This window comes from Prionailurus viverrinus, chromosome A1 (assembly GCF_022837055.1).
Source record: "Prionailurus viverrinus isolate Anna chromosome A1, UM_Priviv_1.0, whole genome shotgun sequence".
In the NCBI taxonomy this organism is placed as follows: domain Eukaryota; kingdom Metazoa; phylum Chordata; class Mammalia; order Carnivora; family Felidae; genus Prionailurus; species Prionailurus viverrinus.
Genome location: NC_062561.1, coordinates 178,858,888 through 179,433,911, shown reverse-complemented (window position 1 = coordinate 179,433,911; position 575,024 = coordinate 178,858,888). Strand labels below are relative to the sequence as shown.

The window sequence follows — 575,024 nt, the reverse complement described above, 5'->3', positions numbered from 1 at the left end:
GGGAACGTATGGTTATTTCTTTCAAGAATGACCCCTAGATGCACAGACTCAGGGGAGGCCAAACAGCAACTGAAGGGTCCTGACCAAGTCTACTCTCCGATGGACGCCTGAAGGCTGTCGGCAGAACCTGATCCCTGACCACCCATTTGGGTAATTGGAGGAATCCTCCTCTTCCTGGCTCTAATTTGTGTTTTAGCATCAATTGCGGGATGCTGGATTCACTGTGTGTTTGATGGAAATATAGAAGAGAATATACAGTACCCCTTCTTGTTCTTCATGGTCTTGGAAAAGAAAAATGGGAAGAACTGTGATTTTAACCAAAAGGGCAGGAGAGCACTCCCTTTTGAGTTGTTTTGCTCAAGCCCTGGTTGAAATTGCCCCTCCTTTGATCCAAAGCCTAGGAAAACAACAGTGATGTCCTCGCTGCTGACCTCCAGATGCTCCACATTTGTGTTGTTTCTGCCAGGTGGAGGAACGGGTGTCTGTGCCATATGAAGGACAGAGGACTATGGCATCTGAAGGGCTTTTACTGGGTACACGGGAGCCATTGTGCTACACTTAGCCCAGTGTATGTGACTTGTACCAATCTAGATATTTTTTTTAACTTTTTTATTTATTTAGTCAGAGAAAGAAAGTGTGTAGGGGAGGGGCAGAGAGAGAGGGGGGGAGAGAGAGAATCCCAAGCAGGCTCCACACTGTCAACATGGAGACCGATGTGGGGCTTGAAGTCACAAACTGTGAGATCATGACCTGAGCTGAAATCAAGAGTCAGGTGCTTAACCAACTGAGCTACCCAGATGCCCTCAACCTAGATACTTTAAAATGGATACCCACATAGCTGGAACATATTTATGTGGGCATTGCCGAAAAAGGCAGGAGACTAGCCCCCAACTTTGGCTCTTCTAGCTCCCCTCAATGGCTGATTTTATCCTTACAAAAAATAGTTTTCGCCAGCCTTTTGAAATATAAAGAGGAACAGTTTTATTATGATCAAAACGTAAATTACCATTGGGCCAAAATAAAATTAGTGCTACCTTTTACAACCAGGGGGGTCTTACTTGGTCTCAGTCGATACCCCCAAAGTCCCACAGGCCAGAAACAGAGGGGTGGGAGAAAGTGGGGAAGACAAGGTCAGCGCTCGGAGGTAGGGTCAAACCTGAGTAAGAGCGACCAATCCCAGCACCTTGTGAGACTGACAGGACTTTTGGCTGCCAGTCGCATAGCCAGCCAAAATGCAGGGCCAGGAGATGAGGTTTCTCTTGGCCATTTGGGGTCAGGAGATGAGGTTTCTCCTGGCCAGCTGTAGGAAACTGACATAAGGGATGCCTTTTCCTCTTTTTCCTATAGATGGGTAATTCTCCAACCAAGGTCAATACTCCTTTGGGATGCATTCTGAAAAATTAGAATGATTTTGATCCACAAATCCTGAAGAAAAAGCGACTCATCTTCTTTTGCACTGGGGCTCAGCCCCAATACAAATTGGAGGTGGAAACCTGGCTGCCGTAGGGAAATATCAATATAATGCTATCTTACAATTGGACTTGTTGTGCAAACGTGAGGGGAAATAGGGAGAATTCTCCTATGTTCAGTGTTTTTGCGCCTTAAGAAAAAATAGAGATATGTGCAAGCAATGTAAGGTTAATCCTGACTTAGTGGCAACCCTTTCCAAAGTCCAGCAATCAGGAGGGGAAATAATCAAGGGCACCTTGCCAGTACCCAAAGCAGACCTAGAGATGGAGGAAGGGAAGCCTTCCACCCCCACCTCCTCCTCCTCAGGTCCTCGATCTATATATCCAGACTTAAAAACATGCACTTCTGCTCCCTGCTGCCCACTTTACCCAGGCAGTCCCCGTAATGTAACAGGCATGTTTCCTCTACAAGAAGCTGGAGTGCCAGAAGGAGAGACTCAGGGAGGCACCACTATGATAAGATACAAGTACCTTTTTCATTACAAAATTTAAGACAGATAAAAGGGGATACTACATAAGTTTTCTGATGATCCAGGTAAGTATATAGAGGCTTTTCAGAATATTATGTATGTTTCTGAATAAACCTGGAAAGATATAATGCTTCTGTGGAATCAGACTCATAATGAAAGAGAGAAACATGGGTTTCTGGCAGCAGCTGAGAGATATGGGGATGAGCAACTCATTAATTATCATGGGACTGGAGGTCCTATACAGGGAACTTCCAGTCCCCTACTGGAGTTCAGGCAGTCCCATCCCAAGATCCTAATTGGGACTATGATAATCCCATTGGGGAACGGTGTCACTGCCATTTCTAAGCCTGCATTTGGGAAGGATTAAAAAGAACAAAGGGTAACCCCTTAAATTACCCTAAATTAGCCACTATTTTACACAGGATTAAAACCTGGTGGCCTCCCTGGAAAGGTTAAGAAAAGCTCTCATTAAATAGATGGCTATCTCCCCTAATACCTCTGAGGCTGAGATGATTCTAAAGGACAAATTTGTCACTCAATCAGTCCCCGATATTTGAAGGAAGCTGCAAAAATTGGCTGTTGGCCCAGAAGGGACCCTGGAGGAGCTCTTAAGAACTGCCAATTGGATGTATTACAACCAAGATCAAGAGGAGAATATGGAACAGGAAAGGAGGCTTAAGAAAAAATCTGAGGCCTTAGTTGCAGCCTTAGGTACTATGTCAGACCAGACTTCCCAAGGTCCTGGCACCAAGTGCCATTTATGTGGCCGTTCAGGGCTCTGGACAACCGAAGTTGAATCCCTGTCAGCTCTGCCCCTTGTATGGAGACAATCACTGGAGATCTGAATGCCCCCAGGGACCTCAATCCGTGAGGGCTCAGATAACCAATGTCCCTGAAAGGGACTGAGGGAGTGGGGGCTCTTTAGGGTGGCTCCCCCCAAACCAGCTACCTATCAGAAAGCCAGAGCCTCGGATAACTCTGGAAAAAGAGGGAAACCAGTTGATTTCTTTCTTGACACTGGAGCCACCTTTTCTGTCCTTCTTTCCAAAACCGGCCAACTATCCAAACACAGTGTAATGATTAGAGATGTCTCTGGAAACCTTATGACTAAATTTTTCTCTCAGCCACTGGGGTGCATACGGGGAGACTTGATTTTTTTTAATATAATTTATTGTCAAATTGACTTACGTCAACACCCAGTGCTCATCCCAACAAGTGCCCTCCTTAATGCCCATCACCCACTTTCCCCTCTCCCCCACGCCCCATCCATCCTCAGTTTGTTCTCTGTATTTAAGAGTCTCCTGTGGTTTGCCTCCCTCACTCTCTGTTGTAACTATTTTTTCCCCTTCCCTTCCCCCATGGGCTTCTGTTAAGTTTCTCTAGATCCACATATGAGTGAAAACATATGATATCTGTCCTTCTCTGACTGACTTATTTCACTTAGCATAACACTCTCCAGTTCCATCCACGTTGCTACAAATGGCATGATTTCATTCTTTCTCATTGCCAAGTAGTATTCCATTGTGTATATAAACCACATCTTTATCCATTCATCAGTTGATGGACATTTAGGCTCTTTCCATAATTTGGCTATTGTTGAAAGTGCTGCTATAAACATTAGGGTCCATGTGCCCCTGTGCATCAGCATTCTGATATCCCTTGGGCAAATTCCTAGTAGTGCTATTGCTGGGTCATAGGGTAGCTCTATTTTTAGTTTTTTTGAGGAACCTCCACACTGTTTTCCAGAGCAACTGCACCAATTTGCATTCCCACCAACAGTGCAAGAGGGTTCCCGTTTCTCCACATCCTCACCACCAACTGTAGTCTCCTGAGCTGTTCATTTTAGCCACTCTGGGGAGACTTGATTTTTTCACATTCTTTTTTGATAATGCCAGAGAGCCCCCTCCCTTGCTAGGAAGGGACATTATGACTGAATTAGGACTATACTGCTTCTGGATCCAGGCGAGATAAACAGCTGATGGAAGTTGATATTGACTCATGAGTATGGGCTATACAAGGAGAAGCAGGCCAAGCCTTAACCACAATACCTGTCCAAACACACCTTAAGGATCCCACTTCTTTTCCATGCTGGAAGCAGTATCCTCTCAAACAGATGCTGAAAGGGGGCTAATAAAAATTATAGAAACCCTAAACAAACAGAGACTTTTAAAGAAATGTAACAGCCCCTGTAATACTCAAATACTGGGAACAGCCTAATGGGGAATGGAGGCTAATGCAAGATCTACCCATCATTAATGAAGCAGTGGTCCCCATCAGCCCCCATCTTCATGGTTCCAAACCCCTATACCTTGTTGGCCCAGATTCCACCAGCTATGAAATGGTTTACAGTCTTAGATTTAAAAGATGCTTTCTTCTGTAGTCCAATACATCCTGATTCTCAATTCTTGTTTGCCTTCGAGGATCCTATCAATCCGGCTTCACGATTAACTTGGACAGTGTTGCCTCAGGGCTTTCTAAATAGTCCACGTCTATTTGGACAGGCCTTAACATGTGATCTTTTGGAATTTTCATCTGATTATTGCACTTCGCTGCAATATGTGAATGATCTCTTGCTTTGTGCCCTTTCTGAACCAAGTATACAGGCCGGTACCAAGGCCCTCTTAAATTTTCTAGCAGAAAGAGGCTATAAAGTCTCCCAACAAAAGCCCCAACTGTATGAGACCTCTGTTAAATATCTAGGATTAATCCTTTTGGAAAGCACGAGAAGACTAGGTTAAGACAGAATTCAGTCTATTGTCTCATACTCCCTTCTGAAAACTCTTAGACAACTGAGAGGGTTTTAAGTATTACCGGTTATTGCCGCTTATGGATATCAGGATATGGAGAGATAGCTCACTCCTTACCAACTAATCAAGAACACACAGGCAGCAAATATTCACTTGCTGGTATAGGTGAGTCAAAACAAGTTTTTAGTTAGAAAACTTAAGCTGGCTTTGTTGGGCACCCCCAACCTTGAGGCTTCCCATTAGAAATTCTTGTAATTTATATGTTACAGAGAAAAAGGGGGTAACCTTGGGCATTTTGACCCAGAATGGAGGCCCAGTACAGCAACCAGTGGGGTATCTTAGCAAAGAACTTGATCTGGTAGCTTGTGGCTGGTCTGTATGTCTCAGAGCCGCCGTGGCTGTTGTCCTCTTAATTCCTGAAACTACAAAACTAACCCTTGGGCAAGACCTTACCGTCTATGCCCCACATAATATCCAGGGATGGATAATAGGTGGACAGCAGCCATCAGCTCATAGATAGCTGCCTTCTATGGTATCAGGCACTCCTACTGGAGGGGCCTGCTGTGCATATAAAGACCTACTCCTCTCTGAACCCAGCAGCCTTCCTGCCAGAGGAAGGTATGGAGCTAATACAACAAATCATACCCCAAACTTATGCTGCCCAAGAGAATTGAAGGGAAACTCCTATAGAAAACCCAGAATGGACCCTATACACAGATGGGAGTTCTTTTGTTGAGAAAGGCTCCAGAAAAGCTGGGTATGTAGTGGTGACTCTTCATAAAACTCTGGTAAGTGATGCCCTGCCATCAGAAACGAGTGCTCAGCTGGCCAAATTAGTTGCTCTTATTACAGCCCTAGAGTTGAGCAAAGATAAGAGAGTTAACATTTATACTGACTCTAAGTATGCCTCCTTAGTGTTACATGCCATTGGTATGTCAAGGAAGGAAAGATATTTTTTAACAGCTTCAGGGCCTCCTATCAAGTATCACCAGGAAATTACCAGACATTTATAGGCTGTTCACCAGCCCTTAGAGGTAGCAGTAATACATTGTAAAGGACACCAAAAAGGAATGGATGAGCTATCAGGGGGAAACACACTGGCTGATGACGCAGCAAAATTGGCAGCCAGATCTCAAGTTAGCCCCACTGTTGCTTCCCTTGTCTGGGATGGTTCTACAACTCAAGAAAAGCCCCACTACTCGACGGAAGGAAAACAGCAGGCATCAGAACAGGGTTACACTCCCCAGCCTACGGGGTGGTTACAGGCAGATGACGGCAGACTTCATTTACCGGCCACCAACCAGTGGAAGGTTTTACAAACTCTACACTATACCTTCCATCTAGGTAGGGATGAAACCCTACAAATGGCTCAAAAAGTTTTCACAGGAAGGAATTTAGATAAGACTATTGAATATATTATTAAAAACCTGCAAAATCTGCCAAAGAAATAACCCCCTTTCTCCCGCAGGCTCCAATAGGGTTTCTAAGAATTGGAAATGATCCCGGGGAGGATTGGCAAATAGATTTCACACATATGCCAAGAACACAAGGATATAAATATCTTTTGGTATGGGTAGATACCTTCACACATACACATTGGGTCAAAGCCTTTCCTTGCAGGACTGAAAAAGCCTCAGAGGTGGTTCAGGCACTAATAAATGAAATTGTTCCTGTTTGGACTCCCTAGATCCCTTCAAAGCCATAATGGTCCCTCCTTAAATCCTTGGTAACTGAGGGGGTATCTAGGGCTCTGGGTATCGATTATCATCTGCACTGTGCCTGGAGGCCACAGTTCTTGGGGAAGGTAGAAAAGACCAATGAAAGCATCTTAGAAAACTGGCCCAAGAAACAATTAAGAACTGGATATTCTATTTTCTATTGCTTTGCTTCAGATTAGAAATACCCCTACAAAAAAGCCTAAGCCTTTTTGAAGTTCTTTATGGAAGACCTTTTCTTGTTAATGACTTGCTGGCCGATAAAGAAGTATTTCATTTGATGAACTATATAATTCCTTTGGCTAAATTCCAACAGATTCTTCAGGAATTATCTGCATGTCAACTCCAGGATGACCAGTCTCCTCTATATAATCCAGGAAATCAAGTATTCATGAAAACCCTTCTTTCTTTGTCCCCATCTCTAGAACCAGTGTGGAAGGGGCCACATATGGTAATCTTGGCAACTCCTACTGCTATCCTGGATTCTTCACTCTGGAGTTAAGCTGTGGTTTCTTCCATCAGAACAGGACAACACAGAGCCCAAGTAGACTTGTGAAGCAGGAGAAAGCCTTATATTGATCTTCAAAAAAAGGACACCACAGAATGAAGATAAGTAATGCAATATATTGGAAAATAATAATAATATGCCTATGGGGTTCAGAAACACATCCTGTTTGTATTCCACCGACCCCACCACTATTAGGGTTGAATGACGGGACCCCTTTGGTTGAGGCAGCTAACCTAACTTTTATAGAGGGAGACCGTGTTTTAAAATATGACTTGGAATATGGCAATTTTACAATTTGGCATTGGGATAATAGCCATACCCTTAATTTACCTAAGGGCCAACCTTTTTCAGGTTACTTATTTATAAAATTAAACCAAAGTCATAAATATTGGGCTGAAATTTTGCCCAATAATGAAACTGGAAGGGAATTATATAACTCAAATAAAAAGATACATTGTATTGCCATAGATATAGATGATAAAGAAATTAAAAAGGTCCCAGGTTATGAAGACCGAGATATTGCGGCTGGATGTGTGACATGTCATAGTACTGCTTGTCCCGATAGTCTCCTGCCCTGCCAATGCGGCTGGAAGGCTAATAACACATTATTCTTAAAGGTCCAATGGTGGACCCAAGTGCCTACGGAAAACATCACAGTTAGACCCGGAAGGCTTTGGGAACCTTTGTGGCAAACCCAAACCACAGCCTACCTGGGAGTCTCCTGGATTTTGTTAAGTCTAACTTGGGACACCCAGAGGTTTTGGGTTGATACTTACTATCCCAATTGTTCCCACTCCTTAGATTTACAACGGAAACAACACCTATGGTGGATACAACAACACTGGCCAGAAAACAAAAAGATAACGAAAAAAGACCTTATAGGAGGGCTAGGAACAGGATTACGTATATTGGGGCAGGCGGAATTTGCTGCCAATGAAGAACAACACAATTTAGAAAAGGATTCCTTATCAAAAATAGGGCATGTTGAAGGAACTTTGTTTCAAGAAGAAGGTAAAGGATGGGAAGTTCTTTTAAAAGAAAATGAGGCCATAGTAAGGTGGATAAGTAAGATCAGAGAAACCCTACAAAGACATTTCCAAACTCAAACCTGGGAAAGGGCATGTATTCTAACCCAGAAAGGATTGCTCACCATGTTAAAGCAGATGGAATCTGAGGTGGCTATGAGACGATGGCCTACTCTAATGAATGCTGAAGTGGAAACTCAAAAATTATGGCCTATGTATGGAAGCCCCAAGTTATGGAAGATTATTAATGGGAGCTGTAACTTGAGGCGTTGCTTTTTAAAGGCACATGTGCCCCGGATGGACCATGCTAATTCATATCCAATAGTTCAGCTTGCAGGCATAGGGACTATATTAAATCAGACAAGGATTTTGCCAGTGGGGAGTCGATGGGCTGTAATGCCAAATGAGTCAGCTTGGGCTGCCATATCTCTTTCAAACTGTGAAGAGAGAAATAAAATCTGGCTGTGCCCTCAACAAAAATGGAACCCTGATTTCACTCAGGTCTGGCCCCTCGTCTCTACCCCAATAACCAATAGCATTTGGTACATGGGTAGAGGGAAGTTTTGCTGGGAAGGTAAACAAGGGGAAATAGCTGACACAGAGAGCTTTACCTGTGAGCATACGTATTATGTACTAAATCATACTGGAGTATGGTGCAACACTGGAACAGTTGGTCGAATACATTTACAAAAGAGTAACAAGACTTACAGTAATCTGGATATCAAAGATCAATCTTCCCTTGAAATAGAATTAAATATGCCTCATGGAGTTGTTCCTATGGAAACTGGATGGCCAAAGGAGGAATTGAGGATTGAGGGCCATGAACTAATTTGGGTGCTTAATTATTCTAATCAACAATATCACGAGATCGAAACAAATATGGAAGAGGGAGGAAAAACTATTGATAAATTCATAAAACTATATGACCAGACATGCCAGAGATATTTTGGGTGGCTACAATGCATCTTTCTTTCCCATGGTGTGGCTTCTTCCCTGGGAGGCATTGCATTTGGAATATTGATGCTTGTTGGTCTGATAGTCTTTTTATATGTCATTTGTAGATGCTGTCGCATATGCCAGAAAAATAAGACATCCAAGAAGTTTTGCTAGCCCAGAGGTTCCAAACACCCTCCCATTATTTTAGACATCTGGACTGACCTCTGAATCTGCCCTGACTGCCCTTCCCCTGTCATCGCCCCCCTTCAGCAGGAAGCAGTTAAGATTGGTCGTCGTCCCAGTTCCTAATGGCAGTTAGGAGTCACGTGTTCAGAGGGGGAATATGATAGGGAAAAGATAGGTTAAAATAGGCAGAGAGGGAAAAGTTAGAACCTGAGGCCCCTGGGTGGGAAAAACACATATTTTGGAACAATGCTGGGAGCTCTGACCGCAGCAAATCCTCCCAGGCATAGGGCTCCTCTTAAGAATGTAAAACACCACCTACTCCCCTCAGGTTCCTCTCAGGAATTTGACCATCAAAATGCCTAACTAAAATAAGTAAACCATAAAACTTACATCATATGAGGGACAATGTGACCATAGTCTGACTCCTCACACAATGGAGTGGAGCCAATCAGGAACGGACAACCCAGCACCTAGAGTTATCCGGCCAGTAAGGCTAGAACTTGAGAAGGAACAAAGTGAGTTGAGCAGAACTTTATAAAACAAAGACCCTTGTCTATTGTCTCAGGTATTCACCTTCGAATGCCCCCTCTCAGCAAAGAGAGCTTTCACACTGATGAGGGAGCCACAAGGCAAGCTGAGGGCCAGGCCCAAGCTGGCACAACCCCCACTCAAGGTGGGATGTGTGCTCTTCCTCAGGCACTCCTGGCTGCCCAAGAACAAAGAAATGGACAGAAAACAAGTGATTAAACTGATAGAGTCTCCATCAGTTTACAAATATCTTAGTACAATTACAAGAAAAAGACAATCTTATCAATAGCCTGATGTCCAGGAACTCCCTACTGTCTTAATGTTAATGATTTGCTAGACAGGAATAACAACCTTAGCTTGACAATAGCTAGGCCTCCAGTAATCTGTGAGTCTTTAGCATATGGAAATTCCTTTAAGAAACTTCCTCTTGACTTTACCTCCCCCAACTCCATAGTATAAAACCAGTCACTCTTCACAACCCTAATGCAGCTCTTTCTGCCCACCGGTCCTGTCCCCATGCTTTAATAAAGTCACCTTTTGTGCACCAAAGATGTCTTCAAGAATTCTTTCTTGGCCATCAGCTCTGATCCCCCACCACTCCAAAACCCCATCAATACTATTCTTACTTTCTGATCTTCTACTCTAATAAACTTTTGTCTGCTGCTCATTCTTTTCTGTGTCCACCTCTTCATTCTTTGAAGTGCGGAGACATGAACCCCAGGTTTTGAGGTAAAGAATCCTGCGACAGTATTAACCCGTCTTTGTTCGTCTCTCTACTTCTCTCCCTCTCTGTGTTTACTATAATCACTTAATTCCTTATATTCCCTCTTTCTTATAATTAATAAAGCCTTCCTCTATGAAACAGAAACTGCAGCGACCAGGAACTACATTTATTCAGAACAAAATTGGCAAAGTTGGCAGGATGCATGAGACGCCGTTTCTGTTTCCACAAGGAAACTCAAACCGGCACATGGAAATTCTCAGCTGGGAAGACCCACGGTTTTGTTCTCTAGCAAAAGAATGGTTAGAGAGAGCAGGGTTATGTGAACAATGGGGGAACGAAACTAAAATCATTTAAACCTCCGCAGGTTACGGTGGCACTCCAGTCTGTTGCTGGTAAGGACCATGTGGCTTTCCTGGAGCGTGGGGGATGGTGCTTCTTGACAGCCTGTCGCTGTGCCACAGGGAGTAGGGCTGAGTGTCAGGAAGAAGTAAGACTAGAGAAGGAGATTGCAGATTTGCAGTCCAGAATGGCTATGCTGCAATGCCCAACATTCACATTGGCGGACGAAGTCCACACATATCACCATGGGGCCAGAAAGGCTGCCATGCAGGTATTTAAATGTAAATATTTAAAAAGAGGGAGAAAGAGAATGGTTAATACCAGAAAAGTTCACTTAGCCCTGGAAACTTTTGGACCGGGTTGGGACCCTGATGCCTGGTGATACCAGAGATGATGATAAAACAGGAATGGACTGGAGCAATGAGCATAAACATGAGAAACAGACTCACCCGCTCAAACCCATTCTCTCGGTGCTGCTGCCTAGAGTGGCAGGAAGACAATCAGGAAGGGAGTAGAGTCTAATCTCCTCTCCGGATGGAACCCAGGTTATAGGAGGAAACAGGCCATCCCTGATGAAGGGAATGCTGACCCTCTCTCTCACACTGTTCTTCCTCCTAATAGATGTGGGGGCCTCTCCCTCATTCATTCTCTGGGATAATGGTTATAATAATTGGAACTAACTGTGATTAGTCTACGGGACTGTAAGGAACATTCCCAAGTAGCTGCTGAAACTCCCTTTGTTTCAGGAAGCTCCCTGTCTTCTCTGGACTGACTCGGACTGTCTAATTCCACTTGTTGGGCGGGGCGGGTGGGGGGGCAGGGGGGGGACAAAAACCCAAAACACTGTGTCTGCTCATCTGTCTGAGATGATAGGCTTTAGGACCGGAAGACCTCTTTCTCTGCCCTCTGGATTTTTATCTGCCTCCAGCCTTCCTGGGGGCACCTGACCTCTCTGCCTTCCCCTTCTCCTCCTCCTGTTTCTGCAAGGGCGTTAGGGTGTGGCCTGCATGACTGGTTATAATACCTTCCTCAGTGCCTTGAAGTTGGTTGACTTTTAAATGAAGCCAGGTGGAACATAATTTGGTATTTAGACTAATTTCAGTTCATTGGTTTAATTAAGATGGACCTGTCTTTAGAGTTATGCATTAAATATATAACTTCTATTCTGTCTAGGTTTGCTGAAGCTCAAATAAGCTTGCGTTATCTCTGCAATTTGTTAGCAAAAAGATGACTTAAAGTAATAATTAATTCTATCTCCAAGTTGTCATGGGTAATTGTTAAGATAGCTTTCAAAGTCATTGGTAACCTGAAACTTTAAAGTTTTGCTTGCATGATAAATGGGATTGAATTCATTGAACATCTAGGTCTTTTCCAGATAGGATAAAATACTAAAGCATTGATTGCTGAACATAGATTTGTGCTTTTGACTTCTTATTGCAAAGGAAAACTAAGGATATTTAAATCTGTTGGAAAAAAACATGCTTTGTGCTTTCATGCATTTGCTGTCTAAAGAATTCTGGTGTAACCGTTCACAATTGGTGACTAGCTAGTTTTCACTGGAGACTAAGGTTTCTAAGACTGACAGGAATAAGAAAAGTAACTCTGTACGTAGAAAAGTGGGAGATAGGTAAGAAAGTTGTAAAGAATAAAAATACACTTTTGTTGAAGGTAAAAGAAAGTAATTTTGTCCTTAAATGGGACTGACTGGAGAGAAATGGCTTGGGACAAAATCTGAATGCAACAAAAAGCTGTAGAAGGCTTGTGAAGGGAACTTTTGGAAAGGAATTTTATGTATGTTCAGGACAGACAAAGGTTAAAATAAATAGATTTTAAAAGTACACTGGTAGGGGCGCCTGGGTGGCGCAGTCGGTTAAGCGGCCGACTTCAGCCAGGTCACGATCTCGAGGTCCGTGAGTTCGAGCCCCGCGTCGGGCTCTGGGCTGACGGCTCAGAGCCTGGAGCCTGTTTCCGATTCTGTGTCTCCCTCTCTCTCTGCCCCTCCCCCGTTCATGCTCTGTCTCTCTCTGTCCCAAAAATAAATAAACGTTGAAAAAAAAATTAAAAAAATAAATAAATAAAATAAAAGTACACTGGTCTAAGATTAAAATTCTGCTTTGCTCTCTGTTAAAAAGGCAAGGTTTCTTGGATTGTTGGCTTGCTCTTGAGAAGGAAATTTTATCTGTCCCAGAAAACCAGTTTCTATGTTTGGTCTTTATCAAGTCTTTGATTAGTTAAAGTTAAAACTTCTCAATGTTAAAGGAGCTAAATCTTGCTAATAACTATATTAACCCATGTCAGAAAAAGACCTTCAGACTCAGGGAGAAGGAATGAATAGTTGGCTGTTTATTAAGCCATAAAATATGAACAAGGAGGGCAATGTTATTTACTGACTCTTGGTCTGTTGCTAATGGGCTGAAAGTATGGATGGCCCTTTTGAAAAAACACAGATGGACAGCTACCAGAAAGGAAATGTAGGAAAAGCCCTCTCTGGGAAGATAATTTGCAATGGGACAAAATGCCAAAATCACTGTTTTTCATGTAGATCCTCACAGTATGCTTACTTCTGCAGAATGAAACTTCAAGAAAGTAGCAGACTCTCTAGCACACATTGCAGTGACAATTCTGGAACCATCCTCTGACTACGGACTGGCATTATGGGCTCATGAAAAATGTGGACATTTGGGAGAGCAGGCTACTTACAGATGGGCTGAGGACCGTGGGATTCCTATCATTCAGGATGCAATTAAAGAAACTATATCAAAACGTCCCATATGGCAGGTTTGGCATAAACGGGAGGTCCCCAGCACTATAAAGGACAAATCCGGTGAGGAAAATTCCTAGCGCAAATTTGACAAATTGATTATATGGGCCTTTACCATGGTCCCAATCAGATCAATATATTTGCATTGCTGTTGGTACCTATTCTGGGTATATGGTGGCATGTCCTTTTGCACATGCAACTCAACAAAATACTATCAAAATGTTAGAAATAATTTTATTATATTACAGCACCCCAATACAGATCCAGAGTGATAATGGCCCCCATGTTACAGGTAGGTTGGTAAAGGTTTTTGCTGCTTCTTGTAACACTGAATGGATTTATCACATTCCCTACTATCCACAAGCGGCTGGACTGGTAGAATAAATGAATGATATGTTAAAACAACAGCTAAAAAGTCTGGGTAATGGCTCTTTAACAAATTGGAAGCAACACTTCATAGAAGCATTAAAAAGTGTAAACAATCAACTCATTGGTGGAAATAAAACTCCAATTGGATGAATGAAAACCCATAATTTACAAGTGACCAGTGTAAACAAATGCCATGGCCCAGAATCCCTTTGCTGAAAATATCAAATGAAGCCAAACTCCCCTATAGGGGCCACACCTGAATCAGTCGGTGCAGGCTTGCATTCATTAATAGAAATAAGACTAAGGGCTGCCTGAGTGGCTGAGTCTGTTAAATCTCCCACTTTGCTCATCATGATCTCACTGTTCATGAGTTCACCGGCCACTCAGGCTCTGCGCTGTCAGCACGTAGCTTGCTTCGGATCCTCTGTTCCCCTTTCTCTCAATCTTTCTCTCTCTCTAAAATAAATAAAATTTAAAAAATTACTTTGGGGCGCCTGGGTGGCTCAGTCGGTTGGGGGTCCAACTTCAGCCAGGGCATGATCTCACAGTTCGTGGGTTCGGGCCCTGCGTCGGGCTCTGTGCTGACAGCTTCAGATTCTGTGTCTCCCTCTCTCTCTGCCCCTTCCCTACTCACACTGTCTCTCAAAAATAAATAAACATTGGGGCACCTGGGTGGCTCAGTCAGTTAAGCATCTGACTTCGGCTTGGGCCATGATCTCTTGGTTTGTGAGTTTGAGCCCCGCGTCGGGCTCTGTGCTGACAGCTCAGAGCCTGGAGCCTGTTTCAGATTCTGTGTCTCCCTCTTTCTGACCCTACCCTGTTCATGCTCTGTGTCTCTCTGTCTCAAAAATAAACAAATAAATAAATAAATAAACATTGAAAAAAATTCTTAATAAAATAAAAAAATTATTTTAAAAAATAAAATAAGACTAACTACTAAGTCAACAAACCATACCCACAGGCTGCCCACCAGACACTTCATGTGAAGGTCAGGGTTAGCCTCAAAAGGAACACAAGTGTTAGGGGGAGTCATTGACCCTGATTGTCAGGGAGAAATAACAATTCAGGGAAACTACCCCTACTAATTCAGATTTATGACCAGATTGGACAATTACTCCTATTGCCTACAATCACAGCTTGAGCTGAGATGGAACACCTCCCTCTCGGCTGACAGGGAGAGGAGACAAAGGACTTTTGGGTAACTAAACCCCCAGACAGAATCTGTACCCCTGCAGAAGTTGTGGCACAGGGAGGAGATACAACGGTAATAGTCATGTATCCTGGTGATGAAAAATTACACCATGTGCCCTAACTGTGGCAAGACAATCTCCATTCCACCGGGACAGTCATTAATTAACCTTGTCTTGCTGGGCCTACTGCTCCCTGGCCATAGGACCGGGACACTGGTACCACAATGGACTGGAAGCCTTCTCACAGAAACATGCTGGATGCTTTCAGAATGTGACAGACCAAATGCAACAACAATATAATAATTTCACCATTTGTCTCAGGGATTCAACTCTAGCTAATGATGATGAATACATATGTATTAAACTGCAAAAAAGGGACTCCACTGAATTTAAACAGGAATCTATTCTAGTAACTGTGCATAACAACCCCACAACCCCTCTAAAAGAAAATAATTTGTGGTTACATTTAGCAACTAATGTATTGAACATGAGCTCCTTCTGCCTGCATAAGGGAAATAATCCACAAAAAAAATTAACAAAATAGGGCAACCGTAGATTATTTGTTATTATTGCACCATTTCGGATGTCAGAGATTTCCTTGAATGTGTTGTTTTAATATTACTGATGATTCCAAAACTATTAATGATCTCATTGATGATATGCAGCATGAAATTGACAAAATCACCACTTCTCCTGGAATATTACTTGGTGTCCACATTGGGGAGGTTTCATCAAAGACATCCTACATGTTCATAGCGACTGTACATGTTCGCCTGGGATCATATAACGCTTGACAAGTCAAGGACCAAATGTTCTATGTAGAACTTGTGTCACTTGTCATGCGTTTCTGCCCAGAGCCGCACATACGCAATCATGGCAGGGAGTGAGCAGCTAAGTTGGCTTGTGCTCTACATCCGGCCTCGGGATCAGAATTGGCCCTTCTGGGGGCACCTGGGTGGCTCAGTCAGTTAAGCATCTGACTTCGGCTTGGGCCATGATCTCTTGGTTTGTGAGTTTGAGCCCCACATCGGGCTCTATGCTGACAGCTCAGAGCCTGGAGCTTGCTTCAGACTCTGTATCTCCCTCTCTCTGCCCTCCCCTGCTCTCACTCTGTCTCTCTATCTCTCTCAAGAATAAATAAACATTTTTTTAAAAGTTAAAAAAAAAAAAAAAAGAATTGGCCCTTCAGTTCCTGACACCAAGAGGGCTTAACTTGCCTCACCTCCTTGAGCCAGACCAGGCTGGCCCCTGGAGTGGATGAGGGAGAGAAGAGAAATATGCAGACACCCAGGCTCCTAAGATTGTTCTGGATGCTCCACCCAGGACCCTCGGTCGGGACTCCAACCAGGCTCTTCACCATGGGGCTTTCCCAGCTAGGAGGTTGGATGTTGTGAGTACCCGATTTTTTTGTTGTTGTTGTTTCCTTGCCTCTTTTCCATTAGGTCTTTTGTTTATTTGTACCTTGTAAGTATGTACGGTAAATCTTTTTTTTTTTAAGTTTATTTATTTTATTTGAGAGAGAGAGAGAGCACAAACAGGGAAGGGGCAGAGAGACAGAGAGAGAGAAAATCTCAAGCAGGCTTTGCACTGTCAGCACAGAGCCTGACACAGGGCTAGAACTCATAAAGCCAAGATCATAACCTGAGCCAAAACCAAGAGTCAGATACTTAATGGACTGACCCAGTCAGGCACCCTGTGAGTACCCGATTTGATGTATTAACCCTTCTTTGTTCTTCTCTATACTTCTTTCCCTCTTTATGTTTACTATAATCGTTTAATTCCATATATTCCCTTTCCCTTGTAATTAATAGATCCCCCCCCCCACGAAACAGAAAGTGCTGCTGTCGTGAAATTACATTTATTCAGAAAAGATAGGAATATAAATAATAACCCCATTTTGCAGATGGGAAGAGCGCAATGAGGTGAAATCATGTGACCAAGGTCATTAATAATTAAGGGATACAGAACTTATAATAATAATGATTGTAACATTTACTCAGTGCTTATAATGAGCCAGACACTACCGTTCTGAATGTCTACTATAAGTCATTTCATTTAATCTTCATAAAAAAAAAAAAAAATCACTCTATGCACACCCCTGACCTGGCCGCCTCTCACGCTGACAACACCTGTTGCACTGCCGTGGGCGTGGGCGCCATTAGGATTCAGTAGTCCTGGGAGGCTTTCATTCAGAGGTGGGACCTAGAAAGACAGGCAGGAGGAGGGGACAAGTCGGGCATGGGTGTCAGGAAGCCAGGTGCATCTGAAGGACAAGGAGCAGGCCAGGCCAGGGAAACTGAAGAATCAGGCCCAGGCCCCAGGGTGGAGGACCTCGATGCCAGGCTAAGGAAATGGGCTTTCCCTGGAGGTGGCAGAGAGCCTCGGCGGGGCTCCGAGGAGATGCGGAGGGAAGACAGACCTGCAGGCTGGAATGGAGGGGGGGGGGGGGGGTAGCTCCAGAGAGGTCTGAGGGGATGAGCTCTGGGAGGGAGGGTTGAGGACCTCAGGGAACCTCATGGAAAAAAACAAACACGGGGAGTGAGTGGGGCAATGTGAGAGACCTGGAGCACGACCTAAAGGACGCGGTGGAGGGTTGAAGCTGAAGGATGGAGACGCTGGCCGCACGTGGGGCCCCGAAGCACCCGCACGTCTTCGCTGGGCGGGGCGACCGGGCCTCCGAGGCCGGCGGGCTGGGTGCGAGCGGCGGGTGGTGCTCGCCGTGGTGCCGCTAGATGGCGCAGGCGCCCCGCCGAACGTGACGCGGGACCCTCCGCTTGGCCAAGCGTCTTGCCCAGGTGGGCCGCAGGGGTGAGGGGGTAGGACTCACCCTTCTTCTCCTAACTCCCAACCGCGGCCGGCGTCGGGAAGTGCCACCTGCGCGGCCCCAGGGCCCCGCGCTTCAAGGGCCCACCCAACGCCTCGTGTCATGTTCTGTTACCACCACCTTGAAATCCTTCATAATGTGTGTGAACAAGTGCAGCCGCTTTTCATTTTTGCCCCAGGCCCTGCAAACATATTATGCAGCAGGTCCTACCCAGAACTTGCTGCGTACAACACTTTCACATCCTGACTCATGTATCGGTCCCACGCCGCAGGGAGGTGAGGATATGGTTCCATTTTATAGACCTAGAAACTGAGGCTCAGAGAGGTGATGAGACCTGTCCAAGATCACACACTGGTTGTTGATGAGCCCGCTGGAAGCAGCTTGTGTGACCCCTAAGTGCAGCATCCTTTCCTGCCCACATTGGAAGCTGCCCAGGGCAGTCAGGGCCCTGCTTGGGCCAGAGGACCAGACAAAGGCCTCTGTGCACTGCTCCCCAGGCAGCCTCCTTCAGGCCTACTCGGTGCTCAGAGGCTGAGACCGGCCTGGACTAAGGGTGGTTGTGCAGAACTGTCCCCAGAGTCTCCATTTCTTCTGGTGATTGAGAAATCCTGGGCAGCCTGGAGGAAGAGTCAGCCCTCCCGGTCCAAATGTTTAACCCTGGTGTCTGCCTCCTGCAAAGACAGCCACAGACATGGTCCTTGGGCCATCAGAAGGACGTGCCCATCAGCATGCTGTGTGCGCACAATGACAGGAAGGAAGGGGTCTGTCTTGCCAGTGAATGAGACAGCCCAGAGCTGGAATCCTGGCTCCCCCTCTCTCCAGCTGCATGGCCCTAAGCAGGTGGCCCCTCTGAGCCTTGCTTTCATCAAAAGTAAACAGGAGAAAATTCTCAGGGTTGCTGGAGGATTAAATACTTCAAGTTGCAGGTACTCAGTAAATATTCTTCTGTTTGCTTTTGGTTTTTGTCACAAAGGCAGCTGGGTTTTCCGCTCTGGAATCTCCCCCTTAGGGAATACTCTGATGGGTGGGAGGCCCAGGTTTGGAGGGCTGGAGGGCAGAGGGCGGAAGAACTGTGAGAAATGCAGTCTGACGTGCCAGACCAGGCACCGGAGGGGAGTTGACCAACTGTGAGTCTAGAAAGAGGCCTGCGCAGTGTCTTCCCTGTTGGTGGAGGCTTCAGGAGGGCAGAGGGCAGGAAGAAAACAACAAAATGATAATAATACTTACGCTGCCCAGGTGGTCATACAATCCTAGGCTGGTTTTAAAGTCTTTTCTGGCCCTTCACGTTGCTGGGTTCTCCTCCCAGCTCCCTGAGAAGCCAAGAGGGCACTCATCACCCCCACTTTATAATGAGTGACACTTGCCCACTGTCAGGAGAGTGGTGCAGAGGCTTGGCCCAGCCTTCTGGGTTTTGATTCAATGTTCACACTGGTACCGCAGCACCAGGGCCCCCAGGCCATGGGACGATGCAGCAGAAAAGGCAGAGCAACCCTCTCGTTTCTCCATCTGCCAGACCCACAAAGCTAGGAGTGGGTGCTATGGTTGGAGATTGGGCGCTGGAGAACAGAAGATTCTCCTGAGTCCAGGGCCTGTGCCCTCCTCAAAGTCCCGGCTAAACCAGAATAAGAGGTTGTCCCGGAGCCTGTGGAGTCAGACAGGCTTGGGCTCCAACCCCACTGCTGCCATGTGCTTGCTGTGTAACCTCAGGTAAGTGACCCCACCTCTCTGAGCCTCTGTTTCCTCATTTTATAAAGCAAAGATGATAATAACTTACCTCACAAGATTAGCATGGTGTGGGGGAAAGTGAGTGGGTTTTATAGGAGGTCAGACTGGGTTCAGATTCCAGCTCTGCTATTTATTAGCTATGTGATCTTGGGCAAGAACCTTCACCTCCATCAACCTCAGTTTCCTCATCTGAAAGAGGAAGATGTTGAGACCTCCTACCTCAGGTCTTAGAACTTAAATGACACAAAGCTGTAGACACCCTGCCTGGCCTATAGTCAAGTCAATAATGTTAATCTCCCCAGGACACAAGGAGGGGAGGCTGGGAGTAGCTGCTGCTGTATTTCAGTAGGGAGGACAGGACCAGGACCTGGCCTGGCGCCTGCCCCGGCACCCATCCACCCTGAGCCCCGGGCAAATCTGGTGCCCACAGCATAGTCAGCTCAGAAGTATTCCCGCTGTGAGCAGGTCGTCTTTTGGGAATAATAGTTGACATTCAGAGAGAGTGGGACATTAACCAGGCGACATCAACAATGGACAAACTGTGAGTTATTTGTAACCTGGATCTGAGAGACGAAACCTCATATCTCAAGATCTAAGAACCTTTGAAATGCTCACTTACTCCTTCTCACAACGGTCTGACACCAAACCCTGAGTAAAAACAAAATCTCAGAAGCGAGGCGAGGATGGGAATTATGGATTGCCGAAACGAACAGGGCCTCTGTCACATTTCTGGGCTTCATGCAACTGCTTTTCTTCACTAGGCAAAAAGGGTAGCAAATTTGTACCCTGGAGTCACGTAGCCTGGGTTCAATCCAACCACTTCCTGTCTGCCTATGCCTGAGTTTCCTCACCTGTAAAGCGGGGCTGATGATGACACCTATCACGGTGTTAAATTTAAGAATGAACACATTAACTCGGGGAGAGCCCTTAGAAAAACATCTGGCACATAGTAAGGACTCAGTTATAAAAAACAGAATAATAATCATAATAATTATTATATCTGTGTAACAGTAATTATCCTTGTTGTTGATTCTATTCAGTTGTGCTCCATAAGAAGGCTGCCACACGGTGTATCTAAAAAAATCCCACCTACTTAGCAAGGCCTGTAAGGCCATTCACGGCCTGCCCCCTCCTCCTGCCCACCCCTATCTGCAGACACTTCTTTTCCAGGAGTTTATATTCAGCCAGACCAAGCTATAGGCAGCTTCATTTGTTTCCTACGTCCACGCCATTGTGCCCACTGCCCCTCTTCTCAGAATGCCCTTTCCGCCCAGCCCATGGGCAAACCTCACTTCATCCTGCAAGGCCCCATGTAACTGTCACCTCTTCCAAGAAGGCTTCCCAGCCCTGAGCGTGGCCGACCTCTCCTTCACTGCACATTCCACATCCGAGCACCTGCTCCATGTTGCCGTGTCCCCGTCCCCCAGGACTGCAAGCTCCTTGAGGAGAAGGCCCACATCACACATATCCAGGGCCTCCTTCAGTGCCTACACATAGCAAGCACTCGGGAATTCTTTGCTAAGTGAACGCATCTCTCGCCAGCACCACTGAGGTTTTAATAACTTGGAGAAGTGCACTACCTTGGACGTTACTACTGAGTTCACATGAATGGCCAGGAACTGACACCTTTTCTTCCTGCACTGGGTTTTCCTTAGAGCCAGGCTGCCCCCAGACTTCAGTTCATGTACATGGGGGACAGCAGGAGGCAGGTCTTTTAAACCACCCAGGAGTGCTTCCACTTCCTGCTGGACATGGTCCCAGGTCTCAGGCTTGGTTCTTTATGGGACTCTTGGACTACTGGTAACAATCCAGAAAGCTGGATCTTGACACCCCCACCTCTTGCATGAAAATAAAGCCCTAGGCTGAGATCATGCAAATGGTAATCAGGGAGGAGGCAAGGAGGGGCTTGATTTATAACTAACCCTTGTGCACGGAGCAGCCCTGACCTGAAGGTGTTGGTCAAAATGATGGGGACAGCCTGGGGAGCTGTTTCTCAGATTCTCTGGGCAGTTCTAGAAAACAACTGAGAACACCACCACCCTGTTTTTGGACATCTTCTTTCTGTCCCTGTTTATGTTGTGTGACATCTGGTGGCCTCCCCTGTGGAATGAGGACAAGAACTGGTATTTACTGAATACCTACTATGTGCTAGCCACTGTACCAGGTACTTCACACACTCCAATCCCAATTTTCCCATAGCTAGTGCATGCCAGAGGGAGAAGCTACATGCAGATCTGCCTGATTCCAAAGTTTACACAACGGTACTTTCCCCTAAACATCATCAAATAATCTAACAGCCCACAGCATGACCTGGTGGTTAAGAGGGTGCATTTAGAACCAAGCCAACTTTGGTGACAGCTCTGCCACTTATTAGCCATGGGACCGTGGACAAGAAACTTAACCTCTCTGTGCCTCAGTTTCCTCATCTGTAAAATGGAGGTATGGTGGCCATGGAGATGTGCTGGTCAGACTTCCTTCAGGAGAGAGAACTTGCTTGACCACCTCACGCATAAGGGTTGAGAGTCAGGTAACAGTGTTAATGTGACCATCCCACTCCACCCCCAGAGAGAGAGAGACCCTGGGGATGGCTGCTGTTGGTCTACACCGTGCTCAGCCAGTGTCTGAGCATGGAGGGCATGTTAGTTCCAGCCCACTCCTGCGGGACACCTAATGCTTCTAAGGAGCAACTTTTGCACAGAGACTCCCATCAGCCTTGCTGTGCACTTCTCAGAGCTGCACTGCTGTCTAAGTCTCTTGCTGCCCAGCCTCTCCTGTCCTCTCTCCTTTTTGCAGCTCTCAGACCTATAGCAACCCGCCCCTTCTATGCTTCACAGGTATCCTGTCCTCTAAGTCTCTGGCTCAGCTAACCACATCTTGGCCTACGCTTCTTGAAGGACTGGAACTAGCACAAACAGTAATAACAGTGCCTGTCTCACAGAGCTGCGAGGAGGCAATGCATTACCTCACGCAAACTGTTCAGGACGGTGAGCACACCTCAAGTGTTAGCTATTACCGTTGCTATAAATGACATGCACTCACAGATCTGTCCCATGCAGAGATTGCTGTGGTGTTCCCTTACAGACCTAAAGAAAATAATGGAATCTTAGTCCAAGATGGTGTTTCTCATTCTTCTTAAGCCAGTTTCAGCCAGGCTACCAAAATCACCTCCCTCAGACGCACATATATGCAGGAAGTCAGTAGGAATTTATTCAAGGACTAGCTCACACTTTTGACCAAAGAGACATTGGCCCTACTGCTGAATCGACAAGTTGGACAACCCAACCTAAGGCTGACCATTCTCCCTCTTGGAACTTGGGCAATGAGGATTGGTGTAGGTGATCTCTGTGGTCCCAACCAACCAAAGCGTTCTAGAGTGAGAACATCTGTCTGCCTATGCCACCACAGACACAGTCCCTGACATCAGCCATGTCTTTTCTTGTCACCCACTCTGTTCTGAGAGAGGTGTCTCCTGGGAGTGTGTGAAGGCCCCCAGGCCAGTCACCACTGGGCCCAGCTACCCTTTTTGTCATATGGAGACAACAGCCAACGGACAGAGGAGTGAGGGCCAGAAAGAGCGGATAAGGCAAGCGACTTCCACTCACTGTGGCCTTATAATTTATACAGTAGGTACTGGGAAAACTTCCCCATTTCCACAGAAGGTCGTCCCACCTATTCCCCTTCTCTCCTCCAGAATAAGCCCCCCTGATCTGGGGGTGCTCAGGTGGGACCGAACCCAGAAGTTTTCTTTCCAGTGGCATTCCCTGACATCAGTGTTCCCCACAGGGGCTCCCCAGGAGAGAGGCCCCGGTCTCCTCCTTCCTCTGAATCCCCCTGCTCCCCAAACATGGATTCCTTACTCACAGGAACGGCTTCCTCCAGACAACTGTGCCAAGGGTCCACCGCTGACCCTCTTCAAGCTTGACGGATGCCCGACAAAGCAGGTAAGCAGAGAAGGTGGGAGCCTAAGAGATAGTAGGAGAGTGGAAGCTGGCTCTCCTCCTTTACAGAAGAGAAGTGCAGCTGGCTTTAGGGGAGAGTCACACAGCAGGAGGGCCTTACTTCCTACCAAAAGGACAGAAAGTCAAAGCCTCAGGTCCCCTCCTGAGTCAGAGGCCCAAACCAGGGGCACTGATCACATAAACATCCTAAAAAAGGCTGGGGCAGGTCAAAGGCTCTCCCAGAGACAGGGGGCCCTGAGCAAATTCATCTTTCTTTTAGAATGTATTAGTGCTAACAGAAAGGGGCAAAGTCAAATAACTAGACTTGAATAACCTTACATTTGTTGCCCATCCACTGGGAACTTCACATGCACTCTCTCATTAAGCCTCACAACAACTCAATAAGGTAGGTATTATCCTCTTTTACAAATGAGGAAGCAAAGGTTCCCTGAGGCAGAGGGATTTATGCAAGTTCACAGGGCCACACATGGTGGCACTGGGTGAACCCAGTCAGTTCTGCCTCCATGCCGGCTCTGCCAAGCGGGAATAGGGTACACGCTCCAGGATCCATCTTTCCTGGCAGCCACATGTCTCCTGTGCCTACCCTGTCCCCTTCATTCCCACTCGCCCCAGCCAGGCACTGTACGGTCATCACCCTAACCAACCCCAAGGAGCAGCCTCACCCACGGACCCGGGCTGCCATTGGAAATTCCTCGTAGAGAGGCGCGGTGTGAGGCAGACAGACAGACAGACATCTGTGGGGTCACATTCACAGACAGACAGATCATTGCCAGGAGGAAGCCACATGCCTTACCTCCCAGCTCATCTGACTGGCCTCAGACACAGCCAGATGCCGTCACGATGGTATCCCAAAGGCCCTCGGGGGCCCTAACAACAGCTGCTACAGCACAGCCCATCTGGAAGGGCTCTCTTTGCTGAACACTTAACCCTTCTGAGGACCCTCAGGGCCAAGGGATGCCATACCCCCGTGAGAGAGATATTTAAGAGAAGAGGGTCCCCTCCACCAAGGATGAGTCAGTGTACCCTAGAGGAACCCCCCCTTTCCCCCATGCCCTTCTGCTTCCCAGGAAGACAGGGTGGGGTGGGCAGCATGGGGAAGACGAGAGGCCAACATTCCCCAAAGGGAGAGACCATGTTCCTCTCAGGTTTTAGGAATTAAGGAAGGAACATCCAAACATCTACCATATACCCCAAAGAAAAGGGGCTCCTGAGTCCCAAAGGCTTGGGTGAAGGCCCAAAAAGTGACCCCATAGAGCTGAAGGAGGAGGAAAAAGCCGCAGGGGCCCGGCTGCCGTGGGTGTGCAGCACCCCCACCCAGCTTCTCATGGGTTCCCAGGAAATGAACAAAAGGCCCACACAGTGACCCAGGAGGCGTCAGTTGGCAGCTGTCTCTGACTAAAGGCCATTCATGAACTCTGCGCAGTCTCTCAGCCCCCCAGACAGCCTGGGGGTGTTGGCAGCTCACAGAGAGACTTTCACCCAAAGACAGGTCTGGGTTTCCCTGGAGAAAAAGAAACTTGAGTCAGCTGGCTTCCTGGGGTGCTCTCTTGGTGGCCTCACCCGGATGAACAAAGCGGTTAGGTCTGAAGTATGGGGGCCACTGCCTGCTATGCTGCAAGTCCCCTCAGAATCAGGGGGGCTGCCCCTGCTCCGGGCACCACCTTTGCAACACAGTGCCTCCCACTGCGGGGGCCTTGGCTCTACTGGCTGACCGGCTGCCCCACGTCAACACCTTGGACCTTCCTCAACCTGGAGCACCTCTCCTTCCTGCCTCCCTCCAGATTCAGGCATGGTGCGTTGGACTCTTGCTCGCCCTCCTCTGCCCTGCTCCACACTCCGGACATGCTAAACAGGGGTGTGCTCCTGAGGGTCATGTGAGTGACTGACCTTTCTTCTCTACCTGGGGAGCTCAGTGGAGAACCCATCACATCCATCCCCTACCAGTTCTATGACCTTGGACAAGATGTGAACTTCTCTGAGCTATGGCTTCCTCATCTATAAAATGGTGAAAATAATACTTATAGCAAATGGTTGTTAGGAATATATAGAATAGGCAAATCCATAGAGGCAGAAAGCAGATTAGTGGCTGCAGGGGGCGGGAGGGAGGAACGGGGAGTGACTGCTTTCGTGGATCAGGGGTTTCCGTTGGGGTGATGAAAATGTTCTGGAACTAGGTAGTGGTGACGGTGGCAGAACCCTGTGAATGAACTTAATGCCACTGAATTGTATACTTTTACCTGGTTACAATGGTAAATTTTATGTGATGTGTATGTTACCACAAGAAAAAAGAAAAAAATAGCTTAGTACGAGATTAAATGAAATGAAATGTTGATCACAGAACCTGGTACGTAGTAGGTCCTGAGCAGATTTTAATTTCCTTCCTTCAGATCGTCACATGGAATTGTACACAACACGCTCCCTCATGCCGACCCAGGGAAGGTTGCCTTTGTTCTTAGATACCTGCTCTGAGATGGTAATAGGATGACTCCCCATGTTTTCCACAAAGCAAAGCCTTTATCATTGTCCAGTGGAGAGGGTGCCCGATTCCACCACCCCCTCCCCACTCCTGCTGGTAACCTCTTTGACCTGTTCCACCGTGGCCACACCCCACGACTGAGTCCTGCCAGAGGAGGGTGAAAGCCTGCCTTGTTACCAAAGCTGCGGACCTCCCTCAGTATCCCCTTCTCTGTTTCCACAAAAACTGTCATCCCAAAGACATAAAACTGATCATTGTTGGGACGCAGTTTTCCAAGAGTCTCTCATGTTTCTGCACATCTTGTGAGCAGGGACATCGTCTTAGTTATGGAGAATCTTTTCAAGCATGTTTGTAAAGAAAATGACCTCATGGATAGATACGGTCCCCCTCCAAAGCTAAGGGCAGATAAGCTTAGTGTCCGCTATAAAAGATTCAGGTTCCCCAAGCTCAGGTTTTCTCTCCTATAATGCAACCCATGGTGTGTGCAAGTGACACCTGGCCCTCTTTCTGTCACCCTGAGGAAAGTAGGGGTGGGCACTAAAATGTATTGCACATAGCAAGCCCCAGTTGGTACTTCTAATCATTATGACTGACTTGCTTTCTCTCCCCTGAGGTCCTAAGAATTTTGAGGGTATGTGGCATGTTTTATTTATCTTTGTGTTTCACATAACAGGTACTGATAAAGGTGTGCTGAATGAATTAATGAGTGAATGAATGAGTAAGTGGAGGGATGGAGAGATTTTTCTCTTCTATCATCCTGATGGTCTTACTAGACCCTGCCCTTCGCATTCCCATGGCTGTCCTAGCTCCTGATACCATACCCAGCATTTCATCCACTTACCTTGCCAGCCTGGATAAAACCGTATAATGCGGATAATAAAATGCAAATACTCTGTCTTAGGGCCTGGGATCTGAATGTTGGGGGGAGCCTGGATCCTCACCCAGGTCTAGCTATCTCTCAGATCAGCACTGCCCCCCCCTGCCGTCCCCCCGCATATTTGTCCTATGTTCAGCTCTATTCCCATTTCCATGACCTAGTGGTGACCTGTAGTTCTATGCACAACAAGACATAGGCCCAGGCCACCAAACCACACAATGCCTGTCACCACTGAACCAGCAAACAAGCTGCTTGTTTCTCAGGTTCATTCCTGTTAGGCTGAAAGGGGATTATAGCACTGGGCACATAGCAGGTGCTCTGCTAATATTTATGTAATGAATGCATGAACCTTCCTTCAAACTAAATTAATTGCCTCCTTCTTACATTGTTTAAGTCACCCTCCTGAGCAACAAAACTCGAAAATATAACCAAAAGGAGAGGAACCTGAAATGTCACTCTGGACATTCCTTTTGGCTCAGTGTCAACATGGCAAACACATCTCCAGGAAGGAGGACAATGGCATTTAACGTGACACCCAGTCCCCACCTGCCATAAGAGCCCCAGCCTCTGTGTATAGCTTCATCACACACTATATATGATGTGGAAGAGATGATTTTGAAAGTGACCTGCTCTATATGCACTTAAAATTGCAAACAGCTGCTCACCTTTTCTACAGCGAGACAGAAGGGTTAGCCAGTTGGCATCTTGCCAAAGGAAGCAGCAGTGAATAGGTACTTAATATGAAGGTTTGGGGGCCCATTTTTCAAGGGGTCTTGGATTCTTTAGACACAGGAACATTGCATTTTATACTGATCAGTTCCCCTCACCTCAAGTCACCTGAAGAAGACTAGTCTTTTTTTTTTTAATCTTTTATTTATTTTTGAGAGAGAACGCACAATTGGGGGAAGGGCAGAATGGGGCTGGGGGTGAGGGACAGAAGATCAGAAGCAAGCCCCGCGCTGACAGCAGTGAGCCCAATACGGGGCTCGAACTCACCAACCGTGAGATCAATGACCTGAGCCAAAGTCGGAGGTTCGACTGACTGAGCTGCCCAGGTGCCCCTAGCCTTTTTTTAAGAATGGCATTTAATTAAATATTTTCTGTTACATCCCTAGCAGTTAAACCGTGCATTTCTTTATACTCCCTTCACTCCAAAAAAGACCCGTGTCTGTCTATAAGAATTCATACAATAAGGGGCGCCTGGGTGGCTCAGTCAGACGTCCTACTTCGGCTCAGGTCATGATTTCACGGTTCCTGAGTTCTAGCCCCACATCAGGCTCTCTGCTCTCAGCACAGAGCCCGCTTCAGATGTTCTGAACCCCCTCTATCTGCCTCCCTCTCTGTCAAACATAAATAAACATTAAAAAAAAATTTTTAAGAATTCATACAATAAGATAAAGGCCTCTGGAAAAAATACAGGCAGTATTTACAGAAATAAAATAGAACCAGGATTGGTGATAAGCCACAAAACCGACTGCATGTTTGCCCAAGGATGTTGCAGTTCAAAAAAGCTCAGAGATGTTGCCAGGTGAGCTGCTGAGCCGGGCCCAGGGGCGGAGGCCATGGTGTGGTGGCCGTGATGTGGTAGCTGTGGTGGGGCAGCCAGGTTCCAGGGCCCGGCCCTAGCATTACCAGTCCAGCAACTTGACTATGCCAATGCTCTGAGAAACCCTGAGGGAACCAGCTTATGCTACCCACTCTCACAAGAGGCTCGGGGATAAACTAGAATTCACTTCACTTTTTGAATTCATTTTGAGAAATAGAGTTACAAGAAAAAAAGAAGAAGAAGAAGACAGGGAGTGGGGGAGGAAGGACAGGGAGAGGAAGAAGAAGAAGGAACAGAGAGAAGGAAAAGAAGGAAGGAAGAAAAGGAGGGAGGGTGGGGAGGAAGCCAGAATAGTTATGCTACAAGGTCAGTGCTGGTATCTCTGCAAACACATTCAAAACGAAAGCCAAATTATAAACAGAACATCACTTCTTGGTGAAAAGCCACGAGAAATGAGGCGGTGGTGTGGGGGGCACCAGGGGCACCCAGCGCTGTGCTGAGGCCTCATGGACTATCCTTTATCCAGCAAGAGACAAATCTTTCCAGTGACCTGAAAACACTTCTGGCAGATTCCAGCCTCTTTCCCTTGGCAGGTCCTGGATGAACACTGCCAGGCTCTTTGTCTGTGAGCTCCCTTTTTCAAGGCTCCAGGCTGACCCTCCCCTCTGGGTAACTCTCATATTCTTCAGAGACCCATGATCCTACTGCTGCCCTATCAGCTTCCTCAGTTACAACTCCACTGTGGGACCTGTTCCGGGAGACATTGCCCAGGTCCCTTCTATTGGAGTGCAAGCTTTCAAAAAACACTCTGTCATCCTCTCGGATAAGTCTATAGATGATTTCCTTCATTCATTTTCTGTGAAATGTGCTCTGTAACTCTCAAGGGGCTACTTTATTTCTAAATTACTAGGGCAGGGGAGCATCCCCTCTCTCAGGTATGGAGAGTTTATCTGCTCAGTCAATAAAGATAGCGTTTACAGAGTGAGACCGGTTTTGGCCTCAAGTAGGTATTTTCCATGGCTTACTTACATATAACTACAATAGTTCCAAACACCAGAACCACCCATTGAAAAGCGCAGATGCTACCTGGGCTTGGGTAGATGCGAGTGGCTGGCTTTTCCCCACTAATCTGATCTAGCAGTTCAGTCGAAAGAGGGAGCTGGCACCAGGCACAAACGCCATTAATGATTAATCATCAGAAATAGCAATATTTGGATTCGATTTCCCACCCTCTTCTGGAAATGCAGACATCTGAACTCCCTAGGCACACATCCATTTTGACCAATTATTTTAACAAGTTCAAAACAGATCATCATGGCAAAAACAAGTGTAAGCAATTGCTCTCTGGTCAGAGAAAATGACCATGGGGCCATTTTCCTTATGGTGGGAGTAGAGTTGCCGCATAAAATACAGGACACCAGGTTAGATTTAAATTTTGAAAAAGCATCAACGGGTGCAATATTGGGGGCATGCTTATGCCAAAAAAGTATTCATTGCTTAGCTGAAATTCACATTTAATGGATGTCCCATATTTTCATTTGCCAAAGCTGGGAATGCTATATAGGAGCAAAAGAGAAAAGTTTTCATTCATCCTTCTTAGTGAATTACATATTAAACACAGCTGCAGAGATGCCCCCACAATAGTAGCGAATGCTCCGCACTGAGGCAACAGAGTAGGGAATCCCAGCTATGGGGGGCAAGAATGGTTGCCTCCCTGTTTTGCAAACGTCTCTGACATGAAAGGACAGCAGAGAGAGGGGCAGTGTTGTTTGTTATGTTGCCCTCCACTGAAACCCCTGCTAAGATGCTCCATGAAGAAGCCTGCCTTTGGGGTCCCGCCTGGGAACCTTGGGTGGTGAGGGCAACAATACAAGAAGGAAGATACTTTCTTCCCTCCTCCCACCATCCTGCTGTTCCTTCCTGGGTTCTTGAAGGCTGATCTTGAAGAAGCTGGGAAAAACATGGGTGACAAATAGTAGCCTCTGGCCCTGGGAATCAGGTAAGTCAAGTAGAAGATAGTGTTACTTGGGGCAGGAAGTCGGGGGGGGGGGTTGTTTGTTTCAGAAAAGAAAATTCCCTAAGCAATTGCATCAGCGCATCCTCATCTATAGGAATCCCAGCCTCCTCCCCTACCCCTGTCCTCAAGAGTTCCCACACTCACTCTGCCATTGACCACAAATGGGATCTGGGGCAATTCACTTACATTTTTAGGGTCTTAGTTTTCCCACCTTTAAAACAAAGGATGATCTCTGATCATTAGAAAACTAGGAGGAAAGGAAGGGATCTTTAGTCTTGAAACCCACAAGAAAAATAAAATTTAATGAAAACGTGTATTAGGACCCTCCTGCTCCAAACTTCTATGGATATATGTCTGCATTTTTGTATTGGTTAGAAAATGTAGGCTCTATTCTTGTTGGTTATTACATGCTGTCCTTCGTGAGACAAGATGTACGTTCAGTGCTGCCTTATATTTCAGTTATAGGGATGGAAGCTGGTTGAGTCATTTATACTTTCTTACCAGATCTGCAAAGTTGATGAGTGTGGTGGGCAACCACGATTAGTCTGCAGCCCCAGCAATAAGAGTTTCCTCACCTAAACCTTACTGCTGCTTGGAACCAACCATGAGACCCCAGACCTGGAGCTCTTCTCTAATGCATGGGCCACATTCCCATGCTATATACACCAAGTGGATGGCTCTCTGATGAATCCTTTGTTGGCTCCCAGTTGTCCATCTGATAAAGTCCAAACTTCTTAGCTTCTCTAAATAAGTACCAGGCCCACCATGTGACATTCCTCTTGTCCCCCACCTGGGTGTTTTCCTGGGACACACTCTCCCCTTCACAACCTCTGGCCTCTTGTACCCACTGTTCCCTCCATCCAGAAGGGCCTTTGCTAGCCATCCTTCAAGAACCAGTTCAGCTGTTACCTCCATGGTGAAGTCTTCCTAGAGTTCCCAGATAGTTCCACCCATTCTCTTCCCTTCTTCCAGCACATTGGGCATCTTTCTCTATGATGATACTTCCCGCCCTGCACAGAGGTTGCTTATAACTTTCTTTCCTCCAGCTGACTGTGAATCCTTGAAGGGACAGACCATGTCATATACATCTTTATCTTCTCAGCACTTAGCATGGGGTTTGGCCCAGATTAGGTGTTAATAATTATTGGCTGAATCAGAGAATGAAGAAACCAGATATAACTCAAATAGCATCTTTCCTAGCCTATCAGTTAACTGCTGGATAAGGCAATTCATAATCTATGAAGAGCCCTACACACACTATTATCTTAGTAGCTAGAAGAGACAAGAGAGTCATGGCAGAGTTCAAGTGTAGGATGATGTCAACACTACCTCGGTGGGGGCAGGGAACCTGCTTCAATTCTGGGCTCATTCCCAGAGCCCCAGCCTCAGAGTCTTGGTTACAGAATTCATGGTGTTGGAGTCAATCCTAGTGGAAGCACAGGAAAGGGGACTAGACCAGGAGGTTATTTGATTGCCTTAAGCTCTGCCTGAGCCTCAACCTGGCTTCTGAGCAGAGAAGGTAAGGGAGGGTGCCAGCATTGTGTGCGTTCAGGTGGCTGTCCCTACCACATGGCCTTTGGCCAGTCCTTAGTTCAGTCACTTTCCCAAAACCCAGAGATGCCTCTCCAGGCAACATGACTTTTGAGTAAATGGAAAATGGAGTTAATTGCCTTTCCCAAGAGCTGGTCAAACAAGGGCCCCTGAGGGGTAGGCAGATGTAGCCCAAATGGTCACATGGAGCCAGCTGAGGTGGAGGAAGATTTACTGCAGCTGACACAGTCAGTGACGGCAGGAATGACAGCCCAGAGAACCACACTGAACAAGACTCAGACTATGCTCCTGAGAAAATACACACACACACACACACACACACACACACACACCCCAGCACAGCAGCCCTCTCCTTCACAGAAGCTTTGGGGCTTTCACTTCAGGGTCCTTCCAGATGATTGCCACCAGCTCCCATCTGCCCCTCTGTGGTGGTCCCTTTAAGATAAGTGACCCTAACTGTCCCTACCTCCTGGCTACTTTCGTGAGCTCAGTAACTATTTACAGGTAAAATAATACCAGATAGACACTAAGCAGAGTTCACCTATGGAGACATCAGCCCTTTCCCAGGGTCAACATAACCTTCTCCAAACCTTTCCCATTCCCAACTGACATGTCTATTTTTTTTTTAATGTTTTATTTATTTTGAGAGAGCACTAGCAGAGGAGGAGCAGAGAGAGGGGGACAGAGGATCTGGGGCAGGCTCTGCAATGTGGGGCTTGAACTCACAAACTGTGGGATCATGACCTGAGCCCAAATTGGACACTCAACCGGCTGAGCCACCCCAGTGCCGTGACTTGTCTATTTTCTATCCAAGACCCATCTGCCTGGTACCCGATGGAGCCTGGAGCCATTTACAGCGTTCTTGGCTATATTTACAACCTTCAGCTACCTCACTCCACCACCTGATAGGACCATTTCCCTCTGGATCTTTCTCCAAGTTCTCTCAGCATGGGGTAGGGAAAAGCACGGGCTTCGAGGAGGGCTGGGGCATTCTTATGTTAAATCTCACCTTGGCCTGGGAACTGCTGTGTTGGCTTGGGTAAGTTCCTTGAACACTGGAACTGTGAACTCACCTATGAAGTGGGGACCATATCACTTAGTAATGAGGAACCCTGGCACTTGGGAGACCTTCAGCGCAAATCCCCTTCCATCTTCTCTAAGCAAGCAGCCTAGCTGCTTTTTGTCTTTCTAATTTCCTGACCCAGGATCCGTGGGAGGAAAGAGTATAGGAACAGATGGGGAAGGGCACACATGCCTTTAATGACTTGTCTGTCAGCGAGAGGTGTCTCGTATTAAAACAATCTACCCCTGGGAAGCAGGGAGGTGTTTGGCCCAGGCCCAGTATCCCGCTTCAGTCTTTAATAGCACTCTCCACCTCTGCTTCTTAACCCCTTCCTCACTCAACTACACCCAGAGGGTGTGAGATACCAACATTCCTCTGGGAGGGGAATGACTCAGAAATACTGCATCCACTCAACAAACTGTGCCAGACGTTGGGCTTGACTCTGGAGATTTAGAGATGACAGGAGGGTCCCCTGACCTCCCAAATTTCCCAACGAGTAGCTTTGTGCATGGGTGGGGATGTATGTGGAGGGGATGGAGGTGCAGGAAAGACGTGTCCGAGTGTCCGACTGTATGTAAATTGTTACAATGCAACGTGGTGAATGTGGTCATGGGGATGCATGCAAAGTACCACAAAGAGGGACGCTTGGGTGGCTCCCTCAATTAAGCTTCAGACTTCAGCTCGGATCATGATCTCACAGTTCATGAGTTCAAGCCCTGCGTCAGGCTCTATGCTGATACTTGGAGCCTGGAGCCTGCTTCAGATTCTGTGTCTCACTCTTCTCTCTGCCTCTCCCCGACTTGCTCTCTCTCTCTCTGTCTCAAAGTAAATAAACATTAACAAAAAAACCCCACAAAGTACCATAAAGGTAGAGTAGGGGGAGCTTCCACAGAAGGGCAGCCGGGGTGTAGAGGGTAACAATTCATCAGGTGGGTTAGGGTGGAGCAGACAAACCCAAGGGGGATGCCTGGGTGGACAAACTGTCTTAGAAGTGATTGTCAGTGAGGGCCGCAGTACCAGAAATGGGGTAGGGCCAGGGGCCGACCCCAGGAGAGGGATGTGGGCCCAGGAGAGGGATGTGGGGAGATACAGGGCACACTGGACCCAGCACAGGATGGCCTGGAATGCTGTCTCAGAGACTCTACTTAGAGCATTGACACCTCAGCCACACACACCAGTCCTGGGGCCACTTGCACAAAATGTGCTCCCTCAATGTTCATCGAATGAATGAGCAAACGAATGAGTGAACGTGCCATCTATAAAATGGGATTGATAATATTTAGTCCAGCTATCCCAGAAGGTTATTGGGAGGGAGAACTGAGGTGACAGAGATGGAAAAGCTCCACAGACTGTAAAATGCTGTCCTGACTTAAGGGTTGCTATGCGGACTGATACAGTCGGCTGCCATTTGAGGAAGCAACTGGTGAAGTGTGGTGACTTCTCCCAACTGCAGAAGGCAGCTCTAATTGGAGCTCTTAAGAAAATCACTTCTCTGCATCATCATGTCACCAGGACTATTCTGACAACTATTAGAGAAATCTTCCACGTCGGTGGAACATGGGAACAAGGCAGACTCTAAGTGATAGAAACAGCAGCAGGATCGGGCATATAAATAGTCAGGGTTGCAGGGGAGACCTGAGACCTATCGCGTCTTAGCATTCCACCTGAGAGTTACCGATGACCAAGTCTCAGCCCCTATTATAGAAAAAGGGAATCTGGGGTGCAGAGAGGGTACAGGGTCACAGGGCTCACCTGCACCAAATAATAATAACAGCTCACATTGTTGAATGCAGCCCTATAATTGAGCACCTACGTATGTTGGGTCATTTAATCCATACAACAATCCTATGACGTAGGTACTGTAATTATCTCCATTTTACGGATAACAGACTCAAAATGAGCCAAGCAACTTGTCCAGGTTCACACGGTCACTAAGCAAGGGTTATGACTCGTGTTTCCCTGTTGCCAGGACAACCCGAAGTCCACAGGTAAAGGTATCTTTGTGGGAAGAAATATGCTGTTTAATTAATTTGCTGTTTGCTTGTTTGGGGGTGGGGAGATTTGACGGAAATGGAGAACATCGATTTTGGACACAAGAGCGTGGGCAAACCTATAATGATCTCTGTTACTTGGGAGTGAAAACATGTGCCACTTAGCCGTGGCTCAGCTCAAGCCAGGCCCTAGAGAAAGGAGTTCAGTTACAGGCGCCCTAATGCCTGAGCCCTCCTGCCCCCTCTCTCTCATTAGCTGACACCATCAATTCAAGGTTAATGCATGCCAGGATTGGGAGCTAATTATTCCACCATTACAGATACAAATTTCCCCTGGAGAACAGCCAGAGAGGGAAGCCAGACAGAAGAGGAAGAGGCTTAGGAAGGAAAGAGGCTGCCTGGATCTCACAAAGGGGAAAATAAAATGGCCTCAGCTGGAATGGGCTTCCCCAGCCATTGGAAGCTGCTCTCCAAAAACCTCAGTGTCGTCCCTGGGTCTTCTCCCTGCTGACCACTCTGCCATGCCCCATGCGTGTGGCTGCAGAGGATTTCCAGCCATCACAGAGCCCCTGCTTTTGTCTGTCAGCATCAGTAGTTCCTAAAAGAGCTTGTAGAAAACAGAGCCACAACAACTAATAACACACAGTTCCTGACTTCAAAGAGCTTTCAATAGATAAACATGCATCCAATCAACTCTTGCACTTTGCTACCTTATAGGGGCCAAGTGCTAGGGGACAGAGAGATTCACTCCAACTTGGAGGTTCTTGGAAAGAAGAGGCATTTGAGGTCTTAAAGGATAAGTTAGCTTTCATGAGGGGGAGACTGGCAAGGATGGGTATCCCAGGTGAAGGTGGCAGCAAAAGCAGAACATGGTATGCAGAAAAGGCAGAACATGTTTGGTGTGGCTGGGACACAGGGTACAGCATGTTGAAAGTGAGCTTGTAGTGGGAGTAAGGCTAGGGAAGTCATGTGGGAGAGACCATGGAGGGCCTGAAATGGATTAATACGGAATTTAGAAACTTACTAGAGGTAATAGGGAGCCATTGATAGTGTTTGAGGCAGAGAGTGACATGACCAGAATTGCATTTTAGAAAGAGGGCTGTGGCAGTGTGTAGTAGATGGGAGAAAATGGAGGCAAGAGAATTGGGGGAAGCTCTTGAAAGACTCCAACAGGAAGAGAAGTAGGGATTTGAATTAGCGAGCATGTTGGCAAGCTTGTAAAGATGACTGTTCAGGATAAGAGATGTTTTCACCCATTGATCCAAATTCATTTAGTGTTCCTTTTGCCTGAGGAAAGGCTGAGCCAGAATATTTCTGGTAAATCATTTTACCTGAGCACTTCTGTTTTTGCCTTAAAGTATCTTCTGAAATGACCTTCCCACTGGCCAGACAGGGCTCTTGGTTGAGAAGTGAGGAACAGGAAATGAACAGCCACAGCTCAGGACAGGCCCTGCTAACAGAGCCATGCCCAGCACGCTACAGAGCATGGAGAAGGAGTAGCTGGCTGCTGTGTGTGTCGGGATGGCACAGAGGGCACTGTGAGTGTGTGAATGTGTGTGGGGAAGGTGGGGTACGTTTGTGTACGTGAGTGGGGGTATTTGGAAGACAATATGGGTGTGTATGTACATAGGGGAAGGAGATTATGGATATCTATGTATCTATTAAGGGTATAGATGTGTGTGTCTATGTGTGAATAGGGTGTGTGGTGTGTATGCATGTGTATCTTTGTGTGTGCATGTGTGTGTATACAGAAGGTGTGTATGTGCATATCTGTGGAGAGAGAGAGAGAGAGAGAGAGAGATTGAGAGAGAGAGAGAGAGAGAGAGAGAGAGAGTGTGTGTGTGTGTGTGTAGAGGGTCAGCGAGCAGGAAGACCTCCCGGAGAAGCCAAGAAGCCAGCACTGAGTCTGGAAGAATGAGGAGCAGTTCAGTGGGTGGGAGAGCAGGGAAGAGGGAATGGGGTGTGTGACGACAGGGAGGCGTGAATGAACGTGGTATGTTTGGGGCATGGTGACAGCAGAACAGAGAAGGGAAGAAGGGGAAAAGATGGAGTCAGTTTGGTACCACAGTAGAGGGTCCTTCCTGGACACCTTGGCACCTCGTTAGCATTCTAGGTTGGTGCCCAGTCTTTTGGTGGAATGGCAGTAGCAAGAGGGTAGTATTTCTTGGGTGGCCCAGGAAGAGGTCTGACAAGGCCACACCTGAACTGGCTGCATGAGTGTTTACAAAACAAACACATGTTGGAGGGATTAAAAAAACACATTGTGTTCTCAGGCTGAGCTTGGAGTGACACATATATAATATTCAAGGAAAGAGGGTGGGAGCAAGCCGGAGCCTGGCAAAAATGGGCTGGATTGATTCCTCTAAGGACTGGTCTCTGAGGCACCTCCAGAATTAGCTGCTCCTTGCAAGCTTCTCTGCTAAATTGCACCCCCTGCCTTCCACCTACCTCTACTCTCCCCACGACCCTAAGGCAAGTGTCTCTAACATCTACATCCTTGAGCATGAGAAAATTCAGCACAACCCACTACCACGGCCCCAAAGCATCTATTTGTTCCAGGCTTTAACTAGAGCCGATCTCCTTAGCAAAAGGGTATCCTTCTTCAGTCAGGAGGAGGGGGATGTTGAACGGGACCCTGAGAGTTGTCCATGGGGCTGAGGAAGCCCAGTTGAGGAAGGGGCAGTGTGAGCCCGGAGGTGAGACCATCTCACACAGCCCACTTCAGTTTGGGGTTCAGCCACGCCTGGTGGAGGGGACACAGACTTGGCAGTCAGCCACTCGCTGGCCATGTCCTTGAGCAAGGCATTCCAACTCTTTGGCTCTGAGCTTCCTAAGACAGGAATCCTAAAGGGACAACAGTATTGAGTTACTGGGGCTCATTCAGCAAATCTGTCTTTCTGCTATGTGCCAGGCACTGGACTCCATCAGGGAACAAAACAGATGAAGGCCCCTGCCTAGGGGAGCTTTCTTTCTGTAGTGAAGAGACCAATAGGAAATAAGCAATAAGCATAGTAAACGACTGGGTAATGGAGGGTGGTAGAAGCAGATAATATATAGAGAAGAGAGAGGAGCAGGGTGGGGGGAATGGAGAGGCTGGGGAGGTGAACACCATGATATGAAATACAGCTGCCAGGGGGAAGAAGTTAGGCAGAACGTGGCATGCACCAGGCAGGAGACGGTGTGGCTGAGAGCTGGAGTGGGGGTCTGATGACGCCAGGAGATGGCTGTGCCTGCCACTCAGAGGCTTCTCAATCCTTCGGAATGGTGACCAGGCTCCCAGCCTGGCTCAGTGTCTCAGCGATGGGAGGTGGGTCTCACGGGCCTCATTCTACCCTCTGGAAAGTGTTCAGTGTCTTCCAGCCACCCTGTAACCCTCCTGGAGACTGACTGTTGTCTCAGGCATTTTTATTTCTCTGTACTACCCACCAGAATCATGGTGCTCCTCTAGCCTGGCTGGCCTGCACTTTTGTCCTCCCTAGTGTCTTGAGCCCCCCCGTCCCCATCCCAGGGAAGAGGAATCCTCCCCGGGACCCTGGGCAAAGCAAACAAGCCTTAGAGATCATTTAATTTAACCCCCGTCCTTCTACATCTGAAGGGAAGAGACAGGCCCAGGCCAAACTCTTTAGTTGAGGCCCACATCAGTGCTCGCCTGCACCACTGCTCTGGTTCCTGAGCTGGGCCCATTGCCTTTCGTTTCTCCAAAGGCAACCTTTCCACCAAACAGCTGCCAGAGTGATTTTTCTACAATACAGATTTGCTCCTGTCGCTTCACCGTTCCCATAAAATGAAGCCCAAACTCCGGAGTATGGCATGCCAGGATGGCCACAAGGTGCCCTGCCTACTTCCCCACCCTGCCCGTGCCACACTGAGCCCTTGTGTCAGCCCCCCTGCTTGCACTCACACTGTTCCCTCCACTCGGAATGTCCTTCCTGCCACTGATACCCACTCACCTTCAAGATTCAGCTGGGGTATCACCTCTTCTATAACCTTCGCTGAAGCCCACTCCTCATATCTCGGAATCTAGCAGCACTTTTCTCATGTCCCATTACCTTCATTTCTACCACTCAAACCTCCGATCTCCATTTTGGCTGGACTGGATACCATTTTAGTTTTTGTTCATCAAATACACTTTCCTAAGGTTTCAAGTTACTTTGTGGGGTTTTGGGGTTTTTTGTTTGTTTGTTTTTGAGAGACAGAGCAAGAGCAGGGGGAAGGGCAGAGAGAGGGAGGCACAGAATCCAAAGCAGCTGGGCTGTCAGCACAGAGCCCGACGAGGGGCTCGAACCCACAGACCGCAAGATCATGACCTGAGCCAAAGTCAGAAGCTTAACCGACTGAGCCACCCAGGCGCTCCTCGTGTTACTTTGCTTTGTTAAGGATTTAGGTACTTCTCAGTTCTCATGCGCTGGTGTTTGACAGAATCGCAGTTTTTAGACAGCACAGCAATGAAGCAGTGCTAAAATGTGGAACAATCACAGCTGCAAACCATGTCCTATGGGCCTAATCCTGCCCGCTGCCTCCTTTTTATAAATAGTTTTATTGGAGCATGTGTTTATGTATTGTCCGAGACTTCTTTGAATTACAATAGCAGAGTTGAGTAGTTGTGAGAGACCATGAGGCCCGCACAAGTAGAAATGTTTACTACGTGTCCCTTTTCAGAAGGCATTCACTGGCCTGGAAACTCGTAAGGGCAAGGACCGAGTCTCCCTGGAACATGAGAGGCGCCTGGTAAATACTTTCGAATCAGTGATGAGTGCTGACAAATGAACAGTGCACATGTCCCATAACACAAGTGGAGCAAGGCAGCCACAGGGTATGGGTTTTCAGGAAAGAGGATTTGGAGGCACCTACTATGGGAGGCGGGGGCCGTGGATTAACCCAGGGCTATCTCCTGCCTCTCTCTTGAGCGAAGAGTGGTTGCCTGGCCTCAGAAAGGCACTGGAATCTGAGGCCTGTGAAGAATGGGAACCCCCCTCCCACCCAAACCGGTTTGGGTTTGCAGTGGACCTTGGGCAGGCCAGCTTTGAGAGAACCCAGAGGTGAGCTCCAGCTGCCCCCGGTTAGGACCCCACTGCTGCAGTAACTCCAGCAGGAAGTCCTGAGGGCTCCTGCAAGGAGTTGTCCGTGGAATAGGGCAGTGACAACCTGACATTCTGCCTCCTCAAGGAGGCAGGCAGATGGTAAAGGAAAGAAATAAGGAAGGTTGATTGGAAGATCTCAGGGAACAGGTCTAATGGAAATTTTCATTTTTTATTAAAAAAAATTTTTTTTAGGGTGCCTGGGTGGCTCAGTTGGTTAAGGGTCCAACTTCAGCTCAGGTCATGATCTCAGGGTTAATGAGTTTGAGTCCCACATCGGGCTCTGCACTGTCAGTGCAGAGCCTCTTTGGGATTCTCTCTCTCTCCCTCTTTCTCTGCACCTCCCCCACTTGTTCTCTCTCTCTCTCACTCTCTCTCTCTCTCAAAAATAAATAAACTTAAATTTTTTTGAGAGAGAGAGACAGCAAGAGAGACAGAGTGCAAGTAGGGGAGGGGCAGAGAGAGAGGGAGACACAGAATCCAAAGAAGGCTCCAGGCTCTGAGCTGTCAGCACAGAGCACGACCCGGGGCTCAAACTCAAGAACCATGAGACCATGACCTGAGCTGAAGTCGGTCGCTTAACTGACTGAGCCACCCAGGCACCCTGGAAATTTATATTAAAGAAAAAGTTAGAATGAGGGAACAGGTGCTGATTTGGTGGGGGAAGTTACAGAAATGAGTTCAGTTTCCCAAACGTTTCATTTCAAAGGGGCCCGATCTCCACACAAGGGCAGTGCTCTTGACACATGCTCTAGTTCATGAGTCATCAATAATATAAAGCAGAGGTCAGCAAACTCCAGGCCGTGGGCCAATCCTGACCAATGCCTGTCTTTGTAAATAAGGTTTCATTAAGACATCGCCTCATCCATTCAGGTACATATTCCCTATGGCTGCCTGTGCTCTACACCATCAGGACCGAGTAGTTGCAGTGTGGCCAGAGAACCTTAAACACACACCATCTGGCCCTTTACCCAACACATTTGCCGACTCTGATCTAGAGCCTAGCAAAGGGCCCAACCCAATAAATATGTGTCAAATGGCTGAAAGTGTGCATGAGTACATGGTCTTTCATTGAGAGAATAACCAGGCAGTCTGATCACCATGTTCAAGGCAAAGTAGTGAATTAAGCAAACATCAGGTCAGAGTATTTAAGTTCCTAAAGTTCAGGCTAGTAGTAGGTAAAACAGGGCCATGTTTTTAAGATGGTGGCCAAGGAATCCCCAAAGCCACGTATGGTCTTTAGTCAGTGTGGTCAATGCAGATGACCTTCGGGGATCTGGGGTCATAGTGATATGGACAGTTCCACTGCCTGCCTCTGTCTTCAGGTCTGGGGTGGCCTCTAGGCCAGCTCCACCTGGTTCAGCAAATGCCTCCTAGTTTAAAATGGCCTCGGTTCTAGACAACCAGGATCCACAGCCCATCTCAAATTGGGGATCCCAGAGGAGATCTAGGTCATCAGGAAAAAGGTCTGGGTCAGCTGGGAGGAGTTGGAGCATGGCCACAGATGTGCAGGTCTGGGCCCCAGACCCACAACTGGAGACACCGGCCTGCAGAGGTGAGTCAAGAAAGGAGACAGCATGAAACAGGAAAACACGGGGACAACAGTGGAAAGGACTCCTGGGCAGACAGTGGGGAGAAAAAGGACATTTCTTGGGATAAAGAGACTGGATGTAGTTTTCATACTACATGAAACATGCCATGCTGGAAAGGGCTCACTGAAATGGTGGAGAATGAATAGAATGGATTCTTTTCCTTATTCATTAATTCATTCAGTGCCTACAAAGTGTCCAGTTCTATACTGGGTATGAAAAATGGATGCAAGTAATTTATCTAGGAGCTCATCACATGGTGTAGGGGCAGGGAGGATACAAACCACGTCCTCTGTGGTCTCTGGTGGACTGGACGCTGGGACTGGAGGTGCTATGGTGTAGCAGTCAGCATAGAGGAAGGGGGGAAACCTGGTGGGGACAAGATGGACTCCAAGGGACCTGTTGAGATTGGCCCAATGGATACTAAGAAGAGGACAAAGGATGTTCCTGGCATGGAACAGCATGTGCAAAGCTGGGTGAGAGAGGAGGAGGAGGTGGAGAAGAGAGAAAGGGAGAGACAGAGAGAGACTTGGAGAACTGTAAGTGGTTCTGTGTGGATTGATAATTGCAGAGTGAAGCAGAGATGGAAGGTGAGTATCTTTGTGGCCAGACCCTGAAGGTTTTGAATGCCATGTCCAAAGGGCTTTACTTAGGAAAAAAGCCACTGAAGGATCCTTAAGCAGGGAAGTCACCTGATGGGAGGAGAATTTCAGAAAGACTATTGACGGGGAATAGGGCTAGAAGAGAGAAGCCAGGATGGGACAGACAGCATATCCCTTCCTTTGGGCCTCCCTCTAATGTCACCTCCTCAGACAGGCCTCCCATGACCACCCCATCTGAAATAGAACCCCTACCATTCCCCATGCCTTTAGCTTTATAGTTCTTCCTAATGCTTATCTCTACCTGACTCAGCACCTATGTGATATGCATTTATTTATTTTGTTTGTCTCTCCTCACTAGAATGCATATTTCTGGAAAGCAGAAACTCTGCCTGTTTTGTTCACAGCTGTGTCCCCAACACCTAGAAAAGCATCTGACACATGGTAGGCTCTCAAATTCTATCCTAACTTTTTTTTTAAGTTTACTTATTTTTGAGAGACAGAGAGAGCAGGGGAGGGGCAGAGAGAGAGGGAGAGAGAGAGAATCCCAAGCAGGCCCTACACCAGCCGTGCAGGGCTCGATGCAGGGTTCGAACCCCCAAACCGTGAAATCATGACCTGAGCCGAAACCAAGAGTCGGATGCTTAACCACCCAGGTGCCCCTATGCGAACTTTCTAAGAAATAGAAAACTTAGCTGTGACAGTAGGCAGCTCACACTTGGGTTCGCCCTGAAGTGACGATGAGCCACTTTGAAGGTCAGTGAAGTGAACCCACACCTGTGCTAGTCTGTATTCCAGGGCTCTGGCGCTCCCCTGGCAGGCTAATGGCTCTGCAGACCCTGACAGCCAGGTACTACAAAGATCCCTTTGTGTCAGCTGTCCCTGAGGCCTGGGGGCTGGCAGCTTTCTGGCACCGGGGTGTCATGTCAGCAGCTTATAACACAAAACACTGCCAGGGAGCATGCAACTAGCCACTGAAGGCCCTGGGTGTGAAATCACAGATAAAAAATATTTATTGAGCACCACTTGTGTGTCAGGCATAATGCAAGGTATACTCCCTATGCTGATGCCACAGAGTAGGTATTATTATCCCCATTATACAGATGAAAAGCTGAAGTTCAAGATGATTAGGTGATTTACCAAGATCGCAGAGTAGGAATTATCAGAGCCAAGGTATCAGATCCCACTTTTGACTCCAATGCTTCTGCTGTGTTCTGCTCAGGCATGTAAACTGAAATTGCTGATCCCAAACCAGCCCCAGCACCCTGGGCTCCGATGGCCTCACCAGCGTCTTCTTGTGTCTCCCTGTGGTAAACAGACCCTCAGCCCCTCTCATCCAGAGAGACTCCTCTTGACTTCTGAGTAAGATACCAGGAATCCCGGGTGGGCAGGGACAACTTGGTAAATGAAAAGGAGCTGCTGGGGAGAAAGAACTTTTCCTGTATCCTCTTCTGAAGGTGTTTGGGGCCAGGGAATTAAACAGACAAAAGACAGATTAGCAAGAGAAAAGACAGGTTTTTATTTACATATATATGGGGTTCACAAAGAAATGTGACTCAAAGAGGCAGTTAGAATTGGGGCTTATATGCCCTCTTAATAAGGGAAGGAGTGAGGAGAAGGACACTTACAGAAAAAAAAGTGGCCCCTTAGAAGTGGGGGGAGGGGAGAGAGAACATTTACCAGAAAAACAAATGACTTTTAGGAAACATAAATGAGGCCTGAGGAGAATAGATGGGAGATATGACAGTTTTGTGACCATGCTTGTTTAGGTATGAAGTGCTTGTCTGGGGTGGTAAGAATCAATATTTCCTAGCTGTTCTGGGGGAAGGGCTTCGTGACAATTTTGAATTCTTTATGAAGCAATGCTTTCAGGCAGATAAGAGGTTTCAGGAGCTCGGGTGCCTTCCCTTCACAATAATTTTTATTCCGCTGGACCTCTTTGAAGCAGTGAGAGGTCACGCTGGGCTCAGAAGCATTAGGCCACCTTCAAGGACCCCTGGAAACTAACCAGTGAAACATTTTGGCAAATTAAGGTAATGTCTATAGCCTTACTCTGTGGCAGTGACATAAGGGTTTGTTTTAGGTTGGGTTCTGTGTTTTGAGTACAGGGAATATGGTAAGGCTGGATGTGCCCAGCACGATCTTTTATAGGAAAGTGATGGCAGAGGTTTGGTGAGACGCTTGCCCTCTCCTGGCTTTGCTGAAGCTCTGTCGCTGGCATAGGACATGGCAACAAATCTTTCCTCCAGCCACCTTCCTGAGAACGGGTGCACAGGGTACACAGAAGGGGTGTGAATGGTCTGTCCTCATAAAACATTGCTTCCCTGTAGTCCAGCCCACCTTTCTCCACCTGCCCGATGGCCAACAGTGCCAGTGATTGTGTTTATGGCTTGGGAGTGAGTGCTGAGGTCTTGAATGCTTCAATACAGCTCTGGCAGTCTTCTAAAGGTACCAGTGACAGCAGCTCAAAAGAAGAGGTTGAGAGAAAAAGAAGAAAGCAGCCAGGGTTGGAGAGAATGAGTGAAACCTCCCTGGCTTTTGGATCGCAGACTGTGGGAGTCTGGCTGAACCCCAGGAGATGTGAAGGGTCAAAGTCTAAGCCAGGGTTTATGTTACTGGCTTGCTAACCCTAAGCCAGGGTTTATATTACTGTAGACATTACAGTTTCTCAGTGTTTGAGAGGGGAAAGCTCCTGGAGAGGCACAAGGCCAGCCCTAAGCTTCTCCTCCCCATCAGGACTCCTTTTCCTAAACCAGGTGGCTCACCCACAGGTGTCCCCCAGCCCCCTCCTACCTCCCTTGCCTTCCTGACACATGGCCAACTCCTTCTCATCCTCTGGGGATCGGCTTCAATTTCCCATTTCAAAGGGACATTCTACGGTCACTCTAAGTTGCCCAGCCCTCTCTATAATCCCTGTTGTGATAGTCTGCTCATTTCCTTAAGAACTCTTTTTTAAATGTTTATTTCTTTTTGAGGGGGGTGGGGGGGAGACAGAGAGAGGGACAGTTTTGAGGGACAGAGAGAGGTGGGGACAGAGGATCTGAAGCAGGCTCCAAGCTGACAGCAGAGAGCCCCAGCTCGAACTCATGAACCATGCACGAGATCATGACCCGAACCGAAGTCAGACACTTAACTGACTGAGCCACCCAGCTGCCCCAAGAGCTCTTATCACAAGTTGTAGTTAAATATGTTTCTTATTTATTGTCTGTCTGCACTTCTAAACTAAGAGCTTCAAAAAAAAGGAAGGACCAGGTGTGAGCCAGCCGTGTTCCTCCAGCACTTAGCACTGTGCCCGGCATGGAAGGGGTAGGTTTTCAGTACTGCGGATTCACTGCGTCACTGAGTGAATGAAATGCGAGCTCTGCCTTACAGCAGCAGTCCTCACATTTTAGAACCAGGAAGAATTACCTGGGGATCTTATTAAAATTCAGATTCCCAGGCCATACTTCTTGAGATTCCAATTCAGTAGGTCAGGAGAGGGGCCCAGGAATGTGCATCTTTTAAAAATTTTTCTTCTAGAGAGAGATAGAGAGCACAAATTAGGGGAGGAGCAGAGGGAGAGGGAGAGAGAGAGAATCCCAAGCAGGCTCCACATGCAGCGCAAAGCCCAACACAGGGCTTGATCCCACAACCCTGGGATCATGACCTGAACCGAAATCAAGAGTTGGACACTCAAACAACTGAGCCACCCAGGCGCCCCAGGAATGTGCATCTTTAATAGGTACTCCTGGTGAAGCCGACACGGGCACATCGAGGCAGACCTGCTGCATGGTTTTGCCTCCACTGCAGAGACATGGCTGAGAAAGAAACTTTCACCACTTGCTATTTCTTTTACTTCCTGTCTGTTAAGCACGTAAAGTCCAAAAGTGCATGCACTGGAGCTGAGGGAGCTGCAGAGACAGGGTGGAGGGGTGAAAGGAGAAGGCATGTGCTTATTATTATTAGAAATTAGAAGCAAACACTAGAGTTAATAATGTACTGCTGTTACCCAGCATACAGGTAGCCATTGTTTACATGCTTTCATTAGCTCAGCAGACTCACCCACCAGTGACCTAGGGGCTGACCTGGGTATTGGGGATGCACTGATTAATAAGACAAAGGACCTGACCTCAGGGAGCATCCAGCTTGGTAGTGGAGGCAGGCAGATCAGTGATGTGTTGAGAACAGTAAAACCCACTAAGAGTAAGAGCAGCATGTTCGGGCAGCTCTGGGAAGGGGAAGTCAAGTTGCTCCACAGAGGAGGATGCATTAGAACCAGACTTGTTCAGCTGGGGCTTACTTGGCCAGGAAGACGGACTAGTATAGGGCCAAGATCAGCACCAATTAGCAATGACCACAGTGTAGACTCCATTTGGGAGAAAGCAGCGAGAGACCTGTCTGAAGAGATGGAGAGCATTTTCCAAGGTCAGCCTTGACCTCCTCAGGGGTTTTCAGAAGCCAGCCCACAAATTCCATCCAGGCCAGGGCAGGGTTTTCTCGTGTCTGTCCAAGGTTTAGAATTTTTAAATTGGAATATTTTAAGGCAAAGAATGCTCCTGCTTGCTGCTGCTTTCACCATGCCTTACATTCAACCCTCTTCTTACATCAAGTCAGCGGCCCAGCCCCAGAAGGCACTTAGGGCTGCCACTCTTTCTAGGAGAGGGGGTTCAACAGAAAGCAGAAATCAGAGTAGGAATGTGGTCCCCTGTGTGGTTTTATGAAAATCAGTCTGGTGATATGTGGTAGACAAAATATAATTGGAAGATGAAAGAATAGCCAGGAACTTCCTCAATGGCCTGGCCCAACTTTCCCCATATTTTCTTGACTCTGTACCTTCAATATACATAGAAATCACATACGTGTCTCATGTCCTAATACAGTATGGGTGCAAGTAATGATTCTGTACCCACCTCCAACGTGTGGGTTTTTTCCCCACACCAACAAGCAATTCTCCAACATCAGCTGGATGTCCTATAATCCAACTCAATTCTGAGACTATCTACACAGAGAAAGCATCAGATCCAACAGGTTAAGGGCTCAGTCCCACCAGACTGCTCCACCCTCAACTTCAGACGCCAATCACAAATGCAGGTGGCCCGTCACCTGTGCTTCTGACCAACCAGCATGTAGATCAGAGGCTCTAGTGATCTTGGTTCTAACGACCTTGGGTTCGATTAGTTTGCTCACAAAACTCAGAAATATTTTACTTACTAGATTACCGGTTTATTATGAGGGATATAGCTCAGGAACAGCCGGATACAAGTGATGCACAAGGCAAGATACGGGGAAGGGCACAGAGCTCCCACGCCCTCTCCGTGCCCACCACTTTCCTGGTACCTCCATGTGTTCACCAAGGCAGAAACTTTCTGAACCCTGTCTTGTTGAGATTTTATGGAGGCTTCATTACTTAAACATAATTGATCGAGTCATTAGCCTATGGTGGTTGATTCAACCTCCAGCCCCCTCTGCCCTCCCTGGAAATAGCAGGTGGGACTGAAAGTTCCAATCCTCGAATCACCTGGTGGCCTCCTCTGGCAACCAGCCCCCACCCTTAGGTGACCCAGGGGCATTCCAAAAGTGACCACATTAACATAACAAAAGACATAGTTATTACTCTCATCACTGGGGAAAAATCACAAGAATTTTACCTCCAGGCCAGTAAGAAGGACAAAGACCAAATATGTATTTCATATTATAAATCACAATACCATAGTTAAGTCATAGAAAGAAAAATTTAAATGAATGAGCTAAGGATAAAATAACACTTCTTTTAAGGCTTTTGTTAATAATACAAAAAAACCTTTTCATGAAAGGAATTATTACGAATGCTGATGTTTTTAGTGAGTGCTATGTGGTTGATATGTTTTATTATGTTTGTGCTATCTTCATATTAACATTTTGCAGTTCAGTATTTAGAAGATCCGGTTTTAAGTGCAAATTACTTTGATGCTTGATTCTTATAGCTTTCAGAATTGAAAAAAGATACCACAGTAAGGTACAGACATCCAAATGAAAAAAGTGCTTCATTGGCTGTGCTTACTAAAATATTAATGTTTCAGTCTTCCTCACCAATTATACAAAGGCTTTTGTTTAAATCCAGCTGGCAAATTTCCATTTTTTCTTGATGTCCATCAGTTGTTCTTGTGTATTTTATATTTTTAACCAGAAGGTTTGAAAACCACCCGAACTCTTCATATGGAAGATGTTTAATTAAGCTGGGCATTAGGTAGGCCAAACATCAACACTACCAATTTCTTGCTGTTTGCCTCTGTTTGCATTATTAATGCTATCTTCTAGAAGTAGTTTCCTCTGGCGGGACTCATTTTTAAGCATGTATCTATTTCTTCAGGGTTTATTTAGTGAAAACAAATCATAAATTCATTTAACTTGGCCCACCTGCCCTGCAGAAGGTCAAGTTACACAGAAAGCAAAGGAGTGGGTGCCAAGTCCTCCAAGTTTAGAGCCCCTGCTCTATCCCAGGCCAGTGTTTCCAGGCTGATTGGTATGTGACTTTGGCATGTGACCTCGGATGGCCTGACTGACAGAGCAGTGAGTGGCCAGTACCCATCACATAGTAAATACTAGAAAATGCAAGGTCCTTCCCATTGTTTGAAGTTCTAGAAATTCTAATATTTTCTGCCCACACTTCAGAGGCTCATCTTGCACAGGGCCTGGTGCCTGCAGGTCTCTTTTAGGAGACCTCAGTCTCCAAGGTGAGGAGATACAGATGAGATAAACGAGACAGTATCTGGAGTGGGGATCAGTTGATGGGGGGGCAGGGAATAAGGAGATCCAGGATGTCTAGAATTTCCAGCGGGGTTGGCAGGATTGTGGGGTGTTCATTCTGACAGACAGCATTTCCTGGGATCACAGGTGCTTGGTGGCCTTGTTCCAGCATGGCCTCCCAGGCCAGAGGAAGATCCAAAGGCTGGCTCTGTCCCCTGCTTCACTTGAACTCTATTCCTCTGTTCTCCCCAGCCCCCACCCCAAACCACTGAATGAACATGTGAGGCAAGCAGCGGACCCAAAATCCTAAGACCTGGATTCCAGTCCATACTTAGTAGCTGGGTGACTCTGGGCACAGCTTTCTCATCCACAAAATGAAAATGAAGGAACGAACCCTGCTTGCTTCACAGGATTTTAATGCGGCTCAAGTAAGACAAGGCACAGGCACGTGTGAAGGCTCTGAAAACTACAAAGCACCATATAAACGGATGGCATCATTATGATTTAATAGCATCTTGTGTGCATGGTGATTGATGCACCAGGCAAGGCATACTCCCTCGCTCCGGCCTTTGTTTTTCTGGGACACATTCTAGGAGGGTGTGCAGCTATGTGGTGTAGGAGGCAGCCACCGGCATGAGTAACCCATGGGCAGTGTGTCTGCATAGCTGAACATCCTAAAATACCACTGACCTCAGGCATCCTGAGACTAGAGGTCACACTTGGAAGCTAGGTGGCTTGGATGGTACAGAGGCTGCTGGGGGTTCTGGAGCCAAGGAGCAAGGCCAAGACCACTGGAAGCAGGACTTGGCTTCCATGGAAACTCCCTACTCTGGGCATTTATTCCTTCAGTTGTTGTGAAAGAAATCTAAGAAGCTGGCACGAGATTCAAGCATTGTTTGAAACTGGGAAATAAAACCCCTTATCGCTTGCCCTGACCCCAGGTATAATCAGTCTATTAACATATTTACCGGATGCCCACACAGAAGGATAGTACAGACCCACAAAATGAAAGCACTACAATCTGATTGGGAAGATTGAATACGGGATAAATGGATAATAGATAGATAATAGATGACAAATTAATGATAGTGATGAGAAATATGATAAATTCATGATAGATATAGACAGATACTGGATGGAGGATTGGACAGAGAAGTATAAACATGAAACGATACTAACATCAGAATAAAAAGAACAATTTAGGGGCGCCTGGGTGGCGCAGTCGGTTAAGCGTCCGACTTCAGCCAGGTCACGATCTCGCGGTCCGTGAGTTCGAGCCCCGTGTCAGGCTCTGGGCTGATGGCTCAGAGCCTGGAGCCTGTTTCTGATTCTGTGTCTCCCTCTCTCTCTGCCCCTCCCCAGTTCATGCTCTGTCTCTCTCTGTCCCAAAAAATAAATAAACGTTGGAAAAAAAAAAAAAAAGAACAATTTAGTGAGTACCTACAATGTGCCAGGTAGCTTCAGATATGCCCTTATAGCTGTCCTTGAATTCTTTTTTTTTAAATTTTTTTAACATTTATTTATTTTTGAGAGACAGAGTGTGAGTGCAGGAGGGGCAGAGAGAGAGAGAGAGGGAGACACAGAATCCAAAGCAGGCTCCAGGCTCTGAGCTGTCAGCACAGAGCCCAACGTGGGGCTTAAACCCGCAAACCGTGAGATCATGACCTGAGCCGAAGTCAGACACTCAACTGACTGAGCCACCCAGGAGCCCCTGTCATTGCTGAATTCTTCAGCAACACTGCAAGAAACCATCATCTCTGTTTGTCAGAAAGGGAAACCGAGGTCCAAAGAGGCTTAAGTAACCTGCCAAAAGCCACCCAACTGGCCCGTGTTCTTTCATCTAAGTCTCACTGTTCCTGAGTCATAGGACACCCCACTCCCACCCCAGCCCCAGTTCTGAATTGTCTTTGTTACTTGTGAGCCTTTGTTTTATGTGAGAACATCTTGGAAACTCTGAGAAAAGCCACAAACCACTTTCCATTCAAGGAGAACCTGAAAACCAGCTCCTCAACCAGGCCTGTTTCAGCCGCCTTCAAGGTTCCCAGGTGAAAGCAAGGCCTCTCCGGAGAAACCAAAGAGCTTTCTCTTCGGGCGCACAGAAATGTTCACAAGGCAGGCCAGGCTCTGGGGCGCACTAAGGAAACTGACTTGGAGCCAGAGGCTTCTATGGGGCACCGCACGCCGATGCCCACCTGTTCAGTCCTACCTCCTTTTACTCCTAGCAGCTTCATTTGCTCCCTCTCCTACCTCTCTCCTGTCTCACCCCCTTCTCACCTCCAAGACCAGCTGGGGCAGGGCAGGAGCTTGGCCACCATGTCAGGAGGGCAGGAGGGCCTCAGGGCTTCCTGCCACAGCCTATGCTCTCTCCGTCAGACAGACTCCTGGCTCCTGGCTCTCTCAGGGTGCAAAGCCAAGCCTCCGGGAAATCACTTGTGCCTTCCTATGGGGCTGGAGCCAGGAGTGAGTTTCGGAGCCACTGGTTATGGTGACAGGGAGAATTCAGGAGTGCATGCACACTGTTGAAGAAGTTCTGTTAGGAGGTTCGATGGAGTATGGAGGACGGATGCTCCTAGAGGGACTTCACAGGGAGTTGAAGAATCCTCTGTGTGAGGGACAGAGATGGTGAAAGAGGAGACAGGGACAAATCTAGCCAGTCCCTCCCACCTCTTTCTGCGTTGGCTAGCTCAGCCTCTGTCCTCCATTCCCTTGGCCCCGATATCTCTTTTTGAAACTTTCCAGCCTGGAAAGCAGGATGCTCTCAGATCTGCAAGTGTCCTTTTACATAGACTAGGCTTTCTGATGGTTTCAAAGGTGCTCTTAAAATGCACAACAAGGAATCAGAATTTTAGAAATGATTAAGTTCTATCTTCAGAATGGGAGGCTGAGAACTAAGGAGGTAAAGTGGCTTGTCCAAGGTCATACGTGCTGCTAACTCCTGCTCCGTGATACCAGGATAGAGGTGTCCTCAAAATTTAGAACCTCCCTCTGAAAGGGACTCCTCTTCCAGGCGTGGTGGGTGAGGTCACCCACTGTATTTGACTTCCATGGGTCTTTGATCTTTGCTGGCTGTGGTCCAGGAGCTCAGCTGAGACACCAACTCAGAATCACACTCCTGGCAGCCAATAGCCATAGCAGGAGCTGAGGGATTCCCACAGACACCCAGGACCGGGTCAGAGCTCCACCCAGGGGAGGAGCTGCGGGAAGCCCCGCCCACTTGCCTGCCTAGCCGGTCCTGCAGCTCTGTCTACCCCATGGAGAGAGCCACTCCATCAGAGAGTGGCCTGTGCCTGCATAGGAGTCAGGGCTGAGGATGAGGAGACTCTTGGGGACCCAGAAGATCATGTCCTGCCTGAATGCCCAGGCTGAAAGCCTGAAGGACCTGCCCTAACAGGGCCTCAGCAGCTGCCTGGTAAGAGAATTGCTGGCCCCTCTGGTACTTGGAGGGAGGAGAGGGAAGGAGATTCAGATACAAGCTGTGCTGGGAGTGAGGGGAGGGGCCCTCGCCTAGAATTTACTAAGCACCTATCCACTGCTGTCTGAAGAACTATTGATTACTCTCCCATTTCATAGTGGAGGAAACTAAACCTCAGGGAGAAGTAATATAGTCTCCGAGTCAGTGGCAGAGCCGAGATGACAGCTCCTCTTGCCTGACCTTCCTTTCTGTGCTGCAGACCAGGCCCCCACCACACAACTTCACCTGCTGTGATTTTCTTAGGGAGGGCCCAAGGCAATAATCCCTTTCCTCACCTCAACCTAATTTGGGCTCCACTCCTGCTTCCCAACAAATGATTCTGTCTGTGCTGAAGTGACAGAAGTCAGGGACCTGTGCCTGCGTGAGAAGGAGGCTGGGCATGACGCTTTTGGGGCTCACTGTCTATGTGATGGGGATTCTGGGAATGGGAGCAGAAACCTGCATGTACTGCAATTACCTCTGCTTCTCAGAGCCAATCCAGAGAAAGCTGCCATCTGCCACATAGGTGACCCTGAAGTCCTGTGTGTGACCCCGTCCTTCTGGAGGTGATGCCAAAATGAGTGCCCTCAAGAGGATGCTGTAGTCAGCTCATACCGTGGGTGGCAGAATGGGGTATAGAAAGAGATTGAGCTTTGGTCCTCATGGTCATGGTGGGATCAATGAAGTCCCCACAGAGGCAGAAAGGAGAGGAGAATGAAAATTAATATTTATTGAGTGTTTTCTCCTCCTGTTTGTCGGATAGGAAAGCCCAGACTCTGAAAGGTTAAATGACTCAGGTGTATCAACCCAAAGCTCAAGCTCTCTTCTAGAAGTAGAGGAGAGATCCTGGCAGAAAGCTCCTCAGAGTAGGGGAAGAGTTCATAGGCTGCCCCTACTCAGGAGCCTCCAGGAACATCGTGAGTCCCATGTTCCCCGCAGGTGTGCAGGGTAGATGCAGCTGGACTCTCCAGGTCCCCTGTAGCTGTGGCGACAACCCTCAGGGCACTGCCCTCTGGTGGCTCAGTGGGTGACTCTGCTAAATGCCATTCCCATCATCTGTATCAGCACTGGTGGCTGGAGCCTTCATTCAGGCGGGTGGATACACAAATCGTCACTTGATGTTTGGCTCTATCGCCACATGAGAGGAAAACACACCAGTGCAGTTGCCATTTGGGACATACTGGAGATACAGCACTCTGCCCCAGAGATGGATTTGGTGAAAGAAGGACCAGAGTCAAGTGTAATCTAGTTCACTTTGGGAGCTGGGGTCGTCTTCCCAAATGCAGCACAAAGAACAGGGTTTTGGAAGAAGACCTGGATTCAAATCATGGCACTTGGCTCCTACGTGGACTTGGCCAAATCCCTTCACGAATCTGAGATCCAACTCCAGAAATTAACACCTACTAGGCCAGATGTTCATGAGAATTAAATGCGATTAAGCACCAAACACAGCACCTATAGCACCTGAGAGCATCTAGAGGGCTTTCTCTCCCTCTCTTTTCCTCCTTAATAAAATGAGACATGCTCAGCAACCTGACAAGATAAGCAGGGACAAATGGGATCACATTTCCAGGTCTGGTGTGGGCAAAGCTTTTTAGGACATGAGATTCCTTGGGGCAGATTCAGAGGCCCAAGGCCCAAACATTCTCACTTCCTAACATAGGGCTGGGCACGGGGAAAACACGATTCAATAGGGGTCTTAGAGCTGAAGCTAGATTGTTCCCCAACTTGCCTGATAAAGTTCAATTTCACATAGGAAGAGAAAGAATTTAGGAATATCCCAAAATGAGAAAGAAGCTAATTCAGACCAGACTAGGGAGAAGTTACAGATGGCCATGGGCTAGAAGGCAGAGACTGAGCATAAGTGGGTAGGAGAGTGTTGGTGGGCAAGCCTCCATATCTTTGCCCAGCATCTGGAGGGCTCCACCTTTCTTTGTTCACCTGGAAAAAATGCAAACACATTCTTCAAGAATCTAATGACCTTCTCTATGACTTCCATTCTGGCACTGTCCCACCCTCCACCAATGGAACTGATCACTCACTTCCTTTGCACACCATGAATCCTTTGCCTCAGCCCCTGTTACAGGACAGCCACAGGAACACTGTGTCACTTCACTGCTTACACTCCCTCTCTCTCACTAGATCGGAGCTCTGGTGGATACCTCATACATGTCTGATTCCCAGAAGGAGCTTGTAAAGCCTTTGGAAAATTGAATGAAGGAATGGAGGGAATGATGCTGGGGATGGGTGAATGGACAGAGACTGGGAAGATGAACTAAAGGAAGAAAGTTTGAATATGATCATTGGTGGACTGATAATGTTGATTTATCAAAAGATGAGTGAGAAGAAAGGGCTGAGGTAGAGGAATATGAAGAAGTGCAGAGTTGTAGAACCTTACACACATGCAAAGATGCTCATTACTGATTTTGTAACAGTAAAACATGTGGAAATAACTTAGTACCATAAGCAGGACATGTGTTATATAAATGTTGGTATGCTGATCTTACGACATACTTTGAACCATTAGGAGGAATGAAGCAGATCTGTAGGAACTGACATGGAGAGGTCTCTGACATTGGAAAAGAGCATTGTGTCATGGTGTAGTGGTTAAAAGTGATTGGGTCAGCTTGCCTGGATTCAGTCTGCCCCTCACTTGCCATACAACCTTGGGACAGCTTCTTATTCTCTCTAAGCCTCAGCTGTTTCATTTGGGAAAATGAGGAGAATGGTAGTCATGACTTTAATGAGTCACAAGGATTTCCAAGATTCTTAGCAGAGTGCAAACATGCGTTAAATATATAATAAATGTTTGCTATCATTATTAAGCAAAACAAGTAAGTAGCAAAAAAAATGCATGCTATAACACCAATTTTACTTTTTAATTGTTTTCTTCATATTTATATACATGTATATATGCGTAGATAAAACAACTGTTGACAGTTGATTGTCTCTGAGGTACAAGACTAGAGGGAAGTGAGGAAGAGCCTTTATTTTTTAGAGAAATTTTGGGTTCATAATAAAATTGTGCCCCCCACCTCCCCACACACAACCTTCCCCACTATCACTTCCCCCACCAGAGTGGTACATTTGTTAAGCTGATGAACCTACAGGACACATCATTGGGACTTCTACTTTCAACTTTCTACATTTCTGTCTTCTTTTTCACTTCCACAATGAGCATGTATCCATTTTGTAGGTAAAATTATATTAGTTAATTAATTGTTGAATCATATCCTAAGCCCCAGAATGGTTAGCCTCTTGAAAGTAGCCTGGTTGACACAGGTTGCCACAGAGGAAGGGGATGAGCCACCCTGGGACTGCCTGCCTAGGTACAAGGCCGGAGCCGCACCCGAGAACCCCCACTCTGCTGTCACCATCATGACAGGTCACAGGCTCACCTGCCTGGCTGCTGGCTACTCTCTCAGAGGAACATCTGACAGTAGCTCCCAAGCCTGAGGAGGCCAGGCCCTGGGGCCATGCCTTCCCTGACGGTCCTCATGCTCACCTAACCAGCTGAACGGCTTTAGAGTGCCCAGGGAGCAGGTCTGGGAGGTTGGGAGAGCAGCCGATATCACTGGTGTGAGGCTGCCAGCCCTGGACTCAAAGTCTCCTCTGACATTCACTAGCACAGTGACCTTTCTTTGAGCCTCTGTTTGCTCATCCCAGTTCGGGATTAACCTACCCACCTCACAACGGCACTGGGACATGGAGTGAGAAGATCCGTGGGAAAGTATCTAATGTATTCCTTGCACATGGATGGTTCTTGGAAAGTCTACTTGTGTGTTTGTTTATTATTGGGAAGTTTTCATTTCCTGTCTACATGACCTGCTTAATAGACTTAGACCCTTGGATAAATGGCATGGTCGGGGTAAGTGCCTAGTTGGGGATGTCCTTCCTGGCAAAGTCAAGATAAGGAGAGGGTAAGGACAGTCCTGGGGTTTCCAAAATACACAGTCCAGGATGGACTGGCTGCATTTCTGGGGCTGGTGAACTACTCTCTAAACAAGGTGTCAGCCTTTATTTGGCTGGATTTGGGTTGGATTTAACATGATGATGTTAACCCTTTATTTAACCCTTTATTTGGGTTGGATTTAACATGATGATCCTCCAAAATGGAGTCATTCCTGGATGGCATGCAGGGAATGGGAGGGATAACCAAATGGTATAGAAAAAGGCTGCTCTCCACACATGTTGAAAAACTGCTGCGGCTGATGACCCACAGGACAGAGCTGGGCTTGGCAGAGGTGAGCCCTTTGGGTCACCTCTCCTGCCTGGCCCATCTGTTTTCCCAGGTGATTGCTACTTTGGCCCCTCTCTGCGTGAGCGCCTTGTCAACATGAAATACATTCTCCATTTGACCTTTGTGTGTCTGAGTCTCTTGACTCCAAGGTGAGTTTGCTGCCCTATAATGACTTTGGTCTGAATTGCTTTGAGTATGTGGTTGAAGTAGGAAGGGTGGCAAGTCATTAGTAAGAAACTAATGGCAAGACAAAGCCTAGTCTGTCCACCTCCTTGAAACACCCAGACAACACAGCTCCCTGCCATTTATTCAAGCTTCCAAAATGGTCATACATGGATGAACCATTGTGGGTTTTTTTAAATGTTTATTTACTTTGAGAGAGAGAGAGAGAGAGAGAGCGAGCATGTGCTCATGAGAGATGGAGGAGGAAGAGAGAGAGAGAATCCAAAGCAGGTGCTGCGATGTTAGTTCAGAGCCCACTGTGGGGGCTTGATTCCACGAACTGTGAGATCATGACCTAAGCCAACATCAAGAGTTGGGCACTTAACTAACTAACCCACCCAGGCACCCCCACTTGTGTTTTTTCTAAAGACACTTGGAGGGGTTCCCAAATTACCTCAGCATTCTGAGGTATGGCAAATGGGTAATAAAATGGAATGGGATAAGGACATATTAATTCAGCAGCTTAAAATTAGAGATTTCTCTCTGGGAAAGTCACCACTGGTACGTGGGCACAACACAGAGACATACATGCAAACACAAGCTCAAGTTTATGTGTGTGCATGCTTATTCACAGATAAGCAACACTCATCTTCTTTTCCAGGATGTGCATCCAGGGGAATCAGTTCAACATTGAGGTCAGCAGAAGTGACAAGCTCTCCCTGCCTGGCTTTGAGAATCTCACAGCAGGATATAATAAATTTCTCAGGCCCAATTTTGGTGGTAGGTCATCCTTTCGGTCCAGTACGACAATTCAAAAGAAGGAGAACAGAGACAATATGCAGAGGAGGGTTTCAGGAGATTTTAGTTGACTCCTTTTTCTGATCTACAACCTGTTAAGGATTAGCAATAATGGATGAGGACAGCAAGTGATTTTCACACTATTTTGAAGAACGTGCTTTGCTTCTCAACCTGCAGGATGAAGAAATCCTCTTCCCAGCTGAGGAGGTGACTAGAGCCTCTAACAACCTCCTACACACTGTCTTCCTTCTATCCCCACTTCCAGTGTCATTATTTAAGGACCATGCCACCTAGCCTTCCTGCCTCCAGCCTGGTCACTCAAGGCTAACCCCCAACGGTGCCACCTAGATAACCTGCCTGGGTCCTTTTCCTGCTCAAAATACCTGCCTATGTCCCAGCATCCTCAGCATAGAGTCCAGAGCCCTTTGCGTGGCACACCAGGGCCTTCCTAGACCAGCCTCTATCTCTGCCAGTCTCGTCTGCCCCAACTCCTCCCGCTACGCCCTGCCAGGAGTGTGCCCCAAACACTCCCTAACCTCCTTGGCTTCCCTGGTCTCCTGCCTTTGCTGAGACTGTTTATCTGCTGAGAACAGCCTCTTTCAAATTCCCTCCCTGGCAAAATGCCAGTTTTTCTTCACGGCTCTAATCGAAGGCTTCCTCCTGTGAGAAGCCAGCCCTGATTCCTCTAGGCCCTATCCCCATTCTTCACACTTTACTTTGAACATACTTCCAAATCCTAGCCACTACCTGGCAATACCATCGTTGCCACTGGTTTTACATCTGTCTCAGCTTTAGGCTACAGTCTCTTGGGGGAGTCTTGCTCAGTAAAGTTACCTCACTAACCCTAGCAGCAGCTCAGTGCTTGGCATACAGCAAGTGGTCAATTAGTATTTATTGATGGCAGGAGGGAAAGAGGGAGGGATGAAACCAATAATATACCTCCTCACAGAGTCTCAGTCTCTCTGTGTCTCTAATGTCTCCTTATGCAGAGCATAAAGTGGTAGAAAGAGGTTTGGAGTTGAACAAACTTCCATTTGGCTCCTGGCTCTACTGCTTGCCCAGCACCTTAGCTTTCTAAGTCACCTCTCTATAAAGTGGGGATATATCTTCTGCCTCACAGAGAGGACTGATTGAAATGAAGTGTGTGAATAAGAACCATGGCACCTGCCATATCATCAGGATGCAGTCTATTCTAATCCCCTTTCCTTCCTGCTCCTCCCCTCACATGACACAATTCTCTGGTCAAATCTAGGATTAGTGGGTTAGTCCACTGGAGAGCCAACACAAAAGGGAATTATCCATGCAAGATATTCACTGGGGCAATATCTATGACAGAATGTGGGGTGGGAAGAGAGGGAAGCTGACCCCGGGGGAAGCAGAGAGGGAGGGAAGGAAGGTTGGGCAGAGGTGTCATAGACTACACTACGGTTCTATGTGTGTGTGGAAGGGCCCCAGAGAATCCTGGAGCCAAATTTGCCATCAGAGGAATCTCCTATCTCTGCCTCCCAGGAACAGTGTGCCTTCATATCCCCGCCACACTCAGTCACTGGTGGGGTGCAGCCTTCGGGAAGCATGGCCTCAGAGCAAGTGCACAAACAGATTTCAGAGCACAGACCATTTTCATGGCCACACAATTAAGATTTGAGCTCCTTACGTTAACAAACCTAGGAAGGCTTCAACCTCCCCTAGTCTTCCCAGGCCCAGCAGGACACTAATGACAAGCATGTGAGTCTGTACACCCTGGTTAGATCCAATTCCTCTGCCTCCCAAACCCCAAACAATAGGCCAGGATACTGCCCTTCTTGTTGCCTGTTCATAGGTTGACAAGAGGCAAGATTCTTGGGCAATGAACCTGGGGTGGACCCAAGGAGGGTGAGGCCCAGATCCACCTGGGGTGAGAAGGGGGTATGCGGTCCTTAGTCAAAAAGAAGGTGAGCCCCAACACCTTGGCAATCTGTCTCCTAAAGGAACTACATTTACGTGGTGGCCGGGAGTTCCGTGGAGCAGCCATGTTTTCTGTACTGCCTGTCCACCCAGGTTTTAGGTCCCTGGGGTCCTTAAGAGAAAAGACCTCCATAGGGTTTTTCAGGGAACAAGGTACACAGAGCACAGATTTACAAACAAGTCCTAAGAACACTGTCCAGGAACTGGCTTTGACCTCTTTCCTAGGAGGAAGCTGCCCTCTGGTGGCACAGCTTACTTTGATAACTCAAGGGGAAGAAAGCAAGTTCTGGTCCCTAAAGAAGCCAACTGAAGCAAGGCCCAGACTGGACTAATTAGATACAAAGTAAACAGAAAGCACAGTGGGATGGAACTTTTGTGTGTTTTCTGTTCTCCATGTTCCTCAGGGAGAGCAAATAACACTCAGCCACTGCCCACTGTGCTCCAGGCACTTAAAATTCATCTTGTAACTTTCCCAACCCAACCCATAATACCAGGCACTAGTAGCTCTATTTTATAGGTGAGAAATTGTAGCTTAGCAATTTGCTCAAGGTCACACAGCTATGAAGTGGTGGGCATAGGATTCAAACACTCTGGCTCCAAGCTCCTTTTCTCAATTTCTGCCTTGAGGGGCAGAAAGCCACCTAGCACCACACTCCTTCAGCACCTTCCACAGTCTGTCCTCAAAGATCTCCCACTTTTCCACCAAGTATTAACACCAAGCATTTACTTTGTTACTTTTAATTGAATTGGTTCTAAAACTTCACTTCCAAATTCCCACTGATATTCTATGGCTTAGTTTCCTTCTGTGAATAAGTAGGTTGCTTTGTCTGATTCCTACCAATTAGATGGTTTTAAGCTTCCTTTGAATTTCACCTCCCCTCTTCCTGGTTAATGCAGTGTCACAGTCCCCTGACACACCCCTAGTTCTTTATTACAAGAGAATGTTGTTGCAGCTATTAACCTGGTGAGTAAAGTTGTTCTTTTTCCAGAATGAGCTAGGATTAAGGAGGAGAAGAGGGGTAGGCAAATGCCACTTACTGAGCCTCTGTTATTATGTGACAGACACAATCCTGGGAGCTTTGTACAGATAACTATTCGTGAGCACCTCCTACACATCTGGCTGGGCAGGCACTTCACACGTATCCCTCTTGCCTGCAGAGAAGCTGCCACATGCCGAATCTCCTTTAGCCCTCTCCATGACCCTATGGTGTCATTAGCATTATCCCCACTTGTAGGTGAGAAGTCTGCAGTTCGGAAAGACTCGGTAACTCTTCCCAGTTGTAAGCCAACATCTTTCTCACTCCTGGGCTTTTCTTCTGCATCTCCAGTCTGAGGAGGAATACACTGCCCTGGCCTGGCTTCTGAGAAAGGTGGCCCCAAGGCCTCTGTCTCCAGAGCTGAGGCGGGTGCTCTCAGAAGTTCAGCTTGAGGCCCAATATCTATATACCAGATCTCATGGGGAAGGTTCTGGAATTCTAAATAGTTTAGGCTTTTGGGAGAGTAAAGGAAGAGTAGCAAAGCATCAGGAGGTGAGCAGCTCAACCATGAGCAGTCTTGAATGCCATCTTGTGGTAAATTTACTTAGTTGAGGGGAAAAAAAATGAAGATCTCTGTGCAAAATCCCAAATCCCCTCCTACGTTTCTAAATAATCTGTCCCTTGCAAAGCACCACAGGAAAAATCCTCCAAGTAAGAAATGGCAAATACAAATACATCCTTTAAAATCTGCACTAATGAACGTAGTGTGGTTTCTCTTACACATTAAGCTATTTACATATTTGTGCATTTTTCATACATTTTTTCCCATTCTACACAATGGTTCCTCCTGACAGGGGTGGGTAGAAATCCACCTTTTGTTTTATATACTTCTAGAGTGGTTAAAATTTTCCAATAGGTGAATGTTGCTTTCATAATTTTATAATTTTTAAAACATTGTGCTAATGTAGTGTGTTTGTGTCTCTGTGTAAGTCCTTCTGGTTTTTTCTTCATTCTTAGGAGAACCAGTTCAGATAGCACTGACTCTGGACATTGCAAGTATTTCTAGTATTTCAGAGAGTAACATGGTAAGTGTGGCCCCTTCATCTTCCACCTGAGGAGACCTTCTCCTCGTGTTTTATGGGGATACACCTTCTAGCTACTCAAAAAACAGAACAGAGACTCACAGCCCCCATGCTCTCGGAATGGCAGAGGCTGGAAACCTATCCCAAAACTCAAGAGAGTGGAAGATTCTTATAAAACAGATCTTCTGAAAAGGAAGGAAAGTGGATTCAAAGTCCAGGAGGGAAGAAATGAGGGAGGGGAGTGGGTGCATTTGGTAAGGGATGAAAACCGGGGAGAGATTCAAAGGGCAGTGGGGAAGCCTGAATATCACATGGACCCTCCCAGGGCGGAAGCTAAGCTAAGCTAATGAAAACCAACACTCGCATGACTTCTTTCCACCATCCTCTCACTTAAGAACACCCAGTACAGATAAGCTGACACAAAAAGCAGGTTGCCAAGGGGCCCACTGTGCAGTCCGGGTACAATCCTGGACAACCTAAGCACTTAGCTCACCAAAACCTTCAACGGTTTGGAGGGGCTTTTGTGATAGAAGGTAAGTAAGTTAAGGCGCTAAACATGCTCCTACAGGGCTCCCTTTTGGCAGTGAGAGTTACTCTCTAGAACAGATAAGGTGCTTTCTTCTCTTATTGCTAACAGGCTGCTCCCCCAAGAATAAGACTTTGTTCACCAGTGTCTATTATAGTACGTACTCTTGACCTAAATGGAGGTGGGGAAGGGAATAAGACTTGACCCCTTCCCTTCCGTTTTCAAAGTCTTTCTCCCCCCAATCCATTTCCACTACTTGGCTTCCCCCTCAGGACTATACAGCCACCATATACCTCAGACAGCGCTGGACGGACCAGCGGCTGGTATTTGAAGGCAACAAGAGCTTCACTCTGGATGCGCGCCTTGTGGAGTTCCTCTGGGTGCCGGACACTTACATTGTGGAGTCCAAGAAGTCCTTCCTCCATGAAGTCACTGTGGGCAACAGGCTCATCCGCCTCTTCTCCAATGGCACAGTCCTGTATGCTCTCAGGTGACTGGGTGGCTGCAACCGCAGGGCTGGAGTGGTGATGGCTGGAGAAAAGGCATAAATAAATCCTGGATAGTTCTGACCAGCTGTCAGATAAGCACCCCAACGTCCCACCCTTGTCATGCCCCTGCCTTCTTAGATTCTTGTCCCTACAATTGAAGGGCCCTTTCTCAGTTCAGTTTGGCTCAATACGCAGCTACTGAATGCCTGCTCTGGGCCAGGCCCCACTCTGGACACCGAGAATACAGAGCTGAATGAGACACTGTCCTGACACAGATGAATAACAAAAGGAAGTTCAGAATCCTAGGGAGTTGGGGAGTACGTTAGAGACAGAACTCTGAGCTGAGTCTTAAAGAGTAAAAGGAAGTTAGCAAGAGAAGACGGGGAATAGCAGGAGGAAATGTAAAAATTTTTTCCTTTCATGGGACTTAGTGGAGCTAGAGTTGCTGCAGAATGCATCTCTACTCATCTGAGTCATTTTTGTACAGAGAATCAAAGCACAGTGCCCCAAGGCCTCTGTCATCTGCAACCACGGCCTCCCTTTGTCTCTTCTCCAAATCCCTGAGGCCAAAAGTTCCTTCCACCCAGTGGAAGTTTATCAAGAGGCTGGTTGGCTAGAATAGGGAAGGTGTTCCCTAGGTGCTGCAAGAGGCAACCCACAGGCAGAGGCTCAGGGCTGTTTGCACCAGGGATGTGCAAGGACCGGGCAAACCATATGCTCCCACAGTCCTTGGGTAGAAGGCTGAGAAGCTAATACTCTTAAATCCCAAGTAAGAGGCTGCTGTTAGGAAACAAAGACTGAGCTAACCAATAAACTGAATTTTTGGATTGCTCATCTGACATTCCTCAGCCACACTGAATTATGCAAAAACCAGCCCAAACCCCAACCCTTCTTTCAAGAAGCTAAACTAGACCTTTCCCATGACACCCAGCTCCAATCAACACTAACTCTTCCCATGTGTGTACGTGTGTGTGCATGGATGTGTCTGTCTGTATTTTGCACATAACATAATCTCTTTTGTACAAGGATTACAAATTATAGATGACATTTAACAGCCTCGCTCTAGAATTAGACATATTTGGGGGTGAGTCCCTGTTCTGTCCCTACTCTGTGACCTTAGGCAAGTTGCTAGACTCTCTGAACCTCAGTTTCCTCAGCAGCAAAAGCAGAATGATTTTTCCTACCTCATAAAGCTGTTGTATAAATTCAAAGGGATAATGCATGTGAAGCACTTTCCCTGGGGATTGGCTCAGGGTAAGCGCTCAGTAAATAGTAGCTGTTGTTACTCTGTCTCCCTTAAGGGAGCTTCCTCAAGGTGGGCACCATGAACACAACATTTCACTTTCCCCAAGAACCCAGCACAGTGCTTAATGACGGCACTTAATAAAAATGTATGACACTGAAGGAAAAGGGAGATAAAGGTGGGCCAGTTGAAATCTCCACTGTGAGGGCTTTATTGAGGTTTAATTGAATGTCCCTGAATGTTGGTCCCTAAGAGCCACAGTGCCTGGGACCCTCCAACATCCTCCACTTCCTCTGCAAATGCTGATCCCTTCCAGGAGGCAGGGTCCTGGAGAACTGCATAGCCAGCAGACCTGGGATCCAGCCCCAGCTCTGCCACTAAGAGCTGTGTGAGCCAAGGCAAGCCGGAATCTGTTGTCAAATGGTGACAGCAGTGTTGGGATCTCTGTTCTAGCTCCTCGTGCGTTTGTCATGAAGATTAAATTTTAAAACTGGATGCAAACGCATCTCAAGCCAATGAGTGATTCTGTTCTGCAATATGTTGCACATTTGCCTCTTCATTGCCAACATTCTTGCTTCCTCCATCCTGGGCCCCAGCTTTTACCACATCTCGAAGATGTCACTTAGCACAGAAAAGCTCAGGAATGTTTTGCGTGTAGGCTCCAAGTCACACGTTCACTGTAAGGGCCAAGGTGAAAGTCTTCTTGGAGTTGCCCTTAACAGGGAATGTGTACTTTCCCCCACAACACTCCTTTTGAACCCATTTTTCCTTTCTTAGAATCACAACGACTGTTGCATGTAACATGGACCTGTCTAAATACCCCATGGACACACAGACATGCAAGTTGCAACTGGAAAGCTGTGAGTATATATCCTGCAGATGATTTTCCCGGGTGACTTAGATCAGTGTATTCATGGAGAGAGACCTATACACAATGGCCTTTCTTTTCTCGGTGTTGATTCCAATTGATTCAGCCCTTCTGAATGTTTAGGCAGAGAGATTGAGAGACCTCTCAGCAACAAACCTTCCAATATGACATCTTTTGGGGAAGGCCGCTGTGCACCAGCACTAAATATTTCCACCTAAGAGTAGACAGGACAGTGAAGGAAATGGGGGTCAATTGGATGAGGAGTGGGACTCAGAATCTGAGAAGGCACCAGAAGCCAGAAAGAACACAGCAGGGGTTAAAAATGGTAACGTGCAAAGCAATCATTGGCATTCATTGCATCTGCTTCTAACTTTGAAGAGAAGTTGTTTGGAGTGTGTGTGTGTGTGTGTGTGTGTGTGTGTGTGTGTGTGTGTACTTTAATACAGTGATGCCAGTAATGGGAATTCAAACTGAAGTCTGGGGATTTATGATGAAGAATGAGCATTTATTCTAAGTTGATGTGTGTCAAATGGCATTGTTGAGTAATATCCATTGTTCTGAAATGCCCACCAAACTTGGGAAAGTGTACCTGTGACCGGTGTCCTAGGAAAACAATGGTGCAGAGAGGAGTTATCAAGGCATCAAGGGATGGCTTGTGTCAGGAGGAAAAACCATAGTCAAGCACTGGACATCAGTAGGCACGTCTTACATGAGGACGCATGTGGTCAACACCCAAGAAGCACAACCATTATGAGGCAGTAGTCATTTTTCAGAAGTAGACATTTAATTAAAGACTCAGACAGGCAGATTAATTACCTTATTGATTAAATACATGAAAAACCTACTTAAAGCAATACAGCTATTTGGGGGCAGAATAAAACTTGAGGATATCAAAAAGAGAACTCATTTTCAACCCCACATGGAAAAAGTAATTGCCCTCCATGTATGGCTGTGCTCATCTCAAATCCCAGGAGTGAGATTCTCCTGGAAACTCCAGCACTCTGCTTGCACAAATACCATCCCCAGTGAACAGGGGAAGCATTCACTGAGTGTTTCTTAGCAGTTATTTGGGTACAGAAACCTCACTGAGGGTGTTTTTTCCTGAACACCATCCCTAGAAAAGAATTGCTACCATCCCACCAGAGCAATGATAATGCCATGATTGTGAGCATTTTAATACTTGTAAAAGTACGGTGTCTAGGTAGAAGCTTGTATGACTCACATTTTTTAGCTATTTTTGTATTTCTCTGGGCTTCTAGGCATATTTGCACAGCTAACATCAGTACATTTGGGGGTGGTTCTGAGAGAAAACCCACAGACAATTTTTACCTGGAAATCCTCTAAGAACCCATGACCACTTCTCTGCCCTATGGAGGGAAGATAACCACTGTTAAACAGTGGATACTACAAGCTAAGACTTAACAAAATGTTAGTCCCAACACCGGCATCCCTCTTCCCAGTAGCCTGGGAAAATGAAGGCAATACACTTCCATGGCTAAGATCGCAGGTACCAAAATCACTGGGTTTTTCCTGTCACTAGCTGTGACTCTGGGTGAGTAGAACTAACCTCTCCTGACCCCAGTTTCCTCACTTGTGAAGAAGGAAAAATAATACTGTCTGACTTAGAGAGTTATTTTTTAACAGCTTTATTGAGGTAAAATGTACATACCACAAAATTCAGCCCTTTTAAGTGTGAAGTTCAAAGATTTTGGGCAAATCTGCCCAGTTATGCAACCACTGCCACATTTCATTGTTAGAACATTTCCATCAACCAAAAAGATCCCTTGTGCACATTTGCAGTCTCTCCCATTGCCGCCACCCCACCCCCACGCCCAGTTAACCACTAATCTACTTTCTGTCTCTATGGATTTGCTTTTTCTGGATATTTCATATAAATGGAATCAATGCACCATGTGGTCTTTTGCATCTGGCTTCCTTCACTTAGCGTGTTTTTGAGGCTCATACATGTTGGAGCATGGATCAGTACGTCGTTCCTTTCTATTGCTTTATTTCTCGTTATTCCATATGAAAGAGTACAAGTAATACAAGTCCTTTTGGCTTGGTTCCACCCTGTAGTTATTAAGAATAATGCCACTGTGAACATTTGTGTACAAGCTTTTTGTGGACATGATTTGATTTCTCTTGGGCAGATGCTTAGGAGTGGAATGCTGGATCAAACAGTAAATTTATGTTCAACCTTTCAAGAAGCTGCCAAACTGTTTTCCAAAATGGTTGCACCATTTTACGGTCCCACCAGGGATGTTCCAGTTTCTCCGCGTTCTCATCATTGGTTATTGTCTGTCTTTTTCATGACAGCCATTCTTACGGGTGTGAAGTGGTATCTTCCTGTGATTTTGATTTGCTTTCCCCTAATGGTTAATGATGTCGAACATCTTTTCATGTGCTTATTAACCACTCATCTGTCTTCTCAAAGAGCTATTCTGAGGATTAAATGAGATGATAATATTGTAAAGCACTTAGAAATGCCATTGCTTACTAAATGATAGATATTATCATCACCATCATTGTCCATGGGGTTTGGGTTTAGACTTTCCTGAGGTACAATCCTGGCTTTGTTATTAACTTGCCCTGCTATACTGAGAAAGTTGAGCAATCTCTCTGAATCTGAGAATTTTCATGTATAAAATGGGCAAGACATTACAATTCCTTGATTCTAAGGTACAGCATTTATTGAATAACATTTTAGGAAAAAATGTAAGCTCTACTTTATATATATGTATGTATGTATCAACTCTAAGATCCATCCCAATTTCAAAAAAATGTAAAAAAATTTTTTTACTGAAGAAATATATAAATGTCTACCTTGCAAGTCTGTGAGCATATTAGAGATATAAGGTGTAAAAGACTCACCATAAATGTTGCATAAAAGGTAGCTATTATTACTATTATGGACTATATTAGTAAAACTGCTTTGAGATTTACCAAATGCCTATGTTAACAGACATCAATAAAGTGGCTAGTGGTTGGTTTCTTGTCTTCTGTTTTTGCATTTTAGCCAATATGGAAATAAGAACAGACCGATTGTGAAGTCTCTGAGAACATATTCAGAGCTGCTAGATTGTCCTGAAGGGCACCATGTAACATAGAGCTGTGTGTGTGCACAGACAGGAGCTCAATAAATATCATTTCAATAATGAGGATGGCCACTTCCAGAGGCCTATCATCCACCAAGTCTAAATAATGCTTAGCATAGAACCGGTTTTCAATTGATGGCAAATAGCCTAGCAACTCATTCTATTCTAAGCAGATGCAGCAACCGCATGTGAGAAATCATGCCAAGTTTTGCATGGGATCATCCTTGGACTTAGCACCATCGAGGTAGATCTCCTGTTGCCCCCATATTGTAGCATTTTCCAGACGAGTTCAATCTGCTGCCTCCCTGCATTGACTTGCACTGTTTGACTTACCAGGGGGTTACGATGGGAACGATGTGGAGTTCAGCTGGCTGAGAGGGAACGACTCGGTGCGTGGGCTGGAAAACCTGCGTCTTGCTCAGTACACCATACAACGGTATTTCACCTTAGTCACCAGATCACAGCAGGAAACAGGTAACTTGGGAGACACTTTGTACAAAAGCAAAATAACTGCATTGCATTTTGAGTCAAAAATACGATTTCTTCTCTAGTTTATCTCTTTTTTTTTTAACGTTTATTTATTATTTTTGAGACAAAGAGAGACAGAGCATGAACAGGGGAGGGGCAGAGAGAGAGGGAGACACAGAATCGGAAGCAGACTCCAGGCTCTGAGCCATCAGCCCAGAGCCCGACGCGGGGCTCGAACTCACGGACCGTGAGATCGTGACCTGAGCTGAAGTCGGACGCTAAACCGACTGAGCCACCCAGGCGCCCCTAGTTTATCTCTTTGTGGCCAGGAACACCTCCGCAGTGTGGTAGGGCCATAGGGTTTGGGCCGGGCACTAATACCTGCTTCATGCCCAGTATTGACATGGCCCCCAAAGGGCTCCCAGTCTAGTGAGGTAGATGTCAAAGAAGCCAGCAGGTATAATGCTACAGGAATACTATGATGGAGAAAGGCACAAGAAAAGGATCACGGGTGGGAGTACCAGTACCCCTATAAATCCCATTCTATACAACAGCAATTTCTTTCATTGAAACTGTAATGACAGTTCATGCTTAATTAGGTTTTGGTGTATAACAGAGAGCTTAATGTGAATATAGCTAAGTTAAACATCCCGAAGGGAAACCACTCTGCTATGTGAGCAGACATTATTTCCTATCTCTTATTTACCCTATCAGGAAATTATACACGACTGGTCTTGCAATTTGAGCTTCGGAGGAATGTCCTGTATTTTATTTTGGAAACCTATGTTCCTTCCACTTTCCTGGTGGTGTTATCCTGGGTTTCATTTTGGATTTCCCTTGATTCAGTTCCTGCAAGAACCTGTATCGGTAAGCAGCTCCAACAGGAGATTTCTAAGAACTGGCCTAACAGGTCCTTTTTGGTTTCTTTTCACCTTCTACCAGGTTTTTTTTTTTTTTTTTTTTTTTTTCACTGATATTCACAGGGCAGTTCCAGGAGTTGGTTTCTTGAAAGATTCTTTCACAGAGAGAAAGAGAGAGACAGAGAGACAGAGACAGAAACAGAGACAGAGACAGAGAGTGAGGTACTACATTTTTAAACATGTTTTACAGTGATAAGGGAGAATTGTGATTGGATGTCTATTGCCAGTTATCTTACATACTGAACACCCCCCCCCCATGGGAAGACAGAAGATGCAACACTTAGAAAACAATATCACTCATAACCATTCAAAATGGTCAAATCAACCCTGCTCTAGAAGACTGCAGATTTTTCAAAATGAGCTGTTCCATTTCTGAGTCCTGTCCCCCTTGCCAAGTTCTGAATGGTGATGGTCTGCCAGGTAAAGGTGAAAGGTTCACTGGCCACTGATGTGGGAACATTGCCTACCTGTTTTCCCAGGAGTGACCACCGTACTGTCAATGACAACACTGATGATCGGGTCCCGCACTTCTCTTCCTAACACCAACTGTTTCATAAAGGCCATCGATGTGTACCTGGGAATCTGCTTTAGCTTCGTGTTTGGGGCCCTATTGGAATACGCAGTTGCCCACTACAGCTCTTTACAGCAGATGGCAGCCAAAGACAGGGTAAGAATTTTGAGGGCCCTGTATATATGATTCATCACTTGCCATGTGCTGGTCTGTAGAGAGGACCCCGACTGGTTCCTATCCCCAGTGATTCTCATCCCTGTTCAGGTGGAGGCATCTGGAAGTCATGACACCTTTTGAAAAAGACTGCTCTTTTTGTCAAGTACAATGGGATATTAACATGTTTAATTTTCTAGCAGCAAATCACTGTTATCTGTATGCAACATGAAATCACAAGCATCCATGAAAAACCCAATATCAAACCAAATGTGATCAGCTGCTTACAAGTTTCATATTAATATGCAATTACTATTTAATTATTTTGTTACATTTTTGTTTTCTTAAATTATACAAGTAATGGTTTACTGAAAATGTATGAAAAAAATTAAACTGTGGCAAATTTCTCGATTAGCCTATATTTCTGCTAACAGGGAAAGACTGCCATTATCTGAATTAGCAGTGAAACACTGTGGTCCAGCTCTCAGAATAATAACAATCATTATTATCAATTGAACATTTACATGTGCCAGACGGTCATAAGCCCTTTGCAAATATTAGATCATTTAAAATACTCCTAACAACCCAGGAAGGGTATCAGAGAGGAATCCGAACAGCCCAAAGACCCAGTTGCCTGCTCCCTTATGTTTGACTCATGAGCAACGTTTCACACAGTCGTATTACCCAAGTACCAAAGGCAAATGATTCTATGTGCCAGCCAAAGAAGAATATGGATTTCACTCATTTTGCTCTCTATAGGCTTCCTTAAGGGAACAATGGTTAATAACAACAACAACAACAACAAAAATCTGAATTTGGTAGATTGGCAAAAAGGGATATGGAGAATTACTAAGATCCTTCATGGAAGACACCAGAAAGCCCTTATTTGGCTGTGTGTATGAGAATAGCTTCACTACAAAGTAGTGGCTATGTGCTGAACATCTCATTTAGTCCACCCAACAGCCTATCAGATGGCCACCACTGTTATTCCAAATTTACTGTTGAGGAATCTGCTGCTCAGAGAAGTGAGATCTAAGACCTCACAGCTAGTCAGTAGCCTGGCCAAGGATCCAAACTCCACTGTCTCTGACTTCACTACACTCCCCACATGCTATGCCATTCTAGGCATGTTGGAGAATGACAATTCCCTGGAATTGTAGGCAACATCACTATTTCTGTTTGTGTGGCAGAGACTTTTAGACACTGCTGATTTCTGTCATCTCTCATAATTAATCCCTCCTCACTGAGACAGAATGGGACTCATCAAACACCTACTAAATGCTTAACATAATTTATACCATCTTCCCATCCGTCTCATGAGGTAAATATTAATATTAATATCATCACCATTTTGTAGGCAAGGAAACTGAGTTTTAAAGGGATTAAGGTGACTGAAATTTCATAGTAGCAAGAGGCAGAATGGAATTTGAACCCAGATCAGCTAACTTCAAAGGCTGAGCATTCAGCACACAGCTCTGCATATCAATAGAAGGCAATGGTTATTCTTCCCCTTATACAAGCTGAGGACCTAGGGAGAGGTGCCTATAAGCAGGATAACAGGACTGCCAAGTCCGGCTCACTAGCCAATTACTGAGGCACTCAATGCCACTTTCTATTAAACCTAATTATTCAATACTTAGGCTTCTAATTATATAAATACCTGCTTATTTATTTTGCTAAGTCGAATCTTTCAAGCTGACCGCGTTGTCTATGATCTAGGGGACGGCGAAGGAAGTGGAAGAAGTCAATATTACTAACATTATCAACAGCTCCATCTCCAGCTTTAAACGGAAGATCAGCTTTGCCAGCATTGAAATTTCCGGTGATAATGTTGACTATAGTGACCTGACCATGAAAACCAGTGACAAGTTCAAGTTTGTCTTCCGAGATAAGATGGGCAGGATTGTTGATTATTTCACAATTCAAAACCCCAGTAATGTTGATCGCTATTCCAAATTACTATTTCCTTTGATTTTTATGCTAGCCAATGTATTTTACTGGGCATACTACATGTATTTTTGAGAGTATGCTGAATTGTTTGCATGCCATGGCTCTTCAAAAGAACAAAGTAATGATGCAAGCAGTTTTCGAAGCCAAGTGTGCATGCTAAACAAGTGAGTAGATAGCATCTGAGCATTTCTCCTCAAAGAATATTCCCCTACCCGTTATTTAAGCTGTGTAGAAGTCCTAGCATTACAGAGTCTTATAATAGAAATAACAAGTCATTCCTTTTTTATCTTTACCAAAGACATCCCCATGGAGCCTAAGATTACAAACCTACTCAGGGTTGACTATTTGCTCAGTGACTCCCTGGTCTGCATTTACCTCATATAAAAAAATGAGAAGGAAACTATTATATGTATTGAGTAACCCTCAAGTGCCAGGGGTTGTTTCTAAATTAATCATACGTGCTATTCACTAAATCTCTGCAGTGCTTATAAAATGTATTGTTACCTATTTAGGTAGTAACACTTTCTAGTTTTTGTTTTTGATTAAAATGAAATGTGGGCCTAAGTCAATTCACTGAAAGTCACTGCACTAACTCAATACCAAGATGAGTCTTTAATACAGTATTTCATACTACAGCAGAACGGTTCCCAAACTCCAATAAGTTCTATGACTAAAAAATCACATGTAAATTAAGAAAACATTAATAGATCAACAATCTCAAATGCAAATTTGTTTCTAAGATATAATGGATTCCCCTGAATCCAAACTGAAAGGGCTCTGGGGCTTTACTCTCCCATCTGATATGTCTTATCATTTTACTATTATACATACACCAGTCCTCAACAATGCTGAAGCCCTTTCCCCACATCAGGGATAGAAATGGAAGATTGTTTAAAAAACTTATTCTAAGGAGTCTTACTAAGAGCTGCGGCCAACAATACATGCAGAATTGAGTCCATTTCTATCTGCTACTCTGACACTGAGCACCACGTTCCAAGCAGCAGATCTCCTGCATCCTTCCAAGAGGAGCTCTTAACCCTATACTCTAATGACTAGGAGGGATGCTTATCAGATAATGAGCTGCATTACCAAGAAACAAGTGGCTTACAACAAGCTTGGTCTTGCTCAGAACCCCAATCCTTCTAGCTGGACTACTCTGAGTAGCTTTTCCTGCATGAGTAGGAGAATGTTGGCCTAGAGTCCTGAACTTTCTGAGTAACAATGGGACTTGTTCCAGAATATACGTGCAGGCTGCAGATGAGCTATCTTTTCCCAGTCCAGCCACTCTCACTCTGACACAAGAAGCACATTATGTGCATCCTTGCTCCGTGGTCAAGCTCAGCCAACAGCATTAAAAGTGGAGACTTGTCAGCGTGCCATGAGGGAGGCGCCAAGATGGTGGAACAGCATGGAAAGTTTTTTTTGCATTGCTCACCCCTGAGATGTCAGTTCAGCCTCGACCTGCATAAAAAGAATCCTGCCATCTTTAATTCTCTAACTTCTTTTGTTGTGCCTTTACCTTTTCTTTCAGAAAGAAACCATGGCTTCTCTCTTCTATAACCTCCTGTACCATAGGCTCTCATTCTTTTTCTCTTTTTGATAATTCTTACAATTCAGTGTCTAGTGAGCTTTTAACATAATGTTCTAATGCAAAGGAATTAAACGAGGTGGAACGTGGTTGCATGGCCCAATCATATTTGTGATTAAAAAAAAAAAGTTTAAAAGGAAATATCTGCTCTGAAACCCTATTCAGGCATTATATATATTTTTAAAAAGCTGTAAAGTGTGCAACTGTGAAATAAACATACCATATTAGCTACCCACCAAATCAAGTGGTCATCTGTAGAATGAGTATTGTAAAATCCCCCTTGGAAAAGGTATACATCATAGCGCAAATTCAGTGGGCTCGCACTCCTAACATCTTCATGTTCCTCCCACTGCAGACAGCACACAGATACATTCACACGTGCGTATACACACACACATACACATACCCCTACTACTTCCTACCAAGGAAGATAAACAGTGGGGGCACAGTGGATATTTCTTTGAGATCGCTCCACCCAACACTTGCCTTATAGTTAAATAGCTGAGCCTGGTGATACTGAAAGATTCAATTCTCAGAAAATGCCAGATTCCCTTCCAAGCCTTCTTCATGGCTTTGGAATTCACTTTTCCTTTTCTGTTGAACAGTATCTTTAAATTTTGAGAATATATTTGGGGGAAAATCTTGAATTGTGTACCACTCTGAAACTTATGTAGGCTACAGCATCAGAGTTCTCATTAAAAAAAAACTCCTAAAATTTTAGATCTGCTCCATGTATCCTACCTACCCAGATCACTCCCAAGACCCACTTTATTCAAAATATTTCTTGGGTGAAAATACCAAGACTAACCATATCAAATTTTCAAATACATGAAACTATGTAAGGATGAGAAAATTCTAAGTCATGGAAATATGGTTTTTAATTACCTTGATGTGGGGAATATCAATATTCTCAATATATAAAATATATATATGTTAGTATATGGTATTCAATAGCAAATGACAGAAGGTTAATTTCCAATGAAAGACAAGGAGAGATGGAGAAATGAGCATAGCACAAAAGAGCTAGAGATTACAAAAGAGTACAAGCTGACAACGATTAGACAATACAGGGGGGTACCATTAGGAGAAAAAGTATAGTAGGACTTTTGGTGCCAGGAATGTTTAGGGACAACCTATAGTTAGGGACAGTTAGACAACCAGGATTCAGATGTGGTCCTTCCTCCATGCTTTACATTATATTAATGCTCTTACAGAGCATTCTTCTCAGCTGCTGGCCCACAACTAATTTTGATCAGTCCATAATTCATTACTGCCAATGATCCTTGCTTCTTAGTATACATTTTTTAAGTTGAGTCATACAGGGAATTATATGCCATTATATGGTCACTGTACTTTATGTGTTGTACCAATGACTTTAAAGAAGGAGAGAACATTTGAACACATGTTTCATGTTTTTTTGAATAATTTAGAAATATATAGTATACATAATTTCCAATAACTTTTGTAGAAAATTTATGTGTATGTATATATATGTATATGTACATATATGTACATGTACATGTGTATGTATATGATGGCCAAATTTTGGCCATCATACCTTTACAAAGGTTGTAGAGAAATGGAAAAAGTCAAAGAAAAATGGCAGAAGTGATTAAAATCACAAAAAAACAGGTCCAAGAAGAAAGAGCTTTTGCATCTTGAAAAGCAATGCTGGGGGCACCTGGATGGCTCAGTTGGTTAAGCGTCCGACTTTGGCTCAGGTCATGATCTCACAGCTCGTGGGTTCAAGCTTTGGGCTCTGTGCTGACAACTTGCTAAGAGCCCGAAGTCTGCTTTGGATTCTGTGTCTCCTTCTCTCTCTACCCCTCCCCCACTCACTCTCTATCTCTCTCTGTCTCTCAAAAATAAATAAATTTAAAAAAAAATTTTTTTTAAAGAAAAGCAATGCTGAATAATGATTGTCATTATTAGGTTCAAAAGGGGCTTTGTACAAGGTACATGCTGTTCTACTATTCACCTTAATAAGAGAACTGAATAAAAAGTAAATAGAAATGAACTTAAAAGAAAGTCTAATTGTGTAGAAGGAAGAAAGTGTGCAAGTTAAATAATGAAATGCTCAGGTAAACTTCTAGTCTCCATCTGGAAGTTTCCCATGAGAATAAACAATCATCTCCTTTCTTTGAATTTTGCCATCAATGGGTCTGAAAGCAGACGGCTCTATTCTGCCAGGTAATCTTAGGAGGTTGTAGATGCAGGGAGATGCCTCTGGCCACAGAAAATTAAAATGTCATATCACGTATTACTAACAAAGAACGTATGCCTAAGAATATTCCTGGGTGACCCACAAATATTCCTGGTGGCCCACGGGGCTGAGTTCCAAAATTACAGTTTCTTTTTGAAGATCTGCAGGGGGCAGGGGGGGAGCATATGGCTCACAGCTTTCGGTGACTTGGATGTGAAAACGGCTTTTTGATTATCCAGTCTCATTACTTATATTGTATCTTTCCAAAAATTAAAGAAACAGTTCCATTTGGAAAAGTGGAAAGGGGGGTGGAACAGAAAAGGTGAGTGAGCGCCTAGGTGCATGTTGACCCATTGTCTCTGTGTTCTATCTCTTCTTCTCTAAGCCAGACTAGAGCCAAGAGCCAAGTGGACTTGGAGAGTCCAGTGGTTCATATCCTGCATGTATGACCTGCTTCCCATGGCATGAATTTTATTAAAATCCTTAAGGAATAGGATTTCATACTTCATCACCTGGATCTCCATTTTCATCTGGAAGTTACTCCTCCTACTCAATACAGAAACTTGGCTAACAGGGGCACCTGGGTGGCACAGTTTGTTAAGCATCTGACTCTTGATCTCAGCTCAGGTCATGGTCTCACAGTTTGTGAGTTCGAGCCCCACATCTAGCATCTGCACTGATGGCACTGAGCTTGCTTGGGATTCTGTCTCTCCTTCTCTCTGCCCCTCCCCCCACTTGTGCTCTCTCTTAAAATAAATAAACGAACTTAAAAAAAGAAAGAAAGAAAGAAACTTGGCTAACATATTGTATAGGAAAGGTTAACATACCAGAGCTGAGACTGTTATCTTTAAAAAGGTCTTTTTGCAAGGTTGGTCCTTAGCTGGCATATGGGAATTTGGATTTGGGGAGAGTTCCCATTTTTCTCTGATTGGTAATGGTGGCTCACTGTGCCTAAACTGTACAAACCATGTGGTTTATGCTGAACCCCTGCTTCCCTTCTGGAAGTTTGGAATTTTGTATCATGCTAAGCAGGGGTTGCCAATGTCCCCAATAAAAATCTTGGGTCTCTAATGAGCTTTTTGGTAGAGAACATTCCATACATTTGCCACAATTCCATGCCAGAGGAATTGGGTACATCCTGGGTGACTACATAGGGAGAAGTCTCTTAGAAGCTCATGCCTGATTTTTCTCAGATTTTGCCCCATGCACATTTTCCCTTTGCTGATTATAATAAATCCCAGCTATGAGTAGTCCCATAAGTCCTAGAGAATCAGTGAATCTGTGTTTGGTCTTGGGGGGACTCCTGACACACATGATTTGGAACCTGGCTGAGTATAAGATTCACCAGTGGAACTTTATAGATGACAGATTTCAGAATTGCCCCAGACCTATTGACTCAAGATCTGCATTTTTCAAAGCTCTCCAGATGTTTTTGATACGAAATCAGAAGGGAAGACAGATGCCAAATGCCTTGGTGGAAAAGACAACAGCTGCATGAAAGCTATATTTTCTAGGAAAAAAAAGAAGTAATACAGTGTGCCTGCCACATGGAAGGAAAGAGTCCAACTCACTATGATGACTGTAAATGAATATTCTACACAGCAGATAGAGTGCAAAATTTTTCCATGACACTTCTATGTTAGAGCCAAGAAGGAACGGGACAGCTTCCATTTCTGACATGGCCACAACACGGCAAAGAGGCACCCAATGATAAGTATGTGGTTGAAGGTGGGTGGGGATACAGAATTTCTTCACTGCAACTCACACTTTTCAAGACAGTAAACCTTAACACTCATGCAAATGAACTAAAACTCTTCATAGGAAAGTAAAAACTTAGACTACATGCAACCAAACACCCTGGCTTCTGCAATAAGCAGGCAGGGGCAGCTGGCTTGAATGATACCCTGTAGGTAGCTATCAGGGAGGTTAGGGGTGTTACCCCAAATTTTCACTAAGAACTCTCAGAGTGACAAAGGGAGAGGACTTGACTAAGAAGCAGGAGATCATCAAAGCTGTGACATAAAACGGCATCTGCAAACTCAATTTCCTTTCTCATTCTTGGGCCTCTTTCAGTCTGGCCCGCCATCTTATTCTTCATCTACACCAAAGGCCTTCCAAGTGTAGCCAGAATCTGAATTACATTGTGATTATCTCACGGATGAAGATACTTGTTTAATTTCCAAATTTTAGAAGCAGTCTTGAAGCTGGCTCTTCAGGTTGAATACTTTTATGGGCATATTTAGCAAATGAAAAAAATGGGGATATGTCCTCATAATATACAGAAGTGGGGCATGACTGATGAATAAATGGTTGATCTCAACAAGAGATTTCTTTTTAGGGGGAGTAGGCAAATACATCCCTGATGGATTTGCTTTTCAATAACAAGTTATTGAACCAATTCACCAAGATATATCTTGAAGAATCAAATGCTTTCATTCATAAATCAAACTGTATCTATGGAACCAAAGGAAATGGGAGAGGATGACAGTGGAAAGTGATAACTACAAATATCACTAATAAAAGTTAGACTAAGATGCCGTGGCATTTAAAGCCACAAACCTTAGAATGTAATAATAAAGTGAATTTTCAGAATGTAAAGTAATCTCAGGAGAAATTATCCATTTAAAAGAATATGAGATGTACCTTTTCTGGGTCTGTGTATTTCTTAAATCATAACAAAACATTCTAATCTGTTTCACAGAGGGAATCAAAAGCAAATTCTCAACAAGGGAAATAGAACTGTGCCTTATCTACTCTGTTAGTACTTTAAACAACTTATTCAGTTATCTTTTTCCACAAAGAATCCTACTGCATACCCTTTCACACATATCCCAAAAGACTAATCCAGTTTAATTTAGCATAGGAGCCCAGGAATGAGAGTCAAGAGATCTGGGCTCTGTCATTATTAACTTAATCTCTATTTGCCTAAGTTACCAATATGTTAAATGAAACAAAAATATTTGTCCTTTCTACTTCACAGGTTTGTGATAGGGTTAAACATGAGATTATAAATGTAAAAGTATTTTGGAAATGTGTAATAGAAGCAGGTCCTAATTAATTTGATACATGATTGCACACATACTATCTATCCCTAGAAAATTAGAACTGGGATGTAGCTGGAACATCATGATGTCCAAACAGCTTACATGACATATTAGTGGATAAAGGTCAAGGGCATGACAGGGTGCATCTGAGATCAAACATGGGACATGGCCAGAACTAGAAGCCGTGTCTTGTAAGTGCAGCCTTCTTTTTGCTGATTCCATTATCTTCTCGAGGTACCTGGGTGGCTCAGTCAGTTGAGTGTCTGACTTTGACTCTTCATGATTTCATGCTCATGAGTTGGAGCCCCACGTTGGCCTCTGTGCTGAGATTTCAGAGCCTGGAGCCAGCTTTGGATTCTGTGTGTGTCTCTCTCTCTGCCTCTCTCCTGCTCATGCTCTCTCTCTCTCCCTCAAAAATAAATAAACACTAAAACAATTTTTAAAAATTTTTAAATAAAAAAAAATCTTCTCAAATGATTCTGTGCACACAGTTTCATGCTCTGTTTGTGCAGAAGCAGCACTGAAAGATTACAACATCTCTAACAATAAGTTACAAAACCTCATCAAGATTTAATGGCATTATCTGTGGCCGAAGTCTTGAAGATCTCCTTCAACTTCCCAGGACTGTTCCACCCCCAGAAATTTGAGGCAGAGGTATCTCTAGAATCTTTGCTACCCAGTCAGATCATTTTTTCCCCAAGAAGGACTTTGGAAATAATGTTTTTAGCCTACAGCACCCAGCTTTCACCCCTTCCTTCTAAAAGCCCCTGCAGAAGAGATCACAAAAACTGACATCCTGCCCACAAGATGCACTGCTGACCTGGCTAGCTGCTCCTGGAATGCAGTTAGCAAGAAAATCCTATTTCATTTCTGTAAAGGTGAAAGATCTCGGATCATGAATCCTCTCTGCACTGTGAACTGTTTTACAAATGCATTTGTATGTATAAGCAATGCCTTCCATTGCAATGAATCTTTTGCATTTTTAAAGGTAAGGTGTATGTTCTGACACTATAAATGGTAGTAAAGGTATTTCAAATTATCTACCATTTGCTTACTGTATTAACCAAGAGAGTACATAAAGGGCAATAAAGTTATATCTTTATCAGAAATGCTTTGGTAAGCACTGTGCTATCACAGCCCTGTTGTCTGTTCAAAGTTTTATAATGTTTTCCAAATAGAACATAGGCATAAAAGAACTTTTATTCAGTCTTCTGGGGGGGAATATTAAGAATAATATTATAATAATATTATAATATATAATAATTATATATTATATTTTATATAATATATATATATATATATTATATATATATATATTATATATATATATATATATATATATATATTATATAATTATATATTATAATATATAATAATAATAATATAAGAATAATCATCACAATGTAATCCATCAGGGGTTTTCTCATTTTGCTTCCTCCCAGGTATTTTAGATAGACTTGCCATTACGAGTCCCATAAAAGGATAGGAGTCCATGGTGTGTAAATGCAAGTCAATAGGTATAATTTATTAAGTGTCAATCATTTACTAAGCATTTAACCCTACTCTGGCTCTCATCCTTCCAATAATCCTGTAAGATAAATCCTATTAACCCATTTTGCAGGTAAGAAAAAGAATGATTAATGAGACTGACTGGCTGGCTCAAAGTTCTATAGTTGGTTAGTGGCAGATCTAAGGTTTGAACCCAGGTCTATTTGGTCTCAAGACCCATGCTTCATCCACTAAACTATATTTCCTTCCTCTTATAGCAAGTTGTTAGAAGTCTCCAGGATCTGGATATGAGTTAGGCTATAATAGGGATGAAACAAATGAAAATGATAATGAGAACATTTCTCCTTCACCTTCCTACTTTAGAAATATCCACGGAACTTTCCATCTCCAAAGGCAGTAACTCACAAGAGTGATGGGAAGAAGCAAACAGACTCTGTGGAAAATCCAAGCAGTACCCAGGAGAGGTTAGCAGCTGTGACCTTGACCTGAGTCAGCTTGGGTTTGAGCCCTGGCTCTGCCTGTTCCTAGTTAGTTGTTTGACCCCGTTTAACCTCCTTGAGTCTTATTTCCCTCTCTGTAAAACAGGAAAAACATCCTCTTAGGCTTGAATAATATGAAATGTATGGTATACTTAGCACAGCACCTAGCAGATTGTTGCATGCTCCATAAATGCTATCTATTTTTTATTGGAACTTTTGCTGTTAGGTTGCTGTATAAAAGATAAAGGCATATTATTAGTTTAAAAAAACAACAACTCACAGTTTCTGGTTTAACTGGTTTCTGTTGGCACCTAATAGCTTTACACCTCTTGATTTAAGAGAGGCTAAAAAACAAAGAATGGATGTCAATGGATGTTTCTACTGTCAAGAACAGATGCTCTTGTTTGGGCTCAGCTAACACTGAAGTCTAGTCGGCAGCCCCAAATAGAACCCATTTGATTTCTCCTGCCAGTGTAAGTAGGAAACTGATGTTGCTGAGAGTGTGAAATTTGAGTCTTTAGAATTTCTAATTAATATGTCAGTCCCTGACATGCACGTCCTATCCTTTCTTATTTCTTATGTAAGTTTTGGTTCTCATTCCCACCATTCCCAAACTCTTACTTAAAAAAATAATAAAGTTATACATAGGGATTCCTGAAAATAAAGTAGCAGCCTGGTTACATGCAGAGCTGAAATGAGGACCATCTCTTGATAGGTCTCTTGTCCAAGGAAACCTTTTCTATTAGATCTTAGTCTTTTCGCTTATAGCTTTAATCTAACCAAAAATGTAGATGTCCCTCTGCAAAGGTAACACCTTAAAACATTTACCCAGAATCCTTTTTGTGAGTAAAATATATTAGAGTATCTCATGGATACTCTGTGGAACACACTTTGGGAAATGCTGAATTAGACTCCTTAGTAGCAAAATAGCAAGAAACAAAATTGGGACTGGATATTTTTCAATATTATAGGTATTGAAGAAATACTGATGATAACAAGAAAGTAACCCTTTATTAAAATGTGGTTAGTGAGACATACATGGAAAAAAGATGTAGCCTTAAACTTTTAGATCCCAACATTGTACCTGGACCAGGAAAAGAGATACCGGGAGCATCTGAGAACAGAGCCTGCAGCTGTTGCCAGATGCAGCTTGAAGAAGCGTTCAGGTACAGGAAAAGGTAGACCTTCCCACTTAAAGTTTTGTGCTTTGAAAAGAAGAACAGTGTGCATGGTGATATGCAGTTAGGAACCAGACTCTACCCCTTTTCTCCTCTACCCCTCCTCTACCCGCCCCACCCCACCCCCACCCAGAGACTTCAGCAGATGTATTCGTTTGCTAGGGCTGCCATAACAAAGTGCCACAGACTGGGTAGCTTACACAACAACATTTCTTTTCTCACAGTTCTGGAGGTTAGAAGCCCAAGATCGAGGTGATCCCAGGGTTGGCTTCTTCTGAGGCCTGTCTTCTCAGCTTTTAGGTGGTGTCTTCTCCCTGAGTCCCCATGTGGTCTTCCCTCTGTATGTGTCTGTGTTCATCTCCTCTTCTTGTAAGGACACCAGCCATATTGGATTGGGGGCCACCCAGATGCCCTCATTTTAACTTCATCATCTCTTTAAAGTAACTGTATCCACTCTGAGGTACTGGGGATTAGGACCTCAACATATGAATTTAGGGCAGAGACACAATTCATCCTATAACACAGGCATAACTCCTCTCACTGGCTCCTTAAAGACTCTTTAAAGATGGATGCCGGGTTACTATGTGCCCTGCTCAATTTCCTGCAGTACAAATACAAAAAAGAAAACTGTTTAAGCTCTCTGCTAAATTATCTATCACTCCTGTTTCTTACTCAATTTTTCTCCAACTATTTTAGCTCTTACTCTGTCTCCCTCGAGCCAAGAGAGCCTCTGTGACTCGGGCCCTTTTGTACCCTCCAGTGTCCCTTTGAATAGAGCTGTAAAGACATGCTGTTAACTGGCTGATCCCCAGAGCCCACCCTTAAAGAGTTTTTGTACCACCCTACCCACTCATCTTTGCCAGACCTGATAGCTTCCTCAGCTGCCAAGGATCTCCAATCACATCACAAAAATTTAAAACCCACAGACTCTGGAAGAGATGCCTCGGTGGTGTTAAAATGAAGGTAGCATTCTTTCCCACCAGGGAAAACACTCATGATTTGTTGATTTGTTGACAGTTTGCAGGTCTGGGAAGAGTACTAAGTCAGCAGAGGGCTCAATACCTAACACAGGAAAGACCATTGTCCTGCAATAGTGAAGAATGGACTTCACCAGTTCACCTCAGAGCTGGGACCTGGCTGGAGGGCATGGCAAAGTGTTGGGTTTCTGTAATGGAAGGCAGACTTTTTTTTTTTTTTTCGTTTTAATTACCCTGTTATGTGATAGAAGTCATAAGGTAAAAGAAAAGTATGGAAAGCTGATTTCTTTAATATATGACCTTCTGATAGCCTATATGTTTTAGGGACAAACTTCCTAATGAGACTTTTTATAATAAAGCTTTCATTGCTTTGAAAAATATTAACTTTTCCAGTTCTTCCGGGTAGATCAAACAGAGCCTGCAGTTATAGTTACAATATCCTAAAGATTTAGCTTCTCAGTAATAATGGGTAAGAGCCTTAGCATTGCCACAGGCCAAAACTATATTATTTGAAATGAAACCTCTCATAAATATCCAACTATGAAGTCACTATCTATCAACTGCTGTTATATAAACAGGACAGAGCTAAATCTCCCATCTGCCAATATCAGAGCTGCCACAAAGAATGATTTTGTGTCCAGATATCACAAATTAAACAGGCTCTTGCTCTGTCAGCCAATTCTAGGAAGCCAAGTTTGGTTTGGGTAGTCACCATGTAGTCCAAGAAAGGAGGTCTGGAAGGTCTGAATTCTTCTTTCTCTTTTGCCAAGAGCTTGGACCACCCTCAGGCCTAGGAGCTGTCTGCTGGGTAGTAGAAAAGATGTGACTGATTTTTTAGAAAGAACACTGTAGCTACCAGTGTCCCACTTCTTAACTCTTCTTTTCTACAACTTTCTCCATACCTTTGTGACACAGTTAACCTTAGACTTCTGCCCTCACTCTGCTTTGAGCACCTATTTATCTAGTTTACCGCAGTCTTGTTCAGCACCAGAAATGCTAATGGAAGGTCTGTGGACCAAGCTTGGAGAAACACTGCTCAAAACAATAAGAAGCCATCAATAGAATGTACTTCTGCATTAACCTTTTTTTTTTTTTTTAATTTTTTTTTCTTTTTTTTTTCAACGTTTTATTTATTTTTGGGACTGAGAGAGACAGAGCATGAACAGGGGAGGGGCAGAGAGAGAGGGAGACACAGAATCTGAAACAGGCTCCAGGCTCTGAGCCATCAGCCCAGAGCCTGACGCGGGGCTCGAACTCATGGACCGCGAGATCATGACCTGGCTGAAGTCGGACGCTTAACCGACTGCGCCACCCAGGCGCCCCTGCATTAACCTTTTCACATCTTCTGTTCCAGGGCCTAGAACATGGCAGTCACATAATATACATGTGGTAATCTAAACTGAAGCCAAGATTCTTTTTTTCTAGCCTAAGATTTCTTTGAGTCTAAGATTTTTAAGTAGGGAAGTAACATGATTTAGGTTTTAGAGAGTAAATAGGAGGAGCTTAGAAGCTGGAGAAAAGAAAACAGAGATCAGAGTTAAGGGGACCAATTGTGCCTCCTCTCATTAAAATTAAAGAACACATTATAATAATGGTATAATAATAATAACCAACATTGACATAATTCTTACGATATACCAGGCCCTATCATAAAAGCTTTTCTTAAATTAACTTGTTAAATTCTCATAACAACCTAATAGGTAGGGACTATCATTATCCTCATTTGAAGACCCAGATATGGAGATCCACAGAGAGTAAGGTGCTTACCCAGAGTGACATAGTTAATTAGTGGCAAAGGTATGATTTCAACAGGCCATCTAGCTTCCAAGTTCAGCATGCAAATCACTTCTATATGCATTGTCTCAAGTAGTCCTTACTTCCCATCCACCCAGCCTCCCAGTAAGGCAGTGGCCAGTGTGCTGGCTTCTCCTGCTGGCCTGTCTTACCTAACTTCACTAGGTATGGCCTACACTTCCTTGCTTACCATGATCAAAACTTAATTGACCTTCTCTTATTCCCCAGGGCCCTGGGTCAATTTACTGATTGTAGTAGCTTACTATGTCATAAGTCATGCCAAGATGACTCATTATTCTTTCAACAAATATATATTGAGCACTCACTATGTGCTAGGTACTGCACTAGGTGCATACAAAGGATTTACAGTGAATGTACCATCAAAGAAATAGACATGTAAACAAATACAATAATTATAAATCCTGATTAGTGCCCTTAAGAAAATAAAAATGATTGCATCTAATGGGATAATGACCCAAAGAAATGCTTCTTTGGTGATGAGAATTTCAGATGCTATGACAAATCACATAGGAAATCACATATTTTGGGATACTGGTGGCCTTTCTATTGGGCCCTTAAATATACCAACTTCTTCGTAAAAAAAAAAAAAAAAAAAAAAAAAAAAAAAAAAAAAAAAAAAGGAAACTATCTCCACCATCCTCCAGCCTAGAATCTTTTAGTGGTTCTTCTCAGCCTTCAGGATATAAAATTCAAACCCCTCGGTATGATTCACATGCCCTCCCAGGTTAGCCTTCTGCCCACCTTCCAGACTCAACATTATGTTAGTCCCTTCCCCACCCCTTTCACATTTAACTTCTACCATACTCAAGACTAATAATCACATAACGCCCTATATACCTAGGTTGCCTATCCCCCTTCCCCACACTTCACCTGAAGAGCCCCTATTTATCTTTCAACCCTCAGACTACAGTTACCTTTCAATAAGCCCTCTCCACCCAAAGCTGGACTTAGTACTGCCCCTTGGGGATCCTTTAGTGTACCAGGTTGAATTGTGTCCTCCACCCCCAATTTATATGTTGAAACTCACAGTACTTCAAAATGGGATGGTGTTTGGGTATGGGAGTCTTTAAAGAGGTAATTAAGTTAAAATGAGGTCTTATGCATGGGCCCTAGTCCAATAGAGCTGGTGTCCTTATAAGCAGAGGAGATTGGGACATAGATATACACACAGAGAAGACTATGTGAAGACGCAGGGAGAAGGTGGCCATCTGCAAGCCAAGGAGACAGGTCTCTCTCTCCTCGAGGTAACCAAGCCTGTGGTCACCTCCATCTTGGACTGCTAGTCTCCAGAACCACAAGAAAATAAGTTTCTCTTGTTTAAGCCATCCAGTCTATGGAAATTTGTTATGGCAGCTCTAGCAAACCAACAAACTTAGCATCCTGTCTAAACCATAGTGATATACCTGCTTCGTGGACCTAAGTCAAAAAAAACCTCATCTTTTTAAACTTTCACCCCCCCAGTGTTGACCTCAGGGCTGGGCATGTGGTAACCTCTCAGTTAGTGTTGGCTGAGTGAGTGAAGGAATGAATGAACCGCTTATTTCACTTATGTGAAGGGCATATCAATGCAGCATTACTTCTGAACACTGGAGAGCAGTCTGGAATAGTGTAATCATCTGAGAGAAAGGTTGGCTCCCTCTCAGAATAAAGGGAACCAGCACTACAGTTCCCACTGCAGCAATCAGGATTTGGAAAAACAGAAGGTTACAGAGGCAACCCCTGAGGCACAGATCCGTGGTATTTCCCAGGTCTTTCAAACACATTTAATTGTGCACATGGAAAAGAATGGCATCATTATTTAATCCAAAATACAATAACAACAATAGATTGCTCATGTAGGCGCACAAGTCCCCTGCAGAGAATTTAATGTGTGTGTTGCCTTTACCCACATATACAGCCAAGGCAGTGGGAATGGGGGCCAGCCCATTCTTGTGGCCTGGGAAGAGAGAACATGGATGCCTATGGTTGTTATAACAGCAAAAGGGGGGAAAACAAAAGAAAGCCCAAGGGTAGAGCTACGACTTCACTTAAGACGAATGTATATCTTTATTTTTGTCCTCAGCAATAACCCAAAGAAATATCTGATGCTACTGAAAGACTGCTGTCATCCCTGGTAGATACTCATCAATTATTATTAAGTATTGCACGGTTCAGGTCAAGATATAATATGTCTGAGAAAAACCGTGGCACCTCCTTTTAATCTTGCGTAGAAAACAATTAAAGTATATAAAGCACATTATTAAAATATGTAAAATTTATAATTTAATTATAAGATTGCATAGCTTTATGATCTAATAGTTCTGCTGTATTTTGCATATTAGTGAACAATTGCTTTCTTAAAGCACACAGTAGAATCATTTACTTGATGCTGGAGAATAAGTTAATTATGGATTCCCTGTATATGACTAATGGATTTAATAATCACTTTACTGTAGAATTAACTTATACTTCCCTGTGCTTATAGCACTAATGATGATATTCATAAAAGTTATATTTTTTTAAAAATGTAAGATTGGCACAAAAAGAGAAACCCATGTACAACTTGGTTTTAGAGCCAGCAGTTCTAAATAGATAGTTCAGAGCCATCAAGGCCCTCTCCTTGCTCCATAATAAATCATACACACCCTCCTCCCCACCCCCACCCCCGCTACCAACCCTGCCTCCATTGGCTTTATTAAGGGAATTTATTTTATTTAAGGGAAGACGAAATGCTTGCCAGATACATTTAGTGAAGCTTCTGATTTTTTTTAACCTCAGTTGTAGGTCACAATGAGGATTATTCGCTTACACCTATTCTGTGGCACTCTGGGAAGCCCCATATGTACTAAGAGCACATTGGGTTGCCCAAGTCCCTCTTTTTGTCCTCAGCTACATTCTCTTGAAGCCACTCATTTTTCTCCTTCATCCAGAGCAAATAACATTGGTGGAAGAAGTAGCGGGAATGTAATTTGCTTAAGGAGGGAGTCCCCAGTGCTGCCTTTCTGAACTTACATCCATTCTTACCACCGGCACCACCACCATGATGACCATTATCATCATAACCACCATCATCATCACCACCATCACCTGGATTCTTCTTCCTCATGGAATTAAGCAATGGAAGATCTGGATTTTTATTTTCAGCTCTGCCAGTTTACCAGTGGGGATGACCTTGAGGGGGTCATGAGACCTCTTCAAACCTGTTTGCATAGTTCTAAGATGTGAAAACTGACTCTGAATGCGCTTTGTCACTGTCAAGTCCTAAATACAATCAGTGTATTATTTTAATGACCCCTCCAACCCAGATGTGCATCACCCTCTCCTCCATGAATTATTCTGCCAATTCTGGCATGGAGATTAAATATTCTGGAAAAGAAAGAACTACAGCTTACACTTTCTATTACTGCACGGAGTTGTTCACAAAGTATGTGCTCACTAAATATCTATTGATGAATTGATCTGAAAGAGTATAAATCTTAAGGACTGGAGGGATTATAATTTCCTTTACATCAGAGACCCACAGCTTTAGTTGTGAATGCATGAATCTCTGTATCCCTGCCTCACGCTTTCACCAATCTCTTCCAGTATAATGCTCTACTGAGAGTTCAGTCATAAATGGTAATGACAAGCTGACAGGAGATTTGACCTAGCCCCTAGCAGGGACTCAGGAGACCTAAAGGTACCATTCCCTGCTCCACTGCTGGTTCTTCATAAGGTGCCAGATACCCCAGATATCCTTTCCCTCCACCTCAGCACACTAAAGGAGTAAACTCAACTTCTTTATAAAATATTGAATTGCGGGGCGCCTGGGTGGCGCAGTCGGTTAAGCGTCCGACTTCAGCCAGGTCACGATCTCGCGGTCCGTGAGTTCGAGCCCCGCGTCAGGCTCTGGGCTGATGGCTCAGAGCCTGGAGCCTGTTTCCGATTCTGTGTCTCCCTCTCTCTCTGCCCCTCCCCCGTTCATGCTCTGTCTCTCTCTGTCCCGAAAATAAATAAATGTTGAAAAAAAAAATTTAAAAAAAAATATTGAATTGCTCTGACAAGTGAGAAATCCACCAAGTTTTGCCTTTGTTTCATGCAACATATAATGTTATTCGAGGAAAGATCTTAAACTAAATTTTCAAGATTTCACTTATGTCCTCCTTGGCTAATTAAAATATAATTGATTAAGGTAGGCTGAATTAAATTTTCCTACCCCTTTTAATCCCTAAACCTTTTGTTTGTTTATTGACCCTTATTTACGACATAACTTCCCTCCACACCCCACTCCCCAGCCACAGTCAAATCACTTCTGTGGCCACTGGAGTGATTTGTTCATACTGATTGGTCATACAAAATACTCAGGATACTCTCTGAAATTCATTTTTCTCATTAGAAGATATAATGCATAAACCCCTTGCCCAAATTTATGCCCTTTCTCTTCATTCACAGTCTTTAGCTTTTGGCCGAAAGCAATGCTTCTGAGACTGCAGTGTGCAGACCCATCACCTGGGGTCATGGTCAAATGGAGCCCAGGACTCAGTGAGGCTCAGATTCTGCATTTCCTACAAATTCCCAGGGGAAGCAGGTGAGCTGTTGGTTCCAACCAACACTTTGAGTAGCGAAGACCGAAACTTCTTGTGGATCAGCCTTGTAATAATACCTCTTTAATTTTATATCCAGAACATTCATATTATGTATTTTTTTCATGTAAGAGACAAATGTTTAAACATCAAAATTTCTTCTACTCAGAAATAAGTTTATTATTATTTTTCTTTGAAACACTAAAACTCACTACCTTTCATCTCTGTCTCCACTTCATCTCCATTTCAGTCTCATATTCCTTTCTCTTTTTTCAACCGGCTCCACAAACTAAAATATGTTGAGCATTACATGAGCATAACTACCTCTCTGGTTTTCAGATGCCTTTTGCCTTTCAGATGTTAAATAACATCTAAAACGTCTTGGATTTATATAATACTTTATGCCTTACAAAGGGCTTGCGTGCACTTATTTCATAAAAATAAGTTCACGTCTGGGGAGAGAGAGAATGATAAAGTGAAAAAAGTAGATGGACTTTGGAGATTCACCTGGGTACAAATCCTGGTTCTGTAAATATTCAGTCTTGGGCAAAATTTTTAACCTCTTTGCTTAAATTTTCTCATTTGTCAAAGGGGAGGGTGTAAATAGCTGTATCGTGAACTAGTTATTTGGGTTAAGGTTGGGGTGGTGTGGTTTCAAAGGAACCTGACTAGCCAAGCCTTGGAACACAGGGGATACTTCATGTGCGTCCCTTTCAAACTCATATCCAGCTGCCCCTCTAATCCTACTTCCTGTTTAGGCAGCTCTCAATGTCCTCTGTCCTGCATGGCTGTCCTCCAGGATGGCAACTGGCATGAGACAGTATCTGCTCCTTTTCTCTCCAAACCTTTCACGCTTCCTCCATAAAACCTGCTGCTGCTTTTGTGAGGCATGTAGCTCGTATTTGACACCTAGACTTCAAGTGATCAAACAAGACATGATGACAAATCTAAGAAAAATGACACCAGCCTTTTGAAAGAAACCAAAATCAATTCCCTCCCCTCCTTTCCTTGAGGTTCCCTCCTTTCCAGCTGTTATCTTACCTCATCTATCATACTTAGAAATCCATATGTCTAGTTTAAATCACTGTTTCTCAGGCAACAGCCAGGCCATTTAGCAAGAGTCTAAAGCGAGCCAATATAATATTCTGCCTAGAGTGATATTCGGTCAAAGGTTACTGTGCCAGAGTAGGTTAATTATTCTAAAAGGACCTACTTTTACTATAATTATTGATTGCCATGAACTAATGAAAAAAAAAGCTGCTATTTATTAAGTGCCTCTGTATTCCCTAGAAACTCGTACATGTGTATCTCATTTTGTCCTCATCACGACTCTGCAAAAGGTTTTCCAATTTTAGGAAAAGTTTAAGATCAAGTTGGTCCAACTCACAAGCTGGACCAGCTTGGTAGGCAGAGCCAAGATTCAACCAACTCATAAGTGATTATCTGATTGTGTTATGTTTTAATTTAAAATTTATGTTTAGCCCCAGGAAATATATGTGTATATAAAAATAGAGTTCCACCAGACTTAGAGCAAATAACAGCAGTCCCTCCCCACCTGTAATTCCCATTCCATTCCCCAGAGGAAACCTCTTTTGACAACTTTTTCTGCTATTTACTTTTATTCTTTTTTTAAATGTTTATTTATTTATTTTGAGAGAGAGAGGAGGGGAGAGTGAACAGGGGAGAGGCAGAAGAGAGGGAGAGAGAATCCCAAGCAGGCTCTGCACTGTCAGTGCAGTGAGACCTACAAACCGAACCATGAAATCATGACCTGAGCTAAAATCAATAGTCGGATGGTTAACTGACTGAGCCACCCATGCACCCCTACTTTTATATTTCTTTTAAAGTATGATTAGTTGCTATTTCTTAATTTTTCAACTTTTGAGTTATAATTGACTTACTACTATGAATGATGAAAATTTAACTCTCAACCACCATGTCCCCCAACAATTCCCCTTTTCTCTCCTCCTAATAGAGTAAGAATTGTTTTTAACTCAATAGTCAACGCCTATTTTGATTTGGACATAGAAATGTTATTCACAGCTGAACAACAGTAGTAGTACTGTTTGATAACTTTTCTTATGTGACAGTTTTTCTTGGAATTAATAATTGTGTCACCACTCCACTTCTTTAGTATTTTCTGTTTCTGTTACTAATTCATCCCCAGCTCTTTGCCAGAACCAGAACCATAAAACTCTCAGTATGGTCAAATGCACCAAGTGATTTATGGTTTTCCAGTGTGTGCATGTTTTGTTTTGTTTTTCCCGAACACTCATCCTACAGCCCTAAACTACCAGTCCACACTGAATGCTCAAAGTTTGCTTTATTCATTGTGTTGGGCTCTTATTTGGCTCTTTCTACCTATAGATACACATCGTTCATGTTTCCTGTGTGGTTTCTTTGATAATTTCCCTCCTTTTGATAGTATCTCTGTTCTCTGTATCTGAAGTCCTACTAGTTAGATGTTTGACTTCTAAAAAAGATCCTCTGTTTCTTCTTTTCTTGCCTATCTTTTTTGCCTATTTAGTGTAGATTTCAGGTGATTTCTTCAACTTTTCCTTCCAACTAATGGTTTATTTATGCAGTATTTTATTTTTCACTTCCAAGGTCATTTCCTCTTCTCTGAATGTTTCTTTATTATGGTATCCTGTGCTTGTTGCAGGAATGCAATATTTTCATTTCTCTAAGGATATGGATATTAATTATAGGTTTTTTTTAAGTTATAATTTTGGTTGTATGTTTGTTTCCTTCAAAATTTGTTTTTAAATTCTAGTTAGTTAACATACAGTGTAATATTGTTTTCAGAAGTAGAATTTAGTGATTCATCCCTTACATATAACACCTGGTGCTCAACAGGACAAGTGCCCTCCTTAATACCCATCACCTATTTAGCCCATCCTCCACCCACCTCCCTCCATCAACCCTCAGTTTATTCTCTGTAGTTAAGAGTCTCTTATGGTTTGTTTCCCTCTCTTTTTTTTCCATTTCCCATATGTTCATGTTTTGTTTCTTAAACTCCACATACGAGTGAAATCATATGGCATTTGCCTTTCTCTGACTTATTTTGCTTAGCATAATACACTCTTGTTCCATCCATGTCATTGCAAATGGCAAGATTTCATTTCTTTTGATGGCTGAGCAATATTCCATCATATATATATATATGTATATATATACATATATATATACATATATATATATACATATATATATATATATCCATCCATCATACACACACACACACACACACACACACACATCACATCACATCACATCTTCTTTATCCATTCATCAGTTGATGGAAATTTGGGCTCTTTCCATACTTTGGCTATTGTTGACAATGCTGCTATAAATAGCGGGGTATATGTACCCCTTCAAACCTGTATTTTTGTATCCTTTGGATAAATACCTGGTAGTGCATTGCTGGATCATAGGGTAGGTTTTTTTTTTTCTTTTTTTGAATGCTTATTTATTTATTTTAAGAGACAGAGAGCCTGACCAAGTGGGGGAGGGAGGGAGGGGGAGAGAGAGAGAGAGAGAGAGAGAGAGAGAGAGAGAGAATCCCAATCCCTCCATGCTGTCAGTGCAGAGCTCGACATAGAGCTTGATCTCATGAACCACGAGATCATGACCTGAGCCGAAATCAAGAGTCCCACACTTTGCTGACTGAGCCACCCAGGCACCCCCAGGCAGTTCTATTTTTAACTTTTTGAAGAACCTCCATACTGTTTTCCAGAGTGGAATGCACCAGTTTGCATTCCCACCAACAATGTGCAAGAAGGTTCCCCTTCCTCCCCATCCTCATTGATACTTGTTTTTTCTTGTGTTGTTGTTTTTAGCCATTCTGACAGGTGTGAGGTGGTATCTCATCGTGGTTTTGATTTGTCAAATTATAGTTATTTTTTTTTAAGTTTTCTTCTCCCTGATCCTCCTATTTCTTCAAGTAGATTTTTTCTACGTGCTTATTTGTCTCTCATCTTTCACATTAGAGGCTCTCCTCTTGCCTGTATCACTCTGAGGTACTCTTAAATATAACACAGGAAGCTCTTCATGGACACAGCATCCAACTAGTGAACTTTTAAGAGAGTGATAAAAGGGTGATGAGGTGGTGGGTCAGCTTGTTCACTGTTATCCAAAGTGACTATATTTCCCAAGGACATCAATTTCTTTCTTGGAAGATATAAACCTGGCTGCCAGCATCCCTGGAGCCCAGAGAGAAAATGGGCATGTAGTCTAGCAGGTCAGTAAGCTGACTTCACTAAATCTCCTAGTCCAGCCCTTTACCTTGGCCACAGCTGAGCAAACCTTGCAAGAAATTGAACTCCAAGTTGTTGTTGTTTTTCAACCAGCTACCAGAGAATGGATCTTACTGTTCTATATGCTAACTTTCAAAACCTGTTTTCAGCCCCACTCCACAACTTTGTCTCCAGAGGTTCCTGTTGCTGTCATATCTTGACATTGTGGGGTTCTGCAGTGTGATGTGGCTGGCTTCCTGTCACCTTCTCCTGCTCCTACTGTAGGTGTCTAGGTTGCTACTCTCTCTGCCGTGCTAAATCAGTAACTGCCTACTTATTTGCTTCCAGTTTCCAACATTGTGTTGCTTTCCCCATTTGCTATGATACTCTCTCCTGTTCTCTTTGTCTTCATTAATGTGTGTTGTTCAAACTCCTCACTACCATTTTAGCGAGGGGACAGAAATATACATGAGAACTCATTTACCATGTTTAACCAGAAGTCCAATGCTTTATTCTTGTTTAGCAGTGATTTCAGAATCACAGCATATTAAATAATGGCCTAAAACCTCACTTGACTCTCAAATAAACAGAGGACAATTAGGTTGCACCATAGATATGTTCTATTATTTCATAAAATAGTAACCTAGGTGTACTGAACATGTTGGTATAACTTTTTTTTATTTTATTTAAGTTTTTTATTTTGAGAGAGAGAGAGAGAGAGCGCAGAGTTGGAGCAGAGAGAGAAGGAGAGAGAGAGAATCCCAAGCAGGATCCATGCTGCCAGTGCAGAGCCCAACACAGGGCTCGAGCTCATGAAATGTGAGATCCTGACCTGAGCTGAAACCAAGAGTCGGACCCTTAACAGACTGAGCCGCCCAGGGGCCTCCTTGTTAGTCTAACTTTTATGACTAGAACAGAAGGAAGAAAAAGAGGGAGAGAGGAAGAAGAGGAAAAAAAAGAAATAATGGAGAGTCGCTAAATGTTTAAAAATCATACATGATAGTAAATAAACTTTACACTTTACATAAGTTTTCTTCATTAATATTTCTTGGGCTTCACTATTAGGTGATATAAAGCAATTTTATTCTCATACAATAATTGCCTTGAGATTTGGCTTCCTGAACTAACAGGAGGCAAAAAGTATACTTTCATTGCCAAGAGCATAGTTTGTTTTAAACTCAAAAGCTGTCCCTATAAAATTGCAGCCCAGAAGAGGATTTGTGGAATTTAAAATATCCTGTATATCTTCTGTAGACTTGGAATGTGATGTCAATATTGGCTTGAAATCATTTGTGGCAGATTTGTGATTTGTTTTTGTTTCTGTTTTGGAGGAAAAGAGTAAAAGAATAAAAGGAAGAAATGAGTAACTTTGGTTTTATTCTTGGCTCAAAACCAGATAGTCAAGGCTCATGTTCACTGCCTTTGAATGAATGAAGCCTCTGGTAAGTGTAGTGATTTTTGCAGCCCTGCAACATGGTTTGTAGTCCCCCCAGTTTGCATCATGGGGGCTGGCTGAGATTATTCAGGGGAAGAGATGACAAAGGAAAATGTGATTTAAAACTCTGCTTCCAGCCTGCAAACTGCCTGCTTGGGACTGTGTCGGATCAATATGGCCACTGCTTAGGATGTGGGAATGTGGAAGGTAAGCTCTGTGACGTGGACAGAAAAGTCACTTCTGTGGTCAGTGTGGGCACCACCTGATATGTGTCCTGGATGCAGAGGAGCTGATGGATGGTAAACCCCCTGAGCCATGAGGCATCTATGTGAACCAAGAAACTGTCTATGGGCCTGAAGGAAAGACCTATAAAAATGTCTGCCAGTTCAGGTCGCTAAACTCTCAGAAGAGCACCAATATTAGCAGGAAGCACAAAAGATCTCATGAATCAGGTAATACAGAATCCCTATACCATTCACTTGATTTTTAAGTTTATTTATTTATTTTGAGAGAGAGAGAGTGTGTGCACATGTGAGCGAGGGTGGGGCAGAGAGAGAGAGAGAGAGAAAGAGAGAATCCCAAGTAGGCTCCTAGCTGTCAGCATGGAGCCTGATGCAAGGCTGGATCCCACAAACCACGAGATCATGACCTGGGAGGAAATCAAGAGTCAGACACTTAACCGACTGAGCCACCCAGGCACCTCCCCCCCCCCCAATCCCCTGGAATTTTAAAGAATAAAAATATAGGGGAGCACCTGGGTGGCTGGCTCAGTCATTTAAACATCCAACTTTGGCTCAGGTCATTATTTCATGGTTCAAGAGTTGGCTTTCTGCTGTCAGCATAGAGTCCCCTTTGGATCTTCTGTCTCCTCACTCTCTCTGACCTCCCCCACTTGTGCTCTCTGTCTCTCAACAATAAACTTTTTTTAAAAAAAAGAATAAAGACTATATGTCTCTCTGTATGTTATCTATTTCTAACATTGACCGTGTGTGCTGAAATGATGAAAGAGCCTGATATTTTTTTGTGGTTACAATCTGACTTAATTTCCAGGTTATTTGATCTCTAGCACTCCTAAAAAATTCAGGTATAAGGAACTTGTTGTCTAGAACTTGATTTAGTGCTCCATAGATAAAATTATACAAGAAAAAAAATTAACTGTACTAGGGCTCAACTCTGATTTTATTGAATAATAGGAAACGTTATTGAGTAAATGTTTTTTACATTTCATAACATTAACAGAATTCTCTTGATCTCTTCTACATTTATCATGTAAAATCAACTACATTTTAATTTAGTGATATCTAGATGGAATTAAAAATAATAAGAAGCAATACATTGATAAATATGAATTATATCTGTATGAATTATATCTGTATGGGAACTAATACCTTTTTAAAAGTGTGGATATGGCATATAACCAATTGGATGAAATTTCATTTTGGTGTGAGAGTCAAAACTTAAATCATTTGAAAGAACCACATGAAATAGATTGTAAATCTATATTACTTAATAAGTAAGTAGAAAAGACTTCCTATGTCATTTGCATTTATTTGGGGGCACTTAAGAGCTATAACAAGATAAAATAAAGTTCTTATAAGGCTGCATTTTTCTTGACAGGATAAAGAAGCCAATGTAAACATAAAACTACTATATTCATTGGCGAAGATGAAGAAAAATAAAGCAACTTTCACAGAGATAGTTTTACAGCCCCATATTAATGTAATTCATTCTTCAAAAATGAGTCATTCTAATTTCTTATAGATTTTCAAATGCCTTAATGCATGCTCTCTAGAGTTCTATATTGCTCATTAAACACTTCAAAATATAGTATCTGGAGATAGCCATTAATAGAACAGGGCAAGTTCAACAGTTATATCCCTATCTAGAACCTACTGTGTGTTATCACATGCTCACATTCTAAACACATGTATTTCAGAATATGATCATTCCACTTAGTTTTCAAATGTCCATAGGTGCAATTTACCCTACTACATTTGTTTCTAACAAGTAAAAATATAAGATCTCAAGAAGCAGATTCCCAGAATGAAATAAGGCTTCACCAGCAATGTCCCCGCTCTAATAATGTCAACCCATTCTAATACAGTATTGGAATTGCAAATACAGATACACAGTTCGCAGAGCATTGCAGTACTGGATGTTCTGAAAGTCAAAACCCTGGAGAATTACATAGTTTAGCAAAGACATTTTTGCCTAAGATCCCGTGTGTTCAAAATAATCTCTCCAATCAGTAATAACCTATTATTGTGAATATATTCTGTTGTAAATGAGGAACAACAGTCATTTTCTCCAGAGTGATAGAAAGATGGTGACAGGTGAAGTCTAGTGATCCTGATATCATTATCTTGTTTATCACTAATGAGTATTCTAAGACTAACCTTTCCATTGTCCATCTTCTGGGTTTTTTTTTTGCTTTTATTTTTGTTTTTAATTTTTAAATGAGAGTAGCTTTTCTAGAATCACTTTTAGGGCCACCAAAACTAGTGTCAGAAATCTTCAAAATCATTTGTATCATTGAGTCACAACTTCTCAGTGAAATTTGTGAGTTCCTAGAGCTGAGAAGGTAAGTATAAAAGAGCTGGTGATGTCAACAATTTAGGAATACAAAATCCTACCATTTTTTATTTGGCTATCCCCTCCATACTCTAATTTCTAATTTCTACATGGATAATAATGCTACTTGAAGTTAAAGTATAAGGTGGGGCACCTGGGTGGTTTAGTTGGTTAAACGTCTGACTTTGGCTTAGGTCCTGATCTCATGGTTTGTGAGTTTGAGCCCCACATCATGCTCTCTGCTGTCATCACAGAGCCTACTTTGGATATTCTGTCTCCCTCTCTCTCTGCCCCTCCCCTGCTCACACTCTCCCTCTCTCTCTCAAAAATAACTAAACATTTAAGTTAAAGTGTAAGAAAATGAATTCAGAGAGGAGAATTCTTTCAGAATCTTGTAACAAGCCTCTAAAAATTCACTGCATTTACAAGAACATATTTAACCATTTTTCTGTTAATTTATGTTAATACATTCTTATGATGGTTTGAATTCATGTGCTTTGCAAAATGACCAATTTACCAACATAATTATGATTTTTCTACATTCATAAGAAACAATTTGCAGTTATTTTAACATAGTGATGTATACACATCAGCAACAGGCTAAAATCCTTTAAAATGTTTTCAAGGCTGCATTTTACACAACTCTGACTCAATGTTCTTATGCTAAATAATACAAACCTAATGTGGTTTAACAGTCCATTGGGTATGATTTTCTTTGGGGTTTTGGCAGATAATATGATAGATTGAGTTTGAACGTTGATCGTGCTAGGGCTACAGAAGTCTGTGAGACCTTTTGCAGAGAAGACAGGTAGATTTATCATCAGTTATATTAGCACAGGTTATTGTGAGTATATTAAGTTTGTAAAACACAAGAAAATTAAAGTGCCAGCTTTGCCGATTAATATGTGACATTAGGTGAACAATGAAGTCATACCAGAGTTTTCTGTAGTCAAGCATAAAGTAATTGATTTGTGGGCAATTCAGAGTTAAAACTAAATGGGTTTGATTCATTTAAGTCCAAGAAAAGGTTACTGTTGTTAGAATCAAAAAGTACTCCCCAAAGAGGAAAAACAAAAAAGAAAAGTATTGCCAAATATTAGGAGCTTTTAACACAAGATAGGACAAAAAAATTTGGTGGTTAGGAGACCTAAGCTAAACCATCCATTCTTTATGAGTTTCTTGATATAAAATGTACTCCCTAATGTTGAGAAGCAACAATTTAACACCAGTCCACTTTTTGTTTTATTTCTTATCCCATTTATTTTTGATTGGATGTTCACAACTTAATACTTCCAAGGGCCACATAGAGTAGCTTTGCCCTAGAAAAGGGGGATTTATGTGATTGCTAGCTTTTTTATTTGGTGCCCTTGGCATTGGCATTCCTGCTTTCTTGGGACAGAAAAGAAAAATTACTTTAATGTTAAGTTGACTGATGGCCCACTCTGATTTCCTGAGATTACTACTAATGAAAAAATACTTAATATTAAGAAATAGAAGCTATGGAATATAAACTTTATAAATGCTATCTGCCTTTACAGGGCCATATCAACAATTAAATAATTGTACAATATCAGCTGATACCAATTGCTATGTAGGCCACAACAAAGAGTTAAATAAGTGGGGAAGAAAATTCTTATAGCTAGATTTAAAGGTGGCTTTATTTATTTATTTATTTTTTACTCTGGGCCATAACAAAGTCTATTTCTGAGATGTTGTATCACTTAAGATAAAACTGAGCTATGCAACAATGATACTGCTGTTGTTTCTCAGAAAGAACTTTTAGTAAACATAATTAAATATTAATTAAATATGTGTATATGCATATAGTTTGAATTTTATCCTCTAACAGATAAAAGTGTCCTCTGTAGCAACTTGTAGGAGTCTAGGATATTTTTTATTAATGTTTTTTTTTAAACAAAAATAACACTGAAATAGAATTTACCATATTCTTAGTTGCTATTTCATTTCCAGGAAAAGGGTCTGTTTTAGATTTAGCTCCATTATTGAAATAAAATTATAAAGCTAGTTATGGTGTATTGGGAAAAATGAGATGTATGGGAAAACATTATCAGAAATGTAATGGGGAAAATATTCACTTCATAGACAGACACACCTTATTTAAATCTTGGCTCTGCCACTTAATGATGTGACTGACCTTGGGTAAGGTGCTTAACTTCATTAAAGTTACCTGTGAAATAAGAAAATGCCTACCTTGCCACTTGGTAGTATTTAATAAGAATTGAACAAAGCTTGGTACACATACGTTCAAAGATGTTTCCCTTTCTCCCATCCGCGAGAGAAAATGAGATCCTAGAGTAAGGACTATTATTATTATCCCTTATTTTATGTCACAAGGAACAGCTTTTATATTTTTTGATCCGGTCCATTTTTTGGTGAACAGTTTTATTGAGATCTATTTCACATACCATACAATTCACCCACTTAAAGTATACAATGTAATGGTTTTTAATATATTCACAGAACTGTGCAACAATTCATGGCCACAATCAATTTTATTCACCACAATCAATTTTATATTTTCATTAGTCTAAACAAGAAACCTCACTCTCCTTAGTCATCACCCTCCAATCCTCCCATGTTGTCCAGCCCTAGACAATCACTAATCTACTTTCTGTCTCTATAGACTTTCCTATACTGAATGTTTCATATAAGTGGAATCATACATTATGTGGTCAATTGTGACTGACTTCTTCCGTTAACATGAGGTTTTCAAAGTTCATCCGTGCTGTAAAATGTGCCAGTATGTTCCTTATTATTCTTTTTTATTGGAATAATATTCCATTGTGTGTATATGCCATGTTTTATTTATCATTCTTCAGTTGATGGATATTTGGGTTGTTTCCACTTTTTGGTTTTTAGGAATGATGTTACCATGAACATGTATGTACAAGTTTTTGTGCAGACAGGTTTTCATTTCTCTTGAGTATATGCCTACAGGTAGAACTGCTGTATTATGTAGTAACTCTCTGTTTAACCATTTGCTAAACTTTCCAACGCATCTGCGCCATTTTACATCTCCACCAGCAGTGTATTATGGTTCCAGTTCTCTACACTATTGCCAACGTCTGTTATTATATCTTTTGCTCTGTTTCTTTTTTTTAAATTATAATTTTCCTAGCGTGTGTGACATGGTGTCTCAGTATGCTTTTCATTTGCCTTTCCTAATGGTTCATGATGATGAGTCTCTTTTCATGTGCTTACTGGCCATCTGTATATCTTCTTCCTGGGAATGTCGACTCAGATCTTTTGTCTATTGTTAGCTGAGTCATTTGTCTTTCTCTTACTGAATCATAATAGTTCTTTATATATTCTAGATGCAAGCCCCTTATCACATACGTGGTTCCTTTTTTTTTTTCACCTCAGCATTCTCCCCCAACTTAGTACAGCATCTTCACAGCTTTATTCTTACTAAGTCTCTTAGAATTTCTAACAAAATGTTTTCCCATACTAAATAATCCATATATTCAATTAGGTGACAGACACCTCTGAATAAGTTTATAATGCAAGGTTTCTTTGTCACTAGGATTCCCCTTTCATGCTGCTTAAATACTATGCATATTTTGTGGCAATTTTGGGTAAAAGTCTCCTATTTGAGTAAGAAAAAAAAGCCCTCAATTATTAGTGCCAATTGAATTTATACATGCACAAATTATTTACAAAACAAAATTTCTTTACACACCGGAGCCATTTTTTGACACAAATTTCTCACTTAATTTTTTTCTTATGGCTCCTGTTTTTGCTTTGCCTCCTCAAAATACAGAGAACTTCACTCGAAATAATGACACTTTTGGTTGTAAAGTTTCAGCCTATCCAATACCATATCGATAGTGGAAGAAAAAGGGAGACAACTGTTCCTTCCTGATGGCGATAGGCATATTTCAGTGCAGGTATGGGAGTTATTTGCACAGTCCACACAGTCAATATATTTGTTGACAGTGCTAATGAATTCTTTCTTCCAGATCACATTTTATAATTTAAGTTTGAAATATTAAAATGTTTCCACTGTTATGTTAGGTAACATAAAAATTTGCGTATTCAAGGTATTAGATTTACAAAATCATTTCACATGTATAATCTCATCAATACGACTTAGAAGTCTGCACATGGTGATAGAGAAAAACGATGCAAGGGGTAATGTAGTGTTTCTCAAAGTGTGGCTCAGAGAACACAGTCACAGGATCATCTTGACACCCTGGTGAAATGACCAACTGGAGGACCCAACTGTAACCAAAAAGGATCCAGGATACAAGCAGTGTGCCTCACAAATCTGCCTTTTAAAACAATTGTTCAAGATGACCCCAATTTACCCTAAAGTTTGACAGCCACTGATATAGTTAAACAAGCAAATAAATAAATAAATAGCATAATACGTTTCAGAATGAAAAAGACTGTGAGCAAATTACTTCACCTCTTTGACCCTGTTGTCTCACCTTCTCGGGAACATCTCAGGACTGTTTAATAATGAATGCATGTCAATCACCTAGTGCATTGCCATGCCCAGAGTAGGCAGTCAATAAATAGTAGTTATCAGTTTTTTAAACCATACCTCTAGGGTATTCTTCTCAGAATAATGGGTGGAGAGAGCATTTAAGTGGAAGAAACACTGTATGCAAAGCAGGGGGGACAATCATGTTATGCAAATCACTCACTATAACAGTGCAGAGGGAGTGAGTGGGAGTAGTAATAGGTAAATCTGGAAGAGAAGGATTGGGCTAGATAAAAGGACCCTAAATTCAGAGTACAGTGTTGAGGTTTCTCACAATAAGCCATGAAGTCATTGAAGGGTTACTGACTTTTATTGTAAGAATTTTCTAGCATCATCAAAAGTAGGGAGAACAGTATAATAAAGCTGTATATACACATTATCCAGATTCAATAATTACCAACATTTCACCACATTGACTTGTCCATCTCTTTTTTATTTTTCTTCTTTCTTTGCTGAAATATCTAAAAGCTATCCCAGCTTTCGTGTCATTTCACCCCAGTATGAATCTATAGAATATATGACACTTTCATACATAATCACAGTGCCTTTATTATACCTAAAAAAGTTAATGATATTTCTTTGGTATCATCTACCATCTAGTCCATAGCCACATTTCCCCAAATGTCTTCAAAAATGTCCTTTTATAATTAGTTGCTAAAAATTAGGCTCCAAAAAATTAAATAAATAAAAATAAAAATGAGGCTCCAAACACAGTCTACACATTACAGTTGGTTATTTGGTCTCTCAAATCTCTCTAATCTATAAAAGTATTCTCACCCATCCTTATTTTTTATGTCATTGGCTTATTGCAGAAACCAGGTGATTTGTTTATATAAAATACTACGTGTATGGATTTGTCTATGGGCTTCCCTGGGAGTGGGGGTGGACATTTAACTTTTTTCTGTTCTTCTGTATTTCATATAAGAGGATGTTTTCTCTGGAGACTTATTTAGATTCAGGTTCGGCATTTTGGTCAAGAGCCCTCCAGAGGGGTGCTGTGGACAGCCTCTCACATCACAGTAGAAGGCACACCAGGTCTGGTCGCCCTATAGTCAATAAGGCTAATACTGGTCAATTGTTTCAGGAGGCAAAAGCCTGATCCCACTGTGATAGAGCTCTCCATCATCTTTCAACTAATAATCTCAACCAACTGAAGATTAGTGCCTGAATCAATTCTTTGTTAGGGGTTACACAATAGTGATGTTCTAATTCTAGCATTCATTCTATGTTTGTAGACTGGAATTTGTAAAGAATTATTCTGGAAGAAAAAGGCAGCAATACAATAATAGTAGGGGACTTGGATACCCCACTTTCAATAATGAATAGATCATCCAGACAGAAAATCAATAAGGAAATATTGGACTTAAACTACACATTAGACTGGATGGACCTAACCAACTCATACAGAACATTCCATCCAACAGCAGCAGAATACACATTCTTCTTAAGCACGTATGGAACATTCTCCAGGATATACTATACATATGGTCACAAAACACATCTTAATAAATTTGAGAAGACTGAAATCATATCAGGCATCTTTTCTGACCACAATACTATGAAACTAGAAATTAATTATAAGAAGAAAACTGGAAATTTCACAAATACATGGAGATTAAATAACACACTCCTGAACAACCAATGGGTCAAAGAAGAAATGAAAAAACAATTTAAAAACATCTTGAGACAAATGAAAATGGAAACACAACACAACATACCCAAATTTACAGGTAGCAAAAGGAGTTCTAAGATGGAAGTTTATAGCAATAAATGCCTACATTATGGAAAAAAGAAATATCTCAATAAACAAACTAATTTTACACTTCAAGGAACTAAAAAAAAAGAACAAACTATGCCCAAAGTTAGTATAAAGAAGGAAATAATAAAGATGAGAAATAGAGATTAAAAAAACAATAGAAAATATCAATGAAACTGAGAGGTAGTTTTTTTGAAAAGATAAGCAAAATTAACAAATCTTTAGCTAGACTAGCTGAGAGAGAGAGAGAGAGAGAGAGAGAGAGAGAAGACCAAATAATTAAAATCAGAAATAAAAGAGAAGACCTTTCAACTGATAGCATAGAAATAAAAAGGATCATAAGAAACTACTGTGAATAACTGTATGTCAATAAGTTAGATAATCTTTAAAGATTAAAGGCTAAATTCCTAGAAACATACAACCTTCCAAGAATGAATCATGAAGACATAGAAAATCTAAACAGACTATTCACTAGTAAGGAGATTGAATCAGTAACCAAAAATGCCCCAACAAAGAAAAGCCCAGGACCAGATCACTTCACTGGTGAAATATAATAAACATTTAAAGAAGAATTAATGCCAATCCATCTCAGACTCTTCCAAAAACTAAAAGAGGAAGGAACACTTTCAAAGTCCTTTTATGAGATCAGCATTACCCTGATGCTATAGCCAGACAAACATGCCACAAGAAAGGAAAATTACAGGCCAGTATCTCTAATGAACATAGATGCAAAACTCCTTAACAAAATATCAGCAATCTGAATTCAACAACACATTACAAGAATCAAACATGAGCAAGTGGGATTTATTCCAGGAATGCAAGGATGGTTCAATATATGCAAATCCATAAATAGAATATACCATATTAACAAAATGAATGATAGAAATTACATGATCACCTCAGTAGATGCAGGTAAAGCATTTGACAAAATTTAGCATCCTTTCATTATAGAAAATCCCATAAACTAGGGATAGAGAGAATGTACCTCAACATAACAAAGGCCATATATGACAAGCCTACAGCTAACATCATACTCAATGGTGAAAAGCTGAAAGCTTCAGGAATAAGGATGGCCATTTTCATCACTTTTCTTCCACATGGTACAGGAAGTCCTAGCCAGAGCAATTAGGCAAGAAAGAGAAATAAAAGGCATCCAAATCAGAAAGGAAGAAGTAATACTCTCTATTTGCAGATGACATGATACTATATATAGAAAACCCTAAACACTCCACCAAAAAACTATTCAAACTAATAAATTCAGTAAAGTTTCAGGATTCAAAATCAATATACAAAGATCAGTTCTATTCCTATACACTAACAACAGATTATCAGAAAAAAAGTTAAGAAAATAATCCCCTTTATAGTAGCATCAGACACAATAAATTAGTAATAAATTTAACCAGGGAGTTGAAAGATCTGACTTTCATCACAGTGGCACTTGTGGCGATTACAGGCCACTTATTTTAGAGAATGGCTCTAAATTTGAGTTTGTCTAATGTTTCCTCACAATTAGACTCAGGGTATGCACCGTCTACAAAACTATTACAAAGATGGTATTGTGTTTGTCCTATTACATTCTGTCAAATGGCACATGATTTAGATTTATCTCATTACTAGTGATATCCACATTAATCACTCAATTAAAGGTGGTGGATGAAAGACTTCTGGGATGAAAAGTTACTCTTTTTTACTTTGTAATTAATTAGTGTTTTGTGAGGAAATACCATGAGATTATGTAAACTTACAATTTATTCATTTATTTGCTTATATTAATATGGACTAATATTAGTATATTATTAAAGTTTTCTTATTTTATTCAATGAGTTATAATCTATTACTATTATCATTTATTTCTGATGCCTGAATTGTTCTATATTTGGCAAATGGAAGCCCCTTTAAGTTGGCTCTGTGTCCTTTTGACGTGCCCCCTTCATTCTTTGAGGATTTCCTTACTTTCTGGCACCACAAAATGTTCCAGATTTATCTTGTACTTACATGCCTTAATATGGAATCAGCCATTTCTCCAAGGAGCCCTGGTTCCTGTAAATGGAAAATAGTACTTAGAAGCCAAATACTGTTGGATGTTATTGTGTGCCCATTGCTATTCGAGTGTTACTGATCTCAGGTATTCTCAGTAGGGATATATGTGGGACACACACACACACACACACACACACACACACACACACATCTAAATTTATTTCTAGATTTATCTCTATATATTGAAAACCATGGATTGTCACTGATAGTTCCAATCCAACACCACAGGGCTCAATCTAGTTATCCCCCTTTCCGTATTTGCAACTCTCTTTTCCCACAGCGAGAAATTTGGCTTCCACTATTCTTTTTTGTTTTATTTTTATTTATTTATTTATTTGAGAGAGAGAGCATGCTCATGCACACATGAGGATTGGGGTTAAGGGGCAGAGGGAGAGAAAGAGAGAGACAGAGACAGAGAGAGAAAATGCCAGGCTCCAATGCAGGGCTTGATATCAGGACTCTGAGGTCAGGACTTGAGACTAAATCAAGAGTCAGATGCTTAACAGACTGAGGCACCCAGGTGCCCCCACTATTCTTAATATATTTATTTATCAATTCCCTAATGTAACCAGTTTCCCAACTCCATTGCCCACTCCTCCCCTGGGTAGATATCTTTTTCCCCTATTTGGGCTCTGACACTTGCTATCAGGGCACCACTCTACAAGAAAACCCTCCTCACCTGCTTAGGCTCTGACTCCCCACACCTAGCTAGCCTCTCCCCGACCCCTGAATGGATGCCTGTCTTAGATCTGTTAAACTCTAAAGTCCTCCAACCCTGCAATGTATGGATACCCTCTTCATACCAGTTGGGCTCCAAAACTCTACAACTCTACAATCAAACTCCGCATGGACACCTTCCTCCCCTGCTCAGTCCCTGCACCCTAACAAGGACCAGAGTACCCTCATGCATAGTCACTCTCTTCACCCCATTCAGGGTCTGATACCCTTATCAACCAGCCTTCCTACACAAAAGTCGCTTTCACCTTGCTTGTCCCATAGTGGCTCCCCCAACCTTCTTTTGTAATAGCAGGTGTGGACCTTGCTCCACACTATTAGCTGGTGTTAAGACTAGCCCAGAGTATGCATTAATACTCTCAAAAGTGTTCTGGGTGGGGGAGCTTGGGTGGCTCAGTCAGTTAAGCACCTGATTCTTGGTTTCAGCCCAGGCCATGATCTCATGGTTTGTGAGTTCTGTTTGTGAGTTTGAGCCCTGCATCAGGCTCTGCATTGACAGTGCAGAACCTGCTTGGGATTCTCTCTCTCTCTCTTTCTCTCTGCCCCTTCCCTGCTTGTGCACACTCTCTCTCCCTCAAAATAAATAGATCAACTCTATAAAAAAATGTGTTCTGGATGAACAGTAAACTATGTGGTCAACTTCTGTATATAAGCCAACCTGGGAAAGCTTTTTTAGGAATGGTATTTTATATGCCCCAAGAACAAACTTTTATCTTTTCTACCTCTCCTAGTTATAGAGAATACTGATAATTCATTTCACATTGCTACTATATGCTTTGTTTTTAATAGTGAAAAAGAGTAGACAAACCTAAATTTCTCTCAGTAGAGGAATGATTAAATAAATGATGACATTTACATACATTGAAATATTAAGGAGTTCTTAAAAAGAAATGAGGTAGATCTATAATACTGACATGAAAGATGTCTAAAATACATCGTTAAGCAGAAAAATCAAGGTACAAACTGGCATTATACATAGCATGATCTCATTTGTATGAAAGAAAAAAATTTTTGCCCATATATGTATGTGCAGAGACGGAGGCATGGAAGGACATGTTACATTAAGATAGCTTATTTTTCAGCAGTTGCCATTCTTGGCAACTTTCCTTGTGATTGTATGCAGTTAAGTACCACTAAATATTATACAAAAATCCTGGATTTCTTTTATAATCAGGAAAAAAATGATAGAGATACCCTTTTAAAATAAGTTGTTACAATTGGAAAGGACTAAATGTGGGAGTTAGTATTGATTGATCTTCCCTAAACTCCTCAGCATGGCATAACCTAATCTTGGGAATGGCATGAATGTGTGTTGGGGCCAGGGAGACGTGAGGCAGAAGAAAGGAGAAAGAAAAGTTGACCACTTGGTTTTCCTTGAGCTATTCTTAGGCTCTTTCATTTTTCCGTATAGTAAGAGATTTGCCTCGTCAGCTGGGTATCCTCATGGTAAATTTAAAACATAACTCTTGGCAAAAGGAAAATGTTGACCCTTAATGAAAGGACTTAGGGTTTCAAGAGATGGTATAGCTTTTGCCCAAAGTAATATTAGTATGTGAGGGATCTAATTTTATATTTTAGTCCAAATTAATTTCACTCTAAAAACAATTAAACAGGATTGCTTTCACTGATAAGGACAAAATGTATTTTATAGAAACCTTTTAGAAGAAAGCACTGGAAATGGGGAAATGTCTATTTCTGAGAAGTAGCCATGTGCATAAAATGGGCCATGGCCAGTGATAACTCTTTTTTTCTGCCCTATTCTCCTAGAGTCTACACATCTTATATTCTCCATTTCAATTTAAGACTGCATTATTTTTAAAAATTGCACTCCCCCCCCCCCCACATTTTCCCTTATACTGAAAAAGATTTGTAGCAATAGAGCCTGTCTGGTCAAACTCACCTTTTCTAAATGGCCTTTTACCCACATATACAGCTCCCACAAACACTTCTTTAATAAGTGCTTCTTTAGTGAGCATTAACAGTAATCTGTTTAGGTCTGATTTTTCCTTACATCATAAGTTTTTCTCTGGTTATAAAAATGAATAATGTGCATTTTAGAAAATCTTGAAAATACAGAAACATGAAAAAAATCACCTGTTAATTCCACCATTCATAAGACAGCACTGTTCACATTTGTTTGTGCTATGTTCCATTACTTTTTTCTATGCCTTTTTTCATTTGATTGAAACGACGTACCATTCCATTTTGCCTTTCACACTTAACCTCTTAACATAGCATTTTCCATGTTTTTACAAAACTCTCCATAAACATAATCTTCAATGACTGTATAGGATTCTGCCACATGCTATACCATAATTTACTTAATGTTTTCAGCTTTTCCCTATTATAAATCATGCTTTAATAAGTACCTTCACTTATAAAACTTTTGTGTGTGCATGCACAGTTTAGGTTATTTTCTTAGAATCTCTTTCTACAAGTTGGGGGAAGATGACAAACATTTTCAAGATTCTTGATATATGTTGCAAATTGCTTTCCAGAATGGGCATACTACTTTATTTATCCAATAGCACTACATGTCAGGTGACATTTTACTGTGATCCTGCTCGGGGGTAACTTTAGGAATACAGAGTTAACATAATATTGCTATCTTCTTGATGTAATCAATGCTTTAAAGTATTTATTTTTATGTGGAAGAACTAATATGCAACATAAGGCAATATACAAAATGAGAAATATTAGTTTTTATTTAACAGCAAAATAACAGCATTATTAATACATAGCAGTGTACTTTTATTATTGCCAGTATGTTAAAAGTGTAAAATAATTTGAGAAAAAATGTGTATAGTTTTTAGTATATATGTAATAATAAATATTGTACAATAACTCACTTATTTCACCAGAGGAGAAGAAACATTTTTTGTTTCTCTGGTTTCATACTGAATATTTAAATAAATGGGAGTTTAAGGTTAAATGAGTTGAGAAAATAAAAATATAGTTTAAATCAACCAATATGAAAAATATATATACAATATACATATGTTATACAGCTGTTGTGTTTTGGAGGGGTTTTAGATAAATTTGAATTTTTTAGATGCATTCTCCTGTTTCTCTCATCTGTCTGCCTTTTGCTGGATTCCCAAAACTTACTGAGGTATTAAATATCTTATTAAGTGTGTTTAATAAAATTACATTTGTAGAATAAGTTAAGGGAAGTGTGTACTATTGTTTCTTATTTTTTGTTTATATGTGCTACTAAAGCAAATAATTGATCATAGGTTTTACATTTTAAGTATAGATAAAGTGAGAATTTTAGTTAGATATTTTGAAGTTTCAGTCTCATAGTTTAGTCCCACATAAGTCCTGTTATGGAAACAGGAAATAGAAATGCTGTTTTTATTTTATTTATATTTTATTTATTTAATTGAACTGAATTGAATTGAATTTTATTTTATTTTATTTTTAATGTTCATTTATTTTTGAGAGAGTGAAAGTGGGGGAGGAGCAGAGGATCCTAAGCAGGCTCTGTGCAGACAGCAGTGAGCCAGGCGTGGGGCTGGGACTCATGAATGGTGAGGTCATGACCTGAGCCAAAGTTGGAAGCTCAACCAACAGAGCTACCAAGGTGCCCCAAAACGCTGTTAATGGAGGTAATGTCACAGCCTTTCAATATCCTCCAGGATAGAAAAGCTTGGTAGAGTAGGGGAGACAATGAGGACGTATCTAGCTTAATTGTAAATTAATAAACTAAAATATTTTGGAATAACTTATTCTGTTTGATTAAAATTATAATCCATTTCATTAAGAATATCATTTTAAATATGACATTCAGAGAATGATATGGATTTATTTGATAATAATACTTAGTATTTTTATAGCACTTGTTATCTGCCAAGCACTAAGTACTTCATATATGTTAATTCATTTAATCATCACAGCAACCTATGAAATAGATATGGTTAGTCTCCATTTTACAGATGAGGAAACATAGGTGTAGAGAGGTTAAGTGACTTCACCAAGTTTACCAGCTAGTAAGTGAAACAGCTGTCTTCCAAACCTAGGTTGTTTGGCTTCAGTGTCTGTTTTCCTAACCACTGTGCTCTACTGTTTCATCTCAACGTTACTTCTTTCTTTTTTTTTTTTAATGTTTATTTATTTTTGAGAGAACACAGTGAGAGCCAGGGAGGGGCAGAGAGAAAGGGTGAGCCAGGGAGGGGCAGAGAGAAAGGGAGAGCCAGGGAGGGGCAGAGTAAACAGGCTCCAGGCTCTGAGATGTCAGCACAGAGCCCAATGTAGGGCTCAAACTCACAAACTGTGAAATCGTGACCTGAGCAGAAGTCAGATGCTTAACCAACTGAGCCACCCAGGCACCCCATCTCAATGTTACTTCTTACAAAATCTTTGAATTACAGACTTACTGTTATCTTCATCTTAGAAATAATAAATCAAAACTCAGAGATGTTAGGTGAATTTTCTAAGATACCAGAATTACAAATGTTAATTGAATTTCCTGAAAAGATACAAAGATCAAAGATCCATCTGTTTTTGTTTTTGTTTTTTATAGAAGCTAGTTGCCACAGAGGAAGATATTTTTTTAATTTCTAAGAGCTCTAAGTGTTCCTCTTTTGAGTTTTGTGATAGAAATGAATTATATGACATCCTGGAGGAGCATCTTTTGTGCTAGTTTTGGTAGTTGTCGTGACACAATTCTATCTTAAATTTTATTAATGGATTAAAATATATGAAGTTATATGCAAATTTTGTTGACAGAAAAACACAGAAGGGAGAGTTCATTATAAACAGAAATCTTAAGTGGTCACTCAAATTTAAAGGGAAAAAATAATTGGCTTTTCATTTTCAGAGTTACCTAGTAAATCCACAGAATAGTCAGCTGCTGTTCTTATCACAATTTTATATTTGTGCCAAGGATATTCTGTTATGGGGGGGATAAAAAGCCAAATGATCAAATCTCAAGTAATTGTTCCTCCCCTAAATTTAAAATTGAGGTAACAGAAATACTACTTTAAAACAATAGCTTAAAAATGTGGTTGGGATCCAGAAGTTAGACAAAGGCAATAGGCAGTTAAAATAATGGAGTATTGTATGGCAGATGCAATAGGCAGGTCAGAAATCAACACTGGTGCTAGCGATGTGGGAGTCACAAATGAGACACGCATATCAAAAGTCTTAAAGCATGGAAATAGAAGTTATAATATAGGAATCAAAAACTTTGGGATATAAGAATCAAAAATGGCAGGATGAGGGTATCAAACATTTTCAAGTTTAGGAGTTGGTCTATAGGATGAGGACTCATGCACTGTGAATGAACTATGAAAATCTAGGGTGAAAAATGGAAGATGCAAAAAGTCTGGTCATAATGGAGTAGTTTATATTGAATTAGACCTCCCACTTAGATCAATTATAAAAACAGGACAAATATATATATGTATATGTATATACACACATACACATACATTTAACAACTATGTTAATATATTACATATATAACAACTACATATAAATTTGACAATAATTTAATGTGTATTAACAACTATACACCCACATACACACACGTAACTACTGCTTGAAGGCACTAGAGAACAACCAATAAACTTAAACCCTTGAGAGCCTGAAAGCGCTAACGGGCAAAAATCCACATTCAGGTCAGTTCCCACCCCCAGGGCAGTTTGAATTGGTGCAGGAGTAAAAGAACTAAACAGACAGTAGCAGTCTCAGTAGGCTAGAAGCAGAGATGAGAGTTTAGGAACAAAAGCAGCTGGGATTTGAAGAGCACAATTCAAGAGAGGAGAAAATTACAGAGATGTGAGCCCCAAAAATCTGTGTACAAATTCCCCTTAAATCTTCAGTAAATTCTTAAGAGGCACATGCACATGAAAGACTTTAAGAAACTCAGCAGAACAGAAGCACCTAAAGAGTTGAACAGAGGTTTTAGCAGCTTTACAGTGTTGGGGAAATGGGGATTAGAGTTCGAGCCCCAGGAGGTGAAGGGGTCTTGGCAAACATTCAGGCCTGTAAGATATAGTAAGATCTAGTAAGAACCATGACCTAGGAATAAGGGCAAGACTGAAATAAAGTTGAATTTAAAAGCCTAAAACAGGGGCGCCTGGGTGGCTCAGTGGGTTAAGCATCTGATTCTTGATTTCAGCTCAGGTCATGATCTCAAGGTTCATGAGTTTGAGCCCCATATCTTGCTCTGTGCTGGCAAGGCAGAGCCTGCTTGGGATTCTTTCTCTACCTCTCTCTCTCTACCCCTCCCTCACTCAAGCTCACATGCTCTCTCTCTCAAAATAAATAAACAATTTTATTAAAAATAAATAAATAAAATCCTAAAACCAAGTCTCAATAGGATTAAAATGATCCACTTGTATTCTATCTACAATAAGAAAACTTAATCCTCTTTAGAGAAAGCTGCTATCATCCACAGCCTCTACAATTTTTCTTCCACATTGTCTGACATTCAATAAGAAATTGTAAGGCATGCTTTAAAAATAGGACCAAATACCAAAAGCCAGGAGGACCCATAGGTGATTCAGATATTGGAGTTATCTGATTGGGGCTTTAAATAATATGATTATAATGTTCAAGAAAACAGAGGAAAGATAAAGAATTTCACCAGAGCCTTAGAATCTGTTTAAAGTATGGAAGGGGGGAATTCAAATGAAAATTTTGGAATTGAAAATATTATAACTCAAATTAAGAATTCAATAGAGGGGTGTGTAGCAGCAGAACACAGTTTCTCCTAAATGGGTGACAGGTCAATAAAAACATGCAGATTAAAGCACAATGAGGGGCGCCTCTATGGCTCAGTTGGTTAAGCATCTGACTCTCGATTTCTGCTCAGGTCATGATCTCACAGTTTGTGAGATTGAGCCCCATGTCAGACACTGTGCTGACAGTATGGAGACTGCCTGGGATTCTCTCTCTCAAAATAAACATTTTTTTAAAAAGCACAATGAGAAGAAAATACAAAAAATACAGAAAAGAGTATAAGAGATAAGGAATACTCAAAAAAGTCTAATATACCTGTCACTGGAGTTCCAGAAGGAGAAGAGAAAGGAACAGAAGCAATATTTAAGGAAAAACCGAGAATTTTCAAACACTGATAAAAAATATCAGAATTCATATTTAAGAAATCTTATGAATCCCAAACAGGATAATATAAACACATACAGTTAACATTATACTCAAACTGCTGAAGACCAAACAGAAAGAAAAAAGTTAAAGCAGCTAGGGGTGAAAGAAGGACATGCATTACCTACAAAGGAACAACAATCAGACTAATGGCTAACTTCTCAACAGAAACAACAGCAACCAGAAATCAAGGGAAAGACATTTTTTTTTAATGCTGAGAACATTTTTTTAAAGACAAAATGGAATTCTATACCCAGCAAAACTATCCTATAAAAATATAGGTGAAATAAAGACAGATTCATGTTAAGAAAAGATGAACTTGTCACTAGTAAACCTGAACTATAAGAAGTATTAATTTTTCACACTAAAGTACAATGCCCCCAATGTCAATCTTCAAGAAGAAATGAAGAGCACCAGAAAGGAGGGACTATGATCTAGTTTTGTTCAAATAAATTCTCACTCTAATCATTTGGTGTAAAATACAAGTCCATATTCAATGAAATATAGACAAGAAGTAGTAAGAGGTGAGCTAGAATCTTTTGACTTAACACCATGTAGACGCGTTTAATTTTAAGCCAAGTAAAGTTAAAAAGTAAATGGAAGTTGGGCTTTGGAAGTCAGGGGTCAAGGACTGCAGTTGACATGAAGGAGTCAAAGTTATGGCTGATTGTGTCATGGCAAGTGGATGTTAGGGGACAAGAACAGTTGTGGAGATGGGAGCATCTGAAGCCATGGGCAATAATTGTGCTGTAGGGCTTAAGGATCCATAAAGTTTGTGGGAGATGTAAGAGAGCCAGGGGTCCCGGCTGACAGTTAGGTTGCCATGGTTGTGTCAAAGGAAAGGTGTCAGAGGTCGTGACCCACCTGAGGTGGCAGCAGCGGTTGAAACTTCCGTGTGGGGGGCAGTTGAGATTCCCAGCTTCCCCAGGCAGGCCCTGCCCCCTCCGGACCGCCCCCCGCGCTGTCTCCGTCGCCCCTCCCCGCCCCGCCAGGCCCCGCCCCGTCCAGCGCTTCAAACGCAGGGGCCGCGAGGCGGAGGCGACGAACGTGCGAGCAAACCAGCGGCGCAGGGACCCCGCGGGCGGCTGGGGTTTCCGCGGCGCCCGCCTCTGCTCCCTCCCCTCGGGCGCTCGGGGCGGCCGGCCGGCGCCGCCTCCCGGGAAGATGGCGCTGCACTTCCAGGTCAGTGCGCTCTGCACCGCGGGTCCCCGCTCCGCCGCCCCGGGAACCCGGCGGGGCCCTGCGGTCTGGAGACTGAGGGCCGAGAACCGTGGCGGAGGCCGCGGGGCCGCTGACGGGGCTTCGTAGCCCCAGCCCCCGCCCCGGTCGGAGACTCGGGCACTGGCCTGGGCTGCACACCCCGGGCCCGGGCCCGAGGAGGGGACGGCCCGAGCTCTGGGGTGGCGGGTGGAGGGGCAGGGCCAGGTTCGGAGCTCGCCCTTCGGGGGAGGTTCGGATGCTGAGGACCCGCGGCGCGGGAGCCCGAACTCGTTGCTCGGGGCGCGGCGCGAAGGGCGGCTCTGGCGGCGCCCAGGCAGGTGGGGAGCCCGGCCGGGCCGGGCCAGCCTTCCCACGGCGTCGCTGGCCGCCGCTCAATCGCCTGACTTCACACGGTTGGGACGCAGCTCGCGAAGGGGCTGGGGTTCGCCGCAGGAGCGGCGGCAGCGGTTGGATTTTAATTGGCTAGAGCGGGCAGGAGCTGTATCTGTAGGGAGTTGCGAAGGAGTGCTTCGCGGGAGCCTTATTGGAGGAGGAAACGGGGGCTGCGTGCCCGAGGAGCGTGGAGATGATAAGGACGGGACGCGTGCTTGAGTAGGAAGGCTCCCGTATTCTCGGGCTGCAGTGGCATATGCATCCAGTTATTCATTCAACAAACATAGAGCTTCCCAACCGTGTCTCCAATCACTGTGCACAGTTCTGGGATAAAGCATCTTACCATCCCTGCCCTCATAGAATTTACAGACAATTACTGTACATGTGAAAATGATATGGTAAGACTAACCACAGGATACCATGGGAACATTGAAGATGGGTCGTCAACCCGGTGTGTGTGTGTGTGTGTGTGTGTGTGTGTGTGTGTGTGTGTAGAGAAGTAGTGAGGCAGAGCTGTTCTCAGAGGGGATGCTTTGAGTTTCTTTGAGCTTCCATTCTTCCACTTATTTACTGAGTTGCTGCTTTGCTAGGCACTGAAGACAGCTCTAGCAAAACTGTGATTTCTACTCTCAGGGAACTTGCAATCGAGTGGGTCTTGAAATAATTGTAGGAGCTAGCCCGGTGAAGAGGAAGGGCAGAGTATAGAGGCAAAATGACCATGTGAATGATGGCAAAGAATTGTGGAAGAACATGGCACTCTGCAAGAAGTTTGGTCTGGCTGGAGCATAAAGTTCATATAAAAGGAAAGCGAGAAGGGGAGGCTGTGGATGGCAGCAATATCCTTGGAGGGGTAGTCAGCTTCATAATGTGGTGACAGTGTCTGTATGTGACACGTTCCTTTTGTAGACTTCATTGGACCGCCTGTGGTCATACTGGCTCGTTTCTTATTTATTGATTTCTTCCAAAGGATCTTTTCTTTCCAACCAGCCATTCTCCTGTCAGGTAATTGACAGCTCTAGGATTTATAGACCAGGAAGTAGTGAGCCCCACACATTACCTTTTGACTCCTTGCGGCTTCTAAGGGCATCCAGGTCAACATAATGTTATTTATTTCCATTTTGGTAAACATGCCCTCTGGGAAATTTTCATGGGAGAAATCTTGCAGGGAGGACTTAGGGGTTATAAAAAAGGTAATCAGGTGTTCATAGTTCAGGTGTAAATCTTGAGGGTAAATTAAAGACTGTGGTGGAAGTTTGGAAGTTTTCAGACGTAGAAGATGATGCATAATAGTAAATCACTCAGTCCCGGAAGACTTCTTCAGATTCAGGTAGAGTGTTGGAAAAATTAGCTGCTAATGCCAAAACTACCTATATTGGTTTTCCATGAATGTATTTCACAGCAGCTTGAAAGTATAGATGGACAATTAAAGATCACAGTTTTGGGAGCCAGAAAAAAACTCTGAAACTTCTCAGTTTGAAGCATTGCCAGCATATGAGGCCATATTGTTCTCCAGTTAACTCCAGGAGCATTTATTAATAATGATAACTGGTACCTAGCATTTTAAATTTTCACATGCTTATTGTAGATTTTTAGCCCCACAACTAATTTGAGAGGTGTGCATATATATATATATATGTATATATACATACACACTTACATGTATACATATACATATATACGTTTTATTCTTGAACACACTGAATCTTAGAACCGTTGTGACTTTCCCAAGGCTGTAGAGTTAGACTAGACATAATAACTCATAATTCTATATTCTTTCATGTCAATATCTTACTGTCACCTACTCACCAGGGTAGCTGGTCCAAAATTATGCCATTAGGGCAATGAGTAAAGATGTGGACTTGTGTAAGGTGAGGTTAGGGCGCTTCTCCACAATCTTTTTCACATCATGGCATACATAAAAAATGGTAATGGTCTGGTTCATTGACATAAATTGCTCATAGCCAAAAGCCTGGCAGCCTGGAGGGCAAAGGGATCAATAGCCCAGGCACACCATTCAAGGTACATGCATCCTGGTTAGGAAGCTGTAAGTGAGTTAGGGTACTCTGTCCCAAAGGAAGCAATGGATCTGGGTTACCATCTGAGATGAGACAGTCCAGATTGGGAGGAGGAAGGCAGAATGAGGAAAGATAGAGCTGGGAGCAGAGTGAGGAAGATAGAACAGAGGGATTGAGGAGTGCCTGGGCGGCTCAGTCAGTTAAGTGTCCGACTCTTGATTTTGGCTCAGGTCGTAATCTCACAGTTCGTGGGATCAAGCCCTGTGTCGGTCTCCACGCTAACAGCATGAAGCTTGCTTGGGATTCTCTCTCTGCCCCTCCCCTGTTTGCCTTCTCTCTCTCAAATAAATAAATAAACATAAAAAAAAATAGAACAGAGGGATTGAGATGAGAATCAAGAAGTGACATGAGGAAAAATTTAGGGTACCCAGTTTGTCAATCTTTTTGCTTTCAGAATTGTTCCAGAAGCAGGGACTATGGCCATGCTTCTTAATATGCAGTCAGGCTGCCTGATTTAATCTAAATGAGATTGTGAACTATTGTAAATGTCCTGGTAACATGATGGAAAAGAGGTTTGGGAAAGATCATCCTGGCAATATGGACTTGAATGGGAAAACTGTAGATGCAAGTCCAAGATAGTGTTGTATAATTTATCAGTAACTGAAAGGATTATTTACAATTTATTGTGAATCTGTTGTGTGCCAGGCATTGGGTTAAGCTTTTTGTTGTTTGGTCTTACTCTTCACAATTATTTTGGAAGGTGGATCTTACTACCTGCGTTTTCAAATGCGAGGTGTTAAAGGATTAAATAATTTGCTTAGGGTCGGTAAGTAGGTGGCAGATTCCAAAGCTGCCACTGTCATTCCCAAAGAAGCTGCTGAAGACATCCAGGGCACTGAAGGCCACAGTTAGAAAATACTGTTCTATTGCTATGTTGTCTATGAATATCCTGTAGAGGTGAGTCTGAGTCTGTAGTTAAAAAGAATTGTTAAGATTTTATAACAAACTAGTATATCCTGGAAATAAGCTACACTGCAAGCTTAAAGGATATAGTTTGCAAGACTGCCCTCACTTCTTTCTGACACCGACTGCATATTGAGAGTTTCCTAGAACTACCCTCAGATTTGATAGTTTATCAAAACGACTCAAAGAATTCACTGAAGGCTGTCATATGCATGCAGTTTATTACTGGGAAAGTACACAGATTGAAATTGATTAAAAGAAGGGATGCAAGGGGCAGAGTCTGGGAGGGTTGCAAAACAAAACTTTTACTGTCCCTAAAAGTAAAACTTTTACTTTTAACTGGGACATGTTTCGCTCCCAGCCTGTATGTGTGACAGTATGCTTTGAGTATTGCAAACCAGGGAACTTTTTATTGGGGCTTCATTACATGGTCACGATGGACTTTTCATTGCCCATGTGATTGACCTCAGTCTTTAGGCTAATACCATGTGATCCAAAGCTCCTACCCTTAAACACACAGCTGGTCTTTCTGATGTGGCCAGCCCCCAACGTAAGACTGTGGACTGTGCACCCTCCAGCCCCTTGCACCTGAACAAAAATAGGCCTATCAGATATAATATAGGTTACCTCCTAGAATCTGAGGGTAAAGCCCAGACTTTTCTTTGGGTAAGGCCAAACTCTTTAACTATACAGGAGGGACTAAGGAGGAAGAAGTGACAAAGTTAACGTCAAGGTTATGAATCTAGATCCTAGTCTAGACCTTTGAAACCACTGAAAACAGACACTTGAAGTGGAAGTCTGTGGGAAGTATGTTCAATTCAGTTTCTGACATTTTGGGGTTATTTTCAGCATCTTTCTGAATTTTCCAAGAGGGAGAAATTGGTAGATATAAAAATGATGAGCAGACAGAGTTGAAAGTAGGGAGTAGGACATCGTCTGCTTATCTCCTTGCAGGCCAAAGTAAAGGGTGGCAAGGTGCCAGGATGGTAAGGAGAAAACATGTTCTTGAGGCATATAGACTTGTATTTATTTGGCTTAAAATTGACCATTTACACCATACTTGATCTTGAGCAACTTATATATATTTGATCTCTCAGCCTTGGTTTTTTTTTTTTGTCTTAAAATGGGTGGGCTAAAAATATGTACTTTGTAGGAGCCCATTTGTCAGGATGGGTTGAAAAATAAAAGAATGGGAATACTTTTGTAAACTATAAAGCTCTAAAAACAGATACTACCCAATATATTGTAGAAGGAAGAGTTTCTAGAGACCCTGGAATAAGCTTTCAGGTATGCTCAGGAAAAGGTAGTAAAGGGAAGAAGAGACAAAGATTTGTGGCAAAGGAAAGTATTTTCTGTTAATGGTAATCAAGAAGCTTAATTCCAGATAGCAGGAAAGATACAGAGAAGTAATTGAGTTTTAAATTCAATTGGGGTAGAATTTTTCTGGTTCATTCTTTTTCCCTCCCCCCCGCCCCCCCCCCCAGCTTATAGTACGACATAATTGGAAAATAATAAACCATACATATTTAAGTTGTACAGGAGTTTTGACTTCTGTATACACTTGTGAAATCATCACTGAAATCAAGATAATGAACATGTCAATCACCCCCAAAAGTTTCTTTTTATTCCTTTGTAATCCCTCTTACTGTTCCCCCATCCTGTTCTGCTCTCCCTCCCTCCCTGGCCAGAAACCTGTCATCTGCTTTTTGTTCCTATAATGCCTTCCAGTATATACTCTTTTTGTCTGGTTTTGTTTTTGTTTTTCTCACTATCTACCCATTGATAGATACATGTGCGGGAATAGAAGTCACATCACTTAGGGGTTAATTATATGTCAAGCACAAAGGCCAGGGATGAGGTCATAATAATGTAGAAGATCCTTATTTAGATTATAGGCAGAATTATGTTATTGTTTCTTAGGCTATGGAAGTTGGATGCTGTCTGTTTGTATTTGATAGTTATTGTGTGGGAGTTAAGTGATGTCCAATTCTACTTGTTCTGCCTATTAGTTATTTTTATGGGCTTCTAATATTGCTATTAAGCCTTGTAGGAGCTTTGATAACTCAAACCTGATTTGTCAGCAAATCAAGAAAGGATCCATTTATCTGAGGCATTCTAATGTTAACCGTATGTGTAGACATCACTGTTTTTAAAAATTTTTTAAAGCTTATTTATTTTTGAGAGAGAGAGAGAGAGAGAGATAGCATGAGCAGGGGAGGGACAGAGAGAGAGGGAGAGAGAGAATCCTAAGCAGCCTCTGCGCCGTCAGCGTGGGTCCAGAGCTTGGACCCACGAAACCGTGAGATCATGACCTGAGCTGAAACCAAGAGTTGGATACTTAACTGACTGAGCCATTCAGGCGCCCCAGTGTTTAAAACTAAGATGCAAATTTATTAATTCATTGTGGAAAAGTCTCTCTTTATAGATTCTCTGGAAAGTCAAATGCTAATCAGAAGATTATTTGGTCAGTCAGCATTCACCACATTGTGAGTGTTTTAAATGTTTAGATAATGCCTTTCCACCAGGGTAAGGATCTTTAGGTATGTATCCTTTTCTCTAAAAAGATTTGATATGCCTGCCATGTGTTTCATTATTATCATTACAGTGAAAGAATGACTCAATTTTTTGCTCCTTTGTTTTAGCCTTTTGTAAGAGAAAGTTTAAGCCTCTCCCATTTTATCTTGCACAGCCTTTCAGTTAATACTCAGAAATACCTTTGGAAAGAAAGGGGTAATTTGTAGTATTGTTGATTTAAATGAATACTATTTAAATATGCTCCAGACTTACTTTGTGTTGAAGTTCTCTAAATCAGTATAGCAAAACAGACAAAATAATTTCCAGAACTTTCTGGAATCTTTCTAGATATATTTACTTAGGTCCCATTGATTTGATCAATATTGTATTTGTATTAGTTTCCTAGTACTGTGGTGACAAATGACCACAAACTGGGCGGGTTAAAACAACAGAAATTTATTGTCTTAGACTTATGAAGGTCAGAAGTCTGAAACTAATGTGCCAGTAGTATTGGTTCCTTCTGGAGGCCTTGAGGGAGAAACTGCCCTATGCCTTTTTCCTACTCTGTGATGGCTGCTGGCAATCCTTAGCGTGCTTTGGCATGTAGATTCATCATTCCAGCCTCTGCCTCCTTCTTCACATGACCTTCTCCCTGGTGTCTCTCTGTGTCTTTGCATCTCACACGTACCTCTCCTTTCTTTTATGAGTCATTAGACTTAGGGCCCTCCCTAAATCCAGGATGGTGGATTTGCAGTGACCTTTAATGATTTGCAGTGACCTTTATTTCCAAATAAGGGTACATTCAAAGGTACTAGGGGTTAGGAACTAGACTTTTTTTTTTTTTTTTAACATTTATTTATCATTGAGAGGCAGAGAGAAACAGAGCATGAGCATGGGAGGGGCAGAGACAGGAGGAGACACAGAATCCGAAGCAGGCTCCAGGCTCTGAGCTGTCAGCACAGAGCCTGATGTGGAGGCTTGAACTCACAAACCTTGAGATCATGACCTGAGCCGAAGTCAGAAGCTTAACTGACTGAGCCACCCAGGTGCCCCTAGACCTATCTTTTAGAAGGATATAGTTCCACCCAGTACAATATTGTTATTAAGTCATATTAATAAACAACTAGCCTTCATAAGGAGTACTATGTGCCAGAAGTTATGTGACCCTTACTCATTTCATCTTCCAAACAAATCCGTAAGATTGGTTTGAGTCTCACTTATTTTGCTGCCTTTTGTTTTTAAACAGTTAGGTCACTATTTCTGGCCCAGTTGTTTTTGAATCCAAAGTCTACTTCTTCAAAGACTCTTAGACCTAGATGAATGCATGACAGCAGGATCAGTTTATCATTAAATTTTCTGGCTATTACCAGCTCTAAAATTCAGCCTTTCAAATTTATTAGATGAAGGAAAAGACTTCTAAGGTTGATCATGAGCCAAGAGAGAGAAAAAGGTAGCTCTTTCTGTTTTTGTATTTCTTATCCTTGGAGAAAATATGGATATTTGTATGTATTCATGAACCATAAATTTTCTATACATTTTAATATTATGAGCATTATGGGGCAGTACTCTGAGGGCTTGCTGGGCCAGCCTAGTTGGGGGAAATGTGGAAAATGTGGCATATTGGAAGTCCTTTATCTTCATTTATTCATTTGAAACCTTTCTTTTTTACTTTCAATCTAGCAGAAAATTCTCAAGTCTGGGATGTTGGGCTCTGACCTGGATAGGAAGTGGAAAATGCCATAAATGAGCTAAGAAGGAGAGAGAAGGAAAAAGAATTAAAGGGCTAGAGGAAGTCTCATTTCAGTGTTTTGCCTGTATTCCTGTTAGCCAAAGATATATGTATTTGAGAGAATGTTTGGACTAGTGTAGCTGTAAGGCCGCCACATAAAAATTCAGGCCAGAAAGGATAAAAAGTAGCATTTCTTTAGGAATATCCTATTACCTTCATATGACTACTGGTACTGAAATCTGTGCCTTTTATTTTTTTTTGTTCTCCAAAGAATTAATTCTATTTCAAGTTCAAAGTGAAGTAGTTTTGGGGCACCTGGGTGGCTGAGTCAGTTAAGCGTCTGACTTTGGCCTAAGTCATGATCTTGCCGTTCCCAGGTTCAAACCCCGTGTCAGGCTCTGTGCTGACAGCTCAGAGCCTGGAGCCTATTTCAGATTCTGTGTCTCCCTCTCTCTCTGCCCCTCCCCCACTCGCACACACTCTCCCTCTCTCTCAAAAATAAATAAACGTTAAAAAAATTAAAAAAAAAAAGTGAAGTAGTTTTTGTCAAGTGCCTTTAAACAAAAATTGTTTTAAGCCGGAAGGAATGCTGATCCCATTTTCCTCTAGATTTTATCCATGTGTTTTATATCTTCAGATGAAATTATATTTCTAAAGAGAATGAATTATTCTTTGCGCCTATAAAGTAGTAGGCTACAACATGATAACTAGTTATTACACTGCTAGAAAAAACATGGGGTTAGGTCATAGTTCCTGAAAATCATGACAGTTTGCCTGCAGCACTATGAGTCATTAGTTCAGAAGCCCCAGATCAGTGTATATTTATAATTATCTTTGCTTTTTTATGGATGGATCCATTGAAGTTCTTGCAGTTTGAGAAATAATGTAATTGGCATGGCATCTGCCACTTGCATCTGATAATCCCCGCCTGCCTATGTCTTTAGCTTCCTTTGGCATCTCCTCCTTGCTGTCTACCAGTGACATTGACCTTTTAATGCCTTGAAATGATTACGCTCTGTTCTGGGCCCTGGTAAATAGTCCAGGCTATTTCTTGGCCTGGACTGCTGTCTAGTCTTTTTTTGTTTGGCTCACCCTTTTAGGATAAATGTTACTACTTTAGGCAGTAACATTTGAAAGTTGTTACTACTTTCATACTCCTTCAATTAGGCAAGTCCTTGTCTTTCTATACTGTTACTTTTCCACCATAGCACTATCAATTTATGAATAAATAATTTGGAGTTAGGAGATTTTTTGTTCGTCACTGTGACCCCTAGTTGGTAGCCATAGGCCCATAAACATTTATTGAATTGATGAATACAGGCATGGTATTCGCATCCCTCAGGTCCTGTGATTAATACATTTACCTTATTTTTGTTTTTCACTCAAGTAAAATGTTAATTTCTTTTTTCTTCTCAAGAGTTTGGCTGAATTGGAAGTGTTATGTACTCACCTCTACATAGGGACTGATCTTACGCAAAGAATAGAGGCTGAGAAAGCACTCCTGGAACTTATTGACAGCCCAGAATGTCTCAGCAAGTGTCAACTTTTATTAGAACAAGGAACAGTAAGTATTTGATAACAGCGATTAACCATGTGAGCAATGATAATTGATAGATAGTGCTGCATGTCCTTTTAGTGTAGTTTATTTCACTGTCAAAGAGATTAATCATAGAAAGAATTGGAAAGCCTGGAAAGCAAACTTAGGGAAGAGGCCAAGAGGTGGAAATAGGCATGAATTGAAATAATTTCTTGATTCTTCTTGGCCCTTTTTGATGTCTCATAACAGTAGTGGGCAAAGGTTGCATTTTTAGAAAGTTGATTAGGAGCTTTTTAAAAAAAAAAAATTCCAGGTGAGAGAGGCAGATTGTAATTAACTGTGAAACATGAAGGAATGATTCATAGGAATGCTAACTTTTGCCTGCTTCTAGAGATTCTTAGCCATTCACTCGGCAGGCATGGAGCAAATACTTAAATGTAAAACGAGGCCTAGTACTACCTACTTGTTTTATGCACATGCACCAAAGTAACTTCTAGTTTAGTCGGAGAGACATAAATGTGTAAATATAAAGCGAAAGAACGATATGGTAGTGCTACAGTAGGAGACTGTATGAACTAGAACAGAGGTCAGCAAACTTTTTCTGTAAAGGGCCAGATTGTAAATATTGTGGGTTTTGCAGGCCAAGAGGCTAAATCAAGGATATTTTGTAAGTACATGTATAAGAAGAGAGAAAACAGATTTCCACAAAATTTTATTGTTGAAACTGACAGTATAATAATTGAGTGCAGTATTTTGTAATACACATCTACTCAGAAGAATTAAATTATTCTTTTGGGGATAATACAATTGACCTAATTGGGGTTCAAAGTTAGTATTTCTGTCATCAAGTTGATTGCTGATGTTCATGTGTTACTACAGATCTGTAATGAAATTTTTTATATTCTGTCTTTGAAAATGTCTTTTCACACAGATAAGTACTGCCAAGTATTGATATCAGTCCATAAACATGGTTTTAATTAAGCACATTCATCACTTAGAAGGCATTTATAGAACTCTGTTCAAACTGCTCTTGATGTTTGCCTTTCAGAATGTCATTATGTTGCAGATTTGTCCATTCCAATTGAAGGTTAGGTGGAAGCTCCTCAATTGCTCAGTTAAATGGATTTTAAAATATGGAAATTTCCTTTGCACTTGCATCAGGGTCTGAAAAATGCTGCTGGAACTATAGTTGGCGCTCAGAAAACATACCCAAGAATAGAGATCTTGCCACTTTTAACTTTGATGGTGTGGAAAGTATATAAAGCAGCTTAATACTAGTTGTGATTGAAACAGTGTTTAGTTATTATGAAATGACTTTGCTGCATTATAAGTTTTATAATATAAGTACTAAGCACTGTTTGCCTTTTAGGCAAGTTTGTAACTTTAGGGTGAATTCATTAAATTACATTATCAAGTTCGCTGCAAAAGCTAATTTTCAAAGCCACTTCACATTCAACAGTGGTGGTTTAAAATGGTTCTTCTCTTCAGAAAATGTCAGTCTCAGCCCTGAGCTAAACAAAGTTGCAGTAAAACTTTACCTCTGCTAAGCTATTTAACTACTGTGTGTGTGGTGGGTAGGGGGTGGGTGGGCAAGTCAGGACTTGCAGCTCCTATTTCTGATAGAAATTCACAGAACTGAATGAAGATAAGTTCACCAAAGTGAATTGAAGCCTACTGTTTACACCACCTATTCATTAACACAGGGTAGACTCAAATAATTTACTACAAAGTATCTACTGAAGAATAATACAATGAAGAACCATAGGTTTTAGACTCTTACATTTTTGTAAGCTTTTTAAGTTTGTACAACTAAGCCCTTTTCTGCTCCATGTATTTTTACCACCACTCGTGACACATCTTCGCAGGTACCACTTCAGGTTGCACACAATTAGTGTTTTCTCAGTTTCTTTGAAAATATTTCTGGCCTGTAGTTCCACACAGACTCTTCATGGAGGTCTTTAGTCATTTCAAACTTAGCATTGACTTCTGGAATAAGTGGATAGTATTGGTAGCAGTATGAGCAGAATTAGTAAGGTCTGTCAGCTCGTCAGGAACTAAAGAGAACTTCCAAATCATTTGCTTTCTTTAAAATGGACTTTCCATGTTGCTCTCACGTCTTCGATTGCTTGAGCGTTGTTCTCATTGAAAGGCTAGTAGTCTGAGGTTTATTTTCTCTGCAGATACAACTTCAGCTGCTACAATAAAATAATGGTGATTTAATTAATTCTCCATTGGTAAATGACTTTTCTTGCTTGGCTAACAAATGAGTCACTTCAAAACTTTGGTCTCAGCCCCATTTTCTTTTTGTGAGGAAATTCCACCGTGAGGAGATATACGCTATTTTAATTTTCTTCTTTTTTTGGACTTTTGATTTCCTGTGAGTTAGGAATACTGGCATGAATACTTAGTCTGATACTGTCAATACATAGTCTTCTAGGACAGCTACAGTGCCATGAAGAGCACATTGCTCTGCTATCTAATTCAGTACCAAAATTATCCAAACTCTACTGTGCCTTAGAAGTTAGACATTTGAAATCTGCTTTTATCTTGTCTTGTTTTGACATGATGGTTATGCACTCGTAATAATCAAAGGTACATGTCATGGGGATACCTATGACACTCTAGCCGCTATGGAATTATAACTATGTTAGTGCAATTTATAATGCATTGAGCAGCAGTAGGTGGCAATGAGTGCCACATACAGTCTGTCTCAGCTATTCCACTATGCCGTTATAGCATGAAAGCAGCTATAGGTAGTATACAAATGGGTGAGCGTAGCTGTGTTCTAATAAGCTTTATTTATGGACACTGAAATCTGGGCTTCATATATTTTTCACATGTCACAAAATATTATTATTATTTTTATTTCTTCCCCAACTGTTTAAAATAGTAAAAACCATGCATAGCCCACAGACCTTGCAAAAACAGATGGCATTTGATCCACGGGCCTTAGTTTGCTGACCTCTGGTAAAGAGAAAAAAAAGAAACAAGAAACTGCTGGAGGTATAGTGAATAACTGAACCAAATTTTGAAGGATTGAGGACACTGTTAAGATAATTGGTGGCCGAAGAGTACAATACAGTAAGACATGGATCTGATGGGGTGGGGAGGTCAGGGTGGGAAAGACACTGAAAGGATCTGAAAGGCTTTTGTGGTTAGAGGATGGTGAAGAGTGGAACCAGGTGAACTTGAAGAGCTAATCAGAGGCCAGAACGTACAGTACTGTGTAGACACGGTAGGAGTATTTTATTTGAACTTGATCGAAATAATTTTTTACTGTTGATTATTTGCTGCTGTTTGGAAAAGAGACCTATACCTTCCTCAACTACTGAACTCTTACGAGAGATTGTACACATATATGTGTATTTACATATATATTTTATTCATTGTAAATCTTGCCAGTTTGGAAAGCCAGAAGAATTTCCCTTATTGCTTAGGAAAAGTTCTATCATAGTGTTTTGATGATTTCATTTGTGGTAATAATAAATACAATTTATTATTCCTTACAGACATCCTATGCTCAGCTCCTTGCAGCAACATGTCTTTCAAAACTTGTTAGCCGAGTCAGTCCTTTGCCAGTTGAACAGAGGGTAGATATCAGTAAGTGGTTTATTATACTTTTTATGAAATTGTACTTTATTCTTTTAATGTATAGTTGACACCCAATGTTACGTTATTTAAAATTACACGTTAAAATAATGTTTTCCTTTTCAATATGTTAAACTGTTAATAGGCATGCAAGTTATTTAAAATTCTGTTATTTTAAAGATGAGTTGTCAAGTCTCCTTTATCCATCTAGTGGTGCACAATGATGTATTATACAACAATGTGTAATCAAAAAAGCATTTGCTTAGTTTAATAATAAATCATAACAAGCGTTTTATTGTGTGTACTCTTTGGTAAGATTTGTACTATCTCATTTTATCCACCAATCTTATGGAGTGGGCGCTATGGTTATCCTCATTTTTTCACACGTGTGTGTGCATGTGTGTGCGTGAGGGGGGAGGGGCAGAGAGAGCGGGAGAGAGAGAGAATGCCAAGCGGGCTCCACACTGTACTGTAGTGCAGAGCCCTACATGGGGCTCCGCCCCACAGACTGTGAGATCATGACCTGAGCCAAGATCAAGAGCTGGATGCTTAACCAACTGAGACCCCCAGGCACCTCTATCTGACTTATTGTATACACACACCCACACATTTTAAATAAATTTTGTTTTTTTTAGAACAGTTTTAGGTTTACAACAAAACTGAGCAAAAAGTAGAGTTCTCCTGTCCTCTGTTCCGCACACATGTATAGCCTCTTCCAGTCTTAGCATCCTGCACCAGAGGTGCATTAGTTATTGATGAAACTGCACTGACACATGATCATTACCCAAAGACCATAGTTTATGTTAGGATTCACTTCTGGTGTTGTGCATTCTGTGGGTTTGCATAAATGTATAATGACATATCCCCCCATTCTACAGAATAGTTTCACTGCCCCCCAAAAACCCTCCGTGTTCCTCCCCCCTTCTAACTCCTGATCACCACTGATCTTTTTACTGTTTTCACAGTTTTGCCTTTTCCAGAATGTCACGTAGTTGGAATCATACAATGTAGCCTTTTCAGATTGGCTTCTTTTACTTAGTAATATGCACTTAACATTCTCCCATGTCTTTTCATGTCTTGGTAGCTCATTTCTTGTTAGCACTAAATGATATGCCATTGTCTGGATGTACTACAATTTATTCATTCACCTGCTGATGAACATCTTGATTGCTTCCAAGTTTTGGCAGTTAAGAACAAAGCTTAAAGCAGGTTTTTGTGTGGACATAGGTTTTCAGCTCATTTGGGTAAATGCTAAGGAGAGTGATCGCTAGATTGTATGGTAACAGTATGTTTAATTTTAATTTTATGTTAAAAGAATCGTCACACTGTCTTCCAAAGTGGCTGTACCATTTTGCAATCTCACCTGCAGTGAATGAGAGTTCCTGTTGCCCCACATTCCCGCCAACATTTGATGTTTTAAGTGTTTGAGATTTGGGCTGTTCTAGTAGGTGTGTTTTAATTTGCAGTCCCCTGATGACATATGATTGAACATCTTTTCATATGTTTATTTACCATCTGTCTATTTTTTTGATGAGGTGTCTAAGTCTTTTGCTCATTTTGAAATCAGGTTGTTTTCTTATTGTTGAGTTTGAAGAGTTTCTGTAAATTTAGATAGCAGTCCTTTATCAGTTAAGTCTCTTGCAAAGATTTTCTTCCAGTCTGTGGCTTGCCTTCTCACTCTCTTCACGTTGTCTCTCGCAGAGCAGAAGTTTTAAATTTTAACTGCGTCCAGCTTATCACAAACTATGCCTTTGTTGTTAGGTGTAAAAAGTCATTGCAAACCCAAGATGATGTAGGTTTTTTCCCTATGTTGTCCTCAAAGAGTTTTTTTTAATAGTTTTACACTTTACATTTAGGGCTGTGATCCATTCGAGTTGATTTTTGTGAAGAGTGTAAAGTGTGTGTCTAGATTCATGTTTTTGCATGTGGATGTCCAGTTGTTTTGGCACCATTTGTTGAAAAGGCTGTTTTCACTCCGTTCTTTTTTGCCTCTGTTCCTTTGTCAAAGATTTATTGACTGTATTCATGCGTGTCTCTTTCTGGGCTCTCTATTCTGTTCTCTTGAGCTTTTCTTTCACCACGCTGTCTTGATTGCTGTAGTTTTATAATAAATCTTGAAGTTGGGTAGTGTCAGACCGCCAACTTTGTTCTTCCTCAGTATCGTGGTGGCTATTCTAGGTTGTTTGCCTCTCTCTGTAAACTTTAAAATCAGTTTTATAAATACCCACAAAATAATTTGTTGGGATTTTGATTTGGATTGCATTCAATCTACAGATCAGTTTGGGAAGAACTCAGAGTTTGACAATATTGAGCCTTCTTACCCATGAACGTGGAATCTCTCTCCATTTATTCTTCTTTGATTTATCTATCAGCTTCAGGGTTTTTTTGTATGTTCTTTTTCAAGTTGAGAAAGTTCCCCTCTGTTCCTAGTTTGTTGAGAGTTTTTGTTATAAATGGCCGTTGGGTTTTGTTAAATGCTTTTTGTACATCTAATAATATGATCATGTGATTTTTCTTCTTTGCTCTCTTGATTATGTTAATTGATTTTTCAAATGTTGAACCAGACTTGCATAACCTGGGAGAAATCCCACTTGGTTGTGGTTCATAATTCTTTTTATGCATTGTTAGATTCGATTTGCTAATAATTTTGTTGAGGATTTTTCTTTATGTTGATGAGAGATATTGGTCTCTAATTTATAACATCTTTGTCTGGTTTTGTTATTAGGGTAGTGCTGGCCTCATAGAATGAGTTAGGAGGAATTCTCTTGCTTCTGTCTTCTGGAAGAGTTTAAAGATAATTGATACAATTTCTTTCTTAAATGTTTGGTAGAATCCACCAGTGAACCCATTAGGGCCTGATGCAGAATAATTCACTGATTCAATTTATTTAAAAGCTATAGGCCTATTGCCAGATTGTCTATTTGACTTATATTTTTTATAAGTATTTAAAATAAATACTTAACTAAAAAGAGGAATACTCATTAAAAGAAATTTGGAAAAAAGAGAAAAGTAGAAACTTACAGCACAAACAACAAATGATGTGTTCCCCTTATGAGTTCCATTGGTTTGACTTACTGCTCTTATTTCTGCACGTTGATTAGAATGTTTGACATGACGTGTCTGACATGTGTCAGTAGAATAATTGGCGTGCAGTTGAAGCGGAAAATGTGAAGAATTGCCTCAACAGTCACATTGCCTTTACATCGTCTCAAAAATGCTGTTTTTTATGATATGGTCCCAGACTATATATCTCATTACTTTCCAACATTAACTCTGTTACCAGTTCTCTGTATTCATCACACTATTTTTAACTATCAGTTAAATACCATTTCCACAGCTTAGTACTGAAGTCCCTTTATGAGCTTTTAATTAATGGACGATTCTCGTAGCCATGTGTCTTCATTGGTACTAGCCTGATAGTTGTGCCCGAAGGTCTTCACCTTGTGCCATGTGATTTTTGCTTTTGTGCCTTTCTTATGTTGTTTCTCTAGTCTGGAAGTGGTCCTTTTCATCTTCTGTTCAAATTAAAGTGTAGCTTAAGTTTAATTACCTATATGAAATAGTCCTCTCTTCTTCCTTCCTTCCCTTCAAACAGCTTTATTGAGTTGTAATTTATATATCATAAAGTTCACTTGTTCTAAGTGTATAATCAATGATTTTTAGTAAATTTACAGTGTTGTGTGAACATCATCACAGCTCAGTATTGGAACATTTCTGTCATCCCCAAAACATCCCTCATGCTCGTTTAGTCTTGCTCTTATACCCCCAACCACTAAGATGATGTCTGCCTCTATAGATTCACCTTTTGTGGACATTTCATGTAAATAAAATCATACCATATGCATCTGACTTCTTTCACTTAGCAAAATGTTTTTGAGATTTACCCATGTTGTAGCATATATCAATATTTTTTTTTCCTTTTTATTGTAGGGTAGTATTCCATTGCATGGATATTTGGACTTTTGTTGCCCATTCACTACTTGATGGACATTGGGGTTGTTTCTGCTTTTTGGCTACAATGAATAATGCTGTTGTAAACGTTGACATACAAATCTTTGTGTGGACATATGTTTTCCTTTCTTTTGAGTAGATACTTAGGAATGGAATTGCTGGGTCATAAGTAAGTTTATGCTTAACTTTTGTTTTTTAATTAAAAAAAATATTTTATTTTTGGAGAGAGAGAGAGAGAGTACACATGCAAGTAGGGGAGAGGGGCAGAGGGAGAGAGAGAGAGAATCTCAAGCAGACTCCATGCTCAGTGTGGAGCCTAATGCGGGGCTCAATCCCATGGCTGCGAGAATATGACCTGAGCCAAAATCAGGAGTCAGACCCTCAACTGACTGAGCTACCAGGCATCATAGTTTATGCTTAACTTTTCTTTTCTTTTTTTTTTTTTTTAATGTTCATTTATTTTTGAGAGAGAGAGTGTGAGCAGGAGAAGAGCAGAGAGAGAGGGGGACAGAGGATCCGGAGCCGGCTCTGCATGTATACCAGTGGGGCAGATGGGGGCTCAGACTCACGAACTGTGAGATCATCACCTGAGCCAAAGTCGGATGCTCAACCTACTGAGCCAACCATGAGCCCCAGTTTATGCTTACCCTTTTTTTTTGAAGCTTATTTATTTTTAGAGAGAGGAGGGTGCGTGCACATGTGCCAGTGGGGGAGAGGCAGAGAGAGAGAGAGAGAGAGAGAGAGAGAGAGAGAGAATCTCAAGCAGGTTCTGCGTTGTCTGCACAGAGCCCGACATAGGGCTTGAAACCACAAACTGTTGAGATCATGACCTGAGCCGAAGTCAGGAGTCACGTGCTTAACCAACTGAGCCACCCAGGCGCCCCATGCTTCACTTTTAAAGAAATTGTTAAACTGTGTTCCAAAGTGCCCGTACCATTTTGCATTCTCACCAGCGGTGTGTGAAGGCTCCAGTGTTTCCACATCTTCACCTCATAAGTTTTATCTTGATCTTCTTATGGTAGTTTCTTTTTGTGTCAACCAAATATTTCCTTAGCTGACTCTCTAGGCACAGCTTATAGATTTTTGTGTTCTTAGAATTTGGAGTTATTTTCATCAAGAATTTTTTGGTTAAATATTGAGGTATTTACCCTCTCTTTTTACTTTTTTCTAAAATACGGTGCTAGCCTTAGGGACCAAAGGAAAGATCAAATCTTTCCCCTTTTCCTTTAGATTCTTTTTATATGCTTTTTGATAGACTTTGTGGCATTTTCTTTTTTACTCGAGTTCAGTTAGGCAGTCAAAAAGTAGTATTTCGTATTAAATTCCCATAATGTGTAATACCAAAAACATCAGTCTAATGATAGTAAACTCCAAAGACTGTTTGCAAGTTTGGACTTACAGTTTTGAGTTACTCATTACTAGAAATATATATGGTTTGGTCAGTATTTGGAAGCAATAAACACACAAAAACTTAAACCCAAACAGCCTGACTTAGTCCCAGTTTGGCCACTGTGACAAGTTATTTCACCTCTCTGACCTTCATATCTTTTACCTAAGAAACAAGATAATAGTAATAATAGCATAATAACAGTATCTTCACATTGCTATGAGAGCCACATAAGGAGTTTGCCGGGAAGCCCTTCTGACATGCATCAAAATTGCTAAATGGTGCTGTTACACAGTAGTTGACACTCAAAGAGCCTCCAGTAGAGAGCTTTCCAACTCTCTATTAACTTTTGTCTGGGAGGTTTTTTTAGCTGTTTTATTTCATTCTCCTGGGTATCTTCTTGAAGATTTCATGTTCTTCTGGGTATGGCTTTTCCCTGTTAATCTGGGGCTGGTGATGATGAGATTGGTGTTGTTTTACTTGGTCGTTACCGTCGACACTTACGAAACTGGAGCACTGTTAAAGGTTATGTAAAAAGCATAACATGCGGATATTTGTAAAGCATTCAGCTAAAATAACAAAAATGTGGTCTATTACATTTTTTTCTGTCTTAGATAATAAACATGTTAGCCAGTGCCTTTACTTGGGAGTTCTGGGAGGGTGTGTTTATTGGTGCATAGCTAAAATGTGGAAGGTGGTTTGTCTCCTATTTGGTTGTTCTGTTATTTTGAGATTATCTTTCTAGTGGTTGCCATTAGCCACATATGGATTCCTTACATCCCCTCCAGGTTAAACATTTTCAAGATAATAAAAATAATTGGAACTGAATAAACCAGATTAGTTTTTAATATTCTGGAAGCAGCATCATCTTCTTAAGCTTCATTATTGAAATAAATATTTCAAGTAATGAAGCTTAGGATATCTATATTACTTGAATCCATAGGAAAAACCTTTTCCCGATTTATCTTAATTCTGGGAAAATCTGGAGGCACTCAGGTGGCTCAGTTAAGTGTCTGTCTGCGGCTCAGTTCATGATCTCATGGGTCGTGAGTTTGAGCCTCGCATCAGGCTCTGTGCTGACAGCTTGGAGCCTGCTTCGGATTCTGTGTCTCCCTCTCTCTCTGCCCCTCTCCTGCTTACGCACACACACACGCTCTCTCTCTCTTTCTCTCTCTTTCTCAATAAATAAGCACTAAAAAAAGAAAAAAATGATTCTCTCTTCCCCTCTGTCCCTCCCTAGCTCACATACACATATGCCCTCTCCAAAAAAACAAAACAAAACATAACAAAGCAAAAAACAAAGAAAAACATCTGAAAATTCTAGGAAAATCTGTGCTTTTAAAAAAAATAATGTCTAATTTTTTTATTTGTATAATTATATAATCTTGATGTTATTAAAAATTATGGTAGTCATGAGAATTTTTTTTTTAGTGTCAAGAATCTCACTACAGCTGTCAAGAGTAACTATTGAAAGTGTTCTCAGGGGCGCCTGGGTGGCGCAGTCGGTTAAGCGTCCGACTTCAGCCAGGTCACGATGTCGCGGTCCGTGAGTTCGAGCCCCGCGTCAGGCTCTGGGCTGATGGCTCAGAGCCTGGAGCCTGTTTCAGATTCTGTGTCTCCCTCTCTCTCTGCCCCTCCCCCGTTCATGCTCTGTCTCTCTCTGTCCCCCAAAAAATAAATAAATGAAAAAAAAAAAAAAAGAAAGTGTTCTTAGATTTTGAAGTTGTTTCCATTAAAGCTATTTTTAGTTAAATATTGGGGTATTTACCTTTTCATCACTCTTTTCTCCAGTGGCCTGCTGGCCTTTGAGGCCAAAGTAGAAATGGAATCTTTTGTTTTTAAAAAATTTTTTTCTTGTGTTTTTCTGTTAGACTTTTAGTATATTTGTTACCTAAGCCCAACTGCTCAATCCACTAGGAAGCTCAGAGCTGACTTTGCTACCCACTTCTAGTGATTTTGATATATTATCTTTGTTCCAAGCATTAATTCACTATTCTATCCATACTTCCCTTAACTTACATACTTATTTTATCATGCCATACTATTTGTATTTTTTTATGCCACATAAACAGGATAGCATACAGTTTTTCTATAGCAAGACATATGCATTCTTAGCCATCATCTTAGCCATGCATTCTATGCCATCATTATGCAATAAAGCCACAGAGCTCATGAGAGAAGTGGGATATGGAAATAAAACTCAAGCACTTTGTCAGTGACACGTTAAAAGAAAAGAAATCTAATAAAAGGGTAGTAGAGTTTTACACATGTTAAATGGTTGAGAAATACTTAAATAGTATAATAAACAAGCATTTTATCTTGAAGACCTGAATCTTGTTTGTGGATATGGACTTCAGAAGGGTTGTGAGCAATAATGAAGTAGGGAAGGAAGGTGATCTGAAATAAGATGGAAAAGTATCAAAGCAGAGAAGGATGCATGAGGCTGATAACACATGAGGTGAGCTGACCTAGCTACTAGATGTTTGAAGCGTGTAGTTCGTGTGATTTGCTTCATTAGGCCTGGTTGCCGTTTTCATATTCACCTGGCAGTTTTTTCTACCTGAAAGCATGTAAAAACAAAAGTGACATTCTCATTATACTCAAATTATCCCCTAATACATAAACCGAATTGGAGCAAATATCCTTTTTTCACTGTCAGCATTATAGCAGAAATAAGTGTATAAATAAGAATGTATCTTGGAGAAAGGGATTGGCTTTTTGTCAAAAACCAGCTGTTTTTCTTCACATGATTCATATTATGTTACTGAGAAGTCCAAACGATCACAGAATATTTTCTTACAGGAAACTACATTCTTAATTATGTGGCATCACAACCCAAGCTGGTGCCCTTTGTTATCCAAGCTCTAATTCAAGTCATTGCTAAAATCACCAAATTGGGATGGTTTGAGGTTCAGAAAGACCAGTTTGTCTTCAGAGAAATTATTGCTGATGTGAAGAAGTTCCTTCAGGTAAGAAGGCCTAATTATATTATTAGAACATTGCAAGTTGCTTTTTTGGTTTAGAAAACTTCTTTTCTTAAAGCTGTATGGTTTGTTCTGTGGCTACCAGTACCATATTAATTATGATTTATTGCTTATCCTCTGGGCCCTTTATTTTTTTATTGCCAGTAAATGAGGATCATGCCATTATAAAATTTCCAAACCAGAAGAATGCAAATTATACTAGAAACCATCAGAAAATTAGAAAATACACAAAAGTTAGAAGATTTCAAAAAGACATGTTCTGTCATTTCTAACATGCTAGTCTGTGTGCTACATATACATGAAACATAATATTTTTTATGTATTACATGATGTAATGCTCATTACATCTCTGTGAAGTGGGTTTCATTTGCAGTGAGAAAACTGAAGCTTAGGAAAGTTAAGTAAATTGCATAAGGTTGCACAGTGACCTAGTAAAGCATAGAGCTAGCGCTTTAACAAGTTTTCTGACTTAAGAGATATATTTAACGTTTACATCATACCACATTGGCTATATTAGTTTCTCAAGAATATTTTTAGCTTAAATGATTCAAGTTATAGGCACATTTAACTTCCGCGAATTCAGATACTTGGACTGCAAAAAATAAAAATAAAAATAAGCCAGAGGACACTAATCTAAATTGTGCTGGTGATTCCACTTGCCTTTCCACAGAGTATCACATGTCCTGAGGTGTGATAGGGGAAATATAAATCTGCTCTTTCCAGTCTCCGCATACCTCTTAGGATGACCGTCCTGCCTTGCTCAGGATGATTCAGATATTTAAAGATACGTATTTTTTCATCCAAACGGTATCCCTAATTGTGAGAAATGTACTTTAGCTGCTGCTCTGCTGCAGAAGCAGTGATCTGTTACAGTTCTTGAGGAAAAACTGGCGGTTTGGATTGAGAGATGGTTCAGTATTGGTTTATTGGCAATTAGGGGCAATTTGGGCTTTCTGAGATTTTACTTCTTACGCAGTATATCCCTGCGTAAGCTGTAACTCTACCATATAGTGCAATTCTAGAAACCTCAGAATATGAAACACTAGACTCTGCTGCTTCTCTTTTATTCGTATTGTTTAAAAACCCTGGTTAGCAAATATTTGATCATCTAAACCTTCAGAGAAATAAATGTACTTTTAGCCCTGCGGAGAGCAGCCCTGAGGCAGAGAGATAGTTTATTCAGGGACAAATGAGTTTCTCAATGTTGAGTTGTGCTCATAATTTTGGCTAACAAAATAGCAGCTCTCTCTTGTCATTTGCTAAGATCATACACAGCTATCAAGAATCATTGACATAGAGAAGAAAAGACTTCTGAGTTATTGGTTTTTTTTTTTTTTATATGTAAAAATTAAGGCTGAAAACTGAATAGAATGAAGTCATTCTTGTTGGCTAACATTTCTCGAACCCTCTTTCCAGTGGCTGGTAACTTGAACTTAAGTTGAGCTTTAGTGTGCTTTTGTCAATTTTGGAAAACCAGAAGAAACAAAATGTTTTGTCTTTCAAGTTTATTAAAGTATCACACAAAAAAAAAAAAGCACTTGCTTTCTGGGTAGGACTTAACCTAACCTTGAGTCATGAGAAAGGCAATTGACTTTAATGTTTAATTACTCAAATATAGTACCACATGGTTCCTTTGGGTATTAACAGCTTCTGTGAATTTTGTACTAAAAATTATTTTAAATTTGCTAAATCTTTAATGGCCTCAAGTTTTGTACATCTTCTTTTTGTTATTGTGGCCTTATTGCTGCCACATTGCAAACATTTATGGCCTTCCTTTCTATATACATACCCAGGAGAGCCTACTGTCCTCTGTGGCAGTCTGTTCACACTGCTGATTCACAAGATAAGGAGCAGAATGTAAATCAACATGATACCTCCTTCACTGAGAAAGACTTGCTATGAAAAATATGCCAACTAAACTAAGCAGTGTACTTATTAGGTACTTAGCTGTTTTATATTCTTGTGCAAACTCTTTTATCTGGTCATGAACCAGTACCTAGCCATTCTCGGATTAGAATGGAATTTGCAGACGACCAGCTGGTGGTCAGGGAACAGCACTTTGAGGAGCGTTGACCTGGTGTACGCAGAAGATGGACGATTCGCTAACAGGAAATCTGTGAGTCAGTTCAAAAGGTGCAGATTGTCGTGAAGGACCGTAAAGAATTAAAATGCAACAATTATGGGATGTTTCTTTTGTTTTTTTATCCTGAGATAATAAATAGAAGGAATGGCCAACTGTAAAACTAAGACTTGAAAAATTTGTCATCTGTGGTAATGCTTTTTTATGATTACCCTATAATTAGATGTTACATTTTTTACGTTTATGCTTCTCGTGTGATTTTACAATAAGGTGATTTGTTAGTAATGGTGCATGTAGAATCTGAATTTTGATTTGAAGGAAGTTTTTGAGCTTAAAACGGAAGCTGATTAAATTAAAACCTTTATAGAGGCTATGAAACTGTATTCCATATTGATAGTCATGTATTTACCCCAGTGCATTGGGCACTTTAGATGCCTTCATTATAGATATAATAAATGCATACACGTGCACTGTTAAATAATATGAAAAGGGCCTAAGTGATCTTATCTGATATTAGATTGAGGGATTTAAATTAATTCCTAAGCTATTTATTAATTATATACTGAGTGCAGCTATCTCAGTAGCCTTTAAGCAAATTTATAGAACTAAAAAACATTTTTTGTTCGTGCTCATTCACAGTCTTATGGAAAGTATTAAGCTAAAGTCTTGTATTTTAAGGTTTAGTTTAATATAAGTCCTAGATGCTGAAAACATTTTGTAGAGTATTGTACAGTTCTAAGGTGGGTGAACATTCTTCCTTAATCAACTCTGTATACCTAAATTTATCCTTGAAAAAATGAACCTGAAATTATTTTTGTGAACCTCATAGCAATTTTTCTACATATTTTAATAGATATATTATTAAGAAAATGTGATATTTCAGTGTTTAATTATTTGTTTACAGTTACTTAGGGTACACTTGGTTATTTTTCTCCATAGGGTACTGTGGAGCACTGCATAATAGGAGTAATTATCCTTTCAGAGCTGACTCAGGAAATGAACCTGGTAAGCCTTCCATCTAATAGTGACATGAAATTTGCTAAGTAATGCTGGTGCTTTCATATAAAATGTTTGTGTGGCATAAAACTCTGAAGAATGGTCTTTCTTTTATTTATTTTATTGGTGGGATAATTGGGTATTGGAACATGTTTATTGTTATTGAAAGTAACAGCCATAGTGTAAAGTACTGCAAAGAAAAGGGAATTAGACACGGTCCTTGCTCCATGGCAGTTGGTGAATTGTCCTTGTAGCCTCTGTATATAATAATATACTAACCATAAGAAATAAATTGTATAAAGAGAAACAGGCCCTTATTTGCTTACAAATAAAAGATAGTTTGGTGAATCGATTCTTGACAATGAGTACACAGCAGGACTCCTCAAAGAATAGGCCTCTTGGCACTTTGCCACTTGCTAGCATGGATTTTCACCCTGTACCAAGGAGAGTTTGCAGAAGCTATGCCTCCCCCCAACGGTGCCTTTATGAGCTCAGCAGCTGAGTACATCGTCACCTGTTTCTGTTCACTTTTGTACTTAGTTCTAAACAGAACAAAAGCAGAAGTTGGGTTCTTTGTGGGATAATGTCAAAATAAGGGGGAATGAAGGTAGTATTTGTATTTTAAAACTGTTGTCATGTTGAACAGTCTGTGTTTGTGTATATGCATGTGTGTGTGAGTGTGTGTATGTGTATAAATAGGAAAAGCTTACATATCCAGGACCACTTGCCAACTCTCTTTGGAGTGTTCATATAGTTACTGTGCATAAAAAAAAAAAAAATCACCCAAAATAACTATTTTCAACTTCAGTCCAGAATTAGAAAGTGTTTCTAGTTTTACTGGATGGATATCTTAAATTTAAAGTGCTCTCTTTGTTTATCACAAAACTTACTCCTTGACTCCTCTGCCCTAGTTTATGTAAAGATTTCTGGCCTTAACGGATGTATGCCGGTAGCTATATATGTATCTCCAGGGCAGATAACAATAGTACCTGGAACGAGTTATTGTGTTAACAGGGATGTTATGACAAGGACTTTGGCTAATCCTATTAGGCTCTATAAATATGTCTAAAGAACTGTAGCTTTCTTTTTTAAAAATACATTTAAAAATAATTTTAGTATGAATATTTTATCTCATAAGAATGTAGAGAATAGTACAACAACCCCATGTACACATCATGTAGCTTACACAACCATCAGCTTTTTGCTAATCTTAAAACCAGAATTTTTTTTTTTCATTTCCTACTTCATAGCATGATAGGGCTACAGACTGCTCTCGTAGTAAGGGTTTACGGTGTTTAGATGATTACTGAGACAAGTCTGGGTAATATAGAATTCTAATAAAAGTGTGATTCAAAGAGCAACCAAGTTGTTTTTTGTTTTTTTTTAATTATCTCAAACTTACAGAAGAATTGTGAGTATAATACAGAGAAATTTTTTCTCAGCCATTTGATACTAAGTTTCCAACGTGATCCCTGAATACTTGACTGTATTTCCTAAATACAAGGACATTCTCCTATGTAATTATAATAGGACCATGAAAATCAGAAAGCTAACACTGGCATATTACTATCATCCTCGTATTCTATTTGAATTTCACCATTTGTCCAAGAAAGGAACCAGTTTGAGATCGTGCGTCTTATTGTTTGACATGTTCCTCATCAGTCTGGAAAAATTCCTCACTTTTTCCCTCACTTTCATGACCTTGACACTTGTGAAAATTGCAGACCAGTTGTTTTGTGAAATGTCCCTCAATTCGGGATTGCCTGATGTTTCTTTATTATTAGATTCAGATTATGCATATTGGTCAGGAATATCACAGAAATGATAGTGTGTGATCTTCTCATTGCCTCCAGTCAGGAAGCACATGATTTGATTTGTTACATTACTAATGATGTTTACTTTGGTTACTTGATTAAGATGGTTTCTACTAGGCTTTTCCAATTGTAGGTTTATTTTTGTTCTTTGTAAATAATAAGTATTTTAAGACTCTGAAAATACCCATTCCTCACCAGACTTTTAATTTATTCACTTATTTATATCAGTATGGATTCTTGGTTTCCTATTTTATGTAATAGGTTATAATTTGTTACTAACATTATAGTTTGACGCTCAAATTTTGCCAGATTTGGCCAGGAGGAACCCTTTCAAGCTAGCTTCTATGTCTAATGACATTTACTCACCATTTTTGAATATTTCCTTACTTTCTGGCACAAGATGTTCCAGGCTTATCTTGTATAGAACCAAGTGCCTTTTGAAAAAAGCTTCAAGGTCTGAAGTGTGATTTGGGCTTTGTATTGTGGAAAATATATGGCTTTTGTGGACACATTTTACTTAGCCTAATTTTATGGCATTTATCATTTCAGCGAGCATTTGGTAGATACAGTACTTCTGAATTAGGCAACAGGGAGATCTGCGATGCATGAATTAAGTCAATGTTATCGTTGTTAAATGTGAGCCAGGTAAATTCATAGTGTTAATAACAAGATGGAATTTTTAAAGAAAAACATCTAAACTTGAGGTTTCCTAAAAGAGGATTATATACTGTCTTGTGTTTTTAGAAGCCAGTCTACTGTTCCTACTGTTCCTGGAGGTTATTCAACAAGAAGTAAAATATCCTTTGCCTACATTGTAGAGGCATAGATGGTAGAAAATAGATGTACAATCCCTCTTCTCAAAAAAATGGATATCTACATGATTAACCCAAATAAAATAAGCTTATAGGCCTTGAAGATAATTGAAATAAGACTGGATTTGTGTTTTAGCTCTGTTGCTTACTACTTTGGACAAATTTCTGAACATCTTTGAGCTTACATAATAATATCACTATCTGGAAAGTGAGAATGACACCTTCCATGGATCTTGTTAAGATTAGATAAACTTCTCGCTCTACCGCCTGGTAAATACAAGTGCTCTATAAACCCAAGGTCGTTCTGTTCCTGTTACAGATACGGTGGTAATGAGAGGTTGGTCTAAGACGATGTGCCTATAAACTTTAATTTTCATGTGTAAACAGAGGATAATACATATTTCACAGGTTAGTTTGAGAATTAAGTGAAATAATACGTGAAGAGGACTTCACAAATTACAATACTGTATGCTACTGTTAATTTGTATTAACGAAAGGGTTTTTTATATTGAGGGAAATATTTTAGGAGAGACAAACTGATTGAAATTTGATTGATAAGAGGGGAATAATGCTGGAAATGATAATTTGAATCTTGCATATTGATTACAGATTCCAGTAGCTATTTTCTGGAATCATTTTGTACTTCTGTTATGTTTCATGTTTCTGTAAGTAAATGTGGCATTTAAGTATAGCCTAAATTGTATGATGGAGCTTAGCAAGTATCAGATAATCAGTTTTGAGATCACTGCTTTTTTTTTTTTTAAATCTATAAGCATTAGTAAAAGAAAATGGTTTATTTTCTTCTATCATATAGCAAAAGGAATGCTATAATGACTGTAGCCCATGGTGTTAATGATCACGTGGGTATCAGACTTCAACTTTGTTTGCTGTTTGCTCTTGATAAATGGAAGATTTAAAGGCATTAAATAGTATAGTTTTGACCATATATTTATTTTTTTATTAACATTTTTTTTAATGCTTATTTATTTTTTAAGGAGAGACAGACAGAGTATGAGTGGGGCAGGGGCGGAGAGAGAGGGAGATACAGAATCGGAAGCAGGCTCCAGGCTCTGAGTTGTCAGCACAGAGCCCGATGCGGGTTCTAACTCACAAACCATGAGATCATGACCAGAGTGGAAGTCAGATGCTTAACTGAGCCACCCAGGCACCCCTGCCTTGGTTTCTTTATAAAACACCAAGGATATATGAACCAATGACATTTCTAGTGTATAAGTGGAATACTATTTTTGTATGAAGAATTTTTCTATGATTGTTAACTGAATCACAGAAAGTTAGAATATGAAGATTATTTTAGAGATTTGTCATTTTACATATGGAATCTGAGGAATAGGGAAGTTGTTACTTGCCTCTTGTGAAATGGTACATGGTTTAGGAGTTGATAGTCATGGTATCTGTTATTTAAAAAAATTTTTATGTTTTATTTTTGAGAGAGAGACAAGACCAGGCGTGAGTGGGGAAAGGGCAGAGAGAGAGGGAGACACAGAATCCGAAGCAGACTCCAAGCTCTGAGCTGTCAGCACAGACCCAGACAAGGGGCTCGAACCCATGAACTACGAGATCATGACCTGAGCTGAAGTTGGACATTCAACTGACTGAGCCACCCAGATGCCCCACTACCTGTTTTTTAATAATCTGTGTTCATATTGCCTCTGAAAGTATGGTCAGTTCTGGTTTTTAATTTGGGGATTGGTAGGGTTTGTAGAAAGAGCACGGAATTGAAACAGTCCAGAAACTTGGGTTCTAACTGTGGGTCTGCCATGAACTTTTTGAGTAACGTTAGGCAAGGCACTTATCTCAGTAGGTTCTTAAAAGCTCTTTTAACTCTGTATGTTTCTTTAATCATTATTTCCATTCCTTTTCTTGTAAAGTTTTGCTTTGCTGTTTGGTAAGTCTGATTAAATCATCTTGATCTTTTTAGGTTGATTATTCTAGACCTTCAGCAAAACACAGAAAAATAGCTACCTCATTTCGTGACACTTCTCTCAAAGACATTTTAGTGCTAGCATGCTCTCTTTTAAAAGAGGTAAGTTATTCAATAATTCAATATCCTACTTAGGGTATTTAGGAGATTTAAGTTCCAAAAGAATTTCAAATGAATCCCCCTTCCCCAACCCCCATTCTGTCTTTGGAAGAGTTGCTGTGAACAATCTTAATTTCAGTATAGTAGATTTCTACAGATCTGTAAGAGGTTTCCAAAAAATTCACTTTTATTTAATAGGGATATAATAAAACAAAATCCAAAGGGAATTTAGTAACCCATCTTTAGGTAGTAGTTTCATTGCCTTCCTACTAATAGAGTATTTATTGCAGAAGCTGATTGAGACTTAGTTTATTTTAGTTGCTTGTATTTTAATGGGATGCAGATGAACAATGAAATGAGAGTAAGTTTTCCTAATTCATCAACTATTGATATTTATTCATAGGTGAGCCAAGACAGTTAACTTTAATAATTTCTTTGGGAAATAATATTTTTCCCATTTGCTACTTGGTGCCCTGTTTGAGCATTAGGGATAGTACAGTTCATAATTACATTGTGTTTGCTTATAATATAGGGATTCCACCATGCTATTCAAGCTTTTTAATTGGTGTTGTATAGCATTTCCCAAAGTATGTTCCAGTTAGCAGCACTTGCTAATTATTTCAGTTCTGTGGTATAGTAACATGATAACTTCTGGAGTTAGCCGGACAGAAAGACCCTTTATTATTTTTTAAATTAAATTTTTAAAAATGTTTATTTATTTTAGAGAGAGAAAGCATGAGTGGGGGAGGGGCAGAGAACAAGAGGGACAGAGGAGCTGAAGGGACTGTGTACTGACAGCTCAAGCTAATGTGGGGCTCAAACTCACAAACCATGAGATCATGACCTGAGCTGAAGTCTCAACCCACTGAGCCATCCAGGCTCCCCGACCTTCTATTATTTTTAAATTTTTCTTTTTGTATGGAAAATTTTAACATATACAAAAGAAAGTGGAAGAGTATTATGAACTCCCTTGGACCAATCAACCAATGAAGCAGTAACAACTCATGACTAGTCTTGTTTCATCTCTGTACTTTTCTAACAACTTTCCTTTTTTCTGTGTTATTCTTTAAGCAGAATCCTAACCTTCATATCACTTCCTCCACAAATATTTCACAGTGTGTCTTTAGTAGATACATCTATTCTGGTTGTGTCAGAATGGATATTTGGGGTTGGGGGTTCAGAAAGTGGGGTATGGTCAGGATTATTCTCCAGAAGTTTGTTGAGTGTCTTTCATTCAGACAGCTTGGCAACCTTTGTTAGCTGAATGTGGATCATTTATATGTGAAGTTCCCCCACTTGAAGAATAGTATATTTTCAGCTGTTCTAAGCAACCTTTGAGCTAATAAATCCCATAGATTTATACATTCGTGCTGTGTAAAGTATTTGTCCTCGAGTTACTTTTTATAACTTTAGAAGATGACCTACAGTTTGCAGTTAAGTGTAAAAAGTCTTATTCTCATTTGAGAAAATAAAACCTGAAAATAGTCTATTGTAGATTTTTGTTGATAGTGATTTTACAACTTTTTCTAATATATACAACAACATAACTTTGCAAACTTTTTTTCCTAATTCTAATTTGGCATTGAAGAGTTATTTACATTAGTGAACTGAGAATTTGTTTATTGACATGTTTCCTAATGTTTTACTTGACTTTCAACTTTTTTCAGGTGTTGGCCAAACCTTTAAATCTTCAGGATCAAGGTCAACAAAATCTAGTAATGCAGGTCTTGAAACTGGTCCTCAACTGCCTTAACTTTGACTTCATTGGCAGTTCAGCAGACGAATCTGCCGATGATCTTTGCACAGTGCAGATTCCAACAACCTGGAGAACAAGTAAGAAGAAAGTTTAGTGTGAGGCATGGCAGAGTAAAAGGCACAGAATTAAGAAGTAGAGTTGCCACATGTGCAGTTATCTCTAGTTTTTGTTAGACAATCAAAAAATTCAGAAAGATTTGTAACACAAGATAGCTGCTGATACCCAGCAGTGAAATCTGTTTTCCCTAATTCATATTAAAGGAATTTCCATATTTTGATATTGGAAAATAGGAAAGATAGTTCTAGAGTTAGGGGGAAACAGGTTTGGGAAGGAAAATGAAGAGTTCTGTTTTGAAATGTTCAGATAAAGTGGGAAAGGCTATAACACTCGGCAAGAGAAAACATAGTTTTCAGTGTTAGGAAGAGAATGAAATTAGAGTAACTGACTTAGCAGAGCAGAATTGCAACTTCCTCTCTTACAGAGAAGGATACCAAGAAAAAGCAAGGTGATCTGCCCTCACACATTGTAGAAAGATGATGGCACTAGGGTATTCCTGAAGTCAGAAGTGAAGAACAGGGCTGAAAGGGCTTGGTAAAAAGTCTGTATTCTGCACAAAGTCCCCAGGATCTTCTCTACCACCTGTGCAATGAGGTGACCACCTTTTCCCTTTTCTTCCCCTGTGTACTTCCCTCTTATCTCGCAAGAGCAGACCTTTTTTCCTTGAGAAATTAAATTGGATATTCAGGGATTTAGATACAGTAGAGAAACACTACAGATTTTGTGAAAACTTCTAATATGGAAGTTCTGTTTTGAACTGTTTTAATAAAAACAAACACTTAAAAGAGACCTGGTATTCTTGGTATCATGGTGAATACATGAACTAACAAATGTAATAAAATTGCACAGACTACACACACACACACACACACACACACACACACACCCATATATACATACATGAGTACATGTAAAAATGGGAAATATGAATAAGATTGATGAATTGTATCAATGTGATTTCCTGATTGTAATACTGTACTGTAGTTTTGCAAGAACTTGCCTTTGGAGGAAGCTGAATAAAGTGCTCATGGAGTCTCTCTGTATTGTTTCTTGCAAATGCAGATGCATCTATAATTACCCCAAAAAGTTTTTGTTATTTTTTTCAAAAGGAGAGTTTAGTAGAAACAAAGTAAAGAGTAAGAGTGAACTTTAGAAAAGTATAGTTAATATCCCCAGGGAGATAAGAAAAGGGAACACATCCCTGAAACAAAAATAGGATATTGTTTTAAAAAGGCAAGTTCAGAAAATGTCCCAAGTATAAAAGACAGCTGCCAAAATAAAACATTTAGTAAAAGAGTTGGAAGGTAAAGTTAAGGAAATATCGCAGACAGTAGAGCAAAAAAGAAAACAGAGATTTGATAGGAGAAAAGAAAAATACAAGAATATTAGAGCATGAAACTAGGAGATCTGGCACCTGTTAGGAGTTTAAGAAAGAGGATAGGGGGGAAAAAACCCAGAAGAAAATTTGCAAACAGATAATATCAAAAAAAGTTCTCAGCACTGAGACATAAATTTTCAGATTGACAGGTCCCATCAAGTACCTATCATCATGAATGAAAAAAATAAATGCTAAGCTTCACAATTATAATCATATGGGAATAATGATGATAAAAAGATCCTAAAATCTAACAGAGATGAAAAATAAGTTACTTACAAAGGATTGGGGTTAAGAATGATAATAGACTCCTCACTATTAGCACTGGAAGCTAGAAGACAATGGAGTAATCTCCCCAGACTTCTGAAGGGAAATAATTTTCAAACTAGACTGAAATGTAGAACTAAGACATTTTCAGACATGCACATCCTCCTGGAATTTATCCCTTATGTATATGCTCTCTGAAAGTTACTTGATATACAAACCAAGAATGTGGAAGGTAAGGGGTTTGTGAAAAAGGAGCTTTAACACAAGATGACAATGAACAGACATAAAAAGAAGATAATTGTTTAACAAATTTAGAAACAACCAGTCCCAAGTTGAAGGCTTTAGGAGGTAGGGTAGGGGTGGGAATGGAAATTATAGGTTATTTGATGCTATTGATCATGTGGAAAATAGCATAAAGAACATTTTACAAATTGGTTGAGCATTTGGAAGGAATTAGTGACAGATCTACAACTAATCGCAGAAAAGATGCTATGATTAAATCCAGAGAGTGTTAGAAATATAATATAATTATAGGGTACTCCTTGGCTCAGTTGCTAACATTATATAGCCATAATAAATGTAAACACTTAGAATTGATTTAATCCCAAATAGTTAATAATACTGGATGGTTGTTGAGAGAGGACAGATTGTGGTATGGGCTAAAGCCTCATCCGTTGTAACAGGAATTTATTTGATAGTTTAAGTAAAACAAATAAATATTCATATAGCATGTTATTTGGAAATATGTATGTAAGTGTAGATAAGAGTTGAAAGGTACTTAGAATGGGGTAAGGTATAGCTGTTTTTTATTATACACTTTTTAATATTCTTTTTGATACTGTTTGCATTTTTAAACATTTATATTACTTTAATACAAATGAAAATAGTGAGAAGATTCTCCCAGTAAGAACTGTAGATGCTTCATAAAAATAAGCAGCATTTTAGCTAATTGGTTTCTATCTCTGTATCATTTCATCTTTCAAAGGAAAATAGCTAGGAACTAAAAGGAATTAAAAAGGTATTAAGCCTAACTGGAAAGAGTGGTCACATGCAGAGGTCTTGGAGTTCTCATTTGTGTGATAAAGTCTTACTGATTACGTTAAGAATTGAAGTAACGCTATAAGAAAATAATTTTTTTTCAGTTTTCCTGGAACCAGAAACATTGGATCTTTTCTTCAATTTGTATCATTCACTTCCACCACTACTATCTCAATTAGTAAGTAAAACTCACTCATTATTTCATTAAAAAGTATCTATGATCTTTATCGAATGGTAGTATATATTTGTTGTAAAAATTTACATTCTTGATTGGGTTTACCTCTCAAGAAATTCTTACGTCTCCTGGGATTTATATTACTTAAGCTGTTTGTCCAATTCTGTGTATAGTCACCAGTGCATTCCATTTGATGGGTGAACCCAGAACCTCTGACTCTTGATTTAGCTCCTGCCCAGATCCAAGAAAACCTGTCAGCCTCTAAGTGTACCTTACTTTCTACCCAGTCCCCCGTCCCTTCTTCTGGGCCTCAGTCCAGTAGTTGGCCATACCATCTGTTACCTTCCCTATTCCTCCCCTCTCTCTAACTCTTCTTCAACCGTCCATGCCCTAGGCTTGCCAGGCAGCCCCCATCAGTTATCTCTGAGTGAGAAACAAAGGGGATCTGCTCATGTGATTTTGTGTCCATCACTCCAATTCATTTATTTTTTGAATTAAATTCTATCATGTACTTTAAAAATCTTAAAACTCTTTGGTTATAAAGTAACTTTGAGACTGTGAACCTGTCTTTGTGGAATCTACAACAGAGACCAGGCAAGACTGAAAAAAAAAAAAAAAGGAAAAAGTTGTCAGTTTAATATCTAAGCTTATAGATGTAAAGTTGGGGGATTCTGAAATTGCCATTTCATGAATAAAGACACTACAGACTTAAAGTGCAAATCAGTGGTGTATTTGTTTAAATCTGTTATTGCCTAGAAGGGAGGAATAGACTTACAAAAATACTCTGCCTCTTTTTTTTTTTTTTTTAAACTTGTCTGCTCTCCCATCTAGAGTTTAAAGATTGTGGTTTTTAAACTGGGTTCCACAGGACACTCATGTTTCCAGATGGTGCCACAGAGTTTCAGGCTTCTGTCTTTTAACCAGAATAGTTTTGTTTTTAGTTGTTTAAAAACCATGGTTTCATGTATAATTATGTTTTGGAATAAAACAAGCTACTGGTGCTTAAAAAATTAAGTGGGGAACAACTGCTTTAAAAGAAAGTAACTAGCATTTATTGGTCATGACCTACTATAAGGTGCTTATCTCACCTCATCCTCAGAGCGGCCCTGCAGGGTAAGTGTTATTATCCTCACAATGTTGACAAGGAAACAGACCCATACTGGCTTAAAGGAATTTCTTTAGGGCAGCAAACTAAATAATGAAGCTGAGATTCAAACCTAGGTATTTTTGGCCCCCAGACCCTGAGTATTGTTTTGTTTTGTTTTGTTTTGTTTTGTTTTGTTTTGAGAGAGAGAGAGAGAGAGAGAGGCAGAGAGAGAGAGAGGAAGGGAGAGAATCTTAAGTAGGCTCCATGTCCAACATGGAGCCCAACGCAGGGCCTGATCCCACGACTGTGTGATCGTGACCTAAGCTGAAAACAAGAGTAGGACGCTCAACTGACTGAACAACCCAGGAGCCCCACCCCGGATATTTTTGATACACTAGTGGTTCCCAAACCTTCTACACATCAAAATTGCCTGAGGAGTTTTTGGTTTTTTATTTGTTTAAAACAGTAAGGACTGTGGCCAACTAGAGAACATCTAAAAAGGCCATCCTCTGATTCTTGTCCATGTTCTCACCTTTGTTAGGAGAGCCAGACATTAAGTAAAGTCTCTTAATTGAAATATTTAAATATTTAGCCACTAATTCTATTTTTTTTGTTTTATAAAGTGGGCAAACAAACATATGTGGACCAAAACAAAACTTATGAGGGCCGTTTGGCCTGAAAAGTTGCCAGTTTTCGGCCACTCACTTAATGATCAAACAGGCTTCAAATGGTTTTCAGTAGTAGAATTAAGAACCCAAGTAGTAAGATCGTCTGGTAAAGTATTAACTTTTGGAAGATAACTAGACCATTGGTATTTTTTTTGGAATTTTTGTAGAATATCTGATATTTCCAGCAGTATTCTCCAAATTGTGTCTCAAGATATTAATGGATGGTATGGGTAAGATGTACCATCACCAAATAAATTTGGGATATGCTGGATTAAGTAAAGTTACACCAAGTTACACTGAAGTAAAGTTCCCCCACTTACAGGATACCACAGTACAGAATGTACAGTATTTCTTAAACATACTCTACCACAAAACCATATTTTAATTTTGGTAGAACACCTGTTTTATTGGTTCATGAACAGAGGTGGGCATAAGAAGCAACTGGGAGCCTTTTGAGTATGTCCAAGTTGCTCTGGCATACATATATGACAATATATTAAAAGAGAACACAGACAAATAGAAATTTTAGTGGTGGAGTTAAAGGGTTATGGGTAGTGATGGTGATTGATGATGTGTAGCTTTCAGGGTTCCTAGATTCTATAATGCTTTTGTATCACAAAAATTAAAAAATATTTTTTATGTAAAGACTCGTGCTCCTTACATGTGGCCATAGTTACTTTTAAAATTGAAATGAATTTTGTTGTTCCTATTTTTAGGCACTTTCATGTTTAGTTCAGTTTGCTTCTACAAGAAGGTCCTTATTTAGCAGTCCTGAACGTGCCAAGTACCTTGGTAATTTAATTAAGGGAGTAAAAAGGATACTTGAAAACCCTCAGGTATTTATGAAGTAATTTAATTAATACTTAGTATATAGAAATACAGTTTTTCTGCTGAAAGGTGTGTAATAAACTCATGATTTGATTATGATTCTGGAAGAAACATGAACTGTCATATCCATCTTCCCTTGATCTCATTTATAGTAGAAATGGACAGTTTTTAAAAATGGATGCTTTCCTGATACACTTCTGTGTTCTTTTTTATTTTTTTCCATTTTTTTAGGTGAATAAGAATAGAAGGTATATATCTTATTATGCTTCTGCTTTACACCATTGTACTGCATTTCTTTGCTTGCTTGTACTTCTTAAATTACTAAAGTAATTAATTCGGAGTTATATCTACCTTCTGAAGACTTAATATAAATCTGAATGTTAATATTGGAGTAAGTGGCTTTAAATTTTGAAATTATGTCTTTTTGCCCTCTTGTGGACAAATAAGAGTTTGTAGATTTAAAAACCTTTCCTATACATTAACTGCAATGTTCATTTCAGAGAATTGCAAAACCATTATTAATTAGTGATTTTGACTGCCTCGATAACATGTTTTGTTTTGCTTTTTATTTTGTCTTTGGTTTAACATATGGATTTTAAAATGTTAAATAATTTAAGGAGATTTATCTGTCTCTTAGTTACTAATAACTTTTGAGAGGACATATAGTATCTGTACATAAAGAAAATTTGCTTGCTAGCTAAGGAGCAATTGATTTTGTATGTCATTCTCAGGAGTATTTTAGTATTTTAGGTGTTATGCTATTATTTTATTTTTTCAATGATAGCGGAATTAAGAAATTTACATGTTTTGTTGATAGGTGGGATTTTACTAATGTATGTAAAAATTTTTAGTTGTTTAACTCACTGTCATCAATTAGTATGTGAAAGATAATGTGGTAATATCAGATAATTGCTTTAATTGGTTTTCCAGCCTCCTCATGTTCATGTTTCATGTCTGTAAAAGTTGGCTTGAGTATTATATTATTTTAGAATTACAATCATGTAGTAAAAGATCTATTAGTATCTTTTTGTAATTTGTCCTTAATAATTAGATACTGTTTTATATTTTCTTGGAGCTCATATGAATGAAATTTCTTAGAAAATCTTTGAGTATTAAACATATACTCTTTGAAGTCTCTGTCATGCCAGCTACAATGCAAACAAAATGTTCAAACTTTTATAAAGATAACACTGGTGTCCTATCCTCAAGGAGCTCTCACAGACAACTGGGGGGCCTCTTTCTTGGTCTTCCTTTTTAACCTTTCCTTCTCTGAGGTTACCTCTGTGTCTTATAGTACTTCTGTTAGACTTTCTGCCCTATGTTGTAATAATTGTTTTAAATGACTTTACTTAGGGACAAGGAGTTGCTTGAGGGCTCAATGCCTATAGGTACTCAATAAATATTTATTGAATTAAAAGAAATTTCTGTTGTGTATGCACAAATACCATTTAAGTTCATCAGTTGGTATTGCTCTTTTCCAGGGTTTCAAGAACCCATTCTTAATTTTCATCTTAAATATTTTTCAAGTCTTCTACTGACTTGTGTTTAAGCCACAGTACACATACACGTGCACACACACAGACATGTACACACACATGCAAATTTTTTCTGTAATACACTGGGTTCCTAAACATGATTTAGTCATCACAGAGGAAAGCTTTTTCCAGATCCTCTACTTTGGATTCCTTATTTTAATCATTGATGCCAACATTAAATCCAACAGGAATCATTTGTTTTCTTTCATTAATGATGTACTCAGGTGACACAAAGTACCATATGTACCCATGAAAACTCGAAGACTTAATAAAATACTCTTGGAATTTTAGTGATAAGTCATTAGCTTGGTTTGTTTTTAAGTATTTTAAAAAGCCTTTCTTTTTGTCTCATAATTTAGGGTTTGTCTGATCCAGGTAATTATCATGAATTTTGCCGATTTTTGGCTCGTTTAAAGACAAATTATCAGCTGGGAGAATTAGTTATGGTGAAGGAATATCCTGAAGTTATCAGATTGATTGCTAACTTTACCATTACTAGCCTGCAGGTAAATAAAAACATATAATTGATGTTAAACAGTAGATACTTTTTAGAACAATTTCTTGGTAAGATTTGGTGGGGACTTTTAACATTTGTTAGAGTGCTTTGCTAAAAATACTTATTCCAGGGTTTTAGGTGAAAGTTCATTGTAACATTTTATAATAAACATTTAGAGGCTATCTGAGTATCTACTAAAGAATGAGTTGAGAAGCTATAGTAAAATTTATGTGAAGAAATAAAAGACATTTTTTAAAGATTTTTTTTGGAAAATTCTTTTTATAAGTTGGGGGGAAGCTTTAAAACCACATTTTCCACATGATATGAACTCTGAAAAATATTCATGGAAAGATTAGAAGGAAGCACACCAACTTTTAATAGTGATCACCCTTGGGTGGTAGAATGAGAGATTATTGGTTTCTTCTTTATGCTTTTTTGCATTTATTTACAAAATTTGCTATGTTAATGATGATTGGTTATATGATCAGAATAAAAGTTAATTTTAAAGTCTGTGTTTAGTAATTTTGTTTAGAAAATCTGTGTTTAGTAATTCTGTCTTATTAATTCTTAATTCTAAGAAGATATGTCATTTTAAATAACGTTTGCTTTATTTCTTTGTAGCATTGGGAATTTGCTCCCAACAGTGTTCATTATTTATTAACTCTGTGGCAAAGGATGGTAGCATCAGTTCCTTTTGTGAAATCAACTGAGCCCCACTTATTAGACACTTACGCACCAGAAATCACGAAGGCCTTTATCACTTCTCGCTTGGAATCTGTTGCCATAGTTGTGAGGTATTGAAAACTAAATGTTTCTGTTGTATTTTTATCTTTTGCATCTTAGAATTTAAAAAATTTGAGGTATAATTTACCTAGTGTAAAATCACCCTTTTTACTGAATAGGTCTATGAGTTCTGACACGTGCATATAGTTGTATAACTACCATTACAGTCAAGATAGAGACTAGTTTCATCACACCAGAAAGTTCTTTTGTGTCCCTTATAGTCAGTCCTTTCTCCACCCTCAGACTCTGGCACTTACTTATTTGTTCTGTTTTCCTATAGTTTTTGCCTTTTTAGAATGCTGTATAGATATAATATATAGGCTTTTAGTTCAGCTTCTTTCACTTGACATAATGCATTTGAGATTCCTCCATGTTGCATCAGGAGTTCTTAAAATTTATTGCTGAATGGTATTTCATTTCCTGGATATATCAGTTTGTTTATCCATTCACTCGTTGATGGACATTTGGGTTGTTTCCATTTTTGTCAATTATGAATAAAACAGCTGTAAACATTGCTGTGCAGGTTTTTGTGTGAACATAAGTTTTTATTTCTCTTGGGTAAATGTGTAGGTGGCAGATTTCTGGGTTGTATGGTGAGTGTATGTTTTACTTTATAAGAAACTGCCAAACTGTTTTGCAAAGTGGCATTCCCACCAGCAATGTATGAGAGACCTAATTGCCCTTTATTCTCATCGGCACTTGATATTGTCAGTTTTTTTTTAAATTTTAGTCATTCTAATAGGTGTGTAGTGGTACCTCATTTGGGGTTTAATTTGCATTCTCTTAATGACCAATATTATTTACCATTTGTATATATTATTTGGTAAAGCACCTGTTAAATTTGTTGCCCTTTTTTAAAATTGGGTTGTTTATTATATTGAGATTTAAGAGGTCTATATATGAGATCACAAATCTTTTTATTGTATGTGTTTTGTAAATATTATCTTTTAATCCATAGTTTGCCTTTTCATTTCCTTCACAGTCTTTCAAAGAAGTTTTAGAGTTAAGTGAAGTTCAATTCGTCTTTTATTTTTTCTTTTACAAGTTTTATAGTTTTAGAATTTACATTTACTTCTGTGATCCATTTCGAGTTAATTTTTATATGAGATAGCTTGAAGTTATTTTTTGTTTTTTGTTTTTTTTTATGGGTGACCAATTATCCCAGCATCATTTGTGGAGAAGACTATCTCTTCTTTCTGTGCTTTCTGGGCTCTGTTCTCATTAATCTATATATTTTTCCTTCTGCCAATACCCTGTCTTGAATACAGTAGCCCTATAAGCTTTGAAATCAGGTAGTGTGAGTCTTTTACCTTGGTTTCCCCTTTTCAGTTGTTTTGGTTTTTTACTTCCTTTGCTTTCCCATGTAAACTTTAGGATTATCTTGTATCTATAAAAAATCTTGCTGAGATTTTGATTAGGATTGCTTTAAATTTGTAGATTAACCTGGGGGAAGAATTGATACCTCGGCAGTATCAGGTCTTTCAGTCAATAATCATGTTTATCTTTTAATTTATTTAGCTCTTTTGTGATTTCTTTGCTTAGTGTTGTGTTGTATTAAGCCTTCAACTTTTATATATGTTTAATTAGGTTTAATGAATTAGATTTTTTTCTGATTTCTTTGGAACATGCAGTTTTTTAAATGTCAAGTTCCAATTGTTCATTGCTAGTATTTAGTAATGTGGTTGAGTTTTGTATATTGACCCTGTTATGCTAGGAACTCGGTAAACTCATCTGTAAGTAATCGTAGCTTGTTTTATGGTTTCTTTGGGATTTTTCATGTGTACAATCATGTCGTCTTCGAACATAGGTATTTTATCTCTTACTTTCCAATCCATTTGTCTTCTTTTTCTTTATCCAAAATGGAATTTTTGTTTAACATAAAGTTTATTTGTAGTGAATAGAAGCTTATCACATTTAAAAAATGTATATCACATCCTAATGTTGGCTGTGAACTTGTTCTTATATATTTGCAGAGATAATTTAGATGATCCACTGGATGACACTGCTACTGTGTTTCAGCAGCTGGAACAGTTGTGCACTGTCAGCAGATGTGAATATGAAAAGACGTGCACTCTTCTTGTACAGTTGTTTGACCAAAATGCGCAGAATTACCAAAAGCTTCTTCATTCAGCTTCTGGGATAACTGTGGACATGGCAATTCAGGAAGGTCAGTAAACTTTGTATGACTATATATGGTATTATGTTGAATTTTAAGTAGCTTCATTAATCACTTTAATACTTTTACTGCAAATTATTTTTATGTATTTCCCCCAATTCCTCGTCCTCTAATAAGCCATTAATTTTGTTAGCCTTCTGGGTATTTTGGTTGCCTGGTGGTTAATTTTCAGTTCTCATTTATAAGATACATGGGAAGTATTTCTCTGGAATCGGTATCAAGGAAAGCTGATAATGGTATTTGAGTAGAGTTCATTAACTTGTAACTATCTTTTAACTAATCATGTTTTCTTCTTTGCTGTAGTTGACTGCAAATTCAAAGCCCAATTTCATCCAATAAAAAATTGTATGAGACCTCATTATGGTTTTGTATTTGTGTATTATCCTTCACTATGGCTTTAGTTTACTATTACATTTGAATCCTCACTTACCTCATTATTTTTCTTTAATGCTTTATTGAAGGAGGGTTTATTTATTTCTGAATGTCCCTTTAAATCCTTTCAGGAACATTGCAGGGAATAAAATTAAATAAATATATTTTTCACATTTTTAAAAAATGAAATGAATATGAGAATGGAACTGACTTTATCCATTTCTAAAAGAAGACACTTTAATTATGGTTCCATAATGTTTTTTCTTTTATGTTTTTTTCCTTTTATTGTTTCGGGAAGTGAGTGGTAAGGGATGATAGACTCCGTGATTTCCTATCTAAACTCTTTTCAAAACATTGTTTAAAAGATTATATTTTACTTTTATATAATGTCTTAAAATGTCTTTTATTATCTGTTTTTGTTTTTGTGTTTGGAGTCACACATAAAAGAACTGCTGACGGGCTACATAGTGGAGTAGTTAACCTCTACTTCAAATAATCTCTTATTAAGATCTCATTATTTATAAATTAAATTAAGGAGCAATATTTTTGCAGCATTTTAGTCTTTTCATGGTTGATTTCTTCCTTCAGAGTTTTCAAAATTATTAAATATTAAATACGTACAAAAGGCTGTGTATATATATTGAGACATGGTGACTAGCAATAACAAACAGCATCACACAGCGTAAAGAATAGGTCAGTATCAGTATCTTTGTTGTTCCCATTGTTTCTCTGTCCAAATCTATCCTTTCTTCCAGCAGAAAATACTTGGAATCTTGAATTTTGCATGTATCAATTAGTGCCTTTTGTTATTCATAGTAGTACTGCGTGTGTGTGTGTGTGTGTGTGTGTGTGTGTGTATGGGTGTATACAGACACACATATATATATATTCTGGAAATAATTCATGGTTTTGCAAATTTCTGAACCTTATAAAACTGTATACAATGAAACTGCATTCTACAACTTACTTTATTTTTTTCCCTCAGTATTGCATTTATGAGGGTTTGTGTTGATGCTATGGCTGTAGTTCCTTGATTTGCACTGCCCCTGTTCTGTTGTTTGAATATACCAAATTTATTTATGCATTTTCTTGTCAGTGGATATTTGTATTTTTTCTGCTTTTTGCTAATGGAATGAGTGCAGCTGTGTAAAGATTGTTATGTATATCCATTACATAGTTTCAGTAGAATGATGCCAAACTCGTTTACAGAGTGATTTTCTACTTTAGTACCCACCCACCCTCACATAGATCTTTGCCAACACCTCATAATGTTAGACTTAAAATTTTTACCAGACTAGTTCAGGTAATATACCTCATGGGTATTTTAGGTTTTTTCTCATAATTAATGAAGTTTAGTATTGTTTTATGTTTGTTGACTGGTATTTGTGTCATTATCAATGACATATATTTATGATTTTTGTTCAGTTTTCTACTCACCATTTGGATTATTAGTTTATCTTTTACTGATTGAATTCTTTTTGTGTTTTTGATGCTAACCCTTTAGTGATTTGAATTGTAAATATTGTCCCCAAGTTTGTGATCTGCCTTTACATGTCACTTTAATGTATCTATTCTCTTAGTTATTTTTCATATCAAACTTTATTTTAATTAAATCACCTAATCTTTTTAAAGAGGTACTATGTCCCCATTATCCAGAAAAAATAAATTAAAATGTGTTTCTGTTTCAGTTCTATGATCTGTCCTCTTGTTCTTCACTCTATGTAGCAATTTTTACTAGTTTTGCGTATATTTTCAAAGTTTCTGCATGCATATACAAACAACTATGAATTTATAAATTCTTATCCCTCTTTATTTACTTAGGATGTGGTATACACCCTTAGTGTTCTACTCTTGCTTTTTCTTTCATTTAATAGTGTACTTTATAGCTATTTTCAAATTTAGAGAATGCTTATTTTTTATAGATGCATAATATTTTATTCTTACTGTATCATTATTTAATCATTCTTTCTACCATTGAAAGTCATTAGAATTATTTTTCATCTCCAGCTATTAAAATTAATGCCATATAGATTAACCATGTATATATGTCATTTTACGTGTATACAAGTATATATAGAAGATAAATTCCCAGAGTAGAATTACTACTGGCTAAAAGGGTAAATATTTATAACTTTTATAGATATTGCCAAATTACTTTTGGAAAGGACTATGTCAATTTACTTGTCCACCAGCTAGCTATCTATGGGAGTGTTTCCATATTGCCTTCACAGGATAATTTTACCAGGCTTTTGAATTCTTAGCAATTCTATAGGTGAAAAATGGTTTCTTAGTATAATTTAATATTCTCATATCAGTTAGGCATTAAGTTTATTTAAGACTATTTAGTCTTGTTTTTCTGTAATGACATGTTAATTTCTTTGCTGTTTTTTGGGTGTTGGTCCTTTTCTCATTGATTTTTTTTTTTTTTTTTTTTTAATTTTTTTTTTTTCAACGTTTATTTATTTTTGGGACAGAGAGAGACAGAGCATGAACGGGGGAGGGGCAGAGAGAGAGGGAGACACAGAATTGGAAACAGGCTCCAGGCTCTGAGCCATCAGCCCAGAGCCCGACGCAGGGCTCGAACTCACGGACCGCGAGATCGTGACCTGGCTGAAGTCGGACGCTTAACCGACTGCGCCACCCAGGCGCCCCTCATTGATTTTTTTTTTTATAAGAGCTCTTTGTATTTTAGAAAAATGAGCTCCTTGTCTGTGGTAAGAGTTGCACATATCTTTTTCTTTTCTTTCTTTCTTTCTTTCTTTCTTTCTTTCTTTCTTTCTTTCTTTCTTTCTTTTTTTGAGTGTACTGTTTGATGAATTTAACAGTTATTCATAGCCATGTAACTATCACCACATTCAAAATAGAATGTCCTTCACTCCAAATAATTTCCTCATGCTCTTTGATCCCTTTCCCTGACTCTTGACATGAGAACCACTGGTTTCTGTAATTGTGGTTTGTCTCTTTTAAATTTTTGCATAAATGGAAACATACAGTAAGTAGTCTTTTGTGGTTGACTTTGCATAGCATAATGTTTTTGACATTCAGATATATTGTGTATATTAATATTTTGTTTCTTTTTATTGCTGCATAGTATTCCATAGTATAGTTCCATCTATAAAACTATAGTCTATCCACTGTGTGATGGGCATTTGAGTTCCACTTTCAATTGGGAGGCTATTATGAATAATGGTGATATGAACATTTGCAGACAAGTCTTTGTGTGTTTTTAAATTTTTATTTCTCTTGGGTAAATACCTAAGACAGATTGCTGGGTCATATGAGAAATGTATGTTTAATATTATAGGATACTACTGGGGTGCCTGGGTGGCTCAGTCGGTTGAGTGTCCGACTTCGGCTCAGGTCATGATCACGCAGTTCGTGAGTTCAAGCCTCGCATCGGGCTCTGTGCTGACAACTCAGAGCCTGGAACCTACTTCAGATTCTGTGTCTCCCTCTCTCTGCCCCTTCCCCGCTCATGCTATAGCTGTCAAAAATGAATAAATGTTAAAAAAATATATATAGGATACTACTATATTGTTTTACAAAGTACCATTTTCCATTCTCATTATTTTCTCTACATCTGCATCATGATTTGATAGTGTCTTCTTAACCTTAGCCATTCTGCTGGGTATCTAAAAGTGTATCATTGTGGTTATAATTTGCATGTCCCTAATACTTAACAGTGGTGTGCTTTTTGGCCATTCATATATCTTTTCTTGTGCACTATTTGTTCACCTTTTTTGTCTATTTTTATTTTTATTTTTATTTTTTTTTTTTTTTTATGAAATTTATTGACAAATTGGTTTCCATACAACACCCAGTGCTCATCCCAAAAGGTGCCCTCCTCAATACCCATCACCCACCCTCCCCTCCCTCCCACCCTCCATCAACCCTCAGTTCTCGGTTTTTAACAGTCTCTTATGCTTTGGCTGTCTCCCACTCTAACCTCTTTTTTTTTTTTTTTTCCTTCCCCTCCCCCATGGGTTCCTGGTAAGTTTCTCAGGATCCACATAAGAGTGAAACCATATGGTATCTGTCTTTCTCTGTATGGCTTATTTCACTTAGCATCACACTCTCCAGTTCCATCCACGTTGCTACAAAAGGCCATATTTCATTTTTTCTCATTGCCACGTAATATTCCATTGTGTATATAAACCACAATTTCTTTATCCATTCATCAGTTGATGGACATTTAGGCTCTTTCCATAATTTGGCTATTGTTGAGAGTGCTGCTATGAACATTGGGGTACAAGTGGCCCTATGCATCAGTACTCCTGTATCCCTTGGATAAATTCCTAGCAGTGCTATTGCTGGGTCATAGGGTAGGTCTATTTTTAATTTTCTGAGGAACCTCCACACTGCTTTCCAGAGTGGCTGCACCAATTTGCATTCCCACCAACAGTGCAAGAGGGTTCCCGTTTCTCCACATCCTCTCCAGCATCTATAGTCTCCTGATTTGTTCATTTTGGCCACTCTGACTGGCGTGAGGTGATACCTGAGTGTGGTTTTGATTTGTATTTCCCTGATAAGGAGCGACGCTGAACATCTTTTCATGTGCCTGTTGGCCATCCGGATGTCTTCTTTAGAGAAGTGTCTATTCATGTTTTCTGCCCATTTCTTCACTGGGTTATTTGTTTTTCGGGTGTGGAGTTTGGTGAGCTCTTTATAGATTTTGGATACTAGCCCTTTGTCCGATATGTCATTTGCGAATATCTTTTCCCATTCCGTTGGTTGCCTTTTAGTTTTGTTGGTTGTTTCCTTTGCTGTGCAGAAGCTTTTTATCTTCATAAGGTCCCAGTAATTCACTTTTGCTTTTAATTCCCTTGCCTTTGGGGATGTGTCGAGGAAGAGATTGCTACGGCTGAGGTCAGAGAGGTCTTTTCCTGCTTTCTCCTCTAAGGTTTTGATGGTTTCTTGTCTCACATTCAGGTCCTTTATCTATTTTGAGTTTATTTTTGTGAATGGTGTGAGAAAGTGGTCTAGTTTCAACCTTCTGCATGTTGCTGTCCAATTCTCCCAGCACCATTTGTTAAAGAGGCTGTCTTTTTTCCATTGGATGTTCTTTCCTGCTTTGTCAAAGATGAGTTGGCCATACGTTTGTGGGTCTAGTTCTGGGGTTTCTATTCTATTCCATTGGTCTATGTGTCTGTTCTGGTGCCAATACCATGCTGTCTTGATGATGACAGCTTTGTAGTAGAGGCTAAAGTCTGGGATTGTGATGCCTCCTGCTTTGGTCTTCTTCTTCAAAATTCCTTTGGCTATTCGGGGCCTTTTGTGGTTCCATATGAATTTTAGGATTGCTTGTTCTAGTTTTGAGAAGAATGCTGGTGCAATTTTGATTGGGATTGCATTGAATGTGTAGATAGCTTTGGGTAGTATTGACATTTTGACAATATTTATTTTTCCAATCCATGAGCAGGGAATGTCTTTCCATTTCTTTAAATCTTCTTCAATTTCCTTCATAAGCTTTCTATAATTTTCAGCATACAGATCCTTTACATCTTTGGTTAGATTTATTCCTAGGTATTTTATGCTTCTTGGTGCAATTATGAATGGGATCAGTTTCTTTATTTGTCTTTCTGTTGCTTCATTGTTAGTGTATAAGAATGCAATTGATTTCTGTACATTGATTTTGTATCCTGCAACTTTGCTGAATTCATGTATCAGTTCTAGCAGACTTTTGGTGGAGTCTATCGGATTTTCCATGTATAATATCATGTCATCTGCAAAAAGCGAAAGCTTGACTTCATCTTTGCCAATTTTGATGCCTTTGATTTCCTTTTGTTGTCTGATTGCTGATGCTAGAACTTCCAGCACTATGTTAAACAGCAGCGGTGAGAGTGGGCATCCTTGTCGTGTTCCTGATCTCAGGGAAAAAGCTCTCAGTTTTTCCCCGTTGAGGATGATGTTAGCTGTGGGCTTTTCATAAATGGCTTTTATGATCTTTAAGTATGTTCCTTCTATCCCGACTTTCTCAAGGGTTTTTATTAAGAAAGGGTGCTGGATTTTGTCGAAGGCCTTTTCTGCATCGATTGACAGGATCATATGGTTCTTCTCTTTTTTTTTGTTAATGTGATGTATCACGTTGATTGATTTGCGAATGTTGAACCAGCCTTGCATCCCAGGAATGAATCCCACTTGATCATGGTGAATAATTCTTTTTATATGCCGTTGAATTCGATTTGCTAGTATCTTATTGAGAATTTTTGCATCCATATTCATCAGGGATATTGGCCTGTAGTTCTCTTTTTTTACTGGGTCTCTGTCTGGTTTAGGAATCAAAGTAATACTGGCTTCATAGAATGAGTCTGGAAGTTTTCCTTCCCTTTCTATTTCTTGGAATAGCTTGAGAAGGATAGGTATTATCTCTGCTTTAAACGTCTGGTAGAACTCCCCTGGGAAGCCATCTGGTCCTGGACTCTTATTTGTTGGGAGATTTTTGATAACCGATTCAATTTCTTCGCTGGTTATGGGTCTGTTCAAGCTTTCTATTTCCTCCTGATTGAGTTTTGGAAGCGTGTGGGTGTTCAGGAATTTGTCCATTTCTTCCAGGTTGTCCAGTTTGTTGGCATATAATTTTTCATAGTATTCCCTGATAATTGCTTGTATCTCTGAGGGATTGGTTGTAATAATTCCATTTTCATTCATGATTTTATCTATTTGGGTCATCTCCCTTTTCTTTTTGAGAAGCCTGGCTAGAGGTTTGTCAATTTTGTTTATTTTTTCAAAAAACCAACTCTTGGTTTCGTTGATCTGCTCTACAGTTTTTTTAGTTTCTATATTGTTTATTTCTGCTCTGACCTTTATTATTTCTCTTCTTCTGCTAGGTTTAGGCTGCCTTTGCTGTTCTGCCTCTAGTTCCTTTAGGTGTGCTGTTAGAGTTTGTATTTGGGATTTTTCTTGTTTCTTGAGATAGGACTGGATGGCAATGTATTTTCCTCTCAGGACTGCCTTCGCTGCGTCCCAAAGCGTTTGGATTGTTGTATTTTCATTTTCGTTTGTTTCCATATATTTTTTAATTTCTTCTCTAATTGCCTGGTTGACCCACTCATTCGTTAGTAGGGTGTTCTTTAACCTCCATGCTTTTGGAGGTTTTCCAGACTTTTTTCTGTAGTTGATTTCAAGCTTCATAGCATTGTGGTCTGAAAGTAAGCATGGTATAATTTCAATTCTTGTAAACTTATGAAGGGCTGTTTTGTGACCCAGTATATGATCTATCTTGGAGAATGTTCCATGTGCACTCGAAAAGAAAGTATATTCTGTTGCTTTGGGATGCAGAGTTCTAAATATATCTGTCAAGTCCATCTGATCCAATGTGTCATTCAGGGCCCTTGTTTCTTTATTGACCGTGTGTCTAGATGATCTATCCATTTCTGTAAGTGGGGTGTTAAAGTCCCCTGCAATTACCACATTCTTATCAATAAGGTTGCTTAGGTTTATGAGTAATTGTTTTATATATTTGGGGGCTCTGGTGTTCGGCGCATAGACATTTATAATTGTTAGCTCTTCCTGATGGATAGACCCTGTAACTATTATATAATGTCCTTCTTCATCTCTTGTTACAGCCTTTAATTTAAAGTCTAGTTTGTCTGATATAAGTATGGCTACTCCAGCTTTTTTTTGGCTTCCAGTAGCATGATAAATAGTTCTCCATCCCCTCACTCTCAATCTAAAGGTGTCCTCAGGTCTAAAATGAGTCTCTTGTAGACAGCAAATAGATGGGTCTTGTTTTTTTATCCATTCTGATACCCTATGTCTTTTGGTTGGCGCATTTAATCCATTTACATTCAGTGTTATTATAGAAAAATACGGGTTTAGAGTCATTGTGATGTCTGTATGTTTTATGCTTGTAGTGATGTCTCTGGGACTTTGTCTCACAGGGTCCCCCTTAGGATCTCTTGTAGGGCTGGTTTAGTGGTGACAAATTCCTTCAGTTTTTGTTTGTTTGGGAAGACCTTTATCTCTCCTTCTATTCTAAATGACAGACTTGCTGGATAAAGGATTCTCGGCTGCATATTTTTTCTGTCTAGCACCCTGAAAATCTCGTGCCAATTCTTTCTGGCCTGCCAAGTTTCAAAAGAGAGATCAGTCACGAGTCTTATAGGTCTCCCTTTATATGTGAGGGCACGTTTACCCCTTGCTGCTTTCAGAATTTTCTCTTTATCCTTGTATTTTGCCAGTTTCACTATGATATGTCGTGCAGAAGATCGATTCAAGTTACGTCTGAAGGGAGTTCTCTGTGCTTCTTGGATTTCAATGCCTTTTTCCTTCCCCAGTTCAGGGAAGTTCTCAGCTATTATTTCTTCAAGTACCCCTTCAGCACCTTTCCCTCTCTCTTCCTCCTCTGGGATACCAATTATGCGTATATTATTTCTCTTTAGTGCATCACTTAGTTCTCTAATTTTCCCCTCATACTCCTGGATTTTTTTATCTCTCTTTTTCTCAGCTTCCTCTTTTTCCATAACTTTATCTTCTAGTTCACCTATTCTCTCCTCTGCCTCTTCAAGCCGAGCTGTGGTGGTTTCCATTTTGTTATGCATTTCGTTTAAAGCGTTTTTCAGCTCCTCGTGTCTGTTCCTTAGTCCCTTGATCTCTGTAGCAAGAGATTCTCTGCTGTCCTGTATACTGTTTTCAAGCCCAGCGATTAATTTTATGACTATTATTCTAAATTCACTTTCTGTTATATTATTTAAATCCTTTTTGATCAGCTCATTAGCTGTTGTTATTTCCTGGAGATTCTTCTGAGGGGAATTCTTCCGCTTGGTCATTTTGGATAGTCCCTGGCGTGGTGAGGACCTGCAGGGCACTTCCCCTGTGCTGTGGTGTATAACTGGAGTTGGTGGGCGGGGCCGCAGTCAGACCTGATGTCTGCCCCCAGCCCACCGCTGGGGCCACAGTCAGGCTGGTGTGTGCCTTCTCTTCCCCTCTCCTAGGGGCGGGATTCACTGTGGGGTGGTGTGGCTCGTCTGGGCTACTTGCACCCTGCCAGGCTTGTGATGCTGGGGATCTGGCGTATTAGCTGGGGTGGGTAGCCAAGGTGCACGGGGGCAGGAGGGGCAGGCTTAGATCGCTTCTCCTTAGGTGATCCACTTCAGGAGGGGCCCTGTGGCATCGGGAGGGAGTCAGATCCGCTGCGGGAGGTTTGGCTCCGCAGAAGCGCAGAGTTGGGTGTTTGCGCGGAGCGAGCAAGTTCCCTGGCAGGAACCGGTTCTCTTTGGGATTTCGGCTGGGGGATGGGCGGGGGAGATGGCGCTGGCGAGCGCCTTTGTTCCCCACCAAACTGAGCTCTGTTGTCAGGGGGCTCAGCAGCTCTCCCTCCCTTTGTCCTCCAGCCTTCCCGCTTTCCGAGCAGAGCTGTTAACTTATGACCTCCCAGACGCTAAGTCGTGCTTGCTGTCGGAACACAGTCCGCCCGGCCCCTCCGCTTTTGCCAGCCAGACTCGGGGGCTCTGCTTGGCCGGCGAGCCGCCCCTCCGCCCCGGCTCCCTCCCGCCAGTCCGTGGAGCGCGCACCGCCTCGCCGCCCTTCCTACCCTCTTCCTCGGGCCTCTCGTCTGCGTTTGGCTCCGGCGACTCCGTTCTGCTAATCCTCTGTTGTTTTCTGGGTTATTTAGGCAGGTGTAGATGGAATCTAAGTGATCAGCAGGACGTGCGGTGAGCCCAGCGTCCTCCTAAGCCGCCATCTTGCCGAAACTTTTGTCTATTTTTAAATTAGATTGTTCTTTTATATGTATTCTTATTGGAATTGTAGGACTGTTTTACATATTCTGTATATAATTTCTTTTTCACATAAATGTTTGCAAGTATTTTTCTCTCTGTCGTTTCTCTTCAACTGTTTTTCAAAGAGCAGAAGTTTTAAATGTTGATGATCTACCTTTTCAATTGTTTCTTTCTGGCTTATGCTTCTTGTATTTACGAAATCCTGTGCAGTGCAAGTCACAGAGATGTTCTTCTGTATTTTCTTCTAGAGGTTTAATAGTTTTAGCTATTATGTTTACATTTGTGAACTTCCTGGCATTAACTTTTGTGAATAGTGTGAGTTGGGGGTAAGGCCCCATCCCCAGCCCATACAGTTATATAGTTGTTCTAGCACCATTTGCTGTAACAACTATCTTTTCCCCCACTGAATTATTGTAACACCTTTGTCAAAAATCCATTGGTTATAAAGGGCTAGGGTTTATTACTGGACTCTATTCTCTACCGTTGATCAGTATGTCTGTCCTTATGTCAGTGTTATACTGTCTCGGTTACTGTAATTTTGTAAGTCTTGAAATCAGGTAATCTAACTGTCTCATTCTTCTGTCTCAAAATAGTTGTGTCTGTTCTCAATCTTTTGCCTTTCTTTATTAATTTTAGCATCAGCTTGTTAATTTCTTTAAAAAGTCTCACTAGAATTTGATTGGGATTGCCTCAATCTATGCATCAATTGGGCCATCTTCACAATATTGAGTCTTCCAGTTTGTGGACATGGTCTGTTGCTCCACGTACATAGGTGTCCCTTAATTTTCTTTGCAATGTTTGATTGCTTTCAGCACATAGGTATTAAAAATGTTTCACTAAATTTATTCCTATGTATTTTTGATGTGGTTGTAAATTTTATAATCATTCTCTGCTATTCTATACAACCAGAATTGATTTTTCTCTTTGTGTCCTATGACTTTGCTAAATTTACTTATTCCAATAGCTTTTTTGTAGATTCTTTTGGATTGTTATATAAGATCATGTCATCTGCAAATAAAGACAGTTTTATATCTTGTCTTTAAGCCTTTTATTTCTTTTTCTTGCCTTATTCCACTGGTAGGGCCTCTGGTACAATGTTGAATAAAAAGGGAAGAGTGGGTAGTCTGGCCTTGTTTCTGTTTGTACATCTAAAGCATTGAGCCTTTCACCATTGAGTAGGATGTTATCTGTAGGTTTTAAAAAAGATGTTCATAATAATTTTGAGGAATTTCCCTTCTGTTCCTCTGGCTATTTATACTGAGTGGTGCATTGATTTTTTTTTTTAATGCTTTTTATCCACCTATTCAAATGACCCATTTTTTTTCTGCTTTTTTACTAATATAGTGAATTACATTGATTGATTTTTCTGTGTTAAGCCAGCTTTACATTCCCAAGGTATATCCTACTTTCTTATTATATAATATAATGTTCCTTTATATAATGTTAGATTCCATTTGTAAAAAATTTCTTATTTTACATTGATGTTCATGAACGATATTTATCTGTAGTTTTCTTGTGATGACTTTGCCTGGTTTTGTTAACAGGGTAATACTAGCCTCATAAAATGAGTCAAGGAGCATTTCCTCTTCTTTCTTTATCTTCTGAAAGAGTTTGTGTACCATTAATATTATTTCTTTGTTAAAAGTGTGATAGAATTCACCAGCAAAGTCAGTGGGCCTAGAAGGTTTAGAATTACAAATTCAAATTTTTTAATTGATATAGGACTATTCAAATTTTCTAAGTGCCTAACTTAGTCATTTGTATCTTTCAAAGACTTTATCGCATTTTAAAATTTATTGCAATAGTTATTTTTTATATTCTGTTACTTTTTTTTAACTTTATTAAAAAAGAGAGAGAGAGAACGAACGAATGTGAGTGGGGAACTGGCAGACTGGGAGAGAGAGAATCCCAAGCCGGCTCCATGCTATCAGCGTGGAGCCCAACATGGGCTCAGACTCATAAACCATGAGATTATGACCTGGGTGAAATCAAGAGCAGGTCACTTAACAGACTGAGCCACCCAGGCACCCCTGTTATTATTCTCTTACTGTCTATAGGCTCTGAAATGATTTCCCTTCATTCTTTCTCTTTTAACGGAAGTATACTTAACATGCAGTGTTACTATTTTCAGGTGTACAACATAATGATTTGATATTTGTACATAATGTGACATGATCATCATAGTAAGTCTTAGTTAACATCTGTCACCATACATAGTTACAAAATTATTTTCTTCTTGTGATGAAAACTTTTAAGATCTGCCCTCTTATCAGCTTCCCGATATGCAGTACAGTATTAACCATAGTCAACATGTTGTACATTGCATCCCGATGACTTAGTTTATAACTGGAGTTTTTTATTTTTTGACCTTGTTTACCCATTTTACCCACCCATCTCTCATTTTTGATAATGACAGTTGTTGCCTATTTTTCTTTCTCCCTTAGATATTTATCAATTTTGTTAATCTTTTCAAAGAACCAACTTTTAGTTTCGTTGATTTTCTTTATTGTTTGTTCAGTTTTTATTTCATAAGCTGTTTTAGTTTTATTATTGTCTGTTATATACATTTGATTTTATTTGGTCTCTCTCCACCCCTCCCCCCCCCACCCATTTTTAGATAAAGGTTTCACATCTTTGAGTTTTAGATTTTTGTATTTTTTTAAAAATTTTTTTAAATGTTTATTTATTTTTGAGACAGAGAGAGACACAGCATGAACAGGGGAGGGTCAGAGAGAGAGAGGGAGACACAGAATCTGAAACAGGCTCCGGGCTCCGACCTGTCAGCACAGAGCCCGACGCAGGGCTCGAACTCACGGACCGCGAGATCATGACCTGGGCTGAAGTCGGACGCTCATCCGACTGAGCCACCCAGCGCCCCTAGATTTTTGTATTTTTCTAATAAAAACATTTAAAGTTATAAATGTCATTGTTAAGTATTGTTTTAGTTGCATCTCATGAATTTTGATGCTTTATTTTTGTAATCATTTAGTTAAAAATATTTTCCAATCTGTATTTCTATATTAATGCATGGATTATTTGACAAGTGTATGCCTTTTATTTCCAAATATTTGGGGTTTTCTTAGTTGTCTTATTGTTACTGATTTCTAATTTAATTCTACCTTGGTCAAATACTATTTTCTGGGATTTCAAACCTTTTAAATTTATTGAGACTTTTTTTATGACCTAGCCTATAGTGTGTCCTGGTAAACATACCATGTACCCTTGAAAATAAGATGTACTTTACCATTTGGGATATCAATTTGTAAATAGAAATTAAGTCAAGATGGTGTCTAGTGTTGTTCAGATATTCTTTGTCTTTACTGATTTTTTGTTTTGTTTTGATCTGTTTCTATTATTTACAGAGAGAGGTGGTATAATCTCCAAATATGATTGTGGAATTTGCTATACTACTTTTAATTGTCAATTTTTGCTTCTATAGAAGTAAGACATCTATAAGTATAGACATCTATAATTGTTTTGTCTTTTCTGTTAATTGATTCTTTAATCTTGAAATGTGTCTTATCAGATATTACCATAGCCAGTGCCTTCTTACGCTTTCCATTTACACGGTATATCCTTCTCCATCCATTTACTTTCAATCTGTCTGTGTCTTGATATTTAAAGTACATCTCTCAGACAGTATATTGTTCTTCCTGTTTAAAAAACCTATTCTGACCATCTTGTCTTATAACTGGAGTGTTTAGTCCATTAACTAAATGGGGTGGAGGGGGTCTACCAACTCAACACCATGTGAACTAGTTCCTTAGAATGAGGTTCTTTATATCATACTGGTAGTCTAGTAAGGCTGCAAATCATGCAAGGTCTGACTTGAGAGTTTTTTCCTCCGCTCTACCTCATGTTAAAGTCAGGTCAGAAAAGTTTCTCTATTGTCTTTCTCTGTGAAGGGCAGGTTTTTTTCCCCCCCAGTTCCTTTTTTTTTTTTTTTTTTTTTTCACTAAGAGTGAGTTTCTTGTTGGACTCCTCACATTGGGCATACTCTAGGCTTTCCGTTGGCCTTCAGGGAAAAATTCAAGTTCTCTAGTTGTTTCCATGCTTATGTCTCTAAATTTTAGCCCTCACATTTTTTTGGCCTTTGAGTATTTATTTTACTTCATCAGCTCAGAAGTACATTTGGTGCCTTTGTGCAAATTAGACAAATACAGATGTAACATAGAGTGCACAGAATGGTGAGTAGCGCACAGGCTAAATTTTCATCCCTCCTTGTGTTTTTAGTTAAGTATCTTTTTATAGCTGTGGTTGCCCTTTAAGCCTGTGTTGTAGTATTTTTAAAACTTTGTTTTTGTCTAATGACTCAATGCTATCCCATGTAGTATCTTTTCAGATTTGTTTTCTACATTAATTCAGATTATGTTATGTTATAATTTGGTTTGTGTTTGGCCAGCTACCAATAAAATCATATTTTTCTTTTTAGTTTATATCCCAAATAGTGTTTGCTTCTTTAATAGTAAAGAATTAGTAGTTTTCACTTCATTGTGGTCAGCTTGATGCTCTGAAAGGCTTTTCAGCTGCAAAACAGCTCCTGGATAAACTTTTTAATGCATTGCTGGGCTTGAAATAAGTTCATGAAGTTTTTGACGTTTCTTCTCCTCCCCTGTGCTGCTCTACACTCCTCTGTCCCCCCACCTCTTCTCATTATTTCTCTCTCTCAAAAAAAAAAAAAAAAAAAAAAAAAAAGAACTTTAACCAGAATGGAACTAGTCAATAGCAAACAAGGGCAAAAGGCAGTATTGCTTTCAAAGGCAAATTATCAACAGCAGTGATTAAATTGGTGGCAAAGCCTTAGGCCAGTAGCAAGGTAGGTGTACTGAACTTAAGATTCTTCTATTAAGTTGGACGCTTCAAAGGGGATAAAGTGGTCCCAAATTATTAGAGCCCATTGGCTTCCAGCAAAATAGTAAATTAAAATCTTCTCTGACAAATAGCAACCATAATTTAGGGCCTTGAGAATCCTGCAGATTAAGATCAACCAAATGAGTGTTCATAATTTAAAAAATAGTGAGCACACAAATAATGAAACAAGACATCATGAATGAGCATTGAGAGAAACAATAAATTGTATATTCTATTTGGACCTCCCAGAGGACTTAAGATACTATAATTGGATAGGAATGTAAAATAATTCTGTATGAAATGTGTAAAGAAATAAAAAAAAATAGAATCACAAATGAGCAAAAAAGAATATGAAAAATGACCAGACAGACTGAAGAAGACTCAAGTAAAATCTTTATTATTGAAGACAAATTTTTGTGACCTGAAATTTAATGAATGTATTGAACAGTAAGTTAGATCTAGCTGAGAAAAGAATTCTCAAGTTGGCAGTTAGGTTTGAAGAAATTTTCAAGAAAGTGGAGAAACCAGGAAAGTGAGAAAATTAAAAGAGAAATTAAAGGATGGGATGAAAGTTCAGGATATCAAATTCAGTCCCAGGAAAACAGAATAGAGAAGATGGAACAGAGGCAATAACTGAAGATACTCTGTCTGAGAGTTTTTCTGAATGAAGACATGAATCCACCAGTATAGCAAACCCAACGTTTATCAGCCAAAACCAAAAAACAGCATTTTAGTCAGACTACATAGTCCCAAAGACAGAAAATCTCAAAAGCTGCTTGGAAAGTATGAAATAGACTGATAAACTCACTTCTCAACAGTAAAAATGTAAGCCAGAAGATGGTAGAATATTATTTTTTAAAAATTGTGCCAAAATAACAACAATCCTATAATTACATGTTAGCTGAAGTATCTTTCAAGAACAAGGATGAACAAAAGACATTTTCTACCAGTAGAAAACCAGAAATGTTTTCTACCAGTAAATCTTTGCTGAAGTTCTTCATTAAAAGTTTTCATCAGCAAAATGAAAAAGTAACCTACCCAATGGGAGAAGATATTTGCAAACATATATCTGATGAAAGGTTAATACCCAAAATATGTAAAGAACTAATATAACTCGGGGTGCCTGGGTGGCGCAGTCGGTTAAGCGTCCGACATCGGCCGGGTCACGATCTCGCGGTCCGTGAGTTCGAGCCCCGCGTCAGGCTCTGGGCTGATGGCTCGGAGCCTGGAGCCTGTTTCCGATTCTGTGTCTCCCTCTCTCTCTGCCCCTCCCCTGTTCATGCTCTGTCTCTCTCTGTCCCAAAAATAAATTAAAAAAGTTGAAAAAAAAATTTTTTTTTAAATAAAAAAATAAATAAAAAATAAAAAAAGAACTAATATAACTCAGCAACAACAGGTACATCAAAAGGCATTCAACATCACTAAACATCAGGGAAAAGCAAATCAATGAGAGACCACCTCACACCTGTTAGAATGGCTTTTATCCAAAAGACAAGAGAAAACGTGTTGACAAAGATGTGAAGAAAAGGCAACCATTGTACACTGTCAGTGGGAATGTAAATTGGTGCAGCCGCTATGGAAAACGGATGGTAGTTCTCAAAAAATTAAAGATCAAGCTACGATATGATCCAGCAGTTCTACTTCTGTGTATTTACTCAAAGAAAACAAAAAACACTAACTTGAAAAGATAATCTACACCCCTGTGTCTATTGCAGCTTTGTTTATGGTAGCCAGGACATGAAAGCAATCTAAATGTCCATTGATGGATGAATGGAGAAAAACTGTGTGTGTGTGTGTGTGTGTGTGTGTGTGTGTGTGTGTGTGTGTATGTATATATATATATATATATATATATATATATATATATATATATAATGGACTATTATTCAGCCATAAAAAGGAAAGAAATCTTGTCATTTGTGACAGCAAAGATGGATCTTGAGGGCATTATGCTAAATGAAATAAGTCAGAGAAAGATTAATAACCATATGATCGCACTTATACATAGAATCTGGAAGTAAAACATAACAAAAAACTGAACTTATAGATACAGAGAACAGAGTGGTGATTGTCAGAGGAGGGAGTGGGGAGTGGGCAAAATGGGTAAAGGTGGTCAAAAGATAGAAACTTGCAGTTAAAAAATAAATGTCATGGGGATGTAATGGACAGCATGATGACTATAGTTAATAGTACTGTTAGTTAATAGTACTGTATAGTTAATAGTACTTGCAAGTTTTGGGGCCAGTAAATCTTTAAAGTCCTCACCATAAAAAAAATTTGGTGACTATGTGAGGTGATGGATGTTAACTAGACTTACTGTGGTAATCATTTCCTAATATATATAAATATCAAATCATATGTTTTACACTTGTAACTGATATGTCAATTGTATCTCAGTTTTTAAAAGTTGATCAAGTTATTTGTATATAAAGCAAGTCTTAACAAATTTCAGTCACATAGCATCAGAGTCCACATTGTTACTAACTTGCAATTAAAACTAATGGCGAAAATAATAATAAACGAACTCTATACACTTGGGTATCTTCTAAGGCACATGAGATACCATGTTACTCCCAGTAAATTGGCAAAAGTAACAAATCATATAGGAGAATGTAGATCAAAGGGAGTTCTTATATACTTGTGGTAGGAGTATAAAGTAAATCAATCAGAAATGGAATGGAAATCAATTTGGTGTTATTTTGCTAAGTGGAACATTTGAATCCCTGCTGACTTGGCCCTTCCACTCTTAGGTATGTCCTCTAGAAAATCTCTTCTACACAAGAGGACATGTGTGAAAATATTCATAGTCTAATTGTTCCTAAGGACACAAAGTGGAAACAGCTCGAATACCCATAACCATTAAAATGAATAAACAGATCATAATGGTTACACAATAGAGTAATATGTAACAGTAAAATGGAATGAAGTACAGGTATACTTATGATGAATTTCAGAGATAGGATAGGTGGTGAAATAAAGCAATTTTCAGGAAACTGTATATAGTGTGAGACACTTAATAAAGCCCCAAACAAGTGAGACTAAAAATATATTGTTTTAGGAATATATGCCTAAGTGGTAAAATGAGAAAAAAAATTCAAGAGAATAATAAGCACCAAATACAGGATCATGGTTACCTCTCGGGTGGCAGGTAAGGGGATAAGCTAGGGGAGGAGTATGAAGGTAGGTGTGACTATATTGGTAAAGCCTTGGTTCTTAAGTTGGATAGGGAGTTCACTGGTGTTTATTTTATTATACTTCATATCCATTACATATAGCTTCAGATATAGCAAATATTATATTACAATGTAAAAAAATTCAGATGTAGAATCAAATACCTGTTTTCCTACAAAAGGATACCAAATGAAAATATAGCTGTTTTGAGATATGTGAATGGAATTAATGTCAATGTAATAATTTATTGCTATTAAATAGGGGTATCTAGTGAATGAAGTCAGACCTGATTCTTGATTAATATAAATTCAGAGTTTTTATAAGATATACTATGTGTTTTTAATAATAATTCAGTGTCTAATGCTCAATACATAGAAAATTTTTAACATTTGTTTCCTTGCTGCTTTTTTTTTTTTTTTTTTTTTGGTAAAAAGGCAGTGGGGTGGGGCACCTGGGTAGCTCAGTCAGTTAAGCAGGGTTCCAGCCCCGCGTTGGGTTCTGCGCTGACAGCTCAGAGCCTGGAGCCTGCTTCAGATTCTCCGTCTCCTCTCTCTGCCCCTTCCCCACGGACACTCTGTCTCTCTCTGTCTCTAGAAAATAAATAAATGGTAAAAAAAAATAAATAAATAAGAAAAACAAAAAGTCAGTGGGAAGGAATCTACTTTCAAAGATATCTCTGGTCTACTTAAAAATAATTGTTTTGTATTACAAAAAAAATGCCTAATGTGGCTCTAGTTTATACTGTTGTATGTAGCGGTGTTCAATTTCTTTTGTGCAGACTAAACACTTCAGTTAGTGTTGAACAAAGAAAATTATATGCTCTCGTTATGTGTGCTTTAATTTAGATGCTTAATGGCTTTTAATGTTACAAAATAAGTTTATTATTATATTATGATCTCATTTGTATTATATTGTCTTGCTCTTCCATATTTGTGGTGATATGGTCATGGTTTACAAAAACAATAATCCCTAAGAAATAGGTCATTAACAGTAGTTAACGATTACTTGTGATCTATGGTAATGACTGATTTCTTTGGGATTATTGCAGTTATAAACCATAATTACAGATTATTACAGCAATAATTATTTTGTTAAAGGAAAAAATGTTCTTTGCTTGAACAGCTGCTAAAACAAGTGCCCTGAACATTTCAGAATAAATAGAAAAATGGAAAATTATAATGGAAATTTAGTCTCATTATAAAGATGATATTCAAAACAAATGTGTAGATATGAAACTTGTTTATTGGATATTTAAATTTCTAAATGTAATTTCGATTTACGGATTTACATGGTTCTTTAAACTTTGTGGACAGAATTCTGTAACCAAAGTACCATTTATTATTTTGAATACTGTCAGTCTAAAATTGTTGAGGTTTAGGGAAAGGATGTGTATGAGAAATACTACTTCTCAGTCAGTTAAATATGAAAATTATGTTTGATAGCTTAAAAATAATGCCTTTATATTCCGTTGTTGATTTCTAACACTAATCCTAATTTATTCAGGCAGTGGTTGTTAAGTTTCTAAGGTTAAGAAATGCCTGCTTTGTTGTTTGTTGTATAATAGAAGTCACTGTTTCCAAAAACAAGGAGAGTAAATAAACATTTTATTTTTCCTCTGAATAAACAAACCTCCATTCAGAATTTACCATAATTTCAGAAAAAAAAAATGCTCACAATTGATCTCATGCTATTTCTGCATAGCATTTTTTGATATACAAGCCTTAATTTCAAAGTCACAGAATAAAAGGAATTAAAAAATAAAAAAAAAACTTAAATTTGAGAAATTCATGTCCTGTATTTAGTATCTTTTATTTTTCTATTATTGGACTGATACTCATCAGCTGTACTGAAGAAATCATTTTTCCCCGTTATCTGTCTCTCACTAGGTTCAATCCTTTGGGCATGGATTCTCTCCCTTTTCAGCCTACCCTAGACACACACCTATTTAGTTATATCCCTATAGCAGAACGTGCCACATAGGAAAGTACATGAATGTGTTTTACTTGGAATATATTTTTTTTTTACTTTACAGTTTTTTTGTGTTTGTTTTACAAATGGCATTAAGAAAGTATATATGGCTAATGGTAACTAGCTTTAATTGCAATAAGCCTCTTTGGCAGAGAGGAAAAGCTCTTAAAAATTGTGTGACTTAATTTTCTTGAGCAGCTTCTAAATTAAAACTCAGAAGAACATATAAATGTAGCATTGGTATGTTTTGGTTTTTGTAGGTTTGATATAGAAGAACTAAAAAGGGGATGGCTATTTTTATAAACATAATAATAGTAATAACAGCCAGTATGTACTGAGCATTTATAGTGAATATTATTATGACCACTTTTTATGAAAAATATTATTTAGTGTTTGTCACAAGCCTGAGAGCCAGGTGTAAGTATCACCCTCATATTTATAGATGAGGGCATTAAATCCAAGTGAAATTAAGTAACTACCTTATTGATAGTAGAGGCAGGATTTTAACTCAGCCTGTGCTCTTGGTAGCTAAAATGTACTGCCTTCATTTTTTAATGTTGATATTTCAACAGAGAGATATAAAAATTACATGCATGAGGAATTCTTTGACTATTTTCAAGTAGGCTTGTTTTTATCAAGAGCTAATGAGCAGATGTTTCTGAGTTTACATTAGTGATAAGCCTCCAAAATAAGTTTGCTTATTTTAAGTTTAACTATTCAACACATACTTATTTCATGTGTCACATATACTTGGTTTTATTGCGGGCAGTTTGGGAATCAAAGGAAGTATGAAAGACCCTAGACATGATCCCAAAAGCAGATGCAGTCTCATCTGTGATTAAAATTTGGAGACAGAAAAAATTCAGGATTAGGAATTAAAATGTGTTAAATAAAAACTCGAGAGATTCTTGGCTCGTAAGATATTATTGGATCATTGTGGTCCAGCTAATTGTCAACGGTGGTGTTTGAGTATTCCCTTTCATCGATCTTGAGAGGAAGTAGTATCTCCTAATGGTATGAGAATGAACTCTTGGAACTCCATTGTCTGTATGGGAATCATAGCTCCGCAGTACTTAATAGGAATATTTGTGACATTAAATGGATATTAATATAGGTAATAGATAATGTTTAAAATATTGCCTAGTGCATGGAAAAGTACCCTGTAAATGTTTGCTATTATTTTTAGTAATAGTCAAGCTTGCTTTAAGAAAAACCAGTATCTAGGGACGCCTGGGTGGCTCAGTCGGTTGAGCCTCCGACTTCGGCTCAGGTCATGATCTTGTGGTTTGTGGATTTGAGCTCCGCATTGGGCTCTGCGCTGACAGTTTAGAGCCTGGAGCCTGCTTCAGATTGTGTCTCCCTCTCTCTGCCCCACCCCCACTCATACTCTCTTTCTCTCTCTCTCAGAAAATGAATAAACATTTAAAAAAAGAAAAAAAAAGAAAAACCAGTATCTGTGGGGTGCCTGGTTGGCTCAGTTGGTTGAGTGTCTGACTCTTGATTTCGGCTCAGATCATGATCCCAGGGTCGTAAGATTGAGTCCTGTGTCAGACTCGGCACTGAGCCCCACTCTGCCTCTCTCCTGTTCGTGCTCTCTCTCTCAAATAAAAAACAAATAAAAATGAATAAATAAATGAAAAACCAGTCTCTGAATATCTAAATTGATAAAACATATAAAGAAGGTTATTATTTATACTTAAATAATATTTTTCATTTTGAAAAAATTTGCAGTAGGATATTTTTTAAATAATGACTCCCATTGGGTAGGTAAATTATTGCACTGTACGCACCAAAAATTATGCTTGCAGTGTTTCAGATTCACATCCATTACCCAAAATGCGTATGTCCCATGCACAGTTGCAGCATAATCTATTAATAATGACCTCTGTAAGATTCTGAGAAATATAGTCAAATCTCCTTATTTGGAATTAATGATCTATAACATTGCTGTTAACACTGAATTAGCAAATATTAAACTATTGTTTCTAGGGTAGATATGGGGTTAGGTTCCTGCAGCCCCTGGTCACAACATTTTCATTGGCTGATGAACATATAACCTTGTTTTATATGTGTTCCTGTTTTAAAACACCTTGTTTAATGTATATTGTTGATTCATTAACATTGTACTCATAGCCATAGCGCTCATGCCTGAATGAAGCTTATCTAACACATATATTTTCTCTATGAGGCACATTACAGACTTTTTTCACATAGGACCACCATGTGGCACTTCACTATTCTTGGGCAGTATTTTAAATAGTAAAATCACCAACAGAAAGCACAAATTTGAGTATAAAAAAATTGGGCACCAAAAAGACCATGAAAGAATACTTACTTGTTTATAGTATGAAAGATGAAACAAGAAAGCAGAGTGTTGCTTTGTTTTACCTAAGCTTGGAATGTACACATTGGGCAGCTTAGATTTTGTTGTTGTCCACTTACACATGAATGGTCACAAGTATTTTTGGAGTTACAAATAAACTTTACCAAGTTGACAGATTTTTAGATAAGAGAATCTGCAAATGAAGAAGATAGACTTTAGTACATCTTGGATTGAGTATGCTTTGAGAAGAAATTGCTCTTGTCTTATTTAAGCAATAAAAATATAATTACCATTAACATTCATTTTTAGTAAGGACTCTACATTTTAATGTTTACTAAATTGATAATAAAATGTTAACTTGTTCTTGCCTGTTTCATGCTATCTTTTCTATGTAATGATTTCTTTTTATTTATTTTTTTTTTATGTAATGATTTCTTAATTCAGTAACCCATGTCTGTTGATAACTTATAATGTGCCAGCACTGCTTTAGGCTCTGGAAGTGCAATAGACAAAAAAATAAATAAATAAAAATTTAAAAAAAATCACAGTTATCATGCAGTTGATATTCTGTTGGAATAGACAGGTAACAAAGCAAGATAAATACCTAAGATATATTAGAAAGTGATAAGTACTAAAAATAAAACCAATGAAGCAGAGAAGAAGGGTATGAAATGTTGGCAGATTATGTTCTGGTTATCACTTACCAAAACTTAGTAGTTTATCAAATAATGGTCATTTTGTTATTATCTCTCAGTGTTCTCTGGTATTCATAAGTCTTAGCTGGATGATTCTCATTTGGGATCTTTCAGGCATTGTAATCAGATGACAGCTGGCATTGTAGTCACCTGAATGATTCTTTACTCACAAGTCTGGTATCTGGGCTGGAATGTTTGGTGAATAGTCTCTCATTGGCATTTTTCTCTCTGCATTGCTAGCTTGGGCCTCTTAATAGTATGATGTTCTCAGGGTATGTGGTCTTTTTACATGGTGATTGGCTTCCCCAGTGTGAACATTCCCTAAGAGACTGGAAGAGCTGTTGGTTCTTGTAAAGACTAATCCCAGCACTGGAATAATGTCACTTCCACCATTTTCTTTTGGTCAAAGTAGTCACAATCCAGCATACACTTATAAAGAATTGGAAGAATAAACTCCACTTTTTGATGGCTTGTGCATACATGGAGAGAAGGAATTGATGATGGTTGTCTGGAAGGTGTGCTACTTACTGGAAGGATGGTTGTCTGGAAGGTATTAAAAGTTGATAGGGTGACTACGGAAGGCCTTACTGAGAAGGTGACTTCAAAGTGAGGCTGGTCAACATGGTTGTATCTTTCTCTAGTTATATTAAGCTGTGTAAGTATAGGCAAAGACTAGGTAGGGAATTGGGTTTAAACAGTCATGGGTTTGTAAGATGAGTGTGTCAGAGCAAGAGAGGAATTGAAGTGGTATAAGGCATAGATTATAATGATTGAACATAGAACTGAAGCTAAGTAAGCAGGGTAGAGAAGACATAAAGTTTGTAAGAGACTGAATAAATGGCAGATCCCAAAAAACTAGTACAACTAATAAGAGATTAGCAAAGTTGCAGGATATAAGATCAGTAAACAAAAGTCAATAACATGTCTATATATTACCAATTAATCAAAAATGAAGATAAGTTCAGGTAAAATAGCATCAAAAAAGAATAAATTACATAGACATAAGTTTAAAAAAAGGGTTAGACTTATATACCAACCACTATAAAGCATTACTGAAAGAAATTAAAGATCTGACTATGTGGAAAGATACCTGTGGTCATGGATCACAAGACTTGATATTGGTAAGATGGCAGTACTCCCCCAATTGACCTATAGATTCAGCACAATCTTTGTTAAAATCCCAGCTGGCCTCAGCGCAAGAATTGACATGCTGATCCTTAAATTCATAAGGAAATCCAGAAGACCCAGAATATTCAAAATTAGCTTGAAAAAGAGTGAAGTATAAGGACTTACACATGTTGATTTCAAAATTTATTAAAAAGGAAATGTAGTCAAGACAGTGTGGAATTGGCATAAAGATAGACACTAGAATAGTGAAATATAATTGAGAGTCCAGGTATAAATCCTTCAATGTATAATGAATTGCTCTTTGACAAGAGTGGCAAATTCAATTCAATGACAAAAAAATAGTTTATTTGACAAATGGTGCTGGGACAATTGGATATTACATGCAAAGAATAAGACCAATATCTCCCACCATATACAAGAATTAAGTAAAAATAAATCATAGACCTAAATGTAAGAGTTAAAACTATGAAACTCAGAAGAAAACATAGGAGTAAATCTTCATGACTTTGGGTTGGGCAGTGGTTTCTTAAATGTGACACCAAAAGCTGAAGTGACAAAAGAAAAATTCAAAAATTTGACATCAGAATTAAAAATCTCAGAATGTTTCAAAGGATACCATCAAGAAAGTGAAAACACAACCCAGAGAATGGGAGGAAATATTTGCAAATTTGATATCTGATGAGGGACTTGTATCTATAATATATAAAGAACCCTTACAGCTCAATAATAAAAAAAGATTAACAGCTCAATTTAAAAATGAGCAAAGGATTTAAACAGACCTTTCTCCAAAGAAGACATGCCAAGTGGCTGGAAAGCATATGTGAGGATGGTCAACATCATTAGTCATCAGGATAGGATATATTAATATTACAAGGTACCATTTCACACTCACTAGGATGGGTATAATCAAAAAGATAATAACAAGTGTTGATAGGATTTGGACCTTCATATATTGCTGGTGGTAATGCTGGTTTAGAAAGCAGTTTGGCCATTCCTTAAAATGTTAAAAATATATGTATCATATGACTCAGTAATTCCATTTCTAGGTATACCCAAGAGAAATTATCCACATAAAAGCTGTGCACAAATATTCAAAGCAGCATTATTTTTTTAAGTATTTAAACTCTAGTTAGATGATATACAGTGTAATTTTAGTTTCAGGTATACAATATAGTGTTTCCACATTTACATACAACATCTGGTGCTCATCACAACAAGTGTATTCCTTAATCCCATCACCTGTTTCACCCACCGCCCACCCACCTCTCCTCTAGTAAATATCAGTTCTCTATATTTGAGTCTGTTTCTTGGTTTGCCTGTCTTTTTCCCCCCTTTTGTTCATTTGTTTCTTAAATTCCACATGAGTGAAATCGTGGTATTTGACTGACTTATATTTTACTTAGCATAATACTCTGTAGCTCCATTCATGTCCCTGCAGATGCCAACATTTCATTTTTTATGGTTGAGTAATATTCCTGTGTGTGTGTGTGTGTGTGTGTGTGTGTGTGTGTGTGTGTGTATATGATATATACAGATCTATCTATATATATAGATATCTCTATATCTATCTATCTATCTATCTATCTATATATATATCATGGACAAGACACTGGGCTGTTTCTATAAATAGCATTATTTTTCAAGTCAAAAGGTAGAAACAGTCCAAATGCCCATCAGCTGGTGTATAGATGAATAAAATGTGCTATGTCCAACAATGGAATTTTTTTAAAATATGGTTGATACACAGTGTTATATTAGTTCCAGGTATACAACATAGTGATTCACCTTTTCTATACATTATGGTATCCTTACCACAAGTGTAGTTACCATCTGTCACCATACAATACTATGGTAGTATCATTGACTGTAATCCCTATGTTGTGCCTTTTATTTCCATGACTTATTCATTTCATAACTGGAAGCTTCTGTTTCCCCTTCCCATTCACCCATCTTGCTTGTCCTTCAACACCCCCCACCCCACCCCACCCCACCGGCAACCATAAGTTCAAACAATGGAATGTTGTTTGGCTATAAAAAATGAAGTACCAATACAAACTACAACATGGATGATCTTTGAACACATTATGCTAAGTGAAAAAGACAGTTACAAAAGCTACATGTTATATGATTTGTTGACATGAAATGTCCAGAATGGGAAAAATATGAGGAGACATAAAGTAGATTAGTAGTTGCTTAGGGATGGGGGTGAATTGAGGGGTATGGAGTGGAATTTCTTTGGTGAGAGATGAAATGTTCTAAAATTAGGTTGTGGTGGTGGTTGTACAACCCTGTGAATTTACTTAAAAACAATGACTTTTATAAGTGGATGAATTGTATGGTATGTGAATTATATATTTCAGTAAAGTTGTTAAAGAAAGTGATAGGTTCATCTGTTGGAGATTCCCAGTAGAATGAAGGATTGTTAGTGTTGGAAGATTCATCTTTGTATATGTTGAAGCCACTACTGATTATAATAGAAGTCTTGTTGGAAAGGGTGACAGCAAGCCAGGAATGAACACCTTCAAAAAGTAAGGGAAAATAACCTGAGGGAGAGTAGATCATTGCAGCCAGAAAGGATATTTGGTAGTATAGTTTGATGACATAAGATGTCAGCTGAGTGCTTTTGATGGAGGGAGAATGTTTTGGAAATAGACATCAGGAACGTCAAGAACACCTCCATGTTGTAGGCCTGAGATACAAGTGTGGAAGAGAGATCACTTGAGAGGACCCACAGAAGTAGGGTCATCAGGGGATAGCATGTGTTACTAATAGACTTTTATGTTAATCATAAAACAATTTTGAGTACATAGGCAACTTTCTTAGTACCTTCAACTTCCTAGATGGGCTTTTTGTTCTGTTACTTTTTAAAAATTAATTATGTGTATCTTGAGGCTTGAGTCTGTTTTATGAATTACTTGATCAAATTAGTGTTTTTGTCTCCTATTGAATCTGTTTCACATTGTTTATGTCCCAGCCTGCATAATTGGGTCTATTCTGATTTATTCATTGTCGTTTTATAATACAATAGGGGATGTGGATATTTGCCAGGCTATATTTCTAACTTACAGGAAGTTTGTCACCTCAATAGGCTGATGTCTGTCTTGAAGTTAGAGGGAATTGATCAGTTATAGAGTAATGATGGCTAGTATTCACAGAAATATAGAAAGAATGTGCTCTTTTTCTACATGAATTTATCCTTCCTAAGTCTTCCAACAGGCAAAGACATCCATAAGACTATTCAAATTAATACCCTTGAACTTTAGTTCACTTGAGAAGGTTTCTCAATACAGGAACATAATTGATTTGTTTCTCAATACAGGAACATAATTGATTTTGGTATTATGCAATAACCTGGTCAACTTTGAAGAATCAGTCCCTAAGAGTAGCACAAAATTTCTTTTTAGCAAGATAACTGGTATGTTGTTAATTGTTCATAAAGGTCTTGAAAATTTTGGAGAATCTGACACATGGATGAGTGCTTCTAAGTTGTAAAATGATATATGCCTTAAATAAAAATCATTCAATAAGTACCTCCATTTCTGAATTACTCAATTTTGTGAAAACTGTAGATGCCATGCATGCCACTGTTATAGTTAGTTAAGCCCTTGCTAGTATTGCCCGTGAAGTTAATTTTGTTGTCAGACTATGTGATTTGAATGGTGACAATCTTGGATTTTGAAAAGTTATGCATAAAATACAACAGTCTTGTATTTTAAAAAGTTATGCACAAAATACAAAGGCGATAAATTTATTACCATCTATTAGGTTCAAACAGGGACAATACTAAAAATGATCAGGCTGGTATTATCATAACATCGACCATGTTTGGTCAGTGACCAGAAAAGATGCTGGTCTGTGGATTATATTAGTACTTACCTACAGCCCTGGTTCTACACATTACTTTAGGTGTTTTGTTAGTCCAATTTAATTTTAATTGTAAGTCTTCATGGTAGACATTATTTTCTCCATTTTTCAAATGAAAACCCTAATGTGTAAAGGGGTAAGTAACTTATGCAAGATCACATAAATTGTTCGAGCTGGGATTTTGAACATAACTTTAACTCTGTAAAATCTGTAATTTTTACTGTTATGCTGCCTTGATAAACTTAAAACTCACTCCACTCTCTGTCAAGAACTGAGTTCACAGTAGTTTATCATTTGTTTGGAAGAATAGATCACTTTGCCAATTTCAGAATTTTCTGCAATATAAACATTGTTTCTATAAATACCTCCTAAACATTTCTCTTTCCTGTTATGTTTTAGGACGTCTTGCATGGCTGGTATACTTAGTTGGGACAGTTGTTGGAGGAAGGTTAACCTATACCAGTACAGATGAACATGATGCTATGGATGGAGAATTATCCTGTCGGTAAGTGCTGGCCATAAAACTTACAGAAATTTACTAAGTAGTTAAGAAATTTAGTTATTATTGAACTGGAATTGTAAGATAAAACATTTTGTACTTGGCCATTTGAGGAAGGTATTATTTTCTTTTTTACTGGTGAGAAAACTAATAGAGGTTAGAGGTTAAGTGATTTGTAGAAGTCAAATCTCTAATAAGTGTTATAGTCAAATATACTTTAAACTTGCGTCTAAATAGTGTTTAGACTTGCGTCTAAATGAAGGTTTAAGTTGCTTTTTATTTCTTAGGATCTGACAAAGCTTGCTAAATTGGTGTGTATTGGGTGGTGGCAAAATTGGGGTGATATACGTGTGGTCAAAAAGCAGTGGATAGTCAGTTACCCAATACAAGCTTTGTTTGTGATTGTTGACTAGATTTTCCACCTCATGACTATAGCCTTAATAAGAAGCAATGAATTACTTGCCTTAACACTGAGGAAAATTCCTACATGTGAATAATACACGTGAGTTGGTTTTCTATGTATTTTAATTTATTTTTTAATAAAATTTTTCTTTATAACAAAGTCGTATGTGTTTTTATTGGACACTTAAATATTTCAAATAAAAAGAAAAGTCATAGATTAATTTGAAGGTAACTATTACTGTCATTTTGCTAAAGACCTTTGAATTTTTTAAATTAATGCTTGAGGGTATATGTACATTTCATGTGTCTTTTCCAACATTTTTTAAACAAAAATTATACTAGAATACTGTTTTGTAAACTAAAATGGGGACAATAATACCTAATTCATTTTGGGCTATTATAAGGATTAAATGAGTTAATATTTTTAAGATGCTGAGGACAATGTCTGGCAAATGGTAAGTGCTATATTACCAAACGCCATCTGCTCCACCCCCGCCCCACAAACACTTCTCTTTTTAAAAAATCAAGCATAATATTGTGATTTTACCTAGACATTAAATATTCTAAGCTGTTCCTTAATTTAAACATACCCTGGTCTTGGGAATTTTAGGTTGTTTCCCAATTTTTCTTCAATGTAAACTGCTTTGAGGTGAATATTCTTTTAGATCAAAATAATTTCATTAGAGTTAATTCCTAAAGGCTGTAGAGTTGGTGGAATGGTCTACAGCATGTTAAAGAGTTTCAACACTAGTTTATTCTCTGAACTCAAAGGCTTTGAGAGTTAACCATATTTTCTGCAGTTGAACCCTAGATAATAGGATTATCTTTCCCAGATAACAGCAAATATCTTGTGTTAATTTTGTATGCTTTGGTTACAAGTGATGTCAAACATTCTTTTCCATTCCTGTTTTTCCCAATTGTATTTTCTCTGTGATTTTTAAATATGTATAGATTGTACCATTTAGCTAGTTTTCTTTTGTGATTATCTTTCCTAATTTGTTTATAAGAACTCAGTATATATCAAAGATCTTAATATTTTGCTATTTATTTTGAAAATGTTTTCTCCATGTTTTTAATTTGTTTTAGAAATTTCTTTCTTACTGGATTTAAATATTTATACGTTCAGATCTATGAAATTTTCCCTTCATATTTTCTCCATTGGTCATGCTTAGAAAAGTTGTTCCACACCTGGATAATAAAAATACTCACCTATGTTTTCTTCTAGTTTTTTTATGGTTTCAGTTTTTTATATTTAATTCTTAATATATTTGACATTTGTCTTATATACTTTTTCCAGAGTTTACATAGTGTTAACCAATTAATGTGAACCTCATCCTTCACACATTTGAAATGCTGCTTATATCTTCACATGAAGATTTTAGGTCTTTTTCTAGGCTTTTCATTCTTTTCCACTGATCTTGAAGTCTGTTTTCCTCAGTGTAGAATAGAAATATAAGGCAAGTAATTCATTGCTTCTTACTAAGGCTACGGTCATGAGGTGAAAAATCTTGTCAACAATCATAAACAAAGCTTCTGTTGGACAATTGACTATCCATTGCTTTTTGCCCAGATGTATGTCACCCCAGTTTTGCCACCACCCAGTGGCAAAGTTCTTAAAATTATTATACCTGGTTGTGGCATTCTCCTTCCTTACTAATCTTAAATATATTCCTAAGTGTTTAATAAATTTGTTGCCATTTTGAATAGAAAATTTCTCTTCTTCCATATTCTTTTCTACCTTTAAACTAGCCCTTTGCAGTGAAACTGGAGTCTGAATGGAACACAAATATTTTCAGCTTTTCTAAGATTCATTATTTCCAATATAAAATAACTTTAAAATATGAATTGGGGCATTCTTAAAATGCCTTGGTTAATTTTAAACAAAGTGAATAATTTGCCTCCGTGCTGTCTTTTAATATAACATTACATGTTTAATAAAGTGGAAAGTGCTATAGTTTGATTTTTTAAAAGTTTTCATCATCAAGCAGAGAAGTACCCACTGGCATTATTTTCCTGAGAAATATATAACAGGAAATGAACAAAAGCAGGTATATTTGCCAAGGAAATAAACAAAAGCAGGTGTATATTTGCCAAGTAGAAAATTTTAATTTTTTCTTTAAGCAACAAATATATTTAACTTTAATATTTGATTTGCATTTTAGCCGTTCCCTAGAAAACAAAGCATTAGGTGAAGATTATGGTCTAAGGTTTTATTGAAGAGTGGGGAGAAAGGTGCATTTTCAAGGAAGGAAAAATGAAGGAAAAGAAAAATTGAGAGAATAGGAGAAAACAAATACAGTCAATAATCCTCATCCACAGATTCCAGTTTTGCAAATTTGTGTACTTGCTAAAGTTTATTTGTAACCCCCAAACCAACGCTTCTGGTGCTACTGCAGTCATTTTTGGATATGTATGTGCGTGGAAATTTGAGTTGCCTGATACCCATTTTCCCAGCTTTGCCTTCTTATTTCATACTCTAATACTGTAAATAAGTGTCCTTTCCATTGTCTGTTTAGTGCCATATTTCTCACGTTTTTGTGCTTTTTGTTGGTGGTTTTACTATTTACAATGGTCCCCAGTGTAGTGCCGAAGTGCTGTCTGATGTTCCTAAGCACAACAAAAAAGCTGTAAAGTACCTTACAGAAAAAATACGTATATTAAGTAAGCCTCATTCAGGTCCAAGTTGTGCTATTAGCTGTGAGTTCAATGTTAATGATCAACAATACATATTAATAAATAAGATGCCTTTAAAGAGAAACACACATAAAACAAGGTTATTTTAGATTGGTTAATGAAAACATTGTCACCAGTGTTCCTCAGGAACCTAACCCTGTATTTCCTCTGGGAGCACAGTGGTTCAGTATTGACTAATACAGTTTTCATAATGCCTTTTGAGAACATAACTACCATGAATAATGAGAATCAAGTGTATAAGATGGTACATTACAGACCTTGTTGCTTGCTGTTACAGGAGTTTTTCCCAGAGGCCACATGGACCAATGTGTTTCAAAACAGTTCATGGTGGTGGCAGGATGGGGGACTAAGGGCAAGGCATTTTTCTGTCTGCTTATTTCTGTGTCCCGTTTCTTACTAGTTAGTGTCTACTCCCGGGGTGCTCAGCCTTTTCATACTTCATAGTTGTGTTCCCTGGCCTCTTTGAGGTATCGCTGGGGAAGCCAGAGCTTCTGTTGGTCCTGTTGGGGTGGGAGGTAGGGGCTAGAGCTGTTCTAGGCCTTACCTCTTCCCCGGGTAAAGATTTACAACTGCAGGAAGTGTGTGAATCTTACTGGAGCCAAAAGACAAGTGGTTGAGGCCAGGGATGGGGTGAGAGGTAGTGGTGAGGTTGGTGTGTATGTAAACAGGGCTAAGCAGATTCAAGATCAAGGTGGGGCATAGAAAAAATATAAATATCTGTTGTGAAATGTTGAGATTTTAAATTAAATAAGAATGTGGTTTTATGTAGAATTTTAAAATATCAATTTCATATGAAGAAGTTCCAAGTAACTGGAACTGTAATACTGTTGCCTTCTGTGTATTGTTACATGATACCTTTTTAACTCCTGGGGGAACAATACCAAATTAGAAGACCGTGAAGCTTCTGCCAGAAACCTATATGCTATTTTATCAGGAAAAGGTTAATATTCATAAAAGCTCCCAATATTGTGATAATTATAATTAAAACATGTTACTTTAACATATTTAAATATGCTACTTTAACTTGGCAAATAAATATATTTGTGCTCAGGCCATGCAATTCTAATTAAATAAAGATAATTTTATAGTCATTTCCGTTTCATTCCTCATTACCAGAATGTAACCCTCTTGAGTGATTACCCAGAGACTGTGTTTTATTCATCCTGTGTCTTCTCAGTTTGCTCGTGCTAATAGAGCGACTGCTGCTTTTAGGCTTATTCTTCTCAGTTACCTCCCCCCCCCCCCCCCCCGTCTCTTCTCACTTCTCTGGCCTGTTCTTCTCCAAGTCATCCCTCATTACTCATGAAACCTCTGGCAGCTAGCTCGGAGTCTTGTGCTCTCTCTCAGACTCTGCTGTCGTATGGATGACTTCAACTTCTTTCCCATTAGATCGTGGTGCTCTACTCTGTTCATAAGCTTCCAGTGGCTTCCTGTCACACACGTGACAGATTCCAGAGTCCTTGCCAGGTCTCAGAGCCTCTTGTACTACTTCTCTGACTTCATTTCCTCCTCTTTCTCATTCAGCCCAACCACAAGGGCCTCCTTGCTATTTGAGTATTACCAATATGTTCTCACTTTAGGGCCTCTGCACTTCTCTGCTAGGAATGCTTTCTTCCAGATGTTTATAGGGTACTCCCTCACTTCAGTCAAGTAGGTCTATATGCAGCTGTCTCTTCCTCTGATTTCCCAGTCTATAATAACACCCTATCCTAGTTTAGTTTCTCTTCCTAGTCTTTATTACCCCTTATGTTTATTTGCTCATTCCACTAGTGTAAGGAAAGGAATAAGCTTTATCTGCTTTGTTCACCGTTGTATTTTTACCTCAACTGCCTGGCAAAACCTTAACCCTGAAGGAATTCAGAGTTTTCTCTAACCCGTTAAGTGATAACAAAAGAATTGCATACCTCTATACAGGTACCATTTGTCAATCAGAATGCCAGTTTTCACTTCAGCTGAGCCCTCAGCATTGCTCAGTGATTCTGTGTTGCAGTCATTGTTATCTTCTAACTTCCAGATACCTGTTGAACTGTTTCACTTGCATGTTCTGTTTCACATTTGTCTTCAATTCAGTGGCTAACATTAAACTTCTCTCTTCTATCCACTCCCAGCCCTGACCCTCTTCGCGTGTCTCCTTGCCATCCACTCGATTGCCTAAGTCTGAATCCTGGAAGTTATTCTTAACTTTTCCTTTTTTCTCTCTCACCAGCATCCATGTAGTCTTCATTTTCAAATACTGTCAGCTCTACCTTCTAGTTATGCCTTTTAGTCCAGTTGTTTCAAGCCCTTGCTGTTGTAGTTCCTATCATCTTTCACCTGGATTCATGCTACAGTTTTAAGTGGACACCTTGCTTCCTCTCTGGCTTCCTGAATCTGAAGTACAGATCTGATTAGGTCGGTGCTTTGCTCAAACTCTGAGCCAAGTACTTTCCATTGCTACTGGGTTTAAAATCAACATGGCTCGGGGCGCCTGGGTGGCGCAGTCAGTTAAGCGTCCGACTTCAGCCAGGTCACGATCTCGCGGTCCGTGAGTTCGAGCCCCGCGTCGGGCTCTGTGCTGACAGCTCAGAGCCTGGAGCCTGTTTCCGATTCTGTGTCTCCCTCTCTCTCTGCCCCTCCCCCGTTCATGCTCTGTCTCTCTCTGTCCCAAAAATAAATAAACGTTGAAAAAAAAATTAAAAAAAAAATCAACATGGCTCATCAGGTTCATAATCTGGCTCCTGCCTGTCTGATTAGCTTCATCTGACTGCTTTGTAGCCATATTGAACTTTCCTTAGCTCTGAACTGAGCCATGCCTTTTCTTCCCTGGATAGTTCTCTGGATAGTTACACATGTTTTCTCCTTTCTCTCCACACACTCTTTCTTTGCCGTTTTCCATCCTAGAATGTTAAGAATCTTCCCCAATTTTTTTATACTGTTTATGATAGTACTTGTCATTCTTTAATTCCTTATTTTATGTCTTTCCCTGTATAGACGATAGGTTTCTGGAGGACTGAGAATATATATGTCTTGTTCACTTATGTTCTGAACTCCTGATACACACCTGCCACATAGTAGGCCCTCAGATATTTGTTGACTAAATGAATACTTATTTATTTGGATATCTGGGGGAATATAAACAACTGATTATCCAAAATTCATCTCTTTGAATTTGAAATGCTGTGCTTTATACTTGGATTGAAATTATTTAATGATATACTTGTCTTTTTATTCCCTCCATGCTCTTTACCAGAAATAATTTGACATAAAGGAAACAGTATGTGTAGGACAATAAAGTGAAACTGGAAGTGAATATTATATATATAATGCAAGTTTTATTCTTAAGCACTTTTAGAGGTAGCCACAGATCTTTGAAGGGCACTGTGGCAGAGGTTACTAGCTGTCCAGCATTTCTTCTTCCTTTCTTCTGCAGTAATAGAATACCTGATTCTTACGGTGGGTATGTGGCCACCTGAATAAAGACCAGATTTATTAGACTCTCTTGCAGCTAGGTATGGTTAAGTGATTGTGTTCTAGGCAGTCAGATGTAAGTGAATGTGGTGTGTGCCAGATGTGTGGACCTGTTGGGTGGAGCTGAAGAAGCCATCTTAGGCCACAAAGTGATTGTGTGAATGGAGGCAAATGTAACAACAAGATGTGAGGAACCTGAATCCCTGATGCACTGTGGAGGGCTAACTAGTCCTGGAGGACTGCCTTGGATATTTGCTTGAGTGAGAAATAAATACCCATATTGTGTAAGCCGTGGTTATTTGGACCTTAGGCTTTTGCAACTGAACTTCTGGTACAACTACCAAAACTTCTTTGACAAATGGATCCTGTACCCTGCTGGGAACTCTTTCCTGCTTTCCTGCTGGGATGCCATTACCTTTTAGGCAAATGCAAATCACCAGCTTAATATGAGTTGTAAAGACATCCCAACAAACTGTCTTTCGGTTTCACATCTTCCTAGCATTTTGGAATGTATGCTATAAAAAGGAAATAAAAGTAAACAAGAGAAAGTACATAGAACCAACAGAGAGCTAGAGTAGGAAAAGGGAGGTCCCACTCAATAAAGAATTCAGAAACAAGATATGCCTGTTTGAGTCACTTGAAAACTCACCTGGATCTAGACACAGTTTGCTGAATATATCTATTTATTTAAAAATTACTCCAACAATCTGCTAATTAAAAAATACCCAGACTAAAAGCTTTGTCACTCCTCTAAAAATTACAGAACAAATACATCTTCTTAGGAAAAAAAACCCAAACAACCGGTTATAGTAACCTAATTCTTAAATGTAATCTTCAGTAACTTTACCTTCATAAATTTTAATGGTATTAAAAATATTTGGTAGGTGAAAGTTACTTTTAAATAATATAAATATAGGAAATAATAACCATAAAATGGTATTCATCATATTATTTCATAACACTTTGGCAAAAAGTACCAACTTTTTAATTTGTTTAAGTTTATATATTTATTTTGGAGGGGGAGGGGCTGAGAGAGAGTGGGAGAGAGAGAATCCCAAGCAGGCTCAATGCTGGCAGCGTGGAGCCTGACATGGGCCTTGAACCTATGAACCGTGAGATCAAAGTCAGATGCTTAAATGACTGAGCCACCCAGGTGCCCCAGTACTAACTTTTTAAAAGAACTTCATATGCTATAACTTAGATACTTTGTAGAATTCTTTGGAAGTAGTTATATTTCCCTGAAATAGGAATTTATATTCAAAATGAGATGGTTAGATTTTGACATAGTCTTAATATTATACATCTATTAAAAATAATGTTTTGGAAAAGTTAAATAATATGAAAAAAATAATTGATCAAGATATATTTAGTTAGGTGCTAGAACAGAATAAAAGGTCCAGTAAAGTAATCTGAATGCATACATGAACCTAGTCTATATGATAAGGGATATAATTGAAATGGTGAGCAAAAGATAGACTATACAAGACAGAAGTGGTGTTGAAACACCTGGGTAGCCATCTGGGAAAAAATAATGTTGATCCATATCTCACAAGATGTGTTCAAGATAAGTTCAAATGTATCAGAGAGGTAAATGTAAAAAAAGAAAAAAAAAGAAACATAAAAATACCTTATATTCAGGAAGAAGACCTTTTTATGTAAAATCATAAAAGAAAAAGCTGATAAAAAATTTTGCATAATAAAAACCTAGCAAAAACTTCTGTATGGCATTAATCACATTACATAGGCAAAGGACTCAGTTTTCTAATATATGTGTATATGTGTGTGTGTGTGTGTGTGTGTGTGTGTGTGCGTGTGTGTGTAAAGAATTTCTAGAAATAAGCACAGAAAAGAGAGCCCAGTAGAAAGAATTGGCAAAGGATATGAACAAACAGGTCACAGGAAAGGACATATATACGGCTTAAAAACACGGAAAAATTTTAACCTCATGTACGTGGCAGAAATACAAAATAAAACTGTACTGAGATGCATTTTTCAGATATTAATAAATTTTAAATTTTCATATCATCCGAATTATCTTATATGAGTGTATACAGACACTCTCCTAGACTGATGATAGATAAATTGTTTCAGTTTCTGTGGAGAGCAATATGCTAATAATCATCAACATTATAAAAGTTTATATTCTTTAAACTAGTTGTTTCACTGTTAGAAGCATATATTGTAGCTGTACATGTGTGAAATGATTGTATAAGATGGCTAATTGCAGCAATTTTGCAACAGCAAAAAATTCTTAACTTCAGTGCCCATGTGTAGGGGAATGTTTGAAAATATTATGGTATATTTCTACAATGAAATGTTAAACAGCTGCAAGAGAGAATGAAGAAACTCTTGGTGTCTGACATGGAAAGATCTTAAGATCAGTTATTAAATGGAACAAGCTAGGTTTGGAACCATAAGTATAGTGTATGTTCCATATGTTTAAAAGAGTTGAGAGGAGAATATTTAGTCATATTTGCCTGTATATACAGTTAAAAAAAATCTCCGGAAGGACACATAAACTATTAACAGTGTTCCTGTGTGCATGCATGGAAGGAAGTGTGTGGGTTGGCTAGGCACCAATGCCTTTGTGCAGTTAGAAAAAGGAGACAAAGGTGCTGTTCCTCAACAACTTGTACTCTTAGCTCTTAGAAAGATTATTAAAATAAACAGATTTTCTTAATACTAGGCACTTAGCAGCCATCCACTGGAAATTTTTTTTTAAGTTTTTTAATGTTCATTTATCTATTTTTTTGAGAGAGACAGAGACAGAATGCGAGTGGGTTAGGGGCAGAGAGAGAGGGAGACACAGAATCCGAAGCAGGTTCCAGGCTCTGAGCTGTCAGCACAGAGCCTGACGCGGAGCTTGAACTCACGGACCGCGAGATCATGACCTGAGCCAAAGTCGGACGCTCAACTGACTGAGCCACCAGGTGCCCCTAGAAATTTTTAATGAAAATAGATAATAGAAGGATTTCTCTTTTGAAAATTCTAGACTAAGCTTTTCATTATATTGAGTTAAACTTTTTCTCTAGGAATTTTAACTTAACCTTTAGTTCATTTATGATTATCTGATAATAATAGTTGCGTACCTGTATTAAAAATATTTGATTTTAGGGCTCCTGGGTGGCAGTTGAGCATCCGACTCTTGATCTCAGTTCAGGTCTTGATCTCAGAGTTGTGAGTTCAGGTCCCAAAGTGAGCTCTATGCTGGGCATGGAGCCAACTTAAAAAAAATACTTGATTTTATTAAGATCATCTTGTAAGTTATTTCAGGTAAAATTTTTATTATTCATTGAAAAAGTGATATAACTTGATTGGTGTATCTCTTGATTGTTTTAATATTTGAGTCATGTGACTCCCAAATACATAATTATATAAAAACATAAGGTTTAGGGGCACCTGGGTGGCGCAGTCGGTTAAGCGTCCGACTTCAGCCAGGTCACGATCTCGCGGTCCGTGAGTTGGAGCCCCGCATCAGGCTCTGGGCTGATGGCTCGGAGCCTGGGGCCTGTTTCCGATTCTGTGTCTCCCTCTCTCTCTGCCCCTCCCCCATTCATGCTCTGTCTCTCTCTGTCCCAAAAATAAATAAAAAACGTTGAAAAAAAAATTAAAAAAAAAAACTAAAACAAAAAACATAAGGTTTAATAAAAAGGTAAAATACAAAACTACACATTCAGTATCATTTTCCTTTACTAAAATTTTATATGGGTATAGATATTAATTTGTATTTATGCATGCATATATATCTATAGGTGTTTGTATCTATATATACATATTATATATTTATATGTGTATGTTATACGCATTCTATATAAAGTTTTAGTAAAATAATAAGTGTATGTCCTTATAGCTTTCTATGCATATATATGTAGGTATGTGTTTTAGGAAAAAGACTAGAAGCAATTAGACCAAATTGTAGTATATCTTAGAAGTAGAATTTCACATGGTTTTAAATTATCTTCTTTATAAGCTTTTGTATTTTTCCATTTTTTACAGTGATTATGTATTACATTGCATTGACAATAAATGTTTTAATGTTGTTTCTCCAAGTATTTTTACTGAAGCCTTTTTTTCTCCTTCATGAAAAGAGTTTTTCAGCTTATATCTTTAATGGATACCGGATTACCTCAGTGTTCTAATGAGAAAATAGAGCTTGCAATTCTGTGGTTCTTGGATCAGTTTCGTAAAACATATGTTGGTGATCAACTTCAAAGAACCTCAAAGGTAGGTTTTTACTAGAGATTTTTTAAAAAAATGTTACTGAAAATGAATAAAGATGCTCACATACAATAGCTTTAAGCTGAATGATATATTTGGGTAATTTCTACCTAAGAAATTTAATTGATCAATTGAAATTGATTGATTAATTGGTATTGAAAACACTGTGAGATTAATTTGCTTGTTTTATGCCTAGATTTACCATTTTCTTCAAAGGTTGGGAGAGTTAGTGAATATTATTTTTATGTGGCTAGTCATTAAATAGTTAAGATTATTTAAAACACTTTAATAGATTTTGCCTTATTATATTTATTTCAAGGTTTGAAACAAAAGATTTATTCTTTTTGTAGTTCTGGGATTTTTTGGACATTTACTTCTTTATGTGGTTTCCAGTATATCTTTTGCTCATTGCTCAGCATTTTTACGTAAGTGATGGGGACCAGGAGAGCTAGACATGTCTTTGAGAGGCCACAGTTAAATCACACTCATAGTATGATAATTGAAGTTTTAGCTTCAGCAAATTTAGATGAATTGATCCTAAGGCATAATGAGGGATTATTGAGGGCATTTATGTGAACCCTAACCAGATATTTAGTAGTACTTGTGACACTGAGTAAAATCTATGACGTTTTCTCCTTTTGTAATAGTAACTCTTTCCAAACCTTGTCTGCAAGAGAAGTCCTAAGGATAGTCTTACCTCCTTTGGATTTATAGTTTTTATTAGTAATGTTGAAGGATTTCTAATTTGAAATATTTAGAGTAAGCTTTTTATATAGAACTAAGCTTCTTATCCCCTGGGAAATTTGGCTTAACCTTCAGTACATTTATGGTTTTCTGTTCACAGTAGTTGTATAATGGGAAATTTTTGTTTGATTTTGTTAATATTACCCTTTGGTTTATTTCAGGTTTGTTTAACTTGCTTTTTAAGAAAGTGATGTAGCTTGATGCTTCCTTAGTCAAATATATTGTGATATTTTCTTGCCAATTAGGATTAATTTCAGTAAAAATTTCTTAGAATTTAGCTGCTATTGAATGAGACCATTAGGGAGAACTAGAAATAAATGTTTTAGTTGGATAGTAAAACAAATTAGAATCAGACAAAAATTACATGGTATGAAATTTATACAGGGTGCCTCTTTTAAAATCCCAGATGTGTTACTTGAAGGTTGAGAGTAAATCAAATTATGATAAATTGTCTTATTTTAAATGTACCCAGAGAGTTTGCCGTTTTGCTTTCACAAAAATGAATACAAATACTCTTCAGACATTGCTAACCCAGTATTTGGTCTGGATCTTAAATCAGAATAGTGTAATATGGAGTAGAAAAGCCTTCAAATTAATTGTGTTTAAAATACTTGGAAAGAAATATGTAAGATGAGATTAGTTGTTTAGAGCAATGGGATTTAGGAGTTTTTCCCCCCAATTTTTATTTGTTGTATTAAAATATATATGTATATTTTATATATATGTGAGAATTCTAGATATCAACAAACAGTCACAGGAAAAGACAGATATATTTATATATCCTTTAATACAAGGTAATATGAAAAAAGTGAATTATGGAAGGTCAACTTTTCTTTTTTGAAAGAGCTTACATATTAGGAAAAAATAAACACATCATCAGACTGGTCATTGTAATTTAACATTTTTGGTGTATGCATCTTTCCTTACCAAAAAGTGTTTAGTCCGACAGCAATCTTATTTTTAAGGCATTCCTACTGCATAACCCTAAAGGGAAACCAGAGCTTTCTGCTTTCTTTTTCTCTGGCTTGTCTGCCAATCTGCCTTAATAGGAAGTTTGAGGAGGTTTTGGAGAGTCTTTAATATGTGTCCTGGCACTCTTTTTAGGATCTCTTCACACTCCTCTAGTCCTTAACAGTAATCCTGCAGAGTTGGTATTGTTTTGTTTGTTTTTTTCAAAGTTGGTGTTACTGTTCGCATTTCACAAATGAAACAGACCACCTAACACATTTGTAAGTTCTCTACATACTAGTTTTCTGGCAACCAACCAAGGAAGACCAGATGGAAAATGTATATATATATATTTTTTGGTGAGTATATTGTCACATTCCAAATTGTGGCAAAAAAGGGGAAAGTGTTAGTTAAGAGTTAGATTGCACTAAAGTAATATTTAGTGGGTACTTATTTTGTATTAGGAGCTGTCCTAGACCCTCTTAAGCATTAGCTCATTTAATTGGATCATATGGAATGTGACTTACAAAGTTCTTCCCAGTCTCTTTTCTATGTATGTCACCAGTTTCATGCCTCAGTCCTCCATACTTGTATTACATACTTTATGTGTACTAAACTTTTTTCAGCTTCGTCAACAGTCTGTGTTCTCTGTAGATTCTAGGCCTTTGGGCAAAATGTTTCCTCTGCCTAGAACACTATTTCTTTTGAATCAAACTTTCACTTTTCTGCCTTACTCTGCTGACTCCTACTTTATCTTTCACATCAGATACCCCATCCTTTAAGATGACCTTCTTAAATTCTGGGAGAATTCCTTTTATGTGTTCTATAGCAACCTGTAATTCCCCCCCTTTTTTAGTGTTATTACACTGCATTGTAATCATTTGTTAGCAAAACATATTTTGACTCTAATTTGGGTTAGGACTGTCTCCACCTTTTTTATTATCACTTCCAAGTGCATGGCATATTACTTATGTATTTTCTACTAGATAGTGGTTGAATGTATATATTTAGTAGAATTCCACGGGATTTGAGTCTAAATCTCCCACTTGATAAACTTTCATGTGATAAAAGGTATGTTCTTGAGTTGGAAAATGATGCTGACTTTAGTGAAATTGTTCAGCAAGTTTAAATAAGGTGTACTGTTATCTATCTTGAATTTCTTACATATGCATCAAGTAAGTGCAAAGAGTCCTAAGTGATGCACAGAATAGAAGTATGTGCTATATATGAGAAGCAAGAGCCACAAATGATAGCTGTAGGCATTTATTGAAGCAGTAGTCTGCCAAAGACTTCACGTAGCACTTGACAGGCATCTAATTTCATCTCACAAAAGTTCCATGGGAATAGCTGTTTTTTATTAACACTTCCCCATCCCTTTTTACAGACTTGGAAACTGAGGTCTGGAATAATTAGTGATGTATTTAAGTGGTTGAATCTGGATTTGAACTAGGACACCTGATAACAGAGCCTATGCTGCTGATCACTTTGCTGTATTGCTTCCTGTTGGATCTTTCACCTGGGATATTGAACAGGCCCCCTTCAATCTCAATAGGTCCTAAACAGGAACTATCTCCTGAAACCCTTTCCACCTACTTCCCTATTTTGAGGAAGAATGACTGTGAACTCAAAATGTCCCCTTTGTTCTTACTTCTTATATCTGATCTGTCACCTAATCTTGTTGATTTTATTTTCTAAATATCTCTGTTTCATTCTTCTCAGTCCCCTTCATTTTTATCCTCATTGTTACTGCTTGTCATTTCTCACTGGATTTCAGATCTTATTGTCCTCTTTGTTTCCTTCTTGCATTTTCCCCACTCCAATCCATTTTCCATACTGCCACCAAAGTAATATTTTCTTCAGTAGAGAACCAGGGAAAATAATGTAATGGACACTCACACCCATCTTTGTCAAATCTGAATACCTTGCCCTATTTGCTTCATATCTGTATATTTTTAAATTAAACATTAATGGCCTGTTGCTGCTCTGATTCTGTTCTTCTTGTGCCAAAGTAACCACTGTCCTAAATTTCATGTTATTTTCATGCATGATTATGTTCTAGTCCCACATTTCTATGTACTTATAAACAAAACCTAGTACTGTTAACTCTATAGAAAATTAGTATGCAGGAACTTGCTGGTTTTGATCCACATTGTTTTTGAGATTTATCCATGGTGATACGTATAGTTCTAATTTAATTACTGAATGGTGTTACAGTATATTATTGTGCCATTATGTATTCATTTTTCTGTTAATATACACTAGGTTGTTTCCAATTTTATTTTATTTTATTTTTTTTATTTCAGTCCAATTTTAAAGTTTATAAAAAATACTCCAGTAAACATTCAAATACCTATTTCCTCATGCATGTGTATGAGTATCTTGAAGGTAAATACTGGGAGTAGAATTGCTGGGCTGTAGACGGTACATCACTTCAGCTTTACAAGATATTACCAAGTTGCTCTCTTAAATGTTAGAATAGCCTGTTTTCCCTCTCCCAGCAGATTATATGTTGCTGTATGTTGTCTTAATACTTGCTTTTGTCAGACTTTAAAATTTACAGAATTTCTCTGCTTAAAATTCTTACTGGTTTCTCATTATATAAATAAGTTCCTTATGGTTAGACTTTGTGTACCTTTGCAGCCTTTTCTTTTGACACTTTTTTCTGTTCTGTGACATGCTTTGTATGTGCTACACTTTTTGTCCTGTCACCTATTCCTACTTACTGTCTGATGAATATTAATAAGTAACTACTATATACTAAGACCAGGGTACAATGGCAAATAGAATGGTCTATCTGTCCTCTAAGTTTTTAATTAAAGAGGAAGATGGGCAAATAAATAAAAAATTATAAAACCTACCTCCCCACTTAAACATTGAAATAGTACAGGAAGAGGCAGACTATTAAATAAAGGTTGCTGGACATTTGGTTATATCTATTTAAAGTTTTGAATTATTACTTCACAGTATATAAAAAATCAAATCTAAGTTGGTGACTCTTAGTGTGAAAGGCAGGGGACTATGATTTAAGGACAGGAAGGATTTTTTTTTAATGTTTATTTTTGAGAGAGAGGGCGAGCAGGACAGAGGCAGAGAGAGGGGGAGACCAAATCCCTAAACAGGTTCTCCACTAACAGCTTAATTGACTGAGCCACCCAAGCACCCGAGGAAGGATTTCTTTTTAAGGCATGAAAAGCCCAAACTATAAACCCAAAGGTTGATAAATTCTGCCCATATTAAAAATAAAAATTTCTGCAGCTCAAAATACACAGTAAACAAAGTAAAAAGACAAGCTAGAGACAGGGTAAGACCCAATACATGTAACTTAAAGAGAATCAATATCCAGTTATATAATTTCTATGAATCAATAAGAGAAGAACAACCTAGTAAAAAAAAAAAGTGTGCCAAAGATATGAGTAAACAATTTATAGAAAAAGAAATCACGGTTTATAATCAACATGAAAAAATGTTCATCCTTTCATGGACTAAGGGAAATGCAAATTAAAGCTATAGTGCAATAATCCTATCATACCTATTAGCTGGAGATAGTTAAAAAGTTTGATGAAAGCATGTATTTGTGATGAAGTAAAATAGCTAACACTCCTATACACTGCTAGTGGAATCCAAACCAGTAAAACATTTTTGGAAAGCAGCAATATCTAACAAAGTCGAAAATGTATAAAATTCTTGGACTGGGTGAAAACTCTAAAACATCGTTGAGAGAAATTAAATGAGGCCTAAAAATAAATAGATATATATCATGTTTATGAATTGGAAGACTCAATATTGTTAAAATTAGTGAAGTAAGTGAAGAAGGTATGATAACAATGTGTCATCAAATAGAGAATTTAAATAAAGAGATGGAAATTATTAAAAATAGAAACAAATAGAAATTCTGTAGTTGGAAAGTACAGTAAATGAAAATGAGATGTTGAGGCACAGAGAGAAAAAAGACTGAAGAAAAGTGAACAGAGTCTCAGAGAACTGTAGGTCACCAGTAAATACACCAAAATATCATGGAGTACCTGGTAGAAGAATACCAGAAAAGGAAGTGAGACAGGATCAGAAAAAAACACTTAAAGCAATATTGGCTTAAAACTTAACCATATTTGGTGAAAAGCATTACACATCAAAGAAGTGCAATAAAGACCCACACTAAGAACACATCATAGTAAAAATGCTGAAAGACAAAGAGAAAAATTTTAGCAGCAAGGGAAAAACTACTCATCACAGTTACCAGAAGGGAGGTGGGTGGGAGGATGAGTTAAACAGGTGATGTTGATTAGGGTACTTGTTGTGTTGAGCACCCAGTGACATATGGAAGTGTTGAATAAAAACAAAAAAGAAAAAAAGAAAAGAGAAAAACTCATTACACGTGAGGGGTACCAGTAAGATTAATAGCTGACTAGTCTTGAGAAACAGGAGAGACCAGAAGATCCTTCAATGACATAGAGTGCTGAACTAGTAACCAAGAATTCCACATCCAGCAAAACTATCTTTAAAAATGAAAGGAGGGTCTCCTGGGTGGCTCAGTCGGTTGAGCATCTGTCTTCAACTCAGGTCATGATCAGGTCTATGGGTTTGAGCCCCGTGTCAGGCTCTGTGCTGACAGCTCAGAGCCTGGAGCCTGCTTCTGATCCTGTGTCTTCCTCTCTTTCTGCCTCTTCCCCACTCTCACTTTGTCTCACTCTGTCTCTCAAAAATAAATAAATGTGAGGACTCTAGGAAGATGGCGGCGTAGGACGACGCTGGGCTCACCGCGTCCTGCTGATCACTTAGATTCCACCCACACTTGCCTAAATAACCCAGAAAACCACCAGAAGACTAGCAGAACAGATTCTCTGGAGCCAAGCGCAGACGAGAGGCCCACGGAAGAGGGTAGGAAGGGCGGAGAGGCGGTGCGTGCTACACGGACTGGCGGGAGGGAGCCGGGTCGGAGGGGCAGCCCGCCAGCAAAGCAGAGCCCCTGAGTCTGGCTTGCAAAAGCGGAGGGGCCGGACGGAGTGTGTTCAGACAGCAAGCGGGACTTTACATCTGGAAGGTTATAAGCTAACATCTCTGCTCAGAGAGCAGGAGGGCTGGAGGACAACGGGAAGGAGAGTTGTTGAGCCCCGGACGACAGAGCTCAGCTTGGCGGGGAACAAAGGCGCTCACCAGCGCCATCTCCCTCGCCCATCCCCCAGCCCAAATCCCAAAGGGAACCAGTTCCTGCCAGGGAACTTGCTTGCACCGCGCAAACACCTAACGCTGTGCTTCTGCGGATCCATCCCTCTGGCAGCAGGTCTGACTCCCTCCCGGTGCCACAGGGCCCCTCCCGAAGCAGATCACGAAGGATAAGTGAGCTGAGCCTACCCCTCCCGCCCCTGTGCACCTTGCCGATCCACCCCAGCTAATACGCCACTTCCCCAGCACCACAAGCCTGGCAGTGTGCAAGTAGCCCAGGTGGGCCATGCCACCCCACAGTGAATCCTGCCCCTAGGAGAGGGGAAGAGAAGGTACACACCAGTCTGACGGTGGGCTGAGGGCAGACATCAGGTCTGACTTCGGCCCTGCCCACCAACGCAAGTTATTCAAGACAACACAGGGGAAGTGCCCTGCAATTCCGCACCATACCAGGGACTATCCAAAATGACCAAATGGAAGAATTCCCCTCAAAAGAATCTCCAGGAAATAACGACAGCTAACGAACTGATCAAAAAGGATTTAAACACTATAACAGAAAGTAAATTTAGATTAATAGTCATAAAATTAATTGCTGGGCTTGAAAACAGTATAGAGGACAGCAGAGAATCTATTGCTACAGAGATCAAGGGACTAAGGAACAGCCAGGAGGCGCTAAAAAATGCTATAAATGAGCTGCAAAATAAAATGGAGACAGCCACAGCTCGGATTGAAGAGGCAAAGGAGAGAATAGGTGAACTATAAGATAAAATTATGGAAAAAGAGGAAGCTGAGAAAAAGATTAAAAAATCCAGGAGTCTGAGGGGAAAATTAGAGAACTAAGTGATGCACTAAAGAGAAATAATCTACGCATAATTGGTATTCCAGGGGAGGAAGAGAGAGGGAAAGGTGCTGAAGGTGTACTTGAAGAAATAATAGCTGAGAACTTCCCTAGTCTGGGGAAGGAAAAAGGCATTGAAATCCAAGAGGCACAGAGAACTCCCTTCAGACGTAACTTGAATCGATCTTCTGCATGACATATCATAGTGAAACTGGCAAAATACAAGGATAAAGAGAAGATTCTGAAAGCAGCTAGGGATAAAAGTGCTGTAACATATAAAGTGAGACCGATAAGACTCGTGACGGATCTCTCTACTGAAACTTGGCAGGCCAGAAAGGAATGGCAGGAAATCTTCAACGTGATGAACAGAAAAAAATATGCAGCTGAGAATCCTTTATCCAGCAAATCTGTCATTTAGAACAGAAGGAGAGATAAAGGTCTTCCCAAACAAACAAAAACTGAAGGAATTCATCACCACTAAACCAGCCCTACAAGAGATCCTAAGGGGGATCCTGTTAGACAAAGTACCAGAGACATCGCTACAAGCATGAAACCTACAGATATCACAATGACTCTAAACTCATATCTTTCTATAATAACACTAAATGTAAATGGACTAAATGTGCCAGCCAAAAGACATAGGGTGTCAGAATGGATAAAAAAACAAGACCCATCTATTTGCTGTCTACAAGAGACTCATTTTAGACCTGAGGACACCTTCAGATTGAAAGTGAGGGGATGGAGAACTATTTATCATGCTACTGGAAGTCAAAAGAGAGCTGGAGTAGCTATACTTATATCAGACAAACTAGACTTTAAATTAAAGGCTGTAACGAGATGAAGAAGGGCATTATATAATAATTACAGGGTGTATCCATCAGGAAGAGCAACAAACATCTATGCGCCGAATACGGGAGCCCCCAAATATATAAAACAGTTACTCACAAATATAAGCAACTTTATTGATAAGAATGTGGTAATTGCAGGGGACTTTAACACCCCACTTACAACAATGGATAGATCATCTAGACACATGGTCAATAAAGAAACAAGGGCCCTGAATGATACATTGGATCAGATGGACTTGACAGATATATTTAGAACTCTGCATCCCAAAGCAGTAGAATATACTTTCTTCTCAAGTGCACATGGAACATTCTCCAAGATAGATTACATACTGGGTCACAAAACAGCCCTTCATAAGTATACAAGAATTGAGATCATACCATGCATACTTTCGGACCACAGTGCTATGAAGCTTGAAATCAACCACAGGAAAAAGTCTGGAAAACCTCCAAAAGCATGGAGGTTAAAGAACACCCTACTCAAGAATGAATGGGTCAACCAGGCAATTAGAGAAGAAATTAAAAAATATATGGAAACAAACGAAAATGAAAATACAACAATCCAAGCGCTTTGGGATGCAGCGAAGGCAGTCCTGGTAGGAAAATACATTGCAATCCAGGCCTATCTCAAGAAGCAAGAAAAATCCCAAATACAAAATCTAACAGCACACCTAAAGGAAATCGAAGCAGAATAGCAAGGACACCCTAAACCCAGCAGAAGAAGAGAAATAATAAAGATTAGAGCAGAAATAAACAATATAGAATCTAAAAAAACTGTAGAGCAGATCAATGAAACCAAGAGTTGGTTTTTTGAAAAAATAAATAAAATTGATAAACCTCTAGCCAGGCTTCTCAAAAAGAAAAGGGAGATGACCCAAATAGATAAAATCATGAATGAAAATGGAATTATTACAACCAATCCCTCAGAAATACAAGCAATTATAAGGGAATACTATGAAAAACTATATGCCAACAAACTGGACAACCTGGAAGAAATGGACAAATTCCTAAGCACCCACACACTTCCAAAACTCAATCAGGAGGAAATAGAAAGCTTGAACAGACCCATAACCAGCGAAGAAATTGAATCAGTTATCAAAAATCTCCCAACAAATAAGAGTCCAGGACCAGATGGCTTCCCAGGGGATTTCTACCAGAAGTTTAAAGCAGAGATAATACCTATCCTCCTCAAACTATTCCAAAAAATAGAAAGGGAAGGAAAACTTCCAGACTCATTCTATGAAGCCAGTATTACTTTGATTTCTAAACCAGACAGAGACCCAGTAAAAAGAACTACAGGCCAATATCCCTGATGAATATGGATGCAAAAATTCTCAATAAGATAGTAGCAAATCGAATTCAACAGCATATAAAAAGAATTATTCACCATGATCAAGTGGGATTCATTCCTGGGCTGCAGGGCTGGTTCAACATTCACAAATCAATCAATGTGATACATCACATTAATAAAAGAAAAGATAAGAACCATATGATCCTGTCAATTGATGAAGAAAAAAAATTTGACAAAATTCAGCACCCTTTCTTAATAAAAACCCTCAAGAAAGTTGGGATAGAAGGAACATACTTAAACATCATAAAAGCCATTTATGAAAAGCTCACAGCTAACATCATCCTCAATGGGGAAGAACTGAGAGCTTTTTCCCTGAGATCAGGAACACGACAGGGATGTCCACTCTCACCGCTGTTGTTTAACATAGTGTTGGAAGTTCTAGCATCAGCAATCAGACAACAAAAGGAAATCAAAGGCATCAAAATTGGCAAAGATGAAGTTAAGCTTTCACTTTTTGCAGATGACATGATATTATACACGGAAAATCCGATAGACTCCACCCAAAGTCTGGGTGAATTCACACATGAATTCAGCAAAGTTGCAGGATACAAAATCAATGTACAGAAATCAGTTGCATTCTTATACACTAATAATTAAGCAACAGAAAGACAAAGAAACTGATCCCATTCACAATTGCACCAAGAAGCATAAAATACTGAGGAATAAATCTAACCAAAGATGTAAAAGATCTGTATGCTGAAAACTATAGAAAGCTTATGAAGGAAATTGAAGAAGATATAAAGAAGTGGAAAAATATTCCATGCTCATGGGTTGGAAGAATAAATATTGTCAAAATGTCAATACTACCCAAAGCTATCTACACATTCAATGCAATCCCAATCAAAATTGTACCAGCGTTCTTCTCGAAGCTAGAACAAGCAATCCTAAAATTCATATGGAACCACAAAAGGCCCCGAATAGCCAAAGTGATTTTGAAGAAGAAGACCAAAGCAGGAGGCATCACAATCCCAGACTTTAGCCTCTACTACAAAGCTGTCATCATCAAGACAGCATGGTATTGGCACAAAAACAGACACATAGACCAATGGAATAGAATAGAAACCCCAGAACTAGACCCACAAAATTATAGCCAACTAATCTTTGACAAAGCAGGAAAGAATATCCAATGGAAAAAAGACAGTCTCTTTAACAAATGGTGCTGGGAGAACTGGATGGCAACATGCAGAAAGTTGAAACTAGACCACTTTCTCACACCATTCACAAAAATAAACTCAAAATAGATAAAGGACCTGAATGTGAGACAGGAAACCATCAAAGCCCTAGAGGAGAAAACAGGAAAAGACCTCTCTGACCTCACCCATAGCAATTTCTTACTTGACACATCCCCAAAGGCAAGGGAATTAAAAGCAAAAATGAACTATTGGGACCTCATGAAGACAAAAAGCTTCTGCACAGCAAAGGAAACAATCAGCAAAACTAAAAGGCAACCAATGGAATGGGAAAAGATATTTGCAAATGACATATCGGACAAAGGGCTAGTATCCAAAATAATAAAGAGCTCACCAAACTCCACACCCGAAAAACAAATAATCCAGTGAAGAAATGGGCAGAAAACATGAATAGACACTTCTCTAAAGAAGACATCCAGATGGCCAACAGGCACATGAAAAGATGTTCGATGTCGCTCCTCATCAGGGAAATACAAATCAAAACCACATTCAGATATCACCTCACACGAGAGTGGCCAAAACGAACAAATCAGGAGACTATAGATGCTGGAGAGGATGTGGAGAAACAGGAACCCTCTTGCACTGTTGGTGGGAATGCAAACTGGTGCGGCCACTCTGGAAAACAGTGTGGAGGTTCCTCAAAAAATTAAAGATAGACCTGCCCTATGACCCAGCAGTAGCACTGCTAGGAATTTACCCAAGGGATACAGGAGTACTGATGCATAGAGGCACTTGTACCCCAATGTTTATAGCAGCACTCTCAACGATAGCCAAGTTATGGAAGGAGCCTAAATGTCCATCAACTGATGAATGGATAAAGAAATTGTGGTTTATATACACAATGGAGTACTATGTGGCAATGAGAAAGAATGAAATATGGCCCTTTGTAGCAACGTTCATGGAACTGGAGAGTGTGATGCTAAGTGAAATAAGCCATACAGAGAAAGACAGATACCATATGTTTTCACTCCTATGTGAATCCTGAGAAACTTAACAGTAACCCATGGGGGAGGGGAAGGAAAAAAGAGAGAGAGGTTAGAGTGGGAGAGAGCGAAAGCATAAGAGACTCTTAAAAACTGAGAACAAACTGTGGGCTGATGGGGGGTGGGTGATGGGTATTGAGGAGGGCATCTTTTGGGATGAGCACTGGGTGTTATATAGAAACCAATTTGACAATAAATTTCATATATTTAAAAAATAAATAAATGTAAAAAAAATTTTTATAAAAAAACCAATAATAATAAAAATGAAAGGAAAAGTAAAGATATTACCAGGGAAACAAAAACAGAGAATTCATTGCTTTCAGAGTTGCCTTATAAGAAATACTAAAGGGGGAACCTGGGTGGCTCAGTCGGCTGAGCATCAGACTTCAGCTAAGGTCATGACCTCACAGCTCTTGAGTTCAAGTCCCATGTCGGGCTCTGTGCTGACAGCTCGGAGCCTGGAGCCTGCTTCAGATTCTGTGTCTCCCTCTCTCTGCGCCTCCCCCACTCATGCCATGTCTGTGTCTCTCAAAAATAAATAATCATTTAAAAAAATTTAAAAAAAAAGAAAGAACTACTAAAGGAAGTACTTCAGGCCGAAAGCAAGTGACCTCAGATAAATCCACACAATAAAACAAAGAACACTAGTGAAGGTAATTAAGCAATGATAAAATATAGTACATTTTTCTCTTAACTGATTTTAAAAACCAATTATATAAAACAATTATGTATTTCATATACATACACACTGAATTGATGACATATATATAATATGTAATATATTTGCCAATAACAGCACAAGGAAGATAGGTAGGAGCAACGTTTGGGGCTAAGGAAATGACACAAGATGGCAACTCAAATCCACAGGACCCAATAAAAAACCAAAAATGGTAAATAAGAATGTTAATATAACAAACACTTCAAACATACGTTTTTGCTCTCTTTCAACTTCATTAAAAGATATAAAGTTAAATGAAGAAATAAGTATCATGATTTATTGCTGGGTGTATAATATATAAAGGTGTAATAGTTTTATCATGTAGTAATAATATGACAAAAAGGGAAAAAAAGAATAGAGCCGTATAGGAATAACATTTCTTTATCTTATTGGAACTAAGTATCAATCTGAGGTAGATTCTGGTAAAATGTATATGGTGAGCCCCTAGGGAAACTCTACAGAAAATTACTAAAAAATGTATAGTAAAAAATTATTGAAAGTAAAGTTATTAAAATGTTACACTAGAAAATATTTAATGTAAAATAACGCAGTACAGGAAGGCTAGAGGAAAAGAAACACGACAAAAATGTCAGATATAGATCTTACAGTATCAATAATAACATTAAATTTAGAATGGGTTATGCAAGCCAACGAGTAGCAGAGATTACTAGACTGGAGTTTTAAAAAAATAATGTTGCACATGCTTTCTGTAGAACACACATTTTAAAGTCAAGGATACAAATAGGTCAAAAGTACAAGGATGGCAAAGCATATATCATATAGACAGCAACCATATAAAAAAGATGGAGTGGCTATACCAATACCAGATAAAATAGACTTTAAAACAAAAAAAATGTCACTAGGAATAAAGAGGAACATTTTGTAATAATAGAAGGGTCAACTCATGAGAAAGATGTAGCAATTATAAACATATATGTACATAACAACAGTAGCCCCAAACACATGAAACAAAAGCTGACAGAAATAATAATAATAGTTGAAGACTTTAATGACCTGGTTTTAATAATGGATAGAACAACTATGTAGAAGGTCTGTAACAATGCTATAAACCAACTAGACTTGAACAATGCTATAGACTTGAACAATGCTATAAACCAACTAGACCACAGATGGCTATAGAACACTACACCCAGCAACAGCAGAATATACATTCTTATCAAGTATGTACAGAATATTGCCCAAGATAGACCATATGCTCAATCAAAAAACAAGACTCAATAAATTTTAAAGAATTGAAATAGTACAAAGTATGTTCTCTAATCAAAATGGAGTACATAGAAATCAGTAACAGAAAGAAATGTGGGTAACTCAGAGTATGTGGAAATTGAACCATTGTATTGTATTGTATTGTATTGTATTGTATTGTATTGTATTGTATTGTATTCTATTCTATTCTATTCTATTCTATTCTATTCTATTTAAATCCAAGTTAGTTAACGTATAGTATAATAATAATTTCGGGAATAGAATTTAGTGATTCATCACTTACATATAGCACCCAGTGCTCATTCCAACAAGTGCCCTCCTTAATGCCCATCGCCCATTTAGCCCATCCCCCCACCCAACACCCCACCAACAACCCTCAGTTTGTTCTCTGTATTTAAGAGTCTCTTATGTTTTGTCTCCCTCTCTGTTTTTATATTATTTTTGCTTCCCTTTTCCTTTGTTAATCTGTTTTGTTTCTTAAATTCCATATATGAGTGAAATCGTAGGATATTTATCTTTCTCTGACTGACTTACTTCACTGAACATAATACAGTCTAGTTCCATCCATGTGTTGCTAATGGCAAGATTTCATCCTTTTTTGCTCACCAATTCTATCGTATATATATACCACATCTTCTTTATCCATTCATCAGTCAATGGACATTTGGGCCTTTTCCATACTTTGGCTATTGACGATAGAGTGGCTATAAACATTGGGATGCATGTGCCTCTTCGAATCAGCATTTTAATATCCTTTGGGTCATACCTAGTAGTGCAATTGCTGGGTCGTAGGGTATTTCTATTTTTAATTTTTTGAGGAGCCTCCATACTCTTTTCCAGAGGGGCTGCACCAATTTGCATTCCCACCAGCAGTGCAAAAGGGGTTCCCCTTTCTTTTCATCCTTGCCAACATCTGTTGTTGCCTGAGTTGTTAATTTTTGCCATTCTGACAGGTGTGAGGTGGTTTTGATTTGTATTTCTCTGATGATGAATGGTGTTGAGCATCATTTCATGTGTCTGTTAGCCATCTGGATGTTTTCTTTGGAGAAGTGTCTATTCATGTCTTTTGTCCATTTCTTCACTGGGAAATTTGTTTTTTGGGTGATGAGTTTGATAAGTTCTTTATAGGTTTTGGATACTAACCCTTTATCTGACATATCATTTGCAAATATCTTCTCCCATTCCATCGGTTGCCTTTTAGTTTTGCTGATTGTTTCCTTCGCTGTGCAGAAGCTTTTTATCTTGATGAGGTCCCAGTAGTTCATTTTGGCTTTTGTTTCCCTTGTCTCCAAAGACATGTCAAGTAAGAAGTTGCTGTGGCCGAGGTCAAAGAGGTTGTTGCCTATTCTCTCCTCTAGGATTTTGATTGCTTTCTGTCTTACATTTAGGTGTTTCATCCATTTTTGAGTTAATTTTTGTGTATGGTGTGAAAAAGTGGCCCAGGTTCATTTTTAATCTGCATGTTGCTGTCCAGTTTTCCCAGCACCATTTGCTGAAGAGACTGTCTTTTTTCCACTGGATGTTCTTTCCTGCTTTATCAAAGATTAGTTGGCCATCCATTTGTGGGTCCATATCTGGGTTCTCTGTTCTGTTCCATTGGTCTGTGTGTCTGTTTTTGTGCTAGTACCATACTGTCTTGATGATTACAGCTTTGTAATACAGCTTGAAGTCTGGAATTGTGATGCCTCCAGCTTTGGTTTCCTTTTTCAACATTACTTTGGCTATTCAGGGTCTTTTCTGGTTCCATACAAATTTTAGAATTGTTCTAGCTGTGTGAAGAATGCTAGTGTTATTTTGATAGGGATTGCATTGAATATATAGATGGCTTTGGATAGTATTGACATTTAAACAATATTTGTTCTTCCAATCCATGAGAATGGAATGTTTTTCCATTTCTTTGTGTCTTCTTCAGTTTCTTTCATAAGCTTTCTATAGTTTTCAGTGTATAGATCTTTCACCTCTGTGGTTAGGTTTATTCCTAAGTATTTTATGCCTTTTGGTGCAATTGTAAATGGGATTGATTCCTTGATTTCTCTATCTGCTGCTTCATTATTTGTGTATAGAAATGCAACCAATCTCTGTACATTGATATTATATCCTGTGGCTTTGCTGAATTCATATATCAGTTTCAGCAGTTTTTTGGTGGAGTCTTAGGTCTTCCATATAGAGTATCATGTCATCTGCAAAGAGCGAAAGTTTGACCTCCTCCTTTCCGGTTTGGATGCCTTTCGTTTTTTGTTGTTGTTGTTGTCTGATTGCTGAGACTAGGACTTCCAACAATTCTAAATGACTAATGAGTCAAAGAAGAAAAATCACAAGGGAATTAAGAAATACTTTCAGGTGAAAGAAAATGAAGACACATACCAGAACTTACAAAATTAGCTAAAGCAGTATTTAGGGGTAAATTTATATTTATAAAGACCTTAATTAAAATCGAAAAATATCTTAGATAAGTGGCCCAACCTTTCACCTTAACACACTGGAAGAATAAAAAGAAACTAAACCTAAAGCAAGCAGAAGAAAGGATATAATAAAGATTAGAGTAGAAATTAATGAAATAGAAATTTAAAACAATAGCAAAAGTCAGTGAAATCCAAACTTGGTTCTTTATAAATACTAAATTGACATACCTTTAGCTAGATTGACAAAAAAAGAGAAAAGTCTCAAAAGTACTAAAATCAGGAATGAAACAGAAGATATTACTATTGACCTTCCAGAAATAAAAATGATTATAATGGAATATTATGAACATTTGAATGCCATTAAGTTAGATAACTTAGATGGAATGGTTACATTTCCAAAAAGACATAAACTACTTAAACTTATTCAAGAAAATACAGAAATCTGAATAAAAGTGTAACAGCTAAAGAGATTGAATTCTAATGAGACTGCCCACAAAGAAGAGTGCAGGCCCAGATGGACTTCCTAGTGATTTCTACCAGACATTCAAAGAATTAATACCAATTATTAATTATTTTAATTATTTATTAAAATTTATTAAATTATATTATATAATAATTATAATATAAATTATATTTATTAAAATTATTTTTAATTAATTTATTTTAATTATTAATTATTAATAGCAATTCTTTATAAATGCTTCCAAAAAGTAGAAGAGGAGGGGATACTTCCCAGCTCATTCGATGAGGCCATTTTACCCTGGTACCAGGACCATAGAAATAGAAAAAAAGTACTCACCAATATTTCTTACGAATATAGATGCAAAAAAAAAAAAAACAAAAGAAACAAATTAACTAAACTAAAGAAATACAGGCTGACTGAATCTAACAACATAAATACTTTCCTCTGTGATCAAGAGCAAGACAAGGATGTCTCGTTACTTACGTTAAACATTGTACTAGAGGTTCTGGTCAGGGAAAGTGGGCAATAAAATGAAATAAAGGCAACCCATTTGGAAGAGAAGAAGTAAAACGTAAAACTGTATCTCTTCAAAGATGGCATGACTTGAATATAGAAAATTTTAATCAGCAGAAATACTATTAGACTAATTTTAGAAAGCAGTAAGTGTGCAGAATAGACAACACAATTGATTTTTATATACTTGCAGTAAACAACCTGTAAATTAAATGAAGAAAACATTTCATTCACAATAGCATGAAAATAATTAAATGCTTAAGAATAAGTTTAACAAAAGAAGTGCAAAACTTATCAACTAGAAACTACAAAACATTGTTGGAATAAATGAAAGAAAACCTAATAAATGAAAAGATATTCTATTCCATGGTCATGAACCAGAAGACTTACTGTTAAGATGGCAATATTCCACAGATTGATCTATAGCTTCAACACAATCTTTATCAAAATCTTAGCTATCTTAGCTTGCAGGAGTTGGCAAGCTTATCCTAAAATTCATATGGGAATTCAAAGGACCAAGAACAGCCAAAACAATCTTGAAAATAGGAACACTCCCTTCCCCATTTTACAACTTAATACCAAGTAACAACAATCAGGACAGTGTAGTACTTTCATAAGGACAGACATATAGGTCAGTGAAATAGAGTTGAGAATGTAGTTATAAACCCTCATGTTTGCAGTCAGTTTATTTTTGACAAGGATGCCAAGACAATCTAGTGGTGAAAGAATAGTCTTTTCAACAAATGGTGCTGGGACAACTGGATATCCACATGCAAAAGAATGAGGTTGGACCACTATCTCCCACCATACATAAAAATTAAGTCAAAATGAATCAGATTTAAATGTAAGAGTTAAACCTGAAACTCTTAGAAAAAAACAGAAGTAAAGGTTTACGACTTTGAATTGAGTAATGGTTTCTTAGATACAACACTGAAAGCACAAGCAGCCAGACAAAAATAGATAAATTGGACTTCATCAAAATTAAAAACTGTTTTGCTCTAAATGACACCATCAAGAAAATGAAAACACAAACCACAGAATGGTAGGAAATATGTGCAAATTGTTTAGCTAATAAGGGACTTATATCAACATTTATAAAGAGCTCTTACATCTCTATAATAAAAAGGTATATAACCCAATTTAAAAATGGACAAAAAATTTGAATAGATGTTTCTCCAAAGAAGACACACAAATGGCCAGTGGGCACTTGAAAAGGCGTTTAACACCACTATAGTAATGAGAAATTAAGTTGCTGTAATTCAGGGAAATTCATGTCATTACTAAAATGAGATACCACTTTACAACCCCTAGGATGGATATAATTATGAAGACAGATAATAACAGTATTGGTGAGGATGTGGAGAAACTGGACCTTCATTCACTTTTGGTGGGAATGTAAAATGGTACAACCAGTTTGGAAAGCAGTCTGGAAGTTCTTCAAAAAGTTAAACAGAGAGTTACCATGTGATCCAATAACCCCAATCCCACGTATATACCCACAAGAAATGAAAACACACATCCACATGAAAACTTTACATAACTGTTCACAGAAACATTATTCCTAATACCAGAAAAAATCCAGATGTCCATCAACTGAAGAATAAAGAAAAAGTGGTATATCTCAAAGTGAAATATTACTCAGTAGTAAAAAGGAATGAAATATTTATACATGCTACAACGTAGGTGATTTTTTTTTTTGAGAGAGAGAGAGAGGGTGCGAGTGAGGGGCAGAGAGAGGGGGAGAGAGAGAGAGAGAGAGAGAGAGAGAGAGAGAGAGAGAGAGAAGTGGAGCTTGTGTTCACCTGAAGCAGGGCTCAAGCTCACCTGAAGTGTGGCTTGAGCTCACACTCTGTAGGACTACAAGTCACAAACCTTGATCATGACCTGAACTGAAGTCAGATGCTTAACAACTGAGCCACCCAGGCGCCCCAGCCTAGGTGATTCTAAAAAGCATTATGCCAGGTGAAGGAAGCCATGCACCGAAGGACAAATATTATGTGATTTCATTTATATGAAATTTCCAAAATAGGCAAATCTGTAGAAACACAAGTAGATTATTGGTTTCCTTATAAGGATTTCTTGTTGTGGTGTTGCAAATATTCTACAATTGATTGTAATGGTGGTTGAAAATATCAGTGAATATACTAAAAACCATTGAATCACACTTTAAATGTGTGATTTTTATAGTAGGTGAGTGTCTTATCTACAAAAGACAAAGCTCATTTTTAAAATGGGGAAAAGATTTAAACACGCTCATCAAAAGATATCTAAATGGCTAATAATCACAAAAAGATGCTTAACATTGCTAATTAGCAGAAAATATTAATTAAAACTCAGGTGAAATACTACTACACACCTGGCATAATGGCTAAAAGTGAAGAGTGATAAAACCAAGCCTTGATGATAAAGTGGAGTACATGAAACTATCATACATTGCTTGTGGGAATGTACATAACCATGTGGGAAAACTCTTTGGTGATATTTGCTAAAGCTGAACATAACCTACCCCACAATCATCAGTTTTACACTTAGGTAAAGAAATGAGTTTATATATTACAGGAATGTCACAGCAGCTTCATTTATAACATCTAAGAACTGGAAACTCATGTTCCCCCGCAGTTGAATGGATAAATTAGTGTATAGTGTAATAAATATCATACTACACGGAAATGCTCTGCTTCCCAATGAATGTGCATTCCCTACTCAACTTAAAGTCTTCTACTAACTCAAGAGCCCAAGGAATGTCAACTACTCCACAGAAATCTTATTACCAGACTGGTAGCATTTCCTAACCAAAAGACTTGGGGGGTAAGGAGACAGGGAGGGAAAAGGAAGCCACGCATACTGAGCTACCGGTTTTTCAGTTATGGTGATGAAAGTCAGAATGGTGGTTCCCTTTGGGGAGAGAAAGTATATTCCCTGGAAAGGTGAGCAGGAGAGCCTTTGGGGGGCTGGAGATATTTTTATCTTTTGGGGAGTTCTCTGAGAGTATACACATGTAAAAATTCACCGAGCTCATAATTAGGATTTATGCACCTTGTGTATGTTATTCTTTAATACGATTTTCTTTACAAAAGATTATTCATAGAAGCCTGGTGTGTAATTATGAAAATAAAAAGGAAACTTACCCATCAGCAGGAGAATGGCTAAATAAATTTTTGTGTAGTCTTTCAATGGGATTCTGTACAGCAATCAAAATGAATAATTTAAACTGCATTCATTTTTGGCTAAATCCAACAAAGCTGCCATATTTTTGTATGAAAAAAGTTGTTGAATGAAATATATAATATGATATTCCTTCTATCAAATATGTTAAGAATAACAAATGTTCATGAATTCGTTTTTTTAATGTTTACTTTTGCGAGAGAGAGTACAAGTGGGAGAGGGGCAGAGAGAGGGAGACAGAGGATCCGAATGTTAAGAATAATAAATGTTCATGAATTCTTTTTTTTTAATGTTTATTTGTTTTTGAGAGAGAGAGAGCACAAGTGGGAGAGGGGCAGACAGAGGGAGACAGAGGATCCAAAGCAGGCTCTGTGCTGATAGCAGCAAGCCCGATGCAGGGCTCGACCTCATAAGCCAAACTCACGAACTGAACTCATGAACTGTGAGATCATGACCTGAGCCAAAGTCAGATGCTTAACCAACTGAGCCATCCAGGCACCCCTATGAATTCTTTTATATAGTAAAAATCTAAAGGTGTACATGGGATTGGTTAAAAAGTGAATTCAGGATAATGGTTACCTCTGGTTGAGCAGAAATATGGAAATAGAGAAGATACAAAGACTTCACTTATATCTGTACTGTTTTATTTGTTAGTCTGCATGGTGGGTTTCATGGATGTTTATTATCATTATATTTTATTCCTTTTACTATATTTGGAATTTTTAATCTACAAAACAAATAATTATAGGCACTCTACTTAAACATAGCAAATTGAATATTCACACTTATCTGCCTCCATGCCTTGAAAGCTTACTATAATGACAATAAAGAAATTAAAAAAACAAAAACAAACCAGTATACTTACAAGGAAAAAAAATGGGAGAGATGCTAGACCATGAAATACTTGAAGTTAGCAACCAGATATATAGGTTGTATTTGGCTTAATATAATTGAGAGAACTGAACCTTAAATGCTTGCAGTGGAGGGAGCCAATAATTAGGCAGATAATTTGCATGAAGAACCCTGAAAAGGCTCAGAAGGAGATGACTTTTAGATACTTTGAAGACTAGGGTTCAAGGTGTGACTGAAAATAGGAGAACTGATTTGAAATATGTATTTGGATTAGGTGGATTCTGATGGCTCTTACCTACTCCAGCACAACTAGAGACTCCTCTCCAGTTCTTACAGGACAAAGGACTTTTTCCTTTCATGCAAGTTTGGATAGCTGGTGATGCAAATGAGATGCTGGCCTGAAAATACACCCAAGACATTTCCCAGCTGTTGCTATCATAACACTGTTAGCAGGGCTTGAAACTCCAAAGTAGGAGATCGGTGAAATGCTTTTAGGAGTAAGAAATATATTTAAGAGAGAGTCCTATAAATACAGGTATGTGAGGTCCCCAGTTTAAAGATCAACCTACTTTATGAACCTACAGTGATAAGCCCTTTTGTGAACACAGTCTTAAGTCACTCATTCTAAGAAGTGAACAGACAGTTGACAACTGCCAGCCTTTTGAAGAAGACCTCTTATATGAAAATCAGAGAGAAAAATAAACAGAAAATAAGAAATTGGAACAAAGCAAAATAATATTGCAACCATGAAATAAGAACAGGATTCTATAAAGAGGATAATTCAGAGAGGTAAGAACTCTTTGAAATTTAAGATACGAGAGCATAAAATCTTGGTAGACGATTTAGAAGATAAAGTAGCAAATATCGTGCAAAAAGTTAAAGTAAAAATGGGCAATAGAAGACAGAAAGAAGAAAATTGGACAATCAGTCCGACAGTGGATTAATAAGAGTTCTAATAAGAGGATATGAATGAGTACTAGAAAACTTTTTGTAATAGAAGAGGTTCCATATTGGAATGAGAGATAAGATATTGTATATTAAAAAAGGACTATGCAGGGGTCCAACAAAGGGAGTGAATGAAGATCTATATTCAGGCACATCATTGTAAACTCACACCATCAAGGAGGATAAAAGAGAAGAAAGCTTTCAGAGAGATGAAACAGGTCACATTCAGTGGATTAAGAATGGAAATTATATTGTCTTTCCCATTTGCAACACTAGAAATAGAAGACAGTGGAACAACATTCTCATTTTTGGGGGGGGGGGAATGAATTCCAACTTGAAGTTTTATATTCAGAGTTAAACAGGTGTGAAGTTAGAATAAAGACATCTTCAGACAGACAAAGCCTCAAACTTTACTTCTCTTACATGCTTTACCAGGAAGCTGCTGGAGGCTGTGTTCCATCAAATTAAGAGAGTAAATCCAGAAAGAGGAAGGAAAGCATGGGACCTGAGAATCAGGAATTCAACACAGGAAAGAGGCAAGGAAGGAAGCTCTAGGATGGCATCTATTGCCTCCAGCACAGATAGTTCAGACTGGTGCTGGTGGGAGGTCGTTGGGGTGTTTTTCCTTTTTTTTTTTTTAAAGTAACTGACAGATTGATTGCCTAATTGACGTGTTGGATCACATTGAGAGGAGTAGAGGAGTTTTACAGATTTGGATTCATGGTACATAGAAACATAGAAAACTTAAGCAAATAAAAAGTGAGTCAGACTAAATGTTTGTACAGGAAAGGAAATCCAGTCGTAGTACTATGTAGCCTTTTTGTGAATAATGGGTCCACGGTCATAAATATGTTAGGGAGTCAAAGGATAATATTTGAAGTTCAAAAATAGCTGTTCAAGAAATAGCTGTATTGTCATGTTATTTATAAGAATGCATGAAAATAGTAAAAGAAATAGCTAAAAATGTTGAAAGTGGGTTTTACCATGTATTGGAATCAGGAGTGGAGAGGAGTTATGTCAGAGGATGGCAGCTTTTCATTATTACTATTTGATTTTTTTAATGATGTGTATGTATAATTTTAATGAAATACAAATTAATTTGGAAAATATAGTATCGTACTGTAGTGTGTTGTGATAATGGTAAGCATAAGATGTCATAAGAGCACAGAGCGCAGGATATCAGCCCCGATAATGAGAATCAAAGAAGGCTTCTGGCAGAGGGAATTCCTGAATGGAACTCACAAGAATTCGTAGAAGCCACGGGAAAGGAAGGAAAGCGAGATGCACATTCTAGGAAGCAGGAGCAAAGCCTCAAGGGTTCCACGCTGGAAGAAACCCAAATCAATCAGGTTAACTGGGGTTCACTGCCTCTTCGGTGACCATTACAGAGCCTAACATTAGTAAATTCTTAGTAAATATTTGTTGAATTAATGAACACATAGTCGATGTATGGAAGGGGCTTGTTAAGAGTGAGACGTCTGGGAAAGGAGATGCATGACAGTAGGCAGCCTACCTTGTATCTAGAGCAGCACGAGTCTAGTCAGGGAGATCTAGCAAACTCAGGTTGACCAGTTTGTCGTCCAGCGATGTGCACTGTTTCTGAGATACGTAAATATTCTGGAGTTCAGTAACAGTATAATCACAGTAATCCAGCATAAGCATGCTCTTGGAATAAAATGTACCAATTAAAAGTATAGTTAATAGTTTAACTGTGTATGTAAATAGACCACCCATTTAAAACATTAGGATATAATTTAAAACATTAAAACTCTTGGAAATATAATAGAGTCTATCTTAGAGTATGTCAGAATTTTTGCTGTATTTTTTATTTTTGTATACATCAGTTCTGTGGTAAATATTACATGCTTCCTTTGTTTTGTTTTTAATTTTTTTTTTATTTATTGTTTAGAGAGAGAGACAGAGTATGAGCAGGGGAGGGGCAGGGAGAGAGGGAGACACAAGAATCCGAAGCAGGCTCCAGGCTCTGAGCCTGGACTGTGAGATCACAAACTGAGCCAAAGTCGGATGCTTAACTGACTGAACCACCCAGGTGCCCCAAATGTTACATTTACATTTTTTTAAAAATTTTTTTTTCAACGTTTATTTATTTTTGGGACAGAGGGAGACAGAGCATGAATGGGGGAGGGGCAGAGAGAGAGGGAGACACAGAATCGGAAACAGGCTCCAGGCTCTGAGCCATCAGCCCAGAGCCTGACGCGGGGCTCGAACTCACGGACCACGAGATCGTGACCTGGCTGAAGTCGGACGCTTAACCGACTGCGCCACCCAGGCGCCCCTACATTTACATTTTTAAATTTGATAACTTGTTCATTTATTAGGAAGAGTCTATTTTAATTTTTAATCCAATTAAAATTAGATAAGGAAACCTCCCCCCCCTTTTTTTAAGTTTATTTATTTATTTTGAGAGAGAGAGACAGAGAGTGAGCAGGGGAGAGGCAGAGAGAGAAGGAGAGAGAGAGAGAGAGAGAGAGAGAGAGAGAGAGAGAATCCCAAGCAGGCTCCACACTGTCAGCGTGGAGCTTGATGCGGGAGGGCTCAAACTCAAACTGTGAGATTGTGACCTGAGCCAAAATGAGCTGGATGCTTAACTGACTGAGCAACCCAGGTGCCTCAGGAAGAACCCTTTTTAAATACACACACATACACACACACACACACACACACACACACACACACACACACACACACATTTACCAAAGGTTGGAAGTTTTTTTTGTTTTTTTTTTTATTTATTATTTTTTTTTATGAAATTTATTGACAAATTGGTTTCCATACAACACCCAGTGCTCATCCCAAAAGGTGCCCTCCTCAATACCCATCACCCACCCTCTCCTCCCTCCCACCCCCCATCAACCCTCAGTTTGTTCTCAGTTTTTAACAGTCTCTTATGCTTTGGCTCTCTCCCATTCTAACCTCTTTTTTTTTTTTCCTTCCCCTCCCCCATGAGTTCCTGTTAAGTTTCTCAGGATCCACATAAGAGTGAAACCATATGGTATCTGTCTTTCTCTGTATGGCTTATTTCACTTAGCATCACACTCTCCAGTTCCATCCACGTTGCTACAAAAGGCCATATTTCATTTTTTCTCATTGCCACTTAATATTCCATTGTGTATATAAACCAAAATTTCTTTATCCATTCATCAGTTGATGGACATTTAGGCTCTTCCCATAATTTGGCTATTGTTGAGAGTGCTGCTATGAACATTGGGGTACAAGTGGCCCTATGCATCAGTACTCCTGTATCCCTTACCAAAGGTTGGAAGTTTTAAACTTTGTTCTTAAATCCCTTTATTTACTCCAGCCAACCCTATCATAAACATCAGTTTTGCTTTGGCTGGTTACAGAATCTCACTAATAAGTGAAATGCCAAATGTTAGTTAACTTGTGGTTGTTTAGATCTTGGAATGTATTTTCCTTTGAAAATAGATCCACAAAGAGGTATTTAATCAATGACACTGATAAGCCATAATATTAATAGAACTTGCCTGAATTTACCAGAAATTGAGGAAAAAGCAAGTTTCTTTCCCACATTAGGATTTAAAATTTGAAAGTCTTAAAATTGTGCTCTTCCTTTCTTTACTCCTGGTTTTGACATTCTTGTTTTTCTTTCTCAAGATTGCTTTGGCTATTTGGACTCTTATGTTTCCATACAAATTTTAGCATTATTTGTAGTCCTATGAAAAAAGCTGTTGGTATTTTAATAAAGATTGCATTGAATCTGTAGATTGCTTTGGGTAGTATTGACATTTTAACAGTATTAATTCTTCCAGTCCATGAGCATGGGATTTTTTTTCCATTTGTTTGTGTCATCTTCAGTTTCTTTCATCAGTGTTTTGTAGATTTCAGAGTGCAATTCTTTCACCTCCTTAGTTAAGTTTATTCCTAAGTATTTTATTCTTTTTGGTGCAGTTGTAAATGGAATTTTCTTAATTTCCCTTTCTGCTACTTTGGTCTAAGTATACAGAAAGGCTACCAATTTCTAGGTGTTAATTAATATCCTGCAACTTTACCAAATTAATTTATTACTTCTAGTAGTTTTTTGATGGGGTCTTTAGGATTTTCTATATATAGTGTATCATCTGCAAGTAGTAACAGCTTAACTTCTTTACCAGTATGGATGCCTCTTATTTCTTTTTCTTGTGTGATTGATGTGGATAGGACTTGCAGTACTATGTTGAATAAAAGTGACAAAAGTGGACATCTATGTCTTATTTCTGATCTTAGAGGAAAAGCTCAGTTTTCTAGCATTGAGTATGATGTTAGCTGTGGGTTTTAAATACATGGTCTTTATTATGTTGAGGTATGTGTCCTGTAAACCCATTTTTTGAGAGTTTTTATCATGAACAGATGTTGTATTTTGTCAAATGCTTTTTCTGCATCTAGTCAGAAGATCGTATGATTTTTATCCTTCATTTTGTTGACATGTATCATGTTGATTGATATGAGAATATTGAACCACCCTTGCATCCCTGAAATAAATCCCACTTGATTGTAGTGAATGATCTTTTTAATGGATTGTTGAATGTTGTTTGCTAATATTTTGTTGAGGATTTTGGTATCAGTATTCATCAGGAATATTGGTGTATAGTTTTCTTCTTTTATGGTGTCTCTGCCTGGTTTTGGTGTCTGTTATGCTGGCACGTTGAATGTATTTGGAAGCTTGATCTGGTCAGTCACCACCTGGGGGATTTCCTCCTATCAAATGGTCTGTATCTCTCTTTTCTCCATCACCACACTGCACACTGCAACACACACACATAAACACAAATTTTCTTTATTTCCAAACACCTAGCATATGCCATATGTCAAAAAGAAAGAATTCATTAACGTATGGAATGAATTCTAGAAAGGATTTGCCTTTCTAAAAATGTTTATTAGTGCCAAACAATTCCAAATGGTATAACAAAGTTGAGTGAGTAAAAAATCAGCTGTGTTGAAGTAGCTACCTAGATCTGGGTACCATATGGTTGGGAGTGCACTCCCATGTTGTTCTTCCCCACCCCCACCCCCAAATTTTTTCTCTTCTCTATCCTCCTGAATCTAGCTATTTCCTAAAAGTTTCCAAATTGCTTTTTAGGAAGGTTCTTGAGACATTGGGAAGGTTATTAAGACAGAGGGAGTGAAGGCATCATAAGTAATTTATAAATAGGATGACCATACATCCAGATTTGCCTAGGATAGTCCCGGTTCACATTTGTCCTGGCATAATATGATAGTTGATTGCCCCACTTTAAATTCTCAGAAGTGTCCCTGTTTAGATGACAAGTTATATGGTCACCTTGTGTATAAGTCACATGTTTACAAATAGGATATTGTAGTATTTCACAAGTGAGAAATAACTTGCTAAGCCCAGGCAAATGATCTTTTGCTTTTGGCTCTCTACCTGAGTAAGAGCTATGTTTAAACATAATGAACTAGTGACATATAAGCACACTGTATCCTTATAATTCTGTGGAATAACTTAGAATTTGCATTAAGACAGTAAGTGCCCATCGATGAATTTTCAAGTTATCAAAGATAGAAATGGGAATATTTCAACTTTTACGTGTCAGCTTTGTATATGCATTTCTAAATTGTTTTATGTAATTAATCTACCTGTTATCTAGCTTATTTCTTCCTGTTGAGTACACACATGAAGCAGCAGATGGCATTCTCTCCCTACAATTGTTAGATCCTCCTGCATAGAATTTTACCAACAGTTACTGGTAAATTGAGTAGGAAAGCGCTTGAATAAGGAAACAAAAAAACACATTGTAACAGTAACTTCAATGGACTGCTGTAAATGCAATCCAAGGTTGAAATAATCTACTTGCTGCTTTTCCAGCTACTTGGATATATTTCAGTTGTTGTCAAAATACATGTATTTGTATTTGATAACACTAAATTTTAGGGAAAAGCATTTAAGAAATTCAACCACAAGAAAACTTTGGTGCATAGAATTTTTACTTTGGTGAAAAATAAGTAGCAGCTTTAAAACATTTTAAACAATAAACATTTAGACATTTAAAAATATTTTAGTGTAACAAGTGTGTCATGCAGTTTATAGGGAAAAAGTACCTTCGGAAGTTAAGATTTCTTTTGAAGTTTGAATGTTAGAAAACAATGATAAGATGATTTTGGGGATTTTCTATTAAATGGTTTAAGTTTTTTAAAACTTCAGTTCTGGGTAGCTTCCACATTTACTCTGTAAATGTACTATGTAAATGTCTTTGTGATAGTGTCATTACAGTTAGATTTTCCTTCTTAGAGAATGGTTATAGGCCATGTTGGTGCTTATCTACCTGGATTGTTTTATTGCTTAGAGATTTATTCTTTTAATTGTCATGTAATACATCTAATACATATGTATTGCATATAATACATCAGTATTCAGATAGGTCTTTTTTAAAGGTAATTTCTCTGCACTATTCCCCACTTAATTCATCTTACATAATAATATTTATTAACTATTAAGAAATCCAACACCTTCTGTGCCCCTGCTAAATAGAAAATTGAACAAAGCAGACTAAAGGTCTAATGCAGACTAAAGGTGTAATTATTTTCTTTTAAAACTGTTTTGGCTTTGTAAATGGATTTGCCAAGTTACCACTTTTAAGTATGAACTCCCTAAGTGGATTTAAGTGTTGATTCAAGAGCATGAGGTATGAGACAAGGAAGTTTGGAGCAGGAAAACATAAAGTTAAAATTTTAGCAGCCACTAATAATTGAAATTATGGTGTAAATTGGAGAAATACAGGATTTACATTGGAGAACTGTGGGTTTAGATTTTTTAACTGGTTTGTATATTTTTAACTGACTTATTATTGTTTGTCACATCAAATATACCATTGTTTGGTTTCAAATCTTATGTGAATTATCTGTAATTCAGTAATTCTTTGTACATTTGTTGAACACTTAACTGTCTCTTTTGTGCCAAACACTATGCTAGACCCTGGAAGAATAAAAAAAATAATGGTTCTTTGTGATTACTTGATAAAGTGCATACTAATTTACAGAGTATTTTTAACCTATATTTTTCTTTTTTCCATTTACTTTTATGATTATAAATTCCAAAGCACTTACAGAATTTGACATCTGTGGACAAAATGCAAAGTAATGCTCCATGTGCGTTCATAGATTATGAATGACATTTTTTGGATTGTTCTCTTCATTAATTTTTAAAAAGTAAGGTAGAAGTTAATGATTTCTTCTGGTGGTGATTTCATAAGTTTTCTGCCTCAGGTATATATTTATCTGGCTTATCTTCGAATGTTTGAAATTTTCCTAATGATTCTAAGAAACTGCTGTAATAATAATAAATGAAGTAGGTGATAGGGATTAAGGAGGGAACTTGTTATAACGAGCACAGGGTGAGGTATGGAATTGTTGAATCACTATATTGTACACCTGAAACTAACATAACTCTGTATGTTAGCTGTACTAGAATTAAAATAAAAACTTAAAAAAACGATAAGTGAAGTGTCATGTGGTATGTGACTAAGGTGTCTTCTTGAAAAATTTTCAGCCCTGAAAAAACACTCAATTTAAAGAGGTTGTAGTTTTTAAGTTTTACGGAAATCAATTTTCTCCCCTCTTTGGTCTGTAGTTTTTTTTAATGGTCATTGTATCTTGTACAAATTACGCACAGGACAATCTTCCCCCACGAATCAAAACATGAGGCATACAAAATAATCATTTTTTATAATTTGAATTATGTCCACACTTCTTGATTTATACATATGTACACAATGACTACATTTCTTTGGTAGATCTTGCTACTGGGATCATGATGGTCATTTTTAAAAATTCAGATAATCTGCCAAATACATCATTGGCCAGTTTGTGAAGTGGAGATAGGGAACTTAGTTCCTGGAGTCTTGGGGTAGAATAGGCTATCTTAAAAATATTTGAGTTGCTTAAAAGAAGCTTGTATGTGAAAATATTTCACTGACTTTGGCATCTCAATGTTAGAGGCATATGCAAATCTTCTGAAATGTGTTCACCTGTGATGCTCGTGCTAAAATTGGTTTTATTTAGTGTCAAAATAGTTATTGATGAGAACCTCCTTTTGTATTCCTAAAAGTATTTTCTTTCTTCTGTTCATAACTGCTTTAAGTAGCTTACTTGAAGGGAATTCAGGTGAGATAGGATCCATCCTACTTTTGCCATAGAAACCCCAGTATTTGTAAATAATCCAACTCTTTGTTTCTTTTTTGCTTCAATGTGTATATAACACCTATTATATATTATCAACTGGAATGATCAGAATGATCTTTTTAGCTAGAATTTGAATAAAGATGGTTGAAATATTTCCAGGAGTTTAAGACTTTAAGATATAGTTATAGCATTAAATGTTTCCTAAAGAACTGAATGAGGAATATTATGGATCATTTCATTTTTCATTATTTACTTAAATAACTCTTTAAAAGTTTTTTTTATATTAATCCTTTATGTACTAACACATTATACTTTTTTTGGTAGGATAAGTATGAGAAAGTAAACATGGGATATTATTTCCAAGGCACATTAGTATTTGAAGAATAGAGGTGTTTAGCCTGAGAGCAAGCCTAGTACTAAGTAGCTAAACATTTTACTAATATATTTATGTGCGTATTTATATTTTTCTTTTCCAAATATATACTGTGCGTTGCTAATTGATGTTCTAATCTAATAACTATGAAGAAAATTAATCAGGTAGGCTTACTGAAAAATATACATGAATGGTTAGCCAGAATTGTAGGCTGTTTATTAACTTACACAAACATGTATGATTATAATGATGTAAAACAGTAAAAACGAAGATAATAGGGAAAAGACAAAAGAAATGTAATAAAATACTAATTTGCTGTCTTTAATGTTAAAACGACAGGCAGTATTTTCTTCATTGTTCTTTAAGATATTTTTTTGGTTTTCCCTGTTGGTTATGTTATATATATTTGGGAAATCCAGTAAAGTCTATTAAAAGTGCTTAACTATGTTTGTCTAAGTCTGAATGGCACTGCCCAAGTTCAAAAGCTTAATGCTTAGCATAGTAGGCAGTTTATTGAATGAATTTGTTTAAATGTGTTGTCAAAAATTATTCTCCAATTACATTCTAAGTCTTATAAATTTAGGTTCTACTACACATAGATGAATGCAATCTGCATTTATTAGACTTCTACTGATTTCAGAGAATATTGTGTCCTTATTATATTTCTGCTTATTTTATCAAACGAGCTAGCTTCAGGTTATGTAATGTTAAGCTTCTTACCACCATGTGGCAGTAAACCAGATAAATAGAAACTTTAGTAGCATAGATTATAGTAGTTAATGTTTATATTCCATCTGGTACATTTATTATTTTCTTTCTTGTGAAAAGGCCAAAAAAAACCATTTTGTTTTAGCTTAAACAAAGGATAAATGAGCAATCTGAATAAGGCTCCTTTACTGTCCTAATGATTAATGATCACTGAACACTTTTGAAAGATTAGCATTTTTCAGAGCTGCTAAAAAAATATACTGTTTTATTTAATTACAAGAAAGTAAAGGCTCTTCACACTGACAGGTGGTGGAAATTAGCAGGCAGTTTTGAAATTGTGCTGTGCACAAGAAATTAGATCTCATTTTAATTCTGCTTTTCTCAACTAGCAAATGAGGTTAATGCCATACATATTCAGCTGATATGGATGAAGAAATTGATATAAAGTAGATCAACATAGCTACAGGGCTAGATTAATTTATAGGTAAAGAGGCAGTGATAAATGAAAGTAATGTAGTAGTGGTCACTAAACTCCTCTGCCATGAGGGATTCAATAGCGTTAGTTGCTCATTAAAGGCATTGTCGGGGTGCATCAAATAGAAATTTGAAAAGGAATAGCCAACTAACCCCTAATTATCAAAATACAGAAAATACTAATTATACCTTAATTAGCTTTTCTTTTAATGTACTGAAATTTGTTACTTTTTGTGTGGCACAAATGGATAGTTATATCAACAATAAATAGGTTGTTTTAATAACTTTCTTTTACCTCTGGGAAAACTACACTCCAATTTTTAATATGCAATAATGCTTCTCTCTAGCCTGTAGGAGATGAAAATTATTAAGTAGCTTTATTTTTTTGAAGATTTTACAGCAGCTTTGGGAAGAATTATTTCACCATGCATCAATTACTTTTAATTGAACTGAATATTTTTCAGATTGTACCAAATGCCTCTCATTTAAGTTTAGCAGTTAGAGTTTAAGAAAGCATCATAATGAGAACTGCATATAACTTCTGTCATGTGTTGTAAGCAGATAAGGATGATTATTTATTTTGAATTTTTAAAGAGCAATCCAAGGTAGAACTCATAAAGGTAGTCATCTTTTTTTGGGGGGGGGGCAGGCAATGTTAGAGAAATAGAAGATGCATATTTTAGAAACTTGGCTTGTGAATTTTTTTTCTTCCCTCAAATAAGGTTGTTATCAAACAATCCAGTTAAGCAAAAATTCATTTATTTAGATGCAGTGTTGTAATGGGAAGTAGCTTGGGCTTTTGATCCAGTAGATCTCAAGCCTGTTCTGTGGTCCTCCTTCTATCTCTTATTACCCTTGACAAGTCCGTTAACTTTTCTGAGTATCAGTTTCCTCACCCATCAACAGGGGAGATGCTTTTTTACAGATAATTGTGAGGATTAAGTAAAATATATAACAAGTGCCTAGCATAGAATTTAATACAGTGTAGATACTTTTAAAAAAAGCTGCTGTTATCGATAAGAATAACAAGATTGGACTAATTGTTTTAAAAAATTATCTGTCTATGAATTTAATGTAATGGTAAAGTTCTCCTTGAAAGAATTTCATGTATAGTATCTATGTAGATGTAGAATATCTAATGTAATTCCTGATCTATTTTGGAAACCAGTGGATATCACAGATTGGTGTGTGTGTGTGTGTGTGTAGAATTTGCAAGCATTTTGTCTTTGGAGCAGATATTTACAGTGATTGTAGTATCAGCACATAATCTAAGTTCATATGGCCAGGCAGAACTGGGAATTAAAACTAGACAGTCTGAATATGACGCCTCTCTAGAAAAAGACAAAAGTGGTGACTTATGACCTAATCAAATCTATAATTGGTTCAAAATCTCTATTTTTCTGTCCATAAGCTTTTGATGCTTATGTTGAATTTGTGTGTCCCCTCTGGCTATTACACTGGCTATTAACTTGGTCTGTGACATTAAACCTCTCTAACTTTGCTTTCTTTGTCAGTAAAATAAAAACCATAATATTAATAAAATGCTTTTTTTGTTAATAAATTGTATCAGCATGTTATACCAACATCAGATATGTTGTATATTTTATCAAAAAAATCCAATAATTCAAATAGAAAAAAAAGAATGGGTCACCAGAAAAGAGCAGGAGAAACATTTTATAATTTATCAAGATATGAATACTAGTACTACCTTAAAACATAAACACAACCAGAATACTTACTAGAATTATGAATACTAACTAAATAAATATATGTGAAAGTAAGTTGTAAGCTTCATAATTACAGGAAAATTAGAATACTACCTCTTAACTGCTTACAAACTAATTACAAAGAACAGTTAAAAACAGTGATTCTGAAGAGGAGTTAAAACAGGTTTTTTTCCTCGGAGGGTAAAGGAGAGTAGGAAAAAAATGTCAGAACAGAAGACGGGAGGTAAGATTTTTATGTTCGTCAGAAGAGATTGGTACTATATTTTAAAGGTTAGAAATACTGAATTACAGATGGGTCTCCAACTGAGGCCCTAAATCAGCAACATTAGTCTACTTGGAAACTTGTTGGAAATGCAAATTCTAGAGCCCTAGTGTACCTGACCTGCCAAATCCAAAGCTCTGGGGGCAGACCCAGCAGTCTGTACTGTGACAAAGTCTTCAGGTGATTCTGATGCTCCCTTAAGTTTGAGAACCACTGAATGATTGCTTGAAGGCAGATGCTGTGCCCTATTTTTATTTTTTTAATCATCGTAAGGAACTAGGTTTGTTTGTAACTCCTCCCACCTTCTTTTAAACCTAAAGGCCTGCTCCTTTCTTGCTTGTATTTTAACCTAAGATGTAGAGAAGAGCAGGGGGAAAATGACCACTTGTTCGCTATATGTTAAACATTGTGCTAAAATACTCTAGGGGCGCCTGGGTGGCCCAGTCGGTTAAGCATCCGACTTGGGCTCAGGTCAAAATCTTGCAGTTCATGAGGTTAAGCCCCGCGTCGGGCTCTGTGCTGACAGCTGAGACCTGGAGCCTCCTTCAGATTCTGTGTCTCCCTCTCTCTTTGCCCCTCCTCCACTCACATTCTGTCTCTCTCTCAAAAAGTAAACAAACATTAAAAAAAATTTTTACATACTCTAGAGGAATGTGTAAGTCAATAGAGAATCTGTGTTCTTCTTTCCCAAGATCTAAAATATATGTAGTTATAAGGGTACATGTGTAATAAACTATGGGTTATCCTCATCTTATTCCTAATTTTTCAACATTTATTTTAACATTATAAGTAAGGCTAAAATGAACAGTTTTTTTCTTAAAGGAATTTTCTAAATCAGATTTCAATTAATGTATTGATTTTTTTAAAGAAAACTGCAGTCTGAACTAATGCTTGAGTGGTCCTCAAATGTTGTGATTCTTCCCTATTTTTAGCTTTTTATGTGTGTTATGTTGCTGGTGATCTGTGGACCCATTAACTTTTTTTTTTTTTTTTTTTTTTTTTTTAAGTAACACAGGGTGCAGCCCAACACAGGGCTTGAACTCCCGGCTCGGAGATCAAGACCTGAGCTGAGATCAGGAGTTGGATGTTTAACCAACTGAGCCACCCAGGAACCCCTAGACTCATTAACTTTTAAAAGTTAATACTTTGTAAGAAAAGTCCTTCAAACGTTGTAGCAAGATTAGGTCAGAAGTTACACTTCTACTGCTAGGTTTAGATTGATTGAATTTAATGCCCAGTTCTCTGTTACTTGCCTTGTGATTTTTGGCAAATATATAATCTCTCTGCGTCATTCTTTCTCATTTCTGGCAAATGAGAATAATAGTACCTTCCTCTAGGAAAGCTTTGAGATTAAATGAGAGTGCATATGAAATAATGGGCAGAGTGCCTGACTCATGGTGCTCAATAAATGTTAACTGCTGTGATAATGATGATGACGTTGACGATGATGACAACAATGTGGCTGTCATGTTCCTACTTCAATTTACCCAATACAGTGTTTTTAGAGGTATAAAACGTTAGAGCCTCGAAGAGACCAGATTAAATGAGCATCTTCCAAGTTGTTTTCTATAGATCATGAGGCTCTTGAAAACAGAATTTAACAGGTTAATAGTACTTTTGGAAAAGGTTTATTGTTTTTGTTGTTCGCCAAATTTGGAAACTTGGAAGAGCCCATATACCATATTTCTCTCAGAAATTTTTTTTTAATTTTGTTTTAACGTTTATTTATTTTTGAGACAGAGAGAGACAGAGTATGAACGGGGGAGGGTCAGAGAGAGAGGGAGACACAGAATCGGAAACAGGCTCCAGGCTCTGAGCCATCAGCCCAGAGCCCGACGCGGGGCTCGAACTCAACAGACCGCGAGATCATGACCTGAGCCATGGTCAGATGCTCAAACGACTGAGCTACCCAGGCGCCCCTTCTCTCAGAAAATTTTAATGCATATTGGCATATGCATTATGCCAATGTGGTTTTAAGAAGGCCCTGTCTTAAACAATCCTTAGCCTTTATCAAAATTACTTCGCCATAGAAATCTTTTCTCTGCGGAATACCTACTTACGCTTTACAAAATACAGTCTGGGAAATGCTGTCTAGGCCAACCACTTTTGTAGGTAAAGAAGTATCTGTCTCCCCAACCCTGTTCCGTAGAAATTGATGACTTACCTAAGGTCACACAGCCGTGGACTCAGTTTGGAACCCAAGCTCTTCTTAGTCATGTTCACTTGTTTTTCTAATTAATTCTGGATTCAGAAAGGAAAATGTTTTGAGTAGAAACTTGAAGAGGATTCTATAATATAGGATGGAAAGGAAAGAGGATTTGGAGGTAATTCTAGTGTCATGGGTCTCGTGTTTGCCTGATTGTAAGGGAGTCCAAGATAGTGTAAAAATATAGCTTCTCATACTTTTGGAAATTTTTATTGAAAGGTGTGTGGTGCGTTATCATTGCTAGGTCATCTATGATTAGATCTAGGATTTCCAGTAATAAATCTTTATGAAATTGTAAGACTCTTTTGATTCCGAGTGACTAGAGAGAATTGGTGTTGTCTTTGGAATTGGCAGAATTGGAAGAAAAATGATTGAAAATAGACCAGATTCTATGACAAGAAGTGCGAATAAACTTCACTTCCTCTACACTCACATCTTCAAGTTATGTATGTGTGAGGAAGAATGGTGCTGACTTATTTGTTGCTTTCCCTTTAAGTACTTTCTAGTAGCTGTTACCTAAAGCAGTTACAGAAATCTGTCTTTAGGACAGCTCTGGGGTCATTCAAAGCTATACATTTTTCTCAGCCTAACAGATTATCCTCAAGCTTTATTAAGTTCTCTGTTCATAAATTTGTGATTCATTAAATTCACTTTTTACTTTTTGACTACAACTCTGTCGGATTCACCTGAAAGGAACAGGATGCCTATAATCTTAAATCTAGGTCTCCTTATGTCAGAAAACATTTAAGAGTTTCTACATGAAAATTTTTGGAAAAATACGGATAATTGGAGCAAATAGCATAGTGTTTATAGCTGATACCTATTTAAGTCCTATAAAGACAGTAAGAATTCTCAATGAAATAAAAATCAGTTCTGGGATATTTTAAAAGATCTGCTTTCCAATAAATACTCGTAGTATATCAGTCAGTTTCAGGAAGTCAGACATTATTTGGGAGAAATAAATAATATATAAACTATATATTGTTATAAACAAAGACCTTTATGACTTTATGTGGGGATTCTGTGTTACAGGCAAAATGTTTCTGATATTTAATATATGCATATCTTTTCTTTAAGACCTTGAAATTTGTGACCAAGCTACATACACATTTTCGCATTTAGCATTTTTATTACAGTTAGAATCTCTGGGTATTAAATTGAAGGTACATTTGTTACATTTTAATTTTCAAAATAGTATTACTGTTTATCTTTAGTTCTCCAACTTATTTTTGTATCCCACTTTTCCTTCACATTTTGCTTCAGAGAAACCAAACCAAATTATAGTATCATTATAATATCAAGGTCCTTAAAAATGTTCACCTTTGTTAACCCAGTATCTGGAAGTATAGCCTGAGGAAATAATCAGAAATTCAAGCAAAGCTTGGTGTACCAAAGAATATTTAAAAGAGTAGAAGATTGAGTAAGAAGGTTATGATATAGACATATGGGGAAATATCAAGCACACAATGGAATTTGTGTAGACTGAATGTAAGAAGTTTTTGTTCTTTACCCCCTTGTATTCCCTCTTGCTAGACATAACCATTGTTTTATTCCATACTTATTTATTTGTAATCATTATATATATATATATATATGTATATTACGTGTGTGTGTGTGTGTGTGTGTGTGTGTATAATTTTTTTCAGGAATAGAGTTTAGTGATTCATCACTTACATATAATGCTCAGGGCTCATCCCAACCGGTGTTCTCCTTAATGCCTCAAACCCCTGTAGCCCTTACCCCCCACCTAACACCCCACCAGCAGCCCTCAGTTTGTATTTAAGAGTCTTATGGTTTTTCTCCTTCTCTGTTTTTATATTATTTTTGCTTCCTTTCCCTTATGTTCATGTGTTTTGTATCTTAAATTACACATCTGAGTGAAATCATATATTTGTCTTCCTCTGACTTATTTTGCTTACCATAATACACTCTGGTTCCATCCATGTTGTTGCAAATGGAAAGATTTCATTCCTTTTGATTGCTGAGTAATATTCCATTGAGTATGTATACCATTTCTTCTCTATGCACTTGTCAGTTGAGGGGCATTTGGGCTCTTTCCATATTTTGGCTATTGTTGGTAGTACTGGTATAAACACTGGGGTGCATGTGCCCCTTCCATGCTTTTTTAAATGAAAGTTTTATTGTCACAGTATGAAGCTTTTGATATAATGTTATATATTTTTAAAATATTAGTTGAAGCTCTTTTCCCCTGAAAGACAAGGCAGTGAATGAAAAGATAAGGATACAGTGGTGTCAGTGAAATAAAAGGTAGGAGTGGAGAGATTGTTCATGGAAATGTAGGTCGGATGGAATGATTGTAATACCTTAAATGGATTTCAGAGGAAGCAAAAGTGATTTTTGTGAGATTGGTTATTTTAGTCATTTGAAATTGGGAATTTATTTCATTCTTGTTCTGCTAAACAGCGGCTCTTCAATCACTATACTAGGTGAATATAAAGAAAGATTTCTTGATAGCATAGTTATAACATGCCAAAAACAGTCACGGATAAAAAGAGGTGAAGACAGAATTCAAATGTAGGTTGGTCAGACTTCAGAGCACTTGTTCTATAGATGCATCATGTTTAGGATTCTAACTTCTACCTACCACATACTGTCTGATCATAGAAATAAAAGATGTATCTCAAGATATATTGTCATCATTACTACTTTCCCTATTTGAAAGGGATAATTTATCTTTTTATAGCTTTACTAACGAGAGGAAGATTTCTCTGTGTTCCTATTTGTCATGCAGTGGTTTCTTAAAAATTGAAAAGTGAATTGCTAGTCAAAAGAAAAAAAATCAACTTCAGTTAAGTCACAGAAGCTTTATTATAACTCCAAATCCCCAATGTGATGCTTCTGGAAACTGGCTCCTCAGACTGTGGTATATGTAATAATCTTGTGCAGGGCTGGAGTCTAATAAACGAAGATTCTTGTACTTGTCAGAGATTCTGATAGATAGATCTGGGCCAGGACCAAGAAATCTGTATTTTAATGAGTACTCCTAGTAATTTTGATGTAGGTGATCCCTGAACTACACTTCAAGAAACAGTCATTCAGAAGTTATACCTACTAGTTTATATACTGGATATATGACCAAGGAGTGAAGGGTGACTTTATAAATCCTCTCACAGAAGTGTAGATTGATATTTCCCTATTTGGTTTAGTGAAGTCCTACATACCCAGTCTTGTTAAATAAATAAATACTGGTTGACTAAATAGTTATTTGATACCCATGTCTTTAGGCCTTTTATTTTACACTGTTAGAAAACCACATAGTAATCCAATGTTCTTGTTAAGCTATTTGCAGAACATATTAGGAGCCATAAAAATGTGTAAAACCCTTTGATTTGGTAATGCCGTATCTGGAAATCTATTATTAGGAAGTTGTCAGTCCTCATTGCTTTGGTGTTTGTACGTAGTAAATTTAGTATGAAGAAACTCATCTGTTAGCATGAAATTTGAAATCACTTGAAAAAATGCTGCTTTTCTAATGTTAATAGAAAATAGTACATAGTATTAAATACAGAAAAGATACAACTATGTGAAAAAAGGAGGAACAAAAAGACTGTAAGGGAAGGAACCAAATATTCATTTTCTTTATTTCTCATGACAGTTAAAGAGAATTTAAAAAAATTTTTTTTAATGTTTATTCTTGAGGAAGAGAGAGACAGAGCATGAGCAGGGGAAAGGCAGAGAGAGAGGGAGTCACAGAATCAGAAGCAGGCTCCAGGCTCTGAGCTGTCAGCACAGAGCCCGACATGGGCTCGAACTCAGGAGTTCGACTCAGGATCTCGAACAAGATCATGACCTGAGCCGAAGTCAGATGCTTGGCCGACTGAGCCACCCAGTCTCCCCAGTTAAAGAGAATTTTTAAATACATGTTTATTTTTCTGTATATTTCCAGTATTATTTCTTATTAAAAGAAACACATTAATATAAATAAAATAATCATTTTTTATGACTTCACAGTTAACTTGATTGTATAGACGAAAGAAAGTCTAAGGATGTTCACATTACCTTCTATCATACTTAGTTTCACAGCATGCTATGAAGTCTGCCAAATGCATGTAAATTTGCTGTTTCATATCTTTCGTTTATCATTTCTTAGTTTGTCATTGACTGGAGAATTTTGTTGTCATCTGCATACCTTGTTTAATATGGTATTTTAAACATAATTGTCAGGTTGGAGCAGTTGCCATTTCAAATAATTAGGAACACTCCGGCCACTGTGGGGTGGAACTGTTTGTTAGAAGACATAAATAGAAGCCTGTTTATAAATCTTGGGTATTTTGCCTGTTTAAAAATTACTCCATTCCTAGGCATATCCATGTAAAATTACCTAAATGATTTTGGTGAGCCTTTGCATTGTTATGGTATTTAAATGTTGTATGTATTCATACAATATAAACAGTGTATATATGCACATAAAAATAACATTAGTACTGAAGTAGTAGAGAACTTTGATAGCAGTCTTAATACAGTGTTAAGCTCTTGTCATTCAACAGTTTAATAGTCTTGTTAAGGTCTTTAAGACATTTTAACCATGGCTAATTAAAAATAGAACGACTGGTCTGTTTTATTGTGCTTTTACTTGTGTCTTGGATGTCTATCCAGATGCTTTTGCTGATGGGGAGTTAAATCATCTGTTACAGTTTTAATGAAAAGAAAATACCGGAAGGATACAGGTCTTGGGGCCGTTGGTTTTAATTTTGATAAAGTATTTTATATTTTGGACTAGAAATTCCAGGATTTTTTTGTTATTTGTCATTTATGAGTATTTTTTCTAGATCTAGGAATGTTCATGAACCTAGATGGTATATTACATTTTAGGATATTTTACTTTCAAAGTTTTATTTTGTATTTGTATACTATATAATAATATTGTAAAGTCTAGAACTAGAAAGGATCATGACATATCATGTGCTACCTTGAGGCAGTTAGAAATGTTTTAACCCTATTTTTTAATGGTAAGGCACTGGTGTGAGAGTAAGTGACTTGCCTAAGGTCTCATGGCTAGTAAGTGTAGAGAAAGCTAGGATCACGTCCTTTATTTTCCTAATGTAATTATTTTATCTCATTTTTTTCTTGGATCATTACGTTAATGAATTTTTCACAAATACAGCTTATGTCAGTGTTTGCCGTAATTAAGTTTTTAAGTATATTTCTATAATTGTAGGTAAAATGCTAGCATTTATTACAGGTTTTCTTTTTACCATTTGATAATATTTTTACAATAAAAATTAAGCAATTATAAAAATAAATAGCCTATTTTTTCAATTGGTGTAAGCTGGCTTTAGTTTATACTGCTAATAAAGGCACATTATGTTCAAGCATTGCAATTATCACTGAAATGCTCGTCCATTAACTGAAACATTAGGCTGAGTATATAATTACTGTCTAGAGCCAATATCTTCATGAAGCTGCATCTACAATGCTATTAAGCTATAAGCAATATTTGTAAACTAATATTTAAATGATTCAGAATTGATACCATCTTTTGTAAAGTTAAAAATAAATATGTATTCAGTTTGATTGGTTTTTCCTGTGCTTAGAAAAATGTAATGAGAATTCTCAAAGATGATTGAAATGTGTTACTTGAGATAGATGAATTTTAATACAGTTGCTTTAACCTTATACATGTAATCTTACTGAAGTCTTCTTTTTATTGTTTTTTTTTTTTTGGTAAGATACACAACATATATTTACTGTCTTAGCCATTTTTAAACATACAATGTTATTAAGTACATTCATATTGTTGTGCAACCATCACGACCATCTATCTACAGAACTTTTTTCAGCTTGCAAAACTGCAACTCTAAACCCATTAAATAGTAACAACTTTTCATTCTCCTCTACCCTTAGCCCTAGCAGCTACCCTTCTGCTTTCTGTCTCCATGATTCTGTTTCATGTAAGTGGAATCATACAGTATTTGTGTTTTTGTGGGTATCTTATTTGACTTAGATAAGTCTTAGGTTGATCCGTGTTGTAGCCTGTGTCAGAATTCACTTCCTTTTTAAGACTGAATAATATTCCATTGTATGTATATATACACTACATTGTGTTTATCCACTCATCTGTTGATGGACACTCAGATTGCTTCCACATTTCAACTATTATGAATAAAGCTGCTTGGAAGTACTTGTATCAAATAACCTGGCTGAGTTATAACTTCTGGACAAAGTAGTTTTTAAAAACCCACTAGTTTAAGATGCTGGGAAGTGACCAAAAGTAGGTAGAAACCAGAGAGTCCATGCTCCTTGAGTAAAAAGAACAAAACTTGCTGAGATGCACATTTATCTGACTTATCCCTTGAAGAAACTCAGAAGTTCATGCAGTGCACAGGATGCCAGCTCAAGCAAAAATCAGCCATCTTTTTCGATGAGTTAGAGGTTGAAAATCAGGGCTTTCAGAGCAGCTGAAAATGAGAGGGATACTGTAAAGGAAGAAGGCATATGGTAGAGAACCCCAGAAACTGTATACAAACTTATCCCAAGTCCTTACAGGGCAAGATTTCAAGAACCGGGGTGGAACTTCAACTCTAAAGTCTGTTTTCAGCAACTGCAGACATCATTCTGAGCTCTTTTAAGGTTTCTGACTGAGGAAATACAAATCTTAATAAAATTTTTTGCAGAAGAGCACTTTGGACCAACAATGAACTGTGGAGCGATAGATAAAATGACAAACAGCAAACTTTAAGCTCACAAGATTATTCTGTAATTATCAATTCTTCATTACAGTGTTGTTGCCCGCCTTCATTTAGCTGGTCTTTTATGTAAGAAATAAGTTAATTTTAAATACCCTTCCAAGTAAGAGCCTACAGTTATTTTTAAATTCACAATCTCTTTAGTTGATATCTGTTTCCTAGATTTCAAATATTGTATTGTTTTATATTTTCCTAGGATATTTTTGAGAAAGCTATTTTTGATGAGGATTCCAACTCTTTACCAAGGGGGGGAGAAGCATTTGGGCAAGGCTCTTTTGAGAAGTCAAGGTGGAAATTGTGAAATAAGTAAAAGCAGAAATTGTTAAATAGTCAATTGAAAATTTTTCAGTGTTCAAACCCAACGAGAAAGGGTTAAGATTATATTGTCTTGTTTAAATTGTTATTTGCAGTTCTACTTTCATTTGCCTCGTGACTTTCATGGTAGTTTAGTATACTGAAATAATCACTTTCTAACTTTGACTTTCTCCACAAACTAAGTAATTTCACTTAGATTCTAAATTTAAAGGATACTTTTAAAAACATCAGTGTATATGCTTACTACAGATACAATCAAATCACAGAATAGTTACGTTTTAATTAACTCCCATCATGTTAAGATATCTTGGATAGCTTCATCTTTCATCTGTCAGCTTTTCAGTTAATCCAAACAAGCAAGCAGTCCAGTTTTGAAAGATGTGTGGAAGCTTTGACTATTTTGATTCTAGAGTTGCAGTTCAGAAGATGTATTCCATTAGGTTTATGTGCATATTCATTTTGGAACTGACTTAAAATGATGTAGTAATACTCCTGAACAATCATTCAGTGAATACTGCTTGCAGTTCCTTATGAACTTGTTTGAAGCAGCTTCCAGAACTCAAAGATGATTCCAACATCCAGCTTATTTTCAGCATCCACCATGCGCAGGCAAACTCGGGTATGACCTTCTACTAGCAGGCCAGACCCCAGCCGCAGTGGAACACCAAACTGGAGCGGAACCCTGAACTGTTGGGTTTTGAACCACAATCCAACCAACTTCTCCACCGAGAAAGCACACTGCTCCCCTGTTGGTTACTTCCACATTTTTTATTCTCTCATAACCACATTTTGTCGAAGTGGTATCTAAACTGCTCATTGCCATGCCCTGATCACCTGTTCATTTCTCAGTCTATTCAGATTTGTTCTTTTCAGCCTTTTCTAGTTCATTCCCTTTCACATTTAAAAAAAAATCAACCTTATTGAGATATACTTTATATACACAGTATAAAATTTGGTGAGTTATGGCAGGTGCATATATATTGAGAATGCACTTAGAGTGATTGCCACATTCAGGATATAAAATATTTCCATTGCTGCAAAAGTTTCCCTGTACCCCTATACACACACACACACACACACACACACACATACACATATATATACACACACACATATGTATGCATATATACACACATATATATGCATATATATACATATGTATATATATACATATATATGCATATATACTCCTATATATATACACACACACATACATAAGTATATATACATAATTAGAATATATATAGTATATATATAGTATATGTATAGTATAGTGTATATATGTAGTATATATACTATATTATACTATAGTATATAGTATATAATATACTATAATATAGTATAACATATATATGATAAAGATATATGGTGTATATATATATAAATGGAATCACATAGTATATACTCTTTGATGTCTGGCTTCAGTATCTCAGCAGACTGTTTTTGAAATTGATCCATGTAACCGTGTATCTGTTCCTTTCACTGCTGAGTAGTATTCCATTGTCTGCATGTCCCACAGTGTATTTATATTCACTTATTGAGGGACTTTTTTTGGTACTTTTTCCTCTTTGTTATCATGAAAAAAGCTTCTGTGAACATTATCTGCAAGTCTTTGTGAGGGCATATATTTTCATTTCGAGTTTTCACTGTTCTTGAAAGTGAAATTGGCAAGTGATAGGATAGGAGATGTTAACTGTCGAAATGTTTTTCAAAGTGATTGTACCATTTTATATTCTCACCCACAATTTATTTTTTATAGTTTATTCTACAAAGTTGCCAACATTTTCAGTATGGTATTGTTAAGTCTTTTTAATTTTAGCCATTATAGTGAGTATAGTGAAATTTCACTGTAGTGTTAATTTGCAGTTTCCTGATGACTAATGATATGGAGCATCTTTTCATGGATTTACTGGCTTTTCATATTTTTCCCCTTGTAAAATGTCTGTTCGCCTCTTTTGCCTATTTCTTATTGTGATACTTGTTTTTTTTTTATTATAGAGTGTTTTTTATAAATTCTGTATACTAATTCTTTGTCAGACATATGTATTATGAGTATTTTCTCTACGTCTGTGATTTGCTGTTTGTTTTCTTTAATGGTATCTTTTTTTTTTAATGTTTATTTTTGAGAGAGAGACAAAGTGTGAGCGGGGCAGGGACAGGGAGAAAGGGAGACACAGAATCTGAAGCAAGCTCCAGACTCTGAGCTGTCAGCACAGAGCCTGCCATGGGCTCGAACTCACGAACCGCAAGATCATGACCTGAGCTAAAGTCAGAGGCTTAACCAGCTGAGCCACCTAGGCACCCCAATTGGTGTCTTTTGAAGAGCAGACATTTGTAATTTTGATGAAGTCCAGTTTATCAATTTTCTTTTCTTTTTTGCTTTTGTGTCCTAAGAAATTTTTACCTACTGCAAGGTTACAACTCATTTCTCCTATGGTTTATTCTAGAAGTATTTTTAGCTTTTACATTTTTTTCCTGTGATTTATTTCAAGTTAATTTTTGTCTATAATGTGAGATAGGAGTTGGGGTTTGTTCCCCTCTGCCTTATGAGTGTTAGGTAGTTTCAGAACACCTTGTTGAAAAGATGATCCTTTCTTCCATTGAATTATCTTGTGTTCTTATAAATAGAAAACTAATTCATTTTGTATGTATACATCTAGTTCTGAAGTCTCTAGTCTGTCTCACTGATCTATTAGCCTACTTCATCCATGCTAATATCATACTGTTTGAATTACTGTAGCTTTTAGTAAATCTTGAGATCAGGTAGTGTAAGTCCTCTATGATACTCATTTAAAAAATTATTTTGGTTATTCCAGGTTTTTGCCTCTTGTACAAATTTTACAATCAGTGTATCACTCACTGTCTATTGGAGTTGCATTAAATGTATAAGAGAGAACTATTGAAATCTCAGACTATAATTTTGCAGTGTTTATTTCTTCTTTCAGTTCTGTTTTGGCTTCATATATTTTGAAGTTCTGTTGCTAAATCTATGAGCTTTAAGAATTGTCATGTCCTCTTGATGAATTGATCACTTTATCATTGTGAAGTGACCCTCTTTATTCATGGTAATATTCTTTGCTCTGAAATCTACTTTGCTTCATATTAATGTAGCTACTATCACTTTCTTTTGATTCTGTTACCATTCTTTTACTTTTAATGCATTTACGTCTTTGTATATAAATAGAAACATAGGGAGCATGTGGTTCAAACTTATGTTTTTTAACCATAGAAGATAATTGCTACCATTTAATTGAGCTGTTTAGACAACTTACATTAATGTAATTATTAATATGGTTGGATTTAATCCGTTTTCTATTTGCTTCAACTGATTTTCTCCCCCATTTACCTTTTCTTTCTTTCTTTCTTTCTTTCTTTCTTTCTTTCTTTCTTTCTTTCTTTTCTTCTTTTGGATTTTTAAATTCTATATTATCTCCACTTTTGACTTATTAGCTATAACTTCTGTTAGTTTAGCAGTTATTCTTTAGGATTTATAGTACCCATCGTTAGCTCATCATGGTTCCATTTCAAGTTATACTGCCTCACAACAGTATACTTCATTTCTCTCCTTCTGGCCTTGTGCCATTGTTGTCATACATTTTACTTCTACATACATATATTATAAATCCCATAACACCTTGATATTACTTTTATTTTTAACTGTCACTTATCTTTTAAAGAGACTTAAACAATAAAAAAAAAGCTTTTTATGTTTATTCATGTAGTTACCATTTCCGGTGATTTTCATTCCTTTGTGTAGATCCAGATTTCCATGTGGCATAATTTTCTCCCTGTCTGAAGGTTTCTCATAAAATTTCACATTGTGCAGAAATCCTGATGACCGTTCTTCCAGCTTTTGTATGTCAGGAAAGCATTTGTTTGCCTTCTTTTTGAAAGATATTTCCTCTCTCTATATATGTATCACTCTAGGTTAGCATTTTTTTTTCCCTTTCAATACGTTAAAAAAATTTTGCCAGTGCATCCTCACTTGTAGTGTTTACAATGACAGGTCTACTATAAACCTTTTCTCTGTTTCTGAGTATGTAGTTTGCACCTTACCTCTGCTGCCGTTTAAGATTTTATCTTTATCACTGGTTTCAAAGTTTGATTGTCATGTGCCTTGGTGTCCTTTTCTTCATGTTTCTTGTGTTTGAGATTGTTGGGCTTCTTAAATCTGTGAAGTTTTAGTTTTAAAACGTTGGGAAAAGTGTTTTTTATTTCTTTAGAATTTTTTTTCTATTCCTCCCCCCTTTTGGAAACTCCAGTTTTACATGTATTTGGGGCACTTAGAGTGGTTCAGTGGCTTACTGGCGTCTTTCTCTCTCTCTCTCTCTCTCTCTCTCTCTCTCTCTCTCTCTGTGTGTGTGTGTGTGTGTATTTGATTTTGGATTATTTTATTTGCCATCTTCAAGTTCACTAACAGTTTCTTTCATGATATCTGATTTGTGGTTAATCACATGCAGTGTATTTTTCAATTCAGATGTTGTAGTTTTCTTTTCTAAAGATCCAGTTTGGAGGTTTTTGTTTTTGTTTTGGTTTTTTTTTTTTGTACCTTTTCTGTCTCTACTTAACATCTTTCCTCTAACCTTTTGAACATTTCGAGCACATACTTTATTGTAATACTTTCTTGTCCTTGTATACTAATTCTGTCATTTATAGAATTTTCTTTTTTGTGTGCCTAATAATTTTTTTTATTGAATGGCAGGCAAATTTTTGTATTCCTATAAATAATCTTGGGTTCTGTTCTGGGAAGCAATTAAATTGCTTGGAAACAGTGTGATCCTTTGAGATCTTGCTTTTAAACTTTGTTTGCAGAAACAGAAAAAGCATGTAGTTTAGGATTAATTTCGCCTCAGTGCTAAAGCAGAACCTTTCCCAGTCTTTTACAGACTTGGATTTCTACTCGACACACATGAATTATAAGATTTTCTACAGTGTTTGTTGGGTACAGGAACTACTTTTGGCCCTCTAGGAACCCCTCATGCTAATCTCTCTTGTCCTTTTGGTGGTGGTGGTGGTGGTGTTTTCTCTGACATTGGGTAGTTTCTTCACACATATGGATTGATAAATACTCTACCAACATCTCTGAAGTTCTCTTTTTGTAGAGCACTCTCTTTTCCAGTACTCTTTCCTGCAAACTACAGCCACCTTGGTCCTCTGAACTTCCCATTTCCTGAACTTGGGAGATGTGCTGGGCTTTACCACGTTCGCATCTTCACCATTCCCCGGCTCACCTGTTTGCCAGAGATCCCTTTTGTTGTTGTTGTTGTTGGACTCTAATGTTTTGGAAATTGTTGTTCTATGTATTGTCTGGATCTTTAGTTCTTTCAGGCAGGTGGGTAAATATAGTTAGTCCTTGTTACTTCAATATCGATGGAAGGTTTTATTTTTTCTGTCCTTTTACTGTTAACCTATTTCTTTTTATCTGAAGTGGCTTTCACATAGACACTATCCTGTCTCCCAATCACTGCATTATAACGGAAACATTTGGACTAGATATCAGCAAACCTTTTCTGTGAAAGACCAGATAGTGAATATTTTAGGCCTTGCCATCAGTCTGTATCACAGCTGCTCAGCTCTGTAATTCTAGTGCAGAAGTAGCCATAGACAGTATGTAAATCATCTGGCTTGGTACTGTTCCAGTAAAGCTATATTTACAGATATGGAAATTTGAATTTCAGAATTTTTCATGTGTCATGAAATATTATTCTTAAAAATTCTTTTTTTAACCATTTATAAATGTAAATGCCATTCTGAGCTCATAGGCCATAAAGAAATAGTGACTGGCTAGATTTGGCCCATGGTCTATAGTTTGCACACTACTGGTTTAGACTGTTTCTCTTTAATAGAATTATTGAGATGACTGTTATCTTGCTATTTGTCTTCTCTTTGTCCTATCTGTCTTTTGTTTCTTTTTTTTTCCCATTTGATGCCAGTTTTGGATTAATTGAGCAGTTTTTATTATTCTGCTTTATCTGCACTATAGGTTTATTAGCTATACCTGTTTGTTTTATTTTTAACAGTTTATCTATGGCTTATAGTATGCATTTTAACACATCTACCCTGAAATAATATTACAGCATTTCACATACAGTGTAAGAACTTTGTAACAATGTGTTTCCATTTAAACCCTTCCATTCTTTATGCTCTTATTCTCGTAGATGTTACTTCTACATTTATAAAGCTCTCAATACATTATTTTTTTTCAATTATTTCTTATTTTCTAGACAAACTGAAGACGCAAGGGGAAAGAAAGTTTTTATATATACCCACATATGTGCTATCTGACAGTTCATTTTTTATGTAGTTCTAAATTTCTACATGGTATCTAATTCTTATAGTTCACATTTGATGGAAGCATTCTCTCAGCTTTTTCTCTATTGGCTAAAAAATCCTTTAGTTAGCCTTTACCTTTGAAAGATGAGAATTCTAGTTTGACATTCTTTTCTCCAACTATTTGAAAATGTGTTTCATTGTTCTGGCTTTTGTAGTTTCTGACAAGAAGTCTGTGAACATTCTCTGAAACCCTGACGTAAGAGAACTGTACCACTTGTTGCTTGAGCTGAGATCACTGATGACTGAAGTATTTATAAAGCCGCTATATACTTTCCTACCCTTATCTTAATGAACTTCTGGCAGCATTCAACATAAACAACTACTTCCTCTTTGAAAGTTTCTTTCTTTCTTTAGCTTCTCTGACATCATGCTGTCTTGATTTTTTTTCCTGATCTCTCTGACAATTGCTTCTCAGGCTTCTTTATATACTAATTTTCGTAAATCTGACCTAGAGTTTCTTAGGGCAAGGCTTAGCTCTTCATGTCTGTCTTCCCTGGTTTCTCCCTAGTCTCACATGCCCCTGTGTCTTAAGTTCCCATCTATTTACTGATGACTCCATATATGGATCTCTAGCCAAGCCTGCCTTCTGAACTTTTGACTTATGTAACCAATTGTCTACTTGGCTTCTACTTGTAAATTCAAGAGGCTCTAAAGAGATTTCATGACATCCCCTGTAAAAGCTGCTTTCTCTTTAGATTTCTCTATTCATTTAAAGACATCCGATGTTCATTTCAGTAACCTAAAACATACTGTTGTAGCCACTAAGACCTTTCATTGTTCCTCCTAAGTATTTGGTTGTGTATAACTTTATCTCTATTAGTACATTCCTAGCCCAGGCCACCTCTCTATGCGCTGTGTGGCAGCTTCCTTCCTGTTCTGCCCTTATCCATTCTTGCATCTCTCCAAGTGGTTCATCAGATGCCATAGCCAAAGATTAAAATGAAAATCAGTAGATTCCCACTGCTGTTAGGATAAAGACCAAAATCTTGTATATGACTTCTAGAATCTACTGTAGAAACTGTTTATTCTCTTCCTTTTTAGCCTTATCCTGTACCGTTTTCCATTGTTTTCTCTTTTCGTAGGTGCTCTGGCATGTTTTCAGTTCCTAAAATCTCCAAATACTTTTACCAGGGCCTTTGCATGCATTGTTTCTTCTACCTGCAGAGATCGTTCTCTTTCCTTTGCCTAGCTAATTCCTATCCTGTTTTCTCCAGGAAGCCTTCTCTCACCCTGCCTTCCCATCTTAAGGGCCTCTAGTTACATGGAGTCATATTTTTATGGTCTTTACTTTTCAAAGCACTTGTCACACTGTGATTAATTCCAACTAGAATTATTGTGATTATTTGTCTGCCTTCCTCACAAAACTATGAACTCCATAAGGGAAGGAGCTCTGTCTGTTTTGTTCACCATTGCATCCCCAGCACCAAGCATATTTTCTGGCAGTAAATATTTGTGAAATGAAATAATTAATGAGTATATTATATGTTTTAATTATCACAAAGACCCTGTAATTTATCATTTCTCTTTGGGAGGCTTTTGATTTCCTTGGGAGAAAAATTTAGTAAAGAATAATGGTAACAGCTGCCATTTACTAGGCAACTTCCATATGCTTGCTGTTTACTATAACTACATGCACAATCTTAGTTTGACCCTCACGACAACCCTACAGTGTAGTTAGCCTTACCTCCATGGTTCTGTGGGAAAACTGGGGCTCAGAGAGGTTCTTCCACTTGCTCAATGTTGCACAGTTAGTAAGTGGGAGAACCAAGATTCAAACCCAACTGGTCTTCCTCCAGAGGCTCTGTGCTCTTATTCTTTCTTTGTGCTGCAGCCTCCTAACCGTATTATTACTGGGGGAAATTACTGCCATTTCTGTCTTTACCACAGGCATCCAACTACTTTTCCTCTTTTACTCTCCATTTACCCAAAGGACTGAAAGTTAGTATCTATATGTACTAGCTCATATATTCACTAATAGTTAATATTTACATAATGATTGTAGAAATATTTCTTAGTTTAACAAACATCTGTGAAGTCACAGAGAAACACTGAAATTTACTAATTTAGCTTAGATCTTTGAAGACATGATCTAGAATAGCTAAGCAAAAATCACACCCAGGTGACAAATGATTTTAGTCCATTTGACATTCAATTTTTTTCTTGTCATTAACAGTTTTGAGAAACTGTTATTGAGTTTTATGTTTATGCAGTTCTCAGAACTATACTGAGAAACTGATCACAAATTTAAATTAAGTAATGGAAAGTTTCACATTTTCTCTACCTTAGAACATGTAGTAAAACTTGAATGGATCTTTAAGAGTCCCTTTCTTAAATGAATTTATCATATAAGGCAAGGTGCCGCTTTGGGAAACCACAGGTTAGCTCTTTCTGTTATTCCTGCACGGTTTAGGAGTCTTAAAGATTCAGCTACGTCTGTAATAAATTAGTGTCATCAAGAATTCATTTTTGTCTTTTCATTCGGCATTGGCAAAGTCCATTTTAACCATGGAACATCTTATCTACTTACAATGCTTATGAAGTATAAATAGAATTCCCCATGATATTTTGGTGAAGCCAAACACTTCAACTCTTCTCCTATTTTTCAGCTTTGTAGAGACTATTTTAGCTCTTTTCTGAATTTTTTTTGTACTTTACAACTTGCCCTCAAAAAAACTCATCTTATATGTGCAAAATGAGTCCATTAAGCATAATATTACAATTAATAATAATACTGTTGTCAGGCCTTGCTTTCTAATAATTTCCTTTCACACTTAAGCTTAAGTACTGAATTCTGTAGCCTTAGATAATGATTTTCATTACAGAGATCAACTTTATTATTTGCCTCTTGTCTATGTAGAACATAGACTACAGGTCTCACTAGTTCCTAATTTTGTAGAATGGGAGGTGAGAACTAGAATTGAGGAATGGATTTTGATTTCATATAATTTTGTCAGCTATTAATTAGTTGGTCTATTAGATTTTTATAATAACTATTGAACTTTTGCAACCAGTCTTATTCCTAGTACTTTATTAAGGCATCATTGATTAGCTTCTGTATCATCTCATCATATCATCTCATATGAAATGGAGTTTTTCGCCTATTGATTTTTTAAAAATAAAAATTAAGTGACACCCATACATACAGAACACTGAAACTCCGACTTGCACATGAAGGAGAATAGTTAATATTGGAATTGATGAGGCACTGGGAAAAAAACAAAAAAACAACTAAATAAATTTTTTAATTAAAAAAAAAACAAAAATTAATTGTATTTAGGAGGGCAAAATAGGCATTGTGAAATCCTAGAGCTTACTAATTATCTAAAATAAAATTGTGCATATCTATAAGAAAGACTGACAAGATGGTTTTAAATATAGATTCTAAAGCTGAAAGAAGGAAATCATCAATTTTGTAGGAAGCAAACCACAATTTTTTAAGAATTCTTGTGTGAAAACTTCAAGATGTTTTATATCTATGGAAAACCTGATTGGAACATGTTAGAGACATATCAAATAGTGGCCTTTGGAATGCCAGATAATTTGAACCCCGGAAAGATATATCCTTTTAAATTCACCATTATCATAGCTGTAATATCTGAAAATAAGTTAGTCAGTTGGATTGACACTGGATTGTTGACATCTTCCATATCCAAACGTAAGCATTTTTAGAAATATTCTAGGGCTAATTACTTTGCCCATGAAAGCAAACTTTTGATTATTGATTTTCCCAAAATTAAATTTTAAGGAGCCACGAAAATAATCAGTTATAATTAGCATCTTTATTCCTGTAATCTCCATTCCAGAGTGATTTAGACTTTTGATACCTTTGTCTCTCTCAACTTTTCCAGAGACTTTCTTTGCCTTGTGTACAGAAAAGAGGTAGCTAATGGAGAATATGCATACCTGACTTTTTTCCTCTCCTAAGAAAGGAGAATTCATCCACTGCCACTGTACCTTTTTTTCTTTTCTTTTTTGTCTTGCACAGAAGACTGACATCTTCCTGTGAAGGGCTTGTGGCAAACCTATCCAACTCGGGTCTCTTCCTCCTTGAGAACGATCTGATCCATCATCATCTGAACCAGAGATCACACTCTAAGGGTCCAGGTGAGGGCAAGTCAGTCTATACGTTAAGCCAATTTCTTTTCTGGTCAGGTAAGTTACACTCAGGCATGATCTCACTCAGCATCAGCCAGCCTTAGTTTTGTAAAGCTTCCTGGTCCCCAGAGAGAGACACAACTCATCTGTCCATTAATTCTCCAACTCACCTAAAAGATTAATGATAAACCACATCTTTACAAATTCTCTTTCCTGTGTAATACAATCACTTTTGGGATACCTACTCATTTTTAATTCCAGAAATCATAAAAGGATTATGTGTACGTAGCAAGAAAGAAAGACATAAACTGAAACAAATAGGGTTTCCTAGTTGCAGTTTTAGTGCTGATCCTTGTCTCCAGTTTGACTGAGTTTGTAAGACGTTAGACTTGTAAGACAAAGCCTGGCACCATTGTAAGCCTGGCACCGTTGTAATAGCCGTTAACTGTGTGTGTTGATGTCTTGAAACCAGAGGTAGATTCAGAATACTAGAGCTAATAACATCGACAAACATGGTCATCATGAAGGTCTTTGTTGGTTTGCCATGGATTCTTTCATTTAATATCAGAATGATTAAGGGCAGAGACAAGAATTTCCCTGTTCTGTATGCTTCCATATGCTAGCTATAAGAAGAAATTTATAATTTGCTCCTCAGGAAAGTGATCTTAGCTAATTGAAGTTTGGCTTTGCACCTTGATGCTGTCTTTTAAGTTGTGAGGTGAATTAGCTTTGTGACTGTGAGGCTATTTTTAAGAGAATTTATTTTTCAGAAATTTTTTTCTTGTAGAGGAAAAAAAAATCTGCCTTGCATTCTGATACTGATAGTCTATCCTTAAAAATGCTCTTGTACATTATATGTAATTTGCTTTATAGGTGACCGTTATATACAGTAATAAATTGGTTGTCAATCTTATAAAATATTAATTTATTTCATCATGATAATAACATTGTATGCTTTTAATTATGAGGAAAACAAAAGTAGTTCTACCCTGATACACCTTGTCTCTTTTGCCGATATGTAGATAGGAATAAATTGGACTTATATTTCCCTCTATTAGCTAATTCTCCAAATGACTTCTAAGTTATGAACTGAAGTTAATACACTAAAATGAGTTTGCTGTAGTAGTAAAGAGTGACTCCTGCTCACTGGGAAGAAGAGATTGTCTTCCTCTGTGAAATTTTGCCAGCCGTGAAGCTAGATAGTTGTTTTACCCTTTATTATTGGCTTTTTGAGATGCATTGTTTTGTGTTTAAGAAGTTCTCTTTTTTTATTTATTGTTTGTTTAGTTTTGAGAGCATGAGAGAGAGCACGCATGAGTGGGGGAGGGGCAGGGAGAGAGAGAGGGAGACAAAGAATCCGAAGCAGGCTTCAGGCTCTGAGCTGTCAGCACAGAGCCCAATGCGGGGCTTGAACTCATGAACCGTGAGATCATGACCTGAGCCCAAGTCAGACGCTTAACTGACTGAGCCACCTAGGTGCCTCTGTTTTGTGTTTACTATTCAAAAATGTCAGGACAAGTTATGAGTAAGAAAAAAATTTTGGCTAAAAAAACAACAAGCGTTCATTATTCAGAACTGCCTAATAATTTACCATTGGGACCTAAATAAAATAGTTATTTACTTGATTCTGTATCAGTGCAATTAAGGCAGTATGGACTTAGATACAATTTGTTGGATACAAATCCCATTTTTATGCTCTTATGTTTGGCATAATATGTGGAAAAGAACAGAAAATATTCATTGGGTATTAAAAATACTTCATGATTTCTCAAACAGGAGAGATATTTACTTAACTCTGCTTCTGATTCTAATAGAAAGTTATTTCCCACTAGATTATAACTATTTTAATATAATTAGATTCCTATATGTATATTATATTAGTATGTGAAGATATTCTAACCCAATCATATAAATACATAAAGTAACAAATATTTAGAAATATGAATTACATTACTTAACCAGGAACATTGTATACATTAAAATGTTAAATATTAGAATCTTCATTGTGATGAATTCAGTGGCCATGTTTCAAAGGCTTAGGAAGCTTTTTTCACACTGTTCTTGGACTAGGCTAATCAGCACCATTATTGAAGAATTGTAATTTGGAAGAAATTAGCAAACTCTGAATGAAATTTGAGTATTGTATTGGCTGGCTTTGGAAATACTTGTATATCTAAAGAGTGTACATTTTAAAATGACCTTTTATTCTTCTGATACTTGTACTTTTGTAACCAGTAGTATTTTTGTATAGAAGTATGTGTGGACTTTAGACACTTACATATTTACATCAGTGAAGTCATTGCAACATCAATTTCAATAAATGCGTGAACTATAACACAGAGACTTAAAACATCAGTTTTTAGTCCTTACAACATCATAATGGGATCAGCTCTTAATATCTGCACAGAGATTTCTAGGCTTTAAATATCTAAATTTAGATTGCCTGTGATAACATTTCCATTCTATAGCAGTTAGCGCATTTCAGAGATGCCTAGTATGTGTAGTAAGGGACATGCTAGCTCATTTGTGACTTTGGGACTCTTCCGTGCATTGATAGTGTTAATCTGCCCTTTCTAAGACAGAGGCAATGCTGCTGACCCACCATAAGCTTTGAGTTATGTTTTAAGTAAAATATATTAGATTTGGAATAAAGCACAGTGTAGGTCTAGGCGTTATAGAGGTTATGTGCTGAAATTGGGCTTCCTTTCCATATTCTCCCTTCCCAGTTAGGATTTGGCTGCATTACACTAATAAGCTTCAATCTTAAAATCACGCTTTGTGTCTCTTCATGCCATTTTCTGTGTCCTCTGTAGGGCAAAACCCCAGAGCAACCAGTGAATGTCATTCTTCTAAGAAGCTCTTTTTAATGCATCCAAGATGCCAGAAACAATCCTTGCATACCTCCTGAATAGTGGCAGCAAGCAATTGTATAGGAATACTCTACCTAGCTTTCTTTTTGGTGATCCTTTGCCATTAACTCATAGAAATGTGTACCATACCTTCAAGTAATTGCTTAGATTGCCCGATGTCTACTAATGTCTCAAGTTAATAACCATAGAATGTTTCAGAAAGGTGGCGCCTGCTTCATCAAATGTATCTGTGGTTGCTAAAATCTTATTTGGCTTGAAACAACTAAATTTAGTAGACTCTAAAATTGTATATTTTTAGAATATGATACTTCAAACAAACAAACAATGATTTACTTTCAGTTCTGAAAATATTCAGAAGGATTTGTTATCTCTTGCAGACCTTTCTGCAAACTACTAATGGGATGAACACAATATATCACTTTTATAATAGTGAGCTATTAAAGGCAAGCATAAAGCAGTCTGAAGCCCATAAGTGCTGCCAACAGCTCCTGCTTTAATGAATTCCCTTTTAGATGTCCATTAAATGCTCGTGGCAAATGTACTCATAATGGAAATGGCAAATCTAAATGGGTAGATATGAATAATCCATGGAGTTTAAATTCTGTTTATGATCATCTTCACATTTAGTTTTCAAGACAACGCAGTTTAGTTTTCATTACAGTTTGGAATAAAGAGGACAGGGAGTAATTGATTGCTTCAAGCAGATTAAAATCAATGGTTTTCTTTTCAAAGAACCAGTTCAGTGCAGTAATTCCAACTTTAAACATTGATTTAGGGTACTCAACACAAAATGTTTTGTGCTGTGTGAACTTTTATATAGAAAGACTGGTATTAATTTTATTTCCCTATATATCTATATAGTGAAATATAGAGGTTGTTAGTAGCATGTGCATGACTTAATAGTGATCTATATTAAGTCATTTTGATATTATTGCAGTCATATAATGAATCAATGAGATTCCCGTCATCACTGTAATACTGTTTGTAACCCATTAGCACAGAGAAATTACAGCCCATCATACATCATTACTGTGATTGAGGCTTTATTACCATATTCTCAAATTGCTTGCTTGCTATAAAACTAAATAGACACAAGACAACTATAGGTGGAGTATAGACTATGCATTATTGTGCTACAGTAATGAGGGATTATTGTACCATAATGGGGTGAAACTTATGAGGAAAATAAACTTAGCAGTAATAGAAAACTGGAGACTCTTTCTACATTTGTTTTTATTACTTTAAAGGTCAAATATATTTGTTATGCTCGGGTTATTGTTTATGCATTGCATGAATCACAGCCTCTTGATATTTTGTAAAGATTTTCCCCCCAAATACATCTCTTCAAAGTCTGTAGTTTAATGCATGGGGCTGGCCTTGGAATCTGCATTTTGCCACTAGAGAAAGTAGACATTTTACTGCTGCTAAGCCTTACATTTTTGTGGGTAGGTAATACCCTTTAAACTTTAGGCTATTTTTCAGTACTCTGTATAGTATATTAACAGTGTGAATAGGTCAGTAGTCTTCTGGCTCTTCAGTCGAAATAATAAATGTATGAATGCAACAATATTCTAAGCAATGAAGAGAGGTAAAATATGGAACAGTTGCCTGGGGCCTGATTGTAAAAGACTTTTGATGTCTCAAAGAGGGAAATGGAAGAAATATATTGCCTCTATATTAAAGAAAAAAAAATCCCATGACACTAAAACTTGTTAGTTAAATTGTGCGTATGTTCATTCTATCCCTGTTGAGTCTTGTTTATGAGTTATAACATTGAGAGCATTATTTAGAACAGCAAAAAGCCCAGTGCACTGACTTGTGAGCTAAGATCATCGTCTGGATCTGAAGTTCTCCTTAATGCAGAGTGACTTTCTAATCTCAGCCTCATTGTGATTTGGCACCATGACAATTTAAATAGTAAATAACAATATAAAATTAAAAAACAGGGGCACCTGGGTGGCTCAGTCAGTTGAGCATCCAACTTCTGCTCAGGTCATGATCTCGCAGTCTGTGAGTTTGAGACCCGCGTCGGGCCCTGTGCTGACAGCTCAGAGTCTGGAGCCTGCTTTGAATTCGGTGTCTCCCTCTCTCTCTGCCCCTCCCCCACTCATGCTCTGTCTGTCTGTCTGTCTCTCTCTCTCTCTCTCTCTCTGTCAAAAATAAATAAACATTAAAAAAAATTAAAAAAACACAGAAGCTGGCATTAAATATATTTATGATTATAAAGCACTTCACATATAAATTCTTAGCTGAAGCAGCTAATAACTAGTAATAACCAACTGCAAAGTTAGAAATGGCAGCATATTCTCCAAAAGCGGTAACTTTATTCTCAGTCTATAATATTCTTACAACTCACATAGGCATTACTCTTAGGCTTATCATGATATAATTACCACCCCCTTTGTAAATTGTGGGGTTTTTTTTAATGTTTATTTATTTTTGAGAGAGAGAGTGAGTGCGTACGCGTGCGCACAAGCAGGGGAGGGGCAGAGAGAGAGGGAGACATAGAATCAGAAGGAGGCTCCAGGCTCTGAGCTGTTAGCACAGAGCCCGACGCAGGGCTCGAACCTGCAAACCCCTTGAGATCATGACCTGAGCTGAAGTTGAAACCTTAACCAACTGAGTCACCCAGGTGCCTTGTAAATTGTGTTTTTTTTTTTTTAATTTATAACACGTATGATGGTTGCAGTGGTATGAAACCTGAACACTTGTCAAAGTATGTTGACAACATAGAGAGGTGCTGCATAAAAGGAGAGTTCATAGTTGACCAAGGGGACATAGACCTAAACTAGTCCTCAGCCACCTCCCAACTAGTATCTTCTCAAAAATGTAAGAAACTGTAAAACCTCCTACCTAACCATCTGTATTCCATAATTGCCAGAGTACACAGCCATTTTTAGCCATATGAATATTTTTGTGACTTTCTCTTAATTCATTTCATCACTTCTTGGGAGCACTTTCTATGCTAAAAACAAGCAAAGGGAACAATGTAGAAGCAAAATGCCAGGAATAATAGAGCTACGTTTAGAGACTTTATAAAGATATTATTTTGAATGTTTAAAATCATTTGTGAGTCATATTACACTTAATATAATTTCAAGTAGGATTTGAAGCTGTATTAAACTTGTTACCTGCCTCAAAATCTTTTGGGGAACAGGAGAGAAAAAGAATAAAATAAATTGTTGTTGTTTTTAATAGTCTAGTTGGAGAAATAGTATAAATAAAAATAATAACAAAAAAAGAAGCAGTAAGTGCTAAGAAGAAAATAAAATAGGATATTGGGGATAGGGAGTACTGGGTGGGATTGTTTCTTTTTAAGGTTTATTTTATATTTGAGAGAGACAGAGTGAGTGTGGGAGGGGCAGAGAGAAAGGGAGGCACAGATTCTGAAGCAGGCACCAGGCTCTGAGCTGTCAGCACAGAGTCTGACGTGGGCCTCAAACCCATGAACTGTGAGATCATGACCTGAGCTGAGGTCGACGCTCAACTAAGCCACCCAGGTGCCCCTGGGTGGGATTGTTTTATATAAGATATTTATAGGAGACCTTTCTAATGAGATGACATTTTAGCAAAAATCTGAATAAAGTCCATAACAAGCCATGATGGTGTCTGTGGTTTAAAAAAAAAACACCCAGAAACTGAATACAAAGTTCTGACACAGGAGCTTGTTCGGTGCATTTGCGAAACAGCAAGGGTACTGTAGCCCAGCAAAGTAAATAAGAGGGAGGAAAGGAAATTTAAAATAATGACTTAATAATTTTTAAAATTTATAATGAGTTCAATACCGTTAAATATTTTTTTTATTTGGTGAGTTTTTTGCTAGGAGAGAGGCCATTCAAACTCAGATGATCCGATGGCTTTCTTTATTTACCAGAAATGACCTAATTTTTAACTATGTAAGTATACTTTTAATATATTCACTCACTGTGGATATCTTTTTGTGGGACTCCAGATTCTTATTTTTGATAAATTATGGCAGAAAGTCCCAGAGTGTAAGCCATGGACTTTCCTGTATATTTTTAGAACTTTCTAATTGGAAAATGTTTGTACTTTAACTGCTGATGTAGATAGGTTTTCAGTCTATTTCTAGTACTCAGTGAAAACAAACATTTTTTCCTTTGATGGCCCCTACAAAAGCAGGCTATAGGTCCATGAAAGCTTGAGAAGTCTGCTATTCTATTGATTTGAGTTACAAATGCAAATAAATGAGACCTAGAGTTTGGGGGAATCTCTCATTCTGTCAAAGAGGTCCTTGAATTGAAAAAAGTTTTCAGAACTAGTTGCCTTCTCCTAAGGCAGAAGGGAGGAACAGAGGAACCAAACATGGGAAAACTGAGGTATAAAAAAGACCTGAAGAGATGTCTGTGGTACCAAGAGAGAGAAGCAGCTAAAAATGTTTAGAAGTTCAGTTTTGACAGAGAAGAGGAAGCTGCTGAAAAGGGAGTTCTTCTTAGTTGCATCGTACATTAGTTATGTGTTGCTATGTAACAAATTACTCTCAAATTTAGGAACAAACGTATTTTATTTCACATGGTTCCTCAGGGACAGGAATTTGAGAGCAGCTTAGCTGAATGGTTGTGGCTTAGGATCTTCATGAAGTTGAGCCAGGATGTTCAGCTGGGGCCACGGTTTCTGCAAACTTGCCTGGGGTTGGAGGATCAGCTTGCAGAATGACTTGCTCATTTGACTGTTGGTTGGAGGCCTTATCAATTCCTTGCTGGTTATTGACGGTAGGCCTTACTTCCTTGCCACAGGAGGCTCTCCAGAGGGCTGCTTGATTGTCTTTATGACATGGCAGCTAACTTCCCCAAAGTGAGTGATCTAAGAAGAGAGAGCAGGGAGGAAGCCACTATACTTTTTATGACCTCCTCTTGGAAGTGACACACTGTCATTTCTGCTATATTCTGTTGGTTGGAAGTGAGTCACGAAGTTCAGCCCACACTCAAGGGAGTGGAATTAAACTCCACCTCTTGAAAAGAGAGATATCAAAGAATGTATGGACACATTTTATTTTTTTTAATTTTTTTTTCAACATTTATTTATTTTTGGGACAGAGAGAGACAGAGCATGAACGGGGGAGGGGCAGAGAGAGAGGGAGACACAGAATCGGAAACAGGCTCCAGGCTCCGAGCCATCAGCCCAGAGCCTGACGTGGGGCTCGAACTCATGGACCGTGAGATCGTGACCTGAGCTGAAGTCGGACGCTTAACTGACTGAGCCACCCAGGCGCCCCAGTATGGACACATTTTAAAACCCTCACACTTACCCATACCAACATCAGCCCGACTGGTCTATATAGAGGCTGTAACCTAGTACTCTAGAACCAGTATTCTAGAATTAAGAGGAAATGTAGACAGTCCTCCTTAAATCTTCTTAGTTCTCCTTCCCCCAATCCTGTATGTGAGTTTTCTTAGATTTTTATTTTCCCAGCCTTGTCACTATTGAGCAGTAGAATCTCATGGGGTCTGACTGAAAGGAACCTTAGGCCTAAGTAGGAGACTTTGCAGTCCACCTATAGTCTAGCCTGCTTTATTATGACTCTAATGCAGATTTATGCCCAAAGCTCTTTAAAGGGTGATAATGTCTGGCTATGTACTTTGCATTTTCTCCCGTGAAATTTGCAATCACAGTGCTGATCAGAGTTTTGAGGTTCAGGAGTCCATCTCACAGGGACCATACCCATTTAACAAATAATAACTTTTATGAATCCAGCAGCGTAAAAGCACCATCTAACTGTTGGCTTAATGGATGGATAGAAGGATGGCAAGATATGGCATAATGCAAAATACAGCAGATTTAATTATAAAATCTGGATGATGGATATATGGCTGTTCATTGTGCAGTTCTTTCAACTTTTCTGTATGTTGAAAAGTCTCAAAATGTTGGGGGAATAAAACTTTTATTCTTAACGATACTAATTCTGTCTATTGCTCTTCAAATGAGTACCTACCTATAGTGTCAAAGAATTGATAGCTTTTCCTCTCCAACCTGAAAAACATATACAAGTTATTGCTAATAACTGCCATCGTGGGGCACCTGGGTGGCGCAGTTGGTTAAGCATCCGACTTCAGCCAGGTCACGATCTCGCGGTCCGTGAGTTCGAGCCCCGCGTCAGGCTCTGGGCTGACGGCTCGGAGCCTGGAGCCTGTTTCCAATTCTGTGTCTCCCTCTCTCTCTGCCCCTCCCCCGTTCATGCTCTGTCTCTCTCTGTCCCCAAAAAAATAAATAAACGTTGAAAAAAAAATTAAAGAAAAAAATAACTGCCATTGTAATGGGCACCTGGGTGGCTCAGTTGGTTAAGTGTCTGACTTCAGCTCAGGTCATGACCTCACTGTTCATGGGTTTGAGCCCTGCGTCAGGCTCTGTGCTGACAGCTCAGAGCCTGGAACCTGCTTCGGATTCTCTCTGCTCCTCCCCCATTCATGCTCTGTCTTTCTCTCTCTCTCAAAAATAAATAAAATTAAAAAAAATTTTTTTAATAAAAAAAAAATAACTGGCATCTTAGCAAGCCTAGTAACATCTGGCTCTTTCTGTCTATATAATGTGCTTCCTGTGATAGGGAAGCAGTGATTACAATTCTGGCATCCTCCTGTATATCAAAGGGCCTGGAACATAGCATATCACAAAACATATTTGAACAGAATATCCATTATATAATAGCAGCTGCCAGTTACTTAGTGCTACTATTGTCCCTGGCACTGTGCTAAATCCATATAAAAATCCAGAATTGTAGGTAAGTACAGATAGGGAAACGATGCTTCAGTACTTTTGCTTTTTAGTGTGGTCCTTGTAAAAAGTCTCTTTAGTATCGAAAATCACTATAAGTAATTTTGTATTCTAGTATGTGATTAGTATCCTTTAGCATAGTCTATGCAAAATGTCTGCATATTTGCAGTGGCCTATCATAGCATCTTATAGTTTCTTGTACCTCCCATGGCTCATGTGTAGTTGAACCGATTGTGTAGTTGAAAGAGCCATGTCACTTGGAGTCAGAAAGCTGTTTTAGGTCCTAGCCACAGCTTTAAAAAAATTTTGTTTTAATGTTTATTTATTTTTGAGGGAGAAAGAGCGTAAGCGGGGGAGGGGCAGAGAGAGCGAGAGGGGAGACCATCCAAAGCAGGCTCCAGGCTCTGAGCTGTCAGCACAGAGCCCAATGCAGGGCTGGAACGCACGGACCGTACCGCGAGATCATGACCCAAGATGAAGTCGGCCATTTAACCAACTGAGCCACCCAGGTGCCCTTAGGTCCTAGCCACATCTTTTAAAAGCTTTGTGACCACACAGGAAATGTGAGTGAAGGAATTCTTTGTAACAATTTTTTCCAGTTACTCTTTAACTCTAAAGTAATTTTAGATAAAGCAGAAAATAATTAGCTTTGTCACATCTCTGAGCATTAGTATACTGTTTTTGAAAGTAAGGAGATCTATACCTAGTAATAATACCAAAAGAACATTGAAAGCCTGAAATGAGACTTACACATATCTCATATAACTTTCAGCCCTATTATAAATACTTAATAATGTTCATGCAGAGTTAACTGCACAATCTATGTTCATTGAGGATGGCAATATGATCTTGTAAGAAGATCCTTAATTTGGGGACCTGGCTAACTAGATTCATATCTTGATTCTCCCACTGGATGGCATCAATTCCTTGACTACATTTTGTCTTGCCTCAGGTTTTCTTACAATGGTATGAAATAATGGTAAATATTCAATATCTGAAGGTATTTGAGCTATCCCCTACAAAGCTACTATAAAAATTCGGAGTTTTAGTATGTAGTATTTATTTAGTAAGCAGTGAGCCATTTCAGTAATTGGTATCACCCATTTGCTTCATTTATATAGTACAGTTCCATAGGTTTTTTTGGACCATCACTGGGCACAGAGCAACATAACTCCCAAAGCAAATAAAGAAGACTAACTTCCACCACCCTCTTCATAATCTAACTTGTGACAAAATACGAAAATCTGTTCGTATTTGTTGAAGGAAGTCCTGGATATGCCAATTGAAATAATTTTTTTGAAATACATCATTATAGGCAGATGCTATACTTCAGTGTTATTGTTTTCAGTGTTAATGAAATATTTGTGGTGAAGGAGATGATTAATTAATGCTGATGAGTTGTTTGGATCAAGGAGGAGCTCTCCCTTTGCTAATATCTTGAGGATGATCAGGAACATCATAAATGATTTTATTTACTACAGTAGCACTCACATTGGAATCATCTTTGGATTAGAAGATTCAAACTACTGTCCTTTTTGCATTGCTTTTCTTAATTATAACTCTAAATCAAAAACAGGTAAAATTACAGAGAGCTAAATGTTTTCTAAGAACCATTTAATGATTGTCATAACCCACTCTAGAGGGGGACATCAGATTTTTGTCAGGGAAACCAAAATCACAGAAAGGCCCCTGCTCTGAAATTTGTGCTTTGTATGAAGGGAGTGTATATTTACAGATGTTTGGGAAAACGGTAGCAAAAAGTCCTTTCTGCAGTATTTCAAGAGGATATGGTAATTTGTTTAAAATAAATTAATAATAAGAATGTACTTAATGGGCACAAAAGTAGATGAATATGGGACTTCAGAAGAAGAGATATAGCTGATGTTACATATTGACCATGGATTGCTTTCCTGTACTTAAACAGTTTGTACCATGCAAATATCGACCCTCTATCAAACAACTGACTACAGTATCTTCATGCAGATGTTCCTGTAATTACTTTGTAAAGAGTAAACCTTTTCAAGGCAAATATGTTAAAATGAAGTATTCTTCTTTACATAAAAACCCTAAAATCACCTTTTTCTTACTTAAAATATTTTACTCTGAAGATTCCAGGAATATACATATGATAGAATAGTGGTTTCAGACCTGCTTGCAATCAACTGTTTTTTAAGTGAAAAACTGTTCAGAAGCAAATGGCTCGGACTGAAATGAAGATGCAGGAGTTTCAGGGCGCCAGATGTTCCCATGGCTCTCTTCTTACTCTCTCTTTCTGGTGCCCTGACGTGTCTCTGTGGCATCCTAAACCTCTGAGGCGTACGTTTTGAGAACTGTACATATGTAGGAATTTGTAATTCATAGGCCAGATGCTATTCTTTGGGCTGTTGGATGACTCTGCCTTGGTGTCTGTTGGATCACATAGGCTACCAGCAGCAGCTAGAGTTGCTCAACAGAAATATGTTTATTGAATGTACAGGCTATTGTTAGCATATTTGTCTAATCAGTACTGATAATTAGCTATGTGTTATGGGCTTAGACACGTTCTTTTTATGTATACAATGAGAGAGAATTGGATTAGGTCAAATCAGGAGCTCCTCCCAAGCACCTACCATTCTGTCATTCAAGGGAGAACCAGAACTTTCCTTTTATGAGGTAGAAAACAAGTCTTAGCCATAGTCCATAACTCTGAAGGATTTAAACTCAGATTGGCCAGATAAAATTGGTCAGCGTAAAACAATTAGAGACAACCTATTAACTTATTAACAAGTTGTTTTGGACTTTGACAGCCAAAATCATAAAGAAACAAGTATATATAGAAAGGATCTATTTTAAAACCCTTAGATTAAAAAAGTCCCTGTTTGAGACTTCTTCTAATTTAGGCAAACTAACAAAGTTATATGCATTTTCTACTAAAAACTAGAAAGCAGTCCTTTTGGTCTATTATGATCTTAAATATGGTCTTCCAAGCAGGTGTTGGGAGGTGTTAGTTATTTTTCTTCTCATGCTGTCTGTAAATAAATATTAATAATATGACATTTTTATTTTAATGCCTCCTATGAAATCTGTATTTTTAGAAATTTAACGAGCCACACTATGGTTTTAACAACTCAAATAAATTCACTTGGCTTGAACATTAAGGTTAAAGTGACAAACTTTTCCTAATTTTTTATGAGTACAAATTAATATTTTCTTAGGTACATTTTTCAAATGAATTTTTAATGTAACTTTATGGTCATATACATAGTATGTTTTAGCATATTAGAGAAATAGTAATTATTTTTATGTTAAAATTATACCTTAGTGATGCTAATTCATTAAGGCTTATTTTCCTTTTGTAATAATAAACCAAACCCTTATAAAAATTTGAAGAGAATTTTATATTTATTTGATATTTGACTATAGTACCTGAATTGGTTTTGCTTTGCTCACAAAGGTAAGGAGAAATCCAAATTTGCTCATAATAAAAGTATTAGAGAAACTGTCAATAAATTTACTGTTATAATTGAATCATATGATATCTAAATTGTTGATAATATGATCTGCTCGTTAAACAATAGTGTCTGGAGAAAATGATGGATTAATTGACTGATGGCTAAAGTTTCCCTCAAATATAATGGTTTACCCAGTTTGATTTGATTTGTGTAAAATAACTTTCTCTAATAAACAATTTGCTCAGAGGCAATAGAAGAAATGAATGGTTATCAAACCAAACTTAATTAGTCTATCCTAGATTGATATTACTTGGGGAGTCTTCGTTTTAATTGTGGAGGGCTGGATACAAAGAGTTTGGTTCATTATTTTTTCCTGTATAAACACTATTGTGTAACTACCTATGGAATAATAACATGTGAATTCATTTTAATAAATGCTTGTAAAGTGAATTAGCTAATTATGCCAGGCTAAAAATGATTCCTTTAATTATTTTGGATATTTAACTGGTACTTCAATTTTATTATTGTTAGTCTGTAAATGTGATTTGTATTAGCTCTGCCAAACTAATTATAATGTATAACTTAACAAACAATTTGAACAGTTTTGTAATGCTTATAATGTTCTCTCCTGCAAGGGAAAAACCTTATTTCTAGTTTACATGAAGATAAAAGTTTAACACAAATTTAGATCAAAAGAATGGCAATTTGTGTGTAAATGGAGAATTAAAAACCCTCAAAATCCAATGTAGTGACCACCATCATTATATGTATGAGGAAAATGAACAAATTTTATTCAGGAGAAGATGAAACCAGTGACTCATTAGTTCATCTTTAGATGGTATTTAGTTGGCATCTGAAGACAGGGTGTAGCATAGCAGATTTGATTAGTTCTTATTTTATGAGCTAGAAGCATTTTCTTTACGCCCTTAGTATAGAGAGAAGAACTCTGTCTACATTCTCAAACAGAAAGATTTATATTAATAACTCATTGTCGATTGCAGAAACAACAATGCTTTTTAATCACTTTCACATAGTAGATTAATTCTAATTGTTTTTGAAGCAGAAATGAATGAGAACAAAGACTTTGATACTAAATAGAAATGTAGCATTCTAATAGAGTCTTTCTGGGAAAATAGCAAAATAACCTCCACAAGTATATGCAATCTAAAACATTCTTCTGTTTAAAATTAACACACAATAAAATTCATTTATTAATTTTTGAGGGTATACAGTCCTATTAATTTTAACCCGAGTATAGATTCGTGTAACCACTACTACAATCAGGATACGGAATAGTTCCTTCACCAAAAAACAAAACAAAACAAACTTCCTCACCTTCTCCCATCCCTTACCCCTAGCAACCACCGATCTGTTCTCACTGTCTATAGTTTTGCTTTTTTTCCGGAATATTATATAAATGGAGTCATATTGTACTTGACCTTCTGAAATTGTCTTCTTTCACTTAGCATAATGCCTTTGAAATTAATCCATGTTTTTATAATGTCAGTAATTTGTTTCCTGTCTACCCTTCCCCAAACTGAGTATAACAGCACCAGTATTGGTTTGCCCAGTTAATATAAATGATCTTCCCATAGGGAAACTTACTTTCTCCTTCAGCGTATCCCCATCGTAACTAGAACTCAATTTTTGCTCTTACTCACATATATAGTTCTGCCTTTTTAATGTCTGCTTTGTAATTTTATGGCTGCTCCGTACTTTATTTAACCCATCTTCAACATCGATGCTTAGATTTTTTAAAAAAATATTGCATTTAATGCTGCCGTATATATTCTTGTGCATATCTTTGCTGCACATATATTTTTCAGTAACTCCTAGAAATGAAATTGTTGGGTAAAAAAATACAGAAACTTACATGGATTGAAATTTGCCTTCCAAAATGTTGAACCAATTTGTATATATTCTTACTTTGCCACCATTATTCTCTGTATTCTTTGCAAGTCTAGTAACTGAAAATATCTTACTTTTATTTTAAGTTGTATTCATTAAATATTCATGCAATTGAATACAGTATTAAGGTGTCAGTTGTCTCCAATTTGATCTATATACTTTATAGATTTAGATACAGGTCCTTTGTTAGATCTATGATTAACAAAGATTTTCTTTCATTATATAGCTTGTCTTTTATTTTTCTTAAGAGTGTCCAATAAAGAGAGGCTCCTGGGTGACTCAGTCAGTCAGTTAAGCATTGGACTTTAGCTCAGGCCATGATCTCACAATTCGTGAGTTTGAGCCCCCCCGTTGGGCTCTGTGCTGACAGCTCAGAGCCTGGAGCCTGTTTCGGATTCTGTGTCTCCCTCTCTCTCTGCCCTCCCCTACTTGTACTCTGTCTCTCTCTCTCTCTCTCAAAAATAAATAAATATTAGAAAAAAAAAATGTTTTAAAAGAGTGTCCAATAAAGAGCAAAAGTTTTTAATTGTGATGAAATCTAATTTGCCACTTTTTTGTTAGTGGATCATGCTTTGAATGTGTAATATATGAGAATTCTTTGTTGCTTAATTGCAGGACATAAAGATAGTCTTTCAAATTGTATAGTTTTGTATATTTCTTTGGGATTTCTTTTATCCTTTTGCTTTAAATATAAATGTATCTTTACATTTAATGTGGTTTTTTGGTACACAACACATCATTTGGTCACGTGTTTTTATCCATTTTCACAATCTCTGTTTCTTAATAGGTATATTTAAGCCATTTGCATTTAATCATTACTGATATTTGGACTTACATCTGTCCTTTTCTTGTTTCTGTTTGTGCCCTCTTTTAATTTGTTTCTTCTTTCCTGCCTTCTTTTAGTTACTTAAGTATTTGTAGTACTCCATTTTATTTGCTTATTGAGTTTTTGACCATATCTCTTCAACTTTTTCTCATGGTTGCTGTAGGAATTATAATATACATATTTAACTTAACACAATCTATTTAGCATTCATATTTTATCACTTAAAGTGGAACATAGGTCCTTTTATCCTTCACTCCTTATGTTGTAGTTGCATTATGTATTACATCAATTTACATTGAAAACCCCTCAGATAATGTTAAAACTTTTGCTCTGAGTCATACATATTTTGTAGAAATTAAGAGAGAAATGATAACTCTATCCAGATATGTATTCTTTCTGTTTTTCTTTTCTCATTCCTAATGTTCCAAGGTTTTCTCTCATATCATTTCCCTTCTGTCTGAAGACTTCCCTTAACATTTCTGACAGAGCGGATCTATTGACAACGAATTCTTAGTTTTCTATCATGTGGGAATGTCATTATTTTACCTTTATTCATGAAGGAATTCTTTTGTGTGGATATAGAATTCTGGGTTGAAAGTTCTGACAGTTTTTTCAGCACTTTAAAAACGTCCTACTTTCATCTGACTGCATGGTTTCCACAGTCATTTGAATTATTATCCCCCACTATGTTATGGGCTTTCTCTGGCTGCTTTCAAGATTTTTTTTTTTTTTTTGCCTTTAGTTTTCATCAGTTTGGTTATAATTGTAGGGCATGGATTACTTTATGTTTATTCTTCAGGAATCCGTAGTTCCGTGTTTTTTGCCAAATTCCAGAAATTATCAGTAATTATTCCCTTTCTTCCTTCTTTTTTAATTCCCTTCCTTCCTTCCTTCCTTGAGATAAAAATCGCATAACACACAAATAAATATTTTTAAGTGTACCATTCAGTGGCATTTAGTGCCATCGCAATGTTGTTCAAACACCACCTCTGTAGTTTCAGATATTTTTGATCACCTCAGAAGAATGTACTCATTAATTAATCATCTCCATTCTCTCCTCTCCCATCCCCTGGGGAATAACACTCATTTGCTTTCTGTCTCTGGACTTGTATAAAAAGAATCATGCAGGGGCGCCTGGGTGGCTCAGTCAGTTAAGTGTCCAACTTCAGCTCAGGTCATGATCTCGTGGTCTTGTGAGTTCGAGCCCCATGTCGGGCTCTGTGGTGACAGCTCGGAGCCTGGAGCCTGTTTCGGATTCTGTGTCTCCCTGTCTCTGTGACCCTCCCCTGTTCATGCTCTGTCTGTCTCTGTCTCAAAAATAAATAAATGTTAAAAAAAAAAAAAAGAATCATGCAGGATGTGACCTTTTGTGGTTGGCCTCTTTCACTTAGCATAATGTTTTCAAAGTTCATCCAAGTTATAGGGTGTATCAGTACTTAATTCTTTTTTATGGCTGAATAATATTTCATTTTATGGATACACCATATTTTGTTTATCTCTTCATCAGTTGATGGGCATTTGGGTGGTTTCCCACTTTTGCCTATTATGAATAACATTGCTATAAACATTCTTCTACAAGTTTTTGTGTGCACATACATATTTATTTCTCTTTGGTACGTATATAGGAGTCGAGTTGCCAAGTCATATGGTATTTCTATGTTTAACTTTTTTCCACAATGGCTACACCATTGTACATTGTCACCAACAGTGTACATGGCTTTCTATTTCTCCACATTCTCATGAACACTTTTTATTCTCTGGTTGTTTGTGTGTATGTTTGTGTGTGTGTGTGTGTGTGTGTGTGTGTGTGTGTGTGTGTGTAGTTACATATAAATATGTAACTATATAGTGTGTGTGTGTGAAGTGATATCTCATTATGGTTCTAATTTGCATTTCCTTAATGGCAAATGATGTTGAATGTATTTTCATGTGCTTTGGAGAAGTATCTATTCAAATCTATGCCCATTTTTAAAAATTGGATTGTTTGTCCTTTTCTTATTGAGTTGTAAGAATTCTTTATATATAGTCTTGATACTAAACCCTTATCAGATATATGATTTGCAGATATCTTCTCCTTTTTGGGAGTTGTCTTTTCACTTGCTTGATGATGTCCTTGAAGCACAAACTTAATTTTGTTGTTTACAATTTTTCTATTTGTTCTTTTGTTGCTCATGCTTTTGTGTGAAATCTAGTAACACATTGCCAAATCTGAGGTCATAAATATTTACTCCTATGTTTTCTTCTAATAATTTAATAGTTTTAGCTCTTATATTTAGCCTGCAGATCCATTTGACTTAGTTTTTATATGGTATGAGATAAGGGGTCCACTTTCATACCTTTGCATTGGTTGGAACTGATCTCAGTACCGTTTGTTGCAGATACTATTCTTTCTCCCTTGAATGGTTTTAGCACCCTTATCAAAAGTCAGCTCTCTGCAGATTTGGGGTTTATTTCTGACTCTGGTCTGTGCTATCGTCTGAATTTTGTGTCTTCCAGAATTCATATGTTGAAATCCTAATTCCCAAAGGTGACGATATTAGTAAGTGGAGCCTTTGGAAAATACTTGAGTTATGATGGTAGAGCCATCATGAATGAGGTTAGTGCTGCAGAGAGGTTGCAGAGAGATCCTTAACCCCTTCTGCCATATGAAGATACAGCAGTCTGGAAGAGAGCCCTCAACCAACCATGTTGGCACCCTAATCCTGGACTCCCAGCCTCCAGAACTGTGAGAAATGACTTTCCATTGTTTATAAATTACCCAGTCTATAGTATTTTTTAATAGAAGCCTAATGGACTAAGACAGTCTATATATCTACTCTTATGCCAGTACTATGCTATTTTGATTACTATAGCTTTGTAGTAAATTTGGAAATCAGAAAGTGTGACTCCTCCAGCTTTTTTCAGTATTATTCTGGCTATTCAGAGCCCTTTGCGATCCCATATGACTTTACAGATCATGTTTTCCATTTCTGAAAAAAAATAAAGGTAATTGCATTTCAATGAAGATTTTTTTAATGTTTGCTTATTTTTGAGAGAGAGAGACAGAGCACAAGCAATGGAGGGAGAGCAGAGAGAGAGAGAGAGAGGGAGAGAGAGAACAGAATCTGAAACTGACTCCAGGCTCTGCACTGTCAGCACAGAGCCTGTTGTGGGACTCAGACCCACAAACCGTGAGATCATGACCTGAGCCGAAGTCGGACGCTTAACTGACCGAGCCATCCAGATGCCCCATGATTTTGATAGAGATTTGAATCTGTAGATAATTTTTGGGAGTATTGCCATCTTAACAATATAAAATCTCCTAATCCATTAGCATGGAATGTCTTTCCATTTAATTAGGTTTTTAATTTCTTTCATCATTGTCTTTAGTGTACATATATTTCACCTCTTTGATTAAACTGATTCCTAGATGTTTTATTCCGTGGGATGGTGTTGTAAATAGAATTGTTTTCTTTATTTTCTTTGATTGTTCATTGCTAATTTATAGAAACTTAACTGATTTTTGTTGTTGATTGTGTATCCTGCAACTTTGCTGAATTCCTTCATTAGCTTTAGTAGATGTTCTGTGGATTTTGGAAGATTTTTTGTATATAGAATTATGTCATCTGTAAATAGATACAGTTTTATTTTTTCCTTTGCAATTTAGATGGCTTTTTATTTCTTTTTCTTACCTAATTGCTCTAGGTTGGATGTCTAGTACCATGTTGAATGGCAGTGGTGCAATGGGCATCCTTGTTTTGTTCCTGATCTTAGGGAGAATGCTTTCAGTCTTTCACCATTGAGCATATTAACTATTTTCTGCTTTGATTCTGTTAGTGTTTGCTTCATATATGTTAGAGCTGTCATTTATGTATATATGTTTGTGATCTTCTTGTTGATTTTACCCTTTAATCAATATATAATGTTTTTCTTTGTCTTTGGTAACAACTTTTAAAAAAAGTATTTATTTATTTTTGAGAGAGTGAGAGAGAGAGAACACAAGCAGGGGAGGAGCAAAGAGAGAGAAGGGGGAGTGAATCCCAAGCAGGTTACATGCTCAGCATAGAGCCTGATGCAAGGCTCGATTTCACGAAACATGAAGTCATGACCTGAGCTGAAATCAAGAGTCCAACGCTTAACCGACTGAGCCACCCAATTGCCCCTGTCTCTTGTAACAACTTTTTATTTAAAAGCTGTTTTGTATGATATTAATATAGCCACTGCAGCTGTATTTTAGTTACTGTTTGTATGGATAATCTTTTTCCATCCTTTCACTGTCAACCTATTTGTGTCTTTGGTATAAAGCAAATTTTCCATAAGCAGTGTGTAATTGAATCATTTTTAATCTATTCTGCTAAATTTTTTTAATTGATGAGCTTCATCTATTCACATTTAAATTTATTACTAACACTGAAAGATTTAGTTCTGCTATTTTGCTGTTTTTTACATATCTTTTATCTTTTTTGTTTCTCAGTTCCTCCCATACTGCCTTGTGTGTTTGATTTTTTTTTCTACTGCCAATTTTTTAGTTATTTTCTTAGTGATTACCCTGAGGATTACAGCTAGCCTCCTGAATTTATAATAGTTTGCAGTGATACCAAGTTAACTTCAATAGCATGCATGAACTCTGTTTCTGACTCCTGCACTCTATGTTATTATTTTTACAGATTATATGAAATCAGTAGACTGTGTGCCCATTCCTGTGGATTTATAGTTATTTTTGTAGGCATTGTTTTTTAAGTCGTATAGGAAATGAAGAATTACAAACCGAAAATACAATAATACTAGCTTTTATATGCCTATGTAATTACCTTTACCAGACATCTCTATTTCTTCATAGAGCTCTTAGTTGCGGTCTAATATCTTCTCATTTCAGCTTGAAGGAATTCCTTCAGTATTTTTTGTAGGGTAGTTATGACTTCTTTAGCTTTTTATTTTTTTTAAACTGGAGTGTCTTAACTTCTTCATTTTATAAGGACAGTTTTGCTGGATATAGAATTTTTGGTTGGCACCTTTTTTCTTTTGAGCATTTAAAATATGATTTCCACTGCCTCTGGCTTCTTTGGTTCCTGATGAGAAATCATATGTTGATCTTATTGAAGCTCCCTTGTATGTGACGAATCATTTTGTCTTACTGCTTTCAAGTTTCCTTTTGTCTTTTGACAGGTTCGTTATAAAGTGTCTTAGTGTAGTTCTCTGTTAGTTTATCCTGCTTTAAGTTCATTGAACTTTTTGGATATTTGATTTCGTGTCTTTCATCCAATGTTAGAAGTTTTTGGCCCTTGTTTCATCCAATATTTTTTCTGCTTTTTTTTTTTTCCTTCTCAGACTCCTATAATGTATGTTGATATATGTGACAGTTTCTTATAGGTCCCTTAGGTGCTATTGATTTCTCTTCTTTTTCTTTGTGCTTCTCATACTGAGTACTTTCAGTGCCTTGTTCTCAACTTTACCACATCTTTTTTTTTCTTCTTAGATCTGCTGTTAAGCCAACCCCTCTAGTGAATTTTTTATTTCAGCATTGTACTTCTCAGCTCCAGAATTTTTATTTGGCTCTTTTTATAATTTACAATTTTAAACTAGTAGTTCTGCTTTTTACATAGCATTCTTCTGATTCTTTCAGGTTTTTTATTATTATTCATTCTTTCCTTTAGCTCTTTGAGCGTATTTGAGACACCTACTTTAAATTTTTATCTAGTAAGTCCAATGAATGGACTTCTCTCCAGGATTGTGTCTGTCAACTAATGTCAACTAATGTAAGTGGGCCATTTCCTGTTTCTTTTATGCTTTGTAATTTTTTTTATTAAGAACTGAACGTTGTGAATATTGTAATATGCTAACTCTGGAAATCAGATTCTCTTTCCTCCACCAGAGGTTGCTGTTGTTGCTTGTTGAAGGCTGCAGTTCTCCAATTGTTTAGTGACTTTTTCAAATTATTTTTGCAAAGACTATTTCTTGTGTGTGGTCACTGAAGTCTCTGTTCTGTTATCTCCACGGCCAGCCAGTGACCTGACAGATTTGCTTGAATACTTGGATCTAGTAAAATAAAAAGTGGGAAGTAGGTGTTTCATTCCTCTAAATTCATTCAACAGAGACCATCCAAGAATTTGCTTCTAACTAAAGAGGTTGAAATAGTGGCTAGACTTGTGCTGGCCCCTCAGATTGTAAACATACAACCCCAATTTCTAGTAGACAGGGTCCTTATTGCCTACCAGCAAAACAGCAAGTTGCACTAGGAATGTGACCTCTGTCCCCTGACTGCCTGCCATAGGTCTGGGGATGTGATGTGGTAGATGTGGTCGAAAGAGCAAAATGCTAAAAGTTACCAGTTTCTCTTTTGTCAGAAACTTCCCTGAATGCTAAAAGTATTCACCTAGACTCCAGAGTTCTGTAATAGTTGAATCTGATAGTTCTTGACAGCTCAATAGTTGTTTCAGTGGAGGGACCAATTCCTGGAGCTGTCTACTCCTACCATTTTCTGTGACATCACTCAACCATGTTTCTTAAAGTATCTTTTCTGCATCACACTCTTTGTTTTCTCCTCCTAAACTCCAGTGAGCCTCAGGGGCCTATGTGACCTTTTGTTATTTTCCCATAGGTCCTTGAGGTTCTGTTTATTGTATTTTTTTCCTGTTCTATTCAAGTTGGATAATTTGTATTTAATCTGTCTTCACATTTCACTGAACCTTTCTGCAAGTCACTTCCATTCCGCTATTGAACCCATCAATGAATTTTTAATTTCTTGGAAATTTCCACTTCTAAATTTTCCATTTGATATTTTGTGTCTTCTGTTGTTTCAATGAGAATTTCTTTCAGTTTATTTTTGTATTTATTAAAAAAAATTGTTTAAGTTTATTTACTTTGAGAGTGAGAAAGAGAGAGAGAGAGAAAGAGCGAGACAGAGAGAGAGCATGCACGCATGAGCAGGGGAGGGGCAGAAAGAGAGGTAGAAAAAGAAAGAATCCCAAGCAGACTCTGCATTGTCAGTGCAGAGTTCGACATGGGGTTGAACTCGCAAACTGCGAGATCATGACCTGAGCCAAAACCAAGAGTCAGACACTTAACCTGCTGAGCCACCCAGGCATCTCTGTCTTTCACTTTATTTTAAGAATATTCTCCCTTACTTTTTTTAGAGCATGGTTGTAATAGCTAATTTATTTTTTTAACTAAAACTTTTATTCATTAAAGTACACTGATAAAAAATGAATACGCAAACCAGATGGAGATAAAATACTCATAAACATATATTTCACAAAGAACCAGTATGCAGAACATATAAAGATCACTTCCAACGTAACACTAAAAACAGAAATCTGTAAATATCCACCAGTACATGTAAAAGAGCTCAACATCAGTAGTCACTAGGGAAATGAAAACTAAAACCAAAATATGTTACCACCCTACCTACCAAAATTCAAAAATGAAAAGACTGTTAACACCAAATGTTAAAATGTGGAACAGTTGAAACTTTCATACCATATTGGTGTGAATTTAAAATGGTACAACCATTTTGGAAAAAGACCTAATAGCTTCTCATACAACTAACATATACCTATCTCATGACCCGACAGTTCTACCCTTAGGTATTTACCCAAGCAATATGAAAGCACATATGCACAAAAAGACTTATGAAAGAATACTCTTAACAGCTTCACTCATAATAGCCAAAAACTTGACACAGTCCAGGTATCCATCAATAGAGAATGGATAAACAAACTTTGATATATTTATACAATGAAATACTCAAAAACTAAAAACTTTTTATAAACACAACACTATTAATGGATCCCAAAAGCAATATTCTGAGTGAAAGAAGCCTTACAAAGAATACCCACTGAAGTATTCCATATGGAGTTCTAGAACAGGTAGAATTAATGTACAATGAAAAAAACCATTACAGTGTAGTTGCCACTATGGATGTTGGTGTAGGGACTGAGGAAAGGGGCAAAAGGGAAACTTTGAGGATTGTATCTTGATAGGGGTTTCGTTGTAATAGCTACCTTAAAGTCAGGATAATGCAACATCTGTGTCGTCTTAGGGTTGTTGTCACTGATTTTCTTTTCACTTGAGATTTGAGATGTTCCTGTCTCTTTATATGAGAGGCAATTCCAGATTAGATCCTGAACATTTTGAATATTATGCGATAAAATTCTGGGTCTTGTTTAAAACCTCGGGAGATTGTTACTTTTTTTTAATTTTAATAGACATTTACTTTAACAAGACATTTGACCTTGTTAGATTGAGAACAGACTTCTAACACTTCTTTTGTGGGCTGTGGTTCCAATGCCAGTTTAATTTTCAAAGGCTTTGCAGTGCCATTAAGATCTGTCCTGTATTGGGGCACCTGGGTGGTTCAGTTGGTTAAGCATCTAACTCTCGGTTTCAGCTCAAGTCATGATATCACGGTTCTTGAGTTAGAGCCCCACAGCAGGCTCTCTGCTGACAGTGCAGAACCTGCTTGGAATTCTCTCTCTCTCCCTCTCTGCCCCTCCCCCACTCTCTCACTCACTCTCTTTCAAAATAAATATACTTTAAAAAAAAAAAAAAAAGATCTGTCCTGTGTCTATGCTGCCCAATGGTATATTTACCCTTTTGGTCAGTGGTCAAGCCCAGTAGAGTTCTCAAAGCTTTTGGTATGCTATGCAGTATTAGATTTAAACATATGCAGATTTAAAATGTTTTTTTCTTCCTTTGTTTCTCTCTCTCTCTTTCTTCCTTTCTCTTCCTTCCCCCCTCTCTGTCTTCCTTCCCCTCTCTTTCTTCCTTCCTCTCTTTCCTTCTTTCCTTCCTTCCTTCCTTCCTCCTTTCCTTTCCTTTCCTTCCCTTCCCTTCCCTTCCCCTTCCCCTTCCCCTTCCCCTTCCCCTTCCCCTTTCCCTTCCCCTTCCTTTCTTCTTTTTTATTGAGAGAGAGAGTATGAGCCTGGGAGAGGGGCAGCAAGAGAAAGACAGAGTATCATAAGCAGGCTTGACGCTCAGTGCGGAGCCCAACATGGGCTTCGATCCCATGACCCTGAGATCGTGACCTGAGCCAAAATCAAGAGTCAAATGTTCAACCGACTGAACCGCCCGGGTGCCTCTACACATGTACAAATGATCATTGAGCAGGTGTTCACATATCACTTTATGGGATAGCTTTTTGAACTCCCTCCTTTTTTGCAATATGCTAGGTACTTTAGCCTTCTTTGGGGCTTCTTTTTAATAGTTCTCTGGCCTGAAAGGGCTTTTGTTTTTCTGCTCTGCCATATTCCTGTAGCTGTGTCTGAATCCAGAGCCAAGCTCAGGAGAACAAGGGAGAAAAAAGTAATGGGAATTTGCCCTGTCCTCTTAAGACAGCAGCTCTTCTAGTCAGAGAGGACTTCTAGGTTTCCACCCAGCCTCCATGCTGCTGCACCACCATGGGATTTTCTGGGTACAGAGGCAGAGAGAATGAATAAAAGAACTACAGGGGGCATATTAGGGAGGACACTTGTTGTGATGAACACTGGATGTTGTATGTAAGTGAGGAATCACTAAATTCTACTCCTGAAACCAATATTGCACTGTATGTTAACTAAAATTTAAATTAAAAATTACTTTGGCTATTTGGGGTCTTTTGTGGTTCCATACAAATTTTAGGATTGCTTGTTTTAGCTTCAAGAAGAATGCTGGTGCAATTTTAATTGGGATTGCAATGAATGTGTAGATAGCTTTGGGTAGCATTGACATTTTAACAACATTTATTCTTCCAACCCATGAGCATGGAATGTTTTTCCATTTCTTTATATCTTCTTAGATTTCCTTCATAAGCTTTCTACAGTTTTCAGCATACAGATCTTTTACATCTTTGGTTAGGTTTATTCCTAGGTATTTTATGGTTCTTGGTGCAGTTGTGAATGGGATCAATTTCTTTATTTGTCTTTCTCTTGCTTCATTGTTAGTGTATAAGAATGAAACTGATTTCTGTACATTGATTTGTATCCTGTGACTTTGCTGAATTCATGTATGAGTTCTAGCAGACTTTGGGTGGAGTCTATCGGGTTTTCCATGTATAATATCATGTCATCTGCAAAAAGTGAAAGCTTGACTTCATCTTTGCCAATTTTGATGCCTTTGAGATCCTTTTGTTGTCTGATTGCTGATGCTAGCACTTCCAACACCATGTTAAACAGCAGCAGTGAGAGTGGACATTCCTGTCGTGTTCCTGAGAGCTTTCCCCATTGAGTCAGAGTGGTTAAAATGAACAAATCAGGAGACTATAGATGCTGGCGAAGATGTGGAGAAACAGGAACCCTCTTGCACTGTTGTTGGGAATGCAAACCGGTGCAGCCGCTCTGGAAAACAGTGTGGAGTTTCCTCAAAAAATTAAAAATAGATCTACCCTATAACCCAGCAATAGCACTGCTAGGAATTTACCCAAGGGATACAGGAGTGCTGATACGTAGGGGCATTTGTACCCCAATGTTTATAGCAGCACTCTCAACAATAGTCAAATTATGAAAAGAGCCTAAATGTCCATCAACTGATGAATGGATAAAGAAATTGTGGTTTATATACACAATGGAATGCTATGTGGCAATGAGAAAGAATGAAATATGGCCTTTTGTAGCAACGTGGATGGAACTGGAGAGTGTTATGCTAAGTGAAATAAGTCATACAGAGAAAGACAGATACCATATGTTTTCACTTTTATGTGGATCCTGAGAAACTGAACAGAAGACCATGGGGGAGGGGAAGGGGAAAAAAAGGTTAGAGAGGGAGGGGGCCAAAACATAAGAGACTCTGAAAAACTGAGAACAAACTGAGGGTTGATGGGGGGTGGGAGGGAGGGGAGGGTGGGTGAGGGGTATCGAGGAGGACACCTGTTGGGATGAGCACTGGGTGTTGTATGGAAACCAATTTGACAATAAATTTCATATATCATTTGAATAAACACTTTAAAAGTTCTATTTGAGTGCTCATTCTGTTAAGGAAATTATGTATACAGGGCACCTGGGTGGCTCAGTCGGTTAAGCATCCAGCTTCGGCTCAGGTCATGGTCTCGCGGTTTGGTTCATGAGTTCAAGCCCTGCATTGGGCTCTGTACTGATAGTTCAGCGCAGCCTGCTTTGGATTCTGTGTCTCCCTCTCTGTCCCTCCCCCACTCAGTCTCTCTCGCTCTCAAAAATAAATAGACATTAAAAAAAATTTTTTAAAGAAATTATGCATACATATTGGGACAGAAAATAATAAAAATATCTTGTGACTATAAAGGACAAGGTGATTTTTTGTGTGAATCATAGAAGTGTTTATCCAGTAGGAATATAAGTACAACTTATAAGTTGATACTAAAAGTTCATTAAATTACAAATTTAGTTATTAATGGCCACAAGGAAAAACTTAGAAAAAAGTAGAAGCTTTGGAATCAGAAAGAAATTCTCTAGTGTTTGCTTAAAAATGAGACAAATTTTGGGGCGCCTGGGTGGCGCAGTCGGTTAAGCATCCGACTTCAGCCAGGTCACGATCTCGCGGTCCGTGAGTTCGAGCCCCGCGTCGGGCTCTGGGCTGATGGCTCGGAGCCTGGAGCCTGTTTCCGATTCTGTGTCTCCCTCTCTCACTGCCCCTCCCCCGTTCATGCTCTGTCTCTCTCTGTCCCAAAAGTAAATAAACGTTGAAAAAAAAATTTTTTTTAATAAAAAAAATGAGACAAATTTTTATACAGTTCAATATTCTAAAAAGTTTTATAAATTTCAAGATTATCTCCAATCTTAAAATTAGTTCAATCAGTTTGTATGTGTAATCATGCTGAAATGATTCATATAGTCACAGAAACTTGAGATGGAATCTTCCTTGAAACTCTCCTAGGATCCAGTACCAAACCAGGGGTCTTCCCTTAGACTGAAGTTCTATTAATGTTTGAATTTAGTATTTCAGTGTTCTAAGTGATGATGTTTCTTCAGCTTCTCCAGATGGCTCTTTGTAATTCAGCATATTTTCCTGGAATCTAAGCTTTCTAAGCTTTAATAAGTCAACTTCTGGTTATTTATAAAACAGACTTATTTAGCCTTGTTATCTTCTCTGGCTTCTGAATTACTATTGAAAAATTTCAGTTTCTTAGCACATCATTACAGGTACAGTTCAAACTACTTGGTTCCATTGGTCAGTTTGGTTGAACTCATTCTATATTTTGCCAAGTCCCATGTTCCAGATACCAGTGAAATAGGGAATAAAATTTCAGATCAGATTCTGAAAACTCTGGTTAATATATGAGACAAACACTCAAATAGTTATAAATATACCATACAACACATACAGTGCCATTAAGACCAGATGTTGTACAGAAGGGATGATTTATTCTGTCTGGGTCAGGGATGGGGAATGGGCTTGTAAGTTAAATTATGAAAAGCCACAGAAGAAAATGGAAATAAAACCAAGCACAAAGTAATTTTGATAAAAGTATAGTGATAGATTCATAAGATCGAAAAAAGAGATAAGAATAGGTAAATTTTCTATGATGCTACTGAAGCTTATACATCTAAAAGGGTCTACCATGGGGCACCTGGGTGGCTCGTTCAGTCAGGCGGCCGACCTCAGCTCAGGTCATGATCTCATAGTTTGTGGGTTTGAGCCCTATATGGGGCTCTGTGCTGACAGCTCAGAGTCTGGAGCCTGTTTTGGATTCTGTGTCTCTGTCTCTGTCTCCACTCCTCCCATCTTGTGCTCGCTCTCTCCCAAAAATAAATAAACATTTAAAAATAAAAGTAGGAACGCCTGAGTGGCTCAGTCGGTTAAGCGTCCGACTTCAACTCAGGTCATGATCTCGCTGTTCATTAGTTCAAGCCCCGCGTCTGGCTCTGTGCTGACAGCTCAGAGCCTGGAACCTGCTTTGGATTGTGTCTTCCTCTCTCTACCCCTCCCCCGCTCCCCCTGTCTCTCTCTCTGTATCTCAAAAATGAATAAACGTTAAAAAAAATTTTTTTAAATAAAAGTAAAAATAAAAAGTGTCTACTAAACTGGATCTGGATCTCCTTATAAAAGATGTGGAAGAGGTGCACCTGGGTGGCTCAGTCGGTTAAGCGTCTGACTTCAGCCCAGGTCATGATCTCACAGTTCGTGAGTGTGAACCCCGTGTTGGGCTCTGTGCTGACAGCTCGGAGACTGGAGCCTGCCTTGGATTCTGTGTCCCCCTCTCTCTCTGCCCCTCTTCCTTCTCTCTCTCTCTCAAAAATAAACATTAAAAAAAAAGATGTGAAAGATAATTATGTAAGGAATATAAAATAAAAGAGGGGTGCCTAGGTGGCTCAGTTGGTTAAGCATTCCACTCTTGGTTGTGGCTCAGATCATGATCTCAGTTTCATGAGTTTGAGCCCCACATTGGGGCAGCACAGAGCTTGCTTAGGATTCTCTCTTCTCTTTTTGTCTCTCTCCCACTTGCACTGTCTCTGTCTCTCTCAAATAAACAAACTTAAAAAAAAAAAAAGAATATAAAAGAAAGGGAAAATCTTGCAACTTAAAAAGTTGACTTTGAAAGTGGTATTACTCCTTTGTGTCTTTACCAAAAATTTTAACCCTTCTGTAGGTCAAAGCAAGCAAATTGTATTTATTTGAAACCCAGATTTGAAAAGGACAAACTATCTTAGATTGTTTTTTGTAAGGGACTTTAAATGAAATCAGATTAGTTCATTCTCCTTATTTTACAGGTGAAGATCCAACAAGATTAATTAACCAGAAAGAAAACAAATCTCCTGATTGCCTTTTTTTTCTTTTTTTTAATATATTCAGCAGCCCTTTCTCTTGAGTATTTCTCATGAAACTTTTAAGGCAAAATATATTCTCTTGCTTGAAATTACCTCTGCTGCTTGTTTCTATTGGTAGCCTAATAAATACAGTGTTAAATCCTGAAAAAGTCATAGAGATCAACCGTTCTTAAATGTTTTAGGATCAGAGATCACTTTGAAAGTTGGGTAAAATCCATTCCCAATGCCCCTTCCATAGACCCTGACCCAGGTGAGTAAATAATTCCTCACACAGATGGAGAAAGCCAAGGCCCAGAAACAGAGAGAGGGTGATTTTTCAAGATCCAAAAGTGAACAACAATAGTAGAAGAAATTAGAATGGTTTATTTATGTGTTACCCTGATAGTTAAATTCTTCAAATTATAATAAATTAATAAAATAGTTTTCTGTTACTTCCTTTCTTCCCCCTACCTCCAGAGTTAAACATAGCAACGCTAATATCATGGCTTTCTCCTATATGGAGATTCAGTTTCTTTTTCAGAATGTCCCTATCATAATTAGAACTTGATTTTTACTTTTATTGACATATACAGTCCTGTCTTTTTAATGGTTGTATTCCATTTTATGGATGCATCATACAGGTTAATCTGTCTTTAGTATACAGATTTAGTATGCTTAGATTTTTAAAAATATTACATTCTGTGTTAAACATTCTTATACATATATGTTCTATAAGTATATTCCCAATAATTCCTAGAAATAAAATTACTGAATGAAAGAATAAATGCAAAAAAATTTTTGTATGGATTGCATTTTCTTTCTGTAAAGATTGAACCAGTTTATACCTCACCAGTACCGTATACAAAAACGTTAGTGTTTCTCTATGATTTTTCCATGTTTATACTTCTTTGTAATCTTTGCAAGTCTAATAATTGAAGATATCTTACTTTTAAATTATATTTTATTAATTACTAGTACATTTGATCCAAATATTGTTAAGATGTCACTTCACCCCAATGTGACATTTAGACTCAGTGCAGTCATGTTCAAAATCCCAACAGGGTTTTTTGCAGTTATTGATAAGCTGATTCTAAAATTTATGAGGAAATGCAGATGTACCAGGAGAGTTAAATTTCAAAAAAAAATGAAATTATGAAAGCAAAAAACAAAGTTGAGAATAATGCTGCCCAATTTCAAGACTAACTATGAAGCAACTGATGTCAAGCCAGTGTGGTACTAGCCAAGGGTAAATGCACAGTTTAATGAGACAGCATAGAGAACCCAGAAACTAACCCACATAAATATCATCAACTGATTTTTGGCAGAAGTTAAAAAAAAGAAATTTAATAGAGAAAGGTTAGTTTTTTCAGTAAATTCTGCTAGAACAATTGGACATTCATATGCAAAAAGAACTTTGACATGTACCTCACACCTTATACAAAAATAAATTCAGAATGGATCATAGATATAAAATGTAAAATACAGGGGTGCCTGGAAGACTCAGTGGGTTGAGCGTCCTACTCTTGATTTCAGTTCAGGTCATGATCCCAGGGTAGTGGGATTGAACCCTGTGTTGGGCTTTGTGCAGAGTATGGAGCTGCTTGGGATTCTCTCTCTCTCTCTCTCTCTCTCTCACTGCTCTGTCCCTTTCACCTGCTTGTTCATGCTCTCTCTCTAAAATCAAAAAACTTAAAAAATTAAATGTAAAACTTCTAGAAGAAACCGTAGGAGAAAATATGTGTAGGGTGCCTGGGTGGTTTGATCAGTTAAGTGTCTGACTTTGGCTCAGGTCATGATCTCACGGTTCCTGAGCTAGAGCCCCGTATCAGGCTCTGTGCTGACAGCTCAGAGCCTGAAGCCTGCTTTGGATTCTTTGCCTCCCTCTCTCTCTGCCACACCCCCACTTGCACTCTCTCTCTCTGTCTCTCAAAAATGAATAAATGTTAAAAATTAAAATAAAATAAAGATGGAATGATGATGCATAAGAAATTAGACCAAACTTGTATGGGAACGTCTGAATCCAATGTTGCTGGTTTTGTAAATGGCAGGGATGGGGGGTAGGGGAAAATGGGGAAGGGGAGGAAGGATTATGAGCCAAGGATCACAAATGGTTCTTATAATCTAGAAAAGGCAAAGAAACAAATTTTTCCCTAGAACATCCAGAAAGGAATGTAGCTTTGCTGACTCCTTGATTTTAGCCTAGTATGTCCTGTGTTGTGCTTCGAACTTACAGAACTGTAAGATGGTAAATTTGTGTTTTAAGTCATTAAGCTCGTGACAACTTATTACAGCAACAGTAGAAAACTAATATGTTAAAAAAAATAGGCAAACAATTAAAAAAGCAAGGGCAACAAATCTGAAAAGGTAATTCACCAAAGAAGATATATAGATGGCAAATAGTGATATGAAAAAAATCAAAATCATTTATTATTTGAGAATGCAAATTAAGGCCATAATGAGGTACCACTACACACTTGTTAGAATTGTTAAACACAAACAAAAAATTTGACAATTAAATATTGGCAAGGGTCTGGAGCAACAGGAACTCTTACTTCAGCTCAGAGCCCACTTCAGATTCTGTCTTCGTCTCTCTCTGCCCCTCCCCTGCTCGCACACTCTCTCAAAAATAAAATAAAAACATTAAAAAGTAAGTAAATAAATAGGTAAAAATTTTAAATTTATGGCTTGCTCTAGTTTCTTTCTTCCCAATGTAGTAAGTTGCCTTTTCTGCAGTATGGTAGGAAAACCTCAGAAAAATTATTTTTGACTGTTTAAAATCAAATGACATGTATTTATTTACAAAATGTAAAACCAAAACCCGTATCTTTTTTTCTACTTGTAAATCTGGCTGTTTGGTTAAAGAACTTGTATTAGGAAAAACTAAAAACTAGATTCGGCAAATGAACAGATTATTTATCTTCTCTGAATATCCACTGTAGTTTTTAACTTCTCCTTGGGAAGCAAAGTAATAAAATATATGCCACTGGGTTTTGAGGAATTTGAATTTAATAACAGTATGATCATTAGTTGCAGTTTGTTGAATTTTAGGAAAGACAGTACATAATGCCTCTAAGTTTGGACTTAGATTTTGTGACTATAATCATACTTAATCACTTTAAGTAAAGCCACTTTTTAAGACGTTTTCTTTGCAAAATGGCAGTTTAGTGTAGTTTTCAGAACCAGCTGTTGGTTTGAGTCCCAGCTCTGCTTCTTATTCATTTTTGTTACTTTAATCTCCATGTGTATAAAATACAACTATCTCATTCTTGTAAGTTATAATAGTATATTTGCATAAGCTACCTTGAAAATATAACATAAATCCTCTTATGGTTCCTTGTCTGGGACTCCAAGATAAAAAGACTTTCAATCTCAGCAGGTTGTAACATGGTGAAATAATCTCTAAGAATCTCTTCTTCGTGCCTAAATTCTATTTCCATCTAATAAAATAGTGTTTACCACTGAAGACCCATAGTCTAAGAGAGGAGCTTCATAAGAATATGCTCATACATTATTATCAACTAAATATTGATCACATTTCTTTTAAGTTAAAGAAATTAACATCAGAGTATCTAATACAGAGGTTATTAGTTCAGTATTTTCTTACTTTGGCACCTGCAAAAACTAACGGTCTTACCACTCAAATATTTTCCTGTGGATAAAGTATAAAAACTACCACTCAAGGCCTTGAATTTCTAGCGCTGGAATACCAAAGAATTCATGAAGTGCTGCTGGACAACTTGGAGGAGATGGGGAAAGCTTTAAGAAATTACACTTAATTTGCATCTTCAAGGACCAGTTTGCCAAAAGAACCAGGGAAGGAGAGGATTTTGACCTAGTATTTCTCAGTCTTTTTAAATCCATGACCCTCCTATGGTATAAAAATTTCATGGCTACCTTCCACATTATTTTAAAATTTCAACTTAAGTGAAATATGGCTAAAAGTAAATCCAAACAAGGGAGCAAGTCCTGTTTTGTTTTCAGACTGTAAATTCATTTCCCCACTCCCTACCCTTCCGTCCCCCATCTCTCTCTCTCAAAATAAATAAATAAATAAACATTTTAAAAATGTAAAAAAAAAAAAAAGATAACACATACCATAGAATTCACCCATTTGAAGTATACAGTTCATTGACTTTTGGCTTTTAATATATTCATAGAATTGTGCATCTATCACCACAATCAATTGTAGAATAGTTTTCATCACTTAAAAAGAAATACCACTCTCCTTAGCTGTCACGTTAAGCTTCCATGCCCCCAGCCCTACACAACTGATAATCTACTTTCTGTCTCTGTACTTTTGCCTATTGGGGATATTTCATATAAATGAATGCTACATAATATGTGATTCTTTGTGACTGACATTTCATCTAGCATAATTGTTTTCAAGGTTCATCTGTGTTGTAACATGTATCAGTGCGTCCTTTTTATCGTTGAATAATATTTCTTTCTATGGATATACCACATTTTATTTATACATTCATCAGTTGATGGTCATTAGGGTTGTTTCCATTCTTTGGCTATTATGAATACTGCTGCTTTGGGGGGTGGGCAGAAGGTTTGTGGGGAAAAAACGAATAATGCTGCTGTGAACATTCACATGCAAGTTTTTGTGTAGATATATATTTTCACTTCCCTTGGGAATATATCTAGGAGTTAAATTGCTGCATCATATTACAACTCTATGTTTAAAATTTTGAAAAACTGCCAGTCTGTTTTCCAAAGTGGCTGCACCTGAGCAGCAGTGTATGAGGATTCTTACTTGTCCAAAACCTTGCCAAAATGTGTTCTTACCTGTCCTTTTTAGTCTATCCATCCTTTGAGTGTGAAGTGGTATCTTACTGTGGGCTTTGATGGCTGATGATATTGAACATCTTTTCATAGGCTCATTGTACATTTTTATATCTTGTTTAGATAGATACGCATTCAGATCTTTGCGCATCTTTAATTGGGTTATTTATTTTTTTATTATTGGGTTGTAACTGTTCTTTATATATTCCAGATACAAGTCTTTAGACAGATACATGATTGCAGGTACTTTTCATTCTTGGATTGTCTTTTTTCTTTCTTGATGGTATCTTTGAAGCATAAAAGGTTTTAATTTTGGTGATGTCCAGTTTTATCTCATTTTTTCTTTTGTTGCTTGAGCTTTTAATATCTAAGAAGGGACTACTTAATGTACGGTCATGAAAATATACTCTCGTGTTTTCTTCTAAGAGTTTTATAGTTTTAGCTCTTACATTTAGGCCTTTGATTTATTTTTGTATATAGTGTGAAGCAAAGGTTCAGTTTTATTCATTTGCATTTCTTCTGTGCTAGGATACACAGTTGTCCCAGAACCATTTGGTGAAAAGAGTGCTTTCCCCCTGTCACTCTTCTTGAAAATCAGTTGACTGCAGATTGAATTTCGAAGTTTTCCTTCCTCGTGTATTTTTTGGAATAGTTTGAGAACAATAGGTATTAATTCTCTTTTAAATGTTTTGTAGAATTCACCTGTGAAGCCATCTGGTCCTGCAGTTTTTTTTGTTGGGAGTTTTTGATTACCAGTTCAGTTACATTACTAGTAATCGATCTGTTCAAATTTTCTGTTTCTTCCTGATTTAGTTTTGGAAACTTTTTGGTTTCTAGTAGTTTATCCATTTCTTCTAGGTTGTCCAATTTGTTAGCATATAATTTTTCGTAGTGTTCTCTTTTAATTTTTTTCTATGGTGTTGGTTCTTATTTTTATTCTTTCGTTTCTGATTTTATTTAAGTCCTTTCTCTTTGTTTCTTGGTGAGTATGGATAAAGTTTTATCAGTTTTGTTTATCTTTCCAAAGAGCCAGCTCTTGATTTCACTCATCTTTTCTATTGTTTTTTTTCTTCTATTTCATTTATTTCTGTTCTAATCTTGATTATTTCCTTCCTTCTTCTAGCTTTGGACTTTGTTCTAATTTTTCTAGTTCCTTTACGTATAAGATTAAGTTGTTTATTTCAGATTTTTCATATTTCTTGAGAAATAAGCCTATGTCACTATAAACTTACTTCTTAGAATTGCCTTTACTGTGTCCCAAGGATTTTGGACTGTTGTGTTTTTATTTTCATTTGTCTTCATGTATCTTTTGATTTCCCCACGGGTTGTTTAGTAGCATGTTTTTTTGGCCTCCATGTATTTGTGCAGTTTTTTTCAGGTTTTGTTCTTGTAACTGATTTCTAGTTTCATACTGTTGTGGTTGGAAAAGACACTTGATATGATTTCAGTCTTCTTGAAATTATTGACTCTTGTTCTAAAGCCTAGAAAATGTTCCATGTGCACTTGAAATGAATGTGTTTTCTGATGTTTTGGGATGGAATATTCTATATATATCTATTAGATCCATCTGCTTTAATATGTCATTCAAAGCCACCTTTTCCTTGTTGATTTTCTGTGTGGTCTATCCATTATTTAAGTGATATGTTAAAGTCCCTTACTATTATTGTATTACTGTCATTTTTTCTCCTTTATGTCTGTTAATATTTGCTCTTGGTACTTAGGTACTCCTATGTTGGATGCATAGATAATATACAATTATATCCTCTTGTTGGATTGAACCCTTTATTTTTAAAAATATTTTATTATTTATTTTTGAGAGAGGGAGAGGGAGAGAGAGAGCACGAACAGGGGAGGAGCAGAGAGAGAGCGCGTGCAAGCAGGGGAGGGTTGGGGGTGGGGGGGACAGAGGAAGCGGGCTCCACACTGGCAGCAGTGAGCCCAGTGCAGGGCTCAAGCTCAAGAACCTGCTAGATCATGACCTGAGCCAAAGTCAGACACTCAACCGACTGAGCCACCCAGGTGCCCCAGATTGATCCCTTTATCATTATGTGGTGCTTTTCTTTGTCTCTTACTACAGTCTTTGTTTTAAAGTCTATTTTGTCTGATATAAGTATTTACCTTGGCCTTTTTTTTCTCTTCCATCTGCATGGAAAATCTTTTTTCACCACGTCACTTTCAGTCTGTATGTATCTTTAGATTTGACTGTGAATGTGAGGATTTATTTATATACTCTAAGTTCTGTTCCATGGACCTGTATGTCTGTCCTGATACCAGTATCACATGGTCCTGATTACTGTAACTTTGTTGTACACTTTGAAATTGAGAAGGAATTGTTCTTTCTTGAGATTCTTTTAGCTATTCTGGATCCCTTGGATTTTCATGTGATTTTTAGAATCAGCTTGTCAATTTCTTCAAAGAAGCTGGGATTTTGACAGGGACCATACTGAATCTAGAGATTAATTTGGGGAGTATTGTCACCTTAACAATATTGTCCTCCAGTCTGTGAACATAGGATGTCTTTCTCTTTATTTAGGTCTTCTTTAGTTTCTTTCAATAATATTCTGTAGTATGCAGATAAAAGTTTTACACTTCTTTTGTTAAATTTATTTCTGAGTATTTTGTTCTTTTTGATGCTATTGTAAATGGATTTTTTTTCTTAATTTCATTTGTGTTTTACTCTTTGCTGTAAAAATAAAATTGATTTTTTTTTCACTTTGACCTTTATTCTGTAACTCTGCTGAACTCATTTATTAGTTCTAATAGTTTTTAGTGGGTTCTTGTTCTAGGCACAAGATCATGTCATCAGCATGAAACAATTTCATCTTGGTGTTAGCAGTGTCTATCAGTAGTAGTCAAGGATAGTTTTATCCCTTAAACCCTTCTCCTTTGTGTTTTCCAATTCTTTTTTCTCCTTATAGTACTTTCTGCCTTCTTTCTTTGTAGCTCCTCGGTCCATCTCCTTTCTGCATATGAGCTCTTGTCTACTTACCTGAATCTGTGTTTACTTTCCTCCTTGGTGTTCTCTCTGCTGGAGTCTCCCGCCTTATGGCTTTTCCTTTTTTTTCTTTTTCTTGCACTTTCTTCTTGTCTACTGTCTATCATTGCCTGTCTGATGCACATTTTTCTGTCAGGAGAAGTGGCTGGAGTCATTTCCAAGTTGTAGGCTGTGTTTGTCAGTTATCTTCTTACAGATGTGGTTGTAGCAACCATTTTAAACTTTGAGGTATAAGTTACTTACAATAAAATGAACAGATTTGATGCATTTTGACAAATGTATGCATAAGGGTAACCACTACCCAAGAAAATGTCCTCATTTCTCTTTCCAGTCAATGTCCCTCTCCCCCAGCCCACAAGGTGAACACTTTCTAATTTTTATTACTATAGATTAGTGTTACCTGTTTTTAGACTTTATATAAATGGAAACAAAATATGTGCTCTTTTAAATCTCATACTTCTTCAGTCAACATAAGGTTTTTGGATTCTTTTACATTGACAAGCAAACAGTCGCTTATTCTTTCCTTTTAATTATGATGTGGTATTCTCTTGTATGAATATACCACAATTTGTATATCCATTCTTCTGTTGATGGACATTTCATTGTTTTCACTGGTCTTATTTTTACAAATAATAGTAATAATTTTAAAATCATTTTGAAAAAGACAAAGGGAAAAAATGAAAAGTAAACTAATTCCCTCCCACTATAATATCCTCAATTATATTCCTTTTATTCATATGTATATGCAAGTATTTGTGTATGTCTTTGTTATTATTTTCATACAAATGGAATCACATATGTATAAAATCCTACAATTTTTTTTCCCACGTGGTATTTCTTGAACATCATTCTGTATTAGTACATGTGGATTACATCACCGATATTTTTAATTGTCAAATAGTATCTGTGTACTATACTTCTGTTGTACACATGTACAGTAAATTATTTATCCAGTTTAATTACTGGATAATCAGGGTGCTTCCTTTTTCTTTTATAAATATTTCTACAGTGAACATCCTTATAGTTATATATTTATATATTTGTGCTATTTGCTCAATACATAAATGCTGTAAGATGACTCTTATGTAAGAGGAATTGCTAGGTCAAAGAATATATACATTTAAAATTTTGATAGTAATTGCCAATTGCTCTCCAAAAGTATTGTGCTAAATCAAACCATCTTTGCCTTTTCTATACCTGCTATCATATTTATGAGTTGTTTTCCTATATGCGATTAGGGAATTTTTCATTTATTTATAATTAATCATTTAATAATTATTGAAGACCACCAATAGTGTCTGAGAGTTTTTGTTCATATACAGCTTGACAGATATTAGGTCATGTTCATCTCTGGCAATCTTACAAGTAAAAAATGTTATCTCACTGATGTTTTCAGAGCATTTCTATAATAATGAATTTTTTCATGTATTTATTTTCCATGTGTCATGTGTAAACTACCTAGTTATATTCTTTGTCCATTTTCCTATCTGATTTTTGTCTTTCTTTCATACCAATTTACAAAAGCTCTTTGTCATTTGTCACTAGTTTTTCCTAGTTAGTTGTTTGTGTAATGACTTTGTTTATAGTCGTTTCTTAAAAAAAAAAAAAGTCCTCTTTTTCCTCAGTGGTATTTACATTTTTTAAATAAAGTGTTGTTTAACCCAAGAGAATAACTGTTTAAGGGAAATTAAAGCCACCCTAACATCTGAGTAGGAAAACTGTTGTGGTTGACGGAAGAGATATCAAGACATCTTCTGGGATTTTAATCTCTCAAAATGGACTCTTCTTTCAAATTCCTGTCCCTACAAAAAAAGGGATATGTGATATACCATCAGTTTTTGTGCTGTGAAGACAAAATTTGTCTTTACTTTAGTTCTAAATATATAACAATATGGTATATATAAATTTAGTATATATACATTTTCCTATAATGGTGCAGTTGGTTATTTTGTCATTCGCAGTTCTGTGGACCTGGCATTCCTGTCTGTGTACTTTATTCTTTGTATGGGTAATGACCTCAGAGAATTGTACTATCTTAGAGCCGTAGCATTTGAAAGGCTCTTGTCATGGATTTCAGGAGAACTAAGAAGTTATGTGTATTTAGTCATCAAAGCATGTAAGTTGAGACTTTTGCTTAATTGATAAGTAGAATACTTACTCGAGTATTGTGAATGCTTCATTTTCTTCTCTTGAATATTTCCTGAGACTCTGGCTAAGAGTTTATCTGAAGGAGTATGGAAATGAAAAACGTGGCAGACTTAACTAGGGACCTGCTTCATGGGTATTCCTTACATAATAGATATGACACTTGAGATATGACACTTGAAAGTATCACCACGTCTTCTATTTAGTCTAGTTCTACATGGAAAGTGAGTACTTTCTATGAGTTAGATACAAAACTAGGTGCTTTACCTATGCATTTAGTCTCTGTAATGTAGGTTCTATCATCCTTATTTTAAAGATAAAGAATCTGAGGCTCCAAGAAGTAAAATATCTTGCCCAAAGTCAGTACTAACTACTAGCTAAAATTTCCTGTTAGTTCATCAGAAAATAAACTTGTTTATAGTTATTGTTATCATCATTTTTATCAAGTAAATCCCGTGCTATCTCAGTCCATGGGAAACTGACCCCGTTTCCTGGCCTCAGCAATGCAGACATGACATGGGCCTAGCCAATCAGATCTACTCTCCTGGCCACAATTACCGGTTTAATATGAGTATGTGAACTACTCCAAGTTCAGGTAAATGAAGTTTAAATTCTGAGACCTGTTGAAACTGTTTGGCTAAGGCAACTTTCTTTCCACCGAATTTGTAGCTGGCTAACTCAAAGTCTTGAGCTGTTAAGGGCTACAGTGTTCAGAAAGCCAGCTTGCGAGTGAATAAAAGGAGTGAAGAGAAACACTAAGAGATGGAGAGAGACCAGATCCTGATACTGTTTCTTTCACCTCCCGATCCAGTGATCCAACCATGCCTACAGGAAGATCTTAGCAATGGTTATTTCACATACTGAGCAAACACTCTCTCCACTCATGCTCCCTGCTGTAAAACAAAAGAGCATGCTGAACTTGTATAAACAAATAGCTGCTAATGATTTGAAGTGACCACACACACACACACACACACACACACACACACACACGAGACTTAAGTCCAACATGGCCACCAATTCTAAAATAGGAAATGACAGTGATGGTGCCAGGAAGAAGGAGGTAGTTTTCTGACCTGTTGCCAAGCCTTTTTTTCCTTCTTCTTTACATCTACACTGCACCTATATTCTGTAATGGTCACTGCAACTCTTTTTTTGTGAACTGTTTACATGTCTGACTTCTTGTTTGGATTTTACTTGGTGATTTGATATGAATTTTTAATGTGAAAGCACTTAGCATTAGGAGTTTGACATTTTGTCTGACCTTAATCACCAGGAGGATCATGAGAGGTTTATTCAGTGGGAAGAGAACTGTTACAGCTCTGACAGAAATGATGGGAAATAAGTAAACAGCCTTTTAAATCTTCACCAGAAATCAATAGGGTTTAAAGATGATGGACGTTGGTGTTTTTTGCTGCTTAAGGACTTCAACCTTTTACGGGAAAATATCTTCTCAACGTGTCAGCAATTTTTTCTATGCACACAATGAATCACTGCTGCAAATAGAACATTCTGCATAGAACACTCTTCATCATTATTATAAGGAAGAAATTGTCTATGACTGCCCGTGGTAATATAGAGCCTTTTGGGGCATTTTTGTATGAAAAAAAACGGCCATTTCTCACCATTTTGTTTTTGTCTTATGTGCAGTTGAGATGCCAAACTTTTCCTCAACACAGTAATAGCAGTTGTTATTTATTGAGCACCTCCGTCTTCCTGGGCGTTGGCTGTTTGCTATGTTGAGGTAGCTCATATGACTCCATCTTGTAGATGACGAAATTGAGGCCTAAGGTCATCTAACTCATGACATAACTGGTATTTAAAACCCTAGTCCATAGAGTCTGAAGCTTATGCTTTTTCCACTCTTCCAACTGCATCTGGGAGGACAGGCACTCAATAGGTGTGCTCACCTTTGACTCTATTTCTTTAGTAGTGGAATCTCTTATTTTCTTTCTTTCCTCTTTTCCCTCCGTCAGTAAAACTGACTTAAGTGACAGATTTCCACATCATTTAATAAGAGGATAAGAGCTACACCATGGTCATTGAATAAAGGGATATGGGCTGAGAACTGCTTCCCAATATACTCTGCAGATTTGTTTTTCATGAATGATTTATAAGATATTAGATTGATATAGCATTTAGCAGTATATTCACAATAAGCTCAATCTGATGCAAGTGTTCAAATATTAACCAAGCATGTCGTGCAGTGTCCTTTGTTTCAAGGTATAGAATTGTGGATTTTATTGTAAAAACTACTTCTATTCTAAATACTACTTTAAAACATGGAACTGTTACCATTATGCAATAGCTGACTTTCCAGGTATGCAGTTGATGTATACATATCATCATGCAGCTGTTATCTTGGAGAAAGTAACATAATTTGGAAAAATTCTTCCTAATTCAAACTAGAATACCAGCTTAATTTTTGTTTTTGTTTTTTTCCAAAACAGTAGTCATCATGAAACATACTGGTAAATAAAAGTTTTCACACAAAACCTCCTGATTTGTTATGAATTTGGATTTAAGGACACATTACTTCAGTTTAATCAATTGGAATTTTTAAAAGAAAACAGATCTTTACCAGCTGATTGTAATACATATTAGATACATTGAATGCAAATACTATCAGATAAAGGGTGTGGTCCCTGGTTTTGGAAAACACTCACTGAGCTTTTGTAGTCCTCCATGCCTTATTTAGAAACTGAAACAGGGGCACCTGAGCAGCTCTGTAGGGCGTCTGACTTTGGCCCAGGTCATGGTCTCACAGTCCTTGTGTTCGAGCCCCGCATGGGGCTCTGTGCTGACAGCTGGCAGCCTGGAGCCTGCTTCGGATTCTGTGTCTCCCTCTCTCTCTGTCCCTTCCCCATTTGTGTTCTGCCTCTCTCTGTTTCAAAAATGAATAAACGTTAAGAAAGAAAGAAAGAAAGAAAGAAAGAAAGAAAGAAAGAGAGAAAGAAAGAAAGAAAAAGAAATTGAAATAAACTAAATGCCCTGAGGTTCCTGCTAACCCCAAAGCTCTCTACGGCTCCTTAGGCATAGAATTTGGACTTGAGGTAATTTTTTCTGTCATGTACTTTTAACTCACAAAACAATCTTTAAAGTAATTTTTGCTGTAGCATTTTTAAATGTTCCTTCCTCCAAAGCAAGTCTTTTTTTAGGATCTAGTGGTCTTGTCTGCATTGGTGATACTTTCTGCTCACCTGACTTGTTCTCACCTCAAGTAGAGTGATGTACCTTTGTTTCTCATATGAGAAAACATAAAACATTGTTACTCCAGGTATTCTAGAGGTGGGACTCAAGGAATGACCGATCAGGCATTTTTTTTGTGTTCTCTTTGAGCCTGACGTTTTCAGGCACATGGTGATTAATTCCGTATTTGATAAAGGAGTAAGTCGATCAGTTTGATTGGGTAACCAATTCCTGAGTTGGTAGGAAAGAGTTGAACGATGATACAAGGCTGGTTCCCAAGCTCAGTATAGGAAAATTGTAAGAAACACCTGAACTTGAGGATCAAAAGTTGCAGTCTTCTTTCCCCCTTACTCAAATTTACACTGACTTGGGACCTCTAAAATGAGAGTGTAGTAGAACTCAGGACTCCTCTGAGGGGCTCCTGGGTAGCTTAGTCAGTTAAGCTTCCGACTTCCCCTCAGGTCATGATCTTGTGTTTCATGGGTTTGAACCCCATGAGCATCGGGCTCTGGGCTGACAGTTCAGAGCCTGGAGACTGCTTTGGATTCTGTGTCTCCCTCTCTCTCTGCCTCACTGTCTCTCTCAAAAATAAATAAACGTTAAAAAGAAAGGAAGGAAGGAAGGAAAAGAAAGAGAGAGAAAGAAAAAGAAAGAAGAAAGAAAGAAAGAGAGAAAGAAAGAAAGAAAGAAAGAGAGAGACAGAGAGAGAGAGAGAGAAAGAAAAAGAAAGAAAGAAAGAAAGAAAGAAAGAGAGAGAGAGGGAGGGAGGGAGGGAGGGAGGAAGGAAGGAAGGAAGGAAGGAAGGAAGGAAGGAAGGAAGAAAGAAAGAAAGAAAGAAAGAAAGAAAGAAATCAATCAGGACTCCTTCATTCTAGTCTGATTCTTCCCCCTAATTTTCTGGTCATGTAAATCAGAAGGTCACATATCCTCTTGAGGCCCCAGGTTTCTCATCTGCAGATTGGGGATACTAGCACATACCACACAGGATTATTGTGAGAATTATTTGAGATAACATACGAAAGCCTTTGAACTCCTAAATAATTACTTTGGCAGACAATAATTTATTTAGGTATCCTGCCAATACAAGTTTTTGTTACTTGAGTTGGATGTATAACCTCAAATCCTTACACTGTGACCTTTGGGGTATGCCCAGGTATATAACTTGTAAGGGAAATAAGTACTGCTGAGTTTATTTATTCAATCACTGTTTCACAGTTTTCATCTTTGCCCCTGTTATCAAACAAACATGTCCGTTTTCAAAGACCCTAGCCTCCCCAGCATGACAGTGATCAATGAGTAAACAAGCAAAGAGAGGTCTTTTCAGTACATAGTGTTGTTTAGTCCAGTTCCTTTTCTTATGTATCTTTGAACTTTCAGTCCTCTTGTTCAATACGAAGTTATTTCCCAGTTACTTTGCTTTTATATTTTGCGTTGGTTACTATAGGCTTTTATGTTTAAATATTTTATTTTGGTGAGGTGATCTTTAATGGTTCATTTTGTTAACATCTGTTTTGGGGACCAGAAATCTTGACCGAGAACATGTTTTAAACCTGTTGAAGTCAGTGGGAAAATATGACTTGGTACCCAAAAAATTACAGTAACCAACACACACACACACACACACACACACACACACACACACACAAATTTTTTGCTGCAAAATTGTACTTAACATTAAGTACTGGTAAATTGTGATTCTGTCTGTGTTGGTCTTACCTATATACATTTGTTCCTTTTAAAGAAAACATAAATTTACTCTTTTCTTGGCAAAGTCTAAATTTGAATATTTCATTGTTCAGTTATGTAAAATTATTTTCATGCCTTATGAAATGATTTAATAACAGCAATTTCTACCAAAACAGGAGTTATTTTCCCCCAAAATGGTATTGCTTTCTTCTTTTTTCATGGCTCCTTGTACATTCTTTTATTGCAGCAATTATATTACACACTTACAAGACTGGCCTGCACACCATCAGGAACTTCTTAAGTTCTGACATTTCTCAGAGTAAATACTTTGATCTCTGGTCTGTAAGCTCTACATTTGGCATTTAGTGAACTCCCCAATAATATATTGAGTGAATCTTCAAATTATGTCGAAGATCTAAAAATACTCAGCCAAATTGATCTATGACTACATAGACAAATTCTACTGAAGTGACTCTTAAAACAAAAATGTTCCCAATTTGTGACTGATGGTCTATAATGTCGTATTTACTTCCATAATAAATAGTCACCTTTTATAATAGTGTCATCATCATAAACTAAGATAAAAGAGATTTGCCGAGACTTCTCTCCCAGCCATTAGGATTAACCAGGTATAGGCTCTACCTCCAATTAGCTGTGGGACCATACTCTGTTATTTATAAAATGAGGGTTTGTACTGGATTATTGCTAAGGTTCTATCTAGCTGGAAAAATTCTCAGCCAGAAGAGCTGCCACCTACATTTATTTTTGCAAAGAGACATTTTTGACATCATAGCAGCATGATGATTTCGAAGTTCACTCAGCTTCTTAAAAAACCTAGGAAGCCCAGCTTGTTCTTCAGCCCCACAGTGGCAGTGCTTGAGGATTCTGAAGTGTACCCTACCAGGAGCTTCTTATGCCCAAAGAAGAATTGTTATTCACCTTTGACCTCTAGTCCTTAAACTCAGTGCTTCACAGTTTTAGTGAACGCCTGCTGATACTTAGTTTGGTTTGGGTTTTGTGTAATGGAAAGTACTCATTTGTGTGTAATGTCTCTACTTGTGTCTTTGAATTTGTGGGAAGACTGATATATTGTTTTTTTTTAATTTTTTTTAACATTTATTTATTTTTGAGACAGAGAGCATGAACAGGGGAGGGTCAGAGAAAGAGGGAGACACAGAATCTGAAACAGGCTCCATGCTCTGAGCTGTCAGCACGGAGCCAGACTGGTATATTGTAAAGTCAACTTCCTGCCACCCCTTTTTTCTGCCATCTTCTAAGTCCTTGCAGCTGTGATTTAGTCCTCCAAATAGGTTACATAACAGATAGAAATACATTATTCTGCATATCGTGGAAAGTGAAGACCGGTTTATATATGGCCTTGACCCTTGTGGACTATCAGCTACTTGAGGTTATAAGCTCTACTTTATTAATTTGTTATCTCTTCCAGTATTTATTACAGTTTAGCACATATTAGCTACTTATGTTTACTAAGTTGATAATTATACCAAATCACACACACGATGTCATAGCTGAATTGTTACTGGAAAAGAAATCACTGCCTTTGTAATGCCTTGGAATGATTCCTCCCTACAAAAATTTACACCAAGAACCCAGTTGTGTGGGATAGCTTATGTAAGAGGTGAACTTCTGGAGAAGCACCTGCTGATTGTCACTTTCTAATATATCATTTTGGTGTCAAAGGACAAATATAGTCACAATGGCTGCGTAATTTTCATGAGCCCAAAACAGTTCTGTATTTTTTAAATGGCTATAGAAATTTATTAGTTATTTTCACTTTACTTCTTATGCAGCCTAGCAATCTAATCAGATGAAATGTGTGTCATGCCCTGTTTCACTTGCAGCAATAATCCCTCTCTGCAGCAGTCTAATTTAGTGCTTTCAGCAGTAAAGTAGTACAGACTAAATCAAAGCTGAGCTTGAGCAAGGATGATAAGTTGGAAAAATCCCTGGTTTTATAATCATAGAGACGTGGATCTCTGCTATTAGAGGTAATATACATAACATGCTACACACAGTCCTGGGTCATGGTAAGTTGCTCCATAAATGGTAGCTGATGTTATTTTAGTTTAAAAAGTATATTGTGAAAAGTAGTCATTAGGTGTGAAAAACTGTTTTAAAGGTGTAAAGTCCATTGCCTTGAAAGAAAGTGCAGTTTACCAGCATATGAGATATCTTAGCATGTGTTAGCTATGCAGTAGGTTCCAAAACAGAACAAGGAATGAAAGAACCAGCTAACTGTATTGCAAGGCCTTGTTCTTTTTTATTTAATGGAAGATAATAGTCATCAGATCCCAATCTAGATGGTGGCAGCCAGCACTCATATGGTTTTTAATTGTATGTTAGGTGATGGGAGATTTTGGCCTCAGGCAAGTCACTGAATGAACTAGATGAACTCAACTGTGTTACATTTTGTCTAGTGAAAATCAGGCCAGTAATGCCTGTGTTGCAAAGTTATTATGAGGACTGGTGATTATGCCTGAAAAATAACTGTCCAAGTGTCTAGCACTCTGTAATTGTTCTATAAATTGAATCTTTTGTTTTTAATGTTCTCATTATTATCATCATCATCATCATTGTCATGTTTATATAATGATCTCTGAGTTTAAGGTGGGTTTGTACCTTTGTGGATCCTCCCAATGTTTCTCTCTTCCTTAGAAACAGATCCTTTGAATGAATAACCATAGAACTTCTCTAGGCATCTGAAAGCAAAATGCTTCATCAGATTCTCTAGGCTGTTAACTTTATATTGATCTCATCTAAGCCTGACATCCAACACTAATTCTTCTGATCTTTCAGAACTATGCCCTCTTTACATAGAAGAATTTGTGGATGTTTGCTATCTTGCTGATCTTGGTATATGTTGCTATCTTCAGTATACCCAAGAGGAGTATAGTCACTTCGTACACTATCAGATTGTTGATTCTACTTTACTCACATTGACAAATTTTCTGTATTCTGTCCCTACTTTTCTTTTCCTAGTGACCATTTCATTTTACTTTCCTTTATTTTTTCAGAATCTGTTAACCCCTCAGCTTTGTGAATTCCAAGTCCGTTCTTACTAAATAGTTCATAATGCCATGGAGGTTTGTTATTTTACTCCATTTTGTTTTCTTAACTCTCTATCCCCTTGATGTACTTGTTATGATGAGTTTAATCATGTTTAGAATGGTTCATGGAGAAAAGAAGGTTATGGTTGGAGCTGACATGGACCATATAGACTTTATTTATATGGTTGTGTGAGTCTTTCTGTTTTTATCATCTTAAAGTTGAACTTCTCTGAGACATTACTGGCTATAAATAAAAAGAAAGTCCAGTCTCATTTCCATGGGGTATTAGGTTTATAGCCCCTACCAAAGGAAATCCGTTGTTGATGCTGATAAAGAAATGCATGGAAATTCAAAAAGGGTTTTGTAGTCCAATTATCCTTTTTAGGTCATAAGCTTTCTGAGCCTTAGTTTCCTCCAGTCTAAAATAGACATGTTAACTGCCTTTTCTATTTCAGTGGACTGAATGAAGATCAGATAAAATCATGTGAAATGCGTGTAAAAGGAATTTGCCGATCATGAATGAAAAGTGTTATGTTCTTTATGATTATACAGTATTAGTGGCCTTTTATCCTTTGAGGAAAGAGACTTAAGTGTTGATATATCATATTTATTAACTTGTTTTTGCCTGTCTTCTACCAAAACTGATTTGAAGCAGAGGTCACTAATGAAGTCATTGAACTGAAGGTGTTATTTTTGGCAAGGGGTGTGAAGTAAGAAGAAACCTGAGGAGGAAAATATCTTGTAAGGATGCTGAATTATTTTGTTGTATAGGCAATAAGTATTTAGGAGGCCCAACCTTACAGGTAGAATAAAATGTGCAAATTAGATTGTTGTTGGCAGATAGGAGTATTTTTTTTTACTATTTATTTATTTTGGGAGAGAGAGAGAGAGGCATGCGCCCAAGCAGAGGAAGGACAGAGAGACAGGGAGAGAGAATCCCAAGCAGGCTCCGTACTTTCATCACAGAGCTCAGTGTGGGGCTGGATCTCATGAACCGTGAGATCATAACCTGAGCTGAATGAAATCAAGAGCTAGACGCTTAATTGACTGAGTCACCCAGGCGCCCCTAAAGAGAAGTAATACACCACAGATGAGGAGAGAGATTTTCTACAAAAAGGTAAAATCTTAAAAAGAACAGGTACAGGTTTGATAGGATAAGAAATTACAAATTTCACTCTGAGTACTTGGAGGGAATGTTGCAATTTATAAAGAAAGAATAATTTTAGGTAAATAATAATGACACCAGGATAGGGCCTAAATTTTGCATCTGAAAGGAGGGGCTAAATTCTTCACTGTCTTCCTTAAAGCCTAGCTTATCAACAAAAGAATGGTGGGTAGAAGAAGAGCGGTTGTGATGACTTATTTCTGAGACCCTAGTGAAAATTCTCAGTATGTTTTAGAACTTTTAGAGATTCATATCCTAGTACAAAAGCAGTTATGATGGTTTTAGATTACATTATGCAATAGATTATATTATATAAATTGTGGCCATTCAATTAAAGTTTGTGATTCTTGACTTCATATCTCATTTTGCAAACTGATGTTTTATCAAAGACTTTATTACCTTGTGCTTCAAGGAGCTTCTGAAGAAGTTTGTTTTAGAGATTTTCTGCATCCAGTGTTGAAATTGGTATAGCCAGTAACCAGTGTAGTAACCAGTGGAAAGAAATCTGAATCATGTTAGTTCCTTTTTTTGTTTCTCTCTCTTTACTGCTTTCCTCCCGAACTGTGTTAGACAAACCAAGTCCCTTTACTGCTACTTACTAGTTCTTTTTCTTTAGGCAAGTTCCTTGGCTCTCTAAACTTCAGTTTCATCACAGAGTGTAGATAATACCTAGTTTATAGCGCTGCTATGAGGATTGAGATAATACACTTAGCATGATAACTGACACACAGAAAGTGCTCCTTAAGAGTTAGTTGCTTCTATCATTGTTGATGTTGTTATTGCAATTATTATTACAACTGTTCTTATTATCATCTTTGAATACAGTCATTTCTTTTTCCCAGTGGTCCATTAAATCAAAGAAAAATCATTGGGGAATAATCCCAGGGGATGTGTTCATATAAGTGGTGGGCATGTATTATATATTATAGGTTAATAAGCTTTGCTTTTTAGCATGTTGTGAGTATCTTTAAAACTTTCAGAAAGGAAAGAAAGGTGTTCTCTACTTGAAAATGTTCCTCTGTTTTAGATCTTTGAGTAGCAAAAACCTATATATTTTAGGATCATTCAGTCTAGATATTAGTCTGATACAGAAACCAAGGTTCTCAGCAGCAGGCTATTCTGAGGTTGGGAGTATTGTTGGGGAAAAAAATGTATACACTCTTACATTTCTCTGTATTTTCTCTATTGAACAATCACCCCTTCTCCTTGGCCTTTAGGCAGTCAATTGAGGTGCAGCCGCCAGAGGCAAATTGTTTAGGAAATTGAGTGACCAAATCCTTGAGCATATTTCGTTGGATTCCTAGATGAAGTAAGTGACGGACCTGCATTTTTGGAAACTCAAGCATTCGCATTTTGAATGCCTCTCATGGACCAGACGTGTTGTGAAATCATTACCCTTTAACAATCCTGGTTTTCATGATGAGACCAACAGGATAAAGCTGTGACTGAGGTAAACACAGGTTGCAACAGCCTGTAGGAGAGGCACCTCCCTTGGGCTTGAGAGGAGCAGGACAGACGACACTGAGAGACAGTGGGCTTCACCATGGTGGTATGTGTTCTGGGTTTTGAGGCCAAATGGGAGGTGGCTGGGTAGGTATGGGGTGAGGGTCAAGAGGGTGTAAATTCTTCCAGGTTGAAGGAGCAACATTTAGGAAACTATTAAGATAGGAGAGTGAAGATAAAAATACTGGGCATGAAGGAAGAAATGAGCTTTTTTATTGTGGCCTCGGATATCTGATGAGAGAATGAGTCGGTTCAAAGGAGAAAAATGATTGAAATGGTATTCATGAACTATTTTATTCTACTAGCTTTATCAGTCCATTTCAGTAAAAATACTTAAGCCTAATAATCCATTTGGGCATGGGTTTTTTTATGTTGTTACTCTTTTGTAATTTGTAATTTGTAATATTTTCAAAATTCTCATGTGGTTCTCAATACTGGCTGTACAATATACTCACATAGGGAATTTTTTTTCTAATGCCAGTGTGGATATGCTGTAAAATACTCCAACAGAAATTTTTAAATGTTGGCAGATTGGGGAACAGATGATACAAGACTGACAAAATATTGATAATCATTGAAGCTTGGTAATGGGTATCTGGGATTCATTAAATTATTCCTATTATGTTTGTATGTTTTTGAACATTTCCATAGTAGACAGTTTAAAATGTAACGTTAGAAGTTTTCCTGAATGACAGTGCCCCACAAATATCCATGCCTGGGTCTCCAATCCTAACCCAGTTATATCAGAATTTCTTGGGGCAGGGTCCAGGTATCTTCTGTTGTTTTGTTTTGTGTTGTTTAAGTTCAGTGTGGTGCTGGTGTCCAGCCATGGTTGAAAACCTGTGCTTCATGAGACAAACCAAGCAGGAATCATTGTTCTTATTTCATAGGTAGAGAACTGAGACCAGAAAGGCTAAATGTTTTGTTAAAAGGCCACCCAGGTAGTAAAGAACACAGCCATTATTTTGTCAGCCTCGTAGTCCAGTGCTCATTTTGTTACATCACTCTGCTTCGCTCTTGCCCAAATCAAAAGAACGATTTTCTTGCTAGTTATTATCACATGATCTGTTCAGAAATTATGCTGTATTGAAGATATCTTAGTCCTACAATTCTGTTTTAGAACACACCTGTTCCTCTTCTTGCTCTGACAGGCAGTGAGTTTGGGTGCAAGCCATGCAAGTCACTAAATTGGTTTTATTTGTGAGTAGATGCTTATAATTCAGCTTGCCATTTCCTTTTCTTGGCCTATAAGTAAGGGAGCAGTGAAAGTGCTGCTTGGAAGGAAAAGATGCTGATATTTTTCTAATGCTCTGTGCACTGGGCAGTAAATCTACATGCAAATTAAAGATTTTGGTGACAAATGATAACTCTCATCATCAGTCCAATCTCCTCTTAACTTTCCTGGGTATTGTTAATTCATAACATAGTTTGAATTGACTTACCATTATTGATTTTTGTATTCATTAGAATGAAGAGGGAAATCTTACCTTTGCAAGGGCAATACAGTTATAAGACACTTTCTTTCTCATAAAATAAAAGGACCTGGCAGGATATAAACTGTGAGAATGACAGTGAAATTGACGCGGTGAAGGTTAATGCTTGCTTGTTACATTGATGTTGGAGGTTCCAATCACTTGTCAGTATGCCCCTATAATATGTGCAGTACATCTTCATCAGGAAGGCTTACTGCAATCAGTTTCAGGTTTCCGGATGAGCCTGTGGCCAGACCATAATTAACCTTTTGAACCTGGAATTGTAACAGAATGTACTATTGGCTTAGGTTATCAATTATGGTCAGAGTCAATTGATACTTTACTCAAAGAAGGCTTATTGGTGATGGATATTACAATTTACTCATCTTTCCATTATGTGATTAAAAATAAAGTTGACGTGGCAAAGTATTCTATTTTTTATTTTTGGAGAGAGAAATTTTTGTAAGCCAGATTACTTGCCAAAGTAACTGGTGGGGGGGGGGGTGGTGAAAGGGAGTTGTCTGATTTGGGGGGTGGTCCCAATTTTCAGTATTATTTTCGATTTCTTAAGTATGAAGTAGTGCAACTACCAAGGGTGCTTTGAGAATTACATAATATGTCAAACTGTAGTAGAAAAGAGTCATACACAGCATATCAACATACTTTACACATAAGGTTAAAAGATGGAAGTTCAGGTGTATTGACGTAGCTGTTAAATGTCTTGTATCTTATACTTCTTTCTCTAATATTTTGCTCAAATAATATCAGAAAAATGGCTGGCAGAATTTCACTTACTTTGGAAAAAAATAACGGTATGTATGTTAATGAAATAAAAATGAAAATATTATCAGTCCCAATCAAAGGAACAGTATGATTTTAATGCATTTCAAATTATCTATTACAATTTAAAGATAATAGCTCAAATTAAGAAGCTATTTGCCTTTTTGCTGTATTTTTTATCATTGTATTAGATTTTAAAATAATTTTCTATTAAAGTTAAATGTGAATCTATGTTAGAAGTTGTTTCTACAAAAAAGTTGCACTTATGTGTTATTTATAATTTTTATCCACTGCTATCTGACTATGCATATTATTTTGAGATCATCAGAGATGTTTTTTGCAATATTTTTACAATAGTGAGAAATGGAGAACATCATGAATGTCTGACACCAAGTCATCTGTTAGGTATATTAATGGTTTGAAGAAATATTATAGCCATTAAAGTAATGATAGGATAGAAATTTTAATACCCTGAGGAAATAGTTATGTTATCTTAAATTTCAAAAACTAAGCTAAAACCTTTCCTATTCAAGGGTAAGAGGAAGGTCATTGAAAGAAATGGAAGAAAATATACTAAGATATGAACAGTAGTTGCCTTAAGATATTATATGCCTTTTCTTATTTACATATTTTATTACATAAAATATTATAGCATTTATATAAATTATATTTAGAAGTAAATTATGTTTTTATAAACAGAATTGTTTCTGAATATTATTACTCTTATTATCAGAAAAATTAGTTTAAAAACTAATTACATGTCTCTGAAAATCATTTTTTTCCTATCTGTTCATCAGTAGCACAACATGGTCTATAAGGCCTAATGACTGCCTGGTTCAAATTCCAGTTTTGTTACTTCCCAGCTGTGTGACTTTGCACAGACAGATGTTTATTGTCTTTGTACTTCAATTTCCTCATCTGTAAAATGGGGGTAATTATGTATATATAGATACATAATAAGGTATATATGTATGGTGTTGGTAGGAAGCTTAAATTAGTTAATATATATTTGAAGCTGAAATAAGTGAACAAGTAATTACGTAATGCCATGAGTGCTGTAATCTTGTCCTCCCGCCTCAGGGCACAGACCCCGTAGTGCTCTGGCACAGCACACAGCCTGCTGCTGTATTATTGGCCATACGCTAGCCCTTTAACTTCATGTCTGTCTTCCATCTGTGGATCGCCACTTGGACATCTCGTGGGTTCTTTCAAATGCATCATTTCTGAAATGTAAACGTTTACCTTCTCCCCAAACATCTCCTATTCCTGCTGTCATTATCACTTTCATCACAATGTGAATCATGTAGAAGCCATTTGGATGACTTTTCTATCTTCCTACTTCCTCTGGAATGTCTCTGCTTTTTAGACAAAGTTGCTAGGGCAGTATCAGTCTCCAGGAACTCCCCATGCTTTCAAGGTGAAATCCAGACCCTTAGGGACCTAGCCCCTTCTGTCCTGTACTCTCCTCATTCTACCTGACACTGGCTTCACTGAGTTATTTGCCATTCTTTGAGCATGCTGTGTCCCTTCAGTACTTCTAGGCCCTTGTACGTGTTCTCCTTTCTCTGGAATGCTGTCACCTTCTGTGACAACTGTGTGCATTAGATATTCCTCCAGATTGGCTTAGCTCAAGGCACAAAGCCATAAAAGCATTTATCATATGTTGTGGTAATTGTCCTTATCCGTGGCCTTCTTTAGGATGTGAGCCCCTTATGTTTAGGGACCATGCCTTATTCATCTCTGTACATCTAGTCCCTAGAAAAATGACAGGCACCCAGCAAACACTGAATGAAAGAGTGAACTTGATGGAAACATAACAGGTTATATAGGTGACGAATAATGTTTCTTATAAAATAATACCTATGACTGTCTGTTCTCCTGTTTTTTACTATATATAATTGAGCCATTGTCCCTTCCATCACAACCATCATTATTCTCCTAATAACTTGTCTTTAAAAATAATCATTCTTGGGGCTCCTGGGTCAGCTCAGTCAGTTAAGCATCCAGCTTCGGCTCAGGTCATGATCTCATGGTTTGTGAGTTCAAGCCCTGTGTCAGGCTCTGTGCTGACAGCTCAGAGCCTGGAGCCTGCTTCAGATTCTGTCTCTGTCTTTTCTGGCCCTCCACCATTAGCGCGCTCTCTCTCTCTCTCTCTCTCTCTCTCTCTCTCTCTCTCTCAAAACTAAAATAAAAACATTAAACAAATTTTAATTAAAAAAATCATTCTTGCCTCTTTGTTCATAATTTTGAGCCATGGTGGATACACTGAGTCAGAAAGGTTACTAATGTAATACTTGCTGAGCAGGAATAACGGTGGTCCTCAAAGAATCCCTCTTCTCTAAAACAGAGTTAAAGGCAAAATCATGTCTTATACTTCTTTCTGTTCCTTCACCAAATCTGTCATTGTGTTTTTTCATTAGTCTCGTGGCACTACATAAACCGCCTTCTAAAGAATTCTGAAAAACTATTGGCTCTCATTGGTGATGATGACCTGCTGTGCTGCATGACTTCCTATGTTTCCGTGATGTGGTTTTGCTTTTTTTTAATAAGCCATTTCCTTTGGATTAGATCCAATCTTCCATCTTCATTCTGTAGACATTCATTGAAGATACATAGTGTGCAAGGAATTAGAACTCTGGAGAGATGTTTGGAGACATTGCAAGAAATAGTAGGAAAAACATGTTAGCTGTATAACCACAAGTAAAGTTATATAACTTACTTGAATCTTAGTTTACCCTTTGTGTCTTGGGAATAAAAATCCCTACTTCTCAAAATAGTGGCTAGTTATAAAGTAGACACTTAATAAAAGTGGTTTTCCTTTCTTCCTTCCCACTGCCCCACATGGCATATGTAGTAAAGAGGCCCAACCAAACTGCAGGTTGCAAATAGATCTGTAGACATTATCACTAAACAATCCTCTCTTCACTTAAGCTATCACTACCACACTGTCTTCCCTTCATGTGATCACATATTTTTCCTAGGCTACTAAACTACCAATGGCTAATTGTTTAGATTTGGACGTTCTTGGCAGTCATTACGCATCCTGGTGCCATTTCAAAGTAGAGAGGGATTGTGTTACTGTTGAAATCTGAATACACTCATTGTATATATATATGGATAGTTACTCATTAATTTATTCACTAATACTTGAGCATCTCATATGCTCCAGACATGTTTCAGATTGTGCTAGACATTAGCATTATGTTAGTAAAATGACTGGCCTCAGCAAATTTTAAATGACAAGATCCTCGTACCTCTCATACCCAGAGAAGTTAAGTGATATCACCAAATTTGCATAGCTAATAAGAATAGGATCTGGTATTCAGACCCAGCGACATTGAATCTAGAACCTGTGGTTTTAACCTCCATGCTAACAGATCTCAAAGTATGGTTCAGGGACTCCTGGAGATCCTAAGACTTTTCAGGAAGTCACTGAGGTCAAAACTGTTTTCAAAATGATCCTGGGAAAATATTAACCTTTTTATTTTCATACTCTAATAACGTACAGTAGAATTTTCTAGAGGGTATATGCCATGTGAAGTTACAACAGATTGAATGCACAAGCAGATATAAAAATTCAGCTGCTTCTGTTTCTATTAAGCCATATATCAAAGAGGTTTATAAAAATATAAAACAGTACCACTTTTCTTAGTATATTTTTTGGTTTACAAAATACAGCTTTTTCATAAAATTTGTTAATTATACAGGCATGTAATAGATCTATTTGTCTAATATATTAATATTTTAAATTATGTTTTATTTCTAATATGGTAAATATCAATAGATCTTCATGTAATAGATCTATTTTTTAATAAATTAATATTTTAAATTATGTTTCTTAAGTTATGTTTTATTTCTAATATGGTAAATGTCAATAGATCTAGCCCACATAAACAAAAAGTTTTTTGAGTTTCTTCCTTAATAGTTTTTAAAAGTGTAAAAGGGTCCAGAAACCAAAAAGTTTGAGAACCACTGCTCAAAACTGTTATCCCATATTTCAGAACCTTCTTTGTAGTACAATTGAGTCTTTTAAGTTGCCTTCTCAATTTCAAAGAATCCTACAATTCTGTTCAAGAACAATACTTTCTTGGGGTGCCTGGGTGGCCCAGTCGGTTAAGTGTCCGACTTCAGCTCAGGTCATGATCTCGCAGTTCGTGGGTTCGAGCCCTGCTGACAGCTCAGAGCCTGGCGCCTGCTTCAGATTCTGTCTCCTTCTCTCTCTGCCCCTCCCCCGTTCACACTCTGTCTCTATTTCTCCAATATAAACAAACATTTAAAAAATTATTAAAAAAAATACAAGTTGGCAAAATTGTCAGCAGTGATACATGAGAAAAATAAAACATAAAGTAAGAAACAGAATCAGACTATAAATACAGAGAATGGACTGATGATTACCGGAGGGAAGGAAGCAGGGGAGATGGGCCAAATGGGTGACTAGGAGAGGAAGATACAGGCTCCCAGTTACAGAATGAATAAGTCATGGGAATAAAAGGTACAGCATAGGGAATATAGTCAATGATATTGTAATAGCCTTATGTGGTGACAGATTGTAGCTACACTTGTGGTGAGCAGAGCATGACATATAGAGATGTTAAAGCACTACATTGTACACCTGAAACTAATGTAAGACTATGTATCAGCTATATTCAAATTAAAAAATTTTTTTAAATACTCGAGACTCATATATTCTTTGATCCAATTTGTCTTTCAAATTTCTCGTGGTACAAAACATCAGGATGTCATGATTCTAGTGTACTTGAGTCAGATTTACAAAGTTAATTTACATAGTTAATTTTATGAAATACATGAAAAGAATTATATCATAATTAAGGCAGATTGTGTTTAAACATTATATTTTAGTAAATGACTGATACTGTGAGAAGTGTATCACCACCTCCAAAAGTTTATCCAGTCACAAGAAGAGAATATTCTGTTTTCCTTCTTATATAATGAAATGAATGGCTGAATGTTCTAAATAGGATTTATCTATTGTATGTTTTTCAGCATTTCAGAAGCATAGTATAATGCAGACACACTAATGGTTTTGAAAGGAACTGTGTATTTCTTTCATTTAACAGTTGATAAGCATATACCAGATTCTGTGTTTAAGTACTAACTAGTAACCAGTACTAACTAGTACTAACCAACTAGTCTTGGTTACATTAGATGAGGGAGATAGAAAAGAAAGTGGGGGTACCTGGGTGTCTCACTTGGTTGAGCATTTGACTTTGGCTCTGGTCATGATCTCATAGTGCCTGAGTTTGAGCCCTACATTGGGCTCTGTGCTGACAGCTTGGAGCCTAGAGCCTGTTTCAGATTCTGTGTCTGCCTTTCTCTCTACCCCTCCCTGGCTCATGCTCTGTCTCTCCCTCTCTCTCAAAAACAAACAAACATTAAATAAATTTTTTTATATAATAAAATGGAAGGTATTTTTGCCAAACTAGTATAAAATTTCTCAGAAATAACATCTTTTTTTAATATTTTATGAATGATTTTGCCATTGATTTTATGTGAATAAAACATCATAGCCTATTTTATGAGTATAATTTAATTAGTAATAATGTCTTATTTCCACTATGAAATAGAGTTTAGTGAGATCTAATTAATGCTAAAGTATTTTTTAAAATAATGACTACATGTTCTTTATCTAATCTCCCTCAACATAAAATGAGATGATATTGTCTGCTTTATGTAAATAATAGACCCAGGAAAATGTTCACTGTAAGACAAAATTGATTTCCAAGTTGACTTGTACATTTGATCATCAAAAGAGAACAATGTTCTAAATTTATCAGAAGGTTGAAGAACATACAGGTGTAGATTTTACATATCCATATATTACAGTGACTTACCCCATTTATGCTGGGAGAAGAGGTTTTAGTTTTAATTTTTGCAGCTAAGAGTGTTTTATAGGTCTACCTTACTTATATACTTGTGCTCAACCTAATAGTATTCCAACAAGCATCACTAGCATTTCATGGTCAAAGGGCTTTGAGACTCCTGTGTGGTGAATACCATTAGCCTGGACATAGGTGACTGCCCAGGAACAAAACTTAAAATCTTTTAAGACCTTCTAGTTGTTACTGCTATAAATTTTATTCTAATGAAATAAGAGCTTGTAGGACCTAAGACTAACTAACATCTTTTGGGGTGCATAGTATGAAGCTAACAACTAGGACAGCATTTGAACCCTAGTGTTATCATTCAGGTTATATAGAGTTTGGGGGCACAGTAAAAATGGACATGAACAAAAGAGGTTTATTTTGATGAAATCATGACTTTAATATGAATTTTTAAATGCCATGTGGATTGATAGTTTTACTAACTTCCTATAGAGAGAATTAAGGACAAATAAAGTTAACATTCATGGCTTTGTGTTACTGTTAAGGGAGGAAGGAGATATATAGTTAGAAAAGTATTCTATATCATATTGCTAATTAAAAAAAAAATTGTTTTCCATAACACCACTTACTACTGAAAGAAAGCTCCATACAGTACTGGCTAATGAAGATACTGTGACTTTTTTCCCCCCTCTATAGGAAGAGCAAGACCCTCCCTCTTCTTCCTATGAAGAGAGATTTAGTGAGTGTCTGGGGTGACTAGAGAACTTTATGTTTATCAAAACGATGTTGGAGGGTAGAAGGAGAGGGAGGAGTGTGACAAGCATGAGAATGATAAGGTTGATAACATTGGAATCTACACAGAATGCATTTCAGTCATGAACACTATCACTAAGTAGCCTGTGAATTTCAAGAAAAAAAGTTTGAACGTGAATTTCAGTGTTGAAAATTCTGCCCTCTAAATTCATAAAACACAATGAATATCATTTTTGCTAATTTATTATTTCAACAGATAATGTTATAGTCTTTAATTAATTAATTTGGCCCTCCCTTAAGAGATTTTATAACCTAGTTTGAAGAGATTAGATTCCTACACTAGTGGATGAAGTCCTCAAGAACAGGTGTCTCTGTTTGTCTGTCTCTATCTGTTTTCTCCAGCACAGCCTGTCCTGTGTCCTAGAGGTTCGTGGATTGTTTGTTTGTCTGTTTTTTTAAGTCATTGACCACATGATAGTGGAAAAGTGGGAAGAGGGGGTATTAGGTAGTAAAATGTAAAGCTACAAGCCTAGCACTCCTTGTTTCTGAAAATCAGTCAAAACAAGAATGAAATTTTATCCATCTCACCTTTGAAATTATAATGTATGTCCGTAGGAATCAATTACAGCATTCTATTGCCACACATTTTGCTACAAAAAATGAAACAAAGCTCTGCCTGTGCCTGGATCAGATGGTGTTTCAGGTAGCCGGCTCAAAGTTAAGGAAAGCTATGTGGGCTTTAACTTTAGAAGAGAGTTTTTTCTTCCTTCAACTCCTCCTCCCTGTGCCCCATACCTTCCCTCAACCTCTGAGTTACTTCAGTCCGGTGCTGGAGTCTAGCCCATAGCGCTATCTCTATCTTGGAGTCAGAAGTGAGAGAGCACTCCCCAGAGCTCACTGCTTCAGTGTCTCCAGACCTCTTCTTCCCACTTCCAAAGATGTCTTATAGTGGTGAGTTAGCCAGTAACCACCAGAGCTGCTTTTTTTCAGGTAACAGTTCTGTAAAATTGTATCAGAGAAACAAATGAGTGTGATAGTTTTCTTCCCATGGCGATCTAAGAAAGCAAGTGCATACACACAACAGAAAATGGTATTATACAATGAATAGTATCACACAAGGTTTGTCCCAGACTGACCTGGGTTCAAAGCCACCCTTTTGGGCTTGTAGGTTTTTTTCCTATTATAATATGTAAAGTGCTTAGGACACACTAGAAATGAGTTCTATTATTCTGTTTCAGAGTCATATGGGTAAAATTAGATGGAACCAGAAAAAAGATCAAATTCTACAAAAATAATGAAACTGTTTTATGCAGCATAAGAAAATGAATACTAAGCAGATCTATTTGGGATAGGACTCTGCTTTTTAAAAGAGGAACCATAGGCTAGGTTGTATACCTAAATCAGGAAAGGGCTTAAATTCACATTTATAAGTTATTCAGGTCACAACCTAGTAGGTAGAACTATATAATCATCAAAGTAAAACTGACTGAGGTTTAAACATGTAATTAAGTTGTACTTTGCACAAGAGCATTAAAACAGTTCTTGTAATGTTCTCCTCCTCCATCACTTACCTCCCACCAAGACACAAGAAGCCAGTGAGAAATATGATTCCTTTCCTGGAATAAGCACAGGAGAACCTTTAAACAGATTATAAGAAAATATCATTCATCATTTCCATTTTCTTTGGAAATTGTGCTTTTCTTACTGAATATACCACAGTATTTTTTCTTTTCCTTAAATTTTTTATACTCAATCAAAATACTTTAAAAATACTTTTTGTCTTTATGTAAAAACACTATTTTACTTCTTAAATATATCTTGTGCTTTTTAGTAAGAGCCAGTTTGGGAATAATAGATACATCATATGCATCTGTTACCTTGGCACAATTGTATTACAAAGTGTGTTGTGACAATGAAAAGCTAGTTTCTCTTCTAGCTGTTTCTTTTGGTGAATGGAAATTGGCAGTTTGATTCCATTTTATTTACACTGGACTTACAGTATACATGTTTTTATTCATATAGTTTTTTTTAGAAATCCGTCATGTTTTATATGTTCCTAGACTTTAATATCCAAAGTTGTTTTGCTGACTCTACCAGTGATAAAGGGCATGCAGGTTGCAAGAAACTTGGGTTCAGCCATGGTTCGGACTTGGGTTCAGATATGGTTGTACCACTAGGTGGCCTTTGGGCAAGTTTCTCAAACTCAGAGATCCTCAGGTTTCTTGTCTCTAAAGCTAGAATAAGAATAATTAACTCACAAGACTATTGTAAGGATTAAAAGAGATTATATATAATAAACTCTCAAAATATTAGATCTTTGTCCCTATCAAATAAAAAATGTCCCTAAAACATGTTAAGATTAGGTCTTTTTTTATCTTGACCATCTTCGTGCACTTTGCCCACCCTCCACTTCTCCCCACCCTACAAGCTCCTGTTTATTCTCTGTATCTAGGAGTTAAAGTGTTTTTTTTAAATTTTAGATTCCACATATGTGAAATCATACAGTATTTGTCTTTTTTCTGTCTGACTTATTCGCTTAGCATAATGCCTTCAAGGTCCATCCATCATGTTGTAGAAAATGTCAGGATTTCCTTCTTTTTTGGTGGCTGAATAATATTCCATTATCTATCTATCTATCTATCTCTCTATCTATCTATCTATATATATATATATATATATCACATTATATACATACCACATCCTATTTTTACATATAAATGTATACGTATGTGCACCACATTATACACGCACACACACTACATTTTCTTGGTCATTCGTTTGTCAATGGACAAAATCAGGTTTTAGCTATTGTAAATACTACTGCTATGAACACATGGGTGCAGGTATCTTTTCAAGATAATGATTTTGTTTTCTTCAGATAAATACCTAGAAATCGAATTCTTGGATTATGTGGTAGTGCTATTTTTAATTTTTTGAGGAGCCTCCATATTATTTTCCGTAGTGGCTGCACCAATTTACTTTTACACCAACAGTGCACAACAATGGACCTTTTTTCCACATCCTTGCTAACACTTTTTATTTTCTTATCTTTTTGACAGTAGCCATTCTAAGAGATGTGAGGTGATATCTCATTGTGGTTTTCACTTGCATTTCCCCAATGATTAGTGATATCGAGCACCTTTTATATGAACCTGTTGGACATTTATATGTCGTCTTTAGAAAAATGTCTAATCAGATCCTCTGCCCATTTTTAAGTCAGATTGTTTGTTGTTGTTGTTGTTGTTGTTTCTGTTGAGTTGTATGGGTTCTTTATATATTTTGGATATTAATGTCTTATCAGATATATGATTTGCATGTATTTTCTCCCATTCCGTAGGGTGCCTTTTCTTTTTGTTGGTGGTTTTCTTAAATGTTCCTAGGCATTGCAAGTAGTTATAATTTGTATCTGCTACTGTTGTTTTCCAGATCCAGGAATAGCTTCCAAATAATGATACTTCTTTCAATGAAATGATGCTAATTTATCTAGCTCACTGCTACTATATTATAGCTTGGGAAAATGTGCTGTTTTTGCAGTCTGTTGGTTCAAATGGTTTATGAATTAAAAGCAGAGTCCTATCATGTTCTAAGATCCTGTAGTTCATTATTGCAAAATAAAGTATCCATTTATTAGGCAAGGATTGTCTACAGTGTCTGTGAGAGTAAACAGACCCACTCATAAGAATAAGTGTTGCCTTCAAATTTGTACTGGAGTATGCTGAAAAACATGTATACTATAGCTGTGATAATGAGCAGTACAGTAGAGAGAGGTGATTTATGATACCTGTTTCTGACAGCTATAGTGCTGAGATTCCCAGGGTATCTGATCATGGCATTAGCATGCTGACAGCTCAGCATTTAGAACATTATGGTAATTTATCCTGCCTATGCTGTCACCTGCACTGTCAGAGTTTCTTTTTAATGATGGTATAACTATTTTGTTTGTTTGTACTGCATTCTTTTCATTTGGCTAATGCTTTCTCATTAGATTGAACCTAGTAAATGAGAGTAATTAAGTGCTTCCTATAGCTCAGATGCAATGATTAAGTTGCAGAGCTGCTACTGATTATGTTTTGTCATTTATCTCTATTAATCTGAGAATAATCCAGATGATAAACACATGTAATTTTTTGCTAATGTTCAATCGATTAAATTTATAGTTCCTCAATGGAGCCAAGCAGTAAATGTATATCCATATATATGTATATTCATATGTGTGTGTGTGTGTATATATATATATATATATATATATATATATATATATACACACACACACACATACATATAGTAAGTTGTTATCTGTGAACTTGCTTTAAATAAGCATGCAAGTTACTACCGGTGTTAATAAAAAGTTAAAGAGACTTTTGTCCTAATGAATTTACTCCTTCTTGAAATGTCCTTTATACCAAAAAAGAAACAAGGCTTAAAACCTTGTTACAGAGCAGTTTCTCTCAGTTTACCTTTCTTTGAGTTCTGTGCAGGGACAAGATTAAAATTTGTTATAGTATGTATATTTGATGTTCTTTTGATCACTTGATTCTGATAGCTTTTCTGATTTTCTAAACTGTAGTAATTCATAATGATTCTAGAAGAAAATGTTTCAACAAAATTATTTATTAAATAACTCATGGAATTAATTAGTTTTTGCCTATTAATAACCTAAGTTAAAATGTGGAACTAATATATATATAATAATACATGTATTGAAAGAGAATATAGAATTACACATGTATTTTCTTTAAAACTGGCAATATTTGCTATAAAGAGATATACAGTTTTCCTAGCTCTGATTGCTGTCAATATTATAGTTAATTATTCCTGCCAGCTTTTTTAAGTTAGCCAAACCAACTGATACATTTTATTTGCAATTAGAGATAGTCCAAATTCAAGCATTTCAATGTAGTCATTTTGTAAAGATTTATGTCTAACTCTTTACAGTATATTTAGAGAATGATAGTTCCAACAAACTTTCAAATGCACTAAGAGAAAATAGAGGACTGTTTTTAGGAATTTACATTTTGTGATGCTATTTTAATAAGTGCTTCAAAAGATCACAATATTGCTCAGTCTGTGAATATCTGTGTATATAGGCTACTCCAGGTTTTCAGTTCACATACAGATGGTAGGAAAATGGACAGAAACCCAGTTATTGCATTAATAGTTTGTGCTTCAGTGTATGACCAGGAGCCTGGTTAGTGTGGCTCATCAAACATTGGAATAAGAACATTAACGGTTACTTTGTTTAAAAAAAAAAAAAAAAAGCATTGTTGCACTTGAGCTTTTAGCTGTTTTCTGTGCATTTCAGTCCTTTAAGAATTGCTCTTCTGTTTCATTTAAGAAAAGGATCTTTTAAGCATCTACACATGTAATGCCTTTATTTGCACATTTAGACCATTTGGAGAATTTTGTTCTCTAAACAGATGGTATCACCTAAAATTAAATGCTGGAAACACTGATGTTAGGCCTGCATCAGTCCATTAATTTTAAGGGAATATTGTTTTTTGAAAATGAAGATCTTGCATAAATTTTAAATGGGATTTGATATTTTAAATGATTATTCATTTTCTTTGGATTCCTTTCTAAAAGAATAAATGATTTTTAAAAGGGTGGGTTTAGGGGCGCCTAGGTGGCGCAGTCAGTTAAGCGTCCGACTTCAGCCAGGTCACGATCTCGCGGTCCGTGAGTTCGAGCCCCGCGTCAGGCTCTGGGCTGATGGCTCAGAGCCTGGAGCCTGTTTCCGATTCTGTGTCTCCCTCTCTCTCTGCCCCTCCCCCGTTCATGCTCTGTCTCTCTCTGTCCCAAAAATAAATAAACGTTGAAAAAAAAATTTTTTTAATAAAAATAAAAGGGTGGGTTTAGGCTACACAGAGAACTCTTCCTCTCCTTTAAGTACACGGATGTCTTCCATGCAGACTAATTGGAAATTGAGGCTCTCATAAATATTGGGGGGTTATCAAGTTCTCTGGCATTCTCTTCAAATGGTTTTTGCTGTAATTTTAGAAGATTTAGTATTTAGCCTAATAGAGGTGGTCACTTTTCTTAGCGATCAACTTTTTCAGTCCTATACTTAAGGCTAGATTGAAGAAATGTGTTGTTGAGTTGATCAGATTATATGTGAAGTGATGGTTTGTTAACGGTAGCATAACAGAAGAATCTGGGTTTTTGAAATTGTGGAAAATGTCTCTGATAGGCAATTATCAGCTAAGTAAGGTACCAGACGCTTTTGAAAACCCTAAGTTCTAACTTGGATATTCTTCCATAGTAGTTATTTCATTAGATAATCTTTCTCTTTCTTCGGCACACTAAGGTATTAGAATGAGTAATGGTGAGCATTAAGCCAATTTAATGCTCTTTTAATGTTAAATTCTAAAATAGGAAACCCAGAAAGGGATAGATTTTAACAGTCATGGCAATTTTCCTATCATTGTGTACTGTTTAAAAAAAAAAAAGGAAAAGAAAAAATTGGGTAATATTTTAGGATGGAATGTTTACTAATCTAGAAGATATTTCCAGTAAAAGAAAGGAACAATGGTTTTGTGGAAGAATCTCTTCAATTTTGAGTATGTATTTCCTGTTTCTGTATTCCTGCATAGTTGATTCCTCAATGTCCTTTCTTTCTTAAGATTCTGGTTTCAAAAACTAGTTTTTAATTTCCCCCCACCTCCACCACTTGTCCTAAAAACAAAGAAGCAAGTTTATTTGAGTTGTTAATGTTGAAACTACAAGTTGTAACTGTTCCTTTATCCTTGGTTAAAAAATAATTATAAAAATAGGGTAAGGAGAAAATTCTTTTTTCCCTTGTTGGTCAGTTCTATAGAAGTAATTTAAAATACCGTATATTGAATTCTTTGATCATTTCTCCTGGGTGGATTGGGAAAGAAGTCAAAGCTGAGGCAATCGCTTCTGGGCTCTCTTTCTGTGTGCCTGGTAAATGAAACACAAGGAACCTCACCAAACTACATGACTAATGGCAACCTCCAGTGCCGCCTGCAATCAAAGATTAATTTGCTTTATCAAGTTTAAAGAATACCGGGTGATAAATCATGTCAAAAAGAAATAATCAGTCAAAGGCTGATGTTCTTTTCTACATGTGAGGACAGGTGCTATGAGGCATGTGTTTGCCATATAGAGTTAATTTTGTTTTTATGCATTTATGTTTATCTTAATTTCTATTTGGCTGATTCTTGAATCAAATAATTTCTCTCATTAAGATCAACTAGCATTTCAACTGAAAGGCTGCAGGATTATGGATCCAAAGTAACATTCTTTCCCTTTAACTTATATAAGTGTTTTCTCATATGAGCATTACTAATAAATGTTTACTTTTTCAAACATGAGTTAGCTAATGGGAAATTAAATTCTTTTCTCCCTGTCAAGATGCCCAAGAATATTAACCGGGTGTTCATACTTGTACGTAGCTCTCTGTGTATAATAGACCTACATATTTATATAAAATTTTCATTTTACTCAAGTCTCCCCACCTGGTTTTTTTTTTTTTCTTTTTCATTTTTTAAAGAGAGAGAGAGAGAGCACATAAGCTGGAGTCTCTCTCTAATTCTGTCCCCTGGGTCCATAATGCAGGATCCATTTGAGGTAAGATTGTATTATAAAGAGGTGGTCTTTCCAGCACTTTCAGCAGACACACTTTGAACAGTATCCAAAACCAATCTTGTATTTGTTCAGACTGTCAGGACTCTACTTAAAGTGAGACTAGGAGTGTCTTTTTATTTCTAGTCATAGTCACGTTCAAATGGAGTTTCAATTTTTTTCTTACATATAGATATGTATGACTTCCTATGTAGGTCTTTTCTAGGTCATTCTCCTTCAGTGGTTAATTACAAATTTGGAAATTATTAATTTTCCATTTGATGTATAAATTAAAGAAAAAGTCAGCATAGACTTGAAACTCGGAGCTGTTAAGATGTATAGTTTGAGCAGTTGTAGAGTGAGCGACTCTTTGTTTCCTTTTGCGTCCTGTTTTCTCCTGGTTTTCTATCTAGATTTGGACCCTTTTCACTCCAGCAAATTGTTGGCAGTACAGAGGGCTTATGGCCGCCTTTTGTTTTCCTTTTCATATGTTTCTGATTGCCATGAATTATTTAAAAAATATTTATAAAGTTCTATTATTGACATCACTATCATCCTAAAGACAAAATATCTTGTCAGCTCAACTGGATTTTCAAAGACTTCCTTTTGAACTGAGTAGAAGTTTAACTTGCCTGTACTTAACATTTTTCACAAATTATCTATGATGATCAATTTTATATCTAAAATTAGATGATAGGTGGGGCGCCTGGGTGGCGCAGTAGGTTAAGCGTCCGACTTCAGCCAGGTCACGATCTCGCGGTCCATGAGTTCGAGCCCCGCGTCAGGCTCTGGGCTGATGGCTCAGAGCCTGGAGCCTGTTTCCGATTCTGTGTCTCCCTCTCTCTCTGCCCCTCCCCTGTTCATGCTGTGTCTCTCTCTGTCCCAAAAATAAATAAACGTTGGAAAAAAAAATTAAAAAAAAAAATAAATAAAAAATAAATAAATAAAATTAGATGATAGGAGAAACTGATGAGAATCCTTCCAATTTGAAAGAATTGTAACCTAGGCTATACCTATTTTGACATTAACTGAGTCACTAGTGATCATTAGTAGTTTGCTGTACCATAAACTGCATAGTGGAGTAAAAATAGTTTTAAATATGAAGACTGAACACATGTATCCATGCTGTAATTCCAACATTTGTATATGATAATTGTATTTGCTTCAGGAGTGCTGTTGGGAGAGTATGATCCCATCATATTTCTTAGTGGTCCCTAGATGAAACCTAAAAGGAGAGAATACTTTTAAAATTTAGCACTAGGATATGCTTTTGTTTGTTCAAGAAATGCATATATATTCCTCTAATTAGATAGCAAAAACTATAAAATAGCCTTTTCTTTTTCACTTTGGACATCTGAAAATTTGGCATCAACTTACAGCTCACCTGTTCCATTGTGTGAAACCTTATAATCTTCTTTTACAAATTTTGATAATTCTCCCCTTTTCCTTTCTTATCTACACTCTTATTCAACTTTATATTTTACCTGGTCCTCATGATCCATTTTAATTACCCTTTTAGTTTTTTAATGTCTGGATTTCTTATATGTCACTCCAACTACTATATATAAGGAGTCACTGTGTAAATATGTAAAATTGCTCAGGCTCTGTCACTAAGTATCCTAAGAAGTCCTTTCTTTTCTTTTAGAGTTTTGGTATTCTCATTTGTAAAATAAATTAATGAACTAAGTTGCTTCGGAGACCTTTTCAACTCAAATTCTAGGACTGAAAAACAACAGAAGCCTTCCAGTTTCTGTTTGGAACTATAGAAAGCTAGAAGGAGCTACACTTGCATTTTTAAATTTATTTTTTTTTTCAACGTTTATTTATTTTTGGGACAGAGAGAGACAGAGCATGAGCAGGGGAGGGGCAGAGAGAGAGGGAGACACAGAATCAGAAACAGGCTCCAGGCTCTGAGCCATCAGCCCAGAGCCTGACACGGGGCTCGAACTCACGGACCGCGAGATCGTGACCTGGCTGAAGTCGGACGCTCAACCGACTGCGCCACCCAGGTGCCCCTACACTTGCATTTTTAAAACAACAAAAAAGCTGCACAAACTTCAAGTTTATGACATTTCATGAGCCTGTCAAAAAGCTGCGATTGCAGGGGCGCCTGGGTGGCTCAGACGGTTAAATGTCTGACTTCAGCTCAGGTCATGGTCTTGAGGTTCATGAGTTCAAGCCCCACATCAGGCTCTGTGCTGACAGCGCAGAGCCTGGAGCCTGCTTAGGATTCTGTGTCTCCCTCTCTCTCTGCCCCTCCCCAGCTTCTACTCTGTCTCTCTCAAAAATAAATAAACATTAAAAAAAAATTTAAAAAGCTGAGATTGCAAAGTAACCATATAATCTGAAATTTAAGAAGAGGGAGGTACCTACCAGGAGAGAAGGAACACAAGCACTTTACCTGAGGCAGACACAGCAAACACCATTAAGAATGATGGGGCTGTATGGTGTAGGAAAGGGGTCCAGTTTCATTCTTCTTCATGTTGCTGTCCAGTTTTCCCAACACCCTTTGTTGAAGAGACTTTTTCCCATTTGGTATTCTTTTCTGTTTTGTTGAAAATTAGTTAATCATCTCAAAATGGATGAAAGATCTAAACGTGAGACAGGAAACCATCACAGTCCTAGAGGAGAAAATAGGCAACAACCTCTTTGACTTCTGCCATAGCAACTTCTTACTAGACACGTCTCTGGAAGCAAGGGAAACAAGCAAAAATGAACTGTTGGGACTTTCATCAAGATAAAAAGCTTCTGCACAGAGAAGGAAACAATCAACAAAACTAAAAGGCAGTCTGTGGAATGGGAGAAGATATTTGCAAATGACATATCAAATAAAGGGTCAGTATCCAAAATCTATAAAGAACTTATCAAGCTCAACACCAAAAAAATAAATAATCCAGTTAAAAAATGGGCAGAAGACATGAACAGACATTTTTTTCCAAAGAAGATATACAGATGGCCAGTAGACACATGAAAAGATGCTTCAACATCACTCATCATCAGGGAAATACAAATCAAAACCACAATGAGATACTACCTCACACCTTTCATTCAGAATGGCTAAAATTAACAACACAGGAAACAACAGATGTTGGCGAGGACACAGAAGTGAACACTTTTACAGTGTCAGTGGGAATGGAAACTGGTGCAGCCAGTTTTTTCCACTCTAGAAAACAGTTTGGATGTTCCTCAAAAAGTTAAAAATAGAACCACCCGACAGCCCAGCAATTGCACTACTAGGTATTTACCCAAAAGACACAAAAATATAGATTCAAAGGGGCACATGCACCCCAATTTTTTAGCAGCATTATCAACAATAGCCAAGCTATAGAGAGAGCCCAAATGTCTCTGCTGAATGGATAAAGGAGATGTGGTGTATATACAATGGAATATTTCTCAGCCATCAAAAAGAATGAAATCTTCCCATGTGCAACAACGTGCATGGAGCTAGAGTTTTTTATGCTAAGCGAAATAAGTCAGAGAAAGACAAGTACCAATATGATTTCACACATATGTGGAATTTAAGAAACAAAACAGATGCATATATGGGAAGGAAACAAAAAAGATAAGGAAGCAAATCACAAGAGACTCTTAACTGTGGAAAATAAACTGAGGGTTGATGGAGGGAGGAGGGTGGGCTTAAATGGGTGGTGAGTATTAAGGAGGGCACTTGTGATGAGCACTGGGTGTTTTATGTAAGTGATGAATCATGAAATTCTACATCTGAAACCAATTTTACCATATACATATACGTTAACTAGAATTTTAATAAAAACTTGAAAAACAACAAAGTAGGCATAAACCTGAAGAAAAAAAAAAGAATGATGGGTCTACAATAGTTGAGTTGATGGAGGCTGAGGGTGGGCTGGCCAGAGAAAGTGGAGCTCCTGTTGGCCTCAGATACATGAAGATTTTGTACGTCCTTGCAGACTCTTCTCCACATACCCCACTGTACTGTCCCTTCTACCCCAAAAAGATATTGGAAGGAGTCCAGAGAAAGCATCCTTCAAGGTTCAGGCCTGGATGAGGAGAACAGCAGTGAAAGGGACACAAAACTCCACTTAAACCCCTCTCTCCTGTCTCCCCTACTGAAAAATAGGTATTAATTTACATATTTTAAAAAGAAACCAATGAACCTGTTGCAGCCCAGGTAAGGGAACAAGGTGGGGGTTGGAGGTGGAACAGGGGGAACAGGGGCAGGAATTTATGCTGTGCCCGGAACAACAGCTACTGAAGAGGCAGGAACACTGAGAAGGCCATACCCTCAAGACCAAAGACACAATGCCTGCCTAAGGCTGAGACCTAATCAAAACTACAGAGAACATTCTCGCTCATTTCCTATCACCAGACTAACCAATATCAAGTGACAAGTAATAATGGATTACTGCTGGAGAATTGAAGGAACATTAGGACAGATCCTGTCTAAGGCACAGCACAAAGGGAAGACCTCATGCTAAGGGTAGATCGATACTGAGATAATCCCTCTTGAGAATCAACCCCCACTCTAAATAAAAGATATCACTAGAATAATTTGAAGCCTATGGTATACTGTGGGTGACCATACAACAGAAAATCTCAGACTTGACCCAACTCCTAACTATTCATTTAAACCCTCATATGAAAGACATGCCCATTACTAGGAGCAAAAACCACAAAAAGTCTGGCTTTCAACAAAAAATTTATAAGGAGACAAAAGAAGCAGCCAGCTGCCAAGAGACTAACAAAACCAAACTCAACTATGACAAGATGTTAGAAGTGTATGACAAGAAAATTAAGATACGTATGATTGATATGTTAAAGATTCTAATAGTGAAGATGGACAACATGCAAGATCAGATGGATGTGTTCATCAGAGTTGAAGATTATAAGAATTAAATAGAAATGCTAAAAATGGAAAACTCTTTAACAGAGATAATGAATGCTTTTGAAGGCCTTATTAGTATGCTTGACACAGTTGAGGAAATAATCCCTGAACTCTAAGGTAGGTCAAGAGAGATTACCCAAACTGAAACTGAAACAAATAGAAAAAGAATGAAAAAAAAAAAATGAAAAGAACAAGCCATCCAAATGCCATGGGACAGTATAATATATGCATAAGAAATGGAAATGCATACGGAAAACTTCAGTAACTCCATCAAACAACTTGACCTAACTGATATTTAAAGAACACTTCATCTAACATATATATGCACATGATATATTCACCAAGATAGACCATCTTTGGGGCCATAAAACAAATGTTAGAAAATTTAAAAGAATAGAAATCTTATAAAGTATGTTTTCATATCATAAAAAAATTAAACTTGAAATCAATAGTGGGAAGATATTTGGAAAATCACCAAATGTTTAGTGATGACACAACCATTTCTAAGTAGTTCATGGATAAAAAAGGAAGTCTTCAGGTAAATAAGAAATACTTTGAGCTGAATGAAAATGAAAATATAATCTAACATAATTTGTGGAATGCTTCTAAAAAATTTCTTGGAGTGCATTTATAGCATTAAATGATCATATTAGAAAAAGAAAAAGGGGCTCAAATCAGTATCTAGAATAGGGCTTGGCACTTTTTCTGTCAAGGTCCAGATAGTAAATATTTTAGGCTTTGCAGGTCACATATGGCCTCTGATATATGTTGTTCTTTTCTGGTCTTGTTTTGTTTTTACAACTTGTTAAAAATGTGAGAACCACTCTTAGTTCACAGGTCATCAAAAAAAGATCATGGGCCAGATTTTGGCCCGTGAACCATAGGTTGCCGACCCGTGAATTAAAAAAAGCAAAATTAAGTTCAAAGCAAAAGGAAGGGAGGAAATAATAAAGGGCATAAGTTAATGAAAGTGAAAACAAAAACAGTAGAGAAAATCCTTGAAACCAAAATCCAGAAGAAAAGATAGATAAAATTATTAAATACCTAGCTTAACAGGCCAAGAAAAAAATAACACAAATTAACACCAAGTATGAAAAGTATGGATACCAATACAGATCCCACAGATATTTAAGGAATAATAAAGTAATACAATTTGACAACTTGGATTAAGTGGATCATTTCTGTGAAAGACATAAACTACCAAAATTTATTCAAGAAGAAATAGATAACCGGAACAGTCCTATATCCATTAAAGAAACTGAATTCATAGTTAAAAACCTCCCAATAAGGGAAACTCTAGACCTAGATTGTTTCACCAGAGAATTTACCAAACATGTAAAGAAGAAATAATCTTAGTTCTACCCAGTCTCTTCCAGAAAATAAGAGAAGGAAACACTTCCCAACTCATCTTACGAAGCCATCAGTACCCCAATTCCAAAATTGGACAAAGATATTACAAAAAGAAAATTAAAGGTCAAAATCCCTCATCATAGACTCAAAAATTCTCAACAAAATATTTGTAAGTCAAATCCAACAATATCTAAAAAGGTTAATACAGCACAATGGAATAGAATCATCCTAGTAGTGCATAGCTAGTTCAACATTTAAAAATCAGTCATTGTAACTTCACCTTATTAACAAGCTAAAGAAGAAAAAAACATTATGATCATCTTAATAGATGCAGAAAAAGTTTTTAGCACTATTAGTAAAAATTCAATAAACCAGGAATAGAAGGAACCTTCCTTAATCTGGTGAACACTGCCTGTGAAAACCTAACATCATACTCAGTACTGAAAGACTGAATGCTTTCCCTCTAAAATCAGTAATAATGCAATGATGTGTTTTGTCACCACTCCTATTTGGCGTCATACCAGAATCCTATCTGGTTCAGTGAGACAGAGATTCTTTAATGTCTGAATTAGAAAGGAAGAAGTAAAACTGTATTACCAGATGACATGAGTATTTAGAAAATGCCAAGAAATTTACAAAAAAGATTCTGGGTCTAATAAATGAATTTAGCAAGGTTTTAGGACACAAGGTCTATAAACAAAACTCATTGCATTTCTATGTACTAGCAATGAAAAATTGCAATTTGATTGTTTTAAGTACCATGTAAATTAATACCCCCCCCCCAAATACTTTGGTGCAAAATTAACAAAATACATGTAGGATCCATATGCTAAAACTATAAAACACTGATGAAAGAAGTCAAAGACCTAAGTAAAGGGAGACTTACAGTGTTCATAAGATTCAGTGTAGTTAAGATGTTAATTCTCCAGACACATGAAAAGATGCTCAGTCGCTAATCATCAGGGAAATACAAATCAAAATCACAAGTAGCTATCACTTTACACAAGTCAGAATGGTTAATATCAAAAAGAAAAGAAATAACAAGTGTTGGCAAGGACATGGAAAAAAAGGAACTGTTGTGCACTGTTGGTGTGTATGTAAATTGGTGCAGCCACAGTGGAAAACAGCATAGGGGTTCCTCAAAAAAATTAAAAACAGACATACCGTATATGATCCAGGAATTCCACTTCTGGGTATTTACCCAAAGAAAACAAAAACACTAATTCAAAAAGCTATATACAGGGGCACCTGAGTGGCTCAGTCGGTTGAGCGTCTGACTTCGGCTCAGGTCATGATCTCGCGGTCTGTGAGTTCGAGCCCCGCGTCAGGCTCTGTGCTGACAGCTCAGAGCCTGGAGCCTGTTTCGGAATCTGTGTCTCCCTCTCTCTCTGCCCCTCCCCCGCTCATGCTCTGTCTCTCTCTCTTGTCAAAAATAAATAAACATTAAAAAAAATTTTTTTAAAGATATATATATCCCTATGTTTATTGCAGCATTATTTACAATGCCTAAGATATAGAAACAAACGATGGATAAAGGAGACTTGGTAAATATGTACACAATAGGCTATTACTCAGCCATAAAAAGAATGACATTTTGCCATTTGCAACAACGGGGATGAACCTAGAGGAATTCTGCAGAGTAAAATAAGTCATGCAGAGAAAGACAAATACCATCTGATTTCACCTATATGTGGAATCTAAAAAAAAACAAATTAACAAAAAAAGCAGAAAGAGACCCATAAATCCGAAGAACAAACTGGCGGTTGCCAGAGCGGGGGAGAGTGGGAGATACAGATTTCCAGTTATGGAATGAGAAAGCCATGGGGATGAAAGGTACATACAGCACAGGGAATATAGTCAATGGTATTGTAATAGCGTATGGTGACAGATGGTGGCTACACTTGTGGTGAGCATAGCATAACACATAGAGGTGCCAAATCACTATATTGTACACCTGAAGCTAATGTAGCATTGTGTTTCAACTGTACTTCAATAAAAAAATAAAATATAAACTATTGGTTTCTCATGAAAAAAGAACAGTCAAAACAACAAGTAGAAGGGAAAAGACACAAGTAGAAGGCGCACACATCCAATTTCAAGACTTACCATAGAGCTACAGTAAACAGGAGGTTAGATTATGGTACTGGCAAAAATTTAGACATACAGATTAATGGAGCATAATAGAAAATAAAAAATAGACTCATACAAATACACTTTCTGATTTTTACAAAGATGTAAGGGAAATTCGTGGAGAATGGGTAGCCTTTCTGAACAAATGGTTCTAGGTCATTTGAATATCCATATGCAAAAATATGAATTTCTCTCCATCTCTCACAGCTTATGCAAAAAATTGTCCCCAAATGGACTTAAAGGCAGGTAACATATTGGGAAAAATATTTGGAAATTACATTTCTGAAAAAGAATTTATATCTAAAATATGTAAAGAAGTCTTTCATTGAAACTCAGCTGTAAGAAACACCACATCAAGTAAGTGGACAAAAGAGTCAGACATCTCAGTGAAGAAGGTATACAAATGGTAAATAAGCATAGGAAAAGCTCAAAATCGTTATCATTAGTAAAATGCAAATTAAAATCATAATGAGATACTACAATTCCACTAGGATAGCTTATATTTGAAAAAACTTATAATACCAAATCGTATAAGTAATAAGAGGTTTCTCACTATTGAGAAAAAAAGTTACTAAAAAAGTTACTGATAAGGAAAGGGGAAGGCTAGAATGAATTCAGGTACTGAATCAGAATTAGAGACATCAGTATTTCTTACACATACAGATAGATACAAAAATATAGATGTATGGATAGATGTCTGTGGATAGATTAGTGTATACATACACAAATGCGCGCACACACACACACACGTTACCATATTTAATATTTCCTTTGGCAGTGAAAGAGCTGAGAATCAGTGAAACCCTGATAGCAATGAATATACTTAGATCTCAAATCTTGATTTCTAAATATCATTTTCTATTTTAAAAAATCACTTCTTGGAGAAAAGGTTGATTTCAAGACTGAGTCTGGGAAAATACCAGATGAGTCTGGAGCACCTTGTAGTGCCAACAAGTAAAGAGATGCTTTAAAAGGTACAGGAATAAAAAGGATGTAGACATGCCAAAAGGAGCCACCAGGAAAGAATTCCTAATCCTCAAAACTGAAATAATTTTGAGCAACAAAATGAATGATAGTATTGGATTATAACTCTCAGAACAAGGGGTGTCTGGGTGGCTCGGTTGAGCGTCCAACTTTGGCTCAGGTCGTGATCTCACGGTTCGTGAGTTCTAGCCCGTGTTGGGCTCTGTGCTGACAGCTCGGAGCCTGGAGCCTGCTTTGGATTCTGTGTCTCCCTCTCTCTCTGCCCCTCCCCCACTCATGCTCTGTCTCTCTCTGTCTCTCAAAAATGAATAAAAGTTAAAAAAAATTAAAAAAAATAATTTGCAGAACAAGATGAATGAATATCCATGAGTTCATACTGATATGCATATATAATTGAACAAATGGGAGAAATAGGAAGTTCTTCCTTTTGGGTGATTTCCAATTAGTAAATTGGAAGGAATAAAGGAAATATAAAATCACTATTAGCATACCCCCGTAGTAATTGTTGCAGGCAAGAGCCACCAATGGATGCTAAAATTAGTCGGCGTTAAGTTTAAGGATGAACAGATTCTTTTCCTGGTCTTTCACAAGGAAATTAGTATCTTCCACAAAATAATTATTAATTACAAGAGGAAAAGTAGTCACTGTACAGTGGAAAAACCTGGCAGGAGTTCAAGGTTGACATTACAAGTAATAATATCTGTTGACATGCATTCCCCTCTGGTATTCTTGCAAAAAAAAAAAATGTATAACCTCAATCTATTCATGAGGAAACATCAGACAATTCCAAATAGAAATAATTGCCCAGTATTTTTCAGATTTACCTCAAGGTCCTGAAAGTCAAGGAAAGACTGAGGAACTTTCACATGACAACTAAATGCGGTGTGGAATCCTAGGGTGGATCCTGGGACAGAGAAAAAAGGACCTTGGTGGAAACATGGGTGAAATCCAAATAAAGTGTGTAGCTTAGTTAATAATATTATACCAAGATTTATTTCTGATAAATATGCCATGGTAATATAAGGTGTTAATATTAGGGGAAAGTGGGTGGGTAAAGGGTATACAGAAATGTGCTTAGTTGGCACCTTTGCTGTGATTCTAAAATTATTTTGAAATAGAAAATTTTTTAAATAGACAGCAACCAATTCCCCCTTTTTGAGAGGCAGCATTTCTTAGAAGTAGACATAGTCACCTCTTTTTGAAGATTAAGACACAAAAAGTTAAATTCTTATGAAAAGAATTTTGTGTAGTTACCAACTCGAGAAAGTCTTCTGTAGCCATCTCTTCCCCCCTCTCCCCTACCTTTGGCTTGGGCATCCTTTCTGTCTGTGCTTACTCTTGTCATGGTTCTCCTCCCTTTGTATGAGACCTCGTATGCTAATCTTGAATGGGAATTCTCAGTGCCCTGTCCATGAGAGACACCCAATAATATTTCTTGAAATAAACCTAATCTTCTTCCAGTGCTACTCCCCTTGGTGAATGGCACCATTCTGGCATAAGCCAGAAACTTGGGAATCATTTTTATTTCATTTCTTCCTCACTCACCCTCACCAGATTCTAGTATTTTCTACCTCATAAGTCTCTCACCAGTCTATCCATTCCTCAACAGCCCTAGTCCAAGTTACCATCTTTTTTACTTGAGATATTACATTACCCTCCCAACTTGAATCTTCACTCTGTTCTTGTGTTCCCACTCCATGCTTTCAGCTTATTTTATACCTTGTAGCCAAAGTAATTTTTTCAGAAATATAAATCTAACTCTTTCTACCCAGTGCTTCCCATTGTTTTTAGGATGTTGCTACACTGCCCTTACTCATCTAACACCTACCTACTCTTCAACTTCACATAGCTCCCACTTTCCTAGCCAGACCCCGGGCCTTCTTTAAGACCCTCAGAATCACCATACTCTCATATAACTCTAAGCCTTCATACATTTCAGTTTTTTTGTCTGGAATCCTCTTTTCCATCTCTCCCAACCCTCCCTTTTCACCCAGTTAATGTCTACTCACCCCTCAGCTCTCAGCTTAATTATCACTTCATCATAGTAGCCCTCCTTCATCTTCCAGACCAAGTTATATTACCTTTTTGTATACTGTCAGAACATCTTATATTTCCATTATACCATCTGTCACAGCTTGTAATAATGTTTACCTTGTGTGATTATTTGATTAACATCTGTCTCTCTCACTAGAACTGTAACCTCTATGAGGATGGGAGTCATGTTTGATTTTGTTCATACTAGCATCTGGCATGGCATGACACATTTTGGAGTATTTATCAAGTTCAAACTTACCAAATTCAATTGAACATTTATTAATGAATAAAATAATAAGCTATACTATGGTACATGGAGGAACTGGAACTGCAGCTGAGTACATTTGCCCACTGTTAGATTAGCCATGTCTTCTGCGAGCAGAATGTGGCTTAGAAAGAGCAGATATCATATCATGCCCTAGTTTAAGAAACGCGAATCCAAACCCCTTTTGATGGTCAGTCTTCTGTTTCCCTGTTTGATACAAGTCCTGTTGGACTCGAGGATCTCTAAGTACAGGGATAGAGGTGAGGCTGACTACAAGGAAACTTTTTGGAGTGATAGTAATAATCAATATGGATATGTTGATATATATCTTGATTATGGTTACACAACCATGTGCATTCTTCAAAATTCATAGAACTGTATACTTTTGAAAAAGGGTGAATTTTATTCTATGTAAATTATACCCAGCTTAAACTCTTGAGTACTTTGAGGTAGGCATCTGCTCTGTACCCAAGAATATTATCCTTACCTTACTGTGGAAATGCACTCGTGTGTCATGAAGATATGAAAAACTATTCAGGTCTAGAGTATTCCTAACTACCTAGGTCTTCTCCCTGCCCTCTATCCCAATTGAACCAAGGAATGAAAAACAGTAATTATTGTAGGCTACTTGATCATATTAGGACAGCTCTGGGGCCATTCTGTTTTCATGATAGGCTGCCTTTACTCATTTCCACCTCATTCTTCCCTGTGCCATTCATTTAAGAAACATTTGCAAAGATCTCAAAAGTGTTTCTTTTCTTTCTCTCATCTTTTCTCTACTGGCATAGCTGCTTACTGGAAATGAATGTGTCAAAGAAGACCTTTCACTATAATGTGCTCCCCTAAGTGACAAGAAGTATCTTTCCCATTGAAAAGAAAATATATTCTGACACAGGAATTCAACTAAGGAAGGCTATGTTTAATGTTTACTTATCAAGGATGAAGCCAAAAAATGCAAAATACATACTTTAATCTAACAAAAAAACCTAAATTGGAAAATTAGTTAGTTTAGAGAAGACTAAAATCAAAATGATTATTTTGCAAAACTAACTTCCGAGAGTATCTATCCTAACTTTTGCTACTGCCAGCCCTGAGTCCAGTCACTGTTTTTTTTTTTTTTAAGGTTGTATGCTTATTGAAGAATTCATTTTTTTTTAAATTTTTTTTTCAACGTTTATTTATTTTTGGGACAGAGAGAGACAGAGCATGAACGGGGGAGGGGCAGAGAGAGAGGGAGACACAGAATCGGAAACAGGCTCCAGGCTCTGAGCCATCAGCCCAGAGCCTGACGCAGGGCTCGAACTCACGGACCGCGAGATCGTGACCTGGCTGAAGTCGGACGCTTAACCGACTGCGCCACCCAGGCGCCCCAAAGAATTCATTTTTAAAATGATGGCCTAATAATGCAGGGCACCTGGGTGACTCAGTCGGTTGAGCGTCTGACCCTTGATTTTGGCTCAGGTCATGATCCCAGGGTGTTAGGATCAAGCCCCACATTGGGCTTCACACTGAGTATGGAGCCTGCTTGGGATTCTCTCTCTCTCTCTCTCTCTCTCTCTCTCTCTCTCTCTCTCCCTCTCCCTCCCTGCCTCCCTCCCTCCCTCCCTCCCTCCCTTCCTCCCTCCCTCCCTCGCTCTCTTCCTCTCCCTCTCTCATCCCTCTGTCCCCCCTCCCTCTCTCACCCCTCTGTCCCTCTTTCCCACTCATGCTGTCTCTCTATCAAATAAAATTTTTTTTAAAGTTTAAAAAAAAAAATGATTACCTACTGCTGAATACCACCTGTGTCATAGAATTGTTGGCATATTCATTACAGGCTTTGTATACTTCTATTTTTATCTGTTAGGTTGCTTTTCTGCCTATTTAGTATATATCTTGTAAAAATATATGATATACATTGCTTCAGAGTAAAATCAAAGCTAGGAAAGTCAAATATACCAATAGATGTAAATTGTTTGAAATATACAAGATCCTATCATTAGTTCAGTGTTCTTCCTATATATTAATATTGGAAATACAAGTGTTAAATTACCTGCTATGCTCATCTGTTTGCTTCTGGTTTGTAATGATAAGAAAGCTTCTATTTTTGGTTTCTGTGCTCTGTATCTGTATTAGAATGATTCTTTTTTTTTTTAATTTTTTTTTTCAACGTTTATTTATTTTTGGGACAGAGAGAGACAGAGCATGAACGGGGGAGGGGCAGAGAGAGGGAGACACAGAATCGGAAACAGGCTCCAGGCTCTGAGCCATCAGCCCAGAGCCCGACGCGGGGCTCGAACTCACGGACCGCGAGATCGTGACCTGGCTGAAGTCGGACGCTTAACCGACTGCGCCACCCAGGCGCCCCTGTATTAGAATGATTCTTGAAAGCAAGTCTGGTCTCTTGTCATGTAATTTTTTTGTTGAAAAGTAGTTCCAGTTCAAGTTGTAATTGAGAAAAAAAAATTGTTAGTGCCCAGATGTACCGTACCATGTCACTAACTGGATATCTACTAAATACATGCTCCTGCTGTGTGGTGAGGCCTTGGAGCCCTACCTGTGATCATTGGTGGTGATGGAATCTGAACCAAATATTCTACCTCCACTTTATAGATAAAGATAATATTTTATACTTATTATTTATATATGGAATTATTCCAGATTTGCTTTTTCAGTTAATGTAAATACTGGGAATAGTCAAACATAGTATTTTAATAGCAATAAGTTACCAGTGGTAAGATGAGTGGTTGGGTTATCTGTGACCAAATTACCTTTTTTCTTAGCTTGTCTCTTTTAGTTCATTAGTATTCATTAGGGAATAAAATACAGACTGTTTCAAAGGCCTACCATGTGCCAGTCAGTCTTGTAGAGAATTAATTCACTTTAGTTCTTCTAGCAATGATGTGAAGCAAGTATTGTATCAGTTTTAGAAATGAGGAAATTAAGGCTCAAAATAAATGATCATCACTGATAACTAATGACTCAAAGAGCAGTATTTCAGACCTAGAGCTAATAGCTAACTACAAAGGCACAAGAAGACTGAATTTTTTATAGGTGTTTAAAGGCCCAATCTCTTAAAAGATTATTAAACAGTTTATTTTCTATTTAAAAATGTTTTGATCATTTTCAACATTTTGTTTTTAAAATTAGGATTGTCCCAAACAACCTGATTTTGCCTGGTAAGCTAGTAGGATAAATGGCTCCATAATTACTCAGTTGTGTAGCACAGTTGGTAAATCCAGATTTGATATATCTACAGAATAATCCACGGTGGGAGAATATGGTTTCAAATTGAGGGTTTTGTTCCTAAAACACAATAGAACAATGTAATTCTTCCACTTAACAGTCCTTGTACATGCTTCTTTGAAACACTGAATAACATCATAGAATTATAGAATATTAGAAGTGGAAGAGATCATGAAATATGCAGCCCTGTAGTTTTCCAGCTTGCCCTGTGGTTTGGGGCAATGGGAGGAGCTTGGCAGGTCGTACTCCACCTCCATGAAACACAGCACTTGACTTTTATCTGTCTTAGTACGCTTCCAAGTTAACTCTTATTTGAAAGAATGGTTTCACATCTTTAAAACATTTTTTTCACCATATCCTAATTTTATAGATGGCAATTTAAGGCCCAGAGAAGCAAATTACCTTTCTAAAGTAATCTCAGTTGCTGGACTAGGATTTTCATTGCAGTAGTCCTTATTCATTCCTTAAATAAATAAATAAATACATACATACTTACATACATACATACACACATACATACATACATACATACATACATACATACATAATAGCTGTTGCGTCCCAGTTACAATGCTTAGAGCTCACAGACTCGTGGAAGAGACAGATGGATGAGTAAATAATTGACAGATGAGTATGACAAAAGGAAGTTTATAAGTGTCATATGAAGAAGTCAAGAGAAGCATCCCATGAGTAATTACATTTGAACTAAACCTTAAAGGTGAGATGATTTTGCCAGGTTGTAAAAGGGAGGATAACTGTTCCCAACAGAGGCAACAGAGGGTACAAGCCATGGAGATGTGAAAGGATGACACAGTCATCCCATGTGTCAGGATAAAATTTAGGGCAATAGAGTGGGAGTTAGGGGAAAGGTTATCACTGCAGTTGGGAAAGGGCCAGATCAAGAGGGGCTCTGCACAGCAAGTTCAGGAGCAACGTTTTTATCCTGTGGGAAATAGAGTGCCACTGAAGACTTTTAATTAATTAAGAAGAGTTATTGATAGTGTACATATTTCAGAAAAGTTATTCTGGTGGCAGTGTCTTAATTTTAGAGGGAAAAAAATACAAATTACACATTGCCCTTTAGCCATTTGAGTCCCTTCCACTTGCTGGCTTCCCTGATACATGCCCCCAGCCTCTTGCCCAAAGGCAACAAGTGTCTATTACATGTTGTGTTAAAGGTGTTTTGTCCTTGAGAATATCTGTCTGCAACAACACAGCATAGATCAGATTTGGAGGACCTGTTAAAACTGAGTGTTTGACTCTCTGTGAAATCCCTTTTCGTGTTTTGCTTCACTTGAAATGACATTATGACTTACTGTGAGACAGGATAATTTGTAGTTTCTTTTGTCATCATCTTCTTTGGATGTCACAGACCATGGAGTGCTCTGCATTGGTTCTAAGGAACTGAGAATGGGAAGGACACATGATTTTTATATTATTATTTCTCTTGAGTGTTCTTGCTTGTGATAGATTTTGGCTCCAGGCATAAAGAGGTATGGAGAAGCAGCCTGTTGGGAGAGTATTTTATGTTTCACTTGGCTTTTTTGTGACTAAATACAGTATTAAATGATTTGTATGATACTTGCATGATATTAAATTGAAAGAGCTATTGTTTTATCAAGAGATGCTTTAGCATATACTATGAAGGCTAGACATTAAATACCAAGGTTTCTATGTGTAAAGAAGAGTCAACCGAGATTTTTTAGCTTGAATGATTTTAGTTAGTAACCTTAGCAATGGCTCTTAAGAAACATAAGGCTTTCTTTTATCATTAGAAGCCCCAAACAGTTTGTCTTTGCGGGCCATTTTTCTTGGCATTATACTCTGGAGTCAGCCAACATTTTAGGTAAGCTTTCGTCTTACCATCCTCTGTCTCCAAGCCTGTATTTATCTCTTTGACCACCTATGTTTTAAAATAAAAATCTGTGTTTCACCCAGTGCTAAGCCACAGTCCTTTGTCTTTCTCTAATAAAACACAGAAGTGGAGCAGAAACTTTTCTTTGGTGTGAATTCCTAGGGACAATTCATACCCTAAAAGCTCCCAGAGTTGACTTGCCCTATTTCTGTCTCAGATTCCTTTGTTCCCTGGCCCTTTAAACTTCTCAGCAACTTTTTGGGAATTTCTAAATGTTGTTTTTATTTTTTATTATTATTTTTTAATGTTTATTTATTTTGACAGAGACAGAGAGAGGCAGAGCATGAGTGGGGGAGGGGGAGAGAGCAAGAGGGAGACTTAGACTCCAAAGGGGGACCCAGGATCTGAGCTGTCAGCACAGAGCCCGACTTGGGGCTCAAACTCACGAACTGTGAGATCGTGACTTGAGCCAAAGTCAGTCACTCAACCAACTGAGACACCCAGGCACCCCCTAAATGTTTTGATAGTATCAAAAATAAAGAGATGCCTTTTTTTATCAGAGTTACAGAGAAAGAATGGGTAAAATAACAAGCAAAAACCAATTACATAGCTTCAGGAAATCTCACCAAAAATTACCCATGACAGTAATGAAGCTGCAAATGGGAACAGGCCCAAAGTACATGTCATGTTGATTCTCTTGAAAGTCACATGGTGGCCTCTATACTTTTATTCCCTAAAAATAGTGTTTCCATGAGGTTGTGTAATGCTTTACTTCTCCTTTAAAAACTGACCTCCCCCTCCCCCCAAAGAAGGCAGGGAAAAGCATTACTCCCCCCTCCCCCCAAAGAAGGCAGGGAAAAGTTATTAAGGTTTGATTTTAGGTACTCAAAGGACAATGTTTCGGAAGAAATCCCATATTGTGTCTAATAGACCCCAGAAGGAAGAATGAACACTTATTAATCACCTAAAATGTACAATGCCAAACATTTTTCACAAATTTTCTCTCTTCCTTGCAACAGTCTCATGCGATTTTACCTCTAATATTGGTAAGGAGGTACATCCAAGGAGATCTCCTTTCATCCTGGGCATTGTGGTGAAATGAGCACATAGTCATAACAAGGCTAAAGACCAAATTTGTATGACATGCATGGAAGAGATGAAGAGAAACATAGATGATGAGCAGTAGAAATCTGGAGCATATTGGAAAGTGGATGAGGCTTTCTTTTGTAGAAAGAGCAGAACAAGAAAATAGAATTATCAAAAAGAGGATTGCCATTTATTGTATAGCTTCTAGGTGCCAGTGCTAGGTGAGGTACTCAATACCTATAATAATTTAAGCCTCACGACAGTCATGTAGGGTAAGTACAATTATGCAAAATATTGTACATGTACGTTTTTCTGAGAGATGGTCAGTATCTTTAAAGAAGTTCATGACCCCTGAAAAGTTAAGAATTTCTATATCATGCCATCTTAAGATAAGAGGAACAAGTCAAGGAAATTGGAGCTGTGTGAACCTTGTTTTATATTCCTTTTTAAAACTTTCCTCCAGGTAATAGTAGTAAGTTAAACCAGGGAAAAAAAATATCTTTCACAATCCTTTAGGGCTGGGAAACCTAATTTATTTTATTAGAGAAGTAGTATAGTATACTCAGGAAGAGAATAGGTTCTGAAGTCAAATTGCTTCAACTTAAACCCAAACTCGACCACGTATTTGTTCTCCTGCCTCAGAGAATACACCTAATTGCTTCATCTCAATTTCTTCATTGTAAAACTAGAATAGTAACAGCACCTACCTCATGGTAAATGTGAGCATTAAATGAGGAAATATGCATAAAGTGCTTAACACAGTGGTTCTCTCCACGGGTGATTTTTACCTCCCAGAGAACATTTGACAATATTTAAAGACATTTTTGGTTGTCACAATTTGGGGGAGGGGTGCTACTGGCATCTAGTGGATAGAAGCCCGGGATGCTGCTAAACATCCTGGGCTAAACTGCCCCCCCCCGCCCCCCACCAACAAAAAAGTATCCAACTCAAAATGTCAGTAGTGCTAAGACTGAGAAGGCCTACTTCAGCACCGCGATGGGCATATACAGCAGTAAATATTGGCAATTACTGCATTTAATGTCTAAGGAAAATGGAAGAACAAGCAAAATTATGATTCACTTATCTTTTCTGAACAACTAAAGTAAAAAAAGTAAATACCAGATAATAAACTACTTAATGTAATTGATGGAACTTCATTGTCATATGGAAAAGCCCATTTAATGAATGTGATTTTTTCATAGTATAACTGATTATGAACCCATGTCTGAGGCTATTATATGTGCTTTATAAAAAGTTTTATAGCTTAATCCTGTTTGGTATTGTTGTAACTATTATGTTTTCTTAGAGCATTTCATGATCATATATAAAAGGCAGTTGGTTAAGAGTGTAGTCTTTGGAATTATTCTTAATTGGGTTCAGATCCTAGTTCTGTCACTACCAACCATGCGACTCAATAGACACATCATATAACTTCTCTGAACCTCAGTTTCTTTAATGGTAAAACTGTGATATTCAGGCCCACCTGCTTCATAGAGTTATATTGATTAGATGAGATAAGGCATGTAAAGTACCTAGCATAGTACCCTGCACATAATAAACACTCAGTAAATGATAGCTGTTTTTATTATTTTCATTATCGTTTCATCATCCCTGTTCCTGGAACTCCAGTACCCCACAGGTGGTGAGGTGAAAGCCAGAGAGAAGCCAACTAGCAGGCTGAGTGTTAGCAAAGTAAACCTAACCGTGGATTCTGCAGCTAGCCTGTATGAGTCTTCTACTTGTTATGCTACCTTTACCAATTTCATAAAATCATTTCAACTTCCTCTACGAGGTTTCTTTCCTAGTTTGGTATCTACCAACATCCACTCTCAGCCTCCCTGACCCCTTTTGGTGATATTCTGGACCTTTTCCACCATTCCTATTTATTGTCTGAGTTATGCTTATTTTTCGCGAGTGTCCCATTATGGGATTTTCCAAAATCCCTTTTTACACCAATAAGGGAATCTGAGAGGGAAGACTGTTCTTATCTATGTCGCCTCACTATGGAGCTGTTAATTTTATTCTCTTAATTTACTGTGTTTTCAGCCTTCTTCTAAGTTATATCATAGTCTCCTTCGAAGTTCCTAGCTTAGTTTGTTCAAAGACAAAGAGAGTGTGATATTTTATGCGAAGTAATGTGTAGTTTGGTTAAGATGCTGTGACTGCTTTCTATTTCTAGATGCTTATTTATGGCAATTTCTTCTTTTATTATATTTGGGATGTAGAAGGTATAATCTGCAAACATGGTTTAAGATTTGAGTTAGTTTGCATCTATCTCTATTAATGTGTTCCATAAACGAGGCATTAATATCCCTTTATTGTGTTATTGTTAAAATAATTATCTTAAATGTAAAGACTCTGCCTTAATTTTGAAGAAAGATCATTCTTCCACCTAGGATTAAAATTGTGAGAGAAACCTGCAAAGAAAAGGGAGTTCCATTTTTAAATAACAGATCTCAGTAGGCTCTTGATTTGCAAGTTGTTCCTCTTCATCCTCTGCGTCAGTTGAACGTGTCACATGAGCACCAGTGAGCAGATGTGGGGGGGGACACAAGCGGGATGTGGAAGCAGGAACCAGCAGCGCTGGCAAACTGGCAAATGCTTCTGTTTTGCTAAGACCTGCTTTTCTGTATTCAGGCTGTCCGAACCATCTGCTTTTATATCCTCTTTACCTACTGTCAGCCATTTTGGAGTTTTTAAAAAAGCTTTAAAAATGATTGGGAATTTTTCACAGTAAGCCAGGAATCCTTACCGCTGTTTAAAAACCTTGTGCTTTTAGCATATTGCCATTTAATGCTCCAGAGAATGGTTACTTTTTAATTTGGGTGCCGTGTGTTATATGTTACATAGTGAAAATGTCTTTCTTCCTTTCACTCACTCTCAGACATCAAAATTTAAATTTAAATAGATACCTGGCCATGGTGTATACATTAACAACAGATGCATAGTAATTGAATGTAAATGATGGTTTACTTATCCCTTCTTATTGAAAAAAAAAAAGAAAGAAAAGCATTGCACAATTTAATGAAAATTCCTAATTCTTTGTAAGCTTAGTTATTTTCTAGATATGCAACTGACGTTCTCAATAAAAATAGTAATTATAAAATACCGTTTGTGCACCAAGTACTGTGCTAGGCATTGTGTCCAAATTATTGCTAATCCTCTCTACAACCTTACAAGGTAGGTATTATCTTCATTTCATGGATGAAGAAATTGATTCTTAGAGAAGTGGAGAAAATTGTTCAGGTCACACTTGAGACTAGGGATCTGAACTCCAGTTTCTCTGGCTCTTCTCCACTGCTTTTCCAAAATGTTGTAGTAAGGAGATGATTCGCTAGTGATAGAAGGTTTCCGGATAAGGAGTCAGGGATGGCACATTTTATTTAGTTGCAGGTAAGCACACTTCATTTGGTTTGTGAAGTTCCTCTCTCTAGGCTTTGGTCATATATAGGCATTTTATTTTCTTCTCTAGTCATTGAGAAATACTGTTGGCATTTGGTCCTCTGCTTCTGCTTTTTCCAAGGTTTTTAAGAATGCTTTCACTTGAAAAGAAGAACAATTGTGGCCTGTTTCTAATAATTTACAGTAGCTGGTTTGTTTTTTCCTCAAACTTTTGTCTGTCAACATTAAGACCTCTAGTAGCCTTTCAAGATTATAGTCAGAATTAAATGGTTATGTTGTTACATGTTTTTGGACCTTTGTCACTACCCAAAAATGTGGTCTATGCAAAACAGACTCCAAAGATTCAGTGGCTCGAATGATTTAAAAGCACAATGTTAATAGATAGAATCTATTTTCACTTTTTTTTTTTTATAGCACAGCTCACTTATACACTATAAATTCAATAGTATGAAAGTCTTAGGTCTCTTCCTTAACACTTAAGAGGGAAGGTCAGGTTGTGGGTTTTTGTTTTTTTTTTTTTTAAATCAGGGTCTTGGTAAGACTTGAAAATTTCTTAAGTATTTAAATTTGGGAGTCGCCTTAGAAAAAATAAGAGGAAGTTTTACTTTCTATGATTGATGATAAAATTTATAGAACTTACTTTTAAGTGCCACAAACTGAAAATACATTGAATATCCGTGAGTGAAAGATTATGAACTAGTTACTAAGGAAAAATAGAAATATCTGGACTACATCTCCAACCTTTTGTGTTAATGGTCATAGTTGGAGGGTAGGTCATTGGAATTATAATCAGAAACTTACTGTTACTGGACCCAAATGAGCCTTTGAGCTGATATGTTGTATTATTATATAATTAACATAGGCAGGAGTAATCTCTTTTGAGACCTACCTTAGACCTTCCTCTTATTCAAAGAAATGGAGCCAAATTGTCATAATTTGGTCACGTTGGCATTTCTTTTCAATTCCCAACCCTTCTGCTTTTCTTCAGTAATACAGTAGAGGCAGACAGGGATTTCTTTTCCACATTCAGTACTTACTTTTAGAGCTATGGATTTAGAGTTATTTTGGAACATATTTAAAAAAAATTTTTTTTTAATGTTTATTTTTGAGAGATAGGGAGAGAGAGAGAGCGTGAACAGGAGAAGGGCAGAGAAGGAGAGAGACACAGAATCTGAAGCAAGTTCCAGGCTCTGACCTGTCAGCACAGAGCTCTATGTGGGGCTCGACATGGGGCTCGAACTCATGAACTGCGAGCTCATGACCTGAGCTGAAACCAAGAGTCAGACGCTTAATCGACTGAACCACCCAGGCGCCCCATATTTTGGTACATATTTAATTAAAATCTTATATAAACAGATAAGCCTCCCCCGAGAAACTGGGTGTATGAGGATGGAGGGAAAACACTGTCAGTTGAAGGATGTGGAGAACAGAAATTTCTAACTGAAAATAAAGAATTAGGAAAATGAAAAACTAAAGAGTAGTGTATAAATAAAAGCTGGAATATCAAAGAGAGGGAATGCATGGTATTAGAGACAACAAAGGGTCCAAGAAGGGTAAAGCCTTGACCTGTCTGGCTGTGGTCCATCATACTTACTGTAGTTGGACAAATCTTAAACACCACTTTCATCAGAGGCCTCCTCCCACTCAAAAGACTCTTTGCCCACATCACGCCATCACTCCTTGGCTTCTAAGGTCCTCCATCATCTAGCCCCATCTACTAGCCAATTTTAGCTCCAATAGCTCCACTCTATCAGGCTGACTCTCACCATCTTTATCTTAAATTGTTTTGTTCTCTTTTTCCTTCTTCCCCACCCCTCCCCCTCCCCCACCCCATCACCATTCTTCAGTGTTCTTGCCTCCCCCCACCCCATTCTTCAATGTTCTATTCAAGTATCATTCTTGCAGTTCTTAATACCTGGGTCATATTCATTAAAACTTAGTTAAATAATAATAATGACAATGTTAACAGTCATTTATTGTTTGTTATCTGCCAGGCACTGTGATGATAAGCTTTTACATGCAATACATCTTATAAACCTCAAACTAATCTTATGATGAACTAGGGTTCTTAACCCTAGTTCTACCATGAAATAACTTGGCTAAGAATACAGTGGTAGGAAGTTACATGTACAAGATTTGACCTTTAGGTCTGATTAACTCTAAATCTATTAAATGATGAACTGTAATTCCCAATCTTTCTTCTTTGTTTTGTGCTTTATGTTTAAAATCTTGAAGGCAGAGTCAATGTCGTCTATATATCTTATATTTGTCAATACAATTAAGACAGTGCTAGATCATCAACTATTTTCTTATTGATTGATTGTGGATTAGATTAGGTGAGATCGTCAAATTTCATTGCAACGAAAGCAGAGAAATTTTATTCTGATGCTAGTTATTTTTCTGAAGTAAATGTTGTTAATGAGAGCAGTGTTTTATTTAGGATATAGTGGACTGAAACCAGACAATGTTCAGTTTTTAAGGATTGTAAATCAGAAAAGGATTTTTCTAGTAGCTGTAACAATGTTATTTGGGGCTGAATCAGTGCCACTCTTGTATTCTTTCATTCATTAATCAAATACTTATAATTACTGTGATATTGTGATTTATAATAAGAAATATATGTTTGGTCTTTGTCCCCTTTTCAGGCACAGAGCTCCTCAAACCGTTGGAATTTCCTAAGTGATAAGAGCCAGTAAAGGTGTCTTGATATTCTTAACAAACCCCTTTTACCAACATGTGAGTTTATGTTAAAGAGGTGACTTTAGAAAAGCATCTAAGGATGGGGGCTGCTTGCCAGGGGGACTCAACCATGTGATTAGAGCGTTGGTACTTTCAGTCCCACTCCCAGGACTCTGGGAAAAGGAGAAAGGGTGGAGTTTGAGTTCAGTCACCAAGGGCCAGTGACTTAATCAGCCATGCCTAGGTAACGAAGCCTCCGTAAAAAGCCAAAGGGATGTGGTTCAGAAAGCTTCTGAGTTGGTGAACATAGAGATTTGAGGATAGTGGCTCAGAGAACATGGAAACTCCGCACCCCTTCCCACGTACCTTGCCCCAAGCATCTCTTCCATCTGGTTGTTCCTGAGTTACATCCTTTTATAATAAACCAATAAGCAAGTAAAATGTTTCTGTGAGTTCTATGGGCTACTCTAGCAAATTAATCAAACCCGAAGAGGGGGTCATTAGAACCTTCAATCTGTAGCTACCCAGTCAGAAGCACAGATGACAATCTGGACTTTCAGTTGGTGTCTGAGTTAGGGGCAGTTTTGTGGGACTGAGTCCTTAACCTGTGAGATCTGATACTGTTTGAAGGTAGATAGTGTCAGAATGGAGTTAAATTTTGGAGACATCCAATCAGTTCCCACTGAGAATTGGAGAACTGCTTGGTGTTGGAAAAAAACACACTGGAATTACAAATACAGTTAACCCTTGAACAGCAGGGGTATTAAGGGTGCCAACCCCTTTACACTGTCAAAAACTCAAGTTTAACTTTTAAGTCCCCCATAATTTTACTGCTAATAACCTACTTTTGACCAGAAGCCTTACCAGTAACATAAACAGTAGATTCACACATATTTTGAATTTTATATGTATTGTAAGTAAATCTAGAGAAAAGAAAATATTCTTAAGAAAATCGTAATTAGAGAAAATATATTTATAGTACCATACTGTAAAAAATCCGCTTGTAAGTGGACCTGTGCAGTTCAAACCCTTGTTGTTGGAGGGTCAAGTGTATGTGTAATTGCCTACTACGTGCTAAACATCAGAACACAATATGACTAGGGACAGATAGCCCTGCCCTCACAGGCTGGCGGAGGACACAGACAAAGCTGAGAGGCAATCATTATTCGGTATGATGAGGCCCATGACTGATATGCCCAAGAACAGTGGGAACATAAAGGAAGTCACCTAATATCATCTTGGACAAGTCCTGGAAGGATTTCTGGGCAATACTCAGGGCTTCTTTTAGCATCATTCAGTTCTGTGTATGACATAAACAGGTAAGTAAAATACAACTGGTTACATATTGGTGCAAAGAGATGCCAGAAAAGTCCAGCTTTATGTTTCCCACTTTCCCACTCAAGATTGCAAAACAACACCAAGAAATGTAAATATCAATACACTTCAGATTGTTTGCCAAATCAAGGAGGTTGATGTCAAAGTAAATGCTGCATGCTTCTAAGAAGGTGATAGTAAAACAAATGAATTCCCTTCCCCTCTCTGTCGGCACCAAGAACTACCCACTAGTTCTACTCTGTCATATCGGTGCCAGAGGTAAGTCAGGATTATCTTACATACATTGAAATAGCACTCGATAGAAAGTTGAATTTGGATTTACCAGAATAAATGTCTGTGAATACATATTTTTCCCAATAGCAAGGAAGCAGTGTTGTCAAATAGTGAGGCCTGTGAATAAGAGGTCATTTTACTGTGTAATCTTGAGCTGTCTCCTGACGCTATTTGATTTTCCCCATGTAAAAAAATGGGGTTCATGATACCTGTCCTTTGAATGCACGTTCTTAATGATCCAAGAGAGACAATACAATGAATGAGCCTTCTCTTGGCCAAAAAGAAGATAATCCAAGTAATTAAATATTTAAAATAAATTCTGTTAATGAGATAAGGGAAGAAGATGAGGGCCATAGAGAAAGTAGTTGTTTTGTCACCTATTTTTCTTGGTTGCTAATTGAGAATTTTACCATTTTAAATCAGCTACAGTATGGAGAAAGGTCATGATTTCAAAACAGGAGTATTTACTATGAAAAAGGAGCGAAAGATAAATTGGGAAATATACTGGGATTCTCTGCATGTATAGATACATGGTTTGCAGAATATCATCACGATGGTAATAATTCCCCTTTAAAAAAAATCTGTGAAGGTGAAAAAAAATTATTTCATTGAACTCTTCAAAACGGTATACCTCCCACATATTCCTGATTGTTTATCATCATAATCAAGCTAATTTCCAAAGCAAGGTGGGGGAAGTAGATCTGAATGGAGTGCTACAGAATACAGAATTTTTATTCATTTGTACAGTAGACTATTATCTCAAAGTAAATATGAAAAGGAACAAAGTTGTTTGTGCTTTGGAAATTGAAGCATTGTTCATCATGCATAATTGAACAAAGTTGAAATTTGTAGGTATGAAACCAAAAAAAAGCCACAGCTATGATAGCTATTACAGGAAATGGAGGAAATTAATAATAAAAGACAGTACACTACCTCATAAATACATGTTCATCATGAGAGTGGAGGATGAGAGCATTAAGCAAATACCCTGATTAATTTAACAATTTAATCCTAGAATTGGAGTACAGATATTTCAGGATTCATTTGTTCATAGATAAGACAGAAAGACCAAATAAACAGCTTACTTTGATAAAGTAAGGCTTTTAGTTAGTGCTTGTGGATATGTGAAGATAATACTGTTTTAAAAGAAAGGTTATAACTAAGCAAGACATCTTTGATATGAACATTTATTAAATAAATAAATAACCAAGTTTTGTGTCTTAAAAATACAAAATATGTCAAGGAATAGATTTGGGGCATTTTTGCCTTACATCCTATGATCTTGCTTTTTATAATTTATCCTAACAATGATCTTGCTTTTTATAATTTATTCTAAGTAACTGCTAGGAGCTATGATTTTTAAAAGACTGCATGATACTAGGAAAATAAATCAGGGGGAAAAAAGTACTTTAGGTCTCACTGTTCACTGAGTAAAGTTTAAATTAACCCTGATTAGAACACCTTTGAATACTTTTTTGATGCATAAAATGATTTATCAAAGCATGTGTTTCAGTAAATTTTGGAAGATTTTTCGGAAGTGCAGGTAGTGTAAGAGTAGTTTACTAGAAAGGCTTTTTATTTTATATCGTGTCGGCATACGTGAATCACTTTGCCTTTTTCTCTACCAGCTATTTGGTAAAAGTCCGCAATTTGCCAAAATGGTTAATAGGACACAAATATAGACATTTCATGTGGTGTACCATGTAAATGTAAACCTTTGTAGTTACATGTTTCTGTAGCAAGAGAATTGTTTTAAAAGGCATGTAATTTATTAGCTATCGGTAGCTTCTTTATTGCCTTGCCGCGCTGCAGTAATAAATAAAAGAAAGTGAACTGATTTTACAAATGGCACACAAGGTGCACATTTTGTGGAAAAAAAGTCTTTTTTTAAAGAATTGGCATTAAATCCTTTTTTTGTGATGACAAAGAGGCTAAGAGTGCAAACTGTATTTTCTGTTTATCGAAAACAGTCTTTTTTTCTCGGGGGCATTTTTTCCTATGATCATCAAGGGATTTCAAAAGCAATAAAGTGTGGAATCATTGTTCGACTTGAACAGTATTAAAACTTAGGTTTTAATTTCAGTGAAGTAATAAGATTTGAACCTGTCTCACATTACAGCACTGTAAGGCATTTAGCAATTGTATTTTAAAAGAGGTTTTTAAGATGCAGCTCACTTGTAAGCTAACTGTCTGTCAGTAATTAATAGTTTTTCTTCAGCATAGGCTGTTGTGATCAGACCAAGAAATATCTGTGTTTTTAGGAACACATTATGATAATTGTGAGTGCTTATTCCTAATTAGTCTAAATGTCTAAAATTTTCAGCTTGCTTCTCTGGCTGCTTAATAGAAAAAAAGAGAGTAGCATGTAAAACTACAGTGTGTCTTTGGGCTTTTAAAAATATGAATGTACACACACATGTATATTTCAGTAAGCTTAACACCTAGCAAGATTGTATGTCAGTTGACTCATTCATTAACCAAGTGTTTTATCCTGCAGTATCATTTCCTGCTTTTCAGATATCACATCATTTGTATATGTAAAAACCGTTGGCAGATACGGTACTATAAGTACAGCTAAACCCAGACTGGCAATCCGTATTCTTCAATACCCAACATTGAACCTATCTTTACTTTTTCAAAAAAAGCTTTAAAATATGAGCGTTTCCATTAGACTGGGGTGGCAACATACTTGCTGATGAAAGATTGTATTTACCATTTTGAATTGCTATTGAAAATAATTGCCTCTACAAAAGGAAACATCTGTATGATAGCACATGGTTAAAGCTGCCATCAATTTTTAACATTTGAGGGTTGAGCTATGACCTTTTATGATGACTGTGAACAGTAACTGCCTCCATTAGCCATAAGTTTTGTTTCTTTATTTTAGTAGATGGCCCAGACTGTAAATATTAGAGAATCTAAAATAAATCAACATATTATCCTAAGGATACAAAATGTAAGAGCTATTTGTGGTTGGGAACCTTTGACAGATAGTGTGGATGAAGCAGATGATTGCCTGCCTAGCGTATCTGGTCTCCATTGCTATGCCTGCAGGCAGTTTAGTGCTATGGTTGTATATTGATGTCAGGGTTAGTACTGAGTGGCTAGCAGTGACAGATGTCTATAATTACAGGCAATGCTTCCAGTATTTCTGAAAAGCCAGCCTATGTTGAACAATTATCTTATTTCTGCCTTGCCAAAGAGCATGTTCCAATTGCTAGTATTAGCAATGGTGAATATAGTGCTTCATCTGCTGCCTTGGGACAAATGTGGGAAAAGCACTTGGTTATAAAACATAAATGCAAAATATTTTCTCAACATTTTGAATTAGTTAAGTTCAGTGTTTTCCTAATTTTTATCTCCCCATAATGTCTCTGTTGAAGGAATCTTGAAATATAAAACACATTTGGCATACTTATTGAGATTTTGTTTTCCCCTAGGCCTGCATGGCTCCCCAGCGCCACTATCCTTTGCTTTACTGAATAGATGTGTTTAAGCAAAGTTGGCTTTGAAACAACTTTCTTCAGTGTGAATTACATTTTCTGATCAACTTCCGTTACAAAATTGGAAATGCGTTTCTGTGGACAATCTCTCCCACACCATTTGATGAGGAAAATTGCAAAATGATAGACAATGCTGAAATGTGCAGAACACCTTAGTACACTAGTGTCTTTACATTTGCTGAGAATTGCAATTCTCAACTTTTATTTTAACCCTTTCTTTTCAGCCTTCAACCACTTATTGTCCTTTCCTGTCTCTAAGTGTTCCCGACCACTTCCTTCCACACTCCCTTTTGGCCCGCTTTCCTGAGTCATTAGAAATCTTTTCTTGCTTGATGGTCTGAGTTCTCAACTGTACTTTTTTTTCTGACCATTTGCATGTGTGAGACATGGGCTGTAATACCACACTCCCCAGCAGGTGTAGCTGCCTTAATACTTTCCAACCCTACCATTCTTAAAATTGCTGAAGTTCTAGGCACTGGGTATTAAAACATTGTCCATGCTATAGGTTACAAATTCTGTATTTTTAGGTAATGTAGAATGAGAAATGCCTAGGAAATACTATTTGAGAATATGTTTTATCTTCAACCTTTCTCTAACCTGTGTTGGGTTTCTACTTCTGTGCTTAACCACTTTGTGGAGTTATTCATTACATTTTCTCATCTAGTCTTCTCAGCAATGTCCTATTTAGTAGGTATAATTATCTTCATTTTACAGAATATGAAAGAGATTTCAGGAAGGTTAAAAACTTGTTCAGTGAGATACCCTAGCTTTGACCAAATCATCCTACTCTAAACCCAAGTTTGCTTTCCACTGTATCACATTGCCTATGTATGTGTCTAGAGGCATGCATCAAGCATGATCAGTTTTAAGTGTAATGATGATTGACAAAACAAACATCACAAATTCCATCCCCATCTTTGCTGTTTTATTTCCCAAGGGAAAAAACTCATGTCTGCAACCACAGATTAGACCTTTGGTACTGGATAGCCATCAGTCACAAGAGAACTAAGCAAGTTCTAGATCCTAGATACTTGATATAATCCATCCTATTATATAAGAAGCAATTCACCCCATAGTCTAGTGTCAGAGACCAATATTATATTCATATATGAAAGCAGCCCCTTTCAGTTCTTACTGAGCCTGCCACACAAAGACTCTTGATAATTTAAAACTCTAACGATGGTGTTCTGGAACCTTTTCTCTCTGTGCATCAATTTATCAAGCAAAACTTGGAGAATTGGATGGACTCACTGATCTGAATTGGGAAAACTCTGATAATTTATTGGCCCCAGGGGTGTAAATCATCTCTACTTATCCAGTGAGTTGAGAATTTAGCCCAGAAATAGGAAACAAGAACTTGGGATGACTCAGAAAAGGAAGATGAGGGATTTGAAATCCAGAACTGAGGTGAACTCTGTTGCCACAGAGCATTCTGTTTTCCTCCTGTCTCCTTTCCCTCTGCTTTTCCTGTTCCTCCTCCCAGAAGATAGAAGTGTAGGAGTTAAGCTGCCTTCCATTAGGGCTCTCTCCCCTCTGATCACTCTGTAACCATTACTAAGGCTACACACATACCAACTTGGAACGTGTATCTACTTTGCAGCATCTATTCCAGATAAAGCACAAAGAAAAGGGACTGTCCTCTTGTTGCATGCCTCATAGTCTTAATGTCAGACTAATATTTGTCTATATATTATTTAATAATAGTGAGCATTTACTGACCACCTGTTCTTTTTAAAATTTTTTTTCAATGTTTATTTGAGAGAGAGAGAGAGAGAGAGAGAGACAAAGCTTGAGCAGGGGACTGGCAGTGAGAGGGAGACACAGAATCCGAAGCAGGCTCCAGGCTCTGAGCTGTCAGCACAGAGCCCAAAACGGGGCTCAAACCCACAAGCAGAGCAGGAAGATCATGACTCGAGCCAAAGTTGGACACTTATGAGCCACCCAGGGACCCCTACTGACCACTGGTTCTAAGGGCTAATAGCTAGTGTTTATTTGGTGCTTACTATATGCTAAAAACTTTCCAAGTGTTTCTGACATTGTGCTGGCAGTGCTATATATATCATATAGCATGATATGACAATAATAATAACAGTTAACACTCATGGGAATTTTATTCTGTGCCAGGACTGTTCGAAGTACTTTGCATGAATTAACTACTCAAATCCTCTAAAAATTTTCATAAATTAGACCTACTATCATCCTCATTTTATATTTGAGAAAATGGAAATTTGGAGGGTAAGGAATTTGATCAAAATCACCTAGTAAATGGCCAGCCCAATGGCTAACCTTGGGCTTCAGACTAGGTCCTAATCATTTCACTAGACTGCCTCTTAATTCATGATATTATTCGTTGTGTTATTATTTTTTCCACTTTACAGCTGAAGAAGCTGAGACTCTGAGAGGCTAAATAATTTAACTAGGATTATTGGGTTGATTCATTAAATGAAAATATTTATTGAATACCTGTTATCTCCCAGGTACTGTGCTAGGCTAGCAAGTAGCAGAACCTCACCCAGAACCCTGTGTGTATTACACTGCACAAATATTCTGTGTTTCCTCCAAGGTGACGTCACTGAAAATACGTACACAGTTAACTTGCCCATTTTCTGTCGTCTTACTGAGAAAAAGATATACTTCCTGGGCAACTGCCAATTGTCATGGTCCACCGGTTGAGGTGTTGCATATGTTTTAGCTGATGGTCAACATGGAGAAGTGTTCAATAGGAAAACTAAAATGGGAGCAGGACTTATCCTATTGCCCCGGGCATTCCCTGCCCAGAGAAACCAGAAATTAGAGTTTGAAGGCATTAACAGGCCACCAGAAGGTGAACTCTGATTGCTTGCATTTGGGGTAGGTTCAAGTTTTCACTAACGAGGCTAGTATGAGGGACAGAAATTGAAAGGCAAAAAAGATTGTAGGAACATTTTTGAGTAAAATTTGAGAATATGATAAAAGTGAAAAAAGCTGATTTGACAGAGCAATAAAAATATACATATGACACCCCCTTTTTCATTCCATGGGCCATTATTCCTCTACTCTTTATGTCAGGTCACTCTTCCCAGAGAGTTGAGTATCTCTTAGGAGGAAGGTACAGAAGTTGTTTTGGATGCAGAAAGTGGGACAGGTTTCAGAGAGGCAGTGTGGAGGCAGAAATGAAATATGAATAGGTAACATGTGTGAATGAAAATAAAGATGTTAGAAGTGGAGATGAGGACCTGGTAAAGTCTTACTTAATACCTACTATAACTATAATAAGTTGTGTTTTTAGAGGATTTGGGGGAGAGTGTGTGCAAGAACTAGATTAAGTGGTAGAAGACTGTATGATTTACTTACCCTTTGAATGACCATAGAAATGAGTTCCATTTCTTAAAAATGTACTTTTACCCATGAAAAGGTGACTTGGCCTACTTAAATCATTAGCCCCAGTTGCCACACTTGCCTAATGAGAGTGCCTCATGAGAAACAACACTACTAAGAGATTCTTGAAAATAGTTCTGTCAAGTATTATTTATAATTTGTTCTTTTCTAGGGCTATCCTTTAATAATTGGTTTTTTGAATTATTCCATGGAAGCAAACCCATGGTGTAATCCATATAACCACATCCAGACTCTGAACAGCACTTCACCATTGTCTTTGCTCAAGGCTTCCAGGATAAAATCAAAGTCCCAGGAATATTTTCAGTGACAGCCACAAAGATCCTGAACCACATTTTCTCTCTCTATCTGAAGTCGGGAGGGCCTCCTGCTCTTCCCTAATCCCTAACGTCAGGTGCCAGGTCCCTAAACTCTGTGCTTTTTAGGTTGTACGCCTGAGGAGTGATGTGTCCCGAGTTCCAGAGAAGGCTTGGAAATTAGTGAAGGTGAGTTGAGTTGCTGGTTGTTGTGGTGGATCACCAGTCTTTATGCTTGTCTCACCACAGCCTCAGGCTCTTATTCCTAAAACAGGTACATGCTCACAGTGATAAGTGTAGAGGTGCCTTCTTGGCTCCCTGTTTATGCACTATGTAACCCTATAGTATGCATGGTCTATAACCAAATGTTCAGTAGTCAGCCAGTAAGCAGGATCAACTGCAAAGACTCAGTTTAGTGTGATTGCACAGTGTGGAAGCAGCCTAGGTTTCTTGATTACGACATTTCTGAAGTGGCCAGTTCTAACCAATCATTCATACCTGAAAGGAGAAAGTTTTCTTAGGGCTCCCTTGAATAGCATCTGTTACTGAACGGTATCTATAGTACATGTATCCCTTACACCAGAATATGTTTCTGGTGGACATCTTTGAGAGATATAGGGGATTATGGTAAAAAAAAATCTTTTATTTCCCAGTTCCCCACTTCCACCACCACCCTTGCACAGAACTACATCCAGCATCAACTTCTTTGCTCCAAGGTCTAATCATGGTACAAATTTGCTATTGCACAGAATTATAAACAAAATGCCTGAAATACATGGTCTCAAAACCTTCCACCAGAATCAATCAAGCTGCCTTCTAGTAACCTTGTGTCCTAGCCATGGTTAGCTTCTTATTGTATGAGCTTGGGAAGATAATATATTTACCCCGTGCTTTACCATGGTTTTAGCCACAGAAGACTAGTCTAACAGAAGCTTGGCCGCAGACATGGAGTGAGTTGGCAGCCAGCAGGAGCAAAGCTGTGTCAGGACAAATGTACACTCCCCATCTTCTCTAGTTGGCTTTCAGCTGGTTGCACCACAGGAGTCTTTCTATGGGCTGTGTATCCTGTGACCAATAACTGGTGCACTCGACCCGGGTCCCTCTTGGCTAGTGAAGGCCTGTCGGGAGACATTAGGTTCATGCTGGTGGAGATCCTTAGTCAGTGGCTCCCTGAAGGAAAGTGAGGCAAACAGCCAGCTTCTGTTGAACAGGTGGTAGTTAGACCTTAGATCTGGTCGGGGAGGGGGAAGGAGAGAATCTCTCCAAAATTAACCAGTATTGCTGGTCTTCACACTGTACCTGTACTCCTCTTTCAAATAAATGATTGTTTAGAAACCAATCCAAAAATATCTCTGGCAGCATCTGGAGCCCTTCCTTAGCAGTCTGGATTTGGGCCCAAGTTAGGAATGGATACCCCACTGGGGTGCAAGCAAAAGAGGAAGCATGTTCTTAGCCATGCATCAGTGGAGGCCCCTACTGGGAGAGGGGATTATCACAAGGCAGCAGGCAGCCCAGCACCCCAGCCTGCTGAGTTCATGCTTTGTGCCACAGGATGTGGAGCGAAGGAAATGTGAGGCCAAAGTGGTCGCTCCAAGTTTTCTTATACAATAGCTTATTCAAGCAGATTGGGAATGCCTCTTAAGAGATTTGTTAGGTACGTGTCCCCTTAGCAAGATGGCCACCACAGATGGTGGGTTCAGATATTCTAATTGAAATAAACACTTAACATTTCATATTTATTTTGTACTTCCATAGCCAGCTTTTATCAGTTGCCATTCTGTATTCCACTGAATGAGGCAAGCAGAATTCTAACCTTTTACCACTTGGTTTCCAACATAAGTTATGATTTTAAAATTAAATTCTGGCAAAAGATTTTTTTCACCTAATTTTGGTCCTTATTTTGGGGTGCAATTTTAAATGATATGAGGGAAAAATTAGTCCACCGAGATTAGCGTGGATCTATTCAGTAGCACTAAGTTTGTATGTTTAACATGAAGCAATGATATTTGTACCATTAAATCTCTTCATGTGTCATGTTAATTGTGATGATCATGGTTGGTTTTTTTTTTTTCCTACCTTAAGCATTCATGAAAGACCTCAGTATCTTTAGTTCCAAACGGTTTAGATCCAAGTCATTAAATCCTCTATTCCCTCTCACACCTCGCCTTCTCCTCCTTCTCCCACCTTGCACTCCAACGGGTCTGTTTTGTAGAAAGTACTACATTGATGTCAGGGACACTTGAAGACTAAGACAAAAATACGAAAATTGGTTTCTCATGCACAATAAGTGAGTTCACATTAAGTTCCAGAACTCTTTTCCTAAGGGGTGTTAATGTTTTCACTATATTGGATACTTTCTGGTGACAGATTTTGTTTTACTAAATTACAACTGGTTAAAAATCTTGATGAATCATTTCAGCACATTGAAACAATACTTTAGAATTTACAACAATTATCAGGGTTTTTAAAAATTTCATGGTATCAATTTTGTATTAGTAAATGAATTTGGGGGGAATAAATTGGTTCAGGGAAGTATATTATCTGATGGCAGAATACTTTATTGTTGATTTCCACAGCACTGCTAATTTTCTGCATTGAGCCTGCTTACAAAAGCTCTTTGAGAAGTTATAACATCTTAAACATTTATGGAAGGCCTAGGGGTATTAACTTACTGTAATTTTCTGAAGATTCATTATCCAAAATCTTAATTCATTATAACAACTGTTATGAAAACCTATAGAACCAGTGTTTTCTCTTATTTTCTTATTTGCGCAGAATGAGAGATTCATTGTTCTTTTTAATTTGTTTCATGTGGTGCTTTTGAGTACATTTCATAGAGGGCTGTTATTGAATTTCTGTGACTGTCATTATATATCCATACAACCTTTAGGAACTAATATTCTGGGTTTCCCAGTTCTGTAATCTACTTCAAATTTAAGGATTGACATAATTAGTTTCTTCAAAGTTATAACCAGAATGTTAAGAGACAACACTGCACATACCCAAGACTAAGAATTAGGATTGGAAAAAGAAAGCAATTTAAAAAATTATCACAGCCCATGCTTTTATTCTTTATTAAATTAAATTTACAACTCAAAATCTTACTGTTATTTGTATGCTTATTCCTTGTCTGGTTTTCTTATCTTGTCTGGCTTCCCTTTTAAAAAAAGCCAGATATAAGATCACTTAAGCTACCTGCATGTGCACAGGCAATATTTGTCATTTGGTTAGTTGAGGAGTTAGAGAATGTATGGATTGTCGAAGCGTTGTGTACATACCTAAATGCTCTTTTCTGAAGTTGAAAAGAACCTTCATAGTAAAATAAACAGAGATGAGAAAACAAACATATCAAAACAGTTTTTTAGGAGCATGTCTTCTCAAATCCATAATAGTGATAATTCCTTACATTTCTAACAACCTCCTGTATTTCAAGAGCTAGAGAGATGGATGAGTGGTTAAAATAGGTAATTTTTCTGGCTTGTAAGATAACAACTATGTGGAAGTAGGGAAAAAAATCCGTTTTGTAGCATGAAATTTTGAAGCTTTATGCCTTTAATGAATGCCATTTCTGACCATGATGAGAGTGTGTTAATTGAATATAAAGATTTCAACATTGATATAAATTTAAGGTTTTGTTTGCTTTATCTGTGCAGTGTGAAAATCTTCAAGATAAACACCTTCTTACTTTCCTGTTGTTTTTTATGTAACGAGCCTTTTCTTGAACAGATATTAGCTGACAGTTTTTAGCACCTACTATGAGAAAAGGTCCATAAGAAGGGGTAGAAAGAGAAGCAGCATTTGATGAGTAACTACTAAATACCAAGCTCTGTATTAGGGATCATCTTTAATCTTCCCAAAATCCATAAAGTAGGTTTTATTATTATTATTATTATTATTATTATTATTATTATTATTCCTGTTTTACAGATAGAAAATCAAGATCCAGAGACTTTAAGTTACACCTAGTTAGTGGCAAATCCAGAATTCAAATCCAGATATGTTTGGGACCAAAGCCCATATTTTTTCTACATTGCTAAGTTTGCCAAGGCAGTATCCTAATTACTTCTGGAGATGGTAGAAGAAAGAAGTATCTTCTCTGCCCTCAGGCAGCACGTGCTTGAAATAGTGGAGGAAACACATATGCACACGGAAAATTAATACTACACCAAGATCATATTCTATTGTGTCATCTGAGAAGTGCCACTAACAGGCTGGCAATGGTGGTTGCCCACAGTATCACAGGAGGAGAGCTCTTCTCACTGCAGGGAGAGCTTCTTCCAGAAACATTATTTAAGCATTAACACCACGCCTTTTTAAATAATGATATTTAACCAGGGTTACTTCTGGTGAGTGGAATTTGGGGTATATTATTTTTAAAGAGAAAAAGTTCTGTGCAAAAGCCATGCCTCTTATGGGTTGTTTTGCTTTTGTTAAAAAAAAAACGTGAATGAAATGGAGTCCACCAATATGTGCACTTTATCATTATGCTCTTTTTTTTAATTTTTTTTTTTCAACGTTTTTATTTATTTTTGGGACAGAGAGAGACAGAGCATGAACGGGGGAGGGGCAGAGAGAGAGAGGGAGACACAGAATCCGAAGCAGGCTCCAGGCTCCGAGCCATCAGCCCAGAGCCTGACGCGGGGCTCGAACTCACGGACCGCGAGATCGTGACCTGGCCGAAGTCGGACGCTTAACCGACTGCACCACCCAGGCGCCCCTATCATTATGCTCTTTTTATTCATTTAACAAACCTTTGTCAAACATTAAGCATGGGAGATAAAAGAACATCATTTCTGTCCTCAGGGAGCTTATCGTCTAATAGAGAAATACAGGCATATTAAAAAAAGAAGGAGCAGAAGGAAGGCACAGGTGGCCAGGCAAAAACAAGGTTATAATGTGTGCATGTCTGGGTATGTGAAACCAGCATAACCAAAAGCATAGCCATTTTCAACTTCATTGTAACCCTCAGAGAAGGATGGACAACACACATGGGCTTCATCTCTTGTTTCTTAGATTTCTGCTTATTTTTCATTATGATCTAATTACCTTAATTGATCCTGAAATTTTAAAAAAATTGGGAATCTGTGAACTTCAAGGGAGGACTTTTTCCCTTCCTGCACTCCTATGCCAGCTTCAGTATCCTTCCTTAAAATGAGTATTGTGACGTAGGTTCTTCTTGCTGTGAATGAAAATTTTTTTGGCGAAGTAATAGAAGTTGTAGAAAATGTTGAAAATCCCTAAATATTGTGTTAGAATGTTTTCTGTAGAAAGCCTTCATTGATTTGTGCTTTGTGATAAACATTCTCAAAGATGTTTCCTCACTGGACAGACTGTTTCCCACTCCCAAATTGTATATGTCTGTGGTATAATTGAATTCAAATGTTTAAAGACATTTTCATATTATCTGCATGCTCTCTGAATGGTAAGGTGCCTTGGAAAATGTGAGACAGTCTTTTAAAAGAAATGCAGTAATCATACATTGATTTTAAATGACCCTGTCACACGTGAAAACAAATCAGATTGTTGCTCTTAATGAGCTTTTCAATTTACTATTCAGTAGATCAGATAAGTGGATTTAAGAGGTAATGATCCTGTTTAGTACTCAAGCTTGACTGTCAGATCCTAGGAGTGGAGAGAAATCCCTAGGGACAGAAGCGTTGACACAGTTCTAGATGGGATAATGGGAATCAAAGCTAATGGATGATAAAAGGAATGGTGCAAGTTACAAGGATAATTGTGGATTAAAGCACTGCCATGTGTCAATGTTGACTGTTTTTTCTAGTATCTTATTGGGTCAAATCTGATACTCGGAGAAGCTGTTTTGACAGCAGAACACAACAGACCTGCCTGCCCAGCTTCCCCCTTCCTTGAATGCCAGGGACACCACAGAAAACTTCCCTGTAAGAAGGACCAATTGGAAAAAAAAAAAAAAAAAGATTTTTAAACAGTCTTAAAGGTTTAAAATCACATTTTAGTTATTATGTTTTTATTATTCAATGTTGCATGGATAAAATCAAAATTAGATTAATTTTGAGCTATGCCATAAAAAACATAGCACTTATAAAGTCTTGAAAATGTAAAACCTTGATTTTACAAAAATACAATACAATGTAGTGGGGGAAATGGACACCCGAACAATTACAGGTGTGAAAAACACCACGAGAGAGGAATGGACCAGACACTGTGGGAGCATAAAGGAGAGTGATCTCCCTGGGACAGCAGAGAAGAATGCAGAGGAGATGACTTTTGAATGGGAATCAAGGGGAGAGGAAAAAGAAAGCTAATTCAGGCAAAATGAACAGTACACGAACTCCTAGAAATCTGAAATTGCGTGAGAAGCCTCGGTGATCCATCAGTATTTCGTTGTGGCTTCAGATGGAGGGAAATAGTAGAAGATGAGGTATGTTGGGGCCAAGTTGTGAAGGGCCTTGTGTGCCATTAATCATGTCAATACAGGTTTTCTAAGGGACCCAATTTACTTCCATCCATAAGAGAGGGTTAGGATCATGCTAAGGGAAACTTCCCTTTCTACATACCATTCTTCCTTTGAGCCTTCTCTGTGCGTAAACATTTCTGATCTTTGAGGACTGGTGGTGACTAACTTCCCTGGGAGTTTTTCTCCCTAGCTCCCTCTTCCCCCTAAACATCTTACAAACACAGTGATAGCTTCAATCCTCTAAGAGATGAAGGCCTCCTCTCATGAGCAAAATCATAGATACAGTAATTGAAATGCTTTTCTGTAGGGCTCAGAAATTAGCAGAAGGGGCAACAGGAATGTGAATCTCAGTTTTCCTTTTTCTCTCCCCCACCTTTTCCCCTCTACCCTTCTTTCCTTCTCTTGCCCTCTCCACTTGCCCCCCACCTTTTCCTCTCTCTCCCACTGGCCTGAGCAGCTTCCGGTTATAGGACTTAGGATGAAAGCCCAGAACACAAGCTTCTGCTTTGAATGGTGTTTAAAATCCAGATACGAGATCTCTGCAGTGAACAGCCTTCCTCCCTTGTATAACCCTGTAATTCACCTTCATGACCTGTGGTAGTGTATGAAGCTGGTGTTCACATGTGAAAAGCAAAAGGCATAGGGAGTGAAAGCTAAGTTGCCATGCCATACCATAAGAAATAGGCGGAGCGGGAGAAAGTGAGAGAACACAATCACAGGGGATCAAATCACAGAAGAGAAATCCCATACAGCTGGTGTCTGGCAGGGATAACCTGGAATCACACCAGAGCATCAGGGAGTATGGAGGTGTCAACCCACCTCTCAGCTTTGCCAGGCTATTAGGGAATATTCCATTGGCTGCTGGTGGCATTTTCCCACTTGAAGTGGGATATGTTTATAAGCTCAATGTGGCTTAGGTTGGGACTGAAATGTTGCACCCCAAACTCTGCCACCAACACTCCCTAATTGGGAGCTTAATGGATTCCCCAGGCCCTGATGTATTCAACAGAGAATCTCTGAGCCTGGGATTTCCGTTTCAGCATGGAAAGTAAGACCTATCTCTATATTGGGGGGAGCTTAATTGAAAGATTTTTGAGGAGAATGTTTATAAATTCTTTAACTTCCTCTTGTTTTTGAAATCCTTATTTTTATAACTGCCTGACATAATCCTGAATTGTGTGATGGTTTGCTGATACCTGGCATAGATGGAAATTTTTTAAATGTTTTGTTTATTGAGACACTCCACTTTTCAGCCCTTTGTATACATAACGCCCACCTTTGAGAAAGGGTTGGTTTACCAGTTTGAGAAAGAAAATTATGTGGTGTGCTGGGAATAAAATGAGTCTGTGAGTGTGGGTGTGTGTGGGTGGGTATGTATTTCAAAATGAGAGAGGTACTTCCTGGAAGAAAAAGAGAGTAAATTTTTAAAGTATAATTTTTTCTCTAAATCCTTCATTTGCTCTCCCTACCGACACCCTACTTCACTGTGGATGCAGCAAATGCTTTAAATCTTCCATTTGTTCAGTTTGAATAGTCTTTTGAAAATCTATGTTAATGATAAAGCTTTTAACAATGAAATGTTTTCATCCAGGTATATGCCCGTATGTCAGAAGTTTTAGGAATAACAGATGACAACCATGTTCTAGAAACATTCATGACGAAAATGTGAGTTCTTGGATTTTTCTTTTGTTGTGGTTGCTTTGAATGTAATGGATACTTTTGCTGTGTTTAAATCTCTTAATAAGTATTAATCTTTAATAAAAGACTTAAAAATTATGTGTTAATTCTTAGAATGGTAGCATTGTTCTTAATTGAAACTTAATTTCACATATTTAAAATTCACCACCCTAAAGACATTCTTATTTGTCAAGGAATCCATACCACTGCAGTATGCCCCATGAAAACGTGGTTTTAAGATGTTTATAGACTTTGACTCTTCAAGACAATTGGGCAGCATTTTTGCTTTTAATTAGAAAGAAAATACCCAATTTCAAAGAGCATCTGAAGAGATTATTGCAAACTGGAATCATTGGGAGGAGTTTGATTGCCTTAAGACAGGGCATTCATTGATTCCAGCAGGAACTTAATGGCTATCAAAAACCTACTCATGGGAAATTCCCTTAAATCATCCTTATAATTTGTTAGCAGAATTAACGAGTTTCTAGTCATAGACAGAATTTTGTACATTTAGTCTCAACTTGTATGCCTCCAGTTGGCAACCCACTACATCTGTGTAACAGATAGACAGCACTGTGTTGCTTGCAGAGAACAAAGCTACACAAACAATCATGATCATAAGAAGTGAGCTTTGGAGCCACAAGTTTGATGGTTCATTTCTTGGCAGTAACTGTGAGCCTCTATTTGACTTCCTTTGTAACTCCTGCTGTCATTCCCTAATATGCTTGTTTTACATACAAACTTGATACTTCTTCTGTGAAACACTTAGACAGTTTTTTCAATGTACAAAACTAACTGTATGGAATTATGTACCATTTGGGGAGCAGTGTTCATTGTATATTGATAGGATATAATTTTGATTATGCCATTAAAAAAAGTAGAATAGAAAATGTTCTAGTGGTATTTAAACCTGTTTTTCAACTTTGTGAGATATTTTGGGTTTAGGTCATGTAACTTAACATACATATATGTGTATTTTCATGTTCTCCCTGTACAACCAAATACCTTACTTACAACTAAAAACTTTGTTTTCATATTTAGCGTTACAAATCTTAAATACTGGGGAAGATGTGAGCCTGTGATTTCAAGGACTCTTCAGTTCCTAAATGATCTTTCTGTTGGATATCCTTTTTACTGTATATCTAGTAATGTATAGAAACACCCCAACAGGTACATTCTATTGGCCAGGTGTTTTCCTTGCTTATAATGTTGCAGGTTTGTTTGTTGTTTTTTTAATAAAAAAACCTTTCATTTAGCCTTATATTTAAATGTGTGTTTTTGAAAGATTTGTATTAGCTACCTACTATCAAGTATTTATTCAGTCACAATTGAATTTATATGGATATATAGATTCCTAACTAGTTAAAGTTATGTTTATACCCATCCAGGTTAATAAGTGGATACATAAGAAAGTATACAACCGCATGTGTCTTAGTCTGTGATTTTTCATAATTTTCAGGGAGTTCTTATTTTAAAAGAAAGCATGTAACTAATTTTAAGAAGGTCGAAATGTTCTAAAAATATTACCTTATAAAAATTGAATTCCTGAGAGTAAATACTATAGCTTCAGTATTCTTCAATTGAAAAGAATATTATTTTGATTAGTTAAGAGGCACAAAGGAGGAATAGGAAGAAAATTACATAAGTGTTTTTACCACTTCTTGGATTATTGCCGCCAACAAATCAACATCTTATTTACTCCAAAATAAGATTTCCCATTATGCATTAAATGTTTGGGTTTCTATCTTTAGCAGATTTCTTAAATCTAACTAGAATCATCCTTTCTCATTAGATTATAGTTGATACTATTGTCCTGTTTCTACCAATGAGAGAGAAGCGTGTAGATTGTCTTTTGTATGTTAGCTATCAAACATACAGGACTTGTGAAAAATAAGTGTTGGTTTAGTTAACCACCAAGATTAGCTGAAATTTAAATATGAGGACAGCATTCTGAAAATCAGTGGCATTGGGTAGAAATCTTTAATGTAGGCTCACTGCAGGAATATGTTTGTATTAGTTAAGTTTAAAATTGTGTTCCTTGGGAAACCATAAAAGATTTCCAAAGTATTAGACACCCACTTTTGTGCTGGAATTTAATATGCAACTTTTTATTGGAAAATAATCGTCCTTGTCTGGCAAAATCCACCATGCAATATTTCTGTTAGTAGGTATAATGCAATAAAGACAGGGAGGGCTATTTATCACTACAAATTTTGAGGATTTCAGGATTCTTTTTATTATTTTAATATATTTCTTTGATATTAAATCAGAAAAATGATAAATTACACCTGTCCAGGCTGTTTTTCCTTTTTACGGGAAAGTGATGTACAACCCAATTCCAGTGGTCATTTTGGCTTTTTAAGATATGTATTTTTTCTTATTAAAAAAAAAAAAACTCAACCTGTATTTTTTTTTTAATAATAATGCTGAAATACTCTTTATTTCTAACATATGAAGTGGTTTATAAGTACTTCCTAGTCTTGCAAACTCTGGCCTTTTCACAATGAATTACTTCGAGAGCACGTTATCTGAAAAGAAGCCTGTGTTATTTTACAGCACGTATCTATTGTTTAGATTTACCCTGTTTTTTAGGTTGGAATTGAAATCTAATATAAAATTAATTTGATTTGTATTCTTTTTGGTATAATGTGCATAATGCCTAATTTATTTCTATCCAGTATTTAAGTAAGATGCTTTTCCTATCACCTTATATCTCTTATATGTTCTTTAATTCTAAAATTATAACCTTTTGTTTCATAAGATGTTTATTGCTTTTGAACACTTCTCGAAGTTAATAAAAAATCATATTTTCAGAAAACTTATTAGATAAAACTTAAAAGCTATAGCATTTAAACCAAGGGATGCAAATGATTTCAACTTGGGTACATTGATTTATATTTTTTAACAATTATTTCAGGTTTCCATATTTAGAAATATATATTAGTTCAATTTGATTTCAGTGCTCAGTTATTTGAATTATAAATCATTATGTCCCTTCTAGCTGATCAGTCATGAAATATCTTTGAATTCATTTACATAATGGAATATGTGAGTGCTATATCTATTTCAGTGCAGTTGCTGGTTACCTAATGCATGTTTTGTTGTTTCCAATCGGTTTCTTTATTATAATATGTTTTTAAGTCCTGATTTTAAAGCAGTACATTATATTTGTGTTAAAAATCAGCTGACACTCTTCGGCACTAGAAACACTTATGCAAGATAAAAATCATCACCAACTGGCCTCTATTAATGGAAACCTATTTATATATTAATATTCAAAATATCTGTGTTTAAAATACTAGTACGGAATAACTGAAAAGCATCTTACTATGAAGTTTTTAAATGTTCCTGATTACTTTCTAATGCATGTCTTTAGATATTTTTTGTTTTGTTTTTTCTGTTTTTATCATCTTCAGAGTGAATGCTACTCAGTGTTTGTTTATGGTTCACAAGGCCAGTCTATGAACTTTAGTGTTCTTGTATCTGACTGCTTGCTTGGAAATTGAAATCACAAAAGATCCTCATTTTTAGGAAGTGTAAACAGGCTCATGTTTACTTGCCTCAAGGCAGTAGTCTCAAACTTTAGGGATGATCAGAATCGCTAGAGTTCTTGTTAGAATACAAATTGCCAGACCCCACCCCTAGAGTGTATGTTTTAGGAGGTGTTAGACAGGCCTGAGAATTTGCATTTTCAGCAAGTTTCCAGTGATGCTGGTGGCTTAGGGACCATGCTATGAGAACTTGTGCTTTAAGATAATTGGAAACTTGAACTGGATGTCCCAAATAAGAAAGTCAGGTATTTCTCTACAGGACTCTGTCTTCACTAGGGAAAGTCAGACTTGACATTTTTAGAGATAGGCTAGTTCCTTAAATAATAATGTATATGAGGAGACAATTTCATTAAGTCCCCAGGTTTTAACTGGAGAGTCTGTTGCATTTTACCCCAAAGTTTCTGTTTGCCAAATTTGAAGCTTTCCAAATTGGTAAGACTACTGTAATTTTAAAATCCAGTGGCCCTTTTGAGGGAAAGTTTATGTTTTCCTATCAGATTCATTACATGAGGCATATATATTACACTCAGCAAATATATCTGAGTAACTTTTTAATATATTCTTTAACTTTCCAAGACTAAATTTCAAGAAATTCCAGATTCTAAATAGCTTTATTTAACATGCACAGAGTTGAAATGGCTCTGTCCTAGGGCAGTCTTCCACATCCAGGTCTCATACTTATGGATCCTTTTTCCTCTTTAAAATACTTTCCAGTCATGGGGCACCTGGGTGGCTCAGTAGGTTAAGCATCCAGCTTTAGTTCAGGTCATGATCTCACAGTTCATGATCTTGTGGTTCATGAGATCGAGCCCCATGTAGGGCTCTGTGATGACAGCTCAGAGCCTGGAGCCTGCTTTGAATTCTGTGTCTCCCTCTCCCTGCCCCTCCTGTGCTCGTGCTCTGTCTCTCTCCCTCAAAAATAAATAAACATGAAAAAAAAATAAAAAAGTAAAATAAAATACCTTCCAGTCATAAATTCTAGTTTCCAACCGGGGAAGGGATAAGATTTTTCAAGTGATTAGGACAAGGAAGTGGCTGGGAAGACTGGGGAGAGAAGGGTCATACAAAGCCATGAAATAAACTTATTTTAAATGCTGAGAAAGACGGAGGAAAGTGTTAAATTTCATCTAAAATTCTGTTTATTAATCAGTATTTCAAGTTTTTCTTCCCTTGAAGAATAATTGATCAATATTTCTACTTCAATTCATTGTTCACTCAAATTTATAGCAGTGACATGTCTCACTTTGGGTTTCAGGTAGGTAATAATGAGAAAGGAAATTTCATTTTCTATTAGGCCCTCTATTGGTAGTTGCCCTTACTACATCATCTTCAAAGAAAACCCAAAATATCTTTAGCTTTTGAAAAACAGGGTAACAGGGTCCTACATTAATTCATGAATTTATCCGAATTCATTTTACCCTGTTGATACTGTTAACTACAATTCTTAGGATGAATAACTTCTCTGTACTATTGCAAAACCATCTTCATAATTCACAGGGCCCCACACAAAATGAAAATGTGGGGTGCCTTGTTCCTAAGCTGTTAAGAATTTCAGGGCACCTGGCTGCCTCAGTGCGTGGAGCACGTGACTCTTGATCTTAGGGTTGTAAATTCGAGCCCCATGTTAGGTGTAGAGATTTTTTAAAAATAAAATCTTAAAAAAACTTTTTTTTCAAGACCTCACCAACACAGCATTGAAGCAAACACTGGCCCTTCTAAGCATAGAACACTGTATAAATGCATAGCATGGACATCCACGAAGCTGGCCCGGGTTATTTGGTAAAGAAATAATTCCCTCCATTTGGCTTCAGACTAACCCTCTAACACTTTGAGACTATCTCCTTAGTTCCTGTACACCAGGATTTGGTGAACATAATTCCTATCTACATGCATCCTACATGTGTTTATCTATCGGTAGCTTAGTTTATCTATCGGTAGCTTATCTCCATTGTTTTCGTGTTTACAAGCCAAAGAATCTCTTTCCTGTTCAGGCTACTTGATCCCTGTGATGATTTTCTTTTTCAGCCCCTCACCTCTTCTAGCTTCCTTTGTCTTTTCTTGCTTGTTTTTCATGGTGGTGGTGGTGGTGGTAGTTTTAGTGTAATACCCAGAACTGCATCCTTAATTTAGATTTAACGCTGAGTAAGAATAAAATAATGATTTTTAAACTTAATTCTATACTCATCCTAATGATTTATTTTATATTACTGGCCTCTTTTTTGTGGGGGGGGGGGGGGGAGAGAGAGAAAGAAAGAGCCCAAGTAGGGGAGGGGCAGAGAGAGGGGGAATCCCAAGCAGGCTCTACGCTAATGCTGCAGAGCCTGAGGCAGGGCTTGAACTCACGAACCATGAGAACATGACCTGAGCTGAAATCAAGAGTTGGTCCCTTCCCCCCCCCACCCCACCCCCCGCCAAGCCACCCAGGAGCCCCTTACTGGCCTCTCTCAGTTTAGCAAATATTAATTAAGCATTTGCTAAGTACAGAGCAAAAGGACAAATGAGACACAGATCCTGCCCTCCCAGATTTTAAATTCTAATAGAATTGATCCTGATTCCAGACTGCCTTTCACATATTTTTCCTAAGAGCTCAAAGTCCATTGTTTTATTAACGTAGTTTCTTTTTCCTTTTAAAATTTAACTCAAATAAATTACATACTAATTTTCTGAAAATTTATTCATCAAAAATAATATGGGCATGTGACATTTTGATATGGTGGCTTTGAGGGAGTGCTTTTTATTCAAGGCCATTTAGATATAGCTTATATACAAGCCATTAAGTATACAACTAATTTGCAAACCATACATCCTTACCCTGTCACTGATCTTCCCTCCACCGGGGTACGAATCCTGAATGAGGTGGGGGTCAGGAAAGAGTAGAGGGTGAGAGATGAAACAAAGGTGTAGAACGAAATAAGGGTGAAGGATGGAAGTACAATTGGGTATGTCTGTTACAGGAAATATTTAGTAACAAACAGTAGTAATTCTGCTTTGTGAAACAGTATTAAAATGTATTGCTTTATTTCAGTGAATATCACCATCTCCAGATGGTTTTGAGAATGTTAAATAAAACTAGTTTCAGCATATATCCCTCAGGCGTACTTCTATTAACATTTCTCATCAAAAGAAATGTTGATTTATTTCTTTGTTTTCTGTCTCTATTATCCATGGAAAAGTCATCCCATAATTTATCTGCTCCATTTGTTTTTATACTAGAATCAAGTGTGAGAATCCTCTCTACTCCTTTTCTGTAACCCACTTATTCAGACCTTCACACAATTCTTTAGATTCCTGCTTCACAAGATTACCTTCCTCGAGTATTATTGTGATCTGATCATTTCTCTTCCCAAAAGCCCAGAATCACTTCCCCTTGCTTCTCGGGTCAAAGTAAAATTATTGATTAGAACATGAGTCCTTTAACAGTACTTGACTTACTGAGTTCTCGTAACTAATTTTCCGATCCACCTCTCAACCACTATTTGTACTTTATGCTCGGGCGAAGGAAATTTATTTTACCTTCCCCTTGACACCCTTAATTATCTTTACTGAATCACCACATATGCTGTTCTTTTCATTTGACCCATTGCAACTCAATTAGGTCTCTTAAATTTTCAAGTCTTGCTGAAGACTTGTTGAAGCTGTATTGAAACAGTTATGACCCTTTGTCATTGTATTAACTGAAAGAACATGAGTCATTTAATTTCTCTGAGGCTCAGTTACTTCATCTGTAGAAAGGGAATATTATCTATCTCTTGGGATTTTGTAAGGATTAAATAAAGTAATAAATATGTAACAATGTATCTTTGCTCAAGGAGCCATGCTGATCTTCCTACCGGTTTTAGTACATGTGCTGCCAGAAGCGAGCACTGTAACAATATATCTATGTTATCTAAGAAAATATGACACCTAATACTACTGATCCTGTCACACAGTAGGTGCTCACTGAATATTAATTCCTTTCATTTCCATTCCTATCGTCTTTATTTTTCTTGATGTTCCTGAACACCCAGTTCTTATCTGTATGTCCGAAGATGAGTATCACATAGCTTTGTATTGGCTAGTCCTCTCAGCTATCAGGCTGGAAGTTATTAGAGATTAGGAGTCTTTTTTTTTTTCTTTCTCCTCTTCTATAGTTCACAATTTCACGTAGTGGGCATGTGAACCTAATGTTACCCTTTAGTTAATTGACAAAGCCTTAACTCCTGTTCCTTATAAGTAATTAATAGTATTCCTTAAGATGCTTCATTTTGGTTATACATATTTGGATTTTTTTTTAGTTTAGTAGTTTATGAACATAATCTCACTTTTGAAATAACGAAACTGATATTTCAGTCATTATACTTTGTACCTGTCATCTACCGATAGCAATTTCCAACATGTCTTTTTCTTATCTGTGAACTTTATTCTATCATTAGGATAATGTGTTTTTAACTCTGTCTGCAAAACCTATTTGTAAACATGTATGGCTTTTAAATAATTGCCTAGATCAGTGTATCATCTACCCTCTAGTGCTCAGCGAATGTCTTACACCTAATACACCAACTGCTTCTTTGATTTTAAAACAGAAATTGCTTCACACATTAACACTTCTGTAATAAGATATGTAAACACCACAATTGGTGATGTTTTAAAACACCCTTTCTTTCTCAGCACATAAAATGATGATGTTTTTTCTAACCAGTGGCATTTTAGGTGTGATGAAATGTAGATACTCAGTGAAGTCTGGCTACCATGAATTGAAGTCCTACTTGGTGCTGCCATGCCCATCAGCTGCTATAGTGTGTAGTACTCCAGGAACTGAAAAAACCAGTTCATTCTCAGCTTGGTTTTCCTCTTCTTCAGAGGTACAGATTTTCAAAATTTCCAACCATCCGTAGGATATACCATTTCTTTTGACTTTTTCCTTCCTTTCTTTTTCATCCTAGCTGTCAGTAAGACCTTGTTCCCCTTCCTCAGTGTTTTCATAAGTCTATATGGAAACAAATGGAAATTTTCTAGGAATTGTGTTTAGTGAGTTGATATCAGCCAGGCTGTGGAGTCTGCTCAGTCCTGGATGTGATGAAGGTTCTTTAATAAATTGGTCCCTCCTAAAAGAACAGTTCCCCTGTTTTTTCTGGGACCTACTTCCAGTTTCCTTTGTATCTCAAGAAGCTAGTGATCTCAAATCACTGGCCTCTTTAAAATCAAATGGATATGATGTAACCTGATGAAAGCTTTTGGTTTAGAGTCACATGTGTTCCATGTGTGACCTTCACGAAATTCTCTGACCCACTACTGTAGACTCCTCCTATTGGTCCTGTTAACTGTCAGCCACCATTACTATGTTCACGGTCACGAGCTGTGTCGAGCAAGCCTCAGAAATCTAACCTAGTACTGCCACGGCACTAAAATGCTCCCACCCGGCTAAAGAGGAACAACTTATAAGAACCCTAGTCTCATAGAGAAGAACAAGATGAAAGTAAAAAGATCGTAAAGATGATGTATCCATTTGCCCTTTAAAAGAAAAAAAAACATTATAGACTCTCTTAAGGGGTATAACTAGCTTTGAGTTGAATTCCTATAGAGGAATATAAATATTCAGATGAATTCTCATTTTTTTCTTAATTGAAAAAAAGTAAAAATTTATTCTTAATCATTTTTTTTTTTTTTGCTTTTGAATGTAATTAAGAGGCAGTGAGGCTGGCCTTGATGCAAAGTGCACAGATGCAATTCTGTAGAAAATGTGTCTTTGGCAGATGAGATACTTCCTGTGAGTGTTCTGTTTATTGCTACCATAAATATTCCATTGTCAAAACACGACTTGCTGTTTATTAGTAGCACTGACAGGAAGATTCCTATTAATGGCAGCATTCTTATTACCCATAGACCCTGTCACTTTTAACTTTGCAATTCCAAGAGAATTGTATTTGGTAATTACTTAAGATATTTCCTAGTTTATTGATCCCCACCCCTGTTTAACTGAGTAAAGTTTGAATGGCAGTTCTTCTGCTCACAGATTCACACAGGAAAAATCATCAAATCTCACCTTTTTTTTTTTAAGTTTATTTAGAGAGAAAGCCAGCATGAGTGGGGGAGGGGCAGAGAGAGAGGGAGAAGAGAGAGAATCCCAAGCAGGCTGTGCACCATCAGCACAAAGTCCAACGTGGGGTTGGAACTCATGAAACTGTCAGATCATGACCTGAGCCAAAACTGCAGAGTCGAACATTTAACCAACTGAGCCACCCAGGCACCCCTCAAATTTCATTTTTATATGCAGAGAAAAATCTTTCTAGTTGTATTCTGATCTTCTTCATCTAAAGCAGAATTTCCTTAGATTTCTACTAACTGGTCTCATCGTTTCATAGAATTCAATAATTTTCTCTTCCTGGTTAGTCTCTTATGGGTCAGTCCTGATCTTGTTCCCCTTCAGCCTGCCAGAAAAACAGTGCATTGAGCACCCACTTGACAGCAGTGCGCTGAGGAAAACGCATAGGCACAGCCCCTGCCCTTAGAAAGTTTACCGTCTGACATGAAGGTGAACCAAATATACATGCTTACTATGCAGCTGGGATGGTTGCTGTAGAGTCAGAGGGACTTGAATCTAAATTATACTGTTTGTCTTTTGGAAAGTTCTATTTAATCTTTTCGAATCTGTTTCCTCATCAGAAAAATAGAAGTGATGCTTCTACCTACCTCATGGGATTGTGAGAGTCAGCCCTGCAGGTAGCAAACATTCTGTACACGTTCGTTCTCTGCATCTTTGTGTCTTCCTTCCTGATTTATAATTGCCAAAGACATTTGCATCATATGATCCTCACGACAGGCCTGTGGGATAGCTTGGGTGATAGGTTTCACCCTTGCTTGTTGGAGAGGGAAACTAAGGCTCAGAGTGGCCGAGTACAGTACTCAGACTCAGAACCAGCTGGTTGGATGGGGTAGTCAAGCCAGAAGCCCAGCCTTCCTGACTCATGTCCAATGTCTTCTCTACTCTTACACCCACACCTGAGGGACTAAGTAAGAGAAGAGGGTTTTTGTATACTAAATAGACGTTCTTAGAACCACATCAGCCCTTCTTTTATGGCAGCATTAACCAGAATTATTTAGACCTTGTGATAATGTTTATGGTTTTTCCACTTTCTTCTCGTTCTGAGCTGAACTGTTCAGGTGAAAATGTGGTACGGTAGAAGGAACGTGGCCTCTGTAGTCAAACCTCAGTTCAAATCTCAGCACTGTCAATCTATAGCTGTGTAATCTTGGGCAAGTAACTTAATTTCTCTGAACTTCTGTTTTCATATCTATGAGTTAGCAATAAATAATATTGGACAGTGTAATTGTGAAGCTAGGTGAATTAACAAATATAAGGTGTCTTACACCTACTAGAAATGTCGGGCTTGTCCTTCAATACTTGGTGACATGGATCAGCTACATCTTTCTAAGCATTCTCATCTTCATCTAAAGCAGAATTTCCTTAGATTTCTACTAACTGGGCTCATTGTTTCTTAGAATTGAATAATTTTCTCTTTCTGGGTAGTCTATTATAGGTCTTTTATAATTATTTTTTATGAAATAATATTAAGTGAAGAGAAGTTCTCAAGTTATATCCAAAATGTAAAAAGGGTCAGTTTTAATTTTCTACTATCAGGGCTTTAATAGTAAAGAAGTTTTTGTCTTAATTATAAAATTCATTTTTCCTTTCCATAACTAGAATATGTATAAGATAGGAAAAGTAATTGCACTGGTTAATAATGGATTATCATTCTTAACAGAATGAAAGACATTTCTGTAGGAATGCTCTTTAGAAATAATATTGATTCTTCGTAAATAGAAATTGATGCCATTATAGTGTTATTTTGTGATTGATTATCTATTGATAAAACCATTATATTTCCCCAGATTCCTTAACTCCTATTACCTATATCCTTTTAAAAAAACTTGTGAAGATAGATGCTGTGAAATTCATGCTAAAAAACCACACGGTAAGTCTTACTTCCTTTAATTAATGACTAGAAATTTCTGGGTAGTTTAGGTAAAGCATTAATAACTTTGGATACTCTTTTGCTTTCATTAGAGTGAACACTTCCCCTTCCTTGGCATCAGTGACAGTTACAGTCTCAGTGACTTCAGGTGCCGAACAACCTTCTACACGGCCCTCACTCGCCTTCTGATGGTAGACCTAGGTAAGGTAAAGAATTTAAGCCTGATTAATAAGGGCTCAATGACATACTTGGGCGAACAAAGGAGAATACTAGTGAGCACCACATTTAAGTTACTAGAATTTATCATCTTTGACAGTTTTCTACAACTCTCCATGATTTGAGCATCAAAAGACAAATCTTTGTATTTCAAGTGGTATTTTTCACTTCAAATAAGACCTGCATTAATTCTTTACTTCACAGTGTATTTTCTGGGTATCCTTTGATCCATTACTTGTACTACTGTGAATCTAGGTAATAGTCTTAAATATGGAAGAGCGTTACACCAGAGATTTTCTTTGTAATGACACTTAATCTAGAAAAAAAAATGGAAACAATGCAAATATCCAATAGTAGGGAATTGTAAAATTATTGCACATCTGCTTACTTGATGGAATAGTCTGTAGTCTTAAAATTGGGATTTGAAGATAATGCAATACATGAAATTTTATAACATTAAGTGAAAAAAACAGGTGTTAAACTGTGTAAATGATATGAGCATGCCTAGGGTGGTTGGGGAATGCATCCAAAAAAGACTTAAATTTTTTTTAAATGTTAAATATTGTTGTGGGCTAACTATAGGTAGCTTTTTCTCATTCCAGATTATTTGACATTTTCTTTAAGGTATCACTTTTGTAATGGGAAAAAATATAACTTACTTAAAAATTTTTTTCATTGAAAAGCTGAAGTTAGCTAAATGTATCCACAGGTAGATAGTACCTTAGGATGGGCACTTAAGCCTCTGTGGTGACCATGTTACTCTGGATTCCCATCCCCACTGCCCCCCAGCCGTGTTTGAATACTGCAGGTTAAATTAATCAGTTTATAGATACGTGAAAGAGTTCAGTCAATGACAATATCATCCTTAAGATGATTACTGATCCGTAAGATCATCCTTAAGATATTACTGATGAATTTTTTTCATTCTTTCTCTTGCAATATATTGATTGATCCATCAACTTAAATATGAATTTTTTTAAATACGATCTTACAAAAGGTGAAAGGATAAATAATTTTATTTTGCACATAAAAGACATTGCACCTTGTCGTAGAAAGGTGACTAAACCCTTCTCTGTTCCGCATCTGCATTATTTCCATGCATTTCAACAGAATAAATTACCAGAGAGACAAACAGCCAAAAGTTGAGAGAAATGCATCTAGAATGATTAAGGAGCTTGATGCGATTGATTTCTAAAGAAAGATTAAAAGAACCATGTATGTATAACTTGGCTAAGTGACAACTAGGGCTTGAGGCAAAGAGAACTGTCTATAAATATTTGAAGAGTGTAAACCAGGCATGCAAAACCCAATCATCTGCTACCTTAGGCAAGTGGGAGAGCTGAGTGACAGCTTTGCATACTGCACACTGGCCTGGGTTACCTCTTGGCTGCTGCATTGGAGCAAAGAGGAGCAGCCCAACTCTGTCATTGTTCTCAATGATCCTTTAGAGAGCACACTGTGCTGAGCTCTCAGGGCAAAACAGAGACCAGCCAGGTGTACAGGCCCCTGCCCTCAAGGAGCTTGCCCCCTTGCTTTCCTCCCAGTTGTCCCAGCATTAAAGAAGACTTTAAAACCCTTGTCTAGACTTAATCTATTTCCTAAAGACTTAAAAATGCTCCTTTAATGACCCTGTCCGACAGTGAAAGAGGTGGGGAGACAAAAGCTATAGAGAACGAGGTAGAGGAGATTTCCTGGAAATAGGTTCATGTCACGCACATTTTCAAGACCTAGAAATGGAGTAGGTCAAGATCCTTTCTCACATAGTCAATGTAGACAAAAGAACCTTCCTTAAATCCACAGTAGCTTAAACAGCAGGATGGCACTGCTGACATTCACCGCCCCTCCCCCCACTTACCACTGCATTGATAATTGAGAGTCATGATGATGCCCAGAAAGACCCAGTGTTGCAGGCTGCCATCTTGAAGCCTACTTTTATTTAGTATCTCTCAGTGTAAACTGTGAGGTATGAGAAGCTGAAGTAAAATATCTAAACTTGAATAACTAAAAGAGGATTTTATTAGGTTTCTCAGGATTAGATTCCTCTGCATTATCTAACTCATAACAATATAAAGTATAAATTGATATTTTCTTAGCTCGAAGTGTTTTTTAAAAGTAAATATCCTTTTAGATTGCAAGCACTTTTTAGACCTCAGGGGAAATAGAGACAGACTATGTGGAAGGGCCTGGTACGTGGTAGGTGTTCCATACAAGTAAATTGAATCTGGCTATAGACAAAGTTAAAAACAATGGCAGCTACAGTCATGGAACTTTTACATTGTTTGAAAAGAAAGTCTTTGTTAGTGGTTTTCACTTTTTAAAATAATTGAAGGTATATTATAAGCATCAAGGGATGATTTGTGGTATGTATTACCAGAGCTTCTGTTCCTTGTTAGGAATCAGAGTTGCTCTTCTTCCCAAAATACATATTGAGCTCCTTCAGGGCATGGACTTTGCCGTTTTCACGTTTTCTAGTACCAGTCTCCTATTGCTACATTGTAGGTGTTCAGTAAATATTTAGTGAATGAATGACACAAAAGTGTACCATAACCAAGATGCCATCATCATAGTTCCTGGAATCAGCAATTCCTGCCAGGTTCTGTCTGGGAGTAGCTTTGATCATTGGCCTCTCCACAACAAAACAATTCAAGTCACTTGTTGCTCTCTTTTTTTAAGTGTTACTACTTTATAGATGATCTTTTGATGAGTGTTGCTGAGCACTGTTTTGTTAATTTTTATTTTTTTATTTTATTTTATAATTTATTATTTGAAGCCGTGTCTCACAAACTAGGTTGACTGGAACGTTGCTCCCAGACTTCCTATATGTGTGGCTTCCTAGTTTTCTGTTGTATTCAATGTCACAGAAACAAAGAAAACAGAGATGGTGCATTTGTCAAAAGAAGCACAGATCCATGTATTAAATGAAGTAAGTGAAAATATTAGGTAATGAGAATTCTTCTCAAATTAAAAAAAAAGTACGGAAGGACTTTTTATACCACTGACTTTTTTTTTTTTTTTGGTAAGAATCAAATTAACAACAACAACAAAAAAAAACACCTAACCAGCCTGCTTGCAAAGCAAGGGATGTAATTCTCAGACTGCAATGTAAAGCATATTCTTTCTAATTGAATCTTACAAACTAAGCTGAGTATGTTATGTACGAGCCATGCACATTGGAGCGATTAGGAAAGGGGAAAGAAATTGGGTGTCACATTAATTGGTGTTTACTTTGAAATGCATTTTGGTTTCTATTCAATAATTTGCACTTTGTATGAATTTAATTAGATGCTATGTGCCCCAGGTTGTATTTCAGATGAAAATGGGGGGGTTTTTTGGCAATAAACAGTTGTATCATTTTATCAAATTGCTCCTTGGCTACACTAGACGAAACGTTCACTTGTATAAAGAACAGAACTGAAAGCATTTCATCATCAGGACGATGATCTTTCACGTTGACAGTGTATTTCTGTATTCTAAGAAATTATAAAAATTAATGCAAAATCTCCCTTCACAAGATAGCATACATACAGAAGAAAATGGGTGACCGGCCATATGTGCACACATGTTAGCCCTTCCAAGAATCACTTAAAGTTCCCTAGGTTATTTTTAAATTAACTTTGTCAATCTAATAAACTAAAGGAAAGATAATATTACCCAAGCCAGTAAATGGAGAACCTCCAGGGAGCTGTTCAGTATAAAATACTTGAATAAATAAAACCTTCTATTTTGTTTAATTTGAATAGAGGTGAATTCAGTTGACAAATATTGGCGAGGGGAAGTGTGGAAAAGAACTACAACAAGGCTCTTTGTTCTGTGGAGAACTAAATAGTATTCATTGCAAATTAAGTTTTTACCAACCACAAACTTAGAATTACTCAGTGCCACTAAAATCGTGTTTCCTTGGTGTCACTTACAGTTGCTTTTCCTCGGACATTTTGTGATTGCACCTTATCTTGAACTACCCAGATGAGAAGCTTGTTAATAGGATCCGAGTGAGAAATGCTTTCCTCAGACACTCAAACTCTAAGAAGCAGTCATATTTTGTAATGATCAAGGAATGCTAATATTAAAATGTTATTTATAGACATTACGAGATATTCTCCCTTTAGGGAAGAGCATGCCATACTATTCATCTACCTTTGTGACCTTTAATAGATAATCAGCACCTGAAGATATTTCTAGCTTAAATTTGAGAAATCTTAAAAAGTAAATGATTTGAATAAAAAGGGAAGAGTACTCTAGAAATAACTGCTAATGATAAAAGTAAAAATACACGGAGGAAGGAAACTTTCCTTTTCCTTATTAATAACTAACATTTGTTTACAAATTTATAGTCTGCAGACCACTCTCACATACATTATCCTACTTGATCCTCACAAGAGCCCACGTGAAATAGGTATTATTGCACTGTTTATCTGTTAGAAAGTGTAGGTTCAGAAAGATTAAATGGCTTGCCCAAGGTCAGTCACAGTCCTATAACTTCTAGCCCTGTGACCACACATTCTCATTCAATTCGCTATTACTTCGCCTTTCATATTCTCAATCAATTAGGAAAGGTAACTTTTTCTCTTTCCTTTTTATTTGAACTGTTTGGACTGAATGATTGATTTGAGGCTTGAGGGCAGTGAGAAGGGAGAAGGGATTACTTTCCGAGCTTCAATCAAATAAATAGATAAATTCACGTTTATTATTTGCCCTGTATAGGTATATTACAGTTCTCTGGTCAGTGAAAGTCAAATGTAGTTTTTAAGATTTGTTCTCATGTCTAATATTTGGCCAAAGCATGTTTATTCTCATGGATAAGAGAACACAGAGGTAGATGTCCCAGAAGGGTTTAGCAAGTGAGAAGCTTGATCAGAAATAACTAATGTTCTGATAGATAGGAAGAATACATCAATATATCACCTGTGTCCAGGACTTGGCAGAGACTATCTGGAAAACAGACATGGGGGGTGGGGCGGGGACTGGGCAATAAGGGGTAAAGAAGCAGCTGGAAATACTTAGAATCTATAATGAGATAATTAAGACTAATTAGCCGGCCCTGTAGGCAGAAAGCAGCCCATTAAGTCCAGATCCAGTTTTAATAACTTACCTGGTTTTGAGGGTAGAGAGTCCAGAGCCCCCCAGGGAATGAGATGCTTCAGGGATGCAACTTTTAGGTTAGGTTTCCTAGAAAAAGGAGTACAAGGGTCTGCATATTGGGCAGTGTATTTTTCTTCTGAGAACTAAAATAAACATTCTGGTTCCCTAGGGAGAGGAATCAAAGGGAGCCTCAGTTTTCTCATCTATGAAATGGAGGTATCTATCTTAAAGAATTGTAATGTGCTTTAAATAAGACGAAGATGTGTGAAAAGGCCTGAAACAATTCCTGTCACAAAACAAGCACTCAGTATATATTAATTAAATAGAAATATTTATTGCATGTACAATTGGGGGCACTGACTGACACTGGAGCCTCAAAATGAGGTAAGTTCAGTCCCTCTAATATAGCTGCCTACTCCGCCTTTGGCACTTGGGCTGTTATCTTCCGACGGAAGCAAGAGCCGATGGCACTTGCTGACAGATACTCTAACAGCCCGCCCTACCTGAAGCCATAGTCCCAACAGAGACAGGTACAACTCTTAGGCTGTGTAGGGGGAAACTGAAATGAAAACTAAATTCTGGCCCAAGTTAGATCTAGCTAAGCACAATTCTCAAGGCTTATTCTAATAGAACTTGAGAGGTACTGTCCTAATGAAGCACTGGGGAACAGCACATGATGCAGGCCTAGGCCTGCAGAAGTCACTGGCTCTTTATTATGCGACCTGTCAGTACTTGGTTTCAAATATATTGTTTTCTTCACCCAACTGCCTCTGCATCTCCTTGTTTGTCTCCCCTTTTAATTCTCTGTAGTTTGGAATAGAGCTTCATAACATTAGATCTGATCTTTACTAGCTATATTAGTTTCCGGTTACTCCTGTAACAAGTTACTGCAAATTTAACAGCATAAATATTACAGATTTATCATTTTACAGCTCTGGAAGTCAGAAGTCCAAAATGGGTCTCAGTGGGCTAACATCAAGGTGTCAGCAGGGCAGTGTTCTTTTCTGGGGCTCTGGGGAAGAATCTGTTTCCTTGCCTTTTACAGTTTAGAAGCCACCTGCTTTCCTTGGCTCATAACCCCCTTTCCCCAGCAACATCAGGTCAAGTCCTTCTCATGCTGCATCTCTCTGGTTTTCCTCGTCTGCTTTTCTCTAACACTTTCAAGGACCTTGGTGATTACCGTGGACTCCTGGATGATCTTCTATTTTAAAGGCAATTGATGAGCAATCTTAATTCCCCTTTGTTTATAACCTAACATATTCACAGATTCCAAGGATTAGGACATGGGCATCTTTGGAGTCCATTATTCCACTTACCATACTAAACTATCACTAATACGAAAGCATTTCACACAATAGTTATCATATAATAAATCCTTAGTAACTTAGTAACCACCATTTATTATTACCATAATTATTTTATTTGTACTATTTGCTTCTCCTTGGCTACTCTCCCAAGTCCCCAGTAATGCAGCTGCTATTTGCATTTGAATTTGAGGAAATGAGAAGATTCACTGTTCTGCATACATTTAACGGTGGGGGAAATTTTGTTGGTGGTGGTTTTTTTGTTGTTTTGGGATTTCTTCTTTTTTCTGAGATTCGCCTACCACAAAATGCACCCTGTTAAAGTATACATACAGTTCAGTGGTATTTAGTATATTCATAATGTTCACAAGGTTGTATAACCATCACCGTTAGCTAATTTTAGAACATTTTCATCACCCCAGAAAGAAGTCCTATATCTTAAAGTAGTCATCAGTTACTGCCCTTGGCCCCAGCCCCTGGTAACCACTAATCTACTTTCTGCCTCTATGGATTTGCCCATTCTAAAAATTTAATATAAATGGAATCACATAATATGTAGCCTTCTATGTGTCTTCTTCCATGGAGCATAATGTTTTCAAGGCTCATTCATAGTTTAGCATGTTTCCATACTCCATTCCTTTTTATGACTGATATTCCATTGTATGGCTAGACTACAATTTGTTTATCCATTTATCAGTTGATTAACAGTTAGTTGGATTTTCACCTTTTGACTATTACAGTAATGCTAGTATGACCATTTGTGTATAAGTTTTTGTGTGAGCGTATGCTTGGAATTTGCTTGACTGTATACCCAGGAGTAAAATTGTGGAGTCAAATGGCAATTCTGTGTTTAACTTTTTTAGTAACTACAGTGGCTGCATCATCTTATATTGGCTATACCATTTTACATTCCCACCAAGCAAGGTCTTAAGTTATATAAAATAACAAATGAAGTGTCTTATAAATAAAATATCTGAGAGCCAACGTACTAAAAAAGGTTACTATTTGTATTTTAATGTGACTTCTCTGAAAGAAAAAAAAAACTTGAAACTCATAAAATGCATAACTTTCTAAGGAATCAGATCCCCAGAAATCCAGTAGAGGGGATTAGCTTTGGGTTTTACCAGAAAGCTGAACAACTTATCATTTTTATCTATGCATGACTGAGAACTTAAACAGTGTTCTGTTACTATTGACTTTTCCCGATGCCAGTGAAAATATTAGTCTGCAAATTGGCACTTCACCTTCAAATCATACTGATTTCTGGGCCCCGGTCGGAAAGAAAGAGGAGCAACTTCAATTATTACTCATAAAACAATCACCTATACATTGGGCATGCTAAATATATGACTACATACTTGAACATGAAGTTGTGTATGAGAGTGAACTCATGTTTTTTCCTTTCATATCAGAAGCAGCAACTGATACCTCTAAGGGTAATACAAATGAGGGAAAAAACCTCTAATGTTGTATAGAGTTGTTTGCACGACATAAAAATTCCAGCTTCGATGATACAGTATATCTATCACCTTGTGGTAAGACAGCAACAGTGCTATAACTGAAACAAATATTTCTGTAGAAGTCACGCACCAGTGTGTTCTAGTTGCCCACCTTAAGCTCAAAGGATTGCTGACGAGTTCCTTTCTCCCCGCCAGAACCCAGCTGATTGTTCTTCACCCTCTTCTAACCTTCATGCAGCTCTAAACTCAAGATTCTGTGCCCCTGACTTCACTGCCCACCTCTGGTACCTTCCACCCGCTGGAGACAGGGGGAAGAACATGAGATTGGAAGTAAAGCTGACCTAATTGTGGCTTGTAGCCCACTGACATTTAGCAGCCCTACGATGTTGGGCAAACCACTTAACTCCTTTGAGCCTCTCTGTTCACTTGCAAAATGAAGGAAATCATCTTACAACTCCGTAGGATTGTTGGGACCATTCGTGACTTGCAGCAGTGCTTTGAACCTAGGGACAGCTCCATGGGTGTTCAGTAAATCAAGTATCAAACTCATTGCCTTCACATAGTAAGCACTCAGGAAATAACTATTGTTAGCCAGTCACTACACGACTATTTCTTGAATGCCAGACACTATTCTAGGCACTGGGATATAGTCATGATTAAAACAGATGAAGTTCCCTCACCAAGGAGCTTACGTCGTCATAGGGAAGACCATGAATTAACATATGTGAATATACGGCCCAGTCACAGGAAGTCCCATAAGAACAATAAAGTAGGTTATGGGAGTGGAAAGTGGCTGGGGGTCTGGGGCAAGTTTTGCGGTAACGTTTTAGGCAGAGTGGTCAGGGAGGGCCTCTCTGAGGACATGACATTTAACTAGAATTTCTGTTCCCATCCCTGTCTTCAGTATTTGCTCTTTGACTTCTCCCTGCACATTTTGGTGGCTTGTCTTCTATGCTCTTGATTTCCCTATAGCCTCAAACTTTGATTGAGAAAAGAGAGGAGTCAGGAAGGTTTTTGATCTGTGGCTCCATGTATTAAGTGAAGGGCTGAATGGTAAAGTCCTGAATTTGTCTTTGTGCTGATTAAATATCTATACCTTGGGAAAGCTTTGCTCCCTAAAGAAGGGTATTGGGGGGACAACCTGGTGATCACACTTTACTTGATTCCTGCAATTGCCTAAGTCCATATAAAACTCAGAACAGCAAAAATATTAACGGCTGTCATTTATCCAAAACCAGAGTGCTAACAAGTAGCAGAGCCAAGATTCGAGCTTAGAACCTTCAAACATCCACTCTTTCCTGTACCCTTCTCTGCCTGCAGTGATCATCATCACTGTTGTTATTAGTAATTCCACATTTAGAAAATACTTTATCTTAGAAGAGTAAGATTACATAGTTCAAATATAATGTGTATTTAAATATACATAAATGTATATTACACTATACATAAATAATAACATTATTAAATATAATGTATATTTAAATTCACCTTTATTGAGCAACCACTTTTCATTCAGATACAGCATTTCCCTCATATATGACAGGCACTGTTCTAGGTGCTAATACTATAATCCTAGCGCTACCACTACTATTTATTGAACATCTTCTATTTTTTTCTGTGTTAGAACTTGTAATATTCACAACGATATGTATTTTAGCCGTATTTTGTAGATGGGAAACCTGAGACTCAGAGTGATTAGTGAATATCCAAAGTTCAACAGTAAGTGGTGGAGGCAGATGCTGGGTCTGTTTATTGCTGAGCCTTAATGCCTGCATTGTTCTCCTTCACCGAGAAATGCAAAGGTGCACAGTCTCAGCTCTCCAGAAGCAAAGCCAAAGATGCTATCAGTGTAGGCTGACAGATCTAATAATTTACATACACACGTTGTAGGTTGTATTTCCTTTCATCCCCACAGTACCCCTCATCAAATGGCGGTAGTGGTGGCATGATGTCAGGTGGTAGTGTTACCAGCTAGACGCCAGAATACCTGCAGTCAGAGGCAGACTGATCACGGCTACTTGTTGTCAGGAGTCAGCCAAAATGCTGTGGGAACCCAGTGGGGGACGTGGGAATGCTTGAGGTGGGGCCTGAGAGAGTACTTGGAGGTGAGCTTCGCTCAGATTGGGAAAGCTTCTTTTTGAGCTGGGCTCTGAAAAGTAAGACTGCCTGGAAAGGTCTCTAATGTGATCACCAGTTACCAGAGGATGTAGTTAAGGGAAATAGCTTGGTCACATAGCCAGTTGACAGAGCAGGGATCATCATTTGGTCAGCCTTACCCTTCAGCTCGAAACCTGACCCTTGTTTAGAATAGCATACCAGGAAAGTCTCATTGGCCTTTCAGTATCCCTTTGTGAACAAAGTTAAGTCTGTGATTCTTTTGGGTTCTGGAGACAAAGTGCATAAGGTTCATGGGGAAAAGAAGTAACAAAAGATCAGGGTCAACCAGATCGGCCACTCCTTGAGAGTCAAAAGATCCTGGTTGTGCCATGGACCTTCTGTGTTATGTGGCCTTGGACCTCAGTTTCCTTATCTGTAGAAAGATGTGTATAGGCCAGTGTTTCTCAAATATCTGCATGCATCTGAATCACCTGGAAGGCTTCTTAAAACCAATTGCTAGACCCCCCACCCCCGGGGTCTCTGATTCAGTAGATCTGGGGTGGGACCCAGGAATTTATAACTGATAAATTCCCAAGTGGTTCTGATGCTGCTACGCCAGGGACCAAACTGGAGAACCACTGATCTCTGAGCTCTCATTGCCTCTGTGAGCCTCTGTTTAAAAAGTGATAGCATCAAAGTCAGGAGGTCTGGACCATAGAGTTCCACCTCCGACTAGGTATACTACTTTGAGCAAGGCACTTAACCTTTCTCTGCCTGTGTCTGTATCAGTAAAGTGGGAGACTCGCAATTCTCAGTGGCATAGGAGAGAGGAGAGAATCAACTCTCTCATTTAAGAGCAACCCGTTATGAAAAGAATACTATATAAATTGTCAGTTATGTAGCCAAGATACGGAAGCAACCTAAGTGTCTATCGATACCCAAATGGATAAGGAAGATGTGGTGCACGTACACACACACACACACACACACACACACACACACACACACACTGAAATATTATGTAGCCACAAAAGAGGATGAGATCTTGCCATTTGCAACAACATAGATGGACCTAGAAGGTGTTAAGCCAAGTGAAATAAGTCAGACAGAGAAAGACAAACACCATATGATTTTATTCATAGGTAGAATGTAAAAAAAAAAAATGAATACACAAGCAAAAAGCAGAATCAGACTGTAAATACAGAGCAATAAACTAATGGTTACCAGAAGGAAGGGAGGTGAGGGAATGGCAAAACAGGTGAAGGGGAGAGGGAGATACAGGCTTCCAATTATGGAATAAATCGTGGGAATAAAAGGCACAGCATAGAGAATATAGTCAATGATACTGGAATAGGGCTGTATGGTGACAGATTGTAGCTACACTTGCGGTGAGCAGAGCATAACTAGAGGTTGAATCACTATGTTGTATACCTGAAACTAATGTAACATTGTGTCAACTACACTCACATATAAATGTTTTCAATAAAAAATAGTCATTTGTGCATATCCCATGTTTGAAGTAAAGATTCTGCTCTGATGGAATATTTGAGGAAACTGGGTCTACCTTCCAAGTGAAAGAAACAACAGAAAATGTCTCCTTTCCATGAAGAAAAGGAAGCTTAGTGCAAGAGGAAGTGTGCCCATGGAGAATGTACTTAAAATCCAAATGACCCATGAGGGACCCCATCTTATTTGGCAGATAAAAGTTTCCCTGCTATCTATTTAACAAATTAATAAAAAAGAACATAAATAAAAGGGAATAATAACTTAGAGCTATCTGGGCACCTGAGTCTGTGAGCCCTTTAGGGCCTTGGCACCTAAAGAGGAGGGGAAAAAAAGATCCTTGTCTCTGAGGCTTTGAAAGTGCCTTTCCTTGAGGCATTGGGGAAGCTCTGGGGGCACTAAGAACTGAAGGGCTGAGTGCCTGGGGCATGAGGCTGTTTGATCCAATAAAGAGCCAGGAAAAAAAAAATGGCCGGTAAGTAATTTTGCTATTTCATTTTGCTGCAAAAGAGAAGGCAAAACACCAGAATATTCAATGAGCCAAACGAAGTACAAATGTGCCATGAGTATGAATGCAGGCTGCCCCCTTCCCAGGGAACGTTTCTAAGCCCGAATGAAGCACTCACCACTGAGGCTAATGTACAATAGCATGCATTTTAAACCATGGTGACCCTTTTGTTTTTCTGATAGGCGAAGATGAAGACGAATTTGAGAATTTCATGCTGCCTCTTACAGTCTCTTTTGAAACGGTATTACAAATATTCAACAACAACTTTAAACAAGAAGATGTAAAGGTGGGTTTGTTCCCAAACATGATGAGAGATGATTTTGCTCATTCTAGGATATCCAGATCCACAAAAAGGTTCTGCGTTATTTGTATGTGCTCTGTGCCTCATCGGTCTTGCTTTCTCAGTCACCCTGTGTCTTTGAGTTGTACTTTTCCTACCAGTACTCTCTTATTTTCTTCCACAAACTGACTTTGAGGCCAGTGAGTGATTTTGGACACTTGATGATTGGATGATTTCTCCCTCATGGCAGTTAGTATCTTTAAAAGAACGCTTCTTGTGGGTACCCCACTTTAAACGCCCCTATTCCAGCACCTACCCTGCACTGTATGTTTCAGCATATTTTTATGGAGGAATGCGCAAACATGCACATGCTAAAACACTACATCTCTAAATATGTTTTTAAACAAGAATTTATATAAATCAAGACTTTATTAAATGGCTAGGCATATATGTATAAATAGGAGCTGGTCTTGAAGTATTGCGTTCTTAAACTGAGCAAAGTGATTAGGATAACTGATAGCTAAATAAGGTTTTTATGCGCCTGTGGGAGCCGTATTAGGATTGATTTGACAAGTCTGTTCAGCTGTGGCAGCAGTCACACTATCCAAGACAACATTATGTTTTATTAGTAAAATCCTTAAGTGTAGCAAGCGATTTGTGACAAAACAGCCCCAGATTTTAATGTGGGGGGTGGGGAACACAAGATCTGCAAAACAGGAATAGCATCGTCTAAAACCATAATGCATCTGGGCTCTATTAAACAGATTGACACTGATTATTATTTTTAAAAGACTAATAAATGTACTCCAGAGAAGGTGGGCACCTTTGTTAGTGATGCTTGAGTCCTATTTTATTGTTATTTGAAATAAGTTGAAAACATTAACCATCATTTTGCTTGGTTTCTCTTCTCTCTACCAAAAAAAAAAAACAAAAACAAAAACAAAAACTTAGCTCTGAGAAGCCAGATAGTAAAACAATAGCCTTTGATGGTTATTTTACTGTAATTCTTCTACCAAAAAAATAATTAGCCAAATGCTATACCTCTTAATTTGAAATAGACTTTTTTGAAATGAATGTTTATCAACATGCAATAGTCACAGAATTTTAAAACCAAAAAGGATCCTAGAGATTTTCTTTGTGTTCATAATCTTGCTAAAATTCTTCACCAGACTTTCTATTCAGTTTAGCTATGTTTTTGAGATGTCTTCCAAATATGTTTAAGGGCCAACAAAATCTTTGCAGCTTTGAGGTGGCTCTGGGTGCCCTTTATATCAGACAGAAGCAGTGAGGTTGAAAAACACCATCTTTCTAAAAATTACATTTGTCTCATTTGAAGATTTCATTATACTCCAAGCCCATTTTGATGTAATCCCATCTAGTTTGATAGAAACCATCTTCCTAGAGTCATTTTTAATGGAGTTCCAGTGATATATCCCTAAACCAGCAAGTTCTTAACGACCCTGGAAAGTGACTGCTTGATTACACTTTAACGGTATTTGCAAATAAAATCACAAGTAATTAAGGGGAAATCTCCAGGCTTTTGAGCAAGTTTGATGCATGATAACTGCCTGATTCAGCTTCATCTAGAGTAATGCTGTGTAGGCAACAGCTACTGAGATCAATAGCAACGTAATGATAGTGGCAGAATTAAGTGAGTAACCTGAGAACTGTGCCTCAGAATGCATGCAGCTGCCACGAACCAGGGCCACACAGTGCACTCCGTGCTTCCGTCCTAAATGTTCATCAAAAGACGCCCTGCAGGAAAATGGAGTTAGATGCTCTTTATTGCTGATCGTGTCTCTTGCCACATTTATCAGGGAAATTGGATTAGCAGTTGGCAGCTGCAGGTAGACAAGATTCTGCAGTGATTAAATATGCAGCTTGGCTGCATTTGTTGTGACAGACCTTTAGTAAATTCTACTGTAAGCACCATCTGTCTAATTTGTATAAAGAAAACTTGGTGCTGTAAGCTACCGATAAAGAACTAAATCTGTTGCTTTATCATAAACAAAACTTTTGCACTAAATGCTTTTAAATGTAATTTATTAGGTTAAGGCTATTTTTCTATCACGATGAATAAATAATACATGCAAAAGTGCTTTCAGGTACTTCATTTTGCAAGTACTAGAGATAAAAACAGTTCTGTTTTGTTCTTCAATAAAGTATTTAGTATTCCAATCCACAGGAGGTGATGCTGTTAAAATATCTCTATGAAAATGCCGCAGGACTGCCAAATTCATTTAATTTGCAACCCTTACCAGGATTTTCTAACTCCCTATTTATAGATATTTTTCATATGCGGATTTCAGGATGAATGTAAACAGTGAGGACCTGTGTTGCCAAATTGAAAAATGGTTGCAAGGGGTAGAAATGCTGCAAAACTCTTAAATTTATAGCTTTGTGTTCTTACTTAGTCCTAATAAAATTGAAGAGAACATTGAATTTTTTGTCTTGGGTTTTTCTCTTCACAGCAAAGGGAAAAAAGAAAGAAAATGCTGTGACAAATCCTGGCTCCAAAGCATTAGTTCGAAATATATGTTTCCCCCCCCCCCCCATAATTGTATCCATAGTAAAATATAGTCCAGTACTCCCTTGACTCATGCATCATTTTTGATTTGGCCATGACGTCATCGACTTTAAGGAAAATGAATGAAAACTTCTCGGAGGAAGAGGAGCAGTTAAATAGGAACCTGCTATCTTTAGTCCCTTCGTAAAAACTCCACAATGTTAAATTATTTAAAATCCTTGATTTTCAGCATGCGCACATTAAAAGTTTTCGCACTAAGTGCCAAATGTTGCAAACAGCACTTTAACAGAATGATTTTGCTTTGATCCCTGTAGCAGTTCCTGAATAATTTATCACAGGTTATTGCCTTAATTCTGGAGAGGGATAGAGCAATAAAGGCAGATGAAAACACTCCAGTTGAAACACCTTGGGGCCTGCTCATTCCTCTGACACGGCTCTTTTGTTGGAACTATTTAGAGGTTATTAAGATGTGTCTCCAGAATTAAGAGTATGCTGTAAGGATGAAGACAGCCATCTTAATTCTAAAGACAAAGCACAATGACCCTTCACCTTCTTTTTCTTTGTTGTTATTATATAGTAGAATTATGAGGATAATATTATAGCTGCCCCCAGTAGTGCCACTACAGTAAAGGGTCTGTCAGACTTTCCATTAGAAACCCTGTTTTGGGGGTCAGGGTGGAAGGAGCCGCGTTTCAGCCGTTTCCCAGCCCATTCGTCTCACGCTTGGTACACAGACAACTGTTCGCCATGCAGCCCGCTGAAGCACGGAGCGGCTTCTCCTGGAGCTACCCGCAGGGAATCCTTGGGATTACATACCCCAGACCTCCCCACCTCCCCAGAACAGCCTCACTGAAAATATAGGGAGCCTCTCACTTTTCAGATCAATCAAGTGTCGACCAACGGCAGCTGTCCTGTAGGACAAAGGCAACTTTTGAAATAAACCCCTTTGTACTCTTTTAAATGAGATGGTGAATTGTGGCTCCTCCTTCCCTAAATTTCAGTCAGACCGCCTCTTGTTCTCTGAGATCGTTCAGCAGTCTGGTTGAACTTCTGGGGAGCGGTTGTCCTGTCTAATACCAGAGCTGGCTATGTTTTGGCTACCAAGAAAGTACTCCTGTAGTGTTGTTTGAGTATCTGTATAGGTTGTTTCAGTACTCTTGCTGCCTTAAGATAAAAGAGGTTGTTTGAGCCGAAGCATCTGTTTCTTACTCACGTTAACACTGTATTTTCCTGTCCAGTTGCATCTACTGAAAAGATACATTTACTTGTTATGTTGTCATGTGTTTCCTCTGCTCTGTAGTAACATTTTCTAAAATTAAACCTTGATATAATTTCATAGATTCAGGTCACTTAGAGCACTTTTATTAACTTGGCATCTTTTAAGGAAGAAAAAGCTGTGATAGAATAGAATGTCAACCTTTTTGTGTAATGAAGATAGTCTAAGATATTTTAAGAGTCCCTTGCACTAAGCATGAAGAAAGTAAAACTCATGGTTCCTGTCGACTAATTTAGAGCTGAATGGTGGGTGCCTTACGTACATGTGGAAACTTAATATTATTTGAAGAGTAGCCCGTAACCTCTAAGTCTACGTAAAAATACACCGAAAGCCCACTGTCACAGAAAGACTGCAGAGCTATAAATACTCAACATAGAATTGTTCAAAGAAGCTGTCTTAGAAGACGTATTTTGTTCTTGAGGTTGTGAGAAAGGTGGAAAGCTGCAAAAGAGGGGAACAAGTTCCAGGTGGTGAAAAAAGGTTACATAAAAGGCAAAATGGCTTTTTTTAGAAAAATAGCAGGTCACATGAGAGAACTATAAGGTGTGAGCGGATTCTAGAATAAAAGGACTAGTGACATTACGAGAGGGAAAAGAATGAGTCATTTAAAGAAGCAGAAACAAATACAGGGTTTACCGATTCAGAAAATTCAGATTACCATCATTCGATAAACCGTTAGACAGTTAGAAACTAAATATTTTATGAACAACTTCCAGTTATATGGAGTCACCTTTTGGGTACAGGAGTCGGGAGACTATCAGAAATTACAGATACTTCTGACAGATAAACTCTTCTTTGCTACTTTGAGGTGTTATTTAGCCATTAAGATGAGGCTTAGGATTCACTTCCCAGTGCTTGATGATAATTTAAATGCCTTCCTATTACAAGATTTTCGCTTATTACCAAAGTGTGAGGAAAACAAAAATCAGGTAAAAGGGAAAGTTCAGAGCCCATTTCCTGGCAGAATATTTCTACTGAAACAGTACCTTCAGAAATCACAGTTGCATATCTCAATTATCCCACCCCCTTGTTTTGCAATTATGTTTATTTGTGCTCTTTGTTCTGACATTCTAGCATCTGTTCGTGGGTTTTCTTTTTCTCTTCCCAAGCATCATCCTAAGGACAGCTTAATTAAGAGTCCAGAGTACAAGTCAGATCTCTTTTATTTAAGAGTCAAGGTGTTTTTTTTTTCTCCTGTCTCTGAAACTATATATTTATAGAACATACAGTACATGTCAGGCTCGTGTTAGACATTTTTTATGTGAGTTTATTAAATTGATTCCTCACAATGCCCCTGTGAAAGAGGCAATATTAGCCCCTTTTATAGATGAGAAAGCTGAGACTGGTAAATTGCCTTGCCTGAAGTCTTACGGTAAAGCAGCGGAGCTGGGATTCAGATTCAAGTCTTCTGATAACCAATACAGATCTCTTTCCTTACATCTTTTCCTTGCTTGGGGAGCGCGAGTGCCATTCTCGGTATGTCATGGGAGCAATAGGTCACCTGGACAGTTTTACTTTGTCCTAAGTTACTAGAGATATTCTTTAGGGATCTTTAAATAAATGCCAGTGTGCTTCCAGGATAGACTCCAGATTGCATAGTGGGACTGATTCATGCAAGCCGATGTGGTTAAGATTTGCCATTATTAAATAATGTCTAGACCCTGTGCATTTTCTGTTCTGTGGAATTATCAATCCTCATCTCTTGGGTTTTTTTTTTTTTCTAATTTGGCATGATTTGGGAACAAAGTATATTAAGAATCTAAATGTTCCTAAACTACTGGAATTATGACTTAGCTCAATTTATAAGAAGCAGAGTAGAGTTGGTCAGCAGATTTGATGGTCTGTTTGTTTAAAAGGGTCTACGGTTTTCTATAGAAAGGGATCTGAGCGAGACATTTTAGCTAATGAATCAAAATCAGATATGTGGTCATTATTGCCTGATTATTACTCCATCTGCTCTGTGCTAACGTGAAAATCAATTACTGTGTCTCTTTCCCACTGACAGCGTATGTTGATCGGGCTGGCAAGAGATCTTCGAGGGATTGCCTTTGCACTGAACACAAAGACCAGCTACACCATGCTGTTTGACTGGATGTATCCTTATTACACTGTGACAATACCAGCTCTGTGCACAGAGGGATGCCAGGCCCCTCGCTTTCGTTTAATAGTATGGCACAGTAGGGAAGAGGAAACAAAGCTAAATGAACTAATGTGTAATCAGCTAAAAATTACAGCACAGTGGCAGCAGTGCAGATAACTGAGCACAGCATTTGGAGACCCAGCTCAGAGAGGTCACTTTTTGGTGCCATTAAATATTGACAACTTAAAAATCACGTTCCCAAATGATTGTTTATGTAGGGATTGCAGGGATAATCAGGCTAACGTCTTTAACTCAGGATCAATGAATCTTACCATTTGGCATTTTCGAGGAGATTTGAATTTCTGTTCCATCTCAATTAGCAGGGCTGAGCAGGCTACTGTGCCTCTTTGAGGCTCAATTCATCATGCTACAGCTTTTCACCATCGTGAAAATATTAATGGAGATGAAAAAGGGGGAAATAAATGGTCAGGAGTTTTCATTTAGTATAAATTCTGAATTTACCTTTGCCAAGGCTTAGTACAGATAGCAACATAAATAAACAAAGAAACAAACATCCCTGGCAGAAATGCCTCATCATGTAAGAGTGAGACAAACGTGGACTCTGGTATCAGAGTAGGATTGAAATCCAGCTCTCCACCTTGGCAAGTTATTTTCTTCTCTGAGTCGTGGTTTTCTCATCTAAAAAAAGAGACATCCAGTATCAGGGCTCACTGGGACCATTAAAATAGGTAACACACTTTGTGTAATGTCTGGAACATATTTGGGAGTCCTAAGTGGTTGCTATTAATATTGTTTTAGTAGTATTGTATGTATCCTCTTTGATCCTAACAGGAAGTGGCAATTTATAAAGTCATGTAAGTGTAATATGTTTTCATGCCTTTATACATAAAACTATCAGAGCACTTAAGAAAAATTCTGTAGCCTTAAAGCAATTGTATGTTTTAAGTTACACTGTTTCACAGTTGCTCTTTTCAAACCCTCCTTATCCAAATTGCAAAAGAAACTTCTTTTTTTTTATTTATTATTTGAGAGAGAGAGAAAGGATCCCAAGCAGGCTCTGCATTATGAGTATGGAGCCTGACATAGGACTCGATCCCATGGCCGCAAGTTCATGACCTGAGCCCAGATCGAGTCGGACACTTAACTGAGCCACCCAGTCACCCACACTACAAAAGAAACTTCTTGAAAGCAATCTTTCACCACGGATCCCCAGTTAGGCCAAAAATATAGCTAACAGGGGATCTGGGCATGGTTTAGGGAGAACTCTATGCATTAAAAAAAAAACTTTTCTAACATTAATTGAATACCGACTTACGTTTTTAGTTACTATTAAAACCTACTTCATCAGATATATGTGTTCATAGAAAGATTAGAGGTAAGTGTTTTCCATGTCATTGAAGAACCATGTATGTCTTTATATCAGCATACCAAGTACATGTACGGAGGCTGTAGGTTTTAACACAGCAAGTCCTACAGTTGTTTTAACTGTGAAGAATAAACTGAGATTGCACATTACTTTTTTATTTATCTAAAAACAAACAGAAGCTTATAACGTGAAAACTTTCATTTATTTGAAAAAAATTGTAGAAGCCTAGTTTTGGCACTCTGGAATGGATGGTGATCTTGACAGCAAGCTGCAACTCTAGGATGTCCATCAGTTAACGTTTCCTGTGTCCCTCCTCAGCGGTCCCAACCAAGAGTCAAGTCCAGAACCTCTCCCCTCAGTGTCAAAGAATATAAATATCTGCCATAATCGATACCGCCTAAAATTCATAGAACATATTTAAGTCTTTGGTTAAGTCTGTTTTCCATGTATTTCCTCACTAAGCTCCTTCTTTTTGGCACCTTTATGAAGTGAAACTTTTGTCCAGCAGATGGCAGACAATAGCAAATGGAAGGCCTTGGGACTTCATGTTTTGTTTTGAACTGGAAACTATTGTCTCCTCCATGTGACCATAGATGTTGATGTTATTAGGGTCAGTGGCAGAGGGCGAAGTGTCAGTTATGCAGGGAGCTGTGTTAGATTGCCAAACAGGATGGCTTGGTACCGGCTCTGCTTATAATAATTGAGTTTCAGTAGCAAATCAGCTTCCTTGGGAAAAGGCCAAAGGCTTTTCATAATTGTATTGACAACAAAATGAATATGATAAATGGTGTTCATTCAGTTGAGACAAGATTTATAGTTTTCCTTTGGGCAAGGGATGAAGAGCAAATATTTATAATAATAGTAAAATTTGTTTAAAAGTTACATTATTTGATCATTCAAAAAGCTTTATTAAAATATTTTGAAATACTTTAAGCAGTTTCAGGTGATAAAGTACAGATTCTTTTCAAAGTATTCTAATAATGTAAAAATGAATAAGGATATGATAAAAAAAAAAAACATGGATATGAAAGTCATTTATTCTTCCTGAAATATTGATATGTCAAACCGTCAGTGATGATTCCTACATTACTGCCAGGGAAAGTTTATTTTTGCCTTTTATCCACATAAATGTGTGTTCTTTAATTTGTTATACAGTCCTTAGCATGCAGAAGAAATGTCCTACAAGAGCACATGTCATCTTAAAGTCAAAATGCATTTTATTTATGGTGATTATTTGATAAAGTGCTATTTTAGTGGTTAGCTCTTTAATTCAAAAACATTTCTGTAAACACTGACTGCATTAACTGCTACACGAACTGCATTGCTTATCACTGTCCTTCCAAAACTAAATTGCCTGAAACTACATAGCAAACATGTTGATAAATTGTTCTACTCCTGGAGAATTGAAGAATCCCTAATACACTTCTTTGCCCATATAGTGAGAACACAATATAAAAGCACCTTACCTTGTAGCGCATTTAGTCACCTTGTTTAGAGTCTTCCCAGATCATGCTTAGACTGAAGTATCAAAAATCCAGGCAGCAATTGGGGGCGAGAAAAAAAGGAATGCGTATGATGCTATTTCCTTCTGCTCAGTCCTTTCACTTGTCATAATCTGATCTCTGAATCCACTGTTTTTCAGTCAGGTAATTGAAATACTGACTATGCATCAACACATTATACAAAGACAAGTCAAGACCATATGTAGATGTGTAGAAGAGCACAGACTTGAAAACAAAACAGTCTTGGATTCCAGTCCTGGTTTTGCCACTTAACCCGAGGCTCAAAAAACAAACACAAAAACCTGTGGGCTCTTGGATAAGTTACTTAATGTATCAGAATCACAGTTTTCTCTTCCACAAAACAGAGCTAATCATACCTGTCTAACAAGTATAGCATAAGAAATGAGTGAATGGACATATATAACGGCCTAATCCAATGTCTGGCACAAAGTGGATACTCCACTAACTGTTGTTAGTGCTTTTCTCTAATATGAAATGAGACAAAGGAATCCCATATGCTCACTTATTCAGCAAATTTGGCTAAGGACTGTGCTAGGTTTCATGAGGGATGTAGATTACTTAGACTCAAGTCTTACCCCAAAATGAGCTTCTAATTAAATAGAACCTGCTAGATACATACAAAAATGACTGTAATAAAATATAGAAGGTGATAAGTGCCATAACAACAGATACAAATAGAGTGATTGCATTTAGCTGGGGAATCAGGAAGGTTTCTGTGAAAGTACAGATATTTCTCTGGATCTTACCAAATGCATAGGATTAGAGTATTGGAACTCTGAAATAAGAGGTTTTCGGTTGGCCTAAGCACAGGGTTTGGAAGGGGGTAGTGGAGAAGATGTTTTGTTGTAGATACCACTTATTTTGTGCTTGGAAATGCAGGTTGTCTGGGACCCTTGAATATCAGGCTAAGGAATTTAGACCCTATCCCATAGATAGCGTGGAGCAGTTGTTGTGACTGCCTAACCAAATCAGAATTGTACCTCAAGAAGAAAGTAATTGGCATTATGTTTGACAGACTGACATAGGGAAGAAAGTAAACCTGAAAAAAAATCACTGTTCGGCAAGCACACAGTGCTGTGTGCTAGGCCTGAGGGATGAGTAAAAGGATTGCTTCTCACAAGAACGAATAAAATGAATCACTCTTTAGAAGGTCACCATCTCGTGGATATGACCTACAACTAATGAACAGTCAATGGGTTGTCACAAAGATGGCATATGCAAAAGACCATATGAACACGTAAGAGGAAGAGATTGGCTTTTGGGAAAAAAAAAAAAAAAAAAAGTCGGCTTCCCAGGGAAGTGAAAGTTGGGCGAGGTGTTGAAAAATAGACATTTGCTAGACAGGAGAGGAAGACTTCCAACAGCATTTGCTTTTGTGAAAAAAAAGTACACCTGTTTCACATTCATGGAGTACCTTTAAAATAATCTCTGAACTGGCCGGCTGTTTCTGTTCTGAAACCACATCCTCATACCCCTATCTCTGAACGGTTTTAACAAAAACTCTTCTGTTGCCTTCTAGGATGTTACTGTGCTTTCCCTACTGTGAGATCCCAGAGGGAAAGAATTACGTGTTTTCCCATTTCTGTTTCCTTGGGGTCCGGTCATACTGACTGCTGGTTGTGTGGATGGATGGGTGGTCATCGTCAAGAAGGAAACCTCATGCTTTTCATTTTTTTATAGTTGGCATCTGATAAGGCTATGTCATATTATTAACACTTCTGATCTTCCATTCATCTGATGTAGACGTTAGGAATTCATCGAGAAGGTTGGGTGAAATCGGTTAGGTCTGTGCCTCTTCTACCTAAGGGCTCCCTCCCACTGTCTTCCTTCTTTCGATAAATAGGCAGTCCTCACAGGCCACTAGAAAATTAAACTCGTAGAGTGGGTTCTGATTCTCACCCTGTAATCTGAGTCTGGCACTCTCACTCTGAAGCCCTTTTAACCTCTCAGCTTGATAGACCTCTACTCTGCTTTCCAGTAATCACTCATTTTCTCTGTGGCAGTCACCTCTGTCAGAAGCATATTAGAATTGGCACTACTCTCATTCCACACAGAAAAGGGAGCATCCCCTCATGTCCCGCGGCTTTCTCCCATAGCGAATGCAGTGTGCTCTGAAAAATATGATGGTTCTAATGCCTTTAGAATGCCTTGCAAAGGAGCTTGTGTGTGCTTCTGATCCTCTTTGATTCTGAGATTTGGGTCTTATCAGTTTCCTGGCTAGCCTTCCAGATGCTTTCCCACTAAAGATCACTGAGTCTGTGCTCAGGAGGTCTCCTGGTGGAATATTTTCTCACCTGTGCTTCTCTGGCATTGCTTTTGGTACTCAGAGAATCTCTGTTGTGTGTCAGCCATGCAGACTTGAAAATGAATTCCCTAAGAATAAAAGCCTTGTCTTACTTATCTCTGGATCCCCGGCCCCTAGCACAGTAAATACCACAAAGTGTCTATGATCTATCAAAAATAGCAGATTTTCTGCTACATAGGAAAAACAGTAAGTTATCTGACAATAGCCAAAACAGAGTTAATAATTAAGTTCCTTGATTTCAGTTTTTTCATTTTTATCCAACTGAAACCTTATATATACACACACACTTTCTTCTTATCTCCCTTCTCCACTTCATTTCCATTTGTAGTACTCTCTTAACATATTATGTATGTCTTTTATTTATTTTCTGTCTTTTCTTATTAGAATATAAAGTCCATGAGGGCAGGAATTTTTTAATGTTTGGCTCACTGGTGGCTCCAGAGAGTCTAAAACAATGAATAGACAGTTACAGAATAGGACTTCAGTAAATACTTCTTAGGTAAATTGTGTGTGTGTGTGTGTGTGTGTGTGTGTGTGTGTGTACATACACACACACAAATGCAAAGCCTTAACAAAGGGAGACAAAAGTATTGCTTTGTGAACTTTTAGGGAGCTTGTGGTTCTTAAAGAATTGGAAGGCTTATTTTCGTTGAAAGTTACATGAATTATTTCCTGAAGCTTCAAAGTGAAATGCACAGTTAAAAAGGAAGAAATAGGTAGTTCTAATCAAATATGCTCTACCTGATTTTTAGGTTGACAGGTTGACAGCAACAAATATTTATCGAAATCTACTTTGTGCCAGGTCCATGCATACAAGTGCCTAGGTCCTGCCCTCAAAAAGTATTTAATAGGAGAGATTGAGTAGTTAGAAGGCACTGGCACACAGTACCACAGCTAGACAAAGGAAACACACCTAACCAAGTCTTGGGGGACGGGAAGGCCAGGGAGGCTTCTTGGACTAGTTGGCATCTATATTGAAATCTGAAGGACAGATAGCAATAGCAGGGGCATGATAGGGAAGCACAGTCTTTGCCCTTTAGAAACTCACTAATGGGGCAGGCAGATAACAAAAGCAATCAATCTTAATATAAGTTTGTTGTAAGAGATACGGGGTCAGAGTGCTCATTGAACGTAGATGAGGAAGGGATGGATTCCTTTTGACAAAACAAAGTTTCACCATCCCAGGGGAAGCGCAACTTGAACTAGGTGTTGAAAGACAGGAATGAGTTAGGCAGAAGAAGCCACGTGTAGAGGAATGGAGACAAGAGAGTTGGCAACCATGGATTTGCAGGGAATTGAGAGTGGCTGAACCATGGATGGGGCAGGAATACTGAAAGAGGAGTCTGAAGGTCCACAAGGACCATATCTTAAAGGGCCTTGTAAGCCATCCTAAAGAATTTGAAATGTATTCTAAAGAGCAAGGAAGAAAATTGTGGTCTTTTCCACCATGGAGATCTCTACCCATACACACAGGAAAGGAACACCACTAAGTAATTCAGTTCTTTCAGCACTTTCATCTGAAACAAAAAGACAAGTATACTGGAAAACATCAGAAACAGAGAAACTTAGAAAATAGGAAAAGAAGAAATGAAGGAGTAGAATAGCAAGGTGTTTTGTGTGTGTGTGTGTGTGTGTGTGCTGCAGCTTAAGCTTTAATTTTATATTTGTGTGTCCATTTAGCAAGGAGGAGGCCCCAGTTAAGGGTTAAAGGACCAGTGGAGGTGAGTCAGAGTTTTCTAGGTTCTGGTGGTCTCAGCCGTTGACTTATCAGAGGCATACACTTCTTACTATTGAGGAAGATGTTTGAGAATTTCTCCTTAGGTATACATAGGACTACCTTTTAGCTGACCCTGAGTAGATTAAAAGTTACGCAAAGCTTTTCTTCAAGCTAACATCTCCAGTATTCCTTGGAGCTACAGTGGGACCAAGCAGAGCAAATCAGCAACTTAAAAAAACGAAAAGAGATAATTTCTAAGCTGGAAGATAGATAGATAGATAGATAGATAGATAGATAGATAGATAGATAGGGATTATTATTACTATTTCCCTCTCCTATGTATTTTTAAATTTTCACAAGAAATGACACTTTTTCTTAAGTTGTTTGATGCCCAAGAAACTGATATTAACAATTCAACTATGTTTTTATCCTCATTAAATTTATTTCCTTTCCTACAGTATGCAGCACATGTCTTTAAATGTGTTACTTATATGATACTTTAAAAGTGTCTTTTGTTTATAGAGTATACCAAGAACAAAAGAATATAATGTATGGGATATGTTACAAATCAGAGCACATCATTTTACAATCCCCAGCAAACATACAGCTGTGCAGGTTAGGGAGCAATTTATAAAATTTCCATTGCTTAGTAAACATAGAAGAAATGTGGATTCTCTTTTTGCTTTTGAGGTGCCGCTAATTTTCAGGAACAATATTTCTTTTGACCCTTAAGTTCTTTAACAGGCTTTATAAAAGGTACCCAACGTATCTTCCCATTCTTCAGAGGACTATCGAACGGTGGTATGGAGAGCCAGCATGCACAACTCCCATTCTGAAACTTATGGCAGAACTGATGCAAAACAGGTAAGAAGTGCAATGGGGGAGAAAAAAATCTGCTATCTGGCAGCAGTCTCTAGAGGTCAGATTTTCCTATTTGGTATGTATATAGTCAAGGCTTAGCAAGAACTCAGGACCCAGAATTTTTAAGATAACTGGTGAAAGCAGTAGAATTAGAGACATAAGGTTGAGACCTTTTGGAAAAAGAATATAGTATATTTAGGTGTATAAGGGGACTAAGGGAACTGGAAAAAAATTGGAAGGTACCGCCACCGCCACTGTTATTTAAAATATTCAAAGGCAAATGGAGGAAGGGCTCCTGTTTTAACTCTTTCACTGCTTAACTGCAATTCCATGTAATTTGAGAGCAGGGAAGTTTAGAGGTCTCTGAGTTGAGATGGTTCCTTCTTCAAGAAGGGAACTGAGTCCCAGAGCAGTTCATGGACACATAGTTTGTCTCAGGAGCCCCAGGGATTGTCCCTGCTTTGACAACTAAGTTATCCTTTTCCTCTTTGCCGAGATGCATGTATGTGGATGATTTATGCATTCAGAATTTTCGTTTAAATAGCAACTACAGTAAACAGGGGTGTATAGATCTTTTCAAATTAGTGTTTTCATTTGGGGGTGGAGGGGAAGTACCCAGTAGTGGAACTACTGGGTCATATGGTAGTTCCATTTTTAAGTTTTTAAGGACCCTCCATACTGCTTTCTACGGTGGCTACACCGATTTGCATTCCCACCAACAGTGTGTTGGGGCTCCTTTTTCTCCACATTCATTAAAAAATGTTTAAGAGTGAAAAATAAACAGCAACTACAACTTCTTAAAGATTGCCCAGTTGACCTTATAATTTGCACAGACCAGCAGAGATTGAAATACTCTGCGTGTAAATATTAACAAAGATGTAGCTAGAGGACAAAAGCTGCAAGAAGGTAATTGGTTTTACCTCTTTAAAATATGTCATTGTGAATATGGCTTAGCACCAAATTACCTGTCACTTAGCCATCGTGTTTCCTCAGTTCCTCTTGTAAAGTATGTGTTGGAAGGGAGATATCCACACAGGGAAGGAGGATGGACTGTAGCTGTAATTTTATCTCTGGTGCTAGGTTTTTCACAGTAATAATTTAAAATTTATTAAATAAGAGGTGGAAAAAGACCTGGCAAATGAAGAAATGTATTATTCTTTTAAAAGCCGTTTTTTAAAACCATTCTCCTATGTACCTTAGATACTGTAGGAAGGGTGGCTATGTTTGTGTTTGATTAAATTATGGTTTTTCAACCAGATAATTGATATTATATATTACTGATATAGCATTTAATACTAAGGGGGAAAGTTACTGCATTGATTATTGTAGAGTATTTTATACCTGCCATAAGCAAATGATTCGTATCTATCTAACACAATTGTCCTTAGGAGTACCTAGTGAAAATCTGTAATCTCAGAAAATATGTTATCTTGTGTGTATTTCTCTAGAATCTAATGTGAGGTATGTATGTATGTTTCTCTTTAGTAAATAATTGTATGCCAGCAATCAAAAGTTCACAATCTTTCTAGTAAGTTAGAACTGCACCTTATTCTGAAGCATTCTGAGAAAGCATGAAGACGCAACAATTCATCATTCCTGGCAAAAGGACTTTAGCAAGTGTCTTTGCTTTTTTGGTATTGCTTTGCTATGACCTATCTGCATATTTTTGGCTAGTCCTTTAAAAAGCATGCCATTATTTCTTGAAAGCACAGAGACCAGGCATATCAGAGCCAACTGAAACCAAACTGATGTTAAAAAGCAAGTATTATGTCAGGATGGCATATGTCAATCCTTTATCCTGTTCCTACTGTTCCCCTACCTGTCAGAAATCAGGGAAGCAGAATCATTCTTATTTAGAACTCCTAGGATTTGTTTCTCTTTATTTGAGCCATGTGCAATGGAAACTCTAGTCTGAATGTAATTTCATGTATTTGAAATATGCTTGAAGTATCAGATGATTAATTATACATATGAGCAGTATTAAAAAATACCTAGATCTCCTATCTGTCACTTTAGAATTTGTTTTAAAAATGTTTATCGGGCACGACAGGAGATCACAAACGTAAACCTCTATACAGGTATTTATATAAACTTACAGATACACACCCTGGGGTATTTTATTAGTATCTATCAGCCACTTTGCATGAAAAGAGAAGAGAGTAAGAAGTCTACGATTTGGGATGTCAAGATATTTTTTTGACAGATACAACTGAAATCTTTGAATCAGTCAGTGAATGAAATTAACTCTTCCTAACCGCCCTAGTATCTTTTACATATTTTATCGACACTTGTTTAATGGAGTGGCATTTTTTAAAAGGGATCATTATACTGCTGCTACTTCTAATAAATGAAAATGCTAGGCACTTTAAATCTACATTTGGTTTCTTTATCTACACGTATAGTCTGGTTTTTTGCTGTATTTCTTAGATCCCAGCGTTTGAATTTTGACGTATCATCTCCTAATGGAATTCTTCTCTTCAGAGAAGCTAGTAAAATGATTTGCACTTATGGTGAGTATCTTTTTCCATATTTGTCTCTGCAATATAACTTTATCTCTTTGGGGGAAAGAAAGATGTTAGTTATTTTGTTCTTTTGAACCTTCCTATCTGTATGAATTTGTGAAGTAGGTAATAGTGCAGAAAGCCAGGTAGCTATCATATTGGCATCGGGAGAAGTAAGTAAGCAGTGTGCCTTTGACTACAAATCATGCCTGACCAACTTGATGAATTTCTTTTGGATAAAATTGCAGTGTCAGTAGGCAAAGGGAATACAACTAGATAGAATATTGAAAAGTTGTAGCGTATTCAAAATTGCGAAAAGTTACATCAGGGAATTTGCTATCATGGATCAAGGAATGCTTAGACCAATATGTCATCAGCACTGAATTTTGGAAAAATATCCTGCTAAAGGGCAGTAAACATTTTATTACAGGGAACTTTTGGGCATTGCACTCTTAGAATCAGAGTTCTATGGTAAAGATAGTCCTATTCAATTATTGTCACAAAAGTTGTTTCTCAGTTAGAATCGAGCCTTAGAACTACCATAAACCCTAATACTTGCCAATTCTGACAGCTTCATCAATGAAATTCTCAACTCACTGAGACCTTTATGTATCCTGGGGATGGGGGTAGGATGGGTAAGAATCCTGTTCCAGTTTGCCGTGCACTGGCTGGCCTCTGCACAGTACTCTTCTTGAGAGATGGTTTCCTGTGTCCTCTTATTCTCTGTTTTCTTTTTTGCCTGTCGGTTCTTGCTTTTCCAAATCAGTAGCCAACTCTGAGTACATTCAGTCTCAAAAATTGCCCATGATTATCGTATTTCTTTTTGAGAACCTTCCAACAGATTTTACAAAATTTTGCAAAGCCTCTTTAAGACCGTGTGTATTTGTGCATATCTGTAGGAACAACCACTAGAAATGTATTACTTCTTTAAAAGTAAAAGCCTATTTAAAAACAAAAAAAAAGGAGAAAAACAATTGTTTTAAATTGTTTTCACTTTCAAAACCCATTCTGGGACAGGAAGCTGTGTGCCTTGTAGGCCTCTGTTAAAAATGCAGAGTTTTAATTGTGCGTTTGATTTTTAGAGTTTCAGATTCTAAGTGTGTGAAAACTACAGGAAGCACCTATTTGAGTCCGTAAACTTGCACTCTCCTATGTTCATCTGTACCAACAACTACATTGTCACCATTTTTGATCTGTTGAAAGTAGACACATTAGAATCATACAAAGTAGAAATGTTTTGCCTCTTAAAGGTAAAAATGAACCCCTTTTCAAATATTCTCAATGCAGTTTGCTTTACTTCCAGTGTATATCTAGTTCCTTCCATTGTCTTAGCATACAAAAATACCATGTCTAGACCATTTTCTAAAATGGTATCTTAGAGAAAGCATAGTTTTTGGAGATTAAAAGATCTGAGTACCAATCGTAGTACCAGCCCTTATCAACTCCATGACCCTTAGCCAAGACACTGTGTTTCTTTGTGCCTAGTTTTCTCACACACAAAATTAGGAATATTGACTCCCTACTGACCTACTTAGAATTCGAGATGGTTAGGTGAGCTGCTCCAGGTAAAGGGCTTGGCACAGGGTATGACATGGAATAGACATTTAACCAACATGTGTCTCCTTAATCCAGAGCCATTCTCTTATACTCATAGAACCAGCCTTCTTTGGACAGGGGTTCACTGACCACATCACTTTTTTGTTCAGCTCCTGCTTGGACCACGCTGTCCTGCTTCCTTCTGCCTGTAATAAGTGCTTATCTTCCATTTACTCACTTTATTTTTTTAATGTTTACTTATTTTTGAGAGGGAGCCAGAGCATGAGCAGGGGAGGGACAGAGAGAGAAGGATACAGAGAATCCAAAGCGGATTCCAGGCTCCGAGCTGTCAGCACAGAGCCCAACGTAGGGCTCGAACTCACAAACCACAAGATCGTGACCTGAGCCAAAGTCAGACACTCAACTGACTGAGCTACCCAGGCGCCCCCTATTTCCTCACTTTTTAAAAGAAAATAATATTTCTCATATGAAACAATGTATGTATATGTAAGAATTTCTTAGTAGTTGATAGAGCTTTAACTCTACACATGTTAGATTTCTGTTACCAATCACAGTTGTATTTTCCTTCTGCTTTTTCTCACTCCAGTTTCTTTCACTGTGTGTAATTTTTCCTTTGGGACTTACTCACTATTGCGGTAGGACCGATCAGAGCAGTGATTTCTCTGCCAGTGTTACTGGACCCCTAGAGCAGAATGTATGTCCAGCCAAGTGACACCAAAAAGAATCTCAGAACAATGCCAAATCTGTAGGCTTCAAAAGCTACCTAGTCCTCTGTCCAGTTGTTTGACATAAGCAAAGAAAGGCATTGTAACAAAAGCTGAGGAAGTTAACTAAGTGAGGATCACATTGGAGGAAGAAGAAGAGGAGGAGACAGAGGTAGAGGAAGGGAAGGAAGACAAGAAACAAGATGAAGAAAAGAGAAAAGAAGAAAAGGAGTAAAGAGGGAAAAAAAACCTTCAAAGCATTCTTGAGAAGGAAAGCTAGTAAGCTTTCTTACTCTAAAGAGAAACTAAGGGATTAAAGTAAGGTATTGCACCTTGGCTTGAAATAATAATAAGGTAGCTTTTATTTTTTAATCGGCTATTATGTGGCTATTCCTATACTAGACCATTTATCATACATTAGCCTATCAGATCCTCAAGGTAGTAGTGTTATCGGCCACTCACTACTCATTTGACCTTGGCTAAGTTGCTTAGCCTTTCTTGCTTCAGTTTCTTGTTAAACAGAGAAAAGAACACCTACTTCATGAGGTGGTTATGAGGATTCAGTTCAGTTGTGCATAGAAAGCTCTTAGACCAGTTAGCTTCTGTGATCACTATTATGAAGAAATTGAAGCTCATAGAGATTAAGAAACTTGCCAAATATTGCATAGCTAGTAAGTCGCTGAATTGGAATTTCATTCCAAGTCTATATAACTTCAAACGATAGTCTCTCCATATTCCTTATTGCCACTTGGGAGCTGCCACAGGAAGATTGTCCTTGAATATTTATGATGAATCACTGTTCTTTAACGTATGGTGATTTCTGTCCTAAAACTTAAGGGAAATCAAAGGCTCAGTGGCAAAATGTCCTTCAACTTTGTCAGCAGTGACTTGGACACGTGCACTTTGCATAGAATAATAGAAACATGTTTATCACCCTTCCCTGATTCCCGTGCTGTCCCCCCCCCCCATCAGCCAAACTGATTTGATCTGTCTTCACCCTCTGTAATGCCTTGTTGCCCCTTCTTTTACCTCTGGAGTCTTTAATATGCTCATGGAGGGTGATCATGTGGTCTGCCATCCAGGAGGTTGGAAGGTGAGGGAAAGAGTGGGAGGGCACAGAAGAGCAGCAGTGTTTATTTTTTTGGTAAGCCAAGCAGAAGGGAAGGGAAGCCCTCGGAAGAAAGAGGCCAGAACATTCTGCGATCCCTTCTGTCCCCATCCCTCACTGGGTTTCTTCTCTGCTCACCTCTCATGGGCAGTATTTGGGTAGTCAGTGATCAGGGCCATGTAGAGTGGGGAGGACTCTTTCCCACATGCACTGATTTGTTGCATATTTTGTGGAACACCTCTACCTCGCTGCTCAGTGAGACTGGCAGAAAAATAATACTTTTGATATGCTGTTTTATTTATCTACATTCTGTCATGATATACTTTGATGTAAGTTTTTAATTTTGCTTCAGCTCTCAGCTGCTCTCGCCGTTACAGCTCAGGGTCAGCAATGAGGTTAGCCACAGTAGCACAAAACAATTTCCTGTTTGTACAGCCCAGGTAACATTTGGATGAGGATTAAATTTTACCACATTTTCTACTAGCCCAAGCCTATTATTTCTAATGAGTTTTAAATTGCTTCAAGAACGTGTATTTCAAAACTTAGTGCTGTGATCCATTCAGCCTGAGCAACTTAATAAAGGAAATTTTTTTCTTGAATTTTTGGTTAAAATGTTGCATGCAGTGTAATAAATGTTATTACTTTGGAAACCTACTTCTCAGTTTTAAGAACTGGATGTTTTTTATGCTCAATTTCCATTTGTCTAATCTTTTCTTCCTTTAGCCCCTGGGTCCTGGTATCTTTAGTGACATCTATTGGTTGAAGAGTGCACAGAAGGGAGAAATCGTGATAATTTTCATAAGACTAGGCAAAACAGAACTGCTTTTATTCCCTCTTTGGATACCTGATTTAAGAAAGTTCAGTGTGTGAAAATCTAAACTTTAAAAATGGATGGAACAGCCATGAGTATTCACTATATGTAAGAATTTACATCAGGGCTCTTTAAAGCAGTATGTGCTCCAGGTGCATTTAAGGTATGACTTAATCACATGCTTAAATTGGATTGGTAAAGCAATGTACAAGCCACTGTTATTTATCGTGACCTAGAAAACAGACCATGGTTTTCTAACTGGCTTTTGCAGAGCCCTGGAGATCTGAAAAGGACCATAGTGGGCCTCCAGATAGCAGGGAGGAGGACACCCTACTGCCACTTTGACCAGAACCACCCTGCTGTATAGTTGCACCAGATTTGTTTGTAAAAGCGAGTCACTTTTTTGACCACTTGTGGGGTTTTTTGTAAAAGAGCTTGAAAATTACTGGCATGTGCTGTTAGAAGCATTGTGAGAACGAAGGATTATGATTATATATTTATGTTTGATTACCAAAGAAAAGCTGAAGAACGCATTGGTCCTGAGATAACTAAAGTCTTAATAAATGTCTCCAGGAAATAACAGTTCTGGAAAACAAACTATCCAGGAACCATGTACGTGGCCTTAGATCTTACTGGAAACTTGGATGGGGACATAGAGTGTCAAAGTAGTATTAAAGTAAAGCTCATGATAGAATGACCGACACCTTGAGGATACCAGCACCAGGATCAGGTGGCTTACAAAAGCAAGACCTTGAGGAACATGTTCCACAGTAGATCCACACATACCAGACGTGCCCCCTTTTGCAAACAAGCAAATAATACTACATAAGCTATTAAATAAGGAAGAGTGATGTCCAACCAGTCGCTTAGGGTTCAGTGGATTCTTTCATCCATGCAGCTAACAGTTACTGAGCATTTACTATGTGTCTGATATTGTGAGAGTTACAATGGATAGGATAAGAAATAAGACACACAAAAAAGAATCTTACTGATTCTTCTCTTGAGGAACTTGAGTTCTTCAGGGGATTCAGTCAAGTAAATGAAGACTTACGATGCACTGCGCTCACTTTTATACTTGAGAAGCATACAGAGTGCTATGGTAGCCCAGAAGTTCCTAACTCAAACTGAGGAGTCAAACAAGGAAGAACTTTTTTTTAAGTTTATTTATTTTAAGAGAGAGAGAGAGCGAGAGAGAGAGCATGGGCAGGGGAGGGGCAGAGAAAGAGAGTGAATCCACTGCAGGCTCCTCACTGTCAGCATGGAGCCTGATGCAGAGCTCAAACTCACCAACCACGAGATCATGACCTGAGCTGAAACCAAGAGTCAATTGCTTTACCAACTGAGCCACCCAGGCATCCCAAGGGACAATTTTTTAAAGGAATAGAATAGGGCCCAGAAGTTTGAAGAGGGCATTTCAAGCAGACAGTAGCTGCTTTTACAAAATTATATAAATATAAAAAGTAGCATGGTCTGTTAGCAAACTGCGGAATTTCAGAATTGCTATAGAGAATAGAAAGTGAAAATCCTGATTATCTCATCATTCAAAGATAACCGTCATTATCAGTTTAGTGTGTGCTTTAAGTGATTTTAAGTTTATTTATTTAAGTAATCTCTACACCCAACGTAAGGCTCAAACTCAAAACCTCAAGATCAAGAGTTGTATGCTCTCTCGAATGAACCAGCCAAGTGCCCTTACCATATCTTTTTAAATCGCTGCAAAGTATTACATTTTGTGGTCATATTATAATTTATTTAATCATTCACCTTTTGATAAATGTAATTTTTTTATACACATATAATTTTTCACCGTTACATACTTTGTTTCAGTAAGCAACTTTGACATGCAGTTTCATGAGCTTCATTTGTTCAACAAATGTACCCTGGGAACAGCAGGCACTGTTATTGACTCTTTGGATACATCAGTGAGCAAAACTGAAAAAGGCATTATTTAGCATGTTAATAACTGGAATTTTAAAAAAAGAAAGAGAAATTCAGGAGAAGGAACAATAGAAGTACTAGGGATTGGGAAAGGTGTTGTAGTAACTTAAGTAAAGGTGACATTTGAGCAAAGACTTGCAGTAAATGAGGGAGTTAGTCATGTGAATATCTCTGGGCAGAGTATTCCAGGCTGAGAGAATACCAAATTTTAGGGTCCTGAGGCACCAGTGTATCTGGCATGTCTGCAGAGCAGCAAAGAGATTAGTAGCTGGAGCAAAGTAAACAAAAGGGAAAGTTATAACAAGAGCAATGTCATGTAGTGTCATTCTTGTAGACAGTAATCAGGACTTTAGCTCAAGTGAAATAGAGGGACTTTAGAACATTTTGAGCAGATAAATAACATTTGCTACTGGCTTTGACCAAGGTGATAGTGGGAGTGGTGAGAAATAGTTCGATTCTGGATATACTTTGAAGGTAAAGCAAATCAGATTTCTTGATGGATTGGAAATATGGCATGAGAGAGAAATAATGTAGTCAAGGAATTTTGGCATGAACAACTGGAAGGATGAAGTCGCCATTAACTGAGATGCATGTGAAAGGGATCAAAAGTTCCATTTTGGTCCTGTTCAGTTTGAGATGTTAATTAGATATCCCAGTAGGAATATTGAATATAGACTTGGCTATCTGAGTCTGAGGTTTGGAAGTTAGGTCTGATCTAGAGAAAAAATGTGGAAGTCATTGACTCTTAGATGGTATTTAAAGCTGTAAAAACAAGGTAAGATCCCCTAGGTGGTGGGTGAATATGCATCTAGAAGACTTAGGTTTGAGTTCTGGGGCACTTCAGTGTCAGGGGTAAAGGAGAAGAGGAGCAACCAGCAAAGGAAAATGAGAAGGAGCAAGAACTGAAGAGAAGATCGGGGTATGTGCCTTGGAAGACAAGGAAGAAGAGGTAGTTAACTGTCAAAAGCTGGCAGTGAATCAAGTAAATAAGGACTAAGAGTTAACCATTACATTTAGCAACAAGGCGGTCATTGGGAACCTTGAAAAGAGCGTTCTCAGTGGAGTGGACCTAAAAGAGAATGAGAGGAGGGATGCCTGCGTGGCTCAGTCAGTTACGCGTCCTACTCTTGATTTCGGTTCAGATCATGATCTCATGGTTGGTGGGTTCAAGCCCCACATTGGGCTCACACAGAGCCTTCTTGGGATGATTCTCTGTCTCCCTCCCTCTGCTTCTCACCTGCTCACTCTCGCTCTCTCCCTTTCTCTCTCTCAAAATAAATACTTTTTTTTAAAAAAGAGAAAGAATGAAAGGAGAATAAGACAATGAAAACAGTTCTTTGGAAGAGTTTTATTACAAAGGGGAGTACTATCTAGCAGAGAGGTAGGGCCAAGAGAAGGTGTTTTTTGTTTTTTGTTTTAAAATGGAAGATATAATAGCATAGCCTGTATTTCAATGAGTTGATCTAATAGGAAAACAAGATTGCATAGGAGGAAAAGGAGAAATTTATTGGTGCTTTGTCCTTAAGCACATAAGAGGAGATGGCATATGTTGAACATATTGGAGGGTTGGCTTTTACAGGAGACAGTGTAACTGCAGATGCTGGTAGATAGGTAGATATTGTAATGAACTTTTAGAATTAGAATATGTGTCCAGAAGTGGATTTACACATTTTTTATATTTTTAATAAATATGACCAAATTGCCCTCTAGAATGATTACACTAATTTATGTTCCCAACAACTTGCTTATTTTCCTGCCCCCTCAATCAACACTGCATTGTTTAATCTCTTTCAATCTGAAACGGAAATACTATATTCCTTTCCACTCTTCATAGCTTCAATTCTGTCCCAAACCATTTATGTCCAGGGGCCTCGAAAGACAGAGTGGGTTGAGTGACCTAAAGTAAAGGAATGTCGGCAAGCTTGTGGTTCTCTTCCCATAACTGTTCTGATGATGAATGAAGACATTCAACCTATAGAGCTGTCAGCTAAATATCACCTTAAAATTTTAGAGATTAAGAGGGAAAAAGAAAACGTAAATCAATGTAAGGGATTGCTTTATAAGCCAGGAAATAACATTGTTCGTACTAACGGTTCTTCCTGGTACAAGATACTACTATAGTATTTTATCCCCTCAGCGTTCTTTTTTTAAGTATTCTTCTGAGGACACAGAGAACTGGTAGACTGTAGAGCAAAGAACCACACTGTGGCCCCATACAGCCAATTCTCTATTGAAGGAACAGAGGGAAGATGTTCCAAGACATAGCATTGACCTGACTTTGAATCACATATTAGAAGGAAGTGTATTATGCTACACAGCCAGCTTCAGCTCCCCCTCTTTTCCCGGCCATAGCCCCCCATGTGTGAACTTACAGGCTACTAGACTTGAGAAAGAAATGAACCCACAGGAGTATGCATTGTCATATTTACATTTACTGAGCGAGCGCTGTGCCAGTTACTATGGTAAGCGCTTTACATATGCTGTCTCCTTTACTCCACATAAGAGCCTTGTGTGTTTTACGTACTTTAATTATCCTTATTTTATAAATGAGGAAATTGACTTACAGAGATTAACAATCTGCTCAGACACCGAGGTAGTAAGGAAAGAGGTAGGCTTCAACCCCAATCAGTATGAGTCAGAAGCCCACCCGGTTCATTACTCCCTTATGCACTGTATTTCTGTCTTCTGTTAGAATACTGTCTTTTATATAGTTCTCCACCGGAGACCTGTGAAAGAAGATCACTCTTCTTTGGGTGTAGGAAGCCTCTTTTGAAGGAGACATTATAGAGTCAGTCACTCAGGGAAGAGGTGGGGTCTCAGAAGGAAAAAGAGTTTAAAAAAAAAAAAAAAAAAAGACCTGAAAGTAGATCTCAGGTAAACAGAAGTGGAGATTTTGCGTTTTTTAAATGTATATCCTTCTCTGAATCTAGATCTTGAGGATTGTCCAGAAGGGTACTTCTGAGTGCTGGAAGCTAACCCCAAAACAAAAACAAAAAGGTTTCTCCAAAAGGGACAGAGAGTAGAGGTTAAGAAAAGAGAACCCAAGCAATTAATATAAGCAAATGGTAAGCTGAATTACCAGTATCTGGAGTCCTCTGTGCTTATTTTTCAGGTTTTTTTTCCCCTTATCATTTAGTGAGATTTCCTGCTGCAGCATGCACAAGAGTAAGAATGGCAGTGCTTGGCACCTGTGCCTCCCACTGGAAGTTCCCCCCACTGTTGCCCTCGGCCAGGTTATCCATCAATTCCCAGCATTCTTGTCCGGAGCCCCAGAGGAGCCTCCACACCCCTCTCTCCCAGGCCTAACGTTAAGAATGTATGGTATCTCATTCCCCTGCCCCCAATTATGGCATTTTAAGCTTTTTTGGGGGAGGCGGGGTGCAATCCAATTTCAGTAAGTACTGTTCAGTGACACATACTAAATAAAGCTGAGTCGGAGTGAGTAAATGACTTGGCCAAGCCTTCTCTTCCAGAGTCTTTCATAGCCACCACGGAATGCTGAGGTACCTGAGCACAGTGAGGTACAGCTCTCTATTTCAAAAGTATTACTCGTTCTCCTTTTCAAAGGTCACAAGGCTACACTAATTAACTTGTTTAATTAAAATAAATTAACACAGATGTGTCTGACACAGGCCAAAAGACATGTATTTTAGGTTGCAACTTCAACACAGAGATGAAAGTTGTGATTCTAAATAAGTAATCCTACTTGATGATAGGTTATCCAATCTTTAAATCAAAATTTTTGTACCATCACCGTTCTTGGTCTGCCCATTCCATCTTTGCTGTAGAATATAAGACCTTTACTTCTCCCATAAGGACATGAGCATAAAAAGACCCCAAAAGATGATCCAGTTTTCTCCCGTTGACCTGGGCCTTTCCAACAAACCCAAAATGTGTAGTCCACACATAACCCCCAGATTATCCTAGCTCCTTTCATCACATGTAAGCAGTGCTTTCCTTTTCCGAGGACAGAGAGGACAGGGGAATGTCTACCTTGGTTTATACTGAATTTGAGGCAAAGGTAAAAAGGCAGTGGTTGAGAACTGTCTTCTCCTGCAGCATCCTGCTTTTGCGGACCTCCATACCTGTGCGCATAATCTACCTAGCACACACTCCTCCCCCTCCAAGTCTTCCTGGAAAACCGGGCTTGATCCTTGAGAAATAGCCTGTTCTGTGAAGCCTTTCCCCACTGACCTCCTGGCCAAGCAGAGTCAGTCTCTTCTTCTGTTCCCCTAACATTTTAACCCAATCTCTCTGTGTTTGTCACATTGTATGAAATCATTGATTTATAAATCTATTTCTCCCACCAGACTGAACTTCTTCAGAATAGAGATTTTATTTCCTTTGTTTATCCCAGCACCTCACACATAATAGCTGTTAAGTAAATGCTGTCATATTGAGTTGAATCTTTATGGAACTTACTCTCTAAATTAGGATGAGGTCATGAGAGAGGGTACGGGATTTGGTGTGGAGTAAATTCCAGGGTCTGTCTCACCCCTCTTACAGTACACACGTGGTTACTGTAATATACATATCAGTCAGGATTCAAACAGGGAAAAACAAGCACTATGACACTGACAGAACAGGGAACTTGTTTTATGAATCAGACTTTGTACAATCTTGGGCAAAGATGGGAAAATAGGTCAAAGGAGGGAATTGAAAATTCAGAAGAAAAACCACTAATCAGCCCTCCTGAAACAATGGCCTGGGTGGACAAGTTGGAGCTTGCAGGGAATTCTAGCAGCTGGAAGTGTCACTTCCAGCTGCTAGAATGGAACCATGAAAGGATGTGGGGTCAGAGGGAACTGATGTAGGGTAGAAGTCAATGGAAAACGGCTGCCTTTGCATAGCTGCCAGCCTGGAAGTCTGCTGCAGAGTAGTTGGTGATGGGCTTGGAGTCATTCGTCAGCAGGACTGGTGGTTCTAGACACAGAGGAGGAAAGAACACGGACAAACTGAAACCCAGCGGCATTTCTACTGTTTTTTCTCACTCTGGTCACAGTGACCTTCACAAAAGCGTGGCTGCTACTTCACTTCCACCTTACAAATCTCACACAAATTTCTCTCTTGCCCAATTCTAGCCCACAGCCATAAAGGGAAATGCATTCTGGGAAAGTTAGTTCTTGTGTAGCCAAATTGGCACAGTACAAAGCCACAACAATGCACCTCTACATTTTGTAAGTTGAATTTAGTTTCAATTTTAGCAGTACTCACTTAAATAGGAAAACACAGAGCTAAGAAACATGTAGGACTTTATAGTTTTTTTAAAGGCATTCTTGGGTATTGCCTAAAAACATGCCTTACTAGCACACATTTCAGAAACAAATTGTTGGTTATAAATGCTAACCGGTATTAAAATTTTTAAGGTGATTATATAAACATTTCTTTATCTTTTGATGGACAACATAGAATTTAAGTACAGTTTTAAAAATCATCTCTTGAGATCTTCTGAAAAATGACAGAAGGAAAAAGGAAGTAACATTTGTTATGCACTGTGCCGAGGATTTCTTGTGCGTCTTATTTCATTTAATTCATATACCAAACCTGCGAGGCTCCTAAAAGTGAAGTAACTCAAGATCAAATTCATGTAAAACTGTTGGAACTTCATCCCAGAATTTAGCGTAACTTATATCTCAGCCTAGGCTTTTTCTCTTGACTTAGTTGGTTGTTTACTCCTACGTTTCTAATGTCTTGTTGAAGAGGAGATAACACATATATTAAAATATGTAAAGTGAACTAATCTTAAGAGTGCAACTCAATGAATTTTTCCATATCTACCTGCATATTCGTATAATCACCACCTAGGTAAAAACATAAAACTTTTCCAGTACCCTTGATTGGTTTTCCTTGGGCCGTTTGTGCTTCCCAGGTAAACTGCCTTAAATATTTGCATTTTTCGTTACACGGGTGGTGTCATTTTTGGAACAATGCTAGGAGGAGGTGAACATTAGCGGTGAAGTGAAAATGTTAAATAATGTGCCTTGAATTACATCTACTTATATCACTTTCTCTGTCTGCTTTTACCCTAAAACAGGTAATCAGATCCTGTCCCTTGGGAGCCTCTCAAAAGATCAGATTTATCCAATGAAACTCAAGGGCATCTCCATCTGCTATTCAGCTCTGAAATCTGCCTTGTGTGGAAATTATGTCAGCTTTGGCGTCTTCAAGTTGTATGGGGACAACCATTTTGACAATGTACTCCAGGCCTTTGTCAAAATGCTGCTGTCAGTGTCCCACAGTGACTTGCTAGTAAGCAATCGTGCATCACGGGAGTCTTTGTGTGAAATGTGAAGTAACACCACCACAGGCTTGGAATGGTTACAGTGAAGCCCAGGGAGTTAGAATAGCACCAGAACATTGTTATGTTTTAGGACAGCATCTTGATTTAACTCGCAGAATTTGAACAACTATAGTGGCTGTGTTTCTATAATTAAATGTGCAGTTTTGAAAACTGCAGCTACCACCGTCTGATGGATCGGTCCTCCAGAGTGCTCCAGGTTCTGCATCTAGAGAAAATGTCATCAGCAATTTCAACTGATTGCTTACAACTATACTCATAATTCAAAACAGGTCTGTCTCTTGGAGCAGAAATGCAGGATCGGCTGCAGGATCTTCTCCTTCCTTCTTCCTTCCTCCTCCTATGCCCTCTACTTCCCCTACTGTTTGGCTTCCCTTTGCATGAAAATTCTGGTGTGGCGGAAGGAGTGCTGAAATCAAAGTTGAGCGTGCGGGTGCATAGTCTCAACTCTGCCACTCACTAGTCATTTACCTTGAATAAATCACCTTCTCTATTTCTCCAGGCTTTAATTTCCTCACCTTTAAAATGAGTAAATTAAACAAAGTGATCTCCAGGTCCCTTTTCAACTCTACCGTCTAGTTTCTATGATCTATGTCAGTGGTTTTCAAACTTTGAGGCCCATCAGAATCACCTAGGGTGCTTGTTGGAAATTTAAATTTCCAGGCTCCTCCACTGAGCTGTGTCGTTACCACACTTTTTTTTTTTTAAACACCTCTGCATGATTGCACAAAAGCTAATATATGCCCAATGTGGCTGCAGTAATTACTTCAATAACAACCAAATTCATGCTCAGGTGTATGTAGTTCAGGCTTTACCACCTGCTCCCTGCCAAAGTTGCAGCTAAGATCTAGGGGGCCTTTGGTCAGCCTGAGTCATCCTGGACAAGAATGGACTAGTGGCACCCTCTTCCACCGTTCTAAGTCTTTATGGAACCACATCTCCAGCTAAAGTGGTTAAGCCTCAGTAGTAGAACAGAATGCTCATTGAAGGCTGCCTGTGTGACAGAAATTACAGACTAGAAACTTGACTCAGATCAACCATGCGTTAACAGACACCTCACTGAGAAGACACTTCACTATAGTTGAGGTCCACCAAAAAAACTGGTTGTAGCTCCAGGAATTTCTCTCATCTTTTTTCTAACAGGCAATCAAATCTCTAATTCACTAATTCTCAAAATTGAGGATGCATAGGATTCCCTTTATGTATGTAAAATGCATGTTTTAGGACCTCATTCCAGAGCTTTTCATTTAGTGAGTCTGGAGTGGGGATCAGGAAACTGCATTTTTAGCAAGCACCCCATGTGACCTCATGGAGGTGGCCTTAATCTCACTTTAATAAATACTACTCTGGTTTATTTCTCTTATGAGTGTTGTGCTTCTTTGGTATTGGCTTGAGTTTCATTTGAAGTTTTCCAGGGATCTTTCTCATACGCTTACCTTTTGCTCATAGTATATAGCAAATATTAAGCCATTGACCAAATTATGATTTAATTAGATGGGCAGGCACTCTGTAAGTACAACAGACCATGATGCCAAATCCTATTCTAACAGCAAAAGCTTTGTGTTAAAAAAAAAAAAAGAAAAAAAAAAAGGCTGCCTTACCACTAGTAATAACTGTTCAGAGTTACAATATCTCCATCCAGAAAATAGTTGTCTTTTTTTTTTTTTTCAATTTAAATTTCAGTTAACATGAAGTGCAGTATTGGTTTCAGGAGTAGAATTCAGTGATTCATCACTTACATACAACAGCCAGTGCTCATCACTACAAGTGCCCTCCTTAATACCCATCACCCATTTAACCCATCCCCCCTACCCACCTCCTTCCATCAACCCTCAGTTTTTTCTGTCTCTCTTGTGGTTTGTTTCCCTCCCTTGTCTTTTTCCTCCACTTCCCATAGATTTATCTGCTTTGTTTCTTAAATTCCACATATGAGTGAAATCCTATGGTATTTGTCTTTCTCTGATGGACTTATTTCACTTAGCATGATACATTCTAGCTCCATCTACGCTGTTGCAATTGGCAAGCTCTTATTCTTTTTGATGACTGAATAATATTCCAGTGTGTGTGTGTGTGTGTGTGTCTATGTACCACATCTTTATCCATTCATCAGTCAGTGGACATTTGGGCTCTCTCCATAGTTTTGCTATTGTTGATAATGCTTCTATAAACATTGAAGTACATGTACCCCTTCCAATCTGTATCTTTGTATCCTTTGGGTAAATACCGTATAGTGCAATTGCTGGATCATAGGGTAACTCTATTTTTAGTTGTTTTTTTTAAATATAAAATTTATTGTTAAATTAGTTTCCATACAACACCTAGTGTTCATCCCAACGGGTGCCTTCCTCAGTGCCCATCACCCACTTTCCCCTCCCTCCCACCCCCCATCAACCCTCAGTTTATTCTCAATTTTTAAGAGTATCTAATGGTTTGGCTCCCTCCCTCTCTAACTTTTTTTTTTTTTTGAGGAAGAATTCAGTCTTCTAAATTCCATACTACAGAATTTTATTTGCATTTAAGTGTTATCCATGTAAGGTAAAATTGAGGATACTTTCTGTGCTGTGTCTTCAAATTAGGATTTCTAGAGATCAAGAGATTCCTATTAGAACCCCCTTAAATACCGAATTGAGAATCATGTGTTTGTCATTTGTTCCATGTATTTATTTTATATATTTATATTTAGGTAGGTTTATATTTTCTAATATTATAAATGGCAGTTTCCACTAGACCTTAACATGTCTTTTGCTTCCCAGTGGCTTGACACTTGGTATCTCTGTGTTTTAGCAATATCGGAAACTGAGCCAGTCTTACTATCCACTCCTGGAGTGTCTCACCCAGGACCACATGAGCTTCATCACCAACTTAGAGCCTCCTGTACTGCTGTATGTTCTCACATCTATCTCCGAGGGACTCACTACTCTTGGTAAGTATTGTGGAGAACATGATTTCCAGAGGAAAAACTTGATTGTGGTCTCTTAATGTATGTGCTTACTAAGATGATCATCCTACAGATAGGAAAAAATTATGTACCCAAACTAAGATTATTTCATAATTATTGCTTGCAAGTGAGAAAATGCCTTTTTGTATTTTGATGTACAGCTTAATTTTTAATCCGCTTAAAGGTATAATTTATACACATTGATTTTAAGTGAACAGTTAGTTGTTCAGTGACTATAACAAATATATATACATAGTCATGAACCATCACAACTGAGATATGGAACATTTTCTTCACCACAGAAAGCGCTCTAGTGCCCCCTTCTAATCAGTCCCTTCCCCCTCACCCCAGCCCCAAGGAACCACTGTCTACTTTCTTTCACTATAGTTTACCTTTTCCAGAATTTCATCTAAGTGGAATCCTGTGATGTATATACCTTTCTCTTTCGTTTAGCGTAACGCCTTTGAGATTCTTCCATGCTGTTTTGAAAGTCAGTTTATTCCTTTCTGTTGCTGAGTATTATTCCATTGTGTGGAATACTACAACCTATCTATTTATATATTCACCAGCTGATGGACTTTTGAGTTGTTTCCATTACTTGGTTGTTTTGTACAATGCTACTGTGAGTGTACAAGTCTTTCTGTGGACAGGTAGTATTTCTCTTGGGGAAATAGCTAGGAGTGGGATTTTTGAGTTGTATGCTAAGTGTATTTTTAACATTATAAAAAAATTGTGATACTGTTTCCCAAAATGACTGTACCATTCTGCTCTCCCAGCAACGTTTGAGGGTTCCAGTTTCCCAGTAACCTCCCTAACACTTGGTATTGTCAGTCTTTTTAATCTTAGCCATCCTAGTGGGAAGTTAAGAGGAATCTCATGATGTTTTTAATATTTCTTTCACTACTAAATAGTGATTTGAACATCTTTTCATGCTTATGGGCCATTCACGTATCTTCTTAGTGAAGTATTTGTTTGAATCCTTTACCCATTTTTTTAAACTGGGTTATTTATCTTGTAAACATTTATTAAATATTCTGGATGCAGATCCTTTATCAGATATGTGTTTTGAAAATATTTTTTCAGGCTTGGCTTGTATTTTTATTTTCTAACAGCCTCATCTTATAAGAGCAAAGTTTTTTTAATCTTGAGGCAGTCCAATTTACTTATTTTTTCTCTTATGGTTCATGTCTTTTGGGTCCTATCCTAAGAAATCCTTGCTTAACCCAAGGCCAGACAGGTGGTTTTTGTGTTTTCTTCAGAAGTTTTATAGTTTTTGATCTTATGTTTAGGTCTGTGAACCATTTCAACTAAACTTTTTGTATATAATATTATGTATGAGACAAAAGCTGTTTTTTAGCATACAGTTATTCAGTTGTTCTAGCACCTTTTGTTGAAGAATGTTCTTTCCTTATTGAATTACTTTGTGCCAATTCTATACTGTTCTGGTTCTTAACTTTTGTCCTAACTTTCTGGTACATGTTGAAATCAGAGAGTATATCCCTCTAATTTTGTTTTTCTCTATTTTTTTTAATGTTTATTTATATTGAGAGAGAGAGAGAGAGAGAGAGAGAGAGAGAGAGCGCGCGAGCGAGCATGGGAGAGAGAGAGCCAAAGAGAAAATCACAAGTAGGCACTCGGCTGTCAGTGCAGAGCCTGACATGGGACTAAATCCCACAAATTGTGAGATCATGACCTGAACTGAAATAAAGAGTCAGACACTTAACTGACTGAGCCACCCAGGTGCCTCTGTTTTTCTCTTTTAAAGCGGTCTTGACTATTCTGGGTCCTTTGTCTTTTTATATACACCTTCGTGTCAATTTGTCAGTTTCTCGTTAGAAAAAATAAATGAATAGGGGAATTTTCGTGGGGATTGCGTTGAATCTCTAGCCCAATTTGGGGGCGGTTAACATATTAGCAATATTGAACTTTCAATTCCTGAAAATGGCATATCTGTCCATTTATTTAGGTCTTCCTTAATTTTTCTCAACAGCATTTGTGTAGCTTTAAATGTATGACTCTTGTACTTATTTTGTTATATTTATAACTACGTATTTTATGTTTTTATGCTATTGTACATGGTATTGAATTTTAATTTCCCATTGGTTTTGGCTACTGTGCAGAATTGCGGTTGATTTTTTTTGTGTGTTCACCATATATCCTTCAACCTTACTAAACCTACCTATTAATTCTGGTAGTTTTTGTAGATGTCTTAAGATTTTCTGCATAGATGTACCTACAAATAAAGACAGTTTCATCTCTTCCTTTCCAGTCTGTATGGCTTTTTTTTCCTTGCCTTATCACACTGGCTAGGGTCCACAATACAATGTTGAGTAGAAGTAATGATAGCAAACATTTTTTTCCTTGTCTCCAAGGAAATGTCTCCATTCATTCTTTCACCATTCAGTCTAATGTTAGCCATAGGTTTTTATATAGATGCTCTTTTATCTTGTTGAAAAAATTCCCTTATTTGTGGTTTTCTGAGAGTATTATCATGAATGAATATTGAATTTTATCAAATTATTTATCTACATCTACTGACATGATTATATGGCTTTGCTTTTTTAATACATTACATAATGTTAATCATCACATTGATGGGTATTTGAATGTAAAACCAACCTTGGATTCCACACTAGGTTGTAACACATCCTTCTTATATGGTATTGAAATCGACTTTCTAAAATTTTGATACAGATTTTTTACATCTATGTTCGTGACAGATATTTATGTGTTCTCAGTAGTTTTTCTATAGTTCTTCTTCCATATCTTGTACTCTTTGTTCTTCTGTATCTTTGCCTTGTTTTAGTGTCAGTCTAATGCCATCATAAAATGACTCGAGGATTGTTTCCACCTCTCCTATTTTCTTAAAAAGTTTGTGGAGAATTGTTACTAGTTCTTACTTAAATGGTTATTAGATCTCCTTAGTGAGGCCTTTAAGCCTAGATTTTTTATTGTTGTTAGTAAGTTTTTTTAACTACAAATTAAATTTTTTCATGGATACAGGACTATTCCACTTATTTATTAGATCTGGCATAGCATTTGGTAGTTTGTATCTTCAAAAGAATTTCTCCATTTCATCTGAAGTTCATCTGACATTGACATAAAATTGTTCATAATATCCCATTGTTATACAATATGACTTGAGCAAGGTCTGTAGTGATTCCCCTCTTCCATCCCTGAAATTGGCAATTTGTGTCTTCTCTCTCTTTTTTTTCTCATTCTGGCTCTAGATTGATCAGTTTTATTGCACAGAACCAGCTTTCAGTTTTCATTGAATTCTCTTTTATTTTTCCATCTTTTATTTCATTAATTTCATATATGGCCTTTATTATTTCCTTCCTTTAGTTTACTTTGCTTCTTCTTTTCTTAATTTTGTCAAGTAGATACTTAGATAACTGATTTTAGACCTTTCCTCTTTGCTAATATACACATTTAATGCTTTCATCTAAGCACTGCTATAGCTATTCCTCACAAAAATTTTATATATTTTGAGATTTTTTTTTTCTATTCGGTTCAAAAATATTTTCTAATTGTCCTGCTGAATTCTTCTTTTATCAGTGGATTGTTACTTAGAGGCACAGGGTTTTTAATTTCTGTATATTCACAGGTGTTCCTGATATCTGTTACTGATTCTAGTTTAATTCCATTGTGGTCATAGGAAATACTCAGTAATTTTTATAATCTTTATATTTATTGTGTCCTTTTTATGTTCAAAATACGATGAATGTGCCATGGGCACTTGAAATGACTGTGCATTCCACTGTTGTTGGGAAGAATGTTCTATGGTGTTCTAATTGTTCAGATTTTCTATATTATTACCGGTTGTTTGTTTTCTACTTATTCTATGAACCACCAAGAGAGAAGTGCTGAAGTCTGACTATATAGATTTTTCCATTTCTCCTTTCAGTTAGTTCTATCAGTTTTTATATAAAGTATTTCAAAGCTTTGTTACTAGATACATAAATATTTAGGATTGTTATGTTCCTTTGGTCAATTTTCCCCTTTATCATTATGAAATGACCTTCTTTATCTCTTGCAATACTCTTTCTTTTTTTTTTTAATACTCTTTCTTCTGAAATCTACTTTGTCTGATATTACTAGCCTCTCCAGCTTTCTTTTGATTAGGTTGCCTCTTTTTCTATCATTTCCCTTTTAATCTTTCTGTGTCTTTATATTTAAAGTTGGTTTCTTGTAGACAGCAGGTATTTTCTATTGCTATTATAGCAAATTTGTACAAGCTTGGTGGCTTAAACTAATGTACATTTATTATCTTATGGTTCTTTAGATCATAAATGTGACATGGGTCTCACTGGGCTATAAAATGAAAGTGTCAGCAGAGATGTGTTCCTTTCTAGGACCAAATCCATTTCCTTGCCTGTTCCAGTTTCTAGAGACCACCTAAATTCCTTGGCTCATGGCCCCCCTTCATCTTCAACACCAGCAAGATTGCATCTGTAACCATTCTTCTATAGATACATCTCCCTCTAAGTCTGACCTCTCCTGCTTCTCTCTTTTACTTTGAAGGACCGTTGGGATTACATTGGGCCTATCCAGATAATCCAAAATAATCTCCCTATGTTTTGCTCAACTAATTAGCAATCTTAGTCCACCTGCAGTCTTATTTATTCTTTGCTGTATAATCTAACACATTCACAGGTTCTGGGAATTAGCACATGAACGTATTTGCCAAACACACAGCTTATAGGTGGGTCATATTTTTATATCAAATCTCACTGTCTCTGCCTTCTAATTAGTGTTTCAACCATTTATATTTAATGTAAGTACCAGTGTATTTGAGTTTAAATCTATAATATTGCTACTTGTTTTCTTTTTATTTTGTCTGAACTTTGTTTCTTTTTTCTTTTTTTCTTGCCTTCTTTTGGTTAGGATTAATTACATCTTTCTTATGAATCCATTTTATATCCCCTATGAGTTTATTAGCCAGACTTTTTTATTTTTAGTGGTACTCTAGGGTTTATAATCTACACCTTCAAATAATATCAGCACAGTTTGCCTTCAAATAATCACAGTCTACCTCTTTCCCTCTATCTCCATTCCTTCTGGAACTACACATGTGTTATATATCTCTGTTATTATTCGAAGACTGGATGGGAAGGACTCCTTTACAGATCTCCAGAACTGTCTCTTTGTATAGCTCCCACTCCCTGAAGCTCTGTCCCATGAGTTCTAGCTGCCTCAGTCTCCCCAAATTCAAACTGTTTCTCTTCAACTCAGTGAGACTGCTTAGCTCCGTTTGGGTTCCCCCTTCCTGGTCTGTAGCCTGGAAACTACTTGGGGCAATAAGCTTGAGCAATCACATCATTTGTTTCCCTCCTCTCTGGTTTAATAGCCCTGTACTGCTTGTTGTGCAATAATTGAAAAATGTTGTTTCATATTTTTGTCCTGTTTTCTAGTTGTTTATGGCAGAAGGAAAAATTCTCATAGCAGTTAATCCTTCAAGGACAGAAACTGAAGCCTTGTCTTTTCTTATTACAGTTTGGCTTGACATTCTTTTAACTCACATCATAGTAATACTTGAAGATTTTAAATTAGTTGCAGGCGGCTATATTGCTCTCAAAGTGTGGTCTCAGGCCTGGAATCTGCATTTCAACAAGGCTCTCAAGGGAGTCTTGATGAAGTGGCATTAGGGAGGGAGTACTGAGCTTGGATGTAAGTCCTGGTGCTACCACTTATTAAGTGTATGTTTATGGACATGTACTCTGTGCCTGATGCTGTCATAGGTGTTTTCAGATGGGTACTTCAGCCTTGTCCTTCTCAGAACCACTGTGCCTACCAAAACTGGGTTACATACTCTGTGTGTCCTTATTTCCTACCTGATTGCAGTTTTCTGAAGGACAGAAACAGTGTCTTGAGGCAACACTTTATTCCCAGTGCCTAGCATATAGTAAGTGCTCAGTAAATATTTATTGATTAAGTTAATTGAGTAATGTTATTTTCATTATATTTCATTATACAGATGAGTAAGCTGTGGCTCAGGGAAGTCAAACAACTTGCAGAAGGTCACACAACCAATAAGTGCCTGATCTAGGAGTCTTTCTGACTCGAAAACCCATTCCTCTTCGCCTCACCTCCCTGCCCTAGATCTATCTAATCTTCAAGAAAAAGGACTATCAAAAGTACCCACTTGGGTTTCTCTTTTTCCAACAATAATAGATCTGCAAAGAGGCATTTATAGTTATCGTTTGGGTTACAAGCAGGCTTCAGTTCTACTTTAGCCTCTGGAAAAACTGAGACAGAAGCACACACAAAAAAAAAAAATTGAATCAGTGATAGGGTAGTAACTCACCTAATATGCTTAACATGATATTAACAATTTTTGGTTATCCTCATTCATCAGCATTTTTAGTTTCAGGCAAGCTGCAATGTGGGGAAAGAGAAAGGTGAATGAGAAAAGTGACTATATTTTCTTTTTATTTTTTTTAAGTTTATTTTAAGAGAGACAGAGACGGCGTGAGTAGGGGAGAGGGAGAGAGAGAAGCCTGACCCAGGGCTCGCAGTCACAAAACTGTGAGATCATGACCTGATCTGAAACCAAGAGTCAAATGCTTAACCAAATGAGCCACCCAGGTGCCCCTATTTTCTATCTTTTTATTACCCAGCCACCATCACCCCCCACCACACTCTTACATATAGAAACCATTCTCTTACATATAGAGACCAAGTGCAGAACTTACAAAAAGCTGCTCTTAATAATAGTGACACTCAAGTCATTCATTCAGTAAGTACCAATTATGCACATACTATGTACTTGGCAGTACTAAAGGGAACAAAACAGAGAAGGTCCCTGCTGATGTGAAGCTTTTACTCTAGAGGGAAAAGATAAACAATAAATAAATGACCACACACACACACACACAAACACGCACACGCACGCACACACACAAGAAAAAGTCAAGTCATTGCAAGTGCTAAACAAAGACTTAAAATGGGATAATGACTGGAGAATGATCAAATGTGGCTTCTTTAGAAGTGATCAGGGAAGGCCTCTGAAGATTAGCTGGGGCAGCAGTGAGGGTCATTCCAGGAAGTAAAAGATAGCACAAAAGGCAAAAACAAATTGTGAGGACAAGTGAAAATTTGAACCAACTGGAAGCCACCAGACCTTTCCTCATCAAGGCCACTATTAATAAAATGTTCATTATGAATAGAATATGTTGTTATTTTGAACACATTCTTGAATTAGATTAAGTGGTATGAATATAACATGGAAACAAGACATTCAGGAAATATTTAGAAACTTAGAGACCTTGTACACTAGTTTCTCCCACCAAAAACATGCTAAAAGTAGAAGACAGCTAGCTATGAGTTTGCCAAACAAAATGATGGGCTTTGTATTTAAGGGACTGAAACCGCCAGGAAAACAGATGGGAAGTGAAAAGGGGGAAGCCTACTGTGTGTTGAGCACTATGTTAATCTTTACACACTTTACTAATTTCTCACAAGACCTTGCAAAATAGGTGGTATTGAGCACATTTTACAGAGTTGCAAATTAAAGCTCCATGAAGTTAAACATCTAGAAAATACAGATTCAAATCCAGAGCCACCTATTTCCAAAACTGCGCACCACCCAGACAGGCCTTTCGTTTCTGAAATTGCCTTTCACACTGAATTTTTCTAAGACCTCCTTCCTCTCTTCTGCCATGGTGAGAAATTTTGAGCCAAAGCCAAATTTTAGCTCAGCCCCATTATTATTCTCCTGACTCAGTCAAGCAACTCTTTCTTATACAGTTAACTTTTCAGAACAGTTTTCCATGATGGGTCCTAGTGAACAGGAGGCTTATTAATGATGCATGTGCTTCCTTTGGAGACCGGTTGCAGGAGAAAAGGAGCATTTGGTTTTAATGCCAAACAACAAGTTGCTAGAGAGAACAAAGTGACCATTCGACTTAAACATTGTGTCTAAAATTGTCTACATTGCAGTCCAACTTCAGCTCAGGTCATGATCTCAGGGCTCATGAGTTCAAGCCCCACGTCGGGCTCTGTGCTGACAGCTCAGAGCCTGGAGCCTGCTTTGTATTCTGGGTCTCCCTCCCTCTCTCTCTCTCTCTCTGCCCCTCTCCTGCTCATGCTGTCTCTCTCTGTCTCTCAAAAATAAATAAACATTAAAAAAAATTTTTTTAATTGTCTACATTGCAGATAAATCCTTTTTTTTTTTTTTTTTTTTTTTTTTTGGGACAGAGAGAGACAGAGCATGAACGGGGGAGGGGCAGGGAGAGAGGGAGACACAGAATCGGAAACAGGCTCCAGGCTCCGAGCCGTCAGCCCAGAGCCCGACGCGGGGCTCGAACTCACGGACCGCGAGATCGTGACCTGGCTGAAGTCGGACACTTAACCGACTGCGCCACCCAGGCGCCCCTGGTCATTTTTTTTTAATGTTTACTTATTTTTGAGAGAGAGAGAGAGAGCGCGCGCGCGCGCGCGCGCGCGCGCGCGCGCAAGTGGGGGAGGGGCAGAGAGAGATGGAGACACAATCTCGAAGCAGGCTCCAGGCTCTGAGCTGTCAGCACAGAGCCTGATGTGGCGCTCGAACCCATAAACCATGAGATCATGACCTGAGCTGAAGTCAGATGTTCAACAGGCTGAGCCATTCAGGTGCCCCGAATGAATCCTTTTAAAAGATTCTGAATACTGGGACTCCTGGGTGGCTAATTCGGTTAAGTGTCAGACTTCGGCTCAGGTCCTGATCTTGCGGTTTGTGAGTTCAAGCCCTCCATCAGGCTTGCTGCTGTCAGGGCAGAGCCTACTTCGGATCCTCTGCCCCCCTCTCTCTCACGCCCCGACTTGTGCTCTCTCAAAAAAATAAATAAAACATATTAAAAAATTTAACAATTCTGAATACCAAGAACCAGGACAAAATATGAAAATTCATGACTTCTGCCCATCCTTTTATGTCAGGAGAGTTTCATTATTTGAATCTCACATGATAGCTTGAGCTGCAAATAAAGAAAACCAATAATAATACATAGTCCTTAGCACTATTCATTCTGTTTTTGATCAAACGGCCCTTGATCCTTATGATTCTACACCTTTCAATCTACCCTAAAATAACATTTATCCATTTCAAAGTCCCCAACCATAAATCAGCCATAATGGAATCTCTTCTTCTTGCTTTTATTGCAAGGATATATGTTCCAACCTTCATGTCTAAAGTGTTTACCTGGCTTTTTCATAGCTGACTCAGTAGATTGGAACCTTTTAATGCAACCTGCATGGCATGCGGTCACCAAATCTATGTAAAGTCTTTATAATTTTTGTATGATTGATAGCATATTGCTCTTTACTGGTGAGGGAAACCATATCTATTTCCTGCTCGCTTCCTTTTGTAGATATTAAGTTACTTAATCCATTTACTTTCATGATTGGGACGTCAAAAGTAGAAATGTGAAGGAAAAGAGAAAATCAACCGAGCTCAACCAGTCTGTACCTGATTCTTAGGCCTAGATCTTTTCCACTACATTATACTACCTCCTGGAATTATAAAATCTAATCTTCCTTTTCTGCACAGCAACCCAGATAGTGGGGAGAGATAAACGATTACTCCATCAATCAAATGCCCTGATTTTGGGAGAAAAAGAGCCCCTTTCTTAAGAGGAAAGTATAGCGCCACAATTTGCCTGTATATATAGCTTCCATAGCGCTATGGTTTCCCTAAACTATTGTCCATTCCCATCTTGTAGACCTTCATTCAACCCCTACTGATCCTGCACCAACTACTATTATCCTCTATTTTATTTTTTTATTTACTTTTAAAGTTTATTAATTTACTTTGAGAAAGAGACAGGGAGGGAGGGGCAGAAAGAGAGGGAGAGAGAGAATCCCAAGCAGGCTCTATGCTGACAGCACAGAGCCTGACACAGGACTAAATCTCATAAACCTGTGAGATCATGACCTGAGCCAAAATCAAGAGTTGGACACTTAACTGACTGAGCCACCCAGGCGCCCCTGTTATCCTCTGTTTTAAATGCATTTATCTATCTGTATGTCAGAACTTTCCACCAAGCCTACCTCTTTCTATTTCTTATGCCATTTCTCTCCAAAACAATTTATATGAAAGAGTTTGTAAACTGTGGTGTTCTGTCGTTCTAGGTATTATTACTAAATACAACTCAAGACCTATAAAACCTTCCTCAGACTCGCTTTGCCTACTAACATTGCACCTCTAATCTAGGAAAGGCACGTGTGTCTCAAAACCTCAGAGATTCATAAAATGAATAAGAAATTAATGACTGCCTTAGGAAGTTTATAATCTGCTGGTTCCCAGCCCCACTCTCCCTGTCTGCTTTCCTCATCTGCATTTACCATTTTTGCCATTTTTGAATGTTTTTAACTGTTCCTCTTGTCACTTCTGTTACTGATCATAAACTCCCCCAGGATCGTGTCCGTACATTATTACCTTTGGCCAAAAAATCTGGGCAGTGTCATTCTATGAATCAGAACCATGAACTTTGTTGGATAAGCTCTTTATCTCCGAAATTCATTTTTCTTACTGAAAAATGCAAATAACAACACTTACTATATACAAAGTAATTGTTAGAAGTAAGTGAATAATAACCCTAATGTACAAAGTAGATAGTCAATAAATGGTTGCTACATCATGTCACTTGCTTGCTTTAAAAAAGAAGCCTTTAATAACACCTCTGTTGTCTTTCAAATTAAATGTACTGTCCCAGCTCACTGTTGGATGCCCTCAAGGAAGACACCAACCTACTTTGTCAGCCTTCTCTCTTATGACTCCCTATATATTCTTTCACTCATCCCAAAAGTCCTACTCCCTGAATATACCCTCCTCTTTCCAACATGAGGGCAAACTGGTAGTAATTGTCATCTTTTGAATCCATTGTGTTTTAAGAAAGTGTTTGATGGTTACATGTATTTTTGCTTAAAACCTGATTTTGTTTAATGTATATTAATTTTCATGGTTAAAAGTATAAATCTAGAACCTTAGCTCCTTGTTTATTTTCAGACAGTGGCTCCACAGTCATCCAGCCGTGTGGCATTGGGCATGTCATTTAATCCCTCACTATTCTTGCCTGTAAATGGAGATAATAACAGTTACCATCACAGAGCTATTGTGAGGATGCACAATAATTTGTGTAACTAACACAGTAAACTGTCAGTAAATATCAGCTGTTTTTATTCTGAGACTTTCTAGTTGTTTTCTTCTCATTCAACTCTGCAAGTTATTTTACAAATGCTGAGAAAGGTTAACTGGTTCTTTCAGAGTAACAACATAGCAAGTCATTAGAAAAGATGAGATTTGGGGCGCCTGGGTGGCGCAGTCGGTTAAGCGTCCGACTTCAGCCAGGTCACGATCTCGCGGTCCGGGAGTTCGAGCCCCGCGTCGGGCTCTGGGCCGATGGCTCAGAGCCTGGAGCCTGTTTCCGATTCTGTGTCTCCCTCTCTCTCTGCCCCTCCCCCGTTCATGCTCTGTCTCTCTCTCTGTCCCAAAAATAAATAAACGTTGAAAAAAAAATTAAAAAAAAAAAAAAAAAAAAGAAAAGATGAGATTTGAAACCAGAGCTGTCTGACTCCAAAATCCCTAACTTCCCACCACACTGTGCACATTGTGTGAATCTCTCTACCTGAAAAATATCCTTCCTTATGTCTAACTGAAATAACTTTCCCAAGCCCGTCTTAGGTTCTGTCTCCTTCGTAAAGTCTTTTTGATCCCCATCCAAATGTGATGTCTTCCTCAAAATCCGCCCAGCAGTGTGTCGCTCATTTTTGGCTAGCACTGAGCAGCAGTGACTTATGTACTGAATCACAAGCTCTTTGACCAGGGTAGAGGTTTCCCCTGAAAGAGAGCATTTTGCACCAAGTCCACACCCTGTTTCCTCTGCAGCAGAGCACTTTGCACCAACAGACGTTTAATAAAGTCACTTGAGTTGAACAGACGATCGTTGAGGTCACAAATGGAAAATTCTGTCCAATTCAATCCAGGAGTCAGTTACTTAACTAACAAGTCTCTATACCAGGTCTTGTAGTAGACACTGGGTTCAAAGAGATAAGCAAGGTAAAATCCCTGCCCTCAAGGAGTTTTACAATTTGATAAAAGTGCTTTGAAACCAGAAAGTGGTTTTTTTAATCGGAGGCATTATAATTAATCAGATGAAAACTCACTTAGTAATGCGAAGGAATTCTCATTTATTGTTCGTACAGATACAGTTGTCTCCTCCAGCTGCTGTACCAGTTTAGACTACATCGTCACCTACCTCTTCAAGCACATAGCAAAAGAGGGCAAGAAGCCACTTCGATGCAGAGAGGCCACCCAGGCCGGTCAGAGACTCTTACATTTTATGCAGCAAAATCCAGATGTCCTACAGCAGGTAACTGGTGGTCGGTCACCTGACTTAAGAAACAGTTTCCCAGAAGCCTAGACCCTGAATATCTCTTAGAACAAATGGTCCTGGCCAAGACCCTTTACCAGTTACTCTCTAGGAGTATTTTCCCGCAAGGTAGGGTAGCACACTAGCTCACCCTCAAGACATCTCTCTACGTCTTTCATCTTACCCCAGCGAAGCTAGGATGCAAAAAAAGGATAGCTCTTTCAGAGGCCTGAGAGCAATAAAAAGCAAAGCCAGAACTGGAAACAGTCAACCTCTGCTTTCTTTCCTGGAGCCTCTAAGTCTTCTAAAGTTTGCCTGTGAGTACTCTGTATGCCAGGCAACTTGGTGAGAACTTTCGGTTCATCATACTACAGTTGGTATTCTTCTTATTTAAGATAAGAAAAGTTCAGGTAGGTCATATTCCCAAGAGCATTTAAGTAAAAGGAATAAAGCCACAAGTTCTTTATTTTCAGATGTGTTTTCTGACTGGCTACTATGAGTTAGGTCCAAGTTTAATAGTGTTTTTTGAAAACTCACTTATGCAAATCACAGTAACAGCATGCATAAAAATGAATAACACGTGCCAGAAATATTTCAAAGAGAATGATGCCATTTTTCTATAGAGATACCATCACTCTGATGTTCTCCCGTTCTACTGACTTTGGAAATGATGCTGTATACCTCTTCCACTTGTTTCATTTTGCCAAATTATCTTCATAATAGTTTGTGGTTTGCAAATGTAAACACTTTAACAAGGTTACCAGCCTTGTTAAACAAGGCACGTGCCACCAACGGAAAGCATCACTCTGAGTGAAGAAATGATGAACATAGAATGGGCTGGCCATGGAAGAGGTTTTCTTCCTGGCTGTCATTTTTTTACTAATATGCAAATTAAGTTATATAAACTTGCTTTTGGTGATGTCTCAGTAACCTGTTATTTTCCTTGTGGGGAGGTGTGTAATTAAGATTTTGTGTAACTAAACAAAGTGCTGTATGCCTGTAAATACTTGGTTATGATCCTGGAATTGTTACGACATGTTGGTGATATGGTAAAGAGAAGAGGAAGGTAGCACACGTAGTGAGGACTTTCTGTGTACAAGGTACAAGAGCCACTGAGATTCATAAGACATAATTTCTTTCCTTAAAAAGTTTCTGTCACGTGGGACAGAGATGATGGGTTAGTTACTAGGTAACAAATTATATGAATAATCGAATTATATGAATAATTTGATTAATATAGTGGTGACAGAGCTTGACACACGAGGAGAGGACTTTCAGAGAACTCTTCTCATTTACACCCCCACAACAACCCTGAAATGTAGATATCGTCATCCCCATTTTACAGATGAACAAATTGAGATGCAGAGAGATCAACTGGAAAGTGGAATTGAAACAAGGTTCATCTGGGTCGAAAGCCTTATCACTTATACCATTGATTCTCAAGGGCCTAGTGGTGGGGATAAGATCTCATGTTCGTCAGAAATGCCATTACAAGATATACATTTTTTTAAATTAACTTATTTATTTTGAGAGAGACAGTGTCCTCGTGCACATTCAACCAAGGGAGGGGCAGAAAGAGAGGGGGAGAGAGAGAATCCTCAGCAGGCTCCACACCATCAGTGCAGAGCCCAGTGTGGGGCTCCAATCACCCACCACGCGATCATGACCGGAGCCGAAACCAAGAGTCAGACACTTAACCAACTGAACCGTATATATATATATATATATATATATATATATATATATATATACACACACACACATATATATATATATATATATATATATATACACACATACACACACACACACACATATATATATACACGAGGTGCCCCTCAAAATATACTTTCTATCAAGAATGTACCTCTCCTTCCCCCTTCCCCACCTCCCCAGCTGCAGTAACCTGTGGTACTGTTGGGGGTGTCCTGGCCCTCCAGTGTTTTGCAAGGAGAAGGTTGAGAACCACAGACTGAGAGCATGCCGCCAGTGGAGAAAATAAATACCCATGAATTGGCCAGGAATCAGACCCAGCCCCCCACCCCACCATGGCAAATGACAAGTCCACCACCAAATCCCTCCTGCCAGCACTGAGCCTGATCACAATATTGTCTCATAAACTTTGGCAGAAACTTTTAAGTTGGCAGAAAATTTTACCAAAATCAATAGGCTGTGATTCCAGACAAATACCATCAGACTGTGCAGAGCAAGTGATGTGGTTGTACAGGACACCATCAAGTTTGTCTTTACTCAGAATTACCATGCGTTTGTTGGTTTAAGTAATTTCTGTGTGTTAATAATACTTGGTAATCCTTTATTTTATAGCATATGACTAAGTAGTGATATATCTTTATTAACAGCAGAATACATTCTATTTATTTGGAATGCAGGCTTTCAGATAGCATTTTAAATATTAATGACTGGTCTCTGGTAGTCAGCATAAATATGATTTGCATTAGCACTAGGTTATATCATCTTGAGTGCCTCTGATGTCAACTATTGGGTATAGTAATATCTGACATCACCTCCTTAGGTCACTGACAACTTTGACCTCTATTCTTATGCACAATTTCTGTCGTCTCAAAAGCTCTTTTGAATTGATTTGAAATTTTGACTCTGCCCTTTATGAGGCAGTAAAATTGATAATTATTCAGATGGGAACTGAGCACTGAGTGAAAAATCAATTCTACCCGCTCTCTGCTGCGTATAAAATTACTTCTGAGTCGGCTGGACTGAACGGATGGCCGGAGTAAAAGCAGCAGGCAGGAGTAGTGGGAAGAATTAGCCGGACGGAGCTAATAGCCTGAAGGGATGGACTTGGAAAAGAGGGAGTGGGCCAGTTGGGGGTTATTATGAGCAAGGATGGGTCCCATTGATCATCTGTTTACATCAGCTTTCCAAGACCTTATAAATCAGCCCTGAAGAGCAGCAGAACTCGAGATTTCAGCATCTTACCAGAGGGACTTTGTATTAGATTATTCTCATTTTCACACTCAGATGAAAAGTGAGCCATTGATTATTCATTGGTTGCCCATTAAATGCTGTTTTTATAGATGATTTGCCTATCACTGAAGGTAATGAACAAGGTGGCTGCTTTATAACTCGAGGTTTCAGTTTTCAAGGCATCTGTGTCGGTTAAGTAATGCCTAACCCTATTAAAAGGAATGGGTTACAAATTGCTTAACAGTGCTGAAAAACTAGACCCTAATGACTAATTGTGCTTGGAGTTTAGAGAGGGCTTGTCAGCTCTTTAAACTAAACTGATGCAATGATACTGCAATTATTTACCAGTTTGAACTGTTTTCCCCCCAACCTGGATGTATATTGCTGGAAGCATAACTGCACGATGAGTGTCCATTCCAAATTGTAAAAGTTATCTCCTCAAGCTTCCATAGCAAATGAAGCAGGAACCCACATAAATGGTTTTCCAATATCCTCATAGACCTTTCGATTTGTGCCTACCAGCCTAGGAAGCACATTGTAAATGCCTTGCACCTGGAAATGTGCTTATCGTGATCTGTTATGTGACTGTAGAGCCTCAGTGTCCTTATTTTTTAATTAAAAAAAAATTTAATGTTTATTTACATTTTCTGAGAGAGAGAGACACAGAGCATGAATGGGGGAGGGGCAGAGTAAGGGAGACACAGAATCTGAAGCAGGCTCCAGGCTCTGAGCTGTCCGCACTAGAGCTTGATGCGGGGCTCGAAATCACAAACTGCGAGCTCATGACCAGAGTGGAAGTCAGATGCTTAACCGACTGAGCCACCCAGGTATATTACTATTATATACTATTATATTACTATAATATCACTAAATGCAGCCTGCCTTGGTTTCTTTATAAAACACCAAGGATATATGAACCAATGACGTTTCTAGTGTATAAGAGGAATACTATTTTCATATGAAGAATTTTTCTATGATTGTTAACCGATTCACAGAAAGTTAGAATTTGAAGATTATTTTAGAAGAGTTCTCACTTTACATATGGAATCTGAGGAATAGGGAAGTTGTTATGCCTCTTGTGAGATGGTACATGGTTCAGGAGCTGATAGTTGTAGTATCTATTATTTGAAAAAAAAATTTTTATGTTTTATTAATTTTTGAGAGAGAGACAAAGACAGACCTTGAGTGGGGGAGGGGCAGAGAGAGAGAGAGAGGCAGACACAGAATCAGAAGCAGGCTCCAGGCTCTGAGCTGTCAGCACAGAACCCAACACAGGGCTCAAACCCACAAATCGTGAGATCATGACCTGAGCCGAAGTTGGACGTTTAACTGACTGAGCCACCCAGGCGCCCCAAAAAATTTTAATTTTTTATCTTAGAGTGAGAGAGAGTGAGAGAGGAGCAGAGAGAGAGGGAGAGAGAGAATCTTAGGCAGGCTCCACACTGAGAGCAGAGCCCCGATGCAGGGCTCGATCTCACCATCATGAGATCATGACTTGAGCTGAAATAAAAAGCCTGACACTTAACCGAGTCACCCAGGCACCCTCTCAATGTTTTTAAAAATATTCTCTAAATAAGCTATTGTCCATAATCTGTAAACAAATCTAACTTTGCTAGCATTAAATTTAGTCCACTTGAGGATCCACTGTAATTAAGTGAATCTATTTCAAATAAGATTACTGTCTCACCAGCATTCCTTGGACTTAACATTATTAAGGAAAAAACTCCCCATGTATTTTTATGCCATTAGCACAATAAACTACGGGCGCCTGGGTGGTTCAGTTGGTTGAACGTCCAACACTTGATTTTGGCCCAGGTCATGATCCCAGGTTGGAGGGATTGAGCCCCACATTGGGCTCTGCTCTAAGCATGGAGCCTGCATGGGATTCTTTCTCTCTCCTTCTGCCTCTCCCCAGTGCGCATATATGCGCTCTCTCTCTTTCAAATAAAAAAATAAAAATAAAAAAGAAAGAAAACTTTAAGGACAGGTCAATAGTAACAGTGATTAGGCACAGATCTGCTACAATATTTGGAAGATTAAATTTGTGTGTGAAATGTTTTTAGTGTTATCTCTGGGCGTGTTAAGTGTTTGCATACGTAAGCCGAAGATCAGCACTCATTCAGTTATATCACAGAGTGAAAGATTTGCCCAGATCACTAAATGCAGGAGCATGTTTTGTAGAATTAGAGGGCAGTTCAGAAGTGTGACTGATTCTTTTTCAAATTATAAGACTAGGACACTGATGATGAGTGCTTCTCTACATCAGAATTTCAGTTAAAACTAATTGTTCTAGAAAGAGTAGCGCCTTCCACAGAAGTAGAACAAGAACTATGTGGCCATGTGGTTGTCAGCATCACTGATTAGATCATGCAGCTAACTCATTAACAGGGTATTTTTAACAATTATATTCTGTAAAATCTAAATACATTGAAAGGAACAATTAGAACATTTAGATTTGAATTTATTTCACCCTTATCTATGTAACTATTTGGCACAAGTCAGCTATAATAAAAACCCAAAAAGAGTTCTAATTATGATTTTATCTCTCTTCTTCTCCTGCGCACACCCCCCCGCCCCCCCCCCACACACACACCCCGACCGCAACCTGGCATTTAACTACAAATTGTGAAGAGCTGTCAGGAGCTATAAGAATCATACTTCAGTAGGGATGTACGCTGAAAGAACATTCACCCTTTTCCTCAATCAGTCAGTCAATCAATGAAAATTGCTTTTGTATAGTGCTCTTCATGACATGCATCCCAAAGTGAATTACAGCAAAAGGGAAATCATCTGCTCTTTTTTCATTTTTGTGTTTAGATTGAAATGCTACTCTGCTCAACATTTTGACATACTATACAAGACATCTTTCATACTTAAGGTTCCATTCCCTAAGACTAAGGAGGAGAAAGTGTAGCCACATATTTAACTCATGAGATTTTGGCCTGTGGAACCTGAGCAACACCCTCACAGTGGGAAACGCCTAAGTAGATGAAGTACGTTCATGTCTCTCAGCCTCTTAAAAAACAATTAGCCCGGTTTTCTAATGTTATCAAAGACATTTCTAGTGAACCCTAAATAGAAAGGGTGCCCTCCACATGACCCATTAACTCAGTCTGGTTGATTTGCAACTTTATTATCAAAAATATGGCAGTAGATTGAAACTAAAACCCCATGCTGAAGGGACATTCACCACTGGACCAGAGGACAACGTGGCTATAAAGCACTTAAAGGAAGCCAGACATAGGTCAGTAGACACCAAAAGTATAAAACAGGAACTCACATTTCAGGACAGAATTGTTTTTTGCACATGCTGCCACGATCTTGGTCTTCTTCACAGCGTTCTGTGCATGGCCTGTGTATTTATTTTTAGGAAAAAATACTACTGGCAAAATATAAGTGCTTACCGTGTGCAAGAAATAGCTCAAGCTGCTTACATACACACGTAATCTGATTTAATCATCACGTTTCTCTGTGAAGTGCTAGTATTACGATCACCAGTTTGTAATTATAGAAACTGAGGTACAGAAAGATTAGGTACTTTTCCCAACGTGACACATAGTAAGTGGAAAAGCTAAAACTTGGGGCTATTGAACTCCAGAGTTGACATGCTTAACCGCAAAGCTATAGTTTGTTGGCAGCGACTAATCAGAGGTAGCACATATTTTTTCAGCACTTACACTCAGGCAAGTTGAGCTTCCAGTAAGTCCCACCGGGGCCATCCCTAAGGTAGAGTGATTTAGAGCAGTCATCCTATACCCCAACTTTGTGCTGCAGCCGGGATGAAACAGATGGGCAGTGACCCAAAGAGGCAGTGGGCAAGGGAGAGGGAGGTGGCTTTGCCAGCTGGTACAGAAGAGCCTTGTGCTTCCCAGCATCACGGCAGAGTGAACAGACCTTCCTCTAACTTACTCTATACCTGTACCCTATCGTTAATGCTATAGCCAGATCCCAAGAGTATAAAATGGAGTAGGACAGATATCCTTGAGAAGGTCAGAGTCTAACAGTATAACTGTCTCATGACGTTCGTCTGTGTCTTTTCTCTAATGTCTTGGAGGTAGCTCTTGAGGTTCATTCTAACCTGATTTTTCTAGGACAGACTCAATATGGCAGCTGTGAAATGAAGGTGGGGAAGCAACAAGTGCTTTATATCCGTCCCCCATACCCGATGCATCTCTAGGCTTCATCCTGACTCTCACTACTGACTCATCAGCATAGAGTGCCAGTTCTCATCCCTTTCTGGTTACAAACAGCTTCTCTTTTCCAAAGGAAGCTTCTACTACTACTATGACTGGGTACCGTTAGCTGTTCTTAAGGGCTTCTTACATTGGTGAGTCTCAAACCAATACCTTTGAGCATCGCTCTCCCTATCCTTTCCATTCTACAGAGTTTCACAAACTAAGGCCCTACAGAGCCACACAGAGAACTTGAATGAGGTAGACAGGAAAGAAACCAAAGTTGTGTACACATCCCTGCCTAACAGGGGCAGCCTCCACATAGTCCCAGCTTATTCTTGCCCTGTAAGAAAGTAGGACCCAGTGTTGCCAGCTATACAGAGATTACCCACCCCCACCCAAAGAGAACCAGAAATCCAGGGTTTTTTTCATGTTGGCCACTGATTGAAAATTTTTAAAAAAACAAGAAAATAAAAACACTCTGCAGGCCAGCACTGGATGTCTGGTTACCGGTTTTCCACCAATGTTTTATGTAATCCTAGAGAATTTCGGAACGGAGATCGTGCAAAGCATGATTCCCGGTCTTTCTCACAGTCATCCCATGTGGCACTGCTGATGTTTTGATAATTTTTGGAGCATACTTTTTTGAGTAGTTGTTTAAAAAGGATGCTGTTATTTTGCTCATATATTTGATTCTGTACGTAAGTCTCTACTCAGACTTAAAGAGGGCATTTATTTACTTTTAGGTTGTGTCTTTGCATACAGAATGGATGCAATAAACAGCCAATGAAACTCAGTTAACATCTCCCAAACATTTTTTTTTATTTTCATAATAACCATATTTGTCTGAGGCAAGAATTAAAGTTCAGTTTGGTCAAGTATATGCGTGTGTGTGTGTGTGTGTGTGTGTGTGTGTGCACGCGCGCATGCACGCACGCTTGTGTGTACACACGCAGTCTAATTACTAAGGATCAAATAGAAATATCTGAGAGGACCAGGACTGGACAAAAGTGTCTAGATAACAGCCATATAATAAAAGTCCACAAGGAAAAAATAAAATAAAATAAAATAAAATAAAATAAAATAAAATAAAATAAAATAAAATAAAATAAAATAAAATCCCACAAGGGAGTAAAACTCTTAAGAGTGATGAATTTGTGACCACAACTCCTAAAGATCAGTTTAGAAAATTAAAGTACAGGGGCGCCTGGGTGGCTCAGTCGGTTGAGCATCCGACTTCGGCTCAGGTCATGATCTCACAGCTCATGTTTTTTTTTAAATGGCATCTGTGATATCATCTTTAGAAGGATGATTCTAGTCCACATTTTGTGCCATATACCCTATCTTTGCCATTTTGCTATAATTTTTGTTATGGAAATATTTGTCAAATGACAATTTCAACTATAACCCCCCAAATAGTATTTTAAGACCAATCAGTTCATATAAAAACCTATTCTTGATTTATGAATCATCAAATTATGATCAGAACTGTCATACCTGTCTTTAACAGAGTACCTTTTCTTCCCCAGAGATCACATCCAGCTTGATGCATGTCTCAGCATCTAGCAGAGCCTGACCCTTGTGACAGTCAATGAACGTCTGCAAAACCAACCCCCAAAAGTTAATTTTCAGAATTACAATCTGCAGGCGGTGACTTTATGTTTCAAATCCAGCATAGTCATAGATCACTACATAATCAAACAAAATGGTAGGGCTGAGATAAGAGTATACCATTATATACTGTATAATAATCCTGCTGGAATGCCACAAGAAAATTTCATTCTACACATGGGTGAAGAAAGGAATAAGCACTTCACATATTGTTCCGAACAGCTAACGGAACAGAGAAGGGTTGGGTTTGCTTTTTTTTTTTTTTTCACTAGGACATGTGTTTTTTTTTACCTCTAAGCACAGTTTAAAGATGTAATCCATTGATAGCATAACTTGCCTTATTAATTGAAAGGGATGGAATCCACCAGATGTAGCCCAAACCAGCAGAGAGTTGGGTGACTAAGCAACAGCAAAGACACCATATTGAGTGAGCCAGAATTCAGTCTCCAAGTCATTTATTTCAACCAGTGACAATACATTTAAACTCCTGTGCCTCAGCAGTGATTGATGGTTTAATATCATATATAATTTTTTTAATGAAGGAAAAACCATTTAAATATGTTACCATTTGCACTGGTATTCTCCTATGTACATAACTGCATTTAATCATTATGGGGATTGTTTTTATACTTGTGTAATTTGTATCCAAGAAATAACTGTCAAAGCCATCTCACGCTGTTGCTGGAAATGGTACAGTGTGCTTCATACTTGAATAGATTCATTCTTCCCTGCACATAATTAAGAGTGTTGGAGCTTTTTCCCTGCCACCACATAGGAATTCCATGTTTACATTTCTGAGAATGAAAAATTAGCCACAATGTGCTTTTTCAAGTTCCCATTTTCTGGCGCTATGATATTTAAGTACCTTAGTTCTGTACCAGTGTATGATTTGAAGAGTTTGATTTTAAGACTTTTAATATTAAAATACATAATAAAATTTTATTATCTAATTACAAGAGGGTTTAGCCTCTTATTAAAGTTGCTAAATCAGGCCTAGATTAGCATCATAATAACACAGTTTGACATGGAATACTCAAAAGTCAAGTTCGAAGGAAGGGACGGTTTTTTTGTTGTTGTTTTAGGGGGTTTTCTCCTGCACCCATCCCTTGCACAATATAACAAGGATGAAATGCATGTATGGAAACAAACAAGGAGCAATTTGGGACGCTGGAGAAGGAGTGGAGGTGTCAGCCTAGGACGGTACCCTTAGGCAAGGCAGCTGGTATATGTAGCCTTTTGTTTATCTGCTACTGGTTTATGTAGCCTTTAGGCCGGCACCAGAAACAATCACTCCTACAGGGTCAGCTGCTGGTCAGAAGCAAAGTAAGAAAAGATTTTGCGTTCAAACGCGCAGCCATAATTTCTGTACAGCTGGCACCTGCTACTGGTGCACAGCATGAAGGTGAAAGGTCAAAGAGGCAGTTGTTCAAAACTCAAGAATGGCTTAAAGGGACTTGTAGATTAATCTGCTTTATTAACTTCTGTATATTAGATAACTATTGCTGTGAATGACAGTACATCTTTTTTAATAAGTCGCATCTCTTTCTCTTTTAAATTAGCTTTTGAGTAATGAATATTAAATAGAAAGCATTTCAGGGGTAATTAAATGAAAACAGAATGATGTCATTTTACAATTATATTTGTATGTTTATAGAATAGGGAAAGTATAATGTTTTCCAAAGAGCTAAAAAAAAAAAGAAAAAGAAAAAGAAAAAGAGCCAGCTCTTCATAAAGAAGAACTTGAAATAAATAAGTCACATGCCCATTAGCCTTTGTGTTTAAACTAAAATATATGATGTAGTTTGTGACTTAGCATGAAGTCACTGGGTGCTGGTGGCTTGATTTGGCATTCCCAGGGGCTCCAAGTATTTTCTTTATGAATTAAAGTGACTGCAATCTGTCACCGTTCTTTTATCTACAGTTTAGCACAGTCAGTTTTGCTATTAGTCTGCAGCAAACATTCTCAGAATAGCAAAGGAGTTGTACAAAATGAACAACGGCCATACCTTTTCCTTCACACTCATGTAAAACAGAAAACATTTTATATGGGGAAAAAATGCAGTTTTACACAGATTGAGCCCAATAATAATCAGTCATGCTTTATAACAGTCTCTCACCCAATATGGTAAATGGCAAGCAAGATGGTTTTTAGCCTCTCCGTTAATGATGATCGGCATAATTGGCTATCGTTGTAAATTAAGAATAAAAGTTCACTAAATGTATCCTTTTTTAAAGCCTCTGCAAGGAATATTACTAATGTACAGATTAAATACTGACACCACCTCTGGGAAAGTATCTCACAATGTGTGTTCTAAAGAGATGATTTTGTCTGCTCTCAGAAGTTCTGTAGATGAAACCTCCCTTTTTATGTGAACACAGCCCAAGTAGCAGCATTTACCCATATTTCACACACTCAAGTCATTTAGGAATAGCACTCCCAAGTTGTAACACAAGTCAGTCTTTATACACTAAGCCATGTTTCTGTGACATGTGAAATGACACTGAGACAATCTTCCTGTGTCACACCCAAGCCAGCCCGGGGCTCACCAGAAGGATCCTAAACTTGTATGATATCACAAAGAAGCTGATGATCTTGACCAGAAAAGATTTGAGTTGGAAGTGTTTCCTTATCATACCACTCCAAAGTGAAAGAATTTCCACACCTCCTTCTTAAAGATCTAGATTTTTCCCCCCCATCCTATAATAGAAGGCTTATTTCCTGCAGGGTCACTAGGACCTAAGAGGTCACTAGGGAAGAGCGACCTCAGATGATGATGATGATGATGATGAATGACTATGGTGAAAAAGAAGTAGAAATAATTATCATATGCTGGGCTCTGTGCTAAGTACTTAAATATATATAAATATATTTATATATTTATATAATTTGTATTTATATTTATAAAGTTTCACTACTTTGTGAGGTAGATACTCTTTTCTACATTTTATAATCAAAGTATTTTAATTGCAGCTTTAAGAAGTCAGGGAGCTTACTTGGTATCATACAGCTAATAAGTAGCAGAACCTTGTGCTCTTAACAACATTACTTTTAAATGACCTAGAGACAGGATTGGTGGAGCTGGAGGGTGCAAAGGCGGGCTGGGGTGGGGTGGGGGGGCACAACATTCATTCAGCTATAAATCCCTAAGCCAAGGGCCCTTCCTTTGAAAATTGATGAGATAAGAAGCAAGTACTTGACCCAGGTTGGCTCAGTGAGTCCTCTTCCCCAGACTTAGAAACTCCCGTGGATTTAGAGGATGTTGGTCAGCCTCTGGTCTTCACTTGACGTGAAGACTTGAAAAACCAAGAGCCATTCTCTGCTATGTGCTCAGAGAAGTAGCCAGTTCACAGCAAGAGAAAAAAGCAGCAACATGCTGGGAGGATCTCAAAGGAGATCAGCAGCCCCAGAGAGAGGCTAAGAAAGATTGCACCAGCCTTCCCGGCTGTGGTTCCCAGCTGTTGAGAGGCCTGCCCGCAGTGTCTAGTCTGGGGGTCCTCAGGCCACCCCTTTTAGGTCTGAGTTTTGTCTATAGTAGTTGCTGTCCTCACAGCCAAAAGATTCTTGACTCACAGAAGTGTGAGGACAAAGTGAACCAATGAGTATAGACTCACCTAACACAGAGAAGGTATTCAATAAATAGGGAAAATTTGAAAAACAATATACAGGTACCAGTTAACTTTTTTATCTCCCTAAGGAGAGCATATACCTGCTGTTCATGTATACAAATGTGAAAAACATCCTTTCCAGGAAATCCCAAGGCCGTGACTTCAGCCAGATTACCTGGGTCTTTCTGGTCCCACACTCGTGTTCTGCCTGTCTTAGAGTTCGTGTGACACACATTCTCAAGATCACAAACCCTCACTGGCCTGGGTGGGGGCACGGTGTGAATGTGGATCTGATTCTTGGCCCCAAACAGACTTTTCCTCACTTACTCTTCCTGTGTACTCCAGGCATCGTCTTGCAACAGCAGGAATGAAAAGAAACTCCAGGACCCTTTCCATTTATATGTCTTAACACCTAAAGCCTCTTCTGAATCTCACAGCAACTCTGGTGGGAGGGTAGGGCCAATATGGTTTATTTTCTTAACTTGGGAAAACGAGTACATCAACAAGTGAAATCCACAGTGCCCATATGGGACAAGAATGCAGAGGTTCAGAGAGGCGAAATAATTTGCCCAACATCACCCAGCCAGTAAATAGCAATACCTAGAATGTAATAACTAAGGCTTTGTTGTCTCTGGATCTGACAGTTTTTATGTTATCAGGGCCTCCCAGGGCCTTCACCTACTCTTCTTTCCTGGCATTTCTCCCACCTGTATTTCCCCAAGTGGCATTGTGAATGGTATGAGAAGCTCTTTGAGATTCTTGAAGGAACGGCACTGTATAAAGTGAGGGTCAACTTGATGATGGTGTGATTTATTGATTTTACAGTTATTACTGGTTTTTCACCTACTTGAACGGTTAATAATGTGTGTGCTAGAGATGTGAACTGAACTTTTGTATTCATTTTCTGTCTTAACTGTTGGAAAGTTTTTAACTAGCAGCAACCACTTGGTGAGGCTATGAGCTCATGTAGTATGTTAAAGAAAGCTTCTTATTTGATTACAATCTGATTTCTGCTGGCAGAACAAGGTAAAAGTTCCTTAATCCTCTGACCTGTCATGAGTTACTGCTACTTTGTCTGCTTTGCAACCAAAAAGAACTTCTGCATGTTAATTCTTTATCCCTTGTCATGCTTAGGGATAAAGCATGCATGCTTTATCCCATGCATAGGGATAAAGCAAAGACTTGACGAAATGCTGTCCTCCTTCAGAGCTGTCTAATTGCACATTCTGTATTCGTTGAGGATTTTCTGCTTTACAGCAATCAGAGCAGACAGACTGTGCAGTCAGCGTACCTGGCTTTGAATACCAGTGATGCTACTTGGCAAAGTTACCTTACCTCTTCAGAGATACCAGCAACTCAGCCAGGGCAATTCTGCACCTTGCTGGAGCTGGCCCCCAGGATCAGGTAGTTGAACTAGTCCCTCCTGTGGTCTCATGCCCAGACTCCCCAAGACTGTAGCCAAGACTCCTTGCCTTAGCTCTTTCCCATTCTGTCACTCCTCAGCCTACCCCATAACTTGGAACATCACTACTGTGGAAAAGAGGAACATTCAGTGCATACTTAGTTGAGGTCATGTGAATACGGCATGTAAAGTAAACTGCTAAGAAGGAGTGATGGGAAGTGCAAGGCCTGGAGGGAACTCTCTTAGGCCCCAGAGAGAACCACCAGAAAGAAAATCCTATGCAAGAGCTGTGTTAATGCCCATCCTTAATGTGGCATCTAGTTTTAGATAGGACAAAGAAGTTCACTCGGGAAACTAAAAGCGTCAATTAGAGTTAAGTGCATGATGACCCTTTCTCAGAGACCCTTGAAGATTGGAAGGAAACAACTTGATGGGTGGGCAATAAGAGATTGATAAATACTTAGGCTCCATGAGTTTCTTTTTTTTTTTTTTTAATTTTTTTTTCAACGTTTATTTATTTTTAAGACAGAGAGAGACAGCATGAACGGGGGAGGGGCAGAGAGAGAGGGAGACACAGAATCGGAAGCAGGCTCCAGGCTCTGAGCCATCAGCCCAGAGCCTGACGCGGGGCTCGAACTCACGGACCGCGAGATCGTGACCTGGCTGAAGTCGGATGCTTAACCGACTGCGCCACCCAGGTGCCCCAAGTTTCTTAAGGCCACAAGGACCACATTTCAATTCTGTGCCACCGTGCTGTGCCTGGCACATAGTAGGAGCTCAGTAATTCTTTGAGCATTCATCGAATAAGCATGAGAAATGAAGAGGGAGAGAAGAAGGAAGGAGAAGCCCCTAGCAGGGCACCTGACACATAGTAGGCACTTAACACACGTGTCGCCTGTGTGCGCCCAGCACGTAATGAGAGCTGCTAGTAGAATATTAGTGACTTGAAACGTGTGCAGACGAGAGAAAGCTAGTAGACATCAAGCGGGGCTCATGGCCCTCCAGAGGCCTGGCCTGTTTTGGAGTTTGCACTTTAAGGAAGAAGGTCTGCCCTCAGCAAATGTTGGGTTCTTATCCCTCAGAAGGAACAAATCCTCCCTCCCCAACCCCGTCTCTTTCCCGAGCCCCCTGTGTTACAGAAGGGCTGGAAACAAATTGACAGAAACCTGGAGGAAAGAACTCAAGTGATTTAGGAGAATGGAAGGGCTGGCTTATGGGGCCAGATTAAAGAAGCTAAATATGTATAGCCTGCCTAAGTGACAACTAAATGGGGCATTTGATAAGTCTATAAATACTTGGAAGATGTAAATGCCAAGGAGGAAAGGGAATTACTTAGCATGGCACAATGGAGTATTGGCATAATGGGATATTATTAAGAAAGGGAAAATGAAGGTTGAACATCAATAAAAAGCTTCCTGACAAAGAGAACCATTCCTGACAAGGGACACTATTAAGTTATGTGCTGTGGGCCAAGGGAAGTAATGGCAACGCCATTTCTCAGGGTACTGGCAACAGAGCCAGCAAACAAGGAGCCAGGCTCTGTCCTCACTGAGGTGCAGAACCCAAGCAGGTAACCTTCCATGTCTGTGCTCTCCCAATCCCAGGACAGGAACAGAGATGCATTTTATTGGGGGAAGTCGGATGGCCCAGGCCTCCTACGGGTTCAGACCGTCCGGTGAACAGCTACACCAGCTTTGCCCTTCTCCTGTGTCACTGCCAGATTCATTCAACTTCAGTGGCACCCCATTTCCTGCAAGATAAGACCCATGTGCTCTAGCACACATTACTAGGCCCTTCACAAGATCTGGCCCCGGCTACCTGATCATCCTCCTCTGCCACCACCAGCCCCCTCACACCCTCTCCAGTCCCACAGAACTGCTCGCCATCCCCCCAAATACTTCTCCAGACTTTTGTACCTGCTCGCCCTTCTGCCAACCTGACTGCCTGTCAGACTTTGCTTATTCTCTACGACAGCTCCCTCCGCACGTCACCTGTGCAGACTTCCTTGCCTGTCCCCCACCCCGAGGCAGAGTAAGTCAGCCTCCTCTGGTCTCTTAGAGCCTCCCGTGCAAGCTTCTGTGGCACTTGCTATGCTGTGTTGTCATGCTGTGTGTCTCGTTCCCTACTTGATTGTGAGCTCTTCGAGGGCTGGGACTGTGCCTTGTTCATCTGTATGTCCGCAGGGTGTGACACAGAGCCTGGCACAAAGTAGGTGGTTGGTAAATGTCTGAATAAGTTAAGGAACGAGGTGCTATCCCTATCATTCTTTAGGCTTCCTATGTAATTATTAGGACAAAAGAGCTTCCAAATCTCAGTAACATCTTTGAATCATCCCCTTGGCCTCCCGGCCAGCACTCTATGCCATTTAGATGACTATAAATAAAAACCCTCAAATCTGAAAGGCAGCATGCTGTCCTCTGTGGTTTCAACATAAACTCTAGACCAATCTTTAATGGAAAATGCTTCTGAGGGCCCTGTGAATGTGCCACAAAAATACTTTTTTTTTCTCTCCACACAAAGTCATTTGAACATAATAAGTAAAATAATCCTCCACTGTTGGTTATGAAGATTTTTAGGTCCATCTAACTAAATCCCTTCAGGAAATCAGGGAGAATGTAGTGACAGATGAGAGGCAGTGAAACATGGAAACTCCTACTGTAAGGATAATATATTTATTATGAAATACAATATTCATTGCACTCTGCTTTGATGACTGCATGAGATGCCCTCGTGCCATTAGGCCTTATGTTGCTCTGTTTTGAAATACAAGATTCATTGGGAAATGTTGTGATGACCGTTCATGCTATTTCCCACTCCCTTCCCTGATTTTGAATGGCCTCAGTTAGAGTCTACTTTATCACCGAATACTTAATATAAACGTGTGTTTGTACTTTTCTCTGTCGTGCGTGTTTATGCACTCTGGTTGGGGTTCATTCCACTGCTCCTTACTTCCCGAGTTCATTGCCGGGCCGTTGGGCTGTGGGACAGCGGCGGCCCCTCCACTGCATTTAGCACTACAGGGACAGTCTAGCCCCCAGGCCCTTCTCCCCACCGGTGGGTCTTGCATTTGAGGCCACGCTCTTAAAGCTCTCACTTTATCTACAGCTTCAGTGGCAGGTTGTGTTTCTTGGAAAGCTGTCATTGCCTGGGAAGAAAATGGGATATGCATTCCAGGGTTCTGACCACTTCTCTCTCTCTCTGCTACCAGCCTTGCTGGGGCCCTTACCATTTCTCCGGACCCATCGTTGCCACGCCTCAGTCTCCCATTGGTCATTGTTCTAGATCCCAGAGCTCAGCATTCTTCAGAAATCCTTTGAAGGCTACCCTTTAGGTACTGGTCCAAACTCACTTCTGCATTTAGCGTGACAGCAAAGGCCTTTTAGAGCCTGGATTCGGCCCAGCCTTCAGCTCCCTGCCCTTGGCTCTGATCCTTTCCATTCAAAAAAGGTCTCTCAGAAGCTTCCCTTGCAGGGGCTGACTGTCCCCTCAAAACATCCCAAGCCCTGTGTGCTTTGTCTTTTCTCCTTCTATGTCCTCTTTCTAATACATTCTTCTTCTCTGGTGATGCTTATATGCATCTTTTTTTTTTAATGATGTGGGGGGGGGGGGTTTAATTTATTTTTTAATGTTTATTCATTTTTGAGAGAGACAGAGAGTGAGCAGGGGAGGGGCAGAGAGAGAGAGGGAGACACGGAATCCGAAGCAGGCTCCAGGCTCTGAGCTGTCAGCACCGAGCCCAACACGGGGCTTGAACTCACAAATCGTGAGATCGTGACCTGAGCCGAAGTCGGACACTTAACCGACTGAGCCACGCAGGCACTGCATCTTTTAAAAATTCAAAATTCATTTTAAGATACGCATCTTTTAAAATTCAAGTTAAATATCACCCACCCTATGAAGATTGACTGGTCTTGGGGCAGAACAGCACGTGTGCCTTTGGGAGTCTCTTTTGAGCTTGTACATGTTTGCTAATTTAGGGGCCACCAGAAGCCAGTATAGGCCATTAGAGGTTCAAGAATCTGGCTGTGTGGCAGTCACTCGGGAATAAAAATCATAAGAAAATGGCTTCGGAGTTGAAGGCTATTCCTCTATGTACAGATTTTCCCAACATTCCCACCCAGAGAAACACAGACGATGTTTTTGACAACTGATGCTTAATTTTTACATCAGATGGAGAAGTGTTCTGTCTGATGCTGGCAAGAGAAGAGTGAGAGTTTCCCAAATAATGCTGAGTGGCAAACCCTACAGCCTTCCAGTGCCCCAGGTTTTCTGGTTTTATTTTAATGCAGCAAGCAGCTTTATGAGATCTGCAGCCACTTGAAATATGATTTACTACTCGTAAAAAGTTTCAAATGGATAATGAAGATTCAAGAATGAGACTCACAGTGTAGTGTAGTCAATTTTGTTGCTCTTGCTCTCCAGTACGTCTCTGCCATTGAAATGAATTATTTATTATAATTTATTTCAACCATGGAAAATAAAACTGTTTTCATTGTGATGTGCACTGTAACGTTCGAAATAGACACATTACATGCAGTACTCTCAATTAATTAATCCTGAAGTTTCGTTCCAACTTTATCTTCTTTCTTATAAGCCAGGAGACTGGCAGGTAATTCTTTCCCGAATAAACTATGATTAAAATGAATGTTTGGAGAACTAGGGGTAATGTTGGTAATGGAGAAAATTGAAACCACAGCAAAACCAGGTTGTGTATTTCCTTAGATTTTACAATGGATGGAAGAGTTTTTCTAATATTCTAGGCCATTTATCACTTGGAGAAAAAAGCGTCTTGTAACTTTCTGTTAAGGAGGGGGTAGAGGCAGAGAGTGCTGTTAGTTTAGATGTGGAAATATGCGCTGCTAATCTGTGACCAAAACCAGCTGAATTAATCAGTCTTGTGGTTCCTTTATTGGTAAAGAGATTTTTTTGCTTTTTTTGCTTTTTTTTTTTTTTTTTTAACTTTGAGCAAAGCTAGCATTGTGAAAAGGCCAAATCGGCAGGACTCCCAAATGAGTTTCCAAAGGAGACTGGGTCACCCATAATTGATTACAATCTTGTTTCTTTAAAAAAGAGGCTCACTGCATCTTGCATTTTGCTTGATTTTTTTTTTCATTTAACGTGTTGAATACTTGCTACTATTATGAGGCTGTAAAGACACAATAAGAACTTAGGAAAGTGTTTAATATGTACACATATTTGACATAACCTAGATGGTGCCGCATAGTTAATCCAGGCAGGAGAAGATATACTTATTTGTCCATTGCTTTCATTTTTTATAACATCCCACTGCTATCACATTGGTAGACAGCAGACGGATAGAACAATTGATTCCTTTTCCCTAAAGATGACTAGTATCTAATTTGAGGAGGATCACATTTCAATATCTGCTGTGCACGTGGCCTCAGGAACAGCACTTGGTAATGACAGCAACTCCCTTACTTCCACAAGCACTGAAAACCTGGAAGCTTTTGCTTCTTTGGCAGTGTTCAGATCCTCCCAGACTCTGGCTCTCCATTCTGGGCACGGGACTCCGGAAAAATTGCTGTGAAGATGGGTGAGAGGTTTTTCTGCTCTTTTGGATCCTGTTGCACTATCCAGGCAGTCCTGGTTTTGCTTTGTGTTTTTGTGTCAGTGTTTTTAGCTAGGGCCAACCTTCCCCCTCCTGTCTCACCGGCCTTCTGAAAGGCCAATTTCGTGTACCAAGAGCTTCCTGAGACTCAGAAGCAGCTCTTCGGTTTGTTATTATGGGTTGTTCCTCAGACATCACCAACTCATTGCATCAAAATCAAGAACAATCTAGCTTGGCCAGGGGTACGGGTAATTTTGTATTCTACTCCTCTTCCCATTAAGGCCCCTAACCTAACAGATTAAGTCACCTCTTGGGCACAGCTCTGACCATCCTTGCTTTGTCTTCCTCCCCCGCCCCATTTAGATCAGGGCACAGGGAGACTTCATCTTTGGCCTCTCACCTGTCCTCTGGCTGTCCTTCCTTTGTCAAACCAAAGCCTCCTTCTCAGGCCCTCTTTGCACCACCTTTCAGACAGGACAGATTACTCTTGTGCCATCCCCATTTTCCATTTCCCTGATCAAGAGGCAGCAAAGTTGCAGCATAACGAAAATGTGTGTGACCCTGAGAAAAAGAGGCGGGGATAGAGAGGGAAGAGCTGGACCTCCCTAACTATATTGAGGATTTGATCCCCGCAGTATCAGGGCTCATAGCGTTACTCGGGTTCAGTTTTTGTCTCTCTGATACAGGTGGGGAGCAAGAGGCAGGGTTAGAATGTTTTCATCTATTTCTTAGAACTCTGTGGAATAGTGTTTAGTTGTATTATTCAGTAGGCTCTAAGAACATGAACAGTGAAAAGTGTTCACCTTGTAGGGAACATTGTAACTCAAAAGAAATTAGCTTAATTTACTAATGTTTTCAATGATGTTAATGTAAATTACCATGTACGTGGTACTTTTGGTGGGAGGGAAATGGTTATTTTTAGAAAAACGTTCAATGGAGCATTTTCCAGAGACAATCTATTAATTATGTCTAGTGTTGTTCATCTTGAGAGTCTGCAAATATGTTAACCACATTTATAAAAGCTGTAGGTAGGAGGCAGGAAGATCTGCAGACTCTCCAGGAATTGCTGCCCTGGATCCTCATTGTGGGGATTCCAGCAGCTGCCTGACTCTTCAGCAGGTGGCAGGGTGGCTGAACAGAGGAGATGCGTGCGGGCAGCCTGTCCGGGAGGCTCGCTGATGGTGCCAGACTGAGCCATGCCCAGAAGCGAGCCTCTCCTCCCACACCGTCCGTTCCCTGGCAGTCTGCAGCAGGGGCCAGACACAGTGCCCCCACCACCACTGCTGGCGGTCTTGGTCCTCACACGCAGCCCCAGAGTGGCAGGTGGCAGGCTGGCGTGGTGGTGATGAAGGCACGGCCTCTGGACTTGGGCAGACCTGTGCACGTATCTCAGTTCTGCCTCACCTCCTGATAGCTGGTAGCCTGATGCCTTGAGCAAGTTACTTACTCAGGACCTCAGATCCTTAGTCTATGAAGTGAGGATAATGCCTACTTCAAGGTTACCTGAGGGTTAGAGACAGCGTATACACGTGCTGAACAGAGTGCTGAGCTCTCCGTAAACAGTAACTGTTAGTACCTTTGGGCAGTGAGAAGACTCATCCAGCACAGCTTCTTGGGTGCAAGTGCTTGTTGGTGGAGAAGACAGTGGGTCAGCCTTCAGCCTTTGTAACCCGGAAGCCCCCCCACTGAGGGCTTTCCCTGGGAGCTGCTGGCTCGAGGGACACCAGGGACTTAGAAGAGTTCTCAGGCTCTGAGCACAAAGGCCAGATCCTTGGAAACAAACAGTGTATTGGTTTAGATATTTATCCATTTCAGATTTTAGCCAGAGATTGAGGCCAGAACTCTGTGTTTTATACAATCCTCTTTCGGTTCTTTAGCTCCTTATACGCTCTTGATAGTTGATTTCATCCTTTCTCATTCATTTATTCGCATATTCATTCTTTCATTCAGTAGCTGTTTCCTAAGCCTCTGGTGTGTGCTAGATGCCATGCTGGTCACTGGGGACACAGAGAACAGCCCCCGCCACCGCCCCATGGTCCCTGCACCCAGGAGTTTACAGACAAGTCTCACTACCAGTCATAACCCCACACTCACTCCGGCCATGTGACCCCAGCCATCCCGCTCTACCAGCTTCTAGATCCACTGGGCCTCCAATTTCTTTAGAGTACATACTCACCATCTAGCAGCAAAGCATTCAACACAAACCACATCTTTGCTTATTCTGCATCAGCAGGAGACAGAACAGGAAGCATCTGAAGTGAGAGCATGGAGTTACCACCTTGTGGTAGGGAGAGTGCGACCCAGCATTTTCGGGTCGCAAAGTCCACTTGGCTTGGGGCTTGTGCCCAAAGCATCTTAGGGTGGGAACATAGGAGAGTTGCTGAGGAGTGAACAGAGATCCAGATGACACAACATTACTTTGGGTTTTTTTGTTTGTTTTTAATTTGTTTTAATGTTTTGGTTTTTTTGTTTGTTTTTGTTGTTTTATTTTGTTTTTTTGAGACACAGACAGAGAGCAAGCGGGAGAGGGGCAGAGAGAGAGAGGGAGACAGAATCCAAAGCAGGCTCCAGGCTCTGAGTTGTTAGCACAGAGCCCAACGTGGGGCTCAAACCCACGAACTGTGAGATCATGACCTCAGCTGAAGTCGGACGCTTAACCGACTGAGCCACTCAGGCGCCCCAACATTAGTTTGTTTTTTCTTTCCAGGTCAGATATTTGTAGTAGCTTTGTATTTTTTGGAAGATTACAAGTTTTCAGAACAGCAGAAACACTGTCATTCAAACTCCATGCTAATACATGTGCCAGACCAAATAGGGCTGCTTTTTGGACTGTTTCCTATGGTAGGTTATTTTTTTATTGCAACTCTTAGTAAATTTAGATAATTGCGAGGAGACTGTAATCTCATGGATCTGGACATAATCAAGACATGAAATGGGGTTCTTCCTTGAACCGTGAAATTCTACTGGATCACACCAAAGAGGGAAACCATAGTTGCAGTAAAGGAACACTGGTAATTATTGAGTGCCTACTATGTGGCAAACACAGAACAAAATGTTTGATATAGACGAAGGAAATCAGTCCTCAAAGCAGCCCTTCAGAGTAGTTGCTGTAATCCCTCATTTTATAGGTAAGGAAATAAAGGCTCAGAGAAGTGAAATGACTTGCCCAACATCCTAGGTTAGGTAAGGAGCAGGGCCAGATTTGGCCTCATTTCTGACTGGCTCCAAAGCCTGTCCCTACCATACGATGTTGGTTTTGTTTCATTGAGAGAAATTTCCTACAAGCTCACGTCAATGCCTGTGGGAAGACAGAAGGGGAAGGAGTAAGTGCTGAAGCAATGGGGAGTATGGTTTTTCTAAGTGGACCAAGCCACACAGCTCCCCTTCCCAAATGGCTGCTCCCCTGGTTGGGTGTATTAGCTGCTTGGGATAATACAGTGGATAATGTATGTGTTGGACACGGGCCCTGAAAAATGCAGCCTTGGTTGGACATATCTAAAATGGCCATTCCAGCCATCCTGTAACAGTATGGGAAGTGAGCAGAAGTTGGGGGAGTAGAGGCCCCGCTCACAGCACCACTAAATCCTGTGGTGCTTTGCGACTCTGCGCAGGCTGAGGTGGGCTGGGGCAGAGTTGCCAAGGGCTCTCTCCTTTCAGTCTTCGTCTGTTCGTGTCATTAACCAGAGAGCCTTCCACGAGAGATTTTGCAGTACCTGGATCAGGATTCTGTACTTAAGCATTTTACCCAGTATTCTCCCATATGGGGAGAGGGAGAGCTTATGCAAAGGAATTTGCCACATTGCTTGAGCTGTGTCCCCTGTACCCTCTAGGATTATTGGAAAGAAGAAAAAAAAAAAAGAATTCTGGAAACGAGCTGCCGTGTCAATACCACTTGAGCAGATTTGCTCACTAATTCCCATTTTTCTGGAAGAGTAAAACATTTTTTTCAAAAATCAGACACTTTAGCCAACTTTATTTTTAGAAAAGTATTTTATTCAAACATCTCCTTACTTATTACAGACATAAATACATGCATTCAGACAAATGAATCCACAGGAGAACTGTATAAAGTAATTGGCACATCGCTTCAGGATGCTTTGTCAGTTACTAGAGGAGTTTGGTGCTTCTAACTTTAATCTTTTCCATTAAAATATCCATTCTGCCTTCAGATTCTGAAGCCCATAATATTTTAGACTGTCTCCATAGATCTGTTAGTTTTGCTTGTCAATTTAATTTGTGGCTGTATGACTTTGGGTCGCTTGTTAGATTGTACATGAAAACATGTAATCTGCAAACGATGTTCACCACGTCGGGCTTTAAGACCTGCCTCTCCCCAGAGAGACTGGACATACAATAAATATGGAATTGGCAGATTTCATTTGCAACCAGCCTAACTGTTAGGATGATGATGATATATGGGGTAGCAAATGTTTAGAGCTACAAAGATGCTCATTACTGTTGTTATCACATACCTTAAATGTTTATGGCACTTTCTACTCTTTGCAACACTTTCTATTTCTACCATCTCATTTGATTCTCAGAACTTTCTTGTGCTGGATTATTATTTCCCTCTTTATGGCTAATGCAAGTGACACAGAGAGAGGGAGAGGTTCCATAACTGGCCTGAGATCACAGGGCAAATTGGATTGCAGCAGTGCAGCAACGAAAGCAGACGTCACTGAAGCCCAGTCAAGGGTCACGTGGGGTAGCCTTTGCCACGTAATTGCCATTTCCCCCTGTGCTCTTTGTGGGACAGGGGCTCTGAAGCTGCAGAAACAGAAGGACTAGAGGTGGGCGGTAAAGAGTCCAAGGCAAGGAAAGTGTGCCATCAGCTCCACATAGGTGAACGCAGCTTGCTTCACGGCCACTTGCCCAGACTATTGCGGCAGCCCCATCCCCGGGCTTCCTTCTGTCCTGTCACCTGCAAAAGTACACGTTCTGCATGTCCCCAGAGGGATCTTGCTTAAGTGCAAATCTGAGCGTGTCTCTCCTTTGCCGCAAACCCACCACTGGCTCCCACTTCATCCGGATGAAGTCCAAGCTCCTCAGCATGGTCTGCCAGCCTGACCCTGGGGTCTTGCTTCTGGCCCCCGTCTCTTTTCTCCTGCCACACTCAGTTCACTCCTAGCCTCCTCTTTTGCTGCCCTCTCTGCCTAGAATGCATTTATGATGCGCCCCCTAAACTGTACCTTCTCTGTGGAACCTTCCCTGACTTCTCAGAGACCCAGAAGCATCCGTCCCTCTGCTGGTAGCCCATTGCACTTGGCCGAGCCTGATTTCTGGCTATCTCTCTGCTCTGTGCTCTGCCCCAGGAAGCTTCTACCTCCTCAGGGCAGAGGTTGCGGTAGATGCCTGTTCTCTTTAGGTGTCTTGCAGACTTTGAACTTAAGAGGATGGATGGGTATGTACATGTAAAAGTGAAGGGAGTAAGTGAATTAGGGAAGACCAAATGAGCCTGAGCCAGTAGGAAACGGGATATTACGAGGTCACATGGAATGTATCCCATTTCTCCCTCCCTCTGAGAGATGTTGCCCCTTCATAACTTGACCTGTGGTGAAATGAGAGGCAGAAAGGAGGGTGAGCTGGGCTTTTACCTGGCGATTTAGCATGGAGGACAGCATACCAGGGTTGGGAGGCAGAGACTGATCCTCTTAGCCTCGTAACCTCTGACTTCTGCCCACTCAGAAGGTTCTCACCAAAGCTTTTGGTGGTGGGAACTCTTATCAGGGAGCTGGCCAAGAGTTCCTACATGCAGCATTATAGGCTCACAGAGTCAAAGCTCTTGGTCCAGGAAGAGCCCTCATGGCTGTTGGCAAAATGTAGGGGTAGAAGGTAAGCACAATAAAGACCTGGGACTGGGGGGACCTCTGGGCCAGGGTCTTCATATGACTCTGTCTTCTAGATGATGTCTGTCCTCATGAACACCATTGTCTTTGAAGACTGTCGGAACCAGTGGTCAGTATCCAGGCCTCTCCTGGGGCTCATCCTGCTAAACGAGAAGGTGAGTGTGATCGCAGGAAGGTCCATGGGAGGGGTTCACTGTGGGGAGGGAGTAGCTGTGCGCCAGGCCAAGCTGTGACAAGAACAGAAGGAACAACGGAGCTTGAGCTGGGACCTCAAGCCACCCCAGGCAAGGCCATGTTCCCCCAGCAGGCCCTTCCCCAAAGATCTTCATCAGGTAAGTGGAGGCCTCAAGACCAGCTCTCCTGGAACCCAGCACTCCCCACGCATTGGCAGGTGGTTTGCTCAGTATTCTTCAAGCTCAGCCTCACTCCCCTCTTCTGTTTCCAGGGGAATTCTGAGCTACGACTCTCCTGCTTCTTGCTTGGCTCCCTCTTATATTTGGGATCCCCAGTGCCCTGCACTGTAGTGGCCCTCAGGGACTCACCGCAGAGCCAGCACCCTTCACCTGGGAGCACGAGTCTCCAGCTTGTTAAATGTACTCACCACCCTGGGCTGCTTCCCAGGCCCTCCAGCTTCCTCTCGAACCCACCCCTGTCTCCCCAGCAGTCAGTAGGAACAGTACATTACTGCTCAGGAGAATGAATTGTCTATACAATAAGATAGTACTGGGGAGAAAGACAGTGAGATTAGAGGCAGCCGCATACATTAAAATTCAAACTGAAATCCCAGCCTTGGAAGGAAACTAATAGAAGAAGAAAATATATCAAAAAGAGAAGAGCTGTCTCATCATTCACCTGTGCCGAAGTATCCAATTTTAGCCACATTCAATAGCACTGTCATTCATCTTCCCTTGGTGTTATTGTGATTTAAATCCAAGCTCTATAAAAGAGAGCAGTTCTTTTAAAATGATTGAGAGGGAATAAGGGCAAATTCAGTGTTTAGAAAAAGCTTATGACATCACAATATTATACTTTACTGATGGAGGCAATATTTCACGGTTTGGGATGAAAAACTAATAATTTTCTATTTGGTGTGAGTCACTGCATCATTATAAAAGGGAAAAATAAGTAGTTTTGTGCATTCCCAATCTTGTTCAAGAAGACATTGTGGTTTAAGTGTAATGCCTCTGATATATAGTATTTAAGTATTAGTCTGACTACATATTAATTACATGTGTTTTTGATGTGGGCCGTTTTAATGTATGATGGAAATTAAATATCATGCTGTTTGGGCTTGGAAGGATAAACACATGACTGACAAAATGTTGTCTTTGTGCCAAAATTAAGCTGTTTCCAATGATTAGAATCTGTGTGTAAGCACGAGAGCTTGTGTTTGTGTAAAAGCCAGCGGACCCCAGGAGAGGAGAAGGGGTTGTGTAGTTCTTTGTGACCAGGTATGACAGGTGGATTTCCTAGTTCAGGAATGCGCTCCCAGAGCTATGCAAGCCCCTTTAGCACCCTGCCTCAACAGAGCAGATCCAGCCTAACCCAGGGGACAGGGACTTGGGACAAAGTCTGGGGTTGTTTGAGAAGTGATTCACTAAAGCCCAGATGATGATGCAGCCTGAGGGGGGATACCTGGGCCTTTTCCTCCAGTCACCCCAAGTTCTCCCTGTTAAGTTCTTTGCCTCAGCCTGAAAGGCCCTTCCTCTTTCCTTTCAGCCTTTCTGTGATGAGTGGAGAGGAGAGTCAGGAAGACCTTCACATGCTCGGTCCCCCACAGAGGACCTAAATTGTTCAGTAACCATAGAATAATTATAGCAAGAAATTTTTATGAGAAGGGACAATACAGTTTATACCTAGCAATGTATCTACTGCCTTGGTTTTCTCTGAAGGCTTAAAGTTCAAAGTGGGGCCTGGACCAGAGCTTCCCTGAGAGTCAGGAGCACTAAGCAGATGGAGCAGGTAGAACTCCTCCCCCACAGCTCTCTCGGGGCCCAGGTTTGAAGTCAGGGCCCTGAGGTTGTTCCGTCTCCCCACAGTATTTCAGCGAACTGAGGGCAAGCCTGATCAACAGCCAGCCTCTCCCCAAGCAGGAGGTCCTGGCCCAGTGCTTCAGGAACCTGATGGAAGGCGTGGAACAGAGCCTGTCCACCAAGAACAGAGACAGGTAAGCACTGTGCAGTAAGCCCAACATCTCTGGCTTGTGGAAATGAACTGGGGTTGTGCTTAACACAGCTCACATATAGATGTGACACTTCTGTTACACCTCGTAACCCTAAACACGGTTTATTTCCATCCAGTAAATATTACTAGGTATTTGCTTTTTTTAAAGCACCATGCTAGGCACTATTTAGGGATGCAGAGATGAACAAAATGCGGCCTGTGCCCTTATGCACTTTATAATCCAGCACAAGGTAGGGAAAATAACTCACTGAGAAGGTCAAAAGAAGGAAAGCTCAGATCTGCCATGAGGGACAAGGAAAGCTTCCTGGCATTTGAACAGGCACAAGCTTTGAGGTCAGATAAACTCCAATTTAAATTTTATCCCTGCCCTCTATAGGCTGTGTGGCAGCGAATAAGGCAGTCAACTGCTCTGATCCTCCGTTTTCTCATCCACAAAATTGGTTGTGATATTTAAATGACAGAATGTAGTAAAGCATGGTACCTAGGACATAGGAGCCATGGTAAACATTAGTCCCTTCTTCTGCCTGACCTTTAAGAGTGCCTAGTTTTACAGTTGCCAATGAGATCTAAATGAAAGTAACTGAGACTTATCAGGTATGCCTCCATTGTTCATTTTTTTAGAGCACAAAATTTTACTGAATATCTGTTATGTGCTAGGTATTGAAGATACCAGTGGTGAACTAATTGTTCAAGGTTTTTGCCTCATAGAGCTTCTAGTGGGGGAAACAGATAATAATGAACAATAGAGAAAGAAAATGGTTTTTGGGGGGGAGTGCTGGGGGGGGGGGTGGCCAGAACTGCCTGCACCACCCTTTTTGGCAACATTCAAATGTTTCACCATTTGAAATGCAAATCATCAGTCATTCCAGCAACCACTGCAGCCAGCGTGTGGTGGAGTCCCCAGCCTGGGCTCTGACAATACAAAGCCAAGTGTGACAGACTCTGCAAACACATACCCTTGACTGCTTGTTCCACGCCACAATCCTCTGTCAGGCAGGAGGGCAACCTCTGAGGCCAGCAGAAGAGACTTAATGAATGGGGACACCCCAGGTGCCTCAGGTGGGGGAAGATTGCTTGCCCTGAGGCTTGGGAATTTGAGTATCGATTGTTGAAAATAATGTCAGACAGCCCTCCTGTTCAAGAGAGCACTAGCCAACAAGGACTAGATGCTTTCCATGTACCGTGCACTGTGTTGAGTGCTTACAGGCATTGTCTCAACTGACTCGGTAAATTCTCACTTCACACAATCCCATGAGGTAGCTACTCAAGTTGAACACCAAGACAAGAGGTTAAATGTTCATCCAAGATCACCCAGTTAAGAAGTGGTGGAGCCAGGATTTGAACTCAGGTAATCTAGCCCAGTGCCCCCTCTTTTTGAACCACTAAGCCCGGTTTTCTCATCCACAAAATGAGGATACAAATACCTACCTTTGGGAAGACTTGTGATACTTAAGTGAATCTATATGTAAACTCAACCCAGTGCCTGGCACAAAAGGTTTGATTCTTTCCTTTATATTCCTTACCATCTCTGTGTAATTTGATTTTTTTTTTAATTTTAAATAGTACACCCACAAAATGTACCCCTCAAATGGGTCTGGGTATATATGGTGGTAACCCTTGTTTTCCAGCCGGGGAAGGTGGAGAAGGGGGTGTTGGTGGCCAAAAGTAATGGCTGCACTGGAGGCGGAAGCAGGAGCTCAGCCAGGACCTGGGGCTCTCTCCAAGGTTCTGAGCTCCACAGTGGCTTTATCCTCCAGAGGCTCATATAACTTCCGCCTTGCCACTGCCCTTGGCCTTTCTTCCTCTTTCCACAGGTTCACCCAGAACCTATCCGTCTTCAGAAGAGATGTGTCAGAGGCCCTGCGGACTGATGGCAGCACCGAGCCGTGCAGTCTGGATATGATGAGCTGACCGCCTTCCCTGACCATGTGCCGAGCAGCCTTTACCAAGAGACTCTTGTGGGTCCGGGTCCCAGGACAGCAATGTCGGCTAGCCCAGGAGAATCTATTTTTCAAAACAAACAACAACAAAAGCCCTACCTTTTTATAAGTCTGGCCTAATTATAAGAATTTATAACAGTGCACAAACAATGTAAATTCAGTCTTTACATTGAAAAAAAGCAAAAGATGTGTTTTCAGTCTTTCTAAAAAATAGCATTATCTTTGCTCTTATAAATGCTCCAAAAGGGTGTAGAAACAATATTTAACCAAAGAACTTAATAAACCAGGTTTGAACTTAAGTGTGTGCTAGTTAATGGAACTCTGTTGTAATCAAGGTTGTGAATGTGCTGGAGATGCAACCTTCAACATGGATCCTGAGTTGAGACAAATACCATTTGAACCCATTAAGTTAGTCGTTTCTTATGAGTCTGAAAGCAGCAGCGTTGGGGTCTCAGAGCTGTGGGTATTTAGAACGAGCCTGGGAGCGCTCCGAAGCATCCCACAGGACTGCGCGCAGCCCTCTTGGCCTCAGCAGCATCTGATAAAGTTGAGAGACAGTAACACAATTAAATGACTTACAAATAACGTTTGCTTTTCACTGGCATAAATCTGAAGTGGTTCGGTCTAGAAGAATTAAGCTGTGCAATTACTGCCTGCAGAGATATTCCTTCAGGAGTCAAGCAGCCCCTGCAAGAAGTTCTGGGTGGTGCCGACACCCGGTCTTTCTGCCTCCACTTAACTTGTAGGACAAGCTAAGGTGTCTAATTAAAATATATATCCAAGGGGTGCCTGGGTGGTTCAGTCGGTTGAGTGTCCGACTTCGGCTCAGGTCATGATCTCACGGTCTGTGAGTTCAAGCCCCGAGTCGGGTTCTGCACTGACAGCTTGGAGCCTGGAGCCTGCTTCGAATTCTGTGTCTCCCTCTCTCTCTGCCCCTCCCCCTCTCATGCTCGCTCGCTCTCTGTCAAAAATAAACATTAAAAAAAAATTTTTTAATATATATCCAAGACAGCTTTGCCTTCTTGAGACACCCAAAACAGTTCTGGATTTTCAGAGGATCAGGTTTCCATCCGTCCACAAAACCTCTTATTACTGTAGGGATTGCAGCTTAACCCAAACCCAGGACATGAAGGAGGCCTTCCCAGTTTGTGATAGACTGTAACTAGGCTATTAATTTGAGCTTGCCACTGTCTTATGGCTTTTGTATGTCACTGCCCTGTCTACACGGTTCAGGCTTGTAATAAATATCGTGCCCTTTATTTCTAATAAGACATGAAAGGTTGGCCTTACTGGTGAAGAAGAAGTAAATCCACAGGCTCCTGTGATAATCACGTTTCCCAGACTAGTGTTTCTTAAAACCTTTCTTGGTACTTGAGTTTAGCAACAGGCTTGTCACATAAAAGCAAAATCACCCAAGGTTATCTCAAAATGTTTTCCTTCTCTGTGTGAACCCAGGAAATCAGGGAAATGTGTGTTACAGATAGGGTTACTTCTGGTATTTAATGAGTAAGTAGGCCTTAGCCTTATGCTATATTTCTTTAGTACTGGGAAATGTAATTTTCCCTGAGAAGGCAAACTCTAAACTTTATGAAACATCAACTATCTGTGCAAGTCCGACTTGAGGATGTCTGTTTCTCAGGGGCTTATTACTGCATATTCGTCTCACAAAAGTGCTTCATAGAAGGTCTGTCCCACTCTGACACTTCTTTCTTTTATTATTTTTTTTATGTTTGTTTAGATTTGAGAGAGAAAGAGTGTGAGCAGGGGAAGGGCAGAGAGAAAGGAAGACACAGAATCCGAAGCAGGCTCCAGGCTCTGAGTTGTCAGCACAGAGCCAGACGTGGGGCTTGAACCCACGAACCATGAGATCATGACCTGAGCCGAAGTCAGATGTGTAAATGACTGAGCCGCCCAGGCACACCCCCCCCCCCCCCCGCCCCGGACACTTCTTTACAAAAGTTGGACCTGAAAGCACCACACCATCTGCACTGAAATGCTCCCAAGAAAATAACAATGCACACTTGCTTTTCTTGGCCGCACTGCCAAAGGTCACCTGGTGGTTTCACATCAGCCAGGGAAGGCACCATCAGCCTTGGCCTTGGAGAGCCGCTCCCACAGGAGGACTTGTCAGGCCTGCCCCGACGGCCAACCTCAGCCTGCTCTTGGTGGGGATTTACAGCGCGCCTCGAGGCGGCACACAGGCTGAGATCAGACATAGCAAATACTTAACAGAACATCTGCCATGCCCCTTCCGTGTGTGATCGCCCTTGGTCCTCACAAGCCCTGTGAAGGCAGACGGCATTACTCTCACCCTTCAGATAAGGAAAGTTCGGCTCATAGGTGGTACATAGCTTACACAGGTCACACAGGCGAGATCTGAACCCATCTCTCTCACCTCAAAGCAATTCCTGCTTTCTTCCAAGAAGACCTGGATTTAAGAATGATGAGCTGAGGGGCACCTGGGTGGCTCAGTCGGTTGAGCATCCAACTCTTGATTTCCGCTCGGGTCATGATCTCACAGTTCGTGGGATCCAGCCCCACACTGGGCTCTGTGTTGACAGCATGGAACCTGCTTGGGATTCTCTCTCTCCCTCTGCCCCTCCCTACCTCTCTCCTTCTCTCTCTTCCTCCCTCCCAAATAAACAAAAATAAATACTTCTTTTTAAAAAAAAAGAATGGTGAGTTGAAACCAGTTAATATTTACATCCACTTTCATGTGTGTTTCTGAACTCTGTTGCTACAGAACAAATTACCCCAAACTGTATTGGCTTAGAACAACAGTGGTTATCTCACAGTTTCTGGGGGTCAGAAATCTGTACGTAGCTGGATCCTCCGCTTAAGGGTCCCTCACAGACTGCCATCCACATTGTTGGGCTGTGGTCATCCCAGGACTCAACTGGGGAAGGATCTGCTTCCACACTCACTCATGGTGAGGAGTCAGTTCCTCGCAGATTGGTGATCGGAGAGCCTCAGTGCCTTGCCGAATGGGCCTCTCCATAGGGCGGCGCACAGCATGGCGTCTTGGCTTCATCAAGAGCGAGCAGAAGAGCAAAGAGACATTGCCGCAGTCTGGAAGTCCAGCCTCTTAGCTCATCTCAGAAGGGGCATCCCATCACTTTTGCTGTATTCCCTTGGAAGAAAATCGCTAGGCCCAGACCGCACCCAAGGGGAGGGGTTACCCAAGGGCCTGAATACCAGGAGGCAGGGATCTACGGACGCCATTTTCAAAGCTGCTTGCCACAGCTCTCTTAACCAGGCTTTACTGGAGAGGTTAATTAAGTGTGGCTACAGGTTTCTCCCTTGAAACCTGGAAAGGAATCTTGATTTTCTTTGGCGGGTGAATGAAGTTCCATTCTGTGCCCTAAGGAAGAAAAGATGGTAGGGAAGCTGGCATGTTTCCGGAGCACATTATACTGCGCACTCACCCCACTACTGAAGCTGTTTGAGAACTGTGCCCCCACCCACAGCCTGCCCTGAAGACTCCTGGGGAAACAGTTCTCGGGAGGGACACCTTATGCCGGCGATAAATCAAGCGTTCAAGGGCACACCCACACTTGTGGAATCTACACAAAGGAGAACTAGTTGGATCTGTTATGTACTCGAACGAGGTCACAGGTGTATGTAAATCACATTCAGCAACAGGAAGAAATAAACGGTGCAGGCAGGTCTCCGGGGTCAGAGTGAGGGTGAAGTGGGAGGTGCAGGCCAGTGCTGGCTCACCTCATTCTCCCGGGGAGGCCGCTGTGCAGACAAGCATCGTTCGTGCAGTGGCATCAGGGCGGGGTCTACATCTAGCCAACTGCTCCAGTTGATAACTCAAGCAAGAAACGGTGTGAAGGTGTTTTGACTTTGCTCGATGGTTGCCTTCCACACTGACTTAAGAACCTGACCCTGAGAAAGCTGTATCCTGCTTATATTCCAGATGTTTCCATTTTTCTGTGTTTGCCATTCAGCCTTCTCTAGGATGCGGGGGCGGGGGGATGAGAGCGCATGAGTCCCTGTGCCACGTGATGATCCCAGCTGCCCAGAAGAGCCCTCTTGGCCCCCCAGACTCACTTCCACTGGCCCTGCCAACCTAGAAGCGCCACTAGATTGCGGTACTGAAGGTCTCTTTCAGCATGCAAAACAGGCCTGGCATATAGCCATCAGCTGAGACCCTTGAGGATTAGTTAGCCACCAATAGAGAGCTGGGCATGAGAACAAGGAATAGGATAGTCTGGATGAGAGAAACTGGGGAAAGTGAAAAATCTGGCAGATGGGAACCCTATCTAGATGGAGGTCAGTCCAGCAGTTTGGCGGTGGTAGCCTCTGGGAGAACTCAGCTCCTTACAGTGACGTGGGAGAGAGCACCTGGAGAGGAGAGTAAGGTGAGTAGAAAGGGAGAAAGTAACAGTTTCAAGGCAAAAATTAATGACAAGGACATTTATTATTGAGCAGCCACTGAGCGTTGCAAATACCTATCCCATTCAAATTAATGTTTCCCAATAAGAATATCAAGTAAGTAATATTATCCCCATTTTAGAGATGAGAAAACTGAGACTAAATGACCCTCCCCAGGCCACATAGCTAACAAGTGGACAAGCCGGGTCAAAATCAGGTCAGCCTGGGGCGCCTGGGCTGTTAAGTCAGTTAAGTGTGCGACTTGATTTCAGCTCAGATCACAAACCCAGACTCTTGGGATTGAGCCTGCTTAAGCTTCTTCTATCTCTCCCTCTCCCCGATTCACATTCTCTGTGATAAAAAATCAGATCAGCCTGACTCCAGAACTCATGTCTCTTATCCTTTATAATCCCTTAAACTGGGTGCTTCACCACCAGACTTCAGGGCCAGTGGATGGGGAGGTGGGCCTGGAACCCTCCAGGAGCCCCAAATGGAGCTGGACACTCTCAAAGAAAGGCCAGTCCAACACCTGGCTGGGTTCCTTGCATGCTGCGTCCATGGGTTCCGCCACCGATTCACCCTCCTCCCTGAACTTTATAAAATCGTTCTTGAGACTTTTTAATGTTTTATTGAGGTGCAAGTTTACGATGACAGCAAACCTTTCAAACTACAGCAAGAGTAACCTGCCTCCTTGGCATATTAAAAAATAATGGTAGTGTCGGTTTTTACGTCCCATAGTTTGGATTGCTGATAAGAGCGCTTCCTTGACAAGATTCTTTTTGAGGTTTACAGAAAGCGTAATAAAATATGTAAGTTACATTTCCACAAACAAAAGCTATAACATAAGTTATTTATAAGCGTGAGATACAACAGTATCACGATAAATAAACCATAAAGGGTACCTGCAACATCCATCTTAATGTAATTTGCCCAACCAAAGTGTTGAAACGAAGTCAAATTTAGTAGAGAAATCTGTCGGGAAGAGAGGAAAGTTGTAGAACACAAAAGGGAGAAAATGGCTGATGGGTGGTGGAGGGAAACGAGGGCATGGGGTCAGTTTAGGGGGTATCCAGATGGCCCTCACGTGTGGCTGCCCTCCGTGCCTAATCTCACTCCCCCGCGCCCGTGTGCACTGACCAGTCCCTCTCTCCTTGCACTCGGCCATCTGTACCTGGTCCCTGCTCACACACCCCTCCGCATCCGCCCAGCCCTCTCCCTTCCTGTCTCACACCCTCTGTCTTAACCCCCAGCCCCATGGCCAGCTTCTTGATGTGGCTGCCAGCCTTCCTGCTGCAAGGCCAGGGCCCCGGTGGGACTCGGCACAAAGATCCTGGAAATCATTCATTCACTCATTCATTCGCCTACCACAGATAAAACAAAGTATGAGACAAAGTCCCTGCCTTCAGAGAGCTGGCGAACAGGATAAATAAGATGGGTTTCAAAGGCAACGAATGTAAGGATGAAAATAAACAGGGATGGGGCGCCTGGGTGGCTCAGTCGGCTGAGCGACCGACTTCGGCTCAGGTCATGATCTCACGGTTTGTGAGTTTGAGCCCCGCGATGGGCTTTGTGCTGACAGCTCGGAGCCTGAAGCCTGCTTCAGATTCTGTGTCTCCCTCTCTCTCTGCCTCTCCCCCGATCATGCTCTGTCTCTCTGTGTCTCAAAAATAAATAAACATTAAAAAAAAAAGTTTAATAAAAAAAAAAAGAAACAGGGATAGAGAGTGACAGGGGAGAGGGGGCTACTTTGGAGGATGGGCAGAGAGCCATAACTGACCTGCATTTTCAAAGATGCCTCGGGCAGAGCTGGGGGAAGTGAATGCCGAACCCGCATATGCACACAATCCCAGATGCACTTGGATCCCTTTTCCCATCCCTTCATCTGACCTTGCTGTGTGCTCCTCAGGTTAGTACCACAAACTTGTGATGCGGATCCTCCAGCGGGCCCAGCCCCAACACATGGAATAAAATGCTGTCGATATTGTTGTGTCCCGAAGGAGCTCTCCGACTAGCAGAAGGGACAGAAAGGAGCCCCACCATGGCCAGTCCTCATGCCTCTGCTTCCGGGCACCTTCACCCAGCTCCTCCACTAATCTTCCCTGCCCCCTCAGTCCTTACTACCTGCTCCCAGAGTAGAAATGGGAGAATGAGGTAAAGGGGAAAGCATGGGCTCTGGGGGCAAGATAGTCCTGGGTTCAAATCCCAACTCCAGCCTTCTCAGCTGCATACCCCTGGGCGAGAGATTCACATCCCTCAACCAACTGTCCTTTGAGTCTCGTGACTGGTGCTGGGGGGCACAAAGACCACACAGTACCAGCTGGCCTTTGCCTTCCTCCAGCTGGCAGAGTCGAGAAGGCCTTGCAGGCTTCCTCAGGAAGGCCCCTCCCTAGTCTTTCCCATCATGGGGAGGCAGCAACAAAGAGTTCAAACTGCCTTACTCCCACTAACAGATGGGCAAACTGAGCCCCAAAGTTGGGACACGGTCCAGAAAATTTGAACAGGTGCTCAGTACATATGTGTTGAATAGATGAATGAATGAGCGGATCAATTTGGGCAGGCGTCTTTAGAGCCTTCCATCCCGAGAACTGCAAGGGCCCCCAGAGACTTCCAACTGGGGTGTGCGAACAAAGAGTGGAAGGTGGACAGGTAAGCAACCTGTGACATGGTTATGTGTGCCAAATTGTGTGTGTGTGTGTGTGTGTGTGTGTGTGTGTGTGTCTTTGTCTATGGAAGTAGTCCATAACATTTTCATCAACCTTTCAAATAGGATTGCTGACCCAAATATATTTAAGAGCCCTGATTCAATCTCTACCCCCATTTCATAGATAGGGAAATTGAGTCCAATTCACCCAAGAAATAAGCGGCAGAACGAGACTGGACTAACTTGGCCTCCTGAACATCGGCAGTTGGGAATCCCAACATCCTGTCCTCCAGCCCTGAAGCCACCCCTCTCTCCTGGATGTCTCCCAGCAAGCCCCCCACCAGTCCACCGGTCCTCCCAACTTCTCCAAGGGGAAGAAGAGACAGTGCATTGCACTCAGAAATCTTTCTGGCCCCCACAACCCCAGTTCTTAGAATTTTCATCGTCTAATCTCTCTTCTTGGGCATGTGCATATGTGTCTGTCATTGTTCAACTGATAGCAGGCAAGAAGGGACAGCATAAATTTATAATCTCAGGAACACCAACTACGCATCAAAACATATTTGGGCAAAAGGTGCTTAGAGGTAAATTTATGACCTTTTATATATTTCTTAAAAAAAAAAACAAGAAACGTTGATAAAAAACATTAACTAGATTTTCACCTCAACAAAGAAGAAAAAGTTAATGAAAATAAATCAAAACATTCCTCAAAGACATGACATAAAAAAGAAGATAAGGATATAAAAGGCTTCTCTTTAAGACCAGTAAAATAGACAAACCTTTGGCAAATATGATAAGAGAAGACACAACTGAGAAACACTGAGAGTGGAGAGCAGAGGATGTTAGCTCAGATTCACATGAGAGTTTCCAATTATGGAAGAATCTTCCCACAACATTGTTACAACGAATTTGAGAACTTGGATGAAATGGACAATATTCTGGGCACTGGCTTCCGAATGTGAGTATGCATCAGAATCACCTGGAGGGCTTGTTAAAGCAGATTGCCTAGCCCTACCCTGGAGTTTCCGATTCAGGAGGTCTGGGCTGGGGTCCAAGAATCTGCAATTCTAACAAATTCCCAGGTGCTGCTGCTGCTTCTGGTCCAGGCACACATTTTGAGAACCCCTGTCCCAGGGACTGCTATCTGCCCCATTTACTCCCCTTCCTCAGCTGGCTAACCTCTCTGCTCTGTCTGGACTGGGAAAGAGGGGGGTTGCTATCAGTGGCCTACTGCTGGATGACCACAAAACTAGGCACCTCAGAAAGCTGGGACCCAGGTGGCGAGGCAGAATTCTGCCCCTGCCTTGCACTGCTGTTTTCACCTGGATGGGCTCTTTGAATCCCATGACATCGGTATTGTTGCTTTACTAGATGAGGAACTGACGTGCAAAAAGGGTGAATTCCCCAAGCCCACAGCTGGGAAACAGAGGTTCTTAAGCACTGGGCCAGTCACCATGCCCTGGGGGCAGTGTGGGCCACATCACCCACTTCCCTTTAATTCTTTTTTTTTTTTTAACTTTTTTTAATGTTTATTTATTTTTGAGACAGAGTGCAAGCAGGGAAGAGCAGAGAGAGAGGGAGACACAAAATCGGAAGCAGGCTCCAGGATCCAAGCTGTCAGCACAGAGCCCAACACGGGCTCGAACCCACGAACGAACGGGGAGATCATGACCCCAGCGGAAGTCGAACGCTTAGCCGTGAGCCACCCAGGCGCCCCTAATTCTATGCCCACATACCTGTGTGGGGTGGGCCTTGTTATCCCAATTTAACAAAGCCAGGAAGTGGGGAGGACAGTCCTGGAACCCTGGGCTTTGGATGCCAGAAGGGAAATGGAGCAGGCGAGGTGACTCCCTAGCCCTGGAGAAGGGGGGCTGTGAGCTGCATGAACTCTCTGACCTGAAGTTCCCTCATCAGGTAAAAAATGGGATCAATAACAGCCTTCCCTCACAGGGTGGTTGGGAGAAATAAGTAAATGCCCACCCCCTGCCCGGCACACACTACGTTCTCCACCTACAGCAGCTCTACTGTTGTCGTTAAAGTTATTATTATATAATCCAGTTCCTCACAGGCATGTCCACAGACCTTATCTCATTTACTTCTCACGGCCACCCTGGGGGTAGCTATTACCCTTCCTATTTTACAAATAAGGAAAATGAGGCTCCAGGAGGGGCAATGAGGGGCCAAACAGTCCCCAAACCACTGGTGGCAGAGCCTGAAATAGAAGCAGGAGGCCCCCAGTATGGAGTCAGTGTTCCATTTGAAGATTCTTGGATTTCCAAGGAAAGAGGGCTTGTCCTGCCCCAGGCACCCTGCCCTCCTCACCGGTGCCTCACTTGCCAGTGGCCTCATTCTCTCCACCCAGCAAGAGCCAGCGACTAGCCCAAGGTCACTCAGCGGGCGGTGAGCTGACTCAGGAACCCAGGCCTTAAGACTGCAGATCTTGAAACCTGTGAGCTACTGGGGGTAGATTATTAGGAAGAACCCCCAACATGCTGCCTCCCACCTTTCCTGGTCCTCTAAGACTGACCCTGCAGATAGACAAATAACATTTTTCTGTTCAAGATACTGAGCCTCTGCAAATAACCTAAAACTGCAAACAGATAAACAAGAACCATCAGAATAATACGTCAACCATCATGTTGGGGGTGGGAGTGGGAGAGCAGCCACAGCCCCTCAGTGCCTACTATGTGCCAGGCCCTAAGCCCTACCTACCTTCTCTCAATATCTCACGCAAGACTTACGACAATTCCGCAATGCACGCGTGGCCCATTTTATAAACGAGAAAACCAAGCCCAAAGATATGAAGTCACTTGCCCAAGGTCACTCTTCTGGCCAACCGCCTATCAGAGCTCTCACCACGTCCGCAAGACAGGGAGAGCGAGAGGGGCCTGGCCAGGGGTGCAGCAGTCAGTTTGCACCTAACGATTTTAGAATTCGCGAGTAGAAAACGATTCTGTATGTCTCCTCCAGGGGAGACAGCTGAGGCTGGCGCTGGGGGTGACCTCCCGGCGTAGGTCCTGTCCTGTCCACGGTGCCCTTCGACCCGCCTTGACAGTCCCCGAGAGCGTGAGCGGAGCAGGGAGGGAGCGGTTCAACGCTCAGGCTGGCCGGGAGCGGGAGGGGCTCGCAGCCCCCGTTACCCAAAGAAATCCCGGTCTTTACTCTAAAGATGAACAGCCTCTGCGCCTTGCCTCTCGGGCACCCCTGATCCCCACACCTGCCGTGCCACGGGCGGGTCCCCACGCGCGACCATAGTCCCGTCCATCCTGCAACGAATTTCGAGGGGCTGGATCCCCGCTCCCCACCGGGGGACCCTGGGTCCCTAGACCAGCTGGGCCAGGCACGCGTGGGCTTAGGGGAGTCACACCTCGGTCCGCCTGGCGGGAGCCGGCGACTGTCTCCAAAGTGGCCCGAGCGGGGGCGAATTCTCCCCACGCGGGTCGGCGTCCTCGGGAGCGCGGAACACGCGGCGGGCTCCCCTCACGCAGCGCGCTGGGAGCGCGGAGCTCGTGCGGGGTAGTGCGCTCCTTTCGTTGCTCCCGCGGCGGTGGAGAGTCCAAGACGCTTCCGCGGATTCCACAGGGTCATTCCGGACTTGCCACTCCATTGCAATGGAGAGGATTCGCATGGTTTGGTTTTTGCCCAGATGACAAAATTTGGAAGAAAACGAAACCCCCCTCAGCAAGAGGCAATTTCACCGGCAGAGCGCCCTGGCCCGCCCCGCGCTGCGGCCGGGGAAGCGGCCCCGGCCGGGAGGAGCGGGGAGCGTCTGCTAATTGCAGCTTCGTTAGATTTCGGGTTTGGGAGGCTGCGGTTCGGGCGCTAATATCCGCCGCCCATTATCCCGGCTAATAAATTTGACCTATTGTTCGTTTGTTAAAATGATGTCACCTTGGAACAGTCCCTAAGCTCCTATTTCCATGAATTAGGCCTTTATTGAAAGCCGGGAGCCAATGGGAGGAGAGAGGCTTGTTGATCGCAGCCAATGGCTGCGGCGGGAGAGGAATTAGCAGCGGAAACTCCAGGTTCGGTTCAAGAAAGATGACACAGAGCCTGTCGGGCCCGCGCACTCTTGGCAAAGTTTCAGTGCAACGAGAGGCGCCGGGCGCTCCATGGCCGCGCCGTAACAGGGACCCAGCCGCCTCCCCGCCCAGCCCAGCCCAGCCCTTCCGCCCGCCCAGGATGGAGGCGCCCGCCAGCGCGCAGACCCCGCACCCGCACGAGCCCATCAGCTTCGGCATCGACCAGATCCTCAACAGCCCGGACCAGGACAGCGCACCGGCCCCGCGGGGCCCCGACGGCGCCAGCTACCTGGGAGGGCCCCCCGGGGGCCGTCCGGGCGCCACATACCCGTCTCTGCCCGCCTCCTTTGCCGGCCTCGGCGCGCCCTTCGAGGACCCGGGATCTTACAGTGTCAACCTGAGCCTGGCGCCCGCCGGAGTGATCCGAGTGCCAGCGCACAGGCCGCTGCCCGGGGCCGTGCCACCGCCTCTGCCTAGCGCGCTGCCCGCCATGCCCTCCGTGCCCACGGTCTCCAGCCTGGGCGGCCTCAATTTTCCCTGGATGGAGAGCAGCCGCCGCTTCGTGAAAGACCGCTTCACAGGTGAGCAGGGCGAGCGAACAAGCGCCGGGCCTTGGCCCTCCCGGGGCCAGAGGCGCCGCGCCCAAGGTGCTCCACTCCGGGAAACGATTCCGGAGGCCCAAGCGCGACGGAGGCCTCAGCGCCGGGGGCCCCGGGCTACCGTAGGGGGAGGAAAATCAGGGAGTTTCGGGGAAATAAGCCTACGCCCAGGGGAAGAGGGGAGTATCTCCCAACCGGCTTGGTGCCGCTGGGGACGCGGGGGACCAACGAAATAGCGGAGCACCCTGCGCCCAACCGGGCGGCACGGGGTCCGCGTGGGGCCTGAACGGCAGTCGAGCCGGGCTGGGCTTAAGGGTGCCTCGTGTGTCTCCGCAGCGGCGGCGGCGCTCACGCCCTTCACCGTGACCCGGCGCATCGGCCACCCCTACCAGAACAGGACACCGCCCAAGCGTAAGAAGCCGCGCACGTCCTTTTCTCGGGTGCAGATCTGCGAGCTGGAAAAGCGCTTCCACCGCCAGAAGTACCTGGCCTCCGCCGAGAGGGCGGCGCTCGCCAAGTCCCTCAAAATGACGGATGCGCAGGTCAAGACCTGGTTCCAAAACCGGAGGACCAAATGGCGGTGAGAGAGGCCCGGCTCAGCCCGTCTTGCACCCGCCCTTCACCTTGCCCCGCGCCGCAGCCTCGCGCTCTCCCCATTCTGTGCTACCCGCTACCCGCCCTCCCAGGGCTGCGCCTTCCCACTCCTTCCCAAATTTTATCTCCCTTGTCTCCTTCCCGCCGGCCTGTGTTTCTCTCCCCACTCTCTCGCGCCTCGGCTTCTCCTCCATTCCCATCCCTGTATCGCTCTCGTGCGCCTCTCCAACTCTCCGTGTTTTCTTCCGCTTCTGCAGCCGCTCAGTTTCCTCTCACCTGCACCTTCACCAGCATCCACCCCACCCCCCACCCTGGGGTCTCTCGCACTCTCCTTCTCCCTCCCACCAGCCCTCTCGGATCTCCGACAGTCCGCGCGGGCTCCGTGTTCCCCCTGTGGCTCCCCATCCTGACTCCAGCCCCGTTTTTATCCGATCCCTATTTCCATACAACCCGTGAACGGCGAAGCGATCGCGTTTTGGAAGAGAGGTTCGAGAAGGGCCTGGGAGAACTGGATGAGGCTGACCTGGCCCAGGAACACCGTGCGGGCAGTGCAGAGCCAGCCCTCCCACCCGCGAACCCTAGCGTCCCGACTGCCCGCAGGGCTGAGTCAGTTACACGCATGCCCTGCCCTTGTTGTCCCGCAAAAGAAACATCTTTGTTGTTGGCGAAGCCACAATACGCGGACGTGCAGGTGGGCGGCGGGCGGAGTCCCCTCCCCACGACCGCCCGGCACACAACAAAAACAAACGATGCCAACCCACTCCCCGGACGCGCGGGCCTCGGGCGCACAGCGCCAGCAGGGGTGCAGACGGGTCCTGCGCCTCGAGGCTCCCGGCTGGCCTCCGCTCCCGGGAGGGCTGGGGCCCCGCCGGCGGCCCCGCAGTGCCGGGTGCATGACGGTGCTGTCCCTCTCCCTCCCCCGGTGCAGGCGGCAGACGGCGGAGGAGCGGGAGGCGGAGCGGCAGCAGGCGAGCCGGCTCATGCTGCAGCTGCAACACGACGCCTTCCAAAAGAGCCTCAACGACTCCATCCAGCCCGACCCTCTCTGTCTGCACAACTCGTCGCTGTTTGCTCTGCAGAATCTGCAGCCCTGGGAGGAGGACAGCTCCAAGGTCCCCGCCGTCACTTCTCTGGTGTGAGCCACGGATCGCCAAGGATCGCCAAGGATCGCCGCCCCCACCCGGCGGGGCGCCCCGGGCCCCCAGCCGGGCTGGGGGGACCCGAGGCCGAGAGGGACAGGGGCCTCCGAGCTCCAGTAGGCCCCGGGGCGCGGCCGCATCCCCGCCGGCCGCGGAGGGGGGCTGGGCCCGGGCTCCGCGCGGCTGCACAATCCGAGCCCCCGCCCCGCGCCCAGTCCCGCCCCAGGCCCGGGCCTGACAAAGAAAGCGCCTTACGTTTCTCCGCCCCTCGCCCGCACCCCCCCGGGCCGGGCGCCTGTATTATACTTTGTACTTTTGCCCAAACGTGTAAATAATAAAAGTTTTGGCTTTTTTCTTTAGAAACCGGCCACCTGCTTCCCCCGCGGGGGCCGCTAGAGGAGGGGCGGCCGACCAGGTGGCTGGGGGGAGCGCCAGGGCTGGGGCACCCTGCGTTTAGGCTGGGTCCACTCCTCTCCTTTTCCGTTCCTTTTATTTAAGTCGTTTTATTTAATAAAAAAGTTAGCTATTTCACTTAACGCCGCTTTTATTTCGTTTTCGTTCCAATAATGCTCCGCGAGGCCGGCCCTGCGCCCCACCCCTTCGGCGGTAGAGGCCGAGCCGCAGTGTGCGGGGGCGCATCCACATCTCCAAGCTTCGTCGGTTTTCGCCTCAGCTGCGACCCCGGCCCCGGGCCCCGCGGAGGATCCGCGGTGCAGGTCAGTGCGTGCCGGCCGCCGGCAGTTTGGGTGCCGGCGGTGTAGGGCGGACGTGGGAAGGGCACTCTAGGCCCAGAGGTCGCAGGCCCGCGCCAGGCAGGGTTGGGGATGACAGGCCCCGGGTGGGCCAACAGTTAGGTCGTCAGTGGCCAGACCCACCTAGGAGGTGAGAGGCCCCGTGGCCTCGAACTTCTAAGAACTCGAAGCCCTCACCCCCGTGCCCACTGTCCTCTTTTTCCAGTGAGGCCTCGGGTCTTGGGCGGACCCAAGGACTGGCTATGGGGGATCTGGGCGCACTGTGGGCGGGCCGTGGGCACAGAATCCGCGCGCTTCCTGGTCTCCAAACGCTGGGCGTCTGAGGAGTAAGTGCGGGGCACAAATTCAGAACACCTGCACCCTTTTGGGTTGCGTGGGACCACAGGTGGAGCGTGGCGTCATGTGACGTCACCGCACCCGGGCGGCGTCACTGCACACGAGAGGGGCGGGGCGCCCAGAACGCCGGGAACACCAAGCCCAGGTGTGAAAGCAGCCAGGCCCAGTTCACCCAGCTTTACCTCCGGTCGGAAGCTGGGAATTTCTGGATCACGCGCTGGGCGTTAGGTGGTCCCTTCCAACAAGACACACGGTCGAAGCGTTCGTGAACATTTCCTCTTGCTCCCTGATTTTTTTTCCTCCCTTTTATTAGGTCTTTTAAATTTTTTCTTATGTCTGGCCTCTCCACTTCTTTCTCTACGATGTTCTCTATTTTCTATTCTATTCATTACTCTTGGTCTCTGTGTTCCTAGGACTTTTGCTTTTCCTTTACAGTTTTTTGCTTTCCTGTATAATTCGTTTACTGTTGCTTTTAGTTTTTCCAACTCTTTCTTTGTCGTCTCTTCCCCCCTCTCCATTTCAGACTCTCCCGTCCATCCTCTCTCTCTCTCTCTCCCCCCCCCTCCCCCTCTCGGTTTCTTTTTCACCTGTCTTCCTCCTTCCCTCTTCTTGTCCTTTTTGCTTTCCCCTTCTGGTCTCAGAATCTCTTTGCTTCTGTCTTTCTCTCGGTCACTGGCTCCTCGTCTCCTTCGTGCCCTCCTCCCGGCCCAGCTCCCATTAGCTTCCTGAGGCTACCAGTTCTGGGGCTGTCCCTCGGGCGCTGTGACAGCCTCACCCGCTTCATCACGCCGCTTCCCTCCGGACCAAGCGCCGCCCCGCGGGGCTCGCGTGTTTGGGCGCCTTCGCAGGACGCGGGCTGCGGGATTCTGTACACTGGCGGGGCTCGAGAGAGAGGGGCCGGGTAGTCTGAGAAACACCTCTGCGGCTCCCATCATTGCTGCCTTCGCCTCCACCTCCAAGCCTTGCCCGGAATCCGGGTCGCTGGTGACTTACAGACACACCCAGAGAGAGACTAGAGGGACTCAGACCTTCAGGTCCCTTCCCTTGGTGTTTCCCTGAAATGCTTCTAAGATTTTTCTCCGCTAAAAAGCATGATGGACGCCCCCATCGGGATGGGAACGTGGGCTATCCGGCCGGGGACTTGAGCATCTAAGAACGACCTTCTTTACCTCTGCCGGCCAAGCGGCCCCTTCCTTAGAGACTGGCGTCCCCTTCCGGTTTCCCTCACTTTTAATCTTTTTCTTTATAATAAGTCTTAGTGGTTTTGTTTCTCTAAAGTATTTTTGTTTTGCCAGGCTAACCCTTGAATCTTGGGCCTTTTCGGGGCACACACACACGTCTTTTTCTTTCCCTCTGGTACCTTGCTTTGAGCAAAAGGTCTCTGACCCAGAGGCTCACCTGGGGTCGGCGTTCAGACAAGCCCCAGGGATGGGCACCTAGTCTTGCTTCGGCTCTCAGGGACATCAGTTTTTTCCTCTCCGTGTGCTTCTGGGGCTTGCATCCTCTCTGAGCGCTTGCCCCCAACCAAACCTTCCCCAGCCAGAGACTGACTGACTAGGAGTCCCTCTGAGTTAGGGTGCTGAGCCCACTGGTGTGGGGCTGGTTGGGGACTGTGGCTCGCTCACGCCCACCCAGAGCAGTGTGGGCGCCCCCAAAGGGAAGGATAGATTGCTAAGCTGGCAAGGGTGTTTAGTGCCTAACCCCCTCCTACGGACGTGCAAAGCCTGGAGGTTATTTCCACTGTGGCTGCGCGGGACTGGAGCCCCTTGACGCCCTGTTAAGAGCTCCCACTCCTCACGGCCCTCCCGGGCAGAGTCTGGGCGCACACATATCCAGATCAGTCAGGCGCCCTTAAGGTTGAGTGTAGGGGAAAGAGAATCCAGAGTAGGCTGGGAAGCCCACATGAACGGTTCCTTGGCGATCTGCTCCCAAATTTAAGACCCACCTGTGCCCAAGGAAGCAACAGAGGCTCCAAAGGCAGCGGGTGCCTGTGGATGTCCAGCCCCACCGGCGGAGGGAATTAAGGACGAGAAGCAGCAGGCCTCTGCGTGAAGGCTGAAGACTTGGACTCGCTGCCCTTCCCCGTGCTCGGTTCAAGTGTCTCTAAAGCCACACCCATTTTACAGATGCTGCACTGGGAGGCACGAGGCAGCTTGTCGGCCTGCGCAGACTGTTAGTGCGCGCGAGCGCTCTCCTCGTGCTCTGGTTTCGGGGGGCACACCCGCAGGCAGGGATGCCTGCGCCCCAAGCCAAGAGGGGCGAGGCTGCCGGTCCAGAGGCTAGGAGTTAGGCTGTGCTCAACTATCCCCGGGAGGCCCCAAAGCCAGTAGAGTCTGGGGGGACACGGCAGATCACAAGAACAGACAGACACTAGCTCTGGGGCTACCCTCTCGCGTCCCTCAAGTGGAAACGATTCCCCTGCAGCAAAAACCTGTACAGCACCGGCCAGGGACAGCAAGCTTTGCATGCAGTGTGATTTACCATGACCCACACATTTCTGCGGGGTGTGGATGCTCCGCATCACTTTGCCGTTGGAAAAACGAAGCCTCAAAGAAGTTCAGAAATTAGTTCTGGGGCGCGCGGCTGCCGCGGACCCCTCGCTCTCTTTTCCCCAAACCAAGCACTCTAATACTTGAGAGGAAAGGGATACTTAGCCTAGTGAAGGCTGGGGAGGCGGCCTACGGGACACCTGCAGCCAGCCGGACACGAGGCCGGGGGTTATCAGTGGAGCTAAAGGACCTTCCCGCCCGGGCTGGACTGGGCGCGTTCCAAGGGCGCCCAGCGCCTCTGGCCTCCCCAGGCTTGTGCATATTTGCCCTCCCAGCAGGAGCGGAAAGACTTAGCTTCGGCCGCTCCCAGCTCCTTGGTGAGACTCCGGAGGCCCCACTGCGCCCCTGGGCCGGGCAACTTTTCGTGGCCTGCCGGGGCCTGCGGCGCTTCTCGAAAACCTGCGGCCGAAGAACGCGGCCTTGTGCAGGCCGGGCCGACCGCCGGCTGAGCCTTTTCGGCGGCCGAGGCCGGTGCTGCAGCGGGCGGCGAGCGTCTGTTCTGCCGCGGTCTGGCGAGGCGCTCCGGGTTAGGGGCCTCAGAACAGGGCCTCCGATCTTCCGCCGAGACCGCGAGACCCCAGATCCGGCCTAGGTTGCTACCGCACTGAAGGTTCCTGGGAACCTTGGCCGGAATCTCAACCTCGGCCTCCGCAACTGAAACGCAGAGCCGCGGCGTGGTGCAGGCGCCTGCACTCTGTAGTGAAGGTTTCTTAACACCCAAGGCGGGTTTCCTAATGCGAAACCCGCCGGTAGCGGCGAGGCCGCACATTTCCAAGCATCCGCTCGGGTTTGAGCATCTCCTCTCAGCGATGCCGTCCCAGTCGCACAATTTCTTGTGGGTCAGAAACTTGCAAATTCCTCGCGGAATTTCGACAGTGATCGGTGCCTTCCCCCATGCCACCCAACGGGTAGCTGGATGAAGTTCTTCACTCAGCTCCGCCACTCCCTTTCTGTGTGGCCCTGAGCGAGTGGCTTTGCCTCTCGGCGCTTTGGTTTCCGCATGTGTAAAATTAGGGCTATCTAGTCATTAAGGACTCTTCCAGGGGAAATAAAAACCCGTGGCTTATGGTACAGCTGATTATCAGCTTATTATGAGAATAAAAACATTTTAAAATGTATTTATAGGTCAGAAATCTAATTAAACGCCTCCTAAAAAATGTAGGTGTTTAATTGGAGGTGTCGCCCTTTGAGAAGAAAGGGCAGGAATAGGGTAGTGTCCCCCAGTGGGGCCATTCCTCCTGCCATCACTAAAGGTGGAGTCGTTGTTAGAGAAGTCATTCCCGAATTGGGGCCTGGCTTGATCGGGTTAGACGCGTCAGTATCCTCGTGTTACCTTGAGATCAGTGGCCATATCTGACGCTCACTTTAGTTGAAATGATCCAATAAAGTTAATCTCTTAAGTGTCAGACCGGCTGCCAATTAATGAGTTAGTTATTAGAACCCTCTGATATGCTCCCAGTTGGTGTGGAGAGGAGGTGGGGTGGAAGAAGAAAAAAACGTGTTTGAACAGAATATTTATTTGATCGGAGGTTTTTACACCTTCCAACAACCCGTTCATTGAGCCCCCAGAACAGTCCTGTGTTCCCATCCTACAAATAAGGAAATTGGGGAGCAGAAAAGTCAGGAGACTCACCCAGGTTCACCTCGCGCTGGAACTCGGCTCTGGACTGAAACGCCTGGCCGCCTGCGGGACTGGCTGTATCTCGCCACTGGCCACACATGGCATTTCAACCCGCCACGGGGTCATTAGAGAGACTTGTGCTGACCCAGACTCCCCTGATGTTAAAGAAGCCGGCCCCAGCTCTGGCCCGCTACCTGGAATGTATTGGCTTCGCTATCAAGCCTTCTTGATCGATGGATTTATCCACGACGCGCTGAAACTCCGGAAGGCCCGGAACCTGCGACGGCCAGCCGAGCGTTCTTTGCCTCCTTCATCCCCAACCCAGGAACAATTCACTCCTTCCTCCTAGCAGAGATGCAGCCTGCAGGAAAATACGGAGTGCTCCAGGAAAAGACCCAATCCTCTCGCTAAGGTCTGCCTTCCTGGGTACTAATAAGACCCGCTGAGCCCCTGGGACTGGAGAAGGAGGTGTGGGCTCAGAGGGGCACCCTCGAATATCCAGTGTGCTAAACAGCGCACTTTCGCAAATGCTGTCTCGGTTGCCACAGCCGGCACACTTTTGTTCCTAGGAAGTAATGGGACTGGGGGGGGGGGGGGGCGGGTAGGGAGAGCAGAGAGGAAACCCAACTCCAGGAAGAATCAGGGAGAGGGCTCTGGGAGGGGTCGCCTTTATTAATGACTATAGTTTCAAGTTCATTGTCAGAGGGGGCAGCTCGGGACACTCTGAACAGGGATGGGCCCTACACCTAGTCCCCAACTCCTGGAGTCCCCTCAGAGCTACAGCCACCTGTACTCTCCCATGGTGGATCCCAAGCCCAGGCTGAGAGGGCCTAGCAGCTTCCATCTGATGGAACATCTGCACAATCTCTGGAGTCTATCCCCATCTACCTCCAGAAGGCACTTCTTTATAAGGACCCTAGGAGATAGGTACTACTGCAATCTCCATTTTACAGATGAGGAAACTGAGACTGTGTGGAGTAACACAGCATCCCTAAGTCCCATGATGCCAGGACTTTAACCCTTATGGACTGAGTCCAGCTCATTGGCTTTTACCCAAAAACGTCCCTCAAACCTCCTTGTTATTAAAGCCAATGTCTTCATGACTGCCAGAGGGAATTCTGACCGCCTTGAAAATCATCATCCCTAAACAACTTCAGATACAAACCAGAATATTCTGGGTTGTGTTTGCAAGAGGACTGTAAACTGCTATTGCTGTTTTGAGCCACCTAAAGTTGGTTGAAAGGCACTGAAGGGAAGACCCTTCCACCTTAGGGAATCCCTAAGGGATTCAGGCGTCTTCCACTGCCCTCTCCCCAAGCCCAGGCTAACTAACAGTTTCTAATGAACCCCCCATGGGTGCTAATGAGCCATGATGCAGCCCTCAGCTGCTAGACCCTGAGGACTTCTGGTCAAGGAAGAGAGGTAGCATGTGCAGGAGACAAACCACACGTGTGCCTGTACCGAATCTACCAAAGTGCCCACAGCATGTATGGAGCTTTAACTGGACTGGGTTAAAGTCCCAGTTTTACCACTCACCAGCTGTGTGGCCTTGGACAAGTAACCTTGCCTCTCTGAGCTTCAGTGTCCTAGTTAGTCTGTACTTTGTAAGGATAGATCTTCCTCGCAAGGTTGTTTGAGGATTAAGTGACATAATCCATCGAGCATTTCACCAGGAGCCTGATGCACGATAGGCACTGTGGTACATTTACTATACTTATTATCAGTGGTAGATGAATTTTCACAAGATAAATTGTTCTTGCTCTCCTCCCAGAGAGAAAGCAAACTCAGAGAAGACAAGTCACTTGCTCAGGGTCAGACATTAAGTGATGGAGCTAGAATTCAAACCAAGTTATGTCTGAGTGTAGAGCCCTGACTCACCCAGTCTGTGCAATATCTCCCCAATGCAGAATCTTCTAGACGGTTGAAAATCTAGATTATTCTAAGTAAGAGTAACCAGCTTCTCTGCTGTATTCTGGGGTTTCTGTTTACTTGGGTTGCTGATGTTGGGCACACTGTGACTGCTCAGTCCATGTTTATTAAATAACAACGTTAAGTAGCATTTCCAGAACATCTACTGTGGGCCAGGCTGTGGACTAAGCATTTTACACAAGTGATCTCATTTAACTGTTAAAACAAACCTAGAACGTAGATCCCATTTTGATGACAAGAAATTTGAGTTTGGGGGTGTCGAATAACTTACCAATGTCCAACAGAAGGTGGATTGGAATCCAGATGTTCAGCCTCCACAGAGGGGAGAAACCCAATATGTGCTGAGTGCCTACCGTGTGTTAAGCACCGTGCTCAGTACATCACATGTATTTTCTCACTTGATCCTCACAATAATCTTATAAAACAGTTTTGAAACCCCATTTTACAGATGAGAAAACTAAGGCTCAGTGACTTTGACATGCACTTGTCCAAGGTCACATAGCTCTCTGACTACAGCGGTTCTCTATCTACTAGCCCAGGATGCTCTACTCTGTTTCAGAAGCCGAAGTTTTCGGCCAAAGTTGGAATGCTCTATGGAGATGGGACAGCCATGGTTATGGAAGGTGTAGTTTTCACACGAAACATGAAAAGCCTCGTGGCTTTTCCCACAAAGCGGCCAGGCAAACTTGCTGTTTCCTGGGCTCTCTCTGAAGGAGGGAGTGTCAGTGATATATTGTGAGCAGACAGTGATGAAGCATCTGGAGGTAAGATGAACATAAATAGATAAGCTGGGGTTGGGGTGGACAAAAGGCCTGCAGGCCTGCTCTCTGCCTGCAACTACACAGCAAAGAGCCTTGCTGGGAGCTGCCCTCATTGCCTTCATCTTCTCCTCTCCCCTCTCTTTGCCTCCTTCCCCGCTGCATTATTGAAGTCTACCCCCACCTACTCCAGAAGGAGCTGCTTCTGAGGAAGACCCTAGGCCCCTTTATAACTTCCTGTTCAAAAGCAGGGAAGAGGGCATCTGTGTTCCTCGATATGGCATCCAAGAATTAAAGATCAAGCAAGGCGGATTGTTTTGTTTTTTCCTCAAATTCATCAGGTGACAAGCAGAAGACCTTCAGCCTAGAGTTACTAAGTCCTGAAGGTCAAAGTCTGGGCTGACGTCTTGGATTTGTTTCTTCCACGTCAGCCAGGTTTTGCCCACCTTGCCATGCTCCGTCCCAGACAAGCTTCTCCTGGGCCCCATAAGGCTCAGCACGCCGGGCACTTAGTAGGTGGTTCAGTGAGTCCTGGCGACCTTCCCACCCACAGCTTGAGCTGCTCTGCTTGAGCTGAGTGGCAGCCAGCAGCCCCACCCTCTCGGGCTGTGCTTGGTAAGCAGAGGTCAGAGTCTGAGGCTTCTCTGCAGGAAGGGCACCATGAAGAGAAAGTTGAACCTGCACTTTATATGGTTTAAAAATGATTTGTCAATGGCAACAATTTACAAAAATATATTTCTGTTGCAGCATCTCCCAATCGCTGGGATTTATGGCTTCATCTCGTGGATCTGAAAGCACACCACATGCTTTGGCAAATGGGAAAATGTATGAACAATTTGTTGGCTTTTTTTTTTTTATCAAGTTTCCCCAAATATGTAAACTCTGAGAGCGCCTTATCCTTTTTAAATGATCATTCATTTGTCTCCAGACTCTATCTTTTGGCACAATTTATTACTCTCTATTTCAAAAAACTTAAATGCATTTTGCATATTAGCGCGTAACTCTTGTTCCTGTCTCCTCAGTTGTGGAAAGGGCTGGATTGCTTTTATAAAGAAAAAAATGGCTAATAAAATTGGCCTCAGCACCATTGCTCTGCAATTCTTATGAACAGTAAAGTGGTACTTACCGTCATTGATGTTAAAAGCTATTTCTAAATTATGGTGCCATTTATTATCTCTAGTGTCCAAAGTAAGTTTAAATGATGCTTATAATTCATGTTTTACCAAATTTCCTTTTCCCCCCGAGGATACCTCTGATTAACTTATGCACATTAAAGCGCTTTTTAAATTCTTCTTTTATTGCCATTATGCTCTGAAAATCTCAGCGATTCTCAAAAATGGGTAATAAACTTGAGATAAAATGCTGCAGTTTTAGATCAATGCTGACATATCACTGTGGTGATTTCTACAGAGCTAAAGTGATAATGCTTCATATTTACGGAATATATACTAGGTTATTACTACAGTATTACCATTTTGTTCTAAGATGAAATGAGTAATTTACCAATTTATTAAACTGTTACATTTAAGTATTGCTTAGGACATTACCACCCCAATCTGTTTACTTAGCTTGAAGAGTTACCATTAAGATACCCTGTTTATTTAGGTAAAATTTGTAATCATCATGCCTTCCATTAACCAACTTATTTTTCTGCAAGGCTAATTGTCTGGAAATGAGTTTCTTCTTATTTACTGTGCTACATTCTGCTTAGCTGGCTAAAAACGTCACCCCAGCAAGAAGTGCTAGGGAAATTAATAATACATACAGAGAACAGTTTTAATTAGTATAATACCAAATGTTAATAAAAGATTTATGACGCCGTTAAAAAGTTCTAACAGAAAAGATCTTAACAGCTTCAGGCTCGATTTGTCAGGAGAGGACGACCCTCTTGTGGGAGGCCAGGTTTGGGTGATTTCTCAGGCGCTGCGGGGCTCCCGGGAGCTCTGGCTGGAGGTGAGAGGCTTTGCCTTTAGAAGACGTTTGCGGGGAGCGGAATAAAATGAGCGTTGAACGCCAGTTCTAACTTGAAAGACACCAAGTTTTCTGCAAAGTAGGAGAGGAGTAAGGGCCAGCCCGGAGCCCCCTAGAGACATTTCCTGGGGCACCATTGTCTTTGGTGAACTGGGACTAGGACAGTGAGAGAGGGGGAAGCTGTTAGCTCAAAAGCTATGGGGAAGATGGATCAAGGTGGAACTAGGAAAAGGATGAATGTTATTCACCGAGTATTATGTGCCATGTGCTTATAGACATCTACACTTGGCAGAAGACAGCTGGCCCGTTCCTCATTTTTCGCAGGAAGTGAAGCCTTTCTAAGGGTAAGGCCCTTGCCCCAGGTTATGCAGCTGGGGAGCAGAGCCAAATTTGAACCCAGGTCAGTGGAAACTTCACAGCGCTGACTCCTGCCGGGCGAAGCAAACAACCCCATTATTCCTCTGCACCTTTGTGCACCTGATGTCAGTTAAATGGGCATCCAGACAAGCAAGTGGATACTCCCATTTTCATCTGGGTGAGCTGGTGCCTGCTCATCCTTGCTCTGTCCTCTTGGCCCCAGAGGGACGACACTCTTTCTTTCCGTGTCCATCGTCCCTACCGTGACACGACAGCAGGGGCCATTCCTTACCTTCTTTACATCCTCTGTGCCTGGCATAAAATAAGCTTTTTAAAAAGATTTAGGGGCTCCTGGGTAGCTCAGTCAGTTAAGCCTTCGGCTTCGGCTCAGGTCATGATCTCTCGGTTCATGACTTCAAACCCTGCATCAGACTCTGTGCCTACAGCTTGGCACCTGGATCCTGCTTGGATTCTGTCTCCCTCTCTTTCTGTTCCTCCCCTGCTCTCATTCTCTCTCTCTCCCAAAAATAAAGAATAAATTTTTTTTTTTTTTTAAGATTTAAGGGACCAGCGAAAAAATGAAGTGAGAAGGAGAGAGGACTACAACTTCCATTTGTAGTGTTCAGGAGAAATACTGACCCTAGATAAATATATTTTGTTGGATTGTAGAAAGTCACCCCCCCTCCCCGCCACCAACCCCACACAACCCTGGCTGGAGTGTAAGAGGCTATTATCAGTGCCCTCTTTTCTAGCCCCTGAGGGCCTGGTCTAGGAGAAGCGGGAATCCCTTGTAGGGTTCTTTCCTAGCGTGCATAATAAAAAGTTGATCCAGCCTGTTACTTTCCTAACATTCTTTCCAATTTGAGAACTCCACCATGATAAGGCACTTGCAGGCCAATGATTCTTTTATCTTACTCTTGGATAAAAGAGAAGAACAAAAAACAAAACTAACAAAAGTTCTTGGACACAAGTTCTCCGGGATCTGTTGAAAGACAGCCTAGGCTCCTTCAAGAAAAAGACACAACGTCTGAGACCAGTGCCAATGTCTGAGGCTCCCCTGAATCCCTGGTTCTTCCCAGCTGTTCCCTCTGCAATGGGGTTTTTGTCCTTCAGTGGATGAGTGGATAAACAAATTGTGGTCTGTGCTCACAATGGAATATTATGCAGATGATTAAAAGGAAGGAAGTATCCATACATCCGACAACCCAGATGAACCTCCAAAACATTCTGCTAAGTGAAAGAAGTCAGGCAAAATGTCTCATATTGTATGATTCTATTTATATGAAATGTCCAGACAAGGTAAATCCATAGAGACAGAAGAGAGATGGGTGGTTGTCAGGGGCGGGGGGAGGGGAGAATTATCAGTGATTACTTAGTGGGTTCGGAGTGTCTCTCTGGGGGGATGAAAAAGTTCCAAAACTAGAGAGGTGGTGGTTTCACCACATTGCGAATACACTCAACGCCACGGTGAACTGTACACATTAAAAGAGTTAATTAAATGTCATGTGAATTTCACCTCAACTTTTTTTAAAAAGACATTTTAGGAATACTAGCATAAATGTCCAAAGCTACATGTACCTGCTTGTTCATCACAGCAGTGGCTGTAAGAAAGGAAACCTTGGAATAACCATATGTCCATCGTGTAGAGATCGGTCACATAAAATAAAATCATTCATACTATGGAATGAAAGGCAACCATCAAAAGAATGGGAGAGAGATTGATAACTACTGACATGGAAAGATGTCCACAATGCATTATTAAGTAAAACAATCTAGTTGCAAAATCATATGTATATGACACCCCATTAAAAAAACATGCTTGCAGGTGTACCTTATATGGGCACATTACCAAAGGCTGAAAGGATTTGCTCAGGTTACTGCTGAGAAAAGAATGCTGGAGTGGGGGGAGGCTTTCACTTTTTACGGTATCACATGGTCATTTGCAAAAACTTAAAGATAAATATGTTTTGAATTCATTCAAAAGTTATGATAATGTCTAAGATGTGGAAAAGTAGTGAGTAAAAAAAAAAAATGGCCCATAGTGCTGCCACCAGAGCCTTTTTTTTTTTTTAGTTTATATGGCTCCAAGTTATTTTTTTTTTTAACACATAGGACACCAAGATTTAAAAAAAAACAAAAAAATGATGAAACATGAAAAAGGTAAGGCATCAAAAGATGAACTGTGAGACTAAGCAGGGCCTGACTTAGCCTTTGTCTTAAGCTGGGTACCATGCCTTGAAAATTATAAGAACTCACTAAGGTCTCATACCCCAATTTTTTTTTAAGATTTAAAAATTGCCTGCATTTTCCTACAATTTTCAGAATCTAGCATGGGTACATTGAACCTAAAACATTCATAAGATAAAATGACTATTACATGTGCAAAGTGTGAGAACACTTTTTAACTAAGCAACTTTGGAGGATGAATGCCCAGGGAAACCTTCTTATCTCAATTACTGGGATGCTTCAGAAGGTATTTTTACCCTAAATGATTTGGAAATTATCTCTAATCTTTCACTTTGTTTTGACTAGCTCTGCAGACTGATTTGAGTTCAGAGGGGTATCAGTTACTTCAACTAAATATTCTTTGAAATCCATTATGCCAGCTCATGACAATTCTTTTTCCAATGGCTTTTCTCAAACAGCCAATATTTAAATTTCTGCTGTTTTATCCCTTTTCAAAACATAGCATTCTTAGAATCTGGAGAATAGAATCAAAATGGTGGGTGGACCTCAGTGTTTGTGTGTTTCTGCCTCTGTGTGTGTGTGTGGGGGTGTGGTATACATGTACTATAACGGCCCCCATGTCAAATTGGAGACAAAGACAGAGCTAATTTTTCTCTCTTATTTTCAGTGTATTGTTTTCTGTGGGCTCTAAATAATTGATAAGGAGGTCCCTTTCCATAATTAAAATGGATGCCCCTACACATCAACACCAATAGCTTTTCCAGTAATGAGTGAATTTAGATACATGTTAGGTCTGGGCTACGTTTACTCCCCCAGGATGAGTTGCATTGCGGAGCGTGCAGGGTGGGGACAGGGCACTGGTGGGAAACACAAGGCCAGTTTCAGTGCAGATGACAAGAAGGCAGAAAGGACAGAAGCCTTGGAGATTACCCGCAGAGAAATCCCTGCCTGGCCCCAAGGTCACCTTGGACAAGTAGGTGAGTCAGGTGCAGAAAGGCAACGTTAGGGCAGGAAGTTTGAAAATGTACTTGGTGTCAGTTGTAATCTGTTTGGTTTCCTTTGTCTTTTTTCCAACCCCTAATGCCCTCCCCATCTTTCACCTTGTTTGTGACGTCCCGTGTTAGTCCTGTTTCTTGATCAAAACCTGCTGCTGAAATCTTCCCTGGCAAGAGAGGGGGGTCAGTAGAACCCTTCCACGTGTGGTTACCATCTTACAAATATCAAAGTCGGTTTCTTCACCTCTGGGTTCGACAGACTCCCCCCTCCTCCCCCACTAAGGACCCTACCCTGTGGCTGGTGCTAAAGACATTACAATAAGAGGCTGCTTGTCCCAGAGGAACTCACACAGGGGGTGGGCAGGCAGATGTCTACCAATGGGGCGCTGGGGGGGGGGGGGGAGGTGTGAGGACTCGGCACAGAGGGACATGGAGGAGAAACGCGGAAGGGGTCTGTCTCCGGGGTTTGGGTTAACTGTGCAGGTGAGGCTGACTCAGTGGGAAAGCTGCGCAAGAATAGGGGGTGAACAAGGTGGCAGGACAGCACATGAAAAATATGGAGACAACTGGGAGTGGAAGGGACCACGCATGGGGGCTGAATTCCTCGTCTAGGAGCTGGGACAGCAATCCGTGTGTGCGGAGGCATGGAAGGACTTTATGCAAAGGTGTGTGTGGTGGCGGTGGGGTGTTGAACTTCAGGGAAGTCCCTCTGGTGGCCAAGGGGGATGTGGGCCTGGAGGGGAGGCTAGAAGCAGGACTAAAGGTTCAGGCTGTGAAAGAGGGGCTCCCAGAAGGGTGAGGGAAGACGGCCCTGGGCTCCAGAAACCTCCTCCAAAGGGAGACAGCTCTGAGGAGCGAGAGTAGAGGTGTGGCAGGCCTAAGTGACAGAGACCAGGGGACTGCACAGGATGATTTGCAGTCCAGACCTCCCTGTGACGCTCCAGTCACCTGTGACAGGGAGGCAGGGGTGGGAACGAGGCCAGGCACGTACAAATCCCAGCATCCTGCCTGGTAGCTCTGTGCCCTGGGGCAAGTTACTTCCCCACTCTGCAGCACAGTGGGCTGATTATCTTCTGGAGGTGGAATCGGCCATTCTGCAAATACTCTTGTAGAGAAGCCCACCCACAGGCACACTGACGCAGAGCCCTGAGTGCAAGAGCTGAGGGTGGCCTGGGTCCAGGTGGGGTGAGGGTGGGGGGGCGGTTCATCGCGGAGCTCTCCTCATTAAGAACTTTGAACAAGGAAAGAGAAAGCCAGTCTGCACACTCATTTCCAAGCAGCCTCTTGACAAGCAGAAAAAAAAAAAAAAAGGCGGCAGCGTGTCGGTTCTGGCAGAAATTCCCGAGACCACAGATGCATTTGCCCGCCTGCCCCGCTGTTCTCTCTGTCTGTCTCCCTCTGGCCTCCTTCATACGGTCTTGGCTCTGATACCGCCAGCTGACTCCAGAGAGGCGACAGGCAACTCAGAGCTGATAGCCATCAGGGAAGGAGCCCGTAGATAACTCCGGAAAAGAACTTGAATGGTCCCAAGTTCTCAGCTCCTAGAACAAACAGGGCTGATGCCGATCCAAACTTTGAAAAGACTTTTTTAAAAACAGCCTTGCCGACATGTTCGAGTTGCATGACTGCTTACTTGATTCATTTAAAAAATGCTCAGTGATCAAAGGTCCCTTGGAAGATTTTTCCAATGGAAACAAAGCGATCACCATTGAAATAGAATTTCAGCATCCAATCCTTCCTTTAAGGATAAAGACAAAGAATTTCTCGCCTCCGCCAAAAGTGGGCCTTTGGGGAACTGCAGGAGCTCTGGCGGATGACACAGTTCTCCCGAATGAGCCTGCAGGTACCGAGGAGGGGATGGAAAGGCTGTTATTAAGGGTGGATTAGTCACGGAGAGGTCAGTTGACTAGCTCTCGGAAACAGGAGCGTTGAGCTAGTGGGAGACCGCAAGCGTTCTGTCTCAACAGAGAAACTGTTAGAAGGGGGAGAGTCCTCACTGTGTGTAATATATGGCCAACTTGCAAACTATTGCACGAGCGATCTGGCAAAGACTCCAGGCTGCTCCTTCCTTCCTCGCTCCTGTGTATGGCTGCCCCCCCAGTCCCTGCCCCAGCACAGGCGTCCACCACCCTCGGCCAGCAGCCAGCACATCCCGAGTCTTCCATTCATAAGGCAGCTCAGACTGTGTTTGCCACAAACTTACTTTCAGGAGCCAACGGAGCAAGAGGATGCTTACCCCGATGACTACGACACATCGCTTCTGTCCTCTGTATCACTGCTGATGTGAAGGCTACCACCCATGTGAACTCATCTGTACCTATGGTGGCTGACTTGTAGTGGCTGCCGTTGCGGGCACAGGGAGGTGAGTACTGAGGGCACTGGATGTGGGCACGAGGACACCAACAGCTCTGTTACATCACCCTTCTCCTTGTGGTCCACAGCTGTGCCTCGCAGCCTGTGGGCTTTTACCCTGGCCGTGGGAGCATGAGCTCAGTTGCCCCCAGAAGCGGCGAGGTACTGCTTGTTGCCTTCCGCCAATAATGGGCAGGGCACTGACGGATTAGGGCGCTGGCCCTGGCTTGAGAGGTGTATTCTCTGATCTTCTAGAGGTCCCCAGTGACACTGAACTCCACTTGCCACGGTGGGAACTAGCGTGGAAAAACACCTTTCATTGGCTGCCTTCCCTTCCTGTCTCACCTCCCTACTCTCTTGCCATCGTCCCCTGGGACGACCGCCAAACAATTACTTGTACCCCTATCCTTGTCTCATAGTCTACTTTCAGGGAATCCTGAACATAGCAACATGGGGTTCCCTACAGAGAACCCTATGAAACTACCACCTCTAACCAGAGCAAGTTCATAGGATGTAACTAATAATTCTTGGTGTATAGGCTGTATCTCCTGAGATGCCAAAACAACACATGTCTGATCTGATGTCTGTTAACATAAGCATAGCCACGTCTGTGAAGCTCTAGGTTGTGCCCAAGAGCAGTTTGATATTTCCTTTTTCATTTTTGATTTACTGCTCTGATGGACCTCTCGGGCTTGTCACTATTAATGATTTCTTGGCATCCCGTTGTTCTCTTTTTCCCTGTTGGCAGAGCCAGCTTCATTGGGCTTGCAAGCTGTGCAGTTGCCCCGCACTTGGGAGAGACCCCCACTTGGTTCCGTGCTTGACTGGTGCCATCTTGGAATTCTCAATTTTTCAACAGGAGGCTCCACATTTTCATTGTGCAGTGGACCCACACTTGATGTAGCCAGTCCTGTCTATATAATTTAGATGATCCTGACTGTCGAGCATCCCTCCACCTAATTTTCCTCCTCGATAAATGGCCGGTGCCGACAATCAAGAAAAACAACATTATCCAATTGGCCAAGGCAAAAAATGTTGATGATCTGCTATGTTGGCAAGAGTAGGGGAAACAGGCACTCTCGTACACTGCTGGCAAGAGTGTTAATTGTTCAACCTTTCTGCAGTCCCATTTGACGATGTCTTTACTAATGTCAAATGCCCGTTCCTTTAACTGGATGCTTCCACAAAGAGGTCTTTATCCAATAGATAACACTTCTATGTTTCAAAAAAGTACACATGAGGTAATTCCATTGCAGCACCATTTAAAAAAGCAATCGATTGTACATAATCTAAATAAATATCAATAGGGAACAGACTCAATAGCATCGAGAATGATGACATCATTGAATACTCTGCAACCATTAAAAAAATGGGCTGGTAGGTAACTATCTCCAGATAGATTACTGAGTGAAAAAGCAAGTACAGAATGAGGTGCGTGCTAACTTACATTTGTGTAAAAAAAAAAAAAAAAAAGATGAGAAAGGCTAAATATTCTTCACACAGGCCTAGACTGACCCTGGAAGGAAGGAGGGGCTAGGTACAAGACTGCTGTGGAAAAGGCAGCTGGGAACGGGACACAGGGAAGGAGGGCGACAGAATGTTCACTACTTGTACTCTTTCTTGGTGTTTTAATTTTCTTTTCTTTTCCCCTGTATTTTTTAAATCAATTCCAAATATTTACTACTTTAAAATGTTAAAAAAAAAAAACGTTGGGGGAGGTGAGGAGAGAAAGCAAGCAAGGAAGCTAGTCAATAGGATGCCAAGCCAGCCCAGCAACCTTTCTGCTCTGATTTCAAACTTGTGGTCTGGAGGGACCAGGACTACAGAAAAGCCTGCAGCTCATTCCTGGATGCCCTGATGTCAACTTCTTCATCTCTCCCCTGGGGCTGCCATTGTAAGGTCCCAAGTGACAAGTCTTTTGAAATTCAGAGGAAAAGAAAGCCCTTTTATTACTCTTGATGAGTTTGTACATTTTCTCTGTTTTGAAAACAAGTGTGAAAAGTGACTGTGTCTCCTTTTTATATTTTCCCTTTGGCTGACAGGAAGCTCAAAGGCAAATTCTAAGCTCAATTATAGGTTAGCCACATAAGTGGTAGGTTAAATGATTTTTCCCTCTGGACTTGATTTTCTACCTCTATTACATGTTCTTTGTCCCTGATTCTCTGTTTATATTTTATGATGGCTTTTATTGCATATGGGCAAAAATAGTATTTTGGATTTTCAACTGATCTTTTTTCTTCTCTGTATTTCCTTGGACCCCTGCTCTCCCCACCCCTTCCCTCATTCAGTCGAGAGCAGAATAAGACCAGGTGGCATCTTTGCCTGAGGGAAGGGATATCACAGTAGGATGAGAAAAATCTTTTGTGTTTTAAAGCCTAAGCTCTGTGGGACTGTGGGCCTGAGCAGTGGATTTGAGAAGGGAGATAATGAGTCCACAGAGCAAAGCTGGCTGAAGTTTCTAGGCTGAAGGAGGAGTGAACAAAAGGAAGTTGAGACTTAAGGGAACAGCAGAAAATCCAGAACGCTGTGAGAAATCTGTCCCAGGGGAAGCCTGGGCCCTGCTTCCCTCTCAACGTGCAGAGAAAGTACATTCATGGCAGAAATGGCTGTGAAGTTAGACAGATGGGCCTGCGACCCCCTCCCAGAGTGGCCTGCACCTCAGAGGGCACAGGGATGATGTCAAACGACTCCCGGATTCCCCAGGTGGGGGCAGTCTGGAAGAGAATGACAGTATGGCAGCATCGATCACAAACGCCCGACCGAGGTTGGATCCTGGTCATCACCTGAGTGCCAGCAGGCAGGACAGTGGCTGAGGACAACTGTCGGGCTTGCCTTGTTGCCCTGTAGCCCCCAGAACTGAGAGCGACCCAGGGAAACAGTGACCTGACTGAGATAACCTTTCCACCGCATGGCCGAACGGTGTGCTCATGAGAGAAGCAGAGTTGCCTTGGTTATATGGCAACTAGAGAAACGGTTATATGTCTCATAAACCCGAGTTTGCAAAATGGTGAAACCTTGAGCCCCTCAAAGGATTGCAAAGGAACAACAAATGAAGAAAGCAGACAAGAGCCTTATCCTAAAATTAATCCGTTCCAGACCCTTCTATAAGAGGAAACCCCAGGACAGACTGCCCCCTTAGGAGCCCTGGGATGGTCCCTCTGATAAAGATAGAATTTCCATGCTTGGGACACAACTAGATCCATCTCCCACATTTTGATGGGCCAGGAAGCGATCTGACTCATTTCCTAGTCTTCCTTGGTAACAAATGCTTTCTGAATAAACGGGGCTGCCGCTGAGCACGGTTAATGGCCTGGAAGCTTCCCAGGTGCTCCAGGAAAGAAGAGGCCTTTTAACCATGGTTTTTGGCCTTCATACTAATGTCAGCCTTAAATGCTATTTGGAATAACAAATGAATGCTTGTCTGACTCTGAAAGCCTTGGCTAACTACGCTTCCAAGCTTTATTATTTCGCTGATGGAGACTGCTTTTGTCATCTGTAACAGTCTGACCGTTAGTTTACCTGTCTTTCAAATGAGCATAAGAATAATTTCTTCGTGGGGGACTGATGCTGAGCAGATGTTCACAAAGCCCCTTAGGATCACCGGGACAGGTCTCTCCGTAGAATTGAGGTTGTTGTTATGTAATAATTTTCCCTTCTAGTTTTGATTAAAAAAATGATACATGTGCATTTATGTACACAAACCTGTCGATGCTAATGGGGACATGCGCACTGGAGACACCTCCATGCAGATCAGAGCATAAGCAGTGTGTCCCCACTGAAAGGCTCTCCCACAGCACAGAGAAAACAGAATAATCAGCCGTGGGGCGGGGGTGGGGTAGGGTAGGGGTCTTTTTTTTTTTTTTTTTTTTTTTTAGTGGAGATGCTCCTGACCTTGGTGTCGCACAATTGTGGTGAGGGTGGTGAGAGACAGCCTTAGTCCCCATGCGGTAGACTCTAGTGCCCTCTGCTGTCATTTGGGAAACAAACGCTTCTTTAGGGAGTCCTCAATGTCAACCTCAAGGAAGGAGAACCAACTACTTCCGAACCAACGAAGTCTCCACCTGAATTTGGCCCTGTTTCGAGTCATTTGGGTTGGAGGCCAGATATCCGCCACGGAGCTGGGGGTCCTGTTACATTGGTCTCAGTGTTCACCCCACAGATGGAACTGAGGTGTCTTGGAACAGAAAAGCAAACGGGCTGAATACCAAGACTCCCGGGGACTGAAACAGAGCGCCAACGTATTTGGGAGAGATCATTTAAAAGAGCAGTCTTGGCTGGATTCAATACAGCCCCGAGATGTTGTGTTCTGAGGGCTATGTATCCATTTTGAAATTTGCTTTAATTTTATTTTCTGTCCATCAAGCAAGGAAAGGACGCTAATGTGGCCCATCGTGTGGCGTTCTTTGTTGGATGTGCCCCCTTCGCCCTGCGCCTGTCGGTAACACCTGGGTATGGCCCAAAGATGGAGTGTTCATTTACTCTGTAAGTGAACGGGATATTTGCCCATTAATTTCAACTCCAGTGCTCGAAGCCCCATATAAGGCACAGTTAATATAATCTCACTTTAGATGACACTCGGAGGAGCAGGAAGACAATTTGTGGGGGGAAAGGAATAAGAGGCAGTGTGCATTTAACGGGAATGTTAATGTTTACTCGTTGCCACACTTGGTATCTGGGAGGCTGCACAGTCACTAAGTGGGGGTTACATCTTCAATTAAGTAGCGGTAGCGGGGGAGTTAGTGATGTTTCACAGAGGGAAACTGCCGAAATCATACTTTAAGGAGAATAATTTTTTTAAAAGCTACAAAAAAATTGAAATAAAAGCCCGAGGGGAAAAAATAGAGGGAACATTTCTGTTTAGGGAATCCTAATATTTTGGCTGAACACATTATGTAAAATTAAATACTATTTTAAACCAAGGAGATATAATATCTAATTAAGTTTTTGTGGTTGATGGGCTTAGAGAGGATTGTGAATGTTGCATCCATTGAACTGGAAGAAGTAGAAAAATTAAATAACACTGTTCTATAGTGACTTTCACCCAGACATACAAGCAGACTTCCATATTCCGCTTTGACTCTGCCCCCTACCTAGGACTCACTGAAGGCATGAAAGAGAAAATGAGAATGTGCACAATGAGCTCATTAAGCCTTATAACTACCCCAAGGAGTAGGAATCAAGAGTTGTTAGCCTCATTTCCAAGCTGTGACCATGGGTTCCGTGGGGCCAAGGGATTCTCATCCAGGGTCATCTTGTGAGTCCGGGGGTGGAGAAAGAACAGAACCACTGTCCTCCAACTGTACCTGGAACTTCTGCTCCAGAATGTTCTCTGTTCTACAGTAAGAAGAATGGCAAACTTTGGGATGTGGAGCCTTCTGTTACTGATCAGCATTACCAAGAAACACTAAGATTTTAAGGCTCTTTGGGGTTTTAGAGGAATCTCTATGTAAAGTGGGGAGAAACCAAAGACAAAAGATTAGTTTTTAAAGGAAGTTGACTTCTGGGACTAATTATTACATGAAGTCATTTTCAAATACTTTATAAAATGGCTTTTAAACATATGGAATATATGTGATCTTTCAATGGGCATTTTTCAAAACTTAGATTGAATAGTAGGCTTTCTTAAACCGAATTGAAATACCTACAAAAGACTGAAAAACAATGTAGACAGCTCCATGTGCAAAGACCGAAAATTTCAATCACATTTCATTAGCTTTTCCCTTAAATTTACCAACACAGATGTACAATTAAAGAATTACCTACCATTTTTAAAAGTTTAAGCTCTGGCGAAACCTATTTTGTATATAGTTCCTAAGATAAATTAAGCAGGGTCATGTTTAAATATTTGGGAGGAAAAAAAGAACTCTCAGGACATCTTCATACCAAGTTAAAAGAAATTTGGTCAGAAGGCTATCTGAAAGTAGAATATTCAAATTACAATTTGGCGATAAAGTAGTTTAAATAATTGAAAATGAGGAATGAGCTTTGAGAAGTCGCTCTTCGGTGGTCGTTTTTGTTTCAATTGCCACAAGCGAGAAGTAGGTTTTAAAAATAGATCACCAGGGCAGAGCAAGTGTCTCTGACAGGCACTTGCAGGCAGGATTCTAGAAATTCCAATCATTTAACAAATTGCACCATTAAAAGTCATAATAGGTCTAAAAGCCATTCTTAAAAGAACTTACTAAGTAATTTGACCTACAGAATCATCTTGTTAAATTCATTTGATATCATGAGACAGTTAGTGAAATATGCATAGTACATTATATTAAAGAGAAAAGTACCCTTCAATTGGTATCTGATGTGCACTTTGCAATCGCAGCTATTAGTTGTCTATAAAACTCCTAGACATGATTTGATTTGATTTTATTACTGTTAGATCATTTTACTTTGTAACATATAGGGGTGGAGATTACAGGTCGGCTATTGCTTACTAGGAAATATTTAACGAAGGATGTTTTATTTATTAGCATAAAGAGACACAGTGGATTATTGGGTGATTAAAGCGATGATGTGGCTGCCATACTTGTCAAAAGTATAGCTCGAATTCAATAGCAAGGCGACAGTCAGTCTCTGAGTTGATCTATGCCTGAGCAAACTGGCTCTGAAAGCAGGACATCGCCCACTTAAAAGGATCTTTGTAAATTTCTATAATTGCACATTATCAAAAGCAAATAGCAACAACAACAAACCCACAGAGTGATTTCTCAGTTGTAAGTTTACTTTCTATCTGCCACGAGCCCCTGCATTTTATCTTTTGCATTCCTAACATCCCAAATCAATAACAGAGAATGATATTTAATGTTACTAATCTATGTGGGAAACACAATATTTTTATAAGAAGTAAATTGAGAAGAGAATTCAATAAAGGGAAGAAAGGAAGAAAAGAACTAGCATTTATTGACTGCCTACGTTGTGCCAGGCTCTGTGCTAAGTGTTTTACAAAGACTAGCAGGCTATCTCATTTAATCCTACCGAAAGCTGCAAAGTGAATGAAGAGATATTTATTTGTAAATTTTGAATTGCACACGTATTTACTACTTTTTCCCTTTGTTTTCCTTTGGTTTAATGTCATTTACATCCACATAGAATGTGTATCATCAGAAGTACTTCACACCTGGCTAGGGAAGGAGGGAAAAGTTGCTAATATCACTTGTCAATGAACACATTTACTGCAATTAGTATCTATTTTATCTATTCGTAACTCTTGTTTAAAGAATACTTCACCAGAATTTTACTCTGCCTATAATTAGGCATAAATACATCCTTCCTGAAACACTAACACTTTGCTACTCATTGTAAATTTAAAGAAAGCTTGTAAATCATAAACTGTATCACTTAAGTCATCCATTTGTTATTATTTGTTAATTGCATTATTTGTATTGCAGGACAAATTTAGTGCTATTTCAAGGTAGAATATTACAGAATCTGGATTTGTTTTAGGTTACAAGTTAAGATATGGTACAGACTCTTTCTTAATTATTTTAATATGCTAAAAGCTGAAGTTGACCTTGTGCATCATAATCCTTCGCTGGGATTTAGGGGCAGTTTAGTTTCACAGCGCCCTCTGCTGTACTCTGTAAGGCTAGCACTCTTCCGACAACACAGCTGAACTCAGCGAGTCATGGCAGGTCTGGTTCAGGTCTTCAGCTGGTAGGGTTACAACCTGAATATTGACTGTGAACCCAGATCCCAGTAGGCTTAGGAAACCAGTGTGCCTGACAGAACTCCCAGGAATTCTCTTTCCATCCCCATCCTCTCCCGCAAACTATGGGGCTCCTGCATTCATCTGCCTCCACATCTAAAGGGCATTTTAGGGGAGACTGGGTGGCTCAGTTGGTTAAGCATCTGACTCTTGATTTTGGCTCAGGTCACGATCTCATGGTTCGTGAGTTTGAGCTGGATTCTGCACTGTGTCAGTGCGAGGGCTGCTTGGAATTCTCTTTCTCTCTCTCTGCCCCTACCCCAGTCGTGCTCTCTCTCTCTCAAAATAAATAAATAAGCTTAAAAGTAAAGAAAGAAAGGGCATTTTACATTTTGTACCTCCAAGGTAGACCTCTTGTTTCACCACTCCCAGCCCAAGCATGCCTTACCTCCAGGTCTTCTCACCTCTGTTCATGGATCATTCACTCAGCTCCAAAACCTAGGAACTGTCCGATTTCTCTTTTTGTCTCACCTGGCCCCAGGGTAGGCCCTTCACATACATCTGTGGAATGAACAAGGAAACAGATACAGGAGGCAGAATTTCAGTGTATTGACTTACCTTGAAAAACAGAAAAGCATCTATGAAAGCAGGAATAATGTCGCCATGTAATTTCTAGGTAGGTAGACCTACATGGGGAGAGAAGAACACCACTTTACATTTTCCTGTCCATCTTTTACCTGAGTATGATAGGATCCCCTTTGATTCCCACAGCTTCCATCAGGCAAGGCAGGAAACAAGGGATCTGGTTTAGGTTTCTAAGTGATAAGCACATTCCTTCTTTGTTCTCTGAAATTGTATGCTGGTTATAGTTTCTTGGAGCGGGACAGGATTGCCACCAAGCCCACCAGTCTGTTTATGGGCCACCTCGTGATATATTTCACGTCCTCCTGTAGCTCATCTGTGCCCTGATGTGTGGGTCTTTCTACTGGCACTTGCTGAGGGTAATTTTCCCGTGTTCTGAGAGACCTATGAGGCCCCTTTGACCACCAGCATTTACCAGTCAAACTTGTCCATCAAAATTTGGCATACTTGCAAATCAAGGTATCTTCTAAATCATCTCAGCTAGTTCCATTTAAACCCATTGGGGCGCCTGGGTGGCTCAGTCGGTTGAGCATCCAACTTCGGCTCAGGTCATGATCTCGCAGTTTGTAGGTTCGACCCCTATGTCAGGCTCTGTGCTGACAGCTCAGAGCCTGGAGCCTGCTTCGGATTCTGTGTCTCCCTCACTCTCTTTCTCTGCCCCTCCCCTGCTCTCACTCTGTCTCTCTCTCTCTCAAAAATAAACATAAAATTTTTTTTAAATAAATAAACATTACAAATAAATAAGTAAACAGAATCCGTTAACACATAAACTCATAATACACATTTTGATAACATGTAGAGAACTCCAAAAATAAACAGCAGGCTAATCCTACCACCCACAGATAACTTCTGTTAACATTTGGATGCATATTTTTATTTATTATTTTTTTTTAATTTTTTTTTCAACGTTTTTTATTTATTTTTGGGACAGAGAGAGACAGAGCATGAACGGGGGAGGGGCAGAGAGAGAGGGAGACACAGAATCGGAAACAGGCTCCAGGCTCCGAGCCATCAGCCCAGAGCCTGACGCGGGGCTCGAACCCACGGACCGCGAGATCGTGACCTCGCTGAAGTCGGATGCTTAACCGACTGCGCCACCCAGGCGCCCCTGGATGCATATTTTTAAATAGAGGTTTGGTTTTTTTTTTTTAGAGAAGTTTTAGGGTTACAACAAAATGAAGTGGGAGATACAGGAATTTCCCATATCATCCCTGCCCTCTCGACCTCCAGCCTCCCCCATTATCAACATCCTCCACCACAGTGGGACATTTTTTACAACCAGTGAACTTACACGGACACGTCAATGTCAACCACAGTACATAGTTTACATTAAGGTTTATTCTTGGTGTTGTAAAAGTCCATGGGTTTGACAAATGTGTAATGTCATGTATCTACCACAGTAATATCATACAGAATAGTTTGATAAATGAAAATAGCCCTGAAAATCCACTGTGTTCCATCTATTCTCTCCCTCCTTCCTAACTCCTAGCAACCTCTGATCTTTTCATCTTCATGTATGTTTTAGTTTCTTTTCTATGTATGTGTGTGTATGTTAATATCTCTATAAAAGTGAGCACATACTATGCATGCAATTTATCTTCTGTTTTGTTTTCCTTTTAAACTTTTTAAACTTCATATGATGGAAATTCTTAAGCACACACAAAAAGAAGAAAATTGTAATGAATCTCCATCTGCCCAACACCTGGCTTCAATAATTATCAACATTTTGTCAATTGTATTTCATTTCCCTCTACTGGCATGCTTCTTTTTTTTTTTTTTTTTTTTGCTAAAGTAGCTTGAAACAAATCCAAAGCATCATGTCATTTTTTCCCACAATGCTGAAATATGTGTGTGTGTGCCTTTTTCACTTTACATGACATCATGAATATTTTTCCATGTCATTCACTATGGTTTAAAACATTATTTTTAACAATTGCCAAATATTGTCACTGTATGTGCCACAAAACTTTGAGCACATCTGATTATTCCCTTAGGAAACGTCCCTCGATGTAAATTACAGGATCAAAGGATACTGGTTTGAACGGCACAAAAACCATGATTGTATCAACTTACATTTCCAATCAGTGGGATGTGAAAGGGCCTGTGCCCTTGAACCCTCAAGGGTCACGGTCTGGGACAAGGTGCCGTTGCAGATAACAATATATTCAGGAAATGAAGGTTTATTACTAGTGATTATGAAAGCATTAGAAGATTTCAAAGAGTGTACTGAGCTCTCAGGAATGAATTCCAGAACCACAGTGCAGAACTGGCTCACCAAAGGAGCCACCTCTGCCCTATTTGGGAAGCTTGGAATAAGCAACTTGTCATCACAATTGCACACTCGAGGTTTGTAGTGTCTTTCTCATGATTTATACTATTAAAATGGATGCCTCTCCACCCCCACAAACTGGAATTAGACCCTGGGTCTTCTACCACAAATGCCCCATAAAGTCCAAATGCCTCTATGATCTTACTTGCTAGCAGAAGCAGAAGAATCATGGTTTGTGTCTCCTAATACTAATTCTTATTGTCCAGATTTCATACAGGCACACTGCTGGATTGAAGGTAGGCCATCTAAAAACTTCCAGCTGTATGAGTATCTGGGAAATGTAGCCTCTTGCTTTCCAGTTTTAGGAGGCAGGAAGCCATGACACAAAGTGGCCGAATGGAACTGAATGAGCTCATCTGTAGTATCTGCTTCATTCCATCCATTTGGCAACACAGCATCTGTATATAGTCTTCTGTCAATAAATCTTCCAAACAAAAATAATGGCCAAAACCAACATACTTAAAAAAAATTTTTTTTTAACATTTGTATTTATATTTGAGAGTCAGAGAGAGACAGAGCACAAGCAGGGGAGGGACAGAGAGAGAGGGAGGCACAGAAGCCGAAGCAGGCTCCAGGCTCTGAGCTGTCAGCACAGAGCCTGTCATGGGGCTCGAACCCATGAACCGTGAGATCGTGACCTGAGCCCAAGTCAGATGCTTGACTGACTGAGCCACCAGGTGCTCTCAAAGCAACATACTTTCTTAATGGACTCATACCTCATACAAACAAAAATGAGCTTATCCCAAAAAAGAAACCCAAACTTCACTGCATCTATCTCAAAGCAAGGTTCGTTCCTCTTCCAGTGTAACCACATATTAATACCCTGTAATCTAAGTGCTAAATGATAAAGTTTATTGCCACTCTGTATTAAATACTTGAACTTACTTTGTGTAATGTAGTAAGTGAAGGGGGGGGGAAATAGGATATCATAGATAGGGATCATGGGTATCATTTCTTCAACCAGTCATGTCATATCCAATACCAGTCAATATTCAAAGATGTTTTACAACTGGTGTATTTGATTCAGAATGCAAGCAAGGCCCATGTGGCTGTGTGGGCTCATGAATTTCTTTTATTTAACACAAGCCCCATCTTTCTTCTTTGTGCTTTGATTTGTTGAAGAAACTAGGTTATTATTTTTTTTAAGTATGGAACTTTTTTTTTTAATGTTTATTTTTGAGAGAGAGAGAGAGAGAGAGAGAGAAAGAAAGGAAGGGGCAGAGAGAGAGAGGAAGACACAGAATCCGAAGCAGGTTCCAGGCTCTGAGTTGTCAGCACAGAGCCTGTAGTGGGACTCGAACTTACAAACAGTGAGATCATGACCTGAGCCTAAGTTGGCCACTTAACCAACTGAGCCGCCCTGGCGCCCCTAATGGTGGAAAGTTTTACATTACATGTTTGATTGATTGGTTTTTCTTTTCTCGTTTATTATTTTTTAAATGTTTTATTTATTTTTGAAAGAGAGAGCACGAGCAGGAGAAGGGCAGAGGGGCGGTGGGGGGTGGGGGTTGTGTACAGAGGATCCCAAGCAGGCTCTGCACTGACAGCAATGAGCCCAGTGCACGACCCCAACCATGAACCACGACATCATGATCTGAACCCAAGTCTGACGCTCAACTGACTGAGCCACCCAGGCACCCTGGTTGATTGCTTTTTCTTGATATCATCTAACTTGTGCTTCTATTATTCCCTATATTTCCTGAAAACTGGTATCTATTCTAAAGACCTGCTTAGACTGTTTTTTGTTGTTGTTGTTGTTGACCATGGGGGCTCATGAACACCCTTGTGTACTTTCTATTGCATCACATTGTCTGTTACCCTTATTTCAGAGAATCTAAGATTGCTCAGTGGGTTCACTATAAAGATTCTCATCAACATTTCTCCTAATGATATGAATGTTCCTTGGGATCATAAACTGGATCTATTATTTCATTAAGGATCAAAACTGATGATTTGTCTAATTCTACCAGTTAGCTACTGCCCATGAATCATTACAGATCTGTACCCCTGGCCATTTCTTTTTTTAAGCAGAATGAAAGACCAAATATATATATATAAAATCCTATATATACTAGCAGATATCACTGTCTGTTATTCCTCATTTAAGACTGCCAGATTTAGCAAATAAAAATATAGGACATCCAGTTACATTTGAATTTCACAAAACGTTTTTAAATGTAAGTGTGTTTAAAATATTAAAAAATATGGGGCGCATGGGTGGCTCAGTCGGTTGGGAGTCTGACTTCGGCTCAGGTCATGATCTCACAGTTCAAGCCCCGCGTTGGACTCTGTGCTGACAGCTCAGAGCCTGGAACCTGCTTTGGATTCTGTGTCTCCCTCTCTCTCTGCCCCTCCCCTGCTCACACTCTGTCTCTCTCTCTCTCAAAAATAAAATAAACATTAAAAAAAAATTTTTTTTAATATTAAAAAATAAGAGTATTTGTCTGGCTCAGTTGCTGGAGCATGCAACCCTTGGTCTTGGACTGATAGTTCAAGCTCTATGTTGGGCGTATAGTTACTTAAAAAATAAAATAAAATAAAATAAAATATTTGAAAATAAATTGAAGTGTATTAAAATTTTTTAAGAGTTTATTTGAACAAAAATCTATTCAAGCTGGGCAGCATCCAATATAGCAGATAGAAGGGAGCTCTGAGGAGCTGTACAAAATGAAGGACTTTTATAGGCAGAAGGCAGCAGGAACAAGGAAGTTATATTAGGCAAAAAAGTGGGTTGGCTATTACAAGGTTACTTTCCTTTAGGGGATGGCAGGGTCTATCAGGCAGATTACCTAACTAGTGCCGATCAGGCAGTTCCCGATTGGCTGGTTTATAAAGATTCTGTTTCTAGGAGAACTGAAACTATAATTAAGTTAAATCTTAGTTTGAAGATGTGGCCTTAGCATAAGTCACTCTGTTTTGTATCGTTGTCTTGTTTTTAACAAAAATTTTCAAGGTCAGTGTCAGGGTCAGTTTAGGGTTAGTTGGAGCAGTAGAAGTCTGGAACAGGATGGTTAGAGGAACAGAGAGGAGTCATTAGCCAGGGACCACAAAGGACAGCCAGTGAAGAAGCCTATGGAAATCTTTGTGTCACACAGGTCAACAGGGCTATAGAAGTGAGAAATAAAAACCGAATGGGAAGCAGAAGAGAATGGGGATACCCTGGAACCCAGGAAGACATATTGAAACCCTCATCCGTTTCTTAGAACCTCCAACCTTAATGCCAAACATAATCTGCAGAAGAAGCTGGTGCCCTTTGCCATGTACCTGGCCCAGGACACAGAGGAACTGAAGGAGAAAATGCAGAGGAGGACGAGGTAAGAGCAGATGGGGGCCAGCAGATGGGGGACAAGGTAAGAGCATTGAAGCAGCACCGGGAGCCCCGCTATATTTATCTTTAGGTCCTAATGCCTGCGATTTCACTCTCATCTTCCAAATTTCATGCATACTTTTGTTTTCGTTTTTGTTTTTGTTTTTGTTTTTGTGGCCAACCTTAACCTAAGACTTAAGGGAAGGGAATTACAGGTAACATAGTTCCAGTTTAGCCAGGTTGGCACCTACAACACTCTTCTATCTCTAGTAACCATATTTATCTTCCAAATAAAGACAACAGCAAAATCATGCTTCTGGCTAACATGTTGCAAAGTGTCCCTCCCACAATAAAAAGCACGCCAATCCTCTCTCAAAAACAGGATATAAAGGCATATCTATCTATCTATCTATCTATCATCTATCTATATTTATATATATATAATTTTTTTTTTACAAAGGATTACTTCTTCTAGCTGAGTCATACTCCACCTTTAATACCTTGTGATTTAAATACTGAGTTATGGAGTTGTAGTCGTTTTTCATTTACTTTTATCAGTAGGACACAGAACTAAGATGCATCACCGGGAAATGACTGTATTCCATACATAGTCCTCCTTACTCACATTGTGTACTAGTGATCCAAATTCCCTCTAATAGGTCAAGATCACTCACCCTGGTCAGTACAAAAACTCCCGAGCATTATTCTAGCCCAACAAGATGTTACCATTTAGCTGAGAATGAAACTGAATCTTCACAAGGCCATCCCACCATTCAATGAGGCCAGATGATGACAAACATGGAACCAGAGAGTTCCATGAGCATTGATCCACTGCCTCGCTTCATCTGATAGGAAGTTCTTTGGTCAGAAGAATGCCTTATGGAACACCATGATAGTGCAAAAGTCTGTTGAGTCCTTGGATGTTGGTTTTGGCAGCATTGTGGACAGGACAGACAAGTCTATATACAAAGTAAAGTGTCTATTCCAGTGCAAACAATGTGCTATCCCTTCCAATATGGAAGTGATTCAATGAAAACAATCTAACATCATATGACTGGCTGATCCCTCTGGGGAATGGGGCCACACTGGAATTGTGAATTGTTGATCTTTGCTATTGTATTAGCAGGTAGGGCTGTAAAAGTCTATGTTTCCATGACCATGCATAACCTCCATTTCTGCCACTTCAGGCTTTTTTTTTTTTTAAAGCTTATTTAGGGGAGCCTGGGTGGCTCAATCAGTTGAGCGTCTGATTTTGGCTCAGGTCATGATCTCACAGTCTGTGGGTTCGAGCCCCACATCAGGCTCTGTGCTGACAGCTCAGAGCCTGGAGTCTGCTTCGGATTCTGTGTCTCCCTCTCTCTCTCCCCCTCCCCTGTTCATGCTCTGTCTCTGTCTCTCTCTCTCTCTGTCAAAAATAAATAAACATTACAAAGAAAAAAACTCAAAAAAAAACAAGCTTATTTATTTATTTTGAGAGAAAGCTGCAGGGAGAGGGGAAGAGAGAGAGAGAGAGAGAGAGAGAGAGAGAGAGAGAGAGAGAATCCCAAGCAGGCTCCACACTGATGTGGGACTGGATGCCACGAACCATGAGATCATGACTTGAGCCAAAATCAAGAGTTGGACACTCAACTGAATGAGCCACCCAGCACCCCTCTTTTTTTTTTTCCTTAAGCTTTTTGAGCAGGGACGAGGTCATGGGAGAAGAAGGCTGACTGATGTTAGAACAGGACATCTTGCCCATATGATGACTGAGATTCTTCTCTGCTGAGGTTGTTCTTTGGTAAGTATTCACATAAAATACAAATATCTTCATATCCTGTGCTCATTTGGAAAGGTCTGTCCATATACCTGTTCCCCAAATCTCCTTGGCACTGATTTTCTAATGCTCCTTTCCAGTTTCTGACCATCCAAACAATTAGTCAGACAATTACCCATGAATCATTGGAGATCTGTCTCCCTGGCCATCTGTTTTTCTAGGCAGGATGAATGATCAGGTGCACTGCTTAGAGTTCTGCCTAATAAGAGGATGTCTCTTCTTCATGATCCTTCAGGGCCATACATGGGTGTTATGTATGTATCAGTTATTTATCGTGATGTAGTTAACTACTCCAAAACTTTGTGGCTTAAAATGACAACAATAACTTATTTTGCTCATGAATCAACCTTCAGAACAGCTGGCTCATCTCTGAAAACTGAACAGTCAGTTTTTCAAACCTAACTGGGGAGCGCCTGGGTGGTTCAGTCGGTTAAATTCCAACTTCAGCTCTGGTCATGATCTCACGGTTCGCAGATTCAAGCCCTGTGTCGGGCTCTGTGCTGACAGCTCAGGGCCTGGATCCTACTTCAGATTCTGTGTCTCCCTCTCCCCTGCTTGCTCTCTCTCTCTCTCTCTCTCTCTCTCTCAGAAATAAGTAAACATCAAAAAATATTTATATAAAAAAAACTGGGTCTGCAGGATGGACTTTCAATTTGGTTCATTCACACAGTTAGCCAGTTGGTGCTGGTTGTTGGCTAAGGTGTAGTCAGGACTGTGGACTAGGCCTCTGTACCTCTCCATGTAGGCACCTCCACAGGTTTCCTGGGCTTGCTCATAGTATGGTGGCTAGGTTCCAAGAGTGAGTATCCCGAGAGTGGTGGGAGTTACATAACATCACTTCTGCCTTAATTCTATTGGTTAAGGCATATGTTCAAGGGGAGGGTACATAGACTTCACTTCGTGAAGGAGTGGTGTCAAGGTTCTAGAAGAGTATGTGCAACAAGACATATTATTGTGGCCTTCTTTGGAAATGTTGTCTGCCATAATGCAGACTGAGAAAAGGAGCAATGGAGTGAGCAGAGTGAGCATAGGCACCTGGGACTCTTGCTCATGACATTTACATGGGTCCTCTGGATTTATCTGGGCCTGATCTCATATATACCACTTCCACCTGAAAATGAAGTGTGCTGTGCATGTCTAACTTTATGATTGGATGAGTGAGACAACACTTGGCTTATGATGGGTCACACGGTAACTTGGTGACCCACAGTCAAATGTTTGGTTGCCACTAGTGCCCAGAGCAAGCCATTCTCAAAAGAATAGTTATCTGTAGAGGATGACATAACTTTGCCCGTAAATCCTAAGTATCTGAGGATGAGTCATCTATGGGGGCTTGCCAAAGTCTCCACATAGCATCCCTACGTTCCGCAGACACTTTGAGCACCATTGGATCTTCTGGGTCATGTTGCCCAAACGGTGGAGCAGCATCACAGCCTGGACTTCCTGTAGAGTTTTCACTTGTTCTGGGCCCTACTGAAACCTGGGAGCTTTCAGATCACTCAGTAAATATGGTAGAACAGCATGGCCAAATGAGATATATGCTGCCTGCCAAATCCAAAGAGGCTCACTCAGTATTGTGCTTCTTTCTTGGTGATAAAGGGGACAGATACATAAATCTGTCCTTCATGCTGGAAGGGATGCCTTGAGATGTCCCAGAGCACTGGACTCCTCAAATCTCACCCAGTTGGTAGACCCCTGAAATTTTGTGGAATTTGTTTCCTATGCTCTAGTATGCAAGTGTCTTACCAAGATAACTAGGGTAGTTGCTACTTCCTGTGCACAAGCTCCAAGCAGCATGATATAATCAATGTATGCATCAGCTTAATGTCCTACAGAAAGGCAACCAAGGTGTTTCCAGACTAGATCATGACAGAAAGCCTGAGGGTTGATATAGCCCTGGGAGAGGTCGTTGAAGACTACTACTATGAGACTATGTCTGATGATCTTAATTAACAGGTATAAGTGGGGGATGGGGGAGCATTCTCTAAGCCAATAGCTTAATAGAAGTTCCTGGAGGTGTGTTCATTCACTCCAGAAATGAAATTGTATCTGAAACAGCAATGCAATAGAAGTTACTACCTGCTTATACTAATGATAACCTATTCTCATTCTCAAAGATCCATTCAACTAGCTACCTGATGGTGATTTGGTAATATTAGACCCCTTCTACTCTGGAAAGAACACTGACTCATCCTGCCAAAATCAGTAAGCCTTTGACTTACTGACACAAGATCCCATACAATATCAGCTTGGACCGAGAGGTGTTCTTTGTGGTACTGGAGGAGTATTGATAGACATGTAACTATAGGATCTATATATCAGAATATATCACATCACCCAAAGTTCTAGACTAACAGAACATTGGAATGGCCTTTACAAGATGCAGCTAAGTGTGAAGATAGCTCTGTAGGGCTGGGGTACTGACCTTCAGATGTGATATATACAAATTGCCATTATATGGAGTCGTTTTCCCATTAGATAGAATACATAGGTCCATGAGCCAAGGAAAAGTAGTTAAGAGTGGCCCTTTGTCCATCATTTTCAGTGACCTTCTGAGGGACTCTGTACTTCTCATCTCTGCAACTTTAGGTTAGGTGCATCTAGAGGTCGTGGCCTGTGATGAGAGGGTAGGGTATGTGGAGAGACCTTTTATTTATTGTCCATCAGGGGACAATAACTGTTCTACTGAATTTAAAACTCTGGCTACTACTTGGCCACTTTGGCTTTCTCATGACAGAAGATCAGCAGACAAAGAAAAAAGTTATATTATAGTCGGGAGTAATTGGCCTTTTTCCTTCTACAGAGATGTAGAGTTACTTTGACCTAACGGGGAAAGGGAGAAACATGTCTGTAACTCAAGGAATCCATTGGGCATCTCTTGAGGCTGTCATGCCTGATTTTAACTGTGAACGGACAATTCAGGAACCGTGAGCCTGATAAGCTCACAGTAAACAGAAGCTCAAGCCACTTGGCATGAAGGTCTAGAATGCCCCACAGGCAAGCAATTCTTTTTTTTTTTTTTTCATTGTGAATTTTACTTTATTGGGTAATGAACATTGTTATATTCTTTTTTTTTTCAATATATGAAATTTATTGTCAAATTGGTTTCCATACAACACCCAGTGCTCATCCCAAAAGGTGCCCTCCTCAAACCCATCGCCCACCCTCCCCTCCCTCCCACCCCACATCAACCCTCAGTTTGTTCTCAGTTTTTAAGAGTCTCTTATGCTTTGGCTCTCTCCCACTCTAACCTCTTTTTTTTTTTTTTCTTTTTCCTTCCCCTCCTCCATGGGTTTCTGTTAAGTTTCTCAGGATCCACATAAGAGTGAAACCATATGGTATCTGTCTTTCTCTGCCTGACTTATTTCACTTAGCATAACACTCTCCAGTTCCATCCACGTTGCTACAAAAGGCCATATTTCATTCTTTCTCATTGCCATGTAGTACTCCATTGTGTATATAAACCACAATTTCTTTATCCATTCATCACTTGATGGACATTTAGGCTCTTTGCATCATTTGGCTATTGTTGAGAGTGCTGCTATGAACATTGGGGTACAAGTGCCCCTATGCATCAGTACTCCTGCATCCCTTGGGTAAATTCCTAGCAGTGCTATTGCTGGGTCATAGGGTAGGTCTATTTTTAATTTTCTGAGGAACCTCCACACTGCTTTCCAGAGCGGTTGCACCAATTTGCATTCCCACCAACAGTGCAAGAGGGTTCCTGTTTCTCCACATCCTCTCCAGCATCTATAGTCTCCTGATTTGTTCATTTTGGCCACTCTGACTGGCGTGAGGTGATACCTGAGTGTGGTTTTGATTTGTATTTCCCTGATAAGGAGCGACATTGAACATCTTTTCATGTGCCTGTTGGCCATCCGGATGTCTTCTTTAGAGAAGTGTCTATTCATGTTTTCTGCCCATTTCTTCACTGGATTATTTGTTTTTCGGGTGTGGAGTTTGGTGAGCTCTTTATAGATTTTGGATACTAGCCCTTTGTCCGATATGTCATTTGCAAATATCTTTTCCCATTCCGTTGGTTGCCTTTTAGTTTTGTTGGTTGTTTCCTTTGCTGTGCAGAAGCTTTTTATCTTCATAAGGTCCCACTAATTCATTTTTGCTTTTATTTCCCTTGCCTTTGGGGATGTGTCGAGTAAGAGATTGCTATGGCTGAGGTCAGAGAGGTCTTTTCCTGCTTTCTCCTCTAGGGTTTTGATGGTTTCCTGTCTCACATTCAGGTCCTTTATCCATTTTGAGTTTATTTTTGTGAATGGTGTGAGAAAGTGGTCTAGTTTCAACCTTCTGCATGTTGCTGTCCAGTTCTCCCAGCACCATTTGTTAAAGAGACTGTCTTTTTTCCATTGGATGTTCTTTCCTGCTTTGTCAAAGATGAGTTGGCCATACGTTTGTGGGTCTAGTTCTGGGGTTTCTATTCTATTCCATTGGTCTATGTGTCTGTTTTTGTGCCAATACCATGCTGTCTTGATGATTACAGCTTTGTAGTAGAGGCTAAAGTCTGGGATTGTGATGCCTCCTGCTTTGGTCTTCTTCTTCAGAATTACTTTGGCTATTCGGGGCCTTTTGTGGTGACAAATAAAGAAACTGATCCCATTCACAATTGCACCAAGAAGCATAAAATACCTAGGAATAAATCTAACCAAAGATGTAAAAGATCTGTATGCTGAAAACTATAGAAAGCTTATGAAGGTAATTGAAGAAGATATAAAGAAATGGAAAGACATTCCCTGCTCACGGATTGGAAGAATAAATATTGTCAAAATGTCAATACTACCCAAAGCTATCTACACATTCAATGCAATCCCAATCAAAATTGCACCAGCATTCTTCTCGAAACTAGAACAAGCAATCCTAAAATTCACAAGCAATTCTGATTAACAAGAGTGCTAGCTGAGGTGAGGGGGAATTTAGAGCATGAGGTAGCACAAGAAGGAGATGATAACTATCAACTATAGCCTCAGGACCAACTACAGAAGCAGGAGCTGAAACTCGTTCCACTATCTTCTGATACGTCTCTTTGGCTAGAAGATGTAGTGATCCACTCTCCTGAAGAATCACTGGTTTAGATTTAATGTGAAGTATTAAATTAAGAATTTAAATTTGCACTATTAAGAATAGTGCAAGTTATTCATATTCTCCCCATATCCTCAGTTTCCTTTATAATTTTGGAGCACCCCAGCTCCCATATGCCTTTCCAACAGGCAGCACCTGAATCTTTTTGTCCAAGGGGTGCCCTCAAGCTACTGGTACCACTGTGCCTTGGGCACAGAGGGCCAAAAGTGCTTGGGAATTTACAATTCCCACTCCTCTCCCCCAACCCCAATGCACATACACCAGCCCATAACCCATCACTGAAGGGCACAGAGATATAAGTACTCTAGCTCCCCTTTTCCCTGTCAGGACATTGTAAGTCTTGTCTACACTGTCAAGAGCTCTCTTGTGGAATTGACCAAAGTTACCCACCATGGCACTTCACTAGATATCACACCCTGGTGTGGCTTCATTCCCTTCCCAACCCACTTCCCCACATCACTGCCAGCTTATCCTGGGAGAACTTCCTAATTCACTTTACATGAATCCTTGTCTCAGTGTCTGCTCCCAAGATCATCCTCTACTCTTAGGAGGTTGAAGTAGGGATGTAAAAGCTGATCTGCAATATTTTCTACCCTCATTATCTGTATTGATTGCTTGTGGTTCCTAAACTTTAGTGACTAATCCTTATTACCTACTGAATAATTTCTAATAAAAAGTGTAAAGATAAATTTCTAAGTATGCTATCATTCTTCCTGCTCATGAATTCTACTTACACCACCCTCTTTAAAAATTACTATTACTATTACTATTTTTATAGTAATTTTTATAGTAATTTTTAAAGAGGCAATATTCTTTTTTTTTTTTTTTTTTTTTGAGAGACAGAGCAGGGGAGAGTCAGAGAGAGAGAAAGAGAGAGAATCCCAAGCAGGCTCTGTGTTGACTGGAGCCTGACATGAGGATCTCACAGTTGGTGAGATCATGACGCGAGCCAAAATCAAGAGTCGGACACTTAACTGATTGAGCCACCCAGACACCCAGAGGCAATATTCTTAAAGAGGGGTTAGTCTGTGGATGGTATCATTGACCCTTCTAGTTATTGTCATATGGTAGGCAAAAAAAAAAAAAAGAAAAAATTATCAGCCCTAGAAAACAGATGAAGAATTCAAATAGCATGAGCTGCCTTAATATAATCCTAATGTAGAGGCATTAATATTTTTCCTGGCTTTTCCTCCCTCTTCTCCTCCCTTCCTTCCAGTCTATGGATTAGGGGAGCATGCAAAAGTGACATTAGTTCCTTACCCTTAAAAACTCACTGTGAGAAAAGATAGTTCTGTAGATACAGTAAAACATGCTGAAGTTTATTATTGGAAGTCAATGGAAGGAATGTCCTTTCCTTCTTCTAACTAGCTTAAACCTCACTGCAGCAAAATTTCTCCATCTTGAAAGAGGCTGTTTGGGTAAATCTTGAAATCCACACATAGTACATCTTGGCCACTTGATTGTCATCTTCACCCATGGTGGTCCTTACATCTTCTCTTATTGAACTCTGCCTTCCCTCTCTACAGCTGGAAGTCTCAAGCAAGGACATGATGAAAAAATAGATCTAAAATATGTGATAATAGAAGAGTAGAGAGGAAGATGGAAGTTCAGGCTCATCCCTTGATCTAGCCTCCAATTTTATATTGCATAGTCTTGGCATGGTGTCTTTTTCAATTAAATACAGTCCAAAAAATCTCTTTATTAAATCTCTTCAAATAATGCCAATATCTGAAATAGTTAATAGTGAAATAGTGGGTAGTACATTTCTTAGTTCAAAGAAAAGTTTTTCAAAATCTGCTTTGGGTGGGTAGACTGAAAATACAGGAGGATGATGGGGAAGATATCAAAATGCATTGATATAAAATTATTTTTATTTCTAATAGGTTAACATAAGAAAGAAGTCCTGAGTTAAATGGTTTTGCTTCTTTTGTAGAAAGCATAGTCTATTGGGTAATGATTATCTGCAGCCCAATAGCCTTAGGAGGCAAGCAGAGGTCTGTCTCTTTTATTAGCTATGGGTTTGGGAAAGATAGTTAACGTGTTTAATCCCATTTTCACATCTGCAAAATGGGTGGGATTGTGTCTTCATATGTTGAAGTCTTAGCCCCCAGTTCTTCAGAATGTGACCTTATTTGGGAATAGGGTTGTTGCTGATATAATTAGTTAAGTTAAAATGAGGTCATATTGGAACAGGGTGGATCCCTAATCCAACACAATGGAAGTCCTTATTAAAAAGGGATATTTGGAGGGCGCCTGGGTGGCTCAGTTGGTTGAGCACTGGACTCTTGATTTCGGCTCAGGTCATGATCTCGCAGTTCGTGGATTGGAGCCCTGTGTCTGGCTCTGTGCTAATGGCAGAATCTGCTTGGGATTCTCTGTCTCCCTGTCACTCTCTGCCCCTTTCCTGCTTGAGCACACACACACTCTCTCTCTCAAAGATAAGTAAACTCTTTAAAAAAAAAGATGTTTGGACACATGCACACACATACACAGGATGACACATGAAGATGAAGGCAGAGATCAAGATGATGTTTCTAAAAGCTGAGGTACCATCCCTGCCAAGGTGTCAATCTCAGACTTCCTGCCTCCAGAACCATGAGACAGTAACTTTCCTTTCTTTGAAGCCACCCAGTCTTCATTATACTTCTTTATAGCAACCTTTGCAAACTAATACAGAGATTAAAATAGTTCCAGCCCCACAGAGTTGTAATGAGGATTAAATGAGGTGATGTTCAGGAAGTATTTAATACAGCGATTGGCACATAGAAAGTACTCAAAAACTGATTGTTATTATTACCATTTATAGTAGGTTAATAGATTCAACCAACAACAGACAAAACATATCCTGAAGTTGCCTCTTCAATGTCCACTCGATGACCTAGAGGATCCTGAATTTTCTAGCCATGGGCCTTGGATAGAACTGAGCCTTGGGGCGCCTGGGTGGCGCAGTCGGTTAAGCGTCCGACTTCAGCCAGGTCACGATCTCGCGGTCCGTGAGTTCGAGCCCCGCGTCGGGCTCTGGGCTGATGGCTCAGAGCCTGGAGCCTGTTTCCGATTCTGTGTCTCCCTCTCTCTCTGCCCCTCCCCCGTTCATGCTCTGTCTCTCTCTGTCCCAAATAAATAAATAAACGTTGAAAAAAAAAAAAAAGAACTGAGCCTTTCCTCAATTCCTAGATGTGTTCTGGGTGGCCTCAACCTTTCACTGTAATCCTCCTTCCACTCCCACAGGGACTGGATGACATGAACAGGGAGCCTGGGCCTGAGCCAATCATCGCATAGCATTTCTCAGGCCATAGAAGGGGGGAAGGGGGAACGTGTGACCTAAGAATTAAATCAGAGAGAATCCCTAGACTTTTCCTTGACAGTTCAAAGAAGGATGTCTCTACTCTCTCAACCCCCAGCCCCAGAATTAATAGAAAGTTTGTCCGTGTTGGTCTTATGAGGGAATTCAAATCACGTACATAGCTGCCGAGGGTGGAGCAGAGAAACTTTAAGTCACAGTGACCTTGATGGCACCTTATGCCACTGTATATCAAATCCCACCTGAATGCTGCTTTATCTCTTTTTTCCCTGGCTGGCTTGAGTTAGCTTCTTTTGTGAATGTTGCATATTTAGCCAGCAGGACTTGGTAGGAGAGAAGCAGGAAACAGCTTTATTCTTTCTCACCACTACTCTTTAAACCTACTTGGTCAATTCCCCTTTTCCATCTGTGTAGTGTGCTGAGCAGACCACTTAGATTTTCTGTCACTATCGGGTACAGTAAAACCTGGATTGTGAGTAACTTGTTCTGCAAGTGTTCTGCAAGATGAGCAAACATTCTAATAAATTTTAACTTGATAAATGAGTGATGTCTTGCAATATGAGTAGTACGTGATGCCAGACATCACATGATGACAACTGAGCCAGTGGTTCTCTCTCTCTCTCTCTCTCACTCTCTCGCTGCGGGATTGTGCGTGATCGTCTCCCATGCCCAGATGCTCAGTCTCAGGCCGTGGTGTTTGGCAGAAATCAGTGATTTTTTAGAACGTTGGAAGGTGCCCACAACTGGCACTTAGTGTGTTTTTTGTCACTTCAAAGCACATGGAAGTCCTTTGCTTTTCCATACAAGAGTAAGCTTAGGAATGCTTTGCTCCATTCTAGGTCAGGCTGCCTGCAGATATAGACCCTTTCCTCTGCTGCCTTATTGCCAGTTACATTAAATACGTAGATGACAAAGAATTTGTTAATACTGTACTGTAGTCAGCATCTGTGAGAGCTGATCTGCAATGTTTTCTACCCTCATTATCCATATTGAATTCTTGTGGCTCCTAAACTTTAGTGACCTAATCCTTATTACCTATATACAATAGCCGCCATGCAGGAGAAGATTCCATTGAGCCAATAAACAGCAGTGATTCTGTTAGTGGTAGTGAAAGTCATCCTACACAATAACCCTCCTCTCACACCAGCCACGAAGGTTTTCAAAAGTAAGTGCAGGTTAACTTGTTTATTTTTCTTTATCTTTTGTATTTTCTTTATTACTCTGTATTATGTTACAATACTGTAATCATTTTTATATGAATATTTTTGGGTTGTGGAATGAATTATCTGAGTTTCCATTATTTCTTACGGGGAAATTCGCTTTGATATACAAGTGCTTTGGATTCCAAGCATGTTTCTGGAATGAATTATGCTTGCAAACCAAGGTTTTACTGTATTAGAATAGTCTCATTTTCAGGTGCCAAAAATCCAGTGGATTTAAGTCAGAGCTTCAATTCCTGGTGCAGATGAAATTTTCTGAGACCCATGTAGGCTCGAAACTTGTAGGAGTAAAGGAAAAACGTGGTCTTCTTTTTTTTTTTTTTCTATTTCTTGACCATGGTCACTCCTAAGCTTCCTGCTGTTTCTGGGTGCCCCAGAGTCAGGACGGAAAGGAGGGACAGGGAGAAAAAAGCAAGGTCTGCTTTGATGGTGGTGGTTTAGTCTGGCATCACTGTCCTCCTGCAGCAGGTGCTGCAAATGCTGGCTTGGGGCTTGTGGAATGCTTTCATGACTTCTTCACAAACAGCCCCTGATGTGGCCCAATTCCTGGGCTAAACACTGTACCCTCTGGTTGACCTTTGATAGGTCACTCCCCCCAGAATCTCTGAATCCTCTATGAACTGACACAGAGCAACTCTTAGGATGAAAAAGAGCAACGTGTAAAGAGTGCCCATAGTAGGCTACCTTTTGTGTAATAAGGAGAGGGGAAAATAAGAAACTATGCATCTATCTGCTCAACCAGGCCCTGTGAGCCATAGTGGAGCTTAAGCAAAAGGAAAAATATACACCATTCGCTCTAATGGAAGCAAACTCATAAATATTTTCAAAATCCACTTCTTTGCTTATATTGTTTTCACATGAGGGAATTGCCATGTTTGATCATTTATTTTATTTTATTATTATTTTAATACAGAGCTTAAACTCACAACTCCAAGATCAAGAGTCACATACTCTATGGACTGGGCCAGCCAGAGGTTCCCTTGATCATTTCTTTTGACCAAGTGGCAACCTTAAATAATTTTTAATTAACTTAAGCTGAAGTAAAACTATAGTAAGGTCTGTTTTGGTATAAATAAAATATTTAAATTAAAAATAATGTGAGGAGAGTCAGTGACACAAGATGGCAGCCACTATGGACTGGGACAGTTTATGAAAACTGAATTTACAGCCTTAAAATGGGGACCTAAGTACCCAGAAGCACCCCCCTTTACAATATTTGTAACAAAAATTAATATGAATGGAGTTAATAGTTCTAATGCAATGGTGGACCCAAGAGCCTACCAGTGCTAACAAAATGGCAGAATTCATATAGCATCAGAGTTGTCCTGCAAGAGCTTTGATGCCTCATGATGTCTAAAAAAACCCATGAAATTCCCTCAGCTGCCTGAAGGACAGTGTTATAGCAATTAATCAAAAAGAAAAACCACAGGCCATCCCGCCTTGACCTGCCCATTCAATTTAAGCAGTCTTCATTTTCCACAGTAGCAAATTTTCTAGATTTGTCTTGTAAACCTCAAAGTACTGAAAAGGAGGTTCCCATTCAAAGGTAATTTATCTTAAGATACTGTAAAAGATACTAATTTTTTTATCCATTTGAAGTATATAAGTTGTGCTATAAAAATAAATAAAATAAAATAATGTTGTATTAATCTACCTACTTTTAAATTTTTCAGTATTTTTTCATCTGCCTTAATGTTCTTAGGGAAAATTAGCCATTAGCAACCTCTTAAAAACATATACATAAAGGCACACATTTTTCCTTTTGCCTCAGATTCCAATATGGCTCAGCTCTATGGTCATATTTATTCAAAAATTTGATATTTTGTCATCACAGATTTTTTTGCATTAATTTTTATTTTAAAAATACTGCACTAAAATATTACTTTTTTGACTGCAGTTTCCTCCCCCCTTAATTTTGTGCCCAAAGTGAGTTCCTCGCATACTTCACCCTAATGGTTTCTGCATCTCAACTGGGCAAAAAGAAACACAGAAAGAATCACCAAAAACTAATGAGATTGGTTATCCATAGGCAGTGGATGGCAATAGGGTAGAAAGGGTAAGGACTCCTCTCTGAGCAATCCTTTTCATATATTTCTCACATTTAGAGCCATGCAACTGTTTCACATGCTAAAAGTATAAATAAAATATAATCAACAAGGATGAGCTATAGCCCCAAATGGAATATACACGAAAACCTAACTGTATTGAACAACATAACCATACTGGGGTAGCAGCAGAAAAGAACTAGCCTAAGTAACTTTGGAAAATAATATTTTGACTCTATACATACTAATATCCTCTAAGATCAAAGGGAAAAAATTGAACACAAATACTTTTTTAGCAGTTTGTTTTTGTCACAGATATGGATTAGCACTCTGCAACTACTTTATGTATACTGAAGACAATAAGTAAATATATTATGGATAGTGAGAGCCAAGTTTCTCACTGTCAGAAAAAGCAATTAAAATAAAAAAAAAGGGAAAGACTGAATGAAAGCTATGATGTAGGTTTGGAATTGGAGATATGAACTCATGTGTGTGTGTGTGTGTGTGTGTGTGTATGTACATACAATACACGCACACATATACATATGCACACTTACAGACAGATGACATCCTACTACCAATAAGCACATCTAGCACCTAGCTGTTAATTTCTAAATACCATTATCCGGTGATAGGATAATTTTGCTTACTGTAACTTCAGGCACAAGAATGACTTGGCTGATCCCTTACAAGTCCTATCTATGTTCCCTTCGTTTATTTGCTCATTTTCTTTTCCTTGCCTAGAACATGGCTCCCTGTGCTCCTCATTGATGCTTTAGGAATCAGTTCAAATGCCACCTCTTTTGAAAGGATTCTTTATTCCCCTGATTTGGATGTGAACTGTTTTATTCCTTAAAAAATGTTTATTTATTTATTTTGAGAGAGAGAGAAGGTGGGGAGAGATTGTGAGTAGTCAGGGGGCAGAGAGAGGGAGAGAGAGAATCCAAGCAGACTCTGTGCTGTCACTGCAAAGCCCAATGTGGGCTTGAACTTACAAACCATGAGACCATGACTTGAGCCAAAATCAAGAGTCGGATACTTAACTGACTGAGCCACCCAGACGCTCCAGACATGAACTGTTTCTGAGCCCAAGGCATGCCATCTAGTTTGTACGCTCTTGAAACATGCAAGTTTACTGATATCAGGTACACTTCAATAAAGCAATAAGTAAAAAAGAAATGACAGTAGCAACTGCTGGCAAGGAGGAGGAGTCAACTCGTACTCTCAAACACTGATTGTGGAAATGTAAATTTCTACAGCCACTTAGAAAAGCAGTTTGGCCTTTTCTTATAAAGTTAAACATGCTATTACCACATGGTCCAGCAATCCCATTCCCGAGCAGTTACCCAATTTTTAACTAACATGTATATTGACATAGATATCAGTATCAGAATGTGGATAGTGGCTTTATTTGTAAATGCTAAAAACCGGAAAACACTTATAAATCCTTCATTGATAAGTAGATGAACTATCGTACATATAGTACAGAATGCTGCTTAGCAGTAAAATAATAAACAATGAATGTATGGATGAACCCCAAATTCATTATGCTAAGTGAAAGAAGCCAGACTCAAAAACCGATGTACTGTGTGGTTCCATTTATATGACAATTTAGAAAAGGCAAAAACAGGGAGAGAAAACAGATTAGTGATTGTCAGAAGCTGGAGGTGGTGGGGAGAGGCTGACTGCAAAAATACCAGGGGATTTTGGGGTGATGAAACTGCTCTCTATATTGATTGGACTAATAGTTGTACAACTCCATGTACTTGTCAAAACCTGTAGAGCCTCACCCTAAAAAGGTGAATTTTACTGTGTATTGTGTATCTCTTAAACAAGCAAAAACAAAGCTGTGGCATTGCCTGAAGACTTAACTTTCAGGAATACATGTATGTTTAAGGATGTTCATCATTTTATAGTCCACAGCATTGAAAAACCAAAAATAACCCAGATGTCTAACAATAGAGAGGTTAAATAAAATAGGGTATGAGACAAGTGCAAATTAAATCCACAACAGATTATGTTACTTATCTATATGATTGGCAAAAATCTAAAAGTTTCACAACATACTCTGTAGATGATACTGTGAGGACACAGGCTGGCGGGAGTACAACATTTTACATCTCATGTAAAGGGGGATGGGCAACATCTAGCCAAAGTCAGTTGCGGTGTGGGAGCTGCAAGGCTGCCGTCCTCATGTCTGATCTGCAGCTTGAAGTCTGCAGGGCAGACAGTCAGGAGGCATAGATGGATATACAGTGAGAGAGCACAGGACAAGCCATTGGTGAACGTGAGCTGAAACCCATGAGGACAGACCACAACTGATGCCAGTTCTCACTGCCCCCAATCTTGAGGGACTGGGTATCTCGCAGGAGGTGGTGTCTTTGTCCCTGAACTAGGCACCCATGAGGCCTAGGAGTCAGGAAACTGAATGAGGATGCAAGGGGAGGTGGAGCAGGGGTAGGCCGCATTCTGCCCCATGCCAAACCGGTGAGGCGGTATATAAGCCACCGTGTGCATTAGCCACAGCAGAAGTACCTGCCCCAACCTTCTGTGCATGAAACCCAGCATGGCTGCTGCTTCTCCTCTGCCCACCAAATTTCTTGTGAAAATATTATTGTCAACCACCCTAACTATAAACCACCCTAGCCAAGTTGGCCCATCGTAATGCCACCAAAACCTGGTACAACCACAAACTGATGCATGTTCAAGGCTATTCATTGCTGTGCTGATTGTAATAGCACACAACTGGAAACAACCCAAATGCCCACTGATAGGAAACTGGATATGTAAACTGGAGTACAGCCACACTGTGCAGCTCTAAAATGGGATGTGAAAAAAAGCAACCGACTAACCTTTACATGCTGTGCCATGGAGTGATGTCCATGCTAAGTGAGGGGAAAAAAAAAAAGAAAATGCAAAACAATGAGGATAGTATAATGCCTTTTATGTATGCACTGTCCATTGAAAAGTTCTAGAAAAATAACCAACTCAATAGCAAAAAACACCTTTCACAACTAAAATGTGATCTCTAATATCATTCCCATTAAAGGGATCAGGATCCAGGGGTGCCTGGGTGGTTCAGTTGGTTAAATGTCTGACTCTAGATTTTGGCTTAGGTCATGATCTCATGGTTTGTAAGATCGAGCCCTGAGTCAGGCTCTGGTCTGACAACACAGAGCCAGCTTGGGATTCTCTCTCTCCCCCTCTCTCTGCCCCTCCCATGCTCATGGGAGTGCAAAAGCTCTCTCTAAATAAATAAATAAATAAATAAATAAATAAACAAACATTTATAAAAAAATAAAGGGATCAGGATCCTTAAAGAAATGGCCAAATCCAGTTCAGGGGCAGGAAATGTATAAAGTGAGCCTGGGATGTTCTATCATACTAGAAAGTGATGTTCACAAAGATATTAAAGCCAACTTGAAAGGGATCTCACTGCCCAAATGGGTCATTGTGAGCAAGAAAAAACATTTCTTAAAATATATTTGAATGTCAAAATTCATGTATACATGAAGGTAATAAAAAATGTAGTCATCTTTGTAGACAGCTAGGGTTCTACCTGTTATTCTGAAAACAAGTAAATAAAAGGAAAGATACAATCACTTATGGACTATTTTTCAGGGTAACCAAATAGTTGATAAGGAAAAGTTCTCCTTTATAGAAGAATTCTCTTGTTAATAAATTCAGAGGGAGTGGTAAAATTAGAAATAATAAAAGAGGCAGTGATCAGTCAACACTTAGGTGAATGGAGAACTTCATAAAGGAAGAATCGGGCTGACAATAGCTGAACATAACACCATAAAAAGAGAGACAACCAGGCATCGTGTGTCTCTTGTCAAAACAGGAAGTATTCTTGCCACTTATGAAGTGTTCTTGTCAAGACAGTGAACATGAGTCTGGTGAAGCCGCTACATCAGAGCTGTCCAACAGAATTTTCTGCAGTGATGGAAATGGTTTTGTGTGCTATCCAATACATGGCTATTGAGCACTTGGCTAGTGAGACTGAGGAACTGACTTTCACATTTTAGTTAATTTAAGTAGCCACATGTAGTTCGTGGCAAACACTAACCATTTGACACAGCAGCTCTAACTGCTAACTTTTACGAAATACAGAGGATAAAGGGACATGTTAGGTGACAACACGTCTCACTGTGTAATGTGTAGACCTTGTTTGCGTCCTTATTCAAACAAACCAATTGTGAGAAATTGGGGAAATCTGAACTGGATAATTCATGATATTAGTAATTATTTAAAATTTTGATTTGTATCATAATGGTATTATGTTTAGGTTTGAAGGAATTGTTGTCTCTTAAAAATACATGCTGAAGTATTTATAGATGAAAATATACTGTCTGGGATTTTCTTTAATTAATCCAGCAGAGGGTGAGGGAGAAGGATAGTGGGAGGGTGTATATGAAACAAGATTAGTTAGATGTTGATCATTGTTGAAACTGAGTGATGGGTATGTAGCTTTTGATTACAGTATTCTATTTTTGCGATGTTTGAAAATTTCCATCACAAAATGTGTTAACAAATGAAAGAATAAAAAAACCTGAAATTAAAACAATAGCATATATGTATCCTGTGGACCATTAGACAACTCCTAAAAAGGAAGCAGTGGGCCTCTACATATTATATCATGGAAGGCTAGCTAAATTACACAAAATCAAGAAGGGAAGTTGAGGAACAGTGCTATGATCTGAATGCTTGTGTCCCCACAAAATTCCTATGTTGAAATCCTACCCCCAATGATGACGATATTAATAGGTAGGGCTTTTGGGAGGTGATTAGGTCAGGAAAATGGAGCCCTCATGAATGGGATTAGTGTGCTTATAAAAGGGATCCTACAGAGCTCCCCTTGCCCCTTCCACCATATGAAGACAGAACAGGAAGTCTGTTATCTGGAGAGGACCCTTACCTGACCACAGTGACACCCTGATCCTGAACATCCAGCCTCCAGAAATGTTGAGAAAGAAATTTCTGTTGTTTATAAGATACACATTATGTACTGTATTTTTTTACAACAGCCCAAACAGGCTAAGACAATATATAAAGTATGACTCTATGTAAACAATAAAAAGATGCATTATGTGTGTATATGTTTGTAAACACATACCTTCCCTTTTACTGTACAAGTCCATTACTTAGAATATATTTACGAAACTACGTTTAGACATCCATAAGGATACATGTACAAACATTCTTACCATATCAGTCTGATCAGGCTGCCATAACAAAATACCATAGATTAGTGGCTTAAACAATATAAATTTATTTCTTAGTTTTGAGGCTGGGTTAAGGTGCCTATTGATTCAGTTCCTGGAAAGGGCTCTCTTCTGGCTTTGTAGATGGCTGCCTTTGTCTTTTCCTCTTCATTTTTTAAAGTTTATTTTTATTTTCATTTTTTAAAATGTGTATTTATTTATCTTGAGAGAGAGAGAAAGAACATGAAGGGGGGAGGGGCAGAGAGAGAGGGAGAGAGAATCCCAAGCAGGCTCCATGTTGTCATCACACAGCCCTGTGCAGGGCTGAAACCCACGAACCTCGAGATCATGACCTGAGCAGAAATCAAGAGTTCGCTGCTTAACTGACTGAGCCCCCCCAGGTGCCCCTGTTCCTCTTCTTATGAGGGTACCAGCATTATTGAATTGGGGCTCCTCTTTATGACCTCACTTAATCCCTGGGAATAGGAATGGGACTATGGAAAGAAGGGCACTTTTACTTTCCCACTTTGAATAGGCCTAAATAATTTTACTGTATTTTAAAAAGTGAGCATTCATTGGGGTGCCTGGGTGGCTCAGTCAGTTAAGCATCTGACTTCGGCTCAGGTCATGATCTCATGTTTCATGGGTTTGAGCCCCACATTGGGCTCTGTGCTGACAGCTCAGAGCCTGGAGCCTGCTTTGGATTCTGTGTCTCCCCTCTCTGCTCCTCCCCTGCTCACACTCTCTCTCTCTCAAAAATAAATAAACATTAAAAAAAAAATTTTTTTAAAGTGAGCATTCATTACATTTGTAAATCTGAAAAAAAATGCTGTATTTTTTTTAACTGCCTGATTCCATGAGATAATACCTAGACTAGGTGCTGAAGATATTTAAAAAACAAATGTATTTCTTTATGTAACACGAGATATAGTGCCCACATCGCTCAGGCTCTGTGCAAAGCTGTGTTTGAATAATCATGGTCCAGAATCCAGAAAGAATTACAAAGCAGTCCCAACTGATACTGGCATGGGCTCAAAGACAACTAACCTCTCGTCCTCCACTCTCCTATAGTTCCTCTTGAGACTTTCTCATTCTTTCTCATGCCTAAATCTTTTTTTTTTTTTTAAGATTTTATTTTTAAGTAATCTCAAATTCTTAGCTATAGTCTGGTTGCAGATTTTTTTTTACCTCAACACCTGGGATTCATTGTCTTACCGCTTTGAACAATGAAGAGGTGAACACAAAGTGAGCAGCAGGCAAAAGTTTATTAGAGTGTAAGATGAGAAAGGAAAAATAGTATGAAAGCTCTTTTAACAGAGAGGGGGAAGTGGGGGCATTCTAAAGTGAATGCCGGTGACAATAGGCAAGGGTCTTTGTTTTATAAGGTTTTGGCTGCCCCCCCCCTTCCCTTCCACCTTGTTTCTTCTCACGTCCTACCCTTATTGGCTTGATAGCTCTAGGTGCGGGGCTGCCCATTACTGATTGGCTTGTTTCCATTGTAGGTGGTCTTTGGCCATACTGTTCCATGTGGGTCATTTGTTTTATGGTCTACTTATATTTAGTCAGGTCTTTAGTCAAATTCCTGAAGGGAACCTGAGGGGAAGTAGGTGGTGTCCATTAATTCTTAAGAGGGACCTTATGCCTGAGGGGGTTTGCTGTGGTCTGACACTCCCAGCATTGTTCCGAAATAGGTGTTTTTCTCCACTCAGGGACCTCAGTTCCTAATCTTTCCCTCTCGGCCTACTGAATCCTATCTTTTCCTATCATAGTCCTCCCTGCCTTTTCTCAGTTCTTTACAAATATTTCCTTCTAAGCGTCAAGATTTCCTCTAGCAGGGGCGCCTGGGTGGCACAGTCGGTTGGGCGTCCGACTTCAGCCAGGTCACGATCCCGTGGTCCGGGAGTTCGAGCCCCGCGTCAGGCTCTGGGCTGATGGCTCGGAGCCTGGAGCCTGTTTCCGATTCTGTGTCTCCCTCTCTCTCTGCCCCTCCCCCGTTCATGCTCTGTCTCTCTCTGTCCCAAAAATAAATAAACGTTGGGAAAAAAAAAAATTAAAAAAAAAAAAAAAAAGAAGAAAAGATTTCCTCTAGCAATTGGTCATACTCTGCGTCTCAAAAGATCCAAGAACCAGACTGGTGAAGATTCTTCTTCAGTTGAGGGTGGGGAACAGCTTGGTGGCATTCACATATCAGTTACACTGATTTCTCCAAATTTAGAGTTATGATACTGTTAATTAATAGTTGATTCACATGTATTATAGTTTATCATCCCAACTAGATTGTATTTGGAGAATAGGGGGTGGGACACTGCTGTCACTATTTTTATTCCTTCCAGTATTAAATTTTTTAACCTGTTGATGTGAACAAGATAATTAGGGGATTCCTTAAAAAAAAAAAAAAAAAAATGCACCAATGCCCAAGGGATGGGGGGGGGGGGGGGCATCCTCAGTTTGTCCAGGTGTAGCTTGTTTAGAATGCTAATTTTCAGGCTCACTCCCAAAGAATCTTAATTGAGATCTATGTATTTAAGTCATACGGTTTCTTCACAGGTCAGAACATTCTTAGCAACGTTAAAGATTAGGAACTGCACTGCCTCAGAGACTGGACTCACACATAACCCTCCACACTCGTTTAGAGGGCTGTTAACACTGGACTTCGAGCTAGAGAACCCTGCGTTACCACTTCTTCCATTTGGGCACCTTGCTTCATCTCTTCTGGACTGTTGTCTGGTCTCCAAAGTGGGGATAGTCACATCTGCCACACAGGATCTTACGTGGGGGCACACTGTGGATATAAAGCCCTTATAAAATCTTGTGTATCTGGAGCAATCAGGCCCGGTTCCTGCCCAGCTCGTATGGAAGAGGTTCACTCAGTCCCCAAATGGCCCCCAAATGGCCCCCAAATGACAAAGAGTGATTTCAACTTCAGAGATGTTTTCTCAGAAAGGAAAGAGCTATAAAAGCGGTTGAGTAAGTCTGGACAGCAACTACATCCTTTCTCCCCAACAAAGAAAAATCAGTCATCTACAGTTTCTGGCACCTGAAGCTTAAACTTTGGGGAAACAATGAACTCTGAGCCCAAGCCTTCAGGCAAGTAAAAATCCCGAGGTGGTTATGCCTGTCTGGAGGTCTGCGAGGCACGAAGTGATGGGGAAAGGTGAACCCAGCTGCTCTCTGGCTCACTTGCAACCGGCTCGCTCTCCATACCTAGTACAGCCAAGGGCTGCCGTCGCCATTTTGCAGGGTGGGCAGCGCAGGCTTCTGGCGTTAGGCCGGCCCGCCAGAACCGGGGAGGACGTGGAAGGGTTGGAGGGGGGTAGCGCGCGCTACCAGGAGAAAGCACGCGTGCGCACAGGCGGCGCCGGCGGAGGGGTGGGGCCGGGGTACGAGTGCGCCTGCTCGGTGGGAGCCCGCGAAGTACCTGGAGGAGGTGGGGGGCGAGGTAGAAAGGAGTGGGGTTGAAGAGCGCTTGCGCGGGAGGGCGACCGTCCAGAGAGGGGGGGGCTCCCGAGCACGCGCGCGGAGACGGGACTTGGGAAGCTCTCGCGAGATCTTCACGGTGCTATATATGTGCGCAGGGAGCCCGCGTCCTTTCCCTGGTGTGATTCCGTCCTGCGCGGCTGTTCTGTGGAACAGTAGTCGTTTCTCTCCGTCCGCCTTCTCTCCCACCTAAGTGCGTGCCACCACCTCATGGAAGATTCGATGGACATGGACATGAGCCCCCTGAGGCCCCAGAACTATCTTTTCGGTAAGTGCTGGGGGGTTGGGGCGAGGCCGAGCGGGGCCTGGTGGCTTTGAGGTGGGGGGGCGGGAAACCCACTGAGGCCTGGGCTGGTAGAGAAACCTGGGCTGGTAGAGGGAGGGAAGCGGGCCGCTGGGGCCTTGCAGCCTAAGGGATGGGAGGCCGGGAGGGGAGAACTGAAGCATGAAGCGGTGGAAGGAGGGGCGGCCTGAAGCCTGGGGCGTGAGCGATCCGAGGCCCAGGGCCTGAGGTAACGTAGAACCGGCCTGCCGACGGGTCGGCTTTGCTTGGAGCACACGGTAGGGCCACGGGCGTTATTTTCCTTTGGAGTGTGTGATTTCGTAGGCTTGAGATTCTTGGCTGGGGTCATTGATGCCGGGTCCCGGCGTCCGGCTGGAGGTTGTGGGGGTCCGTGGTGTGCGGTAGTGGCTGCTTTTCTGGGGGAAAGGTTACTTAGAGCCCGGCGTTGGCCTCAGGCCTGAGGAGTCTGGAGCCCTACAGCGGAGAATTCAGTCCCGGTGCCTCGGCCGCTTACGGGGGGAGGGGAGGCGCGGCCGGGCGTGAGGAGGCCGCAACCGCTGGGAGCACGTGGTTGCCACGTGGTTGGGGGAAGGAGGGGGGTGTGGGCACTACATCCGGGGCTCCCTGGTGTCTTGTCACTCCGGAGCCTGGGATCCTGGGGCTTAATTGAAACTGTTAGGCGGGAAATGTTGGGTGAAGTGGCGAGTAGAGCCAAGATTCTGGAAGTCTTTGTTCGGTGCTTAACATCTACGATGGCAGATCTCAATTACAGAGTACTTTTCCTATCTCGTATTGGTAAATGGAAATTAGCCCACTTTGCAGGTGACGATGCTCAGAACTGAAGTGACTCAATGAAGGTTGTACTTGTAGTTAGAGACTAGATAGATCTAAAGCAAGACCCTTGTCTCTATGCGTTATTTGTAAGTATATGTATGTTTATTCTTTTTTTTTTGGAGGGAAGCTGGTGGAAACAGCCTTTTGTGCGGCATTGAGCAAACAGCCTTTTTGAGAAGATAGGAGATGTGTGTAGGTTCCAGCCTTTTTGAAAAGATAGGAGATGTGTGTAGGTTTCAGTTTGAGTCCATAAGATCTGATACAATTTTGGAATCTTGACCTCCCTCCAGAACTCCAGTACCATAGTAGAAAGCGACCAGCTTTGGTTTTTGAATCTTAAGTGAAATTGATTGTCATAGCCATATCTTTGTCAGTCAGGCTGTGCAATAGTGCAAATTTGGTTACACATTTTTATTTTAATAGACCATGCTGAGATGTGTTGAGATAACATTTAGGCATTTATGTACCCGTAACTGTTAGATGACAATTAAATGGAATCCTATAATTAAAATGTTATTCTGTCAGTACTTGAAACAACTTGCCTATTGATGGAATGGGAGTAGATAACTCCTACATTAAGTAAGGCTCTTTTGACTAGCTGGGGTTTCTGGTCAGTATACGGTATTAACCCTTTCTATTGGAAATATCCTTATGATATAGCTAATCTTAAACATAATTTGAGCATAATTTAATGCATATCATTTCTATTAACTTCAAGGAAGGGATATTGATCCCTGTGCCAAGTTTTGATCCATGTTTGTAGTTTTTCCCTTGTAAATACAAATTCACGTAGGTGTTTGTGTAACCATTTCTAAATTTGCCACTTGTCCTGTATACTTAGGTAGGTAATTTTTTTTTAAACAGTGCGATTTTATCAACCTTGTATATTAGACTTGGTTTCAGATACTGGTTTCAGTTTTTTTACTAAACTTTTGGGCCTGTTTCTACCTAAGAATGTAATAGTGTAGCTGAAAATGAGATAGTATAGTGGGAAAGTAGAATTTATAAAGCCCTGTATGGATGTTATTTGATATTTATAGACACTTGTGTTTAAGAAACCCAGGAAGAAATACTTCTGCCTTGCCATCTGGTAGCTAGAATAGTGGAAAATCTGTTCACAAATTAACTGGTTTTTTTTGGTTACCCTCACTTAAGTTTCAGAGCTAATTCTTTTTTGTTGTTGCTGTTTTCCCCTTTTCAGGTTGTGAACTAAAGGCTGACAAAGATTATCACTTTAAAGTGGATAATGATGAAAACGAGCACCAGTTATCTTTAAGAACCGTAAGTTAAACTTTTCAAAATAAACTATTTAACCTTTCTTGATTTCAGTCTATTCCTGTTTGTGTGATTTAATAACTTTGTAATAGTATTTTTTATAACTGAGATTGTATGTATTTGCTTATGTACCTGTGGTGTAAAACTTGGCCTCTTTACCTCTCATTTAGTAATCACGCAAAGTTCTGTCACACTACTGTTTGGCTGCCCATATTTAAGTACTTTGCTTCTTTGGCTGCATTGTAAAGCCCTTTAAGGCAGTGATAAATGTTTTTGTCCTCTGTAGTGACTAGCCTGTGGCCTTTCTGCCTAGCTTGCAGTCAGTGGTCAGTAAACGTTAGGTGATCCATACTGTGGGTAGATGATAACCTATAACAACGCCATCAAATTTTTAAGCGTTTCAAATTTGAGTATGAGAAATGATTGGCAAGGCCACATAAAACTTGAGACAACGTTGTGCACAAATTAGTTTTCCATCAGTGGTGATAATGGGTTTATAATTCTGGTTTTTCTTTTTTGCAGACAAATTTTGGGGGAATTTTAAAGTAGAATAACTAAAGTTGAATAACTTTTTGTTCACAGGTCAGTTTAGGAGCTGGTGCAAAGGATGAATTGCACATTGTTGAAGCAGAGGCAATGAATTATGAAGGCAGTCCAATTAAAGTCACACTGGCAACTTTGAAAATGTCTGTACAGCCAACGGTAAGGGCACTTAACTGCTGGATTTTATGTTAAGGTCTAATTCTGTTGTGTTACGGTAGGTGTCCTTTAGGTTACTACACCAAGGGCATTGAAGAAGGAATTTTCTTTGGTATTTCTAGTAACTGGCTGTGTCTTATGTCACTGTGGGGTTGAATGGTCAACTCTTGAACATAGTGGTTTGCTACCTGTTAGAGGTGAGAAACAGGTTCACTGGTTTGTTCATTTGGTTTATGAGTTTGCCTATTTACATTTTTGTAAGTCTGTTATGAACAGGTATTTATACCAAATACGTTTGTTTTCACAATATTTAGTGATTTTTAAATGTTTTTCCTTTTCAGGTTTCCCTTGGGGGCTTTGAAATAACACCACCTGTGGTCTTACGGTTGAAATGCGGTTCAGGGCCTGTGCATATTAGTGGACAGCACTTAGTAGGTATGTTATGTATTGTGCTGTTTATTCTCTCTTAATGCAGTTAACTTTGTTCCCAATTTGGACTTTGTAAAGCATGCTTAGTTTTAGTACTGCTGTCTTTATTAATAGGTTGAAGTGGAAATAGAGTAACTTAAACTGGAAAAGCCTGTTTTTTTGTTGTTTTGTTTTTCATTTAAAGCCTAGTAGAGTGCTGGCCTTCAGAGTTGCTTTTTAAAAAAATTTTTGGTTCCCTATTTGCTGTTTTCATAGTTCTTTTTTAATGTTCATTTAAAATTTTTAAATGCTCCTTACTGTATGTTATGCTCTTTTTTTCTGAGTTCTTGCTTGTTGGTTGAGTTTTATTCGTAGCTAATAAATAATTTTTTATTTTAGCTGTGGAGGAAGATGCAGAGTCAGAAGATGAAGAGGAAGAGGATGTGAAACTCCTTAGTATATCTGGAAAGCGTTCTGCCCCTGGAAGTGGTAGCAAGGTTCCACAGGTATAGGTGTAAAGATCTCTCTTATTTTGGTCTTTGGTTTGGTGATTAAGATCAGCACTTGTATATGAGTATGTGTGTATATATTTACATATATATATATGTATTGTTTTTTTTAAGAAAAAAGTAAAACTTGCTGCCGATGAAGATGACGATGAAGATGACGATGATGACGATGATGATGAAGAGTAAGTGTGTTCTAGAAACTTGATGTAGCTGTATGGGGAGTAGTTTATGAAAGTTATTTACCACAGTCCTCCATGAAATTAAGTAAGAGTTTAATTAAAGAAAGGGTAAATGATCAGTGGTTGTCACTGCATTACATTAGCTGAGTTGAAGGATACTATTGGGATTAAGAACCTTTAAAATGCAGTGTGGGAGTGCTTCTGTCAGTTAAATGTCCTACTTCCAGCTCAGGTCTTGATCTCATGGTTGGTTCGAGCCCTGCGTCAGGCCCTGTGCTGACAGCTCAGAGCCTGGAGGCTGCTTCAGATTGTGTCTCCCCCTCTCTGCCCCTCCCCTGCTGTTGGCTCTTTTTCTCAGAAACATTAACAAAAAGTTAAGAAAAGTTGCAGTGTGTTGCAAATTTTCAAGAGTATGCAGCATTTCCCAAACGTGTCCGACTAGATAACTTTTTTTTCTGACGAAGATTTAGTGAACATGTGATTAGGTATGTCTTCCACTGAACAGTTTGTGATGAATGGTTTGGGTGAAAAGAGAATCTGAATAGCTCCAGCAACATTTGTTTTGTGGGTTGTTATTTAACGAATTCCACCCCCCCCCCCCCCAAGGATTTTGGCCCTTGGTTCTCTGATTGTTACTGATAAAATTTTTCTAAAAGAGATTAAGATTTTCTTGGAAAGGATTTGATAGGTTTATTAAATTTGGTTAGGCTAAGTAAACAGTTACATGCCCACTAAAGAATAAAATGGTATTTATAATTGGTCTTTCCTATTTCCAGTAATGTCAGTAATTTGTAATAAGTTGAACTTTTAATTGACAGCTTTGTTTCTGAGTTCCCAGGTTGGTCCATATATATTTATTGAAAACGTAATTCGAATAGAATATAGGAAAGACTGATCAAACATGCACTAGTTAATGATCATATCTGGGAGTTAGGTTTTCAGTAACCTCAAATAGCCAACCTGGTAGTTCTTTAAAAAGCCCTTTGGGCAGGACAGTGAAGGCAGAAAGTAGGAAAAGGCTGAGTTGAATGCTTAACAAAATTCAAAATTACTTGCATATCAAATTTAAAACAATATAGTTGGTATTTTATTGTTAACTGCTTTTGAGTATAGTTATCAGTAGGAATTAAAGTGATATACTCCAAGAGAAATAGGGGAAATGGGCTTAAAACAAATGAGAAATATGGATGGTGTATGGTGCTTAGTTATATTTGAGTTTATTTAGTCCTTGATTTCAGGTTACCTTTGTCTAGGTATACTGTCTATGCACAGTAGCATATTCACTGAGGAGAAAATCTCTTCTAGGAAGAAAGGCTTTCGAGTAGGGACCTGATTGTTACCTTCAATCTGCTTGGGTTTTGAAGGATTTCCTGTCTTTAAAATGGGGATTTTTCCTGATACAACCACAACATAGAGTAGTCTCTGTTCTTCCATGTTCCAAGTTGCCTTTAGGTTTGGTAGTGTGGGAAGAATGAAGTGTGTGTGTATCTGTTAAGGCCCAAGTTAGTTTTCATGGAAGGGAAGAAGGGGTAAAGGGGTGTGTAGTCAGATAACGTATGTATAGGGTAGAGATGGTTAAATAAAACCGCTTATGACAGTGGTTTTATAGAAATCATTGTCATTCTTGTTTCTAGTGTGGGGAGGCACATAAAGGGATTGGGTTCTAAAGCCAAAATTGACAGAATCACTGTTTAAAGGACTGTATCTATGGCTTTGTTTGTATTACATGATACTTGACCATTTTAACCCAATTCTGAAAAGATGGGTGTTTCCTTTGGTTGCACATAGATGAAGCTGCTCCTGTTTTAAATTTAGAGATTACGTAGTAAGGAAGAGAAGGAAAGGAAACTTAAAAAAAAATTTTTTTTGAATGTTTATTATTTTTGAAGGAAAGAGAGACAGTGCGTGAGCAGGGGAGGAGCAGAGAGAAAGAGAGACACAGGATCCAAAGCAGGTTCCAGGCTCTGAGCTGTCAGCACAGAGCCTGATGGGGCTCGAACTCACGAACGGTGAGATCATGACCTGAGCCGAAGTCAGACGCTTAACCGACTGAGCCACCCAGGCGCCTTGAAGAATAACTTTTTGACTAGTATATAATGTTGTTATGTCGTCCGAAATCATGCTATAATCACTTCCTTCACCTGGCTCTACTCAACCACTGTTTCTCATTTTTAATAAAATCGGTTATTTTGCATATTTAATATAAATGGAATCATACAATACGTGATTTATGACTGGGTTTTAAAAGAACCATTTACATTGGGGCACCTCGGTGGCTCAGTTGGTTAAGTATCCAACTCTTGATTTTGGCTCAGGTCATAGTCTCATGGTTTGTGGGATCATGCCCTACTTGGGATTCTTTCTCTCTGCCCCTCTCCTGCTTGCGTGTGCATGGTGTCTCTCAAAAAGAAATACACAACTTAAAAAAATTATTTATGTTGAAGCATTCCTAGTACAGTAAAACCTTGGTTTGCAGGCATAATTTATTCCAGAAACATGTTTGTAACCCAAAGCACTCATAGATCAGTGAATTTCCTCATAAGAAATAGTGGAAACTCAGATGATTCGTCCCACAATGCAAAAATATTCATATGAAAATGATTGTAATACTGGAATATAATACAAAATAATAAAGAATACAAAACATAAAGAGAATTTAACCTGCACTTGGAAAACCTTCATAGCTGGTGTGAGGGAGACAAGAGGAGGGTTATTGTGTAGGATGACTTTCACAACCAGTAATGGCATCACTGCTATCTATTGGCTCAGTGGAATCTTTTTTACAGTACAGTATTAATAAACTTGTCATCTATTGTATTTAGTGTAACTGGCAATAAAGCAGCAGAGGAAAGGGTCTGTATCTGCTGGCAGCCTGACCTAGAATGAAGCAAAGGATTGTCCATAGGCACTTTGAAGTGACAAAAAATACCCTAGTGCCAGTTGTGGGCACCTTCAAACATTTTGAAAAATCACTGATTTCTACCGAACACTGCAGCCTGAGACCAATCATCCGAGCATAGGAGACAATCACCCCCAATCCTACGGAGTGAACCATTGGTTTAGTTGTGAGATATGATGTTTGGTGTCACGTACTACAGACATAACTGGTTTATCAAGTTAATTTATTATAGACATGTTTGCTCATCTTGTGGAATGCTCACAGAACAAGTTACTCACAATCCAAGGTTTGTGTCTTGATTTTTTTCTAGATTACTGAGTTAAAAGAGGGGGTTTTTTTTGTTTATTTCTGAGAGAGCGTGGGCATGCTGGGGCGGGGCTGAGAGGGAGAGAGAACACATCTCAGGCAGGTTCCCAGCTGTCAGCACAGAGTCCCATGTGGGGCTGAAACTCACAGAACTGTGGGATCATGATCTGAGCTGAACTGACTGAGCCACTTAGGTATCCCAGTGTTAGTTTTCTTTTAATGTTTTGGGACAAGTCCCTTATCAGATACATACAATTCATAAATATTTTCTTCCATTCTTTGGGTTGTTTTTCCACTCTTCAGTGGTATCCTTTGCACAAAAATTTATTCTTTTTTTTTCTTTTTTTTATTGAAGCATAGTTGACATCACAGTGTTATATTAGCTTACATTTTTTTAAAGGTTTTATGAAGTCCAGTTTGTTAGCTTGTGCTTTTGGTGTCAAACCTAAAAATTTAGACCCTTGGTCCATTTTGAATCAGTTTTTGTACATGGTGTGAGGTAGAGGACGAACTTAAATTCTGCATGTGGATTTCTAGTTTTCCCAGCACTATTTATTAGCCTTTCAACTCTTAGAATTTTATTGATATAGGTCTATCCTTCTGCTAAAACAATTGTCCTGGTTTGTAGTTCTTACGGGTTTCTTTTGAAAATACTGAATCATAACTTTGTTCTTTCTCAAGTTTGTTGTTGGCTGCTCTTGGTTCCTTGAATTTTGATGCAAATTTTAGGATCAATTTCTATAGAGAAGCCAGCAGGGACTCAAGGATTTCAATGAACCTGTAGATTAATAGAGTTGCCACCTCAGTAAAATATTTCTACTGATCTGTGAACGTTAGATGTGTTTATTTTAATTTCTTTAAACTATAATCTCCACTTTGTAAAATTTTTATGCCTTTTAATTGTAAAAACATAATTCTCATTTCAGGAATGTTATCCATATTCACATTGTTTGACAGGTCTCAAACTCTTGTAGTAATACTGAAAATCTCATGAAATGAAAACAACTCATTTCTATCTTCACCCCCTGGCAACCACCATTCTACTTTTGGTTCTATAAGGAGTATAAAGATTACTTTTGATGTGTTATATTAAGTGGGATTGTACAGTATGTTTCTTTTTGTGACTGTCTTATTTCAGTTAATGTCCTCAAGATTTATTCATCTTCAGCATGTGACAGGAATTCATTAAAACAATATTCCAAGAATGTAAATTGTGATAACTGTCAAAAAACCTCAAATATTCCATTAAATATATAGAACATTTTTAAAATCTGTTTGACTGTTAATGGACATGTGAGTTGCTTCTACCTCTTGGAAATTGTGAATAATGCTATAATGATGATGAATGGACAAATATCTCTTAAGATCCTGCTTTCAGTTCTTTTTGTCAATTCCAGAAAGTTCAAAATTTCTTAATACCTTGATTTGATTTCTAAACTTATTGGTTCATCGGCTCTTCTATGAAATTGGTTCGTAGCCAGTTTCTACATAGGCTTCTTGGTTTATGAGTGCGTTGAATCAGTAATAATGACTCATTTCATTTGTAGTGATGATGATGATGATTTTGATGATGAGGAAGCTGAAGAAAAGGCTCCAGTAAAGAAAGTAAGTAAGATACAATGGTACAGGGTTGCCAGAAGTTGCTAGTAACAAATGATGATAGATAAATTTTTGTGCTCTTCACTTGTAGTTAATGAAAGCTGGCTTGGGAGGAGTTAATGATCTAATACTTTAAAAATTAGCCCATGGGGCGCCTGGGTGGCGCAGTCGGTTAAGCGTCCGACTTCAGCCAGGTCACGATCTCGCGGTCTGTGAGTTCGAGCCCCGCGTCAGGCTCTGGGGTGATGGCTCAGAGCCTGGAGCCTGTTTCCGATTCTGTGTCTCCCTCTCTCTCTGCCCCTCCCCCGTTCATGCTCTGTCTCTCTCTGTCCCAAAAATAAATAAACGTTGAAAAAATTTAAAAATTAGCCCTGAGTTGAGGTAGTCTTAAGATTTCCTAGTAGTGGACAGTGATCTACTTTTTTTACCCATGTGGCCTTCTTCCACTTTAAAACTTTGGTCAGAATTTTTTTATTTTTTTATTTTTTTTTATTTTTTTTTTTTTGGTTTTAGCAAACTACTACTTTTATATGGTTTGGGGCAGTTACATAGGAGGGCATTGATTAAGATTAATTTATAATTGCAGTCTATACGAGATACTCCAGCCAAAAATGCACAAAAATCTAACCAGAATGGAAAAGACTCAAAACCATCAACACCAAGATCAAAAGTGAGTGGCATCATATACCTAAACACAGCCTTTGTTGAAGTAGTTAGGAAAGTTAAAAGTTCTGTGGAAGAAGGTAGTCTGAAATTTGATAGTGCTTGGAGAACACTTGTAATTGAGGTCTTAAAGCACTAAAATATGCTTGTTGGTAATCGTTATCCTATATGTATCATTTCTGGCATTCTAGTGGAAGAGAAAGCCAGCACAAAGATTTTATTGTGTTAGAGTTGTCTCCTGTAAGGAATCTTGTTTGTTGAAAGATATTATTTATGGCATAGCAGAGTTTCTCAACCCTGGCTGCATGTTAGAACCTAATAGCAGCTTAAAGGAACCACAATACCTGGTCTTGGAGGTTACTATTTAAAAGCTATGGGAATGGGTATCAGGCATTTAGCTGCATTGACTTGCTTAATTCTTGGAGCCTTATGCTTTCAATTTTGATGGTATCCTTTTTAAGTGTGAACTAATCTGATGTGAAATATAAAAGCAAACTCAAACTATCCTATTTTTTAAGGAATGATTTTAAGAATATAATTGTTCAGTCATGAATTTATGATATCTGAATTCTGGTTGTATACATTTTACAAGGAAGGATTGTAAATAATGCTTTTCTTGAGAACATCCACGTATGTAGGATGGGTTTTAACAGTATACGTAAGTGTATACACTTACAACCTTTCGAAATTCAACTTGTTTTTCAGGGTCAAGAATCTTTCAAAAAACAGGAAAAGACTCCCAAAACACCGAAAGGACCTAGTTCTGTAGAAGACATTAAAGCAAAAATGCAAGCAAGTATAGAAAAAGTGAGTAAAATGATCTTTCCTGAAGAAACTTGATAAAGGTATATTTCCCCCTCTCTTAAACACCATTGTGAAGGCTTGGAACAAGATTGTTCCTTATTGTTTTTCCTTGATGTATCTGTCCCTTATGTGCTCTTGGTTTTCAGAAGTGTATTACTTGTTATTTACATTCATTTCTAGTCTCAGTGATTTTTGATTTTTTTTTTTTTTTTTTTTTTTTTTTTTTTTTGCGTATTTGAAGTTACATATATATTCTTTCATAAAAGAAATACAAGTCAGCTGATTTTAAGATTTGTTTCTGACTTCGGATGTTAAAGATTCAATGAGAACATTTTCCTCTTTTTGTAAGATGCTACAGAACCAGCAGAGGGCGTATGAGTCTTACAAAATTGCAAGCTGCTGGTTGCTTGGTATAGTTAAAAAAAACCTCCTAATTTGAGTCCTTTTATTTGCCTTTTACACCAAGGTATTACCAGTCAATATATGTGGATCTTTGACCAATACGCTTACATTTAGTTGCCTTTTGTCTTAAATAGTGGAAACGAGAAATTTGCTCTCATCCTGATGCTTACTTGACTGGAGAACTAAACTTCTTAAACTAGTGAATTTGGACTTGTAGAAAATGGAATGGAATAATCAATTTAAATGTATTCAGACATTTGAGAACAGCTAGAATTCTGAGAGATATAATATTAGACCCCAGTTTTTGAGAATAAATGCGGGATGGTGAGGAAAAGTTGCTCCTTTGCCCATGTTTTTCCTGTGTTTTCTAGGTTCTACCTGGCTTCAGTAGTTTTCCTTGTGCAGTGAAGAGTCAATTGGAAAAATAACATTTAGAAGCAGAATGTATTATGTATTGTTTTTGCTTTAGTAATACTGTAAACCTTTCTAGTTTTATGGTGTCACTGCTTTATATTTATCCCTTTCACACAGTGCTAAAATGACCTTTTTAGATAACCCTCCCCCCCCATTTTAATATGGACCTATCTCCTTGGTTTAATTACAGGCGAATTGAACAGTCCTGGGCACTACTGGTAAATTAAGCCCCAAGCTGGGGAGAGAGGAAAAGGAGAGAGAAATGTAGTCCATACTGAGTGTCATCAACAATCCAGACTGAAGTCTTCTATTTTAAATTTTTTTTTTTTTCAACGTTTATTTATTTTTGGGACAGAGAGAGACAGAGCATGAACGGGGGAGGGGCAGAGAGAGAGGGAGACACAGAATCGGAAACAGGCTCCAGGCTCTGAGCCATCAGCCCAGAGCCCGACGCGGGGCTCGAACTCCCGGACTGCGAGATCGTGACCTGGCTGAAGTCGGACGCTTAACCGACTGCGCCACCCAGGCGCCCCAGAAGTCTTCTATTTTAATCTCAAATCTCCTTTCCTGATTTGCCACCCACCCACGCCCCCTTCCAGGCTGGAAGCAATCTCATTCTTAGTCTCCTAAAGCACTTTCTTTTGGCTGCTGTGATTCAGTGAACATTATACCTTCTATGATTTGTGCGTTTGCCTCACCTCTTTGACCATGTTTTAATCACCTTTGTTTGTATCTCCTTAGCTGCTCAATAAATATTTGAATGAATCAAATAAGAATGTATGTGGCAAATAATTTGAAAATGGAAATGACAGGTTTATTTTCTAGGTTATAGAGGCAATTTAAGAATCCCATACCATATTTCTGATCACTTATTTTGTGCTATGATTCCTTTGGCATTCTGAAACCTTGGTCTTTTTAAAACGCATAGATGTTTCAGGTTACAAGAAAAAGTAAAATTTAGTTACCAAAATAAGGAACAAAGACGATATACTTAGTATGTTAAATAAGATAATTCAAAAGTAGAAATGACTGTAAACCGCAAGATATTTGCAGTAATTGCAGTCTTTGAAAATATTTGATGAAATATTTTGAAAATAATTTGGTGTTAGTACTGTTGTGATTCATCCCCTATGTCTATAACTGAAGGAGGTGCCAAGTTTTAGAGATCAGTGAAATGTAGGACTAATTTTTCTCCCGTTTGGACTTCATATACCTCTTGAACTGACTTCCAGGTTAGCGTTGTGCTGGACTTAGGTTCTTAGTATGTATTAAGTGATGTTCAGTTTTGATCTCTTTGCGGTACTCAAGGGGTATACGTTTGCTTTACATTTGGTTTGGGGTAGTATATAATAGAGTAGGCAGTCAAGCTGACATTTGAGTGCCTGAGAATCTGTTGTAGCTCATATTTTACATTTTTAGGATGGTTGGAGAGAATTTGAAATGTTGACAAACCTATCAATATAGGAGTACTATGAAAGACTCATGTTCTAAATATTGTTGCCTAATAGGTCTTTCTGGGTCTAAAAACTCAGTATTATTAAAATGAAAGAGTTGAAGGGGCAAGGAACCAATGGTCCATGTAAGAGTATGCATATCTGTGAGGAATTTCATAATATCTCAAAAACAGTGTTCCTATACTTAAACGCAATAATGCTTTTGTCTCCTAGGGTGGTTCTCTTCCCAAAGTGGAAGCCAAGTTCATCAATTATGTGAAGAATTGCTTCCGGATGACTGACCAAGAGGTAACTGAATTTTCAGGAGACCTGACCAAATCCAAATTTTTTATTGTGATTTATTTATGATTATTTTCTTTAAGTGTTGGCTTCTTTTAAAAGGTTCCTAACCACAGACTATTACACTTCAGATTAAGTACATGGAAACTCTTAAGAATTTAGTTGGCAGAGATTGAGAAGATAACTTCTTAGTACATTTTTCTCAGTTTTTATATAGTTGGTAAATTATCTCTTCGTTACTGAGCGCAGTTTTACTCTGTTGGCTAAAGAAATGTGCTGTGGTTTCCTTGCTCCTTTTGACTATTTGAGGTAGTCTGGTCTTTTGCTTTTTTGTGTGCTTGGGAAACACATTTTGCTGAAATCGACCTAATGTGTAAAATCAGGAAGCAAGAAGTCAAATTGTAGTTAATACTCTATGTAGTAGCTTGAATCAGCTGTTAATTTGTGTTATATATTATTTTGTTAGTAGAAATTGATGCATTTATTTTTATTGTCTTACGGTTGCTGACTCAAATGTAAGGAAAATGTAAAAACAGGTAAGGGTGCTAGGTATCTTGTATATACAGAACATATGCTGTGTTAAATGGTTTTTGTCAGGAATCAATCCCTAAGCCTCCTGTGTCCAACTTTTTTCAGTAAATGAAATTTGTCCTTTTGAGGTAATTTTCTGCAGCAGTAGGTAGCACTTAACTCATTTACATGGCAGCACTATTTTTCTCCAATTTGAAACCCTTTCAATGTTTCAACACTTTACTATTATTTTGGAAGTTAGCCTTGATTGATAAGGCTGTGAGATGAAATTCAAGTTTTTACTCTTTTGGTTGCTATTCTGTTTATATATACTTGAACCCCAAAATGCAAGTGAATTCTGTGAGTTTTCTGAATACTGGACATTGTTAAAAGTCTGTGAAACTGCAGTATACAATTGTCCAGTATTGCAAATAGTGGAAAGATGCATGCACTAACAAGGAAGCCTAAGACGTGATTTCTCCCACTAGTACCAAAGAAAGTGGTGAAATACAGTGTGTGATTAAAATTCAGAGAAGATAAAATAATAACCAAAATTGTAAAGGCTTTCCACAAATGGTATAGTATCAGTCTTGGAGCTAAAGTAACTGAATTCACTGTTACCAGAAGTATTTTCTGACTCTAAAACTGGAAGCATACTGGGCAGGTGCCTAGGTGGCTCAGCCTCTGTTTGAGCATCGGACTCTTGATTTTTGGCTCAGGTCATGATCCAGGGTTGTTGGATAGAGCCCCATGTGGACCTGAGTGTGGAGCCTGCCCCGGATTCATTCTTTCTTTCTCTGCCCCTCTCCCCTCATACACATGTGCTCTCTTCTCTTTCTAAAATTAAAATAAAAAACAACTGGAAGCATATTTTGAAGTGCCAGGATGAAATTTCTACAGTATTAAAAAGTAGTTTCATTTATTGTTGTAGAGATTATCAAAGCTTAAATGCTTCACGTTTTTATGGCGTGCCTACATATATAAGTAATCACAATATATAAAATATTGCCATTGCTTGTATAGTTTTCCTTGTGAAAAAGTTGCTTATGAGGATTTGGCTAGTAAAATCCCTTCCAGATGGGACTTGAGAAATACTAGTAAGTCTTTATAAGCTCTTGAATTAAGAGCTAATGAAAACAACTGGAGTTTTTTTGTGGAGAAACCACAGATCAAAGTTTGGTAAATGTTTATTTAAAGGTATTGTTTACTCAAAACTGTACAAGATTCTGAGTGACCAGGAAGATTTTATGAGACTCTCAACATTTGATATTCATTTCCCTTGCATTTGAAACCCAGTGGCTGTTGAAAAACAGTAGTTGAGAGAATCAATCCTATGTATTTGAAGCACTAAAATCATATTTTGGGAGAAGAGGCTGTAAATGTTCTTAGTGACATTTTTTAAATAGTACATCAAATAAAGGTTACTTTCTTAGTTTTAAATGACTGTTTAGCAGGATTATGTAAATTCAGAGATATTCAAAGAACTCACTGACCTGTATTTTATTGTTTTAAAGGAATTTGTTGAATCCTGTAAAGAATTGACAAACATGAAGACTATTTTTTATCTATTTACTTTTTAAAAGGTTTTATTTTGGAGTAATCTCTCTACCCAATGTAGGGTTTGAACCCACAACCTTGAGATCGAGTCACATGCTGCACTGACTGAGCCAGCCAGGCACCCCAGGACTTAAAAGAACATTATTTATGGATAGGAAATGAAATGCGAACTTGAAGTGTATAACAACTATACTTAATCATGACTCATTTGAAGAATAATTCTTTCGCATGGATGTTCATACTAGTATGAGAACAAGTATAGATTTCATGTATTGACGTAAGGCGTAGAAGTGGAGGGATGCTTTTTTTTTTTTGTCAGTAGACAACATTTAAATCCTTACATTTAAGGAATGGAAAAGCAGGTGATGCCTTAGAAGACGGGTGTTTTAAGTGCTTTAACAAATCAGATAAGAACAAGGGCTGAGTAGTTAATCTAGTGTATTTCAAGTACACATAATATTTTCGTATGTGTTCTACAGGCTTAGAACTAAGTATATGTAACTGTGTTAACAGAAATCTTATTTAACTGCATTTTCTGTATTTTTATGTGCTAAGTCTGGCAGCCCTGAGCAGAGGACATAGGCAGCATTGGCCAAACTGGCCTCTCTGCTCTTTCATTCCATTTATGTAAGCTGTTAAATGCATACTAGTACCATTGACTTCGTTTACAAAGATTCACATGACTTTGTCTTTTTTGAAGTATTTGAAAGTAAATTATGTCTGAGTATAAATTCCCTTGCAATCAGTTCTTAATTATCTAGAGTTGAACCTTTTTGGTGGTAGGATGAAAAATAATAGGTATGTTGAACTGTACAAAGAAACATGGTTTAATTTATTGGTGTCTGTGAAGTGTTGTGGTTCTTTTAACCACATTTCTTTTTTTGTTTTCCAGGCTATTCAAGATCTCTGGCAGTGGAGGAAGTCTCTTTAAGAAAATAGTTTAAACAGTTTGTTAAAATTTTCCGTCTTATTTCATTTCTGTAACAGTTGATATCTGGCTGTCCTTTTTATAATGCAGAGTGAGAACTTTCCCTACCGTGTCTGATAAATGTTGTCCAGGTTCCATTGCCAAGAATGTGTTGTCCAAAATGCCTGTTTAGTTTTTAAAGATGGAGCTCCACCCTTTGCTTGGTTTTAAGTATGTATGGAATGTTATGATAGGACATAGTAGTAGTGGTGGTCAGACAAATGGAAATGGTGGGGAGACAAAAATATACATGTGAAATAAACTCAGTATTTTAATAAAGTAGCACTGTTTCTCTTTCTATTATTTACCCTTAAACTTTGTCAAAGAACTAGCTGTACATAGTTAAAAGTATCAGATAACACCTAAAAATCCCCTGAGAAACAGTCCTTGCCCTAAACCCTTTAAATTGTTCCTGCTTCTTAATTTTTCATCGTGAGCATTTAATGCTTCTACTTTCCTACCTCCTGATAATGGTTGATAATTGTGGTCATGCAGGCGTGTTTCCAGATGTTCAGTCAGGCCACCTATCCACGTACCCAGCCTTTTCACTGGTAAAATCTGGCATGTTAAACAGCTTGTAGCAGGCTTTCTTAACTTGGGTTCTTCATCTAAGCCAGAACAGAAGATGAATTCTGTTGACCTTTTTCTCAGTTTGCCCAAAATAGCACATAATTTATACATTTTTAGATCCTTGGGAGAAAAGTTAACTTATTGCATATGGTGGTTACATGAGGACATTCAGAGGCTAATCCTTGGGATCTATGTTTTACCATGTGCCAGTTGCATGATGGTGTCATGGTTAGATTACTGTTCTTTTGTTGTGGTGTATCCAGTGGTTTGCTAATCTGTGGAGGAGGTATTTTCTGAGTACATGTAATCTGAAAAGTCACTTTTTAACAAAGTTCAGTGCCGCTAAATCTTAGAATTTTAATTGTGCCGTTTTTGTCCTCCTCCTGATGTTTTCATGTGTTCTTTTGTATATGACCAGTTTTTCTGAGAATTCATTAAGATTGTTGTTGGTTTTCTAAAGTTTTATGTCTTATTCTGGGCCCTGGGTAAACTGGGTCTGTCCTCCAGAGACTTCCAGTTTGGGGCCATTTTCTTGGGAGATTTCAGTCTCTTGCTTAACTTCTATCCGTTCTTAGGCCTTCTGTTTGGTTCTCTTGGATGTTTTTCCTCATTCCTTTCTGTTTAAACTTTAGGAGAAGAGACTATTTTATGTCATCAAAATTGTGTTTTATTTTTTTAACTTCCAAATGCTCTTCCATGGTGTTTGGGGACATAGTATCTGAAGTCTGAAGAAACTCTTCACCCCATGCATTGTTTACTCATTTTTTTTCACCTCTCAGTCTTTTTTATATTGATTAGGAGGATTGCTCTTGCTCATGAGGCTGCAGTTGCAGATATTTTGATGGGATGAACAGATAACACCAGCCTTTTAATTTCTTGAGTGTTTTTGGTACAGTAACTTTATTTTGGGAGGTGGGGAAAAGGTTGGTGCAGTACTGTCTTTCTAATCCCAGTTTCCAGGGGTTAGGTGCTTCTTCTAGTCATTTACTTCAGGTTTTGTTTTTCTTCATTGAGTGTTCCATTTCCTCGCTCCAGGAGGTCTATTCTTGTAGTTTCTCATTTTATACCATTGTTAATGGAGACTCCAATGGAAATGGTGAATGTTCATTGTTCTTCATTTCACTGAATAGTGCCTTTGGCTTAAAGGATGTTTATATTAATGTTTAAAAGATCATTAAGTTGATAGAATTCCAAAACAAGCTACACATGATTTTTTAAAACTTATTGGTGTAAAATAGTGCTACCATGAGTTAAATAGAGTTGTCGTTTCTTTCCTAGGTAGTGATTTACATTGCAGAATGTGATGATACGGGAGTATATTAGGTAATTAGTTACTTAAAATGTTCAAAAGTAGAAGTGTACTTTTGCATTGTGTCTCCAAAATGTAGGTCTGATTTGTTTATTTGAGTAGCTTTGTGTAGAAGTTAACACTTGGGTTTATTATTTCATGGGTACGAATGTAGCAGGAAAATCAAAAGCACTACTCCCCATTCTTAGGGTTGGCCTTACTGGTGACCCTGTACCCTGTTCTTGCTCATAAGATAAAACTAATCAGATCCATCTTCAGTAAAGATTCCAGGTATGTCATGTGCCTCAAAAGTCACTAATAGTGCTTGGTTCTAGACCTCAGCCAACTAAATACGGTAAGGCTTATGACTAGAAATTCCTCCTTTTCAAGGAGTGCAAATTATTAAGTGACATTGGCCGTACTTAGATCAATATTGGTTTAATTGCTAAAAACAAATGAGGTACTTTGGGAAAACTAAAGTTTTAAAGCATATTTAGCTTTTAAAAAATAGTGAGTTTTATGTTAGAGCACCAGCCGGGCATCAGAGAGGCAGAAGGGGAGAGAGAATCTCAAGCAGACTCCATGTCCAGCATGCAGCCCAACATATGGGGCTCAGTCATGACCTGAGATGAAATCACGAGGTGCTTAACTCAGGCGCCCCACATTTTTAGTTTTCTAAGATAAATAGGAAAAAAACAATTATTTTCCTTTGTCCCTAATACTAATCTTTTTTGATTCATAGTAGAGGGACCTGTAAGAGAAGCTGCTTTGTTCTTAATTTTGAGAACTTAGGGATTTGCCAGGAGTAATACTTTTTATATTTAGTACTTTTTTTAAATTTTTTTTTTCAACGTTTTTTATTTATTTTTGGGACAGAGAGAGACAGAGCATGAACGGGGGAGGGGCAGAGAGAGAGGGAGACACAGAATCGGAAACCGGCTCTAGGCTGCTCCGAGCCATCAGCCCAGAGCCTGACGCGGGGCTCGAATTCACGGACCGTGAGATCGTGACCTGGCTGAAGTCGGACGCTTAACCGACTGCGCCACCCAGGTGCCCCTATATTTAGTACTTTTTGATGGAATAATTCTATTTCTCTTCCTTAAGCCAGTCTGCTGAATATGAATGTTTAATGGCTTAGTTCTTAGCAGTACCATTCACTCTTCTGCAGACATTTCTTTTAAAATCCCCACTTTGTTTCCCTTTGTACCAGACTTTGAAAAACATATTTTAATGTTTTATTGTTTTCACTTACCAATTTTCAGAATGATGGGTTGATGTTCTGGTAACCTCTGGAAGTATCCTGAAATCCTGTATTGGTATTTCACTGTAACTTTTTTGGCTGACAACCACTAGCTTAATGAGGGGAGAGAAAATGTCTAGGGTGTGGGGCTTTTTGAAATTGTCCAAGAAAAGTTGAGGGTCATGTGCACTGATGCTCTGAATCAAAGGTAGTGGTCTGGGCTCTGGAGATAAAGGGGTTAAAATTTTTCATTTTGTTGAGTTTTTTAATTCCAGTATAGTTAACAGTAAAGGGTTAATGTTATTTCAGAAAGTCTAAGGCTACCTTCCAGCCAGTTCTTGCCAAAGAGCCAGTTGCTGCTCCCTGACTCATGAATTTGGCAGTTAGCGGTCCTGTTTAATGCTGTGAAAGTTCTAAGTGCTGGTTTTGAGAAAATTGTTGAGGCTCATCTGTGTTAAGGGTCTGCTCTTAACCAAACTACTTGATGCTGTTGAAGGCTTGAGGCTCTGTCCTGGGTTCTTAGGCTGAGGTTCTCTCATCTGTCTCCAAAATACTTTATTTTACAGTCTTATGTTGGGGAGAAGTGGGAAAAAAAATGTCAGATGTTAATTTACTTTCACTCTTGAAAAAGAGATGGGAGGAATCTAAAATAATTAAATGTATACTGTGTCCCAAAGTTCTAAGGGTTTAGGATTAGTAAGTAAGCAAAACAGTTAACTGTCCTGTTGGACTTGACATCCCATTGTACTAGCAGTCAATACACATTCTCAACTCCCTTTAAATTTTCAGTTCTGCGGAAGACAGCAAGGGGGTATTACTGGCTTATTACAGCTGGGAACTGAATTAGCACACAGCCATGTAGCCCAAACTGTAGTGGCCTGCATTGGCCTCCCTCACTGCCACAATTGGAACATTCCACCTCATTATTACCTACAGTAACCTTTTGAAAAAATGGATTTTGACCCTTAGTTTCAAAGCCTTTGACAGACTAATTGCATGTCCACACTGGTGAGTACTACTTGGCAATAAGAATGAACAACTGATCAACAATGGAGGAGGATGAATCTCAACATGAGAGCAAGAGGCCAGACACAAAATTGCACATAATACATGGTTCAGTTTATGTTACACTAGAATCTAGTGCCAACAAATGTTAAATTGGGACCAGTGATGGGTGTGGGGAGCCTATGCCTTAGGTTTTTGTTTTGTTTATATTTTGAGAGGAGGGACAGGGAGGGGGAATCCCAGTAGGCTTCACACAGTCCGCCACAGAACTGGATGCAGGGGCGGGGCTTGAACTCAAGAACCTTGAGACCATGACCTGAAGTAAAATCGAGGTGCTTGACCGATGCTTAACTGACAGCCACACAGGTACCTCCAGAAAGGTGTTGACATACATACATTTTCCAAACTCACACTTAAAACATACGCACTTAAGAATTGTACATAAATAGTGGCTTTAAAAAAAAAAGGCTTTTGGGTACGTATTGGCCTCTGAGAGCCTACAAGTCATGATTGAGCATTTGCCTGTTTTTACCCTCAACTTTTGCCACTCACCCCTGGCTTAGTCCTTCCTGTCACCTAGCCTTTTTCTGCTTGCAGGCACTTGATGTCTTGCTTGGAATATTCCTTTGCATGGCTGGTTCTCTCCACCTTTGTGTCTTAGCCCAAGTATTACCTAGAAGTGTTTTCTATACCACTGGTTTTCTTCAAAGCCCTGATAACAAGCTAGAATTTCTCTCTTAACTTGCTCATTGCCCATCTTCCCTAGAAGTGAAGTGGCTTTTTATTATTATTTTTTTTATTACTTTTAAGTTTATTTTGGGGAAGGGAGCAGAGAAGGAGAGAGAATCCCAGGCAGGCTCTGTGCTGGCAGTGTAGAGCCTGATGCAGACCTTGATCCCACCAACCATGAGAGCATCACCTGAACCAAAAAATCAGGAGTCAGATGTTTAACAGACTGAGCCACTCCGGTGCCCCCAATGAAGTGGCTTTTTCAGGACAAGAACTTGTCTTTCTTCCCCCATGGCCTGACAGTAGGATCTCAATAAATGGTGATTGAATGAATTGATAAGTGACTACCAAATTAGTATTACATATTAAGTGCTATATGAACATGTCAAATTGAGATAGGAAAACCTCATACAAGATTCACGTATGGAGTAAGAAAAGTATGAAAACTAGATTTGAGGTGTGAATTTGGAGTCACGACCTTCTGGTTAGACACCTCTTCAACTGTAAGTTGAGAATGATACTACCTACTTCATGAAATCATAAGTGAAAATCTGAGAATCATAATTACAATTACTAATAACCGCTAAAACCTTTGGAGCCTTCATTATGTGCCAGACTCTGAATGACCTCATTCAGTAACTGGAAACAACTCTTGGGTTGTTACTGTTCTTAGCCATAGTTTGTAGATGAAGCAGAGTCTCAGACTGTTACTTGCTGGAATTTATAAGTAAATGAGGCAATATTCAAATCCAGGATTTCTGACTTTTGAGTTGATGCTCTTATTCAGGACTGTTCTCTTGACTGGACCTTTTGGGTCAGCCTTAACTTGGGTGATATTTGTGCAGTTGAAAGACACACTATCTGAACATTGGAAAAAGTTGCAAGCATTTTACGTAGAACATAGTTATATACGCATTCCATTTAAAAGTAACTAATAATAGTATATAGCAAGATCAGTCCTTGCAATGAGAATGTCTAAATTGAGTCCAGTGCTTCACACAGGGACCTTTTCCATCACCCAGTACCCAGTTTTCAAGAAGTTTTCTGCTCTTGTGTCCAATGCTGAAATAGAGGCGGCCTGTTTAAGAGCCTCAGCTTTAAAAGGAACTTAAAACAGCTTGGACTGATACTTGGAACAGTTGAAATTTCGTATTCCGTAACTGAGAAATAGCGCTGTTTGACAGCAGCTACTTCAGTTTATGCTCTAGTGAAATGAAGGCTGTCAGCTGCCGCCAAGGACACAGGAGGGATCTAGCCAGATAGCATGGATTTCTGAATTTTGCTTTTTGAGTTTGTTCTTCAGTGTCCTTCCCACAATGACCTCTTTCCCTTAGCATCAGGAAGCCTGCCACTAGAAACTTCACTAGAGAGTGAGGCAGTTGCACATGACAAGAACACCTACAATTCTGAAGTTTGTGGGAAGGGCGGGAGTGACGCCTCTGAAGCGGGGAGAGGCGGTGAGAAGAGATGTCCTCCTTGTTGACCTGGTTAAAAAGGGACTAAATTCGCTTAGTGTGCAAACGGAAGCAAGTCTCAGCCAGGTGGCGGGAGGAGGGCCTGGAGTGGTCGCTGACCAGAGTTCTGCTGGTTGCTTCCTGTAGCCCTCTTGGGCGGGATTGCAGCGACGCTTCAGTGCCGCTAGGTGGCAGCCGCGCGTTTCCAAAGCAGGCTTGTCTACCCGGGAGCCCAGCTGGGAGCGGGAGAAGCGACCCGAGAGTCCTGGAAGGGGTTGAGGGGGAGAGAAGTCCTGGAGACCCCTTTCCCGCAGGGGCAAGGACGGAGAGATACGAAGGGGTCTCACTTAAGAGTGCCAGCCATCCGAGTAGGCATCTGGGGCACGCCACGTTCCTGCGTGGACTCACAGGGCGGGTAAAAACGAACCCTCTTAAGCGGTGCCGCCCCGGGGGCTGGGCCTGACCCGCCCCCTCCTGGCTCCCCACTCCTGCGCTAAAGGGTGTGAGTGAGTGCTAGTAGCGAATGTGGGCGAGTGAGGACGCCCCGCACCTAACTGCGTTCTTGGGGACCGCAGCCTTCCCAATTCCGGCAGCATTTGCGCCGCGGCGCGGGTCATTGCGCCCGGGCGCAGAGCTCCGACGGTTTCCAGCGCTCACCAGCTCCAGCCTCGCGGGCTCTGCCCCTCGCCGGTCCTGTCGCCGAGAGTCTGAGCGCCTCCCTCCAACCCGGAGCCGCCAGGAGAAGGCGGAGGCAGTGGAGAGGCCGCGGCAGGCAGGCAAGCAGGCTGGGCCGCCTTTGATGTGGGCGCGGCGCACCCAGCCGAGCTGAGCGCCCGTCCGGCCGCGCCCCGAGGGGGGAGCCCCCGGGCCCCGCATCCTCATTGTGCCGACTCGGGCCCGGGCCCGCCCCCGGCCCCCCGCCCCCTCGCCGCCCGCGCGTAGAAAACGCCCCGGCCGCCGCCAGTGGTGGGAGGCGGCGATGCGCACGGCCGGAGAGACGCGGAGGAGGAGACATGAGCCGGCGGGCGCCCAGACGGTGCGGCCGTGACGCGTTCCTGCTGCAGCCGCGCGCCCCGGCCCTGGAGCGCTGACCTCTGGCCCCGCACCGCCCCGGGCCCCGGCCGGAGAGCGCGCCCCAGCTTCCAGCCCCGCTGCGCATGCTGCCCCCGGAGTGAACCGAGCAGCCAGCCTCCCGCAGACGCCCGGACAGACGGACGGACAGCAGTGAGCAAGCTTCCCCGCACCAGCCGGGCGCCTCTTGCACAGCGGCGGCCACCCCGTAGCCCCCGCGCCAGCCCGGAGGGCGCAGCGCTCGGGAGGAGCCGCGCGGGGCGCTGATGCCGCAGGGCGCGCCGCGGAGCGCCCCGGAGCAGCAGAGTCTGCAGCAGCAGCAGCCGGCGAGGAGGGAGCAGCAGCAGCGGCGGCGGCGGCGGCGGCGGCGGCGGAGGCGCCCGGTCCCGGCCGCGCGGAGCGGACATGTGCAGGCTGGGCTAGGAGCCGCCGCCTCCCCCCCGCCCAGCGATGTATTCAGCGCCCTCCGCCTGCACTTGCCTGTAAGCGCCCGCGCGCGGGGCTGCCTACCCTGCCTTGCCGTCTGTCCGTGTGCCTGTGACTCTGTCTGCCCGCCCGGCCGTTCGTCTGACTTTCCGACTGCGTATCGGTCTGTCTGTCCGCGTGCCCCCCTCCCTCAAGTCCCACTGACCACCTCTCCATCTCTCTCCCGCAGGTGTTTACACTTCCTGCTGCTGTGCTTCCAGGTACAGGTATGTGGGATCCTGACTCTGACCTCCCCCTGCCCCTGCTTCTCGGTACAGGTCGACCCCCCTTCCCCGGGCCGCGCCCCCTCCTTGTGCCCCACCCCTACTGGGCGCCGAGCCCAGTGCACCTGTTCCCAGGGCGCCAAAGGGCGGCTCCGCGCGCGCCCTGCGCCGGCGGGGGACCAGCCAAGGGCAAGGGGCTGTGCTGCAGGGCTCAGACTGGCGCGGCCCCTGTCGGCCTCGGCTGGGAAGAGATCCCCGGAACCAGCGGACTCACCCGCTGCAATGTGCCCTGCTTCAAGCCCCCCTGCCCACAATCGGCGAGGAGTTGGGACCTGGGCATTTTTCCTGCCAACCGTCCCTTAATATCTCCGCTCGCTCTTCCAAACAAAAAAGCTCCTTTCAGCCGAATGGATTTTGAGTCCAGGGAGAAAGCTTCAGTTGTAAATTACTCTGTGGTTTCAAAGGCGTTTGCAGGAGAGAGAGAGGGAGAGAGAGAGAGAGAAAGAGAGAGCACGCGAGCGAGCGCTAGGAGACTCGGTGAGAGGTAGCAGAGACGGGCTATTGGACTGAGGGGCCATTGCCCTTGAAGCCGCTACGGAACTGGCCACGTTCTGCACACCCTTGCCCAAGGTGGTGTGGCCCTCGGCTTGTTCCCTGCCTTGCTCCCCGCTCGCTTGCTCGCTCCCTGTGAATCAGAAGAGGGCTTGGCGCTCAGCCTGGAAAGCACTTGCTAAAATCTGATCTGTTACTTCAGCAGCTTTCAGACTCGGGAAGGTCTTGGCACGCAGACAGTTGGAACGCGCTGGCTTCCAAAGCCGTGGAAATGAAGGAAAAGCGGGGGGGGGGGGGGGGGGCAAAGAAAGAGAAGAGGGAAGGAGGGAGCGACTTCAGCCCCGATTAGAACCAGACCAGGGCTGCCTCAGCATGGTTTGGGGGGGGGGGGCGGCAAAGGGAAAGGGAATAGGAAGTGCCAGCTGCCCTAGCCCCCCACCCACTTAGAGCTGCAAGGGAGGGGCCCTAGGAGGAGCTGGATAGGGGCCAAAAGAGATTAAATGCCCCTTACCCCCTGGGTTGAAGGCAGGTGTCTGCAGGGTTAGAGAAGATGCTCAGGTTGTAGCTTTTGGGGTTCCAGAGGTGCCCCAAAAGACCCTCGAGCAGGGAAAATGGTGGCTCTCCCAGCTTTACGGCATAAGGAGTGTTGTGAGTGTTGAGTGCTGCTGAGACTCAAGCAGCCTCTCTCAGTGTTTGGTGTGGTGGCGGGTCTGCTTACCTCGCCTTCCACTCCTGGGAGAGGACTCAGCGTCAGGATGGACACTGGGCTTGGGGCAGCTAATTGGGGTGGGGGGCTATAAGGATGGATGGATGGATGGGTGGACGGACAGACAGACTGATGGGTTCTGTCCTCCTGTTAAGTCAGGCCGGGGTCCCCAGTGACTCCTTGAATCAATATAACTGGAGTCAGTAACTTAAAACTGGCTGTTTGCCAAAGCAGATGTGACCCTATGATGGTGGGGGCAGGGGTGGGAATGGCTGGTGTCAGAGAGCCAGTGCCAGGCATGGCCTGCCTGGTTTACAGCTGAGTCTCCAAGCAGAGGGCAGGACTCAGGGTCACTCCAGGGGATCTGTTTGTCTTACCTGGATGGGAGCTCTTTTCCCTAAGTGCTGCACCCGGGAATGCGGCCGTGATGAAATGGGCATTGGAGGCAGGGAATGGCTGTGGACTTGGTTGCCCTCCTGGTGCTGGCTGCCCCTTGGTCCTTAAAGCAGGGCCCAGGAGGGTTTGCAGTATGGTCTTTGTATTCTCTGGGGAAGCGTGAGGGAGGGAACCTGGACTCTGCATCCCACCTCCACCTCCTGGCCAGAGCTAGAGCTAGCTTCTTAGGAAAGAGCTGGGTGGGACACCTGGGTTAGGGCTTCAAGCAGGTGATGGCGCCTCCTCTCCCCGCTCTCTTCCCTCTTCCTTTCTTGGCAGTCTTTCCCCATCCGAACTGCCATGAGGCTGATGTAGTTAACCCATGGTCCATGCACCCAGAGAGTATCTAAGGACGGGATTATGGAGGAGGCAGGCCCCTGAAACGTTGCACCAAAATGGTGCTCAGATGTGCTCACATCTTCAAGAGGACTCTCAGCTCTCCATGGATTTTCAAAAGCACCTATGATTCCCAAACAATAAAGAAACGGCAGGCTTATGTCCCCACTCATGCTTTAGGGACAAAGGTGGAGTGGCCGTGAGAGGCAGAGATGAGGGGTGGGAGTGGTAGTTGCTGGGAGCTGAGGTCCGCTGCCTGCTGAGGCGGTGTTGGGAGAGCAGCTACTTCGCTGGCAGGGTGCACTTAGCAGGGGTGGCGAGAGCTCCCTTGGGGCCAGGGGAGGCCTTCCTGCATGGTGGGAAGGGCTCAGGGCTTTACAATCTGGCAGACTGGACCCGAGTCCCAGCTTCCTCCTTCCTCCTTTGTAGACCCCTGTGAGTGTTAGCTTCATCATTTGGGAGATGGGTGGCTTCGAGGCTGAAGTGATACATGCTAAGTGTGGAGAAGGGTTTGGAAACTCTCACCTACCCAGGAGGGTATGTTGTTCTGCTGGGAAATGGACACACCTATGCCCTTCCCTTCCCCCACCTCTATGTTTTGGGGGACTGCTCCAGTCTTAGCATTAGAGTTTCTGGGCTCCTCCCTTCTCCCCAGCCATCGGTCATCAGCCCCCATCTCTAGCCACATTTTCGAGACAGCACAGTCAATGCCAGACACTGCCCTCCCCCTCGCTCCCCCCCAACCAACCATGTGGTGAGCCCCGCCCTGCCCCCTCCCCCCTGCTGGCCACCCCAGGAAGCGGGAAGCTGGGAATTTAATAAAATCCCTTCTCCATACAACTTGGGACACCACGGATAGCTCAAATCGGAAGAATTTTAAAAATTTCCGAGGGGAGCAGGCGGCGTGACCAGTAAATTGCTTTTCTGCACTTGGCTGAGCACTGACAATGACACCGGGCTGGGCTTTTCACGCAGCTTGGCCGGCACCTGCCTGACATTGTTCCTACCGCCAGGCTCGGCTAGGTCCTGGCCTTCCCCAGACAGGCCAGGCTTGAGGCGAGCCTGGGAAGGGGGGTTTCTGCCACCCAGCCCTTGTCACTCCCAGAGCTCCACTTCCTCCCTCACCGCATGATGTGTTCAAGTTTTGAAGTTTCCTTCCACGCCCCCTCTTGGCCTGACCACCCCCCACACCTGGCTTCCTCAGTGAGGATTTGAACCTTTCTTCTAATTGGCTACAATAGGAAAGCCAGAGACAGAGTCCTTTGGGACGTGAGGATGATGGGAAGCTATCCTATTGGGTAGCACATTTGATTTCTTAAGGCAGCAACGTCATCCTTCTGTCCATCCGGGCAGGTATTCATTCAACAAACACTTGCTGGAAACCTGCTTCTTGCCAGCCCTGGGAACAACCCAGGTCAGTTTCTGGCCTCAAGATGCATCCAGGCTAGAGGGGAGAGGCCAGATAAACCTGAGTTCCTTTAATCCTGCCTCCTGAGAAGTGCAGGGAGGCTGGCATATCCAGCCCAGGAAAACTCTAAGGCTCTTGCATCAGGAAGCTTGTTTCCTTCTTCCTACCATTCTTCCTCCTGAAGTAGGAGGGGTAGCATTTCTACTTGACAGTTGGAGAAATTGAGGCAAAGAGTGGGAAGGGGATTTGTTGAAGGCCAATGCCAAGAGTCAAGACTCTGGATTCAAGATTCTGTATGCTTTCCCCGACACCAGACAGACTTTTTCAGAAAGAATACCAAAATTATTCAGAAAGAATACTGGTGGGAAAGGAGAGTTCCAAGAGGCATGCTAGGGTTCCTCAGTGAGAGAGAGATTCCCCTCGGATTCTCCTGATGGGTCTCCGTCGTACCAGATGGTCAGAGCCCGGGTAGGTGTCTCCGATGGAAGGCATCTGACTCAGAGTCTGCAGACCCTGATTTTCCTGGAATGTTCTGGACTGAAAGGGTCGCTATGTGACAGGCAGGCTCTTTCTCACATCACGGAGGCTAAGCCTCACAACCAGCCTGGCACTAGGGAATTCTACAGACAAGGAAGTGCGGCCCAGAAGCATGAAATAACCTGCCTCTGTCCACTGAGCAGGACAGAGGCAGAGCTGGCTTCGACTCTGGGTCACCTGGCTCTGGGCCCCAGGCTTATTAAATGGCAGCCTAAGGGCTCTGGAGTCCGCTAGCCTGGCTCCCTGTTGTCACACTGCCTTACCTTTGCTGTATGACCTCAGCAAGTTTCTTAACCTCTCAGGTCTCAGCTTTGGCATGTGTAGAATGGGAAGAAAACAACCAACAAAGCGGTCCCTGCTTCCTAAGGGTGAGAGCAGGGGCCAGTGTGGAGCCTGGTCCTCTGTCCAGGGCTCTAGCCCTAATGCCTCTTGTTTGGGGAGGGCTCCCTGGCCCCCACGCCCCTGTCAGGGTGGTAAGCTCCCCTTCCCCAGGGCACTGTCTCCTCCCGGTGGCCAGGAGATGGGAGATGTGGATTGTTTCCTTTCTGAGGACGGGGACTTTCTGGTTCACCAATGTGTGCTCCGCATTTCTTACCGGGTCCAGTCGCCCCCACTCGCAGACTGGCAGAACACTGCCAGGGATACAGGGACCCTGTATGCCAGGGATACAGCGGTAGTGCTAAGGGCCTTGTCAGGGTGGCCTGGGCTGGGCGATGGCCACCGGGCCTCAGAAAGGGCAGAGGCCTGTTGTCTCCACTTTGGGCCTGAGTCTGGGGACTTGTTCTGAAATGTTGGTGGGTCAGCGGGCCCCTCAGGCTTTAATCAGGCTTGCTGGTAGGGGCTGGGAGGTGTTTGTTCATTGCTCTGACATCTAAATGGTGTCACGCCCATGGGCCATTTAAAATTCTCCAGTGCCGAAGATGGGGCCAAGGACAAGCCTCCCGTGGGCCACAGAGCAGAAACACTCTCAGGACCCCTGGGATCAGTCCTGGATTTGTCACTGGCTCACTGAATGGCCTCCCTCCCTGGGCCTCAGTTTACCCACCTGGGTATCAGTGACGTGAGCTAGATGACTTCCGTGGAGTTTGAACACATGGGCTTTGGCACAGGAGAGACCTTGGTTTGAATCGTGTGCTGCTGGGCAAATTTCTTAACCTTCAACAATTTGCACCTCTGTTTTCCCCATCTGTAAAGCGGGGGCAGTGAGAGATACCTAGTTCTTAAGGGTTATTGTGGGGACTAAATGGGCTAATGCACACAGAGTAGCTAGCTGGCACTCAATAATGTGTAATGGTACTCGTTAAATCAGTTACATGCTCTGTGTGTGCGTTAGGTGGGTATCGTGCTGCAGGGTGCTGGGCAAGGCTAGGAGGGACATACTCCTTGCGTCGGTGACTTCCGGGCTCCTCTTGTCCAAGTTGAGAGCACAGGCTTTGGACTTAGGCCTGCATTTAATCCTCATTGCACCACGCCCAGGCTGTGTGGCCTTGGGCAAGATCCTTAACCTCTCTGAGTCTCTGCCTCCTCATCACACAAGATATAGGGATGATAATACCACTCCCCAAAGGTGTAATTGGAATCATGTCTTGGGCCAAGTATGCAGTAGGTACTCAGTTATGGTGCTGTGCCTCAGTAGCGATCAGCAAACATTTATGGGACATCCGCTGCCTGGGTGGCCTTGGACTGGGTTTTAAAGAGAATGCCAAGAAGGCATCCAAGGCTTCAGTTTTTTCCTCAAGGTGTTCCCTGTGAAGAGACTTTGGGCTGATGCTTTGGGCAGCTTTATTTACCTCCCTCATCCCCATTCCGCCTCTGCCTTGGAACCTCTTTGCACTTTGTCACTGTCACAGGCCCCAGTGTGTTCTCCGTGAGGCTCACAGGGATGCATAGGAGCTCAGGCTCTGGATCTGGCCCACCAGATCACACCCCGCCTTGGCCCCTTGGTAGTCTCAGATTGAGCAAATTGCTCGGCCTCACGGTGGCTCATCTTTGTTGTGGGTGTCAGGGTAGAACCTCCCTCTTGGGGTTGCTGCGAGGGTGAATTGTGATCACCCAGGGGCACAGCACCTGGATCACTGTAAATGTTAAGTAATACGCGCTGCAGCTGGGCATTTGACGTTGGTGCGTCTAGAGGCCTGTTCCTGGAAGTCAAGGGAGGCTGGACCCATCCCGAGGGCCCTGCGGCACATCGCACAGACCTGGCAGGCGGGATGACTGTTGAGTAAGTGAGTGGAGGGGCCATAGCTTCTCTAGGGCAGGTCCCTTCTGGCACCAGGCATGGGGCAAGGAGACTCAGGACCTATCCCAGCCCTTGGGGACTTGAGAGAAATCAGAGGGGTCTGTGCAGGGGGACATGGGCTGCAGGGGGACATGGGCTCCAGGGTGCCATGGGTACCCTGGTGAAGGGCCATGAAACCAGACTGGGGGAAGAGGATCTGGCCAGAGAAGATGCCCTGTTTGAATCTTAGATTAAGAATAAGGCAGGTGAAGATGGTGTGAACCTGTGTGTACATGTGTGAGTGAGTGAATGAGTGTGTGTGTGTGTGTGTGTGTGTGTGTGTGTGTGTGTGTGTGTGTGTAAAAGCCATTGCAGGCACATGGAATATCTCTAGATGGAAACAGGGAACAGCCTGATATGCTCAGGGGACTCTAAGCCTGTTGGAGCACCAAGTTTAGGAAGAGGGGTGATGTAAAAGGCCATGGTAGGCATTGAATGCCAGAATAAAGGGCTTGTTTCTGGTCGGTATGCATGACCACTCTCCCCACCCACATGCTTTAAGGGACAGGGAAGTGAAACAGGGTTTGAAGGAGAGGGGAAAATAAATAAAAGAAGGGAATGTGGGTCTTTAGGGGTCCTGCCTCCTTCCCCAAGCTGGCTCCAGGGTTGACCACCAGAGGTACTCGTATTGACGATCTGTATGGAGAAGGCTGATGTGTGGGGAGAGGGGCTTCTAGTCAGCCACTTTGGGTGGCAGCACCTCCCTCCCATGCTGATGGCTCAGCCCTGCCAATCAATACCTTGGTAGCCCTGGGAGCTTAATGGACAGGCTGGGGGTGGGGAAGGGCCCTTTACAACATCACCAACATCACTGTTCTGGCTGGGTTGGGTGTAGGGACTGTGACGGGATAGAGGGGGAAAGCCTGGGGCTGAAGGGGGTGGTGGGAGTGTGAACCTGAGCCAAACTCAGATCCAGAGGTGGGCTCCACCTTCCTCCTCCCTTTTCCACCTACAGATGCCGGCTGGGGAAAATCCATGGGCTCTAGAGCCAAAGATGGGTTCAGATCTTGGCTCTGTCGTTTTGTGTGCAACGTGGATGAGTCCCTTGGCCTGTCTGTGTCTCCCTTTGTCACAGGGACGGGAATCATTCTGACCAGCCCAGATTGTGTGAGGAGGAAGGAGACCTTGCTTGCAAAGTGCTTAGCTCAGGCCCCAGCACAAAGCAAGTACCTAGCAAGTGGGAGCCAGTGTTAGTTTCTCCCTCACGAATAATAAGAAGCCACAGAGCACTGGGGCTGGCAGCCACTCCTGGGCCTGAGTCCAGGCCCGCTCTCTAGGAAGAGTTTGTGGGGAGCTGCATTTTGGGATGGAGAGCAGGGCTGACTTTACCCGGGACCACTCCTGGAGGGGGGAATTGAGACTTTGGAGAAACTCTGAACGCCCTCAGCAGGGCTGGCAACATTGCTGCTGGAGGAGGAGGCAGGCAGTGGTGGAATGTGGCCGGAAGTCTGTGGGCTGCCCCTCCTGGGACGGGGAGACCCTCCCTTTCTGGGCAGGCTGCCTGGAGACAGGGGCATGGATTGTATGAGGCCTCAAGGATGGGGACCTGGGCGGGAGGGGGCAGTGTGACCCCATCCTCCTCTTGAGTAGGGGGAGTGAGCTCAAGGCCTTGAGCCCTTTCATGTTTAATCCCTGCTCCAATCCCTGCCCCAGCCATGGCTTGTGGCCAGAACCAGTTGCCATCCTGAATAGAGGTAGAGGCGGGGGTGGAGAGAGGAGAGAGTGAAAGCAGGCAAGGGTGAAGGGGTGGAGAGCTTGAGCTCTAGACTGAGATGGATTTGAATCTGGATTCCTTTTCTCAGTAGTGAGTGTCTTTGGACAAGCGATGTAATCTCTCTAAGCCTCAGTTCTCTCATCTGTAAAGTGGGTACGATAATTATAGAACTCATAGGCCCACCCTGGGAATCCCATAAGGTAGTTTACCTAAAGTGATTCTTAGCACAGAGGAAAGCGCTCAGTAAGTCGTGGCGTGGCTGTTCAGAAAACAAAACACAAGAAAAGAGAAAAAGAAAAAAGTTGTGGCTGTGTTGTCTTTTTCTCTGAGATAGATTTTTTTTAATGTTTATTTTTGAGAGAGAGAAAGAGCATGCACGCAAGCAGGGGAGTGGCAGAGAGAGCGAGAGAGTGAGGAGGGCAGAGGATCTGAAGCAGGCTCTGTGCTGACAGTGGTGAGCCCGATGCGGGGCTCGAACCCAGGAACTGGGAGACCATGACCTGAGCTGAAGTTGGACATTCAACCAACTGAGCCACCCAGGTGCTCCTGAGATAGATATTACGAACAATCCCCATTCTGCTAGTGAGAAAACTGAGGGGTTAAAGAAATCAAACTGGGGCGCCTGGATGGCTCGGTCAGTTAAGCGTCTGACTCTTGGTTGCAGCTCAGGTCGTGACTCACGGTTTGTAAGTTAAAGCCCTGTGTCAGGCTCTGCGGTGAGGAGCCTGCTTGGGATTCTCTCTCTCTCCCTTTCTCTTTGCCCCTTCCCCCACCAAAAAAATAAACTTAAAAAAAAAAAAAAAGATACCAAACCGAGTGGTGATTCAGGGTGGAGCCAGGTGACCCCAGACGTCAGTTAGTGCGAGTCATTTTGTTGTTGACTACATGTGGTGTGTGCTCACTCGTGCTGTGTGTGTACATAAGTGATGTGTGACCATGTCTGTGGAAGGTGGGGAGATACAGGAAGCCCCCACACGTGTCTTCAGAGCATGAGTGGGTCCACGAGGCCGAGATCTTCAGCCAGAGGGAGCAGTCGTGGCTGACGGATGCGCCAGAAGGAGGGGACCTGGGTTGATGTCTGGAAGCTGGCACTGAGATCACCCCATGGAAGGTTCACCCCAGGTGCCTGAGAGAGGAGGCTCGGAAGGTAGGAGAGGCTAGACTGTAAAGGCCCCCGAGCGGGTGCTGTGGGCAGTGGGGAGCCAGGCAGAGTGTGGGGTAGGAACCAAACTCGCCTTGTGCGTTAGAGAGCTGGGCTCCACTGCAGGCCAGGCCGAAGGCAGGGGGCTCTGTCCCACCAGACACCTTGTCTGTGCCAGGCCTGGGACCTCCGTGGACCCCGGTGTGGGGAGACGTGAACCTGTCAGCCCATTGTTGCCTCTGTGCAATTCCTGGATGGGGGAGTGAATATTTCCACCGGAGCCCCAGCTCTCAGGGCAGGGAAGGGGCTGGCAGGGGGTGGTAATTGGGAGTCTTGGGCTGCATGGGGACCCCTCTATATGCCATCTGCTGTGGGAAAAGCTGCTTCGACCCAAAAGGTAATTTGGGGTGGGGGGAAGGCAGAGTGACAGAAGGTGCCTTCCTGTGCCTAAGGACACATCCTGTCTGTGCCAGCCCTGCTCACCTTGTGAGAGCTGTGCCAGTCTGGTTTTGTTCACCGTGCAACTCTTCAACAGCCCAGACGACTGGGCACCTGGAGGGGCGTTAGCCAGCAGACAGCCGCTCTGACTATTCTAGGAAAGGCCTGGAAGGCAGGCCCCCTCTTAGGCACCGGGGACAAGTGGCCTACTACCCCATGAGCAAGAGAGGAGGAGGGAGAGATTGGTCCCGAGGCAGATGCAGGAGCCCTGCTTGTCCGCGTTCTGGCTCCGTGGCCCTGGAGAGATGCCTCAGAGGTCCAGTGACCTTTGCGAAGCGAGCTCTACCTGGTGCCCACCTCCAAGAGTGGCTGAGGGAATTGTAGGAGGTACCACAGAGGGCTTCGGAGCACAGTGCCTGGAAGGAAGTACCTAGGAAAGCCTAGCAGCTGATAGCTTTGCAGACGCCCCTTGCCACCACTCTGTTGGGCATTCTGCTTGTCTGGGTAGTAAGTGGTGGGGCTGATTTTGGCCTCTAGGTTTCCCTCATCCTCACCATCCTCACCTCATTTAGCACACATCGGCCAGGCAACCTCCTGGGGCCAGAGCTGGAGACCCCCGGATGAGCTGGACAGGCTAAACTCTGGGGACACTAAGCCATTACTGTAGTGCCCAGAGGCCCTAACCCAGCTGGAGGATGGGGAGCAGAAAAGGCTTCCAGAGGAGGCACCTGAGGGCAGGTGTCAGCTGGGCAGAGGGGGCAGGGTACCCTGGGCAGAGGGCCTGACCTGTGCAAAGGCCTGGGGCTCCCCAGAGGTCTTGCCCAGGAAGCCCAGGGGCCTCACTGCCTTTTCAGAAGGATGGACTCTGTGTATGTGTCAGAGGCCCACCCCTGCTACCTCCCTTGGGAAGAATGTGACCACAGAACGTGGCTTAAATGGTGGAAGCTGGGCAAGATGGATTGTTCCCCCCACATCCTGGAGAAGGGCCACCGGATAGCCCCTGCTGACCCTGGGTCACCCACACTGCCTCTGTCCAGTGGGCCAGGGAGAAAATCGTTAATGGGAGGCTGGCTTCTGGGGCAGGGCAGCTCCCCTTGGGGACCCAGGGTAAGGAGATTGGTTTGACCTCTGGTCGATAAGGTCTCCTGTGAGCAGGAGGAGAGTTGGAGGACAGGGAAGGAGGCTGGAGGCCTGCCCTTGGGGGAGGGGACAGGGCCGGGCTACCTCAGGAAGTCATACCAGGAAGGTCGAGGGCCGTGGGTGGGGGGGTCTTCAGGACATGCGCCCACCAGGTGTGAACCTCAGGGGCCGATGGAGCTCTTCCCTCCCTGAGCATCAGGATATGGAAGGGGGTGGGTCCCAGGCGTCAGAGCCTGGCTGTGAATGATGACAGGGGCTGGCCACGGAGAATAGAGGAAGTAAGGGGCGTGCACCCTTGGTGGGCCTTGCACCACTGGCCGTGTGGCTCAAAGCCTCAGTTTCTACATCTGTTAAATGGAGGTGGTAAGCATCCCCATGCTGCAGGGGTGTCTGGAAGGACCGGAAGCAATAGCATCTTCCCAAAGTGTGATTTGCGAGGAGAAGTGCCCTGCGTGTAGGGACGAGGAGTGTGATCTGAGGGTGTTTCCGGAGAGGATTCACGGTGAGCCTCTTAATGCCCCTTGGGTTCCCTCACTCACACCTACTGAGAGCGTACTCTGTGCTAGGCCCTGTTCTAAGACTTCCGTGTTTCATCTGCAGGGCAGCCCGTGACGTGGGTGCCACTGTCATCCCTCTCGTTTTCTACGTGAGGAAACTGAAGTACAGAGGGGTTAGTGACTTGCCTGGGGTCTCTTAGCTAGTGAGTGGCGCACCCCTGGGTTTCGAATCTGGGACCTCCTCCCAATCGTGCCGGAGGGGCAAGTGGGGCCCAACCAAGTGGGGCTGAACGAAGGGCTTTGCGGCCATAACTGGGGCTTACTCTGCCGTTGCCTGTACTGTGACCTTGTCAGTTTAGCTTTGGGGCCTCAGTTTCCTCACCTGTAATGTGGGATGATACTTCCACCCCGAGGATGATAGTGAAGGTTAAATACTGTGGTCCTGCTGAATTGCTTGTGGGGCCCAGGCCAGCGTCAGAGGACATATGTAAGTCAGCTTGGGGACAGAGACCCTGGGCCGGGCACGGGGTGTGCGATGAGGAAAACACAGTTCCTGCCCTTGGGAGCTCACAGTTGAGAGGTGAGACAGTTGCTTGGGCAGCCCTGGTCCCTGGAGCCCTGCCCTGGGCTGAGTGGGGCCATACTGTCATGGGAATGGGGTCCTGCATGCCTAGCATCGTGTCAGACCTCATGGGCACACAGAACAAACCGAGAACGCTGTCCGGGCTTCAAGAATAATTCACTTCAGATGGAATGGGGCAGATGTACATTTAGGAAAGGAAAGCATAGGAAAACCTAATTTAATACTAAATGGAATGCCAGAACTCCACATCTTTTCAATGTTCATTTGTTTATTCATCCATGCATTCAATAAATATTTGAGTTTCTACCGTGCTACATGCTGGGGATATAGCAACAAGCAAGAAAGAGACAGCCCCAGCTTTCATGGTGCTGTCAGCCTAGTCAGGGGGAGCCAGACAAAAACCAGATAAATAGAAGTTATGTCAGGTTGGTCAGTGTTAGAAAGAAAAAACAAAGCATGATAGAGAGATGGAGAGTGACAGAGGAGTGGGGGCTGCTTCAGAGAAACAGTCAAAGAAGGCCTGTCTCAGGATGTGACACTGAGCAGAGACCCTAATGAAGTAAAGGGGCCAGAATGTATAAATCTGGGAAAGAATATTGAAACCAAGGAAAAAGCATGTGCAAAGGCCCCGAGGCAGGTATATTTTGTGTTTGGAATCCTCAGCAATGTAATAAGGCAGCCAGTGTAACTGGTGGTGAGGGAGTGGTAAAAGATGAAGGCGGGGGGCGGGGTGCTCATCATGAAGGACCTTGAGGCCGTGGTGGGGGCCTTTGTCGAGATGTGATGGAAGTTCTGGAGAGTGTGAAGAGGGAGGATTATACTAAGTGACTGGGTTTGGTGGAAGACAGACTACCAGGGGGCAAGAATGGGAACAGGAGGTGGCGAGGAGGTGGCTGCAAGTTGTCCAGGTGAGAGGCCATGTTCAGGAAGTGAGACTGGAGAGTTATATGTCAGCATAGCCAGAGGCCGCTTCCTGGAGGATGTGGTCAGACATGAACTAAACCTCTGGGGATACGGGGACTTTTGGTGGGAGGTGCAAAATGAAGTCTTCTCCAAGAGCGGCCAGCGGTGGGGGCAGATGCTGGGTGAGTGTGGGTGAGCATGAGGACTCTCTGGACATGGAGAGGAGAGTCCCCGGCTCCTGGGGACGAGTGACAGTGGATTTTGGCCCATTCCTTCCCAGGGTGACTTGGCAGCCTCTGTCCTTCCCTGCCATGCACCCAAACGACAGTGATATGCCCCCCACGCTTCTCCCATCTCCGTGTCCATGTTGGTACTTTATTCCCCACTTGCTCGCTTTATCCTCATGGCCACCCTGGAATGTGGTCGGGGTCGGGGCTCCGCTCTGCTGTTTTACTGGGAAGGAGTCGGTGTGGCCAAGGTCAAATGCTCTATGCTGCTTCCTTTAACTTGGTGCTGTGGTGGAAAGATGGCAAGTGTTGTTGTCCCGTAGACCTAGGCCTGATTCTTAGCTTTGCCACTTCCTGGCTGGGCCCCCTTGGTCAACTTGCCTCACCTCTCCGAGTCTTGGTTGCCTCATCTGTGAAACAGAGGTGGTAACAGGGCAGGTATGAGTCTGGGCCAAGGCCTCATACAGAGCCGGCACACAGGGGCTCTGGCTCTTTGCTGTGAACGCAGCTCCTATCTGCAGGGGACCTAGGACCTCCCAGGTAGATCACTGATGCCCCTTTCCCTGCCCAGGTGCTGGCGGCCGAGGAGAACGTGGACTTCCGCATCCACGTGGAGAACCAGACGCGGGCTCGGGACGATGTGAGCCGTAAGCAGCTGCGGCTGTACCAGCTCTACAGCCGGACCAGCGGGAAGCACATCCAGGTCCTGGGCCGCAGGATCAGTGCCCGCGGCGAGGACGGGGACAAGTATGGTAGGTGCCGGCCCCGCCCCCCTAACTGGGCCCCTCTGAGACCTCAGGTTCAGATCCCAGCTCTGCCGCGTCCCGGCTGTGTATCTTGCACCTGGCACCGAGCCTTTCTGGCCTTCAGGTTCCTCATCTGTAAAATGGAGCTGCAGTAAGTAGTGTATCCCCTGAGAGCCTTTGTGGGGCACTAACTGAAGCTGTGAATCAAAAGTGCTTTTGCCGGCAAATGCCAGTGGTCGTGGGTAGCTGCTCCCCATGGCCTTGCTTCACCAGCCCCAGGTTCAGGTGCTTGGAGAGCGGGGAGTCTCTAGGGAATGTTATTTGGGTGCTGCCGGTGGTGCTGGAAATCGGCCTGGGGTGAGGGTGGGTAGCTCCTGTGTGCAAATGGGTGCGTGTTCTGCGAGCTTGAGCTTGAACACCTGTGAGGAATGGGAGCGCTTGCTCTTAGCACCTTGGGCTATGGTCCCTTTGACCTGCCCTTGACCCCGGAACTGTCCAGCCCTCCTCTGAGATGTTTGGGAACCATCACTCGCCTCATGCTGCCTCTGCAAGGGGGCTGGGAGGAATGAAACACCCTAACCCCCTTCCCTCCCCAGGCCCCCTGCCCACAAAGACCCTCAGCAGTAAGAGAAACAGGACTCCAATTTCCTAGAGCTTGGAGTGGATCTTGGGAGAGGCACTGAGCAATTACTGACCTTGCCCCATGGGTTCTTGCCTTCTTAGGCCAGGATTTGGGTGGGAGGTGTCCTGGGCCCCGGCCTTGGGCAGGGGAGCCGGGGCTGTGGGTGGCCAAGGCATGGGGCTGGGACCGGGGTCCTGTGTATGCACTGTGGGACTGCCAGCCTAGGCTTTTCTGGGATGATGCCCCGCCTGCCCGCCGGCCCCTGCCCATTGCAGTCAAGACGTGACAACAAGACAAATAATTTCTTGGACCTTTTATCTTGGACACCATTTATTTTCCCTCCGCCCCAGGGCAGGACTGACCTCATGGTAGGGCCCAAGTGCGGCAGCTGCACCGTCACTGGGGGCTGGGGCCGGCAAGGCCGGGCAGGGCTGGGCCGGGCTGGGCTCCCCGTCTCCAGGCCAGCTGCCTCCCTTCTCCCTGTGCCATCACTCTTTACTGCCTCCGTTCCCCTCCCTCCCTCCCTCTTTCCCCTTCTTCCTTTCTCAGTCTTGCTGCTGCTGCTGCTGCTTTCAACCGGCCCCTCTCTCTGAGTCCTTCTCCTATCCTTCTGGGTACTCATCCCTTCCCCTCTTTGTTTCTGTCCACCTCTTCCCCCCACCTCCCCACCATCTCTGCCCTCCCTGCCTCCCTCCCTCAGACCACAGCTCTCCAGTCCCTCCGCCCCACCTCTCTCAGGTCCTCTGCTGGCTGCCTCTCAGGGGCCTCTGTCTCTCTGTGCCCCCTGCTGTGCTGGGCAGACCCAGGTGGTGGTTTTCCCTGGGATCTGCTGTCCTCTTGCTGCCAGGGAAGGGGCAGCTGGCCGGCCGGGCGGGAGGAGGGTGCCCTCCTGGGGAGTCCCCGGAGCTCTCACTGGCCCCTCCAGGCTGGGAAGAGTAGAGGGGGGTCAGACTCTGGTCTGAGCCATCTGTCCACGCCCTGAGACAGGAGGTAGGAGCTCTGGAGGGAGAGGAGCCCAGAAATGGCCACCCCCTCACTCCAGAAGTTACTTGCCTCTCGCTTCCTCTGCCTCAGCCAGAGACTTAGGGGATCTCACCTGCTGCGTGACATCAGGCAAGCCCTTCGCCTCCTCTGGGCCTCAGTTTCCCATCTGTACAATACAAGGGTTGGACCAGAGCAGTGCTTCTTAAACATGAACATGCCTGTGAATCACTCAGGGACCTTGTTAAATGCTGATATTGATTTGGTGGGTCCGGAGTGGGGCCTGAGCGCTGCATTTCTAACCTGCGCCCAGGTGGTGTGCAGGGACCACACTTTGAGTATCCAGGAACTAGCCCGTTTTGGCTTCTCCAGCTCCACAAATCCCAGATTTAATCACCCTCTCTCAAGGAATATGTTTATCACTCCTCCACCCCCCCTGACACCCAGGGCAGCGTGGGGCTCTGCTGACTGCGGAGGCTGCTTCATTTAAGTGTCGCATTAGAAACGCAGATGAGGCGAAGGGACCCCATCTGTGAGCCCTGGGAGAGGAAGTGAGACAATGGAGCCAATTGAGGCTTCCAATCTAGATAATCAATACAAATATTATTGGGAGGGTGATTTATGTGGCCAAGCCAGCCTGGAGGATGGGGCTGTGTTAGGGGCCTGCCCTGCCTGTGGGGGGATGGGCAGCCAGTAGCCCCCAGCCAGGCCGGTGGGGGGGGGGGCCTCCCCGGACAGTCCGAGAGCCTGCTCCCTCCTTCTCGGGACTCTGTGCAGCTGAAAGAATGATGCAGCCCACGGCTTCCATCTACGTGCAATTATAATGCAGTCGGGGACTTGCGGCAAACACCAAGTATAAACAGAATCCCCATGAACACATGGAGTCTGGAACCCCGACAGACACTCATGGCCTCAGATTCAGTGGCGTCCAGAGGTGTTAGACTCTGGGCAGGCCCAGGGCACAGGCCCACCTTAGTCTGGGTGCCCTGCCCAGGAGCTGTCCCCATGAGCAGTCTTTGGTGAAATCTGCATGGAGGGGAGCACACCCCCACACCATACTGCTCTACAAGAGGGTCTCCCCATGACTCCCTAAAGCTTTCCCAGAGCACCTGAGGGCCCTGCGGGTGGGCCAGGCTCTGTCCAAGAATGGGAGCCAGGAAGTTGGAGGTTTAAGTCGTGGGACACCTGGCAGGCCGGTGGCTCAGGACCTGGTCACCCTGCCCACCTAGGGTTCTTACAGCAGCCTCTCCCCTTCCGCCTCTTGGTCCTGGCCCCCTCTGCCTTGTAGGCAGTCACCATGTTGAAGAAACAGCACCAGACCATGCAGGACACCTGGGTTTTGTTGCAGCCGTGCCACCGAGCAGCCCGCGGAGCTTGGGGCAAGCTTGTCTGGCTCCGGGCTCCACTTCTTCCTGTGCCAAGTGAGGGTGAGAAAGCCACACTCCACCTGCCTCTGGGATGGATGCACTTAAGCCCCAGGTGTGGAGGCATTAGATCCTCTTGGCCATGGGAAGCAGGGCTGACAGTGACAGAACTGGCGTTTTAGAAGGGGAGGGCTGGGACCAACTGAGTCTGTGCTCAGGGAGCAGGGAGGGACCCTGGCACCGGGGGTGGTGGCGTGGAGGTGACTCTGCTTTGATATGCACCCTATGATTGGATATTCCCGCCGGTTTTCATTTGAAAAAACGGTTTTTCTACTTGGGGAAAAAAAAAAAATGGTAAGCACAAACCCAACATGTTGCAGAAGGCCAGGCTCCCAGGACTGACTGTGCTCGGAACAGCCCCTGGCAGGCCACTGGAGGGACTGTGTTAGCCAGGAAGGTGATCTTTGGAGGAGTCGAGCAGGTAGACTCTGGAGTTGGACAAGATTTGAGTCTAGCTCCCCACTTGCGAGCTCAAGACCTAGGATCTGAGTTAGCCTTTCTGGTCCTGTTTGCTCTTCTGTGAAATGGGGTGATGGGAAAGAGAGCATATCTAATGCTCAAAGATTGTATGATTATTAAAGCAAAAATATAAGTAATAACTGCTTGAACTCGGTGCTGTTGTATGGAGGTGGGGGTGCCATCCTGGGCTCTGGTGGAGGTTCCCCTCTCAGGAACTGATTCCTGGGGCTTCCAGAAAGAACCTTGTCTCTCTCACTCATCAGTGGGGCCCTGGCAGGTCAGCTGCAGGCTTAAGAGGCTTCTTCAGCACAATTCCAGGCAGCGGGACTGCCTGTTCGGGCTGCTGTCTGGCCAGAGGAGGAAGGGTCTTTGGACCTTCTTGTTGGGTGTGGTCTGCTCTTTTCTTAGTTTGAACTGGGGTCCCTCACTCACTCGGCACAGAATTACTGAGCCCTGGGGACCCGGTGGTAAGACACACCTGGTGCCAGCCTTCAAGCTGCTCCCAGGCCAGAGACCGTGCTCCCTCTCAGCAGTTGACTCTGAGTAGGAAGAGTCTAGTTCTCTAACCTCCAAGTGTGACCTTGGGTCCTCCTCATTCCCTCCCTGAGCCTGGGCTTCTTCACCATGAATGGGGGCTGGGTGTGGGGGGGGGTGGAGTTAGCAGTCCGATGGCTTCCTCGAGAGCTCAGGCATGGAACAGTCTGTGACTCCAGCTGTGGTATTGCTGTGCGGGATGATGAGGACTCAGCCTGTCCCGGCATAGGCCTGCTGAGCTGGGCCAGCTTCCTGCGTCCCTTGCTCAGCCTTGCCCCTCTGAGAACGTGAGCCCCTTGGAAATAGTGACCCTTCTGCATGTCCCCATGTCCAGTACAAGGCTTGGCAGAAAGCAGGTCCCCACTTAAAGGTTGCTGGATGAACGTATAAAGTAATTGTGGGGCGACTCAAGGCATAATCGGGGACTGACTTGTGTGGCTCACATCGAAAGACATGTGGGGTGTTCCAGGGCTTTTGCTGAGCAGATGACAAGAGTCGGGGTGAGGTGGGGTCCTCTGGTCTGCATTTCCTTCGCTCTGGCATCTGCTGGAGGGCTGTGGTGGAGAAACGAGCAGCAGGGACCCCCTACTCTCTGAGTCTGACGCCCATAGCCCCTTCTCCACATAGCAGTCTGAGATGTGAGAGTGTGTCACAGCATTGTCAAAGGCGCTTGTCTTACTGAGATTAAAATCCCAGTTCTTGGGTCAGCAGGAAAGCGCGGAATGGCCTGGCTCCTGGCTACCACTCAAGCCGTGGCTGCACTGCCCCTTCCTTGCCCACACAGCTCCGGCCCCAGCCCCTCCCTGCCATCCCCGGACCATGCCAAGCATGTTCCCGGCTAAGGCCCTTTGCATTTGCTGTTCTCTTGACCTGACGAGGCTTTTCTCCCAGACACCCTCATGGCTTGCTCCCTGACTTCACTCAGGCTTCTGTTCAATTTTCTCCTTATCAGAGACTTCCCATCTCTGTCTCCTCCTGGGCATATTTTTGTTCCTAGCACTTATTGCTACTAGATATTCTATTATGTATTTAGCTATTTGCTCTCTGTCTCTCCTGTTACAATGCAAGCTCCTTGAGATAGGAGGCTTTTGTCTATTTTGTCTGCTGCTGTATCACCATGCACAGAGCCAACCACAAGCAGGTGCTCAGTAGACACTTGAGCCCAGTGAATGCATGGACGAGCCATGTGTGCATCTGGGAGTGCTCCCCCTGGGGCAGGTGCCTGACACAGAGCTCAGGCACTCAGAAGATACTTGGCAAATTAGTGCTCCCTGCCTCTCCTCTGCTGTCCTCTCGTCCTCCCTCCCATCCTTCCAGCCTGCCAGCTCTGTGTCGTGCGGTGGGGATACAGCGAGCCACAGACCTGGCTTCCCCTAGGGCTTTTGCAGCTGGGAAGGGGCATTAAAACCCCTGCCCTTTGAGCTCATGTCCCATAACTTCTGTCCCCAGTGAGGAGTGATCCCCCACACCTCGCTGACTCTGCAGCTGAAATGACCATACTAGAGCTATGGCTGGGATTAAATATAGCTCCTGATCAATCCTATTGATTTTTTTTCCCTGTTCCTTTCCAGCAAGCCCACATGGCCTGCAAACCTCCTTGGGGGACTTTAGGAGAAGGGGACTTTGGGAGAAAGGCTCTGTGTGTGTGTGTGTGTGTGTGTGTGTGTGTGTGTAGACAGTGATGTGGAGACATCTCCAGAAAGCATCTTTCTCCCCACCCCTTCCTGTTGACCTGGTCCACCTTCAGAAGGGAGGAAGGGAAGACTGATTTGCTATGACCTCCCAGTGCCTTTTGTGGCAAGGACATTTCCTCTCTGGAGGACACCTGGACAGTGGCCAGCATGCAGTCAGCACTGGAACCGTAGTGGTGAGCCAGCTGCTGGTCACCTCATGCAAGGTCCAGGTGGCTCCTGGCTCCCGTACTGCTCTTGCAGGTCTTGGGGGGTTTTAGCCTGAGGCTGGGGAAAAAGAAATCCCCATTCTCCAGCTTTGTTCTCTCGGGTTTCCTCTCTTTGGTTCCTGTCTCCTGTGTCTCTCTTTGTACTGTGTTTCTCTCTGGTTTCTGGCTGCCTCTCTGTGTCTTTCCCTGCTGTTTCCTACCCTTCAAGCCAAAAGTCTTCCAAGTGAGGCCCTGGATCACATGTTGGGAGGCCCCGCTAGGGAATCACACTGGAATCAATCAATCAGTCAGTCAACGTCACTTCCCTTTTCTCCACCACGGCTGGTCTGCGTGATGTCTGTCGCATTCTGCCTACCTCTAAATCTCTCGTCTGCCTCAGACTACCTCTGGAGTGACTCTGCCAGTGTCATGGGCGTTTTTTTATAGAAAGGGTTCTGTGGGCATCTCTACCTATAGCCTTCTGCCTCAAGAAAGTGAGGTCAAAGCAAAGAGCTTCCCTGGCTTGGTTTACTCACCCACTGCCCCAGGAAAGGAACGGCTGCAGAGGAAGGGTAAAGCGAGGGGTGGACAGGGCGAGACCAAGTCTTGTGAGTTAGCCTGCCTGGGTTGTACCTCCGTCGCTGTGTCACCTTGGCACTCAGTTTTCTCACCTGTAATATGGGGATGAGGATAACAGTTCTAACCTCGGGAGATTATTGTAAGGATGTTGTAAGTGACAGGATGCATAGAGGGGAGTTAGAACAGTGGCCATGACATTATCAGCTCCAAATAAATGTTAGTTACTGATACTTTCTAGAAGGGCGGAACTGAAAGCCAGTGACTCGGAGGTCACTAGGCCTGGCCCAGAGACGAAGAGGGTTTTTCCCTTTGTCACACAGCGGGTCTCTGAGCCTGGGGACGGGTGGGTGGGAGCTCCGGGTTCTAGCGAGAGCAGGAGTAGCACTGGAGGATACCAGTGGGGAGCAGCATGGCCAAGGGTGTTGACTGTGGTGTCACACTGGCTCCCAGCATCTGCCCCGCTTTGACCAGCTGTGTGCCTTTGGGCAAGTCCCTTCACCTCCCTTCACCTTGCTTTCTTTAACCCTTAAATAGTATTACTCATATCTACTTCACAAAGCCATTTATGCATTTACTAAAATTTACTCGTTGGTCATTTACTACAGGCCAAGTTTGGGCTAGGGGCTAGAAATCACAGTGGTGAATAAGACAGATAAGCCCTTGCTCTGGTGGAGCTTACCTTCCGGTAAATAGAGACAGACAATTGTCTTAGCAACTAAGACAATTTGGAGAAGAGCTCTAAGGAAAATGGAGCTGGGGAGGGGGGGGGTGGGTGGGTGGGTAGAGCTGGACTGGGGAGGGTGGTATGACATTGGACCGTGTGGCCAGGAAAGGCGTCTCTCAGGGGATGACATTTGAGTGGCAACCTAAGAGAAGAGAAGCTGCTGTGGGAAGATCCAGGTAGAGGGACCAGCAAGTGTAAAGGCCCTGAGGTGGGAGTGTGCTTGGTATGTCAGAGAGGAATAGCAAGGAGGCTTGCTGACTGGAGGGCTGTGAGTGAGGTTGGGATGTAGGAATGGTCAGCAGGGGCCAGAGCATGTGTCCCATATGGGTCCCCATGAAGAGGCTGGATTTTCAGCGAGTTGGAGATCACTTAGGAGGCCTCTAGCAGGGACGAGAGAGAATTAATTTTATATTTTTAAAGGATCTCTCTGGCAGAGGGAGGAGGCTGTTGAGTTGTGCAGTCTGGAAGGGATGCCTGGAGAGGAGGTCTGATGAGTGGAGCCAGATAAAGTTCCAGACTCCTCCTGCCTGGCCTGGTACAGGCCTCAAGAATGGAACTGAGCCCAGAAGAAGTCTTTAGCTCCTGAGAGCTGCATGTTGGGGGCTTGGGTCATGAGAAGGGGGAGTGTGATGCTGAGGACGAGGTAGGCTCCAGAGCAAACCTGGCCTGGGTGGGTGGGGTCTCTCTCTCCATCTGTCTCTCTTTCTCTCTCTCTTTCTGAGAATTGCTGCCGCTATTACTCCCCACAGACTTTACATAATTCTGGCCCAGCTCCCTCCTCATTATGTCATGCGCTGAGTGGAGTCTAGGTCACTGCAAGGCTTGCTGTGGTCGGGGAGAACAGACTGCTGGCTCCCTGGCATGGCATCTGGAGCAGACCTTCCCCAGGCTGGGGTGGGGGTAGCGAGGTTTGTGGGGGTGGAGGTGCAGCCCAGCTCCAGCCCTAGGCCTTTGGGACAGCTCAGGCAAAGGCCAGGGCTTCCTGTGCTGGGCTGTGGCTTATGAGCACTGGGGGTTGGGGGCAGGGAACTACATCTCCCCAGAGTTAGGGGCCCTCCCCTGGAGCCCAGGCCCCATCAGAAAGTCAGGTAGACCTGCTGAGTTGCTCCTTTGAACCTCAGTTTCCTAAACTGTAAAATGGGGACAGAGACACCCCAGCTCGTGGTGATGTGTGACTTCAGTGGGCTCACGTGGGAGCAAGAACGGTAGGAAATGTTCTGAGGACAGAAGTCTAGGCACATGTGGGGAGACGGGCAGACAGAGAGGTCTGGGGTTGCCTTGGGGTTGCCTGGGCTGCGGTCCTGGGGCCTAATCCCCTTCCTACATGCTGCCTCCCATGTCTACCCCTCTTCAAGGCTCTGCCCCAATCCCGGAGAGAATCAGAATAGGCTTGACCCCACCCCCCCACCCCCCACCTTGCACAGGTAAGGAGACTGAGGCTCAGAGGGGGCTGTGACTTACTCAGGGTCACACAGCCCAGCATGGCAATGATCAGACCCCATAAGTCCCAGCCCAAGGCATTTCCTGATGCACTCACTTCTCAGTGTGAGATGCCTGCTACCCTGGAGGATGCTGAAGAAGTTCAGGTCAGAGGGCATGCCTGGGGAGGCAAGTCTGGCTCTATTCTGCCCTTTTACACACATCTGATTTTTTCCCACTATGGTGCACGCGCATGTGTTTGTGTGTGTGTGTGTGTGTGTGTGTGTGTGTGTGTGTGTGTGTGTGTGTTAGGGGAAAACAGTTTTGTTTTGCAGTTATTAAGAAATTTAAACAATAGTTACTTGCCTTACCTGGCTTCTGAGTACAAGGGACTAGGCCCTTTCTGCCTTCATGTTGTGGAATCTTCACAATAACTTTTGAAGATTAGGGTTGTTATACCCATTTTACAGATGAGAAAACTGAGGCCCGGGGTCATACAGTTGGCAAGTGGGGCCAGGGATTTATACCCAGCTCTGTCCATTCCAAAGCTCTCGCCTTTCCCTTAACATGTGCTGGCTTCTTTAGAAGCTCCTGGGATTGGAGACCCTCTTGAACCCCCACAACCTCCATCCTGTGTGGGGCAGATGCAGAAAGCAGGCCTCGGGCTGCTCTGATGTTTGACCCTGGGTTCCCAGGGAGAGTTATAGGGAGTTTGAATTAAAGGGGAGCAGGGAGGATGCAGGGCTCATAACCCCCTATCTCACTGTTGCTTAATGTTCTCCATTCAGTGTTTACTAGGGATGGGGGAAGGTGGAGAGAAGAATGTGCCTCCCGCTCCCTCCCTGTTTCTAGAATTACTGAATTCTTGTTAGATCTTTAAATTTTATGTAAATTCTTCTTATTTTCCTTGGAAAGGTGGGGTATCATATTTTAATTAGTAGTGGTGTCAAAGGAGGGCTAGATTAATTATTGGAAATCCTGAGTTCCAGATGGTTTTAATTTTCACAGCAGGGCACCAGGGTATATATTTTTAAATTTTTTTATTAAAATCATACCTAGTGTATTTTAGGGGCACTGAGGTACACTCTTTGTGGCTCCAAAGATGCCGTATTTAGGGCTATGATTTTTGTTATGGAGAAGCAAGTCCCTTGTCACTGAAATTAAAAGTTTGCGGGTGAGGGAGGGGCAGGTGCTGGGAAGCAAAGGCTCAGAGATGGGAGGGTGAGAATTGAGGGGGGGGGGGTCATAGGCAAAGAAGGCAGCAGTGGGAGGAGATGCTAGGGAGGGAATCAGGCACAAGAATTCGAGTCCAGAGAGGAGAGAGAGCTCAGAGAGGGTACATGGCCTACCAAAGTCACACAGCAACTTTTTGGTGAGAGAATATGAATTGACAAAGGGACAGAGAGGGGTCTGGACACAGCTTGCCTATTCAAGGGACAGTCACCCTTTGATCATTTGATGTTCTTTCTCAGTCAGGGCTTGGGGCATTAGCTCTGGACACCCCTCTCCTGAGGGAGGCTCTGTGGAGAATGGATGGTTTAGTGTGGGGTCTCCTACTCCAGATCAGGGGATAGATACTGGGTCCTGATTGGGACTTCTGGGCTCCTGGAAGTTAGCCACCTTTCAGCCTTGGTGGCCTTGACTAAAGAAAGTAGAATATCCTGAAGAGAGCCTTCATTTCCCAGGGGCCTTGAACCTCCCCTGCCTGGACCTTCCCCACTTCAAGTGGCAAAAGTGTGGAGTGGGAAGGGGACACTAGCAGGGGTTCTAGATGTTTGCCCTGGGGGAAGGGGCCTTTGACCTAAATTTCAGGGGAGGTAGCTTGATGTCCCCCAAGGCAGTGTGCGTGAGTACCCATACAAACTCGCGTGCGTTTGTCTGTCCCCTTGTTCCAGAGACTGCTGTTCATGTTATTCATGGTTATTCATGTGGCTGTCTGTCTTGTTTTGGGGAACAGAGGTGAGGGGCTGGTGAGGGTGGGTGATGAGGGGAGAAGGGCACACTGGTGTTTAGCCGCAAGGGGCAGAACAACCCTCCAGCTGGAGCCATCTAGGTGCCGAGTGGCGAGTGGCGTCGAGAGAGGCTGGGGGTAGAGAACAAATGATGGACAGTCTCATGTGTCCAAGGGGCAGGGTGCTCCAATGAGACCTGTTAGATGCCTCCCTCATGCCTGATGTGGGAGCAGTGAGGGTCCAGGGACAGGGTCAGGGATCTTTGCCCCTGGTAAAAAAAATGTGTCTTGTTCTCCTTCTGCCTTTCGAAGCCCAGCTCCTAGTGGAGACAGACACCTTCGGTAGTCAAGTCCGGATCAAGGGCAAGGAGACGGAATTCTACCTGTGTATGAACCGGAAAGGCAAGCTCGTGGGGAAGGTGAGTGATGGTCTGGGATTCCCTGGGTGTTATCTCCCTGGCATCCCTGGGTAGCTGGCACGGGGTGCTGGGGACCCTGTCAGCCCCAAAGGGAAAACGGCGGGGGTGGGGGGGAATATGTGTGTGTATGAGATTCCAGCTGTACCCTCTTCCTTTAGCCCCTTCTCTGCCACCGTATCATAGCCTACCAGGCAAAGGTACCCACGGCTATGACTTTGGGGAGCACGTAGGGTCCTGATCCCTCCTGCTGGGTGTAGACTTCGAGGGGTTTTGGGGGCTCCCTGACTACATGCACCTGCTGTCTAGGAACAGGGATGCGGCTGGCCTTCCCTTCCCTTCCCTTCCCTTCCCTTCCCTTCCCTTCCCTCCCCTCCCCTCCCCTCCCCTCCCCTCCCCTCCCCTCCCCTCCCCTTCCTATTCCTTTTCTCTTTTCTTTCCTCTTTCCCCAATTCCTGTAATAACACATAGTTTCGTTTCCCTGAGACCTCCAACTCTTCCCCTCTTCCCCTTCTTCCCCTCCTCCACACCCTAGTGGCTGGGGAGAGTGTCACAGGCCAGAGTATTGTTGCTTATTATTTGTTAATAATAACAGGACCAAAAGCTTCTGTTAATTGAGCACCTACTTTCTGCCAGGCACTGTGCAAAAAATACTCCCAAATAATCCCACGAGGGCCGTACCACTACCATCCTCACTTCGCAGATGAGAAAGCTGAGGCTTGGCCCCCGCCCAGGCACTTGTCCCGGGTCCCACACTACAGCTGGGCGGGGATTCAAAGCCCAGCTTGGAAGGCAGAGGTTCCAGCCGCACTGCCCACACCGACTGAAGCCGCTCGCTCACCGAGCACAATAATAGTAATCGGCCGAGCGCGGCCCGGGGACGCCCAGGAGTGGTTTTAATTAGTGATTCACTTTCCGCGTCCCGGGGCGGCCGGCCGGCCGACCGGCCGGCGAGGGGATCGGGGCAGGGGCGGGCCGGGCGCCGGGTCCCCTGGCCTGGCCGTGCGTTTCCTGTGGCGGCGCTGCCCAGCCCCGCGTCAGGCGCTTTGTTCTCCTGCCCGCCCGGGCCGCCTACCAGGCCCAACCTGCCCGCGGCTGGACGCTCGGCTTCCTTTGCTCGCGGCTTCCAGGAGGGGCGCGCGGCAGCCCGCCGTGCCCGGTGCCCGCGCCCCCGCCCCCCCCCCCCCCCCCCATCCCGTCTGCGCGCTTCCCGGCAGCTTGACCCCAGGAGGGCCGTGCTGGGGTCAAAAGAGCAGCCCCGCTCCCCGCCGCCGGCCGCCCACCGCCCGCCTGCCCGCCCGCCGGCTGGCCGCTGAGTCACCGCTTCCACAGGAGCCGGCTCCGATTTCCTGCCCCCTCGCCCTCTCTCCCGTCATTAATATTGGGGACGGTTCAGCTGGCGCTGGCTCTGCCGGCTCGGCGCAGCCCAGGGAGGGACCCCTCCTTCCCGCCCCCCGCCTCGCGGCAGCTCCCCCATCCCTGTACAGGCGTCCGTCTTCTGGGCTGGCCCCGAGGATGCCCCCCAAATCCACCTGCCCCAGGATGGCCCTGGGCAGGCCCCCTGTTGGCCTCTGCCTAGCTCAGCTCCCCTTACTGCCTCTCGCCCCCGGGGCAAAAAGCCACAGGCTCTTGGGGTGCTGTTCCATCACAGCCTCCTAGGCAGTCAGGGGCCAAGGTCCTGGGGTTACCCCTCCGTCCTTCACTGCTGCCACTGCCTCTGTTCTGACCTCATACTTTGCCCCAGCTGCCCTAGGGCTGCTAGCCTCAGGCTTTTGCCTTTGCTCACTAACCACCGTCAGCTTTCTAAAGCACACCCCCTGTCCTCCACCCCAACTCCTGTCAAAACCCATCCCTGGGTCCGCACCATCTACCATCTACCAGAGAAAGGCCACACTCTCTGGGGAGACACACAGACACACAAGGCCCTGGGAGGGGCGGTCTCCCTGGCCTCACAGCCCTGCCACCCATCCTCACATTCTTAAGCCATAGACACATAACACTGCGAACTGCCACCCCCCTGGACGGGACCTTCCGGCTGTGTACAAGCCATTCCCTCTGCCCAGGTTGCCCTTCCCTCTGTCTATCTGCCGAGTCCTGCTCCGCCTTCCACAGCTTCTTGCTTCCCTGACCCCTCGTACAGCACACCCACCCTGGAGCCCACAATCCCTCACACAGTCCTCTGTCACCTATTGCTAACCTGAGTTGTCACGTTTGTCTGTGTGCCTACGCCTCCCAGTTAGATTGAGAGCTCACCGAGGGCTGATTCTGGGTTCAGCCATCCATGCTCTGTGTACCTGGCCTCTCAGAAGCACCCACCAAAGAAGTAGAAAAATAGTTCATGCTTTCCAAGGTTGGTCTTAACCTACCGCCAGAATTATTCACATCAGGCCGGGGAGTCAAGTGCCTTAACTGCTGAGCCTCAGTGTTCTCCTCTGTAAAATGGCAGTGATCATGCTGGCATTTACTGGCACTTGTTAAATATTCCTTCTCTTTCCCTTTGAAGCCAGGCCATGACGTTACTCCCTCACCTGTGGGAAGGAGGACCTTTGTGGCCTCAGCTTAGGCTCTGGCTCCTTTGGAGTGGCCTAACAGGATAGCTTTCTTGGGTGGTCTTGGCCGTGGGTGCCAACCTTGCACGTCTTTGGCCCTGGTAGGGCACGTGCGTTGAGCCCCCAACAGAGACCATTCAGATGTTCTGGGCCCCGGCTGTAGCTTCTCTGTTGTAACAATCACACACCAAGGCTCTGCGCTGAGCCCCTGCGTGCTCAGGCAGACCCTTTTCTTCTTGTCACCTTTCTGGATCCCACAACCATCCCACTCCTGGGAAGGAGTACACCCTTTCATTCCATAAACAGTTGCTAAGTATGAAGCACTGTGTGCCAGGCACACACCTCCCCGTCTCTGACTATTCAACCCAATCCCCTGTGTGATCCCTGGTGAACCCTCTTTGGGCTGAGGCAACATACGGCCCCAGACCTCTCAGGGCAGAGGGGTACCCTGCCCACCACCCCATCTTTGTGAGGGCTGTTTCATTTGTAGATGACTGAAACCCAACTCAAAAGGCCTTAAGCAAAAAAGGAATTCTTTTGGCTGACAAAACTTAAAATGTCCAGGGGGTAGTTGTAGCTTCAAGTTAGACTGGATCTAGGGGCCAAATGATGTCATCAGGATTCGGTCTTCAGATCAAATAGAAGGAATGGGACTCCGGTTTGGAAAGGAGGAGGTTGGAGGTAGTGGGCAGGGAGAGATGCTCAAATTCTACTTAATCACCCAGGTCCTGGGATGGGATATTTACTCACTCCGCAAATACTGATGATCTACCTTGCCCGAACCAATTGAGTCAGCATTTTTGGGGGTGAAGCCCAAGCACGGGTTTTTGTTTTTGTGTTTGTTTTTAAAAAAACCTTTGCAGGCAATAAGCAGGACCTTGGAGGTAGTCGGGAGCAGACGTGAGGGTCAAGCCCAGGTGCAGCCTGCCATTTAACTTCATATCTGCTATGTCTGAGTTCATGGGGGGACCTTATGACCGTCACTGGCACCATGGCTCCTCCCAAGGAGCTCCTGAGGTCTCGGGTGCTGGGAATTTGGGCTCTCATAAGTAACCCCAAACCTGTACAAGCACATGTGCTAGCTCCTTGCACATCCGAGACCTTGCTTCATGCTGATGGTGGCTGTGTGGGCCCTGGGGAGGTGAGGTGCCTTGATAGTTGGTGCCCGCTCTTCCATACCCTTTCTCCTCACGGACCTCTCCGGAACTGGACAGAGGAGAAATGAGCTGCAGTGGCAAATGCAGGTTAAAAGCCGGCTGTGCCTCTTACAAGCCCCATGACCTTGGGCAAGCCATTTTACCCTTTTCTTCTCGCGGAGAGAGAGTCTACCTCGGCAAGTCGAGAGGATTAAATGAAATAATGCATGTGGAAATGTCTGGCCTATAATTGACAATCAATAAAAGTTGAAGGAATGAGTGAATGAATGAGGAGGGAGACCAAGTAGGTCCGGCCCTCTGCTCGCTGTGTCCCCTTCTCAGCACATCCCCCAGGAGGGCCTCTCATGGCTCATGACTGACTGTCTCTGGGACATTAGTGAGGGGTCTGGGACGCAAAGGCTACTTTCTTTTAGAGGAAAGCCCTTTGGTGAGTCTATCCCAGAACCCTTCATTCGTTCGACCACAAATGCTCTGGGTGCCCGGACCTGTGCTGAGCCCTGCGGGCAGCTGACAAGTGGTCTTGACCTGCTCAAGCTCTTGGGCTAGTGAGGAGGCAGGCAGATATGGAATTGCTCTGTTGGGGCGCAGGAGGAGGAATGGGTGCCAAGGGAAGAAGATGGAGTACGTGAATCCACTCAAACTGGATGCTTGAATGGAGTCTTAAAGGAAGAAGAGGAAATGCCCAGGGAGATAGAAGGCAGTGAAGGAAAGCTTCCTGGAGGAAGTGGTTACTGAGCCGAACCTTGGAGGACGAAAGCAGTCTTCCAGGCAGTGGCAGGCATTCTGTGATGGGGAAACAGCACGGTAGAGGCTTTGCTCAGTTTGCTGTCACTGTTCCATGGAGACTGGCCAAAGGACCTGGGCCCAGGTTGGATAGGCAGCTTCCAGAATTATCCATGGGGGGCCAAGAGACCACTCCCGTCTACCTTGCACATAAGCCCCACTTCCCTCACAAGAGTTCCTCACTGCCCAGCCCCACCCCGTGCTGCCCGACACGCACTGTCTTCTGGGTCCTACATGTCTTCCGGCCCCACCCCCTGCCCGTTCCGCAGCCTCCTCGAAGGATCTCATCCTCCAGACAATGTTTTCTTACCCTGCCTGTCCCTTTCTGCAAAGTTCAGCACTTTGTCTGCAGGGCCCGAGCCTGCCCTCCACTCAAAGGTGAACGTTCCTGGAAGCTCCAGCCTGTTTTCCACTTCAAACAAAAGGCTGGAACTCGCACCTCAGTCTCCACGCACGGCCAGACCGCTGGGCTTCCAACTTGGCGGGGCATCCGTCCGTAACGAGGAGTGGGCCCGGCCTAAATTTGGAGATGTTAGTTGGAAACTCAAGTGCTGCTAATTCAGGCCTTCCAACTCTGTGCACTTCCCACTCCTCTACATGGACCAGTCCGGCCGTCTCGGGGAGGAGGTTCAAAGCCCTGCCTCCCACCATCCTTTGTCCAGAGCCGATCCAGGGAGGGAGGCCAGAACCATCTGAACCACCTGCTTTTCAGAAATAGTTTAGCAAGTTCCTGCTGTGTATGAGGCTCATTTATAAGCGTCATTCCTCACATTTCTGTGACGCAGGGGTCGCTGTCCCAGTTTGGTAAGATGAGGAATCTGAGGTCTAGAGAGTGGAATTAACTAGCCTGAGGTCACGTGAGGAAGCGTTCGAGTCGATTCAACTTCTGACTCCTTTCCTGGCATCCCTTGTCTCCTGGGCAGTTCACACATCTGCTCGGGAGCCTGCAGTCTCAGAACCAAGGGCATAGGCTTCGGCGTTTGGCCATGTAAAAACTCGTATTTTTGGAGGTCCCCACCCCTCTTCACACCAAACACTTAAAATGCACCATATCCCATATTAAATGGAATTGAAATTTAACTATATGGCAGTGGGGTTGAGTGGCAGTGCAGTAGTTGACTTTATATCGGGTTTTGTGCACATCTGCGGGGACTCTTTCTGTTGCAAGTGACAGAACATAATCTCAACTACTTTAAAGGAAATGAGACATTATTGGCCCACATCACAGTGAGGTAATGAGCTGCAGCTGCTGCTTGGTCCAGAGCCCAAAGGATGTGACCAGAACTTGATTTCTCTCATTCTCTTCGTCTTGGCTTCACTTTCTCTGTGTTGGCTTTGTTGTCAGATGGCGTTTCTCCTCATGGTGGTAAAATGGCTGCCTTTGCTTCAGCCTCACATTTTCCTCATGTTTAAATCAGCCTATGTGTTTGGGGATTGCTTATACAGGGGTCTTTAGGAACATTCTGATTGGATGGCTCATACCACATGCCCAGCTCTGCCCCAGTCACAGGAATGTTTTATTGGCCAGGTCTGGGTCTCATGTACTAGCAGAGTTGAGGTGGGAGCCCTTGGCTCTAGGGTAGAGAGTGGGGAAGGGCTGGATTCCTGAATGACGAGGGAATCTATTACCTAATTGGCTGGCAGGGAAGAAGGCAGGGGCCAACATGACAAGTCCACTCCACAGACTGAGGAAGTGAAGTTGCTCAGGTCAGGCCCTCTCTACGCTATTGCGCCAACCCTCAGTCACCTGTCTGTACCCGGGCCACACAGCCTGCCCCTCACACCCACCCTCCCTGTCTCACCTCCTTCTTCTCTTGCCTCCTCCAGCCCGATGGCACCAGCAAGGAGTGTGTGTTCATTGAGAAGGTCCTGGAGAACAACTACACAGCCCTGATGTCCGCCAAATACTCTGGCTGGTACGTGGGCTTCACCAAGAAGGGGCGGCCACGGAAGGGTCCCAAGACCCGGGAGAACCAGCAGGACGTGCACTTCATGAAGCGCTACCCCAAGGGACAGGCAGAGCTGCAGAAGCCCTTCAAGTACACCACGGTGACCAAGAGGTCCCGGCGGATCCGCCCCACGCACCCAGGCTAGGCTGGCCCCACCGCAGCCCCCCAGGCTGCCCCCAGGCCCACACTCACACTCACAGAGAACTGCATCAGAGGAATATTTTTACATGAAAAATTAGGAAGAAGCTCTATTTTTGTACATTGTGTTTAAAAGAAGACAAAAACTGAACCAAAACTCTTGGGGGGAGGGGGAGCGATAAGGATTTTATTGTTGACTTGAAACCCCCTGTCTATGACAAAAGACTCACGAGAAGGGACTGTTGTCAACGCACAGGTGCTTGTCTCTCTCTAGGAACCGACAACTCTAAACTTGTCCCCAGAGGAGGATTTGAATGAGGAAAACGACACTCTGAGAAACCAAAGTCCTTTTTCCCAAAGGTTCTGAAAGCAAAGAACAAAACAAAAACAAAAACAAAAACAAAAACAAAACAAAACAAAAAAAAAAAAGAAAAAAAGAAAAAAAGAGAAAAACAAAGAGAAAGTAGTACCCACCCCCAAACTCCCCTTCTTCTCCAATCCCCCGTCCCTGTCCCAATCTCCAACAAAAATCGCTCTCTGGTTTGCAGTCATTTATTTATTGTCCGCTGCAAGCTGTCCCGAGACACCGCGCAGGGAAGGCGTGCCCCTCGGGAATTCTCGGCGCCTCGACCTCCGACCTCCGACGACAGACGGCCTCGTCCAATCAAGTGACCCTGCATTGCTCGCAGTTCTGGAGGATGCTGCTATCGACCTTCCGTGACTCACGTGACCTAGTACACCAATGATAAGGGAATATTTTAAAACCAGCTATATTATATATATTATATATATATAAGCTATTTATTTCACCTCTCTGTATATTGCAGTTTCATGAACCAAGTATTACTGCCTCAACAATTAAAAACAATCGACAAATTATTTAAAAAACCATGAGGTGAGTGGTGGCAGGCGGGGAGAGGGGAGGCGTGCAGAGCTCAGGCAGGGTGGCCTGTTTGTGTTTCATTCTTCTTGGTCTTTGCGCTGAGAGCTGGGGCCTCACTCATTCATTCATTCACTGATTCACTCCCTGCCCCCCCCCCCGCCCCCACCCCACCAACTCCCCTCTGCTTCCACCCCACCGTGCTCCCATGCACTGTTCTAGGCCCTGGGAATGCAGCCTTAGACAAAGAGATCTTTACTTCTGGAAATCCTTGCCTTCAGAGAGATTACATTCCAAGGAGTCACCAGTCATAGGGTCACATACATTTGCTTGGCACCTCCTGTGTTATTCTGTGTACTGGGCATGTATCAAAGAACATACCAGAAAAATTCCAGCCTGCAGGGAACGTCACGTATTCACCGATTCATTGCTTCATTCATTCATTTATTGATGGAACCACTTATTCA

At 40.5% G+C, this 575,024-nt stretch overlaps 5 protein-coding genes and 2 long non-coding RNA genes across 14 annotated transcripts; 5 read left to right on the top strand and 2 right to left on the bottom strand.

Moving 5' to 3' along the window:
* Positions 1 to 45,992: 45,992 nt before the first annotated feature.
* Positions 45,993 to 68,317, bottom strand: LOC125171187 (uncharacterized). Its single transcript, XR_007154216.1, has 3 exons — positions 68,175 to 68,317; positions 62,543 to 62,678; positions 45,993 to 46,152 (listed from the first exon to the last, which is right to left on the bottom strand). It is a non-coding gene; the product is annotated as an uncharacterized LOC125171187 (long non-coding RNA).
* Positions 56,728 to 71,915, top strand: GABRP (gamma-aminobutyric acid type A receptor subunit pi). 2 transcript variants are annotated; one of them, XM_047868361.1, is made up of 9 exons: positions 56,728 to 56,807; positions 57,482 to 57,600; positions 61,557 to 61,624; positions 62,420 to 62,637; positions 64,656 to 64,738; positions 68,178 to 68,315; positions 69,024 to 69,176; positions 69,709 to 69,896; positions 71,613 to 71,915. In XM_047868361.1, the coding sequence occupies exons 1-9, from the start codon at positions 56,755 to 56,757 to the stop codon at positions 71,913 to 71,915; spliced, it is 1,323 nt and encodes a 440-aa protein (XP_047724317.1). In that variant the 5' UTR covers positions 56,728 to 56,754. The 2 variants fall into 2 exon arrangements, with proteins under 2 accessions (XP_047724317.1, XP_047724325.1); XM_047868369.1 differs by lacking the exon at positions 69,709 to 69,896 and having other exon boundaries at positions 71,613 to 71,650.
* Positions 71,916 to 114,599: 42,684 nt separating this feature from the next.
* RANBP17 (RAN binding protein 17) lies at positions 114,600 to 453,719 on the top strand. 6 transcript variants are annotated; one of them, XM_047841836.1, is made up of 29 exons: positions 114,600 to 114,748; positions 123,798 to 123,944; positions 127,427 to 127,517; positions 135,646 to 135,812; positions 138,847 to 138,912; positions 143,469 to 143,573; positions 145,238 to 145,403; positions 148,168 to 148,241; positions 150,710 to 150,829; positions 152,716 to 152,862; positions 153,474 to 153,646; positions 155,609 to 155,802; positions 184,302 to 184,407; positions 195,033 to 195,168; positions 348,045 to 348,104; positions 355,943 to 356,016; positions 357,070 to 357,150; positions 367,468 to 367,531; positions 367,624 to 367,732; positions 379,881 to 379,984; positions 385,787 to 385,875; positions 393,550 to 393,657; positions 396,082 to 396,164; positions 408,308 to 408,522; positions 411,356 to 411,494; positions 423,690 to 423,856; positions 449,062 to 449,160; positions 451,045 to 451,172; positions 453,004 to 453,719. In XM_047841836.1, the coding sequence occupies exons 1-29, from the start codon at positions 114,731 to 114,733 to the stop codon at positions 453,098 to 453,100; spliced, it is 3,327 nt and encodes a 1,108-aa protein (XP_047697792.1). In that variant the 5' UTR covers positions 114,600 to 114,730; the 3' UTR covers positions 453,101 to 453,719. The 6 variants fall into 6 exon arrangements, 5 of the variants coding, with proteins under 5 accessions (XP_047697792.1, XP_047698040.1, XP_047697957.1 ...); XM_047841964.1 differs by lacking the exon at positions 114,600 to 114,748 and adding an exon at positions 115,509 to 115,557; XM_047841891.1 differs by lacking the exon at positions 114,600 to 114,748 and adding an exon at positions 120,241 to 120,264.
* A 2,125-nt stretch (positions 453,720 to 455,844) lies between these two features.
* Positions 455,845 to 458,505, bottom strand: LOC125156514 (uncharacterized). Its single transcript, XR_007148651.1, has 3 exons — positions 458,412 to 458,505; positions 456,850 to 457,479; positions 455,845 to 456,490 (listed from the first exon to the last, which is right to left on the bottom strand). It is a non-coding gene; the product is annotated as an uncharacterized LOC125156514 (long non-coding RNA).
* A 5,686-nt stretch (positions 458,506 to 464,191) lies between these two features.
* TLX3 (T cell leukemia homeobox 3) lies at positions 464,192 to 466,504 on the top strand. The gene is made up of 3 exons (XM_047842263.1): positions 464,192 to 464,753; positions 465,108 to 465,351; positions 466,294 to 466,504. The coding sequence occupies exons 1-3, from the start codon at positions 464,192 to 464,194 to the stop codon at positions 466,502 to 466,504; spliced, it is 1,017 nt and encodes a 338-aa protein (XP_047698219.1).
* Positions 466,505 to 518,479: 51,975 nt separating this feature from the next.
* NPM1 (nucleophosmin 1) lies at positions 518,480 to 534,708 on the top strand. 2 transcript variants are annotated; one of them, XM_047842361.1, is made up of 11 exons: positions 518,480 to 518,653; positions 520,704 to 520,783; positions 521,360 to 521,479; positions 521,818 to 521,911; positions 522,284 to 522,390; positions 522,508 to 522,575; positions 527,325 to 527,382; positions 527,963 to 528,046; positions 528,745 to 528,846; positions 531,327 to 531,401; positions 534,352 to 534,708. In XM_047842361.1, the coding sequence occupies exons 1-11, from the start codon at positions 518,596 to 518,598 to the stop codon at positions 534,388 to 534,390; spliced, it is 885 nt and encodes a 294-aa protein (XP_047698317.1). In that variant the 5' UTR covers positions 518,480 to 518,595; the 3' UTR covers positions 534,391 to 534,708. The 2 variants fall into 2 exon arrangements, with proteins under 2 accessions (XP_047698317.1, XP_047698387.1); XM_047842431.1 differs by lacking the exons at positions 531,327 to 531,401; positions 534,352 to 534,708 and adding an exon at positions 529,850 to 530,052.
* A 6,992-nt stretch (positions 534,709 to 541,700) lies between these two features.
* Positions 541,701 to 574,538, top strand: FGF18 (fibroblast growth factor 18). Its single transcript, XM_047842555.1, has 5 exons — positions 541,701 to 542,265; positions 542,439 to 542,475; positions 555,939 to 556,119; positions 566,998 to 567,104; positions 573,418 to 574,538. Exons 1-5 carry the CDS (start codon positions 542,234 to 542,236, stop codon positions 573,682 to 573,684), a joined length of 624 nt encoding a protein of 207 aa, XP_047698511.1. The 5' UTR covers positions 541,701 to 542,233; the 3' UTR covers positions 573,685 to 574,538.
* Positions 574,539 to 575,024: the final 486 nt, after the last annotated feature.

Coding starts and splice junctions, on each gene's coding strand:
- GABRP (XM_047868361.1), top strand. CDS start 56,755: ATGAAATACATTCTCCATTTGACCTTTGTGTGTCTGAGTCTCTTGACT. Junction 61,625..62,419: donor GTATTTCAGAGAGTAACATG/GTAAGTGTGGCC, acceptor CTTCCCCCTCAG/GACTATACAGCCACCATATA. Junction 62,638..64,655: donor ACAGTCCTGTATGCTCTCAG/GTGACTGGGTGG, acceptor TTCCTTTCTTAG/AATCACAACGACTGTTGCAT.
- RANBP17 (XM_047841836.1), top strand. Junction 152,863..153,473: donor TTACCATTACTAGCCTGCAG/GTAAATAAAAAC, acceptor ATTTCTTTGTAG/CATTGGGAATTTGCTCCCAA. Junction 184,408..195,032: donor GATGGAGAATTATCCTGTCG/GTAAGTGCTGGC, acceptor CTTCATGAAAAG/AGTTTTTCAGCTTATATCTT.
- TLX3 (XM_047842263.1), top strand. CDS start 464,192: ATGACACAGAGCCTGTCGGGCCCGCGCACTCTTGGCAAAGTTTCAGTG. Junction 464,754..465,107: donor CGTGAAAGACCGCTTCACAG/GTGAGCAGGGCG, acceptor GTGTCTCCGCAG/CGGCGGCGGCGCTCACGCCC. Junction 465,352..466,293: donor AACCGGAGGACCAAATGGCG/GTGAGAGAGGCC, acceptor CCCCCGGTGCAG/GCGGCAGACGGCGGAGGAGC.
- NPM1 (XM_047842361.1), top strand. CDS start 518,596: ATGGAAGATTCGATGGACATGGACATGAGCCCCCTGAGGCCCCAGAAC. Junction 522,391..522,507: donor GTGGTAGCAAGGTTCCACAG/GTATAGGTGTAA, acceptor GTTTTTTTTAAG/AAAAAAGTAAAACTTGCTGC. Junction 522,576..527,324: donor GATGACGATGATGATGAAGA/GTAAGTGTGTTC, acceptor TTTCATTTGTAG/TGATGATGATGATGATTTTG.
- FGF18 (XM_047842555.1), top strand. CDS start 542,234: ATGTATTCAGCGCCCTCCGCCTGCACTTGCCT. Junction 542,266..542,438: donor CCCTCCGCCTGCACTTGCCT/GTAAGCGCCCGC, acceptor TCTCTCCCGCAG/GTGTTTACACTTCCTGCTGC. Junction 556,120..566,997: donor CGAGGACGGGGACAAGTATG/GTAGGTGCCGGC, acceptor TGCCTTTCGAAG/CCCAGCTCCTAGTGGAGACA.